Below are 550,650 nucleotides of genomic sequence, written 5' to 3'. Positions count from 1 at the left end.
CCTTATTTGTCTATGTACTTATGTGAAACTTAAATTGATGTATTTTGCCTCAGTTTTCCCACCTTGTCCCCAAGGTTTATGATGCTGGTTTCCTCAACATCTGTCTTTGGAGTGTTTAAAGACAGGTATATTAATAAGTGAACTTTTATTTTCACTCCCAAGTCCCTTAAACCACCTCTTCTTTCTTCCAAAAGCCATCAGAACATTTTGCCCTCTGCTCCTTTCATGTCGTATACTCAGTGTTAATTAATACCATACCTGAATAAATTACACATGCATTTCACTTCCAACGGATTAAAATTAACGTGTAATGAACTTGAAACAAAAGTTGTTGCCCACAGCAAACATCAGGTCACTTTCTACATTTCACAACTGCACATAGTACTTAAGTGCTTTGCAAACACCATCCCCCAGAAATTTTTTAATAGATATTTTTATTGAAAAAGATTAAGTTTTTTTTTACAAAAATAATACAAACTAGTGTATTCCACTTTACAATATAATAACACCACCAATATAAGATTTTTAAAAAACTAATCTATTCTACAAACAACCAAAACATAAAATAGGATATCATACATTACTAACAATAAACAAATAGGTAAATAAATAACTAAATATATAAATCTATTTTGAGTATATCAAGTTATAACAAAATCCATATTTATACAGGAATACTCCTCCTGGGGGCCCCCAAACCAGCCAGAACCATTACCACAGCTAAGCAAAGGCCCTGGACAATATGGCTGAAATATCTGTGACGATATAGTTCAAAAATGGCTACCATGTTCTATAAAATAATTCCATTTTTTGGTGCACCATATTCATAAGGAAGTCAAGGGAGATATATTCCATGACTATCCTGTGCCAGTTTGAAAGTCCTGGGGGACCTTCGGATATCCAATTCACTAAAATATTTTTCCTCTCACAAACAGAAAGGATAGTGAATAATTTCCTCCCATATACATCCAAAGAGGGGAAATTTGGGGAGCCCAAGAGTAGGGACACTGGGTCCAATCCAATCTCCGTACCCAAGCTCTTTGTCAAGGCATTTGCGACTCTCTCCCAATACCTGCAGATCTTATGGCATGTCCACAGAAATGCGTGAGAGTACCAACTTCGATTTTGCATTTAGGACACATTGGAGATGCTCCTGCCTTGAACTTTGCAAGTTGTTCAGGTGCCATGTGAGCCCTGTAAAGTATCTTCAATTGAGTAGCCTGAGTTCTGTTACAGATAAAAATCTTCCTGGCATTTTCCCAGAGGTCACCCCACATTTCTAAGATCTCGAAACCTAATTCTTGACTCCAGGTTTTATATAACCGTTCCATGTCCTTCCATTCTTTATTGCATAGAAAGTGGTAGAGTGTAGTGACTGAGGGCGGACCCATCAGCCGAAGCACTCTCCTTTCTCTATCCGATTTATACGGATTGATTGTCAGTGTGGTCTTCTTTTATATAAAGTCTGGTATTTGAAAATACCGAAAGAGGTTTTTGTTGGGCAGCCCAAACTTCTGGCGCAGCTGCTCAAACGACATCACGACCTCCCCATCGAACAGATCTCCGAAACAGGAGATACCTCTGGACTCCCAGATTTTGAATACAGCATTGGTCAGCCCTGGCTGGAATCCCAGTGTTCCCACTGTAGGGGTATAAGGGAAGGTTTTTTGCAGGTTACCCTCATCTTGTTGCATTACCATCCAGGCTTTGATTGTATTTATTGTATACAATAGGGTTTTTAAAATAATCCATAATAACTCTCATCTTGTCCATAAATAGTAAATTGATGAGGAGACAATTTGCTTGGGAGACTTCAATATCTAACCAGATTGGGTCTCTTGTGACCCACAATCAATCAGTTACATAAGAAAATAGGGAGCTCAATTGGTAACTCCTGAAATCCGGAAAGTCCAGCCATCCCTTTACTTGTGGAAGCTGCAGCTTTTCTAATTTGATAAGGGGTCATCCACGACTCCAAATAAAGGAGCCGAGCCAACCATAAAGTTTATGCAGTGCCTGTCTCGGCAGCATCAAGGGGAGCATTCTCAGAGTATAGAAGATGAGGTGAAACATTCATCTTAGCTAAGGCTACTCTATCTAGCCAAGATATTGGGAGTTCTTCCCAGTGTTGAAGGTTCTGTCTTATTTTCTCTAATAAGTGTGTATAATTGGCTTTATATAGCTGACCAAATGCCGGAGTAATGAAGATAGAGGTAAAAACAATGACTGCAGATGCTGGAAAGCAAATACTGGATTAGTGGTGCTGGAAGAGCACAGCAGTTCAGGCAGCATCCAACGAGCAGCGAAATCGACGTTTCGGGCAAAAGCCCTTCATCAGGAATTCTCTCTATGCTTCAGGCTCACTGCCTTTATTCCTGATGAAGGGCTTTTGCCCGAAACTTCGATTTCGCTGCTCGTTGGATGCTGCCTGAACTGCTGTGCTCTTCCAGCACCACTAATCCAGTAGGAGTAATGAAGATACCCAAGTACAGAAAACCTTCTAGTGACCACCAACAGTGAAAACAGGATCCGTCCAGAAAATTGGACATACTGGCAAGGCCTCCCAATGGCATGGCCTCCGATTTCACAAAATTGATTTTGAAACCTGACAACATACCAAATAAATTGACCATTTGAATTAAGCGGCGCACAGATGTCAAAGGATCACTGAAGAAAATGAGGACATCATCCGCATAGACAGTAATTTTGTGTTTGCCTGATCCAACCTCCAGAGCCGTTATGTCAGGGTAAGTTCGTATAACTTCTGCCAGTGGTTCAATCACTAGCATAAATAATAGTGGTGAGAGAGGACATCCCTGACGACAACCTCTGCCAACGCTAAAGCTATCCGAAGTTAAACCGTTGGTGACCACTGCTGCTTTGGGATCATTATATAATACTGAAACCCATTTGGTAAAGATCTCTCCCACACCAAACCATTTCAGTGTATAAAAAAGATATGGCCATTCTACCCGATTGAATGCCTTCTCTGCATCGAGGGAGACAACTAAACCCGGTATTGCTCCCATATTTAAGACTCTTCTAATGTTATTAGTTGATCTGCGACCCTTTATAAACTCTGCCTGGTCCTCTTTTATAACAAATGGTAAAACCCTCTCCAGTCTTAATGCTAACATTTTTGAGAGAATTTTAAAATTCACATTTAACAAGGATATGGGTCTATATGAAGAGCAGTCTTCTGGGACCTTTCCCTTCTTAAGAATGAGAGAAATATTTGCTTCTCTCAACGAAGGCGGGAGGCATCCCTGACTATGTGAACAGTTATACATATTTATAAGTGGCCTGGCCAGTTCCCCTATAAATTCTTTATAGAACTCAACTGGTCCAGGCACTTTGCTGCCTCACTGCTTCCTGGTTTGTCAAGGGGACATTCAAGAATGACACCTGCTCAGAGGTTAGGCCCGGGAGGGCCAGATTTTTAAAGAAAGACTCCATCTTCCTTGTTGTATCCTCACAGTCCTGCGACTTATACAATTCAAAATAGAACTTCCTAAAGGCTGCATTGATCTTTTTACGATTACAAGTCAGGGTACCAACACACTCTCTAATAGACGTAATGGCTTGGGGAGCCTTTTTCTTTCTGGCAAGTATGCTAGATACCTGCCAGGCTTGTCACCATAGTCAAATAGTCTCTGCTTCACGAATAATATCTCCTCTTTGCTGTTTGAGTAAATGCCATGTTCAAGGCGATCCGCTGTAGTTTAGTAATGGAAGGACTATCAACATACGCTGTCTCAGCTGCCTTTAGACGAGCCTTGAGCAGACGCTGTTGCTCTCCCTCGTCTTTTCCGGGTCGCAGAAAATGAGATAACCAAGCCTCAACGCATATGACTTAGCAGTCTCCCACATTGTTACCGGCCAGTAACAATGTGGGAGACTGCTAAGTCATATCTCAGAGTTGATATCCCAGAAGGTTTTAAATTCCTGCAAAAAATATTTTATGAACTTACTATCCTTCAAAAGGGATCCATACGTCAATGTCGGGGACCTATCCCATCATCACTAGTCTTAACCTCCATATATACTGCGGCATGGTCAGAAATAGTTATAATACTTATTTTAAAAGACAATATAGAGTTCAAAAGGGTCGAGGGGACAAAAAAATGTCGATTCTGTTAAGGCACTTGTGTGGGTTAGAATAGAAAGTAAAGTCTCTACCCTCAGGATGGAGACACCTCCACACATCTACCAGCCCCAACTCCCTATTCAATTCGCCAGCTGCCTAGATCTCAAAGATATGAAGGCAGAGTTCCTAGGTATCCTGTCCGCCTCTCGGTCAATGATACAACTAAAATCTCCCCCTATAATTGTATGGCGGACCCAGAGAGCCATCAACTTGGAGAACGCTTATATTACAAATTTAAAAGGGCGTGCTGGGGGGCAAGAAAAATTCAAAGTCCCGTATTCCTCTCCATATACTAGGGCTTTAATCAATATATACCATCCAGACTCATCTGTTATCTGGCTTAGCATTTGGAAGGGAAGATTCTTCCGAATAAGAATGGCTACTTCCCTACTTTTTGAGCTGAAAGATGAAAAGAACACTTGGCTCAACACGCCCTGTTGCAGCTTCGAGTGCTCCTTATCAAGTAGATGTGTCTCCTGTAAAAGTGCTACATCAACCCTTTCTTTTTTAAGACTTGATAATATCTTTTTCCTTTTGATTGGCGAGTGGCTCCCCTTGACATTCCAGGTGCACCACCTAAACGAATGGCTAGCCATGATCGTCCAGACAAGCCTGAGACCCCCCAGGAGGAAGAACCCCACACAAAAGACATTGAATACAGCCCAAAAACAATTCACATATAAAAAACTCTTTAAAACAATTAAATCAAAACAACTAAGAACTACTCCTACATAAAAATAACATAGCATATTTAAAAGGAGACTTTCCCCCTTGCTCACAGGGGGCACTACTATCTTCCAATAACTCCACCATAACTTCTCCTAGCTAAAGCCCTGCCCTGGGCCCAGGCATTACAAAATAGAGTAAATAAATTCCAGTATCTTACAAAACAGGAGTTAAAAGTAGATGACCCCCCCACCACCCCACCCCACCCCACCTATCACCTAGATACACTTAACAAAACAAGATAAAAATATATAAGATTACAAAATTACAATCCCAGCAAGTATTAACCAACTAAGAAAGAAAAATTCACCCAAGAGACATCCCCCAATAATCAAATAAACCATGTGAACTATAGATAAGAGACCAAAGACCAAAGACCAAAGAATAAGGAACGAGAGTCCCCTCCCCTACAACCCAGGGAAAGATGGAGAAAAGAAAGAGGGAGAAAGGAAGAAGGAAAGGCAAGGCGGGGGGGGGGGGCAAATAAAGTCGTTATCCATACAGTTCAAGTCCCGCAGTCTATTTGTAAGCATCCAGGAATTCTTCTACTTTTTCTGGTGACCCAAATTTATATACAGATCCTCCATGACTGAAGCGCAGCATTGCCGGATATCTCATGGAATATTGAACATTTAAGTCTCTCAAATGCTTCTTCGCCTCATCAAATGCCCTCCTTCGTGCAGACCACAACCGGAGAAAAGTCCTGAAACAACATTATCTTGGAGCCTTGTACATCATGGCAAGGGGATCGTTCCTCAAGGCTCTGCAGACCTCCAGCAGCATTTGTTTTTCCCTGTAGTATTGAAGGCAAACTGGTACCGAGCGGAGGCACTGGTCTGACCCGGGCCCGCGCACAGCAACCCGGTGGGACCGCTCAACCTGCACCCAGCCCAGACTCCAATTTTAGCAGCTGTGGGAGCCACTGCTCCAGAAAATCCACAAGTTGGCCTTCCTCCTCCCGTTCCGAAAGGCCCAGCAACCGAATATTTTTCCTCCAGGGTGTGGACTTGCCACTCCAGAGCCCGGACCTGACCCACGGATTACTCAGCAGCAGTCTCCGAGGCCGCGGCCCATTGCTCCGTCCCTCTGACACGCTGCCCAAATTTCTCAATCATGCTTCTGCAGCATGACCGAGATCGACTCTGCAGCATGACCGAGATCGACTCCCATCTGGACCGAGTCTCCTCGATCGATGCATCAATTTTCTCTTGGAGTTTAACGAATCCGAGATCAGGCTTGCCTCTGCAGATTAAGCCCCCCGGGGTGGCTGCGGACATCTCTGCTGCTGCGGGGGGGGGTCCCTGCCTGTTGTGAACTATGAGAGCCTTTGCCATTAGTCATTTTCAAAAGCACCAAACTGTTAAAAGTTTGATGCAAATTGGCCAAGGGTGCTGGGCAAAAACTATTTTAAGTAATTTAGCAGGTGAGGGGAGTGTTGGCACCCCACTTTGCCCAAGTCCTGGGCAGAGCTCTGTAGATTAAGACCTGCTGGGTCACCGCCATCTTGGATCTCCCCCCTCCCCCACCCCCAGAAATATTTTTAATGAATCACTTTCCAGGTTGCTGCCAAATCAATCACAGGATTGTTGAAAGTTTAATTTTCCCTTTTAAAAACTCCAAATTGCAACAAACATTTCAGAAGCACAAGTAAACTACAAGCCAGAATAAGCTTATATTTCATAAAATGATGCCAAATGCCTTACGGTGTATTATCCATGTTCTTCTGCTTCACTTAAAGCTTCCTGAAGCTTATTTCAGGATTATTACAAAGGAATTCCAGATGAAAATTGCAAAATAGTACATTTATTTGATACTGTTTTATGCCTATACTGGATATAAAAAGGTATAGCTCTAAATCCTAACTGTTCGTGTACATAATCATAAATCTGCGTAAACACCATAAATCAGCATGAAATAAACTTCAGGGATTGTCTGTTTGCTCGTGCAATGACAGAAAATTGTTCAACTCACCATCATAACTTTTATTTCTCAACATCGACTGATCATTTCACTATCTCACAGTTTTACATTATGCTCAAAAGAGTACTTGACAAATATCTTTTGTATAGAATTAGTTCAGTCTAATGTTGCATTCAAATAACCTTATGAAGAAATGAGCAATAACTCCAAAGTGTGTTTGCTAATTAGATACTGAAAAGAGTCCCCATCTCACAGACTGCAATATTGTGAAATAGCAAATGCTGGAAGGTCACCATAACAATAATGTGATGGAAGCTTAATGCTGACTGTACATGCAAAGAAAATGGAACACAAAACGCCATTCCCAGCATTATTAATAACAAAAGATCGCCAAGGGGAAAATAATAACTCTAAGTAATTAGAAAATTTACAATAAAAAAACAAGTTTATTGTTTTATCATAATAGAGCATAGATGGATCAGAAAGTACCCATTCAATCTGTTCTGCGCGTGAATAGCATTTAAGAAGTAACTGAAAATGGCAGCTTGTAGAACACAAGGTAACACAGATCCAGTGTCTTCATTGCATTCTGCATGGCTGGTGAAGTTTAGCATATGATTTATTAATAACTTTAAATGCTGCTAGCTCTAATAACTAAGCCAGGAGTCCACCTTGAAAAGGGAAATGGGAACACTTGCATTCATATTTAAAGAACTTAATATCAGAAAAATGAAGTTTTACAATTCGGTAAAGTTTTTAATAATAGGATATAGAATTGTAACTTGACATGACTTGATTTCTTTTAAACCCTTAGTGGCTATGATGAGGTATTTATAAACAGAACAGAAATACAAATAAATACATTCGGTAAAAGACAACAGTTCCTGGGATGTGCACACATTGTGCAACAGCAGTGTTCAATGAAGTATATGGCACTATTGTCAGTATTCAAGGATCTATTCTAATGATGGGGAACCACATTTGCAGATAACATAATTTGAGATTACAGAATACATAGATAAGAACTACTAACGTGTTGCCATAAGGAATTTTCATTAATCCTTTTGCAAGGTTTGATTTTCCCGATCTTTAAGTCCAACCTCATTTTCTTTTCGCACGGTGCTAATAATTCTGTTCAAATAACTCTAAACTCTCAAACAAATAAGAGTCTTATTAGTATAAATAGAGTTCCATGGATATGTATTCAAGAAACATTTTCTTTACTAGGAGAAAGTGAGGACTGCAGATGCTGGAAATGAATCGAGAGCTTGGCACTGGAAAAACACAGGAGGTCAGGCAGCATACAAGAAACAGGAGAATCGATGCTTCGGTCAAAAGCCCTTCATTTACTGACGAGCTATCATTATGGGTAGGGTAGGAGCTCCCTTTTTTAATTTTAGGGAAAGTGACAGAAGATTTGTAGAGACCAAGCTGTTAAATGAAAAGTCTTTGTCTCAAAAGTTTGAACATTTTTCTGGTGTTTTATCAGGTTTGTACCTGAAAACTATAGAATGTCAGAGATGCATCAACAACTATTAAGCTCTTCAGATATTCCAAAAAAAGTACATCTTACATTATATGAACAACTCAAACATTCAACAAGTTCATTTCAAATCTGCAATCAGATGCACCTTTCTGTCATCACAATGAATTTTGGTTCTGCAAAAAAAAAGGCAAGTACTGAAAAATTTAACAGTATGCCACTTTCTCAAAAACAAAATGAGCAACGTGTAGTGACAGCAAAAATAAATGAAGTAACACCATTTACCACAACTTATGAGCTGCAGCTGTCAGTTTATACATACAAGGGTGACCGAGACGTGCAAGTATTGTTTTACTATGCTTAAACAAAACATCAAAAAAGAAATATATTAAACCAGAGATATTTTACCTTTACCAGCATGAAAAGAAATTTAGCCTTCAAAATATACAGCTCCTTTCAATTCACATTTTTTTTTTCCCTGCACAATTGTACCAAAAGTGAAAATATAAAATTTATCAACTTAGTATATTCTTGGAATACACAAACAGATTTTTTTCTACTTTTAACTTTGATACTGAAATGCTACTATAGTCAGAGTCAATATTTAAAAGATAGAAGAATGTCGATAGACAAACATTAGTAATTACAGTTTGCAAAATAAATGGGTATTGTATGAAAGGTTGCAGAATTACATATTCAAAAGAATGGCCATAGAATTACATAGTAGAATGAATCATCTCCAAACTTCATTAGTGATCACTGGTCAAGAATTACCCTTCAGGGTACAACTATTCCATAAAATTACAATGCTTCAATAATTCTTCAAAATGAACTTTATAATATTCTAATCTCTGTTCAACTCTGCAAATAATCTTATTTCAAGACAGAACATTTAAAACGCACAACTAAATTACAGTAATCTCAACCACATGAAGTTATCCTAGAATTGCAAACTGTCAATGGTAAGAGATCATGATATGGAACTGGAAAATAAAAATGATTAAAATTTCCCTAAAGGAGCAAAAAACACTTAGTTTATTAACCAAGGACTAAAGTACTCTCCAAGCGTGCCCTCATGAATATACCCTATTTTAATTGCTCCATCACTGGTGATTATTAAGCTCTGTAGCATTTTTTCTACACCTCTATTTCTCCAGCTCTTGGGCATTTGACTTTATATTGCTGAATTGGTTTGGTTTCATGCTTCGTTTTTATAATGCTCGTTTGAAGTATATTTATTAAATTAAGGTGATATACAAATTGATGTTATCACTAATCGTCATCAATACTACAGGCTGTGTTTTAAGGATTGGGGATTATAATAGAACCACTGTAAATGCTATCCATCAGGACAGCAAAGTTAATCAAGAAAACTCTGTGTCTACCTTCAACTATCACAGGCTAGAAATTAGTATGAATTATTGCCACCTTTTAGGCATTAAATAGTTCACAAACCATATCATTTTAGCCTGTGTTCAATTACATTGGTTCCCCCCCTTATTTTAGAAACATATTTAAACCTCTCGCAAATATGTTAGTATAGAGACTCAATGTGTGCAGAACAACCATTTTTCAAAATTCATACTTAATGAATGTGGGAGATATTGGGTCTAACTTGCTCAGGATTCTACAGACCTCCAATTTGCATAAGAAAATTTGAGGAAAAATTAAAAATAAACCTTCCTGTGGAATGTTTTCCCCAACTACAAAATCATTGTTGCTGTCTCTTTGCACATACAACATATATTGCTTCTTTTCTCATCCTAGATCTAAACAGCAGGTCACTTACTAGCAAACAAGTCAGCCCAACAAAGACTCGATCAATCATTGGAGTTCAAGTCAAGGTGCAATCAACACTAGAATCTCGTGCAACTATTTAGCTGAGACCCAAGGGCCAAATTTGTTCATTCCTTGGACCTCTTGGTTTAGGGGTACACTGGCTGCATAATTAGGCCTGGACTAAATATCCGCTCTAAAGACTATAATTAAGAAATAAAACTTTATATTGTAGGCACAACTTGCAAAGTTCACTGACAGTTAAGAATGTCAGTTATCACTTAAGGGTCTAAGTTGAATTCTAATTCTTGACAATTGTTTAAAATTGCCAAGCTTACCTAAATTGGCCATTACATTTTGTGACCACCTGGATCAGGGAAAAAAAACTGTCCTTGCAAACAGGTAGTTCCAAACAAGCAATCTTCAATCAGAGAAGACTATCACATTAGAAACACTATGACCACCAAATTCAATTTTCAGAATTGCTTAAAAAAAAGCTAAAATGTACAGGTACAAACATAACTTACATAAGTAAGAGAATGCTATGCTTTATCATAAAGGAATTGAATTCAAAGGGATTGAAGTTATACTGCAGTTGCGTAAGATTCTGAGTAGATTAAATCTGCATACAGTTTTGGGTGCCACATCTCAGGAAATGATTAAATTATGAAGGAATGAAGCCTACACGATGATGAAGGAGCAATCCGATCATGTTATTTGAAGATAATATTATTTGAAAAACTTTGGAACATAGGTCTCTGCTCCCCACTCTGTAACTGGATTTTCAACTTCCTGACCAACAGACTGCAGTCAGTAAGGACAAGCGACAACACCTCATCCACGATAATCCTCAACACTGGTGCCCCACAAGGCTGCATATTCAGCCTCCTACTATACTTATACACACATGACTCTGCGGCCAAATTCCACACCAAATCAATTTACAACTTTGCCGACGACACCACCTTTGTAGGTCGAATCTCAAACACAACGAGATGGAGTACAGAAAGGAGACACAGCACTAAGCAGTATGGTGTAAAGACAACAACCTCTCTATCAATGTCAGCAAAACAAAGGAGCTGATCACTGACTTCAGAAAGCGGAGTGAAAAGCACGTCCCTCTCTGCATCAACGCTGCTAAGGTGGAGGTGGTTGAGATCACCAAGTTCCTGGGAGTAACAATCACCAACAATCTGTCCTGGTGCATTCATGTTGACAAGGAAGCACAATGCCTCTACTTCCTCAGGTGGTTAAGGAAATTTGGCATGTCAATAATGCCTTTTTCAAATTTTTACAGATGCACCACATATGGCAACTGTTCTTTCAAATATCGCAAGAAACTACAGAGAGTTATGAACACTGCCCAGTCCATCACATAAATCAGCCTCCAATCCATTGACTTCATCCATAATTTCTGCTACATTGGGAAAACAACTAACATAATCAAAGACTCCTTGCACCTCATTTACAGTCATTTCTGCCCTCTTCTATCATTCAGAAGATATAAAATTTTGAAGACACATTTGAAATGATTCAAGAATAGCTTCTTCCCCCACTGTTATCAGACTTTTGAATGGACGTCTTAGTATTATTGCTGATCTCTACACCTTGGCAACTCTATACCCTGCACTCTGTTCCGTTATTCTGATGCACTTGTGTAATACGATCTGCCAGTAAAGCACAGAAGTCAATGCTTTTCACTGTACCCCAGTACAGGTGACAGTAATAAATCAAATAGAATAATGAAATATTTAATGGAAACCTTTCTTGGAAAAATTCAGAACAGGGTGCATGACATTAAAATTAGTGCTGGTCCATTCAGAGGAGATGCAGAAAGCACACCTTCACTTAACGAATTGTGGAAATCTCCAATTTCCTCCCTGCCAAAAAGCTATTCAGCCTAGGTCAATGATACATTTGAAACTGAGATTCACAGATTTTTGATAGGTAAAGGTATTAAAGGATATGAAACCAAAATGGTCCAAGTGAATGACAAATAACAGCTTGAAGGGTTGAATGACCTCTTATTGTTCCTAAGTAAACTACGTAAATGGTTAGATAGGAGGTATCCTTTATTCAAGGAGGGGTTTCAACTAATAATTTTTTAGCATTTTTACCTAGAACTACTGTAAATAAGTGTTATTTTCGGCTTTTATTGCATATTCTTACCTTTACAAGACATTAATCAATGTTGTATTTTGAAATAGAAATTAAATTATGATACATTAAAATTAAAAAGTAAGAAAAATGAGTTGTAAAAGTTGTATTCATCCGCAGGTGATAGTACTTGACTTCTTTATTGATACAACAAACAACATGGCTAATAAAGGGCAGTAAATATTGAATAATTATTACCATTAGGTAAGGAAAATACTAAGTGACAAACTAATCAATGTGTGAGGGATCCACAGCAAGCCAGAGAATGGGGAGATTTCCACCTCAAATCATGAACAACTTTTGAGCATATACATTTAATATGTCTTAAAGTAAAAGTAAAAAAAAAACACCCAGAGCTCTGAAAATGGAGGACTAAAACCATTTAAATCACAATGGCATTAATATTTTTCCACAAATATTTTTAGTTTTGTGAGGAATTAAATGGTGAGTTTTAAAATAAAACTACTAAATGCTTATGAAAAATTCTCAACTGCATTAATACAGAAGATGCAAATAGTTTTACACTATTCCAGGTAAGCAGCTAAAGATATTTCAGTGACAAAGGAAAACTGAAGTAAAATGAATATAAAATTGTGATTGATTACAACATATATACTTTTATATATGTTTTATATTAAATGACTACATTTAATGTTACCCCTTTAAACAACTTGATGGACTTCTTGTAAAGTTTAAAATACTATCAGCCATGCTCATCATTATTAAATACAAATCAATACGTAAAATTCAAATTAGAATTGAAATTCTTCATTAAAGGCAACAGGGCTAATGCAGTCTGAAACACAAACAGGTTTTAGCAAGACAAATTGTAGCGTCATCTTCAAAATACTATGTTTAGCCTGTGTCAGATTAAGTTATGAAAACAAGCTTTGACAGAGTTTAACACACTTTGCTTTCAAAATTCTGGATGCATGCTTTGGAATGTGCAATGCCATGGTTACATCATACTCAAGAGAAAGATATCTAAATGACAACCATTGTTGATTAGTTACAAAAAAAATGATTATAAGCTAAGCTAAGGGCATTAATGCTTGAATTTTCTGCAATCCGACATGGAGCTATTTTAAACAAGAATCCAGATTTTGCTCAGAAAACCTCTTATTTCAGTCTCTAAAAAATTTCCAGTAAAACTAAGCTGGTTTGATTATTCATACCATAAAACAACCAAACAACTCCTGCATACAGTTAGCACCCTTCCAAATATAACAACAGCAGTAAAAATTCTGTATTTTAACCTAAGTTGGAGGGAAAACAAATTAAGATTGTTGATTCTTTTCCTCATTATCTGTGCTTTTATCTACTTTAAGTCTCTTATAATGTTCTAAATCTACAAAGTATTTTAAAATGCACCAAAATAAACAGTTTTGTCAAAAAAAACCTTCAGTTCACCATTTATATTAGGTGATTATTAACACTGAACAACAAAAAATGCTCACTTCATTACAGAAGCATTCACTATGTCCATTGAATTTTCCTTCATTTAGTCTGGAGGTAACCATTTTAATGCAGACATTTTGTGGATTTGAATTGGTACAGGGTTTGTAGTCTTCATCTGTAGTGTTTTCACACAAGCACTTTATGCCAGACTTCGCTGTCTTGGTTTAATCCTTGGATAAAGCTGTAAAAGGAACAACAGAAGGATTCAATCAACTTAAAATGGAGTTATTTTTCTCATCAACTTGCCCAGAGATATTTTGACGCAGCTTGGTCCAAATGGAACTTGAACCCACACAGTACTACTGTGCCATGAAGTCCTAATAAATTAAACTCTCAGTGAATTTCCCAAATTGTTTATCACCCATTAGCTTATGTAGAACATTCAATCCAGAACAACACTGGAACCACAGCTAAATTATGCTCATGTATTGGTGTTGGTTGATGGAACAATGCTCAGCAAGTGCCATCAACTTCAAGAAGGATACAGAAAGAAAAGTAAAGGAAAAATTACTTACACAAGCTACACTTGGTTCTGTTTTGGTGCACTGGAGGCTGAGGGGTGACTTTATAAAGAACGAGGGACATGAATAGTCAAGGTCTTTTCCCCTTGCAGGGGAGTCCTTGTAGGGGAAACCTATGAGGGCATAGGTTTAAAGTGAGAGGGAAAAGATTTAAAAGAGATCTGACGGACAACATTTTCACAAAGAGGTTGATGTGTGTATGGAATGAACTGCCAGAGCAAGTGGTGAAGTCTGGTGCAATTACAATATTTAAAAGGCATCTGGATGGGTATATGAATTGGAATTGTTTAGAGGGATATGGGCCAAATGCTGGCAAATGAGACTAGATCAATTTAGGATTTCTGGTCAGCACGGATGAGTTGGACCGAAGGGTCTGTTGCTGCGCTGTATGGCTCCATCTTCCAATAGTAGGTCATCTGCAGCCAATTAATGCCCAAACATAGTGGGGGATTCATTTTCAGAGAATATACATTAGGTAGCAATTATTTATTATATATGAAATTTCAATTGAATATTGAAACCATTGATGTTCACAACTACCATTTTGGTTCCCCTACACTAATTGGTTCCCTTTCAATATTTCACCACAATAAATTAATTAGATTAGATTACTTTAGATTAGATTACTTACAGTGTGGAAACAGGCCCTTCGGCCCAACAAGTCCACACCGCCCCGCCGAAGCGCAACCCACCCATACCCCTACATTTACCCCTTACCTAACACTACGGGCAATTTAGCATGGCCAATTCACCTGACCTGCACATCTTTGGACTGTGGGAGGAAACCGGAGCACCCGGAGGAAACCCACGCAGACACGGGGAGAACGTGCAAACTCCACACAGTTAGTCACATGAGGTGGGAATTGAACCCGGATCTCTGGCGCTGTAAGGCAGCAGTGCTAACCACTGTGCCACCGTGCCGCCCACGCGTCATAACATCACAATAACATCACAAACAAAAACAGGTCTTATTCTTGGAAAAACCTACACCAAGTAAGTTGCGCGACACATATCCTTCCCCATCATTTAGTCGTGCCCACCACCATTCAATCTCAACTTCATCTTCTCGCCGGATAATTGACATACAGTCTCCTTCCTTAAATGATAACTCATCTTCAGTTTGAGAGTCATAATCCCACAGACCATACACTACTCCTCTGTTCATTATGCCCATTTTCTCTTGCACACCTGAAGGAAGAAGCAAACATATATTTCAGTAGTTTTACTTCTCTACCAAGCCAATTACAGGATTAATTTCCCAGAAACATTTCATAGGCTCCTGATATATAGATCACAACTAGACAGTCTCAGTTCACAGTTTAAGCCAAAAGTCAAACACGTCTGCTGGATTATTGGAAATGAACAATAAAGCTTCTAAAGTGCAGAAATCCAAAATACGAATGCTTAGAAACAAAATAAGAACATTATAAGTTTCTACTGTCACAGAGCGACACTGAGGTACTACAGTGGAATTCCAATTACTTGTTGCTATTACTGGAAAAATACACATGCAAGAATTGAACATGAACATTGGAATTCCCTTGGGAAACATTTACATTCCAAGTTCCAATATAGTGCGAGATTGTCATGATCCCAAATGATGTTAATACTGGACAAGCAGATCCTAGAGTGAGGACTGGCTTGAGAGATAAGTTTTATTTTTCTTCTCATTTACCATGGTGGTTACTGAACATATTCACAAGAGGCTACCAATTACTTGTAATAAAAGAACAGAAAAGTTTATTAAATAAAAGAAAAATCTTGTATTACACTATGTAGCAACTACTTGAAACAATCTTATGAACATCAGAGAGAAAGATTGAACTCTCTTACAACAACACTGCAGATATCAAAACCTCTGAAAGGTCACCTTGCCATTTTGCCAAGACCCTTTGCTCAGACGGCAGTGTTGGTTTTGGTTTCTGTTTGGAAAACTTTTGTATTCACTCAATGCTATTTCCTTTCATTATTGCCTCTTCCGGAGACCCTGAAACAAACTAAAATCTCAGCATGCATTCCTTAATCTATATTCTCAACAGCCTGATAGGATGTCTTGCTCATTGATGTTTTAAAGTCTTCTGATTCTCCAGCTTTTCTTACTAACTTCTAAGGCACTCAGGACTTTGCTTTAGCCATGACTGCCTGCACACTGCTAAATTAACAGCACTTCTGCTGTTAAGAACCTCTTCTCTGGGACTGAGCCTGTTTATTGACTATGCTTCAGGATTGTTCTGACTTTGTGTCACTGGATTCCTGTCACATGGCTTCTGCCTTTTTTTAAAAAAACTATAGCACTGACTGTTCACCTCAAGAATTTAACTACCTCATTAAACGTAAACAAAAGTTTCCATGCTTACTTGCATCACACAAAATCCAATAACATTGGTCTTCTTCCAGTAAGTCAAACATAAAGCTATTCATTTTCTTCAACTTCAAAACAAAAATTTCCAAGTAAAACCATGAATCTTCATTATACCATATATTAAAAAGCCTTTTTAAAAGATCCAAGTTCCTACCAACAGCTAGAAAAGCATCAAGAGCAGTCATGTACTTGTTAAGGGAAACAGTATGGACCAAGTACACATGCGCAACTGTTCTGGATGCTTTACATGTCACTTGGAGTTAATTTTAAAAAAATATACTTTTCAAGTTGGTCACGGTTCCTTTGAGGATCAATGGTTAAGAACATAAGAAATAGAAGCAGGAGTAGGCCATTCAGTCCTCTGAACACCTTCTGCCATTCAATGAGATCATGACTCATCTTCTCCTTCAAAACCATTTTCTAGCACTACCTTTATATTCCAGGATTTCTTATGTAGAAATCTATTGATATCAGTCTTGAACATACCCCAAGACTGAACCTGCACAGTTCTCTGGGGCATTTTCAATGATTCAACCCTCTGAGACTGAAGAAAAACATCAACTCACTCTTAAATAGCCTGCGCCATATTCCGAGACCCTGTTCCCCAACTCTACAGAACACCCAACAAAAAGAAACACCTTTTCTGCAGCCTCCCCCCGCCCATAAATTTCTCTAATTCATACTTGAAGGAAGCAACCACTCTGCTCTAAACCAGCAAATTTCCTCACAAGACAATCCTTCTCCCCCAGCAATTAGTTTGGTGCATCTTTGCTGCACCCCCCAATGGCAACTATGTGCTGTAACAGGATGTACTCAAATGCAGTATGATATCTTTATTCCTACAATCAAATCCTCCTGTAACAAAATAAGTCACAATAAAATAAGACATTCTCCTGAACACAGTGAGCCAACAGCACTCAAATCAAAGCAACTCAACATTACAAGACCTGCTTGTAGTATTAGGCACACTTCTTACATGTAATGAAAGGCTACTTTGTCCATCATGTCATACCCATTTTGCATCTGTAATATGGGCAATTTCAAGAAAGGCTTATTAACAGCTCAGACGATCCAAAGTATTCTTGCATAATGTTCATGAAGAACAGCTCCCCAAGTTACAAAGAACCATGGGTATTGCTTCAGTCAGAAGTAGTTAATATACATGAAACCACAAAACAAAATAATAATATGCATTGAGATAACATATTTGGCCCATGGAATGTACTTAGAAATGGAAAGAGCAGAAGCAAAAGTGTCAGAATTGTTGACTGAAATTGTAGAACAGTGGAAACAAGAAATCAAGACAGAAGACAACTATACCATGGCGTATGGCATCAGGAAGAAATTTAAAAAAGCAGAGTTGTAACTTGTGCCCGAAACGTCGATTTCGAAGCTCCTTGGATGCTGCCTGAACTGCTGTGCTTTTCCAGCACCACTAATCCAGAATCTGGTTTCCAGCATTTGCAGTCATTGTTTTTACCCTTTGTACCACAATGTATATGTGTTAAGGGAAAACATACCACATAGCTAGGCTAATGAAGCTGAGAACTGTCACCATTGGACAGTGTGGGTGCACAGAAAATTAGAGGATTGAAAATGCAGCTTGGGATGGACGTGTGAGAGTCAAGATTATAAAAACGGGGCGGGGGGGCGGTGTGGAATTTGTGGAGAAGAGGGCTGAGAGATAAGTAGGACGGTGGGGATGGGAAGGTAGCTGGGAAGACAATAAGGAGATGCAGGTGGCGGGTGATGGTGATAGGTCAGAAGGGAGGGTGGAGCGGATAGATGGGAAGGAAGATGGAAAGGAAGGACGGGGGGGGAAGATGAGCAAACTGGTGAAGCTGACGTTGATGCTATGTGGTTCTTGCTCCAGGCGTCAAGTTGCTTGGATTTGGTGGTGGAGGTGGCCCAGAACTAGCATGTCCTTGATGGTGTGGGAAGGGGACTTGAAGTGGTCAACCACAGGGCGACGGGGTTGTTTGGTGCGTGTACTAGAAATGTTCTGTGAGTTGGCATCCTGTCTCCCCAGTATCGTGGAGACCACATCGAGAGCAATGGACATAGAAGAAGAATGGACAGGAAAATTTCTGCCAGACGTGGAAGGATCCTTTGTGGCCTTGGATGGAGGAGAGGAGGGAGGTGTGGGCACTGGTTTTACAACTTCTGCAAAGGCAAGGAAAGGTGCCAGGGTGGAGGATGGGCTGGGTGGCGGGGGGGGAGAGGAGAATGGACCTAATGAGAGAATCACAGAGGAACTAGTCTTTGCGGAATGCTGATAGGAGTGGGGTGGGAAATATTTCTCTGCTGGTGGGGTCTGGTTGTTGGTGGCAGAAATGGTAGAAGATAACGCTTCCTTACTTTCTCCAACTAAACAATGGAGCAGGGTTTCAGGAAGAAATGAAGAAAGGGCAAAAAGCAGACAGTATTAAGAAATAGAAATAAGCAATTATGGCAAAAGATAGAAACAGATTAAGTATAGCAAGGCCACAGTTGGACATGCACCATTTGGTTAGAGTCTTCAGTCAACAGAGTGGTGATTACTATTTTGGGTATACCTGATTGGAGATTGCAAAAGGGCCACACTTTGAAACTGTTATGAACTTTTCTGATGCGCAATGGCTCTTCAATAACTTTGCCTAATGAAACTCAAGTGTAACTAGTGCAATTTTAGTGTTTAGCAAAGTGTATGTGTCATCATATACGGGTCCTGGTTTTCAAATTTCAGTCTGTATGAGTATAAAACACTAAGGAATACTAATTATATAAACATAAGAACAGCATTTCAGTACATTGATATTTTCATATTATGCACAAATAACAGTCCATCAAATAGCACAACACATACCATATAGAAACTGAGAGCATTGGATATAACCCTCCTCCATTTCTTCACATTTATCAGCAGCAGTCTGCAGGTCACTGTAGGTTGTAGCAAATACTGCTGCCCCAGATTCAACTAGGAACTTGCAAACTTGCACATTATTACAGGAGGCTGCACAATGCAAAGGGGTCCTAAAGAAGGAAATTAAGAGTTAGCAATATTTAGTAAACTCAAACATGTTTTAAAGATTCACTTTTCTCACAAGCTTTTGCTCAATCTGAAAGAAAAAGGTAAGAGCTTTCTTAACACAGTCATCATGAACAGTATCTGGAATCATCAGGTGAGACACATTAAATTATTCCCAATCATAGAGCGATGCACAGAGTACCCATTGCACATGGGTTGGCTCCATCCAATTAATCCTACTCTCTTGCTTTTTATCCCCAATAGCCGTGAAAGAAAGCTTCACGTTTATACTCAGTTTCTTTTCAATGTTATTGCTGAATATACTTTCACCATATTGCTATTCATTCCAGATCATCCCACGGAAACATGACATCATAATTCCCGCCAGTCTGAAACTTAAGAGGACACTAACACCTTATTCCTTTTCACCCTCCATTAATTTTGCATCGTGCCAATGGCTCTTTAATTCCAATGTTTTAATTTGCCAATTATCTGGTTTTTCAGTCCACATGTACCATGAAGAACCACCTTGCTCTAATTAATCCTTTGGGAGAAGATTTGTAGCTCGGGTGCTCGTTGTTGTGGTTCTGTTCGCCGAGCTGGGAATTTGTCTTGCAAACGTTTCGTCCCCTGTCTAGGTGACATCCTCAGTGCTTGGGAGCCTCCTGTGAAGCGCTTCTGTGCTGTTTCCTCCGGCATTTATAGTGGCCTGTCTCTGCCGCTTCCGGTTGTCAGTTCAGGCTGTCCGCTGTAGTGGCCGGTATATTGGGTCCAGGTCGATGTGTTTGTTGATAGAGTCTGGGAGTGGGAGTTGGTCGTCCCATTCCTAGACGTGATGGTACAGAGAACACTGAACGGAGAATGCACCACAAAGGTTTACAGGAAAGCCACACACACAGACCAAGTCCTAAACTATGAAAGCAACCACCCCAACACACACAAACGAAGTTGCATCAGGACACTATTCAAAAGGGCCACAACACACTGCAGCACACCAGAACTGCAAAAAGAGGAAGAATAACACCTATACAAGGTATTTGCCAAAAACGGATACCCTCGCAATTTCATCAACAGATGCCTAAGGGAGAGACAACGGAACGAGGACATGCTGCAACCCAAAGGACTAGCCACACTACCATACATCAGAAGCATTTCTGAACTGACAGCCAGACTACTGCGACCACTAGGACTCATAACAGCACACAAACCAACAGCCACGCTCAGACAACTCACCAGAACGAAGGACCCAATACCCAACATGAGCAAAACTAATGTAGTGTACAAAATCCCATGCAAGGACTGCACAAAACACTACAGGGGACAAACAGGAAGACAGTTAATGATCCGTATACAAGAACACCAACTAGCCACGAAACGACACGACCAGCTATCCTTAGTAGCCACACACACAGACGACAAGCAACATGAATTCGACTGGGACAACGCTACCATTATAGGGCAAGCCAAACAGAGAACAGCCAGGGAATTCCTAGAGGCATGGCACTCATCCACAGACTCTATCAACAAACACATCGACCTGGACCCAATATACCGGCCACTACAGCGGACAGCCTGAACTGACAACCGGAAGCGGCAGAGACAGGCCACTATAAATGCCGGAGGAAACAGCACAGAAGCGCTTCACAGGAGGCTCCCAAGCACTGAGGATGTCACCTAGACAGGGGACGAAACGTTTGCAAGACAAATTCCCAGCTCGGCGAACAGAACCACAACAATCCTTTCTGTTGGTTCAAAAGAAGATTTACAAGGATGTTGCCAGGTTGGAAGATTTGAGCTATAGGGAGAGGTTGAATAGGCTAGGGCTGTTTTCCCTGGAGTGTCGGAGGCTGAGGGGGTGACTTGATGGAGGCTTATAAAATCATGAGGGACATGGATAGGATAAATAGACAAGGTCTTTTCCCTGGGGTGGGGGAGTCCAGAACTAGAGGGCATAGGTTTAGGGTGAGAGGGGAAAGATAGAAAAAGGACTTAAGGGGCAACTGTTTCATGCAGAGGGGGTATGTGTTTGGAATGAGCTGCCAGAGGAAATGATGGAGGATAGTACAATTGCAACATTTAAAATGCTTCTGGATGGGTATATGAATAGGAAGAGTTTGGAGGGATATGGACCTGGAGCTGGCAGTTGGGACTAGATTGGGTTGGGCTATCTGGGTCGGCATGGACAAGCTGGACCAAAGGGTCTGTTCCCATGCTGTACACCTTTTTGACTCTATAATTCAATCAAGCTATTCAAACATGATTTACCTCTAACAAAACTTGAAAGCTTTTATTTTTAGACTTTGCCATGGGTTGTCTCTGGAAGTTTCTCAATCACTGATGTTAGGCTGACTGACAGGTCACTGCTGGGTTTACCTTCTATTCTTGCAGTGACTTAACATATAAAATCCTCTACTGGCTTGGCCACATTCTCAAATTGAAGAAAAAACTGGAAGATTGTTATCAGAGACCCTGTAATCATTACCCTTATGCCTCTCACATAAGTAGGATGGATCAAATCAGTCACTTCCATCCCCATTTTCATTTACTGGATAGAAACATGGCTGGCTAAGCCAGGATTTATTGCCCATCCTAAATTTCTGCAGGAAGGTGAATTGCCTTTTTGAATCAATGTGGTTCTTGTGATATAGGTATACCAAAATTGCTGTTAAAGGATGAATTCCAGGATTTTGACCCATCAACCAAAGAGAATGAAAACACATTTCCAAGTTGGAACGGTGTGTGAATTGGAGGGAATTTGCAGGTGGTGGTGCTCCCTTCACCAACTACCTTTATGCTTTACATAGCAGAGTTTGCAAATATGGAAAGGCACCGTTGAAGATGCATCTTGTAGATGGTACATACTACTGCATTGGTGGAGGGACTAAATGCTTGTATGGTGCCAATCAGGGTGCTGCTTTGTCCTGGATAGTGTCAAGCTTCAAGTGTTGTTGAAGCAGCATTCATCCAGGCAAGTGGGAGAATTGGATCATATTCCTGACTTGCACTTTATAGATGATGAACAGACTTTATGGAGTCAAGAGGAATGTTACTTGCCAGGGAATTCCTAGCCTCTGACCTGCTCTTATATTTATATGGCTAGTCCAGTTGTGTCATCATGAGAACAGACAATGCTGTCAATATACCAGTAAAGAAGTAGACAGTTAATACACAGGACAGGACAAATATAAAGAAAGAGTACTTAAAAGATTGGTCACCCTATGGCAAACATCTTCAGCTGCTTCACCCTTGTCTCCACTGTAAGGTCAGAAGTGGGGTGATACAGTTCAGTGTGGGCATATTCAATTCTTGATAAGACTTTAAAATATTCAATTAATACTTCAGCACTGCTCTCTGTATCCATAAGTGATCACCTTTCAGATCCCTAGTCACAAAAAGGTTAGAGTGATTATCTTTTTACTGTATTGCAATTTATAAGAGACTTGTGTGTTCCTTTTCTGTTAGCTGATAATTTTATTCTTTTTTAAATCTACCCTTGCACTTCTCTTATTCAGCTTGGTAATAATCTTACAACAGACTCTCGAGTTCTTCATAGTCAATGATACATGAACAGTTGAATGATACGTGATCTCCAAATCTCAAACACATGGCCTCATTCTCCTAGATTAGCTCTTTTGTTTTGCCATGTTAGAATTCGAGATTACTTATTTTAACCTATTTTGATTATTTTTCATGTTAATATTTTTATGAGCACAAACAAAATCTATGTTTAGACTACATTATTTTTGAGGTGTACAAAGTGGAGGTTTGTGGGAGGCACGGTGGCATAGTGGTTAGCACTGCTGCCTCACAACGCCAGAGACCTGGGTTCAATTCCCGCCTCAGGTGACTCACTGTGTGGAGTTTGCACATTCTCCCAGTGTCTGCGTGGATTTCCTCCAGGTGCTCCGGTTTCCTCCCACAATCCAAAAATGTGCAGGTTAGGTGAATTGGCTATGCTAAATTGTCCGAAGTGTTAGGTGAAGGGGTAAATGTAGGAGAATGGGTCTGGGTGGATTACGCTTCCGCAGGTTGGTGTGGACTTGTTGGGCCAACTCGTTGTTTCACATTGTAAGTAATCTAATCTAATCTAAAGTAATCTAATCTAAATACAGAGCATAGATACTTAAACTGCTATTTAAAGGTGATTCAATATTTTACAGTAGAAGTCTGTATTTCAAGACAAAACAATACCAGGCTTTTAGCTTCACAACATTTGAACGACTCCATTTCAATAGCAAACTTATCCTAATTTGGAGAACCGGAAGAGTACACATCCTTGCAAAGAACAAGTGGAATTGGAACTCTCAAGGACACTTGTAGCACAGTTCTTTCACTGAATGGTGTGTGTCTCAGACAAACAACTTTGTAAAAGGCTTGTAAGTAATGAGCTCAATATTAGCAGATTTTAATTTCTCCCTTACAAACGAGAAGCAAAAGTTAACATGATTAAGTTAAATACTCCAAAAATTCTGACAGTGTACACTGAAAATAAGTTGGCCTTAAGTACAGAGTTTAAATTACATTTTAGGAGAAACAAAAGCTTGTTTCTCTATCGAATTTTGATTGGTAAGTGCGCATACAGACAAACAAATCAAAAAATAATCAAAGTCAAGTACAGTTTTGGACCCCTTGGAAAAATCAACTTGTGAGCATGAACAGTTGGCTTCCATGTACATAACTATTAAAATGTAGGTTTTATTATCTGGAATTGTTTAATGGTAGAAACGGGCTTTTTAAACAATTGTACATACTTTCTCCTAAAATATTATCAGTGCATAAAAACTACTTCTGCATATTTTCAATAATGAAAAGATATCACAAATATGTCAGGAGATGGCTTTATTAACACACAAGGTAAAAATTGAATACTCTTAGTTCAGCAATTCTGACATGAATCCAATTACGAAAGAAGCCACCATCTGTTCATAATATTCAATTCTGCAATAATTGTAACCATAAAATGAATGGGGTGTGTGAGAGAATAACTGAAGGAAAATTCAAACCGTATGCAATAACTAAAAGAACTATTTTCTCCAAATATATTTCATTTACCATATTTTATATCTTCAAGCACTACCTATTGTTTAGAAATTCAATGTAATTGAATGCTACTGAGTTTTCTGATAAAAAACGTATTTTGAGAAACTATCCCCCACAATGCTGAAAGAACATGCTCCAGCTGTTGTACAAAATGTGATTATACACTTGGAATTAAATAACCATGTGACTCAACAAACATCAACCATATTTATTTTCCAACTCACCATCCATCACTATCTGCTGCATTAACATTTACCCCAAACTGTACTAAGAACTTCACAATTTCTGTGTGACCTGCACAGACAGCATTATGTAGGGCTGTAATTCCTTCATCATTTGGTTGGCTAGGATCCTCCACCTATACGAGAAAAACAGATTACAAACAATAATGGACTGATTTTTTTAACCATTAACGACAAAAATTGATTGTGGTTGCGCAACCACAATCATTAGTAACAAATGCAATGTTCCTCGGTAACATACTTGACATCTAGAACAATTTCCAACACAATTCAACCACAAATTAGAGACATCTGCATTGTCCAGATAAATTGAGAAATAAAGTCCATACTAAGCAACTGTTTTCCAACTGAGTTCTTCAATATTTTGAAAATCAGTTCTGAAAAATTAGCATATAGTTTACAGCTTTTCCAAGAATGAAACTAATTATGTGCATTAAATTCATTCTAAATCAAGTTGCCCACAATGCTCCTTATTCTGTCAAGTAGGGGTAAAAGACTCACATGCAAATCATACTTGGCAGAAAACCATCAAGCATAAAAGATAAACACTGGGCTGAGTTTTCCAGCCCTTTGTGGGTGCAGCGAGAGGCTAAAGAATATCATGAGTAGGTGGGAGTCGAGTTTCCACCAACTTTCTGCTACCATGACATCTTACTAGCAGTAAGAAAATGGAGGATAGTTGTCCTTATAGCCTCTTGCTGCCACTATTGGCACTTTATGAGTGGTGGGTGAGCTGTCTAAATGTCGAGAGACCATCCGTGAACAGCAGTGGTTCAAGTTTGGGGGTCTCTTCTGACATCCTTAGCCCATGGAAGACTGCATGGCAACACTGACTTTCCTTGAGTAACGACACCTGTCCTGTTTTGCTTGGTTGGGAGGATGGCATTCTTCTTTAGCATCCTCCTCTTCAAGGTGCAGTCCCAGAAGTGACCACAGGCATTGGCAGCGATGCCTAAACTGAAATCTGCCAACTTTGTGATTAGCCAGCAGTTGCAAGGAGTGGGCAGTTGCCCTTTAAAGGAATAGCTGGGATAAGAACAAATTAGTTACTCAACGAAGGGTAGAGTTAAGGTTGCACGCCCTTCATGTTTGACCCCCACACCTTTTGCCATCAACCCAGCTTCACAGCAAGTGAGCAGAATGCGTTCAACCCCAAGAAAAAAATAAAGCCCTTTGTCTGGGTTTCAGTTCAAATTGTTCCAGATCCAGTAAAACTGGATAGAATGAAAATTTAAACACACTTTATATCAAGTGACATCAAAGGTCATAACATACCTCATAAATAATGCGCTGGACTAGATCAAATTCACCTTCCAGAGAAGAATCAAGCAACAGTGCTAGAGGATTGAACTTAACCCTCATTCCATGACCAATACGTTCCGAGCCTAGCTTTTTCAGATTTGTCCTCTTTCCCTGAAACCAACAAAAACAAAATAAAAATTGGGACATGAACAACTAGGCAATGAACTATACTTCTGCCCAAAGGGTCTAGTGCAAAACATAATTTGGGCTCTTAGCAATAACCAATAGCACATGTACAAGTCAGTGCGGAGCTTTTGTTTATTTCCTTAGGAGATATGGGCTTTGCTGGCTGGTCCAATTATGTTTTCATATCCCTGGTTGTCCTTCAGGCATTTGTGGTGATGGCGAGCTGCCCTTTAGAATCACTGTAGCCCATGAGATGTTGATACACCCACAGTGCGACGAGGGAGGGAGTTCCAGAATTTTGATTCAGCAAAAGGTGAAGAAATAGCGACATATTCCCAAGTCAAAAAGTGTGGCGCTAGAAAAGCATAGCCAGTCAGGCAGCATCTGAGGGGCAGAACATAACGCTACAAGATTAAATTGTGTTCTCCCTCTGGACATTAATGTAATAGTAAAGAGTTTAGCTGCACTCTCTCTCAGTGGGATGACATTCATGCAAGAATGCGGACGACTCCCATTCCATTTAGACAGCCATTTGCTCCTACTCCCCCTACTATTATCAAATTAAACTATCATTCAATCTCTTCCATTAAGAAATGCTTTCTAGCCATCCCCTGAAGCTTGGTATATCACACCGACATTGTCTTGGGAAATCACTGAGTCAAGAAATCATCTGCATAACGATTCCCCAGAATTAGGGCATTTACATTATCTCAGAGGATGGTCTCATCATACCAGGGGTAACATGTGACTATGAGGGAGTGGCTGAGGGGTTTTCTTGAATGGCATGTGACTGTGGGAGAGTGGCCAGAGTAACCGTGAGCATGACCAACTGACCTGGATAAAGGGGATATGTTTTCTTTGTTCAGGACCTCACCTTGACTCGACTTTGCATGCCTGTGAAGAGTGTCAAAAGTGATTACCTAGCTTGTACAAGCCTTAATAAACTTTAACTGTTTGCATAAGTTGGTGTGTGTGAATTGCATCTCCTGTATGAAATCTCAGGAAAAGAACCTAACAAGGAGAGTCAACGTTTCGAGCATAAGCTCTTCATCAGAAACATAGGACTCTGATCTCCAGCACCTGCAATCCTCACGCTTGCCCCAATGTATTCCCAAGGCAGGAGGTGAATGTCTTGGGGGGGATCTTGCCAGTGTTCCCATGTAACAGTTGCCCTATCTTCCTAGATGACAGTGGTTGTGGATTCTGAAGGTGCTGTCTAAACAATACTTGGTAAATTTTTGCAGTGCACATGTGCCGGTGGTTGAGAGAGTGACTGTTTGTAAATATGTTGTCAACCAAGTAGGTTTATTTTTCCTAAATGTTGTCAAGTTTCTTCAGTATTGTTGGAGCTGCACTCATTCCATCACATTTTTCTCTTGGAGTTGGTGGACAGGCTTTGGGGAATCAAGAGATGCAGGATTGAGAGCCTGTGACCAGTCCTTGTAGCTACAGTATTTATATGGTTAGTCCAGTTCAGTTTCAGATCAATGGTAAACCCAGTATGTTGATGGTGAGGGCTGCTGCATTAGTAATGTCACTGAATGTTAAGGGGCAATGGTTGGATACTCTATGGTTGGTGACGGTCATTGTCTGTTACTTGTGTGGTACTGTTGTTTGCCACATTACTCCCCAAGCCGAGATATGTTCAAGTCTTGCTGCATTTGAGCATGGGCTGCGACAATATCTGAAGTGTCATGAACGGTGCTAAACATTACAGTCACCAGCAAACGTCCCCATGTCTCATTTCATAACAGAGGGAAAGTCACCAATGAAGCAACTAAAGATGATTGGGTCTAGGACATACCTAGAGCTCTCCTGCAGAGGTGACTGACGTCCAAGAGACACAGTCATCTTCCTTTGTATGACTCCGACTGGCAGAATGCTTTCCCCCTCCAAACTGATTTTGATTACCCAATAAGCACCTCTGAGTTGACAACTCGTACAAATTCTCAGGTCTTCTCTTTTGCGGTGAGGTTCCCCACAGATCAGGATGGGGATATTCATAGAGCTTTCTCCTCCAGTGAGTTATTTAATTCTCCACAACAATTCATGATTGAACGCGGCAGGACTAGAGCGCGGCTGATGGTGGAATCATTTAGCCCTGTCCAGTACTCGTTGTTTATGCCATTCGCCATGCAAAGTTGTATTTTCACCAGATCAACATCTCATATTCATGCATGCCTGGTACTGGGCCTGGGATGCCCATCTGCACTCTTCATTCAAGCAAGACAGATTTCCTGACTTGGTAACGCTAGAGTGGGATATGCCAGGTTATGAGGTTGCAGATTATTTCAGTGCAAATCTGCACAAAGCTGATTATCCACAATGTTTCGTAGACATTTAGTCTTGAGTTCTCAATCTATTCAAAATTTATCCCAATTAACAGAATGTTACTGACACACCACACACTCTCGTGCATCCACAACGGGAATATAATGCTTCAACTCCACAAGGACTGTATGGTGGTCACTCTTACCAAACTGATAAAGTCACATCTGTCTGTGGCAGAAAAATTAGTGATGAGGCCGAGAATGTATTTCTCTCTTGTTGCTGCCTTCATCATTTGCTGCACATCCAATTCAGCAGCAATATCCATTAGAACTCTTACCAGCTCCATCAGTAGTGGTGCTGCCGAACCACTCCTGGTGATGGACATTGGAAGTTGCTATCCCAAAGTACATTCTGCACCTGTGCCACCCTCAGTGTCTCCTTCAAGTGGTGGTCAACATGAAGGCGCACTCATTCATTCACAGAAGAAAGGGAGGTATTGGAGAGTATAAAGTGGTAATCGGAAAAAGGTTTCCTTACTCATATTTCACCTGATGCCATGAGACTTCATGGGGTTCAGAGTCAACATTGACAATGTCCAGAGTAACTCCACCCTGACTGAAAACCATGACAACTTTGCTGGAATGGTGATGGTGCTGTCTGGGCTAGTAATTCTCACGGAACCATAGCTTGTACTCATTAGCAAGATATTACTTAACTAACTAGTTTGAGAGTGTTCTCTCAATATTGGCACTAGCTCCCAGAAGTTACGAAGGCCAACTTTGCAGGGTTGTCAGGACTATATCTGTTGTCGTCGTTTCTGATGACTATATCAATGTCAGGTTATGTATTGAGTTTCATTCCTTTTTTTGATTCGTAGCGATCGTAACAATTAAATTGCCAGCGAGGCCATTTCAGAGGGCAGTTGAAGGTCAATCACACCGTCGGGCGTCTGAAATTACACGTAGGCAGACGAGGTATTTCCTTCCGAAAGGACATGAGTCAATCAGATTTTTTTTAAATAACAAAAATCGACAACAGTTTCACAGGGATCAAGAGAGTTTTAATTTCAGACATTTTTTCAAATTCAAATTTCACCATCTGCCATAGTGGAATTTGAACCAAAGTCATTTGAGCATTACCTGGGTCTCTGGATTACAAGTCCAGGAATGGTATCATGTGCCATTGTCTGTCCAATCTTGCCCCAATAGCTGAAGAAGTTTACATGTGAACAAACTGAGCCCTACAAGTTAGTGAGGTCTGAACGGACTTAAGGTCCGAGTTAAGATTGGCAAATAAAAATATACCTTAACAGCCCAAAATTAAGAAGGGAAAACAATTGCCAAGCTATTTTACAAATGCAATCACTGTTCAGTGACCATTGTTGGAAGAGTGTGTGTGAAGTATAGGGCAGACCAGATATGCATATGATTCAAATTGATGGTGATGTTGTCATATAATGCTTCCATTCTCTACCTTGGTCAGCAACAAGCAGCTACATTTATGCAGAAAATCTATGATAGTAAGGCATCTGAAGGTGCCTCACAGGAGTGCTATCAAACAAGACTGAAAAGTTGAATGAATCATGGTATATCGTAGGTCAGTTTCTCTAAAACCATACCAGTGACTCAAAGCTGTTAGTGAAGGTGATGATGAGGAAAAAAAAACAGAAGTTACCAATTTACCCAGCAATCTTTGAAAATCATTTACGGGATGATGACCAGATTGGTAAGCAATGAATCATGGATCAGAAATTCTGATTCTTATTCTTATTTCATTTGCATGAGGGAAGGAGGATCATGGGAACCCATGCAGCTTCTCTTCCTAGCCACACACCACCCTGACTTGGAACTATATTGCCATTCCTTCACTATCACTGGATTCCAATCTTAGAAACTTACAAACAGCACTGTTGATGCACCAACACCATATAGTCAGCAGCGGTTCGAGATGAATGGGAAATAATTTCTGGCCTTGCCAATGACACACTCTTCTCATTGTATGATAAAAAATATGAAAAATCTTGGGAGGTGATAATGTACACAACATATTTTCAACTTTATAAAATTCAGTTTTCTATGACATGCTTTTGAATAAGAGATCTTTGTATTAGAATAAAAGAAAAACATGTTAAATAATCTGAAAGGTCCTGCACCATAAATTAGAAAAACAACAAAAAAGTGTTTTACAGACTTATATGTCCAAGTTATATTGTATGGTTGTACATTTATATGGGATGATCATTGGATTGAAAAATCCATTCTATGTTACATTCCATTCATGGTTTTATTTTGCCAGGTTCTCCATCACGGACCGGCAGCACGGTGGCACAGTGGTTAGCACTGCTGCCTCACAGCACCAGGGACCCAGGTTCGATGCAGAGGCTGTACGGAGTTTGCACATTTTCCCCATGTCTGTGTGGTTTTCCTCTGGGTGCTCCGGTTTTCTCCCACAACCCAAAAATGTGCAGGCCAAATGAATTGGCCATGCTAAACTGCCGATAGTTTTGGGTGCATTAAATATAGGGTGAGGGAATAGGTCTGGGTGGGTTACTCTTTGGATGGTTGGTATGGACTTGTTTCCACACTGTAGGTAATCTAATCTAAAAAAACCTGTCAAATTCCATTACTTTTTGTCCATTATGGCAGTGAAGTGAGATTCCACCATACAATGTCTCTGTGTTGATCATATTCTTCTGAAGCTTTTTTGGAAAAGATAATGAATGCAATACAGTTGGTATGGTTTAAATGAACTTTAGTAAAACCTTTGACAAGGTCTCACATGGAAGGCTAGTCCAAATGTTAAGAGCCCATGGAATCCAAGGCAGTATGGCAAACTGGATCCAAAACTGGCTAACAAACAGAAGGCAAAGAGTATGGTGAAGGGCCATATTTGTAATTGGAAGCTTGTGATCAGTGGTATTCCCCATGTTTTGTTATAGAACCCTTGTAGTTTGTTATTTACATTAATGACTTGGATGTGAGTGTAAAAGTTACAAGTTGTAAGCTTGCAGATGATCCGAAAATTGGTGATGGTCTTGATAGTAAAGAGAATGTTCTCAGTCGACAGCCTGATATTGATCAGCTGGTAAATTGGGCACAGCAATGGCAGATGGATTTATTCCTGATAAGTGTGAGGTGATACATTCTGGGAGGTCTAATGAAGGAAGGTAAAGCAAAATGAATGGTCGATCTCTTGGAAATATCGAGGAACAAAGGGTTATTGGTGTACAAGTCCATAGACTCCTAAAAGGTCTCAGCACAGGCAGACAAGATGGAGAAAAAAGGCATATGATATGCTTGTCGTCATTAACTGGGGAAGAGAATATAGGTGCAAGTCAGTCTTGTGACAACTTTATAAAACTTTGACTCAGTCACAAATAGAATACTCTGTGCAGTTCCGGTTGCCACACAATTGGAAGGATGAGATTGTTTTGAAGAGAATGCACAGAAGACCGGGGTGGGGGGGGGGGGGGGGGGCACGGTGGTTCAGTGGTTAGCATTGCTGCCTCTCAGCATCAGGGACCGGGTTGAATTCCAGCCTTGAGTGACTGTCTGTGTGGACTATGCATATTCCCCAGTGTCTGCATGGGTTTTCTCTGGGTGCTCTGATTTCCTCCCACAATCCAAACATATGCAAGTCAGGTAGATTGGCCATGCTAAATTGCCCATCATGTTCAGGAATGTGTAGGTCAGATGCATTAGTTAGAGGTAAATATAGAGTGGCAGGGATCTAGGTGGGTTACTCTTCAGAGGCTCAGTGTGGACTTGTTGGGCTGAATGGCCTATTTCCATGCTGTAGGGATTCTATTCTATTCTAAAAGATTCACTAGATTGTTTCCTTGGTTGAAAAAACTCAGTTACTATGAGAGACTAGAGAGGCTAGGTTTTTTACCTTGGAGTAGAGGAGGCTAAAGCAGAATCTGATTAAGGTATACAAAAGCATGAGCACCATAGACAGAGGTAGATCATGTGAATCTCTTTCCCACGGCAGACGTGGCTGAGGCCAGAGGGCATAAGTCTAAGAAAAGGAGCAAGTAATTGAGTGCAGATCTGAGGACAGGTTATTTTTCAACCACAGGGTGGTAGATATATGAAACATGCTGCCTGAGAGGGTGGGTGGAGGCAAGTACTCTCGCAAAATTTAAGAAGAATCTGGCTAAGTACTTAGAGTCATAGAGATGTACAGCACGGAAACAGACCCTTCAGTCTATGCTAACCAGATATTCCAACCAATCTCGTCCCACCTGCTAGAACCCAGCCCATATCCCTCCAAACCCTTCCTATTTACATACCCATCCAAATGCCTTTAAAATGTTGCAATTGTACTCGTTTCCACCACTTCCTCTGGCAGCTCATTCCATACATGTACCACTGTCTGCATGAAAAAGTTGCCCCTTAGGTCTCTTTTATATCTTTCCCCTCTCACCTTAAACCTCTGCCCTCTTGCTCTGGACTCCTGCAACCCAGGGAAACCCAGCCTCTGACGCTCCAGGAAAAACAGCCCCAGCCTGTTCAGCCTCTTCCTATGGCTCAAATCCTCCAATCCTGGCAATGTCCTTGTAAATCTTTTCTGAACCCTTTCAAGCTTCACAACATCCTTCCGTTAGGAAGGAGACCAGAATTGCATGCAGTATTCCAACAGTGGCCTAACCAATGTCCTGTACATCTGCAACATGACTTCCCAACTCCTAAACTCAATACTCTGACCAATAAAGGAAAGCATAACAAACACCTTCTTCACTGTCCTATCTACCTGTGACGCCATTTTCAAGGAGCTATGAACCTGCACTCAAAGGTCTCTTTGTTCAGCAACACTCACTAGGACCTTACCATGAAGTGTATAAGTCCTGCTAAGATTTGCTTTCCCAAAATGCAGCACCTCACATTTATCTGAATTAAACTTCATCTGCCACTTCTCAGCCCATTGGCCCATCTGATCAAGATCCCAATATAATCTGAGGTAACCTTCTTCGCTGTCCAACTGTGGTGTCATCTGCAACTTACTAACTGAACCTCTTATGCTAGTGTCCAAATCATTTATGTAAATGACAAAAAGTAGTGGACCCAGCACTGATCCTTGTGGCACACCACTGGTCACAGGCCTCCAGTCTGAAAAACAACCCTCTACCACCACCCTCTGTCTTCTACCTTTGAGCCAGTTCTGTATCCAAATAGCTCGTTCTCCCTGTATTCCATGAGATCTAACCTCGCCAACCAGTCTTCCATGGGAACCTTGTTGAATGCCCTACTGAAGTCCGTATAGATCACATCTACCGCTCTGCCCTCATCAATCTTCTTTGTTACTTCTTCAAAAAACTCAATCAAGTTTGTGAGACATGATTTCCAATGCACAAAGCCATGTTGACTATCCCTGATCAGTCCTTGCCTTTCCAAATACATGTTCATCCTGTTTCTCAGGATTCCGTCCAACAACTTGCCCATCACTGATGTCAGGCTCATTGGTCTGTAGTTCCCTGGCTTGTTCCTACCACCTTTCTTAAACAGTGGCACCATGTTAGCCAACCTCCAGTCTTCCGGCACCTGACCTGTAACTGTTAAACTGTCAGGGCACAGTAAATGATGGACCAATTGCAGGTAAATGGGATTGGTGTAGTTTAGCGTTTGTTGGGCGGCAGAGATATGATGGCCTGAAGGGCCTGTTTCTATGCTGTATGGCGCCATGATGCTATAATAGAAGATTGAAGGTAAGACCAAGAGATAACAATGAAAAGACAATTTGAAAGAAACAAGTAAAGAAATGCGTCAAATAATAAAGGAACTTTCTTCCTCCATTTCATTTGGACATGCAGATGAACTGTATAAGATGAACTGCCAATTTTGAAATTATCCTGGAGCCCATCTCTATTACAACAATGTGCTCCAAATGGTTTAGAATTAAATAGCTTAATAAGTTTCACTGCAGCTAGCTATCTCAGATACAGCAGTAAAAGGAAAGTTACGTATACTGATCCAAGGAGGGGCCACAGCAAATAAATTGCAATTCAAATCAGCAATGTTTCTAAAATACAGATTTATCCATGCTGTTGTCAAGATGAGAACATGTATTTTTATTCTCCCTTTAATACTAAAGCTGTAACTAATATAGAACATTAAAGAAAGTGTGGACCATTAGCATATACATGCATCATTTCAGGACCTTTAGATCACAAGCTAACGTTTTAAACAAAATTCTAGGTTATAGGTAATAAAATTTACCAATGCTAACAATAATCTAATTCCAAAATAAAGCATGATTTTCAAAAAGATCAATTCAATTAAACCTTTTTGCATATTGTACATGAATGAACAAAGTACAGCAATAACAAGTGGCTGAAGGAGTTAAAAATATCAAAGCAAAATTCTGCGAATGCTGGAAATATGAAATAAACACAAAATACTGGAGAAATTCAGCAGGTCTGGCAGCAAAGAGAGAATTCAGAGTTAACGTTTGGAGTCCGGTATGACTCTGCAGACTCTTCAGATTATTTTATGAATTAAGCTCAGGAGCCTTGAGCTCCTAATCAATGATCTTTTAATGAGCCAATGTTGGGAGACTCGACCCCAAAAAGAATTCAAAAATGGCACTACATTACTTGACTTGCAAAAAAAAGTCTGTTTTAGACAAACACATTCAAAAAGTGGCAAGGCATCCATGATGCCCTTGGCCCTACTTATCTTTCTAAGTGCCATACTATTTCCTGTCCAATGCCTGTGTTTTGTTTCATCATTGTCTCAGCCCCATTACTTTGTCTCAGGGTCAATACTGTTTCAGCCACATTGCATTTTCACAGGAACTCTGCCAGGTGCATCAGCACCCGAGTGTCTTTAATCAGTTCAACTAATTTTTCTTTAATTAAAACTCTACCTCATTCTAATCCCTGGCTTACAGGCTAATGGATAATAAACCTAAGCTTCCACCTAAGAAACATACCAACTCAAAATGTTAACTGTTACTTTCCCCACAGATGCTGCCAGATCTGAGTTTCTCCAGCACTGTGTTTTTGTCTAAATCTTTCCATTTTCGAAAGTAAGCATGTATTCACGAAAATGAACTGCATTTGATAATTGGAAAGTTAAGTTAATATTTTTGGAAATTTAAACGAAAGAAATAAAGCACCTGGTCAAAAATACAAATTGCATCACTATCAAAATTATTTGTGCAAACTAAAATAAGATCAAGTTATGATTTCAAATTTTCAGCAAAAATGTTAACAGTATGGACTACTCACAGGTGGCAAGATGGTATGTCCAGTAATTTCAGGTGCGCGCATATTAAAAGTATCATCTCCTACATTCTCATGTTCACCAGTAATAGGATATGGAGGTGGGGGGTATGGGGGATATTCGTCTGTTAATTCTTCTGAAGAATGTGGGCTATCTTCACTTTGGTGCTCTTCCACAGAAGATAGAACAGAAGATGTTGGTATCTGTCCCTCCAGAAAAGAACCACGCGGAGAAGATGAAACATGTTCTTCAGCATCTGGGGTTTCAGCTTCCTTCTTCAGAATTAGTTCAGGCTGATCTGAAGGAATATTTGTTACAGCTGGAGAGTCTTCCCCTAGTTTAATACCGTGATCTGTGCTTTCATCAACAACATTCGCTTCTGCAGATAAAAGAGCAGGTTGTTTTGGCTGGTAGAATGGCATTGGGCTACCAGTCTCCATAGCAGCCAGTGTCGTGCGCTGGTACAGCAGTTTCTGAATATTAGGTCCATTTGGTCCCTCTGGTTCTGTAATAGAGCTACGCTTTTTCAGTGGCCTGGGAGCGTTGGACAGTTTTTTCCTTAATGCTTCCAAGTCAGCATCACTCTGATTTCGGTATGGATTGTATATAAAAGGCAGGAGCTTCGTGGGGCTCAGTGGTCGTGGAATGCGTTCGGTCTCCGAATGGTCTGCTGGAGATGCAGCATTATCAGTCTCAGAATCAGGACCATCTGGTTTATCTTGGCTCTTTGAATATGTACTACTAATCTCCTGGTCATTTTGATGCTGACTGCCTACGTAATTCTGAGAGGATCCAGGAATAACTGGTTTGCCATACACTGCAATTGACAAAATAACACCACAAATTTAGAAATAGCCAAAGTTAATTTGATTTAACATTTCACTGAATAATTTTCTGCTTGTGAATTTTCCTCTTAAAGTTCATACACTTGCAAATAGGTTTGTTAAAAATGTGATACTGAAATGATCCATCATTTTGTTTTTTATCCAATGTTACCAATACATTATCCTGTTGTTGTTTGCCACAGAAGCTCGCTAACCTGCAGCATTTCCATCATTTCTTATTTTTCTCGGGACAACTTTACTATTGCAAACTCTGCTTGAACACACAAATAGCAGCAGTGGTGGGCCACCCTTGATAACAGCTGATCACATCATATTCTGTTCTCGCCCCAATAACCTGAAATGCCTTTAGTTCAAAAAAAGTATTAATTTCTTTAAGTATATTCAGTGCTATTGTCTCCAGTCTATTGTCAAAAATTCCACAGATTCATCAACCATCTGAGCCCTGTCAGAAATTTGTATGTTTCAAGAGATCCCCCTTTTATTCTTCTCAATTCTAGTGATGACAGACCAGTCGACCCCCCAATCTCTTTTTACAGGAATATTGAATTTGCTATCCCAGCAAAAGTCTGGTGAACTTTTTCTGCACTCCCCTTAACATTAAGTAAATTTTTTTTAGGTAAAGAGACCATAGGGTCATAAGGTCATAGAGATGTACAGCACGGAAACAGACCCTTGGGTCCAACTCGTTCATGCCGACCAGATATCCCAACCCAATCTAGTCCCACCTGGCCCATATCCCTCCAAACCCTTCCTATTCATATACCCACCCAGATGCCTTTTAAACGTTGCAATTGTACTGGCCTCCACCACTTCCTCTGGAGCTCATTCCATGCACGTACCACTCCCTGCTTCACAAGTTGCCCCTTAGGTCTCTATTATATCTTTCCCCTCTCACCCTAAATCTATGCCCTCTAGTTCTGGACTCCCCCACCTAGGGAAGAGACTTTGCCTATTTATCCTGTCCATGCCCTTTATGGTTTTATAAACCTCCATAAGGTCACTCAGCCTCCGACGCTCCAGGGAAAACAGCCCTAGCCTATTCAATAAGTTCCTATGGCTCAAATCCTCCAACCCTGGCAACATCCTTGTATATCTTCTCTAAACCCTTTTAAGTTTCAGAACACCTTCTTCACTATTCTATCTACCTGCGACTCCACTTTCAAGGAGCTATGAACCTGTACTCCAAGGTCTTTTTGCTCAGCAACACACACTGTCAAAACTCCAGTCAAGGTTGTTTGCTGGGAGGTGTTGTGCAGCACAACTTCCTATGTTCATAGGATGGGGAGGGAGGTTTGGAGAAAGTTTCCTGCATGTAGAGTCCAAATATTATGTGCAGTCTACCATACACCATTAAAAGTAAAAACTGTCTGACAACAAACCCATTTTAACATTTCCACAATTCTAATCTGAGCATAATACAGCACATGGATAAAAACATTTTTTTTAAAGAAGAAGTTCTATCTTATGGGGAGATTGCCACTGCAGTTATGGGAGATTTCCTTAGTCCAAAAAGATTTTAAATTCACAAACTCCGTTATTGGACAAGAGCTACAAAAACAGCCAGAGTACACGAGTAAGAAATAACATGACTATCTTCCCAAAAAGAAAGTATTAATCCACACCACTATCACTTAACACGAAGACACAAAATATATATCTTAGAGCAAAAATCAATTGTTTAGAAATAACAATGTTGGGAAAGGGAGAAGGGAATATTACATGCTAACACCAGATCACAATGGAACCATCAGAAAACAAAATTCAAAAATTCAATTCAAAACAGCCAATAAATGAAATCTTCCTTACCACTTGTGAATTGAGGCCGTGTCTGTACTTTGGTCAATGCACTCTGAACAGCCTGTTGGAAGTTTTTGCCTGGTGCCTGTTGTTGTGTGTACATTGTGTAAATAGAACTTGCAGCCACTGTCTCTGGTTTTTTTAGGGGTTGGGGTGGAGGTTCTTTAGATGGTTGTGGGGTGAAAGGTCGTACTGTAGCAGCAGGTGGCGCCTCTGGAGAAGAATGAATTTGCACACTTGAAGCGCAATGCTGTGGCCCTGAAGTTTGCGTTGGTTTCAGTTTATTGACTAAGGTTCCTACATTCCCAGGCAACTTTTGAGTGATTGACTCTGGCTTATTCTCTGCTATAGCAGCTAAATTAGATGGTCCAAAACAAGGTAAGGAAATCTGTTTTGGTTTGGAAGGGACAGGGGGTGGTACTTTAACGACATTCTTGTTAGCAGTCTGAAAATCAAAATTGAATAAAATTAGTTTACATAAAAATAGAACTTCAAACATTTTGATAAATGAGGATCTGGATTATTCCATATTTTTACTGATCTTCAAAACTTTGCATTCAGAACCGAATCATTTTACTCTTCACAAATTAGTCACTGTGCGTGCCACAAAAGTCCTCTCCTGGTCACAGAATCCTCCCCTCACAGGTTGAACCAGAACCCCACCAAATGTGGGATCTTATTAAACCTGATCTCCTATCGTCTCCAGTGTAAAGAGACCATAAGATGTAAGAGAAGAATTAGGTCAGAAGAATTAGAAGAATTAGATGGTGATATCTTTAAAAATATCCATATTACAAAGGAAGAAGTGCATAAAAGTGGATAAATCCCCAGGACCTGATCAGGCATTTCGTTATCTTACTAGGTAACATCTTCGGTGGGCCTCATGCGAAGCAATGCTGAGAATTCCTGCTTTCTATTTACATGTTTGGGTTTCTTTGGGTTGATGTCATTTCCTGTGGTGACTTCACCACTTCGACTGGGCCAACACATCCATCCAAGGACAAGCCAAACAAAGACACACACGAGAATTCCTAGAAGCATCGCATTCTAACCAGAACTTTATCAACAAACACATCAAGTTAGACCCCCATCGACCACCCCCTGAGAAAAGGAACAGGAAGTGACTTCACCACAGGAAATTACATCACCAATCCAAAGAAACCCAAACATAAAAATAGAAAGCAGGAAATTTCAGCATTGCTTCACGAGGCCCACTGAAGGGGTTACCTAGTAAGGTAACGAAACATCTGGAAATGAACCTTTCAGCTCAGCGAGCAAACCTACATCCAAAATTCAGAAAATAGCCTGTGCCTCTATTCTTCTTACTGCATAACCTTGCACTTTTCAGATGGCATTCCATCTGCCACTTTCTTTGCCTGCTTTTCTAGTGACCTCCCTACTTCCTCAACACTATCTGTCCCTCCAGCTTTGTGCCATCTGCACAACCAGATGATCCATGATCTTACTGAAAGGTGCAGAAGGCTAATAGGCCCAAATGGCCTACTCCTGCGTTTACCGTCTTAGGTTTTACATCCTTCATCTTCTCTTCATATCTGTCAACCATTTTGTTCCAATCTTATTTCTTAAATCTCCACCAGCCATATTTTATTTTGTTGAACATTCTATATCCCAAAGTCTCATTGTTCTCACCACCTCATTACTTGCAGTATATCCTTCAGCTAGTTGGTTTCTTGACAATTCTCTCCAGATCCCTTCCTTTTAAACTTCAAATAGCTAGTCCTTGCATGAAGCTTTTGCGATTCACCTCTAGTGCTTTTTCACCATCTCACTATTCCTTTTACATATTCTGATCCATAAAGCAATTTGACACATTCTCTATATTAAGGATACAATCTGTTCTGATATAACGCATTAGTTCTGTTCCTGTGCAATCCAAGAAAATCATGTAATAGAAGCACCATTTAAACAAATGGGGCTAACTTTGTCTAACAGCCAATACAAGTAAGGAAAGTTTTCATTTTATAAATAATGGTCGAAATTCTTCAATTGGGTTATAACCAAATCAAATTGGAGAAACTCTTGTTATAGCAGAACCGACTACTATATAAATAACTCTAAGTTCTTATTGATACTTCTTTAATGATCAAATGCATAAACAATCTAAACAACAAAAAGATACTTATAAAACAAATAAGATTGCTTAGTTTGATCCAGGGAGAAATTGCAATATCAAACTGATTAATGTTTTAAACTTCCAGAGTTACATCAGAGCAAGGGCAAATGTATTTTCTAATTATTCAGTCCCATAATTTTCATATATTTATTGCAAATAAGATTTTAAAAAACAGGTTTTCAATTCCGAAATACATTTTCAATTAAATAGAGCATTTCACTGAGAAAACTATTGTAGATTTGAAGAATTCATTAACTAAACACAAAAATGCAGTGATGTGTAAAGGTTTGAAACTTCAGGGAGGTCCCTACTTCATGCCACATAAACATAATTGTTAGTTCATACAAAAGACTCATTTTGTCTTAATTAACACCCATGGATCCAACATGAAATTTTCTGAGTTCCGACTCTTACTCAAAAACCCAATTCTCTCAGACACAGTGGTAGTCCAGCACCAGAGACTCAGGCAAATCCAGAGCTGAATCTTGCGAATATCGGGAGTCTGACGGCAGAATTACGCATTGGTCCTGAGCCTGTGCATGCTGATAGCAACTATATGAGGCATCTTTTATGATAGTTGTGCAACTGAGGATAGTGGGACAGATCAGGCAACATGAGCAACTCAACTGAAGGGTCACAGCAACGTCCAATGTGGAAAATAAGTGATGCTGGAAAACAGGGAATCAAAGGAGGTAATCTCAAAGTGGAAGCACCTGTGAAGGTTCCCTCTATCAGCATTAACTCTATGATGAAAATTTCTTTGAGAGGTTTCCGTACATACGGTTGACTTTTCCAGAACATCACCTATGGTTGCCCTGGAACCCTATGAGCACTGCAGCTCTTTGACACTGCCAACTTAATTCAATCACCTTGGCCTCTCAAATTCCTTGAGATAGGGGCTGCCTTTGTAATGTCATTAGATTCCTGGCCGGACAGGTTATGCATGTGATACTAGGAAAGTTGCAGCACTGTTGGAGAATGGTCCTTGATTGGGACCTTATTTAGCTTCATTACTTATCCATCTCGATGAGTTGCACTGCTGATTCTCTCAGCTGCAACTCTTCCCTTCGTCCACATCTCCTCTATTCTAGCAACCAACATTGCAATGTAAATGTATTCCCTTCAACATTTTCTCCTGGCCTGCTTCATGACAGGACTCTATTCAAATCTCCCAGTTTCTCCATATCTGTTTTGAGAATACAATCCTTGATACAATGTTTTCATTTTCCTCAAGCGATCATTCTTATTAAAATCACAGAATTATTCCAACACATGAGGCCTCTATTTAGCCTACTGCATCTGCTCTTCAAGAGAACAATTTCATTTTTTTCCTTTATGCAATCTTCACTTTTAAAGAACATCCAATTCCCTCTTCAATGAACCTGTGTCCATCACACACACAAACAATTTATTACAGATCACAACTACTTGATATGTAAAAATATTTTTATGTTGTTTTATTTTGCTTAATTCTGTGCCCTCTTGTCCTCAATAATTCCAGTCATTGGAACAGTTTTCCTCCTTAGTCTGCCTGGATCTCTCATGATGCCATGATCAAATATCGTCTCATCCTTCTCTTCAATCCCTTTTTAAAAAACTGAACTTCCTCATCCCTGGGAATATTGTTGTGAACTTTTTCTGATCTCTCTAATGCTTTCACATCTTTCCCAAAGCATAGTATCAAGATATGAATACATCACACCAGCTGAGCTCTGGACAAGTTTAACACAACCTCTGACACAGAGACAAATAGCATGGCCAAATCAGCTTTTCTGTATCGGCATTCATAATATGGTAAAACTGAAACCTTCAAAGACCCTCAAAATTAACTCCAATATTTCCAGATTAGACTTTTGAACAACCAATTCCAGAATAACCTGCCTTCCTTCATGACAGGACTCGATTCAAATCTCCAAGTTTCTCCATATCTGTCTTGAAAATACAATGCAAATAATCAATTCCAGACACCAGCTATTATTTCTTTTAAATTCATTCACAGGCCAAGGTGTTGCTGGCTAGGCCAGCATTTATCACTCATTTTAAGAGGGCAGTTGAGAGTGAATCACATGGCTGAGAGTCTGGAGTTACTTCTAGTCCAGACAAGAGAAGGATGGCAGTTTCCTTCCCTAAAGGACTTTGTGAACCAGATGAGTTTTGTAACAATTAACAATCATTTCATGATTGTCACTAGACTCTTAATTGAACAATTTATTCAATTTAAATTTCATATTTGCCATGGTGGGATTAAAAACCCAGGTCCACAGAACATTATCTGGATCTCTGGATTAATACTCCACTGATAATATAACAAGGCCATTGCCTCCCCTTAATACTTGTATGTTATACAAAAGACTTCACAATTTATTTACAAAAAGTAACTTGGAGTGAAATGAAACAAAGTACACTTGAGGAAGTCAAATTTTTTTTGACTACATTTAATGTTAAATTTATAGGGTCGACTATTACATGGATACTACCTTTGAAGGGCCGAAATTCATGTTAGTCAAAATTCATACCGTATCATTAGCAGAGCCCCAACTGATCTCCAAATGAAAAAAAAAGTGTTGTGGTAATTCTGAAAACCCAGAGCAGAATGCATCAGTCAGCAGTCTGGAAGAACGAGAGTGGAGCAGAACAACCAGCAGACTGGAAAGCTGGAGCGGGATGTGACGGCCAGCGCACTGACACATTAACAGTGATTTGTTGTCTGTGAAGAACTAGGATTGACTTTTACAAGATATATGGAAAATTCCAAGTTATGTAACCAAATATAGGTTGTCAAATTTTACATGAAATCAATTATTACCCGAGTATTACCTGGTCTATTCTCTAAACCCACAAACTTTTGTTTTCAGCCCCATTAACACAAAAGATAAACAGAAAAACACATGCAGAGATAAGGGATTAAAAAAAAATCAAAATTGGTCAGGTTACTTTAGTTTTCACAATTGTTATTCCAATGAACAGATGATGGTATCTTGGTTGATTTTCTGAAATGTTAATCAGGTCACCTTTGGGAGGTGACTTAGATCAAGGCAGTAATACTGATAACTTAATTTGTTATTCTCTGAACTTGCAAAAGCTGCTCATGGACAGTTAGGCTTGGAGCTTTCAAATCGAAACACTAACATCAACATCCAGATTCCTTTTCCTCAGAAAATGCCCAAAATGCAATGCTCTTCCCAGTGACAAAGCTCTATAGAACCTTGTGATCATGAACAAACCTGCATTCAACTTACAGGCCTAGCTTCACAAGCTTGTTCAGTTTGTTTCCTCTTTAACACAAGCTGTTACCCACAGTCCAAAAGTCACCTTTAGCTCACAATTTGTAGCTCATTGCTCCAAGCCAAAAATAAAACAAATATTGAAAAATTAGCAAAGGTTCTAGCACCTGTTAGTAAAACCAAAGATGCTCCAAAAAAACCTTTTTAGCCACAATATAGACCTGTTTTTCTCCCTTGTAATTTATGCACATATTCATCCAAATTCCTCACAGCGCCAGAGACCCGGGTTCAATTCCCGCCTCAGGCGACTAACTGTGTGGAGTTTGCACGTTCTCCCCGTGTCTGCGTGGGTTTCCTCCGGGTGCTCCGGTTTCCTCCCACAGTCCAAAGATGTGCAGGTCAGGTGAATTGGTCATGCTAAATTGCCCGTAGTGTTAGGTAAGGGGTAGATGTAGATGTAGGGGTATGGGTGGGTTACGCTTTGGCGGGGCAGTGTGGACTTGTTGGGCCGAAGGGCCTGTTTCCACACTGTAAGTAATCTAATCTAAGTAATCTAACCATTCCTCTGTTCCTTCCCCCCCTTTAGATTTGTAATATTGTCCCACCATATTACTCCTATTAAAATATATTTTTGCACACAGATAAGGTTCCACATGGTAGGCTGATGGAGAAATCGCAGAGGCATGGAATTGGGGGTGATTTAGCAGTTTGGATTAGAAACTGGCTTTCTGAAAGAAGGCAGCGAGTGGTGGTTGATGGAAAATATTCAGTCTGAGTCCAGTTACTAGTAGTGTGCCACAAGGATCTGTTTTGGGACCACTGCTGTTTGTCATTTTTATAAATGACTTAGATGCAGGCACAGATAAATGGATTAGTAAATTTGCGGATGACACTAAAGTCGGTGGAGTAGTAGACAGTTTGCAACAATGTTACAGTTTCCAGGGGGACTTGGATAAACTGCAGAATTGGGCTGAGAGGTGGCAAATGGAGTTCAATGCAGCTGTGAGGTGATGCACTTTGGGAAGAATAGCAGGAAGGTAGGGTACTGGGTTAATGTAAAGATTCTTGGTAGTGTGGATGTGCAGAGGGATTTTGGAGTCCACGTACGTAGATCCCTGAAAGTTGCCACTCAGGTGGTTAGTGCTGTTAAGAAAGCATACGGTGTGTTAGGTTTCATTGGTAGAGGGATTGACTTCTGGAACCGCAATATCATGCTGCAACGATACAAAACAATGGTGCGGCCACACTTGGAATATTGTGTACAGTTCTGGTCGCCCCATTTCAGGAAGGATGTGGAAGCATTGGAAAGGGTGCAAAAGAGATTTACCAGGATGTTGCCTGTTCTGGAGGGAAGCTCTTATGAGGAAAGGCTGAGAGACTTGGGTCTGTTCTCATTGGAAAGGCGGCGACTAAGGGGGGATTTGATAGAGACATACAAGATGATCAGAGGATTAGATAGTGTGGACAGTGAAAGTCTTTCTCCTAGGATGATGACGTCAGCTTGTACGAGAGGGCATAACTGCAAACTGAGGGGTGATAGATTTGGGACAGATGTCAGAGGCAGGTTCTTTACACAGAGAGTGGTAAGGGCTTGGAATGCCCTACCTGCTAATGTAGTCAACTCAGCCACATTAGGGAGATTTGAACAACCCTTAGATAAGCACATGGATGATTTTGGGATAGTGTAGGGGGACGAGCTGAGAATAGTTCACAGGTTGGCGCAACATCGAGGGCCGAAGGGCCTGTTCTGCACTGTATTGTTCTATGTTCTCCACTGTGAATCACAAGATCCTTCATCTTGCTTGGCCAATTTATTTTAACTCCTGATCTTACCCCTACCGAGCTCACTCAGAACCACAATCAGGCACCCCTTGACTTCACTTTATATCTTACTAACCTCCAATTTCAATCATATACACAAGATGATGTCACCAACAAATACGCTGTTTCCCTCATATTTCAACATTCTGAAAGGACATTCCCTCCACACTATTCTGTATCACTCTTCAATTAACCTCAATGTTCCCAAGGTACCTTTTTGTGCAAAGAGATGCAACACCTTTTTTAATCCCTCTCTTTCCGCCATCCAAAAAAATTGTTGTGCCGGGTGAAATAGTGATCCACTTGCTTATTTCCATATAGTAAACTGTATTTACAGTTAATGGCAAAAGCTCTTGTATACTGCAGGGAATCCTGTTAAAAATGGGATTAGATTAGATTAGATTCCCTACAGTATGTAAACAGGTCTTTTGGCCCAACAAGTCCACACTGGCCCTCCGAAGAGTAACCCAACCAGACCCATTCCCTTGCTCTATATATACCCCTGACTAACGCACCTAACACTAAGGGCAATTTAGCATGGCCAATTCACCTGACCTACACATCTTTGGACTGTGGGAGAAAACCGGAGCACCCGGTGGAAACCCACGCAAATACGGGGAGAATGTGCAAACTCCACACAGACAGTTGCCTGAAGTGGGAATCAAACCCAGGCCCCTGGCGCTGCGAGGCAGCAGTGCTAACCACTGAGCCACCATGCTTGTTTTGAACAGTACCTCTGTTCAGTCTTCTCAGTGACCCCGAGGTTCCACCATCTGTATTTTCAATCTCCACCTTACTCCTATCGCATACCATTATCTTCTAAAATGTTTCACTGAGGTTTAATGCAACCTGAGGGATCTGTACTTTATTTGTCAATAATACACTTTACAGCATTTTAGACTCAACAAGGAGTTCAACAATTTCAGATAGTAACAACTGCCCCCAGTTTTTTTGACTGCAACTGCTGGTAATGATTTAACTCTTTCCATTTACACTCTCTTATTTGTTTGTCCTTAACTCCAAGAAAAGACGCTGCAAGTAGGATTCAGCCATGTTCCCATCAAAACACCTTTCATTTCGAAGGAGTAAAAAAAATCAGCCAGGAGTAAAGTGGTCAATGTTCAAAACACCTAGGGATGGTGGACCAATTCATTCTTGAAATCCATCAAAATGCTATTGCAAAATCAATCCAGGGGCAATTAATCAGAAAAAAAGTCATCACATGAATACTGGGCTGACAGGATCAGTAAGGAGCCACTCCTCCAATCATAGGCTGTCTCTAACTAGATTCATTAGTGAACCTATTAGTAACAGAATTTTCAAGGGGAAGGAGGCTTCAAAAGATGAAATGAAAAGCTGGTGGCAGTTTTGGAGTGGAACAGTGGAAGGACAATTATTGGAGCAGGAACGGGAACAGGTGGTGGCTTCTAGGAAAGGGGGAGAAATGGGTGGGATTTAAAAATGCTTCACATCAAGATCTGCTATTTGTATTACATTTTGTGATTGAGGAAGAATGATGTCAATATTAGAAATTACATCATTCTTTTAAACATGGTTTAACAACATTCATATCTATACCTGAACTTCCCGCAGAAGGTCCTCACTGCTCTGGTTTTTCCTTAATGTTCCAGTAGATGGAATTCCTGTAGGAGGATCCATGGATTCAAACATGGAGAAGCAACGGACTCTCTTATCATTCTTGTCTCTCATCACAACATCACCATCACCCACTGTTAAAGTCACATTAAAACATCTGGTTCAACTATTTATTTTGGTTGTGCTTCAAAATTTAACAAAAGCTAATAATAATGAATGCAATGAGTGGCTATGGCAAAAACAAGACTTCTTTCTGAAATGCACTTTTAAACTTTTACTTTGAATTGCCAACAAGTTCACACAATTTTAGCAGAGGCAACTTGACCTTAGGTAACAATGATAAGGATTTGGTGTCGGACTGGGGTGGTCAAAGTTAAACTACTTGATGAAGGAGCAGCGCTCCTAAAGCTAATGCTTCCAAATAAACCTGTTGGACTAAAACCTGGTGTTGTGTGATTTTTAACTTAGGTAACAATGGCATAGATCAAATAACCAGGTGCAGTTTAGGTAGTGAATTTGATTGAGAGCTTTGATTGGCGATACCTTTGAATATGGGTTATGTTCATTGGTCGGCTGTAGACCTCTTTGATCGGCCATTCCTAAATAAACTACTCATTAAAGTTTATATTGATAATATTCTTTATTATGTTCCAAGAGTTAACATTGTATGCTACTTATTGTTTATTCAATTACTTATATTTATCTGACATTATTTGCTGATTCAAAGTTTGATAGTTGGTCAGGTACAAGTTATATCAGTCTTCTTCTGGATCAAACAATGATTTCACATGCTGCCATTCTAGTAGCTGGTATATAGAGAAGGGGTTCTGCTATGATTGCTAGAGGTCTACTTATTTAGATTGAGAATGGACAAAGGTGAATGCCAGACCATGAGGAACACTTGGGCCACTTACAGGAAGTGTGTGTAGAGCCAGATTCTGTAAAACATGTGGTGCAAACATTAAAAAAACCTGATGCCGGTTGAGCAGTACCAGAATCTGCTACCAGGTTTTCTAATAAACATACAAGTTAGGAATAAGAGCAGGCAATTCAGTCACTTGCACCTGCATCACCATTTAATAAGATACTGGCTTTCTGGATTACTCCACAGTCCCACCCACCATCGATAACCCCTTATATCCCCTTGCTCCTCAAAGCAACACAAATGAATATTTAAAATCTCTGGATGAGCAAAATTCTCAACTTTCCTCTGAGCCTTGTCGCCCTGACCTTAAATCTGGCTATCAGTCTATTAATGGAAGTGTCATCCTATCCATCCCTTCTATGCCACATAATTCAGACACTTTAGACCCCCTTTCAACCTTCACTGCTCCAAGATAAACAGCTCCAGCCTACTCAATCTTTCTTTTTGGCTAAGAGCCTCCAGCCCAGTAGCACCCTAATACATCTCCTCTGCACTATCTTTAGTATAATCACATCCTTCTTATAGTGTAGAGAACAGAATCGTTTGCAGTCCTCCAGTTGTAACTTAGGTAAAAACAATGACTGCAGATGCTGGAAACCAGATTCTGGATTAGTGGTGCTGGAAGAGCAGAGCAGTTCAGGCAGCATCCAAGGAACAGCAAAATCGACGTTTTGGGCAAAAGCCCTTCATCAGGAATAAAGGCAGTGAGCCTGAAGCGTGGAGAGATAAGCTAGAGGAGGGTGGTGTGGGGAGAAAGTAGCATAGAGTACAATGGGTGAGTGGGGGAGGGGATGAAGGTGATAGGTCAGGGAGGAGAGGGTGGAGTGGATAGGTGGAAAAGAAGATAGGCAGGTAGGACAAGTCCGGACAAATCATGGGGACAGTGCTGAGCTGGAGGTTTGGAACTAGGGTGAGTTCGAAACCCTAGTTCTAAACTTCCAGCTCAGTAACTGTCCCCATGACTTGTCCGGACTTGTCCTACCTGCCTATCTCCTTTTCTACCTAGCCACTCCACCCTCTCCTCCCTGACCTATCACCTTCATCCCCTCCCCCACTCACCCATTGTACTCTCTGCTACTTTCTCCCCACCCCCACCCTCCTCTAGCTTATCTCTCCACGCTTCAGACTCACTGCCTTTATTCCTGATGAAGGGCTTTTGCCCGAAACGTCGATTTCGAAGCTACTTGGATGCTGCCTGAAGTGCTGTGCTCTTCCAGCACCACTAATCCAGTTGTAACTTAACCAATTTATACACTTTCAATATAACCTCCCTGCTCTATGGCACAGCTAATAAAGGCATGATTCCCCTATGTCGTCTTAATCTCATCTACCTGACCTGCTACCTTCATTGATTTGTGGAAATGCATACAGAGGTCCCTCAGGTCTCAGTATATTCAGGGTCTTAGCATTCATAATGTAATCCCTTGTTGTGCTAGCAATCTCCAACTGCACTTCCTTACACTTTTCCAGGCTGAAATCCAATTGCCACTGTTCCGTCCATGTGACTAGTTGGTTATTCCCATTATTTACCACCTTACTAATTTTCATGTGATTTTCAATTTTCTTGATCACGCCCCCTGTATTTCAGTCCAAAGTGTTAATAATTACGCAAGCAGTAAGAGCCCCAGTACTGAGATCTATGAAGCCTCACCAGAAACAGATTTTCAATTTGAGAAACATTTCTCTACCATTGCACATTACTTCCTGCCACTCATTCAATTTTGGATCCCCACCTACCCTTTCCTCCTATTTAGAATAATGGGATAACAGTAGCAGCTTTCCAGGCCATTTGCACCTCATCTGTGACATTTCAACTCTGTACTTTTTCAGTCTCACTCTGAAAGCTAATACTCTGGGAAAGAAGTTAGGTCGCACCAAATTCCCAATCACTGGCTCACTTATCAAATGGGGAGACAGGAAAAAAGTCACCCTGTTATTTAACCAAAAACAGTATCCAAGTAGTTGTGCAAAAGGTGGCATCAGGAAAGGCTAAAAGTCAGTTACCCATTCATTTCCTTAATTGGAAAGAGATTTTTTTTTGAAAAAAATTAATTTGCTTCCCCATCTAGTTTTCTTAAAACTATTTGATTGCAATTGTAATTTCAATTTTGCATTAAAAGTGAACAAACATGCTTGAAAGAAATTTCAATTTACATAAAATAAATAAAATACTGTAGATGTTGGATATTTTTTAGATTAGATTAGATTACTTAGTGTGGAAACAGGCCCTTCGGCCCAACAAGTCCACACCGCCCCGCCGAAACGCGGCCCACCCATACCCCTAACCTAACACTACGGGCAATTTAGCATGGTCAATTCACCTGACCTGCACATCTTTGTGACTGTGGGAGGAAACCGGAGCACCCGGAGGAAACCCACGCAGACACGGGGAGAATGTGCAAACTCCACACAGTCAGTCGCCTGAGTCGGGAATTGAACCCGGGTCTCTGGCGCTGTGAGGCAACAGTGCTAACCACTGTGCCACCGTGCCGCCCCAAATATCTGAAATTAAAGCTGTAAAAGCTGGAAAACCTCAGCAGGTCTGAACTCATTTGTGGATACAGGAACAGACTTAGTATTTCAAGCCCAAGATGACTCTTCCAGCATTTTCTGTTTTAATTGCAACATGTACAAAGTTGCTTTGATTGTTGCTCAAAAATGAATGAAAATAAATCCAATCATAACAATACATGCCATTCATGATGTACCACAAAGTCCAAATGCAAAAATAATACATGGACACAGATATTACCTTGACATGTGTTGGATATTGATGCTCCTCTAGCTAAGTTTGAGGTACCGGTACTCAAGGAAGCTGCAGGTTGACGAACAGGGACACCAACAATCAATTCATTCTGTTCGGGAAGAGTCTGAGGTGGCGTCTGCAAAGGCATCTGAGACCCAATGCAAGCTGAGAACAAAAAAAAATGTAACTGCTATTAATGTTTTGAGAACAGAGATTGTCACTGTTGCTGAAAACTTGCTTCACTGGAATTTTGGGTGGCTGTAACCTTTAAATGGACAATAACACCTTCTGTTCGCTGACCCAAGCCTACTTAATTTGCAATTCACAACCACTCAACATAACTCATAATCATACACTTGAAAACTTCATGGAAACTCCCTATTAAGCAAATATCCCCAATAGCTAAGTAGATAGCCATTGCTAACTTTTTGCATATATGTATGAGTTTTCACAATTTAGGAGTATTTCATCTACCTTCTCAGTTTCAAGTTGGTGCCCAATACGTGAATAGCAAAAGGAGTAGAATTATTGGATGATTATCTTATGAACAAAAGAAAAATTATATACATTCAATTCATAGGGAAAAATACAGTTATCTTGATTCAGCATTCTTTTAGCTACTTATCCAAAACTTAACATAAAAATTGCCTTCAAGTCAAGTAATCTAAAACTAATCTAAAGTCCAGAAAATGAGCATATTAAACATTATGAAGTTTACATTTCAAAATAAAACAAATCTTACTTTTTCTTCCATCACTTTGCTGTTAAATCAGAAAGGAACAAATGAGATGACTGACCTTTAATACATGCAAGCACACAATAATCTTTTTATACTCATACTTGAACCACCCCTCCTCCATGCATTCTGAACAATTATCCACTATTGTGACTGGAGATTAATGGGTATTGGAGGATTTTAGCATTCTGTACAAATAGACATTAACAAGACCTATATAAGGAAATGTTAACTGCCGAATAACATGAAATGTTATACCGCCCTTTTAAAGTTGCATGTCACTTGCACCCAGGAACACTTGCTATTAGTAACACCACTTGCAAGATTTGCTGGCCAAGTCTGTACAAGTTCATATTTATTGCATTGGTACAATTCTAGTAATAGTTTGCAAATTCCCAGGCCTCCATGAAATTTAGTCTGACATATTCTCACAACCTTACTGTCATCAGATTGAAAAATTTACCATTTTCTCATCAAGAGAAAGCAATAACTGGGAAGAGCAGAGATGACAGTGATTTTAAATATTTCCAACTCATAAAAGTGAAACCAGTGTCCTCCAAGAGGCTAATTATGCCGAATTGCAGGTTGAAAACAGAGATGTAGTAACATACTAATTTCAGATTTAGTTTATGAAAAATGAAAATACTGATTTAAATACTACAGATTTACATTTTCAATATTTTCTACTGCCCTTTTTGTGCTAAGTTAAGTACAAGTAACTGCTCATATTTATGGTAATGATGCTTTATTGGATATGCAAATGCACAAGTTTGTCAATAATATTTTACATGCTTCACAGCATCAAATAAAATTCAAATGAACGGGGAAGTCAGACAAATAAGAAACTTGCTGCTAATCATTTCAACACCACAACAACACTGCAGGAGGTCCTACGGTGAACATTTTCTGATTGACCTATTCAGAGATGTTACTACACAAGTTGATAACTTGTGGGATTCGAAACTGGGTCTCCTGGCTCTGAGGGAGGTCCTTGGATAGCGCTCTTGTCCCAACTTGCCTCTGAGATGATCTTCCCTCCATCATAAGGTCAGGACGGGAATGTTCATGAATGGTGCATAACGTTTGACATGATTCACAGCTCTCCAGGTACTGAAGCAACTCATGTCTAAACGCAGAAAGACCTGGACAACATTGAAGTGTCCAAAAGGATCATGGTTGAAGGGGAAAAAGGATAAATTATCTGAAGATTTAATACTTTCTGCTGCATGTGTGATGATGCTGTCACTTGAGAACACAGAATATAGAACAGTACAGCATAATACAGGCCCTTCGGCCCTCAATGTTGTGGTGACCTATTATCCTATTTTAAGATCAACTTAACCCTCTTACCCCTGATTTTACTATAATCCATGTGCCTATCCAAGAGTCACTAAAATGTCCCAAATGTATCTGACTCTACGGCCACTGCTGGCAGTGCACTTCACAGATCCCTCAAAGTTGCAAATCATGTCTCAAAAACTTGATTGAGTTTTTTGAAGAAGTAACAAAGAGGATTCAAGAGGGCAGAGTGATAGATGTGATATATATGGACTTCAGTAAAGTGGTCGACAAAATTCCCCATGGGAGACTGATTAGCAAGGTTCAATCTCATGGTTTACAGGAAGAACTAGCCATTTGGGTACAGAACTGGCTCAAAGGTAGAAGACAGAGGGTGGTGGTGGAGGGTTGTTTTTCAGACTGGAGGCCTGTGACTAGTGCAGTGCCACAAGGATCAGTGCTGGGTCCTCTACTTTTTGTCATTTACATAAATGATTTGGATGCGAGCATAAGAGGTACAGTTAGTAAGTTTGCAGAGGAAAACAAAATTGGAGGTGTAGCGGACAGCGAAGAGGGTTACTTCAGATTTCACCAGGATCTTGACCAGATGGGCCAATGGGCTGAGAAGTGGCAGATGGAGTTTATTTCAGATAAATGCAAGGTGCTGCATTTTGGGAAAGCAAATCTTAGCAGCACTTAATGATAAGGTCCTAGGGAGTGGTGCTGAACAAAGAGACTTTGGAGTGCAGGTTCATAGCTCCTTGAAAATGGAGTCGCAGGTAGATAGGATAGTGAAGACGGCGTTTGGTATGCTTTCCTTTATTGGTCAGAGTATTGAGTACAGGACTTGGGAGGTCATGTTATGGCTGTACAGAACATTGGTTAGGCCATTGTTGGAATATTGCGTGCAATTCTGGTCTTCTTCCTATCGGAAAGATGTTGTGGAACTTGAAAGGGTTCAGAAAAGATTTACAAGGATGCTGCCAGGGTTGGAGGATTTGAGCTATAGGGAGATGCTGAACAGGCTGGGACTGTTTTCCCTGGAGCGTCAGAGGCTGCAGGGTGACCTTATAGAGGTTTACAAAATTATGAGGGGCATGGATAGCGTAAATAGGCAAAGTCTTTTCCTTGGGGTTGGGGAGTCCAGAACTAGAGGGCATAGGTTTAGGGTGAGGGGGGAAAGATATAAAAGAGACCTACGGGGCAACTTTTTCACACAGAGGGTGGTACGGGTATGGAATGAGCTGCCAGAGGGAGTGGTGGAGGCTGGTACAATCACAACATTTAAGAGGCATTTGGATGGGTATACAAATAGGAAGGGTTTGAAGGGATATGGGTCAGGTGCTGGCAGGTGGGACCAGATTGGGTTGGGATATCTGGTCAGCATGGACGAGTTGGACCGAAGGGTCTGTTTCCAGGCTGTACATCTTTATGACTATGACATCTGGCTTTAAAATAAGAAAAAAATTCCAGAAAAGTTCTTGAAATACTTTGAGGGGATCTGGCCTGGTCCATAACATAAGCAAAACCTTTCTCTTTTCTTGCCTTCTGTGGAAGATTAGTTCCTTCCTGAGTTCTTTCTAATGATACAAATTACTCCTTGGTATCTTGTTCAAGTAGCCATTATTTTTACAAGCACTGATAAAGACAGAAAACTTTTCTCAGCAAAGACACGTGTACAGGCTTCAAGCAGATCATATTGTTCACAGTGAGGGGCAGGGAAGTTTACACATTTAATTGGCCCTGACCTTAGTTTATATTTTAATTAGTTTTATTTAACAAAGTAAAATGAAATCGGTTAATTTATTCAGGGAGAAATGAGAAAACTTGAATTGAACAATTCTGTCAATCATTCGATAGACACACAGAACCATTTTGGGAGCCTTTCCATCACAAATCTATTGGAAATTGTGTGAAGGAACATATTTCTGTTTCCTACAAAGTTAGCCAAATTAGATGTTCTAATATTATAAATGGAGCATTTTTAAAACAGAAAGGGAACTGGAGATAATATAGAGTAAAGTGCTGGATAGGAAATAGTTACAACTACCAACTGGCTAAAATGGAAAGCAGTTAAGACACAAGAGCAGAGGTAAACCATGCAGCCGATTGAATCTAGTCTGCTATTCAATGAGATTGCATCTGATTTGATAATCCTCAAATCCACTTTCCTGCTTTATCCCTGTAACTTGATTTTTTTGCTGATTAAAAATCTCTCAGTTTTGGATATACATAATTACTCAGCCTCAACAGCCCTCTGAGGAAAAGAATTCCAAAGATTCTCAACTCTCAGAGAAGATGTTCCTCTTCAACTCTTCCTTAAATGCGTGACCCCTTATTCTGAGATTATGCACTCTGGTCTTGGACTCTCCCACAAGAGAAGAAACAATTTTTCTACATCTAACCTTTCAAGTTCTCGAAGAATCTTTCATGTTTCAATAACGTCGCACCTCATTCTATATTCTAATGAACACAGGCACAGGCTACTCAACCGCTCTTTATAATGCAGTCCCTCCATAACTGGTATCAGCCTCCAATGCCAGTGTATCTTTCCTTCGGGAAGTGGCGCAAAGTTGCAGGCTCTGGTCTGACTAGTACATTGTACAGGTAGTTCTTCTATAATGTGCGTTGAGTTAATGTGAATTGGCTATAACGCAATTAACGAATTGTGGACGTTTTGTACAATACGCAAACTTTCTGCCCAACAGGTGTATCGGGTTTTCCAAAGTGCAATCTTCGATAGCGCAATTTCTACAGCGGTTCCCCATAGTTAAGTTTGCTATAGTACGAGGTTCCAGAAGAACTGTCATGTTATAGCAGAACAACCTGCATAAGTTTAGTAAAGTTCTCCACATTTATGTTACATTTCCTCTGAAACAAAGATCAACATTTCATTTATCTTCCCTTTTACCAATCTAATTTGGATGTTCTTTAGCTTTCTGCAGTCTTGTTCCTCCACTTTTCCTGTTAAAGTCCATAACATCACATGTCCCCACATTGAAATAATTGCACAGGATCATCCTTTATTTACATACGAACAGTCCATGACTTTAGTACTGCTTCATTCAGTCATCCAGAGGGTCAGCATCTCTGATAATTATCAGTTTGCGTGTCAGTCAGGGCTTTCTGATTGGACCAATTTAACAGCCCCAATCAGGGAACTCATTGCAATCCCTATACTCCACACCTTTTAGTGTGAAGAAATAGACTGATCCTTTCCCGTGGAGAGCATCTTAAGCACTGGGCTGGGCTCCTCCGATTCGGTGTCCAATACAGGCTGTGTTTAACACATAGGAGCTCACCTCTTGATTTGGGGTGACCCAGTAAAATTTCACAATTTCTTATGGCAGCTATGATGTTGAAGGAGCTACATCTGTCATGTCCATCTTATTCTGAGGACTAGTCAACGCCTGATGGAGAAGATGAACTCATGGGTTCCGGGAGCCTTTCTGACTGTTCCAAGGGGTTGGGCATGTTTTGCTCCTGTACCGTTTGCAAATTTGTGGCTATGATATGGTTGCTGTGCTTGTTCAGGATCGCACCTACCTGAGCTTTATACATCACTGATCCTGACCTTGTGTTGTCCATGTTTCTTATCCAGGGAGGGCCATTGCTGTGATTCTTAAACTAAACATCATCCCCTGGCGAATTCTTGTGTCCAGCACTGGCATTGCTAATGCTGTTTCACCCCTAGGTCCAAGAAGATCAGACTTAACCTGGAGAGGAGTCACTTACCCATTTTCAACTCTGTCGATACTATCCTTGGTACAATTGCAATATTTAAAAGGCATCTGGATGGGTATATGAATAGGAAGGGTTTGGAGAGATATGGGCCAAGTGCTGGCAGGTGGGTCTAGATTGGGTTGGGATATCTGTCGGCATAGACAAGTTGAACTGAAGGGTCTATTTCCATGCAGTACATCTCTATGACTATGACCTGCATAGTTGATATGCAGCCAATTCCAAGGCTGACTCCAACTCAAAGATGACTACTGTGAGAGAGTTTCTTCAGAAGCATGATTTATTTCTGTCACCGCTGAAATAACTCCAGAGACCAGTATCCATCACCAAGTCTCTATTTATACATGAACGGTCCTTGACTATCTCATGGATTCAGCCACCAGAGTGTCAACATCTCGGAGACTTCCCTTTTTGTAGATTAGCCAAGGTTCCTTCAATGAACCAGATTAACAGCCCCATAGAACTAATTCTGAGAGATATAGCTGGCTGACTTCATTATAATCACCACAAACGTGACATTCCATCTGCCAAGTTTTTGGCCACTCACTTAACCTACCCATATCTCTCATCTTCACCAATTTCCTTCTCACCTATTTTTGTGTCACTGAAAATAGTACCTTCATTTCCTTCATTGAAATCATTAATATACATTGTAAATAGTTGTGGTGCCTGTGGGACTCTACTAGTTACAAGCTGCCAGCCTGAAAATGCTCCTTATCTCCTATTTGTTAATCAATACGCGATCCATGCAATATATGACCTGCTACATCATGGAAGCATCTTTTCTTATGAAGTAACCCAACGTGTGGCGTTTTATCAAATGCCTTCAGAAAAGTCAAAAAATATTACATTCACTGCTTCCACTTCGATTATCCAGCCTGTTATCTCTTCAAAGAATTCTACTAAATTGTCAGGCACAATTTCCTTTTCACAAAGCCATGCTGACTCTGCTTGATCAGTGTCTTCATTTCTTACCTCAACCCATGGATTCTACATCTTCAGAGTCAGGATTATTTCTTTATATTGTACTTATTTTGTCCCATACTAACATGCTATCCTACCATACTTTTCTTTCCACCTGTTTTTTCAGAAAGTCACACATCCCTGAATACTTAGTTCCAGCTTTTGATCTCCTTACAACCTTGTTGCTATATTGGCTGTAAGGTCATCCCCAGTAACCTGTATTGTTGCAGTTAATTATCTATTTTGTTTGAAATACTACATTCCACAAGCGCCATTAATATTGCCTTCTTACCATTATTCCCTCCTCTTCTATATCTGTACAGTCTGTCCCTTCTTATCCTACTATTGGCATGATTATCCAAATAGGTGCTCTGTAACTCTACCTTCTCTTGCTTTATAAGCCTACATTTATCTCTCAATCTTTCTTTGAGAGGTCTTGTTTGCAATATTTCAGATTACTTGAAAGAATACACAAACAGAAAAAGTACTTTAAATTCTTCACAGAAACAATGAGATTGCTTTGTCAAAAAGAAATCCAAAATCGTTAAGAATTACAGAGGGTTAACACAAACAATAAGGGCACATTGGTGCAGTTCAGGATGTCCTATAAAGTTTCAAACAAAATGTGTGTGTTTTTAAGAGAACCCCCAATTTGAAATGTGTCATATTTACCTGCAACTAAGAAACATTCTGATTGCATATTGATAACTCAGCCATCCTGAGTGCAAAGATCAATGGCATTTAACACAAATATTTAACTCAATTTCAGCACTGTATAACCACCTGTACAATTGCTAAAACTTCCTTTCTTTCCCCACCCCATAGTGGTACCAAAATAAAGAGAGACGATGCAAGTGCTTACCACCAGGTGTTTTAACTGGAGAAACTCCAGATTTGGTCACAGGAGTCTGAGCATTCACTGCATGTACTTGCACATTCGGTAGAGTAGATGATCCATTGGGAAAGGCTGGCTTTACCAGAAGTTCAAGTTTCTGTGGGGCACGAGGCAAGGTGGACGACTGGATATAGGGTCCAACTGCAGCTACTCGGCTGGGTGCAGAAGATACTGCTTGTTGAGGGACATTCTTGTCGGATGAAACCTAGGTATAAAGTTCAGTTCATCAACACTTTTTTGTTCTAGTTTTATTTAGCAGTTATCTTAGGCCATTACCCACCATATGTGACCTCAAAAAGGGCCCCTTGCAATCAGGTTTCTGTCAATCAATAAACTTGAGTTTACTTGACTTGTAATATAAAGTGTCATTTCCTTTCTATCAGGCAAAGCACATCATAATTCAACAAACTTAAAATTCTTGTTTCAGCTTGAAATTAATTAACTTTACAAAATGAAGCTGTTTACCTATCACATGTCAAAAATAATATACTCTGAACAAATACAACATGATGGTTAAAACAGTTATTTCACTAGGAAGCCAAATCAGAATCTTTTTGAAAGAACTAAAACTTGCTTGATAGTGACAATTGGAAGACTCAAAAACACAAATTTCATCACGCATGAATGCACTTATCCAAGAGTTCTTTGTAAACCTGTTTACACTTAACACAGTTTCTCTCAATCAAATTTTAGGATTATGTACAAAGCTTACTAACCTTATGCCAATTAATTTAAAATGAGAGTATTATACCTTGAAGTCATCAGCAAGTAGGTGCTTTTATTCAACTCTATTGAGGGAATCAAATGTATTGATTTGTATTGAGAGAGAGAGAGAGAGAGAGAGAGAGAGAGAGAGAGAGAGAGAGAGAGAGAAAGAAAGAATAGAGAGAGAGAGAGAGAGAGAATAGAGACAGAGAGAGAATAGAGAGAGAGAATAACCATGATCATTTTCAATGCTGGCTGGGCTAAATGGCCTAAACTTAGGTCATTTTCCACATTTCAATGTTAGAATTAGCAAATTATCTATTCATCAGCATTGGGGTCACAGCTCAGATGCTACCACTTTCAGGCCAGAAATAGTAGAATAGTAGCTCCATATATGTCTCAACATCCAAGATGAATTTTTTATTGTAGCAAAATCTCTCATGTCAGCTATTCTCGTGATTCTCTACGTGAAACTGACAATCCTTCAACAATAAATAATGAAACAAGTTTTAGATTTTTGTACACCCCAAGATGCTGCCAGAGTTTCTAGCATTTCTGTTTATTCAGATGCAAGTTTACTTGTCTTTCATCTGCTTAGTCTTAGACGTTGCTATCAATGACAGCAGGTGAGTGAGAAAGAGGGAGGGAAAGAGTCAAAAATTAGCTCGGAAACAGCATTTGAAGCTGGTCAACAGAATGCTCCAACTGTCAGAATGATAGCAGGCAATGCATGATGAATATACCAAGATAATGAGAATTTGGTTAGAATTTATCATAAAACATTGTTCAGGAAAAGAACCAATTGGGTATAAAAGGAGAAATATTAAGAGAAAAAATTGTATCATTTATTTTGTTCAAGTAGTACAAGGCGAAAGCACACTGACATATAAAGATGGTTTGTCTGCTAACAATAGTCATTTGAAAATTTTTCATTATTTGTACACAAAAAAAAGTGACTAAACTGTTGATTTTGTTGTTTACTCAAAGAATGCAAGTTATTTCCTAACAATTATTTGGTGCATACTTTAAACTGTCCCTAATGCACCATTTGGAGAACTTGCACATTTCCAAGTAATACGTGCTTGTGTAGAAATAATTGAGTGCATCTGCTGTTTTACTTCGCAATTTTTTGACCTACCTCCCTCATCAATACTCTGATGTAAAATGAAAGCTCATTTGAACAAAATTGCTGTCATGGAGTGAGAGAAAGGACTCTTGGAACACAAATGTTAGCACTGTTTATAGAGTTGCCAGAGCTTGTGGGTATTAAAAACTCCATGATCACAATTAATCTAGTTACAAAACCATATCCATATTAAAAAATGTTTTAGGAAAACAATAGGGAGCAATTATTGAATGTGACCAACAACTAGAAAACACTCAGGACTGCAGATACTGGAAGTCAGAGTCAATATATGTGAAGCTGGAAAAGGACAGCAGGTCAGACAGCATCTGAGGAGTGGGCCAAAACCCTTATCAGGACTGGGCAAGAGGGAGGGGAGCCCAGAAGAAAGTAGAGGGAGGGGGTGGTGCTGGGCAAAGGGAAGGATAGCAGGATCGTGATATGTGGAATGCAGGTAGGGGGTTATTGTAATTGGTCAGTGGGAAGGGTGGAGCGGAGAGATGAGTAGGCAAATGGACAGGTTAGGTCAGAGAGGAAGGGAAGAGGGGTGGAACAAGACATATGATAAGGCTGGGGGAGGAGGGACTTTGAAGCTGGTGATGTCTGTGATTAAGAAAGCGAATGCAATGTTGTCTCTTATCTCAAGAGGGTTGGAATATAAAAGCAGAGATGTACTACTAAGATTTTATAAAGCTCTGGTTAGGCCCCATTTGGAGTATTGTGTCCAGTTTTGGTCCCCACACCTCAGGAAGGACATACTGGCACTGGAACGTGTCCAGCGGAGATTCACACGGATGATCCCTGGAATGACAGGTCTAGCATATGAGGAACGGCTGAGGATACTGGGATTGTATTCGTTGGGGTTTAGAAGATTAAGGGGAGACTTAATAGAGACGTACAAAATAATACATGGCTTGGAAAAGGTGGATGCTAGGAAATTGTTTCCGTTAGACGAGGAGACTAGGACCCGTGGACACAGCCTTAGAATTAGAGGGAGTAATTTCAGAACAGAAATGCGGAGACATTTCTTCAGCCAGAGAGTGGTGGGCCTGTGGAATTCATTGCCACGGAGTGCAGTGGAAGCCGGGATGCTAAATGTCTTCAAGGCCGAGATTGATAGATCCTTGTTGTCTAGAGGAATTAAGGGCTACGGGGAGAACGCTGGTAAGTGGAGCTGAAATGCGCATCAGCCATGATTGAATGGCGGAGTGGACTCGATGGGCCGAATGGCCTTACTTCCACTCCTATGTCTTATGGTCTTATGTTGGTGTTGAGGCCATTGGGCTATAAGCTTCCCAGGTGTTGTTCCTCCAGTTTCTGTTTGGCCTCACTCTTGGAGGATGCCAAAGATGGACATGGCGCAGGGGGAGTGGGGGGTTAAAGGAGATGGCAGCTGGAAAGTTGGGCTGTTTAGTGCATGTAAAGCGCAGATGTTCCACGAACTGGTCCCCCAAGTCTGCGTTTGGCCTCCCTCATACAGAGACCACAGGAGGAGCAACAGATGCAATATATGAGGTTAGATGACATGCGGGTGAACCTCTGTCTGGAAGGATTGTTTTGGGGCTTGGATGGAGGCGAGAGGGGAGGTGTGGGTGCAGGTGTTGTGCCTCTTCAGTTGCAGGGAAAGGTACTGGGTGTGGTGGAGAAGTTGATGGCAAGTGTAGAGTTGATGAGGGAGTCACAGAGTGATCTGTCCCTGCAGAAAGCAGATAGAGGTGGGAAAGGAAATACCTTTTTGGTGCTGGGGTCTGATTATTGGTGGCAGAAATGTTGGAGCATGATGCATTGGATTCAGAGATTTGTGGGGTGGCATGTGATGACTAAGGGGACTCTGTCCCTGCAGTTGTTGAAAATGTGTTGCTGGAAAAGCACAGCAGGTCAGGCAGCATCCAAGGAACAGGAGAATCGAAGTTTCGGGCATCAGCCCTTCTTCAGGATTCATTCCTGAAGAAGGGCTGATGCCCGAAACGTCGATTCTCCTGTTCCTTGGATGCTGCCTGACCTGCTGCGCTTTTCCAGCAACACCTTTTCAGCTCTGATACTCCAGCATCTGCAGTCCTCACTTTCTCCTCTGTCCCTACAGTTGTTTGGGGGCGGGGGCAGAGGTGTGGGAGATAGAGGAGATGCGGTTGAGATAGAGGAGATGCAGCCTTAATTACTGAGAAGAGGAAACTATAGTCCCTGAAGGAGGAGGATGTCTGGAATATCCTGGAGTGGAATGCCTTATTCTAGGAACAGATGTGGCGGAGGAATTGCAAGTGTGGGATAGCATTTTTGCAGAAAGATGGGTGACAGGGAGTGACTAGCTAGATGAAAAGAAAACAGGAGTAGACTGCAAATGAAGCTGCATCCAAACAACTAACATTTTTTTCATTTATTCATTCATGGAATATCGATAGTGAAACCAACATCAACTGCCCACCCCTAATTGCTCTTCAGATAGCAATGGTTAGGCACTCCAAGGGGCAACGCTGGGAGCTGATATTCATGTTCTGCATTATTGAACAGGAATAGAATTAGGACTACTAGTACTTGCTGATGACATCAAGAAAAGTAGGGTTTGTAGACAAATAATTGCAGGTGACTTTAGTGCACAAAAATCTGGATACTTTGGAAAGTTGGTTTGAGAAATAGTAAAATAAAATTCAGGATGAACACTCTGAAGACATCAGACAAAATGTAGATGGAAGACAAGCATAGCATGGAAAAATGAATAATTTTAGCCTACAAGATACACAACAATTAGAAGGCACTATCTTTTGACTAAGTTAATACAGTGCAAATGTGGATCTTTCTGCGATATTAGTTACCTTTGCTAGTACTGACCATGTGAAGCTGAGAAAATTTCTATCAAGTTCCCAAAGACAATGCAAGAGATGTTAACATTCAGAAAAATGAAGGTGAATAGGCAGACCAGATTTCATACGGTAAAAGTTTAATGCTTGGAATGTAGACCAATCAAGGCTGATAAGTTTAAGTCAGGATTTGGATGTGCTACTGTTGGACTGGAATGTACCAAGTTAAAGAAAACACAACACCAGGTTATAGTCCAACAGGTTTATTTGAAAGCACTAGCTTTCGAGCTGCTGCCTCTTCATCAGGGGTTTCGAAATAGTATTGCAGAAGCGAAGACAATAATCAAGGTTAATTAGCGAATTGTATTTTCAAATTCTGGGTTTGCCAATGGCCAAAAATGGTCTTCTTGAGCCTGTTCTTTTTTTCACTATCAAGATTAGCATTTTGCAAATAATTTTAAAAATCCAAAATGATGAAAGCAATTTGAAGCCAGCACTTATAAGGACACTTTAATGAATGACGAAAAATAGTGTATGCTGAGCAGAAATAAAAGTGGAAAATGGAGAGACTCCAGGACTCAGTCTGGTGACTACCTGTAGTCATCACAATCCTGGTCATGCTTAACACTGGTGCTGTTGGAAATATAGAGCTGCTGGCCAATCAGAATGATCAGCAGGAGAATTAAATGACTGCAGGATGACCTTCATGTGGCCCCTGCCATCTGAAAAATTCTGTACTAACATTAAAAATCTTTTGCAATATAACACTGCATGTTGATAATAAGTTGCCAACCTAATGCAGACATGAAACTTACTGGCACATTTTCTTTGTGTTGTAATGCTGCCTTCTTTTTCCACAAGCGCTCACGCAGATCCCCAATACGTCTGTCCATTGATGCAACTTCAGAATTACGCTTGTTTAAGGACTCTCTTTGATGCTGAAGCTTTGCATTCTGCTCTTGATTTAGTTTATTTCTTGCCTGATTGTAACACAGAAATAATCAAATGTTGCTCTTGTACTTGAAAATAAATCCAACTATTATGAATTCTAGTTCATGTTCAACTGTCTAAAAAAGCAAATAAGAATACTTTTGCTGTTGCTGTATTCAGCAAGAAGTCTGAGTTTTAAAATTACTGCTCTCCATTGAAACACTTTAAATCTTGAACACTGAAGCACAGCAATAAATTAGTTGATTTCCTGTGGCACTGTACATAGGATGACAAAACCAAGGCCAATCTGCAGATCATGAAGGGATGGGTTTCAAGAAGTAATTGGCCAGCAAGCAGAGGTGGTGAAAAGGGAAGGAGACAGTACATCTGCTTCAAACTTTAACCCAGCAACAGAAGAGGTGGAACAGACTTTCCATCACCCTCAGTCAACCTAGAACCGGGGGGATTTTTCACCCATGACCCATCAAATTCAATTCTGTAGCAGGAGAAGGAAGATCCACCAATGAATGAATTGCTACTCACTGAGGCAAAAAAGAATTAATGAATTATCAAAGTGAGTTTTTCAAAGAATTCAAACAATTATCATCAGAAATGAAGGGTGACAGCAAGGTCACATGAAGCAGAAACTGACTTTGTAGAAACTGAAGGTATTGGGAGAAAAGATCAACTTGATATGAGAAACTAAGAGTGACTGCGAAAGTAATTACACAGAAAGCCCTGCAGCCAAGAAATAGCTTCAAAAACTTTAATGTCACTCATTTCAGCAAAGGTGGAATTCAGAGTCAGTATTGAAGACATATTACATCAATCATTTCAGACATGTTATGACAGACCTCTGGAGCTGGCGGGATCTGAAACTGATCCTTCTGGCTCAGAGATAGGGAGAATCAAGTGTTGTAGAGCTGTCACCTACAACATAGTGATACAATAATGCATTCAAAATTCAAATCCAAATTGTTAACATCATCATGTAAAGGTTTTACAGATGTGGAATTTTAAGTTTATCATGCACTAATTACCTGCAACTCTTTGTAGAGTCTATCAAGCTCAGCGACAACAGATTGGTTGTCATGATAACCATCAATCTTTCCACTTTTCAACATGTCTAGTTGCCTGGTGAGCTCCTCCACCTTCGCAACAGCAACAACTAACTCTCTCTGCTTCTGTTGGAAGAGACTATTCATCTGTTCAATCTCCTCGACTGCAAGAACAAAAATTTCAAGTATTTAACGCCAGAATTAGTTACCATTTTCTCAATAAAATTAAAAATTGTACCAGGCATCCCCCTTCAAACATATATTAAGCAATGCTAATAATGCTTGCACATATATCTTATTTGAATCCTGGAAACCAATTGGCTCCCCATGAGCTTCTCAGTCAACACAAAGGTAACAGAGGCCACGTTGATGAGGTCATAATGAAATATGATGTTAAATTGAATTCAACCAGAGTCATTTAGGATAGAGGAGCAGCAAGAATCAGATTGAAGGGAGGGCAATTTAGCCAACACAATGCATTTAGAGGGAGGTCAAGGGGATTTAAAGAGAGGTTTAAATACAGAATAAGCCAATTATAAACTAAACAGTCCTCATACAAAATTGTAATCTTGCACTTTAAGTAGCGGAAACAAATGTAATATTGACTTTAAAAATAATGTGGATAAATATTTGAAAAGGAAAATATGACCAGACTGTAGAGAAAGGAGGTTAAGGGACAAATGAGATAATTCTTGTAAACTGGGAGCACAACATAACGAGAAGTATTTGCCTTCTATGATTTTTGAAGCTGAACTATTCTGAATGAACATACAAGAGAAAATGGTGTAAATGGAGATTATTTATTAATTATTATTTATTCAATAATGAAACATGAAAGAAATGACTGAAGAATTAAAAAAATGAAGTTGCAAGACAAGTATTATTTGAATAAAGCCTTGCCGACTTAAAAATGCAGCAGCATAATTCCGGAAATAAGCAAGATACCCTACAGACATGGAAATATCATTTTAAATTTAATTGAAAATTCTTCATTCATCTCAAATGAAAGGACAGCTTGGAGATCTACTTCCAGGACAGCTGTGATAAAGAAAATAAGTGCACACGATAATCAACTTTCCTGTACGTTACCTATAGACTGGCATTTACTCAAAGGTGCCAAGAGGTCTGATGTCACTTTCAACCTAAATATTTCAACTGTTATTCAGAATCATGTTCCCCGAGCAGCGTACAAGTTGCTCAATCAGAGCTAATTCTGACCAACTAATGTGAAGACAATAAAATCCTCCAACATACCCTGCTACTTGCATCAGCATAGTACTTTGTGTATCGCTTCTGCCCTTGTCTTATGCAAGCATTATTACATGGAACATTGCAGGAGAAGATATGAACTGTGATGTCTTGGATTATATGAAGTTTATAGGTAAATGATAAAGTGATGAAATACTTGATTAGGATTTCACAATGGTGCATAACAGGGCAATGCTTCAGAAGAAAAATAAAGCAGTGCTGGGAAAGAGATACAGACAGAAAGATTGGGCTGAAAAGAGAATGCCCACATTGGGAATTAGTGGATTTAGCCCAAGAAGGAAGATAACATACAATTGATGGAATAGAATCTGCTGCATACAGGGCTTAAAACATTTGGCCAATTTGAAGTGGAAGAAAATATTAAGCCATTCAGGATTTGACATCATGTGGGCAATTAGAAAGAATAGCAGAGTGTTGGATTTAGTTACGAAAATTCAGTTATCAGCTGCCATCAGTACATCTGATTCCTTACCTGAGGTATATATCACCAAGGATTTAACAGATTTGAGTAAAAGGTTGAACAAGGATGGTTGTAGAAATTGGTGCTGAAATGCACAAGTGTGCGAGGAAAGATCCAATTGAGGACTTTCAGCAATTGCAATAGGACATGTGGGAGTGGGCTACTGCACCAGTATGTCCCAGTGCTATTATTGACATGATGGAATTGGACATCAGGAAGTACTGGTGAAAGAAGGTGTACAGTACACGTAGTTGTGAAGCAACAATGTATTAAAGGACATTAAAGAGAAAATGAAAATAAAGTCGGTTAAGATGATAACAGAAAAAAGGCAAAGTGACAATTTTTACTATATGAACAAACAGTTGATGCACATATTGAAGTGGACCGAATCCATTCTCGGCAATATGGATAGGCTGTTAACTGTCAAGAGGAGCAGTTAGACATCATAAGCAAAGTGGTTGTGTTATGTGAAGCAGTCTGTTGTTGTCCTTGATCTCCAGAACAGTCTGTGCATAACACTCTCTGAGCTGCGCAGTTGCTCCAAGGTTCTGTGCATGCCAATTGGCATGCCAGAGCATTAACCTCTGGTTTTACAAGTCAATACCACGCGTGGACCTCTGAGGTCTGTGCAGTGAAAAACCAAAATTGGAGGGAGCACTGCCTTTAGGTTAGGGGAAGGTTCAAATGTCACTGCAACTACTAGCTGCAAGAATTCATTTATTCACAACAAATTGGAAAAACAAATAGGACAGCTATGGAGATTATGTATAAGTAATCTTGAGGCCTTGTAAATTTTTACTGGAATATGATGAGAACACTCATTTAGCAAGCTTGTTCTTAAATTTTCTATTTAAAGAATTATGGATTGCAAATAATCAAATCACTCATTTCAAACGAATCAAAAGTAACATTACAAAAAGGCATCCATGTTCCAAATTCTTTTCCAAGAACCTATTTAAATGCAAACTGTATTACCTCAAGAGTGAAAGGTAAAGGCTTCATTGTGGAATTAGTGACCAAGAAATAATACTTACTGTTAAAATACTTATAGCTACCAGGTATCAAACAAAACAGAATATAATGTATTAAACACAAAGAACAGGCAAAAACTTTGAAGACAACAGAAAGAACTGCATATCACATAAAACTGATTGCTTTGAATGTTGATTGATCAGCAGCTTACAGTATTTTCAATTTTTGTTTTAAAAATTGATAAAATCGTGCTTTTACAGCCCTCATTTTAGCTTGAATTGACTTTCGGTGGTCTCAAAATTAAGTGTAGCTCCCCTATCTAGACAGATGACTTGTATAGCTGAAAAATGTGTTGTTGGAAAAGCGCAGCACATCAGGCAGCATCCAAGGAGCAGGAGAATCAACATTTCGGGCATAAGCCCTTCTTCAGGAATGAGGAGGGTGTGCCAAGCAGGCTAAGATAAAAGGTAGGGAGGAGGGACTTGGGGGAGGGGCGTTGGGAATGCAATAGGTGGAAGGAGGTTAAGGTGAGGGTGATATGCTGGAGAGAGGGGGTGGGGGCGGAGAGGTCGGGAAGAAGATTGCAGGTCAAGAAGGCGGTGCTGAATCCGTGGGTTGGGACTGAGGTAAGGTGGGGGGAGGGGAAATGAGAAAACTGGAGAAATCTGCATTCATCCCTTGAGGTTGGAGGGTTCCTAGGTGGAAGATGAGGCGCTCTTCCCCCAGGCGTCGTGTTCCCATGGTCTGGCGATGGAGGCGGCCAAGGACCTGCATGTCCTTGGTGGAGTGGGAGGGGGAGGGGGAGCTAAAGTGTTCAGCCACAGGGCGGCTGGGTTGGTTGGTGCAGGTGTCCCAGAGGTGTTCTCTGAAACGTTCCGCATGTAGGCGGCCTGTCTCCCCATTTAGAGGAGGTCACATCGGGTGCAGCGGATGTAGTAAATGGTGTGTATGGAGGTGCAGGTGAATTTGTGATGGATATGGAAGGATCCTTTGGGGCCTTGGAGGGAAGTGGGGGGGGGGGGGGGGAAGGTGTGGGCACAAGTTTTGCTTTTCTTGTGGTTGCAGGGGAAGGTGCCGGGAGTGGAGGTTGGGTTGGTGGGGGGCGTGGACCTGACGAGGAAGTCGCGGAGGGAGTGGTCTTTCCGGAACGCTGATAGGGGAGGGGAGGGAAATACATCCTTCGTGGTGGGGTCTGTTTTGAGGTGGCGGAAATGATGTATCTGGAGGTTGGTGGGGTGATAGGTGAGGACCAGTGGGGTTCTGTCTTGGTGGCGATTGGAAGGGTGGGGTTCAAGGGCAGAGGAGCGGGAAGTGGAGGAGATGCGGTGGAGAGCATAGTCAACCATGTCTGAGGGGAAATTGCGGTCTTTGAAGGAGGCAGCCATCTGGATTGTTCGGTATTGGAATTGGCCCTTCTGGGACTTGTATATCTCAACACAGCAAAATCCCAGAAATAAACTCACTGATCTCCCAAACTAAAACTTAGCGGAGCACAAATAAAATGAATTAAGAATTGAAAAAAGGAACACTGCTTACAAGAACTCTCAAGTTCAGTAATAGTGGTTTAACTAGACATCACATTTCAAAATATTGTTTTAGATTAATTCTTTATTCAAGGCGAAGGATTCTGAGAAAGATTCTAAGGCTCAGCAAATGAAAAACAAAGTTAGAGCAATTTTTATTAAGTTTAAGAAATATGGGAAGAAGATGCAATTCCTGATGTGAAACTGAAGCCACTAAAATATGCTCATTTTTATTCTGCGTTTTCAAATGCAGGTCACAAGGAAATTGAAGGCTGCTATGATACAAGTTTTAAAAAAATTTGACAAGTGGGAAGTCTTCATAATTATGACTTACCCAGCTTTCCATTGCTAAGTCGATTTTGTTCCACTTGCCCTTTAAGAGACCTTACGTTCTTTAATTTGGCTTCCTGGCACTCAGCAATCTCACGAAGCTTTTGTAGCTTCTCTTGCTCTGCTGCCTGTTGCTCGCGATGGTCCTGCTGTTTCAAGTATCTCAGGTGTTGTTCCTAAAAATCCAGTGTGGAAAGGAAAGAAAATAAACAGCTATTGCACACAACCAGCAAAAATATTAGACTTGCACTTGGGAGGCAAACTTATGCAACAAAACACTTGATATAAGAACTTCAAACTGCTATGTCAAACAGCCTCCTCCTTCCCTGACAGAAGATAATTTAAGCTCAAAGGAGGATTCAAGAACTAAGAACACATGAAATAGGAGGGATGGATTATATGGTGTCAAGACTGTTCTGCCATTTAAGTTCATCAGAACAGATTTCAGGCTTCAATTCCACTTGCTTACCTGTTCTTCATATCCTTCAACTCTTTGAGACTGAAAAATGCATCAATCTCATCTTTCAAAGCACTCCATGATGGTATATCCACAACATTATGGAGTAGAAAATTACTGACAACCAAACCCTTTGAGTGTAGACATTTCTCATCTCAGTTCACAATTCTCCTGATCCAGAGACTGCTCCCACATGTTTTAGATTTCTCAAGCAACAGAAACAATCTCTCAGCATTTACCCCATCAAGCCCTTTTAGAATTATGCCAGTTTCAACTAGATTACTCTCATCCTTCTAAACTCCTCAGCCTATTCTCTCAGGACGATGCCCTCTACACATGGATTATTTTAACAACCTTGTATTACATATTATAGAAAACAATAAAATTTGGAAATGACTATTGCTGCTAATGACAGACACTAAATTCATTCATTAAGCATTTTTCTTTAACACATGATTTAAACGTATCAGGTGTTCATCCACGGATATCAGTAATAATACTTTCCAGGTTGCAATGCAGTTACCACACAATTGCAATGCAAGTCACTTGCAAAGTTAATCTGTAATCTGTCAATAAACCCAGATTCTTTTTGGTATCAAAAGATTATTATAAACACAGGAATGAAATTTGGAAAAAAATGCTCTCTTGGCAGAAAACAACACTGAAGGACTTGAATGATAAGGAACAATTTAATTCGAGACACTGATGTATTTTTCAAACTGTATTGTAAAGGTAGCATTAGTATAGCACCCTCTATCAGACAAATTGCACAACTTCAACAAACTAAAAAGATGTTAGTATTTAAAATGTAACCAACCAGAACTTTAAGATCATCAAAGTTTGTAGATGACAAACTTTGAAAGTATTGTGACCAGTGTGGAGGATCACATAGATTTCAAACAAGAACAGAGAGGCTGATAGAATGGGGAAACACATGGAGATGAAATTTAATGCAAAAATTGTGTAAAATGATAGATGCTGCTAGGAAGAATGACAAAGACAATTCTAAAGAGGTTTCTGAAGAGTATTATATAAATATTGATAACAAGGCTAACAAAGTAGTTAGGGAGACATAAGGGACCTGGCTTTTATAAATAGAGACAAAGTGTATAAAAGCAACTAAGTTGAAAATTAAATCCACTAAATATTGTAAATAAACTTTTACAAAATACCAGTTCAGCCTCAATTCAACGCTCATAACAAATTCTGGACATCACACTTTAAGGAGGACGTGAAGGCACCAGAAAGAACGCAAAAAATGTTTTAAGAATGATTCTAGGAATGATGGGACTTAACTACATGCATGAATTGGCGACACTGGGGCTACTCTCCTTAAAGAAGGGAAAACTGGAAGAAAATTTGATAAAACTGTTCAAAATAATGAGGGAAAACGACAGACCCAGATGGGCAGCAACTGTTCCTGTTGCTGGAAGGGCTGATAACCATAGCTATCAAGTTAATGTGATCAGTAAAGATCTACAGCTGATATGAACACAACTCTTACTTTAATGCAATCAGAGCTTAGAATCAGGAATGCATTGGTTGAGATTGCAGTGGTGCCATATTCAATTGTGACATCCAGAAGGGAAATGGATTAATTACCTGAAGAGAAAAAAAAATTGCAGGTCTACAAAGAAAAGCCAGAGAATTAAGATTAATGGAGAGAGGACGAGCATGAACACAACTGGTCAACTGGCCTCCTCCCAAGCTATAACCATTTTACGATTGTATGGATTTCAGAACACTAAAACTGTATCATTTTAAGAAGTGTTCTAAAAAGAACGTTGAAAAGCAAAAATTCAAACCCTCAATCACACAGTGGAGTCACACTGATTGATTATTCAGCCTCAATTCTAATCATGCAACAAATGACACAAACAATTTGGGAGTTTTTAAACCATCCCAAGATTCCCTGACTGTTCTTTCTTCCTTTTATCTAACTTTTTTAAAAAGTGTGAATATTCAATAACATCTGTTGCACCAAACGTCTCAAAAAAGTTTCTTCTTCACAACAGATTACATGCGACAGTTCTTATATGGGTAATTGCAACAGCCAAGACTATTGGCAGTAGCTATCTACTGAATAATGTCAAAAGGTGCTCGAAAATCTATTTGATTGGACCACTGTGATTCCTTCCTCAGAGAACCTTAGATAGCACTGTAATTTTGAATGATGAGGAATCACTGAAGGTCAAATCTTTTATGATTAAAGATAGATAGGAATGTGGAACTGTTTTATTTCTCAACAAATTATTATTTTTAATCCAATTCTCAATTATTCAATTTAATTATTAGGTGGAGAAATGGCAGAAGTTGGTATTATTCTTAGGACAGAGAAGGTGAGGGGACATTTAACTGAAGTATTTAAAATTACGAAATGTGTTGAAAGAATAAATAAGGAAGCTACTTTTGGTTCCCAATCCTCCCTCTAGTAAAAGAAAACACAGTTAAGGCAATTGTGGCCTATAGTGTAGCGCTGGAAAAGCATAGCAGGTCAAGCAGCATCCAATGAGCAGGAAAATCGATGTTTTGAGCGTAAGCCCTTCATCAGGAAACCAACGTCGAATCTCTTGCTCCGTGGATGCTGTGCTTTTCCAGCACTACACTCTCGACTCTGATGTCCGGCATCTGCTGACCTCATTTTGTCCGAGTTAAGGTGACTGGCCAAGCAATGAAAAGGTTGAGGAAATGCTTAAAAATATAAACATTGTGTTATGTCCTGAAAGGATCTGGAAGCAGATGTGATAGAAACTTTCCAAAAAGGCATTTGACACATTCTTGATTGGGAACATTTGCCTGCTGATAACAATTTTGGATAGCAACACATCACTATCTGCACATAAAGAATGTGTTTTGCTGGATATTTTGACAAAACGTATGCTGTTTATTAAGAACTAAAAATTAATTCAGAATAATACAGACTAGGAGGAGATCTTGGCGCCTGGGCCAGGTTTTTGAAATGGGAAAGCCACTGTAAGTCTGAGGATTAAAGAATAAAATTTGAGACAAATCAGCAGTGGTAGTTTAAGTTTTACAACAGCCACCTCACACTTGAACCTGAAACATAATAAAGCATCTGACGGACCTTGGAGTACTATGTACAGTTCTGTACATGGGAAGGATGTTATTAAATTAAAGGCGGCTTAGAAAATATTTACCAGGATAAGATTGGGACATTTTTCCACTGGAATGAAGGAGGTTGAGATGCAACCTGATAGGAGGTTTATAAAATCACGAGGGGTTCAGATAAAGTGAAGAGTAAAGATCTTTTTCCTGTGATACAGGAGTTTAAAACTTGGGGGCATATGTTTAAGGTGAGAGGATAAAGATTTAAAAGGGACCTGAGTGGCAACATTTTCATAAAGGATGGTTCATATGTGGAATGAACTGCCAGAGGAAGTGGTAAATGCAAGTACAGTTACAACCATTTAAAAGACATATGGACAGGTAAGTGAATAGGAAATGTTTAGAAAGATATGGACCAAATGCAGGCAAATAGGGCTAGTGTAGTTTGGGAAACTTGGTTAGCATACATCAGTTGGTGTGAAGGGTCTGTTTCCATGCTGTATAACTCTATAGCTCTATGAACTTCACAGAAGCATTATAAAGGAAAACAAAAGGCACCAAACCACATAAGGAGGTATTAATCGGGATTTTACGAGGTGATAGTGGAAAGTCCACCAGGCAGAAAGTCAGATGCAAGCCTGTCTCCTTGAGTTCTCAAAACCATAACTCAATTTTGTGTTGCTCATGCATTCAACTGCTTGCATTCAAGGCTTCAATCCCTTTAACACAGCATACTCCACCTCCATGAGTTGTCAATCAACTGGAGGGACAGCAGTGACAATGAAACAGATCTGTAATGTAAACAAGTGGGAGTTTTCAGCATGGTGGGAACAGTCTTTCAGTGGGTGCAGACAAACTTGGGCCAGATGGTTCTCGACCACAGGATCCCCATATCAACCTGTGTCTCCAGGCCAGTTTTCACAAGGCAGAATCTCACTTATGAGCCCCAAGTGGCCGAAGAGCAGGCAGGCTGCCAGGTACTTTTCACATCACTGCTAAAATACCAACAAAAACAAATGTCCCCCGGCTCACCGCTCGGCACAAGCCTATTTCAGGCGCGGGAGACATATATTAGCCGTTATTAGGTCACATTACTCAAATCTTGGTTTAAAAGACAGATCTTAATAAGAACTTAAAGCACGTAAATCAAGCGAGAGAGACAGGAAGGTACAGGGAAGAATTTCAGAGCTCAGGACTGCAGCAATTGAAGTCGCAGAGATCAAAAGAGGAAGTAGTAAAACAACAACACACAACAGGCCAGAATTAGATGAGCACAAATGGTTTGCAACAATGTGGGACTTAGGGTCTTTACAGAAATACAGAGAGATGAGGCTATGAATGATTTGAAAACAAGACTGAAAGTATTATAATTAAGAATGCATTTGACTGGGATCCAAAATCAGTCAATAAGCAGAGGTGAACGGTGAACATCTAAGTGTGAAACACAGGCAGACGAGTTTGGATGCTCTCACATTTGTGGAGGGTAAACTGGATTATCAGATCAGGGTATGTTGGAATTGCCAAGTCAAAAGCAAAGAAGACATGGATAACAAGATGAGCTGAAACAGGGATGAAGTTGGACAATGCTGTCAGGTGGACATTGGGTGCCTTGACCTTGGCAGAAATGATGAGGTCAGGAGACATATCAAGATCAAATATAACACAAGGGGCTCTTTTGGTTCAATGGCAATATTCTTTCTTTTGAACCAGAAAGTCTGGGTTCAAATCACAACTGCCCTAGAAATGTATAATAACATCTCTGAACAGGTTGATTATGAAACATCATCTATGATGCAAAATTATTAACAGATTGGTTTAAACACAGAGTCATGGAGTTCACAGACATGGAACAGAATATGAAGCAGGGATCAAAGGAAATAGTTTCAGTTTTACCAATGTTTAAAGGGAAATTTTTGATCATCCCATACTGCATGCTGGATAAGAAGTCTAGTAACTGAACAACAGCATAGAAAGCAAGAGTTGAGACAGAGAATTAAATCTCAATGCCATCTATGTACCTATGAAAATTACCATTAAGCTTTCCAAGTGATCTTGCCAAGGGACAGCGAGCAGATGAGAAATAGTAGGGGGTTGAGGATTGGTCCTTTATGCGCACTAGATATAACAGTGCTAAATCAAGAAGAGAAGCCATTGCAAATGATGATCTTTGGTAATTAGAGAGGTAGGAATGGAACTGAGTGACAGCTGTACCACACAGTAATGACAGCCAAGAGGCACTGAAGCAAGATGGTGTCAAAGGGTACAGACAGGTCAAAGAGTAGAAGAAAGGTTTACCCATGTCAAAGCCACATGGGATCGTAACAGCTTTGGAACTGTTGTGGTACTGTGGGGGATGGTATGCTGAAATCTGATGTGAAGAATTCAGATATGGTGTTCTGGAAAAGATGGGGATAAATTTAAGAACATAAGTAGGAGTAGACCATAGGACCTGTTGAGCCAGTTCCACCATTTAATATGGCTGACTTTCGATTTCCCCTCCACTTTCCTGCTTGCTTCTCAATAAGGATGCAACAACATATGTTAGGTATTTTATAGAGTCGAGAAAGAAAAAGCGAGATACACAGAACGATAAATAGAAGGTCAAGGCAGAACAACCAATATGTAACAACGTGTTTATTAAATGATACCAGAAAAAGAGCCCCTAAGAAATAGTGATTTAGCATTCAGTGTGATTAAGAAGAATTTGGGTTGGGAACAACTGTGCTCAGCTTAAAGAAGGGCAATTACAAAGAAATTAGGACAGAACAAGCAGGTGTGAACTGGGACAGGAATAAAGACAGTTGAGGAACAATGACAGATGTTTAACAAAATAGTTCACGGCTCACAGCAAAAATACATTGCAGCAAGGAAGGAGAATTTTAGCAAAGGGAGAAATTAACTGGAGTTTATCAGTTAAGTAAAGGATAGGATTTTATTAAAATAAAATCATACAATGTGCTAAAGATTAGTGGTAAACCAGAGAATTTTGCAAGTTTTAGAAAGCCACAGAAGACAACCAAAAAAAGGAGAATATAAATTTTGACAGTCAACTTGCAAGTAAATGGAGAAAGACTGCAGAACAAAACTACAGAATAGAGGGATTCTTGAGACACCTTGCCAATGAATCACAAAATATTATCACCCAAGTTTGGCAGGTAATAGGGAAGGAAAATGGAATGTTGGCCTTTATTTCAGAAGGAATGGAGTATCTAAGCAAGAAGATTTTGCTGCAACAGTCAAACCACAACTAGAATATTGAACAGTTTTGCTCCACTAATTTAATGAAAGATATATTCTGATTTGAGATAGTTCAGATAAGGTTCACAATGCTGATACCAGGTGTGGATTGTCTTATGAGGAGTGATCAAGTAGATTGGGGCTCCACATTTTGAATATAGTAGATTGAAAGGCTACCTTATTGTAATATAAAGGATTCTGAGGGAACTTGATATGGAGAGTGTCTTGGATCAGAGGCATAATCTCAGAATAAGGTTACTGCATATTTAACACAGAGATTCGGGTAATTTCTTCTCTCAGAGGGTAGTAGAGTCTCTGGAATTACTTTACAGCAGAGGGCTGTTAAGACTTGGCCGTTAAGTATATTTAAGTTTGAGACAGACATATTTTTGACCAGTAAGAGAATTAAGGCAAATTGAGTTGAGGATTCTCAGATTAACTATGATCTAATTGAATGGTAGAGCAGACTTGATGATCTGAAATGGCTTACTCCAATGTCTTACAGTCCAATGATAGAAGAAGCTGCAGGAACAACAGCAGTGAAAAAAATAAACATTTTTACACTTGAAGCAAAGATATTGAAATCACCTATGACACAGGTCAAGGAAAAAGTGGATGCCTATGGAATAAGGGAAATAGGTTCAGGGCAGAATGAGAATCACAATATTTTACATGAGGCCAGGTATGAAGAGGAAAATGAATAGTCAAGGTGCCAAAAAGTATACATCCAAAGGCAACAGAACTGAAATCCAACCAATATAGACAAGAGAAGAAAATTTGAATGCTGTCGTCATAGTAACGTATCAAGTCAAAACTAGGTACGTTTCCACATGGAAGTGAGGCAAAGGAATACAAGAAATGTACTGTATATACAGAGTAACACTTGATCTCGTAGAAATTGATCCCCTATTTTTGGCCAAACAATCTAGAATTTTCCATATATCTCGTGTACAAGTCAACCCTAGTTCTCCATAGTTAACAGATCAACGTTTATGAGTCAGTGCGCTGGCCATCAAGTTCTGCTCCAGCTTTCCAGTCTGCCAGTTGTTCTGCTCTGCTCCCGGTCTTCCAGTTCGCTGGCTGTCGTGTTCTGCTCTCAGATTTCAGAATTACCACAATTCGTAGATTTTCTTTATTCGTTTAGAGATCAATTGGGTTTCTGCTAAATGATACGGTATGAATTGTGACAGGCAAGAATTTCAGCCTCAAAAATAGTATCCATGTAGTAGTCAACCCCATAAATCTAACTTTATAAAGTAATCAAAAAAATTCAAATATTACTCATCCATATATGGTAGTTGTTTTGGACAGTTCTCACCTTGCTTTAAAATAATGATTATGTACGTGTACCTTTGTCGCCAAAAGTTGCTGCTGGGAATCAATCTGCTGTTGCTGCCGAGTTGCCATCTCCTGTAGCTCCGCAAGCGTCATATCCATGCGTGGCCCACTGACCTGCAAAGCATAAAGGAAGTTGTGCCTTAAGTCAGAATTCCAACTTTGTTCAGCGTAGATTTTAACAAGGCTAACAACAGCACTCTCAACTCATTAACTTTAACCACTTAGTTATTAACTTTCATTTTCTTATCAATAATTCCTGTTTGTAGTCCAGCATGGAAACAGACCTTTTGTCCAACCAGTCCATGCTGTCCATAATCCCAAACTAAACTACTTCCACTTGCCTGCACTTGGCCCAAAGACATCCATATGTTTCTTATTCATATTCTTATACACATGTCTTTTAAACATTTTAACTGTACCCTCACCCACAACTTGCTCTGGAAATTCATTCTATAAATGAACTACTCTGTGTAAACAAAAATGCACGTCAAGTCTTTTTTAAATCTTTCTCCTCCCAACTTAAAAACTGACCCCTCGCCTTGAAACCTCCCATCCGAGGGAAAAAAGACCTTGCATTCACCCTCCTTTATATACCTCACGATTTTATAAACCTCTCTAAGGTCATCCCTCAACTCCTACGCTTCAGTGAAAAACGTCCCAGCCTCTTCTTGTAACTGAAACTCTCCATTCCTTGCAACTTCCTGGTAAATCTTTTCTCAACCCGCTCCAGCTTAATAATATCCTTCCTGTAAAATGGATAGAGTACTCCAGAAAAGGCCTCGCCAACATCCTGTACAAACTCAACATGATGTCCTAACTTCGATAATCAAAAGGTGTGAGCAATGAAGGCAAGTGTGCTAAATGCCTGAATTAACTCTGTCTACACAAAACTCAAATAATGATGTACCTGAAACCTTAGGTCTCTCTGTTCTACAACATCCAAGGCCCTACTTTGCTTTCTACATTTCTTACTTTTATAACAGGGAAGCATCATGCACCACTTCTCATCTTTTTGCAGCTTTTTAGGAGATGAAGAAATCCATTAACAAGCATGCTCACAGATAGTGGATTTGTTGCATAATCTGCTGTATTTCATTAGTTTAATAAATGCACTTATTCATATTCCTTTATGAGCAAAGGATTATTACCCTATCTTTTTTGAGAATTGAACTCTGCAATTTTTAAATATAAACTTCAAACTGATTTGACTGTCTTTCTTCTTAGGAAACAGAAATCTTTGTTTTCAAACATTGCTCTCCACATAAACTTTGAGGGGTGCAATGACCTCCCCTTCTAGTATTTTTGTTCTCTTTTCTTCAATTGATTCATTATCTCTGTGAGTAAACATTTTATGAAATTACTTTATAACCATGAAACTGGAGTCACCTGGCAAAGCCATATATGCTCATTCATGGGCCATTCACCATTGATCTATCAGCTTATTTTCAATGCAAAGTCTATGGCTTCTATATCATTTCAAAACTCCAATGGCTTGAATTTTTCAAAAGTTTAGTTGGTAACTTATTGATATTTTTGTCATCACTCTTTGGAATGAACTGCAAAGTCTGGATATAGTGTGGATGCAGAAATCCTCAAATTATGGCTAATCACTCTCTGCTTTATATCCTCCCCACCACCAGTAATCAATTAAATAAGCCGATTTGGCAAGAACTTCCCCTTTCTCAGTCTTTTATCTCTGTTATAATCCCATCAAAAGCACATTTCATTTGATCAGGCAAAACTTTCCAATTTTATTTCACATTTTCAATCTGATTCATTGCTAACAGATTTAATCCTGAAAATGTCATGTTTGTGGCATCTTGTTAAATGTCTCCATATTGATTAATTATTAGATAATTTTAAAGCAAAATCTAAAATATTTTTGCTTTACAATTTCTATTACAATATTTTAGCCTGCATTTTGACCAATGTGCACGTTGCAATTTTTGTGGAGTTGAAGTGCCCATCAGCCATGATTAAATGATGGAATGGACTCGGTGGACTCGATGGGCTGAATGGTCTTACTTCCACTCCTATGTCTTATGCAATTTTTAAGTCACTCTAGAAAATCTTTTAAAAGCAATTGGTTTTATTTCATTTCTTGTTTGGTTCTTTAATGTGACTGGCTGCTTGGTCAGCATGACTACATCACTGCGGCCCCATGATCCCAATTAAAGAACACTGTAAACAATATTACAAGGCACGAGGAAAAGACAAGTTGCCATCAAAATAATTATTCAAACTCAAGGAGGAGTAAGATACATTTCTCAGACCAAAAGACATCAAAAGATATGACAAGAAAGAAAGAACAGGGCACAGAGTTAAATGTTTAGCCATGATCATACTGAATGGCGGAGCAGGCTCAAAAGGACCAAATGGTCTACTCCTGCTGCTACATTTTTTGTTTGTATGTTGACGTCTTTTCAACCGAAACTTCCTTTGAAGTCGGCAGCCGATGTCCTTACTTTGCTGCAATATTTAGGCTAATGGTCACGTTATTTCACTGAATTTCTGAAGGAGATTAAAAATTGAAACGTCACAGGCAACAAGCAAGTAAAGATATTCGGTGAACAGAAGATATAAGAGTGAAATAATGGATGACCAAAACCCTAAGACAATGGAGCAATGTTTAAGAAAGTTAAAATGCATATATTACACTGCATAAAGGAACATGAACTTAGTTCCAACAAATACCTTTCTAAAGCATCATTGTAATAGGTCTATATAGGTGAGTGCTGATAGGTCTATATGGATCAGCGTTGCTAGATCTGGCTTGGAGTAATTGGGTAAATTAGTTACTTGTGGGTGGAACCAAGGGTGTGCTGATCACAATACAAGTAAAGGCTCAAGATTCCATTTTAAAATAAATTCATTTCAAAAACCATATTAACAGACTGGGGTCAGGCATACATTACGAAGGCAAGGAATCAGCTGGCTGAGGTAAAGTGGTGAGACAATCGATTTAGTGGATTGGAGTATCATGGACAACAAACAGATAAATCTGTGAACAAGGCAAAAAGGTACGTCATTCAGACCTTGCAGCCTGCTCCACTACTAAATAAGATCATAGCTGATCTGATTTTAACCTCATCTTGATATTCCTGTATACGCCTGATAGTTTTTCATTCCCTTGATGAACAAGGATTATTTTATCTCTGCCTTAAAATATTTCAAGAGTCTGCATCCAAAGCCTTCTCAGGATGGGAATTCTTAATAATTTTCAGAGAAAACCATTTTACTAATTTCGTCTTAAATGGATATCACTTTATTTTTAAAATCGATGAACCTGGTTCTAGGTTCTCCCACAAGAGGGAATGCTCTTCCCACATCCACCAGGTCAAGTGCCTTCAGGAACTTATATATTTCAGTTAAGACACTTCTGACTTTTGTAAATAAACATGGATAAGCCAAGAAGCCAAATAAAGTTTTGCGAGAGAACAAGGATAATAATGCAAACATTAGAATAAAAATAAACAAATTAAGAATGGGATAAGAGAAGACAAGACAAGTGAGGTCTGAAAATAAATAAGCTACAAAAAGTAAGGGTGTTTGAATTTATAAAAGTGCAGATTCGCAAGAACAACCAATTTAAGATCATCCGATGTGCCTGCAATTTTGTTCACTTATGTTAGCTTTAAGCTGCATGTATTAATACATAAGAGCTTGTTCTCTTCAAACAAAAAGATACCCAAGCACTGCATTTTTTTAGTTTCCAAATAAACAAAGGCATGAGGACTATTAGACTCTACTGCATTCCACATGGGAACATCTCAACCAATGCCCATTTAGCAACTATGAGCACTTCTTCTCATGCGGTCTAACTTGTTGTCCTCTAAAATTTGGGGTTTTTTGGTCTGTCCAGATTAGTGCAACATAAAACGCTTCAACATCTCTTTTGCTTCAGTAATACTTCAAAACAGATCTATTAAGAGTGAAGTCAAACCCAAAAATTGTCAATTTAAAGACAGTGACTAAAATATGGCAGCTCCAAGAGATCAATTGTGTTAGGGGATTCGGTAGTCTGAGGGACAGACAGATGTTTCTGTGGGCAGCAGAGAAAAATCAGAATGGTGTATTGTTTCCCTAGTGCCAGGATCAAGGATGTCTCAGAGAGGGCGCAGAGTGTTCTCATGGGGGAGAGGGGCCAGCAAGAGGTCATTGCCTACATTGGAACCAACGATACAGGAAGGGAAAAGGCTGAGATTCTGAAGGGAGATTACAGAGAGTTAGGCAGAAATTTAAAAAGGAGGTCCTCAAGGGTAGTAATATCTGGATTACTCCCAGTGCTATGAGCTAGTTAGCACAGGAATAGGAGGATTGAGCAGATGAATGCATGGCTGAGGAGCTGGTGTATGGGAAAAGGATTCACATTTTTGGATCATTGGAATCTCATTTGGGGTAGAAGTGACTTGTACAAGAAGGACAGATTGCACTTCAACTGGAAGGGAAATATGCTAGAACTGCTTGGGAGGATTGAAACGAGTAAGGTGGGGGGGGTGGGACCCAGGGAAAAAGTGAAGAAAGAGATCAATCTGAGACTGGGACAGTTGAGAACAGAAGTGAATCAAACAGTCAGAGCAGGCAGGAACAAGGTAGGACTAATAAATTAAACTGCATTTATTTCAATGCAAGGGGCCTAACAGGGAAGGCAGATGGACTCAGGGCATGGTTAGGAACATGGGACTGGGATATCATAGCAATTACGGAAACATGGCTCAGGGATGGGCAGGACTGGCAGCTTCATGTTCCAGGATACAAATGCTACAGAAAGGATAGAAAGGGAGGCAAGAGAGGAGGGGGAGTGGCATTTTTGATAAGGGATAGCATTACAGCTGTGCAGAGGGAGGATATTCCCAGAAATATATCCAGGGAAGTTATTTGGGTGGAACTGAGAAATAAGAAAGGGATGATCACCTTATTGGGATTGTACTGTAGACCTCCTAATAGTCAGAGGGAAATTGAGAAACAAACTTGTAAGGAGATCTCAGCTATCTGTAAGAATAATAGGGTATTATGGTAGGGGATTTTAACTTTCCAAACATCGACTGGGACTGCCATAGTGTTAAGGGTTAAGATGGAGAGGAATTTGTTCAGTGTGTACAAGACAATTTTCTGATTCAGTATGTGGATGTACCTACTAGAGTAGATGCAAAGCATGACCTACTCTTGGGAAATAAGGACAGATGACTGAGGTGTCAATGGGGGAGCACTTTGGGGCCAGCGACCATAATTCTATTTGATTTAAAATTGTGATGGAAAAGGATAGACCAGATCTAAAAGTTGAAGTTCTAAATTGGAGAAAGGCCAATTTTGACATATTAGGCAAGAACTTTCAAAAGCTGATTGGGGGCGGATGTCCACAAGTAAAGGGACGGCTGGAAAATGGGAAGTTTTTAGAAATGAAATAACAAGAATCCAGAGAAAGTATATTCCTGTCAGGGTGAAAGGGAAGGCTGGGAGGTATAGGGAATGCTGGATGACTAAAGAAATTTAGGGTTTGGTTGAGAAAAAGAAGGAAGCATATGTCAGGCATAGACAGGATAGATCGAGTGAATCCTTAGAAGAGGATAAAGGAAGTAGGGAGGGAAATCATGAAATACTTAAGAGGGAAATCGAGAGGGCAAAAAGGGGACAAGAGATAGCTTTGGCAAATAGAATTAAGGAGAATCCAAAGGGTTTTTGCAAATATATTAAGGACAAAAGGATAACTGGGGAGAGAATAGGGCCCCTCAAATATCAGCAAGGCGGACTTTGTGTGGAGCCACAGAAAATGGGGGAGATACTAAATTAATATTTTGCATCAGTATTTACCATGGAAAAGAATATGGAGGATATGGACTGGAGGGAAATAGACGGTGACATCTTGCAAAATGTCCAAATTACAGAGGAGGAAGTGCTGGATGCGTCAAAACGGTTAAAGGTGGATAAATCCCCAGGACTTGATCAGGTGTACCCAAGAACTCTGCGGGAAGCAAGAGAAGTGATTGCTGGGCCTCTTGCTGAGATAATTCTATCACCGATAGTTACAGGTGAGTTGCCAGAAGACTGGAGGTTGGCAAACGTGGTGCCACTGTTTAAGAAGGGCAGTAAAGACAAGCCAGGGAACTATAGACCGGTGAGCCTGACCTCAGTGGTGGGCAAGTTGTTGAAGGGAATCCTGAGAGACAGGATGGACATGTATTTGGAAAGGCAAGGACTGACTCGGGATAGTCAACATGGCTTTGTGAGTGGGAAATCATGTCTCACAAACTTGATTGAGGTTTTTGAAGAAGTAACAAAGAAGATTGAGGAGGACAGAGCAGTAGATGTGATCTATATGGACTTCAGTAAGGCGTTCAACAAGGTTCCCCATGGGAGACTGATTAGCAAGGTTCGATCTCATGGAATACAGGGAGAACTAGCCATTTGGATACAGAACTGGCTCAAAGGTAGAAGACAGAGGGTGGTGGTGGAGGGTTGTTTTTCAGACTGGAGGCCTGGGACCAGTGGAGTTCCACAACGATCAGTGCTGGGTCTTCTACTTTTTGTCATTTACATAAATGATTTGGATGCGAGCATAAGAGGTACAGTTAGTAAGTTTGCAGATGACACCAAAATTAGAGGTGTAGTGGACAGCGAAGAGGGTTACCTCAGATTACAACAAGATCTGGACCAGATGGGCCAATGGGCTGAGAAGTGGCAGATGGAGTTTAATTCAGATAAATACGAGGTGCTGCATTTTTGGAAAGCAAATCTTAGCAGGACTTATACACTTAATGATAAGGTCCTAGGGAGTGGTGCTGAACAAAGACTTTGGAGTACAGGTTTGTAGCTCCTTGAAAGTGGAGTCGCAGCTTGATAGGATAGTGAAGGCGGCGTTTAGTATGCTTTCCTTTATTGGTCAGAGTATTGAGTACAGGAGTTGGGAGGTCATGTTGCGGCTGTACAGGACATTGGTTCGGCCACTGTTGGAATATTGCGTGCAATTCTGGTCTCCTTCCTATTGGAAAGATGTTGTGAAACTTGAAAGGGTTCAGTAAAGATTTACAAGGATGTTGCCAGGATTGGAGGATTTGAACTATAGGGAGAGGCTGAACAGGCTGGGGCTGTTTTCCCTGGAGAGTCGGAGGCTGAAGGGGTGACCGTAAAGAGGTTTACAAAATTGTGAGGGGCATGGATAGGATAAATAGACAAAGTCTTTTCCCTGGGGTCAGGGAGTCCAGAACTAGAGGGCATAGGTTTAGGGTGACAGGGGAAAGATATAAAAAGACCTTCGGGGCAACTTTTTCACGCAGAGGGTGGTACGTGTATGGAATGAGCTGCCAGAGGAAGTGGTGGAGGCTGGTACAACTGCAACATTTAAGATGCATTTAGATGGGGATATGAATAGGAAGGGAATGGAGGAATATGGGCCGGGTGCTGGCAGGTGGGACTAGATTGGGTTGGGATATCTGGTCGTCGTGGACCAGTTGGACCAAAGGGTCTGTTTCCATGTTGTACATCTCTATGACTCTAATTATTCATATTACCTTGTGGTGGGAAGAACTGTAACAAAGTCTTTGAGGATGAAATTGTTAAATATCCGGATAGACAAAAGAGAAAGTAGCTTGCACTGATTTCAACAGACATATGTGCAGACCAAACTTCAGAATGGTGTGGAATAGATTGTGCAGTTTTGGGCTCCATAGCTCAGGAAGGATGTACTGGCCTTGTAGCGGGCTCAGAGGAGGTGCACGAGAATAGTCTCAGGAATGAAAAGCTTAACATATGAGGAACATTTGAGGATACATGATGGGAGTTTAGAAGGGGGGATCTAATTGAAAATTACACAATACTGAATGACCTGGACACAGTGCATGGTGGGAAGATGTTTTCACTGGTACAAGTGACTAGGACCCGAAGGCACAGCTTGAGAGTAAAGGGAAGACCTTTTAGAAAGGAGATAAGAGAAACTTTTTCAGTCAGAGTGGTGAATTATTGGTTATCACTGCCACAGAAAGCTGTGGAGGCCAAGTCACTGATTACATTTAAGGAGGAGATAGATAGCTTCTTGATTGTCAAGGGGATCAAGGGTTACAGGAAGAAAGCAGGGGAATGTTGTTGAGAAACTTATCAGCCATGATTGAATGGCAGAGCAGAGTCAATGGGCTGAATGGCCCAATTTCTGTTCCTATGTCTCGTGGTCTTATTGTCTAATTCTTTGAATGTAACGAGGCATAGCAGAAGTACAAAATATCGGAGATGTGGTGTGTATCGATCTTGGGCAAGTTTCTAACATGAAACCACATTCAAAAATGTTATGGTTTGAAAATATGGGAGAAAAGTTGGATTAAAATTTTGTTTGAATTCAGAAAACTGAGCAAGTGTTAAAATTATGTTTTCAGAGTTACTTGAGAAAGGTTGTGGTGCCCACATAAGGTTCACTTTTGTAGACTACCTCTGTTCACCATCAATAATTCAGGCATCAAAATAGATGGAATAGTACTTACATTTGCAAGGGGCTTAAAAGCAACGGAGTTATCTGTCACATAGGGGAAAAATAATTATACCCAAATCAAAATTTACAGACATCAAGATTGAAGTAGAAATATCAGTCACTGATACTAACATCAAATTCACTAATTTAAGTCACGACCAGAAAGCACTGTCTCAAATGCTTTTTTAAAACTTTTGTCACAGTACCATTTGTCTAATGCAAACATGCATTTGTTATTTTGTAATCCTAAACTGGCAACCAAAATACCACCATCAAAAGCTTATTTATTTAACTATTCTGACTGTCTTTACCTGATCCTTGTCTAATGTCAGCAAAACTAATTCTGAATGTTAATCTTGCAACTGACAATGCAAAAGGCCTCTTACATCCCACTCATAAGCTCTTTTAAATACAAATTCAATTTATACGATTGCATGACGTGGATAAATTTGCATGATGAATATTTCTTTGATAAACATCCCACTCAACAACCAATCCAGGTTTGTGTTCTTCCTTTTTAATGATCATTCCTGCATCACGTCAACCCATGTAACCTTCCTGGTAAAATGTGACAGAAAAAGTGGCAACTCAGTTGCTTGAATCTTCTGAACTTTAGCAAAAATAATGGACTGCTCTTACATTAATAAATTTCCTTGACTCAACAAGAGTATTGGCGTGTGGGTGTGTATGTGCATGCGGTTTGCAGGAGGACGGGGTGAGCCTGAAAGGTCAGGAGTGCAAGTGGATGAGGTAGACGAGGTATAGGTGAGTCACTGGGCAGTTCAGTTTACCTGAGTCAACTCAATGGTGTTCTCAAATTTGGTTGGGCAGGTTACTGGGTTCCAGGATTGAATGGAATGCCCAATAACATGTTATCCTGATGTTAGCTTTGAACGTGTAACCACCCAAGCAAGACTGTGTTATCCAAATTTTGACTTTGACTCAGAGTCACGGGTACCTACAAAGGGGTCCAGGACCCAGGGGAAACTTGTCAAGCAATTCCCATTGATGTCAGCATGTCAGGTCGCTCCCAAAGAGACATCTTCTCTGTACATCTTCAAGCATACACAAAGACTTTGATAACTCAGCGACTTGGAACATTTTGGTTATTTCACAATAATTCATTTATTTTTGATTTGGAGGTGCTGGTGTTGGACTGGAGTGTACAAAGTTAAAAATCACACGACACCAGGTTATAGTCCAAAAGGTTTATTTGGAAGCACTAGCTTTTGGAGTGTTCCTCCTTCATCAGGTGACAACTGGAGCAGTGCTCCGTCAGCTGGTGCTTCCAAATAAACCTTTTGGACGATGATCTGTTTTTGTGCCGTTTTTAACTTTATTTATTTTTAATTCATTTATGGGATGAGGGCATTGCTGGCTAGGCCAGCATTTATTGTCCATTCCTAATTGTCCAAAGGGCAGTTCAGAGTCAACCACATGGCTGTGGGTCTGAAGGACATTAGTCAACTAGGTGGGTTTTTCCAAGAATCGACCATGGACTTTTGGTCATTAGATACTTAATTGCAGATTTTATTTTTTTAATTGAATTCAAATCCTACCATCTGCCACAGTGGGATTTAAACCTGAGTCTCTGGATTAATAGTCTAGCGATAATACCACTAAGCCATTGCCTTCCCTATGAAGCCGAAAACAATGAACAGGGTAACATTAGAATCAAGCAAATCCAGTCAAAGAACATCAACACAATTAACATTGTCATCGAATAAAACATGAAGATTCCATGCAACGCCATGACCATGCAGCAACCTGAAGGCCATGTACAAAGGTGCACATGTAACTTTGCAAAAAGAAGTTTAAGTTGCTGCATTCTTCAATAAATTATGCATGCATTCCAAAAAGGGGAAATTTTCATCCAAATTATATTTGCAAATGGTCTCTGAAATTCATGGCACCACTAAGAATTAATCGGCTTTCAGTTCCATACTTCATCAAATAGAATCTATAAAAAAGGTAATTTTCAGATGCTGATTGGAATACGAATACCAGTTTAATTCAATGGAGGTGAGGGCAGGGAGAAGGTGAGTAAGGGAGAAAATGAGGAAGGGAGATAGCTGAAATGGATCAGACAAAGACAATGACGTGAAAAGGACAAAGGAGAAAATTGTATTTCTGCACTGACTAGAGAGATGCGCAGGTACAAAACATTTTTCGTGGGGAAATTGAAAAGATCGCATGGGCTGAAGAACAATAAATACACACCATGGTGGTACCAATGTGGACTAACACGTATACTATGTTCCAGCCTTCAATTTTTACGGACATACTCACACAGGACTGAATTTGTTTTTATAAGGAACAAAGCTTATAAAACTAACATTTAAACATGAAAATTATGCTGGCGTAATACCTACAACTTAAACTGTCAAACGCTCCCCTTCAATCATTCACATCCACACAGCTTCCAGCAAATATGGAATTTTTTTTGGTATGTTGAACCATGCCAGTAAGCAGAACACTGACAAAATTAATTCATTTTCCATGTGAGGACTGCAGATGCTGGAGATTAGAGCCAAGAGTGTGGTGCTGGAAAAGCACAGCAGGTCAAGCGACATCTGAGGAGCAGGAAAATCGATGTATTGGGCATAAGCCCTTGACCAGGAAGGAGGCTGGGAGTCTGTGGGGTGGAGAGATAAATGGGAGGGGGTTGGGGCTGGGGGAAAGGTAGATGAAAGTGCAACAGGTCAAAGCGTAGGGTGAAGCAGATTGGTGGGAATGAAGATGGACAGTCGGGACAGGTCATGAAGATGGTGCTGAGCTGGAAGGTTCGAACTGGGTACAGTGGGGAAGAGTTGGGGGGAGGAGAGAGAAATGAGGAGGCTGGTGAAATCCACATTGATGCCATGGGTTTGGAGGCTCCCGATATGGAAGATGAGGTGGTCTTCCTCCAGGCATTGGGTGGTAAGGGAGTGGGGATGGTGGAGGCCCAAGACCTGCACATTCTCGACGGAGTGGGAAGTGGAGTTGAAGTGATTGGCCCTGGGGTGGTGGGGTTGGTTGGTGCGGGTGTCCTGGAGATATTCTCGGAAGTACTCGGAGTCGGCATCCTGTCTCCCCAATGTAGAGGAGACCGCATCGGAAGCAATGAATTCAGTAAATGACATGTGTGGAAGTGCAAATTAAACTTTGATGGATGTGGAAAGCTCCTTTGGGCCTTCGGTGGAGGTGAGGTTTGTGGGGTGGGGTGGGGGTGGAAAGAGTGTGGGTGCTTCAGTCCCACTCCCCCCCCTCATTTATCTTTCTACCTTCGTGGCTCCCAGCTTCATTCCTGATGAACGGCTTACACCCAAAACATTGACTTTCCTGCTCCTCGGATGCTGCCTGACCTGTTATGCTTTTCCAGCACGACAATCTTGACATTTTCCATGTGAATCTAGTGCATGAGGAAATTTAATGTTGTTGTTTGTCTCCATCCTAACACTGCACTTCACAAGCTCACAGATCCTTCACAGTCTTCTCAAAGAAGATGCTCGAAAAACCCAATGAAACAAGAAGAAAATTTAAACTTCACTGCAGGATTTGCAACAACAAACTTATTCCTATTTATATGACCTCACCATTTTAGCTTCATGTAGAAACAACAAATATAATTACTGCTTTTAAATAGGGGTACTTAATCTGGAATCAGATCCATTGATGAGTTAATCGGTTTTGATAGCAACAACAAATTTTTTTTCCCCTAGGTGTATTTAGAAAAATCACTTCACCACCAGTATGGGAATAATGCATTATTACCACTTTAATAATGTCAGGACACCACTGTAAGTGACCAGCACTGATTTTTCTACATAATTTATAGACAAGTAACCTCTAGCACCATGGCTGAAACAGAAAAATCTGGAAAAGATTGTGAATCATAATACCAAAAAAAACCAAATATTAAACCTTACAAAAATGAACAATTCACTCTACTTACACCATTTTCCATCTGTCTATCCATAGTACCCTGGGCTCGGTTTCTCTTCAGCGTTGGATCTTGGAGTCTCAGACAGCCTGCGAGCGCGAGAAATAGTTGTTTTAAAATAAATATAGTTACATTGAATAACCAAACTCATTGTGTTCAGCAGCTGTGATTTCTGACTCCACCCAGAAACAATTGTTTGGCAGATACAAAGTGCCGTCATTGCACAACATTTTGTTCCCAGTGAAATCTACCCAGATCTGGGTGAAGGTAGGGAATTGCACTGAAAGTGAAATATCAAAATTCACAGCAAACAGAAAAAAAGATAAACCTTCATTTATTCTCTTGTGGGAAATGGGCATTGCTAGCTGGCTTTTGCCCGAAACGTCGATTTCGAAGCTCCTTGGATGCTGCCTGAACTGCTGTGCTCTTCCAGCACCACTAATCCAGAATCCAGGCCTGTAATTATTGTCTGCCTCTAGTTGAGAAGGTGATGTGAACTGCATTCTGAACCCCTCGAGTACAAATTTATTCCAAATCAGTTCCAACGAATCTAGTTCCGTCGCAAGCTACCTGCCTTCACCCACATCTCCAATCTTACGCAGCCAGAAGTACTGAATGGATGTTTATTTTTCTTTCAAAAAATATCTTTCTATACCCAACAATCACTAGAGCGGTTTGGTTTTGTATAGCTTTGGCACATTGAGATCAAACATTAGAGTTTGACTATCATGACAGTCCCAACAACCCAAAGGCATTTCTCACTGAAGCAATGTATTATTTACATATATTTGGTGTACCAGAAGATCTGATAATGGGGCCCTACTGTAATTTGGTTCAAAGACTTTACTTGGTAGCTTTTCCTTTGAGGCTTTTCCTTTAAGTAAGGAACGCCTTGGGCTTGTTTTGTTCTTCATACTTAAAGACTATACAGAATCAAAGTGCTTCAGCTACTATGTTTGTATAAAAAAAGAATAAAGTACATTTTGAAATTAAAGAAACATAAAACCCTCAAAAGGAAAGACCAGCTCGTGAATATTCTCAACAGCCCTCAAAATCACCACCAAACACCAGCCTTCAAACAAAAAAAAAGTGTTGGACTAACTGCACGAAACAAAATTGACAACCTTTGACAGAAGTGACTCAGAAGTAGCCAAACCACTATTTAAGCTGATCCAATAGAACATTAATCAATAAAGGACGGCATGGTGGCTCAGTGGTTAGCACTGCAGCCTCAAAGCACCAGGATCCCAGGTTTGATTCCAGCCTCTGGTGCCTGTCTGTGTGGAGTTTGCACGTTCTCCCCGTGTCTGCGTGGGTTTCGTCTGGGTGCTCTGGTTTCCTCCCATAGTCCAAAGATGTGTAGGTCAGGTGAATTGGCCATGATAAATTGCCCATAGCGTTAGGTGCATTAGTCAGAGGGAAATAGATCTGGGTGGGTTACTCTTCGGAGGGTCAGTGTGGACTGGTTGGGCCAAAGGGCCTGATTCCACACTGTAGGGAATCTAATCTCGAAGGAGGAATACTGGTCTGGTACATCCCACCAGCAGCATGACTCCTCCAGCTAATAACAAGTATTATTCACCTATTCCTAATAAGAAATCCAATACAAGAAACTACCGTGCTCCAATATAATTTACTCAATAATGCGCTCACCAATAATCAGTTGGATTTCACCAGTTCCACATGGCACAGCCTCTTTTTGGCTGTGATCTAATCATGAATTAATCAAGAGCAAAGCACAATAGCAGCATTGGAATTGGAGAAATGGATTTAATTTACATCTTTGTTTAGCTGAAACCCAAATACAAAAAAATGTATACATGAAGTAGCTTAACAAGAGGCTACTCTCTGAAGTAAAATATAACAGTGAAACATCTAACAAAATTAGCAAAACAGCAAATCTTCAAAGTGCAAGCGCTAAAGGAATCATTAACAGTAACAGAAAAATCACTGATTTACCATAACCCAACAATAATGCAATTACATCTGAGTACAGCACAATTCAATAAACTATTTAATAGACAAAGTAGAACATTTGAAAAAAGACCAGCTTCTTGAATTCAGCTCTTGTAAAAAACAAACTGTTTTGATTGCAAAGTCTACGTGCAGACTTTAAATTATTCACGAATTAATCCAGCTTTTTTGCTGTGCACCAAATGGAAATAAAACTATGGATAAGTTGAAGAAAAAAAGTTAAACGCTGGGGGATTATAGTATGTCAGTACGGTGAACAACCTGTATGGTACTCAACTTATTTGTCAGAACTAGCACTGATACTTTACTTTTATCATTAGTCATCCTAGTATCATGAGATTTGAGAAAATGTTTTGCTCAGGTGGAAGTTATGGATGTAGGTTTGCTTGTGGAGCTGGAAGGTTCATGTTCAGACGTTTCGTCAGTGATATTTATCATTTTACGTCCCCGAGAAAATGACAGTCATAGAAAATGATGTCACCACAGGAAATGACATCACAAAACCAAGGCAACTCAAACAAAAAATAGAAAGCGGGCTACACCAACAGTGCTTTATTTTGGAGGATCACTGAAGATGTAACCGAGTATGGTAATAAACCATCTGAAAATGAACCTTCCAGCTTAGTGAGCAAGCCTACATCCTTTCTAGCATAACATTAATGTGGACCCTCACAAGGGTGGTCTGAACAATTTACTTCTTTTTTGAAAGGAGGACTGAACAGAATTCAGCCACCAACAATCTCCTGAACTTTGCTAACCTTGCACTAATTGTAAAAATTTAGCTTTTAAGTCATCTCACGATTTCCAGACTAAAGGTATGGTCCTAGTTATGCCTGTCTCTTATTGGGGTCTGTGAAACAGTCTTGCTTCCAGTTCTACTCAGGCATCCTCCCATTAATCCTTCGCTGATCCATCAATGATATCATCAATCCTGTCTTGCTCTCATCTGGAATTGGAAAAGTCAATCAGTTCCACTTCCAATTTCCAACCTTCTCTCACTGTCAACACCTCCATCTCACATTCTTCCCTTCCCTCCCCTGACTTTGCTTATTCTATTTCTGGGGATACACTGTCCACTAATGTCTCATGCAAACCCACTGACTCTCATAGTTACCGCACACCCTTATTTGTACCAGAACTGCATTCCATTATCCCTATTTCCCTGAATCTGTTGCTCCTGGTTTAACAATTCCATCTTCCACAGGGGTGCTTTTGACATGCCCTCATTTTTCATCAAGTGAGAATTCCATCCCTACTCCTCATCCAACCACAGTTGGCACGGCTCCAAGCTGTGTCTGACCCATTGCCTACACTTCTGCCCTGACCCTTTCCACTCCCTTATGAAACAGCAGTAGGGTTCAACTTTGTCCTCACTTCTCACCCTGCAAAACATCATCCTCTGCCATCTCCAGGGTGCCACCAACAAGAACACTTTCTCCTCTCTTCCACTGCCTGCTTTCTCTGGATTCATTCCCTCACTGACACCCTGGTTCACTTTATCACTTTGAACATTCCCTCACCCTTCCTAAGCAGAGGTGTAACAGTTGTTTTTTTAACCTCCTCCTGTCTATGGTCCCAATCACACTTTCCAGATAAAGCAGTGATTTACTGGTACTCCTTTCAATTCGGATTGTCTGTTGGATTTACTGCGCACAACACAGTCTCCTTTACATTAGCAAGACCAAAACACAGACTTGGTGACCACTTCACACAATGCCTCCGCTCTGTACATGAGAATGACCCCTACCTTTCAATAACTTTGCATTTCGACAAACCATCTTTCTCCATGCATATGTTTCTGTCCTAGTCCTGCTATAGTGCCCCAGTGAAGCTTAATGTAATCTCAAGGAACAGCACCTCATTTTACACTTAGACACTTTGCAACTTTTCAGAACTCAACACTTCAACAATTTCACAATGCAAACATTGTCCATCATTTTGACCACCATACAGAAACACATAATGCCTTGTAGGCTTTTCTCTCAGTACAGATTTACTCCTGCCTGCATTCCTCACCATCTGTTCCATTTGCTCTCCTCCCAGTTTGTCAAGATTTAAAAAAAATTTTCAAGTCTACGTATCTCAGAAGAGGAGATTTTGGATTTGAATCATAAACTCGGTTTTGTCTCTGCATAGATGCTGGTAGACCAGTTGAGTTTCTCTGGCACACTCAGTTTAATTTCAGATTTCCAACATTCAGAGCATTTTGCTTTCATTTAAGGACCTTATTCTGATTTGTTTACCCTTGAATTTTTATAAAATTTGCTTCATGGAAGTGAGGCTTTCCATTTTGTAAATTTACCACAGTATTGGCTTGACCCTTTTTTGAACAAAAGATGAATTTAGTTGGAGTAGATTCATGTAAATAATGATCTGCAAGTAGAATTTGCTAAGATGCATTCCTGCGTTCCCTTCTCCCCTTAAATTGCTTTTGATTCTGTTCCCACAATGTTTAAACATTTAAAAAAATGTTTGACTAATGTTCCTACCTTGGAAGTAGTGGCATTATAGTGAAGAAGAAACAATATCAACCTCAAAGCTGGTGGTACACCATTGCTCACCTTCCAAAACTTAACAGGTACATTTATTGGTCCTTCCTCCTTCCCCACTTCCATAGAGCTAATTATTACTTTTTGAGAGTCAGGATACATGCCTAAAAGCTAAATTCATGAAATATACTTGAGAATAGTTTGGAAAACAGGGACAGATGTTGAGATGGAAAGGTTTTCACAGAGCAAGTTCCATTTAGGTGATCTTAAGTGGCTGAGTGCCTTGTTAAAAAAACATATACACAAGAAACTTGCATCAAAAGATTGAAGTTTGCAAAAAGGAATGCGAAGTTGAGAAGGGTACAAGCTAAGCCAGATCAAGGCCATGGAAAGATATCTGGGATAGCAAGGATGTTCAGTTAATTGCATTGATTGGATTAATTAAGAAAAAAGAAGCATATGTCAGGGATAGATAGGATAGATCGAGTGAATCCTTAGAAGAGTATAAAGGAAGTAGGAGTATACTTAAGAGGGAAATCAGGAGGGCAAAACGGGGACATGAGATAGCTTTGGCAAATAGAATTAAGGAGAATCCAAAGGGTTTTTGCAAATATATTAAGGACAAAAGGGCAACTGGGGAGAGAATAGGGCCCCTCAAAGATCAGCAAGACGGACTTTGTGTGGAGCCACAGAAAATGGGGGAGATACTAAATTAATATTTTGCATCAGTATTTACTGTGGAAAAGGATATGGAAGATATAGACTGGAGGGAAATAGATGGTGACATGTTGCAAAATGTCCAGATTACAGAGGAGGGAGTGCTGGATGTCTTGAAATGGTTAAAAGTGGCTAAATCCCCAGGACCTGATCAAGTGCAACAAAGAACTCTGTGGGAAGCGAGAGAAGTGATGGCTGGGCCTCTTGCTGAGATATTTGTATCATCAATAGTCACAGGTGAGTTGCCAGAAGACTGGAGGTTGGCAAACGTGGTGCCACTGTTTAAGAAGGGCGGTAAAAACAAGCCAGGGAACTATAGACCGGTGAGCCTGACCTCAGTGGTGGGCAAGTTGTTGGAGGGAATCCTGAGGGACAGGTTGTACATGCATTTGGAAAGGCAAGGACTGACTCGGGATAGTCAACATGGCTTTGTGCGTGGGAAATCATGTCTCACAAACTTAATTGAGGTTTTTGAAGAAATAACAAAGAAGATTGATGAGGGCAGAGCAGTAGATGTGATCTATATGGACTTCAGTAAGGCGTTCAACAAGGTTCCCCATGGGAGACCGATTAGCAAGGTTTGATCTCATGGAATACAGGGAAAACGAGCCATTTGGATACAGAACTGGCTCAAAAGGTAGAAGACAGAGGGTGGTGGTGGAGGGTTGTTTTTCAGACTGGAGGCCTGTGACCAGTGGAGTTCCACAAGGATCGGTGCTGGGTCCTCTACTTTTTGTCATTTACATAAATGATTTGGACACCAGCATAAGAGGTACAGTTAGTCAGTTTGCAGATGACACCAAAATTGGAGGTGTAGTGGACAGCTAAAAGGGTTACCTTCAATGACAACAGAATCTGGACCAGATGGGCCAATGGGCTGAGAAGTGGCAGATGGAGTTTAATTTAGATAAATGCAAGGTGCTGTATTTTGGAAAAGCAAATCTTAGCAGGACTTATACACTTAATGGTAAGGTCCTAGGGAGTGTTGCTGAACAAAGAGACCTTGGAGTGCAGGTTCATAGCTCCTTGAAAGTGGAGTCGCAGGTAGATAGGATAGTGAAGAAGGTGTTTGATATGCTTTCCTTTATTGGTCAGAGTATTGAGTACAGGGGTTGGGAGGTCACGTTGTGTTTGTACAGGACATTGGTTAGGCCACTGTTGGAATATTGCGTACAATTCTGGTCTCCTTTCTATCGGAAAGATGTTGTGAAACTTGAAAGGGTTCAGTAAAGATTTACAAGGATGTTGCCAGGATTGGAGGATTTGAGCTACAGGGAGATGCTGAACAGGCTGGGGCTGTTTTTCCTGGAGCGTCAGAGGCTGAAGGGGTGACCGTATAGAGGTTTACAAAATTATGAGGGGCATGGATAGGATAAATAGACAAAGTCTTTTCCCTGAGGTCAGGGAGTGCAGAACTAGAGGGCATAGGTTTAGGGTGAGAGGGGAAAGATATAAAAGAGACCTAAGGGGCAACTTTTTCACGCAGAGGGTGGTACGTGTATGGAATGAGCTGCCAGAGGAAGTGGTGGAGGCTGGTACAATTGCAACATTTGAGATGCATTTGGATGGGTATATGAATAGGAAGGGTTTGGAGGGATATGGGCCGGTTGCTGGCAGGTGGGACTAGATTGGGTTGGGATATCTGGTCGGCATGGACCAGTTGGACCAAAGGGTCTGTTTCCATGCTGTACATCTCTATGACTCTAATTGATGCAGATTGCCCTAGCCACTTAAGTAACATTTCTCCTAATCATGGATTTAATATTCATTCTTAAAATTAAATGATTGTACTTAAATTACTGAAAAGTTCTCATTATTCCACAAATCTCTACTTGACCGTGGCCTATCCAAGTTTGGTATGTTCACAACACAAACTAGCATCAGAAGACTGGACCTTACGTAGTTAGTGTTTCGATGAGAGTGATGCTGGAAAAGCACAGCAGGTCAGACAGCAGCCGAGGAGCAGGAAAATCAACGTTTCGGGCAAAAGCCCTTCACCATGATTCCTGATGAAGGGCTTTTGCCCGAAACATCAATTTTCCTGCTCCTCGGATGCTGCCTGACCTGCTGTGCTTTTCCAGCACCACTCTAAACTCTGCTTTCCAGCATCTGCAGTCCTCACTTTTGCCTAGTTACATTGTTAGTGCTCAGTTTTGCATTGCTGTTGATGCTATGCCATTTCTATGGGTAGTTAACAGTCAACCATATTGCTGTGCATCTGGAGTCACTGTTTAGTGCAGCAAAAGTTCATTAGTGAATGAGATGGGATTTTAGAATTTGCATTAGTATACTACTGAAATCATATGTTAGCCTGTCCTTTCAAAATCTTGTAATTTGCCTGTTCGAAAAGATGCAAAATTCTGAAAACCTTTTACCATTTGGGTATCAACTTCAAAATTATTCTCAAAACTCAATTCTGAAATAAACTACTGTTTAAAATTTTCAAAACAGGAAACTGTATCAATGTAGAACCAATTGCACCTCACAGGTCAGTTCCCATTCGACATTTGTAAATTTAAGAATAAATATGAATTACCCTATTGAAGATGTGGTTGTGCCAATGATTTTTAAAACATTATTTGTACTTCTCAGCAAACTATAATAGTTCTTTAGTCTTTCATAAAACTGCTATCTGTTGCAATGATCATGAGAACTCTAAAAAATCTGGCAAGCTGCATCAGACTGGATTTACTTGTTTTGCTTATACAAACTTGTTTATCCACTAGGAACTAATTCCAGAAATGAGCATTACACACAACAAAAAAAAAAATGAAAAGTGAGTTCGAACAGTTTGAGAGGATCTGAAAGTGAATGGATTCTAATGTACGAAAAGATCCATTAAATTAGGCTGAACAAATGTGACACACATCTTACCTGCATCCCTGGTTGTGCTTGGTGGACGCTCATGGCGCAGATAGAAACAAACATCCTTTCTTTGAACACCCCACTGTTGTAGAATATCATATATACGTTCATTATCTGCTATGACACGTTCTACATGGAAGAAAAACTAAATTATTTCTCTTCAACATAACCGAATACTACTAAAAAGCGTTTTCAACCTACAAATCATGAGACCTGACATTCTTTTCCACTAAAAACTGTATCTTTTTATTTTTCTGTATTCTTGATCACAGACTGAACTGGGTAAAGTTACAAGTCATGTTTTTCAGACTCTGTGCTGGTTTTTTTCCTCCACAGTGAGAGTGAGCACACGGGGCAAAAGAGAGTTAAGTGAGATAGAAATAAAAGAAAGGTAGGAAGAGACATAAGGGGAACAACAGGGGGGAAGAGAGCGAGCGAGCGAGCGAGCGAGCGAGAGAGAGAGAGAGAGAGAGAGCGCGAGAGAGATGAGCAGATGAGAGAACAAAGAGGGGGGAAACAGACAGAGATGGGGCAACGGCAGGGGGGAAACAGGATGGGGTGGGGAGGGCAAAGGGGGTGGGTGGGAGGGATATGAGGGGGGACAGAGCGGGATGGGAGCATTCAGAGAGGGTCAGGGAGTTGGGAGGACAGAAAGGGACTGGGGTAAGGGAGGGGGTGGTGGGTGGGTGGGGGTGTTCCTCTGCAACAAGAACCACCTCAAACCTGAAGGAAGTTTTTTTTCCCTCAGCCATTGTAGAAAACTGTGCCTTTTAACAAAGATGTCATAGACATCAGAATTAATTGCCTCATGCATCCTACAAGTACTGGAGAACAAGGACTGAGCCGTCCATACTGACAATCTGAATGGATCACTTCAGTGAAACCTACAGGGAATCAGTGAACTTCCTTCCAAGTCTCTCTCTCTCTCTCTCTACCCTTCACACTCTTCTTGTGTTTGTATGTTTGTGTAGCATGAGTTTAAAGTTTCAACTGGAGTCATATGCTGATGGCTCAAATTGTAGGCTTGTAGCTAGAAATTATTTATTTGTAATTCTTATTATGCACAAAACTGGGCCTAACCTAGACCTAAAAAGACAGGTAAATCAGAGAATCTTGTGCACTTTAATAAACCTTTTAACATTAGTGACAACACTGAGAACACTCAATTTCCAGCATATGACTTCAGTGAGGCAATAACAACACCTATGATGTACAAATTATTCTTCATAGCAAATTGAAAACAAACTAGGAATTTTGTTTAGCATTTCGTCCAACAAAACGACACTCTCTAAGCTGACAATCGGTTCCAAAGTGCTTCCAGTTAAGTTGCTACCTACCCAGTACTAGTAAAACCTGTAGGAGAAAGTGAGAAAACATGAAACTGCTCTGTTGGATTCATGAGGAAACTATTTCAAGTTAACTGGTTCAATTTTTTTTTGCCTTTGCTAATGTCTGTTAATTTGCAACAGCCTCAACGCTATGTTATAGCCAGAACTTGCCTTTTTGCAGTATTCTAAAAGAAACCAAGTAAATAGTGTCTATCCAACAAAATAGCTTGAACATGTAGAAGCTGAACAGATTTCACTTACCAGCACCATGCCAACGCTCAGCCAAATAACAGTCTCTCTCTCCTGGTTCTTTGCAATAACCAATAACATCTCGACATGTGGTATCTGGAGTGATTGGTACCTCTGTGTAATGTTGATCATTGTTCCTCAGGTACACAGTGAGAAACATCTACATTAAGCAAAGAGAAAAGCTTTATCTAGATCAATTTTTCCTCAACACTGCCAAGCTCATAATGAAGATTGTGTAATTCTACACTTCGTCCAAGCATCAAGTTCATCCACAGTGCGAAAATTATCCATGATCAGAATTGATCTTTTACAGTGATCAACCAACAGCAGACGACTTACACAATATTATCTCATGGTTTAGCAAATGATTTAAAATCTTTGAAGTTGTACACATGGTTACCACTACATATTTGTGCCTCAAGTGTAGTTGGAGCTGCATTTGTCCAGGCAAATGAAGATATTTAATCATATTGTTAACATCAATTGTAAATGATGAATGTTTGTGGGGCATCAGATGAGTTAATCACCACAGAACTCCCAGATTCTGACTTCTTGTAGATATTGCAACTGATTCCATTTCTGGTCAATGGTAACCCTGAGCATGTTGTTTGTGTGGGATTCAACAATGATAATTATAGATTGAGGCAGATCATGTGGTTGCAGATTATGGATGAATACCATTCTGGAGTTGCTGATGGCTTCCAGTGTCCATAATACCTAATTTTAAGTTGCTACATACGTATCCAATTAGCATAGTAGTGATGTCAAAAAACATAATGGAGGGCATCTTATGAAAGAAATGTTTCCCCTGGCTTGGGGGGTCTCAAACTCGGGTTCTCAGATTAATGCGTCTATCATTTCGGACTGAGATGGAAAGAAATACCTTCATACAGAACTCCGAATCCATGGAACTGAATACACCAGATACTGTGGATACTTAATTTATTTAGAGTCATTCAGCACAGAAGTCATAAAGATGTACAGCATGGAAACAGACCCTTCGGTCCAATCCGTCCATGCCAACCAGATATTCCAACCCAATCTCGTCCCAATTGCCAGCGCCCGGCCCATATCCCCCCAAACCCTTCCTATTCATGTACCAATCCAAATGCCTCTTAAATGTTGTAATTGTACCAGCCTCCACCACACCCTCTGGCAGCTCATTCCATACACGTACCACCCTCTGCGTGAAAAGGTTGCCCCTTAGGTCTCTTTTATATCTTTCCCCTCTCACACTAAACCTATGCCCTCTAGTTCTGAACTCCCTGAACCCAGGGAAAAGACTTTGCCTATTTATCCTATCCATGCCCCTCATTATTTTGTAAACCTCCATAAGGTCACCCCTCAGCCTCCGACTCTCCAGGGAAAACAGCCCCAGCCTGTTCAGCATCTCCCTGTAGCTCAAATCCTCCAACCCTGACAACATCCTTGTAAATCTTTTCTGAACCCTTTCAAGTTTCACAACATCTTTCCGATAGGAAGGAGACCAGAATTGCACGCAATATTCCAACAGTGGCCTAACCAATGTCCTGTACAAACACAACGTGACCTCCCAACTCCTGTACTCAATACTCTGACCAATAAAGGAAAGCATATCAAACACCTTCTTCACTATCCTATCTACCTGCGACTCCACTTTCAAGGAGCTATGAACCTGCACTCCAAGGTCTCTTTGATCAGCAACACTCCCTAGGACCTTACCATTAAGTGTATAAGTCCTGCTAAGATTTGCTTTTCCAAAATGCAGCACCTTGCATTTATCTAAATTAAACTCCATCTGCCACTTCTCAGCCCATTGGCCCATCTGGTCCAGATCCTGTTGTAATTGAAGGTAACCCTTTTAGCTGTCCACTACACCTCCAATTTTGGTGTCATCTGCAAACTTACTAACTATACCTCTTATGCTCGCATCCAAATCATTTATGTAAATGACAAAAGGTAGAGGCCCAGCACCGATCCTTGTGGAACTCCACTGGTTACAGGCCTCCCGTCTGAAAAACAACCCGACACCACCGCCCTCTGTCTTCTACCTCTGAGCCAGTTCTGTATCCAAATGGCTCGTTTTCCCTGTATTCCATGAGATCAAACCTTGCTAATCGGTCTCCCATGGGGAACCTTGTTGAACGCCTTACTGAAGTCCATATAGATCACATCTACTGCTCTGCCCTCATCAATCTTCTTTGTTATTTCTTCAAAAAACTCAATCAAGTTTGTGAGACATGATTTCCCACGTGCAAAGCCATGTTGACTATCCCGAATCAATCCCAAATACATGTCCACCCTGTCCCTCAGGATTCCCTCCAACAACTTGCCCACCACTGAGGTCAGGCTCACTGGTCTATACTTCCCTGGCTTGTCCTTACCATCCTTCTTAAACAGTGTCACCGGGGGGGGATCCAAGATGGCAGTGACCCAGCAAGCCTGGGTCTATCGTACTCCTCCCAAGACTTGGGCAAAGTGGGCCAGCCACCCCCACCACACTCACCAAATCATTCAAAATTGCTGTTTAATTTAATTAGTTGCTTAGTATTAAATTTAAACAATCTAATCTTTAGTAAAAATGACCAAAGGGAAGGGAGCCCGCAGCTCTCAGCAAGCAGGAACCCCTCCCCCTCTCCACCCTCTCCAGCTTCAGCAGATGCGCCCGAACCCCCCCCCCCCCCGGGGGATTTACCTCCGGTGGCGAGCCTTGTGGAAATCATCTCTCAACTGGATGCGAAGATCGACGCTTTTATTGAAGAGTCCCGGAGCCGTCGGGACTCACTCTCGGCCGCACTGCAAAAGCACGACCGAGACATTAAAGAAATCGAGCGCCGAGTCGGAGGGGCGGAGCTTAAGGCCGCGACCACCGAATCTACAGCGCAGTCGGCTGTAATCAAGGTCGTCGAAAAAATATTCGTTTGCTGGGCCTTCCCGAACGGGAAGAAGAAGGCCAACTTACAGGGTTCCTCGAGCATTGGCTGCCACAGCTTTTAAATCTGGAGGCTGGATCAGGCCAGGTAAGGGTGGAATGGCCTACCGGGTCGCAATACGCAGGCCCGGTTCGCACCAGCGCCCCTGCCTGGTCCTGTTCTGGCTGCAGAGCTATAAGGAGAGGCAGATTCTCCCAGAAGCCTCTAGAAATCTTGGAAAAGATTCCCAAGCCATGATCCATAAAGGATCCAAGATCATGTTATCTCAGGACTTTTCCCCCAGCTCTGGTCCGAAAGAGGAAGGCATTCGATGAGGCGAAGAAGTGTTTAAGGGACTTAAATATTCAGTACTCCTTATGCTACCCAGTGACGCTACGCTTTAACCATGAAGGATCTGTGTATAACTTTGGATCGCCGGAAAAGGCTAAGGAATGTTTGGACTCTCTTAGATAAATTGTAAGAGATAATGGATGTTGGTTTGGCTTCCCCTCCACTCCGGTTTATATCCCCCCTTTTTTCTTACCGTACTGCTTAATATTATCTTGGGGGGTGGGGAGAGGGATTTATTTATTTGTTCTCTATTTAACGATTTTCTCCCCCCTTGGGTTTTTTTTTATTATTCTATGTATGTATGTGTGTGTGTATATATGTGTATATACATATGTGTGTATGCATGTATATGTGTATATAAAAGCCGGGGGGGGTTTAGTTAATGTTGGTGGGGGGGGAAGGTGGTTACCTTATTCTATTTTATCTCTGTCTCTAGGAGCGGGGTTGTTTTCCCTTGTTATTTTGTATTATTATATTTAATTATTATTTGTTGAGGTTGTAATTTTATAGTTATATATGTTTATACATGGCATTAACATTACTAAATATATCCAGGTGTTGATGTGGGGGGGGGGGGGAGTAGGGTGCTCACTGTTAACTCTAGCTTTGTATTATATCTGAATTCTCCTCATCCTATTGAGGAGCACCTGGGTCAAGGGTGGGGCATTGGTTGGGAGAGGATACAATGGACCTTTGGAAAGGAAGTGACACCCCCTGGGAACAAGGGGGAAAATCTCCATTTAAATGTGTTTTATATTTTTTTTATTATTTAGAAATAGTTTTTTATTATACTGTTGTGAGTTTATTAGAGAGCCCTTATTTTTGTGAATTTTATATGCTCTATGCTTGGGATGTTCTGGATAGGGTTTCCCCTCCCAAGGGGTCTCGGATTTGCCTGGACGATTATGGTTGATCAATTAAGTGGTGCACCTGGAATGTCAAGGGGCGTAAATCGCCAGTCAAAAGGAAGAAAATATTATCAATTCTCAAGAAAAAAAAGAGTTGACATAGCTCTCCTACAGGAGACACACCTGTTGGATAAAGAACACTTGAAATTACAACAGGGTGGATTTGATTAGGCCTTTTTTTCTTCTTTTAGCTCAAAGGGTAGGGGAGTTGTTATTCTTATTCAGAAGAATTTCCCTTTCAAAATCCTAAATCAGAAAAAAGACGAATCTGGACGATATATTCTGATTAAAGCCCTTGTAAATGGAGAGGACTATGGGATTTTAAATTTGTACTGCTTCCCAGCACACCCCTTTAAACTTATAACGGAAGCCTTGTCAAAATTGATGGCTCTTGGTGCCCGTCATACAATTATAGGGGGAGACTTTAATTGTATTATGGATCCGGAAATAGATAGGATTCCCAAGGGTACTGCAGGAGTATCTCCCAGATCTAGACAATTGGTGGATCTGAACAAAGAATTAGGATTAGTAGATGTATGGAGTTGTCTTCATCCACAGGGCAGATTTTTCTTTTTACTCCAATCCACATAAATGTCATACCAGAATTGATATGTTTTTTGTTCCCTCGATTTTTAAAAATTCCATATCATCCTGTAAAATAGGTAGTATAGCAATTTCTGACTGCCGTATATATGGAAATCAAGGCGAGGAACAACGGGACATCCCCTCGGCATTGGTGTATGGACCCCCTTCCTGATGAAAGATAGTAAATTTGTGAAGTACTTCTCTCAAGAATTTAAAACTTTTTTAGAAATTACTTTAGGTACAGCTAGCAACCCATCAATGATGTGGGAGACCATCAAAACTTACATGCGAGGTTTGATCATCTCGTACTCAGCGACCCAGAAAAAATTAAAGGGAGAACAACAGCGTCTGCTTGAAGCTCGCTTAAAAGCAGCTGAAACAGCATATGCTGATCGACCTTCTATTATCAAATTGCAAAGGATTACGGCCCTTAGGACAGCTCTAAACACTACGCTTACCCAAACGGCTAAGAGGGAAATATTATTCGCAAAACAAAGGTTATATGAATTTGGCGACAAACCAGGTAGATACTTAGCATTTCTTGCAAAGAAAAAAAAAGGCCCCTCAAACTATCACGTCTATCAAGGAAAGTACGGGTATTTTGACTCATGATCATAAAAGGATTAATGCAATCTTTAGAAAATTTTATTCTGATTTATATAAATCGCAGGATTGTGAAGACAGGACTAAGAGGATGCAATCATTTTTTTATAAATTTGACCTTTCCGGGCCTAACTCCGGAACAGGTATCGGTATTAAATGCTCCCCTAACAGTCCAAGAAATACTTGACGCAATCAGGCAACTTCAGAGCTGTAAGACACCTGGCCCAGATGGTTTTCAAGCTGAATTCTATAACAAATTTACAGAACTATTGGCTGGTCCACTTATGGACATGTATAACTATGCATATAGTCAGGGCTGTCTCCCGCCTTCCCTGAAAGAGGCAAATATCTCTCTTACCCTTAAAAAAAGGAAAGGATCCAGAAGATTGTGCGTCATACAGACCAATATCCTTGCTAAATGTAGATTTTTAAATCCTTTCTAAAATGTTAGCATTCAGACTATGAAGGGTACTGCCACACAATCATAAAGGAGGAGCAGATGGGGTTTATTAAGAGCCGTAGATCATGCAATAATATTAGAAGGGTTTGAATATGAATCAAGCCTGCCATCAGGGAAAGATACCAGGAGTAGTAGTTTCATTTGACGTGGAAAAGGCATTCGATAGGGTTGAATGGTCATATTTGTTTTACACATTGGAAAGGTTTAGTGTTGGAAAGGTGTTTACCAAATGGGTCTCAACATTGTATAGTGATCCCAAAGCAGTTGTGGTTACCAATGGATTAGGTCGGATAGCTTTAGTGTGGGTAGGGGCTGCTGTCAGGGATGTCCTCTCTCACCATTGTTATTTACGCTAATAATTGAACCACTAGCAGAAGCTATACGGGCTGATCCTAATATAATGGCCCCGAGGATTGGTACAGGTAAACATAAAATTACCCTGTATGCAGATGATGTTCTTCTATTCCTCAGTAATCCTCTGATGTCCGTACCTCACTTAATCCAAGTTATTAATACATTTAGCGCATTCTCAGGCTATAAAATTAATTTCTCAAAATCGGAGGCTATGCCAATGGGTGGCTTTGCTATGATACCCCACTTAGTGGACTGATCCCATTTTCCCTTTCGTTGGTCCCTGGAGGGTTTCTTATATTTAGGCATTTTTATTACCCCAGTATTTGGTCAGTTATACAAGGCTAACTTTGTGCATTTACTAGACAGGATAAGGCAGGACCTCCAGCGATGGGGAGACCTTCCAATTTCCTGGCTGGGTAGAATAGCACGAATTAAAATGAATGTCCTGCCCCGTCTCCTATACCCTATGAGAATGCTTCCGGTGATGCTGCCAAGGCTGGCACTACGTAAATTACATGGCTGGTTGGGTTCCTTTATTTGGAATCATAGACGGTCCCTCATTAAACTGAAGAAGCTACAGCTGCCACAGGCAAGGGGAAGATTGGACTTCCCAGATTTTAGGAAATATCAGTTAAGTTCCCTATTAAGTTAAATAGCTGATTGGGTCTTGTCTGATCCACAATCAATCTGGCTGGACATCGAGGCTTCTCAAGTAAAATACCCACTTATTAACCTTTTATTTTCAGACAAGAGGAAAATCATTACGGATCACTGTAAAAACCCTATAATACTAAACACAATTAAAGCTTGGAATATAATGCAGCAAAATGAGGGCAACTCACATCAAACATCCCTCTATGCACCGATAGTGGGAGCATGGGGATTCCAACCGGGGTTTACAGATGCCACTTTTAAACTCTGGAGATCCGGGGGTATCTCATGTCTAGGGGACCTTTTTAAAGATGGGGTCCTGATGTCTTTTGAGCAGCTGCGTCAGAAATTCGGATTACCTCAGGGAGCCCTCTATCGAAACCTCCAAATTCGAGATTATATACAGAAGAAGACTACGTTATTAGATAGTCTTTATAAATCAGATAGAGAATGTAGAGTACTATGACCAATGGGGGTATCCTCCAACAGTACTATTTATCATTTACTGCATGATGAAGTATCGGGAGATATGGACAATCTGCTTAAAACATGGGATCAGGAATTGGGACTAGAAATCTCTACAGAAACGTGGAATGACATTTGGGAAAATGCCAGAAGAACCACCATCTGTAACAGCTGAAGATACTGCATAGGGCCCATATAGCACCGGATCGATTGGCAAAATTTAAGGCAGAAGCATCTCCAATGTGTCCCAAATGTAAAATAGAGGTGGGCACTCTTGTACATTGCCTATGGACCTGTCATAAGATCCGTAGATAGGACTAAAGTAGCAAGTACCCTGACAGAAACTTTAGGAACGGAAATTAAAGTGGACCCTGTATCTCTCCTTTTGGGTTTCTTGAACTTTCCCTCCCTGGATATGCATGGGAAGAGACGATTTTCTATTCTCTCCTTCTGTGCAAGGAAAAATATTTTGGTAAACTGGGTGGCTGAGGGCCCCCCTGGACTTTCAAATTGGCACAGATTAATTATGGAATGTATTCCCCTTGACTTCCTTACAAATGTGGTGCACCGAAAGACCAAATTATTTTATAAAATATGGCAGCCCTTCTTGAATTATATGAATACAGATATTTCTGCTACACTAACAAGGGCTTTTATTTAATTGAGATTACGAACCTGGCTGGTCCGGGGCCCCTTGGGAGAGGAATCCTGCACGAATACGGGTTTTGTTACATTTGATGTTAACACATTCTGAGCATGTATCTCACTACCCAATTTCTATGTTATCCGTTGTTTTTTTGTTTTTTTTTCTCTCTTTCTCTTATTTGAATAATGTAAGAGACTTAAATATACACTTTGGTTAGTAGTTGAGTTTTGTTTTTTTTCCTCGGTATTTCTCTTTTGTTAGATTTTGGTTATTATATATTTAAGATTTAATTGTATGTCAATGTTTGTACTTGAGAGTTTTGTTTATTTTTGTAAACTTGTAAAAATGTTAAATTTCTAATAAAAATATCTATATTTTAAAAAAAGTGGCACCACATTTACCAACCTCCAGACTTCCGGCACCTCACCTGTGACTATCAATGATACAAATATCTCAGCAAGAGGCCCAGCAATCACTTCACTAGCTTCCCACAGAGTTCTCGGGTACACCTGATCAGGACAACCATTAGGTCAAACCAATTTAGGCCTAACATAATCCCAAACTAAACTCATCCCAACTGTCGGTTCTTGGCCCATATTCCAATTATTGAGCCTATTCGGAATGAAGATCAAATTATTTTTGGATACCAAAGGAATTAAGGGCTAAGTGGTTAGTGTGGGAAGGTGGAATTGAAGATCATCCATGAACTTACTGAATAGTGATGTAGAATTGATGGATCAATGGTGCTCCACTGGAACCACTGAGCAGGTCAGGCAGCAAATGTACAGCACAAACTAGTTAATATTTTAGGTGGATGATTGTCCTTCACTCTCTGTACCATTCAAGCATAACTTCTCTCCTTTTTCAAGGCTTTGGCATTCTGCCTAAAATTTGGCCCCCAGAATTGTATGCAGCATGCTGGCTGAGGACTAACCATTAAATAACGTAAATCCAGGTAACTGACTTTATATATTCTATGTCACTATTTATAATGCTAAACAAGCCACTTGTGCTTTATCACTTGAAAAAAAAACACAATTTTACTAATTCATATGCCACTTCTACGATCCATGTCTATACTAGATCTCTCTGCTCCCAAGTCAATGAAGTAGAAATTACCTCACCCTTCCTCTCAGCAAGTATTTGTTCAAACGACCGGACATAATTAAATTCCACTTGTGATGTTCCTTCCTATTTCACAATCGAGAGTGTGGTGCTGAAAAAGCACAGCAGGTCAGGCAACATCAGCGTTCTCCTGCTTCTCAGCTACTGCCTGATCTGTTGTGTTTTTCTGGCACCAGTCTCGACTCTGACCTCCAGCATCTGCAGTCTGCACTTCCTTCCTATTTCACAGTCAGTCTATGTCTTCTTCAAGTTTGCCACCATTCTCTTCACAATGAACTAAGACTGCTCCAAGACCGACATTTAGTTTCCCGAATAAAGAGATATGCCTATGAAGTTTTGTCGAATGTGGATGATGAAATACTTACATCTAGGCACATCTATCTCGGAATGGCAGCTGGTCTGAATACAATACCTAAATTTCAGAATTCACAACTGTGGTGCTGCTAAAACTCTTTGATTTGCCGTGCATATTCTTTCCAAACTTCACAAACAAATTGCTCCATCAGCCCTGGTCTGATGCGCCAAAGATTTAAAACTATCTTTGTGTCTGTTCCAATGGTTTTGGTGGATGGTCTCATCGCACATTATAAATTGCTTAAAATGTTCATAATGCAGTCAAAATTACTTTAAATTTACCACTGAAGAATATTTTGAAATGTGACTACAAATATACTTTATATATTATCTAACGAAGTAATTGTTCATTTTTAATCAACTAATTTCAACAAATCCAAATTGGTATCTCCAATTTCAGATTGAGAAACATTATCTGGTTTGAAGCAGTTATCAAAATAGAAACTTACAGCCAACTAAAAGTTTACTGAAACACAAAACTGCATATCAACTTAGTAACTAGAAATATTTCATCCCTAAGTCTAGAATCACTTTCATTCTCTGGGATTGCCTTTTTTATTTCACTTAATTTCTCATTCATGACATGAACTTCTTGCTCTTAGGCACTTAATACTTATCAGTGCCACTGATACAAATACATCTCAGAAGCACTGCAGTACTTTACTGAGAAAACCTTGTATTTTTATGCTTGTATGCTTAATCAAATATTTTCATTGAAGCAATAGGACATAGGCAGCATTCTCCCCGAGAATTGCAATGTACTGTATTTGCAGTAATTATCTTCTGCATTGACAACACATGTATGATGATTTACAACACATGCACATTTGGCTTTAAGAGATGAAATTAATTCCGTTGTGTACACAAACATACACCAATTAATTTTTAAAAACTTAAAACAGCAACGTTATAACGGTGTTAAATTATTCAGCAATTATTTGGTTACCTTCTGCAAGGCCTGACCTCTTAAGTTTACTGTCTATGTGGTCTAACACAAAGTTGGGCAAGAAAACAGGAAGTGATGTTTTGTAGGTGGAGTCATGATAAGAATTATCGTTTTTCATGAACAATTGCAGGGTCACTGTACTCATCACCACAGGAAAACTTGCATCTCAAATTGAAGCTAAACTTCCTGCTATTAGGTTGTAACGCAATACAAACCTTTAACTATTTCTGTCTTTCCCAAGTAGGGTAGGAAATGAATAACAAAACTCCAGCAGGTTCTTAAAAACCTTATAAAAACAATCAGTCTTTGTATTACCAACACATACATCTCCATATGCATGTAAGCCCAATTTCCCAAAATTAATCTGCCATTGTTCATCTATCTGAATATTGATTGTCATGGAGCTATTATTTTGTACACGTTAAACCTCTAAATTAACTACTGTACTGGAAGACAATACAAAAGTGTAAAGATTGAGTAGATACAAGAAAACAATTATTTATTCTGTTTCAGTTCCAAATACCAATAAAGTATCTAACTTTGATCAGCAAGAGACAAGATATGAAGGTCTGAGACATTATGACAACTTGGGTAAAATTCTTGAAACTGTACCAAATCCAAAAGCACTTTGTAGGGAATTCCATCTGCTCTAATACTGTACAAATAAAACACTTAGCAACCATCATACATTCTGCTTCCTCATTCCCAAAACAGTGTACACGTAGATCCAGAAAAGTAAACAAATCACCGTCAGTCCAAACACTTCCTCCAAACAAGGGCACAAAATACTGTGAAATGGAGGTGAAGTAGCCAAGAACTATAAGACAAACACTTTACTCCCATGTCCCAATAAGATTTGCGTTTGTCATTGCATCTTGGGTCATGATAGTACTGAATCTGAAATTTTAAGGTCCTATCATACATCAGGGAATTTAAATTATTTGAACTATTTAAGGATTTAACAAACAGAAAAAAAAACAGCTTTTGTCAGTCTTACTCACAGAGGCAAAATGAGATAAATTATATTGGGAAACAAAAGTTCTAAGCATTTCTAAACTGAGTTGAACGGTTAGGAGTAAAATAGAAACATTTGTATGATTCTGCACTCAAATTTCACCAACATTCAGGTATTTTTGATGCAAGTGACACTATTTTAAGCAAATTAATGGTGATTCTAACAATTTTTGTCAAGATACAGGAGTGTTCTACATTGGCACATCCATGATCCATTTACAATTTGGTTCTGCAATTCCATGCTGCACTTTAGAGTGCACTTGCACTTTTCCTTCCAATGCTGTTGTCAGGACACATTACACAACAGGGATGCATCTCATAGATTCAACCAGGGTATTAGGGTGGGGAAGTTGCATTACTGATCAAAGTGTATCTCACAACTGTACCGAGGGAGGATGCATCAGAGGATTTGTACAGTTAAGCAATATGATCAGAACTTATGAACAGGAAAGGTAGAATCACACGCTGGGGGTACACCACAGGCCTCCCAACAGCCAGTATAAGATAGCGGAGAGAAGACGTAGACAGATTTTGGAAAGATGTGAAAACAGCAGGGTTGTTGTGGTGAGCGATTTTAAGTTCCCCTGTACTGATTGGGACTCACTATGTGCTAAGGGTTTGGATGGAGCAGAATTTGGAAGGACCATTCAGGAGGGATTCTTGAAACAATATGTAAACAATCCAACCTGGGAATGATTTACACTGGACCTGGTTTTGGGTTGTTAGCACGACCAGGTGAGTGAAGTTTCAGTGGGGGTGCATTTCGTGTGTAGTGACCACAACACTCTGAGTTTATGATACTCCTGGATCGGGATAACAGCATTCAAGGTGTTAAAAAAAGGGGGTTGGGGGCGGGGCAAGGCGAGGGAAGGTGAACTGTAACAATATTAGCCAGGAACTGGAGAATTTTGATTGGAGGCAGCTACATCGGGGTCAACCTACATTGGACATGTATTTCAAATGGCAGTTGATAAGATTTCAGGAGCAACACGTTCCTGTGAGAATGGAGGATATGCATGACAAGTTACATGAACATTGGATGACCACAAATGTCACGGCCTTGGTCAGAAAGAAAAAGGAAGCATACAAGGTCAAGGAACATGGGAACTGATCAATCCCTTGACATATATAAGAACTGAAAAAATGAATTAGAATGGCTAAAAAGGATGAAAGGTTAAAGAAATATAGAAAATTACAGCGCAGTACAGGCCCTTCGGCCCTCAGTGTTACGCCGACCTGTGGAACCAATCTGAAGCCCATCTAATGTACACAATTCCATTCACATCTGTATGTCTATTCGACGACCATTTAATTGTCCTTAAAGTTGGCGAGTCTACTACTGTGGCAGGCAGTGCATTCCATGTCCCTACTACTCTCCGACATCTGTCCGATACCTATCATCTCTTAATTTAAAGCTACGTTCTCTCATGCTAGCCATCACCATCCGAGGAAAAAGGCACTCACTGCCCAACCTATCTTATATGTCTCAATTAAATTGCCTCTCAACCTTCTTCTAACGAAAACAGCCTCAAGACCTTCAGCTTTTCCACGTAAGATGTTCCCTCCATCCTAGGCAACATCCTGGTAAATCTCCTCTGAACCCTTTCTAAAGCTTCCACATCCTTCATATAATGCGGCAACCAGAATTATACGCAATACTCCAAATGTGGCCGCATCAGAGTTTTGTACAGCTGCAGCATGATCTCATGGTTCTGAAACTCAATCCCTCTACTAGTCATTAGCAAACAGAATTAAAGAGAATCCCAAAGCTTTTTATACATATATAAAAGGCAAGAGGGTAACCAGGGAAAGGGTTGGAGACAGTGAGGTCTGCAGATGCTGGAGATCAGAGTTGGGAGTGTGTTGCTCAAAATGCACAGCAGGTCAGGCAACATCCAAGGAACAGGAAAATTGACGTTTAGGGCCGGAGCCTTTCATCAGGAACTGGGGTTGGCCCACTCAAGGAAAAAAAAGGGAATCTATGTACAGAGCCAGAAGAGGGGGAATGAATAACATGGAATAGTACAGCAATTATAGGCCCTTTAGCCCTCAATGATGTGCCAACCTTCTATCCTACTGTAAGATCAAACCAACCAAAATACCCTTCATTTTACTATCATCCATGAGCCTTTCCAAGTGTTGCTTAAATATCCCTAACGTATCTGATTCTACGACCACTGTTGGCAGTGCATTCCGCCATTCTTTCAGTCAAGAACCTACCTCTGACATCGCCCCTAAAACTTCCTCCAATCACTTCAAACTTATGCCCCGTGGTGGCAGCCATTTCCACTCTGGGGAAAAGTCTCCAGCTATCCACTCTATCTATGCCTCTCATCATCTTGTACACCTCAATCAAGTCATCTATCATCTTTCTTTGCTCCAATGAGAAAAGCCCTAGCTCCCTCAACCTTTCTTCCCAATACCTGCCCTCCAGTCCAGATAGCATCCTAGCACATGTCCTCTGCACCCTCTCTCCAAAGCCTCCACATCATTCCTACAATGAGGCAACCTGAATTGAACACAATATTCCGAGTGTGGTCTAACCAGGGCTTTATAGAGCTGCAGCATAACCTCGTGTCTTTTAAACTCAATCCCCCGCTAATGAACCCTACCACACCATATGCCTTCTTAACAACCCTATGAACTTGAGTGGCAACTTTGAGGAATCTATGGACATAGGCCCCAAGAACCCTCTGTTCCTTCACACTGCCAAGAATCCTGCCTTTAACTCAAGAATCTGCATTCAGATTTGACCTTCCAAAAGTTCATCTTTTTCCATCTGCCATTTATCAGCTCAGCTCTGCATTTTGTCAATGCCCCATTACAACCTATAACAGGCCTCCAAACTATCCACAACTCCACCAATCTTCGTATCATTGGCAAACTGAGTAACCCATTTCCTCATCCAAGTCATTCATAAAAATCACACAGTGCACAAGTCCCAGAACAGATCCCTGCTGAACACTATTGGTCACTGAGCTCCAGGCGGAATACTTTCCATCAACTACCACCCTCTGTCTTTTATGAGCTAGCCAGTTCTGTACCAAGACAGCCAAATTTCCTTGTACCCAATGCCTCCTTACTTTCTGAATAAGCTTACCATGGGGAATCTTATCAAACACCTTGCTAAAATCCATAATCATTGCTCTACCTTCATCAATGCGTTTTGTCACATCCTCAAATCATTCAGTTAGGCTTGTGAGGCATGACCCACCCCTCACAAAGCCACGATGATTCCCACTAATCAAGATACATTTTTCCAAATAATCACAAATCCTGCCTCTCAGAATCCTCTCCAATAATCCACCACCAACATAAGACTGACTGGTTTGTAATTCCCAGGGTTATCCTACCCTCTTTCTTGAACAAGGAAATAACATTTGCCACCCTCCAAACATCTGGTACAATTCCAGTGGACAGTGAGGATGCAAAGACCATCACCAAAGGAAGAGCAATCTCTTCCCTTGCTTCCCATAGTAACCTTGGGTAGATCTCATCTGGCCCAGAGGACGTATCCATCCTTACTCTTTTCAAAATTTCCAGCACATCCTCGTCCTTCACATCAACCTGTACGAGCGGAGAAAACTGTTTCATGCTGTCCTCACAAACACAAGGTCCCTCTTACTAGTGAATACTGAAGCAAGGTATTCATTAAGGACCTCTCCTACCTCCTCTGACTCCAGGCACAAGTTCATGGCCATTTCCTTGCCATTCAGAGCAACTTACATTGTCATCTCCTCCTGTTTACATTTTCATCCCCTATTCAGAAATAATAAGAATATTACAGTTGGAATTTGACTACTCCCCTGTATAGAGGTAAAAACAATGACTGCAGATGCTGGAAACCAGATTCTGGATTAGTGATGCTGGAAGAGCACACCAGTTCAGGCAGCATTCAAGTAGCTTCGAAATCGGCGTTTCGGGCAAAAGCCCTTCATAAGGGCTTTTGCCCGAAACGCCGATTTCGAAGCTACTTGGATGCTGCCTGAACTGCTGTGCTCTTCCAGCACCACTAATCCAGATACTCCCCTATATAGTTACAAAACAAAAGGATTTGCAACAGATTTGACCATAAAGGATGATTTACATTATATTGTTTCTGGAAATGATCAGGTCACTGCATTCTGTCTTAAGTGACATGTGACTGTGAGGGAGTGACTGGGGGTTGTCTTGTGGGCATTAATGACTGTGATGTAAAGATTTTGTAGAATGGAAGGACTGTTTCCTTTGTTTGGAGAGCTTCTCCAGACACGCTTTGCAAGCATGCTGAAGAGTGTTCAGGGTTTCGCCAAAACTTGTATTGTACTGTACTTAATAATTTTTTTTGTTCATAGAAGTTGGCATGTTACAGTTGCATCAAGTGTGTAAGTATTTTAAAAAAAGAACTGAACAGGAGTTCGTGCCTCACTCACTTGATCAAATTTTTTTGAGGAGGTGACGATGACGATTGATGCAGGAAAAGTGGTTGATATTGTCTATGTGGACTTCAGTCATACCTTTGACAAGATCCCTCATGGGCAGACTGGTACAAAAGGGTGAAGTGACATGGTATCGGGGTGAGCTGGCAAGATGGATACAGAACTGGCTTAGTCACAGAAGACGGAGGCAGCAGAGGAGGATGCTTCTTGGAATGGAGGGCTGTGACTAGTGGTATTCCACAGGGATCAGTGCTGCGACTCCTGCTGTTCATGGTCTACATAAACAATTTGGAGGAAAATATAGCTGGTCTACTCAGTAAGTTTGCAGATGACACAAAGCTGACATCTCCACAAGATACACAGGGAGTACAGAGCACGAAAGTCTTTTGTCCTTGATGCCATTGCCCCCAGCTGGACAAAGCTCAATTTTGTTGCAGGCTGAATATGACCCAGATCACTGTCACAGAACAAGGCCTGCTGGATTATAACCTGCAACATAAAGGAGTGGATAGCCATCCTATATCAGTAGATGTCAAGGTGACAGCTACATTGAACTTGAATGCAACTGGCTATTTCCAATTTGTATGGGATCTGTCAATTGTCAGCACACAAATGGAGGAAGGCTGTTACCAAAGTAATTTGTGCAATATCACAGCTCTTCATCTAGTTTCTACATGATGAGATGAGTGCTGTCGTCCAGACAGTTGGCAATGGCAACAAGGCAGCTTCCCCCAGGTGCAAGGCACAATAGATTGTATGCACGTCACATTTAGTGCGCTACATAACAATCTAACAGAGTTAATTGACAGTGGTGAACTACCTCCCTGAACTTACAACTCTAACCCACCAATGCACAAATCATTGTGATCATCAGCACCTGATTTTAGAACTTTACTCCATGTACTTTAGGAGTTGCCATGATGTCCATACCATTTGAAAAGTCTTATGTTCCAGTTGCATTTCAAAGGCCAAATGCCTTAATGAGGGAGCTGATGGCCATTACATAACCCCCAGACTGAAGCCCACCTATTGATCAAGGCAGCATGGAGCAGATGATAGCTGATGCTGAAAAGGAGGTTCAGCAGCTTGGGTCAGACTTGGTGGTTGCAACGAAACACTTCTGATACTGTGTGCTGCATGCTGTGCCCTCAATTGGAGCAGGCAAGGAGGGGAGCTGGCAGAGCGGAAACAAACTTCTGAGGAAGAGAGGGGCATGGAACAGGAAAAATAATCAACTTTTGTGCGGGATAATATAGCAGCATTGGATACCACAAGGCCAGACACTTCTTAATTGACCTTGATTTCCAATAGACATGAGCTGGGAAATCAATTATTTATTACATTTGTTGATGCTCAGAAGACAAGTCATCCATTTGTGCTCGGGAGCAAATGCACCTTGTGTTTTTATTTTGGTTCGCTTTTGCTACTTAAGAAAACAATGCTTTGAAATATTTGTACACTTCCTTGATATGCAGTCCTGCATTAAACAATGATATGACACTCGGCTACAATGGGCACAGCTTAAAAAGCAAATATGAATGTGCAATCTCACATGCAAAACATGTCAGCTGTGCTACTTAGGCGCCTTGAATACCAGTGGTTTGTAATTGCTGTCCCACTATGTTCAAGGCCACTCCAGATGCCAATAACTGACGAGTTGCATTGCTGGGCTTCCCAGCTTCAAAGGTGGTGCTAGTACCAGAGATCCAGGGACATCCTGGAATGTCCCTGCACTAATGTTGCAGCTGGACAAGACTTTGGTTATACCACAGCTGGTATAATGTGTGCAGTTCTAGGTGTCACACTAAAGGAAGAATGTGATTGCACTGGATGGGGTGCAGAGGAGATATATCAGACTGTTGCCTGGCTTGGGGAATTTTATAAATGAAGACAGGCTGGATAGAGTTGGGTTGTTTTCTTTAGAACAGACAAGCTTGAGGGGAACTTGACTGAGGTGTTTAAGAGATGTGACTGCAATGTCCAGAGCAGGTGGGACTTGAACCTAGTCTCCTCGCTCAGCGACAGGATTGCCAGCACTGCACAAGAATCCTTAGTGGAGTGTATAATATTTTGAGGATTGTGGACGAGGTAGGTAGACAGCATCTGTTCCCTTTAGTTGAAAGGACAATAACAAGAAAGCATGCGTGGTCAATTCTTTCAGTCTCAAAAATTAAGAAGATGACATAATTTTCAGGTGACTGGCAGCAGGTTTGAAAGGTATTTGAGGGAGGAAAAATCATAACTTTTACAAATTATGTGAATGTTCACTTGAAATGTCATTACATTCAAGGCTAGGGGCCCAGTGCTGTAAAGTGGGATGAGTATAGATTAGTCAGTGCAGACTCGATGCAGCGTTGGGTACATCCAGTTATAGCAAATGAGAAAGTTTGAAGTGGAGTGTAACAGTGCATTTTGCAGAGTAAATGAGACAATTATAGAACAATCGTCTTAAGATAAGGCCATAAAACTTGCCAAAAATTACATCAAGCTGATTTCTACTAAGATTCAGCCCAAATGCTTTAACAGCCTACAGTGTAGCCCTGCTTGGCACAGAACTGATTTTGTACAAAATATGTGAACTCACCAATAATTTAAATGAAACAACTTATAATTGCACAGTGGGAATTTCCTATTAAATATTAAAACTGTGAACAATGCAAATTTACTGTCGAGATTGAGACCAGATGTATTGCCCATGTTTATGCAAAGTAATTCAGGTGATAGCATCACTTTGGTATTTCTATTTCTCCCAACCACACCCTCTCCCAAGAATTCAGTTGCTGAGAAACCAAGACAAACAAACATTTTTTTCAAAATTTGTTCATTAGATGTGAAGAATATTTGTAGGGGCTCACAAAAATGCTAGCTTTAACGTGTCCTTAAGAAGACAGTGGTGAACTACCTCCCTGAACTTACAGTTCTCGTTGTCTAAGTACAGTCCTGTTAGGAAGCAAGATCCAGAATTTTGATCCATCAACAGTGAAGGAGCTGTGATAGAAACAAATCAAAATGGTGAGCAGCACGGAGAAGAACTTGCATGTAGTGCCTTTACTCTTATCTTGATGTTTGGTTTGAGGTTGTTGGGATGAAAGGTGCTGACAAAACAACATTTGAAAGGTTCTGCAGTGCAATTTATAGATATTACCCATTATCACTATGCCTCACTGGTGGGGTGAATGAGTAGTTAAGATGGCATACAGTATGCTCATCCTGTCGGGTGATTTATTCTGGATCTTATCTGAAGGTCTGAGTGTGTTGTTGGACCTATGCTTATTCAGACAAACATCAAACAGGTACATCATCACATTCCTTATTTACCACAGAATTCTCAGCTTCTGGTTTGGTCTTGTGGGCATAATATCTATATGGCTGATCTGGTTATAATTTAGGTCTTTGCAACCCAAATGTTGATGTGGGATGCAGCAATGGTTGATTCTTTTTTGTTGAAGATTATCATTGCCTAGTATTTATATGGCGCACATGTAATTCATCACTTTTTCGACCAATCCTGACTGCTTAGCAGGCCTTTGGGCCAGCAAACATGGAGTGTTTCATTATCTGAGAATGGCAACGAACACTGAGCAATCATCACTGATAACCTTTAATTCTTACCCTATGGAGAAGGAAAGGTCATAAATGAACCAGGTGAAGACGTATAGACTTCAATGCTATCCTGAGGAACCTCAGTAAAAATATCTTGGGCGGACATATTTGCCCTCCAATAACCTTTCCTTCTAGGCATATTTCTAACCAGTGGCGAGTCCCCCCCACTTCAGACTGATTTCAATTTTGCCAGGGCTCCTTAATGCTGCATTCAGTTCAATGCTACCGCAATCTCATCTCACCTCCAGAATTCAGCTCGGTGGTTCATACTGGATCGAGGTCAACAAAATGTTGGGAACAAGGTGATCCTAGGTGAACCCAAACACAGCAACAATAAGCAGTGTAGTGTAGTCCAAGCACGGTTTACTAACACTTTTAACAGCACTTTCCATCACTTTGTTTAAGTATGAAAATCAACCAATGGGCAATAATCGATTCGACTGGATTTGCCCTCTTTCTAAAAATACATACCCGATCACTTTTCCACACTGTTGGGTAAGTACCCACATTGTTGCTAACTAGAACAGCTTGGATCGGGGTTCAGGACTGCAAGTAGGGCCTTCAGTCATTTCTTCACATACACGAAGATAATCCAAGCTGCAGCAAACATGTCTAACACCACAAAAAGTACGAATTTATCAATAATATTGAGTAAAAGTGACATTTGTATACGACAGTTCCTCCTATGTTATACTCACTGTTTACTAAAGTAGGAAATAATTACAAATTAATAATTAGTGCAGCAAATGCTAAAGCTGGATATCACACACTGCAAACAACAAATCACTTCAATATGAAAACTAGAACTTGTCTTGCAATGTTATTGAAATGTATTACAAGCAATATTCCACATTGCAAGGGAGACTCCCACACTGAAGTTGGACTGGAACAGCTTGACGATGACAAGCACAATTAGTAGCACAAGTAGTCAAAACTACTGCTAAACTTTTGCCAAGATCCGCAGCCTTTCGCACATTCAATGTTTTCAGCCATATAGAGTCAAAGAGTCATAGAGATGTATAGCACGGGAACAGACCCTTCAGTCCAACTCATCCATGCTGACCAGATATCCCAAAACAATTTAGTCCCACCTATAACACCCGACCCATAGCCCTCCAAATCCTTCCCGTTCATATACCCATCCAAATGCCTCACAAATGTTGCAATCGTACGAGCCTCCACCACCTCCTCTGGCAGCTCATCCTATACACATACTACCCTCTGCATGAAAAAGTTGCCCCTTAGGTCTCTTTTATATCTTCCCCCTCTCATACTAAACCTACGCCCTCTAGTTCTGGATTCCCCACTTTGTCTATTTATCCTATCCATGTCTCTCATAATTTCGCAAACCTCTATAAGGTCACAGCCTCCGACCCTCCAGGGAAAACAGACCCAGCCTGTTCAGCCTCTCCCTGTAGTTCAGATCCTCCAACCCTGGCAACATCCTTGTAAGCCTTTTCTGAACCCTTTCAAGTTTCACAACGTCTTTCCGATAGGAAGGAGACCAGAATTGCACGTAATATTCCAACAGTGGCCTAACCAATGTCCTGTACAAACACAACATGACCTCCCAACTCCTGTACTCAATACTCTGACCAATAAAGGAAAGCATATCAGACACCTTCTTCATTATCCTACCTACCTGCACTCCAAGGTCTCTTTGTTCAGCAACACTCCCTAGGACCTTACCATTAAGTGTATAAGTCCTGCTAAGATTTGCTTTTCCAAAATGCAGCACCTTGCATTTATCTGAATTAAACTCCATCTGCCACTTCTCAGCCCATTGGCCCATCTGGTCAAGATCCTGTTGTAATCTGAGGTAACCCTCTTCGCTGTCCACTACACCTCCAATTTTGGTGTCATCTGCAAACTTGCTAACTATACCTCTTATGCTCACATACAAATCATTTATGTAAATGACAAAAGGTAGAGGCCCAGCATCGATCCTTATGGCACTCCACTGGTCACAGGCCTCCAGTCTGAAAAACAACCCTACACCACCGTCCTGTCTTCTATCTTTGAGCCAGTTCTGTATCCAAATGGCTAGTTCTCCCTGTATTCCATGAGATCTAACCTTGCTAACCAGTCTCCCATGGGGAACCTTGTCGAACGCCTTACTGAGGTCAATATAGATTACATCTACCGCTCTGCCCTCATCAATCTTCTTTGTTACTTCTTCAAAAAACTCAATCAAGTTTGTGAGACATGATTCCCCACGCACAACGTATGTTGAGTATCCCTAATCAGTCCTTGCCTTTCCATATACATGTCCATGCTGCCCCTCAGGATTCCCTCCAACAACTTGCCTACCACCAATGACAAGTTCACCAGAGTATAGTTCCCTGGCTTGGCCTTACCACCTTTCTTAAATAGTGGCACCACGTTTGCCAGCCTCCAGTCTTCCGGCACCTCACCTGTGACAATTGATGATACAAATATCTCAGCAATAACTTCCCTAGCTTCCCACAGGGTTCTAGGATACCCCTGATCAGGTCCTGGGGACTTATCCACTTTCAGCATTTCAAGACATCCAGCACTTCTTCCCCTGTAATATGGACATTTTTCAAGGTGTCACCATCTATTTCCCTACATTCTATATCTTAGATGTCCTTCTCCACAGTAAACACTGATACAAAATACTCATTTAGTATCTCCCCCATCTCCTGCAACTCTACACAAAAGCCTCCTTGCTGATCTTTGAGGGGCCCTTTTTTTTCTCCTAGTTATCCTTTTGTCCTTAATGTTTTTGTAAAAACCTTTGGGATTCTCCTTAACCCTATTTGCCAAAACTATCTTATGTCCCCTTTCTGCCCTCCTGATTTCCCTCTTAAGTATACTCCTACTGACTTTATACTCTTGCAAGCATTCATTCAATCTATCCTGTCTATACCTGACATACGCTTCTTTCTTTTTCTTAACCAAACCTTCAATTTCTCTAGTCATCCAGCATTCCCTACACCTACCGGTTCGAGTCCCCCTGGAATTCGGAGGTCAGAGTCCTGAAACAGTAAGGTTTGAGCCTCCGGAGCACAGTGCGTAAGGTTAAAAAAAACTGTCTGTCTCCACCACCCTGCCTTAGACCGGTTGTTAAGAGGGGAAATCCCCACGGGAATTTGTTACTGAAATATTAAGTGAGACCTCTTTGCTTGTTTAAGTTTTAGTTGTCTGCATTCACTGTGTATGGTCAAAATTTGAAGATGATTATAACGCCTCTGAAACTGTTGAAAAATTGACAGGAAAGCCATGCTAAAGACTTTCAGCAATTTTCAAAACCCAAGAAGAATGATGACCAGATAAAACGGCATTGTCACATGTACCGAGGCACAATGAAAAGCTTTGTTGCTTTATTTAGGGAATAAGGAGTGAATTGGCAAAATATTTGTAATTACAGGGAATTGGTTTATTGGTGTGTGTGCACGCGCGTGTAATCACAATCCTTTTAAGTAATTGTTTGACTTATTTGAATTAGGATTCAAATGTTTTGTGGGCTGTGTATTAGGGCAGATTTTGTTTTTACATTAGCAGAATACAACATTAGGTCCTTTTTAAAATTATCAAACATGTAACCTTAAAACGAATTTATTGAGGGCTTTGAGCCCCTGACTTTTTTTGAAATTCTACAACGCCTGTTTCAAAAAACAATTGTGTTACTGGTCATGCTTTAGCCAGATGAAAGTATTGCATTGAAACATTTTTGCTGCTTTTTTAGTGCAAAGTGTTCACAAAAAGAGTGCATTTTAATTTTGACGTCTTGTTAAAATTTTGGAGAATATTAGCTGAGCTGTTTAAGTTCTGTCAATTATTGTTCAGACTTCATTGCCCCCCTTTAAATTGCAAATTCAAAGATTGCTGATCTCTACCGAAGTTGTACAGTTACTGGTCTGTAACCACTATAATTCCGACTGTTTTATTTGGGAAGTTGAATTTACACTGTCAGTTTGTCAGCAACCACACATTTTATTCAAAACACTGATGATGAAACTTAAAAAAAAATTTAGCACCATTTTTGTCATTAATGTCAGGCCTTTGGACTATATCTGAAGTTAGATTTAATATATATACATGAGACATTGAGTTGTTAGTTCGTTTTAACAGAAATTACAGTTTTCATTTGGAGAACAGATTTTAATATATTCTGCATTTGTTTCCCATGAATATTTGAGATTTAAATCTGATTCAGTGATGGTTAACACCAACACATGTCAGGTGCAATGGTTAGATTGCCTCCTATTGGAGATAGTCACTGCCTGGCATTCATGTGACACAAATAACAGCTTATGCCTGGAAGTTGTCCACGTCTTGTTGCTTTTGAACATGGACTGCTTCAGTACATGAGCAGTCACGAATGGTGCAATCGTCGGTGAACATCCCCTTATGATGGAGGGAAGGTCAACCAGCCTGAGTGGCTCAACTCGTTTGGTCAATAATGGAGCCACTAAGAGTTTTGGTGGTGAACACTGAAGTTTCCCATCCAGAATATATTGTGTGCCCTTGGCACACTCACTGCTTTCTCCAAGTAGCTTTCAAAATGGATTTATTACTTTTGAGTGACTGGATGTGTGGTCACCAGCAGGTTTTTCACCCTTTCCTCTCTACGAACTGTACACCACTGTAATGCAATCTCTGATGATGGTATCTTGGACACTGTGTGTTAAGTTCAATTTCACAAGTATCACTATGTCTGGCTGTTACAGAGTCAGTGTTTTTAACAGCATGGAAATGGACCCTCCCATTCAACTCATACTCGCCAAAGACACACCCCAATCTGACCTAGTCCCATTTGCCAGCATTTGGCTCTTATCCCTCTAAACCCGTTCTTATCATTAAACCATCGAGATGCCTCTTAGACATTGTAATTGTACCCACCTCCTCCACGTCCTGTTGCAGATGATTCCATATGTGCACCACGCTCTGTGTGAAAATATTGCCCCTTTAGGTCCCTTTTGAATCTTTCCTCTCTCATCTTAAACCTATGTCCTCTAGTTCTTGAATTCCCACCCTTGGCAAATGACCTTTGCAATTCACCTTAACTGTGCCCTCATGATTTTATGAACCTCTCTAAGGTCACCTGTAAGACCCCGTTGCTGTAGGGAAAAAAGGTCCCAGCCTCTCCTGACAGCTCAAACCCTCCAGATGCACCAACATCCTTGCAAATCCTTGTTGCACCTTCTCAAGTTTAACAACATCCTTCCTTTGGAAAGAGTGACCAGAGTTTTGTTTGACGAGTGTTGTTCAGTAGGTTTACCAATTTTGAAATAACCTCCACGTGTTAATAAAGAGGACTTCACAGGACTGACAGGGTTGAATGCGCAGTTGTCATTTCCAGTGCAGAAAGTCATGCCATGCAGTCCACCCATTTTCATTCTTTTGAGGACTTTTTAATTTTTCGATACAACTGAATGGCTTATTGGATCATTTCAGAGGGCAACTCTAAGTGAACTACATTGTAATCAATCTGGAGTCACAAGCAGGCCAGTTCTGGCAAGTACATGACTCGTTCTTCCCTCCCTAATGGACATGAGCAAATCAGATACTTTTTAGGTAAATTTCCCCTTCCTCAGACACTGATAACATGTGGATATATTTTGAGTTGAGGATTGGGAGATGTCACAGAGATCGCTGGTTGTTTCTTGAAGTACAAGCTCTAATGAAGGAGGCCAAAATCGGTGCACAATGTCAGACACAGAATACCATGGTAGTACATCACTCCTCAGTGCTCATATCAATCACAATAAACTGTAATGCTATGTCCTAACACAGTGTGTTATGGAGGCTTCACAAAAATATCTTCTGAGAATTCAACATTAAAAAGAGATTTGGTAGAGGCGCTCAAAATCATGAGGGGTCTGGACGGAGTAGCCAATCTTTCTGTTGGAATAATGATCAAGGAACCAAGAGACACCAATGTTTGGTGATTCACAAAAGAAGCAATGATGATATGAGAAAACTATTTTATATGTGAGTGGTTAGGATCTGAAATACACTGCTTCAGAATGTGATGGAAGAAAATAGAGGCCTTCAAAAGAGAACTGAATAATTATCTCAGGAGAAAAAAAAGACTTTTGAGAAAAAGGTAAGGGGGTGCATCTGCGTGATTTGCTCCTACAGAGAAGGGACCAGCGAGGCTGCATGGCCTCCTTCTGTGCTGTTACCTTGCTATGATTCAAAGTGTTGCACTTAATGTACTAAATTTGCCCTCACTAATTGTGATTTAAATCTTATCTCAGCTATGAAACTGGCAATCTAGCTACAGTTACTTTACAGGAAACTTTACGTTATCAGATTATGTTTCAAAAACATATTACTATAATACTGACATAATGAAGCTGATTCTAACTGGGGTACAGTTTTCCTGATGAGCTACCTTCACTCAGTCACCTGACAAACAGTTCTGCAGGTTTGCCCAAACACACTGATGCCCAATTACTCAAAAAGTTGATAATGAACTGCATCACATGTCACTACTTGTACGAGGAGCAAACAATAAATCAACACAGTTGAAAAGAAAGGATGCTGACAAAGTCATAATTCTTGTTGGATACAAGCCTATTTGCTCATTTGATGCCAAGTAGGGAACATCAATGTGCAGTTGAGAAACCTTGCAAAAATCTGATAAGAATCCAGAGAAAATACAATGATCAGAAGGAAGTGACTCTCCTCAGAACTATTTTCTTATAAATATCCAGATTCAATTACAAAAGTATTTTAATGATTTTAAGTTAATATAAATTTCTAATAAAAGTCTGGATTTGAAGTCATTAATTTAAGTTCACTTACATGATTTCAAACCAGTAATCACAACACTAACTTTGCAGATGACAATCCAAACAGTGGATTAGAACAGACTTGAGCTATTTCACTGGATAGAGAAAACTTCCAGAAACTTAACAACTCTGCAGTGTCAACACAGTAGTTACAAAATACAAACTGGTTATCTCATTCTGTTATAAGGATACATCATCAAATAATTTGAATAGACAAATTCGCAACAACATGCACTGGAATAAAAACAAAATCCTGAGTTCACGTAACATGGGACAAATGCATTATAATTTAGACTTTACAATCAGTTCATGTGGGTTTTCCACGTGTCATGAAACATAACAGTTGTTGCAGCCAAATACTTGGGATAGAAACAGGACAGAATCATCCTCACCAAAACATCTAAGTGACTTGCAGCTAGGATGACAGCTGGCAGACATATTAAATTTAAGCATCAAAAAATGAAAATCGCAGAAAACAAAACAGATTAAATTATGCAAGCAAATGGCATTCATTTATTCACAATATTCTCGAATTGAAACCAAATGAATGGAAGCTCGATTTATGTTGGCATGTAATTTACTCTTCTAGCTCTCAAATTTGACATTTCAAAAACAAACTTGCCACCATGAAAATTCCTAGTTTTGGTAACACAATAAAACCAAAAGCCTCCTATTCTTTCATGCCATCAGCTTTGTTTTAGAAATCTGGTTTCAGTAGTACCACACAGCTGCAATATTGGATTGTACTATTGTACAATGTTTCTTGATCTGTAACCAGACAACTTTGATGGTCACTTGGTGGGACAGAACTTGAAAGTTGCTGCAAAGAGAGACATGTGGTTGGAGCTTTTCATTTTGCACTCATCGGAACAAACTCGAGATTGCCAAATTTCAAATGATTACAACAATTTATACCATAAGAGAAAACTTCAAGTTAGTTGACAAGTCAATTCTGACTGCAACATTGCATTCTTACACTTGCCTTGATGATAAGTGCAAGATGTAAAGGTTCAGCAATATACAATACCTATGCCTCAGCTTCCATTTTCCATAATGCAAACAGTGAGATCAGAGAAGGTACAAAAGATTTTTTTTTCTGGTTGAATGCCAAGCTGAATTTCTGAAGTCAGAACTCTGCATAATGAATCCAAGCATATGCCACAAAGGAGTGTGCAAGTGAATTAATTCCAGTTGCCCTGTGAATTTACATTTCAACTTTGCCCGTAGATCATCTCAGTTGGCTTGAAATGCCAATGTTCGATATTGCACCTAAAGCTAGTGAAATGGAAACAAAAAATAAATGGAGCTCTCTTTCTCTCTCCCAACAGTTAACTGCTGAAATTATTACAACAGCAGAGAGTAAGGAATCTTAGCTGTCAATATTGACATCAAGTTAAACCAGGTTTACAAGATGTCCAAGTTATCCAAATGACCTTGGTTTATCGCTCTAACAAATACATAATCCACAGTATCTAACCCAAGCAACCTTTCTGGGAAATCTCATATTGTCTCACTTCACAGTCACTTTGCGCTCTGATGCTAAACTAACGTTGAAATCTGTGTCAGAGTTAGTATACAAATATCCAGTCACTACACTGTGGGGACAGATCATTTTGCCCAACAAGCCCACACCAACCCACCTAAAAGTATCCCAAACAGACTCATTCCCCCTGATTAATCCACCTAACCTACACATTCTTGAACATTTAGCTTGGCCAATTCACCTAACTTGCACATCTTTGGACCATGGGAGAAACTGAAGCACCCGGACGAAACCCATACAGGCTCAGGGAGAATGCACAAATCGCCCGAGGCTAGAATCAAATTCGGGTCCCTGGCACTGTGAAGCAGCGGTGCTAACCACTGTGCCAGCTACTGTTGTTATGTTTCACAAACAAACAAACATTCAGTGTAAACACATCCTATGTTTAAGCTTTGCAAATGCAGTTATTAAGTATGTTGATAAAAATACTTTCCTTCAGAGTTAGACTAAAAGTAGTCAAAACAAAGGTTAATCCTCAGAAAGCGTCTTAGCTTTCTTTGTCACCATGTTATTCTGATCAGTTAACATAAATGTAGGACACGCGTCCTAACTTCTCAAACTTAATAACCCCTGGGTTCTGACCATTTCAGCCAAGAGAAATTGCACACCCTTACAACTAAACAAATTCCTTCAGGCTGAGCCCAGATATTAGTGGGCGACACTTTGGTTCAGTGGAAATATAGAGTCGAGAAATGGGTCTGGGTGGGATACCAGAGGGTCAGTGTCGACTTGTTGGGCTAAGTGGCCTGTTTCCGCACTGTGGGGATTCTATGATCTATGATATTAATACAAGATTTAAACATGATGTAATCGACAAAATAAGGTGCTGATAATAATTCAATGTCTTCGTGTTTTTTTAAAGTTGTCTCTTTTATAAATAGTTTATAGTGAAGGAAAATCTAGTTATTGGTATTGCTAATCCACACATTTTCGTTCAGAAATCACAGCATTTTCAAGTACGAACTAATATAACAACAATCAAAACCACATTTAAAATCCATATTTGCTTAGTAGATCGGCTTTATGCTGCTAAAATTTGTGCTAAAACTAAAAAACCCCACAATTGAGCCCTTAAAAATAACCGTAGGTTCATTGAGAAATCACATTATCTCAATAATTCATGATAGAATGGGGGCTGGAGGGGGGAGGGTAGGAACAGGAACTTAAACATTAAAAACGAATGGATTAATTTGCATGTTAATTAATTTTCCCGACTGATCGCGGCGGTATCGTCAAAACAGAAGCTTCAATGGCGACAGACTGTACGTAGCAACCTAGAAGGTGCATATTTAAAATAACAGTTTGGTCTAGTTACTTCGAAAAACTGAGTGTGTAATCAACTGGGGGAGAAAGAAACTATGGTCCTTCCTTCACAACTCTTCCAATTTCTTAAAAGTATAATTTTCGAGCGGAGTTGGGGGGGGGGGGGGGGGAGAAAAACTTACCGGCATCATTTTGGATCCGAACCGCATTTATAACCTAGATCTTTCTGTTTCTTCTTTCTTCCTCACTGAAAATAAAGGAGGTCAACGGGGAATTAAACAGCGAAACGCTCCCGGGCCGGTGGAAGGAGATGGGCTGGATGAAGGAGCCTCCTGAACCCTGTTGTGTTGTGGACTGTGCGGCCTGCTCGACCAGTCCCTCCCGCTCACAAACTTTCCGAGTCCCTCAGATCGGAGCAGCCCCCGCCCGCCTCACAGACTCTTCTCTCTTTCCTCGCAAAGTCTCCCGTTTGAATTGCTGGGGGAACCAAGAGTGGAAGCGCAAGGAAGGTGCGAGTTGTATATATTTTTTTCGTCGCTGATTTTGTTGTCGTTGTCGTTGTCGCCCGCTCACATATTGCTCCCTTCCGAACGGCGGAACGAACGATCTTTCCAGAAAATCCCTTCTCCAGCTTCCACAGGCTGCTCCGTCACAACAATCGGCCACGCACTGACTCAGACCGGCTGACGTCAGCACCGGAAATGGGCGCACGCGCGCCAGTCCCGATCTCTGGTCCCCTCAGACGATGAACTTGGAGCTGACGGTGTTGGGCTGGGGTGCACCAAGTTAAAAATCATACAACACCAGATTATAGTCCAACATGCTTATTTGGAAGCACTAGTTTTCGGAGTATCTCATGAAGGAGCAGCGTTCCGAAAGTTAGTACGTCCAAACAAATCGATTGGACTATAACCTGGTGTTGTGTGATTTATAACTCAGTATATGAACTCAAACTCAGTGATTCCAAGATCATGTTCTCTCCCTCTCCATCACTGTCTTCCAACACAATTGTCTTGTTATCCTGGCTTAATCTCTCCTCCGTGTCAACTTCAAATTGATATTCATGGTTTTAAACTTATACAGCATGGAAACAGACCTTCCGGTTCCAATAGTCATAGAGTCATAGAGATGTGCAGCACAGAAACAGACCCTTCGGTCCAACTCGACCATGCCGACCAGAGATCCTAACCTAAACTGGATTCGGAGGTGTCGGTGTTGGACTGGGGTATACAAAGTTAAAAATCACACAACACCAGGTTATAGTCCAACAGGTTTAATTGGAAGCACAAGCTGTTGGAGTGCTGCTGCTTCATAAGGTGGTTGTGGAGTATAAGGTGGATTCCAAATAAGCTAGTGCTCCCAAATAAACCTGTTGGACGATAACCTGGTGTTGTGTGATTTTCAACCTAATCCAGGCCAATTTGCCAGCACTTCGCTCACATCCGTCTGAAACCTTCCCATCGATATACCCGTCCAGATGCCTTTTAAATGCTGCAATTGTGCCAGCCTCCACCACTTCCTCTAGCAGCTCATTCCATGCACACACCACACTCTGTGTGAAAAAGTTGCCCCGAGGTCCCTTTTATATCATTTCCCACTCATCCTAAACCTATGCCCTCTCGTTCTTGATTCTGGATGGGTATATGAATAGGAAATGTTTAGAGGGATATGGCCAAATGCTGGAAAATGGGACTAGATTAATTTAGGATATCTGGTTGGCATGGATGAGTTGGACCAAAGGGTCTTTTTCTGTGCTCTACATCTCTCTGACTATCTGTGTGAGTTTGCACATTCTTCCTGTATCTGTGTGGGCTTCTGCCGCGTGCTCTGGTTTCCTCCCACAGTCCAAAGGTTAGGTTGATTGGCCACGCTAAATTGACATAGTATGCAGGTTCGGTGGATTAGCCATGAGGAATACATTGTTACAGGGGTAGGGGGTGGGTTTGGGTGGGATGCTTTTTGGAGGATCGGTGTGGACTCAATGGGCTGAACGGCCTGCTTCCACACTGTGGGGATTCTACTAGATTATTTTCTATGAAATCCCTCAGTATCCTCCACTCCAGAGAAACAGCCCCAGCCTATTCAGCCTCTCCCTATAGCTCAAATCCTCCAACCCTGGCAGCATCCTTGTAAATCTTTTCTGAACGCTTTCAAGTTTCACAGCATCCTTCTGATAGGAAGGGGACCAGAATTGCATGCAGTATTCCAACAGTGTTATGCTGACCATGTTCCCAAACTAAACTAGTCCCATTTGCCTGCATTAAGCTCATATCTTTCCAAAGCTTTCCCATTCACATACTTATCTGAATGTTTTTTAAATTTTGTAACAGTACCTGCATCCATCACTTCTTCTGGCAGTTCATTCCACACACAAGTCATTCTCTGTGTTAAAAAGTTGCCCCTCATGTCCTTTTTAAAATGTTATTCTCTGACTTTAAAGTATGTTCCCCTGCTTTAAGCTCCCCCACCCACGGGAAAAAAAAACCTTTACTATTCACCTCATCTATGTCCTTGTGATTTTTTAAAAGGATATGATGTGAAGAGAAAGGCCACATGTTCTGGCAAACTCAAAAGGAGAGCATCACGAGGGGTGTCAGAGACTGAGGGGTGACCATATAAAGGTTTATAAAATCATGAGGGGCATGGCTAGGATGAATAACTATGGTCTTTTTCCTCAGATGGGGAGTCCAAAACTGGAGAGCATAGGTTTAAGATGAGAGGGGAAAGATTTAAAAAGGACTTAAGGGGCGACTTTTTCATGCAGAAGCTGGTGTGTGTAAGGAACAAGCTGCTAGAGGTTGTGGTGGAGTCAGGTACTATTGTAAAATTAGGAGAAAGTGAGGACTGCAGATGCTGGAGATCAGAGCTGAAAAATGTGTTGCTGGAAAGGTGCAGCAGGTCAGGCAGCATCCAAGGAGCAGGAGAATCGACGTTTCGGTCATAAGCCCTTCTTCAGGAACCAATTGTAAAATTTAAAAGGCATCTGATTAGATACATGAAAAGGAATGGTATAGAAAAATATGGACCAAATGCTGGCAAATGGGATTGGGTCAGATTGGGATATCTGACCAGTACAGAAGAGATGGACTGAAGGGTCTGTTTCCATGCTGTCTTGATCCTAATCAGTCCTTGCCTTTCCAGATGCATATAAATCCTGTCCCTTAGAATCCCTCCAACAACGTACTCACTACTGATGTTCGGCTCACTGGTCTGTAGTCTCCTGGCTTTTCTTTATACCTTTTCATAAATAATGGCACCATATTAGCCAGCCTCCAGTCTTCCAGCACCTCACGCATGACTGTTGATGATACAAATATCTCAGCAAGAGGCCAGCAATCTCTTCCCTAGCTTAATAAAAAGTTCTGGATCCCTGGGATTTATTTACCTTTTATGTTTTAAGACTTCCATCATTTCCTCTTCTGTGATGTGAACACTTTTCAAAACATCACGACTTATTTTCCCAAGTACCCTAATTTCTGTGTCTTTCTCCACAGTAAATACTGATGCGAAATATTCCTTCAGTATCTCACCCATCTTTTGTGGTTCCACACGTAGACAGCCACATTGATCTTTAAGGGGTCCTATTTTCTCCCTTTTGCCCGAACATGCTTATAGCATCTCTTTGGGTTCTCCTTAACTCTATTTGCCAACGCTATCTCATGTCCCCTTTTTGCCCTCCTGATTTCTCTCAAGTATACTCTTACTGCTCCTATGTTCTTTTAGGGATTCACTTGATGCCAGATGTCTATACCTGATTAATAGTTGCCTCCTTTTTCTTGATCAGAGCCACAATTTCTCTAGTGATCCAGCATTCCCGACACCTCCCAAGTTCTGCTGGTCCATTCATGCTCTATTTTCTGTAGCACTGTATAGAATATTGAATAGAAATTAAGAATCTTTTCTAACAGTGCATGAACTTTTTATGGGTCTTGGGTGAATATATTTTTCAGAAATACATAAATTCCACATGTCTCATTCTATATATTAAGTAAATTCATTTTCTTTGCCCATGCTGTAAATTAAAGTACTCTCTTTTGGATAGCAGGATCAGAATCAAATCCTTACATTGTTTGTTTACTGATCAAATTTGCAACTTCAAGAAAGTGGTCTTCATTACAGAACAGTTGTTGAAACAATTTGACCAAAAGTTTAAGTAATTCATATTTTTTTAGAACTGCATTGTTGACAGTAATGATTGAAATTCAACATCACCAGTATTGAGGCACTGTCTATGACCAATTATCTGCACTTGGCAGGTCACATCATCTACATGTCTGACATAAAACTTCAAAAACAATGTCTCTATTCTGAGCTTTGTCACAACAAGCAGTTATCAGGGGGGCAGAAGAAACATTTCAAGGGTAATCTCAAATTTCCATGAAAAGACTGCAATGTCCCCACCAACTCTTAGAAATCCCTAATCCAATAATATGTAAGTTGGAGAAGCAGCATCCATGAAGAAGCTAAGCACCTTGAGCATCTTTGACAGCTCTGTACGGAAAACAAGCACGAACAATGGAAGGAAGATGCGAAAATACAAACATCCCTCCCACCCACTTCAGCAAACACTGGTTCCTCGCCTGTGGCAGAGTATGCAGATTCAGCATTGGATTATTTCCCCATCTCAGAATCCACATTGGAGTGGAAAAAAGTCCTCAGGTAATCCATCAGTTTTGAAAATAAGATGACTGATCTACTAATATTGGCAACTGCATTTTGCTGCAGTTTGGATTTTTGCCCAACAATGTAAACCCACTTATGGCACAATTGTAATCAGTGATTAAAAAAAAATCATGGACAAGCAAATGACCAGGTCTGGAGCAGTGCAAAGATCAAGGGCATGAGCATTTTCAAGATATAGGAAGAGGGCAAAGTCAGAGAGAAGTTTGAAAATTAGTTTGATAACTGGAAAAAACTAAATGTTGCCAAATCTAGGACTATGTGAGATAGACAGCACAGGGGTGATGGATAATTGGGGCTTGGTATGAATTAAGGCAGCAGAGCTTCAGATGATTTTAAGTTTATGGAGAGTGCAAGTTATGACACTGACTAGGAGAACATTGGTATAGCTGAGTCCAGAAGTAACAAAGTATGTTTGAGGGATTGAACAGATGAGCTGAAAGAACTGTGCAATGACACAATGCAATGGAGGTTGAAATATAAAATCTTAAGTGATGGTGGAGCATAAGTGAGCGTAATCTCATCTCAGACTCAAATATGATAGATTACTTTAGCCTCAAACAGTAATCAGGGAGAGGGACAGAGTCGGTAAGCAGAATGACTGCATGTGAAAATATTCCTTAACACTCAATAGGTAGTAAAGCTTGAATCATCCTATAAAAATCAATGAGTTGACCACTGGAGTTTTTAAAATCAGACAAGAGTATTTGTTCGAGTGTTCACACAAAAACCCCTGTTGGCAAAAAGCTACCAGAAACCAATTTAAATTTGTCATTGCCAAATCTGCAGTTGCATCTCACTGAGGTAGTACATTGTAAACAAAGCCCCATTACTCCTGAAGTACTCACAAACATTAAAGATTTTATCAAAGTACACAAAACTCTTTATTTACCTGTCTTTCAGACCCAGATTGACAAAGTACAGACCAAGTTTCTGTATGTAACAAGAATTACTATTCATTAAAAAAAATTCCAGTTACAGTTAAACAAATATATACTGTTGACATGTAACTCTCGAACCCTCTTATAAACTCCCCTACACCTACAACCAGTCACAGGATTGGTGCGATGCGTGGAGAGAAAAAAACGGAGAGAATTTCAGCGGTCCATGTCCACAGGGTTTTCGGCTTATCAAGATTTGCTGTTCATTGATCTCCCTCTCAGGCATTTTGCACTTCCTTGCAGAAGACAGAGAGTGATTGGTTCACAAGTTCTAAAGTCTCTGGCCTATTGGTTAAAAGTCACAGCTTATTTGAACTGCAGAGGGAAAGTAAAGTTGCCTTGAGGTTGTGTGTGTCTTTTTACTGCATTCCTGTCTGTCCAGAGGTCTAAGGGTTTCTTGCTATCTTATTCTCTCTCAAACTCTCATATACACAAACTTGTCAGCAATGTGCAAGATACTTGATGCCAGAAGAATTTCATCTTGCGCACATCACCTGCAAGTAAATATTTCCCTTGCATGAATAAACAATAGTATCAATAGTTCTCGTAGCTTGTTACTAAAAACTTCAACAATTTGTAAAGTCATTTTCCTATTTCAACCCACATTCAAAAATACAGGAAAGTTAAAAGAAAGATCTTTGCACTGCAAAACCAAGATATTTCAAGTTTAGAAGCATCCCAATACGAATAAGCATCAAAAGGGACAAATGAAATAAATAGGCTTTAGATTGTATATTGGAATTTGGCATGGCAAAGAAGTTATTTTAATTGTGAACACGTCTCCATCTAAAATACATCTGTTATGAAGATGTGGGTGTACTGTACCTTTAAGAGAGTTAAAAACGAGCAGAACTATCTGACAGCACCAAGTGTTCTTAAAAAGATACAATGTAATATGTGCCCCAGCTACTGGAGTAGCTAGGGTAGCTGGTTGCTTGGAAGTGACAAAACAGATTTGAATTAGGCCAATCAGTTTAAATTAAAATGCGGAAAATACCAAACTCCAATCCAGTTTGAATTTAGTATGTTGACAATCTTAAAAGCCAATGACACAATCCAATGCTTTGGGGGTATAAGACCAGGGAAAATTAAACAGTTGAGAGGAGAACTGCCAAGCTACCAGCATGTAAAGAATGTCTGAAGAAATAGCTCTCTTAAAAAGTACCTTTATCAATCAGTAACCTTTGAAGCAGAACCCCCAAAAAGAAGAAACGAAGACAGAGAAAACTAAAAGCTGCCTGATTTTGAGATAAGAAGTTTTGTTTTGTAAACTTAATGGGGGGGGGCTTATCAGATGAGTAGAAGGGCAAGATAAAAGATAGGTTAGAGGAAGGACCTGTAAATAGTTGTTAGTTAATTATTCTTTGTTATACTTTAAGAAATAAAGTTGTTAGTTTTTACTTTAAATATTGCTTGGCCTCATGAATTTTCACAGATTACTGCAGGGGATAAATCTTTTCTGTGTGGCTGTTTTAAATTAAGCAGGAGTGTTTACCCCGTGTTGTAAAAGTTTGGGGGCTTGGGTCTGTGATTTGAACTGGTTTAGACAGATTTGAGTAGATTTGTGGGTACGAAAAATCCAAGGTTTAAACACTCGCAGGTCCTAGATCTTTAAATAAAACGTAGGTGAGACAAGTTGTTTAATTTCGGTGACTTGTGGTTGATTAAATTAACAGGGAGAGAAATGGTTCTTAAAATTGCTAAAGTGGTTCTGGGATTTGAAGATGATTCTCAAATTTGCCAAGAAAATTTAGAAGGAAAGAAAACAGCAATACTTTTAGAATTAGCAAATATGTTAGATTTGTGTTTAACCAAGGACAAAAGTAAAGCTGAAATTGTAAGGGAATTACTCAAACAATTAGGTGTATCAGAGAAACAGACAATTGCAGTAGAGGTAGAAAAACTGAAATTACAATTGAGGAAAATGGAGTTAGAAGATATACAGAGAGAGAGAGGAAAAAGAGAGCGCGAGAAGGTTCTTGGCTGAACAAAGAGAGAGAGACAGAAGAAAGGGAGAGAGTGGGAGAAGAGTGAAAAAAAGAGAGGAAAAAGAGAGAGAAAATTCTTAGCTGAGCAAAAAGAGAGAGAATTTGAACTTGAGAAGTTGCGACTTAGTCAGCAAAGTCAAGTTAACAGGATGAAGGTTAAAAGAGAAGGTAGTGATGTATATAAATATGTCAAAACTCTGCCACATTTTGATAAGAAAGATGTTAAAGTCTTCATTATTACATTTGAAAAATTGGCTAGGCAGATGGAGTGGTCCAAGGATTTATGGGTAATGTTCTGGATAAGACAAAACTGGTAGGCAGAGCTAGTGAGGTATTTGCCGCACTCTTGATGAGGGGGTCAAGAGATTATACAGAGGTTAAACAGGCTATTTTAAGTGTTGATGAATTGATACCAGAAGCAGTTCAGAAACATAAAGAAGGAACCAGGTCAGACTTATGTTGAGTTCGAAAGAATTAAACATAGTCATTTTGATCGATGGCTGCGTGCTTTGAAAATAGATAAGACCATTGAGGCTCTAAGAGAGATTATTCTGCTGGAGGAATTTAAAAACTCACTTCCAGAGATGATAAGAATTCACATGGAAGAATAGAAAGCTCAGGAAGTGAGAAGGGCAGCAGAATTAGCAGATAAGTGCATGTTGGTACATAAGACAAGCTCCCGCCAGAATTTTGTCCTCTGAGGGATAGAAGTTGGGAGAAGGGGAGATCCTACACAACGAAATTAAGAGTGGAGAGTGCTGGTAAGAGTTTACCACAGGATAAAAAAAAGAAGCCAAGAGGGTGGAAAGGAGGTGAAAGGCCTCATGTGTTTTCACTGTAATGGAGTGGGACAATTACAGAAAATTACAGTGCCGCTGGTTTCAAAAGGGTATAGGGAAAAGGTATTTTCACTGCCAAAAGGTGGGGTACATAAAGTCACAGTGCTGGTTGTTAAAGAAAGGCACTGTGGGAAAAGCTATGGTAAAAGAAGCTAAGCCAGTGGCGATACTGAAGATAGTAAAGGAGAGTGCACAGCGTAGATAGGGGCTGGGTATGGAATTTATACGTGATCTCAACAAAGAATTTGCCTCTGCGGATAAAATTTACTCAGAAAGAACGGGGGAGAAGGAAAAGAAGTTATAATTTTGAGAGATACAAGATGTAACCAGTGCTGATGTTAAGAGATGAGTGAATATGCACTCTTTCTGATCTGTTACCTGAGAGTGTGGTAATTTGTGGAAGAGATGGACAGAAATTTAGCATTCCCCAATGTAAGATCAGGTTGGGATGCCAACTCAAGACTGGGAAAGTTATAGTGGGAGTGATTGACAGAGTGTCAGTTCCAGGAATTCAGTTTATTCTTGGGAATGATTTGGCAGGATCCAAGGTGGGAGTGACACCCCTTGTTGTGAGAAGCCCAAGGTAAACAGAGAAACTGAGGAGTTAAAACAGAAATTTCCTGGTATTTTCCCAGACTGTGTGGTAACCAGATCCCACTATCACAAGTGACAGCACAAAGTGAAAAGTAAAGAGAAACTTGAAGGAGTTGAGGTTCAATTAGTGGACACCCTGTTTGACGTAATGGTGCAGGAAGGACCTGAACAGGCAGATGGTCAGACAGAAGTGTTTAGTCCTGAAAGACTAAGAGACTTGCAACAGTAAGACAAGACAATAAAAGATATATATGTGGAAGCGTATTCTGAAAAGGAGGCAGAGAATATTCTGGAGAGTTATTATGTGAAAGATAGAATCCAAAGACGGAAATGGAGACCATGACAGATTAGCGCAGAGGAGAATTGGGCCGAAGTGTACCAGATTGTGTAGCCGGTAGCATACAGGCAGGCGGTGTTATGGCTAGTACATGAACTACCTGTAGGAGGTCACCTAGGGGTTTAGGCTAAGGTACAACACATTTTTATTGTCCTGTAATGTACAAAGATGTGGTTAACTTTTGCTGTACGTGTCATACATGCCAAATGGTAGGTAAGCCACAGGTGGTAATAAAACAAGCACCTTTGTTGCCAATTCCCGCATTTGAAGAACCCATAATTGATTGTGTAGGTCTCCTCCCGAGAACTAAAAGTGGGAACCAGTACTTGATAACCATATGGATGTGTAGTTATCAAGGCAAAAAAGGTGATAGAGGAGTTAATAGGAATTGACCAAGTGTCAAATTTTAATGCTCGGCTGTTTAAGGGGGTTATGGATAGCAGAGGTATACAGCACTTTAAATCCAGTGCGTATCATCCTGAATCCTAGGGAGCTTTAGAAAGGTGTCATCAGACCTTGAAGACCATGTTGAGAGCATACTGTCAGGATTACCCAAACAATTGGGTTAAAGGTATCCCATTTGTATTGTTTGCCATTAGAGATGCCCCAAATGAATCTACTCAGTTCACTTCCTTCAAGTTAATATTGAGTCATGAAGTGAGAGGCCCTTTGAAATTAATGAAAGAAAAACTCACAGGACCAAAGTCGGAGATCTCACACTTTGATTATGTATTGGAGATGAGGGAGAGGTTAAATAGAGTAGGTGAGTTAGCTAAACAGCATCTAAAGAGGGCACGGTGTAGAATGAGGCAGGTAGCAGATAAAAGCTCTGAGACTCAGTTTTCTTGACGGGATGACGTTTTAGTACTGTTACCAGTAATAGCAGATCCCTTCAAAGCCAGATTTAGTGCTCCCTATCAAATTGAGAAAAAGTTGTCACGTGAACTATTTAGTAAAGATGCCAGATAGATAGAAAAGGTATCTGATATGTGAACATGTTGAAACAGTATTATATGAGAGAGAAAGAACTGGTGAAACAGGTGTTAGTTACTGGCCCAGATTAAATCCAGATGATGTGGATTTTGATGTGCTTCAAATTTGTTTCAAAAATGAAGAAGCCCCTGAGGAGTGGGATAGGTTAGTAAGCTATCTGTCTTGGGAGCATAGAATGCAGTTGAATGATTTGTTACTGCAGTATAAGACATATGTAAGAATCAGATGGGGGAGGATTAATGCTACCGGACATGAATGCTGTTCCAATGAAAATAACAACCCTTTTGGTTTAATCATTTCAAAGCCAGACAGGTCCAGATGGAGGTGGAGGCCATGCTTGATGAGGACATCATTGAACCAAGCCAGAGCGAGTTGAGTTCACCAGTCATCTTAGTTTCCAAACTGGACAGGACTCAATGATTCTGCATGGATTATTGGAAGGTCAACAGTGTTACAAAATCAGACTCATATCCAATTTCTAGATTGGAAGACTGTATTAAGAAAGTTGGACAAGCGAGTTACATCACCAAGTTGGACTTAATGCATAGTTACTGGCAGGTACCTTTATCAGAGACAGCAAAAGAAATGTCTGCGTTTGTTACCCCAAATGGGCTATATTAGCTTGGGATGAAGAACGCATTGCCATATTCCAAAGACTCATGAACAGAGTTGTGGCTGAGTTAACAAACTGCGCAGTCTATATTAATGATGTAGTGATCTTTAGTAAATCCTGGAAAGGTCACATAGTACAGTTGACAGAGTTCTTTAAATGATCATGAGAAGCAAATCTGGTGATAAATTTAAATAAAATGGAATTCGCAAAAGCAGAATTGGGATCTAACATTGGTCATGGAAGGTTGACCCCACGGAATGCAAAGGTGAAGGCCATCGAGGAATTTCCAATACCAATCTCCAAGAAAGAGGTGCTTCGATTCTTAGAACTCAGGGGATTCTATTGGAAATTTGTTCCAAGCTTCAGCAGTGTAGTGGCACCGTTAAACGATTTGCTGAATAAGAACACAAAGTGTGGGTGGACAGAACAATGCTGGGATTCTGGATTAGTGGTGCTGGAAGAGCACAGCAGTTCAGGCAGCATCCAAGTAGCTTCGAAATCGACGTTTCGGGCAAAAGCCCTTCATCAGGAATAAAGGCAGTGAGCCTGAAGCGTGGAGAGATAAGCTAGAGGAGGGTGGTGTGGGGAGAAAGTAGCATAGAGTACAATGGGTGAGTGGGGGAGGGGATGAAGGTGATAGGTCAGGGGAGGAGAGGGTGGAGTGGATAGGTGGAAAAGGAGATAGGCAGGTAGGACAAGTCCGGACAAGTCATAGAACAATGCTGGGAGGCATTCGACCATTTGAAAGTCATACTAAACACTAAACCAGTCTTAGCTACACCAAACTTTTCAACAGTTTAATGTGTATGTCACAAACAATGTGTCTGAGACAGTTGTGTGGACGGATCACAACCTGCTTACATTTTTAGAATGCTTCAAAGACAAGAATATGAGACTGTTTCGTTGGAGTCTTATGTGACAGACTTTAAATGTAAAAATCATACATTTTGCGAATTGTAAGAATGTAATCACAGATGCATTAACTCCATCTTTTCATTCTGATGGTTCATTTTTTTCTTAAGGGGAGGTGTTATGAAGATGTGGGTGTACTGTACCTTTTAAAGAGTTAAAAGCTAACAACCACCTGACAGCACCAAGTATTCTGAAAAAAGATACAATGTAACATGTGGTCCAACTACCGGGGTTGCTCGGGTAGCTGGTTGTCTGGAAATGACAAAACAGATTTGAATTCGGCCAATCAATTTAAATTATACCCTGGAAAATACCAAATTCCAATCCAGTTTGAATTTAGTGTACTGACAATCTTAAAAGCTGATGACATAATCTGATGCTTTGGGGGGTATAAGACTAGGGAAAATTGAATATTTGACAGGAGAACTGCCAAGCTACCAGCATGTGAAGACGATCTGAAGAAAGAGCTCTCTTAAAAGGTACCTTTATTGATTAGTAACTCTGTGAAGCAGAACCCTGCAAAAATAAGACAGGAATATAGAGAAAACTGAAAGCTGCCAAGTTTTGAGATAAGAAGTTTTGTTTTGCAAACATTAATCGGGGTTTTATCAGACTAGTATTGTAGAAGAGGATGGTAAAAGGTAGGTTAAAGAAAGGACTTGTAAACAGTTGTGAGTTAATTATTCAATGTTATACTTTAAGAAATAAAGTTGTTAATTTTTACTTCAAATAATGCTTGGCCTCTTGAATTTTCACAGATGACTGCACAGGATAAATCTTTTCTGTATGGCTGTTTAAAAATAAGGAGGAGTGTTTACCCTGCATCGTAACACATCTAATTATTTGGAATGAGAATCGGTGCCATGTTCGCTCATTGGTTCGCACTGCTCACGCACTGTGGCAGAGACCTGGGTTCGATTCTAGCCTCTGGCAACTGTCTTTGTGGAGTTTGCACATTCTCTCCGTATCTGCGTGGGTTTGCTTCCGTTTCCTCCCATAATCCAAAGACGCGCAGGGCAGGTAAATTGGCAATGCTAAATTGCTCATACTGTTCAGGGAGTTGTAGCTTAGGTGCATTAGTCAGGGGCAAATGTAAAGTAATGGTGAATGGGTTTAGGTGGGAAACTCTTCGTAGGGTCAGTGTGGATGTGTTGCGCCAAACGGCCTGTCCCCACACTCTGAGGTTTCATTAAAAAAAACACAATGATCATCTGTTAGATAAACTGTCCCAAGTAGAAGCCACGAGCAGCTCGTGATTCAGGAGAAATACTAGAACTACAAAACGTGGAACATACTTTTTTTCTGTGACATTATCAAATCATCGCTAATCAGAATATTTCAAATTTGTCATTTGAGATGACAAATCCTTTATCAAGCACTTTCTTAAAATCACGAACTTCTCCATGCTGGTTACAATACGAAACTAACGCAGGATGCGGGAGAAACTCAGCAAATCTACCAATATATGTGCAGACGAACAATAATCATTGCGACTTGGGTGTGATTTAAGAATGTTCGGACTCGAAACATTAACTTTCCCTGTCCGTTTAGGAGCAGACCTGTTGAGTTTCTTCAGTGCTCTTCCCATGGTGCTTTTTCATAGAGCTTTAACAAATTTTCTAAAGTTTTAAAACATTAATGAGTAGACGAACAATATGTGAAAACTGGCACAGTGTAACAATAAAGACAGCAGCGTTGCCTGTACGACACAGGTTGTGTTTCCTTTAGGTCCGGTAACTCCATTGTTAACGTTGAATTTTGATGTTTTCACTCATTCCCTGACACCGCGCTCACGTATCAAGCAACGTCAACTTTGAAGATGAGTATATTGATCAAAATTTGAGAAACCATCGAGGTCGTGAAACTCATTCAAGAAGCAAAGACCACTAACATCCCGGTAAACCGTAAATTTGAACCGTTGAACTGTGGGAATTGTAGTCGGTTCCGGGCCGCGCGGTTACCCATAGGTCTCTGTGGACCGGAAGGTGGCGCCGGGTGGATCGGCAGCAACCAACGGTTTTCCTCGCTCCCCGTTTTCCCAGCGCAATTGCGCATGCGCGGCCGAGGCATTGAAGATCTGTCTGTTGCATGCCGCCGGTCCTTTAGACAATAAGGGATTGCGTCATCGCTCGTTCGTTAGTCCGCTTTTTGTGAATAGAAAATAGTCGCCGGTTGTCGTTGTTATCGGTGTACTTGTATCTCCAGCACAAAGGGGAACGGTGTGAAGACGCAGTCATGTCGGCGGATCAGATCACGACGTTGTGCGAACAGTTGATGAAGGCGGTAAACGTGATAATGGATGGAGGCTCGAGTTCGCGCTACCGGCTGGAGGCCCTGAAGGCGAGTTCTCCCTAATCGAGGAGGCAATAGGACACCTTTGTCTAAATTACACCACCTGTGCTCCAACCACCCCTCCCTCATTACATTTTCGTTTCTTTATTAATTTAGCAAGAAGCCTGATTTTCTTTTCGCAGATTTTATTTGCCACGTTATTTTAGCAGGAAGTTAATCAGCAGCTGCATTAAATGTGTTTTGAAGGTGCGCGTCTCAACCTTCTATATTAATTTTAAATTAATCCACGGCAAAGAAATACTAGCGCCTTTGGGACGTGCTTTGCGTTTCATTCATTCTGTGGAGTTGCTGGATCAAGAGGTGTTTTAGTGCCAGCAGCTACATGTATTAGCGATGCACGTAGGGAGCTGTCCCAAGCGTTTCGCATAATTCGTATCGGCGAATTTGACACATGAAGTTTCTGCTCTGTGTTTCCTTTCATTTTATCAGAATATTGGTTTCACTTTGTGCATTAAAAAAATTTCTTGCAGATATAGTTCACGCATAGTTCCTGTACATAATGCATATGCCGGTAGAGTTGTGAATTGATGAGTTTTGGAAGCAACAGTTAGTTGGTTATACCTATTGATCTATTTCACTTAAGTACTAAAATAATTTGCTACATATTTTGTCGTCTTAAAGTTGGAATGCCTTGATAGACTTTTCAGAATAATGTTTCTAGGCAGAATAAAGAAGTGATTGGTTAGTATCTGGAATATGTTGCCTGTGTGTGGTGGAAGCAGGGTCAACTGTACCTCACAAGAGGTTCACAGATGTACAGCATAGAAGCAGACTCTTTGGCCCAACTCATCCATGCTGACCAGATATCCTAAATTAATCTTGTCCTATTTGCCAGCATTTGGCTCATATCCCTATAAACCCTTCCTATTTGAATACCCATCCAGATGCCTTTTAAATATTGTAATAGTGCTAGGCTTCACCACTTCTTCTGGCAATTCATTCCATACACACACCAATCTCTGCATGAAAAATGTGCTCTTGAGACCCCTTTTAAATCTTTCTCCTCTCACCCTAAACCTATGCTGTCTAGTTGTGGACTCCCCCCAACCCAGGGAAAAGACGTTGTCTATTTACCCTATCAATGCCCTCACAATTTTAGAAACCTCGATAAGGTCACCCTCAGCCTTTGACACTCGAGGGAAAACAGCCCCAGCCTATTCAGTCTCTCTCTGTAGCTGAAACCCCCACATCCTGGCAACATCCTTAGAAATTTTTCTGAAGCCTTTCAAGTTTCACAACATCATTCCTGTAGCGGGTAGACCAGAATTGCACACAATATTCCAAAAGTGGTCAAACCAATGTTCTGTACAGCCGCAACATTCTCTCCCAATTCCTATACTCAATGCTCTGACCAATAAGTGAAAGCATAGCAAACACTGCCTTCACTATTCTATCTATTTATGATTCCGGTTTCAAGGCACTATGAACCTGCACTCCAAGGTTTCTTTTTCAGCAACACTCCCCAGGACCTTATTGTTAAATGTATAAGTCCTACCCTGAATTGCCTTTCCAAAATGCAACACCTCATTTATCGAAATTAAACTCCATCTGCCACTCAGTGACCCATCTGAACAAGATCCCATTCTACTCTGAGGTAACCTTTGCTATCCACTCACCTCCAATTTTGATTTCATCTGCAAACTTACTAACTACACCTCCTATGTTCATATCCAAATTGTTTACATGAGTGATGAAAAGCAGTGAACCCAGCACTGATCCTTGTGGCGCACGACTGGTCACAGGCCTTCACCACCCTCTGTCAATTATCTTTGAGCCAGATCTGTATCCAAATGGCGAGTTCTCCATGTATTCCATGTGAACTAACCTTGCTAACCAGTTTACAATGAGGAACCTTGTTGAACACCTTACAGAAGTCCATATAGATCATATCTACCACTCTGCCCTCATCAATCCTCTTTGTTACTTCCTCAAAAAACTCAATCAAGTTTGTGAGACATGATTTCCCATGCACAATGTAATGTTGACTATCCCTAATCATTGTTTTTACCTTATCCCTAATCAGTCCTTACCTTTCCAAATACATGTAAACCCTGTTCTTTGGAATGCCCTCAATTTGCCCACCACCAATGTCAGGCTCACTTATCTGTAGTTTCCTGGTTTTTCTTTGCCAGCTTTCTGAAATAGTGCCAGCCCGTTAGCCAACCTCCAGTCTTACGGCACCTCACCTGTGACTATTGGTGATACAAATATCTCAGCAAGAAGCCCAGCAATCACTTCCCTAGCTTCCCATGGAGTTCTAGGGTACACCTGATCAGGTCCTGGGAATTTATCCGCCTTTGTGTTTAAGGCATCCAGCACCATCACCTCTGTAATATGGACATTTTTCAAGATGTCATCATCTATTTCCCCACATTCTCTATCTTCCAAGACTTTCTCCATAGTAAATGCGATACAAAATAATTGTTTAGTGTTTTCCCCTATCTTCTGTGGTTCCATACATAGGCTACCTTTGAGGGGCCCTATTCTCTCCCTTGTTTTGTCCTTAATGTATTTATAAAATCCCTTTGGATTCTCCTTAACCCCTATTTGCCAAAGCTATTTCATGTGCCCTTTTTGCTTTCCTGATTTCCCTCTTGTATACTCCTACTGCCTTTATACTCTTCTAAGGATTCACTCGATCTATCCTGTCTCTACTTGACATATACTTCCTTTTTCTTAACCTAAACCTCAATTTCTTTCGTCATCCAGCATTCCCTACACCTACCAGCCTTTCCTTTCAACCTAACAAGAATATACTGAATCTGGATTTTCATTCTCATTTTTGAAGGCTTCCCATTTTCCAGCCGTCCCTTTCCCTGAGAACATCTGCCCTCAGTCAACTTTTGAAAGTTCTTGCTGAATACCGTCCAAATTTGCCTTCATCCAATTTAATCTTCAACTTTTTGATCTGGTCTATTCTTTTCCATCACTATTTTAAACTATAGAATTATGGGCTCTGGCCCAAAGTGCTCCCCCACGAACACCTCAATCATTTGTCCTGCCTTTATCCCAAGAGTTGGTCAAGTTTTGCACCTTCTCTAATTGGTACATTCACATACTGAATCAGAAAACTTTCTTGTACACTCTTAACAAATTCCTCTCAATCAAAATCCTTAATACCACAGCCGTCCCAATCTATGTTTGGAATGTTAAAAACTCCTACCATAACCACCCTATTATAATAGATAACTGAGATCTCCTTAGAAATTTGTTCTCAACTTCCTGCCCACAATTGGGTGTTCTCTTGTACAATCCCAATAAGGTGATCATCCCTTTCTTATTTTTCAGTTAATGTTATTCCAAATAACTTCCTTGGACCTATTCCCAGGAATATCCTCCCTCAGTACAGCTATAATGCTATCCCTTATCAAAAACGCCACTCCCCTCCTCTCTTGCTCCCCTTTCTATCCTTCCCATAGCATTTGTATCCTGGAACATTAAGCTGCCAGTCTTGTCCATCCCTGAGCCACATCTATGTAATTGCTATGATATTCCAGTTCTGTGTTGCTGAGTTCATCTGCCTACCCTATTATGCCTCTTGGATTGAAATAGATGCAGTTTAATTTACCAGTCCTACCCCGTTCTCTGTTTTGCACCTTTCTGCCTTGACTGTTTGACTTGTTCCTTTTCCCAACTGTCCCAGTCTCAGTTTGATTTCTTTCCTCACTATCTCCCTGGGTCTGATTAGCTCAAAGAAAAATAATGCACTGTTGTTGGAAAAGACAGGTGAGTTGCACCAGTAGAATTATTCCTTCAGAAGGCCTGTAGCTGCTTCTGTGACCGTTGAGAGATTCCAGTTATTTTGGGATGTGAAAGGGAAACTGCTTTCAATTTTGGAATTGGTCAACATTGAGACAGTTGAGATCTGAATTTGTTCCTGATGGAATTGACTAGCCTCAGTAATTAAATATCTGTACCAATTTCTGATTTCATGAACGACAGCACAATACAATTCACAATTCCACACATTTGAACCAAACTGGTGGCTAGTGAGAAAAATTGAGACAATGTAGATTTTTTTTTGAGTTATTTTCTGTGGTAGTGTTTACTTTTGTCTGGGCTTGCTACTGCCTGATCTGGGGTGGCTTGGATATTAAATGATAAAAATGAAAAGTCCCTCATATTGGTTGTATGATGGATGTTTGTGTGTATTCCAGGCTATAGCATGGACTTAAATTATCTTTAACATCCTTGTGTTGTTTGAAACTCTCCAATTGCAGTCTTACACATAACCACAGCAGTCTACTTCAGGCATGTCACTTTGTTCATAAGCTTCCATTTGATAAACTTGAGGTCATCCTTCAAAGGATTGATGAGCTAGATGTGGTTGGCATGTAGACCTTTTGCTTCCTAATCAACATGTTCAGAAAGATGTTATTACACACCTCTGGTATGGGTGAGACCCAGGCTTCTTGGTCAAAGGTAAAGGACACTACGTCTGCACAACAAAAGGGTGTATTGAATTGAGGTTACAACCGGATCCGTCATGATGTTTGGATGGCAGATGAGGCTTGAGGGATAAATGGCCTATTTCTAATTTGTATGTTGGTATATTTTTCTTGAGATGCTAAACTGAGGCCCATCTGCCTGCTTGAATGAAAATATAAGATCCCAAGACACTCCTCTGCAGATGATCAGGAGGGTTATCCCTTGTGTTCCTCTAACATTTATCCTTTAATTAACATCTCAAAAACAGCTTATTATCATATTGTATGCAGGAGCTTGTATGCACATTGGCTACTACATTTCTGACATTAGAATGGCCTACACTACTATTTTGTGTTTCTACGTGCTCCATTGGTTGTGAAGCACTTTGAGATGTACTTTTTGTGAACAGTTCAATATAAACACTTAATCTTTTTTGGTTTGCTCAACCTGGAAGCATGTGCCATGTCCTTCGGAGAAAGGAGTCGGTCATCCTTCCTGCTGTGCCTTTTGAAATGTTGATTTTGAAACTGAAGAGAGCCAGAAAAGTGGGTTTTACATTGGAGAAAAGGTGTGGAGGAGCATGCGGAGCAGAAGAGATGGTCAGGAGAAGTCTACAGGATGAGGAAGATTTGAGGTCATAAATAATATTGCAAAAGACCGAGAGAAATCTTGTTTTTAGATAAAATAAATAGGTTCAGAATAACTATTAATTGCAGAATATAGGCCAGTCCTGCTGAAAGCAAAACCAAGAAAATAAAATTGAGGACATGAATTCATGGTCTGAGGTTTTTGAATTCCATGTTGAGCTCATAGAGCTGTTAAGTAGCAAAATGGAAAATGACCTGTTTCTCTGATTTGTGGAATGTTGCACCAGACCGAAGACACAAATTTGAACATAAGAAGAGGCAGGATATGCTTGGAGACTGAATAAAGGTGTTCTGCAGAACAGTCAACCAGTCTGCATTTGGACTTCCCAATGTGGAGGAAACTGTATTCCTGATTGCTGCTTCAAGTGGAAAGGAGTGTTCGGAGCCTTGGACAATGATATAGAATGAACATAGGAACAGGAACAGTCTGTCAAACAGTCTGTACTCCACCTGTCAATGTAATTATGGACAGCGATGTTTGAAAAGATTTGTCACTCAGGTTGATGGATAATTGAACACGTCAATGACTTTTACCCACCCCATCCTTAACCCTGTATGCCATTCGTAATCAGGAATCCTATCAATCTGTGCCTTGAGTATATTCACACCAAATGTCCATAACCTTCCGCAGTAGAGAGTTCCACAAATTCACAACCTTGAGATTTCAGGGAAAAAAAAATCTCTTCTGTCAGACCTAAGTGTCATCTTATTCTTAACTTGCGCTCCTTGGTTCGCAATTCCCCAAACAGGGGAAACATCTTAGCTGCATCTAGTCTGTCTACTTTGTTTGTTTGTTATGCCTCATTAGGGTTGTGTACTGGAAATGAAGCACAGAAGTCAAAATCACAAAAGTGAAAGATTTCAAAAAGCATGCAAAATTCGCCCCCCCCCCCCCCACCTGACTTTCTGACCCAGGTTAACAGAAACCATGGACCAGATTTCTGAACTTATTATAAATAAATTCTCGCTGGATCTTATAAATGAAAGTAAAGAATGGGAAGGCAGTTCACGGGTCCATGTTCGAAAGATTTGCAGAGATGATTCTTGTGCTAATCAGAATACTTCTTGATCTTCATTCCCTCTATCCTTTCCCTTGCTTGCAGAGATACAGGGTGACTAGTTCGCACTAAGAAAGGCCTCTGACTTAACAATTAAAAGTCACAGATACTGCTGAAGGAGAAAACAAACTGGTTTTCTTAGGCTTAATTTGTTTTGTTGCTGCAGATAATGACCTGATAGGGAGAAGCTATCTTGTTCACAGCCCAGAACTGTTCAGCTGCTTGAGAGCCCATCTCTGATTGGCAGGCAGAAGACCTTTACTATCAATTGTGGTATTATTGTTAAACTGTTAATCCAGAGAGTCAGGTAATATTTGAGGGGCCTGGGCCGAAAGCCTGCCACAATAGATGGTAGAATTTAATCCAATACAAGTTCAGTGGTGGAATTCGGAGCCTAATGATGAGTATGAATTCTTTGTTGATTGTTGGAAAAGACTCACCTGGTTCACTGACATCCTCGAGGGAAGGAAAGCTGCTGTCCTGACCTTGTCTAGCCTGCGTGTGACTCCAGACCTACAGCAAAGTAGTCGGTTCTTAAGGCATGGCAATTCATGCTGGCCTAGCTAGCCATGGCCTCATCCTGTGAATGTTGCTGCCTTAATCTCAATTTGTGCACCCTCCTGGGCTCTCGCTCCTCTGCAAACTTGCCATGCTTGTTGAACTGGCAGCTGTGTGAACAACACTTTGATCTCATCAAGTTGCTTGATTTCAGAAGTGTAGTAATCTGTCAACAATCCTTGGTTTTAAGTTACTTTTCATTTCAGTTCACAGTCAAAAAATGTAAAAATTAAAACACATGGTCTTTACATTTTCAATAATATCTCCTCCTTTTGAAGAGAATGCATTCTCCATTTGCTTGATCACTTTTCAAAGACGGTCTCATTATCCCAGGACAGATCTGGTGAGCATTTTTTTTGGGTCTTAATAATGATCACCGACTGCCAATATGAGAGAAATCCATATATTTCTGTTCTTTTTCTGTCTGTTAACCAATTATTAATCCATGACAGTATATAATCTCCTATCCTACGTGCTTTAGTTTGTCTAATCAGCCTCCTGTGGTGGCTTTATCAAAAGTATTTGAAAATTCCAAGTGTACTATATCTGTTGGATCTCCAATATTGGGTCGGCACAGTGACTCAGTGGTTAGCACTGTTGCCTCACTGTGCCATGGATGCATTTGATTCCAGCTTTGAGTGACGATGTGTGGAATTTGCATATTTCCCTGTGCCTCTGGGTTTTCACCCACAGTCCAAAGTTGTGCAGATTAGGTGGATAGGCTGTGCTAAATTGCCCATACTGTCCAGGATTGTGCAGGTCTAGTTGAATTAGCCATGGGAAATGTGAAGTTAGAGGGATCGGATGGGGTGGGTGGGTCTGGGGTAGTATGTTCTTCAGTGTCACTGTGGACTCGATGGACTGAATAGCCTGCTTTCACACTGTTGGGATTCCACGATATTAATTTTGTTCATATCATCAAAAAAATGTTCCAAGCCCACGTTCATCAAACACATGCAAATCCATGTTGACCAAGCCCAAATTTGTATCATCTTTCAGGTTTCTATGTATTCTATCTTTTATAATTGATGCGAGCAATTTCCTATGATTGACGCAAGGCTAATGGGTCTGGAACCATTTTTCTCTCTCACACCCTTGTATAGTGTGTTTCATTCCAGAATCTGTAGAGTTTTGACAAATTATAAATGCATAGGCTATCTCTATTGCCCACCTCCTTCAAAACTCCAGAATGTAGATGAGTGGATGCTGGAAATTCAACAATTTTCAGCCTCATGAATTTGTCCAGTGCAGTTTTGTTATGAATGCTAACTTCCTTCAACTCCTAGTTGTCCATTATTATCCGTTTCTTATACACAGTCTTGACTTTTGATGCATTTCCCATTTCACCTCAGCAAATTTGTGCCTCATGCCATCATTATTTTCCGGATTCAAATTTAATAACTTTGCTTCAAAATGAGCCAATTCACTTAGATCTTAACATAATGTTTCAATCATTTGTGGCCACTCATTTCTTAATGGTTCTGTAACAAGAACATTGTGAATTAGTCCATTTTCATGACTTAAAATTCAATTTAAATTTGTGTCCAAGTTGAAGAATCATCATTTTGCTTTAGAAAGCTTGACTCCACAATTTTCTGCTTGGTTGGTTTGCCCAATCTATAGGTGAAAGTGAGGACTGTGGATGCTGGAGATCAGAGTCGAAAAGCATGGTGCTTAACAAGCACAGCAGGTCAGGCAGCAACCGAGGAGCAGGCAAAACCATGTTTTGGGCATAAGCCCTTCATCAGTCCAGTCTATATACAGGTTCAACTCAGCTACGATGACTGTTGCCCATGCTCCATGCTTATTTCATCTCCTGACTCGTACCGTGCCCTTCATTACCATTACTGTTTAGTGAACCATAAATGAACTCTAACCCATATCTATTCACCTTACTGTTTCTTATTTCTACCCAAACAGGTTCCGCACACTTGTTTTTCTGATGCGAGATCCAGTCGTCTTAACATACTGATCTCATCTTTTACTAAAACAGCACAATTCCACCTCCTTTTTCTTCTCGGTCCTTCCTAAATGTTGTTTATCCTTAAATATTCAGTTCCCTATTCTGGTCATGATGTAGCCTTGTTCTTCAATGGCATTTAGATTGTACCATGTATGATGATTCGTGACTTTAGATGGTCTGCCTTGTTGTAGATGTTACATGCATTCTGGTCAAGTGCTATGAACTTTGCCCTTTTTGATGCCATTCCACTTTTGAAGCAGACTTGATTCTCAGCTTTGTTTTTCCTGTGCTTTAGTCTCCCCAGTATATTTTAGAGTTCCTGTTAAGAATGTTACTTACTTCTGTAAGACCATAAGAGATAGCAGAAATAGGAGCCATTCAGCCCATCGAGTCGGCTTGTGCCATTCAATTATAGTTGATATGTTTCTCAACCCCATTCTCCCACTTTCTTCCATAACCCTTGATATTCAAGAACCTATCTATCTCAGTCTTAAATATTCTTAATTACCAGGCCTCCACTGCCTTCAGTGCTAATGAATTCCAAAGATTCACTGCTCTCTGGCTGAGGTAGTTTCTCCTTATCTCCATTCTAAAATGTCTTCCCTTTACTGTGAGGCTGTGCCCTCTGGTCCTAATCTCTTCTATCAATAGAAACCTCTTCCCAACAGCCACTCTGTCTCGGCCATTCAGTATTCTGTATGTTTGAATTAGATACCCCCCCCCCCATCCATCTAAACTTCAGAGATCCCAAACGTTCCTTATATGTTACAAATGTTTCTCATTTGGGTTATTCCTCAAGTCCTATCCATATGACAAGCTAATTTAAATTCAGATGAACAACATAAGCAAATTTGCCTGTGAGGCTCGAAGTTCCTGTCCCAATCCCATTAAAGTGTAACTTCTCAAGCTTGTACAAGTCCCACCTGCCTGAAAACTGGTCTTTGTTACTCAAATCAGATGTCATTCATTTTGACACCAGTTCTCTAACCATTCATTCAGTTGGTGAATGCTCCTGTCTTTGTGATCTGTAGCATGTGGCACTGGAGTAATTTTGAGAGGAGGTCTTCTTGAGGTCCTCCTTTTTTAATTTCCTTCCTAACTCTCTCAAATCTGGCTTCACGACCTCAAGCCCATTCCCCTCCCAAGACTGGAGTCCTGCATTTCCTCTGTTGCATACTTGTCCTTGGCACCAGCGAGGCAACATACCATCCTGGAATCCCATTTATTGCCACAGAGATTCGTGTCTGTTCCCAACTAGTGAGTAAGCCTATAATTATTTTTCTTCCTCCCCCTCCTCCTTCCACCACCCTTGTACAGTTGAATGGACATGTAAGTTTAAAAAAAAATGTTAAACCTCTCACGATTCCATGGGTGGGGGTTGGGTCAGTGAAGGGCAAAGAGTTCAGTGTTAAGTGACCCAGGGAATCATGAAGGGAATGGTCAGTTTGGAATGCTGACAGTAGAGGAGAGGGAAAAGACATATTTGGAAATGCAATGCTTGTTACGGTGGCTAATGGGGTGGAAGGTGAGGGTAAGGGATGAAAGAGAAGTGATGAAAATGTGTCAGGATTATCATCCATGCTGTTGTGGGGAGATCCTTGGTTGAGGAATAAGGAAAGTGTGTCAAGCATTAATGTGGAAGTAGAGTCATCAAACAGAAGCAGTGGAGAACAAGAAACTGGAAAATGCAGAAAGTAGGGCATAGGTAAGTGTCATCCAGGTAGCTGTGGGAATTGGTAGGTTGGTGATAAATACAGTCTGTCTCCAGAAATGGGGGTAGTGAAGTCAAACTTAAGAATCCGAGATGAACTGTGTGATGAGAGAAGGATGGAAGTTGGAAGCAAAATTAATGAATTTTTTTTCAGCTCCTAAAGAAAGAAGGAAAGTACACTGATAAAGTAATCAGTATATCAGAGGAAGTGTGTCGGAAGCATACACTTGGAGATAGGGTCAATTAGTACTAATGGAGAGAAGTCAAGTGTGTGAATGTGGTGTCACATGGAACTGTCTGACTCTTGGATTGTGGTGCAAACAGCAAGCGAAACTGAGGACTGCAGATGCTGGAGATCAGAGTCTAGATTAGAGTGGTGCTGGAAAAGCACAGCAGGTCAGGCAGCACCCGAGGAGCAGGAAAATATCTGTTTTGGGCAAAGGTCCTTCATCAGGAATGAAGTCCAATGTCTTCGAGATACCTGCAATTGTGGCTAGATTTGCTATATGAACGCTGGAATTTCAGTTGGAATCTGTGTGGATGTTTGGAGCTGGATGAAATCATTTCAGGAAGGAGATGTGGCTGTGAAAGTGAATTTTGGTAAACACTGGAAAGGAATTAGAAAGCAGTGAAGCTGAGCAAGCTGAAATATGGAACAAAGGTGGAAATCTTGACGAGCAGGACTTCATGGTAATGATTCTGGAAGAGCAATGACAGTGGATTAAATATCAAATCAAAAACAAAATACTGTGCAAACTTAAAATCTGAAGTAAAACATACGGAGCATATTACCAGGTCTGAAAGCATTTATATGTAGAGAGAGAAGCAGGGAATGTCTTGAGTTCAATATGACTTTGTTTTCATCTGAAGAGAAGTAGAAATGTGATGGGTGGAACACAATGAGCAAGGTCAGTGAAAGGCTGGAGACGAGAGATGAGAGATAGTAGTTATCACTGAACAAAAGGTCCAGAGAAAGGAAACGATCCTTTTCTAAAAAAAAAACGGAGGTAGGTCCAGACCAGGTGTTAGCAGATAATAGTTCAGCTCTGCTGAAGGTAAAACCAAGAAATCCAGATTTTGTGTTGGGTGGGGGAGACATATCTCCATATCGAGTTTTAGTAGTAAACTTAACAACAGGTGCAAAATGTGCCCAGGATAGAGAACCTTGATGTTGTGGTATCCAAGCCTGAAGGACACAGCTCCTTGAGTTGGTCTGAGGTGATCATAAAACAACTTGAGGAAATAACCGATTAGATGTTGTCATGGCTGAACTTTGGTATTATTCATTTGTTAAGGGCAATGCCCTCTTGGTAAATGAGGCTGATCATATTGCCCTTGAGTCAATAGAATATTCAAATTTCCAGAACAAACTATTTATGTTGTGGATTTGTTTCAGTGGTTTGTTTTCAAAAGTATAAACAATGCAACCAATAAAATGAAAAATAACTTTGAATATTCAACTTAATCTGCTTGATTGGTTTGAGCCAACAGTATTTGGATAGATTAGGCAAACATTCTTGTGCCACCTCTTGGATTTCTTGTCAGCTTTTGAAAGCATGCAACCAATCAAATTTGTTGAAGAATTTAAACGAGAAACTTTGATGACAATCCAACTCTACATCAATGATTTCTTTCACAAGAAGACCCAACAATTATTGTATTGAGCATTTAGCCCACATTAAGAATGCTGCATCTCATCAGCAATTGTGTACTTCTTAGCTTGCTTTTCATTCTCAATATGAATGGTTAATTGTCGATCTGAGAAGTTTGCGGACAATATAATGCATCTGGACCTCATCAGGAATAAACAAGATGATCATCGGCACTTAGTTTGTAAAATGGTGCAGACATTTTTTGTTGTTTAAGTTTATAGTTTTTTGAATTTTATTTTGTTATGGAATATCAAGGAATAATAGACTTGAGGAAAAAGTCCATTCATGATGTTCCATCAAGTTTCATGACATAAAGATTGAAATGTTAATCTGTATGTATCTTTGTATCAAACTAGATAAGTTGAATTTGAGGGAGCAGTGCAAAGATTTGGTGGCCAAGAAATATATTTGGTCCAACTTCAGAAAGTTAAAATCTTTTCAAGTAGAACCCACAATCAGGTAAGGATTCCTGATTGTGGGTCCTACTTGGCTATAGTTGAGGAATACTATTCTTTTTGGATATCCATCCTGATGATGTCTGAAAAGTATACTCTTCAAGATTACAAGCATGATTGAAACAGTTTGGAAAGGTGTTTGAGCAGATCTATTTTGATCTATATTTGAAGAACCTTAGTGAAAGTAAAATATGTTATGACCATGAGAATTACCTCCTGTCGAAGTGCGACTGTTGGATTCATTCGGGGAAAAGGGTACATTTCTTAAAAGCAGAAAATGTGTGTTCTTGCACTGCTTCATGGCCTCCATTTTAACCGCTTTTATTAAGGGTTTGAATGTATGAAGCTCTGATGCGTGATAAGACTTGTTGATTTTAAACTGTCAACTATTTAAGTGTTCCAAAATAGTTCTGTGATGGGATAATTTTTACTTTGTTATGATTCATTTGCTTGTAATTTTTAATGAACAAGTAATGTACCTGAATGAATTTCTGTACTGACAATAAATTGTAATTAAATTGACTCTTGAATTTAATGAATATTTTTCACCTTTTCTTTCAGCAAGAGTTCACTGCCACTTGCATAGAAACAGCTTTTTTGATAAAGAACAAAAGTGGTGTGGACTTTTCGCTTGATCATGCACAATGAAACACTTTTCTCACCAACTGAAAGTAGTTTTGTGACTTCATGGTGTGTGCACATTTTTCTCTCAAGTAAATAACAATATGATACTGCATATGTTTTTAAGATCCAGTAACAGGAGTAGGCAATTCAACCCTTCATAGGCAATTCAACCCTTCAAGCCTGTTCTGCATTTGCGATCCTTGCTAATCTCATTTTAGCCTTAACTCCATTTTCCTGCCCAGTCTTTATAACATTTAAATCCATTACTAATTAAAAATCTGTCTATCTTCCCAAATTTTCTGAATGCCCCAACATCCATCTCACTTTGGTTCCAATCCTTTTCAGAGAAGTAATTTCTCCTCATCTGTTTTAAATCTGTTCCCCTTTATCCTCAAACTAAACTTATTGTTCAAGTTTGCAAGTAAAGAACACATGAGAAAACATTGTCTCCCTGTCTACTTTGTCGGTCTCTTTTAGCATCTTGTATACCTCAACCAGATCTCATTCTTCTAAACTCCAGTGAATATAGGCCTGAACTGTTTAATCTTTCTTGAAAAGAAAAATCGCTTATTTCTTGAATCAACCTTCACTAAAACTGCTTCCGATACAAGTACATCCTATCTCAAGGGGACCAAATTTGCATGCAGTGCTCCAGATCTGTTCTCGGTAATGGCTTGTGTAGGTGCAGTGTAACTCCCTCCTTTATACTTTATTTCTGTTGCAATAAATGCCAAATTTCCTTTTGCTTTTCTTATTACCAGTTGTACCAGCAAGTTTCCTGCAATTCATGCAGGAGGACACCAAAATCCCTCTGCACTGAAGCATTCTGAAGTTGCCCTTAATAGTAAGTTGCCTTTCTATTCCTCTGATCAAAATGGACACCCTCTGACTTATTCATGTTAATCTGCATCTGCCAATTTCGATCTGTGCATATAACCTTTGTGTCCTTGGTGAATTTCTTAATTATTCTTGCAGCTTACTTTTCCATCTGTTTCAGTGTTGCCTGCAAATTTGTCAGTAGTACTTTGTATCTCTCCATTCAAATCATTAATGTAGATTGTGAAGAGTTGAGGCGTGATTAGATTAGATTAGATTACTTACAGTGTGGAAACAGGCCCTTCGGCCCAACAAGTCCACACCACCCCGCCAAAGCGTAACCCACCCATACCCCTACATCTACATCTACCCCTTACCTAACACTACGGACAACTTAGCACGGCCAATTCACCTGACCTGCACATCTTTGGACTGTGGGAGGAAACCGGAGCACCCGGAGGAAACCCACGCAGACACGGGGAGAACGTGCAAACTCCACACAGTCAGTCGCCTGAGGCGGGAATTGACCCGGGTCTCCGGCGCTGCGAGGCAGCAGTGCTAACCACTGTGCCACCGTGCCGCCCAACGTGCCGCGTGTGGCACTTCACTGTTGTTGTCAATCTGAGAAAGACCCATTTAACCTGACTCACACTCTTCTATTTGTTTGTTAATCTTCAATCCGTGCCAATACATTACCCCTAACTTAATGTGATCTTATCTTCTGTATTCACTTTGTGTGACACCTAATCAAATGCCTCTGAAAGTTCAGATGTACGACATCTACAGGATCCCCACTATCCACGTTGCTTGTTACATCTTTAAAAATATCTAACAAGTATGATTTACCCTTCATAAAACCACGCTACCTCCGGATTGTATTTTGACTTAGCAAATATTCTGTTATTACTTTGTGATGGATTCTAACAATTTCCTAATGACGTATGTTAAACAAACTGGCCTACAGTTTCCAACTTTGTTATTCCGCTTTTGAATAAGGATTTGATAAAGCACTTTTCTAATCCACTGGAACCTTTCCTGCAACTTAAATTTTGGAATATTATAATCAATGAGTCCATTATATCTGCTGCCACTTCCTTTTAAGATCTTATAGTCATTTGGGCCCTAAGGAATTTCCTGTCTTAAATTCCAATGGTTGTTCCATACTTTATCCCTATTGATGATTATAATTTTCTCCCTTTCTATAATGTTTGCATTACCTGCTACTGTTCAGTTGGTACTGGTGTGCACTGAAAACAATGTTTCACTTAATGTGCTCTGCATATGAAAAACAAATATCTGGATCAAATTCAGCACATATTTTGTTTAAATGCTTTAAAATAGTGGAAAGTTGTGTGGATTTTTTTTTCTTTCAAACTACATTCAATAATGATCCTTTTCATATTGTTCACAGGAATAATTGGATGCCATGCGTCCTTGTTTGCTTCTGAACATGAGCATCAAGTTTCACAAATGCTCTGTCACCTGGCTTTAGTAGTGTGGCTCTGAATTTTATATTTTGTTTTGCATTTGTTTTCAATGAGCTTTTCTGCCCTCTGATTGCATTTGTGCATATGTTGATTGTTAGCTTCACTGGGCCACAACTTAGGTGAGCACAATTAGGTCATTAGCTACATTGAGTTTGCCCCGCTTTTGAGCATGGCTGATATGCTCCTCAGCCCTATTCTCCTGTCTTCTCCCTGTAACGTTTTGTTCCACTTAATAATCAAGAACCAAACTTTTTTTGTTTCTTAAATTTGCGCAATGATTTGGCCTCTTCTGTCTTTTGTGGCAATGAGTTCCACAGATTCACCACCTTCTGACAGAATAAATTCCTCCTCATGTCAGTCCCTTCACTCTAAGGCTATGCCCTCAGGTCCCAGTCTCTTCTCCAAGTGGAAGTATTTTCTTCAAGTCCACTCTATCTAGGCCCCTCAGTTTTCTGTAAGTTTCAGTCAGGTACCCCCTCACCCTCTATACTCCATTGAGTATAGATCGAGTTTTCACCCGTTCCTCAAATGACAAGCTTTTCATTCTCAGGATTATTCTTGTAAATCTCCTCTGGACCCTCCCATAGGCCAGCATGTCTGTCCTTGGATAGGTCCTTGAAAACCGTACACAATTTTCTAAATACAGTCTGACCATAGCCTCATACAGCCTCAGCAGTACACCTCTTCTGTATTCGAGCCCTTTTGAAATAAATGTGAATGTTGCATTTTCCTTTACCTTCAGCTCTACCTGCAAGTTAACATTAAGGCAATCCTGAGGTAGGACTCCCAAGTCCCTTTGTACTTATATTTCCAAAGCCTTTCCCTGATTAGAAAAGAGAATAGAATCTATTCTTCTCAGCAAAGTGCCTAACCTCACACTTTCCCACATTGTATTCCATCTTGCGCTTCTTTTCCCACTGTCCTAATATAAGTCCTTGTGCAGCCTCCCAAAGCTGTGACCACCCCATGAGAAAGGCATGAGGATAAACTGCGAAGATGAGTGTAGCTTGCAGCATTTGTGGAACTGAGTGAGGAATTGCTCTGTAATTGTTAACAACATAGTGCAACACATTTTAAAAACTTGATCCCAGTCGTTACGGAGCACTGCTATCATAGTGTGTGTGAGTCTTGATTTCTCCATTAGCTCTGAATGTAGTGTAATGTATTATTCAATGAATGAAATTTTGTAGTTTCTGAATTTACTGACCTCATTTCTATTGAATGGGGGAACGTTGTCACTCGCTTGAGGGATGGTCCAAAAATCAGGTCATACTTTAGGTTGACTGCTTTAGTCGAGGTGAAGTACATGTAACTATTTCGGAAACTGGAACCCTATTGTGGTTACAGGGAACAGATGTAACAGCGAGATCAATGTGAACTTGGAAGGAATGTAAGAATTTGGTTGTGTTGTTTGATATCATAAACACTATTTCATTGTTTATGCTCCACAATTTAGTATATTCCTGGGAATCATATCTTTTCCTGAAGGAGGTAATTATGTTGACAATTTCTCCTGATGGCTGTCATGTTAGATTTTGAACATGTTCTCCGGCTGTGGAGTGATGTTAGTTAGTAATGTCACTTCAGATGTGGAAGCAGCTCACTTCAAATATATGATCTTGCAATGTATTTCGACCATGCTCTCGCAATCATGTTTATATTCCTTAAATTTCATACAGGTGGAATTTTGCACCATTGTCTAACTTATCCAACTTTCGCACCACATTTACATTTACACAGTCAAGATGTTGTTCATCAAGTTATTCCCCCAACTTAAGTAGCACCCAATTGTTGGCAAAGGATGACATGAAAGATGAGTTGGATCAGTTGAACTTGCCTGTATTAATTTTAAAATAGAGCTCTTGTAGTATGATCCACTGTTATTTTTGAACATTATTTGTTGTATAGATTGTTGTACAGACTTACCAGTGACCTTCAATTGGTTATTGCCTCAAAATTGCCATTATGCATGTTGAAATGGAAGTGTAAAGCACTTGACGTGATTGGGAGTGCTTTTGTCTGTTGGTCAGGAGCCTTGTTTTATGGGCCTGACAATTGTTGGCTAATTTGCTTTGTCCTTCTACTTGAGAATTGTGCTGAAGCCAGCTGGACTTGTCTCCGTGACCAGCAAGATAGAAGAAAAAAACCATACAAAGTGATAAAGATTAAAAGCTGACAAAAGATAACCAAAAAATAACCAAGAGGCAGCAAATAGATGAGGGCAAATGAAGAAAAATGAACAGCAAAAACGTCCGTCAATGGGGAGAAAGATGGCAAAGTGGACACAGGTCCCTTTTGAGAACGAGGCTGGGGAAATGGCAGAGGAGCTGAACAAATACGTCCTGATGAATTTCACATTATCAGCATTCTATAAATACTAAATCATCAAGGGACTGAAGAGAAGTGATGGGAATAAGCAGAATAATGATCAATAGAGCAAAAGAACGAGGGAAACTACCCATCGTGCTGCTCTGAGAGGTGTGGCTGGGGATGATGTAACCTGAGGGTCACCATACCTCAGGTGACCTGGTTTGGGGGGGGGGGGGAAGGGAGGTGAGGAGTGTCCCTTATGGTAGCCTCAGCCAGTGCAAAGATTTTCAGGGCTTTTTGAAGAAAGAAGCTATAGAGATTATGAATGCGCATTCCTTGTGTGAGATATTGTGTTATAGATTATCTTTATTAACTTGCTCACCACTTGCTTTCTTCACTTATACTGGGTTCCTGTTCAGTCATTCATGACCCTTTACTAACCTGTTGTTTACTCTTAACATGGTTTCTTTCATTCATTCATTCATTCATTCATAAAACTGCAGTTCTGTCGTATATTTTACTATCATAAGATAGACCAAATTCAAGCAACCCTTTCAACCATTACTACCTTTTCACATAGAATCATAGAGATGTACAGCATGGAAACAGATCCTTTGGTCCAACCTGTCCATGCCACCAGATATCCCAACCCAATCTAGTCCTACCTGCCAGCACCCGGACCATATCCCTCCAAACCCTTCCTATTCATATACCCATCCAAATGCATCTCAAATGTTGCAATTGTACCAGCCTCCACCACTTCCTCTGGCAGCTCATTCCATACACGTATCACCCTCTGCATGAAAACGTTGCCCCTTAGATCTCTTTTATATCTTTCCCCTCTCACCCTAAACCTATGCTCTCTAGTTCTGGACTCCCTGACTCCAGGGAAAAGACTTTGTCTATTTATTCTATCCATGCCCCTCATAATTTTGTAAACCTCTATAAGATCACGCCTCAGCCTCCAATGCTCCAGGGAAAACAGCCCCAGCCTGTGCAGCCTTTCCCTATGGCTCAAATCCTCCAACCCTGACAACATCCTTGTAAATCTTTTCTGAATCCTTTCAAGTTTGACAACATCTTTCCGATAGGAAGGAGACCAGAATTGCACGCAATATTCCAACAGTGGCCTAACCAATGTCCTGTATAGCCACAGCATGACCTCCCAACTCCTGTACTCAATTCTCTGACCAATAAAGGAAATCATACCAAACGCCTTCTTCACTATCCTATCTACCTGCGACTCCACTTTCAAGGAGCTATGAACCTGCACTCCAAGGTCTCTTTGTTCAGCAACACTCCCTAGGACCTTACCATTAAGTGTATAAGTCCTGCTAAGATTTGCTTTCCCAAAATGCAGCACCTTGCATTTATCTGAATTAAACTCCATCTGCCACTTCTCAGCCCATCGGCCCATCTGGTCCAGATCCTGTTGTAATCTGAGGTAACCCTTTTAGCTGTCCACTACACGTCCGATTTTGGTATCATCTGCAAACTTACTTACTGTACCTCTTATGCTCGCATCCAAATCATTTATGTAAATGACAAAAGTAGTGGACCCAGCACTGATCCTTGTGGCACACCACTGGTCACAGGCCTCCAGTCTGAAAAACAACCCTCCACCACCACCCTCTGTCTTCTACCTTTGAGCCAGTTCTGTATCCAAATGGCTAGTTCTCCCTGTATTCCGTGAGATCTAAGCTCACATGGGGAACCTTGTCGAATGCCCTACTGAGGTCCATATAGATCACATCGATATGGCACGCAGAGGGTGGTAAGTGTATGGAATGAGCTGCCAGAAGATGTGGTGAAGGCTGGTACAATTGCAACATTTCAGAGGCATTTGGATAGGTATATGAATAGGAAGGGTTTGGAGGGATATGGGCCGGTGCTGGCAGGTGGGACTAAATTGGGTTGGGATATCTGGTCAGCATGGACAGGTTGGACCGAAGGATCTGTTTCCATGTTGTGCTTCTCTGACTCTGTCATCTACTGCTGTGCCCTCATCAATCCTCCTTGTTACTTCCTCAAAAAACTCAATCAAGATTGTGAGACATGATTTCCCACACACAAAGCCATGTTGACTAGCCCTAATCAGTCCTTGCCTTTCCAAATACATGTACATCCTGTCCCTCAGGATTCCCTTCAACAATTGCCCACCACCAACGTCAGGCTCACTGGTCTGTAGTTCACTAGCTTGTCCTTACCACCCTTCTTAAACAGTGGCAACATGCGAGCCAGCTTCCAGTCTTCTGGCACCTCACCTATGATTATCGATGAGACAAATAACTCGGCAAGACGCACCAGCAATTACTTCTCTAGCTTCCCACAGCGTTCTAGGGTACACCTGATCAGGTCGTGGGGATTTATCCACCTTCACCCATTTCAAGACATTCAGCACTTCCTCCTCTGTAATATGGACATTTTGCAAGATGTCACCATCTATTTCACTACAGTCTATATCTTCCATAACCTCTTCCACAGTAAATACCGATGCAAAATACTCATTTAGTATCTCCCCCATTTTCTGCAGCTCCACATAAAGGCCGCCTTGCTGATCTTTGAGGGACCCTATTCTCTCCCTAGTTACCCTTTTGTCCTTAATGTATTTGTAAAAGTCTTTGGATTCTCCTTAATTCTATTTGCCAAAGCTATCCCATGTCCCTGTTTTGCCCTCCTGATTTCCCTGTTAAATATACTACTACTGGCTTTATACTCTTCTAAGGATTCACTCGATCTATCCTGTCTGTACCTGACATGTGCTTCCTTCTTTTTCTTTAACCAAACCCTCAATCTCTTTAGTCATCCAGCATTCCCTTTACCTACCAGCCTTTCCTTTCACCCTAACAGGAATATAGTTTCTCTGGATTCTTGTTATCTCATTTCTGAAGGCTGCCCCTTTTTCAGCTGTACCTTTACCTGCGAACATCTGTCCCCAATCAGCTTTTGAAAGTTCTTAGCCTTTCTCCAATTTAGAACTTCAACTTTTAGATCTGATCTATCCTTTTCCATCATTATTTGAAATCTAATAGAATTATGTTAGCTGGCCCCAAAGTGCTCCCCCACTGACAGCTCAGTCACCAGCCCTGCCTTATTTCCCAAGAGTAGGTCAAGTTTTGCACCTTCTCTAGTAGGTACATCCACATACTGAATCAGAAAATTGTCTTGTACACACTGAACAAATTCCTCTCCATCTAAACCCTTAACACTATGGCAGTCCCAGTCGATGTTTGGAAAGTTAAAACCCCCTACCATAATACCCTATTATTCTTACAGACAGCTGAGGTCTCCTCACAAGTTTGTTTCTCAATTTCCCTCTGACTATTGTGGGGTCTATAATACAATCCCAATAAGGTGATCATCCCTTTCTTATTTCTCAGTTCCACCCAAATAACTTCCCTGAATGTATTTCCAGGAATATCCTCCCTCAGCACAGCTGTAATGCTATCCCTTATCAAAAATACCACCCCCACCCCCTCTCTTGCCTCCTTTTCTATCCTTCCTGTAGCATTTGTATCCTGGAACATGAAGCTGCCAGTCCTGCCCATCCCTGAGCCATGTTTCTGTAATTGCTATGATATCCCAGTCCCATGTTCCTAACCATGCCCTGAGTTCATCTGCCTTCCCTGTTAGGCCCCTTGCATTGAAATAAATGCAGTTTAATTTATTAGTCCTACCTTGTCCCTGCCTGCCCTGACTGTTTGACTCGCTTCTGCTCTCAACTGTACCAGTCTCAGATCGATCTCTTTCCTCACTATGTCCCTGGGTACCCCCCCACCTTACTGGATTAAATCCTCTCAAGCAGTTCTAGCAAATCTCCCTGCCAGTATATTAGTCCCCTTCCACTTTAGGTGCAATCCGTTCTTCTTGTCAAGGTCACTTCTACCCCAAAAGAGATTAAAGAGATTCCAATGATTCAAAAATGTGAATCCTTCTCCCATACACCTGCTCCTCAGCCATGCATTCATCTGCTCTATCCTCCTATTCCTGCCCTCACTAGCTCATTGCACCGGGAGTAATCCAGATATGACTACTCTCGAGGACCTCCTTTTTAAATTTCTGCCTAACTCTCTGAAATCTCCCTTCAGAATCTCAACCTTTTCCCTTCCTATGTCGTTGTTTCCAATGTGGACAATGATCTCTTGCTGGCCCCTCTTTCCCCCGTGAGAACGTTCTGCACCCTCTCTGAGACATCCTTGATCCTGGCACCAGGGAAGCAACACACCATTCTGCCTTTTCGCTGCTGGCCACAGAAACGTACCTCTGACTAGAGAATCCCCTAACAATTGATCTCTTGGAACCTGACGGACCCCTCTTTGCATTAGAGTCAGTCTCAAATACCAGAAACTTGGCTGTTCGTGCTACATTCCCCTGAGAATCCATCACCCCCTACATTTTCCAAAACTGCATACCTGTTTGAAATGGGGATAGCCACAGAAGACTCCTGCACTAGCTGCCTACCTCTCTTACCTTTCCTGGAATTAACCCATCTATGTGACTGTATCTGAGACTCCCCTCTCCTGTAACTGCCATCCATCACATACTGTTGCTGTTGCAAATTCCCCATTGCTTCTAACTGTCTCTCCAACTGATCCATTCAATCTGATAAGATTCACAGCCAACAGCGTTTATGGCAGATTTAATCCACAGTAATCCTTAAACTCTCTTTAAACTCCCACATCTGACCAGAAGTACATATCATTCGATTAAAGGCCATTTTTGTTCCTTCACAATCTACAGACCCAGAAATTAACACCGTCTTATTTCTCTACAAACACTGCCCCAGGTTAAGAGAATAGTTATGGCTTGTATTGTAAGTTTAATCAAGAGACATATCTCTAAAAATATATGATCAAGAAAGAACCCACTCTACTCACTACATCTTCAGTTCTTTTTGGCCTTTGTGACATAAGCAAGTGTTTAGGCCTATCTACCTCCTGAGTAAGTGTAGCATATTGATAACAATACCATACCTGCCATCATATATCCAACAGCTTGTAATATTAATTAGCCCTTACCAACCATGTCTCGGACCTGAATAGATTACAGAACAACAAAGATTTTCCCCAGTTAGTATGTACTTCCCAGATACCTTTTTTAACTGGGCTGTTATCCCTTTAAGAAACTGTCAAACAGCACTTTAATGAAATTGAATGAAACTCACATCACCACACTTATCAATTCTGGTCTCCAGCATCTGCAATCCTCACTTTCTCCTGAAACTCTCACCTGCAAATAGTAAACAAATCTTACAACCCAGACGCCATCATCTGTTTAATGTCCTTTATTCTTCTAAGTTAATGTATCATTTTTAATTTTGGAGCATTTAGGGCTTGTTTTTTTTATTAACATTTTACTAATTTAAAAGACAAAAAGACTAATATCTCTTAATTATACAAGCAGAGTGGACAGACACATTTAATTCCATCAGAAGTAGCACATGTTTTCACCCATTTCCTGTCTCCCAGGGCAGAAGTCCCTCAAGCCTTTGTTTTATCTATAATATGCAATGTGACATCGTATACATGTAAGAACTTTACATAAATAGGCTGCTGTAAAAACTGATTTTGGGATCCTATTTCTGCCTCAAACTTGTGGTTGCTGAATAAAAGAGGCTATTTTCACCACTCAGTGATTTTGGTTGTTATTTGAACACGATCCCACAATTTTCACCTGGCGACAGTCAAGGAATGGTGACCTCTTTCCAAGTGAGGATAGTGAGTGGCTTGGAGGGGAACTTGAAGGTGGTGGCATTCTCATATATCTGCTGCCCTAGTTCTTCTTTATGAAAGTGGTTGTGGGTTTGGAAGGTGCTGTCTGAGGATCTTTGAATTTCTGCAGTGCAACTTGTAGATAGTACACACTGCTGCTACAGAGCATTGGTGGTGGAGGGAATGGATGCTTGTGAATGTGGTGCCAACCAAGCAGGCTGTTTTGTCCTGGATGGTGCCGAGCTTCTTGCATGTTGTTAGAGGTACCCCCATTCAGGCAAATGGGCAGTATGTCATCACACTCCTGACTTGTGCTTTGTAGATGATGGATAGGTTTTGGGAGTCAGCAGGTGAGTTAACGCAGTGTTCCTAGCGTCTGACCCATTCTTGGAGCCACTGTTTCTGGCAAGTCCAGTTGAGCTTCTGGTCAATGATACATCCTAGGATGTTGAAAGTCGGGATTTCCGTGATGGTAACGCCATTAAATGTCAAGGGGCCATGGTTCGATTGTGAGTTATTGGTGATAGTCATAGTCTGGCATTTGTGGTATGAATGTTACCTGCCAATTGTCGTTCCAAGTCTGGATATTGTCCAGATCTTGTTGCATTTGAGCATGGACTGTTCAAATGCTGTCAGGGCCCATAGCCTTTGCAGTATCCAGTGTCTTCGACTGGTTATTGATATCACATGGAGTGAATTGAATTGGCTGAAGATTGGTATCTGTAATCCTGGGGACACTGGAGAAGGCTGAGTTGAATCTTCCATTCAGCATTTTTGGCTGAAGATTACTGCGAATGCTTCAGCCTCGTCTTTTTTATTCTCATATATTGAGCTCTTCCATCATTGAGGATGGGGATACTTGTGGAGCTGCCTCCTCCAGTGGACAGTTTGGCAGGGCTGCAGAGGTTTGATCAATTCTGCTGGTTGAGATCTCTTAGCTCTGTCTATCACTCGCTGCTTATGCTGCTTGACATACAAGTTATCCTGCTTGGTAGCTTCACCAAATTGACATCTCATTTTCGGGTATACCTGGTGCTACTTCTGGCATGTGATGAACAGCTGAGGATCCTGGGATTGTAGTCATTAGAGTTTAGAAGGATGAGGGGAGATCTAATAGAAACTTATGAGATAATGCATGGCTGAGAAAGGTTTAGATGCTGGGAATTTGTTTCAGTTCGGTGGGGATACGAAGACCCGTGGGCACAGCCTTAGAATTAGAGGAGATCAATTTAAAATGGAAATGAGGAGACATTTCTTCAGCCAGCGAGCCGTGGGCCTGTGGAATTCATTGGAGCGCAGTGGAGGCTGGGACGTTAAATGTCCTCAAGGCAGAGATGATGATAAATTCTTAATCTCGCAAGGAATGTAAGGATACAGGGAGAGTGTAGATACGTGGTGTTGAAATGCCCATCAGCCATGATTGAATGGCAGAGTGGACTCACTTGGCCAAATGACCTTACTTCCACTCCTATGTCTTATGGTCTTATTTAATGATGGTTGAGTGGGGGATATGCTGAGCCATGAGATTACAGGTTGTGTTGAAGAAAGTTATGCTCTGCCTCATGAATGTCCAACTTTGAGTTGCTAAATGTGCTCGAAGTCTGTCCTATTTAGCATGGTGGTTGTCCATTGTGTTTTATGGCACTTTCATTTTGTATTCACAAGAACTGTGTAGTGGTCACTTACGAGTACTGTCATGACGAGATGAAACTGTAGCCGTCCGAGTGGCACGGATGCGTTCAAGTTGTCCTCTCCTTTTGTTGGTTCCTTCGCCACTTGCCATAGACACGCCTAGCAGCTATGTCTTTTAGGACCTCATCAGCTTGATCAATGTTAGTGTCAAGCCCCTCCAACTCAGTTTTATGGCATGGAATCAGGCCTTTTGGCCCAACTTGTCCATGCCGCCAGTTTTCACAATTAAATCAGTCCCATTTACTTATCCATATCTCCATATCTCTCTCAACCTATGCTGTCCATGGACCTGTCCAAATGTTTCTCTAATGATAAAATTGGGCTCGCTTCCACCACCACCTCTGGCAGCCTGTTCCAGGCACTCGCCATCCTCCTTGTGAAAAACATTGCCCCCGCCCCCCCATTGGTGGACTTTGAAATTCTGTGCTCCCTCCAAGTGTTGCTTGAGATGGACGACTATTGATTGAACATCTGAGGGAGGACGGTACGTGGTAATCAGCAGGAGGTTTCCTTGCCCGTACTTAACCTGATGCCATGAAACTTGGAGTCCAGAGTCAGTTTTGAGGACTCCAGGGTTGCTCCCTCCCAACTTTATACTATTGTGCCATCACGTATGCTGGGTGTGTCCTGGGTGGGACAGGATGTATCTAGGTATAGTGATGATGATGTCTGGGACATTGCTTATTGGTATGATTGCTTGAGTATGACTTGGTAGGTTGTTGTTTGACAAGTTGGGGAGACAGCTCTCCCAATTTTGCCTATAGTCCCCAACTGTTAGTAAGGGGGTGTTTCCAAAGTTGACAGGACTGTTTCTGGCATTGTCTTTTTCCATGCCTAGGTTGATGCCAGGTAATCCTTCTGGTTTCATTCATTTGAGACTTTGTTGTAATTGCTACAAATGAGAGGCTTCCTCGGCCATTTCAGATGGAAATTATAGGTCAACCCTATTACTATGGGTCTGGAGCCAGGTGTCGGTCCAGATGGTTTTTTCAACAATTGATAATGGTTTCATGATCATCAGTAGATTGTTAATTCCAGATATTTTTAATTTTATTAATTTTGTGTCATTTGCCTTGGTGGGATTTGAACCTTGGTCCCCAGAACAGTTTCTGATTGATAGTCTCGATAATGCAACTAGGCCATGATCTCCCCTAACCTCCTGAAATATTGAGGGTAGCTATTTGCATGGATAGAAAATTGGTCAGCTAATACAAACAAGTGAGATTAAAGAAGCAAATAGCAGAGTGCCACAAGCTACAAATGCTTATAATACATGTTAATGACTTGGATGAAGATGGTAAATGTGCTATAACAAGTTTGTGGATGTCATAAAAATGGGTAGCCATGATATGGAGGTGCCAGTATTGGACTGGGGTGGATAAATTCAGAAGGCTCACGACACCAGGTTATAGTGCAACAGGTTTATTTGACATCACAAGCTTTCAGAGCGCAGCCCCTTTGTCAGGTGTAGTAAGAGACAAGAGCCTATAGATACAGAATTTATAGGCAGAGAGATAAAAAAAATCATACAAATGGTGTGTGGAGTGTCGAATAATAAGTTTCTGCAGGTGACCAAGAGTGTTAAATGGTGAGTAAATTATTAACAACTGAATAACAAGCAAAAGGACGATCTATAATCGGATTAAATGAGGTAGAACAATAATTACAAAAAATTGGAAGTAAGGTAGTTCTGGAGACAAACTGAATGACTGGAACCATATGATAGGTATGAGTCGCCTGACTAGGGTCTAACAAAAGTGACAAGTAATCCAAAACTGTACAAACTAAATAAGGTAGAGCGGTCATAACAAGTCATCAAGGTGATGACGTCAAAACAGGACGGTAAGGAAGAATTTACAGATACAAAACAGTGTGTTGTCACCACATGTAGCACAACATGAACCCAAGATCACGGTTGAGGCTGCCTTCATGGGTATGGAACTTTGTATCAGTTTCTGCTTGATGATTCTGCATTGTTGTGTATCTCAAAGGCCATCTTGGAGGACACTTACTCATAGCTCAGAGGCTGAATGCTTTTGACCGCTAAAGTGTTCCCTGACTGTGAGGGAACATTCCTGTCTAGCGATTGTTGCATGGTGACCATTCATCCATTGTCGTAGCATCTGAAAAAAAAATAGGTGGCAGGGCAAGTTTCTGCGAATGATACAATGAATTGAAATAGGTTGAGTGGCAAAAAACTTGACAGATGGAGTGTATTATGGGAAAATGTAAGATTATGCACTTTGGCAAGAAGAGTACAAGAGATGAATATCAATTTACAGGCCAGTAAACTGCAGCACAGAAAGATTACACGCCCATAAATCACAAAATGCTGGTTTCCAAGTTTAGCAGCTAATAGGAAAGCCAAATGGAATGTTCGTCTTTATTCCACAAGGAGTGGAATCTAAAAATGGGGACGTTATGCTAAAGCTATACAAGGCACTGGTCAGACCATAGTTGGAACACTGAACAGTTTTGAACCCGTTTATTTAAGGAAATATGTATTTGTATTGGGGATAGTCTTGAGAAAGTTCACAAATTTAATGCTGGGTATGGTGGGATGTGCAGTCAATGAGATTTTCAGTAAGTTGGGCTTGTACTCATTGGAGTTTAGAAAAGTGAGTCAAAAAGTGTGGCACTGGAAAAGCACAGTGGGTCAAGCAGCATCCAGGAGCAGGAGAATCGACGTTTCCGGCCTAAGCCCTTCAAGAATGTGAGGTAACTTTATTGATTCTTTTGGGAGCTGACAGGAAAAATGCAGAAAAGGTGTTTTCCCCCTGTGAGAGAGTTTAGGACCAAAGGGAATAATCTCAGAGTAATCTGTGAAATTTTTAAAATGCAGAGGGCTATCGAGATTGGGTCGTAAAGTGTATCCAAAGCTGAATTGGGCAGAAGGATGCAAGGTTTTGGGGATATGACAGCAAATTTAAGTTTCTGATTGTCAGATCAGCCATGGTCTCTTTGAATGGCAGAGTAAACTCTAAGGGCTGAATGGCATTTTTTTATTCCTATATCTTTTGGTCTAAGTTTTTTTTTGGTTGAGGTCAGTGTTTTTACAACTTGATGACTGATTTTGATTTGTTGTAGTTTGCTGACCTGGTTCCTTCTGTCAGATTGTGTAGAGAAGCTAAATGTAATAATGTCAGGAATGAAGTGATTACATCGTACAATGAGTCTGAGCAGATATAGTGTGCTCAGAATTTGCCACACTGTAGCAGATTGTACTTCCATTGGTCGTGAGATATTCCTGCACTGTTAAATGCGACCATTTAATTCGATTCTGCTTTAATTGAATAAAAACAAGTACTTGCTCAGTATGAGGTTGCATTCTTGCAGATTTTGTAGATGAGAATGTCATCACCACTGATATTTAGCATGCCTTCAAGTGGGTGAAGTGCAGACTGAATCATACTGAAATACTGGAGTTGCTAAGTTATTTCCAAGTTGATGCTCTCATATTGGTTATGAGCAAAACGAATTGAGCTTAATAGAACATAGAACAATACAGTGCAGAACAGGCCCTTTGGCCCTCGACGTTGCGCCAACCTGTGAACTATTCTCAGCTCGTCCCCCTACACTATCCCAAAATCATCCATGTGCTTATCTAAGGGTTGGTTAAATCTCCCTAATGTGGCTGAGTTGACTACATTAGCAGGTAGGGCATTCCACACCCTTACCACTCTCTGCGTAAAGAACCTGCCTCTGACATCTGTCCTAAATCTATCACCCCTCAATTTGTAGTTATGCCCTCTCGAACAAGCTGACGTCATCATCCTAGGAAAAAGTCTTTCACTATCTCCCCTATCTAATTCTTTGATCATCTTGTATGTCTCTATCAAATTCCGCCCCCCCCCTTAGCCACCTCCTTTCCAATGAGAACAGACCCAAGTCTCTCAGCATTTCTTCATAAGACCTTCCCTCCAGACCAGACAACATCCTGGTAAATCTCCTCTGCACTTTTTATAATGCTTCCACAGCCTTCCTGTAATGGGGGGACCAGAACTGTGCACAATATTCCAAGTGTGGCCGCACTAGCGTTTTGTATAGTTGGAGCATGATATTGCAGTTCCGGAACTCAATCCCTCTACCAATGAAACCTAACACACCGTATGCCTTCTTAACAGCACTATTCACCTGGGTGGCAACTTTCAGGGATCATACCCATGGACCCCAAGATCCCTCTGCACATCCACACTACCAAGAATCTTTCCATTGACCCAGTACTCTCCAACGAGCATCTTAACAGATCACTCTTCTATTGCTGTAACCCCAAATTTCGCACTGCCAGTCAATCTAACCTGCGCATTTTTAGACTGTAGGAGTAAACAGGAGCACTGTTTTAGCCATGTTTCCATAATAGCTATGGTATTCCAGTCCCATATTCCCATACTGTGGATGTGTAAACACTACACCACAGAGCAATTCATGATTTTATGACTAATACTCTTGTTCCACACTGAAGCTTTTTTGGACATATCCCCAGGGCTGATCAATGTTCTTTCTCTTTTTCCAGGTCTTTCCTCTTGTGGATTGCCTCAGACACTTCTTCCAATTTGGGCCATTTACTGCATGATGACATTTCAAATCACAACTGAAACATCTCTTTGTAATTGCCCAGGCATTACTGCTTCCATTTTTACTCCATTCCTGGCACCAGCCAGATCTGCCAAAAAGATCTCCATCCTCTTGTCTGTGGTTCTTCCGTTGTGTTGATATCTGTTTCCCATGTCTGATTGATCTTGAAATTCTAGGAATGTTGAATGCTCTGTTTTTTGTGACATTACTGAATGCCCCATTTGTACTATAAAAATCCAGAAAATAACGAGAGAATTTTTTCCCCCCAAAGCCAAGGAATTTGATCAAAAATATTTGAGAATTTTGCTCCAGTTAACACCAGGTACTGGGCAATAAATTGAAAGCTCATCATTGAACCAGGAATTTGTAAATACACTTTATATCATAAAATTAAAACAGGCCAAGATTATATAATCTGTAGAATATCCATCCATCTTTCTAAATTGGTCAATGGCTGACCATATGCATCTGAAACCTTTTATCTAAAAGGCTTAATAGATCATCCAAACGTTCCTCCATGCCAAATTGAATTCTCAAGCTTTCAAATTAGTTTGCATCCATCCTGCTATTGATAGAAAGTGACATTGCAAAGGCAAGAATCATCTTTGGTAAGGATGTAACCCATCTCCATAATGTCTATTTAAATTTCTCCCATTGGTCATAGCGCTTAAATTCAAAGAACATAGGTAGAAAATTCTATCCTGAGGCCTTTGTGTTTTCAGCCATTCTAAAGAGTAGCTTCAATTATAGTCATTTGTCTGAAAAGTAATTCTTTTCTGTTTCCAATCTTCATTTTTAGGCACCCATTTTCTGTTTATGTTAAATAGATCTAAGCCAGGTGGTGAGGTATGAAGCAAGACAGTTATTTTCATTTAACAGGTCTATTAACAAGATGTAACCTTAATCTGTTAACTAATTACCCAGTCACCCAGCTAATTCATGTGAGTCGAATTATTTGCACATGATTCTTCATCAACAAAGTCAATGAATAATGGACATTAGTTGTAATTTGCACTGCATATATCATTGAGTATGAAGGGTAAGGTTAAACAGTCCTGTTTGCATTGCTAATTGAGGGATGAATTACAACAGTTTCTTGCATGAATAGCTGCAGTTCTATCAAAATTAAGATTAGCAAAGGTTCAAACAAGCTTTTCACTTGTGGTTCTGTAAACAACAAAACAGCATGTAATTGTACTTCAGTTGTAGTTTATTGCCGACATTTGCCGCAACTGCAGAGGTCGCATTCACCACTCATGCAGTCACAATATCGCAATATCTATGAAGTAACGTGACAGACCTGTATAATGGTTTACACAGCATAACTTTATAATGTCTAGTTTTTAGATATAAGGAATCATGAAAACATAGAGCAATTTCGTAGCATATCAATTTAATACACAAAAGTTTTTAATTGGTGTCATAGCCCTATTCACATGAAACTTATTTATAAAGCTACAGACCCAGAGAAATGTTCAGGAAGGGATTTTGCTGGATCACCTGCTGCCCTACTCACTGAGCAACTGATGAGTAGGGTAGTACAATTAGGTCCATGACAGTGATATTAAGTGCACAAACTTCCTATTCCAGTGTGGTGCATATACACACTGCCATTAGTGACATAACCTTGATGTTCCTCTGGGTGGATGGAGTCTTTTGTCATGCTAACATGGGCTAAACATACATTGAGCCGGAGTGTCAGTTTAGAATTGCCATCCTGGTATTTTCCGCATTCAGTGTGATATATGATCGCAGTCGTTTTTCGATTTTAAAATGGCTTGCTGAGAGATTTACTGCATTCATTTGACTTGTGATTGTTTCTATTGCTGGAAAAAAATTCTCTAAAGTAAGGTTGGTGACATTATACCAGCATACTGAATTGATGTATATTTCTCTTAATGCTGCAGTTTTGTGAAGAGTTTAAGGAGAAATGTCCACACACAGTGCAGTGTGGGCTACGTTTGGCTGAGAAAAATAATACTGGAATTGTCCGCCACTTTGGCCTTCAGATTCTGGAGCATTCTATAAAGTGAGTTTTTTTCTTGCGTGGTTAATATCCTGTAGACTATTAATGCTATTGAACCAATTATTAATTATATCATACTATTAATACTATGTACAAAGTATAGTACAACTAAGGACCTTGTGCAATTGTAAATTTGAAATTTTATGAAATCTTATCTATTAGTTGTATTGTGTGCATTTATTTGAATGAGCACTGACACATTCATCTTTCAGTGGAACCTAGTGATGGCCATGGGTTTCAAAACTTTAGTCAATGGTGAGTGATACTTGCCTCAGATCATGTAAAAAAGCAACGCTCAAAAATCTGGTGAGCTCTGACTTCTACATCCTACTACCTGGGATGTAATATACAACAGCTTGAATGTTTACAGCACCTTTTGATGTCATAAAAATGTCTAAATACACTTCACAAGAGCATAATAAAATAAAATATGAACCACATAAGGCGATATTAAGTCCAACGACCAAAAGCTTACTCAGAGATTTAGAATTGAGATTTAGAAATGATAAGCATCCACAGGTTGCCTCAGCTGCCTAAACCCTGAGATTTAGAAATGAGGTAATTTTAAATCTCAGGATTTAGGCAGCCGAGGTAACTTGTGGATGCTTATCACATATCTTCTCTGACAGTCAATCGGGAAGTTCAGTTCAAATTGGTTCAGTAATTAATTGCATTTAAATAGGAAATATAGTGTTGATTATAAACTTAAGAAAAGTGGAATAGTTTCATTGTAATGGAAAAGTGTGATGTAGCACAATATAAAATTAGCATTTTAGGCTTAGTGAGGATGGATCATAGTAATTATGAAGTAAGTATGCCATTTAAAAACCCAATTATGCCTTAATTTATGGTGGAATTTAAAGATTTTTTTTCACAAGGTAGTCAATGGCTAATGAAATAAATAAGCAACAAATAACTGACCATTTCATCATCTTTACCAGTACAAAATTTTTGGCCTTTGATTTCCACTGTGGTACATACAAGTATATATTTATTTCCCCGGACCAAATGGTTATTCAAAGCCAATTTGTATTGAATCCTTGTTCACGTCTCATCGTCGTCCTTCTCCTCTTCCTCCTCCTCCTCGTCCTTGTCCTCCATAATGTCTAAGCAGGGAAATTTTCTCCATATGTGTAATTATTAATCCGTGGGCCTTTCCTTCATCCCATTTGTTGTATTTTACATTTTTCCAGATCTTGCTTCTGTATGTTGCCATTCTTTGCAAGTGGTAATAATGCTGACTATTGTAACTTTTTTGTCCCTAAATATACATAATTCTCTCAAGTAACAAATAAGATTGTGTGGTGTTTTTAGAATGATATAGTGAAGACAACTCCTTAATTGTTTTTCAAAATTAGGTTTCGCTGGAATGGTATGATACACCGTGATAAAGTCCAGCTGAAGAATAGTGTGATGACTCTTCTATCCCGTGTAAGTTGTCTTATTTGCTTTTCTGACTTCACTGAACAAATAATACATCATTTACAATGAAACTTGTGAAAACCTTTGTTCCCAAGTTAAGGGTGCTCACTGAAAGATCCAAATAAATTGCATCTTGAAAACATGGGCTATCTCAGTTTCTGAATTATGAGTGCCCTTTAACAACTGAGAACACTGAAGGCACTGTTAAGTGTGAGATGGCAGATAACTGTCTCTGGCTCTGTCTCTGTTTGAGTATATGCACAGCACTATCCCTGACAAAGGATTTCCCCTTTGCTGTGGAAAACTGCATCACACAAAGTGGAAACTGCTCATGGATAGACAAGCAGGTAGGGTTCCTTGAAATCACTTGATAGGATGAGATATGACATTGGTGACTTGGGTATGAATGAAATTGGGGAATTGAGGCTCAGGAGACCCAAGCTGCGATTGGGAGCTTCAAAGTTAAGAAACATGATTTCTTGTCTTCTGTTGTTTTCTCATTTCTATCCTTTGGTGGTCCCCTGCTGCTAAGAACATTTTGCAACAACTAGTAACATGAAACAACAAACAATTGTCCACTCCAGCAAACCCAACCTAAGATAATCCCATTAATATTCATAGAAGCTGGGTAATCCAATGTGTTCAAACTTCTGGAATATCTCTGACCAAAGTTAGCAACTTAACTGTACTGATGGACATTGAACATCTTTAGTACTTCTAACATAAGCAACTAGCACACAGAGGGTGCTTCGCATGGGTCTGCAGGACTCTAGGATCATGTCGGCAATTTAGCATATTGCAGCGTAGCCATAGTTGTCATCTATATCAAATCCTAGCATCTGGAATGCTTTCCTTCATGGAAACTGACCCTCGGATGCTGATAAATTGGGAAACCCAATGAGCTGATCTTACTTATAGATTCAGGCAAGATCCAAGTTCTGGGTAGGATGAAAGAGTGATGCAGGAAATCACAATATCTGCCTCATCCAGATTACTGCATGTACATTGAGTATTTCTCAGTAAGAGATCCCTGATTTTAGTCTCATTGGTGTCTCTTATTTGTGTGTATCTCTGCTTCTGGCGCACTTAAGAATGGTCAAAGATGATAATTCCATCACTTGCGAATTAGTTAATAGAACATGCGAATTAGCAGTGAGAGTAGGCTATTCAATCCTTGGAACCTACCGTGCTATGCAAAATAATCATGGCTGATCTTTGACCTTAATTCTATCTGTCGTCACTAACTTAATGCCCTGTATTCACTTCTCCAAAAATGTATTTGGCTTGTATAAACTCAACAATTGAGCAATGACTCATTCTCAAGGGCATTTAGGGATGGACAATAAATGTTGGCTCCATAGCAAGTAACACGTTATTTATCACTTTTGTATGACCAAACAGCTACTGAAAATAAAACTGTTGGAAATAATGGGATGAATGGGTCAAATGGCCTGGTACCTAATTTGAGGTACCGAGAGAGCTATTTTATTTTCCAGAAATCCCCAAGGTAGGAGTTGCAGGGAAAACAGGGAACTTTATGTCAGTGTAATTTGGCAGTAGGGCAAATGCTAGAATATCTTACTTATTTATGACGCAATAACACAATTGCAGTAATCAAATTTGTTGAATTTTTTGAGGTTGTAATTAGCAGGTTGGATAAAAGAGTCATCAACCTGATATTGGATTTTATGAAACATTGGAAAAAAGATGCCAAATGAGATTATTGACAAAATTAGGGTTCAAGGTAATGGGAATATCAAATTAGCATGAAGATTGGTTAATAGAAAGCAGTAAAAATCAGTGGGTCGTTTTTGTGTTGACATCTGTCATGACAAACCATTCCACGAGAATTGGTGCTAGTACTTCAGCTATTAGCAATCTATATTGATTACCTTAATGGGGGAACCAATAGATCAAGCTTGGCATATTTGTTGAAGTTTAAACAAAGCCTGGCTATTAACTGTCAATCAGTATTAATCAGTAGCAATCTCCACATCAATCTTCAGATATTGTGCGAAAATTATTTTTTTTTGGTAAACTTGCCCTTTTGTTTGCTTACCACAGGACTGTAGTTCCATTTTGACAACCAGGTTGGTCTTTGAGAATCTGCATAAACCTGAAAAATGAAAAAAAAATGTTGGTCACTCATTTCTTCTGCATCCTCAGGGTACTCATAATATTATGGTGGAAGAGGCTTACATTAAGGATGCACTTTCCCGAATCGTAGTAGAAATGATCAAACGTGAATGGCCACAGCAGTGGCCAGATATGCTAAATGAAATGGATAAACTGACTGCCATGGGGGTAAGTCCAAAGCTGCCAATTAAAGGTTCTTCAAAGTGAATGTTCTTTTGTAACAGTTGGTAAAAATATTGTGCTGTTAATATTTTCTTAATTCCTACTTCTCTTTCTCATTTCCATCTTTATTTATCATAGAGTCATAGAGATGTACAGCATGGAAACAAACCCTTCGGTCCAACTCGTCCATGCCAACCAGATATGTCAACCCAATCTCGTCCCACCTGCCAGCACTCTCCCCATATCCTTCCAAACCCTTCCTATTCATATACCCATCCAGATGCCTTTTAAGTGTTGCAATTGTACCAACCTGCATCACTTCCTCTGGTAGCTCATGCCATACGTACAATTAGAAAGAATGTTTTGCACAAAAAAGCATCAGTCAACTCATGTTGCTGTTCGTGTACCACTTGAGGCTCCTTATCCTACTAACGCAATGAACATTATCCTCTATTTCCTTATCAGTTATGCTTATTAGTTTCTTCTCAAATGTGAGTTTAATGTCCAAGTCAACCACTCAGTACTACTGACACCTTTTAATCAGAAAGTCATATGAACAAGTTTCTTTTGAATTTCCTGTTTGAGTTCATGATAATCCTTTTCTATGAATGACCTCTAATATTTCTCCTCCTAAGTGGAAATACTCTGTGCATCCACTCTGTCAAAACCTTTTATAGCATGTTTAGTGGTAGAGTACAAACATTAGCTGACAAGTAGAAGATGGATTATAGCTCCTTCATGTTACTATCACTCAATAAGTAACAAAAATAAATTAGTGAAAATTTTTGGTGTGCATATGTTGAAATCTCAAGTATTTGGTATCCTTGTTTCTTATTTTCTCCATGTGTACAATGTAACTTTTTAATTATCTTAGGAGACACAAACTGAGTTGGTGATGTTGATCCTTCTGCGCTTAGTGGAAGATGTGGTGACTTTCCAGACTATACCTGCTCAGCGTCGTAAGGACATACAGCATGCATTAACTCAAAATATGATGCAGCTGTTCAGTTTTCTCTTGGACATCTTGCAGGAGCACACTCAGAGCTACAAACAGTTGGTAATTACTATATAATAATTGCTGATAATACTAGAATAACTCTTGAATTTCATAAGCTGTCCTCTGGAGCAATCAGAACCTAATGTATGATGTTGTACTTGAACTGACAAACCCATAAATGGTCAATTCCATGTTCTATTTATTATCTTCACCACTTGTGAAATAGCTGCTTCTAATATCTTTTAATTTCTTACAGAAAGCAGACACTACTCAAGAAAATAAGGTGGGTAACAATTTGTTTTTTATACGATTAATTGTTTTCCAAGAGGTTGTGCAAATTTTATAAACTCGCATAATTTTGCATTAAAGCTTTTTAGTTGCTAAGGTGTTGTGCAAAGTTCAAGTTGCTGGGTGGTTAAGAAGCTATTTTTTACTCCACTTGTGTTATGTTTCTCCCTGCTGCTGAAGGGAGCATGGCTAGATACCTTGCTACTATAACTCCCATTTGTAAAATGTGCAACAATCATTGCAGAAGTTTTAATTGTCTTTATAGATTCCATACATGGTAAATAAATCATGCATTTGTTTGTTTGAATGCTTTGCAGCTGAGTTTCTAAACTACAGATTTATTTTCCTTAGGCCAAGGCACACTGTCGTGTTGCAGTCGCCACTCTGAATACCTTGGCTGGATATGTGGACTGGGTTGCTTTGCACCATATTACAGCTGATAGCTGCAAGCTACTTGAAGTTCTATGTATGTTATTAACAGAACCCGAATTGCAGCTCGAAGCAGCGGAATGTCTGCTTATTGCCATTAGCAGAAAGGTAATATCTTCTAGCAAAAGATTGATATAGACCAGAGTAGACCCCCTCCAAATATCTTAGAAGGGTAGCCTAGACCTGAACTTTTTCTTCTTATTTTTAAAGGTAGGCATGAAATGTTGTGTTCCAGATGCGATGCGACTGGTCAAACTACTCTGTTAAGCAAAACACAATTTGTTTAAGCACTTGAGTTGAAAGACAAACAAAAGAAAGAGAAATTTAGAATAACTTAACCGAATAATAGATACAGTACCTATCACTAACATCCCGTAAACACACCCCTTGGCAAAAAAAGGCAAATTCAGACGCAGATTCTTACATGTAGTTCTCCAATCCAGGAGAAAGAAACATCAAGAGATTTCAAAGAGTGGAGCAGCCACGAGACGTATACTGAAGCTTCAGACTGTTTTGAGATGTCCACATCTTCTGACTGCTCAAAGCTAAAAGAAAAAAAACTGGAAGGCCTGATCTGAGCTGGCCACACCCATTTAGGCGGTTTTTAAAAAACACAGTCCAAGGCCTCATGAGTTGTTTACGCTACTTGTTCTGATAGACTGCTTGGTGCCTCTACTTCACAACCTCTTTTCAATAAAAGGGACAAAATAACCTTTCAAAGTGACTGCATTGTCACAAGATAAACGATTAAGTTTCTAAATTTTAGGTTGGGAATTTGAAGTCTTAGTTTAAGCCCAAAGTAGAATGAACTTCTAATTATTCTATACTTTTTATAGTAAGGTTTAAAGAAATGTAAATTGAATAATCATTTCAAATAGTACAGGATGTTTTCATAATATGGGAATTTTGTAAGTTGAACTAACATGAGAAGATCAATTTCTGTGGGCTCAAGATTTAAATTGAGAATGTTGATAAGCAGTATTTGAAAGCCAAATTATTTTATTTATTTAGAGCATTCTTGCATTTTCAGCATTCCAGTGGTGCTCTTGTGTTGTATTTTCAGCTTAATATTCCTTTTATAATTAAATCTATGGACATTAACCGTGCAAGTTTAGCTGACAGCTTAACAATTGGTTTGCATATCATTACTATTTTGGTTGCTCAGTTAAAGTGACTAGCAACCATGAATGAGATCTCAATATTTATGCATACCTGATCAAAAATCAATTGTTTTAATTGATTTCAACGGTTGAATTTGCTTTTAAGTTTCTTAAATTGTCCTTTCAAACATCCATGTCTGTTTGAAACTTGTATTGCAAGTTATGTCTTTAACTTTATCAGTTTTCTTCAGTGTTTCTATTTACTTTATGTCAAAGGCAGAAGCTTTGGCGGATGGTTAAATTTTCATAAATGTATGCTGAATGACCTTTGCTTTTTTTCGTTAGGGTAAGCTGGAGGATCGTAAGCCGCTTCTAGTCCTCTTTAGTGATGCTGCCATGCACTGCATTTTATCAGCTGCACAGTAAGTGGTTTCCTTGGAGTCAGAAAAAGGATGTTAAAATCATAAGTTTACTTACTTGACAGACATAATTTGCTTTTCAACAAACTGTACATTAATGTTAGACTTGTGTATTTGTGGCAACGCAAGTGGATCAAGTGGTAAAAAAGGCATATGTAATGCTGCCTTCATTGGTCAGGCATTGAAATAAAAGTTGGCAAGTAATGTTGCTGCTGTAAGAAACTTTAGTTAGGCCAGTTTTGGTGGTATCCTGTGCAGATCTGGACACATACAATAAGAAGGATGTGGAGACTCTCGAGAGGGTGTAAAAGAGAATGAAATCTAGATTGGAATGTATTAGCTATAAGGAGACGTTAGTCAGGCCTGAATTGCTTTCATTATAACATTGGAGGCTCAGTGGTTAGCACTGTTGTCTCATAGCACCAAGGACTGGGGTATGATTCCTGCCTCTGGTGACTCTGTGTGGAGTTTGCACGTTCTCCCTGTGTCTGCATGGGTTTCCTCCCACAGTCCAAAGATGTGCAGGTCAGGTGAATAGGTCGTGCTAAATTGCCTGTAGTGTGAGGTGTGTTAGTCAGAGGGAAATGGATCTGGGTGGGTTACTCTTCGGAGGGTCGGTGTGGCCTTTGCTGGGCCGAAGGGCCTGTTTCCACACTGTCGGGAATCTAATCTAATCTAATCGAAGCTGATAGAAATTTGTAAAATTATGAGTCGTGTGTGGAGTGAATAGTCAGACTTTTAAGCTGAGGTGTGGCAAGTTTAACAGTTTAAAGACAAGCTTTTTTTTGCAAGAACTTGATAGGTCCCTGGAATCTGTTGCCAAGGGAGTTGGTAAAAGTAGATACAATTGTAACAGTTAAGCGGCATATGGACAGATGCATGAACAGGCAGGAAATAGAAAGCTGCAGACTCTGTGCAGGCAGATAGGATTAGTTAAAATAGAAGCATGGTTGGCATGGACGTGGTGGACTGAAGAGAGTGTTCCTGAGCTGTGGTGTTTTCTGTATTTAAAAATAAATATAGGCTCATAGACTTGGAGCAATAGGTGGCCATTTGGCCTTTTAAACCCCTATTCTGCCATTCGATATGATCTCTCCTCTCCTAACGCTGTAATCTGGATTTCTTTCCTTACCTGCTGGTGTCTGTAATATCTAAAAATGTATCAATCTCTTTTCTGAATATAATAAGTGACCCAATCTCCATAGCCTTCTGTGGTGATGAAATCCACAGTTTGATCACTCTGAAGAAATGCTTCTCCATCCCAGTCCTAAACGGCGTATTCTGTGTCCTGAGTATTAGATTACAGGTTCAAAACTCCCAACCCAGGAGAAACATCCTCCTTACATTTAGTCTAGTCCTGTTAGAATTTTATTATTTTTAATCAGATCTTCTTTTATTCTTCTACCCTTCAAGAAATACTGGCTCAATCAAACCAGTCTCTCATTACCATCTGCTATTAGCCTAGTGAACCTTGCTGCATTTGCTGTATGGCAGTAGAGGGTAGGAAGTGCAGAATTCTATGTAATACTCCAGATGCGGTCTCGCCAAGGCCCTATAGAACAGCAGTAAGAAATCCCTGCTTCTGAATTCAGATCCTTTTGCAGTGTTGGCCATCATGCCGTTTGTCTTCCTAATTGCTTGCTGCACCTGCCTGTTGTCATTGACTGGTGTATAAGGACACCTTTGCACATCCATATTTCCAGAATATCACCTTTTAAATAAAACTGCCTTTTATATAATACGAAAGTGTATAACTTCATATTTGTCTACATTATACTGCATTTGTAATGTGTTTGCCCAGACACCCAACTTATCTGGATCACCCTGAAGTCTCCTTGCATGCTCCTTACAACTCTCAATCCCACTTGGTCATGTCATTAGCAAAATTGGAAATACTGCAGTTGAATTCCTCATCCAAGTCACTTGTATATTTTGTGACTAGCTAGAGCAGGAACACTGATTTGTACTACACTATGTATCACTGTATACCACCTGCAACAAGACCCATTTGTTACCACTCTTCAGTCTGTTAACTAGTTCTTGAGCTGTGTCAGTAGACTACTACAAATCCTGTGTGCTTTAATTTATCCCATTAACCTGTTATGTGGGACCTTGCCAAAAGCTGCCTTGAAATCCAAATAAATTGCACCCTTCATCTATTTTATTAGGCTATGGAATAACAGGAATGGTAGAACAGAGGATCAAGGGACCTTGGTGTATTTGTCCCTAGATCCTTGAAGGCAGCAGAACAGGTTGATAAGGTGGTTAAGCAGGCATGTGGGATAAATACTTGCCTTTATTAGTCAAGGTATTGTATATGAGCAAAGTTGTTGTGATGGAGCTACATATCATGTTATATTGACCACTCTGGAATAATGTGTACATGTACGATCACCTCACTACAGGAAGGTTGTGATTGCACAAGAGAACAAGCAGCAGAGATTTACCAGCATGTTTCCTGAGTGGAATGATTCAGCTATGAAGAAAGAATAGGTAGTCTGGAATTGATTTACTTAGAATGTCGAAGGCTAAGGAGTGATCTGATTGAGGTACCTAAAGTTCTGATAGGTATAGATGCAATTAGATAGGAAAAAGCATTTCCCCTGCTTAGAAGGGCTAGTAACTAGGGGTAAAGTTTTAAAATAACAAGCATCGGGTTTAGAGGGATTTTGAGGGAAAAACTTTCATCCAGAGATTTGTGGGTATCAGGACCCACATGCTTTAAAAGGATGGTCGAGGTGGGGACCTTGAGTTCTTGAAACATTACACAAGGCTATGGGTTAATTGCTGGAAGATAGGATTGGAATAGATGGATGTTTGCTTGGTGAGGACAGGATGAGCCTATTGGCTTTTATTGATGTTGTAAAAACTTAAACTTTAGTTGCGTCTTTGGCAACTATTTCATGCAGAGGGTGGTATGTGTATGGAATGAGCTGCCAGAGGAAATGGTGGAGGCTGGTACAATTGCAACATTTGAGGCATTTGGATAGGTATATGAATAGGAAGGGTTTGGAGGTGTATGGGCTGGGTGCTGGCAGGTGGGACTAGCTTGGGTTGGGATATCTGGTCGGCATGGACAGGTTGGACCGAAGGGTCTATTTCCATGCTGTACATCTCTATGACTGTATGACTCTATAAAACCTCCAGTAGATTTCCAATTAAGATTCAGATTTCTGTGAAGTATGATTTCACTTTAATAAACCTGTGATGACTTTTGTTTAATTATAGAAATTATGGAAATCATAGAATACCTGCTATGTGGATGCAGGCCATTTGGCCCATTGAGTCTGCACTGATCCTCCAAAAAGCATCTCACCCATTCCCCTATCCTTGCAATCATGCAATTACCATGGCTCACCCACCTATCTCTGGACATGACGGGTCAATTTAGCATGGCCAGTCCAACTAAACTGTGGGACGATACCAGAGCACCCGGAAGAAACCCACACAGTCACACAGAGAATTTGCAAACTCCACATAGGCAGGGGGGTTGGAATCAATCCTCGGTCCCTGGTGCTGTGAGGCAGCAGTGCTAACCACTGAACCACCGTGCCACCCTGTTGATGCTTTCGAAGTTTTGTTAAATAATAATGTCTGAGCATGGAAACCTAACTGTGTTTTTAAAAAGCAGGACAGAATGAACCATGAAACAACCAGTATAATGTGACTGAACTAAATTTCAGAGATCCATTACGGCACAATAGCCTATTGCTGACATTCTGCATTGTAACAGTCTATTCTGTGGAATGCAATGTGAACTGCTCTATTTTGTGGTTCGATATCAGGACGGATTCAAAAGTCTTTCTCTCTCATTACAGAACAGCTCATGGAGCAGGGCTTGTGGAGCAACATTACATGTTTCTAAAGAGGCTTTGTCAAGTTCTTACAGCCCTAGGTGGACAGCTGACAGCACTGTGGGTATGTTGAGCATATTGCAATCAGTTTTTTAATGGTAGTTCATGAAGGGCTTATGTCTGAAAAGTCGACACTCCTGCTCCTCGGATGCTGCCTGACCAGCTGTGCTTTTCCAACACCTCGCTCTTCAACTTTGTTTGCGGTAGATTTATTTGTGTAGCCAAGCTAAGATATGTGGTTTGAGACAAGTTGGTGAAATGTAGCAATGTCAGCATTTGTAGAGTGCACAAAATGGTTGTAGATTTAACCTTCATTTGGGTGTTTTCTCCACAGATACTGACCAGTCTGTTCCATGTTTGTATTGTTTAGTATTTGGTTTGATTTATTGTATTATATTTTACATTTTTGATTTCAGGTTGACTATAAATCTAACGAATGTGCAAAGCTCTGCATATCTCTGGTTTACATTCAACCAAGCAGCTAATGAGGATACATGTTAAACTGTCAGATTTTCTGAACATGGTTGTTGAGTGATTTTACATTATGAATATAGTTGGTGTTGATTCTTTGAGATGTCTCAACATAAATACTACTTAATTTCAGACTGTAAATAATTTAGAAATTAATCAGATAAATTTGCAGTTTTGTTTTCATGGTAGTTGAAAAGGTTTTTTTAAAATCTGTTGATTAAAACCTGTAAAGGCGAATAAAAATCCAATGCGATCATCTTCCAAGGAAGTTTTGATGCCACTAAATTGCTTATAGACAATAGATGCAGGCGTAGGCCATTCTGCCCTTCGAGCCTGCACCGCCATTCAATATGATCATGGCTGATCATTCCTAATCAGTATCCTGTTCCAGCCTTATCTCCATACCCCTTGACTCCACTATCTTTAAGAGCTCTATCCAATTCTTTCTTAAAAGAATCCAGAGACTGGGCCTCCACTGCCCTCTGGGGCAGAGCATTCCACACAGCCACCACTCTCTGGGTGAAGAAGTTTCTCCTCATCTCTGTCCTAAATGGTCTACCCCGTATTTTTAAGTTGTGTCCTCTGGTTCGGCACTCCCCCATCAACGGAAATATGTTCCCTCCTGCCAGAGTGTCCGGTCCTTTCATAAGCCTATAAGTTTCAATCAGATCCCCTCTCAGTCTTCTAAACTCAAGGGTATACAAGCCCAGTCGCTTCAGTCTTTCCGTGTAAGGCAATCCTGCCATTCCAGGAATTGACCTCGTGAACCTACGCTGCACTCCCTCAATAGCCAGAATGTCTTTCCTCAAATTTGGAGACCAGAACTGTACACAGTACTCCAGGTGTGGTCTCACCAGGGCCCTGTACAGCTGCAGAAGCACCTCTTTGCTTCTATACTCAATCCCTCTTGTTATGAAGGCCAGCATGCTATTAGCCTTCTTCACGACCTGCTGTACCTGCATGCTTGCCTTCATTGACTGGTGGACAAGAACACCCAGATCTCTCTGAACAGCCCCTTTACCTAATTTGATACCATTGAGGTAGTAATCTGCCTTCCTGTTCTTGCCACCAAAGTGGATAACCAGACATTTATCCACATTAAACTGCATCTGCCCACTCACCTAACTTGTCCAGGTCACCCTGTAATCCCCTAACATCCTCATCACATTTCACCCTACCACCTAGCTTTGTGTCATCAGCAAATTTGCTAATGTTATTGCTGATACCATCTTCTATATCATTTACATATATTGTAAAAAGCTGCGGTCCCAAACTAAATTGCTTATGTTTGTACTTGTTGCCTTGTTTAGTCATTGATGGACAGTCCTCAGCTGGACCATGTCATTTAATCTTATCTCTCCATAACAATGGAAGGTGAATTTAACTTCCACGAGTTATGTTTTTGTTTAGGATACTTGTGTGCCAAAATTGAACTGAGTGTTATTTTCAGGGAAGCGATAAAGATGTCGGCCAACCTCCTAATTTCAACAAATATTTGCAAGCATTCTTGGCTTTCACCAATCACCCTAGTCAGGTAATTTTCATCAAGTATTTTTCTATGATGGAGCTCCTTGGCAACAATGAGTGCTTAAGTGTACAACATTGATGATTGATCAAAGTTTGCGAGAAGATTTGTAGCTCGGGTGCTCGTTGTTGTGGTTCTGTTCGCCGAGCTGGGAATTTGAGTTGCAGACGTTTCATCCCCTGCTTAGGGGACATCCTCAGTGCTTAGGAGCCTCCTGTGAAGCGCTTCTGTTGTTTCCTTCGGCCTTTACAGTGGTTTGTCTCTGCCGCTTCCGGTTCAGTTCCAGCTGTCTGCTGCAGTGGCTGGTATTTTGGGTCCGGGTCAGTGTGCTTATTGATTGAATCTGTGGATGAGTGCCATGCCTCTAGGAATTCCCTGGCTGTTCTGTTTGGCTTGTCCTATAATAGTAGTGTTGTCTCAGCCAAACTCACGTTGCTTGTCATGCAAGGACTGCACAAAACACTACATAGGACAAACGGGAAGACAGCTAATGATCCGTATCCATGAGCACCAACTAGCCACGAAACGACACGACCAGCTATCCTTAGTAGCCACACACGCAGATGACAAGCAACATGAATTCGACAAGGACAACACTACTATTATAGGACAAGCCAATCAGAACAGCCAGGGAATTCCTAGAGGCATGGCATTCATCCACCGAGTCAATCAATAAGCACATCGACCTGGACCCAATATACCGGCCACTGCAATGGACAGCTGGAACTGACAACCGGAAGTAGCAGTGACAAACCACTATAAATGCTGGAGGAAACAACACCGAAGCGCTTCACAGGAGGCTCCCAAGCACGGAGGATGTCCGCTAGACAGGGGACGAAACGTCTGCAACACAAATTCCCAGCTCGGCGAACAGAACCACAACAATTCATGATTGATGCCTTCAATTCATGTGTGGTTGGAATAGATAATTGTTAATAAATGGTCTGGATTAATAAGCTTAATGTTAAATGGATTTTAAATTTGTAAATGTTATAAGAAGGAAGTAAAAGTCAATGGTACAGCTTAGAATTTTGAGAAGGTTAGATAAGGCGTGCAAGTATCAACAGTGCAGTTAAAATTTTATGCAAACATCCAAGAAGGAAAAAAAGTGACATTCATGCCTTATGAAGGGATTTTAAGTAGCTTCAAATGAAGTTAAATGAAACATGGGAACTTATAAGTTGTTAATCGTGCCCAATGGTTGCAACATCACAATAATAAGTTGTTAATCTAGTTAACTGTTCTGCCAAAACCACAGAAGTACGAAATGATTATATCAAACTGCAACGTGTGGTCCTAAATGTCATAAATGTTCAAGCATTTGCAGCGTTGTCGTCAGTGTCAGTTGTTTTTCGTTAGGGGAAACAGAGAAAACCTCTGTACTGTATTGGACATGTCTGAACAGTCATCTTACAGCAATGTTGAAGATTAAAATATTGTTTAAAATCTAAGTGGGAAATATAGTAGTAGCGGTCATGAGTTAGAACTAGTAAATGAACATTTTAGGGCAGATATCAGCAACTCTTTACATAGTTCAATAACGAGCAGGTAAAGGTCAAATTGTAAAACAATTATGTATAACATTGTTAAAATGTTCTTGTGAATTAGAAATAACTGATTTAGCCTTCCAATTGTATGATAATGTTTGAAAATAATTGCCTGATTTTTAGCAGTCCTGTTGCAGTAAAATCCCTCGCTTTTCATGTTTTGAAGTAGGGAGGTAGGAAGGAGACCGGTGTTTTGTTCAGGTGCAGATAGATGGTGAACCATAACTGAATTATCCAATAAGTAACCTAATAAAAATTATAAAGGTGAAGAGCGATACAGAATGACATTTCTTTCTGACACTAGATAAGGTAGAGTTGGAAGAAGGCTGATGTCAACTTTTTGTTTTGTTCAGTATTTAAGGTCATCAACTCAGATAGCCTGGTGTTCGTTTTTAAGACATGAGCATGTTTCTAAGGACCCTGTATTGCTGGAGGTCATTCCACAATTGTTGCATGCAACAATGGCTAATCTTCTGAAGGTATGTACACTGTCACCTTCTTTTTCTTCTGTCAGTTTTCTCCTCTTAGGGGAGTGTAAGGACTGTATCTTCTTATGTGTTTTTAAACACTGTGGACTGAAATAAGAAAAACTGCTTAAAAAGAGTGGCTATAATTTTCAAAGCAGGGAACCTGACATCAGTTGTAAGCATCATGAAAATATTTGTTTGACCAAGCAATAATTAAAAGTTGAGTTGCAGATAATTTGGAGTTGGGAATTCGAAGGTGTACGCATGTGGCTTTTGCTGGCATCTCGAAATTGGTCGGTCTGTCGATTAGTGACCAGTTAAGTTTTTAAAAAATCTCTTAATAATAGTCAATGGCTTAGTAGTATTATCGCTATACAATTAATCTAGAAACTTGGCTAATGTTCTAGGGACCTGGTTTCAAATCCTGCCATGCCACATTGTGGAATTTGTATTCAATAAAACAATCTATAATTAAGAATCTAATGTTGATCATGTAACTGTTATCAATTGTCAGAAAAAACTCATCTGGATCACTAGTGTCCTTTATGGAAAGAAACTGCCATCCTTACCCTGATCTGGATTACATGTGACTCCAGACCCAAAACAATGTGGTTGACTCTTAACTGACCTCTGAGCAATTAGGGATGGGCAATAAATGCTGGCCAAGCCAGAGGCACCCATATCCAGTGAGTTTTAAACAAAATGTTGCTGGTTTTCAGGCAACTGAGTAGCTTGGAGCTGGGAATAAATTACTAAGTGAGTAGTTAATCACTTGGATTATTTAACACAAAGTTATGGAATTTCAGTTTTTAAAGAAGTTTTGCTACTATTATCTTTCTTTGATTAGGGAAGCCTGATTTCAGTATGAATTTTAGCCCTGAGATAATTGTTGAAGTGATACAAAGGCAAGTTGAATTCTTTCCTTGTGGCATTCGAGGTATCCACTTTTTTCCCCCTACCAGAAAGATAAAATCCCAATCCTAGGAGCAAATAGCATAAATGCTACTCTGTGCGCCCCCCCCCCCCCCGCCACACACACTTCACTTCAGTTCTGAAGAAGAGTCACCAAGACTTGAAATGTTAGCTTGCTGTCTCTCCATGGAAACTCACTGACCTGGTGTAATCTCCAGCATTTGTTGTTTTCAGTACAAATCCTGATCCAAAACTGAGAAACTTAGAAGTCTGCTGTAGTGCTGAACTTCCTGTTGTCACTTCAACACGGAACAGACTTGAGTATTTGTGATTGTACCAATCATTGTGTATTGAACTTGTGGAGTTTTTGTTTGTTGTTCTTCTGGCATATGAATGTTGCTGACTGGGCCAGCATTTTTTGACTGTCCCTAGTTTCCTCTGAGAATGTTGTGGTAAACTGCCATTACTGTTTGTGCTATGGGTAACCCACAATGCCATTAGGGAGTGAATTCCATGATTTCAACCCAGACATCTGTTAATTTAAGGACTTCTCTGAGGTTTCCTACGTTTCCCTCCATTGATTTGCTTTAGATTGAATGTAGCTGAAAATGCGTTCAAAGAAATTGTACAGATCTTTTTTGGAATGAACTTCTCTTTTGACTAGGTTGGATTTCCTTCCAAGAGCGACAGCCCAAGTTGTGAATATTCACGTGTGGACTTTGATAATGATGAAGACTTCAATGCATTTTTCAATTGTAAGTTTTATGTCGTATATTATTGCTTAAAATATATTGAAGCATATCAAAAAATGCTTTGCATAAGTGGTTTTAATTTCATCTAATTATACAGTAATTAATTTATAAGGCTCCAACAGTTCAAGCTTGTTTGTTTCAAACTTTGCATGTCTTAGAATTTACAACACATTTGAAGTGAACATAATATTTTGACTTCACCCAGTTGGTATTGGAGAATTTGCACTAGACGTATGGAATAGTATATTTATTTGAGTAGTATATTGAAGTAGTTTAAATGTAGAGTTTTTTTGTTAATTTAGAATAACTTTTTTGTTTTTGTAGCATTCCGAGCTCAACAAGGAGAGACCATTAGACTCTCTTGTCGTCTGTCACCAATGACTGGGTTCAACATGGCTTCTGAGGCACTGCAGTATCAGCTCACGGCAGTCATTGATGTTGGCCCAACAATGTGTAAGCTGTTAAGCATTCATTTTCTATTTTAGTTATTGAGACATTTACAAAGTAACAGGTACTGTTAGAAGTGCTTAGATATTGGAATTTATAATTTAAATTATATATCTTGTTTGTTGTTGAGCTTGGCCATAAATTATTGCCTAATATTAAATGAAGAATTGGAAAAGGTAGATGTATTGAAGGAACAGAGTTGGTTTTTAACAATGATTGTGTACTTCTGCTGAGTTCTGAAATTAGTTTGTGGATAGATTTAGGTATTAACTGTTCTAAACAGCTTGCATACTGTTTCCAGTGTTGATCTCTTGTGGTGAACAGATTAAAAAGTATTGTGCTTTATAAGCAATATTCTACTCAAAAAGTTGTGGTTCTGTTCGCCGAGCTGGGAATTTGTGTTGCAGATGTTTCGTCCCCTGTCTAGGTGACATTCTCAGTGCATGGGAGCCTCCTGTGAAGCGTTTCTGTGATCTTTCCTCCGGCATTTATAGTGGTTTGTCTCTGCCACTTTCGGTTGTCAGTTCCAGCTGTCCACTGCAGTGGTCAGTATATTGGGTCCAGATCGATGTGCTTATTGACTGAATCTGTGGATGAGTGCCATGCCTCTAGGAATTCCCTGGCTGTTCTCTGTTCGGCTTGTCCTATAATAGTAGTGTTGTCCAAGTCGAATTCATGTTGCTTGTCATCTGCGTGTGTGGCTACTAAGGATAGCTGGTCGTGTCATTTCGTGGCTAGTTGGTGTTCATGGATGCGAATCGTTAGCTGTCTTCCTGTTTGTTGTACCATCACGTCTAGGAATGGGAGTTGGTTGTTCTTTTCTTCCTCTAGTGAATCTGATTCCTGTGAGTGTGGCGTTGATGATTCGGTGTGTGTTCTCTATTTCTGTGTCTTTAATGATTACAAAGGTGTCATCATTACAAATCTTCTCACAAACTTTGAATTCTACTCCCCATTATCACTCAAGTACCTCTGATGGAGGTTTGGTCCAGTTCAGCCTGTGTGAGCTCCACTGTGTTAGTAATTCAAATTATATCTATACTTACATCCTATTGTTAGAAGGTTGGAAGCGGTTTACCATGTTGCCTTTTAGGGAACCCCAAAGAGCTTTGCAATGAAGTATTTTTGAAGTAAGAACCAAAAACTCAGGAGCTACTCAGTGGGACAGGCAGCAGCCACGGAGGTGATGAGTTGGGAAAATTTACAAGTGGAATAGGTTTTAAACAAATGATTGTTGGAATAAGCAAATTGAAGGGCATATGCTGTGGTGGATAAGCAATGAAGGGTTCATGGTGCACAGTCACAGGAAGTGATGCTAGGATAAGTAAAGAAGTATGTCCAGAGGAATTCTAAGGCAATAAGATGGGCGGCACGGTGGCACAGTGGTTAGCACTGCTGCCTCACAGCGCCAGAGACCTGGGTTCAATTCCTGCCTCGGGCAACTGACTGTGTGGAGTTTGCACATTCTCCCCGTGTCTATGTGGGTTTCCTCCGGGTGCTCCGGTTTCCTCCCACAGTCCAAAGATGTGCAGGTTAGGTGAATTGGCCATGCTAAATTGCCCGTAGTGTTAGGTTAGGGGTATGGGTGGGTTGCGCTCCGGCGGGGCGGTGTGGACTTGTTGGGCCGAAGGGCCTGTTTCCATACTGTAAGTAATCTAATCTAATCTAAAAAAAAGATATCTGAGCAGAATTTGGCCCATTACTGAAATTCCTCTTCTCAGTTCTAAGGGGTTGTCCCATTGCTCTGAGGCTGCACCCTTGGCTCCTAGTCTCTCCTAGTGGAAATAGCTTCACCACATCTACTTTATCCAGACCTCTCAGTATTTTGTAGGCTTCAATCAGATCTTCCTTCATCTTTTTAAACTCCAAGCACTGACCTAGAATCCTCAAATGCACTATTTATGACAAGTTCTTTATCCTGGAATCATTCTTGTAAACTTCTTCTGGACCCCCTCCAAGGTCAGCACATCGTTCCTTGGATATGGATCACGTTCACTGTCTCTCCTTTGTCTAATTTGCTTGTTACCTCTTCAAAGAATTTAACAGATTTGTCAGAAATGACCTCCCCTTGATGAAGCTGTGCTGACTCAGCTATGTTTTACCCTGAGCTTCCAAGTACTTTCACAATCTTGTCCTTTCTAGTTTATTCTCTTTTTCTGTCGTTCTGCCTGCCTGTCGTTCTGCCTTGCTTGCTTTCTTCCTATCTACCTTTCCTTCTTTTCTTCCTTCCCTTTTCCTTCCCTTTTCCTTCCCTTTTCCTTCCCTTTTCCTTCCCTTTTCCTTCCCTTTTCCTTCCCTTTTCCTTCCCTTTTCCTTCCCTTTTCCTTCCCTTTTCCTTCCCTTTTCCTTCCCTTTTCCTTCCCTTTTCCCTCTCCTGCCTCTCCTGCCTCTTTCCCCCTCCTCTTTCCCCCTTTCTCCTTCCTCTTTCCCCCTCCTCTTTCCCCCTTTCTCCTTCCTCTTTCCCCCTTTCTCCTTCCTCTTTCCCCCTTTCTCCTTCCTCTTTCCCCCTTTTCTCCTTCCTTTTTCTCCTTTCCCTGTCCTTCCTACCTCTGGTACAACCCCCATGGAGAGTTAGGAAGCAAATATCCTTGCCAGTGGCTTAACAACCTCCTTTCTCACTCCCCAGAGCAGCTTAGGATAAATCTGGTCTGGCCCTGGAGGCTTATTAATCTTAATGTTTTCAAAAATTTCCAGCACATCAATTTTATCAATCTTGATCTGGTCAAGATTGTATCCCCACTCCTCGAAGCTTTCATTCACAACAAGGTTTCTTTCCTTGGTCAAAACCAAAGCAAAAAAACTCATTCAGGGCTTCCCCTGTCTGCTCAGACTCCACGCACAAGTTCCCTCTGCTATCCCTGATTGGCTCTACCTTCTCCCTGATCATTCTCTTATTCCTCAACTATGAGTAAAATATAAAACCAAAATCTGTAATGAACCTGGTTGCAAAATGGAACAGATTTTATGGTGTGAAATTGTTGAACTCTAGGCTCCATACAGCCTCCCATATTCAGTTTAAAAATGAGGTGCAACTTAGATTTCTAGTATTTGTAATGTTTGTTTTGTACTGTTGCACTGTAGGGGATGTGGCAGCCAATTATGCATTGCAATAATTATGTCCCACAAATAGCATTATTGTGCTCTGTTTGTGCTGTTGTTTGAGAGATAAATATTAGGAGCAGTTGCGAGAAGGATTCTGAGGTAGCCATTCGCATTCTCCTAGTCGAACAGGCATGTGGAGGGCCTTAAGGCATTTTGAAACAGTGTGTAATGCGTGAGAGGAGTTAGGTGAGGTAGGTCTGCAGGAACTAGAGCAAGGAGAAGAATAAATCAACTTTCATAGAAAGTTGAGTTGATTGAGCAATTTCTGCTTTCAGGGTTTGTGGAAGTGCTGAAGTTAAGAGAAATTAGTTTGATAAAGCAACCTGCAGTTAGCAAAATTTTAATTGTTTAAAAGGTACTAGGAGAGGGAATGTAAGAAACTAGTGATTTCATTATTCATTCCATTTTTAAGTGGTAATATTAAGTTAATTTTGCAAGTGGAAATGAGAATAAGTAAAATAAATTCAAGTAATAACTTAATTATTAAGTGTCACGTCTCATTTGTGGTCAAGTGATGGAAATCAAGCCCTGCTAATTCTGGAGTTAGAACAAAGAACAAAGAAAATTTACAGCCCAGGAACAGGCCCTTCGGCCCTCCAAGCCGGAGCCGACCAAATGTACTGTATAAACCTGTCGGTCAATTCCTAAGCATCTATATCCCTCTGCTCCCCACCTACTCATGCATCTATCCAGACATATCTTAAATGAATCAACCGTGCCTGCCTCTACCACCTCTGCTGGGAATGCGATCCAAACACCCACCACCCTCTGTGTGAAATACTTACCGTGTGTATCCCCCTTAAACTTTCCACCTCTCACATTGAAAGTATGACCTCTTGTTATTGAATCCTTCACCCTGGGGAAAATGCTTGTCTCTATCCACCCTGTCGATACCCTTCATGATTTTGTAAACCTCATTCAGGTCCCCCCTCAATCTCCTTTTTTCTAATGAAAATAAACCTAACCTACTCAACCTCTCTTCATAGCTAGCACCTTCCGTGCCAGGCAACATCCTCATAAGACTTCTCTGCACCCTTTCCAAAGCGCCAACATCCTTTTGGTAATGTGGCGCTCAGAACTGTACACAGTATTCTAAATGCGACCAAGCCAATGTCTTGTACAATTTTAATTACTGCCCCTCGGGTGCTGCCTGAACTACTGTGCTTTTCCAGCACCACTAATCCAGAAAACAATTTTAACATGACTTGCCAGCTCTTATACTCAATACCCTGTCTGATGAATGCAAGCATACTATATGCCTCTTGACCACTCTGTTGTCAGACATTTTTAATCAGATTTTGCTAAATTACCTCATTTACTTGTCTTTTTTGATCCATCTTAACAGCAAGAACTATTGAGGTATCTGTACAACAAAAAAATGACTATTCATGATAAATAGTTGCTTATTTGTAGCTAAAATCTATGAACTGTTGATTGGGAAGACGTTAGAAGCTATTATGAATAATGTTAATCAGGGCACTGAAAAATGTTAAAGGTAATCAAAGGTGGTAAGGTAAAGCCAGGGAACTTAGAAACTGGTGAACCTGACAGTGGTGGGCAAATTGCTGGAGGGAGCCCTGAGGGACAGGATTAACATGTATTTGGAAACACAACGAGTGATTAGGTATAGTCAGCATGGCTTTGTGCATGGGAAATCATGTGTCTCAAACTTGATTTGAGTTTTTTGAAGTAGTGAAAAAGATTGCTGGGGGCAGAGCTGTGAACGTGATGTATGTGGACTTCAGTAAGGTGTTCGACAAAGTTCCCTATGGGAGACTGATTGATTAGCAAGGTTAGATCTCATGGCATACAGGGAGAACTAGCCATTTGGATACAGAACTGGTTCAAAGGTAGAAGGCAAAGGGAGGATTGTTTTTCAGTGGAGTGCCACAAGGATCAGTGCTGGATCCACTACTTTTCGTCATTTATATAAATTATTTGGATGTGACCATAGGAGTTAGTAAGTTTGCAGGTGACACCAAATTTGGAGGTGGAGTGGACAGCGAAGAAGGTTACCTCAGAGTGAAATGGGATCTTGATCAGAGGGACCAATGGGCTGATGAGTGGCAGATGGATTTTAATTTAGATAAATGCTAGGTGCTATATTTTGGGAAAGCAAGTCTTAGCAGGACTTATGGTAAGGTCCTGTGGCGTGTTGCTGAACAAAGAGACCTTGGAATGCAGGTTCATAGCTCCTTGAAAGTGGAGTCGCAGGTAGATAGTATAGTAAAGAAAGCGTTTGGTATGGTTTCCTTTATTGGTCAGAGTATTGAGTATCGGAGTTGGGAGGTCATGTTGCTACTGGACAGGACATTGGTTAGGCCACTTTTGGAATTTTGCGTGCAATTCTGGTCGTCTTTCTATAGGAAGGATGCTGTAAAACTTGAAAGGGTTCAGAAAAGATTTACAAGGATGTTGCCAGGGTTGAAGGATTTGAGCTTACTGGAGAGGCAGAATCGGTTGCGGCTGTTTTCCCTGGAGTGTTGGAGACTGAGGAGTGACCTTCTCGAGGTTTATAAAATCCTCAGCAGCTGGATAGGATAAGTACACAAGGTCTTTTCCCTGGGGTGGGGGGAAGTTCAGAACTAGAGGGTATAGGTTTAGGCTGAGAGGGGAAAGATATAAAAGGGACCCAAGGGGCAACTTTTTCACACAGAGGATATTGTGTGGGGAATCAGCTGCCAGAAGAAGTGGTGGAGGCTGATACAATTACTTCTGTGCATCTGTGAATAAGAAGGGTTCAGAGGGATATGTGCCAAGTGCTGGCAAATGGGACTAGATTAGGTTAGGATATCTGGTTGGCACAGGCGAGTTGGACCGCAGGGTCTGTTTCTGTGCTGTACTCCTCTATGAATATGGCAAAAGTGAGGACTCCAGATGCTGGAAATCAAAGTCTGGATTACATTGGTGCTGGAAAAGTGCAGCAGGTCAGGCAGCACCCGAGGAGCAGGAAAATCGACTTTTCGGGCAGGAGTACTTCATCAGAATGAATATGACTCTTAGCAGAGTCACCATGGTTTGTGAAAAGAAAATAGTTTAGTTAAGTTATTGATATTCTTTGAGGAAGTAACGTGCTATGGTTACAGGGGATAACAGCAGATATACAAAACTTGAATTTCCAGAGTCATTTGATAAAATCCGTATCACGGTTTATTGTGGAAAATGAGCTCTTGATGTCAGAGGAGCATTTTGGCATAGCTAACTAGTCAATTTTTACCTAACAGGAAACAGTCGGCATAAATGATTGTTTACAGGTTGGTAAGATGTAATGAATGGGGTGCCATAGTGATCAGTGGTCAGGTGTCAACTTTATGCAGTTTGTATGACTAATTTGGGTGAATGGTTGAAGACGTGCTTGCTAAATGTGCTGATGACACGAAGATAAGGAGGAATGCAAGTTTAGGGCATTTAGAGTAGGTTTAGTGAGTGAGCAAAGATGTGGGAAATGGATTATAATAAGGAAAATGGACAACTTCACATTCTATCAGGAAAAATTAAACAAAAAATCTAAATAGTAACAATGCAGAGTGCTGAGATGAAGTGGGATCTGAATATTGTAGTGCATGAATTGCAAAAGTTTCATATGTAGGTCTAGCACATAACTAATAAAACAAATGAAATATTGTCATTAATTCCGAGAGGAATTGAATGCAGAAGGAAGGATATTATGCTTCAGTTGTATGGGGCTTTGATGAAACCATTTTTGAAGCACCTTTCCTTAAGTGTCAGAAACCTCTATTTAGTAGGGTCAGAATAAGCAGCCTGGACTAGTTGGGCTGAAGTGTCTGTTTCCATGCTGTATGACTCCACAACAGCATTTCTAAGAATAATTTTCAGCTAAGTGGCTAGTCCAGCTACCTGGTGAGCAAATTGCTGTTAGTGTTTGCTAAGATGCAATTTTTACCAATGCAAAGCATAGGGTGACAAACAGGTTGAGTTCAAAAGGACATTATAATTTTCGCAGCAGGGTATTTTAGCTTTGCAATTTTACAGGCTAACCGAGCTAGAAATTGGACTTAAATTGTTTCAGAAGCCTCAAAGTAGTCCAAGGTGGAGAAAAGTCTGAGAGGCAGCCTTTGTGCTTTGAGCAGAAACTAAAAGAATCAGATTTGGTAAGTGTAAAGCAAGTTGGTGGAGGAAAATGCTCGTGATCTTGTCAGTTGAGTGAAATATTTAATTGAAGATAGAACTGGCACTTGACTGGGTTGAAAGCTTTGTTTCACTCCACAATCTAACTGGGTCCAGTATGACCATCAGCTGCCTTGAAAAACTAAACTAATTCCTGGAACAGGAGAGTTTGCCTGCAGGGAAAGATTGTTGAGGCTGGGCTTGCATCTGCAGAAGTCTTGAAAAAGTAAAACAGGACTTGTTTGAAACATATGTAAGAAATCCTGAGGGTTGATGACAGGATGGTGGTGGAAAGGGTGTTTCATCTTCAGAGAATTTAGGTCACTGATTAAAAATGAGGTTGATGATTTAAGACAGATGAGAGTTTTTTCTGGGGGTCGTGAGTCCTTGCCTGTATTTAAGGTAGAGGTAAATAGATTCTTGATAAGCAAAGGAGTGAATGGTTATTAGGGCTAAGTGGCAAAGTGGAATATTCAGATCAACTTGCTTCTCTTGAATGATGGAGCAGGTTTGAGGGTTTAAGTGGTCCACTCCAAGCTCATGCGTGTTATCAGCTAACATACTGGGTGAACCCTCGTGTGCAGCCTTTTTTAAAAATAATGTCACTAGACCTTTTTATATCCGTCCAAGTTGACCTTTTGAAGGCCTTAGCTGGTGTTGGGAAAATCCTTTCAGCTGACCTATGTATAACTGTTCAATGCATGACATCTGCCTACTCCCTAAATTTTGTGGTTCCTGCTGGTGAAAAATGGTATCATTTCAGATTTAACTCTGTTGCTTATATGCTTGCTGCAAAACTGTTAAAAGTTTCAGGATACTTCCTCACTCTGTCTGCTATTTACTAGCTTTTCTGTGGTGGAACACTGCTGATACGATGTCTGATTTGTAACATTTCTGCCATGAGGGCACTGCCTGTAGTCACTAGTTGTTCCACTCACCAGCTCAGCTACGCTACTGTACTTTGTGAGTAAAACTAAGCTTGGCTAATAGATGGTTTCTTTTTGTGCTACGACCCCTCCCATCTTGACATTTGTTCCAGGATCCCCTGTCGACATGAGGTTCTCTGTCAGTCGGAGGCCCAGGAAACCCTTTACATATTAGTTTTCAGTCTTTGTGCCATAGCCAATTGCACTTTGACCAAGCATCAAACCCCCCATTGTGAGAATTATTCGCAGCACTGAAGAGGAAAATCCATCTAGGACCTGTAGTGTGTACCCAGAAATAAAATTGTGTCTCTGCTTTGTTTTTTTGTTTTAATAATATTGCATTGTGGCAATTACAGCCACTTAATGTACAATTTTATCTTGTAATAGAAGTGTTAGTAGTTTTTTTTTACTGCTATTGATTAGCAGTACTGTGTATCATCTGCAAGATGCACTGCAGAAATTCGTGAATGCTCTTTCGCACCTTCCAAACTATCTAGAAGGGCAAAGGCAGCAAATAAATGGGAATGCCACCGCCTGCAAGTTTACTCACTATCCAAACAAACTATCTTTGTTCCTTCATTGTCCCTTCATCAGTGACTAGAAAACTCTTTCCTGAATAACATTGAGTCTCCCTACACCAAATGGGCTGCAGCTGTTCAAGAAGACAGTTGCCACCATCTTCTTGGGGACACAAGGGATGGTTAATAAATGCTGGCCCAGCCAGAGGTGCCTTCAACCTGTGAATAAGTTTTTTAAAAAGTAATTAAATTGAAATAATTATTAGGTTACATTAATGTCTGGGACCCGTGCTGTGTTATTGCAAATCATATTTTGCATGAATTCAATTCATTATTTTCTTTATAAATTAGTGGTTCCATATGGTCATGGTTCAATGTTTCATTTTACATGTTTCTATCTTGTGTATAATTTAATTGATGAATCCTCTTTGTCAGTGATTTTAGATTTTCTTTTTCCTTCCACAGCTAAGACTGGCAAAGGTTTGTGCTCTATCTTTTCACCATCTTTTGTGCAATGGGATGCATTGACCTTCTTTATGGAGAGTGTGATGAGCCAGCTATTCAGAACCATGGAGCCTGAGGTGCGTGAATAATGAGAGCCGATACCCACTTGGGCAACCTTCCTTTTCAAATGGCACTAACCATTCCAATTGCAGTGATGACATACAAAATGGAAGCAAGCCATATGGCTCCTTTGCAAATTAGTAAGATTGTAACTGACCTGGTACGTCAACTCAATTTTCCAGCCCTACCCTCAGATTTCTTTCATGACCAAAAATTAATTCTTTCATATACTCATTGACTGAACGTTCAGTGTTCTGAGCTGGAGATTTCTAACAACTTACTACTGTCTGAATAAAGAAATTTTTGTTTGAGTCTTGAATGGTACACCCTTTATTCTCAATTTTCTAGCCATTCAAAACTCTGGATCTAACCTGTTGACTCCTCTGTAAATGTTGTTGTTTTTAATTGTCTTTAATTTCGTAATCTCTAGAGATTATATCTCTTTCTCCTTGTAGAACAGCCCCTCATCACAGGAGTCAATCTAGTGAGATTTTATTACATTGACTTTAATGAGATTGTAATTCATTTGGTGTTCACACAGTTCCAAGTGTATTTTCAGGAAACCTTAATTCATGACTTTTGAGATCATATTTGGCAGTCTACAAATATATACTTTTGCAATTCAGACTTGTATGATGAGCATTTACATTTGCAGTTAAGAAACTAGAATGTTAGTCACTATCCTCTTGCCTTTTGTGTTGTTTTCCACATTTCCACCTTATTCTGCATTATCTACACTAGTCCATGCCTGTTGAGCAAAAGGCCATATATTGGAGTTCACTATGTTCCCATTTTCTATCCCTTGCTTTTGGGAAAGAGCTCAGTGGAACAAACTACCAACCTTAATTTGGTGCATTGTCACAGAACTGTGGCCATGCTTGGAAACAGCTTTATTTAAATGTTCAGTCTGAATTAAAGCTTTGGCAGTGATTTTGTTTTACTTGCAGTTTTCCACCCCTTTTCTCCACTATTTCGACCAAATAAATGGGTCCTAACTCTTTTCTCTCCCATTGGCTCTTGATTTTATCTGAACTAGGTGGCCATCAGGTATTATGGGAAAGACTGTGATATTTTTGGGAATGGAGCAAACGTTTTAGTTTTGCACACCAGTTCAATTGGACTTGCGTCTCTTCAAAACGAAGCATTTAAATTTGGGTTATGATGCATGTTTATTGTTTTCATTTATGTGTGGAGAGGGAAATTGGGAAATGTTTTTAATATAACTTAAAGATCCTAGTTTCTTCGTGGAAACAACTATAATTTCAGAATAACATTTAAAATTTTCGTCAGCATTGAATATTGTTTGACTGTTGTGAAGATGAGAGATGACATCTGGATACCTAATTCTTGTTTTGCAGCAACTTCCAGTGGCAGATGGAATTGAGCTGCTGAAAGCTGTTTTAAGTTATCAAACCCATGATCCGCTCATCCTGTCGTGCATCCTAACAGCTGTGTCCACACTTTCTCCCTTCCTTCTCCATGATGCCACTGTCTTGCCACAAGTCCTTGAAAAGGTATTTCTTTTTGCATGCCAATCTGTAGGAAGTTTGGAAAAATAGTTTTCTTCAAATATGCTGGAACAGATTCAAAAATGTTTGCCACCAGAAATGCAGTCCATCTAAAGGCTGATCAGGTTCATTGTTCTCAGTCTTGCTGAGTACAATTTGTTGTAAACTGAAACCAGTGATTTTGCATATGACAAAGCAGGTAAAATTCCACAATTTGCATCTCTGTCCTTTGAGTTTGCTTATCTGTATGGACTTAGTGTGCACCTTTTTCACCCCCTGCAACTTCAACGTTCATTCATTCTTAGTGGTTACTCCTGAAAAACATGCTTTATGCATGTGCCTGACATTGCTTACTCTGCTATTGTCCCATAATTGTCCCTGTGAACAATGAAACTTTACTTAAGTTAAGATTGTCATTTGGATGTTAGCTTGTCGGCCCTTAAGCTCACTGTTCACAAAAAATTCCATTAAATGTGTAATGGGTTGGGAATACTTGTATGAAGTACAGTTATTTGCAGTGATGGCTTTTGTAATGTTGTAAGAGAAAGTGAGCCCTATGGTGACGGAAATGCCGTGGTGACCTGGAAGTGGGATCGTGTTTGACGTCCAGAAGACTGGAATATAGCCAAAGGGATAATCCAGGAAGTTGTAGGCTGGTGAGTCTTCCATCAGTAGTATGGAAATTATTGAAGCAGATTTTTAGAGACAGGATTTACTCTCATTTGGAAAAGGTTCAATGTGTTTGAGATGGTTAGCATGGCGTTGTATAGGGGAGATCTTATCTCATAGGTTTAATATTTTAAGTAAGTGACTAAGATCATTGACAGTAGGGCAGCAGATGGTGTCTGCATGGACTTTACTAAAGCATTTGACAAGATCCCTCATGGTAGGCTGGTCTAGAAGATTAAGTTACATGGGATCCACGGTGAATTGATAAATTGGATACAAAATTGGTTTGGTCGTAAGACAGAAGGTAGTTATGGAGAGGTGTTTTTCTACCAGAGGATCTGTGATTGGGAGTCTGCAAGGTTCAGTGCTATTATTTATAACTTGCATAAATTGGGTGAAAATATAGGTGGTCTGATTTGATAAGTTTGCAAAAGAGTTGCATCAGTTATTCTTGGGAGCTTTTGAGATTTGATAAGGTGAATGGCAGGTGCCTTTTCCCTTAAGTGAGGGATTTCGAGACGAGGGAGTGTATTTTTAAGGTGAGAGAAGAAAGATTTAAACAGACATGAGAGGCATTTTTTTTACACCGTGGTTTGTGTGTGGACTGAACTTTGGGAGGAAGTGATGGATGTTACTTACTTACCTAGATGCCTTTTAAACATTGTAAATGAATAGGAAATACTTGGAGGGGTATGGGCCAAGTGCAGGCAGGTGGGGCTAAGTTTAGTTTGGGATTATAATCGGCATGGACTGGTTGAACCGAAGGGTTGATTCTGTGCTGTATGACTATGACCGTAAAACATGAAAATTGGTAGAGCTTTGGATAGTGAGGGTTGGAAAGTTGAGCAGAGAAGTGGCAGATGAAGTTTAATGTATGAGGTGATGCATTTTGGGAGGTCAAATGGAGGAAGAAAGAATACAGTAAGTGCAGGATTTGTAGGAGTATTAATATACATGGGGATCTTGGGGTATATTCCATAACTCTCTGAAAGTGGCAACACCAGTGAATAAGGTGGTAAAGGAGATGTATGTCATGTTTGCCTTCATCGATTGGGGTATTGAGTATAAAGGTTGGCCAGACATGTTACAGCTCTAAAAACCTTCGTTAGGTCTCATTTTGGAGCATTGTGTGCAGTTTTGGTCCTCGTATAGGAAGGATGTAGAGTCTTTGGTGAGGATGTTGTCTGGATTGGAATGTATCAGCTATAAGGGGAAGTTAGACGAACTTGGATTGTTTTCGCAAGGGCATAGAAGGCTGAGGAGCAATTTGATAGGACTATTTAAAATTGAGAGGTGTGCATATGGTAGAAATTTCAAATAGTGGGAGCATAGATTTTAGGCAAGAGGGGGAAGTGTTTGAGAGATGTGCAAAGCACATTTTTTTTAACACAATGGCAGGTGCCTGGAACATGCTGCCAGGGGATGTGGTAGAAGTAGATGTATTAGCAATGTTTGAGGCATTCAGACCGACACATGAACAGGCAGTAAATAGAAGAATATGACCAAGTGCAGGGAAATGGAATTAGTTTAGAATGGTATCATGATCAGCGCAAACGTGGTGGGCTTGTTCCTGTGCTGTACTGTTCTATGTTCTGTTTGTCCACTTTTTGGTTCTCCATTCTGATAAAGCAAGTTTTTGTTCTTTGATCCCAAGATTTTTGGTATTTTTGAATTTTGTGCATGGATTTTGATATTTGAACAGTTAAGTTTTGGTTTGGGGCTGTGAATATGATTTTAGGCTTAGAGTAAATTGTATTGCATTTCCTCCCACATGCTATGTGCCTCAATATTTTTAAGCATTTTAAAATTATCATGATGAATATAAGAGGATGGATATGAACCAATTTAAGCTTGTCAGGCATGCAGTGTGGGTTTTGTGTATGTTGATAGCTACATATATTAGTACAAGCTACTGTATTCTATGCAAACAAATAATATATATGCATGTTGCTTGTCTTATTTAGTTGAAATAGCCACAACAACCATCCTCTGGCTCATTCCCGAGGGCCATGTTGAGACAAATGTCAATTCTGTGTGGTTTAAATTGAAACAAAACTTAGTAGTTAGTTGTCTGTCACCATTTAACTGGGGTGCATTCTCAGTAATGCTTCTACCAATCTAGTCTTACACTTGCCAACCAATCAGTGGTTTCTAAATGTATGATATAAAATGCTGTTTCCCTTACATTGGTATTCTTGCAGATATCCTGATGAGTGTAAGATGAAGAACTTCAAGCAAGTGTTTTGTTCAGCATTACCAAGTGTCTTTTATTGATACTCCTAAACTTTCAATTTACCCATTTACATCAGTTACTATACTGGTGAGAAGAACCAAAGGAAAAGGAGCAAGAGAAGCTCAGTGGTCATTTAAGTCTGATTTGCATTCAGTATGATCATTGCCTGATCCTCCATCTCACTACTACTTTCTTACCCATATTTCTATGTTTCTATCTGAACCTTGAATATGGTCAGTGCACAACCCTCATGAGTAGACAATCAAAGGTTCACAATTCTGTCAATTTCAGCTAAATAACTCTTGATTTGTTTCAATTTATTTTTCTTTAGCTCTTTGCATCTGCTACTTTCGAAGTGGTCGAGGAGAGCCAGGTAGGACAACTTTCTTTACTAAAAGAAAAAAAATTAGTAGTGAAATATTGATAGCAGGTCTATACTTAGAATGTGCCTCTATTGGGGTTACAGGCTCCAAGAACAAGAGCAGTGAAAAATGTTCGTAGGCACGCTTGTTCGTCAATTCTCAAGATGTGCAGAGATCACCCAGAACTGATCATGGTAAGTGCCAAAAGGTCTTACTGTTCTCTTAAAGAGGTGGAATTTGCTTTTTTTTGATTATATTTGGAAGTATTTTCTTAAAACGGTATGTGGTCAATGTTATATCGCAATTGCAGTCCAAGTTGACCAGACTAAAACATTTAATACTTGGAGTAAGTGTTTTAGTTGGTTGCTTTCTTTTTCCTCTTTTTCCAAACCGTTTTCCTCTTTGGGGCATCTGTCATGGCCCTGGGCTGCTTCCCATATTTTCTGCAAATGGCTTTCCTTTGTGAACCTAAACTTTTGTGTGGCCGTGTGATTTTGTCTTTTTATAAGTTTATAAATTAATATTTATCTTTAGCTTTTTCTGGCTACAAGCTATTTTCCTGGTTCAGGAAATTTCTGAATTTTGCTAAATTTGTTAATATAATCTGGAATGGCAGTTGTGCCAGCAGTTCACTTTTGCAGTTCAGCTGGGGACAATGTGTCTCAGTGGTTAGCACTGCATACCTCAGTGTCAGGAACCCAAGTTTGATTCCAGCCTCGGTCTACTGTCTGTGTGTGCTTTGAAAACTTGCCCCACATCTGCATGGACTTCCTCCCTCAGTTCAAATATGAGCAGGTCAGATGCATTGGCCTGCTCCATTGCCCATAGTGTCCGGGGGAGTGCAGGATTACATGGATTGGGTATGTTGATGGGGGGTGTTGCTGTTGGGATGCTCTTCAGAGAGTCAGTGTGGACTCGAAGGGCGGAATGGCTTCTTTTCATAGAATCCCTACACTGTGCAACAGTTCAGGTTATTTTTAAAGCTGCCTAGTAGTCTTTGCTGAAAAGGATATTTGTGGATATCTGGCATGGACTAAGATTTGATTAGCGGACAGGAAACAGAAATTAGAATTAAATAGGTCTTTTTCAGTGTGGAAAGTGGTGACAAGTACGGTACTTTAGGAATAAGACTATGGGTCACAGCTATTTGCAATATGTATCAACAATTCAGATTTAGGAATCAAATACAATGTTATAAATTTGCTTACAACACAAAACTGGATGGCCTGATGACTGATGAAGACGGTGCAAAGAGTCTTCAATGTAGTTTAGACAAATTGAGTGCATGATCAAATGCATGGTGGATGTAGTACAATGTGGGTAAGTGTGACATTGTCCACTTCAGCAAATATTATTTAAATCTTAGGAAATATTGATATATAAAGGAATGTCAGTGTTCTTCTACACTTGACATTGAAAGCAAACGTACAAGTGCAGCTGTTATTAAGGCAAATGATACATTGGCCTTCTTTGCAAGAGGCTTTGAGGGCAGGAGAAACTTTGAGTCGGTCTCTATGGCTTTGGTAAGAGCAGACCTGGAGTGTTGTGTACAGTTTTGGTCTCCTTACTCAAGGAAACATATACTTGCCATAAAGTGAATGTAATGAAGGTTCACCAGTAATCTTCCTGGGCTAGTCGGTTTGGCATACAAGGAGAGTTTGAGTTGACTGGATCTGTATTCACTCAAGTTTAAAAGAATTGGAAGGTGATCCACTTGAAATATATAAACTCTTAATGGCACAGACTGGATGCAGAAATGATGTTTCTCCTACATGGGTGGATGTTCCCATACAAAGGTTCACTATATCAGGATATGGGGTAGGCCATTTTGGACTGAGATGAGAAGAAATTTCTTTACTCTTAAGGGGGTGAACCAGTGGAATTCTCTACTACATGAGACTGTGGGGGCAAAATGACAATGCTTTTAAAAAAGTAATAGATTGCTAGTGGCTAAAGATGTACAGTGGTTTGAGCAGAGAGTGGAGGTATGGCATTGAGAGAGGATAAACAATGATCATGTTGAATGCAAAGTATGCTCAAGGGGCTGAATGGTCTACTCTCATTTTCTGTATTTCTGTGCTGTTTCTTTTTGGCAGAGTCACCAGTGCTTCTAGTATATAATCTGTAAGTAGAGATTTTACCTTTGTTCTCGATGGAAATGAAATTCATCAGCTTAATCTTCTGAGTTAGGAGCATACATGGATAGAACAAAAGAGCTTGTGTGACATCAGGGTTGCAGTTCTGTGCAGATGGATCATGGTGCCATAGTTGTACTGAGAATATGCAATTGGTTATAAACCACAAGGGTCAAAATGTGTGGTGCTAAAAAAGCACAGCGGGAGAATTGACATTTCAGGCATAAGTCCTTCATCAGGAACATTCCTGATGAAGGGCTTATGCCCGAAACATTGATTCTCCTGCTGCTCAGGTGCTGCCTGACCTGTGCTTTTCCAGTGCCACCTTTTTCGACTCTGATCTCCAGCATCTGCGCTCCTTTTGGTTTCTAGGAAAAAATGAGGGGTTGGTAGAGAAGGTGAGTTAGCTGTGTGTTCAAGTTCTCCTATCACATGTACTAATCAGCTTTGTCTTGGTGAAGTACACTTAACAAATTTAGTCTCGCTTATCAGGAGGGTGGCTGAAGTGATTGCTTAGTTGTGGTGCCATTCTCATTTTCTTCACAGGATTTATCCTTCAAAAAGAGACCACAGACGTTTGATTTAAATGGTTGTTTTCTTTTTAGCCGGTGTTTGAAATGTTCTATGCCCATGTCAAGCGTCTGCAGCAAGATGAACGGCAGCTTACACAGTTGGAGAAGTGTGCTTTAATGGAATCCCTGGTTCTCCTGAGCAACCAGTTCAAGGATTATGAGCGACAGAAAGCCTTCCTAGAGGAACTCATGGCTCCTGTTACTAACCTTTGGTTGTCTGAGGAGATGCAAAGGTATGTTATCAACAGGTATATTTGGTGTGCAGAAGTGCATGTTTATAACTGCTGCATATTGAAGTGTATTAACATGCCTTTGTATAACGAAGTACAAAAGTTATAACCATTCTGAATTGGGATGTCAAGCAAACTAAAGCTGACTTGAAATGTCAACAAGTGACTTTTAAGTAAAATCTACGTAAGTTTGGTGCTAAATGATTCGGTTAAATTTTGAGACGTGGGTGAATGGCCAACTCAGCACTAGTCTTTGAAAAATGTAGGAAGACTTATTATTGTGGATATATATGGCTGAAAAACAGGCCATTCCACCCAACCAGTCCATACAAGTCTCTACTCGAATCTTCTGTCTATTTTCATCTAAATCCTGTTTAGCTTCCCCATAAATACATCTGTATACTTCCAAACAAATACCACTTGTGATAAGAAGTCCTATATTCTCACCACACTATGTGTAAAGAGCTTCTTTTTTCTGAATTGCTTACTCAACTTTTAATAACGCTATGAAAGACCTCAAGTCATTATCTTACCCATTTGGAAACATTATTCCAACACGACTGGTCGACTTGTCTGCATAGGGATGTTGTATTTCAATTTTTCTGTCAATTGGTGGACTCAGTGAACAAATTTTGAAAAGAGTAGGTTCGGCCAAACAGTGAATGTGACCTTCAGCGGAAAAGAAATTCCAAAGTAAAGGTCTAATTTAAATGAGAGATTCATTAATAAAAATGATCATTTAAAGGTGCTGAGCAGCTGAGCAAAAAAAAGCCTGCAATTAAGAATCTACTGGAGACCGTGAAATTGTTCACTACTTTTCGTCATTTATATCCACATGAACTCAATTATCTGAAGGACACAGGCGGGGAATATTTTGGTTAATGGAATGCTGGATGACATAGTTTAGCCAAGCATCAGGACCTTGCGATCTTGCAGAGATAATCCTATATTTTGGCTAATTGAATGCTGGACCATCGATTTCTCTAAATAATTTGGGTGTGAACATAGGAGATATAGTTAGTAAGTTTGCAGATGACACAAAATTGGAGGTGTAGTGGACAGTGAAGAAGGTTACTTCACAGTACAATGCGATCTTGATCAGATGGGCCAATGGGCTGAGGAGTGGCAGATGCAGTTTAATTTGGATAAATGTAAGGTGCTACATTTTGGAAAAGCAAATCAGAGCGGGACTTATACACCTTAATGGTAAGGTCCTGGGAAGTGTTGCTGAACAAAATGACCTTGGTTCATAGTTCCTTGAAAGTGGAGTCGCAGGTAGATAGGTTAGTGAAAAAGGCGTTTGGTATGCTGTATTGGTCAGAGAATTGCGTATGGGAGTTGGGAGGTCATGTTGCGGCTATATAGTACATTGGTTAGGTCACTTTTAGAATATTGCATGCAATTTTGGTCTTCATATTGGAAAAATGTTGTTAAACTTGAAAGAGTTCAGGAAAGACTTACAAGGATGTTGCCAGGAATGGAGGATTTTAGCTATAGGGAGAGGCAGAATAGGCTGGGGCTGTTTTCCCTGGAGCATCAGAGACTGAGGGGTGAACTTCTAGAGGTTTATAAAATCATAAGGGCCATGGCTGAGGTAAATAAACAAGATCTTTTCCCTGGGGTTGGGGAAGTCCTGAACTAGAAGACATAGATTGGGGGGGGGGTGAGAGGAGCAAGATATAAAAGGGACCTAAGGGGCAACTTTTTCAAGCAGAGGGTGGTGCGTGTATAGAATGAGCTGTCAGAGCAAGTGGTGGAGGCTGATACAATTACAGCAGTTAAAAGCCATCTGGATGGATATATGAATGGAAGGGTTTAGAGGACTATGCCAACTGCTGGCAAATGGGACTAGATTGGGTTAGGATATCTGGTCCGCATGGACGAGTTGGAGCGAAGGGTCTGTTTCCATGCTGTGCACCTTTATGACTCTGTTGGGGAAAAACCCATTTGATTCACTCATGGTCCTTCAGGGAAGGCAATCTGCCATCTTTACCTGGTTTGGCTGATGTGTGACTCCAGATCCACAGCGATGTGGTCACTCGTAACAATTAGCAGCAGGCAATAAATACTAGCCTAATTTGTCATGTCCATATCCCATGAATGAATATTTTAAAATGCTGGATCTCAGCACAAGAAAATAATCTGTGGTGCTTTATCTTTCAAAGCTTTCTGCTGTCACAAGCATTGTCATTCTATCAACAGCAGACATTTCATAATGAAATCAATGTGGCCATGTTTATCTGCCAACTCAAATGAAGTTAAAATGGCATTTTTTGAGCGCATGTTTTGAATTGCAGATTACCGTTCTGACGCCAAGTGGCCAATTGGTGCCCTGTAATGCTAATTATTCAGAGCAGGAAAATGTTGTGTTGTACTTAAATGCATTTGGTTTGGTGTCCCACTGCAGTTTTAAATAATTACTTCATTGTGGCAGCACCTGCATGAGGAGGTGAGAGCCTTGTCTTGCTGTGGATTCTGAGCTTTTGCTCCACACCCGCGATCAACTCTGAACCTTTTCTTCTGCATCTATAACACAAATTCTGCCAGAGCAGAATCTCTGCCAATATCCTAGGCATGTTGACCTCAGGCTGCATTAAAAATATTCATGTTTTCACAGCTTGCTACTCTTTCAATTGGAGGCTATTTCAATGTGTATTCGCTAGTTAGTATATAAGGAGAAAACATGGGAGTGATGTGGTCTCTGATTGGAGGAGCATCTCCTTTCAGCGTGTTCCACTTTTATGTCTTGCATTTGGAACCCTTCATAGATACATTGTGGCCCATGGGCTGCCTTTTGAATCAACTTTGTTCAGTGCAAAGAGCTCCAGGTCATCTTTATCGTTTCATTTCTTAAGAAAAAAAACACACCTTATCAATCATTTCCTGATACATATTCATGCATTTCACTCTTGTAAATCTTATGTATGTCCTCTCCAGTGGCTCTATGTACTCTTCATAATATTGCAGCTTATTGCTAGACTTGAAATAGTGGTTTCCACAGAATCCCTACAGTTTGGAAGCTGGCCATTTGGTTCGTCGAGTCCACACCGGCCCTTTGAAGAGCATGCCATTTAGACCCACTCCCTTGCCCTATCCCTGTAACTCCACATTTCACATGGTTAATCCACTTAGCTTACACATCCCTGAACACTAGGGCAATTTACTATGGCCAGTCCACCAAGCCTGTGCATCTTTCCTCCCTGTGGGAGGAAACCGGAGCACCTGGAGGAAACCCCCACAGATATGGGGAGAATGTGCAAACTCTGCACAGTTGTCTGAGGGTGGAATTGCACCCGGGTCCCTTGTACTATGAGGCAACAGTGCTAACCAATGTGGCCCTGTGGTCTAACAGGATTCATTACAAGTTTTGCATACTTTCCCTCCTTTTCACTTCTGTGATCCTAGATGTAAAGTTTAGTGCTTAGTTTAATTTTTATATCGCCTTGCAAATCTATAATGCATACTTTGGTGATTTATCGATATATCTGTAATCCAAGATTCCTTTGATCCTGTACTTTACCTAAACTTGTACTTTGCAACCAATAGTCTCCCTACCAGAATTTATTACCTCATTTCTGTGTTGAGTTTTATTTGCCATTCTTCAAGTTCATTCATGTTCTCTAGTAATTTCTGGCAATTGTTTTCAGTATTTGCAAATTTAGAAATTTTGTTTTTGACTCCAAAGTCCACGTTGTTTGTGCATATTATGAACTGTAGTGGTCCCAGCATTGATCCTTGTGGAACACAACTTCTCACCTTTTTGCCACTCTTGAGTTAATAACCTTTTTAGCCCTCTCTCCTTTCTGTTTGAAGCCAGCCAGCAATGTATTCAGCTGTCTTACCTGACTGATTCCTCATTCTCTGAATTTATTTATCAGTGTCCTGTGAAACATTTTATCTGAGCCATCAAAAGGCCTTCGACCAATAGTGTCAACCGTGTTGCCAAGGCCTATCCTCTGTTTATTAAAAAAAAGCCATCTAGTTAGCAAAGCAAGATTTTCCATTTTAACGTCCTCGCTGACTAGTTCATTATATTTTTGCTTCTCTGTTGTTTCAATGGGGATTCAATTAATCTTTGAGGACTTAAGTGGTACTAACTGGTCTGTAGTTGTAAGGGAGATGATCAGCTCCCCCACCCACCTCCACCCTGCCTGCACAAATATATGAATTACACTATCTGTAACTAAATAATGATTTTTTGCTTTTACAAACCTGTTGATCTTGGGAGCAAGCGAAGAGTTGAAAAGAAAATGAATTTTAATTGTTTTGCTTCAATTTTCGATGAATGATAATGCATAAAGGGAAGGAAGTGTTAAGTTGGCAAAATATCTGGAGCTTTGAATTAATGAGATGGACACTGAGGAAATTAGGTTTGATTTTCTTAAAGCTAGAAAATAGTGATTCTCCTGATAGTTGCTGGCACCTCCTTTTCACCTTGCATCTGTCTAGAACTACAAAAGATGTGAAATGTACTGCTTGCATGGAACAATAGGGTCTAAGTCTTGAATAGATCTGAGTCGTACAGAAAATATTGCTGAGGGAGACATATTGGTACTGGAGATAATTTTGAGTCTTATTAGTGGTATTCCGATTGAAAGCATACAAGTTTGCACTTATGTAGTATTGGCATTTTAAGAGTATGGGTCATTTGATGAACAGTATAAATTTTGAAGCTGGCCATTTCCTTTCGTGCAGTGTACTTAATGATTATTTTGTTTTTCAGAGTGCTTTCAGATCCAGCCATGTTTCTTTCATACATTGGTGCAGATGTCACTCCAGATGATCCTATTAGAGAAGACCCAGCAGGCATCAACAGATCTCGGGTGTGTATATTTATATGGCTAAACTATGCCCAAGGAACTACACGTCTCCCTGGTGGTGTATTATTCTAGGAGAATGGCTAATTTACTGCTATCATGCGGATGCTTTTTAAATTCAGTCATACTGGAAAATTGTTTGTTTTGTGACACCACTAACACCTGTTTTATGAATGTTCAGATAATTTGTCAAAAATGATCTTGTATCCAATCTTAATTTTAGAATCTGTGTAATACAGGAATCCTCTTAAGGGATGGTCATGGAACATATCAAGGCCTGCTGTTCACGATCTATGATGAAGACTTCTACCAGTAGTTCTGAACAAAATATTACAATATTGAAGTACCGTGAAGTGTTTTTTTAAAAACGAAGGTCGGGGAGAGATTAAAGAAACTGTGTGAAATATATTTTTGAATTACAAGAAAACTTGTGTCAAACTGATCACAGTATGGTAAAGTTGGACAAGGAATTGGGGTTGTACAATGCAGTTGCTTATTCTTGAAATACTGGTGGCAATGAAGAACATTGTTTGTTTTGTAATTGGAAATAAGCTTCATTTGTCAGAGTGGCATTCTGTTATGGTGGATGGAATCTGTTACGTTGGATTGTTGTGGAATAATTGGTATAGTTTTGGTATTTCAAAGATGAGGACCTTGAAGCATGATTTATGTTGTGGCGCTTATTTCAGATTTCAATGGCAGGAGATGTTGCAGGTGTGCCTTCTGGGAGGGGAATGTTGATAAGAAAAAGGTCTCTGTTCGCAAAATATACTTGCAAAGCTCAAGATTAATACTGGGTCAAAACATGCCATGTACAGTAGCAAATAGGAAATGTTTCATTTTATTCTTGTCGTCTTATAGTGCCAATTCTATATGTAGTAAAAGCAGGAGGTTTGGACTGCATCTGGACTTGATAATATTTGATTCTGAAATCAAAAGATACTTGTGTATGTTTGGCACGGAGTACTGAAAACCTGCATAACACCTGTGTAATATCACGTTTTGAAATTCTTAGCACTTTCATGCACATCGCCAGCCTGTCCCGCCCCCACAAAAAATTCCTGAGCAAATCCCACTGTTCCTAACTGCTGCAGTCAGGAATCTGTTGCCACAGTTGCCTGGAGGTAGTGATCCCCAGGTACTACTGGTAAAGATCAGTGACATTTTGCGAGAGCTTTCATCTCTGCTTTTTACCTTATTTTGACAGATCAGCTTGTGTGTTTACACCATACTTGGAGTTGTGAAGCGGGCTCGCTGGCCTACTGACCTGGAGGAGGCAAAGGCCGGAGGGTTCGTGGTTGGATTCACACCCAGCGGGTCTCCGATCTACCGCAACGCCTGCACTGAGCATGTCATCAAACTTCTTGACAACCTGCTCGCCCTGATAAGGTGAATCAAGTTGGACAAGAGTAGCAGCACTTAAACCAAAGCCATTATACCAACACTGGATCTAGGCCAGGAAAACATGGTCTTGAGCCAGTGAAAAGTAAATGTCAAGACAAGTACACTATCAGCAAGTCTGTATAGTGCTCTTTAAAAAGTCTTTCATTTTGGAGCTTGGATATTGTTGCTTTCAGCCTTTGTAGTGCATCAAGGTTGAGGAAAATGAGTACTAATTTAGACGGTGTGATTTATTTTGCATTGCCTAAATCACCATATAGCTCAAACTTAGAAAGTGTTCCTCTTCAAGTTATTCATCTTGCCTAACTTTGAATTTTTCTGCAATCCTGTTTGAAGACAATTCAGGTAGGTTGCAAGGTGAGTAGGTTCTTTAGAAATGCTTATGTTCATGTGAAATGGAGCCCAAAATAATTAGTATATTCCAAATTTTTGAGGAATAATTGTTCTGTGCATTTCTACTTGATTTTAAAAATTGGCCATTTTTGACCACAGAACTTACCTCCTGCAATTTACCCAAGTGATGTCGTCACTTCCACTGATGGAATTTGGAAACAAAAACCATTTAAAACCATCTTCAGTTAATGCATTTTGCACGATGTGTTGAGCATCTTCACTGGCCTCATTAAATGTTTTCATTGAGCAGATAACCTTGGTAACATTTTTTGAATATTCCTACTGCTCGAATTTAGGTTTAGATTTCTCTTTTTCCAAATCGTGTCACATTCTTTACTCTTTGAAAATAAATTCTGATTATCCATTTTAAGTCCATAAAACCTGCTCCATTTTTAATAGAATGTAGCTAAATCTTCAATTCAATTTTGTTTAGTTCAACTCTGATAAATGCATTTAACTTTCATCTTTTTCCACAGATGTCCAATTTAGCGTACTGTATTTACTAAATGACTGGAAATGCAAGACTCACCTGGCTTTATGTTTAAAACTTGAAGAAAATGCTTATTAAATCGACAACCTCGGCTGGCTTTTAATAAGTTGTAGATTGCAGACACTAGCTTTTCATGTAATTTTAGCCTTGTAATAACATTTCATCCACACACATTATGATTTGAAGTCTTCAACTCAGCATATATGGGACAGCAGCAACCCAGAAATGATGGGGACTGAGGTCCTGCTGTTTCCATTATGCGTATCCCTACATTCACCAGGACCAGCCATTGGATAGCTGGACTGTCTTTCTGGGTTGGGTGTTTAGCATTTTAAATATTCAAATTGAGGTCCTAAGGAATATGTAGATCCTGAATGTCATTTTGGCTATCCAGGTGCAGCAGGTAAGTTTTTAAATCGTTTCTGTGAAAACTGGGAATAGCAGAAGTATTTCTCAGCCTCCTGAATAAAATTAGACTTGGGCTGTTGTTGTACAAAAGCCTAGTCATCTTCATGGGACTCTGCTTCCTGTCCAGACTGTCTGGACAGGAAGTTGGCCACCAAAAATCAAATTGTAAATTTTTCAACTTTAATAAAGCTGATTACTGTTTTGCAGAGATCGATTGCCTCCTGCCACTAGATGTCACCAGTTACTAATGTCTACAGTATGTTGGAGATTATCAAGTCTTTCTTATACAAAAATCCATTTGGATCTTGATTTTAAGAAATGGAAACATTTTTATTTCCGGTGTAAAATTTGAAATGGCTCTTCAATTGTTCATGTACTTTTTGCATTGCACTGTCAACATTGGTCCTTAAGTATATATCCAATTCCCTTTTGAAAGTAAGCATTGAATTTGCTGCCACCGCTTTTTCGGGCAATGCGCTCTGGTTCTTCTTCATACTACATTTACAAAAAAAATCCTTATTCCCTGATTTTTTTTTTGCCAATTATTTTAAGGTACAAACCTTCACTTAATGATTCTTTTACCAGTTTAATAGGTTCTGATTTCCTGTACGAAAATCTCTTCATAGCTTTGAACACCTCCTCCATTAAATGTCACTGCTCCAAAGAGAACAAACTCAACTTCTTTTCTCTCCTAAATACATCACTGCTCAGTTTGCATCTGTGTGTTAGAGACGGTGAGAGAGAGCCCATGCGTTGTTTCTTGTGCATCACTTCACACCCCTGCATTGAATTTCCCTTGTTTTCACTAGTTTATCTTACTATACTCTGTTAATATCTAATGTGCTGTTTACTACATTTCTAAATTTCGAACTTGTGCATTCTCGTCCTAAGTTTAGGTCAGTAATTTATATCAAATATAGCAGTGTTTTACTGTACTTACCTCCAATTAAACAACAGCCATTGATCACTACATTCACCTTTCTGTCTTTTATTTATTTACTCTCCATTCTGTTATTGCCCCTGTAATCCAATGGTCTGTAGTTTTCTTAAGGAGATTACTTGATGACAGGTTTATCAAGTGATTGAAAATCCAGACATGCATCAAGTTCGGTACTTTCCTGTGCTGTTAATTCATTGAACATAATCAGATTTGCCAGGCACAATTTGTTTCTGCTGTTTCAGGTGTAATTTGTTAATTTAGATTTTTCCACGTGAATTTTTTTTGCTCTAGGAATATGGTCTTTAGAAGTTTTCTTGTACTGAAATTAGAATAATTGTGATGAAAGCCAGGCAGTTGAAAAAAAAGCTTTGTTTTATTTTCATGTCACTTTTTATTTCTGAGTAATTTGTTGATTCCTTGATTTAGTCTTCAGAGCCTGTATGCACAGACATCTTGTCAGAGTGAACAGAAAGGAAGTGTTTGTGATCCTGTTTCACCATAATTTGAGGGAGAATGGTGGCTAACCTTTAATGTTTCCTCATCTAGCACTGGCACAAGTGCCTCTCTTGAGAAACCTATGTTAGCAGTTATGAGGCAACCATTACCATTTTGTGGCCTACCCAAGGATTACTGAAGCAAATTGCAGCTGATCTTGCATGCCAAAACAGCCAAAATATGGCTGGTCTGCTTGTTTATAGTCAGAAAAGTGTTTTCTTACACCTCAAAATAGAGGTTGAAGTCTGAAGCATTTCCAAATCATCTATTATTTGAATTAAATGATATCAGCTGCATATTGGATTAAATATGAGATGGGGGAAATTTGAGTGCAGAAATGTTAAAGCTAACAGACATATATTTTATGGTTTAATATCTGGAGAAATTGTAATTTTGAATATAACATAAATCTGAGAAGGAATGCCGAATGGCTTGAAGGTCAAAGGTCTTCAGCAAAATGGGAAATGTTGAACAGCCAGTGCCTTTCTGTGTTTTTCACATTTGCAGAATTGGTCCCTGCTTTTGGGGCTTCCTAGTTGTCTATGTTGTTTCCCAATGTTGCCTTAGTCCCAGCATTTTCTCCATTATCCATACTGATGATCTTTACCTTACTGTAGCTAAGCACTGTCATGTTGATTTGTAAATTATTCTTGTGTCTGATCAGACAGTTTACCTCTGCAGAGGTTGTGGTGGAAATTTAGCTTTGCTGTATGGAAATAGTGTGTAATTTATAAAATATATTTCTCTGCTAGAGATTCTAAACAAGTGTTTTTAATAGAATACACTATGTTATGGAAATTAGTAAATATTAAAAGCAAGAATCCATTAAAGTGATTTGCTAAATTACCTTTTTGGAACAACTATCTCCCCTAAGTCTGTCCTTGGTAAATTTAAGTTTGGGCATTTTTAACTATGTACTTTTGTTGTTTGTAACTTGACTTGCTTGTAACAGCTGATAGCTAACTTGTTGATATTGTGAAGGAATCTGATGGGCTGAAATTTTAGGCATGCCCCCACTTTTGTGGGGAATGTAAACTAGGAACAACACAAGATTCTCAATACTGAGATACAAGCTATTAGACTAGACAGGATTGAGGTTCATAAGGAGGAGATGTTAGCAGTTCTGGAAAGTGTGAAAGTAGATAAGTCCCCTGGGCCAGATGGAATTTATGCTAGGATTCTCTGGGAAGCTAGGGAGGAGATAGCAGAGCCTTTGGCTTTGATCTTTATGTCATCAATGTCTACAGGAATAGTGCCAGAAGACTGAAGGATAGCAAATGTTATCCCCTTGTTAAAGGAGGGGAGTAGAGACAACCCTGGTAATTATAGACCAATAAGCTTGCCTTCAGTTGTGGGTAAAGTGTTGGAAAGGGTTATAAGAGAGTGAATTTATAACCATCTAGAAAGGGATAATTTGATTAGGGATAGTCAACACGTGCCCTTTGAGAAGGTGACCAAATAGGTGGATGAGGGTAAAGCAGTTGATGTGGTGTATATGGATTTCAGTAAAGTGGTTGATAAGGTTCCCCATGATTGGCTATTGCAGAAAATACGGTGGAATGGGATTGAGGGTGATTCAGTGGTTTGGATCAGAAATTGGCCTGCTGAGAGAAGACAGGGTGGTGGTTGATGGGAAATGTTCATCCTGGAGTTCAGTTACTCGTGGTATACCGCAAGGATCTATTCTGGGGCCACCACTGTTTGTCATTTTTATAATTGACCTGGATGAGGGCGTAGAAGGATTGGTTAGTAAACTTGGAGATGACACTAAAGTCAATGGACATGTGGATAGTGTGGAAGGATGTTGCAGGTATCCTTGGGACATAGATAAGCTGCAGAGCTGGGCTGAGAGGTGGCAAATGGAGTTGAATGTGGAAAAGTGTGAGGTGATTCACTTTGGAAGGAGTAACAGAAGTACAGAGTACTGGGCAAATGTTAAGATTCTTGGTCGTGTGGATGAGCAGAGAGATCACAGTGTCCATGTGCTAGATCCCTGAAAGTTGCCACGCTGGTTGATAGGGTTGTTAAGAAGGTGTACAGTGTGTTAGCTTTTATTGGTAGACGGATTGAGTTTCGGAAACATGAGGCTATGTTGCAGCTGTACAAAATTCTGGTGTGGCCGGACTTGGAGTATTGTGTACAGTTCTGTTCGCCGCATTATAAGAAGGAAGTGGAAGCATTAGAAAGGGTAGAGACGAGGTTTATCAGGATGTTGCCTGGTATGAAGGGAAGGTCTTATGAGGAAAGGCTGAGGGACTTGAGACTGTTTTTGTTTGAGAGAAGAAGGTTAAGAGGTGACTTAATAGAGATGATTAGAGGATTAGATAGGGTGACAGTGAGAGCCTTTTTCCTTGGATGGCGATGGCTAGCTCAAGGGAACATGGATTTTAAACTGAGGGGTGATAGGTATAGGACAGGTGTCAGAGGTAGGTTCTTTACTTGGAGTAGTCAAGACATTGATTGCCCTGCCTGCAACACGAGTAGACTTTCCTTAACTTCAAGAGTACTTAAACGGTCATTGGATAGGCATATGGATGATAATGGAATAGTGTAGGTTAGTAGAGCTTCAGATTGGTTTCACAGGTTGGCGCAACTTCGAGGGCCAAAGGGCCTGTACTGTGCTGTATTGATGTATTCTATTCTATAACACTAAATCTACCAAAGCAATTTGGAAAAAACCTATTTATCCAAAGTATGGTAAGAATCTAAAAGTCGATATACAAGGTGTAGTCGAGATGAATTGCAGAGCTGTTTTTTAAAAGGATGCTAGAAGACACATAAGGGAGAAAGTAATAGGATATTTGTTGTAATGTTATATGAAAAGGATTGGAACAAGGATCTGGTAGATAAATGACAACACAGATCAGTTGGGTCAAATGCTTTGTGTTTTTGCTGAAGGTTCGAAACAAATGTTTTTAATAGAATACTCTATTATGGAATTTAGTAGATATCAAAAGCAAGAATCCAATTCATTAAAGTGATTTTGCTCAATTACCTTTTTAGAACAATGATCTCCCTTGAGTCTGTCCTTGGTAAATTAGGTTCAGCGAATTTAACTTAGCCCAGTTAAGATATTTTTCCAGAAAATTAACAAGTTATAAGTAGTTCACTCATGCGCATTTTCCTGTGCAAATCGTTTGTTTGTTTGTGTGTTTTACTATTTTTTTGGATGAGATGTTAAATTTCGGCCCTATTTCCTCAAGTGAGAATAAATTATCACATGGCATTATTTGAAGAATAGTAGACCCTGTCACCTTAAAAATGATCACATGGCAGTTTATTGCTCTGTGCAAATTTGATGTCATGTTTTCTACAATACAGTAATGACCACACTTCAAAACTACTTCATTGTTTGTAAAGTGCTTTGGTATTCCAGAGGTTATGTACAGCTCTGTAAGTGCAAATTATTTTCCTCCTTTATGCTCATGTATTTAAATATTAGTTTGGCTTTCATGGCAAAACTCATGGTTTGTGATATGTGAATTCTCCCAAGTTTTAGTTTTCAGAAGCATGACTTTCATTATTTCAACTTGGGTGTCTTGAATTTGAGAATGTCATGTGACACTCAGTTCTTTTATTGGCATATTTTAGAATTGGAAAAATAGGTGTGTGTGGAATATCATATACTCAGGATCATTGTGAAATGCCTGATGTAGTTTGTTTAATTTTTCTGGTATTTTTGGGAAGCCTGTTGGCTGCATGCTGAAAATGAATTTGCATAACCATTCTGAAATTGATATTATTTGACATGTTTCTTGAAAATTCTGATTTTGGGTTTTATGGTTAATGTTTAAATGCTAGGAAGTAAATTGAAAACAAAGAAAGATTTGGTATATTTTTAAGTGTTTCCTTGGGTTGATAGTTTAGCTCATGTCTGAATGGCAGAGATGGTGTAATACACTTTGTGCAAGTTAAAATGGCAAATTGTTTTGGTGAAATAGTAGTTTATCCATGTATGAGAGACCTTTCGATTTCTGGAAATGTATCCCCAAGTTTGTACTTGCCTTTAAACACTTAAAACTATATTGAAGCACCCTTTGTGTAATTAACATACAACATGAACTAAGTTTAAAGACCTGGAATCTATTGTAATGTACAAATTTGATTTTGAGTATGCAGGTAAGTGATGTGGTCCCAGAAGGCTAATAATTTTTGTGGATGACTATTTTATATCCAACCATCCTTCCCTTTTCTCACATTTTTCCCTTTTTTTTTAATATTCCTTTCATTTGTCAATTCTTATGTATATGTTTAAAAACTAATTGCTGTTGTGCTTCTAGAATGTTGTCCAGGAATATGATTACTGTTTTTACTGGTTAGAAAATATTTAAATGAAAGAGAACAAAGAATTATTGAGAGAATTTTCAATGGATAACGTGGAAGTGGAAAAGTTAAATATTTCTTCATCCAAGACCCAAGGTTTTCCCTCAACAGGATGCTTAATACTGATCTATTCAAAAAAAATTATCTAAAGTGAACACAGGCCTTGACCTTTCCAGAAATGTTGTCTGTGATTGATGCTTTGTGTACTAAATCACTGAAGCTCCCAAGCATGGAAGGATCCAAACAAATTTCTGTTGATGGCAAAGGATGAGTCAGTCTTCAGTAAATTTGGAAACATTTAAAATGGGCAAAAACTATGGGACTGACTATCAAATCTGACAATCCTCAGTTTTTATGAGGATGCCATTGCTTACGACTGTTCCCCTTTGCCATGCTAATCTTGGGTGACTTGTGGCAGTGACTGACTTTTTCCACCATTCAATACATCCTCATTCTTGGGATCCTAGTTCAAGGCTGTGAAATCCATAAATTAGAATGTGGGAATAACATAAATAAGATGCATGTTCTTTCAGCAAAGTTGTGGTGCTTTACCTGATATTCTAGGACATTGAGTGGACAGTAGCTTCACTTGATGGGAATATACTTGAGTAACAATCTCCATAGGCTGGCAGTAAAAAAAAAATTGAACAAATTCAATTTTGTGACATGGTTTCTTCAACACAATTGAAGAAACTGTTCAAACTTTATTAAAAAAAATTGGTTTCAGGATTTTGCTTTGTAGGAAAAAGTATTCTTGCAAGTGCACTGTATACAAAAGTGCTAACAATTTGGGTGGAAAAAGTCAGGGCTAATATTGACTAATTTGTACATATTCAATGTTTTTTTTTGATTTTCGTAATTTTGTTTTTTTTCTTTGCCTTAATTGCAACATTAGTGTCAAATATTTGACACAATCTGTGATAAATCGGATTAATATAATTCCTGATAATAGATAGTGCCATGCAATTAGTGACTTCAGCAGCCTTTTAGTGCCTTGAATTCTGGACCTTTATGTAACTAGTCTTCCGTTAGATTTGCAGACTTATTCCAAAAAATGTTTTAATTGGAGGCCTTGAAGGGCTTCTCCCACTTATTATCAATGAATTAGTTTCCCACCCTTTGTCTTCAACAGATGCTTGGTGTAGACGAAAAACTCTGACATCAAAGCGATAAGAGTTCTGGAGATTAATTACTTCAGCATTCTTCCGTCAAAATTCTACATGCATGTACTTTTTTTTAGGTTTTTGATTTTTTTTTCTTTAGCTGTCTTTATTCCCAGTATTGGAACCACACGTCCCTTTTTGATGGTGTGTAACCCTCAAGGGATTAGGAAAGTTAAAGTAAGCTGTAACTTATTAGTACTGTAATGTTTTCTTTTTTTATAGGACACATAATAACCTTTGGCTGCCAGAGATGTTGGCCCAGCTCAGCCCACACTTTACAAAAGCCCATGACATGCTGGAGGTGGAAAAGAATGCGATTCTTGGTAAAAAAAAATTGTTCTGTATTCTTTCAATCTGGAGTGAGCACTAGCCTGTATTTGCAGATTTTAAAATATGCTTATTTTACAAGCTTTGGCTTCTGTCTGTTTTGCTCCTATTAGTGCTTCCACTAATTGTTTGTTCTAGTGTAAAATTAGTTTAAGCATCCACCACTTAGTCTTGTAGGTCTTCCTATTTACACTGAAGCAATTCAGCTTTATTTGACAGTTGTATAAATTTTTTCTTGGTATCAATTGCTAATTTGCACGTCAAGTAGCCTCAAGACTTGTGTTATCTAAATACTCCTTTTCGTTATTTCATGTTTTAGGAAAAGCAAAACTGAAATCTTACTTAATAACTGTTTTAAACAGCATGTCTGGTAGTACTTACAACTTGAAATCTCCAGACTGAGTGGTTTTGGCCAACAATTACTTTTTAAATGTAAAACAAGTTTTTAAAAACATTTGAATTGTGGGCCATCATTTATTGCCTATCCCTAAATGCCCAGAGAGCGTTAAGAGTCTAACATGTTGCTGTGGATCTGGAGTCACTTGTAGACTAGAGCAGGCAAGGATGGCAGATAATCTGACATTGGTAAGTCAGATGGCTTGTTATGATGATTGACAATGGCTACATTATCATGATTAGACGTTTTTAATTCCATATTTTTTAATTGAATTCAAATTCCATCCTCTGCCATAGTAGGATTTAAACTCATGTCCTCAGAACATAAGCTTTGGGTTTTGCATTATTCGTGTAGTGACATTGTCATTATGCTACCGTTGTCTTCTCCTTTTTTTTTAATAACAACTATGTTTATTTTTCACATAAATTACTTGTGGGACGAGCTTGAGGGGGAGAGGAAAGTGATAGGACAGAGAGGAGGGTGGAGTGGAGAGATGGGAAAAATTTTGGAAAGGTCAAGAGGGCAGTGCCGTGTTGGAGGCTTGGGACTGGGTTTAGGTCGGGGGAGGGGAAATGAGGAAACTGGTGAAATCCACATTATTCTCGTGTGGTTGCAGGATCCTGAGGCAGAAGATGAGGTATTCCTCCTCCAGGTGTCGGGTGGTTAGAGTTGAACTGTTTAGGGGGGTGGTGGGATTGGTTGGTGTGGGAGTCCCGGAGATGTTCTCTGAAACAATCTGCAAGTTGGCGTCCTGTCTCCCCGTGGTGTCCTGGCGCCCACGCACTTTCTTTTTTCTCTACCCCCCCACCACGCCCCCCCCCCCCCCCCTTCCATCAAAGGCCCCAAAGGATCCTTCCACATCTGACAGAAATTTGCCTATACCTCTACATTGGGGAGACGGGATGCCAACTTGCGGATTGTTTCAGAGAACATCTCTGCGACACCTGCACCAACCAACCCCACTGCCCTGTGGCTGAACACTTCAACTCCCCCTCCCACTCTACCAAAGACATATGCAGGTCCTGGGCCTTCTCCATTGCCAAACCCTAACCACCCGACACCTGGAGGAAGAACACCTCATTTTCTGCCATGGGACCCTGCAACCACATGGTGTTAATGTGGATTTCACCAGTTTTCCCCCTTTCCCCTCCCCCCATCTTATCCCAGTTCCATTCCTCCAATTTGGCACCACCCTCTTGACCTTTCCACCATCTTTCCTATCTATCCACTTCACCCTCTTCTCTGACCTATCACCTTCTCCCCCAATTTCATTGAGCTATCACATTCTAAGCTACCTTCTCCTCCATCACCACCCCCTTCCTCCGCCCCCCCCACCACATTTATCTCTCAGTCCCCCTGGCCCATAAGCCTCGTTCCTGACGAAGGGCTTATACCTGAAACGTTGATTCTCCTGCTCCTCGGATGCTGCCTGACCTGCTGTGCTTTTCCAGCACTACACTCCTGACTCTGATCTCCAGCATCTGTAATACTCAGTTTTTCTCTTTGTGGGAATAGTTCCCTTCTTCCAGACCCCCAACACCATCTCTCAAAATCATTGATTAATATTTATGAAGAATATAAAACTATAAAGAATAAAGTTTGATTTACTGCTATTCTCTTCATTGTATTGCCAGTTATTATTCTGGGTTGATTTTACTAGTTTAAAGTTTTAACGAAAACTGAAGAAACTCATCATCTTTGTGCCAGATTTTGTATCATTTGTAATTTTGATAAGCTTTTTAGAGCAGTTTGTAACTTTTATGCCACAAAACTGGTTTCTTGTTACCTTCTATACAGGTATTCCACAGCCTTTGCTTGATCATGCTGATGCTCCAGTGTACAAATCTGTGTTGGAACGAATGCAAGGGTTCTTCTGTACTTTGTACGACAATTGGTAGGAGGTTGTTTTGTCACTACTTCAGTATATATTTAATGAGCAACACAGAATCAAAGAAATTCCACAATGTGGAAGCAGACCATTCAACCCATTGAGTCACCCAAACCCACCCACGCTCATTCTGTATTGCCCATGGGTAATCTACCTGGCCTGTACTTCCCTGGACACTGGGCAATTTAGCACAGCCAATCCACCCAACTTGCACATCTTTGTACTGTGGGAGGAAAGCCATGCAGACAGGGAGAATGTGCAAACTTCACACAGTCATGTGAAAACATGTTCTGAAAGCTAAAGTGGTGGACTATGCATGTGGTTGAGCATGAGACACTAATAAATGATGATTCTTTTCTGATGTGACAACATCATGTCAAATCATAAACCTGTAATTCTGTTTGTGTTTTTATATACACAATTGCTGCAGTTAAAATACTGTTCACTCTGCAATGCAAGCTTTTGTCGTGAATGTTAATTTTCCTATCAATACTTTTTTGGTGTTCTACCAATAATTAATTTCTCGATACTTTCCTTTGTGATGGTGGTTTGTGTCGAGATATACTTCGGCCTATGCCAAAGTCCTTGAGTGCCTTGCTGCAAGTCTACAGGAGGCAAAAGAGTGTTGCTAGCTTATTCAACAGTAGAGGGCAACATAGGTCAAGATATAGTAATTTTGCTAGACTTATTTTCTTCATTCATATTTTACATCAGCAAACTGTAACATCTCTGTTGCAAACTTGACATGAGTTTCAACCATGGCCTTTTCCATCTTTTGTAGCTCAATGCTGCATCATTTGTGTGTACAAGTTTAAACTATTTTAAATATATTTCTTTTCTGTAAGTATTTGATGCTTTATATGGTGCTTTAAATTGCATTTTGATTTTGAAACATTACACTGCTTTAACTTTATCTTTTGAACAGTTTTCATATCCTTGGGAATGCTGGACCAAGTATGCTTCAAGATTTTTTTGACATAACCAATTTTGCAGAATCCGTAATAAACTCCGCTTTTGTGAATCTGGAGAATATTCCTGACTACAGGCTCCGTCCAGTGCTACATATCCTTTTGATTTGTGATAGTATTCTAAAATCATAAAGTATTCTGGATTAGTGGTGCTGGAAAAGCACAACAGTTCAGGCAGCTTCAGAGGAGCAGTAAAATCGACGTTTCGGGCAAAAGCCCTTCATCCGGATTACAGGCAGAGTGCCTGAAGGGTATCTCTCTACCCTTCAGGCTCTCTGCCTGTATTCCTGATAAAGGGCTTTTGCCAAAAATGTCGTTTTTACTGCTCCTCTGAAGCTGCCTGAACTGCTGTGCTTTTCCAGCACCACTAATCCAGAATCTGGTTTCCAGCATCTGCAGTCATTATTTTTACAAAGTCATAAAGTAGTAGAGTGTTTTGTAAACTTGAAATGCACTTTGAGTGAATTCATATCTGTGATTGGCACAACTTTTACATTTGGATTGTGCCTTGAATCTATAAAATGTTAAAAATTAATCTGAGGGAAGAGAGGATAAAAAAATTGGGTTTTTCTTTGGTTAATTTGTTCAAGTATTTATCAATGTAAAATGAAAAATATGGAGTTGGAAGCATAGAAAATGTTACCTTTAGCTTCAATAAGTATAAATGTAACACCTTTTTCTTTAACATTTTGCCTCATCATAAAAAGCCAGTGAAAATCTCTGCTATATTTACTTACCATCCTGATTGGTTAGGCATGTTGTGATATTGACTGATGACCACACGTTTGCTGTATAACTGAGAATGAGAAATTATTTGTGGTACAGCACTGAGTTCTGATGCAAGTTTTGAAGCTACATTTTCCCAATAAGATCTTTTGTATATTGTTATCATGGATACATGCTTGGTAACTTGGAGGGTAGAACACTGAGTAATGTCTGGTCTTTATTGATTTGCCTTTCTGATATGTATTGCTGTGAAGAAAATAGAAGACATTTACTTAACTTGTATGTACGCGTATTTGTGAAACCATTAGTCCAGTCCTGCCCACCTGAACATTATGAATCTGTGCTGTGCCCAATTCTCGGACCTTTGTTCTCCTACTTGCTGCAGGTATGTCTTTAAAAAATTGATTTTTTTTTTGTTTTTATGAAGTTTCTTAAAAAGTCCCCCAATTTTCAGAGGTTATTTGTTGGTTGATTGTATTCTCAGTATTGCAGACATTTTAAATATTTTGTGGATTTTTATGCTGTTCTCTATTTACTACCAGAAATGTAAAGTCTGAAAATAGATTTTATGCAGTTTTCTATAATTTTCGTTTAAATGAAAGCAAGGATATAGTATTTTGGAATACTCTGGCAAGAGCATCAGTCAAGTGAACTAAGAACTTTCAAAATTCACCCCAAAAAGCTATCAAGACTTGAGCAATCTAAATTCAATATAGAATGATGGAAAGAGAATTCTGTGTAGTACTCGTACTAAGTCAGTTAAGCATCTGAACTGTAAACTGCCTTTTCTCTCAGAATCTGTTTGAAGTACTCTAATATAACATTTTCGGTTGTTTCAAATTACAGTATTTAATATTGTTTGCATTTAGTGAACAGTAGAAAAATGCTATAAAGCTGAGAGGAGCAGAGTATATATTTATTCCATTTATGTATTTCTCATAAATGGAAGCTTTACTTTCAGACAGCTAGTCGAATAGTCCAGATATGCCTGAAACAAATGTTATTTGGATTAACGAAAACTTGAAATCTTTACATACAATTTCAAATGTTGAGTGTTTAAAACACCCCAGATACATTGAGCATTTTTATAGCATTTTGAAACTAGTTTATTAATAAATAGTATGCTTAGAATTCAAGTTCTAGAACTTTCCCATCTGTCAGTATAACATGTAACATTATTGTTTGCCTGACAGAGACTAAGTGCCAAGTGGGTTGTCATCAATCAGAGGGGCCTGTTAGAGTAAGTTCAAACATCATGGTCATAAATTTAGATTTTAAGACTGCTTATTGTCTTGAGTATTGCTTAAATGTGAAACAAATGTTTTTATTTGAATGGAATAATTTTGATTTTTGTTGAGTAGAATTGATACTTGACTTTGCAAATGCAGAGTTTCAAATGTTGGAACCAACGATAATTTAATTTCTCTTAACAAAATTACATGGAGAACAATTTTGTTTTCTGTTTTTGGAATTATGACACTTAAAGATGCCAAATCCTGCTTGCAAACTTCCTTGTTTAGCTGCTAAAGTAATCGATGATACTCTACCTTTCATCCTTAGATTTCTGCATTTTGTTGTGTGCAACTTTCCTTAGTGGTAGCACATCTAAGAATCAGAAAGGTTTGGGCTTCAAAACATTCATTAGGTTTAGATGAGTAATCTAGGTTGATTCTTCAATGTAGCATTGAGGAAATGTGTCATTGTCCTTTGTGATGTCTTTTAAATAGAATTTCATACTCAACAACTTAATTTTTTCTTTATTCATTCATGGGATATGTGCACTTCAGGCCATGCCAGCATTTATTGTCCATTCCTAATTGCCTGAAGGACAGTGAAGAGTAAACTACATTGCTGTGGGTCTAAAGTCACATGTTGGCCAGACTAGGTAAACTGAGTTAGGATGGCAGATTTCCTTCCCTGAAGGACTTTAGTTAACCAGATGGATTTTCATCTGACAATCTATAGTGCTTTCATGATTAGATATTTTAATTCCAGAGATATAATTAAATTCAAATTCCACCATCTGCCATGAATGTTGGTCCCCAGGACATTACCTGACTCTCAGAATCAACAGTCCAGTGATAATACCACTGGGCCTCCCCATGACATTTAGTCAAAGAGCATGAGAATTTTTCTTTTGTTCTGGCCAACATTTTAGTTTTTGCTGACCACCTAGACTCTTTCTTTCAATTACCAAATTCTTCCATCTTTCTCCCATTGCCACTTATGATGTGCACAAATTATGATTACCTTTGTTTAATACTTTGGTTGAACATTTTTTTGACAACCTGAATTCACGTAAGTCACTTTTCATATAAGCAAATGCTTATTCCTTTAAATTGTGACATTAGTATTTTTATGTTTTAATTGCCTTGTAAATCAAGGATGGTAAAAAAATTATTCAGGATTTATTTTTCACTTCAGTTTTAAATTGAGTATGTTTTATTGATGAGCTGATTCACAAAGATGAATGCAATTAGAGTAAATAAATAAAATCAGAATTTGCTGATCTGGTAGCATCTGTGGACAGGAAGCAGAGTTAACACTTAGGATCCAGTGACCCATCTTCAGAAGTGGACCTGCAACATTAGCTCTGCTTTTCTTTCACAGTTGATGCCGGACCTGCTGAGCTTTTCCAGCAACTTGATTTTTTTTAAATATTTCCAGCGTCTGCTGTTTTATTTTGTTTGGAGTCAACTACACATCACCTTAAAGTAATATAAATTACACTCCTTCTGATCTTGTTGTGAGGATTATAATATGTTTATTTTTAGGGCTGAAAGTGGTGCTCCTGAGGAGAATCCTGAATCCCAAGAAATGCTGGATGAGCAACTGACTCGACTTCTCACGCGTGAATCTATTGATCTAATGAGTATGGAGAATAAATACTATTCATTTTGTTCATAATTTATGATATAAACTGGAAATAGTTTTTATTTTGAAAAAATCTATTTGGGCAAATAAATCCCTGTTGTGTATTACCAATTTGAAATTTCCTTCAACGATTAAAGCTGTAATATTTTTTGAAAAAGCTTTTGTTGCAGAAGTATGCAATTATATCTATCATGTTCTACAGTGCCTGGCTATATAGAAGAACCATAACTGTTGACTTTGAGTAATGAACAGCTAAAGTAAATTCCAAAATTCTGAACATTTTTGCTTTGTAAAATAATCTAACCCTTTTTATTTTGGCCAAAACGTTTTTTGAGCATTATAATCAAATTTCATACTTAAAAGTAGTACATAATGACTAATAAGCAATAAATGGTCATTTTCTGTCTTTCATTCAAGTGAAACAACACAAATTTTGGTTCTTGGGCCACTTTGAGTTCCTTCTCTTTGATTTCTTTTTACTGCACTTTCTCTTTTTCAGTAGCTCCCTCTTGCCCACTACCCATTCCTTTCCAATTGTGTTGTTTTTCATTATCTGTCTGTCTCTCCAACTTTCATTTAGGTATAAAAATTTGTACACAGGAAACTGAACAGCTGCTCCATCTTTACTGTTTTATACAGTTGTTCAACTGAGCATTGTGGCCCTCACAATGCTTCTCATCAATTAGCAGTCATGGCAGTTTTCTAATATTAATGCATTGAGCAGGTTGGTTCTGAATATTAAGTCTATTTTTGTTTTGCAGCTGTTTGCTGTTGTGTTAAGAAGGGCCCTGAGTCCATATCAGGTGATATGGATGGTAAGTAAATGGGCAATTTTTCAGACTTGAGTCATGTAATGTTTGACCTTAAATGTTTCAAGTTAAAAGAAAATGTTCTGACTAAAACCAGTGGCCTAATGGAATAAAATATTTTCAAATCCAAGTATCGATATGCCACATATGTGTGGAGCAAGTACGTCATGTCTTTGTCCCTATGTAGTTCAACACAAATCTCATGGAAAGAGCAGAGAAAACAAGAAGACTTTACATGTTAAGGTTTTGAACATTTTGCATTTCTACAGATACAAAATATTTCACAAATGTTCTCGAGATTAAATATAGAGTAAATTGAGCATAAAGGAGAAAGTGAGGACTGCAGATGCTGGAGATCAGAGCTGAAAATGTGTTGCTGGAAAAGCACAGCAGGTCAGGCAGCATCCAAGGAACAGGAGAATCGACGTTTCGGGCATGAGCCTAAAAGAAGGGCTCATGCTCAAAACGTCGATTCTCCTGCTCCTTGATTGCTGCCTGACCTGCTGCGCTTTTCCACCAACACATTTTCAGCTACGTTGAGCATAAGTCAAATCATCTGATGTGATTCTCTGCTACTACATCCTACAAAGCTAGAACAAGGTCTTTAAAAATATAAACACAGTAGGGGTGCAGCTTGATTGTCTTTTTGTATGGTTAGCATTACATTTGATTTCATTGCTACTAGACACTCCAATAAACTGATATGTTAATGAAGCAAGTTCAGTTGAAAGCTAAGAAACTAAATACAGTTTCACTCTGCTGCATGTATCTTAGTAAGCTAGTAAAGTTGGTTTGCAAATTAGCCAACCTTGAAATTGGTAGATAAAGTTAACATGTATAGTGGGCATGTTCATACAAAAGTGAATATCTCACTGTATGCAGTCACCATTTTCTGTTACTGAAGCATCTAAACAAGACTGTATGCAATGCAGCTGACTTTATTTTAAACCAGTGGTTTAAATGTTAATAATTTGGTAGTGACTGTTGCCCTTTCTTCTGAAAGACTTTATTTGTATTCTAACTTTGAATCCATTTCAAATAAGTGGAGTATGAAAACTAGGAAGTCTTGCTAAAGGTATAGAAGGGACTGGATCATAGCTAGAATATTGTGAATAGTTTTGGTCCTTTTATTTAAGATATAATGGTACTGGAAGAAGTCCAAAAATGAAGTCTGAAGAATTTTTTTTTGAGGAAAGGTACGTATTCTTTGAGGTTGTATTCACTGAAGCTTTGAAGAGTCAGAGGAGACCTTTTCAGAAACAGACAAAATTCGTAGGTATCTTGAAAGGGTTGTTGCACAGAAGTTGTTCCTACCTAGTGGGAGAGTCGAGGATCAGAGGCATAATCTCAGAATAAGGGATCACCCTTTTAGGAGAGAGATAAGAGAGATTTCTTCTCTGTGTGGGTAGTGAATCTGTGGAATTCATTATTGCAGAGGGTTGTTGAAGCTGAAAGATTCATTTTTAATAACCAAGGGAATGAAAGATTATGGGGATAAGGCAAGGAGGAGTTGAGGATTATCTGGTCAGCCATAATCTCATTGAATAGTGGAGTACACTCAATGGGCCAAATGACTTAATTGTGCTTCTAAATCTAATGGTTTTTTCATGTTCCACATCTTGATTGGGAGGAGAAGCCATAAAAACCTTACTGACTGTTCTTAACCCATTTCAACAACCAGAGGAAGCCAAAGATTTGGGCTTTGCTAATTCATGCAATATGGATCTACCCCTGACCTTAGCTAACTACTGAGTTGAATGCATGCTCTTGAATAATTTTTATATATTCAGAAGAAAAGGTTGCCTGGCTGCTTTTATCACTGTCTTTCCAACTGTAAATGTGTTAGCGATGTATTTTGTTCTATCATGAAAAATAGACATTACAGGCAAGGCCAGGTTTTGTTAGCCAGGCCCAATTGCCCTTGGATTGAATAGCTTGATAAGGCATTTTAAAGAGCAGAGTCAACCATATTGTTGTTATATGTAGGTCAAACCAACTTATGATGGCAGATTTGTTTCAGTAAAGGATATTAGTGAACCAGATGGATTTTTATGATGATCTGACATTTTCATGGTGACTATTACTGAGACTAACTTTCAATTTGAGATTTTTTGTTTTATTAATTGAATTTAAATTTCACCAGCTGCTGTGGTAGTGTTTTAACCCCGTTTCCCAGTTCATAAGCTGGGTTTTTGGAGTACTAGTCAAGTGATGTTAATATGATGTCAACTTCCCCTATATGTTGTGAAAACATCAATCGTTGACAGATTGCATCAAGCTTTAAGCTACCTTCCCATGGGCTTAGAGTCATTGATTCCAGTTGAACCTTGAGTGATGCAGTTTGTGTGTTTCCATGTGAAAGTTGATTTTGTATATATGGGTCTTCTTAAGTAGATGACGAAATGATGAACACAAGTGATGGGCCACATGTTGGATCTGAAGAACTCACTGACCTTGGAAAATGTCTGCTCAAGTCTGAGGTAAACAGTTTGATTTTCTTTAATACTGGATAAAACAATTTTGGTTGATAGCTTTTTAAAGGAGAAGATTGTTAGGCACAAGCCTTGATCCAAACATCTTTCAGTATATATTGATGATATTTTCACTTCTTGTTTGGTTTGGATGTGGATCAGAAACCAACTCTGAAGTGGAATGCTAATAGTTTTGACAGATCTCCTTTGTTCCTTCTAGGATATCTGTAAGGCACTGTTAGCAACTGCCTACAGTGCAATCACTTGGAGTGACACCATTACATGTCAGCGAGCAACACTCCAACTTTGCTGGCCATTGATCAAACAGGCAAGTATAGAAGTGGACGAAGAATAAATGTGAATGTTTTTGAGAGAATCTGAATTTCAGTGGTTTAAAGATGCACAGGATCTGCGTAGCACAGGAGGCAACAGCCCATTGAAAACTATTCTGTTCCCCACTTACTCTGTAATCAGAACATTTTGAATTGAGCAAGTTCATTGTGTTTTCAAAAGAATATTTGAGTTGGACGATTTTACTATTGAGGGCTTTATAGCAACCGGAGGTTTGGGGATAATTGGAGAATGATTATTAGTGGGATTCAGTCAGTTTCCCTGTTTTCACGCCGCCTTTTGGCTACTTGTGATACTATTATTTGATTGGACAACAATTTAGCGTATACCAGAGTTTGTACTTGAGACTTTTCAGTTTAGGTCACTGAGCTGAGAGAGTTTTTTTTTAATCAACGAAATCTAAGAAAGTATTTACAGTTTCAGGTTGGTTTAAATAAGATTTATTTTTGTGATTGCTATTAGTTTAGATCCATTTAGTATTGGTCTTAATGTATTACTGTTTGCTTGGCATGACTTTTCATGCACAGTTTATTTATCTTTGAAATCCTAGTTATATTGTGGTTGGAAAATTATTTTAATATCTTGTTTTGTGGGACAAGCAATACAGACAGCTTTGCAACGTTGTAGAAATTATCCCTATGTATTGCAGGGGATTTTCTACAAGAGCTATATGCGTTGTCTAATGATATCACTGTCATTTTATTTAATTTTATGTTTGCCATCATTAGCAAACCAAAGATTTATCTGTCTGTTTGCAACATACTCCACTAACCCTCCCAATACATTTAACAAAGGACTTCCACTCATTTTAGAAAAATCTTCTGTGTCCAGTGTTTGGAAACCTTCTATTTAAAAGTTGGATCTTTCCCACAAAAATTCTTATACCTAAATTATAGAGCTGTTTCATTCAATGAAATGTTTGATTGGTTTGTAAAGGACTTAAATGTTTAAAGGAATTGTCAGACATAACTAAAACTATTCTTTTGTTGCTGTTGAACAATTTTTTTCCTCCAATTTTGTTTTTGGGAAGTTGAACATTGAATGTCTTGGATATTAAATGAAATTTTGGGTTGATCATTACATTTACCCACCAGTTCTTTTGATTAAGTTGCAACTTGCTCATGTTTTATCCTGATGATCTTATTTAGCCAGGCACTATTCTTTCTTTGACCCAAATGTTTATGAAAACAAAATAAATTGATTATTCCTTGTATTCAGGTATTGTCTGCAACTCTGCATTCTGATGCAGCCAGTTGGTTCTTCATGAGCGTGCTTAGAGGGCTGCAAATGCATGGACAACATGAAGGATGCCTCGCAGCACTGGTCAATCTTGCTTTCATGATCTACGAGGCATTGGTAAATAGCGTCTCTGAATGGAGAAGTGTGTTATAAAACAGATTGATTCAAAGGCTCTCTGTTTGTATTTTCTATTTATTAGGGGAAAGAAGAATAGCAGGATGACTTAGTGGTTAGCATTGCTGCCTCATAGCACCAGGGACCCAGGGTCAATTACAGCCTCTTTGATTGTCTGCCTTTGTGGACGTGTTTAGGTGGGTTTCCTCCAGGGCCCCGGTTTCCTCCCATAGCCTAAAGATGTGCAGGTTAGGGTGGATTGGCCATGGTGAATGTGGGGGTACTTGAGGGGGTGTGGCGCTCTTTGGAGCATGAGCACAGACCTAACGTGCCGAATGGCCTCTTTCTGCACTGTAGATATTCCATGATTATATATAATATACATAAAAGCCTGAGAAATTGAAGTAGGAGCTGATCATTTGGCCCTTCAAGCTTGCCTTACCATTGAACACATGGCTGAAGTGACCCAAGCCTCCCTTCCTGTTTTGTACCAGCTCAGCATAGCCTTCCAGTATCTGATATTTCAATAATCTATCTGCCTCATCTTTAAATACGTTTGGTCGTTTGGCTTCCACACTTCTCTGGAGTAGACTATTTCAGACATCATCTACCCACTGGAGAAGAAACTTTTGTGTGTCAATTTTAAATAAGTCCTTTATTCTGTAACTATGTCTGCCAGCTTGAGATTTCTCCCCTGGCGGAAACATAATCTCAACATCTAAACTATCAAGCCATCTTCAGAATCTTTTTATCTTTCAAAAGATTGTACCTTATTCTTCTGAACTTTAAGTAATAAAGCCCTAACCTGTTTAGATGTTCTTTATATGGTCTTCTTCCTAGGAATCAGGCTAAGTGAATTTCTTTTGAATAGCATCCATTCCCAGTATATCCTTTTTTAAAAACTGGGACCAAAATTGTACACTGTATTCAAGGTACAGCCTTACTACACCCTGTACAGATGTAACCACACTTCACTTTTTTTCAAACTCTAAAAGCCTACTTGTATTATTTTGGCATTATTCAAATTGCTGCCTTTAATTGCTTGCTGCACCTGCATGCTAACCTTTTGTGATCCATGTACAAATGCATTCAGAACCCCCTATGCTGCACAATGTTGGAGTTTTTCTTCCATTTAAATGAAGTCTGCCTTTTGATTTTTCCTACCAAAATGCATGCATTCCCACTTTCCTATAGTAAACTCCAACTGCCATGCTTTTGTCTATTCACTCAACCAATCTAGATCCCCTTGCAGATTCCTTATGTTGGCCCCAACATGGCCTCCCACCTTTTTTTTTATTGTCAGTAAATTGGAAGACATACTGTCTTGCCACCCCCTGGACAATGCATACACACATCATTAATACTGACTTGTAGAAAATTGAGGACTGATCCATGTGGCACTCCACCAATTACATCTTTCCAACCTGAAAAAGACTCATTGGTTAACATATAAGACAGTCAGGACTAGTTCATAAATCCATACCAAGACATTACCTTCAATGCTATAAATATAGGAGTGTGGGGGTATGGTCCATGTTTTAAACAACAGTCTTCTATTAGTATAGCATCTTTAATGTAATAAAGTGTCTCAAACTGCTTCACTGGAGCATTGTAAAACAAAATGTAACTCCAAGCACTAGATGTTAAGTTAGATGATGAGTGGTTTGATCAAAGATGGTTTCAAGGAGTGTTTAAAAGGGATAAGTATGTTGTAGAGGTTAAAGAAGAGAATTAACTCACGTCTGTAATGTGATGGAATACAACTGCTTGAACACGTTTTGAAGCAGAACTCAAAGCTGTCCATAACAAAGCACCTACTTTAATAGCACCTTGTGTACCAGATTAAACAATAATTCCTTCCACTGACTTCTGTCACCTAGAATAACAAGTATGGCAGATGCAGAGAATACTCCCTGCAAGTTACACTCCACACCTCTCACTATCCTGACTTGCAAATATCATGGGTCAAAATGCTTTCCAGTCTACCAGAATATACTGCAAGTTTACCTGCACCACAAAAATTGCAACAACTGAAGAAAACAGGTAACCACCATCTCAAGCAATTAAGGATGAGCAATAAATGCTGTCCTTACCAGGGATGCCTGCTATTCAGTGAAAAATTTAGAAGAATGTAAATTAGGTGTACAGTTAGGTTGCTCTGTGCACCATAAATCTTTCCAATTTTTCAGAGCTTTAATCCTTTTATTATCTTGTAAATTTTTATATTTGAGATTTTTTAGGGAGAAAGTGCCCCTTCCGCTAGCTTGCTCTTTTCTGTAAATGTAGAGCTAAACAATTAATATTGCTCGTTAGCCTTCCCTTCTGTTGTCTTTGATCAAACATAGGACTTACCTAAGTGAAAAAAACTACATTTTTATTTTGTTTTACTTTTGATCATGAACTGAATTGGGAAAAGGACAATTTTACAACAAACAACTGAGGAAAGCAATTAGTACTTTTAAAAAGCAAGTTACTGAAACTCTTTGTAGTTGGTGTTGCTTTGCAAGCTGTGAGGAAGATCTAAGAAGAGATGGCCTGGCGCCAAGATGTGCATACAATGAGAGATTTGGCCAGGAATAGGTTGCTGATTGATTTGTGGAATGTGACTAGTTGTGGGTGCCAAAGATCAGCATGACAAAAATTGTCTCATTAGTTCCTGGGTTGCTCAACAGTATTTGGTTGTGAATGATAGTGAGAAGCCTTCAAACCTCTGGAAGGGAAAATGCTTAATGCTAAAGGAAGCTAGTTTACTCACACCAGTTGTAAGCTGCTACTTTTAACCAATAAGTCAGAAACTTTATAATTTATAAAACAGTTGCTCTGACCCTTCAGTGAAGTGAAACAACCCGAAGGAAAAGATGAGTTGAAGGACTTGGGAAACAAAAGGAATGCTCCATCAAATCTTTGATACTGGTGCCATTGAACTGTTTCCTCAGAATATTTTTTCCCCTCTCACCCACAATACCAATCCTTAGGTATACATGGTGTTGGAGTGTATTGGAATGGGGTTAAGGTTTTAAATAGTAAATTTATATGACGACAATTTATTGTTATTTTCCTGTGGTTAGAATCTATTTGTAATAAATAGTTCTTCTGAAGTACAGAAACCTGGTCCATATTTTCTGTTCACCTGGATCAGAGAAATTGGTAAACTGGGGATCCTGCAAACCTTTGTGATGACTCCACGAATAGTGAGACTTGATTGCCTGCATGCTATTGTCATCTAAACCAATTGCCTGGTGTAGCACACTGGAAATATGTATGAGGTAAAGGCCATGTGTGCACTCCTAGTAATACAAAAGCCTAAATTGCAAGTCTTGCTCCGTATTCGGTTCACAAATGCTATGAGGCAGCAACACTAACCACTAAATCATCCTGCCATCTTTCCAGTATGCTAATGTTAGACTTGTGTATTTGTGGCAACGCAAGTGGATCAGGTGGTAAAAAAGGCATATGTAATGCTGCCTTCATTGGTCAGGCATTGAAATAAAAGTTGGCAAGTAATGTTGCTGCTGTAAGAAATTTTAGTTAGGCCATTTTTGGTGGTTTTCTGTGCAGTTCTGGACACAAACAATAAGACAGAGACTCTCGAGAGGGTGTAAAAGAGAATGTTACCTAGATAGGAATGTATTAGCTATAAGGAGACCTGAATTGCTTTCATAACAACATTGGAGGCTGAGTGGGTGGCATGGTGGCTCAGTGGTTAGCACTGTTTCCTCACAGCACCAGGGACTGGAGTATGATTCCTGCCTCGGGTGACTGTCTGTGTGGAGTTTGCAATTCTCCCCTTGTCTGCGTGAGTTTCCTCCGGGTGCTTCAGTTTCCTCCTACAGTGCAAAGATGTGCTGGTCAGGTGAATTGGCCATGCTAAATTGTCCGTAGTGTTAGCTGCATTAGCCAGAGGGAAATGGGTCTGGGTGGGTTACTCTTCAGAGGGGCGGTGTGGGCTGGTTGGGCCAAAGGGCCTGTTTCCACACTGAGGGAATCTAATCTATTCGAGCTTGTCTACTGCTGAAACTTCATCCTTTTCCACATGTGGGTTTCTAGCCAACTCATTTCCTTCATTCTTTGTAAACTTCAGTGCATATTCTTGCATATAGGTTGTTTTGCTAACCTGCATTTGGCTATTGGTCTATCATCAACTCCAATTTTAAAATTCCAGTCCTTGTGTTTTAAATTCCCTTGCAATTGTTCCCCAACTCTTCGTGTAATGCTGTCCTCTCTTTTTCTCTTCACCCCCCCCCCACCACCACATGCAAACAAAATTGTTTTGACTGTTGGCTTGTTTGCCAATCTTGTTTATTCCCCCTCTCTTTCTACCTTTTCAGATCTTCCTTAACACCACCTTTTCAATTAGGCTTTTGGCCACCTGGTTTTTTTTTCTTCCTTTGACTCAGTGTCTTTATTTCTAATTAATACAACTAAATTAAATTGTTATTTTGCATGTTAAGTGCACAGTGCAAGAAACACATCACATTTAGACCCAAATATATTTGTGTAGCTCCTTTCATATCCTCATGATATTCCCAATACTTTATAGCCAAATGAATTAGTCTAAGAGAAACATGTTTGTCATGAAAAGTGAAAGCATGGTCTTTTTCTGGTGTTGACTGAGGGTTTACTTTAGGTCAGGACATCAAAATTCCCTTGCTCTTCTTTGAACAATGGAAGGGGTCTTTAATGATCACACACATGCCAAGATATATTTGTTTATTCAGCGTTTCACGTGAAAGCTGGCACATCTTAGAGTTCAGCAGTTCCTCAGTAAGGCACTAAACTGTCTGCTGGGTTATATGCTGAAGCCTTGTAAGAGGTTTGATGGCATGACCTTTTAACTTGGGTTCAAGTCTCACCTGCTCCCTGATGTGTGTGTAAGAACACTCTGAGCAGGTTGCTTAAAATATTTATATATTTATGTGTGGGACATAATTATATTAAGGAAGTAAAATACCAGAGGGGAGACACTAAGCTTGGTGATGTTTTGTAGTATCCTAATGATGTACCATGTTGATTTCCTTTATTTATATGTACTATAGGTGTTAAGTATTTTCTTTTTGAATTGAATTTGCAGAGACCACGATATCCCGATTTAAAAACAGTTATGCAGCAAGTTCCTCAAATCTCTGGAGATGCTTTAGACCAGTTTGATACAAAACTTCTGAACCCATCATCTCATAAAATGGGTGACAAAAGAAGAAAGGACCTCTTCAAGAAACTCTTGTCTGGTTGCATTGGGGTAAATTATGGTGTCTTCAAAAACTTAGCTTCCACAATATGTGTAACATTTGAAGAAGTTTTGAGGAAGTTACAAAAAAGATTGAGGCCAGAGTAGTATATGTTGTTTACTTTAGAAAAGCCTTCAACAAGGATTGCATGGTCGATCAATTAGGAAAGTTAGGTCACATGGGATTCAGGGTGAGCTTCCCAATGGGATATATAATTGTCTTTATGACAGGAGAAAGAAGGTGATGATGAAGGACTGGAAGCCTGTCACCAGCAGTGTTCCACAGGGATCGGTTCTGGGTCTTCTTTGGTTTGTCATTTATTTAAATTATTTTGATGAGAATAGAGAAGGCATGGTTAGTAAGTTTGCGGGTGATACCAAAATTGGTGACATGGTAAGCAGTGAAGAAGGTTTTACAAGATTATAAACAGATCTTGATCAAATGGGCCAATGTGCTGAAAAATGGCAGATGGGAATTTAATCTGGATAAGTGTGAGGTGTTACATTTTGGTCCAACAAACAAAGGGTTTATATAATTAATGGTTGGCCCTGGGGTAGTGCCAAACAGGGGTGCAGGTACATAATTCTTTAAAGTTTCCATCACACATAGACAGGGTAGTTAAAAAAAAAATCATTAGGTATGCTTGCCTTCATTGCTCAGTCCTTTTGAGTATAGGAGTTGAGATGTCATATTGAGGTTGTATAGGACATTGGTGAGGCCTCTTCTGGAGTACTGTGTTCAGATGTGGTCACCCAATTATAGGAAGGAAAGATGGAAAGGGTTCAAAAGAGATTTATCAGAATGTTACAAGATATGGAACGTTTGCGTTATAAAGAAAGGCTGGGACTTTTTACTGGAGTGTAGGAGGTTGAGAGACAAACTGATAGAAGTTTATAAAATAATGAGGAGTATAGATGGAGTTAATGATATTTGTCTTTTCCCTGGGATGGGAGATTTCAAGACTTAGGGGGCAGATTTTTAAGGTAGAAGGAGAGATTTTCAAAAGATATGAGGGGCAAATTATTTACACAGTTTGCATGTGGAATGAGCTTCCAGAGGAGGTGGTGAATGTTGACATAATTACAGTGTTTAAAAGACATTTGGATAAGTGCATGAATAGGAAAGGTTTAGAGGGATACCAGCCAGGAATAGGCAGGTGGGACTCGTTTAGTTTGGGATTATGTTCGACATCGACTCATTGGACCAAAAGGTTTGTTTCTGTGCTGTATGACTCTAAGCAGTAATGTTTAAATTATACAGGACTATTTGTACATTCTCCAAAGGAATACTAAATTGGTATGCATATGTTGTATTGAAGTACTGTTAGAATTCCATTGGTAGGAGGCTGAAGAATCTCAAACTAGGTTTAACTTGGAGTGAGCTTGGTCTACTACATTGGTGGTTTCCCAAACTCCTATCCTTGTTTTCATGTTACTTGATATAAATAGCTTTGTCCTCTGGTACTATATCCTGCTCATTAAAATCTGATATCTATCTTGCAAAAGAACAACTTTAATATCACACCCCCTTGTCTCTTCAAACTGACACCCCATTGCCAATCTGTCACTGATCCCAAATTGCACCTATCTTCCTCAGCTCCATGTCTTGTGTTCTTCCAGTCAAGTTGATGCTCCTTTTACCCTACTGAAATAGCTTTTATAGATTATGAAGATAAAATATCACTTGTCCTTTTCAACTAGTCTACATCTTTGCCATATTCCCCATCTCTAATTCAACTTGAAGTGGACAAGCATTGGAGTAGCACTCATCTGTCTCCATTCTTTGCTATTTTGTCACAGAATCACCTATTTGACTCGTATTCTTGCTCCCAGCCCATTGACTTGAATCTTTTGAGCATTTGTTCCTTTGCTGACATTATTCAAAATAATATTTTTAAAAATGACTTAGGTTGACTACGTTAGCTTTACCACCCCATTTCATTTGACTATCTGAATTGCTCAACCATTTATCCAGCATTCAATGTTAGATGAACAGTTAATTAAATATTGAGAAGGTGAAGACCATCATCATAATAGGTCTTTGCTACAAACTCTGTTGTCTTGTCATTGACACTCTCTCCTTGATGATTGTTGCAATAAAAGTAAAATACTGCAGACAGTGGAACTCTGAAATAAAAAAAAACTAAAATGGCAGCATTTTAGAGAAACAGTTGACACTGAATGAGATATGATTCTTCAGAACTGTATTGTTTCCAAAACTATCAGTGACCGCATATTTGTTGGAGAACTCCCCTCCACAGCTTCCAATCTCGTGGTACCCCAACCCTGCGCAGCTCTTTCATCCTTTTGAGGGATGGGCTAATTTTAATTTATCCCTTCTAATTGTAGTTATAATCCGTTTTCTTGACTTTGTGTAGTACTTTGAGGTGAAATCAATAATCAGTTGTTTACAATTTTTCTTTTACAATTCTGCACACAAAAGTCTTCAATTTATTTAACTCTTGATCATTTGATTAAAGAATTTTTTTTTCACTTGTATTTTTCAGAAGCCACTTGGGCAGAAATTCAAAAAAGAGGTGCATATCAAAAACTTGCCTACTCTTTTCAAGAAACCAAAACCACAGCCCACCACACCAATAGAAGAAACTAATGAAGACAATGTCCTAACCCCACTCTTTGACCCAAGAGCTCAGGACATGTGAAGAGTGACAGGCTCTGTTTGGCTTCCACTCCTGCTTAATGGAATAAAATGGACCTTTTATGTTGATTTTTAAATTTGTAGTGTGTCTTTAGTTGTAAAGTGTTCAACAACATTAGCATAGTGGAAATTAGCATCAAATATCTACTTTAAAATGGCTGCTCACCTTAAAGAGAATACTTTCATGAAGCCAAGATAATAACTATAACAGATTGGTAGCCAGATGTTTCTGCTAGACACAATACCTAGTTAACTGCTGATGGTAAAAGTTATACCCCATAAAATTGTTTCTGCCACCAATTCTTTTAGCCAACCTGCAGAACTTTGTAATGCATTCTATGGTGGAAAGAACTGCAAACTGTGGTAGTTCATTATGAAATGCCTTAAACTTTTCAGAAATTGAATTAATAAATTGAGTTTGCAGCAATCTGTTTATCCATGTGTTGTATACTGACAGTTTGTGCTCTCCGTACTAAAATAAATCAGAGGTTTGAGGTTTTGTTAAAATATTTTGTATGCCATTGTTTAATATTAAATTTGACTGTCTGGGTTTGTGTATGAACGTTTATCTTCTAATGCATGTCAAGACAACCAGATCTTCATAACTGCATATGTTTTGATTTTTTAAAATCAGTCTGAGTCTAGACAGGTAAAATTTCAGAAGCAGAAAATGATGGGAACTAGTAACTTCATTTTAAAATTTGTTACCAAATTTCTCTGCATTTAGCATTAGCAACTCACTTTACACTTTGTGTGTTTTAAATGTAGATTTGGAAAATGAACTGGAAATTAACATTAAAGTGATGGTTGTTGCTGTTCCAAGAATTTTTGTGGAAGAGTCTTTTATAATAGTTGTAAGGTGGATGAACCATCTATGATTAAATGTTTTTCTTCCATTTTTATTTTCTCAGCTAATTTGATCAGCTCATTTATCTTTGTATCTTTTGTATCTTAGTAATAGGTGAAATGGCATCATTATGATATGAGTTATGTGACACTTGTGATAATATTTGTTTTGAAAATAGTCTTACTCCCACTGGTTTGTAATTAATATAAACATACCTAAATTTTCAGTTAATCACCTTGTAATGCATTATAAAGTGAAGAACTTATTCTTCATAATGGAAGTAGATATTATTGAGAGCTGTATTAGAATAGAACTCTTTGTCTGACATAAAACCCCTTACTGTTAACCCCAATGAAGACACTATTAAAGATATTCATGAAATGTTAACTTTTAATATCTTTTTAGTATAAAGCTGGTTGCCCACATTTTAAAATAACTGCCAACTCTTCAATGACAATGCACTAGCCATAAATTCTGAAATTATTTCTGTGTATATCAACAGGTGGCATGTTAAGTTGATCAATTTTCATTTATACTTTACTGGTAGTTATATTGCATGTTTCCTTAATCATACTTTAAATCTGGTAAAACTATTTAAAAGCAAAACTGCAGAATTCTGCTCATTTGACACAGTTGAGCACTATAAAAGGAAATATTACTTTATTTCAATTTTCTTTCCTCAAAGATTTTGTTGAGACTTGACACAGGAATGATATGAATTGGAGGAAAATACTGTCACTTGCTTTGATTTTTATTTCACCAATAAAGACAATTTCAAATGTATTGTTGCTCGCCTCCATATCAGTATATAACGTGGTTGTTAGCTTCTATTACTATTTTTTTTTGTTAATTGACATAGTTCAATTAATGCATGCAAAAGAAAACTATTAGCACTTTTCATCAGTGTTTTCTTCCATCCCACAAATATTCCTAAGCACTTCACTACAAATTTTAGAATTACAAGAATATTACAGCAGATTATCAGATCATTTGAATTATTGACTGTGCAAATCTCTTCACATCAGTTGCCTATTTCTAGTCCTTGTATATTTTAAATAACCTATCAACTATTTTAATTCTAATTTTAAAAATGCACAAATTAAATTGGCAAAGATAGTGTGGACAAAGTTTAGAATACTTTCACTGCCTTCTAGAACAATTTGTGAATGAACCATATAGAAAGTTATTTGTTTAGAATTGTGTAATGAGACACAATTGACTTGCACTCTTAGTGTTTAAAAAATCCTTGCATGAGGTGAGGGGGAAAGGAGGGATATGTCATCTGTCTGACCTAAAGAATGCAAGTTGAAAAGTGCCAACAGGACATTTTACAGCAGGACTCAATTTCTAGACTACAAAGCAACTGATTCCTTATTAATTTTCTGAATAAGATATCAGTAACTTTGATAACTGCTGTAAAATGATAGGTATGTAAGGTAAATGTGAGGTTAGGATACTGGGAGAGTAAGGGCTGAGATCAGGTGCCAGAGTGGGAGAAAGGGTGAGCAGGTGAAAAGATATTGAGTCCTTATTGGGCGAATGGGGTATCAGGTTGCCAAAACCAAATGCTGGGGATCAGGCCCAAAGCAGAAAAGAGTGGTTTGAGTCCAGAGCAAGGGAATGGATTTCAGTCTGGAGAGGGTATATCGGGGTTGGGAAGAGTTCGTTTCTATACTGGGGTGACAGTTGTACGTGGTGGGGGGTGGGGGTTTGGCAACCATGAAATGAAGTGGCCGGGGGGAGGAGGGAGTGGAACATCCGCCTCAGAATAGGGGAAAGGGAGTCAGGATGAATGGTCCGTTTGGCTCCAGGGTGGGGGAAGGATGGGAGCAGTTCTGCAGCTGGTAAAACGTGTCTGCTCTTGAGCTTTCTCTAGAGTGGGGTGAGGATCTTGTCTGGAACAGGGCAACTGTGTATGGCGAGTGTGAGTATATGGGAAGTGTAAATGGTCTGGGCTGGTGTGGTTGGGGTGTGTGAAGTGAGTATAGGGTCAGTTATAGAGTCATAGATATATACAGCATGGAAACCGATCCTTCTTTCCATGTTGACCAAATATCTTAAATTAATCTAGACCTATTTGGCTCATATCCCTCCAAATCTTTCCTATTCATCTACTCATCCAGATATCTTTTAAATGTTGTAATTGTATCAGCCTCCACCACCACCTCTGGCAACTCATTCCACATATGCCGTACCTTCCATGTGAAAAAGTTGCTCCTTAGGTCTCTGGGGGATTCAGTGATGTAACAGCATTGAATGTCAAGGGGTGGTGGTTAGATTGTCTCTTTTTAGAAATGATTAAAAATGTTGAATATTTTCATTTCAATATGTATTAGAATGCACTCTTGCTCTTTGAGTAACTTAGCTTGTACTGAAACAGCACCTCATTTTTTGCTTGGGGATCTTGCTACCCTCAGGATTGAAGGTAGTGCAAGTTGAATATCCTACTGCCAGATCTAACACTATACAATAGATGGAGAGAATTTAAGGTGGAAAATCACAAGACTAGCTAAGTTTGTTTACATTATCCAGTCTTAAAATTTGGCATAACTGCCATTGAGTGAAATGTAACTTCTCAATCCATGTTCTTGTCATCTGATTTAATTAGTGAAAGAATGGGCATGCATTAAGTGCACTTCTTAGCTCATTGGCAACCATTTTAATTATAATACTTTATCTCCTATGCTGCGAACACTATTAATGCTTCAGAGAAGCAAATGACAGTGTGTTGGAGTTGAGCTTCTGAGGGACTGGATACATAAACAATATCTGTGTCATCTGAAGCTCAATGACATTATTGCTATGCCACCTCTGATCCAACAACAACATTTTTTCCATCCTTTTTCAGCATTCTAAAAGGATTATTTATTTTGCAAGGAATTGCCTGCTCATCAAACATTCCCTCTGATTACCATAACATCTTACCAAAGATGTGGAGGAGATGTATTACCTGCTCTTTATCTGCTGTGAAGTCATTTATATGCTTTTTAAAAATTGTGCACAGAGGACAGAAGCCTGGTCCACACTTTCTATCAACACAAGTCTGACAATCAGGGGAATTGCATGTATCCATTTGAAAATGTTTAATTTTTGTGATAAATCTGGGAATAGTGGGGCTTGATTTCCAGTGTGCTTCCTAGTGAGTCATGACGCTGCTCCCTTCTTGGCCTCCTACATTGTTGATATGTAACTCAGCATAAGCTCAAGGAACAGTACATCATCTTTCAACTCAGCAATTTACAGATTTCTGTACTGAAACATGAGATCAACAATTTTAGATCATGCAAAATGCTGTCTTTCTTGCCTCAGTTTTCTTCAGTTGTTGCTGGTGATTCTGTAATTTGCATTTACACTTTGAATCCATAGTTTGTTCTCTACTTGTCTTTTTATCAACCTATCTTCTTTTTCTCCATCATCCCTTTCATTGAAATAGTTACGGAGGAGTTCGACTATGTATTTAATAGTTTAAACTTTCCTGGATAACTATTAACTAATTTTAACATAACCCTCCAAATTCTCTGATTTAAATTGAGACTTTAGATAGTTCTACGAATAGGGGAATTGACTGGGGAAATTTAAATTTCTTGGGCAATATCTTCATTGTCTACTACAAAGGGGAATCTACAGGATCCCCATACACAAATCCAATCTAAATTAGAATAATTACTACCTGGCCATTGGAAAACTTGGGTCTTTGTGTCCAGAAATATTTAAATCTGCAGTCCTTCCTGTTTGGCTAGTCTCTTGTTCCTATCAGAATTTAACATTGATATGCACCTACTGACAACTGCAGTTCACCAACCTTACTTAACACTGCAGAAGGTCCTCAAATGTCCACCTTTTTTCTTAACTAGGAATTCCCCACTACCATGGTTGACAGGGCCCTTAGCTATGTCCAACATTTCAGACATCTCTTCCCTCCCCCAATGATAGATTCCCCTTGTCCTCACTTTTCACATCACTGATCTCCACATCCACAAGATCATAACCTGCCATTTCTGCCACCAGCAGACACGTTTCCCTTCACTTCCTTCTCAGCATTCTACAGGGACCATTTTCTCTAGCATACCTTCCTCCACTCCTAAGACCTTACCATAGCCCAATGGCACCTTTCCAAGCAATTGTAGGTGGTGAAACAGTTGCTTATTTACCACATCCCTCTTCATCAACCAAGGTCCCAGACATATCTTCCAGGTGAACCAGTAATTTACCAGTACTTCATTCAATTTAGTCTACTGTATTCACTGCCCACAATGCTCTACATTAGGGAGACTGAACACAGACAGGTGTTCCACAAAGCAGTCTCTCAAAGTCTGTCTGTAAAAGTGATCCAGAGCTTTCAGTTGCTTGTCACTTCATTATACTGCCATATTTCCATTGCCAATATATTGCCTGCTGCCCTGCATGAACAGCACCTCTTCTTTCGCTTGGACAATATGGCTGTACCTTACAATGTGTGACCCAACATGGAGTTTAACAATGTAAGTATTAACACCTTCTTTCATGTCCATTCCTCTCCTCCAGCCCAGATGTATTGCTTTCAGTACTGCTAACCCATTTTCTCGGTTGTGGATATGTTTACCAAGTAAGTTGATTTGCAGACGTTTTGTCACCTGTCCAGTTGACATCTTAAGTGCTTTGGAACGTTCGGTCAAGCGCTACTGTACTACTGTTCTTTACAGGAGGCTCCAAAGCACTGAAGATGTCACCTAGACAGGGGAGAAAACATCTGCAAATCAACTTCCAAGCTCAGAAAACGGAAGGATCAGTCAATAATTGGACACCTGGAATGATTCAAAGTCTGTGAGAAGATTTGTAGCTCGGGTGCTCGTTGTTGTGGTTCTGTTCACTGAGCTGGGAATTTGTGTTGCAGACGTTTCGTCCCCTGTCTAGGTGACGTCCTCAGTGCTTGGGAGCCTCCTGTGAAGCGTTTCTGTGATCTTTCCTCCGGCATTTGTAGTGGTTTGAATCTGCCGCTTCCGGTTGTCAGTTCCAGATGTCCACTGCAGTGGTCGGTATTTTGGGTCCAGGTCGATGTGCTTATTGATTGAATAAGCAGTGGACATCTGGAACTGACAACCGGAAGCGGCAGATTCAAACCACTACAAATGCCGGAGGAAAGATCACAGAAGCGCTTCACAGGAGGCTCCCAAGCACTGAGGATGTCACCTAGACAGGGGACAAAACGTCTGCAACAAATTCCCAGCTCGGCGAACAGAACCACAACACCTGGAATGATTCTTATACCACAACCATGGCAAATGAGTTACAAATCTTTATGCAAACTTGAACCCATTTTCAACTAAACACCTGGGAGGCAACGTGAATCTTACAGTTGCTGGGATTGCAGGCTTAAAGATTTAGTTATTATATTTCTCAAGATTTTTATTCATTTGCTTCATTAATATTAAACAGAAAATAAGCCAAAAAACTGATTTTTTTTTTTCAAACTGACTTTTTAAAAATGAGCTTTGTATGGTCTGTAATGAACAGCTGAGGTTTCCATTTTAGTCTGAATTCAGAAGTTTTAAAAACCTATTTTAAAGGGAGTTTTTTTAACATTGCAAAAGTTTTTTTTGAAAATGAAAACAGCTTTTCTTAATAAAATAAGCAGTTGTGTTTTTATTCTAGGGAGTCCTACAAATGCTTGGCTCTGGAGGAGTTTTTTTCTTTGGAATTTATTATAGAAGAATCTTTTTTTTCCAGTTAATCAGCTAAGTGGTTGATTTTCTTTTAGTTTTATGTGTTTGATATAAATATTTAAGTTTTTCCATTTTAACATTTTCTGTAGACAATGAAAGGTAATTTTGTTTCTATATCAGCTGTTATTGAATTTTTTTAGGCTTAATGTTATTAAGGCACGCATGAAGTACAGAGTGAGATGGCTAGTAGATTTAAAAAGTGATTATACAGCAGAATCAGACAGTCAGGAAAGGTAAGAAGATAATTCAAACATCCCAGGTGGCTATTCCTCTATCAAATGGATATTACGTTTTTGGAGCTGTTGAAGGGAGTAGTCTCTGAGGAAAACTGAAAGGTCAGTCAATAATTGGACACCTGGAATGATTTTTATGTCAAGCAGCATTTGACAATATTTAATAGAATTATTGTTATGGGGACTCTCCTGTCAGGGGCATAGACAGGAGACTCTGGCAGAAGTGTAAATTTAGGTTGGTTTGTTGCTTTCCTGGAGCTAGGATTAAAGGACATCAAAACTTTTCAAGCATATTGTTAAAAGTGAGGTTAAGAAGCCATAAATTATTGTACACATTGATAGGAAAGACATTTTTAGGGACAGATTAAAGCAGTATGGAGTGAATTTAGGAGGTTAGGTAGAAGATTTTAAAAAAACCTTCAAAGTAGTAATTTCTGGTTTATTCCAAATGCCAACTCGAACGAGGGAGTGAACAAAAAAGATAAAGGAGATAAATCAATGGCTGAAGACTATTGTTCAGGGATTCAGTTTTTTGGACAAGTGGAATGTCTTTTGGGATAGGCCTTTTCAAAAAGAATGGGTCTAACCTCAACTGGAAAGGAACCAAAATCTTAGCGGGGAGATTTGCTCGTTCCATTAAGAGAGACTTTATACTGATGGAGAGGTGGATTGGAAGAATTCCAAATAACAGTTTTCTGAATGTGAAGACAGCATATCAGTTAGAAAAGAAAGACTAGACAGAATCAGAATTTGTAGTAACTCTGAAGAACTAAACTGCATTTATTTCAATGCAAGGGGTCTTAAGGTAAGGGTGATGAACTTGGCATGTTTAAGAACATGGGATTGGGACATCATAGCTATTACAGAAATTTGGGTGAGACATGGATAAGGATGGCAGTGGGTCGGGGGAGGTGGGGATGGTGTTTTTGTTTAAAGAATATATAACTGTTGTAACTAGAGAAGCTATTTCTGAAAAATCATCCAGTGAAAATATATGTTGAACCCCAGGACATGGGAAAGATTCTAAATGGATATTTCATGTCCGTTTTTAATGTGGAGAAAGAAATGGAGTCTCGAGAATGCAGACTTCGATGTTTTAAAAACAACCCCAGGAAAAGTTGTTTTTTAAGAGGAAGGTTCCTGTGTGGAATGAACTTCCTGAGGAGTGGTGGATGCAGGTTCAATTACAATGTTTAAAAGAGATTTGGATAGGCATATAAATAGGAAGTTTGGAGGGATATGGGCCAGGAACAGGTACATAGGACCAGTTTAGTTTAAGATTATGTTTGGCATGGACTGGTTGGATTCAAAGGTCTGTTTCCGTGCTCTATAACTCTACTCGTACACCCCATTATTTTCTATCCCTTCCTCTGCCTACCCTGTTGCCCTTTCTCTCTCTGGCCTTCCCTCTCCATCTACCTACCTGTTCTTCATTCCTCCACATCCCTTCCCCATCAGCAAAAACATGTTTTCCTGGCAGCTATGTGTTCTGGAGGATCACTGGACTCTAAATTGCTTCTAGGTAAAAACAATGACTGCAGATGCTGGAAACCAAATTCTGGATTAGTGGTGCTGGAAGAGCACAGCAGTTCAGGCAGCATCCAACGAGCTGCTGGTTGGATGCTGCCTGAACTGCTGTGCTCTTCCAGCACCACTAATCCAGAAATCGAAATTGCTTCTCTTCACTGATAGTGCTAGGTCTGCTCAGTTTCTTATTTAACACGCTTGTGTATTCACATGCCCTTTATACACATGCCAAAGCTGTTCTAACATAACGAGTTGTTTATGTGTTCCTTTGCTGAAAAGGTGAAAAAGCTGTCTGAACGTAGCTAGAAAAGTTTAGAATTTCCCATATTACGACTGAGAAAGTGAGGACTGCAGATGCTGGAGATCAGAGCTGAAAATGTGTTGCTGGAAAAGCGCAGCAGGTCAGGCAGCATCCAAGGAGCAGGAGAATCGACGTTTCGGGCATCAGCCCTTCTTCAGGATTCCTGTTCCTTGGATGCTGCCTGACCTGCTGCGCTTTTCCAGCAACACATTTTCAGCATATTACGACTGACCCTTACCACAACCCCACAAAAATGACTCTGCGATGAAAGGATTTTAAAAAGCGTTATTCCACAAACAAGACGTAGACCTAATAGAGATAATCCAATTCGCTGCTTTAATGATTTCAAATAGTATGAAAATGATTGAGGACTCAATTTGACAACTTAAGAACTTGAGTACATTTTGCAATACATATTATTTGTATGCTGAAATTATCACAAGTTTGAAACCTATTATTTATTTTTTGATTTTAATGAGAATGAACTACTTGTTTTATGCGTATTGTCATCACAATTCGGCACCTGCCACCACAAAGATCGTTCAATACACCAATTACAAAACTAACCTGCTTTTACAACTTCAGGGCAAGTCAAAATACGAAGTATCTTCGTAATACCAGCTTAGTATCCATGCAATGCAATCAATTTGTGCACCGCAGGGTCCCACGCACCAAATCGATGACAATATCGTTTTTGCTGATACTGGCTGAAGTTAAATATTGGCAAACCGGCTTTTCGATGCACAGGACAGAGACAGAACAGATTATTCTTCCTCGATATCTGCTCTAAAGTGTCAGCCTGAATTTCATACACAAACATCCGAATTGTGAGCCACTGGTTTAGAGTGACACAGTAATTATGAGCACCATTCATGCCCTGACCTAGGGCAGCCCCTGGTCAGTTAAACTGCTCCCATTTCAAATACTGTAGCAGCCCTAACCGAGCTAGGCCGCTCGAGGCGGCGCCTGCGCACTGGTGTCGGCCCGCCTCCGTCCCGTGGAGGAGTCAGAGCGCGAGTTGGGGCCCTGTTACTTGCACCTGGCGTCACTGCAGCGATCATGTTACTCGGTACAGAATCTGTCACAGCCCTCAGCACCGAGCGCTGAATTCTGATCATCGGCACTGGGTAAACCGGCACTCTTCACAGGGTAAGGCAATGTCTTTAAACTGCTTAAATTGCCGGGTGACGATATGTTTTAATGGTCGGACATGTCGTACATGTTTTGTTTATTTTTGGTCAGTGTTGAACGGATATTGGAAACCGGAGATAAACGTAATACAATCCGTTGTCCGATGTTAACAGAACCCATCAGGTGTAGTATGATCGTTTAGGGATTTGGCTGGTTTAGTGGTTTTATACATGGATCATAATCCTGAGGGCTGAACCAATGATTCGGAGGCGAGTTCACATCCCATCACTGGAGGAATTTAAATTCAGTTGAGTAAATAGATGTGGAATTAAGCTATTACCGGTAGTAGTGAACATGCAGATACTGGAGTGCAATAAAATCTTTTGGGTTCCCTGATATTCTTTAGAAAAGGCGATGTGCTGTCCTTACATGTTTTGACGTATTTGTGACAACAGACCGTAGAGTACAGGTAGTTCTCCTCTTACGCCGTCGTTGCTCCAGGGAAACCTCGCTTAATAGAAAATCGCATAATTTAAATAACGGGGCCTATGGGACAAGTCATAGAGATATACAGCATGGAAACACAGACCCTTATGTCCGACTGTGCATGCTGACCAGATATCCTAACCTAATCTAGTCCCATTTGCCAGCACTTGGCCCATGTCCCTCTGAACCCTTCCTATTCATCTACCCATCCAGATGTATTTTAAATGCTACAATTGTACCAGCCTCCACCACTTCCTCTGGCAGCTCATTTCATACACGCTCCACCCTCTGTGTGAAAAAGTTGCCCCTTGGGTCCCTTTTAAATTTTTCCCCTCTCACCCCAAACCTCTAGTTCTGGACACCCCTACTTCCAGGGAAAAGACCTTGTCTATTTATCCTAAACATGCCCCTCTGGATTTTGGGGTTAGGAGCAGACCAGCAAAAATATCACTTCTGATGGCTCAAAAATCACCCAAACGTCTAACACAAAGTCTGGGACAGCCCGAATGAAGATATAAATCTTATTTATCAATGAAACAAAAGTAAATTTAACACAGTACATTAAAAAAAATTAATGCAGGGACAGAGGGTTATCATGGTGCATAAGGTAGACTCCCTCATTCCTGTTAAGCGAGATATATCACATATTCTCTCCTTATGGTCAGAATGCTTTATAATATCTAGCTTCGATTTCAGTGTTATACCCTTTCTTTTGCGTTCACCACTACAATTTTATTACCAGGATGCTACTTGCTAACATTCTTGTCACAATGCCCCTCCATTTTTTTTCAAAAAAAGGATTATTTAGTAGTAGTGTACCCTTCACAGGAAGCTGCTCTCTGTACAGTACCCCTCACAGAAAGTGCTCTGTCAGCAGCTGACATTGGCGCATGTGCAGAATGGCACGAAGACTGGACTGGCACGTGCGGAGTACGGCACGAAGACTAGCGCGACATCGGCACATGAACAGACCGGTGCAGAGACTTCGGCGCAGGCATTGGCAGATGCGCAGAAGGAAGCGCGCGAAACGATCACAGCTGGAAACGTGCATTGAGAACGTAGGCAAGCGTTCTCAAAAATACCTTTCCTTAATTCCTCAGTGACGTCATAAGCAAGTCATGCTGCCGGAACGCGTGTTATCAGAGAAGTACCTGTAATGTATTTGACTCTCGACTGCCTGTTAAATTGTCTGAGGGAGCCTTTCTGTTGTATTAACACCAGTACAAAAAAGTACAAGAAATATAAAATGAAAGAAATATAAGAAAACGGAACTATCACTGCACATGCAGTCAACTCTTACTGTCTTAATGGCCTTAACACCCCCAGCTCAGTCAACCCTACAAAGTCCTTGCTAAAGTCGAGTAATCTGTGCTAAAATTTTGAAAATTGTGCCACAGATTGGTCAAGAAAAAGCCTGAATGTAATAATAATTAGAATCATACCTTTCAGTCAATGCTGGACCTCTCCATCACCATTTTAGGGCGTGTCTTGTTCTACAAGTAGGATGTGTTGTGCTTGGATGAAACATTCAAGGTAGCAAGGCACAGAATACACTCTAGATGGGTGAGCATCAATGTCGTTTACAAATAGTAACTTGGTAACATTGCTACTGACTCATCTAGTTGTGTCTTAAAGGGCATAGCTCTCTGGTTGGATGTGTAGCTGGTGACGATGTAACATGAGAGAACATAGAGTCATAGAAATGTACAGCACAGAAACAGACCCTTTGGTCCAACTCATCCATGCCAACTAGATATCCTAAATTTAAAAAATTCTGGCTGTAAGGGGAAAGGTTTCTGGCTGTGACGGGCTGCTGTTTTTTGAGGTATTTTAGGTGTTGGAGGTGATTTCCTTGAACTTCAGGAGCAGCAATTATTGTTTTATATGCTGTTGCATTGTTCTGGAACTTTGGAGAAAAAAAAGTCAAAACAACGGCACTTTTAAAAGAGAGAAGGATAGACAATTGGCAACATATGGTCAGTGTTGGGGAGAGAGAGAGAGAGAGAGAGAGAGAGAGAGAAAGAAACCCACATTGCTAACTGACACTGCAGTGAACCTGCGCAGTTACTGCCTTTGCTGTTTAATTCATGTATCGCTGGACATCGGAGTGTATCACGGAAAACTTAACAAACAGCGAAATTCACAACTAATCTTGGAGGAACCTCTTTGGGAGAGGTCACAGCACAGAAACAGATAAGTGGATAGTTTTAAATGGATAGCCTTGCTGTAAATCTACAATAGTGAATAGAGTGGGTTCTTTCTTCATTAAATATTTTATTGAAATATGTCACTTAAGTATTAAGTTGGCCTGGAGCAGTGTTTTGTAGAGAAATAAGTAAGTGCAATTTTCTGGTCTGTAGATTGGAAGTAGCAAAAATGGCCTTTAGTAGAGAGATATGGTCTTCTTGTCGGATGTGGGAGCTTAGGGAGAGTTTACCTGTTTCGGAGGCTTATACCTGCAATAAATGCCGTTGGTCACGAATCCTATCAAATCAAGTGGATCAGTTGAAGCGACAGTTCGAGGTAATGAGGACTTTACAAGAGCAAGGGGGTGTGATGGAAGGCAGTTATAGGAGGGAGAAAAGCCGCAGATACAGTCATATCGATGGGTTAACTCCAGGAGAGGTAAGAGAGGTAGGCAGGTAATGCAGAGTTTTCTGTGATTATCCCCATTTCAATCAAGTGTGCTGCTTTGGAAAATGTAGGGCTGATGGATTTTCAGGAGAATGTAGCACGAGCAGCCAGGCTTCTGGTATCAGAACAGACTCTAATGTAATGAGGGGTACGTCGGGTTCCAAGCGATTGATTGCGTTGGGGTACTGCCTAGTCAGAGGCACAGATAGAAGTTTCTGTAGCCAGCATTGAAAAATCAGAATTGTGTGTTGCCTCCCTGGTGTCAGGATCAAGGATATCTCAGAGAGGGTGCAGACTGTTCTCAAGGGGGAGAGGAACCAGCAGGAGGTTATTGTACACATTGAAAGCAATGACATGGGAAGGGAATAGGATGAGATTCTGAAGGGAGAATATAGAAAGTTAGGCAGGAATTTAAAAGGTCCTCGAGGGTAGTAATATCTGGATTATTCCCAGTTCTATGAGCTGGTGAGGATAAGAATAGGAGGATAGAGCAGATGAATGTGTAACTGAGGAGCTGGTGTATGGGAGAAGTGTTCACATTGTTGGATTATTGAAATCTCTTCTAGAGTAGAAGTGACCTGAACAAGATGGATGGATTGTATCTGAATGGGAAGGGGACTAATGTACTGGTAAGGAGAATTGATAGAGCTGCTTGGGAGGATTTAAACTAGTAAAATGTGTGTGGGGGGACGGTATGGTGGGGAATGGGGGGCGGGCAATGGGGGGGACCTAGGGAAATAGTGAGGAAAGAGATCAATCTGAGCCTGGTACAGTTGAGAGAAGAAGGGAATCAAACAGTCAGAGAAGGCAGGGACAAAGCAGAGAACAAGGTAGGGCTGATAAATTAAACTGCATTTATTTCAAAGCAAGAGGCCTAACGGTGAAGGCAGATGAACTCATGGCATGGTTAGGAACATGGGACTGGGATATCATACCAACAACAGAAATGTGGCTCAGGGATGGACAGGACTGGCAGCTTAATGTTCCAGGATACAAATGCTACAGGAAGGATAGAATGGGAGGCAAGAGAGGAGAGGGAGTGGCGATTTTGATAAAGAATAGCGTTACAGCTGTACTTAGGGAGGATATTCCAGGAAATACAACCAGGGAAGTTACTTAGGTGGAACTGAGAAATAAGAAAAACATGATCACCTTATTGGGATTGTATTATAGACTCCCAATTAGTCAGTGGGAAATTGAGAAACAAACTTGTAAGAAGATTTATCTGCAAGGATAACATGATGGTTATGGTAGGGGATTTTAACTTTTCAAACATAGATTGGAACTGCCATAGTGTTAAGTGTTTAGATGGAGAGGAATTTGTTAAGTGTGTAGAAGACAATTTTCTGATTCAGTATGTGGATGTACCTACTAGAGAAGGTGCAAAACTTGACCTACTCTTGGGAAATAAGGCAGAGCAGGTGACTGAGGCGTCAGTGGGGAAGCACTTTGGGGCCAGCGACCATAATTCTATTAGATTTAAAATAGTGATGGAAAAGGATAGACCAGATCTAAAAGTTGAAGTTCTAAATGGGAGAAAGGCTAATTTTGATGGTATTAGGCAAGAACTTTCAAAAACTGATTGGGGGCAGATGTTCACAGGTAAAGGGACAGCTGGAAAATGGGAAGGGTTCAGAAATGAGATAATGAGAGTCCAGAGACATTATATTCCTGTCAGGGTGAAAGGAAAGGTTGGTAGGTGTAGGGAATGCTCGTTGACTAGAGAAATTGAAGATTTGGTTAAAAAAAGAAGGAAGCATATGTCACGTACAGACAGGACAGATCAAGTGAGTCCTTAGAGTATAAAGGCAGTAGGAGTAAACTTAAGAGGGAAATCAAGAGCACAAAAAAGGGGACACGAGATAACTTTGGCAAATAGAGACAAGGAGAATCCACAGGGTTTTTACAAATACATTAAGGACAAAAGGGTAACTAGGATCCCTCAAAGATTAGCAAGGCGGCCTTTGTATGGAGCTGCAGGAGATGGGGAGATACTAAACGAGTATTTTGCATCAGTGTTTATTGTGGAGAAGGATATGGAAGATATAGAATATAGGGAAATAGATGGTGACATGTTGAAAAATGTCCATATTACAGAGGAGAAAGTGCTGTCTTGAAGTGTCTTGAAATGCATAAAGGTAGATAAATCCCCAGGACCTGATCAGGTGTTCCCTAGAACTCTGTGGGAAGCTAGGGAAGTGATTGCTGGGCCCCTTGCTGAGATATTTGTATCATCGATAGTCACAGGTGAGGTGCCGGAAAACTGGAGGTTGGCTAACGTGGTACCACTGTTTCAGAAAGTTGGTAACGACAAGCCAGGAAACTATAGATCAGTGAGTCTGACGTCGGTGGTGGGCAAGTTGTTGGAGGGAATCCTGAGGGACAGGGTGTACATGTATTTGAAAAGGCAAGGACTGATTAGGGATAGTTAAATGGCTTTGTGCGTGGGAAATCATGTCTCACAAACTTGATTGAGTTTTTTGAAGAAGTAACAAAGGGGATTGATGAGGGCGGAGCGGTAGATGTGATCTATATGGACTTCAGCAAGGCATTCGACAAGATTCCCCATGGGAAAGCAAATCTTAGCAGGATTTATACACTTAATGGTAAGGTCCTGGGGAGTGTTGCTGAACAAAGAGACCTTGGAGTGGAGATTCATAGCTTCTTGAAAGTAGAATTGCAGATAGATAGGATAGTGAAGAAGGTGTTTGGTATCAAAAAAGAGAAAATCTGGAAAGTCTCAGCAAGTCTTACAGCATCTGTAAGGAGAGAAAAGAGCTGATGTTTGGAGTCTAACTGACCCTTTGTCAAAGCTAGAAAAAAGAAATAGGGAGGTATTTATAATAGGCTGAGAGAAGGTGAGTCATGGCTCCAGAAGCAATGGTAGCAATAAAGAGGTGATAATGACAGTGTATAGAGAGATTATAGGGAGATTAGGAGCTGTGAATGACCAAGACTGAAGCCAGTGCTATGTGACAAAATATGGGGGGGGATGGGTGAAGCAAAGGCAAAATGGAAAATAGGGGAGAAGGGTAGCAAAGGGGGAAGAGGAGAGGAAAAAGATTATGAGAGTGTGGGGAGTGAGAGAAAGAGAGACAATCAAGAAATAAGAGGTACAGAACAGTGAAAGAAATATATTTAAAAAAAAATAAAATTATAGAGCAGAGTGAAAACAGAGGGGTCGAGATGGGATAATCATCTGAAGTTGTTGAATTCAGTGTTGAGACCGGCAGGCTGTAACGTGCCTAGTCAGAAGATGAGATGCTGTTCCTCCAGTTTGCGTTGAGCTTCACTGGAACATTGCAGCAGACCAAGGACAGACATGTGGGCATGGGAGCAGGATTGTGTGTTGAAGTGGCAAGCCACGGGAAGGTCCAAGACCTGATTGTGTACAGACCGAAGGTGCTCAGCAAAGTGATCACCCAGTTGGCATTTTTTCTCTCTGATATAGAGGAGACCATATTGGGAGCAATGAATGCAATTGACCAAATAGAAAGAGTGAACTTGAGAGTGAAACGCTCTCAAACAAGTGAAACACTGCTTAATCTGAAATGAGTGTTTGGGGCCTTGGATGGTGAGCATGGAAGAGGTAAAGGGGCAGGTGTTGCACCTTCTGAGATTGCATGGGAAGGTGCCTTGTGTGATGGGAGAGGTGTTAGGTGTGATGGAGGAGTGGACTAGGTTGTCCCAGAGAGAATGATCTCTGTGGAACGCAGATAGGGGGAGGAAGGGAAGATGTGTTTAGTGTTGGTGTCGTGTTGGAGTTGGCAAAAATGACGGAGGATTATTCTTTGCGTATGAAGGCTGGTGGGGTGAAAGATGAGAACAAGAGGGACCCTATCCTTGTTCTGGGAGGAGAGGGAGGGGGTGAGGGTCGTGGCCCAGGAGATGGACTGCATGCTGTCGAGAGCCCTGTCAGCAACTGTAGGTGGGAAGCCACGGTTGGGAAAGAAGGAGCACGTATTAAGAGCACCACTTTGGAAAGTGGCCTCATCGGAACAAATGCGGTGGAGGCAAAGGAGCTGAGAGAAAGGGATAGAGTCCTTACAGGACGTAGGGTGAGAAGAGCTGTAGTCCAGATAGCTGTGGGAGTCAGTGGGTTGTAATGGATATTAGTGGATAGACTATTGCTGGAAATGGAGACAAAGGTCAAGGAAAGGAAGGCAAGTGTCAGAGATAGACCAGGTGAAGGTGATGGAGGGATGGAAACTGGAAGCAAAGTTTATGAATTTTTCCAGGTCAGGATGAGAGCATGAAGCCACACCGAAATTGTCATTGATGTACCGATAAAGCAGTTGTGGGAGGGGACCTGGGTAGGCCTGGAACAAGAAATGTTCCACATACCCCAGAAAAGGCAGGCATAGCTAGGACCCATGTGGGTACCCATTGCTACACCTTTGATTTGGAGAAAATGGGATGAGTTGAAGGAGAAGTTGTTGAGAGAGAGAACAAGTTCAGCCAGGCAGAGGAGAGTGGTGGTGGATGGAGATTGTTTAGGCCTCTTTTAGATAAAGAAGCAAAGAGCTTTCAAGCCGTCTTGGTGTAGGATGGAGGTGTAAAGAGATTGCACATCCATGGTGAATAGAAGGTGGTTAGGGCCTTCGAATTGAAAGCTGTCAATGTGTCACAGGGCATCAGAGGAATCCCGGATGTAGGTGGGGAGGGGGTGAACCAGAGGAGTAAGAATGGAGTCAAGGTAGGAGGAAGTTCAGTGAGGCAGCATGCTGACACAGTGGGCCTACCGGGACAGACCTTCTTGTGGATTTTGGGGAGTAGGTAGAAATGGGCTGTCCGGGGTTGGGAAACTATGAGGTTGGAAGCTGTGGGGGGGGGAGACATCCGGAGGAAATAAGGTCAGTCACAGTGTTGGAGACTATGGCTTGATGCTCAGTGGTGTGGTTATGCTCCAGGGGGAGGTAGGAGGAGGAATCTGAGAGTTGGCGCTCAGCCTCTGCGAGGTAGAGGTCAGTATGCCAGACAACAACAGCATCCCCTTTGTCAGCAGGTTTGATGACAAGGTTGGGGTTGGACCTAAGGGAGCGAAGGGCAGAAAGTTCGGATGGAGAGAAGTTGGAATGGGTAAGAGGGGCAGAGAAATTAAGGCGGCCAGTGTCCCATTGACAATTGTCAATGAAAAGATCGAGGGCAGGAAAGTGTCCTGGTGGGGGTGTCCAATTAGAGGTGGAATGTTGGAGGGATGTGAAAGGATAGGTGGAGCGGGGGGGAGGACTCTTGTCCAAAGAAGTGAGCGCGAAGGCGATGGAAGAAGAGCTCAGCATCATGTCGAGCCTGGAATTCATTGAGGTGGGGACGTAAGGGTACAAAGCTGAGTCCTTTGCTGAGAACAGCACGTTCAGCCTCAGAGAGGGGGAGGTTTGGTATGCTTTCCTTAATTGGTCAGAGTATTGAGTACAGGAGTTGGGAGGTCATGTTGCGGCTGTATAGGATGTTGGTAAGGCCACTTTTGGAATATTGCTTGCAATTCTGGTCTCCTTATCAGAAAGGTGTTGTGAAACTTGAATGGGTTCAGAAAAGATTTACAAGGAAGTTGCCCAGGTTGGAGAATTTGAGCTATAGGGAAGGCTTGAATAGGTTGAGGCTGTTTTCCCTTGAGCGTTGGAGGCTCGGGGTGACCTTATAGAGGTTTATGAAATCATGAAGGGCGTGGATTGGATAAATAGCCAAAGTCTTTTCCCTGGACTGGGGGAGTCCAGAACTGGAAAGCATGGGTGTAGGGTGAGAGGGGAAAGGTATAAAAGAGACTCAAGGGGCAACTTTTTCATGCAGAAGGTGGTGCATGTAAGGAATGAGCTGCCAGAGGAAGTGGTGGAGGCTGGTACAATTGCAATATTTAAAAGGCATCTGGATCGGTATATGAATAGGAAGGGGTTGGAGGGATATGGGCTGGGTGATGGCAAGTGGGGCTAGATTAGATTAGGATTTCTGGTCAGCATGGAAGAGTTGGAACGAAGGGTCTGTTTCCCTGCTGTACAGCTCTATGACTCTACAATTCTAATCTAATCCCACCTGCCAGCACTTGTCCCATATTGCTCTAAACCCTTCCGATTCATGTGCCCATCCAGATTCCTTTAAATGTTGTAATTGTACCAGCCTCCACCACTTCCTCTGGCAGCTCATTCCATACATGCACCACACTCTGTGTGAAAATGTTGCCCTTAGGTCCCTTTTAAATCTTTCCCTTCTCACCCTAAACCTACCCTTTCTACTTCTGGGAAAATACCTTATCTATTTACACTATCCATACCCCTCAAATTTTATAATCCCCTATAAGTTCTTATCCTTAAGCTCAAAATGCTTTATAATATCTAGTCTCTAGTGTTATTGCCTTTCTTTTGTGTTCACCACCTGCAATTCTATTACCAGAATGTTTCTTGCTATCATTCTTGTCACAATGTTTAACAGGAATGAGGGAGTCTACCTTACGTGCCATGAGTGTGGGGGGCACAGTGGCTCAGTGGTTAGCACTGCTGCCTCACAGCTCTGGCATCCAAACTTGGGTGGTTTAAAAGACATCTGGATGGGTATATGAATAGGAGGGGTCAGTGTGGACTTGATGGGCTGAAAGGCCTGCTTCCACACTGTAGGGATTCTGCTAAACTATTTTCTATGAAACCCCTCAAGCTCCAACACTCTAGGCAAAACAGCCCCAGCCTATTCAACCTCTCCTTATCATTCAGATCCTCCAACCATGGCAACATTCTTGCAAACCTTTTCTTGAACTCTTTCAAGTTTCACAACATCCTTCCTATAGGAAGAAGACCAGAATTGCACACAGTATTCCAAAAGTGGCCTAACCAATGTCCTGTACAGCCACAACATGACTTCCCAATTCCTTATACTCAGTGCTGTGACCTAGAAAACCATACCAAACACCACCTTCACTATCCTATCTACCTGCAACTTCACTTTCAGGGAACTATGAACCAGCACTCCAAGGTCTCTTTGTTCAGCAGCACTCCCCAGGACCTTTATCATGAAGTGTATAAGTCCTGCCCTGATTTGCCTTTCCAAAATGCGACTCCTGAAATTTATCAGTCTCGCTGGTGTGCCAGTGCCTCCATGCTAAATGGAATAGATTCAAAGCAGATCTAGAATCAAAACTAGATATCCAAAAGGTTCTGTTATACATCAACTGGATTATATTCCACCAGAATCTGTAGGTTTTCTAACCTGGCATATCTTTTGCTCAAGTATATAAAAAATCCATGGGCAGTATTTACTGCAGGTGATGGCACTCTAGCCTATCAACTGGAGAACTGTTGGAAAATGCCTTTCATTGCCTCTTTTTTGGAAGGCTTGAAGCAATATATGCCTATCAGGATCAATGACAACCATCAGCGCACACCCAGGCAGAGGTCCAGGACTACCTAAGGACCTGGGCCATGGATGACCGAGGGTGGACTGGATTCATGGGATAGCGATCAAGAAGGTTAGCATCAAGGAGGGTTGCTGTAAATGGGCCATCCTCTCCCTTCCTGATTCAGGGCTGCTTAATCAGGCAATAACTGCATTTGAACGAGAGACTCCCATCGGAAGCTTGTTTAGCCAACTGAATTATTTTTCAATGGCAAATCACTAACCTGCTGAATATCAGTGTGATTAATTGGCCATTTGATAACCTTTTTAGTTGCCGGGCAGGAGCACTTTGGACTTAATTTGGGCAGAGGTGAGCAGAGTGCTCCGCATTGTACCTTTTCTTTAATTTTTCATGGGATGTGAGTACCACTGGCTAGCACTTATTGCCCAACCCCTTATTTCGTTGAAAAAGTGGTGGTGAACCTGAAGGCTGACTAAGTCCTCTTGACTAGGAGAAAGTGAGGACTGCAGATGCTGGGGATCAGAGCTTGAAAATGTGTTGCTGGAAAAGCACAGCAGGTCAGGCAGCATCAAAGGAGAAGGAGAATCGACGTTTCGGGCATAAGCCCTTCTTCAGGAATGCCGAAACGTCGATTCTCCTTCTCCTTTGATGCTGCCTGACCTGCTTCGCTTTTCTAGCAACACATTTTAAGTCCTCTTGACTTCAGAGTATGGCCTTAAATTCAGCCTCATGGTTCAATATGGATTGTAGAAGAACTTGCCAGGAACAGCAACTGGTGTACTTTAAAATGAGAGGTTAATTTAGTGAGACTACTACACAGGGATATATGCACACTAAATAGGGGAAGAAATATGCTATGGGCCAAGCTAAGTGATGTTCAGCTAAGATGGATCGGTTTTATCACTTCCAGATACGAATGGTGATGTTGAACTGAAAAGTTAATGGGAGGAAGAGGTTCCATGAATTTCCCATCCTCAAATATGGTAGAGTCTTACTCATGAGTACAAACATCAAGACGACTATTTCTAGACAGAAGTGAGGAGTCATAGAGATGTACAACATGGAAACAGAACCTTTGGTCCAACCCATCCATCTGACCAGATATCCCAACCCAATCTAATCCCACCTGCCAGGACCGGGCCCATATCCCACCAAACCCTTCCTATTCATATACCAATCCAAATGGTCTTAAATGTTGCAACTGTACCAGCCTCCACAACTTCCTCTAGCAGCTCATTCCATATGCATACCACCCTCTGTGTGAAAAAGTTTCCCCTTAGGTCTCTTTTATATCTTTCCCCTGTCACCCTAAACCTATGCCCTCTAGTTCTGGTCTCCCCCACCCCAGGGAAAAAACTTTGTCTGTTTATCCTATCCATGCACCTCATAATTTTGTAAACCTCTATAAGGTCACCCCTCAGCATCCGACGCTCCAGGGAAAACAGCCCCAGCCTGTTCAACCTCTCCCTATACCTCCAAATCCTCCAACCCTGGCAACATCCTTGTAAATCTTTTCTGAACCCTTTCAAGTTTCACAACATCTTTCTGACAGGAAGGAGACCAGAATTGCATGCAATATTCCAACAGTGGCCTAACCAATGTCCTGTACAGCCACAACATGACTTCCCAATTCCTTATACTCAGTGCTGTGACCAAAGAAACCATACCAAACGCCTTCTTCACTATCCTATCTACCTGCGACTCCACTTTCAAGGAACTATGAACCTGCACTCCAAGGTCTCTTTGTTCAGCAGCACTCCCTAGGACCTTACCATTAAGTGTATAAGTTCTGCTAAGATTTGCTTTCCCAAAATGCAGCACCTCACATTTATCTGAATTAAAGTCTCTCTGCCACTTTTCAGCCCATTGGCCCATCTGGTCCAGATCCTGTTGTAATCTGAGGTAACCCTCTTCGCTGTACACTACATGTCCAATTTTGGTGTCATCTGCAAACTTACTAATTGTACCTCTTATGCAGAATCCAAATCATTTATGTAAATGACAACAAGTAGAGGGCCCAGCACCGATCCTTGTGGCACTCCACTGGTCACAGGCCTCCAGTCTGAAAAACAACCTTCCACCACCACCCTCTGTCTTCTACCTTTGAGCCAATTCTGTATCCAAATGGCTCGTTCTCCCTGTATTCCATGAGATCGAACCTTGCTAATTGGTCTCCCATGGGGAACCTTGTTGAAACCTTACTGAAGTCCATATAGATCACATCTACTGCTCTTCCCTCATTAATCGTCTTTGTTACTTCTTCAAAAAACTCAATGTTCTGTTTTGAACTCATCCTGTGGATCCTAACAGTACAGGTGATCAACCAATTTGATTTACTTCATGCACCAGCATGAAACTGCAGGGCAGATTAGATACAAGTACAGGCCTTGACACTGTCCATGCTTCAGTACTGAAGATATTCTTCAGAACCAGCAGGTCCTGTAACAAGCTGTTCCAATACAATTACAACACTGACACCTGACAAGTATGTTTTGTCCTCAAAGAGCAGAACAAATCCAATCCAGTAATTCACAGTCCCATCAGCAAAGTTCTAGCAAGTGTTAAAAATAGTGTTGTTAAGAAAACCTGGTCATGGCCTTCTCATATAAGCTTACGGTTTATTGAGCTGCAAACCTCAGTACAGCTTTGATCCAAACATGGACTAAGTCACTGGAATTCCACAAGTCGGGTGAGAGTGATTGGCATTGACATCGAGGTGACATTTAATCAAATGACTTCTCAAGAAACTGTATAATTTAAGTGAATTAGATTTGGATAGAGAACTCAACTGCGGTCATACAAGGACAAAGTAAGAGGGTCATGATTGTTGAAAACCAATAATCTAAGCTGGACGAGTTTACCGGAATTGGTTACAGCCAATCATCTGCAGTTACTTCATCACTTACCTTTCCCTAGGTCAGAAATAGAGATGTATGCATAGTGTCAGCTTCTTTTACAATTCGTTAGAAAATGAAGCAGGCTTTCCCTGCTTGTAGGCAAGACCTTGAAGAGTTTAGGTTTAGGTTGAAAGGTAACATGTAACATTTATGGTACACAAGTGCGAAGTGATGACCATCTCTAGCAGCAGAGAGTCTAAGAACCTACCCTTTTTTAAAATTTATACATAAGTTGTTGGAATTGTGGGTTGACCAAAATTTATTGTCCATATCGTATTGTCCTTCATAAGATTGTGGTCAGCTGCCTTCTTGAGCTATTGCATCCATGGGGTGGAAGGAATCAAAAATGACATTTGTGCAATAGTTAGAAAGCATCTTGGTTCAGGTGATCAGGATGGAGAATTGATTTGGATGGAGAGAAGAAAAAGTAGAGGAAAAAGGTACCAGTGGAAGTGGTTAGCAGGACCCCTAATAGTAGCCACATGCAGGGTCACTCGATCCAAAACATTAACCTTGATTTATCTCCACAGAAGGAGAAAGGGAGGACTGCAGATGCTGGAGATCAGAGTCTGGAAAAGCACAGCAGGTCAGGCAGCATCCGGGGAGCAAAACAATCAATGTTTCGGGCATAAGCCCTTCATCTGGAAGCCCGGATGCTGCCTGACCTGTTGTGATTTTCTAGTGCCACAATCTCTTCTCTCCACAGATGCTGCCAGACCTGCTGAACCTCCCCAGTAATTACTGTTTTTGTTTCCAATGTATTTATGTTTTACAAGGAACCAATTTGACCAGGCATTCTTGGGTTAGCTTGTGACTTACTTCCAATTATCAGTGAAAGAGACTTTTTCCTTTACTGTCAAATGCAGGGATGCCTATTGGGTGTTCTTCTTTGACCTTTTGGAGCAGCACACCAGCACCATAAAACTAGAACAGAACAACATGTTGAGAACAACTTGCAGATGATTTTTTAAAGAATCCTCTCTCTTGTATATTCCTGGAAGGGGAAAACATGAACATGTCTGTTGCTCAGAACTGCTTTCTTTTATCTATTATCATGTCAACAGACTGGGATAGAACTCAGGAGATGGTTTCTGCTAAGGTGGTAATTGGCCGCCATTATCCCGACAATCACAGGAGGTTACAGATTAGTTTTTGCATCACAACTGTTCGTTTGTATCTTTGAACTTACTTGACACCCTCCAGGTATTAAGTTTCTTGGCCTCTCTCTCAGAACTGAATATGACAGAAAGTGCTAGAAAAGCTAAAAGGTCTTAAAATTGATAAATCTCCTGGCCCCGATGGGCTACATCCTAGAGTTCTGAGGGAGGTGGCTGAGGAAATAGCGGAGGCGTTGGTTGAGATCTTTTAAAAGTCACTGGAGTCAGGGAAAGTCCCAGATGATTGGAAGATCGCTGTTGTAACCCCCTTTTTCAAGAAAGGATCAAGGCAAAAGATGGAAAATTATAGGCCAATTAGCCTAACCTCGGTTGTTGGTAAAATTCTAGAATCCATCATTAAGGATGAGGTTTCTAAATTCTTGGAAGAGCAGGGTTGAATTAGAACAAGTCAACATGAATTTAGTAAGGGGAGGTCATGCCTGACAAACCTGTTGGAGTTCTTTGAAGAGGTGACAAGTAGGTTAGACCAGGGAAACCCAGTGGATGTTATCTACCTAGACTTCCAAAAGGCCTTTGATAAGGTGCCACATGGGAGGCTGCTGAGCAAGGTGAGGGCCCATGGTGTTCGAGGTGAGCTACTGGTATGGATTGAGGATTGGCTGTCTGACAGAAGGCAGAGAGTTGGGATAAAAGGTTCTTTTTTGGAATGGCAGCCGGTGACAAGCGGTGTCCCGCAGGGTTCAGTATTGGGGCCGCAGCTGTTCACGTTATATATTAATGATCTGGATGAAGGGACTGGGGGCATTCTAGCAAAGTTTGCCGATGATACAAAGTTAGGTGGACGGGCATGTAGTACTGAGGAAGTGGGGAGGCTGCAGAAGGATCTAGACAGTTTGGAAGAGTGGTCCAGGAAATGGCTGATGGAATTCAATGTGAGCAAATGCGAGGTCTTGCACTTTGGAAAAAAAAATACAAGCATGGACTACTTTCTAAACGGTGAGAAAACTCGTAAAGCCAAAGGACAGAGGGATCTGGGAGTGCTAGTTGAGGATTCTCTAAAGGTAAACATGCAGGTTGAGTCCGTGATTAAGAAAGCGAATACAATGTTGTCAATTATCTCAAGAGGATTGGAATATAAAAGCACTGTTGTGCTACTGAGACTTTATAAAGCTCTGGTTAGGCCCCATTTGGAGTACTGTGTCCAGTTTTGGTCCCCACACCTCAGGAAGGACATACTGGCACTGGAGCGTGTCCAGCGGAGATTCACACGGATGATCCCTGGAATGGTATGTCTAACATATGAGGAACGGCCGAGGATCCTGGGATTGCATTCATTGGAGTTTAGAAGATTACGGGGAGATCTAATAGAAACTTACAAGATAAAACATGGCTTGGAGAGGGTGGACACTAGAAAATTGTTTCCGTTAGGTGAGGAGACTAGGACCTATGGACACAGCCTTAGAATTAGAGGGTGTAAATTCAGAACAGAAATGCGGAGACATTTCTTCAGCCAGAGAGTGGTGGGCCTTTGGAATTCATTGCCACAGAGTGCAGTGGAGGCTGGGACGCTAAATGTCTTCAAGGCAGAAATTGATAGATTCTTGATGTCACAAGGAATTAAGGGCTACGGGGAGAATGCGGGTAAGTGGAGTTGAAATGCCCATCAGCCATGATTGGATTAATGGTGCTGGAAGAGCACAGCAGTTCAGGCAGCATCCAACGAGCAGCGAAATCGACAAAAGCCCTTCATCAGGAATAAAGGCAGTGAGCCTGAAGCGTGGAGAGATAAGCTAGAGGAGGGTGGGGGTGGGGAGAGAGTAGCATAGAGTACAATGGGTGAGTGGGGGAGGAGATGAAGGTGATAGGTCAAGGAGGAGAGGGTGGAGTGGATAGGTGGAAAAGAAGATAGGCAGGTCGGACAAGTCCGGACAAGTCAAGGATACAGTGCTGAGCTGGAAGTTTGAAACTAGGATGAGGTGGGGAAGGGGAAATGAGGAAGCTGTTGAAGTCCACATTGATGCCCTGGGGTTGAAGTGTTCCGAGGCGGAAGATGAGGTGTTCTTCCTCCAGGTGTCTGGTGGTGAGGGAGCGGTGGTGAAGGAGGCCCAGGACCTCCATGTCCTCGGCAGAGTGGGAGGGGGAGTTGAAATGTTGGGCCACGGGGCGGTTTGGTTGATTGGTGCGGGTGTCTCGGAGATGTTCCCTAAAGCGCTCTGCTAGGAGGCGCCCAGTCTCCCCAATGTAGAGGAGACCACATCGGGAGCAATGGATACAATAAATGATATTAGTGGATGTGCAGGTGAAACTTTGATGGATGTGGAAGGCTCCTTTAGGGCCTTGGATAGAGGTGAGGGAGGAGGTGTGGGCACAGGTTTTACAGTTCTTGCGGTGGCAGGGGAAAGTGCCAGAATGGGAGGGTGGGTCGTAGGGGGGTGTGGACCTGACCAGGTAGGTGCGGAGGGAATGGTCTTTGCGGAAGGCGGAAAGGGGTGGGGAGGGAAATATATCCCTGGTGGTGGGGTCTTTTTGGAGGTGGCGGAAATGTCGGCGGATGATTTGGTTTATGCGAAGGTTTGTAGGGTGGAAGGTGAGCACCGGGGCGTTCTGTCCTTGTTATGGTTGGAGGGGTGGGGTCTGAGGGCGGAGGTGCGGGATGTGGACGAGATGCGTTGGAGAGCATCTTTAACCAGGGAAGGGAAATTGCGGTCTCTAAAGAAGGAGGCCATCTGGTGTGTTCTATGGTGGAACTGGTCCTCCTGGGAGCAGATACAGCGGAGGTGGAGAAATTGGGAATACGGGATGGCATTTTTGCAAGAGATAGGGTGGGAAGAGGTGTAATCCAGGTAGCTATGGGAGTCGGTGGGTTTGTAAAAAATGTCAGTGTCAAGTCGGTCGTCACTAATGGAGATGGAGAGGTCCAGGAAGGGGAGCGAGGTGTCAGAGATGGTCCAGGTAAATTTAAGGTCAGGGTGGAATATGTTGGTGAAATTGATGAATTGCTCAACCTCCTCGCGGGAGCACGAGGTGGCGCCAGTGCAGTCATCAGTGTAGCTGAGGAAGAGGTGGGGAGTGGTGCCGGTGTAATTACGGAAGATCAACTGTTCTACATAGCCAACAAAGAGACAGGCATAGCTGGGGCCCATACGTGTACCCATGGCTACGCCTTTGGTCTGGAGGAAGTGGGAGGATTCAAAGGAGAAATTGTTAAGGGTGAGGACCAGTTCGGCCAAACAACTGAGAGTGTCAGTGGAAGGGTACTGTTGGGGACGTCTGGAGAGGAAAAAACGGAGGGCTTGGAGGCCCTGGTCATGGTGGATGGAGGTGTAGAGGGATTGGATATCCATGGTGAAGATGAGGCGTTGGGGGCCGGGGAAACGGAAGTCTTGGAGGAGGTGGAGGGCGTGGGTGGTGTCTCGAACGTATGTGGGGAGTTCCTGGACTAGGAACTATTGTGAGCCATGATTGAATGGCGGAGTGGACTCGATGGGCCGAATGGCCTTATTTCCGCTCCTATGTCTTATGGTCTTATGATCCACACAGGAATTTTCCAGACAGTTACTGAATTACATTCTCAGAACTTGCATTCCCAGTCTCCTTTAGCTTTTGTGTCAAACAAACTGTTTTAACAAAACAAACTCTATTATTTAAGACTTCAATGTGTCAGTAATTAATTACGGACTATAGGCAGAACCTTCACCCTGTGAATTGTATGACACTGACAAGTCAGTTGATAAAATGATTTGGCAGAAATAAATTTCTTAACATTGAGAAAAATTCAGATTCTGCAACCAAGTTTTGAATGGCAAGATGAGAATTTCATTAATGAACAACAAGATACTTTTAATTTGCATGTATTAACATGTCATTAGCACCTATTCTCATGCTATGTAATTTCCCATTGTCTCTTGTGCCAGATAGAAACTATATGGTGCAAATTCTGACATGAAAGTCAGAGTGGGAACCTGGAGACTCCAAAACACTGCTGGCACCTCTGGATCTCCATCCTGGACAGCAGTTCTCAATGTCTTATGGCATGGCCATACACATACAAACATATACGCACACGCACACACACCTCTACCTCAGTGAATCGTCACGACATTCCTCTGATCCAAATACATTAAAAATCTGTGCTTCATTGCTGCAATTGTGAGTGCAGTCACACTTATCTTTATCCTGTTCTTGTCCGGGCAGTTTACGCATAGGGGCACAGACATCAGTCTCATGGATTTGACCAGGTTGCACCTTAGGTGTCCTTGCTTTCCTTTAGTGCTCACTCATTCTGCATCTACTTGGATGCTCACAGCATCTCTGCCTTGCCTCGGCTTTGTGCACTTTATTCCCTCAGCCAGAACTTATAGGCTCACAATAGTTTGCCTTGCCTTTTAGTGCAAGCTCAAAGGGCAGCTTGTCTTTGTTGTCAACTGTGAGTAGTCAAGGGTGGACATGTTGCTGTGAAAGACCATACTATGTTAATTTTCACAACTGCACCGCCATTAAACACATTGCTTGTGCTTCAACCAAATGGCATGTTCAATGTCTAAGGGGAGTCCTGTTCAATCAGGCCAAAGGCCACAGCCTTCAGTATATCAGTGACGTTGTTCAGTTTCAGGACAGGGGCTTGTGCATTGTCAGTCGGTCGCTTGGAGCATCCAGGCTGGTATGACTACAGTTTAGAGGATGGGCCACTGTCAGTTCTACAAGTGTCGTGGGACCAGCCAGGGGAACTGGGGTCAATCATTTAGGGAACTCTACAAAGATCAGTTATGGGTCTGTTCAGCCATCAGTCGGGGTATCCAAGTTCAGTCAAGTCACTCCTGGGAGTCAGCTGAATTGAAGTCAAATGGGGTAATCAGGGAAATCTGGGGCCACTACTTTGGTAGTGAAGTCAGTCTGGGAAACTCAAAGCAGCATTCAGGGATGCAGAGCGGACAATAAGTATGAAGGGAGAAATTTAAAATGGGGGAATATGAGGAGTTATGGGGGAGGTGGAGGATCATTAATCACAAACACTCTAGATTCAATGGGGAGGCTGTACAGATGATGTTGGGGAAGGGTGGGTTTTCATTGACAGTCGCAACCATCCTGGTTTCAGTGGGGAAATAGTGCAGCATGATGGTTAGCATGATAAATCTATAGGGCCAGTAGTCAATGGATAATATTAAGAGACGGTCATATCTCAAAGATGTGTGTGGGAGTTGGTTATTGTTCTCTTCTTCTCTGGTGAATTTGATCGCAGTGAGTATGCTATTGATGAGGTGGTGTACACTTTAAAACTTGGACCATTTAATGATAATAAAAGTATCATCTACGTGTCTGATCTATAGTTTGGGTTGGATCTGGAGGAGAGGTGTGCTTTCTAGACTTTGTATTACTGATTCAGCAATGAGCCCAGAGATGGATGAGCCTATGGGGGTCCCATTGATTTGTTTGTATACCTGGTCATTAAAGATGAAGTGTGAGGTCAGGCATAGGTTCAGTAATTTTATAATATTTCCTTTGCTGCTAGTTTTGTTGTCAGTTTGTGTAAAAATGCGGCCAGCGTTTCCTTTGCTCGTGTTATATTGATAGAGGTGAACAGCGCTGTAGTGTCAAATGAGACGATAATTTCACCTTTATTGATGTTGTTGAGCAATTCCTGTGTTGAATGGATGGAATATTTTGAGCCTGCGATGAGGTGTTTCAATCTGCAGTGTAGTTCCTTGGCTAATCTGTGTGTTTGTGTGCCTGGTAGGGAATGTCTATTTAACTAGTTAATTGCAGTTTTTTGAAGGTGTTAATATACAGTACTTGAATTTTCAATAGGTATTTGATAAGGTTCCAAATAAAAGAATATTATGCAAAGTAGAAGCACATATGTTCAGGGGTGACATACTAATATGGATAGAAGATTGCTTTCTGCCAAGCAACCAAGGTATGCATAAATAGGTCCTCATATGATTGATGACGTAGACGTTTACAGCACAGAAAGATTAGTGTGACCATGCTGCTCAACAAAGATCTGATGATATTAATTCTATTTTCAACCATTTGGTCTATAGCTTTGGAGACTAAACAACATAGGTGAATATCTAAATACTGATTAAGTGTTTTGAGATTTTTCTTATTCAACCTTTCAGGCAGTGAGTCCCAGACTCCCACCATCCTCTGGATGAGAAAACTTCTTAACTTTCTTGTTCGCCTTCGACATCTTACCTTAAATTTATTGGCCTCTCTACTAATCATACCTCTAGAAGCATGTGCATTGGAATATCAGCACCTATAAATTCTCCTCCTCCTTCATCATCCTAATTTAGAATTATAGCATTGCTAGGTCAAAATCCTGGAATTACCTACCTAACATCACCATGCGAGTATCTTCTACAGTGGATCATGAAGATAACTCACCAGCATCTTCTAAGGACAATTAGGGATGAACAATAATTGCTAGCCTTATCAGCAATGCTCACATCCTGTGAATGAGTAAAACCAAGTAGGTGTTCCAATCCTAATTAGGTAGTTGAGCAGTTCTTCACTTCAAGAAGAGTTAAATTTACAGAAATCAGATAGAGTCATAGAGATGTACAGCATGGAAACAGACCATTCGGTCCAACCTGTCCATGCCAACCAGACATCCCAACCAATCTAGACCCACCTGCCAGCACCCGGCCCATATCCCTCCAAACCCTTTCTATTCATATAACCATCCAAATGCCTTTTAAATGTTGCAATTGTACCAGCCTCCATCACTTCCTCTGGCAGCTCATTCCATACACGTCCCATCCTTTGTGTGAAAAAGTTGCCCCTTAAATCTTCATGTTTTGAATACTATTATTCAAAGGGAAATTGTACTAAAGTTAATCAATTTGAAGATAGACAGCAAGGAAGGAATTTAAAGGAACTTAGCAATCTTGGGCAAATCCTCCCTGTGCCCTTTTGAACAGCATGGAAATGTTTCCTGAATGGGCTATTGCTGCATACTCTTCACTTTCCCATCTTCACCCACTACTTGGCCATCCTACATGGTGCCCAGAACTGGCCACAATACTCGAGCTGGGGCCTAAGCAGTATTTCAACATAAACTCCTTGCTTATGTATTCTATGCCTCTATTCTTTCTTCTGGGACAAGAAGATGCACTCAATCGCTACACAGATTTGATGGAGTATTTTTCACTTATGGAATGTGGGCAATACCAGCTAGTCAGCTATTATTGCCCATCTCTAGATGCCCCTGAGAAGGTGTTAGTAGAGGACTGCCTTCTTGAACCACTGCACTCCACCTGCTGTTGGTTGACCCACAATGCCATTAGGGAGAGAGTTCCAGGATTTTGACCCAGCGACAGCGAACGAATGGCAATATATTTCCAAATCATGATAGTGAATGGCTTGGAGGGAAATGTGCAGGTTGTGGTGTCCCCATGTTTCTGCTGCCCTTGTCCTTCTAGATGGAATTGTTTAGGGGTTTGTAGGGTGCTGCCGAAGGACCTTTGGTGAATTTCTGCTGCACATCTTGTCGATGGACTCCTGTGACCGAGGTATGGTGGTGGAGGGAGTGAATGTTTGTAGATCTGATGCAACCAAATGGGCTGCTTTGTCTTGGATGGTGTCAAGCTTCTTGAGTGTTGTTGGAGCTATACCCATCCAGGAAAGTGGGAAGTCTTGATTTCCACATTATGGATGAAAGACAGGCTCTGGGGTGTCAGGAAGTGAGTTACTGACTGCAGAGCTTAGATCTGATCTGTTCATTGTGAGATCACTTCGCCCTGTCACTTGCTACTTGATGCTGTTTGCCATGGTATTAATCCTGTTTGTTAGCGTCACCAGGTTGACACTTTATTTTTAGAAATTCCTGGTGCAGCTCATTGAGGAGGGCAGACAGTCGCTGTTGTGCCTCCCCACCCCAGTAGCGACTTTTTGTTTACAGATCCTGCAGTGATACCTTTTGCACCAAACCTCCATGCAGATGATGTAGCGTATTTTTTTCACTGAATGCGTAACCTCAACTCTAACTTGCAGTCTCTGTTCATAGACCATGAGGGTCTTCAAGTCTCCCTCAGGACACTTGTCTGTCTCTTACCAGCACATGTCAATGATTAAAATATGGTTAGTTCAAAATGCCTGCTGTCAGGAGTAACAATTATCGTCAGATTTCCACTCCTCCTCCATCACTGGATCAGATGGCTGGCAGAAGAGAGGGCCACAGACGTGGGTGGTGATCAGAATTGGAAACGTGTTGGGTGGAGTGGCCTGGGCTGGATGTTGCAGCAGGAATTGGCAAATAGGGTGACGGTGGATGTCCAGCTCATAGCCAATGCTGTACATTGCCTTAAAATGTTAGTGTTTGGACCTGATGTTGCACATTAGTTGAATAATGCTTAGGTGTACAGTGGGATCCTATCAGTACGGACCACTGCTGAGAGGGAATTCCACATCAACCCCTGGTTCCTGATTCACTTTCATGCTCTCACCGGCAACCTTAGCCTTCTCATTGAAATGCCCTCGTGTCCTGACTGGTGAGGCAATTTTGTACATACTGCGCTGTACACCATTCATTTCTATTCCTTCACCTGGACATTCTTTGGCATGTTTTTTTTACCACTAGGTGATGGGGGTCCCAGTGGAGGGCCATCTAGGCAGAAGTCCTCTCATTTTCTATTGGGAATTTGGGGTGGAGAGTGTTGCACTCAGTAATTCTGTGTAACTGCAGATTGCAGTGTTTCACGGACTCCCAGCCCAACAATTTATTTTATGGGACAAATTACTGCAGACGTTGGAATCTGAACTGAAAACAAAAATACTGGAGATCACAGCAGAGCCACCTGGACACGAAACGTTAGCTTGCTTTCTCTTCATTGATGTTGCCTGACCCCCTGTGATCGCCAGCATTTTTGTTTTCTATTTATTTTGTGGAGTTGTGAATTCCATGGACCACATATATATTGGTTGTGGACAGTTGCACCCTTTTTTTACTTTATTTGAAGAATATTCTGTTGTGCCTTTGGTCACACTTCAGCCCCACACTCTTAATTTTTGGACATCTGGCGAGAATAAATGTTTGTATGTTGGTGGATTCTGCTCCTGAACCTGGCCAAGTTGGCCTTTAACAGGTGCAGGCAATGGGCATTGAGGAGGGAGCTGCTGACTGCTTGCCCCTTTTCCGTGGCTGTGTTCGTGCCTGGAGTGTCCACCAATACTTTCATTGTCTTGAGAAAAAGGTGAGTACTGTTGGGTATAGTGTGCTTATCTTCCCTTCCAGCTGCATTTTGATTTAGCCCCTTCCCTCTCTCCTTACCTCCCCTTCAACTTTAGTGGTCTGCGTTGCCTTTAACGGGCTTTGCATGTAAATTAATCAATTGGAAAACATGGATGTTTACTGGTGGTTTTTAATAGAAGAAAAAATACCATGTGATTTGGTGATGGGGAGAAGAGTTCAGTTGTGTGTCAGAGAACTTCTGGATAGTAGGGGAGGCAATGATCTAATGGTATTATTGCTGGACTCAGGTAATGTTGTGTGGACCTGGGTTTGAATCCTCCGACAACAGATGGTGGAATTTGCATTCAATAAATATCTGGAATTGTCTACTAATGACTATAAATCAATTGTCAGGAAAAACCCATCTGGTTCACTAATGTCCTTCAGTGCTGTGGTTGACTTTTAATTGCTGCCCTCTGGGCAATTAGGGGACGAGCAATAAGTCCAGGCCTGGCCAGTGACACATTCATCCTGTGAATGAATTTTAAAAAAAAGCCCTCACTCAGTCTGACTGCCATTACTTAGGGAGACTTTGTTTAACAAAGCAAAACCACACACAGATTCTATTAAAACAATGGTTACAGCAGCATTAACTTGTTCCTTTCCCGTTTGAATCGGATACTGACCATATTCAATTTCTAACAATCCTTTACAAAGAATGGTGAGATAGGGAAAGAAGGTGTAGTAGTAACATTGGTGATAAACATTACCGCGGCCATGGATTGGAAAAGATTTCAGTAAAGGTGAAGGAAAAGTCACGTCCAGTGAAATGCCACTACCAGACCCATATTCCCCTCCCTTCCGTTGCCAGTCTTCTGCAGGGACCATTCCTTCTGAGAAACCTTGGTCCACTCTTAGTTTTATTCTCATCTGTTAGGAATGAAAGATCATGTTATATCAGAACCAACTGTACTGACATTAGGGAAGTACAGAGCAAAAGCAGCGTGGATAAGTGAGAGATATTAATGCTTATAATGGGTAAGCATACAACTTGAGTAGTGATGGCAATGAAATAGAAAGATGTTGTGACAGTTTTAGAATCCACAAGGGAACAGACTGTACTGCATTGGTAGTGAGTAATGAAAACAATGTAACTCTTTTGAAAACATAATATTATTGAGCTAGTGAGCTTTATAGAATCAGAAAATCAGAACAGGATTGAATGGATGAGGAATAAATTGATCCCAATAAACTGAGTTAAATCTTTAATGGGTAAACTTGCAGACAAACAATAGGAAGTAGTCTGTAAAGACAAAACCATTACATACCCCCAAGAAGGAAAGTATTCAGTAGAATGGAGGACTGGAAAAAATTCTGGCTGTAAGAGCTGCACCTTTTTTGAGGTATTTTAGGTGCTGGAGGTGATTTCCTCGAATTGCAGGAGCAGTAATTACTGTTTCATATGCTGTTGCATTGTTTTGGAACTTTGGAAAAAAAAGTCTAAACAACAGCAGTTTTAAAAGGGAGAAGAACAGACAAAGGAAGGATTTGGTGAGGTCATTGCAGGAGAGAGAGGGAGAGAGAACCTGCACAATTAATGCCTTTGATGTTTGAATTCATGTATCACTGGACATCGGAGTACATCTGGGAAAATTATCAAATAGTGAAATTCACAACTGATCGTGGAGGAACTGTTGGGCCAAGTTCACAGCACAGAATCAGATAAGTTAGTCGTTGTTTTAAGTGTGGCCTACAGAGAATCTGCAGTAGTGAGTAGAGTGGGTTCTTTCTTGATTATATGTTTTTGGAGATTTGTCTCTTGATTAAACTGAAAATATAAGCCATTACTATTAATTTAACCTGGGGCAATGTTTATAGAGGAATAAGATGATGTTATTTTCTGGGTCTGTAGATTGTGAAAGAGCAAAAATGTCCTTCAGTAGAGTGATCTGTACTTCTTGTCAGATGTGGGAGTTTAAAGAGAGTTTAAGGTTTACTGTGGATTATATCTGCCATAAATGCTGTTGGCTGTGAATCTTATCAGATCGAATGGATTGGTTGGAGGGACAGTTAGAAGCAATGAGGAATCTGCAACAGTATGTGATGGATGGCAGTTTTAGGAAGGGGGGGGGGAGTCTCAGATACAGTCAGATAGATGGGTTAATTCCAGGAAAGGTAAGAGAGTAGCAGCTAGTGCAGGAGTCTCCATACCCATTTCAACAGGTATGCTGTTTTGAAAATGTAGGGGTGATGGATTCTCAGGGGAATGTAGCACGAACAGCCAAGTTTCTGGTATGGAGACTGGCTCTAATGCAACGAGGGGTACGTTGGCTTCCAAGAGTTCAATTGTGTTAGGGGATTCTCTAGTTCGAGGTACAGACAGACGTTTCTGTGGCTAGCAGTGTAAAAGCAGAATGGTGTGTTGCTTCCCTGGTGCCAGGATCAAGGATGTCTCAGAGAGGGTGCAGAATGCTCTCATGGGGGAGAGGGGTCAACAAGAGGTCATTGTCTACATTGGAACCAACGACCTAGGAAGGGAAAAGGTTGAGATTCTGAAGGGAGATTACAGGGAGCTAGGCGGAAATTTAGAAAGGAGGTCCTCGAGAGTAGAAATTTCTGAATTACTCTCGGTGCTACAAGCTAGTGAGGGCAGGAATAGGAGGATAGAGAAGATGAATGCATGGCTGAAGAGCTGGTACATGGGAGAAGGATCCACATTTTTGGATCATTGGAATCTCTTTTGGGGTAGAAGTGACCTGTACAAAAAGGATGGATTGCACCTAAAGTGGAAGGGGACTAATATACTGGCAGGGAGATTTGCTAGAGCTGCTTGGGAGGATTTAAATTCGTACGGTGGGGGGATGGGACCCAGGGAGATAGTGAGGAAAGAGATCAATCTGAAACTGGTACAGTTGAGAACAGAAGTGAGTCAAACAGTCAGGGCAGTCAAGGACAAGGTAGGACTAATAAATTAAACTGCATTTACTTCAATGCAAGGGGCGTAACAGGGAAGGCAGATGAACTCAGGGCATGGTTAGGAACATGGGACTGGGATATCATAGCAATTACAGAAACATGGCTGAGGGATGGGCAGGACTGGCAGCTTAATATTCCAGGATACAAATGCTACAGGAAGGATTGAAAGGGAGACAAGAGAGGAGGAGGATGGGGAGGGGGGTGGGGGGGGGGGTGGAGGTGGAGCTGGTGATAGTGGTCGAGGTGGCATTTTTGATAAGGGACAGCATTACAGCTGTGCTGAGGGAAGATATTCTCGGAAATACATCCAGGGAAGTCTTCAGAAATGAGATAACGAGAATCCAGAGAAAGTATATTCCTGTTAGGGTGAAAGGAAAGGCTGGTAGGTATAGGGAGTGCTGGATAACCAAAGAAATTGAGGGTTTGGTTAAGAAAAAGAAGGAAGCGTATGTCAGGTATAGACAGAATAGATCGAGTGAATCCTTAGAAGAGTATAAAGGAAGTAGGAGTATACTTAAGAGGGAAATCAGGAGGGCAAAAAGTCAACATGAGATAGCTTTGGCAAATACAATTAAGGAGAATCCAAAGAGTTTTTACAAATACATTAAGGACAAAAGTGTAACTAGGGAGAGAATAGGGCCCCTCAAAGATCAGCAAGGCAGCCTTTGTGTGAAGCCGCAGAAAATGGGGGAAATACTAAATGAGTATTTCGCATCAGTATTTACTGTGGAAAAGGATATGGAAGATATAGACTGTAGGGAAATGGATGGTGACATCTTGCAAAATGTCCATATTACAGAGGAGGAAGTGCTGGATGTCTTGAAACGGGTAAATGTGGATAAATCCCCAGGACCTGATCAGGTCTATCCTAGAACTCTGTGGGAAGCTAGAGAAGTGATTGTTTGGCTTGTTGCGGAGCTATTTGTATCATCGATAGTCGCAGGTGAGGTGCCGGAAGACTGGAGGTTGGCTAATGTAATACCACTGTTTAAGAAAGGTGGCAAGGACAATCCAGGGAACTATAGACCAGTGGGCCTGATGTTGATGGTGGGCAAGTGTTGAAGGGAATCCTGAGGGGCAGGATGTACATGTATTTGGAAAGTCAAGGACTGATTCGAGATAGACAACATGGTTTTGTGCGTGGGAAATCATGTCTCACAAACTTGATTGAGTTTTTTGAGGAAGTAACAAAGAGGATTGATGAGGGCAGAGCGGTAGATGTGATCTATATGTACTTCAGTAAGGCATTCGACAAAGTTCCCCATGGGAAACTGATTAACAAGGTTAGATCTCATGGAATACAGGGAGAACTAGCCATTTGGATACAGAACTGGCTCAAAGGTAGAAGACAGAGGGTGGTGGTGGAGGGTTGTTTTTCAGACTGGAGGTCTGTGACCAGTGGTGTACCACAAGGATCAGTGCTGTGTTCTGTACTTTTTGTCATTTACATAAATGATTTGGATGTGAGTGTAAGAGGTACAGTTAGTGAAGTTTGCAGATGACACCAAAATTGGTGGTGTAGTGGACAGCGAAGAGGGTTACCTCAGATTACAACAGGATCTTGGCCAGATGGGCCAATGGGCTGAGACGTGGCAGATGGAGTTTAATTCAGATAAATGCGAGGTGCTGCATTTTGGAAAAGCAAATTTTAGCAGAACTTAAACACTTAATGGTAAGGTCCTAGGGAGTGTTGCTGAACAAAGAGACCTTGGAATGCACGTTCATAGTTCCTTGAAAGTGGAGTCACAGGTAGATAGAATAGTGAAGAAGGTGTTTAGTATGCCTTCCTTTATTGGTCAGAGTATTGAGTACAGGAGTTGGGAGGTCATGTTTCAGCTGTACAGGACATTGGTTAGGCTACTGTTGGAATATTGCATGCAATTCTGGTCTCCTTCCTATCGGAAAGATGTTGTGAAACTTGAAAGGGTTCAGAAAAGACTTACAAGGATGTTGCCAGAGTTGGAGGATTTGAGCTATAGGGAAAAGCTGAACAGGCTGGGGCTGTTTTCCCTAGAGCGTCGGAGGCTGAGGGGTGACCTTATAGAAGTTTACAAAATTATGAGGTGCATGGATAAGGTAAATAGGCAGTCTTTTCCCTGCGGTCGGGGAGTCCAGAACTAGAGGGCATAGGTTTAGGGTAAGAGGGGAAAGATACAAAAGAGACCTACGGGCAACCTTTTCACACAGAGGATGGTACGTGTATGGTATGAGCTGCCAGAGGATGTGGTGGAAGCAGGTACAATTGCAACATTTAAGAGGCATTTGGATGGGTATATGAATAGGAAGGGTTTGGAGGGATATGGGCCGGGTGTTGGCAGGTGGGAGTAGATTGGGTTGGGCTATCTGGTCGGCATGAACGGGTTGGACCGAAGGGTCTGTTTCCATGCTATACATCTCTCCATGACTCTAATAGTTAAACAACCCATGGCCAGCCAGTTCGTTACAATGGAATTTTAATAGACTTGCACACATTCAAAGAACATTAGAGATCCACTGGCTGGTGGAGACATACATAAACTGGGATACAAAGGAAGATAGTAAGGACTGCAGATACTGGAAGTCAGAGTCGATAAAATGTGGAGCAGAACAAACACAGCAGGTCAGACAGCATTGGAAGAGCAGGAAAATCAGAGTTTCGGGTCAGGATCTTTCATCGGGATTGGGTCCTGACCCAAAACGTGAACTTTCCTGCCCTTCCAGTGCTGCCTGACCTGCCGTGTTTTTCTAGCTCCACATTTTATCGACTCGGGATACAAAGGAAGTATGTTTATGGAAAAGAGAAGGCATGAGGTTGGCCAGTAGTCCCAATCCATGGCTTGAGTACAAAAGATTCAGAGTCGATATGCCAGTGCAGTATTGAGCATGTGCTGCACTGTTGGATGAGACCCCATCTGCTCTGTAAAATGGATATAAAGATCCAATGCGAATATTTAAAAAAAACCTGGGAGTCGTGTGGATGACCTGGGCAATGTTTATCCCTTAATAATATCACAAAAACAAATTATTTGACAAATCCTATTTATGTGCCTACCTATCCCTATCCCTATCTTTCTCTGTTAAGGTTTATGAGAGATGAATGTGTTCAAATTGTCTGCTTTCATTGACTACACTGCAACAGTATCAACTCTTTAAATGAACTTCATTGGCTGTGAAGCATCTTCGGAATTCTGTGGTCATTATAAATGTGAGTGTTTAATCAATGGAATTCTCCAACTGAGCAACATGTATGTGGATTTCTGTAGCAGGTAGGCAGGGCTGGAAACAGGTATGTTATCCAATTATAACATCAAATTGTGATAAAAGTGTGAGATATATCGAGGAAGTTCAGTTCAGAAATTTGAATAGTTTGGTTTTGCCTGAGTAATACCAAGGAAAGTCGATGGACTCAGTGACAAAGGAATGGAATTTATTGTGGATCTAAAAACATTTGGATTTGGATTACCAATGTTTTAATTGGAGGAAATTACAGTTCATCCAAGGCTGGATAATGATCAAACAGGCTGACAGGTGGAGCTGGATGTTGTCAACATATATATTGAAGTTAAACCATGTTTTCTGATGTTGCTGAAGGACAGCATGTAGTTGACCTAACATTGATGCTTGTGAGATTACAGAGGTATTGATTTAGGAACAGGAAGAAAAGCCATTAGAATATTCTTTAGCACATTTTGACAGGCAAGATGGAGCCAAACAGGGCAGTCTGTAGCTTTGGATATGCTGTAATGGAGTGGAAAGCTGATTGAAGAGTTTCAGTCATGAAATTACAGAAAAGATGAACAGATTCAAAAACAAGTAACATTTGTGCCACATACACAGATGCCAGGCAGTGACCATTCAATAGGAGATTTTATTCCTCCATTTTGAACAACACTTAGAGGAAGCACTGAGGATGGCAAGATCACACAATGTACCCTGGGTGGGGAATTTCAATGTTCATCATCAAGAGTGGCTCAGCAGCAATACTACTAATCAAACTGGTTGGGTCTTAAGGACATAGCTGCTAGACTGGGTCTATGGGAGATGGTGAGGGAACCAGTTGGAGCAAAACATACTTAGGTTCATCCTTACCAATCTGCCATTTGCAGATGCATCTGTCCATGACAGTGGAAGAGCTACAGCACACAGTCCTTACGGAGACAAAGTCCTGCCTTCACGTTGAGAATAATCTCCATTGTATCGACACTATCATGTCCTAAATGGGACAGACTTTGAACACTCTAACAACTCAAGGCTGGGCATTTATGAGGCACTGTGGGCCATCAACAGCAGCAGATTTGTACTTCAGCACAATCTGTAACCTCACGGCCCGACATATTCCCCATTCAACCATTACCATCAAGTCAGGGGATTAATCCTGATTTAATGAAGAGTGCAGGAGGGCATGCAAAGAGCAGCATCAGGCATACTTGAAGTTGAGGTGTTAACCTGGTGATGTCACCAACTTGCATGCCAAATGGCATAAAGCAGCAAGTGATAGACAGAGCTAAGCGATCCCACAACCAACAGATCAGATCTAAGCCCTGCAGTCCTGGTGATGGATGAACAAACAACTCACTGGAAGAGGAGGCTGTACAAATACCCCCATTCTGTATGATGGAAGAGCCCAGCACATCAGTGCAGAAGATAAGGCTGAAGCTTTCGCAATAGTCTTCAGCTAGAAGTGCTGAGTGGATGACCCATCTCGACCTCCTTCAGTGGTCCCCACCATTACAGATACCAGTTTTCAGCCAATTCACTTCACTCCACATGATATCAAGAAGTATTTGGAGACACTGGATACTGCAAAGGCTACAGGTCTTGACAACATTTGGGCAATAGTACTGAAGACTTGTGCTCCAGAACTTGCCGCTCCCCCAGCCAAACTGTTCTAGTACAGTTACAATAGTGGCATCTACCTGACATTGTGAAAAATTGCACAAGTATATTCTGTACATAAAAAGCAGGACAGTTACTGCCCCATCTGTCTAAGCGATAGAAGGTGTCATCAGTCGTGCTAAACAAGCAGTATCTGCTCAGCAAACCTGGTCAGTGAAGCTCAGTTTGGGTTCTGCCAGGGCCAGTCAGCTCTGGACCTCAGTACAGCCTTGGTTCAAACATGGACAAAAGTACTGCTTTCCAGAGGTGAGTTGAGAGTGACAGCGCTTAACATCAAGGCTGCATTTGACCGAGTTACTTGTGGCGTACCGCAAGGGTCGGTGTTGGGTCCACTGCTGTTCGTCATTTTTATAAATGACCTGGATGAGGGCTTAGAAGGGTGGGTAGGAAATTGGCAGACGACACTAAGGTTGATGGAGTTGTGGATAGTGCCGAAGGATGTAGTAGGTTGCAGAGAGACATAGATAGGATGCAGAGCTGGGCTGAGAGGTGGCAAATGGAGTTTAATGTGGACAATGTTTAATGTGGACAAGTGTGAAGTGATACACTTTGGCCGGAGTAATTGGAATGCAAAGTACTGGGCTAATGGTAGGATTCTTGGGAGTGCAGATGAGCAGAGAGACCTCGGTGTCCATGTACACAGATCCCTGAAAGTTGCCACCCAGATTGACAGTGTTGTTAAGAAGGCATACAGTGTTTTGGCCTTTATTAATAGAGGGATTGAGTTCCGGAACCAGGAGGTTATGCTGCAGCTGTACAAAGCTCTGGAATGGCCACACTTGGAGTATTGTGTACAGTTCTGGTCACCGCATTATAAGAAGGATGTGGAAGCTTTGGAAAGGGTGCAGAGGAGATTTACTAGGATGTTGCCTGGTATGGAAGGAATGTCTTACAAGGAAAGGCTGAGGGCCTTGAGGCTGTTTTCGTTAGAGAGAAGAAGGTTAAGAGATGACTTAATAGAGGCATACAAGACAATCAGAGGGTTAGATAGGGTGGACAGGGAGAACCTTTTTCCAAGTATGGGGACAGCAAACATGAGGGGATACAACTTTAAATTGAGGGGAGATGGGTATAAGACCGATGTCAGAGGTAGTTTCTTTACTCAGAGAGTAGTAAGGGTATAGAATGCTTTGCCTGCAAAGGTAGTAGATTCGCCAAGTTTAAGTGCATAACTAATCTCCAACAATCATAACCATCACCACATAAACACAGTGATTAAAAGAGCAGGTCAGACTCTGGGTAATCCAAGGTGGAGGATGGGAAAAAATTGTGGCAGTTAGAGCTGTACCTTTTTTGAGGTATTTTAGGTGTTGGAGGTGATTTCCTCAAATTCCAGGAGCAGCAATTACTGTTTTATATGTTGTTGCATTGTTTTGGAACTTTGGAGCAGAAAAGATCAAAACAACGGCACATTAGAGAGGAGGTGGACAGACAAAGGCAGTCACTACATGGTCAGAGAAAGAAACCCATACTGCTGTCTGACACAACAGCGAATCTGTACAGTTACTGTCTTTGCTGTTTGAATTCAAGTATCTCTGGATATCGGAGTGTATCTAGGAAAAATTAACAAACAGCAAAATTGATAGCTGCCCTTGAAGGAACCTGTATGGGAGAGCTCACAGCACAGGAACAGATAGGTGCATAGTTTCTAAGTTAGCCTTGTTGTAAATCTACAATAGTGAGTAGAGTTGGTTCTTTCTTGATTATAACTTTTATTGAGATCTATCTCTTGATTAAATTTTAAGGATATAAGCCATAACTATTAATTTAGCCTGGAACAGTGTTTTTTTTAATAGCAATAAGACAGCACTATTTCATGTTACTATTTCATGAGAATTTCCATGTTTCTAATGATTATGTCCCTAGGAAGTGTCTTTGATTGTGAATCCAATCAGATCATATGGATCGGTTGGAGCAGCAGTTAGAGGCAATAAGGAATTTACAGGAGCTCGGGGGTGTGATGGATGGTAGTTACAGGAAGGGAAAAAAGCCACAGATATAGTCAGGTAGATGGGCTAAATCCGGGAAAGATAGGAGGGGTAGGCAGGTCATATAGGGGTCTCCTGTGGCTATCCCCATCTCAAACAAGTATGCTGTTTTGGAAAATGTAAGGGGTGATGGACTCTCAGGGGAATGTATCACTGACAGCCAAGTTTCTGGTACTGAGAATGGCTCTAATGTAATGAGGGGGTATATCAAATTCCAAGTGATCAATTGTGAAAGTGGACTCTTTAGTCAGAGGCACAGACAGATGTTTCTGCAGCCAGCAGCGAAAAATCAGAATGGTGCGTTGCCTCCCTGGTGCCAGGATCAAGGATATCTCAGAGAGGTGCAGAATGATCTCAAAGGGGAGAAGGACCAGCAGGAGATTGTCGTATACATTGGAACTGATGACATAGGAAAATAAAAGGATGAGATTCTGAATGGAGAATATAGGAAGTTAGGCAGGAATTTAAAAAGGAAGTCCTTGAGGGCAATAATATCTGGATTACTCCTGGTGTTACAAACTAGTGAAGGTAGAAATAAGGGGATAGAGTTGATGAATGAGTGGCTGAGGAGCTGGTGCACGGGAAAAGGGTTCACGTTTTTGGATCTTTGGAATCTCTTGGGTAGAAGTGACCTGTACAAGAAGGAAGGATTGCATGCGAATTGGAAGGGGACTAATACATTGGCAGGGGGATTTGCTGGAGCTGCTTGGGACGATTTAAGCTATAAGGTTTGTGGGTGGTGGGACCCAGGGAGATAGTGAGGAAAGAGATCAATTTGAGACTGATACTGTTGGGAAAAGGAGCGAGTCAAATAGTCAGGGCAGGTGAGAACAAAGCAGAGAACAGGGTAGGACTGATAAATCAAACTGCATTTATTTCAATGCAAGAGACCCAACAGGGAAGGAAGATGAACTCAGGGCATGGTTAGGAACATGGAACTGGGATATCATAGCAATTATGTGGCTGAGGGATAGACAGGACTGGCAGCTTAATGTTCCAGGGTACAAATGCTACAGGAAGGATAGAAAGGGGTACAAGAGATAGGAAGGAGTAGCATTTATGATAAGGGATAGCATTATGGCTGTACTGAGGGAGGATATTCCTGAGAATACGTCCAAGCAAATTATTTGGGTGGAACTGAAAAATAAGAAAGGGATGATTACCTCATTGTTATTGTATTATAGCCACCCCTACCCCCCCGCCAATAGTCAGCGGGAAATTGAGAAACAAATTTGTAAGGAGATCTCAGTTATCTGTAAGTATAATAGGGTGCTTTTGGTAAGGGAGTTTAGCTTTCCAAACATAGACTGGGACTGCCATAGTGTTAAGGATTTAGATGGAGAGGAATTTGTCAGCGTGTACAAGAAAACTTTCTGATTCAGAATGTGGATGTTCCTATGAGAGAAGGTGCAAACTTGACCTACTCTTGGGAAATAAGGCAAGTCAAGTGACTGAGGTGTTAGTGTTGGAGCTCTATGGCAACTATATTTTAAAATTAATGGAATTAGTGATGGAAAAGGATGGATCGGATCTAAAAATTAAAGAACTAAATTGGAGGAAGACTAATTTTGACAGTATTAAGCAAGAATTTTCAAAAATTGATTGGGGGCAGATGCTCACAGGTAAAGGGATATTTGGAAAATGGGAAGCCTTCAGAAATGAGATCATGAGAGTTCAGAGACGATACATTCCTCTTAGGGTGAAAGGCAAGGCTGGAAGGTATAGGGAATGCTGGATGACTAGAGAAATTGAGGTTTTGGTTAAGAAAAAGAAGGAAGCACATGTCAGGTATAGACAGGATTGATCAAGTGAATCCTTAGAAGAGTATAAAGGCAGTAGGAGTATACTTAAGAGAGAAATCAGCAGGGCAAAAAGGGGACACGAGATATTTTAGGCAAATAGGGTTAAGGAGAATCTAACGAGATTTTATAAATATATTAAGTAAAAAAGGATAACCAGGGAGAGAATAGGACCCCTCAAAAATCAGCAAGGCAGCCTATGTGTGTAACCACAGGCGATGAGAGAGATACTAAATGAGTATTTTGCATCAGTGGCGAAGGAGATAGAAGATGTAGAATGTGAGGAAGTAGATGGTGACATCTTGAAAAAATGTCCATATTACAGAGAAGGAGATACTAGATGTCTTAAAACGCATAAAAGTGAATAAATCCCCAGGACCTGATCTGGTGTATCCTAGAATTCTGTGGAAAGCTAGGGAAGTGATTGCTGGGCCCTTTGCTGAGAAACTTGTATCATTGATAGTCACAGGTGATGTGCCGTGAAACTGGAGGTTGGCTAACGTTGTGCCAGTATTTAAGAAAGGTGGTAAGAAACTGCCAGAGAACTATAGACCAGTGAGCCTGATGTCACTGGTGGGCAAGTTGTTGGAAAAAGTCCTGAGGGACAGGATTTGTATGCATTTAGAAAGGCAAGGACTGATTTAGATATAGCCAACATGGCGTTGTGTGTGAGAAATCATGTCTCACAAACATGATTGAGTTTTTTGAAGAAGTGACAAAGAGGATTGATGAGGGCAGAGCAGTGGACAAGATCTTTATGGACTTCAGTAAGGCGTTAGGCAAGGTTTCTCATGGTAGACTGGTTAGCAAGGTTATATCTCCTGGAATACAGGGAGAACTAGCCATTTGGATACCAAACTGGCTTGAAGATAGAAGATTGAAGACAGAGAGTGATGGTGGCGGGTTGCTTTTCAAACAGGAGGCCTGTGACTAATGATGTGCCACAAGGATCGGTGCTGGGTCCACTGCTTTTGTCATTTTAATAAATGATTTGGATCTGAACATAGGAGGTATCGTTAGTCAGTTTGCAGATGACACCAAAATTGGAGTGAACAGCGAAGGAGGTTACCCGGAGTAAAACGGGATCTTAATCAGATGGGCCAATGGGCTGAGGAGTGGCAGATCCAGTTTAATTTAGATAAATGTGAGCTGTTGCATTTTAGAAAGGCAAATCCTGGCAGGACTTATACACTTAATGGTAAAGTCCTGGGGAGTGTTGCTGAACAAAGAGACCTTGGAGTGGTTCATGGTTCCTTGAAAGTGGAGGTTCAAATATATAGGATAGTGAAGAAGGTGTTTGGTATGCTTTCATTTATTGGACAGAGTATTGAGTATAGGAGTTGGGAGGTCATGTTGTGGCTGTACGGGACATTGGTTAGGCCACTTTTGGAATTGTGTCCGATTCTGGTCCCCTTCCTATCAGAAGCAGTTTGTGAAACTTGAAAGGGTTCAGAAAAGATTTACAAGGATGTTGCCGGAGTTGGAGGATTTGAACTACAGGGAGAGGTTGAATAGGCTGGGGCTGTTTTCTCTGGAGCATTGGAGGCTGAAGGGTAACCTTATAAAGATGTACGAAGTTGTGAGGGGCATGGATAGGGCAAATAGACAAGGTCTTTTCCCTCTGGAAGGGAAATCCAGAACTAGAGAGCATAGGTGTGGGGGGAGAGGGGAGAAATTTGAAAGTGGCCTTATGGGCAACGTTTTCACCCAGAGGATGAGCTCCTAGAGCAACTGGAGGCTGATACAATTCAGCATTTAAAATGCATCTGGGTGGGTATATGAATAGGAAGGGTTTAGAGGGGTATGGGCCAAGTGCTGGCATGGATGAGTTGGACCAAAGGTTCTGTTTCCCTTCTGTACATCTCTATGGTTCTATGAGTCTATGAATATCGTGGGGAATAATATACCTCCTGACTTCTCAAAGCCTGTCCAGCATCTATAAGGAACAACTCAGGGGTATGATGGAATATTTCCCCCCTTTCCTCAACAACAGTCAAGAATCCAGGACAAATCAGCCCATTGGATTGGCACTACATCCACAAGCATCCACTCCCTCCACCACCGACGCTGTGTCACAGCAGTGTTTATCACCTGCAAGATGCACTGCAGAAATTCACCAAAGATCCTTAGGCAGCCCCTTCCAAACCCACAACCACTTTCAGCTGGAAGGACAGTGGCAGCAGATACATGGGAACACCACCACATAGAATTTCTGCTCCAAGCCTCTCATTGTCCTGACTTGGAAATATATCGTTCCTTCACTGCCACTGGATCAAATGTTGGAATTCCCTCTGTAATGGTATTATGGGTCAACATATAGCATCAATTGGTAAAGATCTATAAAACAGAATGTATCTGAATTTAATTGATATCAATCTATTGAACCAACTTTTTATTTTTCCAGAAGCTAATCATAAATTTTCTGATTCCTGAAATGCAATCTGCCTGGAATCTGTATTAAATGGTGTAGATATTTTCTGTATGAAGCTACAACTTTTGCTTCTCAAAGATTAAAAATGTGAAACTAATAATCTAATGTAGGTTAGAATAAACTTGAAGTACCCACTTGAAACATTTAGGCAGCATGCATGTGTCCTTTTTGATTGCGATCAATAACCTTTACATGCATCTGTGAAGAGAAGCCTGCATTAGGATTTAGATACCAATGACTCTTCAGAACTGATAGCAGTTAGGAAAAGGTAGTATTTCTGCTTACGACAGTGGGTTGGAGCAGAAATGAGTGATGCATAGGTGAAGTTAGGTTGGGCCACTCTCCACCTATTCACTCCTTGTTCCACTCCACCACCATACCGCCTCCCTCCACCTCCGCCTCCCTCCACCTCCCCCCGCCCCCCCCGCCTCCCCCCATCTCCTGTCATCACCATAAATACCACCTTAGCTGCTGTCAGTTCTGAAAAAGGATCACTGGACTAAATTCATTAACAATGTTTTCTCTGCACAGTTGCTGTCAGCTCTGCTGAGTTTCTCCAGCAATTTCTTTCTTGGTTGTTCCAGATCTCCAGCAGCTGCAGTTCTTTGCATATTACAAGTTAATATAAAACAGTGAGGAACTGTGGTGGATTATTGGATTGAAATTGGCCATTTTGTCACATGATATTAAGACAAAAGGATAATTATATTTCACCGATCGCTCAGCATATTTGATCTGTGAACAACTGAGCTAAAATCACAACATGGACAGCAACTAGAAAAAGAGAAAGTTAACATTTATCTTCTTTTTCAAAATAATGTCACAAAATTGTAATGTTCTGTTCTGTATGTTCTGGGTAAAGTTGATTGTGTATTTGATTGCGGGGTACTTGTGTGTGGTTTACAGAATGTACAGTAATTGGAGTGGAATTCAAATGGAACCATTCCAAAATACACTGAATTTATTTCCAAAAAGACAATGGTAGCTGGAATGTGTTACAAAGCAGTAATGCTTCAAGCAGATCACATAACAACATAAACACACCTTCACGGTTTATAAGTATCATATGAAATTTCATTTATGTCATGTAGCCATGTTTTCTAATCTCAACAGATGAATGTTTCTATATTCAAGGTGCTTTTATTGTTGATGGGGTTGCTATGCCAGAAAGCAATGAATGAGATCAAATCACGAGATGGATTTGAACTGAACTGCTCTTGAACATGTAAAGATATTAATATAATTTTGTTGTAATCTAAGGGAATTGTATTTATTGAGACAGGAAGTTTGAAGTTCTGAAAGTTAGAGGTAAGGGTTTTACTTAATAATTTAATACTAAGAGGATGAAGGAACAATAGATTTGTTAAGAAATGAATATAAACTTTGCCACTGCTGATCATAAAAGTCACTGCAAATACTTTTGGTGTAAGCAACTCTAGAATAACTTCAGAACAACTGCAACATTTGAATAATGTAAGGTTAGTTCTAGAGGTGAACTTAATAAGGGGAGGCAGCATACTCACTCATGTACACACATTCGCTGTGTGCAGATCTGCGTATTTTGTCGGCCCCAGATGCTTTTCTTTTCTTTCATTGACAGGTCTTGATAGATTGAGCTGACTTCTGCAATAGATAGGGTACTCCTGTCATAGCACTGACCGTATTTTTCTATTATACATCAGAGGTCCTTACTCTCCTGGGGATAACAAGTATTTGGTGTATTTGTAATGTTACTGGCCTAGTAATGCAGAGCTCCAGGCTAAAACTGGTGACAGGGGTGTGAATCCACCATGGCAGTTTTGGACTTTTGAATTAAAAAAACAACTCATCATAACCATTGGTGAAATCTGTTGTCCTTAGCTGGTCTGACCTATATGTGACTCCTGCTGCAAAGCAAGGATTAGTTCAGAAAAAGCTTGGAATTTATGTCAAAACTGCTACAGAATCTAAAGAAAGTAATGAAACTGGACTAGCGACAATTGCAAACTTAGTCCAGTCCAGCCTATAAAGTTCTTACACTGGGGACTTTTGCCAAAAGGCTATGTTTGCTGACACCCAACAGCATGCACAGTAGAAATAAATGTCAAAAAGATTTTAATAAACTGATTAAAAATTAGCAAATACACAAAATGACAAAAAGTTAATGAAAGTATAGATGTAAAAAATTGTCAAGTATTGATTTTGTAATTTTTTTGAAAATTTGCTTTTTTATTACATATCCATAGATGAAAAAGATTGGAGGTGAGCAAGAGTAGTTGAAAATTATTGACATATCATTGGTGACAGCGAACATTTTAGAGCCAAAATTGGCTGAACCTTTCCACAGACTAGTCGAGGCTGACATTGTCATACTCTCACAGTCACACTTTACAATATCCAAGCACCATCTCCACCACCCATATCCCATGGGCAGTGGTGTCATACAGTCTGGAGGGAGTTGCCCTGGGAATCCTTAACATTGATTTCAGACCTGATGTAATGTTGTAGCGTTAAGTCACCCGCCTCCCTTCCTCAGCTAATACCTCTCCATGTTGGACACCACTTGAAGGAAACATTGAGGGTGGCAAGGGCACAGAATTATTCTTTGTAGGGAACTTTAAAGTCCATTGCCAAAGTGGCTTGGTAGCTCCATTACTGATCAGACTGATTGAATCCTAAGGGATGTGGCTGCTAGACTAGATCTGTCGCAACTTGTGAGAGAACGAGCGGTAAAGACTTACTTGACTTTATCCTCACCAGTCTTATCTGTCTCACGTGCATCTGTCTCTGACCTTGCTGAGTTGAAGTTGCATCCCCACATTGATACCTTCCATTGTGTTATATGGCATTTCTTCATGGCTCAACATATTCCTACTCTACCATTATCATCAAGCCAAATGGTGAACTCTGGTTCAGTGAAGAATGAAGGTTGGCATGCTTGCAGTACCAAGGATACCTAAAAATGTAGTGTCAATTGATGAAGCTACAACGCAGGACTACTTGTATGCATTGCAAACAGTGTACGTAGCATGTAATAGATAGGGTTAAGTAATCCCACAATTAACAGATCAGACTTATGCTCTGCAATGCTGCCAAATTCCAGTAAGGAAGTGGTGGGCAATTAAATAACTACCAAGAGGAGTAAGCTCGACAATATCACCATTCTCAGCAATAAGAGAGCCTAGCACATTAGTGCCAAAGACAAGGCTGAAGCATTTGTATCCATTTATAGCTGATTGAGTTCACTCATGTAATATGAAGAAATATCAGAAAGCACTGGATACTGCAAAGGTAATGAGCTCTGACAACATTATAGCAATAGTACTGAACGCCTGTGCATGCTCATCACTGATTTCTGCCCAACAATTGGTTTTTTGGTTGCACAGGTTGTACATGAATTCTCTCCTATCTATAAATTTCACTGTTTTGCCTTTACATCTGTGTGTTTTGAGGTTTTCATGTCAATAGAGGATGTGCCATTGATTGATATCTGTATTGGGAGTCGAGAGTGTGGTGCTGGAAAAACACAGCAGGTCAGCAGCATCTGAAGAGCAGGAAAATTGATGTTTCGGGCAAAGGTGCTCTAAACGGGAGCCCATTACAGCATGGGGAAGCATGGTGAACAAGGTGTACACTTGGCTTTGGATCCTTGTCCCACAACATTCCCTATACTCTGCCTGGTTTATGTCTCCTAATATGTTGGTGTGAATGAGATGGTCAGCAATATCGGGGAAGGGAGTTCACAGCAAACAAGGAGTCACTGCATTAAAATGGGCAGGATTAAGGATCCTACTGGTCTTTGTCCTGTATAATGCATGGGTCAGTGTGTAGTGTTCTTTTTTAAAAGTCCTCACAACAGTGGGCCCTTAACCTCCTTCCTCACAGTTTGAGTCACTTATCTACCAGCTCTGAGTACAGTCGCAACTGTTGCACACTTTCAGTTCCCAGCGCATTGTAAGGCAGAATGAGCAATCTTTGGTCAATGGCTTCCAGCTTTCGCCTGTACATGTTGATGAGGCCTTGAGTATCGCTATATGAGTCTAGATTAGAGTGGTGCTGGAAAAGTGGAGCAGGAAAATCGACGTTTCAGGCAAAAGCCCTTCATCAGGAATAGAGCCTGCATCTACGTCCTTGTTTTTACCACCTTGAGTAAACTATCCCTTTTCTAGTAGCCTATAACATATAAACCCCCAACTCCCTACATACACAAATAGGCACAATATGAAATGGGTGTTATGGGTAGAGGGAATGACTAGGAAGGCAATAAATGGTCTCAGTTGATGGGGTTCACTGAGATGATCCTTTTGACTTGTCAGGACTTGCTGCTCCTTGATCTTCCTTCTCCAGTACTTCCACTTGCTTGCAGGAGACATTGAGTGACTGGTTTACACTATAAAGTCTCTAACTTATTGGTTAAAAGACATAGCTTGCTGCATCTAATGAGGATAAATAAACTGATTTTTCTTCAGGCTTGAAGCGTCTTTTACTGCAATGGAAAGGACAGCAACTTCCTTTCTTGAGGTCTGATGACTTCCGACTGAACACTCACACCCATATGCTGTTCAGCTACCCGGGAGCTAATTACATAGTTATTGGCAGACAGAAAGCCTTTGATGTCAACAACTAGTCACTGGTTTCACAGACCAATCAGCTACATATCGCTGGTCAAATTTCCCTTTGTGCATATTCGCTTGCTATAACCCGTCTGCTTGGACAATCAGTAGTGTGAGGAACACTTAAGATGAGTGTTGGTAAAAAGTGCAGTAATTCTTTCTATAATCTTAGGTTTATAAGAAGCCTTATCCCATTTTCAGCCCTCAATGAAAATTAACGAAATATATAAAAGATAGTCTTTACAAAACCCAATGATGAAGTACATCAGGGCGTGGGGGACTTGTCAGCCTGCGATTCCAACAATTTGCTTCCCTAATGATGTAATTTTCTTGGTCTCTTTCTTCCCTTCTATTTCCTGACTTACAGTTTACTCTGGGATTTTATTTCTCTACAGTGAATACAAATGCAAAATATCTGCTCAATCCAGCTATCATCTTTCTTCTGCAATTAGATTACTTACAGTGTGGAAACAGGCCCTTCGGCCCAACAAGTCCACACCGACCCTCTGAAGAGCAATCCACCCAGATCCATTCCCCTACATTTACCCTTTTACCTAACACTATGGGCAATTTAGCATGGCCAGTTCACCTGACCTGCACATCATTGGACTGTGGGAGGAAACCAGAGCACCCAAAGGAAACCCACGCAGACACTGGGAGAATGTACAAACTCCACACAAACAGTTGCCTGAGGTGGGAATTGAACCCGGGTCTCTGGCGCTGTTAGGCAGCAGTGCTAACCACTGTGCCTCCTTGCTGCCCTTTAGATTAGATTAGATTAGATTACTTACAGTGTGGAAACAGGCCCTTCGGCCCAACAAGACCACACCGACCCGCCAAAGCGCAACCCACCCAGACCCATTCCCCTACGTTTACCCCTTCACCTAACGCTACGGGCAATTTAGCATTAATTAATTCCATACTTGTTTTCTATAGGGTAAATACCTACAAAATTCACGCTGATTTTATATTCGGGCTATGTATTATGAATTTCAAGAGAGCTGCTGCCAGATACACAGATTGTACTGGTGGTATTGGCATATGCAAAACAATTGTGATGGAGTAGATCCAGTCCCCAGGAGGAAGATGGAGGAAGACTCCCTGGTGCAGAGAAAGGTGCAGGGCACCACTGGCTCCTAAAAAAAATTCTGAGAAGGAAATCCAGTGGAAAGTATTAAAGAAGTTGAAGAAACTAACAGATAAGAAATTGTGAAGAAACTTGAAGCCAAGAGATCAAAAGTTGAAAGTGTAAAAATCTGAAACCAAAATCTTTTCTCAGAGCCACCAAGTGTCTCTGCATAGAGCTCAACCTACAATAAAACAATCCTTATGCAGACTCATTCTCACAGAGAACTTCAAGTTAGTATAACAGACAAATAATGCAGATGCTGAGTTTCAGTTAAATTTACTTCACCTATCAAAATTAAGGTGTCTGGTTTTCATTTGACCGCTTCACACATTTATTGAATCACCATGAGATAACATGTATGCAATTTGCAGCCTTTTTATATTTCTAGCTGTCTTTGTCTACTTTTTTTTGCCTTATTAATATTTTAATGATTTTCTTAAAATGTATTTTGTCTAATTTTCAGATCTGCCACCTATATTGCACAAGTATATGCTGCTCCTTTATGTTTTCCACTATTTTAACTTCTTTAGTTAATCATGGATGGTGATTCCTCTCCTTAAAATTTTTCTTTTGTGTTGAAGTGTACCTATGTTGTGCATTCTGAAATATTTCCTTACATATCTGCCATTATATTGATTTCTGACCTCACTCTAGCTCTTTAATGGCCATAAGAAATAGGAACAGGAGTAAACTGTTTGGGCCCCTAAAGCCAGTTTCGCCATTTGATAGGATCATGGCTGGATTGTCACTCTTATGTTTATTTTCCTGCCCTTTCCCTATAACCCTTGATTCCCTTACTGAACACGAATCTATATGTCTCAGCCTTAGATATACACCAAGGCCCTGCCCCCACAGTTCTTTGTGGCATTGAGTTCCAAAGATTCGCAATCAGGGCTTTCATACCATCATCATTGCCCTTTGTTTATTTTATGATACTAATCTTTGACCCACTTTTGTTTTCCTCAAACTGAATATGGAATTCATATTATGATTGCGGTTATCCAGGGCTATGTACATCTAAGATAATTAATTAATCCGATATTATTGCATAATAATATGCTCAACTAGAATCCTTTGCCCATCTGATGTTACAAGTCTAAATGTAGATTAAAATTCTCCATGATTACTGCTATATCCTTTTCACAGGTTTGATTATATCTTGCTGGTTACTTCTGAGATTTGAAGGATAAATCCATCTATTGTCCCCTTGTATTTGAACAAGGGTGAATGCAGACACTAACCTGACCTAAAGCTAAACATTGATTTTGCGGGCTACATGTGCAGCATTGCAATTCAACTTTTTAAAAATTTTATTACAGAAGGATATTTGATTTTTTTATATGAAAAAAATATGCTTTCAATTGCAGTTTAATGCAGCTGCTTAAATAGAAGTTCATGGTCAAATGTTAAGCAGAATTGTACAACAGAAGAAATTTAACTTTATTTATACAAAAAACTTGTTCTTGGTTATTCAAGGAATGCGTTCGATATTTGAGCTGCAATGAGATTTTATTTCAGATTCTTGCAAGATTAATATTTCATTTGTGAAGTATGCATTCAGTCAGTCTTTAAAATGAACATGTACTTTTCTAATTTATATCAACTGAAGGATTTTCCTGCAAATCAAACCTCTGCCATGCAAGATTTCATTTACATATTTGTCTTGATTGATCTTCACAGTCAATGCAGCCTTTTTTAACATTTTTGACATAAAATGGTTAAAGATTGTTCCTGTTATGAAGCTTAGATTGAACAATATTATACAGCAGCGGTTTCTGACATACTACTGGATATCAAAGTAGTTTAAATAGTGTTCAAAAGTTCATATGATCTACAAGCGCATTGAGTACTTGGAAAGATTTTCAGCACCTGAAATAGCTGCCAGGCTATTTAAAGATTCTCAGCTCGTGAATGTTCCACAGCAGCACCATGGTGGTGATCGTTGTACTGGTTGAATCTGATTTCAGTCAGTAGTTCTTTGCGATTTCGGCATAGGTAAATCAACATTCTTTGCCCCTAACTGCTTTCTTGTATCAATAATCCAATGTGAACAAGTACTATTCCAACTTTGCAGCTTTAAAAATTCTTTCAGTATGATACAAACTGGTAAGTATTCCATCTTTATTTGTCAGTTTGCAGTTGCTATCTGCAATTCAAAATAAACTGATAAGTAACTGTTTAGGTCTTGCCAAAAAATGCATTCTGAATAAAAAGTTAATTTTGCTTCGTGTTTCAACAAATTTCAAGAAAAACATTTGAAATCCTTGCTTGTATTGAGTTAAACAGGGTGTTGAATGAGTAAAAATATGTTACCTATTCAAGTGAACATAAATAGTTAAACCAAGAGTTCACAATTATTTTGTTTCGTTATCATTTATAAGGAGCAGAATTTTGTAGAAATATATCTGTTGATGGTTAATATTAAGCTGTTCTATTAATGTGTTCTGTTCTACTCTGGTAAGTATGTGTGCGTGTGCGTGCACAGTGAATAGTTAATCCACAGATCCAGGTAATGTTCCAGGGACCAAGTCTGAATCACAGCAAATGGTGGAATTTGAATTCAATAAAAAGCTGGAATTAAGAGTCTAATGATGACCATGAAACCATTGTTGATCATCGGAAAACCCATCTGGTTCACTCCTGTCCTTTAGGGAGGGAAACTGCCATCCTTACCTGGTCTACCCTATGTGTGACTCCAGACCCAAAACAATGTGATTGACTCTTAACTGCCCTCTGTGATAGGCAATAAATGTTAGCTTAGCCAGCGATGCTCTTATCCCATGAATGAATAAAATAATGCAAATTTTGCTCCATGTTTGAATCTCTCCAATTAAGTTTCTATTACTGCTGCATTATCAAGTGCACAAATGAAATTCTGAAAAATTAAGTGTGCTCCTGGTTCAAAAGTTCAGCTCTGGACAAAATATATCAAGTCTAAACTTAGGCTATTGAGAAAATCACTTAAAGATGATTCACTTGATGAAATTACATCATGTATTATTGTACAATGTCATTTTAGTTTTATTTATTCTGGTATTTTCTGGGGGAGGGAGCATGGTGTTGGGGATTGCTGATGCTACTAAGTTCAACAGGCTTCAAGAATGTACTCTGGGATTGTGAAGCATGATTATCCTATATGATCGTGATGTCACACAGGCACCATAACAACTTACTGCTGCCAGCTGTTTTAAAAGCCTTCCTATATGGCTGAACACCTGAATGAGGGGCCAATTTTGTGAATGGCCAGCATTAAGAGGTACAGTTAGTAAGTTTGCAGATGACACCAAAATTGGAGGTGTATTGGACAGCGAAGACGTTTACCTCATTACAACAGGATCTGGACCAGATGGGCCAATGGGCTGAGAAGTGGCAGATGGAGTTTAATTCAGATAAATGCGAGGTGCTGCATTTTGGGAAAGCAAATCTTAGCAGGACTTATACACTTAATGTAAGGTCCTAGGGAGTGTTGCTGAACAAAGAGACCTTGAAGTGCAGGTTCATAGCTCCTTGAAAGTGGAGTCGGAGGTAGGTAGGATAGTGAAGAAAGCATTTGGTATGCTTTCCTTTATTGGTCAGAGTATTGAGTACAGGAGTTGGGAGGTCATGTTGTGGCTGTACAGGACGTTGGTTAGGCCACTGTTGGAATATTGCGTGCACTTCTGGTCTCCTTCCTGTCGGAATGATGTTGTGAAACTTGAAAGGGTTCAGAAAAGATTTACAAGGATGTTGCCAGGGTTGGAGGATCTGAGCTACAGGGAGAGGCTGAACAGGCTGGTTCTGTTTTCCCTGGAGCTTCGGAGGCTGAGGGGTGACCTTATAGAGGTTTACAAAATTGTGAGGTGCATGGATAGGATAAATAGACAAAGTCTTTTCCCTGGGGTGGGGGAGTCCAGAACTAGAGGGCATAGGTTTAGGGTAAGAGGGGAAAGATATAAAAGAGACCCAAGGGGCAACTTTTTCATGCAGAGGGTGGTACTTGTATGGAATGAGCTGCCAGAGGATGTGGTGGATGCTGGTACAATTGCAACATTTAAGAGTCATTTGGATGGGTATATGAATAGGAAGGGTTTGGAGGGATATGGGCCGGGTGTTGGTAGGTGGGACTAGATTGGGTTGGGATATCTGGTTGGCATGGACAGGTTGAACCGAAGGGTCTGTTTCCATGCTGTACATCTCTATGACTCTTTGAATATATTAGTTAAAATTATCCTGCACATCTTAAAAGGGAGGAGTCTTGCAGTTGGAGAGAGTGTTGGTATTTTACAGGAAGTAAATCTGACATGTAAAATGTTGAATAATGACATAGCATGAGAAAAAAAAGTGGTCTCCAACATTTTTGAATAAATAACCAGAGATTTTGGTTGAGAAGGTTATAAATAAGAGAGATGTCCTGAAAGAAAAGCCTAACGAACCCACCAGACTTGTGATCAGGAAACAATAGAAGTGAATAGCTGTGGAAGTCATTGCCAAAAATCCCAAGAATCTGGATAGAGAGATGCAAGAAGTTCAATTCGCCCAAAAGCAGTCAAAGTGAATGCTTTTTCAAATTCTATAACCAACCATGAACTTTAGACACTGCACAAAGCAATCATTCGCTAACAACCTCCATCCATCAGGAATCAATCTTGACATTTAAATGCTCTATCACACACTTAGCACTACCGCAAGCTTCACATATTTTTCCTTTGCAGATCCAACCAGCTGTTTCACCATGACAGCCACATTACACAATAGGATTGCAAAACGTTCAGTGACATTCTTCCCTCTTTTGCAGGACAAAATGGCATTCAACTGGAGGCAGCAGGAGCTTAACACGAACCCTTATGGATAATATGTTACTGTGCATTATCAGCTGCCCCTTACTATGACTGACTGTGATCAGTAGAGTAGATGAAATTGTGGGAGACAATATCCTTCTACTTATCCCCCTCCCAACATCTGTCAGTTTATTTTGTTTTACAAGATGCAGATGGTATAAGCATGTACGTTTTATTTTATTCCCACCTTCCCAGACTGCAATCATGGTGCCTTTCCCTTTCTGATCATTGAAAAATGCAACTGCCAATAGATCAGTCAGTGGAGAAACATAAAGAAGACATTAATGCTAAAGATACACAGTGTAATTTAAGGGTTAATATTGAGATAGAATCTACACATGGTAAAACACTATTACATGCATAAATGGTAGAGGGCACGGATATAAACTTATGAATTAATAGCATGAGTGCTCTGCCATTCAATAAGCTCATAGCTGATCTGATTGTGGTTTCAACTCAACTCTAAATTCCTGCTCACTCGTGATAACTTAGACTCTTTTCTTAGACAAGGATCTATCTACTTCTGCTTTAAAAGTATTTAATGGCTCCACTACTGTCGGAGCAAGAGACTTGCAATTTGAGAATTTTTCCACATCTCTGTCTTAAACGAAATACCCTATATTTTGAAACTGCATCCCCTAATTCTAATCTCTCCCAGGAGCTGAAACACCTTTCATCATCCTTCCTGTCAATAATGAAACCAAAACTCAGTACCGATGGTCTTACCGGTATTCTTTACAACTTAGCAGAAAAACTATTTTCCTTACAATAAATTACAATATTTAATTTGCCTGTCTACTTGTACCTGCATACAGACATTGTGATTCATTTACCAGGGCATCAGGATTTTTCTCTATCTCAGAATTTTGCATTCTCTTTTTTGTTTAAATAGTAGGTTGATTTTCTATTCTTCCTCCACAGTGGACAAATATATATTTTCCTGTATTATACTCCATTTGCCTTTTTTTTTCTTATTTATATTCCCTGGTATATTTCTTCACTAGAAAAATGTAAGTGTGGAGGTAGTTCTATAGTATGAGATACTTCTCTTCATAAAAACGTAGAAAATAGGAACAGGAGTAGGTCTTTTGGATACTCCAGCTTGTTCCACCATTCATTATCATTGAGGCTGCCATCGAATTTGATAACCTGTTCCTGCTTCTCCCTATATGCTTTGGTCCCTTCAACCCCGAGTGCTGTATCCAGTTTCTCCTTGAAATAAATGTTCTGGTGGTTCGGGCTTTCTTGCACTGTCGTTCTTCTCAACTCATTGCATATTCATGCATGTAGAAAACACCACATTTATGTATGAACAGGGAAGACATTCTTCCGTATCACTGCCCTCCAGTCAAGATTTTCAGGGCTCTAAGTGTCATATTTAAAAAGCACCTGGCCAGCACATTACTTTCTGCAACCCAGGAACATCACTCAAACATTATTCATTAACCCAACCACCCCTGGAGATGTCAGCAACCCCAGGCAAAATAGCAAGAGGGCATCTGGTAAAGTTGTCTGAGGCAGACTGATAAAACTGTGAGCAAGCTTCCTCAAACTCAGCTGCACCTGCTGAAGTGGCTCCAAGACTTTGTTCTGGGAAAGGAAAGATTAAACAACATTGTAGTCACTTTGGGGACATGGGTATCCACCTTCAGCATAACCTGCCTCTCAAATAAACGTAGCACGTTAAACACAGTCCTGTCGTGTCTTTCCATCTATTAAGAATTCTCAGCAGTAATAGTTCCCTTGCAGACTATCTCTTGAGGCTCACTGACCACTGTATGCGCTCACATGTGCAACATATGGAGCAGTACAAAAAGTGCTGAGGCTGTCATTCTCTCCTGTCCTCTGGAAGGAACGTAGCTTCAAGAAAGCAATAACATAAGCTGGTTGTTTAGGTTCAGAAGTCAATCAGCATAACTTCACCCCTCTACTTCTCTGTAGTAGATGAATACTGCTTGCATCTGAGTTTCAATCATGTAAGCACGGTCCTATGTAATCCTCCATAACGCCACGCTGATGCTCTGGTCAGGTGACTGGTCAGCACGTTATTGGTGATAAGAGAGTAAATTAACTTAAAATTAATGTCAAAGTATCCTACAATGTATCAAACAAACTCACATATGTTAATGCAACATTTGCCCTCAATCTAACCACTATCAGGTACTCTCAGCTTTTTCTGCATTATTCCGGTATTGCTCGGGCATTAGCTCTGTCAGCACCTCGATCAGGCTTTAGTCTAAGGAGAAAGGTTGTTGAGCTGTCTCCTTCTAAATTCTCAGGCAAACATAGACCTGCTTTGCTCCCCAGTTGCATCCTAAGTTCGAGCTAGTATACAATAAACAACCGCTATTCTGGAAATCCAGCCAAACAAGAACTGGAGTGCCCTCTTTGAGTGGTCCAGGCAATGGGAGTGCATCTTCAGAAGACTGATTCTCTGTTCATTGTAGTGCTCTTCAGTAACAGTCTGAGGGGAGCATACGGGGTCATTATCCATGCCTTTTAGCGCTACCTCTTGTCACCCATGGGCCAACTCTGGAAATGAATGCTTGTGACCTGTAAGCATCATGACAGCTCCCTGTGTAGGACCATACCTTCAGGAGCTCTTGTTTGTGTTCGCAAATGAGTAGGTCATTGAAAGAACGAAATTCCTTGCTGTGTTTGGTTGGATGAAGCCATGAAACTCTGAGCACCACACATGCATGCAGTTGATGGCCCCTTCTATCTGACGGATCCCAGTGATGACAGTTCAGGTACCTTGACTGTCTCGGTCTACGGTGAACTGGACTGCTTTCTTGTGAAGGGCACTGGTGAAATCACTAGAGCATTCACTGCCTGCTGATCAAAGAATGTTTTGCTTGTTCCCATTTGAAGTTTTGAGCAGAGCCTGTGGTTAAGAAGTTCAATGCTATTGTGAACTTCAGTATCACAGGCGTAGCACTGCCCCCCAACCCACATGGCTGCAGATTTGCCTGCAGGAGATGATGGATGCAGGTTTTGGTATCCTTAGTCACTAACATTGTTTCCAACACAGCCTTTCACTCATCTGCAGGTAGCTGCAATGTCTTGAGTAGATCCTTTCTCAGCATTGATCTCGGTTTCTCACATCAGACATTGCTTGTTCATCTGTAGCTGCAGCCTCTTAAGTCTCATTTCTCTGGTTCTGATGCAGTTGGGCATTTCACCCTTTTCACAGCTTTGAAATGTTAGCAATGTTCATACAGTTAAATTGGTCATAGAATCCCTACAAGTGTGGAAGCAAGCCATTTGACCCACATCTGCCCTCTGAAAAGCATCCCAACCAGACCCAACCCCATTTCACCAATTCTTGTAACCCTGCATTTCACATGGCTAATCCACCCTGCCTGCACATCCTTGGATACTATGGACAATTTAGCATTACCAATCCACCTAACCTGCACATCTTTGGACTCTGGGAGGAAGCCAGAGTACCCAGAGGAAACCCACACAGACACAGGGAGAATGTGCAAACTCCACACAGACAGTTGCCCCAGTTTGGAATTGAACCTGGGTCCCTGGCGCTATGAGGCATCAGTGCTAACCGTTGAGCAAATGTACTGCCCATCTGGCATAGAAGTACATATGAACAGCTGGATAGGATCCCAAAGGGCTGCTTGACTATTTAAAAATTTCAAATACAAAACAAAAATCTCATTCCTGGAGTTCATCCTTTCCAGCAAGGAAGAAGTGGAAAACTCCATCAGCAAACTAATAGAGCTAATAGTACAGTATTTTACTGAAAGCTGTACTGGTGGCAAAAAGTAACATATGGTATGCCATTGAAATTAGTGCATTTTACAATTCGTATAAATTACTTTTGAAGGGACCAACAATATGGTTGCCAAATGTGTTGATAAATAGAGACGGGTAGGCGTGTAAATTTTGAAGTGGATGTAAGAAGACTACAGAGGGCCCAGATAGGTCAAGTGAATGAGCAAAGATCTGGGAAATGGAATATAATGTGGGAAAGTGTGAAATTGCTCATTTGTAGAGTCATCGAGTCTTACAATGCAGAAAAGGCTCTTTAGCCCCATGAGTCTGCACTCACAATAACTACCACTAAAGGCACACTCATCCCAATTCCCACTCATCCCTCTTGTCCTATATCTGGGAATATTATGATATTTTAAGTGGTTCTCCAAATACTTGTTATAGGTTGTAAGATTTCCAGCCTCCACTACCTTCCAGATTTCCATCACCCGCTGAGTGAAGAAAGGTTTTTCTCAAATCCCCTCTGAATCTCCTGCCTTTACCCTAAAACTATGCCCCCTTGTGATTGACCCTTGACCAAACGGAATAGATGCTCTCTACTTACCCTGTCCTAACCTGTCATAGTCTTATACACCCAATCATGTCCTCCCTCAGCCTTCACTGCGGTAAAGAAAAGAAATCTGAGCCTATCTAGTCTCTTCTTATAGCTCAATTGCTCCATCCCAGGCAACATCCTACTGAACCTTATCTGTACTGCCTGTAGTGCTATCACATCCTTCCTGTAGTGAGATGACCAGAATTGCACATTGGCTCAGCCACAGCTGGAAAACTATGTTCTGTACAGCTCTAACATTATCTCCTTGCTCTTGTGCTCTATGTGACAACTGAGAAAAGCAGGTGCCCCAATGTGGTCTTAACTATCCTATTCATGTATTCTGCTAACTTCAGGGTTCTGTGAATAATTACCCCCAAGATTCTTCTGTTCCTCTGAGCTATGCAGTGTCCTACCATTCATTAAACACTCCCTCATCTTGTATATTCTTCCAAAGTGATCAACTTGCACTTAACAGGGTTAAATACCATCAGCCACTGCTCTATCCATCTGACCAACTCATCTATATCTTCCTGCAACTTGCAGTCATTCTCTTCACTGTTAACCACTGTACCAATTTTGGTGTCGTCTGCAGACTTGCTTAACATCTTCCCCCCCCCCCCCCCCCCCAAATTTTCATCCACATTGTTTATGTATATATCGCATAATAAGGGATCCAGTACTGATCCCTGTGGTACACAGCTGAACACTGGCCTCCAGTCACTTGAATAGCTTTCTACCATTACCCTTTGAGTCCTATTACTAAGCCAATTTCTGATCCATCTTACCATGTTTCCCTGAATTCCATGTGCTTTAACCCTTAATCAGTGTCTCATGTGGTACCTTGTCAAAAGCTTTGCTAAAATCCATATAAACTACATCAACTAAATTTCCCTGATCCACAGACTTGATCACATTTTGAAAAATTCTAACAAATTTGTTCGGCGTGACCATCGTCGGACAAAGCCATGCTGCCTGTCCCTATTTAACCCGTACTTACTCAAGTAAATATTAATTCTCTCTTTCAGAGTATTCTCCAATAGTTTCCCTTTGACTGACAAGATACACTTCACTTCCAAAAGCTGTGTTTGCCTGTGTGGCTGCCTCTTTCAAAGGCACTTAGTGCCTGATTGAGGGAAGCTGTTTTGGGAAAGGGTTTGAGAAGCTTATAGTTACCACTGCTTCCTATCTCTTTGCACCACGGTTCTCCCTGACCCTTTGCCCATCCTTATTTACCTGAGTCCAGGAGTCTAAGAATCACAGTGGCACTACTGGCAAGGGAGAGCTGCAATGTCTCTCAGTAAGTGAGATTTCCACCCTGGGATATAAATTCCCAGGGAAAGCTGATTTTGGCTAGTGGAGTGCCTGATGGGCACTTATTTGGTTGCTGAGGACCCTTATAAATAATGCAAGTTTGCACTCGTTCTCTAGATGGTGGGTTGGACCTGAGTCAGTTACAATAAATTCTGCCCCATATTTCTAGTATCCATTGCATGTGTTTATAGAAGATTTAAATTTCTTCATGAAGACTAAAAGGTGTATTATCTAAATAGTGAGAGTTTGCAGAACTCAGAGTTGTAAAAGGATCTAGATGACCTGCTGCGTCGAATCATAGAACTTTTCCAGTACAGGAGGCTATTTGGTACATTGTGTACTGGCTCCTGAAAGAATTCCAGCCAGTCCTTTTCTTCAACCCAATCTTTGTAGCCCTCTAAATTAATCACTTTCAAATATCTAAATTACTCCTGGTGCTGCAAGCTAGTGAGGGTAGGAATAGGAGGATAGAGCAGATGAATGCAAGGCTGAGGAGTTGGTGTATGGGAGAAGGATTCACATTTTTGGATCATTGGAAGCTCTTTGGGGTAGAAGTGACATGTACAATAAGGATGGATTGCACCTAACTTGGAAGGGGACTAATATACTTGATTTGCTAGAGATTTACTAGAGCTGCTTGGGAGGATTTAAACTAGCAAGGTGGGGTGAGGGTGTAGTGGGGTGGTGGGGGTGGGGATGGTGGGACCCAGGGAGATAGTGAAGAAAGAGGTCAATCTGAGACTGATACAGTTGAGAAAAGAAGTGAGTCAAACAGTCAGGGACAAAGCAGAGAACAAGGTAGGACTGATAAATTAAACTGCATTTATTTCAATGAACTCAGGGCATGGTTAGGAGCATGGGACTGGTATATCATAGCAATTACAGAAACATGACTCAGGGATGGACAGGACTGGCAGCTTAATGTTCCAGGAAACAAATGTTACAGGAAGGATAGAAAGGGAGGGGGGAGTGGCATTTTGACAAGGGATAGCGTTACAGCTGTACTGAGAGAAGATATTCCTGGAAATATATCCAGGGAAGTTATTTGGGTGGAACTTAGAAATAAGAATGGGATGATCACCTCATTGGAATTGTATTATAAACCCCCTAGTAGTCAGAGGAAAATTGAGAAACAAATTTGTAAGGAGATCTCAGTTATCTGTAAGAATAATAGGGTAGTTATGGTCAGGGATTTTAACTTTCCAAACACAGACTGGAACTACCATAGTGTTAAGGGTTTAGATGGAGAGGAATTTGTTAAGTGTGTACAAGAAAATTTTCTGATTCCGTATGTACCTACTAGAGAAAGTGTAAAACTTGACCTACTCTTGGGAAATAAGGCAAGGCAGGTGACTGAGGTGTCAGTGGGGGAGCACTTTGGGGCCAGCGACCATAATTCCATTAGATTTAAAATAGTGTTGGAAAAGGATAGACCAGATCTAAAAGTTGAAGTTCTAAATTGGAGAAAGGCCAATTTTGACAGTATTAGGCGAGAACTTTCGAAAGCTGATTGGGGGCAGATGTTCACATGTAAAGGGACGGCTGGAAAATAGGAAGCCTTCAGAAATGAGATAATGAGAGTCCAGAGAAAGTGTATTCCTATTAGGGTGAAAGTTAAGGCTGGTAGGTATCGAGAATGCTGGATGACTAAAGAAATTGAGGTTTTGATTTTAAAAAAAAGGAGGAAGCATATGTCAAGTGTGCCCTAGGGCTCTGTGGGATGCGAGGGAAGTGATTGCTGGGCCTCTTACTGAGATATTTGTATCATCGATAGTCACAGGTGAGGTGCCGGAAGACTGGAGGTTGGCTAATGTGGTGCTACTATTTAAGAAAAGTGGTAAGGACAAACCAGGGAACTATAGACCGGTGAGCCTGACATTGGTGGTGGGCAAGTTGTTGGAGGGAATCCTGAGGGACAGGATGTGCATGTATTTGGAGAGGCAAAGACTGATTAGTTTAAGTCAACGTGGCTTAGTGTGTGGGAAATCATGTCTCACAAATTTGAAGAAGTAACGAAGAGGATTGTTGAGGGCAGAGCAGTAGATGTGATCTATATGGATTTCAGTAAGGCATTCGACAAGGTCCCCCATGGGAGACTGGTGAGCAAGATTACATCTCATGGAATACAGGGACAACTAGCCATTTAGATACAGAGCTGACTCAAAGGCAGAAGACAGAGGGTGGTTGTGTTTCAGACTGGGGTCCTGTGACCAGTGGAGTGGCACAAGGATTGGTGCTTGGTCCACTAGATTTCATCATTTATATAAATGATTTGGATGTGAGCATAAGAGATTAGTTAGTAAGTTTGCAGATGATACCAAAATTGGAGGTGCAGTGGACAGTGAAGAAGGTTACCTCAGATTACAATGGGATTTTGATCAGATGAGCCAATGGGATGAGAAGTGGCAGATGGAGTTTAATTTAGATAAATGTGACATGCTGCATTTTGGGAAAGCAAATCTTAGCAGGACTTATATACTTAATGGTAAGGTCCTAGGGAGTGTTGCTGAACAAAGAGACCTTGAAGTGCAGGTTCATAGCTCCCTAAAATTGGAGTCGCAGGTAGATAGGACAGTGAGGAAGGCATTGGGTATGCTTTCCTTTATTGGTCAGAGTATTGAGTATAGAAGTTGGGAGGTCATGTTGTGGCTGTACAGGACATTGGTTAGGCCACTGTTGGTCTCCTTCCTATCGGAAAGCTGTTGTGAAATTTGAAAGGGTTCAGAAAAGACTTACAAGGATATTGCCAGGGTTGGAGGATCTGAGCTACAGGGAGAGGTTGAATAGGCTGGGGCTGTTTTCCTTGGAGTGTCGGAGGCTGAGGGGTGACCTTATAGAGGTTTATAAAATTATGTGGGGCATGGATAGGATAAATAGACAAAGTCTTTTCCCTGGGGTGGGGAGTTCAGAACTAGGGGGCATAGGTGTAGGACAAGAGGGGAAATATATAAAAGAGACCTAAGGGGCAACATTTTCACGCAGAGGGTGGTACGTGTATGGAATAAGTTGCCAGAGGAAGTGCTGGAGGCTAGTACAGTTGTAACATTTAAAAGGCATCTGGATGGGTAAATGAATAGGAAGGGTTTGGAGGGATATGGGCCAGGTGCTGGCAGGTGGGACTAGGTTGGGTTGGGATATCTGGTCAGCGTGGGCAAGTTGGACCAAAGGGTCTGTTTCCATGCTGTACATCTCTAAGACTCTATATATGCCGAATTCTTTTGATGAGTTGCAAAAGGCTAGCATGCAGACACAGCAAATAATTAGAAAAGCTGATAATATAGTTTATTATAAGCAGAATTGAACACAAAAATAGGGAGGTTACACTTCAGTTACACAGGCCGTTAGTGAGATCAACTCTAGAGTACAATCAGTACTGGCCTCCTTATTTATGGAAGGATGTGAATGTATTGGAAACATGTCAGAGAAGGTTTATTAGGCTAATACCAGGGATGGGCAGGTTGTCTTATGAGGATAGGTTGCTCAGTCTAGATTTCTCTGAACTTTAGAAGAATGAAAGGTGACTTGATTGAAACATATGAGAGGTCCTGAGAGTTCTTGAGAGTATGGATGTGGAAAACATGCTCCCACTTTAGGGAGGGTTTGGAACTTAGAGTCACTGTCTAAAAGTAATAATAATTTAATGCAAAGACAAGAAATTTTTCCTGACAATCATGAGTTTTTGGAATTTTTCTTCAAAAGTGTTTGACGCAGACTCCTTGAATATTTTTAAGGCTGTGATAGGGGACTGCTGTCTCAGCCTCCATTTCAAATGTGCAAATATCAAACCTGCACTCCCCCAGGATAATGAGTGGCTTAGAGGGGAATTTGCAGGTGTATCTGCTGCCCTTTGAGCCTGCTCTGTCTTCGATATGATTATGGTTGATCCTCAATCTCAATGCCATATTCTTGATTTCTCATCATACCTCTTGATGACTTTAATGTCTAAATAATTGCCAGTATTTCTTCGAATATATTCAGTGACTTGGCTTCCACAGCCTTCTGTGGTAGAGAATTCCACAGGTTCATCGTCCTTTCAGTGAAGAAATGTTTCCTCATTTTAGTCCTAAATGGTCTACCCAATATCCTAAGACTATATTCCTGTTTCTAGACTCCCCAGTCAGGGAAAACACCCTCTCTGCATTAAGTCTGTCCAGCCCTGTTAGAATTTTATGCGTTTCAATCAGATCCCCACTCATTTTTCTCAACTCTACTGAGGACAGGCCCAGTTAAACCAATCTCTCCTCATAGGATAATCCTACCTTCCTGGTATTAGCAGAGTGAACCTCCAATGCACTCCCTATATGTTAAGCCTGTCCTTTCTGAAGTAATATTCCAGGTGTAGTCTCACCACGGTCCTATATATTTTAAGATATCCCTAGTTATGAACTTGTAGTGAAGACCAATGTAGCAGTCACCTTTCTAATTGCTTGCTGCGGCTGCTTGATATCCAAAGATACCCAGATTCCTTTGTAAATTCATATTTGCTGAGTTGTCACCATTTAACTAATACATTTCCTTTTTATTTTTCACACCAAGTCTACACCTTCACGTTTAGCCATGTACTGCATCTGTCGTGCATATTCTACTGAACGTGTCTAAACAACCGCAAAACCTCCTTACCTCCTCCTCAAAACTCACAATCATGCCTAGTTTGTGTCATTAGTAAACTGGAAATATTCCTTCATCCATGTAATTTATATACATTAGAATAGTTGTGGCCCAGCACTGTTCCTTGTGGTACCCATTAGTCTGCTATTTTGGAGGTAAAAAGACCCATTTACTCCCAACTCTGTTTCCTGTTTGTCAACTAATTCTCGAACCATGCTAATATATTATCCTTTATCTGATATACTTTAACTTTGTCCACTAACCTCTTATGACCGACCTTATCTAAAGCGTTCTGAAAATCCAATTATGCTACACTCACTGTTTCTCACTTATTTATTCTACTAGTTACTTCCTCAAAAACCTCCAGTAAATTTGTTAAGCATGGTTTGCCTTTCATAAATCTATGTTGGCTTTGTCTAATCCTGTTAATGCTTTCCAAATGTTTTATTATCATTTCGTTTATAATCACTAAAGCATTTTTCCCACTGTTGACCTTTTACGAGAGTAATGTGAGAGAAATTTGCAAATCAAAAACATGCAATATTTTGAAAACAAGAGAAGGAAGTTATGGAATCTTTTTTAATTGAATTGGTTATGATATCACTGCCATTATGAACTTGTATTATCTTCTACAGGGGCTAGTATTGAAATGACAAAAGAAGACCCTTTTGTAGAACCCTCCAATGATGAGGACTCTGTGAGTGGAAGTTGCAGCACTGTATCCTCAGATTCTGAGAGGCCAGTTGTCCATCCAGTTGTTTCAGCACCTATGCCTACAGATTGTGGTAAGCAATTTCTTTTCATTAACCGGCTTTGTGAAAGATTGGACTCCTTATCTCTGCTCTTCCATTAACAAATTCATCTTTTCAACAGTGAATTATATCTTTAATGCATTTATGTAGTGCATTGTTGTGATCTTGAGGGAAACCACAAGCTTTTAAAAGAAATTCAATCTCCCAGTTATTAATTGAAAGAAGATACACAACAAGATTTAACATTTTAAATAAATACTTTACTGCAAAAGATTTAATCAAAGAAAGGAAATTGTTAAAATTCTGTGAGATGAAAAGCTCAATTTTCCAACCAAGTGTTAAGTGGCAAGATGAGATTCTTGCTAGTAGAGAACAAACAATCCATTTGCTTACATAAACATTATCTCACCTCCATTTATATACAGTTAAAAATCACACCAGGTTTATTTGAAGGCTTGTCAGGTGAAGCCACTTGCATGAACAAGTGCAGTTCCAACAACACGCAAGAAGTGATTCTAGCTCACCGCTCACTCCTCATGACCTCTATCTTGGACACCAGGCATCAACATCACACGGCACCTTCAATGTCCTGCAACTGCAACAGTCCCATTCATGAGCCTTGGCATTCAACTCATATTAAGCTCACCCATAATCATGACATATGTCCTGTACGTTTACAGTATGCTTTTTAAAATTCATTCACGTATGTCTGCTGCCCTAATCATTCTAAAGTAGGGGTTGAATATTTGGTAGGTGCTATCTAAGGAGCCTTGGTGAATTTCTGTTCTACATTGTGCAGATTTTACATACAGCTGCCAGAGCACTGATGATGGAGGGAGTGAATGTTTGTAGATGTGACGCTAATTAAGTGGATGCTTTGTCCTTGATCATGTCAAACTTCTTGTGTGTTGTTTGAACATCACTTATTCATGCAAGTGCTTCACCTGACAACGGAGCATTGCTCCGAAAGTTTGAGATTTCAAATAAACCTGTTGGTCTATAACTTAGTGTTGTGTGACTTCTGATTTTGGTCGCCCATGTCCAACAACAGCACTTGCATGCCATATCTTCCCAGTAGAACTGTGGCTTTACCTGCTCAACTGCTCCACGTGCTAGTGAGGCGAGGAATAGGGAGAGCGAGGAATTGAACACGTGGCTACAGGGATGGTGCAGGAGGGAGGGTTATGGATTCTTGGATAATTGGGGCTCTTTCTGGGGTAGGTGGGACCTCTACAAGCAGGATGGTCTTCATCTGAACCAGAGGGGTACCAATATTCTGGGGGGGAGATTTGCCCAGGCTATTGGGGTGGGTTTAAACTAATCCAGCAGGGGGATGGGAACCAAAATTGTAGTTCGAGTATAGAAAAGGTAGGGAGGTCTGAAATCAAATTTCAGGAATGCAAGATGGCACCGGCAAGCAAGAAGTTGGTTTGAAGTGTGTCTACTTCAACGCCAGGAGAATCCAGAATATGGTGGGTGAACCTGCAGCATGGTTTGGTACCTGGGACTTCGGTGTTGTGGCCATTTCGGAGACATGGATAGAGCAGGGACAGGAATGGTTGTTGCAGGTTCCAGGATTTAGATGTTTCAGTAAGAACAGAGAAGTTGGTAAAAGAGGGGGAGGTGTGGCATTGTTGGTCAAGGACAGTATTACAGGGGCAGAAAGGATGGTTGGGACCCGTCAACTGAGGTAGAATGGGCTGAGGTTAGAAACAGGGAAGGAGAGGTCACCCTGTTGGGAGTTTTCTATAGGCCTCCAAATAGTTCCAGAGATGTAGAGGAAAGGATAGCAAAGATGATTCTCAATAGGAGTGAGAGAGACAGGGTAGTTGTCATGGGGGACTTCAACTTTCCAAATATTGACTGGGAACACTATAGTACCAGTACTATAGATGGGTCAGTTTTTGTCCAGTGTGTGCAGGAGGGCTTCCTGACACAGTATGTAGACAGGCCAACAAGGGGCGAAGCCACATTAGATTTGGTACTGGGTAATGAGCCCGGCCAGGTGTTAGACTTGGAAGTAGGTGAGCACTTTGGCGATAGCGATCACAATTCTGTTATGGTTACTTTAGTGATAGAAAGGGATAGGTGTATACCACTGGGCAAGAGTTACAGCTGGGGGAAAGGCAATTACGATGCGATTAGGCAAGATTTAGGAAGCATAGGATAGGGAAGGAAGCTGCAGGGGACGGGCACATTAGAAATGTGGAGCTTATTCAAGGAAAAGCTCCTGAGTGTCCTAGATAAGTATGTACCTGTCAGGCAGGGAGGAAGCTTTAGAGCGGGGGAGCTGTGATTTACGAAGGAAGTGGAATCTCTGGTCAAGAGGAAGAAGAAGACTTATGTTAGGATGAGATGTGAAGGCTCAGTTAGGGTGCTCGAGGGTTACAAGGTAGCCAGGAAAGACCTAAAGAGAGAGCTCAGAAGAGACAGGAGGAGACATGAGAAGTTGTAGGCGGATAGGATCAGGGTAAACCCTAAGGCTTTCTATAAGAATTTAAGGAATAAAAGAATGACGAGAGTAAGATTAGGGCCAATCAAGGATAGTAGTGGGAAGTTGTGTGTGGAGTCTGTGGAGTCAGAGGAGATAGGGGGAGCACTAAATGAATATTTTTTGATAGTCTTCACTCTAGAAAATGACAATGTTATTGAAGAGAATACTGAGATACAGGCTACTAGACTAGGTGGATTGAGGTTCGCAAGGAAGAGGTATTAGAAATCCTGCAGAGTGTGAAAATAGTTAAGTCCCCTGGGCCGGATGGAATTTATCCTAGGATCCTCTGGGAAGCCAGGAAGGAGATTGCTGAGCCTTTGGCATTGATCTTTAAATCGTCATTGTCTACAGATTATTGCCAGAAGACTGGAGGATAGCAAATGTGGTTCCCCTGTTCAAGAAGGGGAGTAGAGACAACCCTGGTAATTATAGATCAGTGAGCCTTACTTCAGTTGTTGGAAAAGTGTTGAAAAGGTTATAAGAGATAGGATTTATAACCATCTCAAAAAGAATAATTTGATTAGGGATAGTCAGCACGGTTTTATGAAGGGTAGGTCGTGCCTCACAAACCTTATTGAGTTCTTTAAGAAGGTGACCAAGCAGGTAAATGAGACTAAACCAGTTGATGTGGTGTATATGGATTTCAGCAAGGCGTTCGATAAGGTTCTCCACAGTGGGCTATTGTACAAAATGCAGAGGAATGGGATTGTGGGAGATATAGCAGTATGGATCAGTAATTGGCTTGCTGAAAGAAGACAGAAGGTGGTGGTTGATGGGAAATGTTCATCCTGGAGTCCAGTTACTAGTGATGTACCACAAGGGTCGATGTTGGGTCCACTGCTGTTCGTCATTTTTATAAACGACCTGGATGAGGGTGTAGAAGGGTAGGTTAGTAAATTTACAGACGACATTAAGGTCGGTGGAGTTGTGGATAGTGACGAAGGATGTTGTAGGTTACAGAGAGATATAGATAAGCTGCAGAGCTGGGCTGAGAGGTGGCAAATGGAGTTGAATGCGGACAAGTGTGAGGTAATTCACTTTGGTCGGAGTAACCGGAATGCAAAGTAGTGAGCTAATGGTAAGATTCTTGGTAGTGTAGGTAAGCAGAGACATCTTGGTGTTCAGGTACACAGATCCTTGAAAGTTGCCACCCAGATTGACAGGGTTGTTAAGAAGGCATACAGTGTTTTAGCTTTTATTAATAGAGGGATTGAGTTCTGGAACCATGAGGTTATGCTACAGCTGTACAAAACTCTGGTGCAGCTGCACTTGGAGTATTGTGTACAGTTCTGGTCAGCGCATTATAAGAAGGATGTGGAAGCTTTGGAAAGAGCGCAGAGGATATTTACTAGGATGCTGCCTTGTGTGGAGGGAAGGTCTTACGAGGAAAGGCTAAGGGACTTGAGGCTGTTTTCGTTGGAGAGAAGAAGGTTGAGAGGTGACTTAATAGAGACATATAAGATAATCAGAGGGTTAGATAGGGTGGACAGGGAGAGCCTTTTTCCAAGTATGGTGATGGCGAGCACAAGGGGGTGTAGCTTTAAATTGAGGGGTGATAGATATAGGACAGATGTCAGAGGTAGTTCCTTTACTCAGAGAGTAGTAAGGGTATGGAATGCTTTGCCTGCAACGGTAGTAGATTCACCAACTTTAAGTACATTTCAGTCGTCATTGGACAAGCATATGGTTGTACATAGAATAGTGTAGGTGGGATGGGCTTCAGATTGGTATGACAGATCGGCGCAACATTGAGGCTGAAGGGCCTGTACTGCGCTGTAATGTTCTATGTTCTAACTGAACAGCAGCAGTTCAAGAAGGTGGCAATTGTGGATGAACAATAAATGCTGGCCTTGCCAGTGATGCCCACATTATTTTTTTTTAAATGTGCAGGTTTTGTTTCTCACTGCATTTTCTATTTCTCTTTTTTTTAATTCTGCAGTTTCTGTTTAGTTAAATACAATGAGCTTGAGGAGAATTCACACTCAAATTCAATTGGCAGTCACGTTTAATAAGATTTCTCATATTTTCTTTGTGAATGATTCAAATCACTTTTTTCCTCATCACTGCATTTTCTCATCTTAATGCTGTCAATGTGTGCCAAACAGCAGTCAATAATAGAAAATTGATCACAAATAATTACACTGCATGTTCAAGTCTTTGTTTTGATCCTGTGAGTAAAAGTAAATGATTAAATATATTTTTGACATGACTATGATTGTTGCTTAGTGATTTGTATCAATTGGTCATACTTAAGTAAGTGAACATTCTGAAAAGTGATCACTATTAGTAAAATGTGGCATTGCATGAAGTGTAAATTAGGTAATTACACTTTGAAAGTGTTAACTGAAATCAATGATCATTATCAAACAAATCTACTCTTCCAAGAATTAGGACTATTAATAGTTCTTAAAGAGAAGGGTCTTTGAAATCATGTCTTCATTTACACATTTGAGCTTCACACCAGATCACGAATAAGTGCATCTGTTGAAGCACATGTTGTAATGGTACTGTTTCAAATAAACTATTGCAGTTATTAGTGTAAATTTATCTTAATTAGCCTCTGAATACAAAACAGATTGTTGCCAGATTTCCTTTCTGAACTAATAGATTTAATTCAAACTTCCCAAAAATATAACGTGAAGACAGAGAAGTATTTATTTGGCAGTATATGAACATGATTTACAGGCTGAGCCCACATTTTCTTTTGATTTAAGCTTTAGTTAATGCTGTGATGACCTTGAACTGAGTTTCAAGTACAGGTAGATCTTCTATAATGCGATGGTTGCATTCTTGTGCAACCCCACATCATAGAAAATTGCTCTTTAGAAATAGCACTTGAAGTATTGGCGGTGTTACAGTCAACACATGTTTTAAAAGTTTGCGCTTTAGAAACAGTGTCCTGAATTCGTCAATCATGTTATGGCGAATGCACGTTAATGAAACATGTGTTATTGCAGAGCAACCTGTACATTGATTCTCTGGACTTCTGTTATTACGTTCTGAACATAGTGGATCAGCTGTAGGCTCAGTATCCAGATCTGCCCTGAGAGACAGGCTTTCTATGGTGTCTAGAACTTGCTTGGTAACAGTGCGCTCCTGACGGTACAACTGAAGATATAGTTCCACTCATCCTTCAAATCTTTGATGCCGTTCACCATGATTTATGTGAAACAAAACAAAGTGCTAGAGAAACTGAGCAGGTCTGGCAGCAAATGTGGAGAAATAACAGAGCTAATGTTTCGAGTCCAGTGATCCTCTTCTGGAACTTGTTTGATCATTTCATGCATATTCGTAGCATGTCCAAGGATGTCTGATATGCTGGCAAGCTTGTAACCAGTTGTCACTAGCATCCCACCTGGTGTACCTTTTGAACTTCATTTGGAGTATCTCTTGATTTATACAGTGTCTTCTTATTTCGATTGCTCTTGTAATTAATGAGAGCAGACTGTATGCTTCAGTATGGTTACCGTCAGAGTGCTATTAGCTTCGCATCAGATGCAATTTTTCTCTTGTTTCCCATATTTTCATAGTCCAATATTGTAGATGGTGGATTGAAGTATAATCCATTTTGCTCTGTAGTCTATTTGAGAATGTCAGAGAATGCTCAGTTGAGTCAAAGAACAATTTTTTATCTAGTAGACAGTATGATTGATATTGATATGAATACAGAATGACTGGTTTCAATGAAGAAATTTCAAGGATTGCCACCTAAACATGCAGATACAGCAAGTATGTAAGAATGTTGATCTTTATTGCAAAGCGGGTTGGACTATAAAGTAGTCTTGCTACAACTATAGAGGACATTGTTGAGACTGCACCTAGAGTACTGTATACAGTTTTGATCACCTTACTTAAGGAAGAATATATTTGCTTTGGATGCAGCTCTGAGAAGGTTTGCCACTCTGATTCTTGTGATAAAGAAAGTAAATGAATCAAAGGGTGTTTGATAGGTGAATGCTGAGATTTTTCCACTCCTGGAACAATCTAGAACAAGGAAGCACATTTCAAAACAACTTTTAAGACATTAATGAGGAGGAATTTTCTCTTAGTATTTGCAATTCTGTCCCAACAAATGAATCTGTTCAAAACCAAATTTGACAGATTTTTGATGAACAGGAGAATCGAGGGTGATAAGGTCAGGCACGCAAGAAGAGTTAAAGCCACATCAGATCACTAGGATCTTACTAACTGACAGAGGAGGCTCGAGGAGCTAACTAATGTATTTCTGCTCCTATCCCTTATGTCCTTAAGGTTGCCATTAAGGAGTTATCTGTATCATGAACAGTACTTTGTAGTTGCATGTGCTGAGAATGCACTCCAGACTCCCATTTTGTGATGATCAGATTCACTTGGTGCTACTCTTATCTTGAATAACTTCAGGATACTTTGTGGCATTGTTTGTTCTGAAAAAAAAAGGTTGTTACACAAAGCTAGTGAGAGCAGCAAATCTCATGCAGTGTCTCCTGCCATTAATCTTTATCAAGCCAGGATATCTAAGCTCGAAGGGTTATGCCTCATGGTCTGTATTCACTCTTGCATTGAAATCTCGAATACGCTAAAATGTTCTGGCTCTGGGGTTCTGCTCATAGCAGAGTCATGCTTATTATAGAACTGGTCTTTTGCCTTTATCATGCAGCACAGTGTTGAAGTGTAGATATTTATGAGACAAACTAGCCTTATTTGACTTGAAAGGTGAATGGACAGACATCACATTGTGAACCACCTATAAGAGGATGGGAAAGCTCTGTCATCAAGCATATTGTGTTCCTTACAGTGAAACTCACCTTTCTTATTTGTTTCCACTGCCTGATGAAGAAGTAATGTTTTTCTTTCAGTGATTTGTTCTTGTTAAGCCTGGTGCCTTGTGCGGAAGCGATGCCAATGATCTGCCTATCAGTCTCCATGTTAATCATGGCTGACTTGCGTGCATTATCAACCTGCTGGAAGCTGTTTGTCAATTCCATGTACATGGTCTTAAGGTTCCAACTTGCCAATAAGAGAATTTTCATCTTCTTTCTTTTGTTTGCCTGCTGTGCTGAAACCCGTAACATTGTAGACCAAAGACGCTGAGATTCAAACATTCTTTGAAAAAGTTAATGGATTATGGTGGATTTGCATGTTACCAGTCAGGGGGTGGCTGACTTTAGCTGGGTGGTAGTTGACCAGTGGGACAGAATAGTCCACCTCATTGTTAGAGACAACCATTGCTCTAGTTCTGTACAATAATGGAGTTGAGCTTATCACTCTTAGCTGTTGTCTTCCATGTTCTATTCATGCTTCTGCAGTGAAATTGGAGTATCCTCTCTGTGGACAAGCCTGGCTGCCCATACGTCAGTGTCCCTCCCTCTTGACCTCTCCAACTGACTCCATTGGAATGCAAAGCGTTAAATTTGGCTTAGGTATTGAAGTTGCCAAAAGTATTTTGCCATAAAGGGTACTTTCTAGATGGTATGAAGTTAAATATAATGGATGTCCAAATAAACTTCAGGTTCAGGTGCATAGAGGCTTAAAATGCCACAGAAGTGCAGAAAATATACTAAAAGGTTAATGGAGTGCTTGCCTTTATATCTGGTGGACTGGAGTATAAAGATGCAGAAGTTCTGCTGCAGCTATGCAAAATCCTGGTTAGACCCGACTTGGAGTACTGTGAGCAGTTGATAGGCACCAAACCTTAGGAAGGAGAAAGTACAACATACGTTTACAAGAATGATTCCTGGACTTCATGGGTCAAATTATGATGAGCAATTACACAAATTAAGCCTGTTTCTCTAGAGTTAATATGGCTGAAGTGTTCAAGATGTTAGCAGAAAAAGACAGGGTAAATAAAGATACACTATGTCCAAGCAACCTCAAAGTTCCTCTGAAGCTTTAGCTTAGGGTCATGTGGGACCTAATTGCCATGTGTCACCATAAGGAGGCACAGCTGAGAACTTGCCTATGGAGAGGCTGCTTACTGACAGGGAACAGCTAATACCCATTTCCTTGAGTTGAAGTATAAAATGTAAATCATTCTATGATCTGAAATGATGGTACTGCTGGGAAAGTTGGATCCCTGTATGAAATCTGGATTTTTTGTTTTAACTTTAGGTAACAGGAAAGCCAGCCTCTGAAACAGAATCACATGAGGCTTCAGAGTTTTTTTAACAGCAGAACTTTAGTACACAAATCATGAAAATTTAAAAAAAATAAAAACAACAAAGCTATCTATGTATCGAAGATAGTTTAGAATAATCTTAAAGCACACACAAAACAATGTTTTTCAACTTATTTCCAATGCCATCAATTTACAGAGGTTCATGTCCAGAGGAATAATCACCCAAAAATAAATATTTTAAGTTCTACTTAACTGATTCTCCTCACTTGCTTTCCTATGAACTGTGAAGTTGTCTTACATAAATTCTCACAAATCCGAGGGTTTGAAGTTCCTCAGCTTATAATAACCTTCAGATTTCTAACCAGTCTGTCCTGGCTTAGAAGCTCAATAAATGAAACATTTCCACTGAGGTGACTGTGTATTTTCCCCAAACTGCCCTAAACTCCGATAAGAAGGAGAAACTCAACTTGCTTTTGACACCAGTCAGGTCTCCTCTAAACTGTTTCAAAAACCTCACTTTCTGATTGTTCCAGATTAAAAATCAATCCATGATTATTCTGAACTAAAAATAAGATAATTGTCTTCAGTATTTAACCACCTGTCATAAATCACTGTAGAATAAACTATTTTCAGTTAATGTGCCATGGGTATCTACGGCCATCTGTTGTATGAATAATGCTGAAGTAAGGCCATGATTTTGCTTGGAATCTGATTAGGGTTTTTTTTTAAAGAAAATCGTACACAAAAATAACCTATATTCATATGCGCATGTTTTGAAATCCAGTATATATAAATTACATGCCTTTCATTACAATCATGACATTGTACTTTAAATTACTCACTTTTCACTTTAAACTTGTTTAAACTTAATATTAAAATTTTTAATAGCTATCCATGCTCAATATCTCAGCCTGTAGCAAAGAATAACTCTACAATTACATCTTATGTTTTTTTTAGTCTTTAGTATAATTTGCATACCATTTTTTGTTATCACTGTCTTCTACACTCCTTTCATGATAGGCCAAGTTGCCGAATAATTCTGGGATATAATGTGATGTCATCGTTAGTAAAGTTATTAATGTTGGTATGGATTAATGATCCATAGTACTTTTGTACTGTATGAAAGAGTTCAACATGTCTTTGAGGGCCAGTTCATATATTTCTCATCGAGGAACAATGTTCTGTTCTCCCTTGTTTTATGTTAATTGCATTTTTGATTTTCTTTAGAAGCCTAGTTTTGAAAGCTAGTTATTTTTGTTGTAGAAGGTTATGTTTATGAAGTTAATTTGTTATTTAGTTGTTTAGGTTTTTTTTCTATTCATGGATGTGGGCATCACTGGCTGGTCCGGCATTTATTGCCTGTCTCTAATTGTCCAGAGGGCAGTTAAGAGTCAACCACATTACTGTGAGTCTGGAGTCACGTGGGTCAGACTAGGTAAGGATGGCAGATTTCCTTCCCTCAAGGACATTAGCAAACTAGTTGGGTTTTCCCCTGACAATTGGCAATGGTTTCATGGTCATCATTTGACTGTTATTTCCAGATTATTGTTGAATTCAAATTCCACTGTGTACCTGGGTCTCTGGATTAGTAGTCTGATGATACTACCACTAGGCCACTACCTACCCCCAAATGTTTGTTTGCAAAAAATTTTCAGTTTTGACCAATATTGTGTAATTCATTCTGGTTCTTGAGACTATTTGCTTCTTGGTCACAACCTCCTTAATGCACTCTGTTATGGATACTTTAAGAAATCAAAAGAAACTCAAGAGCCTCTGTTGACTGCCACTGGAGTAACTGGAACAGCTGACATCAACCAGAAAGTTCCCCTAAGAGTTGCTGTTCAGCAGGATACGTCCTTCAGCCTCATTAGGTTGCATCTAATAGTCCTGAGCTTGATTAGAATTTTGAATAGCGTAGAATAAAATGGTAGGCAGATCTAGGTTGGAGGCTCAATGGATCATACTTTGTGATCGTCTTTATCTTCTCTCTCACAGTCAAGTATATATAATAACAAGAAAGGCAATAGAGTCACTAACCTGTTTGACCTGCATGAATCAATATTTGCTAAAATGAATGTATATTTTAAAATATTCAAGCAAAGCAGAAGAAAATGACATAAATATCATGACGAGAAACTGGAAGCAATTAAATTTTACAACTTAAGAGTGTTAGATAAGATGTTATATATATTTTAAATTGCACTCATGTCTGGGTCTTCCCAATGGTATGAGTAATGGGACTTTAAAGGTCAACACCTGTTAAGATCTGAATATAGAACAAAATAAATTGTTGACATGTATCATGTTGTCATGATTCTTTTGTTATCCTTTCTTCAGCTTCAGATTATACCTCTACATTCTGTACAAAAATGACTTCTCTTCATGCCTTCTGATTTAGCTTTGCTGATATCCAAGGAATGTAGAAGCTAGCAGATCACATTTTGCATCATTTTGTTCCAATTTAGCAAAATTGCAAAAAATACTTTGCTATTAAAATTATTCACCTTTTTATTTACATCAGTTACCTTTTCTAATTTTATTTTCGCAAGTGGTTTGAAACTTCACACAGGTATGTCGACAGACTTGGCCTTCAATGTTGTGTCGCTTTCTGTGTTTTTAAATTTTCTTCCCCAATCTTTTGGGCCTAAATGTCCATTTTTAAAAAAAATTATGTAAATATTCCTTTTCACATTTGACATCAACCATTACAGTCTCCATTTTGGACCCAGCTTGATTTTCAGGCAGATGGCAATTTCCCATTCTATTCAAAGAGTGACTGAGGCTGACAGTCACAGTGACAGTTGTGTTTCTCCGTTTTGTGTGTCAGATTTTCTTTTGCCTTTTGACATGAATTGTAATGAAAGAGGAATTTTTAAAAAATTGTCCATTTTGACAATTCGGTTTTTCTCTCGGTGTTAAAGTATTGGGTACTGATGTGTATCTAAGGGATTGGAGCTACTTTGTTAAAACAATGCATTGTCGATATATGGGGACATGAGATAAGTGTATAGGGCTGTAGTTTTCTTTTATATTTCCTGGAATGTGAGCTTTGGGTAAGGCTAGCATTGTTGTCCATTCCAAATTGCACTTGAGAAGTGAGTGGTGAGAAAAAGGTGAGGCGTCCATTTGCTGTAGATGCACCTGCAGTGTTGTTATTTTACTTTGTCACAATTTTCGGAATGTAAGAGCAGGACTACACCATTCAACCCTTCAAGCCTTGTCTGCCGTTCCTGATCATGACTACCTCAGGGTCTTCAAGGAGAAAGTGAGGACTGCAGATGCTGGAGATCAGAGCTGAAAATGTGTTGCTGAAAATGTGTTGCTGGAAAAGCGCAGCAGGTCAGGCAGCATCCAAGGAGCAGGAGAATCGACGTTTCGGGCATGAGCCCTTCTTCAGGAATGAGGAAAGTGTGTCCAGCAGGCTAAGATAAAAGGTAGGGAGAAGGGACTTGGGGGAGGGGCATTGGAAATGCGATAGGTGGAAGGAGGTCAAGGTGAGGGTGATAGGCCGGAGTGGGGGTGGGGGCGGAGAGGTCAGGAAGAAGATTGCAGGTTAGGAAGGCGGTGCTGAGTTCGAGGGATTTGACTGAGACAAGGTGGGGGGAAGGAAATGAGGAAACTGGAGAAATCTGAGTTCATCCCTTGTGGTTGGAGGGTTCCTAGGCGGAAGATGAGGCGCTCTTCCTCCAAGAGCTTTCCCGCACATGTTCCATAAACGTTCCCCCTCTCATGAACCTATACCCACTTGTGGTTGACCTTCCCACCCTGGGGAAAAGCTTCTGTCTATTCACATGATCAATGAACTATAATGCTATTCCTTCAGTGTCCCTGATGGAGAGTTTGAGTTATAAAGAGAGGCTGGGACTTTTCCCACTGGAGCGTAATTTTGTAGACCTCTATTAGCTTGCCCCTCAGCCTCCATCTTTCAAGTGAAAACAATCTGAGTTTATCCAACCTCTCCTCATAACTAAGGTCCTCCAAACCAGGCAACATCCTGGTAAACCTCATCAGCACTATCTCCAAAGTATCCACATACTTCTGCATGCAGTATTCCAAATGTGGTGTAACTAAAATTTTATACAGCTATGACCAAGCTTTTACATATGGTGCCCCGGCCAATGAAGGCAAGGGTGTTGTATTCCTTTACCATCTTATCCACCCATGTTGCCAATTTCGGGGATCAGTATGTCCAGATTCTTCTATATGTCACTGTTCCTAAGGGTTCTGAATTATTGTACAATTCACATCTGATTTTGATCTTCATCTTGCATCACCTTGCATTTGTCTGAATTAAACTCCATAAGACTCCATATTACTGCCATGTTCCTTGATGTCATTACTATTCTTTGCCAACTATCTTTAGCTGTTTCATCAGTGTCCAACCCTCCATTATAAGATCACAAGTGGGAATGTTTGCTAATGACTGCAGTGTTCAGCACCATTTGCAACTCCTTGGATAATAATGCAATTGGTGCCCAAATGCAACAAGATTTGCACAATAACTAGACTCAGACTGACAAGTAGCAAGTAATACTTACACCACACATGTGCTAACCAGCGCCTCATGACATTCAATGGTAACATTATCACTAAATCCTGCACTATCAACATCGTGGAATTACTATTGACCAGACTCTGAACTGAACTAGTTATATAAGTACTGTGGCTATAAGAGCAGGTCAGAAGGCTAGGAGTCCTGCTGCAAAAAAGTCAACTCCTGACTCCTCAAAGCCTGTCAACCATCTACAAGGTGCAAGTCACATGTGTGATGGAATACGCCTAACTGGGTGGATGAATGCAGCTCTAACATTTGATGTTTGGCACTGTCCAGGATAATGCAGCCTATTTGATTGGCACCACATTCACAGATATTCAGTCCCTTCATCACTGAACAGGAGCAGTATATGGTACATATAAGAGGCATTACAGAATTTTGCTAAGGTTCCTTAGACAATACCTTCTTAACCTACAACCACCTCCACCTCCTCAGGAGACAAGGGCAACAGATACATGAGAACATCACCACTTGCAAGTTCCCCTCCAAGCCATTCACCACCCACATCAGGAACTATAATGTCATTATATAATGTTGCTGGGTCAAAGCCTGGAACTCCCTCTCTAATGGAGAGTTTGAGTAATAAAGAGAGGCTGGATAAGCTGGGACTTTTTTCACTGTAATGTAGGAGGTTGAGTGGTGACCTTATAGAGATTTAAAGAACAATGAAGGGTATAGGTAAGGTGAATGGCAGTGTCTTTTCCCTAGGGTTGGTGATTTCAAGACTTGGGCGGGGGGGGGCTTATTTTTAAGGTGAGAGGAGAAAGATTTTAAAAAAGACATGAGAGGCAATTTTTTTACACAGAGAGTGATTCATGTATGGAGTGAACTTCCAGAAGGAGGTGGATGCAGCTACAGTTACAATTTTTAAAAGACATTTAGGTAAGTACATGAATGGGAATGGATTGGAGGGATGTGGGCCAAAGGCAGGCAGATGGAACTAATCTAGTGTTACAACACGGCAGTGAAGCCTTCTGGTAATTAAACCAATTCTATTAACAATTCTAAGCCCCCCTTTCTCTTAACAACTGATTACCTGCCTCCAACTCTATAACAATATTCTGTTCTAGTAAGACACTTATTAAAATTACATCAACTTAATTTAAAAACCACACAGCTGTTGTTGCCTTCTGTGACTTCACTGTTCTAGCTACTGAATCCCCTGGGTCGTCTTCATTCTTTTTACTGTAAGTGTGTTTCATATGAAAAGGTACCTTTGATAAAGAGTGTTCTTAATTTATTGGATCTATCTCGATGGCATTTGCTCTCTCTCCAATTTTCAAGATGCCTGTACTTTTTATATCCCATCAGATCACCTCATTGGTTTGAAGTTGGCAAAACAATAAATTCAAACTTGATTGAGTTTTAGTATCCTGGGGCATAATTTCAACTGATTGGTTAAATTTGAATTGTTGTCAAAACAGCAACCAAAACTGAGGTGTCCATTTCACAGCCAAATATTACATATTTTCAATTTTTCAGTACACTCTGACATTGCTGTCCAGTCATATCCACAAGTTCTTGTAAGCTCTTAGTTCAGAATAGTATTCACTCTCTCTTAAAGGTACAGTACATGCCTTCAGTTTCATAACACATGCCCCCTGAAGAAAAAAATGAGCCAGCATATTGAAGAGATGGCTTTATTCGTTTTCTCCAATTCTTAATCCCATTAGAATGAACTACATAAATCATTAATCTAAGTTATACTTCCATATTAATTTCTACACACATGCATATAACATGGGAATTTGTCCAATCCTGCCGATACTTTTTCCTTTAAATCTGCGATAATGCATCAGCTATCACACTTTTATGACCCGCAACATGTATAATTTTAAATTAAAAGTCTGTAACATAAGACTCCAATGACATAGTCTCATATTTTTGTCTTTAAATCTTTCCTAGAATGTAAGAGGTCAGTGTACACAATTGTCTCCGATACATTGTTCGTCGCATAAACATTAAAATGTTACAAGACCAGTACCAATCTCAATAATTCTTTTTCAATGGTAGAGTGTTTTCTCAGGTGGGTGTTGAGTTTCTTTGAAAAGTAGCCAATTGGCTGTTCAATTCCATCATCATGTTCCTGTAGCAGTACAGGCCCAACTCCTATATTGCTGGCATCGCTTGCAACTTTGAAGGATTTCAAAACATTTAGTGTAGCTAAAACTGGTGCAGTGGTTAATACTGTTTTTAAATTCTAAATGCCTCCTGGCATTGTTCTGTCCATGGAAATTTTGTGTTTTTCTTTAGTAAATCTGTTAGTGGTGCTACCACGTGCTAAGGTTTGAAACAAACTTCCTGTAGAATCTGCTTAGTCCCAAAAATTGAAGCACCTCTTCGTTCGAGGTTGGTTGTGGGAATTCCTTGATGGCCTTCATCTTTACATTCCTTGAGGTCAACCTTCATGACTGATGTTATGTACCAATAACGTCACCTCTGCCTTTGCTTCTTTAAGTTTTGCTTCTAGTAATCATTCAAAGAACTCTGCCAACTGTACCATGTGATCTTTCCATAACTTGCTAAAGGTTATTACATCATCCAGATAACCTGCACAATTTGTTAATCTGGCCACAACTCTATTAATGAGTCTTTCGAATATGCTTGGTGCGTACTTCATTCCAAAGGGCATCACTTTGAATTGATACAGCTCATTTGGGGTTACAAATGCAGAAACTTCTTTCACTTTCTCTGATAAAGGTACCTGCCAATAATCACACAATAAGTCAAACTTTGTGATGTAAGTAGCTTGTCCAGCTTTTTCTATAAAGGCGTCCAGTTTGGGTATTGGAAATGAGTTCTATTTTGTTATGGCATTGATCTTCCGATAGTCTACAAAAATCATTGAGTCCCGTCAGATTTGGGAACTAACACAATTGGTGAACTAGTCATATGCACAGGTGCTTGTAAGTTCTTAGTTCAGAACAGCATTCACTCTCCCTTAAAGGTACAATACATGCCTTCGACATCATACCACTAGTATGGGATTGTGGTTTGCATGGGCTGGTTGGATTGAAGGGTCTGTTTCTCTTCAGTATGATTCTATAACTATGATTCTAATAGCAAAGTACGTTCACATATAGCAAAAGGACTGCAGTAGTTCTAGAAGGCATCTCACCACCACATTCTCAAAGGCAACTAAAGGCAATGAATGCTGGACTAGCCAACAAAATTCACATCCTGTAAATGAATAAGAAAAAGCTAGAAACCTATAAATCTCTATCTTGAACTTCAGGATTGAACTTCCATAGACCTGTAAGAGAGTGAAATTCAAAGCTTTATTACCGTCTGAGTGAAGAAGTTCCTCCTTATCCAAGTCCTAAATGGCTAATTACGGAATTGGAGATATCAGTGCCAAAGTATTGACTTTGTTTAAATATTTCATTTCAGAATTTTCCTTCTTTGATCCACAAGACCCAGCATGCAAAAGAATACTACATGACCTTAACACAACTGTTTCAGAATTGTTTGCTATCTTGCGGCAGTGGGTCCCACAGGTGCAGCAACAGATTGATGTGATTGGGAATGAGGTAAACTAAAATTGCATGTTTGTAGTTACTGTACTTTGTAAAATTTGTTTTTGGCAAGGCTTGTAAGTTTGTAATGTGCATTAAATATAACCTCTCCTTGATCTTCTTTGCCTGTTTGTTGATTTGATTAGCCAAAAGGTCCAAAATAGAATCACTCATATATGAAAGTGCTGCAATTGTACTTGCTCGGAAACTCTTCAAAATTGCAACCAGGTTTTCAGGCACAAAATGGAAAATGTAATTTTTCTAGTTTTATTTTCCAATTTTTAAAATGTTTTATTGTAAATTATCCTCTGAGATTTGCATTGTATTTCATTAATACTTAAAAATGTTTTTGTGGGATGAGTATAAAAAAAAAGGAAAGCTTTCCTGATGGCAGTTTTTTTGAATGTGTCCCTAATGCACATCATTGATTAGAGATGAATGAGTTGAAATTCAAAATAAATATATAGGGGTAGTTGAGCATGTGCAAAAATAGTTATTTTATAGAGATGTCAGATCACATGGAATCGGATCCTGGATCTGTTAACTTTCAAATGAAATGTCCTTTCTTACCACCTTTTGTTTATATCTCTTTTTGATAAAATTTGTTGCTATTTACTCACATGTATATACCTCTCAAGTGTCTACCACCTCCCTTCCTGTGTTTCTACACACGTTTATTTGCAAATCACTAAATGCAAAATCTGCCATGAAACACCTCACAAGGCGGTGCATTTTAAAAAAATATTTTGTTTTACAGAAAATTTAATACACATGAAAATGATATCTGAAAATAAATTGACTTTAAATTGCTGAAAAGGACATTTAAAAAATACACGAAATAATTTCTAGTTAGATTGGTGTGGAGGTGCCACCTTTGGACTGGCATAGACACAGCCAGAAGTCACACAACAGCAGGTTATAGTCCAATAGATCTATTTGTAATCACAAGCTTTCTGAGGTCTGCTCTTTCGTCAGGTGAAGTCCTGACTTTACCCCCGGTCTATAACCTGATGTTGTTTGACTTCTGATTTAGTTAGATTGTGATACGGTAGTCATTAAATGAAGTAAAAAAATCAACACTTTTTGTTCAAAATATACCTGTTAGTTTCTCTGAAAGTTTGAGAAAGATAGCAATTTGTGGACATTGGTGATTAATTCATCCTGGTGTGTGCTCAGCTGTATGAGTGTGGTGTGCACCTCGTGTGGTATTTTAAAAACTAATGGAAACAATTGAGGATAGTTGAGTTACAGTGAATGGCATGAGCCTTTGTGCCAGGTACATGGTAGCAATGGGGCACTCCAGGAATGAAATTAAAGGGAATAGAAGCTAGTAAAAGAATGTTTTTCTGGGTTCAGAAAGCTAGATCACCATAATGCAATGAATATCAGAATTACCTGAGTCAGAGCATGTGACTTTGTAAAGAAAACTGTCTGATTTTCTTCCAAAGAAAGTCAAGCAAATTCCTTTTTATGAAGCACACATGTTGTCTGATTACAGTTAGGATTGTCTTGAGTACGATCCCATGTATCTCAATTCATTGTGGATTATCAATTTTTGTTTAGAATTAAATATAGAAAGCAAATATTCATTATTCTGTTGGAAATACTGCTTTAGATTCTGAGTCGGGGATGCCATGTGAATGACAGAGATGGATTGACAGATATGACACTGCTACATTACACTTGCAAAGCTGGAGCTCAAGGAATTGGTGAGTTGTACTTCATATTTTTCTTTTTAGTAGAGTTACTTATTAGCATTTTTTTCACCTTCTTTCCTTGTTATCTTTTCCCTTAGCTTTTACCTCTTACAATCCTGTCCCTTCAGGAGTATTTCCTATTTTGGAACCAGTATGATTGCTATGAGAGTCGTTGCACTGTAAGAGTGTATTAGCGTAGGGGAGATATGGCTTCAACCTGCTGGAGTGCAGATGATCATTAATTTTTAACCTGCACTGCTGATTGTTGCTTTTATTTTGGGACACGTCACTGACTTGGGCCTCTATTTGAGTCCAAGCTGGCTGTGTCTGGAGGAATGACCTGCTTTGATTCACTGGTCAGCATGAAAAGGACTGTCTTCCTTTCCATCATCCGTCCATCAGCTCCTCCAGGTTTCTGTTTGTGAACCAAGGAGCAAGCTTTGTTTCTGGACCATTTCTTCAATGACGATGATGGAGTATCACAGTGTGAAGAACAGTTCTTGGCTTGCAGTAATGAGCAGCTGAGCTTCGAAAATGGGGCCTGCAATGTAAGTACTAGAAGGTCCCAGCAGTGGCGAGCATTTCCATCTCACCTGATATGTACTTGGATGTGCGAGAAGGATGCTGAAGAGCCAGGATGTATAAGTGGTGAAGCGAAGAAGATTATGTGAGAAAAATTGCTTCAATTGCTGTGAATCTCATTTGGCAAAACATTTTACATCAAATGTGAAAATATAGTCATTGGTTCTGTTGTGGTCTCTCCAGTCTTCCTAATTTTATTTAGTGGACTGATCATGAATCAATCCTAAAACCTGCCATTTTGATAATCAAATTAATGTTTCTTAAAGTCACTTCATGTCGAGACATGTCTATGATAAAGTACGTAAATCCAATACTAAAGACTGTTGGAATTGTTACAGTTGCTTTCTTGTTTTCTTGAGCATGCAGTGGGTTTGCATGATCAATTTTCTTATTTAATCTTTTCTCAGTTCCTGAGAAGATTCAATGTTAACTGTGTTTCTCTCTCCATAGATGCTGCCAGACCTGCTGAGTTTTTCCAGTCTTTTTATTTCAAAGTTGCTGATATGTTTAGAACTTGCAATGCGGTACTGAAAAACATATTGGCAAAGTCTTGGAACTAGGTCACCTGCATACGCTTTCACAGTTCAAAATAACATAAAACAAGAGAATTAGTTTTCATGGACAGTTGGAAGTTGTACATTTTGGGAAAAGTTTTTTTTAATGTTAGGGATAAAATAGGGATTAAAGTTAGACTTTGTTTACCTTAAGGGCATAATTCTTGTGCTAGACCCAATGATCTGAACGCATAAGTACTGTGGCAGTATATTCAGTTGAAGATATCCCAAGAGGTACTAAGAAAATATTGTTTTGTTTTATGTTTTTATTGAATAAAATTTCTGTGGTCAATAGCTTCCCATGCAAATTTAAACTAACTGTGACTGAACATTGCCCTGCACCCCCAATGTATCTTGAAAACCAGTGGAACTTTTTATATTACTTCATGGTGATATATCATTTGTACTATACCTTATCACTCCAGAGTGCTCTTTTTGAATTACATTTTTATTTTTCCAGGAGATGCAGAGGTTGCTGCCAAGTTTGCTTCACAGTTGATTGAAATGGGGGCTGATGTCACTCTTCGTAGCCGCTGGACAAATATGAATGCTTTGCACTATGCAGCTTATTTTGATGTTCCTGAGCTAATAAGAGTAGTTCTTAAGGATGCAAATGTTGGAGGTAAGCCATCATGTACTTAGTTTTAGAAGGAAATATATGTTGGCTTTCCTTCCTTGTTTTTCTTGTAAAATTCGAATTGTAACAAGTTTTATAGAGAAATAGTGAAATCGTTACATTATGGATATGTAAAGGACTGGCATTAATTGTCCTTTTTTTGTAAACAATTATCCTTATTTTCAAAATTGTGATTAAATGCAGTATAAAATGCTCCCAACAGTTTTGGAGAATAGATTAGATTACCTACAGTGTGGAAACGGGCCCTTCGTCCCAACAAGTCCACACCGACCCTCCGAAAAGCAACCCACCCAGACTCATTCCCCTACATTTAGCCCTGCACCTAACCTACACATTTTTGGACTTTGGGAGGAAACCCACGCAGACACGGGGAGAATGTGCAAACTCCACACAGACAGTTGCCCGAGGCAGGAATTGAGCCTGGGATCCCTGGCGCTGTGAGGTAACAGTGCTAACCACTGAGCCACCGTGCCGCCCAAGCTGAGAATATACTTGGCACCTAATTAACTACAACAATGCTAAAAACGAAAGTTTGAAAATAGCAGTAGTCTCATTGTATTTTGTTTGCTCTCAAATAAAACAATAATTAAATTCTTTCTTATTTTTCTCAAAGATTATTTTCCATTTACATGTATCTCTGGAATTCATAAATCTGAGGTTTTGTGTGTCATCTCATGTTCCTTCCAGTGAAAGGAAACATTGTTTAGTTGATTTACTTCAGTCATTGGCCTTTCGTGAAAATAACTTGATTGATTGACTGGTGCTTGGAATGTAAGTCAAAGAACAGAAGCCTGGGAGAGGGCTGGAAGCTGAAAATCTAATGCGGGCGATTGTTGGGAGTGAGACGAACTAATGTGCTAGAGTGTATTGTCCATGCTGAATCCATTTAGTCAATGGAAAAGCATGTACTGTCTGATTTAGTCTTGTCTTGGTTTAGCTAGTGGGTTTTTTGAGGCTGATGAAATCCAGCCAGAGTTAAATTTCAAATAATGAATAAAATAGACACAGAGCTTCATAATAAAGCAGACTCATATTTTGCCTTCAGGGAATGCCTTAGTTTCATGACCCCATCCCACCTCAAATAAAACTGGAAGTGAGTAGGTTGGAGGCTGGTTTCCTTTTCTAACACACGTCCAACCCTTACCTCTGACCTAAGCCTTGTTTTTAAGGTTACAATGCCCCACAAACGCCATTGTATTACATCAAAGGTTGAGACATGTAAACCTGTACAAAAGCTGAAACTTCCCTCATCTTGTTTTTCTTAGGTCAAATATGGTTTGTAGCCACTTTTTTGTCATATTATGGTACAAAAGTTCTTGGTGATGTTTGATATTTTCATGCTGCATTTTGTCAAAAAGACCTATGCATATACCTTTAGAACAAGTCTCAATTTGTGCAATAATGGTAAAGATCATCAGACTATCCAACATATAAATTTTCAAAGAGATGGATATCTCAAATAATTGAGAAACATCTTTGAGATTTTGTACATTGAGGTTGAACATCTTTTCAAATGTTGAGAAAGAATATGCGAGTAATGTCCAATTATAAATCAAGTTTCTTGTGCTCTGTAGTACTAAACCTCTGACATTCTTTCTTCAGTGGCAGAATGCCTACTAAGCTTACATGAATCTTTCTTTATAACTTAGTTCTCATGTCATGAGAGTTAACCTGTGCATTCTTCTCTGAATTTTTCTCTGGTGCAACTGTTTTTTTTATGAACTATTGACCTAACCTAAGCTTGATTTCCACCTCTGAATCATTGATTTGAAAATGTCATTACAACGTGTTCTTATAGTCAAGTGCCCTTCACATGTATCCTTGTGCTCAATTGGTCACATTAATAGCTCATCTGACCAATGTTCCATTCTATGATTAGTAATCATAGCCAAATTATTCCTGCTTTCTTCTGGTGACGAAGTAAAAGAAAGAATTGTATTTATGTAGTAGTTCTCAACTCAGACATCTCAGTGAATGAAATACTTTTTGATAAGTATTCATTGGTGTAATGTATGAAACACAACCACCAATTTGTATACAAAAAACTCCCACATGCAACAGTGTGATAATGCCCAGATCATTTGTTTTTGTGATGTCAATCAACTGATAAATATTGGCCAGAGCACCAGTGATAAATGCCCTGCTTTTCATTGAAATGCTGCCTTAAGGGAAGGCGATGGCCTCCTGGTATTATCACTCCACTATTAATCCAGCAACCCAGGTAATGTTCAGGGGACCAGTATTTGAATTCGACAGCGACAGTCGGTGGAATTTGAATTCAATTAATAAAAAGGAATCTGGAAATAAGAGCCTAAAGATGATTATGAATTTATTGTTGATTGTCAGGAAACAAAACACCATCTGGTTCACTAATTCCTTCAGGGAAGAAAACTTCCATCCTTACCTGGTCTGTGACTCCAGACCCACAGCAATGTGGTTGACTCTTAACTGTCCTCTGGACAATTATGATTGGGTAATAAATGCTGGCCTAACTCGTGACACCTTCATCCTGTGAATGAATGAAAAAAAAGTTCTTACATCTACTCGGACCTACGTCATGTTTTACATGTTCACTATTACCTGTTTTTCCATTTGTACTACAACATTTATATCACCTTAAGGTCCATAACTCAGGTGACCTGCCTAATTCTGTTCTGGGTGAATCTAATACCAGAGGACATTAATATTAGCATAAACAGTTGCTCGTTTAAGATAGAGATGAGGAGAAATTTCTCGCTCAGTGGGTAGTGAATCTGTGGAATTCTTTACCACAGAGAGCTGTAGAGGCTGTGTCTTTATATTCAAGGCTAAGGTAGACATACTTTTAATCGACGAGGGAATCAAGGATTTTGGGGAAAAGGCAGGAAAGTGGAGCTCGGTTATCAGATCAGCCTTGAGCTCATTGAATGCAAAAATAGCTCTGCTGGGTCGAATGACCTACGTTTGTTCTTACATCTTATGGTTTTATGATCTTAATTAGATCATCTGTGACCAATGTGTTCAATCTGCTTTTTGCTTATTGTTTATAGAAATGTTTGTCTTTACCAAATTAAAGATAGTGTGCAACATTTTATTATGATTAGAATTTGTATGTGGTACTATGTGACAATTGTTGTGAAGAATCCATTCATCTTCTATAGCATAACCTAATATGTGTTGCAAGTATTTGCTTGCTGAAGTTCATAAATAGTGTCCAACCTTGTATATAATTTAGCTATTTCAATTTTGTGTGCAAGCCTAGAGTGAAACTATTTATAATTTACCAGAAAATTAACAATCTCACTCAATGCACAGAATGGTTAGTATTAGAGCTGAAGGTCATACTGTTCTAGGAAGGTATGACATTCTGTAATTTAAATTAATGTACATTATTCTCACAATGTAGCATGCAATGTCTGACTGCTGAGGTTGGATGACAAAGTGGGACAAACGTTTTTTTCATAGCCATAGTGACCTAAATCTAATGATAAAACTTGGTTACAAATAAAACTTAATATTTACTGACAACGCATTAAATCATTTAATCTATATGTATTGACAGATGTGGATGCCACTTGCAGCGATTTCAACTTTGGAACATCTCTGCACATTGCAGCATCAAACCTCTGCTTGTCAGCTGTGAAATGTTTATTGGAACATGGAGCCAATCCTGTCTTCAGGGTAAGAAACTATAGTATTTTAAAATTAACAGACCCAGTTTTCAGAAATTAATTTGTATTTAAATTTAAATAGAAAATGCAAATGAAAACCTCTATTCAAAAATAAATTAATTGGAACACTTAGAGATTAGCCATTCATTAAAAATAACATGAAATGGAACTGGAGTGTTTTGACAACACAGTCTACTTCAATGCAATATACAATTCACTTCACACCTCAAACACAGTTCTTAGGAAAAGAACCAGAGATATAATGTCAGTAAAATTGCCTGTAGTAGAGGATGGAGAACCTGTGGGCAGGAGGAAAGCATCCTTTATGTAAATGTATTCAGAGAGGCAAATTATGTCAAATTATTCTAACTGGTGGAACATTTTTTTTTGGCTTCTGGCATATATTTTAGTTTTGGGTTAAATGTCCTTCTACTAACACTATTCCATCAATATTCTAACTTAAGATATTAAATGCAATATTTCTGTGATTAACTGTTAAAATATTAAAGAGGCCTGACTTATTAATAGAAATAAAAAAATCTCTGAAGATTTACTTGCTCTGGAGTACTAATATAATTTAAATTGATTGATCTGATTTTGTTTGCTGGATTTCATATATGCAATTTCACCGACAATTTCAAAATTTCTAATTAGCAAGCTATTGAGCTTGTTCATGACCCAAACATCTGCTTCACTTTTATTTTCAACTGGGTAAAAATTTTGAATGTTTTCAGTATTCATAATGAGGCAGCCCAAGTAAAAGGTCTGCTACTGGGACTGGAGTGGTTGAATGCAACCACTCATTCTACTGAAAGTGGTCTAGTCTGAGGAGGATTTGTAAACTTGTGATTGTGACCAACTTCAGGGGGGCATTATCCTTCTGCTGCTATATGTTCTGTCTATAATCCTGATTGGTGGAGCTCCCCTCGAATCTCCATATGACCCCTTCTGTGAGCTAAGAGAACAGGGGCATGAGCAAGAGCAAGTGGACCTCTCAAATTTCATTCTATGTCCCTTACCCTGCTGCAAAATTTAAAATTGTGTCATAGTATCAAAGATAGCTATTTACTTACACTTCTTTGTTTAAACTCTAGTTTTGTTTTTCTGATTCCTGTATTCTTTATTTCACACGTGATATTCTATAGGGGGTCACTTAACTCACTTATCTGAATGGCTGGTTTGCGATGCAGAGTGATACCAACAGTATAGTATTGCTGCACTGGCTGAGGTTACTATGAAAGATTGTTTCTCTCAACTTTTAACCCTCACATGAGATATGGTGAACCTCAGGTTAAGCCACCACCAGCCATACTCCTCGAATGAGAAAACAGCCCTATAGTCCAGTAGGACTATGGCATCATTTTACTCTGTAATGTAATATATGCAACATAAATTTATTAGAATTTATTAATTATTGAAGAATAAAGGATTGACCTGAGTAATTGGGAAAATCTTTATAATACAATAAGAACACATTTACCCTTTGGTTCTGTGCAGGCTGTGTAGTGTGAAGTTATCCGTATCTGAAGAAATTAAAAGAGTTCTGTGCTGCTTTTTTATCTTTATCTACATAATTGTTCAGTGTTATAAAATTAGTCTAAATTGGATTAAAATAACATTTTTGCCAATTAATATCACTAACTATTTCACTTATATCGTCAATGGGATCAGATTGAGGGCACTATCATTTCCTCTGTCTGGGGTGATTCAAAACAGTTCCAATACACAGTAAAATTTAACTCACAAGTTATAATGCACAAAAACAGCCAATTTAGTATGTAGCTGTTTTGTGCCAAGGATTTATTCCGATCTGTAATACTCAGTTGATATTTACCCTGGGGCAAATTACTCCCCAGTTTTGAAGCACATTATAGTGTAGCAGGTGTTTGAATACTCTGGACACCAGGTACTTCTGGCAAAGGCCTGGACCGCTGTCTTGTGTGGCAGAAGGTCTTTGCATCACTGTCCATCATCTGGTATGCTTGCAGAAGTACTTGCATGTTGATAGAATGTTGCTGCTAGCAAATGCATAGCTCTCCTCCCTAGCTGGCACTCCCATGTACACTTAGAGACATCTGGAGATGCAACAGTGGAACTTCTGCAGTCCACCAATTACGTGTTAATGATGATTTTCTTTGGAAGAATGTAGCACCATTAAATATCAACAAAAAAGCAGAATGTAGGGGTTACAAATCTCAGAGCTCTCAAGAATTGCATATATTAAAAATAGACTGTTTCAGTCTTTATTATGCTGTCATTTATACTCTTGATTTTTGTCATCCAGCATTTATTACTTATTTCTAATTTTGCTGTCACAGTGGGAAGGTAAAAATTTTAGGAAGGGCTTTCTTATTTCTTTCTAGAACCCTGCACCTGACCAACTATCTTTGCTGATAATTGAGTAGTTTCTATGATGTAGGATGCTGGGAAAGTTAACCTCTATAGCCTCTCCTAATATTGCAGCAACAGCAGGGTGCAGTGTTATGTGAGTTATTTGACTATTACGGGGTGAATTCTACACAGTTAGCTTGATTTTAAGATGGGGGATGTCTTCCCATTGTTCTGGGTGTCAGCGGCAAACTCACCATTCATTTGCCGCATTGATCTGTTGGCTCAAGTCTTTTGCCCCCATTTGGGAGGAAGTACCAACTGTCAGCTATTAATTGGCTGACAGGTCTCCAGCAGCAGTGGCTACTGCATTGATTGCATCCAGTCTCCAACAGCAATGCTCCTTGGAGCTGGATGTGACTGTTAATAGAACAGTCAGAGATAGGTGGTGAGGTAAAAACAATGACTGCAGATGCTGGAAACCAGATTCTGGATTAGTGGTGCTGGAAGAGCACAGCAATTCAGGCAGCATCCAAGTAGCTTCGAAATCGACGTTTCGGGCAAAAGCCCTTCATCAGGAATAAATTAGACTGACAGAGTCTGATATTGGAATGGGATGAATAGGACACAAGTTACCATTAAAGCTGAGTGAAGCACTAAAGTGTTCATTAATTATCCCACAATAGGTGGTCTCCCAACCTTCTGCTTTGGATAAATGTATGGCAGGTGGATAAGTCTGGGAATGATGCCCAGTTTGCTTTCCTTTATTAGTCAGAGCATAGGGGTTGGAAGATCACGTTGTGGCTATTCAAGGCATTGGTTAGGCCACTTTTGGAATATTGTGTGCAATTCCGGTCTCCCTCCTATTGGAAGGATGTTGTGTAACTTGAAAGGTTCAGAAAAGGTTTACAAGGACGTTGCCAGGGTTGGAGAATTTGAACTAAAAGGAGAGGCTGAATAAACTGGGGCTGTTTCCCCTGGAGTGTCAGAGGCTGAGGGATGACCTTTATAAAATTGTGAGGGCATGGATAGGGTAAATAGACAAGGTCTTTTTCCTGGGGTGGGGGAGTCCAGAACTGGAGAGCATAGGTTCAAGGTGAGTGGGGAAAAATTTAAAAGGGATCTAAGGCGCAACTTTTTTCACGCAGAGGGTGGTACATGTATTGAGTGAGCTGCCAGAGGAAGTGGTGGAGGCTGGTACAATTGCAACATTTAAAAGGCCTCTGGATGGGTATATGAATAGGAAGGGTTTAGAGGGATATGGGCGAAGTGCTGGCAAATGGGACTAGAATAATTTGGGATATCTGGTCAGTATGGATGAGTTGGACCGAAGGCACTGTTTCCATGCTGTACATTTCTATGATTCTATAACTCTATAATTAAAAATAGTATTTTTAATAAATTTCATAGTTCACTTAAAATAACAATATCTTGCTTTAATAGGATGAACTAAAATGATCCGTAGCTCTTCAAGGAACGTTCCCAAACAAAATTTGCACAGAAAAACATAAAGAAATGCTATGATATAATGCCAAAACTTTAGTTGGAAAGTTAGATTTTAAAGGAGAAAAGGGAAATTGAGAGGAATAGAGGGGGAATTTCAGATTCCAGGTTTAAGATAGTTGACTAAATGACTGTCAGTGCTTGAATAATTAAAATATGGATTTGGAAGGGGAACAAACATCTTGAGATGGAGCAGTTTGCAGCAATAATGGGGTGAGGTGTGAAAAGCTGGGAAGAGTTGAAAGTAAGGATGGGATTTAACATGTTTCGTATAGGTCAACAAAAACATAGTTGATGGGTAAATGGAACTTAGCTCACGTTTTGGAAAAATTCAAACTGTGGAGAATGGAAGAAGACATTCTGGCCAGTTGGGTTGGTATTACACTAAATGACTACATTTAGATTCTTGAATTCTATTTATAGTCATAGAGTCATACAGCATGGAAATAAATCCTTCAGTCCAACCCATCCATGTCAACAAATTTCCCAAACTAAACCAGACCCATTTGCATGCGTTTGGCCCATTTCCTATTCATATATCATCCAAATATCTTTTAAAAGTTGTAGTTGTACCTGAATCTACCATTTCCTCTGGCAGTTCATTCCACGTATGAACCATTTCTGTGTGAAGAAGTTACCGCTCAGGTCCCTTTTAAATCTTTCTCCTTTCATGTTAAGATTATGCTGTCTAGTTCTAAACTTCCCACTGCTAGGGAAAAGATCTTTGCTATTCAACTTAGCTATGCCCTTCATGATTTTATAAACCTCAATAAGGTCATCCCTCAATCTCCTACTCTCCAGTGAAAAAAGACCCAGTTTACCCAATCTCTCCTTATAACTCTACCTCTCCAGTACCAGTAATGTCTTTTAAATCTTTTTTGCACCCTCTCCAATTTTATAATAACCTTCCTACAGCAGGGCGACCAGAACTGTACACAGTACTCCAAAAGTGACTGCATCAATATCGTGTACAACTCAACATAGCATCCCAACTCCTATACTTAATAGTCTGAGCAATGAAGGCAAGTATGTTAAATGCTTTCTCAACTATCCTGTCTACCTGTTATGCAACTTTCAAGCAACTATGTGCCTGAACGCCTCGGTCTCTCTGTTCTACAACTCTCCTGAAGGCCCTACCATTAACTCTGTGGTCCTGCCCTTGTTCGTCTTACCAAAATGCAACACCTCACACTTATTTAAATTAAACTCATTTCTGCCACTCCTTGGCCCACTGGTCCCATTGATCAAGATGTCTTTGCAATTTTAAATAACCTTCCTCACTGTCTATTATACCAACAACTTTGGTGTCTTCTGCTAACTTACTAACCATGCCTCCTATATTTTCATCCAAATCATTTATATAAATGACAAATAACAGTGGACCCAGCACTGATCTCTGCAGAACACTGCTGGTTATAGCATCCAGTCCAAAAAATAATTCTCCTCCACAATCCTCTGTCTCTTACCGTCAAGCCAATTTTGCGCCCAATTTGCAAACTCTTCCTGAATCCCATATGATTTAATTTCGTTAACCAGTCTACCATGCAGAACTCTATCAAAAGTCTTACTGCAGTCCATACAGACAAAATCTACTGCTCTGCCCTCATCTATCTATCTTGGCCGCATGCTGAAAAAACTCACAAAAGTTTGAGACCTGATTTCCCATGAACAAAACCATGCTGATTATCCATAATCAGTCCTTACCTTAAAAAATGCATGTAAATCCTGTGTCTCTGAATATTGTCCAACAACTTATCCATCACAGATTTCAGACTTGCTGGTCTATAGTTCCCAGACTTCTCTTTGCAGCCTTTCTTAACTAAAGGCTCAACATTAGCCACCCTCCAGTCTTCTGGCATATCTCTGCTAGTGGCCACACAATTTCTTATCTAGCTTCCCACAATATCCTTGGATACATTTTGATCAGGTCCAAAGAATCATCTACCTTTATGCTGTTTAAGACCTCTAGCACCTCCTCTTCTGTAATGTGGACTGTTTTCGAGACATCAACGTTTATTTTCCTGAGTTCTCCAGCTTTCATGTCTTCTTCCACAATAAGCAAAATGTAATGTAAAAAATTTCAAAATAAGCTTTGGTCTGACATGCTTCACATTAGTTTAGTCACATAAGGTGACTAGCATCAATTGACTGTATTAATCTGAATCTAAACAACTAATGAACAACATCAAGTGAGGTTAGAAATGTTTATTCTGTCTTCAAATTCTCTTTTTGTGTTGCATCTGATCTTTTTGCAGTTTTTTGGGGGATACTTGAGAAAAGCTGGCACAAAATTCCATCGTATGGATGAAAAATTCATTTAAGCCAACAAGACTGTTAAGATATTCACAGTATAAAAATACTGTAATACTATGCTTTTGTCACAAGAGGTCATCAATAAACTGCAAAGAAACAGCAAAGCATTTTATAGAACCAGAAAATATGCAGAATTTCATTTTCTTCACTAACTGGAGAATGATTTTTTTGGTAGATTCTCGATTTTTCATCCTCGCTGTACTACAAGATAAAGTGGGTCCAAATCTAGAGTATTACCCCAATGAAATAAACCGTAAAATCTCTTTGGTGTTTGTTTCAATTTCTTGGGTCATGCTTGGATAAAATGGAGTGAGATATGTTCTTATATGCAATGTTGTGTAGTGGATTGGCAATGTGTGGGAGTTCTATTCCATTTACTTGGAGCACTTGCCATGGACCTTCCTCATTTTTGTATTTTTGTGGCTTGGCTTGACTTAAATGTGGTTCGCAAGCTGCAAGCAAAAACCATACTCCCTATTGACAATTTAGCAGTTGAAAGGGTATGAAGTCGGATAGGCCACCCTCTACTTCAAGGTAATATCTAGCAGGAGGAGATGAGGACTTCGATTTCCTTTGAATAGTAGATAGCATGACTTGACTCAGCAATTCTAGATTTTCTAATGTAACAATACTCAAACTCAGCAGCAGAAGGAGGTTTATTTCCTCTTTGAGGTTGATGGGAATCGAGACAAATTTCTCAACTGCAGTGGGAAAAGGCAGAAGAGCAACTAAATATAATGATCAGTGGCACAAGAATTTAAAAAAATCATCATCTTCAGCAATTACATACTGATGAGTATGATTGTCTTAGAAAATGTTGTGGGTTCTGTTCATTCTTATGTGGCTGATGCATCTCTGACCACACATTTGGCAAGTGTTTTTGGGAGATGCAAGTAGTCCTTGGCCTTCAGCTCATTAACATTCCTTTCTCTGGTTCTTTTTCCATGTTTCCTGTTGCTTATGGATTTTCTCAAAGAATTGTGTCCCTTCATGCAGGAGTTTCCTTCAAGTCGGTCTCTTCTGGTCTCCTGTATGTTGACATCCATATGGAAGCCTTCAGAGAATCTTTCAGATGCTTCCTTTGTCCTTTTCTCATTTGAGTATCTTCCTCAAGCTGGACAAAGAAGATATGCTTTGGTAGTCGAACTTCAAGCATACTAAGCACACGGCCAGCCCACTGAAGTTGGTTTTGGATGATCATGGCCTCTGCTGGTGTTATTTAGCTGCTTCAAGGATGCTGATGTTAGTATTCCTGTCCTTCCAGCTGATATGAGAATCTATATCAGACAGCATTGATGTAACTGGTAGCTTCCCAGGTAAAGGAAATGTTCCACATTTGAGAGGATGTCTCCATTGATTTTAATGGAGTGATGATCTGTAACTTTACATAGAATGGGTTAGTAAAGAATTTAAGTCTTCTTGAAGTTGAGGCTGAGCCCAATTCCTCATTGTGCTTGCTAGAATCTATTAAGCAATGCTTAAGGTTTTCTTCAGCGAGAGTAGAGATGACATTGTTATCCACATAGTGATGTTCCACAAGCAAGGTCCTTGTCATTTCTTTTTCAAATTTAACTGTTTGAGGTTGAAAAGATTCAGTCCATTTTGTAGACAATGTCCACACTACTGGAAAAACTGTTCTTGACAAGGTGAAGAATAATGGCGATGAAGGTGGAGAAAATGGTGGGTGCAATGACACATCACTGCTTAACCCCTGTGTTGACCTCAAAAGATTCTGTTATAGTACTGTTGTTGAGGACTTTCCTGAACATCTTGTTATGGAGGAGAAAGACAGCCAACCTTTGACATGGTCCTCCACAGCCTTTTCGATTGACTGAGTCAACAGCCTTGGTTATATCGATGAAGGCCTTGTGGGGTGGTTGGTGTTTTTCCTGGCATTTATCTTGGAGTTACCAAGCAGTGAAAATCATGTCCATAGTTCTGTGGTTTGATCAAAAGCCACACTGGCTTTCAAGAACGCTTTCCTCAGAGATTGGGAAAAGATGCCTCGTAAGGATTCAGATGATGATCTTACTGGTGATGGAGAGTCAGGAGATTCCTCGGTAGTTTTCACAGTTTACTTTGTCTCCTTTCTTGAAGACAATGGCAATAGCAGCATTTCTGAGATCAGCAGGGCTTTCTTCTTTGTCCCAGATTTTCAGGAACAGGTGATGGAGATGCCCAGTTAGTTCTTCTCCTCCAAGTTTGAGAATCTCTGCTGGAATCTATCAATTCTTGCAGGTTTTACTTTCATAGAATTCCTACAGTTTGGAAGCAGGCCATTCAGCCCATGAAGTCCATACCGACCCTCCAAAGAGCATCTCATCCATACCAACACCCCCTACCCTATCCGTATACCCCTGCATTCCTAATGCTTATCAACCTAGCCTGCACATCGTTGGACACTCTGGGCAATTTAGCATTGCCAATGCACCTAACCTGTACAACTTTGGACTGTGGGAGGAAACCCATGCAGACATGGGGGGAATGTGCAAACTTCATGCAGAGGTTGGAATCGAATCCAAGTCCCTGGCGCTGTGAGGCAGCATTTCTAATCACTGAACAACTGTGCTACCCTCTCTTCACATGTTTAATGGCTGCTTCAACTTCTGTCACACATTCTATCAGGAATGTAAGGCACCTTCATATCTTACTTTCTCCATGGACTTACATCATTGTGTTTTGAAGCTCCTTGGATGCTGCCTGAACTGCTGTGCTCTTCCAGCACCACTAATCCAGAATCAATCTGTTTTCCCTGCCGTTTTTCCTACCATTTTCCCTGCTCCATTTGATTGTTCTTTATCTTATGATACTTGCGCCAGATTTCTACTTTAGGTGCAAATCGGGGTGAAGTCCCAGCTCAAGGAACCCAAACCCAAAACAAATTACCCCTCAATTTTCCATTTTCAGTCTACATGGACAGACTAGTTTGAACGTTTGATTAGGGAGGCTGGAAGAGAAAGAAAGGTTGTTAATTCCAGAGACTGACTGGGTGGAAAACCTTTTGTGGGATGCTGCAATGCTGTGTTGAAAGTGTAAAAATATAAAACCAAATTTAAAACACATATTCCCCTCTCCCCTGTAGCTAATGCTTCTCTCCTTTCCCATTGCTCAAACATGCCAGCTAATTTCCATCATACTGGCCCCCAGATGTTCCATGCCAACCTATAACTCTGTATCCACCCTGTCACCTGTCATGCCCCCATGCCAATCAGCCCTCACCTTATCCCTGATACTCCCTTTTTTATGTGTATTTGTATCTACCCAACCCCCTTTGCCAGTCTATGTTATCCATCCATTCCTTATGGTCTTTTATAGCCCTTATCCTATTAAGACAGCTTATACACCCCACAGCTACCTTTTGCTGTTCCCTTTCCTCACCAATGTACCTGATGTCTGCCGAGGGCAAACCAGAAGAGGCATGCTGACAGAAGATAAAGTTATGGTGATGCCACAATTTTAAAAAAAACTTATTAAAAAAAAGACATTCAATATATTAAAATTCCTTTCATGAATCCCTTGTGAAAACAAATTAATTCATATGTATTAAATTCTTATGTAAACAAGCATTTGCATTCCACAAGCAGTTAGAGCTGTCCGTTAAAATGCTGATTTGATAGGTATTGTTTTTACAATAACTGAGAGAAAGTATGAAGAGCTTATGCCTGAAACATCAACTGTCCTGCTCCCCAGACGCTGCTGACCTGCTGTGCTTTTCCAGTGCCACACTTTTTGACATTGTTTTACAATAGTTTAATAGTTTGGAAAATTGGTAATGCAGCTCATTAAAATGCTTCAAACATTTTTTTAGACATTACCTTGATGGCTTTGACAGTCCCAATGAGATTATGAATGCCTAATTGTATAATCACAATTTGTAGTTTACCTGTCACAAAGTGCACCTTACTTCTTGCAAAGTTCAGAGTATTCGGGAATATTTGTAGCTCAGCTTGTGGATGAGGTTGTTGACTTGCTTGCTGAGCTGGTACATTTGTTTGCAGACATTTTGTCACCATTCCAGGTAACATCATCAGTGAGCCTCTGGTGAAGCATTGGTGTTCTGTCCCACTTGCTGTTTACCCATAAATAGCAAGTGTGATAGAGCAGCAATACTTTGCCAGAAGTGCACTGATGATATTACCTGGAATGGTGACAAAACACCTGCAAACAAACTTAACAGCTCAGTGTGCAAGTCAACAACATCTTGCGAAGTATATGTCACCTCCTTAAAATGGACCTTATGTCTCCTAAAGAGAACTTTCACTAACACCTGTCACCACATTACCAAAAGGATATGGTCGCTTTGGAGAGAGTGCAGAGAATGTTTACAAGGATGTTGCCTTGTATGGAAAGTGCCACCAGAGAGGTTGAGTGGTTAGGTTTGTGTTCATTAGAAAAAACGAGATTGAATGGGGACCTGATTAGGTCTACAAAACTATGAAGGGTATAGACAGGGTAGATAGAGATAAGCTTTTTCCCATGGTGAAGGATTCAATAACAAGAGGTCACGTTTTCAAGGTGAGAAGTGAAAGGTTTAAGGGGGTTACACACGACAAGGACTTTACACACGACAAGGACTTTACACAGAGGCTGGTGGGTGTCTGGAATGTGTTGCCAGCAGAGGTAGTAGAGGCAGGCACAGTAGATTCATTTAAAATGTGTGTGGATAGATGCATGAGTAGGTGGAGAGCAGAGAGATACAGATGCTTAGGAATTGGGCGACAGGTTTAGACAGTAGATTTGGATTGGCTCAGGCTTAGAGGGTCGAAGGGCCTCTTCCTGGGCTGTAAATTTTCTATGTTCTCTTTGTTCTTTGTACCTTCACCAAAATGCATTAGCATAACAAAGATGTGCTTGAAATAGATCCAAAAGGGTACTTTACCTGTCCAAAGAGGTTTCTTGACCATCCTTAAGAAATGCACTGCAATTAGACCTGTTCCAAATTCATCAACTTTCCCACTGACTTCCGCACACCAGAGAATCCAAAACTTAATTTTGGTGGAGGCAGCTGATCATTTAAATGGCTTGCTGCCTCCAGGAATTGTGCATATGTGAACTTTGTTCACATCTTTGTAAAATGAGAGATGCTGGTTTCATTGACAGGGCTTGAATTCCCAGTTTTCTTCTGATATTTTTGCCATGGTGAAAGGCTCTCCATTCTGACAAAAATGTGGATAGGGTGTTAAGCTGCCTGAATCATTTTAAAAAATCTTTCAAATTGCACAGATTATCTTATTTTCACTTTTTACACAGGAGATGTGGATACGCAATAGAAAGGAGAGTACAAGCAGGTAATCTTGCTTCTAAACAGACATGCCACCAAGGACATAAAGATGGCTATATGAAAGGCCATGGAGATCAACGATTCAGGCATCTTGCCTTGCATTCCTCTTTCAATAAAGATTTCATTTGCACACCAAGTATGACTATCTAATAATGCATGCACTAGTACTCATCTGCTGCTTATCCCTACTTATCATTGTGCTTTATTATTCCCTGAAGTCCATTTGGCATCTTGGGATTTACAAAGACATAGATTTAGGATGAGTCCATATTCAGGCATGTGTTTTATTTGTCTTTCCGAAGAACTCCATTGAAATTGGCATCTCTTGTATTGCGGATGTTAATTTCGAGGGATCAGCACTGAACAATTAAGAGAACACAAATGCGAACAAATAAGGATTGTAAAAGCACTGTGAAACAACTCACCAGAGATCCAACTTGTTCTGTTGTAAAGAACAAAGGTGCAGATTTTAGGGTCCGAGCTTATAAAGGAAAGACATTGGTTCATCAGTATTCATACAGTGATTTCTGAGCTATAGAAGAATCATCAAAAAAATTACATCACGTAAAGAGACCATTCATCCTGTTGTGTTAAGCCACCTGAAAAATCTAGCTGCCTTCTCTAATCCCAGTTGCCAACACGAATCCATTTTCTTGCAGGTTACTGCATTTCAGATGCAGATTCAAGATTCTTTTAAATGAGTTGAAGGTTTTCAATTCATCACTAAACTGAGCAGCAAAATTGCAGATCATTGTGCTTTGGATGTCACCAATCCAGCAGAGGCACTGAATGTAACAGGCAAGCAATTTGCTCTGATCAAAAAAGCTATCCAACAAGATGCAAATCTCTAACTGCTGCAAATAGTGGTATAACGATGACCAGAGAGCATCAAGGACACACCTGTTGCTGTATGGGCATGTCAGAAATATAGAGATGAATTAAGATGCTCAAGTCTGCATAGTGTCCAAAGGAAATAAAATAATTATCTTGAAGGATTTGAGAGGAGCGCTGCTGAAGCACATCCATGTAAGCCACCCAGGAATTGAATCAAGTCTGAAGAAAGCAAGAGATAACTTCTACTGGCCTAAACACAAATTAAGAACCATATCTGTCAGTTTACTGCATGTAATAAGTACCAAGCCAAGCAAACTGGAGAACGTGATAATCCAGATCTTGCTGGGAGTCGATCTAATCACACTCACAGGAAATGAATATCTTGTTAGAGTAGACTGACTACTGGGAGGTGGACCAGTTGACTTCACTGACTACCATTCTGATTGTTGAATGGCAAAAAAGCCAACTTTGTTGTGCCATTTCCAACATTGTCAGGAGCAACAATGCCCATCAGTTCATGAGTGTGGAATTCAGTTTCACCTTGAAAGATTGAAAAATGGAACACCACACACCATCTTCACACTATCCAAACTCAAATTGAAAGACTGAGATGACAGTGAAAATCATCAAAGGAATCGTAAAGGAATTGAAATTAAATTCCTCACACATGTAAATAAAGTGGAATAATTGCACAGAGGCCGGTATTCTGTCACCACGTCGTCCTTTATTTACATGTGCAGAATATAAGGGTTCTTACCAGCCAGCTCAGAGCCAGTCCCTAGTCTCTGAATCTCTTATTTATATCTGTCGCCCAGGGCTCCCTGATCGGCCCAGGTGATCAACCCCAGTCAAGGATCTCCTTGTCATTGAGCTCCACCTGACCTTCATTCCAATCACTACACAAGACAACTTTCGAGTGGAGAAACACATATACTGAAGACATGGAAAGTTTGCTGTACCAGTCATCCAATAGCAAAAAGCTCCTGAAGCCTGAAGTAGTAACAGGTGTGAGTGAAATAATCAAGGCGAAACAGCAGAAAGCCAAATTTCATTTTGACAGGACTGCTAAACCATTGTTAGAGTTGCACATTGGAGAGTCAGTGACGTGCAAACATTCAACGATCTCAACAAAAGCCTGCTCAAGTGGAACTTGGACCTGCGAGTAGTTCTCATTTTAGTTCTCCATTATATATAATGGAAGTGAACTACCAGATATATCTTTGCAATCACAGGCACTTACACACAAGTACAGAAGCTGTTCCTCAACTGCAGGGGGCTGACCAGGAAAAGGTGAATGCAGCACCTGTATAGCAGAACACATCAACTGTCAGACCAGAGGTGCACACAACCTAATAACAGAAATAGAACAACAATGGCTACTTCAGCAACAACAAATGATAGAACAATGCATTTTGTTGAAACAATATCACCCATTGAATAGTGAATGACAATAGCATGCATGCATACCATTAAGAGAACAGCACAATTTTAAGACTGAGTGCAGTCTTACAGGAGCCTATGGGCTATGGAACGATTTATGGAAGAATCACATGAGAAATCTGTTGAGGTCTGTCTCAAGTTGTGAACAACTTGCTGCATCCTTTAATGCATTTGCTGAATAGCAAAAAGTGTTCCTCAATAGGTGTTACTGATTATAGTTTGTTAAATGCCATGTTAATGCTGCAGTTCCCCTCATTAATATCAGCTTCCTGTCTTACCAAGTACTGAACAAGGTGGACATTAAGAATCCTCAACATGGAAATCAGAGTGGATACCTGGATTCCTACTGGCTGCAATGAATCTGTGTTGCTCAATACCAAACAGTATCTCAGGGCATGATGCATGGGCATTAGTTGCATACATGCCTCATCCACAGTCATTGGCATATGATATTTGCCAGCTATTCATGACCATCATGGTGCCTCTCCAATCTAGTTGCAGAATACTTCGAAAGCACAGACATGTCTCAGAGGACACACTGGCAGGTAGCATTTGAAAAGCTGCTACTCTTTTGTGGGTAGGGACAGAATCATTCCTGATGAAGGGCTTATGCCCAAAACATTGATTCTCCTGCTCCTCGGATGCTGCCTGACCTGCTGTGCTCCTGCAGCATTACACTTTTCGACTCTGATCTCCAGCATCTGCAGTCTTCATTTTTACCATGCAAGGGGATGGGTCAGGTTTGGTAGTTCCAGTCTATCCACAGAAACTAAACAGGATGGGATCAGAGGTGGTGTGTGGTGGGGGTGGTGGGGTAGGGGGGGAAGGTGTGAGGGGAGAGGGGAGTCCCTGCTGCAGGAAGGAGACTCTGGTAACTATGGAATTGAGTCCTGTGGAGATGGAGACATGACAGTTGTCTGGTGGGAATACAGTAAAGCATAGGTGGAAACGGGACAATGAGGCGAGACTGGGTGAGTGTGGGTGTATGGTTTTCTCATTGGCAGAAACATCTGAATTCAAGGTAGAAGTGCAGTGTACAGCCACACATGACATGCTCATCTCATATACTAGGCAGGCACAGGCTCAGGTAGACCATTTGGGTGGGCACCAGGGAAGATGGGAAGCCCATAGCATTCATGGGATGGGCTATTAAGAAGAGGACCTCAATATTTGGGACCGAATCATAGAGATTGAGGCTGGAAGCCTCAGGGAATTCACTTTTCTATTATTGGAATAGTCTGATATACTTCCTTATTATTAATTCTGCAGTCTCATCCTCGAAACATCTAACATTTACTTAAATTCCACTTCTTTTATATACTTGTGGAGGCCTATTTTTATCTTTCTTACTCTGGTCTCCCTCCTATAGTAAGGATGTTGTGAAACTGGAAAGGGTTCAGAAAAGATGTACAAGGATGTTGTCAGAGTTGGAGGGTTTGAACTATCGGGAGAGGGTGAATAGGCTGGTGCTGTTTTCCCTGTAGAGTCAAAGACTGAGGGGTGACCTAATAGAATTTATAAAATCATGAGGGGTATGGATAGGGTAAATAGACATGATCTTTTCCCTGGGGTGGGTGAGTCCAGAACTAGAGGGCATAGGGTTTAAGGTGGGAGGGGAAAGATTTAAAAGGGACCTAAAGGGCAACTTTTTCCATGCAGAGGGTGGTGCATGTCTGTAATGAGCCAGAGGAACTAGTGGAGGCTAATACAATTAAAACATTTAAAAGGCATCTGATGGGTATAAGAATAAGAAGGGTTTAGAGAGATATGGGCCGAGTGCTGGCAAATGGAACTAGATTAATTGGTATGGACGAGTCGACTGAAGGGCCTGTTTCCGTGCTATATATTTATATGACTCGAAGACTTCATGACCTGTCCTCTCATAATTTGGTTTCTCCCTTTTATTTTAGTTAACTAAGCCCTGCTAGTTTCTAATATATTCCCAATCCTCTGTCCTACCATCATACTCGCCACATTGAAAGCCCTTAATTGTAATTTGCTACCATCAAAAAACAACCTTCTCGTAGCATGTGTAGAGAGGACAACTCCTGCTTACATGGGTTCTCACTCTTGTCATTGGCACATTGCAGTCAAGCAAGGAGAAAAATATTTTTATTTTTGTTGTACGACCACAATGCACATCTCCCTTTTTGCTTGTAACAATGGAGACTTAATGTGTTGTTTTGATTTCAGAGCAAAGTTATGCAGCATACTATTGCAAACCATTATGTTTCAGAATGCTTATTGTAGAAGGTACCGGATCTGTCTAAGTTGTAGAGTTGTTGTTGCATCAGAATACCAGTGGCCTACTTGATGAGGACATAACTTGACCTCTGGATTTTATTGTAATTTGCCCATCAAGCATGGAGGTGTTGGTGGTGATGAAAGTTGGAGGTGTTGATGAGTTATGTAAATGAAAAAAACCCTTTATATCTAAGAAACCAGCCTCTCAATTGCTGTGTAGGGGCAAAGACTTGAACAAATGGACAAAAATTTTCAAGATGCTATGTTTGTGAACATGCATCAGTGTGCAGTAATGAAGTTGAAGCTCATGCTTCACGAAGGCAATGAGATCACGTCAAGGAGCCAGAGGGAGACATTGGTGAGGGCGTCAGCAAAGTCTTAGACTACAGTTCCTGTGAGCTTCAAATCTTATTCTGCTGCTATCAGAAACACCAAGGCTTCAGTCAGCTGTGTAATGCAGTAAAACAGAGTACTAACACTCACTTTCCTTTCTTTCTTCTTTTTTAGGTATTTGTAGAAATTCTTGCTATCCAATATGATGCCTTTATTCTAGTCTTTTGTATTAGCAACAGATGAGTCATCATGGGAAATTAGAAATTGACATCAGCAGACAAGGGCTATTTTTGAATATCTAGGGTAATGAATATTTAGGGCAATTGGTATATATAATGAGATCCATGCTTTCACGTGGGATATCATTAAGTAGACCATTGGAGTTACTTAAGTGAGATCTTTTTGCTGCCTGGACTTCTCTGGAAGTGCCCTGTAGAACATGTGTCATTTTGGTTTACCACACCTTGCACAACTGCTGGAATGAAGGTACAGATCTAGGTACATTTTGAGCAGCTGAGGAGAAAAGAAGGAGAAGAAAATGTGGAGGGAAACAACCAAAACATTCCCTTTCTGTCTGGGGTGGCTATGATCACCTCGTCCAATTCAAATGAATATAGCCCCAATTCCTCATTTCATATCAATCCCCTGTTGTCAACCATTATTGCATCATCTTGGCCACAACATGGGTAAAACGTTGCCACTAAACAAGCATTGCAAATAACTTAATCAGATAAACCCATTCTATGTTTCATAAATCATCAATTACTCACCGTGAGCATTCCAGTTGTACCTGTGTTCTATGTGCTTTTCTCCTGGCCTAGTTTTTCTCTGCAGTGCTACCCCTGAGGCTACAACATGTTCATTTGTTGGGGGAGAATGCAGAAAGTTTGGTAGCACAGCTTTAGGCAGCACTAACCTTTCAAAGACCCTTCATTGTGCTACACCATCTTGACATGAGTGGCAGCAGTTTAGAAAAGCGCAGCAGGTCAGGCAGCATCCAAGGAACAGGAGAATCGACATTTTGGGAACCTGAAGAAGGGCTGATGCCCGAAACGTCGATTCTCCTGTTCCTTAGATGCTGCCTGATCTGCGCTTTTCCAGCAACACATTTTCAGCTCTGATCTCCAGCATCTGCAGTCCTCACTTTCTCCTAGCAGCAGTTTAGGCTGGCCAGCAGACGACAGGCAATAGTAAGGATACTGACACTGGTATGATTTGTTTATTTGATTTATTGTAGTTACAAGTACCTAATTACAGTGAAAAGCTTTGTTTTGCAAGCAGTATGGGCTGATCGTAGCAAACAAGGGGATACTGGTCATTAGACAGCATGAGGCATAGAAGGTTAGGACTGCCTTGGAGGTGCACAAAACAAGATCATCATTATTTGAAGTTAGAAAAGTACATTCAGCTGTCCAATAACAGCAGGGAAGAAGCATTTTTTGAACCTAGTGGTGCATGCGTTCAAGCTCTGTTTTTACTGCCTAATGGGAAGGATTGAAAGAGAGCACTAACAGGGTCGGATGGATGATGATGTTGGCAACCTTTCCGTGACAATGAGAAGTATAAATGGAGTCCATGGATGGGAGGTTGGCTTCCATGATGCTCTGGGTTGTGCACACAACTTTCTGTACTTTCTTACGGTCCTGGGCACCCTTCTGTGGTGCATCTGTAAAGTTTGTTGAGAGTCCTTATGGACATGCCAAATTCCCTGAGCCAGCTGAGGAAGAAGAGGCATTGTTGTGCCATCTTGACCATTGCACCCGCGAGGGAAGTCCAGGACAGATTGTCGGTTATTGTTACTCCTTGGAACTTGTTGCTTTTGACCCGCTCCATCTCAGCTCCGTTGACGTAGATAGGGGCGTGTCTTCCTCCTTTCATCCTGTACACAATGATCATTTCTTTGTTTTGCCACCATTGGGAGGGAGGTTGTTATTAATTGCACCATGACACCAAGGACTCTATCTCTTTCCTGTATTCTGACTCATTGTGTGTTCCTGAGAGAGGCGAGCAGGTTCAGGCATTAGCGAGCCAGTGAAACTACTGTAGAACAGCTGTAGAGCACAAATTGCGGGACTACTGTGAATTAATGCAAACGCATTGAAAACTGGTATGTGCAGCCATGATGGTAGCATCTGAGCATTCATGGCATTCATTTTTTTCACAAGATGATAGCAGCGGAGAAGGCAGCGTCCAAGCTCCTGTGCCCGGGCTTGTCCGCTTCTTTTTTCTTTTTCTTTGTCCTTCTTCCCGTTTTTTGCTCAGATTTAACTAATGAAGACAGCTGTTCAGTGGGAATGCAGCTTCAATGGACTCCGAGTTATTGAAGCATCTTCAGAGACAGCATGGCTACAGAGTTGGTTGGTCAGCCTATGAAGCCTGGAGCGTTAGCATGGAGTGGGCCCCTAGTAGCAGCATGGCATGGGCTGGGAAGCTGGGAGTGGGTACTCTGTCAGCTGCATGGCTTGAGTTTGGGAATTTGGAGCTGGTCTCTGGTGGTGGCATGACTTGGGCTAGGAAGCCCAGAGCAGTCTGTAGCAATAGAGCAGAAAAGTTGGACTCTTTTCAACTTACTTTTTAAAATTATTTTCTTTTAAGTTAATGTGAATGACCATGGTGCATGGTTTTCACTGTTTATTATATTGAATGTCCATGACAATAAATGATTCAATTCAGTTCATGGCAGCAAGCTGAGCTTTTGTGACTTCAACCTGAGCATCATTGAAGTATTGAGATTTGAGGGTTCTGCCAATGATCAGTGGTAGCTGGGATGTTAGAATAGTCAGGATGCTGTTTTACTAGGGTTGGACACGACTTCTACACTGGAAGGATCGAATATAGGCTCCACTGCCAATGTCATTTCAAGTGGTAGAGGTTGTGGAGTTTGAAGATGCTGTTGAAAGATCTGCGACGAGTTGCTACAATACCTCTTGAAGAAGGTGCACATTATTGCCACTGTGTGTCAATGATAAAAGTTATGAGTATTGAAGGTGGTTATTATGGTGCCAGTCAAACATGCTGCATTGTTCTGAATCTATCTTCTTGATGGAGCTGTACTCATTTAGGAAAGTTCAGCATATTCCATCACACTCTTAACTTGCGTCTTGTAGATATTAGGCAAGCAGTGGGGAGACAAGAGGTGAGTTATGTCAATGTCAGAAATGTGATCCTTTTAAAGATAAAACAGAACAACTTCGCAGAGGACTGAGAGCAGGTGATAATTTTTGGACTTTGTAGGCCCGGGTTCAATCCCAACTGCTGAAAAGGTGTGTTATAACATCCCTGACTAGGCTGATTAATAATATTTAAGACCTGGATTCTCCCCTCTCTCTCTACCTTTCCTAACTTTAGTTGTTCACTGCCCCAATGGGCAGTGTTTATAATTTTTTATTTAATTAGAAACATTGGAAAAAAATTAAATCAACAAGCTATTAGAGGTACATAAAAAAAGATCTCTGGAGAGAAAAAGCAGCCTTTTTCTTGCCTGGCAAAGGTAGCCATCCACAGGTCCAGGCAGCGGGCCATGAGGGGTTTTTAGTTCCTAACAGCCACTCTTCCATGCTTGTGTTCATGCTGGGGTGCCCTTACAGAAAAAGCACACTGTGTCCACCAGCATCCTCAAGGTATTTAGAGAGGGATGGGCACCATTTGGCAAAAATGAGGACTACAGATGCTGCAAACCAGAGTTTAGATCAGAGTGGTGCTGGAAAAGCACAGCAGGTCAGGCAGCATCCGAGGAGCAGGAAAATCGACATTTCGGGCAAAAGCCCTTCATCAGGAAGCACCATTTGGGCTGGGGTGCATTATCTCACCCATCCAACTCCATTTTAATTTAGTTCCCTCACTCCTCTCCTACCTTTCCCTATTTTTGTTGTTCTTACACTGCCCCTCTGGGCCAGAACTTTTTAACTGTTATGGTGTATTCGGTTTAATTAGTTAAGATGGTGTCTTTTTGCAACATTTGTGTAGAGAAGGCAGAGGTAATAGTTCAAGTCCAATGACTGTTCTTCAGAAATTGGATCATTGGACTCAAAGTATTAACTTTGTTTTCTCTCCACAAATGCTGCCAGACCTGTTGAGTTTCTCCAGCAATTTCCACTTTTGTTTCAGATTTCAGCATCTCCACAGTTCTTTGTTCTATTTTCATGTTTGTGGCATCTGAAAGGAAAAGTGAAAACATTGGAGAATCTTCAGCAATTAATTATGAGGAACACTCTCCTGTCTCAATTATTGCTGCTACTTCTTAGTAAAGATTGATGGCTACGCTACACTATTTCACAACCTGCATCAGGATGAATGCAAAGTAATTTCAAAATGGTTTTAGTGATTGTTAATCTTTTTGCAATACTATAGAATTTACAGTGCCAAAGTAATAAAGATGAAAGTAGGAACCACTTTTATAGCACAATAGCTGAAGTAACTTGTATCTATCAGTGATGCGAGTTGAAGGAAGGCTGAAGTAATACCGTGTGAGTAATACTTTTCTTCATAATTATTTGCTGAAGGGGCTCCAACATTTTCACTTTTCTTTTCAGACAAACATGAAAATAGAACAAAGAAGTGTGGATGCTGAAATCTGAATAAAAATCTGATTAAAATTTTTGCAAATGTGGAGTGAAAATAATTTAATTTCTAGCCTCCTACATGAAGATTTTATGTTTTCAATTTGTATCTGAAGTACAAGAAATTAAATAATTTGCACATGTGCAGCTATAGAATGTATGCTCCACAAAATATGGTATAATTTTCCAAGTATTTTCTATTCTAAAATCTGCAGAACTGTTGGTCCTAAGCTTATGCAGTGAACCGGTTCAATTAATTTTGAAATGACAGCTCAGAGCGATTTACAGTTTTAAAGAAGCTGATAACATTTTGTTGGAGTCCAAATTGACATTGCTGGATATTTGTTTTGCTGAACAAGTGTTATTTTTGTAAATTTCCATAGAAGAGAGCAGTAAAATAATGATTGGTTTTAGATTACCATTGTTTAATTTATTCTATAAAAGTGGAATCTTTTAACTAAGCTTACTCTGGATGGAATCTTCCTAGCCTTATTGAGTCAGTTGGGAAAATATGGTAAGATCAGAAAAATGAGATTCTTGATGTCAAGAACAAAAGTCCAATCAACCACCCGAGTTTTTACGGTGAGAGTTCTATCTGCATGCATTAATATTTCATTGTTACCTAATCTCAGCTCAGTCATTAAGCACTTTGTTATTTTACCGGGCAGTGGAGAGAAGCTAGACAATGAAAATTCTCGACCTGAAATTTTGAGGAGGTACCTGGGTGGTTCAAGTGGAATGCTTGGTCCTCCAGGCCTACATTGTGACCAGCATTCCCCAACATATCAGGGGACACTGCATGGGCAGTGACCACCTGTATCCTTTATCCACAGAGGTTGGCATCGGAGACACAAAAATCATCACATGATCGTGGCACATCTAAGACTCACCATTAAGACAGTGCACCTTCTCAGTATTGTACTTTGGAGAGCACTGATGTTTTTCAATGCAATGCTGCTGTCAAGCCACTTCGTGTTTAAGGAAAGGCATCCATCCCATGCAGTTGAACAGGATATATCCCAAGGGCTTTTAATTTACTGTCATAATGCTCATTCACTTTGCACATACTTGAGTGCATTTCTGCCTTATATAGCTTTGACATTTTATGTATTGTCTTCTAATTCAGAATTTACAGCCCTAGTGCATTTATCTTACCTTGCCACTGTTACATCTACAGCATGTATCAGCAGCTTGTGTGTCAGCCTATTGGGGCAGTCAGGTTCAGAGGTTCCATATCATTACAGCCCAGGAGTTAGACTGTGGTCAGTCCTGCGTATCCAGTGGAACTGTCCAGAGATTAGGTAAATCAGTTGGGGAGCTGCGCAGCTATCAGTCAGAACTCCGGACAGTCATTAGTTGTGGCTGTTGTTTCAAGTTGGTCAGGGTGTTGGGCCATGGTCAATCCAGAGGGCAGCTCAATGAAAGTCAAGGAAGGGTCATCAGGGGCCACTCCTGTGATGGGCAAATTGAGGAAATCAATTGTAGGAATTGGAGATGAAATACTGAGATGCAGAGGGGACAATAATTATGAGTGGGGCATCTCAACATATAAGGTTGTGAGATAATAGTATGTTAGAGGCAAAAGGGGGAGGGTCTTTGACAGTCACCACTATCCTGGCTTCGAAGTGTAGAAGTGGATCAAGGTAGTTGGCAATTAGCTATAAGCCTAGATCTTAGGAGGTCATGTGGTGAAATGAATATTTAAAGAGTTGGTTGGAAATTGTGGAAAGTCAGACTGATAGGATCAACAAGGAGTGCAAGGAAGAAAGCTTTGGTATGTCACCTAAAATAACAGGTTGAGAGTGTGACTCGCACTGCTAAGTGTGATCACTGTTGCCTTTCACCCTCATTGGAATTGCAAACACACACTGGAAATGAATAGTGGCTGCCACCACATCTGGAGTAGGTGGAGTAAGTGTTTTGTATAAAGATGTGTCTTCAGTTGTCAGTAATGTGAGGCCCTTCAAGGAGCAGCTGCATTAATTAGGCACATATACAATATGGGTTTATGATATCTATTAACATTGGATTCACATGTGAAATGCATGCACTGACCAATTGTGTGAAATACAATTCTGGCCACATCCAGTTCTGACCATGTCATTGGTCATCGCTACTTGAGCATAGCCATCTGTGACGTAATTACAAGCGACCTACAGGCCATGATTCACAAAGACAATCCAAGGTCTCATACACTGCACAAAGATTTCCTCTCACTTTGAACTGTATTTGCCAACATACTGTTTTGTGCATTGCTATCTTGGGTGATGTGGAGGTGGGTATAAATTTCAGTAATCCTACCACAATTACAATCTACAACTGTATTTGCACAATATGGCTTGAGCTGCATACATCAGAAGGTGGTCCACTATATCAAAATCACTATCATTTCTTGCTCTCCTTATCAGAGTCCTCCATATCCAAATGTATCAAGGACAATGCTAAACTGTCATTTTTGTGTGCCATGAATGCGAATGATCCCCTTACCAAGAAATTGTGGGGAACAAATGCAGCAACAAGACCTGGGGCAACAGCAGCCTTAGTAGTTGCTGAACAGCTTCCGGTTAAAAAGCAACTGAATTGAGGAAGTGCAGAGGCCTAGAATGTGTTGTCTTTGTTGCTGTTTCTTTCAGATGAACAATGTGTATTGCTGTTGCAGACTGATGATGTCCCAGGACACTCTTTCAGAACTATGCCATTTGCTAGAAAAAGGACTTACAAAACCTATCCTGTTGGCCATCATGGTGACAGCTCTGCTAAACTTTTATGCAATTGACTTTTTCCAAGGATTCACTGGGGGCCTTTGTGGGATCTCTTAATCCTCAACCAGAAATGTATCAGAGCAATTACAGAAACAGTTTGTGCCAGATCATATCCCTTCATCATGTTTCCCTATGATGAGCTCAATATCAAGGCCTGAGCAACAGGCTGTGCAAATATAGCTGGCTTCACACAGGTGCAGGACAGTATAGACTGAACGCATATTTCATTGATAGTACTGTATCATAATGACTTCATTAATAGAAAAGGTTTCAGAAATTGTACAAGTCATTTGTGATCACCAGTACCACATCTTAGATGCCTGCATCAAATACCCCTAAAGCTGCCATATTGCCTTTGTCCTTGATAACTCTCAGGTTCCTGCTTCAACTAAAGGGATACCTTTACAGGAATGGCTGCTAAGAGACGCAGACTAATCTCTGCAGCCATAGCTGATGACTTTGTTATGCAATCACTTGAATGAAGCTGAGCATAAATACAATACACGATTATTGGTGCTGGAAGAGCACAGCAGTTCAGGCAGCATCCAACGAGCAGCGAAATCGACGTTTCGGGCAAAAGCCCTTCATCAGGAATAAAGACAGTGAGCCTGAAGCATGGAGAGAAAAAGCTAGAGGAGGGTGGGGGTGGGGAGAGAGTAGCATAGAGTACAATGGGTGAGTGGGAGAGGAGATGAAGGTGATAGGTCAAGGAGGAGAGGGTGGAGTGGATAGGTGGAAAAGGAGATAGGCAGGTCGGACAAGTCAAGGAGACAGTGCTGAGCTGGAAATTTGAAACTAGGATGATGGGGGAAGGGGAAATGAGGAAGCTGTTGAAGTCCACATTGATGCCCTGGGGTTGAAGTGTTCCGAGGCGAAAGATGAGGCGTTCTTCCTCCAGGCGTCTGGTGGTGAGGGAGCAGCGGTGAAGGAGGCCCAGGAACTCCATGTCCTCGGCAGAGTGGGAGGGGGAGTTGAAATGTTGGGCCACGGGGCGGTGTGGTTGATTGGTGCGGGTGTCTGGGAGATGTTCCCTAAAGCGCTCTGCTAGGAGGCGCCCAGTCTCCCCAATGTAGAGGAGACCCCATCAGGAGCAACGGATACAATAAATGATATTAGTGGGTGTGCAGGTAAAACGTTGATGGATGTGGAAGGCTCCTTTAGGGCCTTGGATAGAGGAGGTGTGGGCATAGGTTTTACAGTTCCTGCGGTGGCAGGGGAAAGTGCCAGAATGGGAGGGTGGGTCGTAGGGGGGTGTTACCTATCACCTTCATTTCCTCCCCCACTCACCCATTGTACTCTCTGCTACTCTCTCCCACCCCCACCCTCCTCTAGCTTATCTCTCCATACTTCAGGCTCACTGCCTTTATTCCTGATGAAGGGCATTTGCCCGAAACGTCGATTTCGCTGCTCGTTGGATGCTGCCTGAACTGCTATGCTCTTCCAGCACCACTAATCCAGTATTTGGTTTCCAGCATCTGCAGTCATTGTTTTTACCTCATAAATACAAGACAGTCCATTCTTCCACCACGCTATTGTGAAGCAGACAACAGATCTCCTCAAGACCTTTTCTGGTACTTGGTTCAGCCTGGAGGGCAGTTTGCACTGCACAAGTAGTGTGCTGCATAAACCTTGTGTGCTGTGTTACACACAACTGGAACATGCAAAGTGGGAATGTGATGGACGTTGATGAGTGTGGGGAGCAGTTATAGTCTCCCAAGGAGGAAGGTGAGGACATTGAACAGGAGACACATCACCTTCAGTATGGTAGAGCGGTGCAGCATTCAGTGCAACAAACCATACAGGACGTAATTGACACCTGGTTCCAATAGATGTGGGTTGGATGATGTCATCATTCATTGACTGTAAATTTGTTGTTCAAAAGGCAAGCATTCCCTGTTATTTCCAAAAGCAAATGCAGCATTTTTGCTTTTATTTACTTTGCCTTTCCTGCTGTTTAATAAATGTTAACATTATCCACTGTCTGTAGGCTTTACAGCACATAATGCTCCCTTATTGAACATTGACAAGATGTTATGCTATATTGGGCATGAGGGAAAGAATAGCACTCCTTTCGTCATGCTTCTAACATCGTATGATGCTAAGCACCATAGCTCTTTGGTTTCGTTCTTATAGTTACTTTGATAGTTAATCAGACAACTGATGATGGGAAGAGTTAATACATTTATGATTTTGATATTTTATTTCCATGAAGTGTCACCCATGTCAATGTACCCTCAGAAGCATTATCTCCCACTGTGTGTACTATGAAGGCCTATTCCTAGCTGTCGTCATTTGACCTGGCACAGCTAGGTGTTAGATTTGACACTTGTTGTATGAATCCTAGAAGGTCCTGGCAGCAATGAGTTCTACAGCCGCTAGTGAGCACACAATATTGTGAGTATAGCATTATAGGACTATAGTAAGCATAACATGGTATACAGCAGAGAATTGCATGAGCTAACATACCTAGAGCTCACAGAGAAACTCTTCTCTGAGATAGCTTAGCAAATCACTCAGTTCAAGGGCAATTATGAATGGGCATCAATTGCTAGCCTTGCAAGTAACACAGTCAAATCACATGAATGAACCAAAATAAAAATGAGTGGTAGTGTAATTCATCTTCAACATTTGGTTCAAAATGGATATATGTTAAGTCTGTTGAAAAAAAAACTCAGGCATGGTATGAAATAGGGTGCTGATGCATGCTTATCTGCTCTGTGTGAACACACAAGAAGAGTACCAGAGTGTCTGATTTATTGGCTGTTTAGAGGGTTTTGCATTATCTTGTCATTTCTGAAAGTTAGATTTTGAATCTTCGTTGAAGTCATGAGCTGGGGCAATGTATTCCTATAAGGTCTGCAGTGTCATGGTAATCAGAAAAGTGCCATCTTCAAGCTGTGTGCACATAGTTGAATGATAAAAAGGGCCTGTACACTTAAACAAATCACCTCTGCATTACAAAATAAAACCAAGTCTTTTATGAATGTCAATAAGAGAAATAATTGGGGAAATCTCAAACTGGTTTCCTACAGGTCAGTAGTACACGAGTAATTCCAATTTGCTTTCTTAACAAAAATAAAGTGAGTGTCAACATTGGACAATTTGATAGTGTTGTGATAATGGAGTCCTACTGAATTTAGGTTTAGAATGTATTCGTTGGTGTAGAGCACTGCATAGTTCAGACATTGCTTGCATAAAATAGTTCAATGTTTATTAGCATCCTTCTCTAAACCAATGCTAACACTGCCTAACATGGATATATCCAAGCCAGTTTGGAGATTTGACTTCCAGAATACTTTTACAATGTATTTGCAACTTAATATTAAAGCAGTTTTTGGTGCAATACCCTAATTAGCTAATACTTGTCGTTATTAAGCTGCTAGTAGTACTCTGAAGATAATTTAGTCAAGTTTATTATTACTAGAAAGTCTCTGTATTGTTAGGCTGCAAGTACCTAAAAGGTTCTTTAAGGTTTGATCAAAATATACAAGACACGTGCATCAATATAAAGCAAACTTATTAGCTTACTCTACTTTAGTTATATGCAGACTACAAACTAATGAGTGAATCTACTAGCTCAAACAACTTTAGACATATTCACCAAGTGAATCTCACTACCTTATCCTCATGCCAGGGACTCCTTGGAGCTCTTTCTCTGTTCCCATGGTCTTGGTGTCATGCTTCCAGTCCAATGGTGAAAATCCCCGTGGTGAAAGTTCCTTCAAGCAGGGAAGAATCCCCAGTATTAATATTCTGAATTTGACGTCATGTGCTGCATTACTATTCCTGAGTACTTTTCCAGGCATTCCTCTGTGCTTGGTGGTCACAAACAAATCCAGCCAGTTCCTAAGCCCAAGGCAAGGTCATTGCTAGCCAAAACAATCTACTTTCCACAAAGTCTGGTTTTCATGGATTTCCTTTAAATTGCTTATTGCCATGTCCAATTATCTTTAACAATAAACCTTTAAAAGTCTGGTTTGGAGAGATCGTTTTTGAGCCTAACACTACAGTTTATTGTGGCAATGTTGATGAGTTGTCTGCCTCCTCTATTATTATTTATGGTATTTAGCAAACTATTTGTTTCAATTCTTCTGAAGAGTGTCAACTTTTAAAAAGAAACTCATGTAATGAGTTAATAGCTGAGAGGATGACATAGCAACATTTTGCATTTTCAGACATTTTCTTTAACAAAAGAGCAAAAGCACAATTAAATAAACACTGACTTTACAGACAACTTGTATTATAAACCTCTTCCTCTGAGATGTTCCCTTGGGATCAAGGATGACTTGCTTCCATTTTGGTTAGGTGGCTTTGAAATGGCTGAAAAGTCCCAAGTGTAACTTACACACTCTGCTACCCCGGTAGTGCTTGAAGGCTTGGGTAGTCATTGGTTTTTTGGAGGTTAGTGCACTCCCTCTGCTGCCTCAACTTTGCCTCTTTACATTGCAGACAAGGTCTCTTGATATATTTAGTGCCTTCTTGAATGAGCTTTCTCTGTCCTGATTGATGTCAAGCAAGGGTCACCTATGATTCAGCATCTATTTCACCTCTGCAATAATGGCTGGAAATCATGTCATTGTGCTAATGTCAAGGATCATTATAGAATCTACGTTCTCTAATTTTTGTGTTCTTCTGTGCAGACCTCCAAGGTCCATGTGCAGCTGCAACTTTTGAAACTTCCTCAAGTCAATTATATTGGCCCGTTAATTAGCTTGCCTAGACCCTCCGAATATCCATAAAACTTAGAGGAAAGGTTGCTGGTAATCCAGAGGCTGAAACTAATCGTCTGATGACATGGTCTTGAATTCCGCTGTGGCATCTGGTGTAACTTAAATTTAGTTAACAAAATCTAGAATGTAAACTTAGTCTCAGTAGCAGTGACCATCACAAATGTCTTTTATTTTTGTAAACACCTATCTGGTTGCCCAGTATCCTTTTAGGAAGGAAATCTGCTATCCTTACCTGATCTGGCCTACATGTTACTCCAGACCCATAGAAATGTGATTGTATCTTAACTACCCTCTGAGGTCAGTTAAAGGCCAGTTGGAGATGGGCAATACATGTAGACTTCCAGTAAAGACCACTTTCACAAAATAATGAAAATAAAATAAAATGAGGACATCCCAAAAGTTTCTGCTTTCCTCCCTGAATCTCCTGCCACGTTCGAGCTCTGCGTAGAGCAGTTGCTTCAGGGATCTGGTTTCTGACACACAAGTGACATCTCCCTCTCCCTAAAGGAGCAATAGTGATTCCTGTGCTGCCTTATGATTTGGAGATTTGGGCAGCCTACAGCAGGAATTTCAAATCATAAAATGGAATATCTTATCCTCTTATTTTTAGCACACCAAAGAAATATCTTTCACAGTTATGCAGTAGACTGTTCTTTATATGAGCATTCAGTCCTTCAAAAATCCTCCAACTTCATTTCAATTAATAACAAATTTATTTATTTTTTTCCTCAATGAGCTTCTACTCTCATTACAGCCATAGCGACTTTTGACGTCTAGCTCTCCCTTTCCAGATCTTGGCAGACCAATTTGTCTGTGATGCTCGGTGATGTTTTGGGGGAACCTGTAACTCGATAGCACAATGGCTTCCTCTATACTCTTCTTATCTCAAAGCCCATCATTATGACCACGTAAATTTTCATGGGCCTTGCATTCAGCCGAACAGTTGTCCTTGAGGGCCTGACTATCTTTCATCTTAAACTGGCCATTTAGTTTCAAATCACAACTGTTTAAAATCTAACATTATCAACATTTTTCTGGATCTTGGAGATTCATAGTATGTCCAGCATGTCATTACTGCCTTTACCATTGTCTGCAAGTGTGAATACCTTGCCATCTTTTTCCACAGTTAAACAATGCAGGCTTTCCTTTAATTTTTGCAACCCCATCGCCCTGTTGTCAGGCAGATTTCAGGTCATATGATCCCCTTCATTTTCCCTTAAATTTAAAGACACTGACTGAAACTTTTTAAACATGTTAACCTTGAGCAGAATATTGTGCCTTTCCATGCATTTGATGGATGTATAGGGCACTTATTTAGACAGGAGGGTTGTGAGTAAGGACACTCCCTTCCTACTATCACTCACTCTGGCCTTGAACCCAGGCCTTGAGTATTGATAGCAGCCATTGCCTTCCCAGTGTTTCTTCTGTGTACAGAGAAGTTGCTGGTCTTTGGCTGTTAGATCACAGCAATGGGACTTCCATCCCCGGGAAATAACCTGTCACTAACTTGTTAAGCACTTTATTGGCACAAGTTATTCCAGACCTTCCTGAAAATTGACACTGTGGGGTTCTGGACAAATGTGAACAAGATGTTCATTTAGGGCTGCTTCAACAACTCTAACCAATTAAATTATCAAACAAATTTTTATCTTCAAGTAATTGGTATGATGAATTTGTTTTTAAAAAAACTACTAATTGTTGTATGTACATGACCATCCACAAATGGAATATCATTAGGAATTTTGCACCTCGTACTAGTTTTGTATTTGAAAAAAGTAGTAACTGAGCAGTGGATTACACATATACTGAACTTTGCTTTCAGTGACTAAAATGATTTCAAATAAATATTTTTGCATGATAATTGTTAATAATCACCTTTTTCTTCCTGAACAGAATGATAAAGGACAGATGCCTGTTGATATTGTTCCTGACCCCTTGGATATGCCACTCGAGATGGCAGAGGCAGCAGCAGTTGCCAAAGAACTGAAACAGATGCTCTTGGATGCATTACCACTGACATGCAACATATCAAAAGCCATGTTGACAAACTATGATCACATCTCAGGCAAGGCACTACTGATGTCGCTGGGCCTAAAGCTGGGAGAGAGAGTGATGATTGCAGGGCAAAAGGTAAATAATGAATAAGTATGAGGACAGATTAATGTATTCATGGACCCATTGTGCTTGCAGTAGCAAAAACAGTTTTTGCTGCTATATGTGTGCTTTTGTATAACATTTGTCAATGTACTGCAATCTGTAAGGTTTTTCTGTCATATTAATCTTGTTTGTCAGTCTGTGTTTGTCTGTCTGTGAACCTGATTACCACTGTAATATCAGTACCTGAATAAAGGTATGAAGTCAATAGATATAAAAATCAGGCATGGACTTTGGACAATATTGTTAAAAGAATTAAGCAATTTGTATCCTAAAATGCGAATTAAAATGCAAGACTTGAGACTATCATAGTATCCAAATTCTAATAATAAATAAAAAATTGTGATCAAAACAAAGCTTTCTGTAGCAAAATGTTTTATTCCAGCTAGTAGCTTTTTATCACATCTCTTACAATATTATATCATTTCTCCATAATCATTGTTGCAGTTCTTTGATTTCAAAATGTTCAAAAACGATCTAATATATAATAATATCCTTGGTTTTCACTTGACAATGAATAGTCAGTTTGGTGTATATTACTATATTGTATACGTGTTCACTTGGTCCCTGGACGCAGTTATTAAGAAGGTACTATTATCATGCACAATTATTTACACGTTCTCAACTTGCTTTTAGCAGTTAAGATACACTCTGGTCTTGTTCCCCCTATTCTATAGCATCTAATACTTCTTCAGTTACCTCCTCTTCTATCTTTCCCATTTTATTTTCACTACAAGTGTCTTATTGATGAGATCTATCGTCTGCTCCATTGATCCCATTCCAAATAAACTGCTGACTACTAAACTTCCATTTTGGGCCTCCATATAAGCTGAAATAGTTTATTATTTATTCTCCTGTGATAGTTCCCCAGTCTTTCAAAATGGCTGTCATTATAGAACATAGAACAATACAGCGCAGAACAGGCCCTTCGGTCCTCGATGTTGCGCTGACCTGTGAACTATTCTCAGCTTGTCCCCCTACACTATCCCAAAATCATCCATGTGCTTATCTAAGGATTGTTTAAATCTCCCTAATGTGGCTGAGTTGACTACATTAGCAGGTAGGGCATTCCATGCCCTTACCACTCTCTGCGTAAAGAACCTCCTCTGACATCTGTCTTAAATCTATCACCCCTCAATTTGTAGTTATGCCCTCTCGTACAGCTGATGCCATCATCCTAGGAAAAAGTCTTTCACTGTCTACCTAATCCTCTGTTTATCTTGTATGTCTCTATCAAATCCCCCCTTAGCCTTCTTCTTTGCAATGAGAACAGACCCAAGTCTCTCAGCTTTCCTCATAAGACCTTCTCTCCAGACCAGGCAACATCCTGGTAAATCTCCTCTGCACTTTTTCCAATGCTTCCACATCCTTCCTGTAATGGGGCGACCAGAACTGTACACAATATTCCAAGTGTGGCCACACCAGCATTTTGTATAGATGCAGTATGATATTGCGGTTCCAGAAGTCAATCCCTCTACCAATGAAACCTAACACACCGTATGCCTTCTTAACAGCACTATCCACCTGGGTGGCAACTTTCAGAGATCTATGCACATGGACTCCAAGATCCCTCTGCACATCCACATTGCCAAGAATCTTTCCATTGACCCAGTAATCTGCCTTCCTGTTATTCTTCCCAAAGTGCATCACCTCACATTTAGCTGCATTGAACTCCATTTGCCACCTCTCAGCCCAATTCTGTAGTTTATCCAAGTCCCCCTGCAACCTGTAACATTCTTCCAAACTGTCCACTACTCCACCGACTTTAGTGTCATCTGCAAATTTACTAATCCATCCACCTGTGCCTGCGTCTAAGTCATTTATAAAAATGACAAACAGCAGTGGTCCCAAAACAGATCCTTGTGGCACACCACTAGTAACTGGACTCCAAGCTGAATATTTTCCGTCAACCACCACTTGCTGCCTTCTTTCAGAAAGCCAGTTTCTAATCCAAACTGCTAAATCACCCCCAATTCCATGCCTCTGCATTTTCTCCATCAGCCTACCATGTGGAACCTTATCAAAGGCTTTACTGAAGTCCATGTACACCACGTCAACTGTCCTACCCTCATCCGCATGCTTGGTCACCGTCTCAAAAAAACTCAGTGAGGTTTGTGAAACATGACCTGCCCTTGCAGTCATTGTTTTTACCTTGACGAAACCATGTTAACTATCTGAAATCAAATTGTTGCTTGCTAGATGATTATAAACCTTATCTCTTATAATCCTTTCCAAAACTTTTCCTACAACAGAAGTAAGGCTCATTGGTCTGTAATTACTTGGGTCATCTCTGCTGCCCTTCTTGAACAGGGCACAACATTTGCAACCCTCCAATCCTCAGGTACTAAACCTGTAGACAATGACTACTCAAATATCAAAGCCAAAGGCCCTGCTATCTTCCTCCCTAGCTTCCCGGAGAATCCTTGGATAAATCCCATCCGGCCCAGGGGACTTGTCTACTTTCACTCCTCCTAGAATTGATAACACCTGTGCGTAACTAACCTCGATCCTTTAAAAAACCTGAATCTTTATCCCTCCGGCCATGTGAACTGCCTGACAGTTGTGAACTTTCTTTTTCTCTCCAATTCCAAGTTTGAGCTTGTATTTTATGCGCTTCCTTCTTTGTATCTTCCTAACACATTTCTGTTCCTGCCACAGTACCAAAATGACTGGAACCAAATCACAATTTACATTTGCCTGACAGAACACAGTAATTTAACCCTTTACTGCTCCATCTCTCAACAACCTCGGTCATAGTTGATCTAATCATTGTGCTCCAGCACCTCTAATCCATTACCTTTATTTACTGGAAGCAAAATTGATAGAAGTAATTGGGCGGCATGGTGGCTCAGTGGTTAGCACTGCTGCCTCACAGGGACCCGGGTTTTATTCTAGCCTTGTGCGACTGTGCAAACTCCACACCGACATTCTCCCTGTATCTGTGTGGGACTCTTCCAAGTGCTCAGGTTCCCTCCTACAATCCAAAGACGTGCAGGCTAGGTGAACTGGCCAATCTAAGTTGCCCATAGTGTTCAGGGATATATAGGTTATGTGCATTAGTCAAGGGTAAATGTAGAATAATAGGGTAGGGGAATGAGTCTGGTTGGGTTGCTCTTCGGAGGGGCGTTGTGGACTTGTTGGACCAAATGGCCTGTTTCCACAATGTAGGGATTCTATGGATTCCAGATCTAACTAAAATACTGTTGATCAGGAAATCAGAAATCACAGAATAAGCTGCAGGATCTCAGCAGTTGTAGCAGCATTGTGAAGAGAGAAACAGAAGCATACTGAAGAAGAGCCATACTGGACTTGAAGCGTTAACTCTGTTTTTCTCTTTTCACAGATGTTGCTAGAATTGCTGAGATTTTCCAGCACATTCTGCATTTGTACATAATTTAGTTGGTCTGTCTTTAATTGGTTACATTTTTACCTACTTGTTTGTAATCAGAGCATCTCCATCAGTGGATTCTCTTTCTTTTATTGTGTCTTTCATTTAAAACCTTGAAGTTCTTACTTTGGCCTCCTCCACTATGCTGCTTGATATTTTATGCACAGGACCATTTTCCATATGTGTACTCATGACGTACACTTCTATGCCTTATCAACTCTCGATTCCTTGTCTGCTAATGTTATAGAATTGTGTAACATGCAGTCTTAAGTAAGCCAGTTTTCTCTATTTTAACAGCCAGTCTGAAGTTAATCAGATGGTTCCAAACTGGAGTTCCATACAAACCTGAGCTCTATTTTCAACCCTGTATCATGAAGCTTGCCAATTTCTATTTCCATATCATTATCTGTCTTTAGTGCATATCAGCCCAACAACTATTGAACCTCACATCTATTCCTTTGTCAAGATTAAACTTATCTATACCAATGACCTCATTGCTTGCCTCTCAACCTTCAATCTCCACAAGTTACAATTCATTCAAACTTATGCTGCCCATATCCAATATCTCACCAAATCCTACTCACATCAACTTTATTTTAGCTGACCTACATTTTATTCTGGCTTTCAGAGCCTCAAGTTTAAAATGGTCATTCTGTGTTTAAATCCTTTGATAGCCTTGCACCTCCCTGTATAAAATCCCCAGCCCAAATATCCCATTAAACCTGCCACTCCTCTGAATCCAGTCTCTACCACATTCCCTTTCATTTCCTGATCATGCCTTCAACCATAAATAAACTCAGAACAAAGTCTGAGAAGGTGCTGGTGAGCTGCCTATTTGAACCACTTATTGAATCTGCCACGTTTTTTAAAAACTGCTTCAAACTTAACTCTTTGACCTAAAATTTGATCATCCTTCCTTTGATTATTCTTCTTTAACACGTTATCATTCTTATCCACTGAAGCACACTGAAGCTTTTGTTTGCTAAATGTGCTATGTAGACGCAAGTTGTTTTTGTTATTTATGATTGTTGCTTTAAATAATATGCTTTGAAAATAATTAGGAGTTCAGTAGTGTATATGACCAGGAGGTTTGTGAAATCATTATGTGAAAGCATTACTATTTGGACGGAAATACTTTGCATGTCTCACACAGGTTGGTATAGACTTCTCCAAACAAGGTAGAAGCTTCAATTTGTTTAAAAGCAAAAACTTCCTTTAACAGAAAGTGCAGTTGATTTTAAATGCTGTTCATTTTTTAAAAAAGTAGTCGTCTCATTGCAATCACATTTCAGTCATGTGGAGAAATCACAAACAGATTTGTAGCTGTAATTTGTTAGTGTCAGAGGTGAAAGAGGAAGTGTGACTTAAAATTCATTATGTTTTCAAGGGTTGACTGCCTACAGTTTAATAAAAAATCTGGTTCACTAATGTCCTTTGGAAGGTAATCTGCTACCCATTCCTGGTCTGGCCTACATGTAACACTAGCCATATTAGAAATGTGTTTGAAATAGCCTAGAGAGCAAATCAGTTGATGGGCAACAAATGTTAGCCTTCCCAATGTGCCCACAAGCATAAAAGAAACTGAAGTGAGTAAGCTGGGCAATTCCTTCAGAGATTCCACAAGATCCCCAAATACAGCTTCTAGCTATGCTCGCAAATTGTCTGTCTGATCATTAGATAATCAGTGAAAAGTAAAAATATTTGGAACTTCAGAAGGTAAAGAATAAATTTTGTGCTTAACATCTATCCTTCCTATATTTGAAGACCATTCACAAAGTTTGGTATACAGTTCCACGAATATTGGCTGCTCTTGGATCTTGAATCAAAGTAGTTACTGTCCACACATTTATTGAGAAATGATGATGTTGTGGTAATTCCACCATACTAGTGGTCTCGAGCTGCATGTTAGTACTTGGGTGGTGTTGGTTCAAATCTTGTTAGAGTAGTTGGTGGAATTTAAGTTCAATTAATTAAAAAACATCTGGAATTGAATACTAGTCTCACTAATGATGACCATGAAAATATCTCTAATGTTTTCTAGAGAAAAAAACTCTGCTAAATTAACCAGTCTGATTACATGTGTTTCCACACCCACAGCAATGTGGTTGACTCTTAAAGGCTTTAAGAAATGGTTTGTCTACTCATTTCAAGGGCTAGTGGGATGGGCAACATATACTGTCCTAGCCAGTGACCCTCACATCTCATGAACAAATAAATAGAAAAGATAGAGCATATTTTCCATGGCCAGTACTTTGCAAGTATAGATAGGAGTTATATATGGGGATCCTGCAGACTCCCCGTCATATTGCACACCAGATTGAATTTTCCTCTAGGCGGTTCCATTGGAACCCCCTGAAAGTCTCTAAAAAAAATCAGAGGCTCTGGACGGTTCCGATGAAATTAAGCAAAATAGTTACTCAGGAAACATATGAAACTCGGCCCAATGTTCACATGCCCAGTGTTTTTACTTTTGGAAAATGTTCACATTTTGATAAGACATCAAAACTTTATTTTTCTTTTCTTCATGTAAGAGATTTTCAGTTTGGTTCAAATGGGCAGTGTTAAGAACTTGTCAACTTACTATTCCTTAATATCTTAGCCAATTTCTGTCAACCCATTTCAGTTTCTTTATGCTTGTATTGGGTGTGGGCCCACTGGTAAAGCCAGCATTTGATGCCCATCAATTGATTTGGTCTCGGCTATTTCAACCACATTGATAATGGTGCTGGTGTAGCATATTGGCCAGACCAGGGATGGATGGCAAATTTTGTTCTAAAAGATGTAAATGAAGCAGATTAATTTTTTTTTAAAATGGCATCAAGGTCGTTAGAGACGTGGTGAACTGAAGGGCCTGTTTTTGTGTACTGTTCTATGTAACAGTAGGCAGTCAGTAGATTTTTAATTCCAGTCCAAAGATGTACAGGTTTGGTGAACTGACCATGCTAAATTGCCCATAGTGCTCAGGGATGTATAGGCTAGGTGTATTAGTTAGGGGAAATATAGAGTAATAGGGTAGGGGAATGGGTCTGTGTGGGATACTGTTCAGAGAGTCAGCATGGACTTGTTAGGCCAAATGGCCTGTTTCCACACTGTAGAGATTCTAAAAAAAATTTAATTGAGTTCACATTCCACCATCTGCCATAGTGGGTTTTGAACCCTTGTCTGCAGAAAATTATATTGTTGACTTGAGATTTTTATGATCCACAGGAATAACAGATAGCCAGAGGCTACAGTTTTGATTATGCAGGTTGATGTACAAGTCTGCCAGGATGCACAGATACATGCAGCATGAAACAGGCCGTTCAGCCCAACTCATCCCATGCTGACTAAGTTTCCTAAATTGTACCAGTCCCATTTACCTATGTTTGGCCCATATCCCTCTGAATCCATTCTTATTCATGTCCATGACCAAATGTCTTTTAAATGTTGTAACTTTACCCACCTCTACCTGTCCATCTGGCGTCTCGTTCCATATATGCATGAAAGCTGCCCCTCAAGACCCTTGTAAATCTTTCCCCTTTCACCTTAAACTGATGCCCTCTGGTTTTGGACTTTCCTACCCTTGGGAAAAGACATTAGCTATACTCCTTATCTATGCCTCCCATGATTTTATAAACCTTTATGTTGTTCAAAGTGAGAACAAGCTCATCCATGCGAAAGAGCATGGTGGTAATGGAGACAGTTCGGGCCTCTTTTCAAGGATAATGTGTAGAGCCTTCAAAACAAACTGTTGGGAAATGGACATGTAGAGGGATTATGCATACATGGTGAAGTGGGGGTAGCAAGGGGCAGGAGACTGAAATTGTAGAAACAACGTAAAACATCACAAGAATCTTTCTTAATCTTTCTCAACTATTACAAGGCACTCAAAGACAGGTCCTTTCTTTAAAGGGACACTTCCACAATAGACACAGCAATGTTAACTTTATGAAATCTTGTTTGTTTAAATTCTGGCAAATTTAAATGTGCTTGTGGTGTCAAATCTCAAGAATTCTCAATTTGGTATGATCCCCTGAGAGACTGATTACTTTTAAAAAGTTAGTTGAAATTTCCAGTTATTGGAAGGATCATACACCAAGATTTCAAGATTTAAGATTTTCACAGTATAAAATTAAAAGCAGCTTTTACTAAACACTTTTCGTAAACAACTTAAATCTAGACTCCACAAATGTCCCCATTTAACTTCTAAAAATGACAAAATAAATCCTCCCAAGGTTATAATTTACTCTAAGAACTAGTCCAAAACTGTTCTTAATTTTTGATGATTTACTTCCCATTTCCTTTTCCAGCTGGATAATTTCTAATCCCTGAACTGCCTTTTACAGTGTGAGATATCCTATAGATCTTGACTCTTGCCAACCTCATTCAAATTCTCACAAGCTCAATCTCTTTCATCTGAGTACAATTTTGTACAATTTCTGAGTACACATTCTACATGATGAGCTTTCAAGGCTTCAACCTCTACCTCTCTGATCTCCCTGTATCTCAGATTCTTGCAGACTGATCCATCCCTCACCCTCCCTCAAGAGATTCAAGGAGATCTTAACAAAAACATTGTAACTGGATTCTGCAATAGTTTGCTATGGATTTTTCTTTTCTCATTGCCCATCTCCAAGACACCATGAATCACGTGGGTATTTAGTCCAGATAGAAATGCTAATTAACTAATCTTTCAAATTCCAACTCCATTTTATCTTAAAATTAAACAAAGTTTAAAGTGCAACTATTTACAAAACCTGATTCTTAATACTTCAATAAAAGTAAAATACTGAATTCAGCGGAGATCTAAATTATAAAAAGAAAGTGGTGGATAAGTTCTGAGGAAGGGTCACTGGACCTGAAATGTTCACTCTGATTTCTGTTTACAGATAGAAATTGCTGGAAAAGTCTGGTACTGTTTGTTCGTAGTAGAGAAATTCAACAGGTCTGAGAGAAAACAGATTTAGTGTTGAGTCCAATATGATGATTCTTCAGAACTGTAGAACTTCAAAATGTTAGCGCTGACTCCATGCCAGATGCTGCCTAACCTCCAGAGTTTCTCCGCCACCTTCTGTTTTTATTCATATTACCTCCCTGGGAGATGTGGGGGCTAACAGTCTACCAGAGTCATCATAGATGCTCTTACGATTGTCTGCAGATGTGAAGATTTTTTACTGTCTTTCCAGTAGATCATTCTGGACTCCATAACAACAAAGCCACTTAAGCTTGTTGTCAAACAGCAGGATTTGGGACAGGTCACATGACCACTTCACAACTGTTTTATCTTATACTGACTGTCCCAAACATAACAAACTTGTAACCTTCATATTTGTAATAATCAAGTTTTTAGGAAGTTTCTGAAACCAGGGAGAAAAGTATCAAGATGGTGTAGGTTATGTAAATAAGAATTCTAGAGGGCAGGGCATAATATCTTGTAGTTGTGGAGGAAAAGGTACTAGAGGTGAACTGTAAGCTCAATTTGTATGAATGAGGGTGTAGTAGTAACTAATCGCAGATATGAATTGCTGAAATAGGGAGGGACAAGACTTAATAGATTTTTAGGAGTGCAGAAAAGTGGAAAATGTTATGCGCTGCAGAGTAATGGATTTGTTTAATTTTATAAATTCTGGTTATGAATGGTTGATGAAAGTAATATGACTGCTGAACCATTGTTTCACTGCCACATTACAGTTTTGATGGTTTGGTGAGCTGAGAAAAGTTTGTGCTAACATGTCTGAATTGTAATACTACTAAATGATTGTCTATGATGCTGGTTAGACTTTTCCCTGCCTGACAAATCTGGCAGTTATCTTAATAAAGATAAAAATAAAATTAAGCTGCAGATACTGGAGATCTAAAATAACAGAAAGTGTTGCAGAAACTGAGCAGGGTCATATGTATACCTGTATAAATGTCTGGCTAGTCCCTTCATATAGGCAAAACTAATCAAAATTTGAAAGAAATCTCAAATTATCTGTCTTAAATGTTGATTTTTGCTAGCTCTTAATGTTCATTGTACCATTGTCCCTGCACATGGATCCTCAACACTAAAGTTATTGAATTTGAATGAAGACAATTCTTTCATCAAGAAAGCCACACTAAACCAATGTGTTGTGTGAGTTTGTACCTTTAGTATCTGTAAGGTTAGTTCTGTCTCCATTCTGTTTCCTAACTATACTTAAAAAACATCAAGTTTATAGATTTCACAATAAGGGCTTTAGTATCAATAGTTGGCAAATACTGTTGCTTTTTACAATGCAATACATGGGTCAGTGACCCATGAAGGTAGTTGTGTGTTTTGCAGGTTGCAGATATATCCCAGACAATTTTTTTCTCGGGATATATCAATTTTAGCTATATTTAGAATTTAAAAATTATAAGGGTTTACATTTTCTAAAAATAGACAGAAGGAGAAGTGCTTTGAAATATATAAATTTAGGTTAAATTTAGCGAAATTGATCAGTACTCAGCAGTATAGTGCATTGTTATTCTTAATGAAAATCATCACATGCAATGGTTTTATGCTGACAGTTTGAAAATTGGTAGGGACATCATCCCTGGTTTCAACTCTAATGAGCATTGGATTGCCTGAGTTCATTGGTACAAGACTTGGATATTTTGAACTCAAGTGCGCACACGTAATTCTCAACTGAACCCACTGCCAGTAACATGAAACTGGTGGCAAATGTTGTCAGAGGCCTCAACAGGGCTCAAGACATGGATCTTCAACATTATTACTGTTGAATTGGTTGGGACCAGATCAGTAAGCAGACCACCACAAACTTTGGTACAGACCCTTCTTGTAGAGTGCCACCTGAGCCATCCGGACATTACAGCTGTTGATTATCCAAACTGACGGAGTTTTCTGTGATGTTTCCTGTGGCAGCCATTGTCTTCATATGGTCAAGTGGAAGATCATTAACCATAAGTAGAACAGTTATTTCTTATCTCCCTTGTGCCAACTTCAATTTCACCTTGTTGGTGTGAAACAGCAGGTGGACATCAAGATAAAAGCATCATTGCTGCTGCCAGAATAGCAGACACTCACGGTCATCATGATTTGCAAATTAACTGCACATTAATGTAAAGCTAGTTCTTCCAGTTCCTGTAGTTTAGGAAAATGGTAGTACAGTGCTAATTTCACAGGATTTCTAATCCAGATACCTAGGCTAAATCTCTGGGACAGCAACTGCTAGAATTTAACTTTAATTGACAAAAATGAAACTGCAGTTGAAAGCTAGACTGAACATTGGGGATCATGAAATTAACAGGGATTTTTGTAAAAAAAAACACGGCTGGTTCACTATTGTCCTCAAGGAAAGCAAATCAACTGTTTTTTTAAATCTTGGACTGCCTGTAAGACTGTAAACAATAGGAACAGGAGTAGGCTGTTGGGTCCCTCGAGTCTGCGCTGCCATTCAATAGGATCATGCCTGATCCGATACACTTCATGTACACTTTGCTCCCTTTTCTCCATAACCCTTGATTCCCTTACTGATCAAGAACCTATCTCAGCCCCAAATGTACACATAGACTCTGCCTCCAAAGCTCTCTGTGCCAAAGAGTTTCAAAAGCTCACAACTCTCCAACAGGAGAAATTCTTCCTCACCTCAGCCTTAAATTGCTAACCCTTAATTCTGAGACTATGCCTTCTGGTCCTAGACTCCCAGGAGGGGAAAACATCCTCTTAGCACTTACCCTGAAAAACCCTTAATTTTTTAATGCGATCAACTCTCATTTTTCTGAATTTCATTGAGTAAATTCCCAACCTGTTTGACCTTTGCTCATAAAATAATCCCTCCATACCAGGAATCATCTAGTGAACCATCTCTGAATTGACTAGTGAAAAATATATATTTTCTTTGATAAGGGGACCAAACCTGTTCACAGTATTTCAGATTTACTGGCACCTTGTACAGTTGCAGTAAGATTTCTCTACTCTTGTACTCCAAACCCCTTGAAGGAGGGGTCAACATTCCATTAGCCTTCCTGATTACCTGTTGCACCTCTGTGCTAGCTTTGTGTTTTGTGCACAACTATCCACATCCCTTTGTGTTGGAGCTTTCTGCAGTTTCTCTCCATTTAAATAATACTTCGTTCTTTTGTTCTCCCTTCAAAAATGAATTTCACATTTTCCCACATTATACACATATTGCCAATGTTTTACCCACTTACTTAACCTATGAATATCTCTCTCAACTTTTTGTATTCTGCTTGCAACTTGCCTTTTCATTTATTTTTGTATCGTTTGCAAATTTAGCTACAGTATATTCACTTGCTTCCTTCAAGTCATTAATATATATTGTAAACAGATGCGTTTTCACTACTGATCCCTGTGGAATCCCACTGGTCACCAACCTGAAGAATTATCCCCACTTTTATCTCAACCCTTATCCCAATTCACTGTTGCCTGCCAATATCCAATTCTCTAATCATGCTAATATACTGCCTCCAACACCATTGGTTCCGATCTTGACTTCACCTTTTGTTAGATACCTTGTCAAATGCCGTCTGGAACTCTAACTATCTACTCAGGTTGAGACTCCATGAAAAGCTGAATAACACAATCAAATACAATTTCCCTTTTGTGAAGCCACACTAACTTTACTTAATTAGGTTATGATTTTCCAAATGTTCTGCTGTTATTTCCTTAATAATTTATTTTTATTCTTTTACAACAATAGATGTTATACTAATTAGCCTATAGTTACCTACTTTTTGCCGCCCTCCCTTATTGAATAGGCATGTCACATTGGTAGCTTTCCAAACCTCTGGCACTTCTCTGGAATCCAAGGAAGTTTGGAAAATTACAACCAACGTGTGAATTCTGACCCATACCATAGTCTTAACTGCTTTCTTAAATGGCCTAGGATGCCACTGAGTTCAAGGCTAGTTATGGATGGGCAACACATTATGGTCTCATTGCATGGAAAATGAAAATGAAAGACCCCACCCCATTGATATGAAAATAAGTGGCCCACAAAGCTACAAGCATGCAGTTGATGGCTTCCCACATTTCTGGGAATTTCATTATTACTGCTTATCTCGAATTGTCTTTGAATTGAGTGACTTGTTAGGCCATTTCAGAGAGAAGTTAAGTGTCAACCACATTGCTGTATGTCTGGGGTCAGATGTTGGTAGGACCACATGTAATATGGTGGTGGTGATCATAATTCAGTAAGAGTGAAGGAAATTATGGATAAGAGAAAAGATGGACCTGAAAGGCTCTGAATTGGGCTCAGGCCAGCTTTAATGTGATAGGATAGGATCAGCCAAGTGGACTGGATGCAGTTACTTGCAGGAAAATCTACGTCAGAGCCAGGGTAATAGTTAAAGTGCAGATCCAATATGTTCCCAACAAGTGCAGAGAACCCTGGATGTCAAGGTTTGTACAGAATTGGAAAAGGAACAAAAGTGATCCTTATGCAAGATACTGAAGGTTCAAGGCAGTGGAAGCTCTAGGGGAATATAGAAAGTTGCAGGGGCTCACTTAAAAAAAAATTAAATTAGGAGACTAAAGAAGCAATATGGCAGGTAACACTGAGGAAAATCCAAAAGCAATTGGGGCAAGAGAATAACACAGGAATGTGTCGGGCCCTTAGGGACCAACAGGACAATTAGTGGTGTCGAGCTACAAGACTGGGTATGAGGGAAGGTCTTATGAGGAAAGGAGGTAAAAACAATGACTGCAGATGCTGGAAACCAGATTCTGGATTAGTGGTGCTGGAAGAGCACAGCAGTTCAGGCAGCATCCAAGGAGCTTCGAAATCGACGTTTCGGGCAAAAGCCCTTCATCAGGAATGTGGTTTCCTTATGAGGAAAGGCTAAGGGACTTGAGGCTGTTTTCGTTAGAGAGAAGAAGGTTAAGAGGTAACTTAATTGAGACATTTCAGATAATCAGATGGTAGATCAGGTGGACAGTGAGATCCTTTTTCCTTGGATGGTGATGGCTGGCACGAGGGACATAACTTTAAATTGAGGGGTGATAGATATAAGACAGATGTCAGAGGTAGTTTCTTTATACCGAGAGTAGTAGGGGCGTGGAACGCACTGCCTGCAGCTGTAGTAAACTCGCCAACTTTAGGGGCATTTAAATGGTCATTGGATAAACGCATGGATGAAAATGGAATAGCGTAGGATAGATAGACTTCAGATTGGTTCCACTGGCTGGCGTAACATCGCAGGCTGAAGGGCTTATACTGTGCTGTAATGTTCTATGTTCTAACTTCTAAGACATAACTGTGGTTTTAAATGAGTAAGTTGCATCTGTATTCTTAAAAGAGAAGGACAGTGTTGTTCTAGAAATTAGGGAGGGTGAATGTGATGATCTTTAACAATTTAGCATCGAGGTGGAGAAGGTATTAGCAGTTTTATCAGGCTGAAAGTGGGTAAATCCCAAAGCCCAGATGAGCAGTGTCCATGTTTACTTTCTGGGACAAGGGAGGTCATTTCAGCGTCTCTGATTTAATGTTTAAACCTTTCTGACCAAAAGAGTACCTAAGGATGGAGTACAGTTAGTGTCCTATCATTGTTCAAGAAGGGCAGTGGGGATAAACCAGGACATTGATTATAATGTAGCTGTTAAATTCTGAGAGAAAGGATTGATCTCCAGTTGGGGAGGCAAGGATTAAGCAAGGTTAAATCAGCATGGCTTGATAAAGGATAGAAGATGTCTAACAAATTTTTCAAGGAGGTGATTAAGTGTTTAGATAAGGGGGTGTAATGTACAAGGGCTTTAGTAATGCTTTTGACAGATCACACAAGGCAGAGTGGTTAAGAAACTAAGAGACAATAGGATCTGGCTCAATTTATTAAATTGCATCCAAAACTGCCTTACTGGCAGGAAGCAGAAGGTGATGGTCGAGGAATGTTTTTGTGATTGGTCACCCAATTATAGGAAGGATATTTTTAAATTGGAGATGGTTCAGAAGAGATTTACCAAGATGTTGTTGAGAATGAAAGGTTTGAGTTATGAAGATAGGTTGGGACTTCTTCACAGGAGTGTAGGAGGTTGAGGGGTGACCTTATTGAGGTTATAGAGGGGTATAGATAAGGTGAATAGCAAGAGTCATTTTCCTAGGGTGGGGGAATTGAAAACTAGCGGACATATTTTTAAGATGAGAGGAGAAATATTTAAAAAGGACTTGAGGAGCAATGTTATTACACAGAGTGGTTCATATGTGAATGAACTGCCAGAGGAAGTTCTGGAGCATGTATGGTTACAACATTTAAAAGATATTTGGATAAGTACTTGAACAGAAAAGGTTTGAAGGATATGGGCCAAACGCAGACAGGTGGGACTAGTTTGGTTTGGCGACATGGTTGATGTGGAATAGTTGGACCGAAGGGTCTGTTTCTATGTTCTATGACTTTGAACCTTTCTCCTTGTAGAGTTATCACTAACCAGTGGGAATAGTTTTAAGATAAGGAATACGAGGTTTAGAGGGAATTTGTGGACTTCTTTTTCATCCATAAGGTTGTGGGTATCTGGAACTCACTTCCTAAAAGGGATTTAGAGATTGGAACCCTAACAACATTTAACAACTATTTAATGGGTGCTTGAAATGCTATAGCACATAAGACTATAGATCAAGTACTGATAGATGGGATTAGATTAGGTGGATGTTTGATGACCTGTGCAGACATAATGTGCCAAAGGACCTTTTTCAGTGCTATTAAATCTCCATGACTCTATGATCAATGAAGAATGGCAGAATTCTTTCCCAGTTTTCCTTTACATTAGTGAACCAGATAAATTTTAGTTTACAATTAACAGTGGTTACACAGTTGCTGCTTTTAATTCCAGATTTTGTTTTATTGAATTCAAATCTCCCCATCTGACAGAATGATATCCTAGAATTCTAGATTACTATTCCAGTGACATTACCATTGTACCATCACTTCCTCTTGTTGAAAGGTATGGTACAGTTCTGATGGCAGTTCCTAGTTGGGAACCTCAGGCATTAGTCTTGTGGTAAAGATAAGAGAAAATCTCCCTGAAAACTCACAGCATATAGGGGTTTCCCTGAAAGTCCTATCCCTCCTCTTCCCTTTTCATAGATCTTCCATATTCTGCAGTATCAGCCCCATTTATCTGCTATGTTGCAGATCCAGAGGAAACAGAAGTGAGATGCTGTACTTATTGTAGCTTTAGTGTAGAAAGGTGCTCAAATTCTCTAACCTCCTTGTAAGAATGAATGAACTCTCCACAACAATCTCAAAAATATTCATATAAGCGTTGCTGTAGTGGTGATGTCATTAATGGCAATGTCAGTAAACTTCAGGTAAAGGTTAGTTTAAATAGATAGTGGCATCTACAATAATTGGAGCCCATCTCTCTTCCAGCTCTCTCATCCGCCAGGGAAGTAGGTGGCTGGGGAGGTGGCCATTGACCAACCATTTAAGGACCTTAATTGCTGGTGTCAAGAAAATCGTGATTTGCTGATGAGTTTTTCTCCAGAGTAAACTCCCCAGTTCCCCCATTTTTTCCTTTCCAATCACCTCCATAGAGGGGAAAGTCTTGCACATCCAAACTGTGCTGTAAAAGCATTCTTCATTTATATATTTGGCTGTATGGAATCTAGTGAAAATGCTGAGAAGATCATAAGTTTTGAAAACAGTAGCATTTACTTTCAAATAGAGAATATGGGCGGATAGCTATATTTCTACAAGCAACAAGAAAGGAGGCAGTGGTGTACTTAATGGTGCAAGAATTCTCAGGAGGGTAAGGAGGGAGGTCCTCCCGAGGCCATTACTGGGAAACAGGACATCTTACCATTCCCTGATGGACTGAAGAACCACCTTCAGTGAGGAATTCCTAAACCATAGACCACTCACATCTGCTCTGAGGCATCATTCAACAGAATGCAGCAGTTGCAGTTATCCAGGGATGAACAGTATGGTTGGAGAAGATAAGCAGATGGTAGCAGTAGTTGAGGATGTCCAAGGACAAAAGATCCAGCAGCAGCTGAATCTCAAGGTATGCACCCACACAGCCAGATCGATGCTGCTGAATTACACTAATTTATATATCTATCTATCTTTTACCATCATTATTGCTTCTTTTGCTCTGTTCATGCTCACAATCTGTTCCACTTAATCCTCCTCTTTCTGTTTACAGCATTAAAGAAAACAATATTTTCCAGCTCCTTTCAGTTCTGAAGAAGTCATCCTGGACTCAAAACATTAACTCTGTTTTTCTCTCTTCACAGATGTTGCAAGACCCACAGAGTTTCTCCAGCATTTTCTGTTTTTATTCCAAATTTCTATCATGCACATTATTTTGGTATTAATAAATATGCATGGACTGATAACCTTGGCTGACAAAGACTGGGACATGAATATTCAAGAGCACATGGCTACCTGGAAGGATAGAAAGCCACGAAAAGGTGGAGAGTAGCTCTGTTAATTAAGGATCACAGTGGTACAGAAGAGAGAGATGACCTTAGTTCTGGAGGTCAGAATGCAGAATCATTTGGATAGTGATGAGAACAGTTACATATCATAGGACAGATTATGCAGGAAGAAATCATAAGGACTTGTCAGAAAGGTATAGCTATCATCATAGGTTACTTTAATTTACATATAGTTTGGAAGAATGAGATTGGCAAAGATAGCCTGATGATACGTTAATAGACAGCTTTTGGGAATTGGACCATTATAATCTAACACCAACTGGTGAACAAGTGGTTTAGCAGCTGCTGGAGGTTGCTACTAGGCTTGCAGAAGCATAAGTTCCTCCTCAATTTCTGTATGCCTTTGTTATGCAGCAGCCACAACAAAATAGCACCTGAATCCATTGTGGCAGTTCTAATGAGCTTATGTGTGGAATATCAGGTACAATAATGCTTTAGCATTGTGATCAGACAACAGTCACAGCGCACAAAGTGACATTTTTCTGGAGTCCTTGATACAGTGGGACATGGAGGCCTCTAACAAGGAGGGCCATGGAATGCCTCTGGGTGGATCTTTTCTAAAGCAGATCTTGTTCAGAAGAATGCTGCACAAACCATGCCCCACAAACATAACTGAAAATACTAAGTTCAGTAGGATCACTGAGACATTATTCCGACCAGCCTCCATCCCCAGCCCCCACGTCATCCAAGAAAGATACCGTTACATTTCAGAGCAGATTTTGACATACTTACAGAACATTATGAGAGGAAAGCAGCTTTGCACCCTTGAGTTATAGACTGCACGCAATACTATCAAATTTCTTGTTATCACTTCTGCTTCACAGAGGTTAGTAGTATTAAATTAGAATGAATATCATCATGGTCAAAATTGCTCATGCCCAGGATTTGTAGTTGGTCAATGCATGAGCTACATATGCAGAATTTTATGATTGCACATCTCTTTAGTCTGGACTCTGAGTGGCTGAATCAAGCAATTGCCCATTGAAAGGCTTCACATAGCAAACAAGTTGAGCTCACTTTCATTGAAAATAAAAGCTTATTGTAAAGAATTCTGCAAGTTGTAACTTTATATATGTGTGGTGTAAATAAGCAATTAACATCCTGAGTTTAATAAGCAGAGGAATCAAATACAGATAAAAATAGGTGATAGTGGTGATATAGTTGCATAAGTGATGAGAGATGGGTGGGACCCCACCTAAGTTACAAAATATGTGTTGCTTTCACAACATGACCTTATCTTTCTTCTAGTATGGTATACACCACACCAAAATAATGCTCCATTTTAACAAGCATTGTGTAAATTTGTTGAAAAATATTATATGGATAGTCAGCTGATTATCTGATGACTCAGGAAGATATTTGTGTGTGAGATGTATTATTCTAATTCATTGGTCCACTATGATTTTTTAGGCTGTGTCTTAAATCTCCAGTACTTCAAACCCATCTTGCACCAAGGTCCTCTTGCTCAGCAGCTCCCAAATTTAAGAACCTCAAATTTTAAATTATTGCTCCTGTTTTTAAACACCAATCTGGCATTTCCCCAATTTATCAGTGACTCTTCAAGCATTACAATATCCCTGAACATTTTGTTCAATAGTCTAGATGTATTATTTTCTCATTCACTTTGTCTCTAAGATAGTTCCTAAAATTCATCCCTGAATATCATTTGGTCACCCTTCCTAATTCTCAATTAGCTTGAGCTTGATTTGTCTTATGCTTCTAAGAGTCTTGAAATGTTCTTTACATTTAAGTTGTTTTATAAGTGCAAGGCACATTAATAGATGGAACTTACTGCAGAATAATAGACCTGTGGGGCCAAATGACCTCTATTTGTGTTTATTCTTTAGCCTCTTTCCAACTACTTCATCCTACTCTCCCTTAGGAACTTGATGGAACAGAGAATCAAAGTTTCAACACTGTTGGTAAAGAATTTCTCCTGAATTGCTAATTGGAATTATTAGTGACAACCTTCTGTTTATGGATTTGTGTTTAGACTCCAGTAAAAGTGGAAACTTCTTCATTACATCCATTTTTAATATGCCTTCATCATTTTAGAAACCTCTCTTAGATCATCTCTTAGTTTTCTCCTTTTTAGAGAAATGAATTCAGCCTATTTATCTTTCGGTATTTTTGCCAATTCTCACAGTTTTTGTAAATAGAGCATCAATGCAATTCAAAAGTAATAAATTGTGGAAAGCACTTCGAGATATTTGAAATATTTCATTCTGACAGTATAAATTAAGTATTATTTTGTTCCTACTCAATCAAAACACATTTTCAGCATTGGAGGTTACTTTAAGTCACCTAATTCGTTAGACAATGACTTTCCTGGATTTCCATTCTGTAATGCTGACTGCATACGAGTGTTTTACGTGGCACAAAATTGCCAGTAGTCCAGTGGGGTATGGAACAAATTTGATTATTCCAAGATGACGGGCAAAAATATGGAAATAATGCAGACAAAATTCTGCACTTTATTAATAGAGGCAAATGTTATTTTACATTTGTAAAAAAAACTGGTTTAATGTCAATGCAGTACTGTGTCTACTTATGGGTGTTACACTTTAACAATAATGTGAAGGTATCAAGGGAGTGCAGCAAAAAAAATCCAGGCGAATGGCTTTTTTATAGATACAAAGATTTTGGATTGTTTTCCTTGGAGAAGGTTGAGCAGAGGTTGGTAGAGGTTTTGAAAATCATGAAGGGTCCAGACAAAACTACGTTCTGATTGGTGGAGGAATTGAGAATAAGAGGGTACAAATTGAAGATAATTGTCAAAAGAAACATTGGAGACTTGAGCAACATTCTCGTATAACAAGTAATTAAGATCTGAGAATGTGGTGCCTTTGTGATGGAGGTGATTTTATTCAAGGTATTTAAGAGGTGTGGGATTATAATCTGAAAAGGGAGTATGTGGCAAGTTATAGGGAAATGAGGGAATGGCATTAGGTGCTTTGCTTTTGTAGAAAGTCAACAGAGACATGTCAAGCTGAATATGTCCTTCTGTGCTGAAACAATTCTGCAAAATACTGGAATTCCTAAATGGAAATTGTGATTTTAGATCTTTGTGGAACAGCATCCTTTTTCTCATTACCTCTTTTCAGTCTGAATTTGTTGATAGGCTGTATTTATACTGCTATGTGTCTATATTGTTTGTATAAATACAAATAACAATGTTGAATTATACACTAGCAAAATACAATATTTAGAGTATGTTGATTTATTTGCTAAAGTTCAGTACAGTGCTTTGTGAAAAAATGAAATGTAAGAAGGCTATAATTTTTATTCCAGTTGATCTCAAAAAATCTCATTTTCATGGAAACTGACTTGAAAAGATAGCTGAGCTAGTTTGACATTTTCTTGTTAATTTTAATTTCTTGCAGTCAAGCTTTAAAATTCTCCCAACCTATAGTCTTCAATAGTTTCAACAATCACCGTTTAAACAAGATAATAACTAAAATTAACTTAAATCAAAAGGTGTATAAAGACATGAATGTTAATCTAATCTTTCGTTTTCAAAAAGTGTCTTTAAATGAGATCCCCTCTTCAGCATTTGAAATGAAAGCTTTTCTAATATGTTGACTACTTTGATAATATGACAGATTGTGCAGCTGTGCTGAGATATTGGAATATTCCATATAACTGAATTTTCTCTGTACATAGATCAAAATTATTCATTACATGTTCCAAATTCAGCAGGTATTGCTGGAACCTCCTAAAGAAGTTTTGCAATTATCACTAACAGCATAGGAAGTTATGTACCAAAGGTATTAATGTGCACCATCTTCCCAATCAAACTCTTTACTAATGATTGAATCTCAACAGTGCTGAAAGACATTTAAATACATTTGGTTCAGAATTTCTGGATGCTTGTACAGAAAATTATGCATTTTCTGTACCCTTCTTATTGCATAGAAATCCCTGGAAATGATTGTTCAAGGGATTTATATATAAGCAATTTATGATTGTTTTAATGCTATAGCAAGTGTTCTTATGCCATTGGACATTGCTGATTCCAGAAATCATTCTTCAATTTTTGTTGTCATGCCTATTGGGCAAGTATATCTATCTACAGGTAAGGAACAAAAACTATACACAGTACTACAGTTGTAGTTGCCCTATTTAACTGCAGGCTTTCACCTGATAAATGAATGCAGAGAGGGATGTCATGTTTCTTTTTCTGGGAGGAAGCCTCCAGACAGAACAAAGAATAAAGAATAGTACAGCAAGTAGAATAGTACAGCAAGGAAGAGGCATTTCAGTCCACCAAGCCTGTACCGAAACATGATGCAGATCTAAACCAAAAACCTTTTGCCTCTATGCTGTCCAAGTTGCTCTATTCCTTGCCTTTTCATGCATCTGTCAAGATGCCTCATAAGTATTGCTTTTGTATCCACTTCCACCAGCTGCTCTGGCAGTGCATTCCAGGCACTCACCACTCTCTGTGTAAAACGCCTGCCTTTCACATTTCCTTTAAACTTACTCCTTTTTATCTTAAACCTATGTGCCCTAGTAATTGACATTGCTGCCCTGGGAAAAAAAAATCCTCTGAATGTCCGTTCTATCAATGCCTCTCATAATTTAGTGAACTTCAGTCTGGTCACCCCATATCCATTGATGTTCAAGTAAAAATAAACCAGGTTTGTTCAATCTTTCCTCATACCTAATCCTCTCTAAACCAGACAACATTCTGGTAAACTGTTTCTGTACCCTCTCCAAAGCCTCCACACCCTTCTGGCAATGTGGCAAAGAGAACTGTATGCAATATTTCAAATATGGCCTAACAGCTACAACATGACTTGCCAAACTTAGACTCTGTGTCCTGATGAAGACAAGCATGGTATCTTTATCGTCATTTCCAGTTGTGTTGGCACTTTCAGGAAACTGTGGAACCATACGCCTAGATTCCTGAGTATGTTGATGCGACTAAGGGTTCTGCTATTTACTGTATTAGATATCCTAAAATGCATCACATCACATTTAACCAGATTAAACTCCAGCTGCCATTTCTCTACCTAAGTCTTTAACCTATCCTAATCCTGCTGTGTCCTCTGGCTATCTTCCTCACATTCCACACCTCCTCCAGTCATTGTTTTTTCTGCAAACTTACTGGTCAGGCCACCTACACTCACCTCCAGATCATTTATATATGTTACAAACAACAGCGGTCCCAGCACTGATCCCTGGTCACAGATCTCCAATCTGAAAAACACTGTTCTACCCTACTCTTGTCTTCTAAGGCCAAACCAGTTCAGTATCCATCTTACTAGCTCACTATAGATCTCACATAGCTTTACCTTTTATATCAGCCTGTCATGAGGAGCCTTGTCAAAGATCTTGCTAAAGTCAATATAGATATCCCTGTGTCTGCGTACGTTTGCTCCCACAATCCAAAGATGTGCATGTCAGGCGGATTGGCCATTCTAAATTGCCCATAGTGTTAGGTGCATTAGTCAGAGTGAGATGGGTCTGGGTGGATTGCTTGTTGGAGGGTCGATGTGGACGTTAGGCCGACTGGCCTGTTTCCACACTGTAGGTAACAAAAAAAACATTTATCGCCCTACCCCATCAATCATCTTTGCCACTTCCTCAAAAAAAAATCAAATTTGTGAGACACTATCTTCCCCACACAAAATCATGCTGCCTATCGCTAATAAGTTCATATTTTTCCAAATATGAGTAAATTCTACCTGTAAGAATGTTCTCAACTAATTTCCCTATCACTGACATAAGGGTGGCTGGCCTGTAATTTCCTGTGTTTCCCTTCCTAAGCAAAGGAACAACTTTGGCTATTCTTCAGTTCTCTGGGACCTCTCCTGTGACTGACGAGGATACAAAGATTTCGTAAAAAGCCCCAGGAATTTCACCTACTTCTCTTAGCATTCTGGGATAGATCCCATTAAGTTCTGAGACTTGTTGACCTTAATGCTTTTTAAAACACCCAAGACCTCACTTTTTATAATGACATGCTCAAGAACATCAACATACCCCTGCTGAGACTCACCATCCACCATGTTCATTTTGTTCGTGAATACCACCTCAAAATATTCATTAAGGACTTCATCCATTTCCTCCAGCTCCACACATAAATTTTCTCCTTTGTCCTTGAATAGATCTACCCTTTGACTAGTTACCTTCTTGCTCCTATTATGGACAAGCACAAACCTCCTTAAGATATTTGAAGAAGATAGTTTAAACCTAACTTTTTCCTACTTTAATGGTAAGTATAAAGTGTGTTTTGGATGCAATTTGATTGATCATACTACCAGACCTGAAATAAAACACACTTTATTCATATACTATTATTAAAACACAGACGAAACAAAAATAAAAGAATTGGCTAAACTGTATTTGTATCATAACTTTTCCAAGATAGTAGCATCTCATAAACACACCCTTGCCAAAATTCAGTAAAGTAGATAGTCTCACTTGCAATTTAGCAGAAGGAAGACAACCCTAGCTTTTAGCTGTAACAGAGAGGGGAATAAGAGCTTCTACATGCAGCTTCAAGACTCTAGCACTTGCAGAAAGCTAAAACTAAAAATCTTAGTTCAATGGGAGCTTGACATCACCCATTCAGGCTGCTTCTATTGTTCCAGCTTTTTACAAAATATGCAAGACTTGACAAGTTGTTTACTTCATTGGCTTTGGAGCAAAGTCCTCTGCAACTCTATCTCAACTTTTCGTAATAGAAAATAGCACAGAAAACATCTCTTAAAGCCAAAGTGTCATCACACTCATATCTATAGCTATATAAGACACACTTTGGGATTTTCCTTAGTCCTGTTTGCCAAAGACATTTCATGGTTCCCTCATTTCCCCTCTCCTCACCTTACCCCAGTTCCAACCTTCCAGCTCAGCACCTCATGACCTGTCCTACATGCCAATCTTCCTTCCCACTTACCTGCTCTACCCTCCCCTCTGACCTATCACCTTTATCCCCACCTCCATCCACCTATTGTACTCTTGGCTACCTTCTACCAAGCCCCACCCTCTCCCATTTATCTCTCCAACCCGGAGGCTCCCTGCCCTCATTCCCGATGAAGGACTTTTGCCCAAAACGTCGATTCTCCTGCTTCTTGGATGGTGCCTGACCTTCTGTGCTTTTCCAGCACCACTGTAATCTAGAGTGACTGTAAGAGCAGGTCAGATGATTAACTCACCTCCTGATTGAGCAAAGCCTTTTCCATCATGTACAAGGTCAGGAGTTTAATAGAATGATCCCCACTTGCCTGGATGGATGCAGTTCCAACAACACTAAACCTTGAAAATCATCCATGATGAAGCAGTTAGGATGCAAGTTGATGCAAGTTAGGATACAAACAATTGTTGTTTGGATGAGCTCAAGTTTGTGGAGGATGCAGTGTGAGAGACTGGTATTCGCTTGTTACCCTCCCGTTTTCAGAAACTTCTGCACATTTTCCACATTACTTTGCAAGAATGTCAGTCATTAAAACCATCATTGGTATGAATCCTGCTGAACAGGCCATTTACTTCCTGTAGGTCAGGGAGGTTTTATTTACATCTTCATGAACCAAATTGGGAGAAAGGCTGAAATTTCTCAGCTCAAAAATACACTTGGGAGAAATCTGGCAAAATAAAGTTTCTGGAGGATGCAGTGTGAGACACTTTATTCACTTGTTACCCTTCCCCCTTCATAAACTTCATCTCATCTGAAACACTGTTTAATCTTGTCATAGGCAACAATCCTGCCACCTGTCAATCCTATTCTAGCTCTGATACCTCTTTGATCAATCTTTTTGATCAGTCTTCCTTGTCTCCCCTTTTCTGGTATGATGACTGTCTCCTCATGGGTCTTTGAAGCTACATCAGATTGTTTTAAGGTAATAAAAAAAAACTGTATGGTTGCAATGTTACTGTTTGTCCAAAAAAGATCATATAAGGCTGAATTAGTTAAGGTAAATTAACCTCAGCAGGGTTTAAATCCACAGCATATAGAATGCAGGTTAAGCTCAAAGCATAAAGATTAGAATTAAAGAAACTGGGTACACACATGGTTTTGCACATTTTCCACATTAGTTCACAAAAATGGCAGTATCAAAACCATCATTGGTATGAATCCTGCTGAACAGGCCATTTACTTCCTGTAGGTCGGGGAGGTTTTATTTACATCTTCATAAGCCAATTTCTTAAAGTTACAAATTAGCAGAAAGTCTGAAAATTCTCAGCTCAAAAATGATACATGAATACACTTGGGAGAAATCTGGCAAAAGAAAATCAGATGCAGGGCAGTTAGGGCTACTTGTTTAAGCTTGGTGCTGACTAGTTTTGGATAAATTTCTGATATAGCTTGTATATTTAGCCTACTGACGGAATAATGCAGCACATATTATATTCTGTTACACAAAGTGACATGAAATCAAATAAAATTCAATATAATCACTTTTTTTTCCAATTTGTTTCTGGTACGAAGACAAGCTGTATTTATTAGCCACCCCTGGGTGCCTTAAGTAGGTGGTATTAGATCATTGTTTGAACAAAAACAATTCCTGTTATTATTGTGGTTGTAATTAAGACATGAACTTCATTTGCATGAGAGGCCAATAATGCTGAACTTGAAATACTATTCCGTTAACACCAGAAATTTGTAACAAGAGCGAAAGGACTTTTTCTTGTATCTCCTGTGTTTTTCTCCCTTAACTAGTGGAAATAGTTGTTTAAAATGTCATAACTTTTGTGCATTTTCTAAGTTTGCAGTCAGTTTAGTTGATTTTGGGGCCTGATTTCAATCCTTTACTAGCTTATAAAATTTTCAAGAGTGCTTAGAATTATTTACTGGACTTTCTGGTCCAAAGCCATTTTGTTCTTGCCTGTCATCATTGATCTTTACCAAGTGTCAAGTTTTCTTCCAGCTCCCTCTACAACCAGGCAAAAACACATGAATTCGATCTTAATTGGGATCATTTTATGATGAAATATTTTCTAACTGACTAAAACTGAAGACTCATTCAGCCAGGTCATTAGGAGAATATTGCCAGAATTCGCTTGTTAAAAAGACCAATTTTATTTCTATTACTCTTATCAGTTTTCATGAATTATCCAACTCAAGTGGAGGGAACAACATTGTGAAATTTGCAGATAATATTATAACTTAGAGTAGACAGTGGTGTTAGCTGTGAACTTCAAGATGACATGGTCAGATGAAATGGACACAAGCATGGCAGATGGAGTTCAGTACAAAAAGAAGTAAGTGTGAAGTAATATTTTGGGTGAGGAATATTGGAAGACAGTCTACAATTATTGCAAAATTTTGAAATGTGACAGCTGTGTCTCCACATTTATAATTCCTTACACTCCAGGTCTAGTTGATAAGGATAAGAATTAATAATTTTTATTTGTCCCTGAGATGTGGATGTCACTGTCTAGGCCAGCATTTATTGTCTATCACTAATTGCTCTTGGAAAGGTGCCTTCTTTAACTGCTACAGTCCTTGGGATGTAGGAAAACTCATATTACTGGTAGAACAGTGGTATAGTTTCAAATTAAGATGGTGTGCAACTTAGAAGTGAACATGCAGATAATGTTTTTGCTATGCATCTGCAGCTCTTGTCCTTCTAGGTGGTAGAGGTTGTAGGTTTGGAAGGTGCTTTTGAAGGAGCCTTGGAGTCAGAGAGTCAGAGATGTACAGCACAGAAACAGACCCTTCGGTCCAACTCGTCCATGCCGACCAGATATCTCAACCCATTATTTGGATTCACAAATAAAAGCAAATAAAATAAAATATGCTCCAACTTTAGAAATAACTGGCAAAAAAAACATAAAGAACCATGGATGCTGGAAATCAGAAATGAAAGCAGAAACTGCTGGAAAACCTCAGCTGGTCTGGTAGCATCTCTGGAGAGAAATCAGAGTTAACATTTCATGTTCATACCTACTCCTATTGAATCAGTTTATGGACATGAGATAACAGGTCCTTTGAAATTACATAAAAAAGGTTTTTATGGTAGAATTATGAAGCTTCCTAGTTGAACAATTGTATGTGTGTTCTGGGAGCGACTCACAGGGGTTTTTTAAAATAGCTCAAGAATGCTTTAAAGCAACCATGAAGAAATCTGCTGATAAGACTGCTTTGAACATTTCAACTGAGGATGAGGTATTAATATTACTGCCTTTACAAGGTAAATTGATACAAGCACAGTTCAGTGATCCATAGACAGTATTCAAAAGTACTAATAAAGTATATTAATTTTTTGACACTAAAATAAAACAAAGAACTGTGGGTGCTGAAGACCTGAATGAATATCAAAATTGCTGGAGAAACTCAGCACGCCTGGTGGCGTTTGTGTGAAGAAAGCAGAATTAATGTTTCAAATCCAATGACATTTTATTTTTTGATACCCCATGATAGACTGTGTCATATCAATTTGTTGAAGCAATACAGTTGCTGGGAGTATAAGCAAATACAAGTTTGTCAGGTAGTGATGACAGTAGAGGATGAAAGGGACACTGAGAATGAGGAAGACGAGGTCTGTGCAATTCTGAATTTGAAATACTTACTATCTGGTTAGCTAACAGTGAACTATGAGGGAGGGTAACTACCAGGCTTTCACATTCAGAGCTGGAACAATGAGCAGACCTAAAAAGGTCATTCACAAAGTTGAAAAGTGTTTAAAACTAGGATGTGCAACTTTGTACATATATGAAGTGAAAAATAACTTGCTTACTATTTGGGTCCAGAGAAGGAGGCCCAGAGTTTATTATCCTTGATGTTCCTCCAGAAAAACAAATTGCATTGTCACTGCCAGCTGCTATCCTGTGACCTGACAAGGTGGATGGCCATCATATTCCAGTGGCTTCAAGTTGACAGTTGCATTAAACTTTAAAGCTACTGGTTGCTTCCAAGGACCCATTGAGGACCTGTTTGGGTTCGCACATTTCTCGAACTATTAATATGCCAAAGCCGTGACCTATGTAATTTGTGCCATTTCAAACCACTTGATCTAATTTCCCCTTGAAAAGGTCAGTGCCAAAGGCCAGGCAGTAGGTTTTGTCCACATAGCTGGCTTCCCCAAATACAGGGTGCTATAGACTATAAACATGGAGAGCACTGTATCATAACACAGCTACATTGTGAGCAGAAAAAGGTTCCATTTCATCAATGTAAAAGTTATCCATGATCATTGTTACCAGATCTTAAAGGTCTGTGCCAGGTATCCTGGGAGCTGCCTTGATGCCTAAATCCTTGAGAACTCCCATGTCTATGCTTTGTTTCAAGCACCAGATGTCTTACAAAGATGCTTTCTGGGAAATGGAGGCTACCCTCATCAACGATGTCTGAAAACTCTGTTGCATAACTCGCTGATTGAGGCCAGGCATAGATCCCCGTTCTTCAACTAGGGCCATAATGAAACAGACAATAAGCTGCTGGAGATGAGGCTCTAGTGCTTGGATTGGACTGGGGCCTTGTAATACACTCCAGACAGAATGTGTTGCATAGTCTCAACATGCCATGCTTTGCACAACTGTAGCATGTAAAAAGAGAATGTGATAGACTCTGAAGAGCTAGGAGAAAAGCAGCACTCATCTGAGGAGGAAGTTGAGGACAGGACAAACATCACCTTCTACATGACAAATCCCTGCAGAATCAGGCACAACAAGTGAGATCGGGCTCAACCGATACCCAGTTTGAACTGATGTGGTCTGCACGCACCCACTTGTTGATTGTGAGTTTTTCCTTCAATGACGCTACCAGTGTGCAGATAGTCCTGCTAGAAATGGGGTAGTGCTAGAGCTAATCCTAGGGAATGAAATTGATTGATAGTGACCATAACTCTATAAGTTTCAAAGTCATTATGGAAAGGGATAAGGATAGTATAGAAGATATGTCTCTAAATTAGGGGAAGGTCAATTTCAATATCATTAGACAGAATCTAAAAAACATAGACTGGGGGCAGCTACTTGTAGATGAGTCCATATTTAGAAAGTGGAAGTCTTTTAAAAATGATATAGTGAAAATTCAAAGCCAGCCTGTTCTCTTAATGGCAAGGGCTATAAGTTGAGTGAACCCTGGATGTCAAGGGAGATCAAGAGTTTGAGGAAGAAGAAGAATGCATATCCCTTGTGCATTAAAACAGGGGAAGCTCTTCAAAGGTATAACGCATGTGGGAGACTGCTTCAAAAGGAAATGAGGAAGGCAAAGAGGTGCCACAAAATACTTTCGGTGGATGGAATCAAGGAAAGCTCCAAGGCTTTTTATAAGTATGTTAAGAGTAAGGAGTAGAGACCAAAGGGCAACCTATACATGGAACTAATGGACGAGGGTGTGGTCCAAATTGAATACTCCACTTCTGTATTCAAAAAGGAGAAAGACATTGTAGCTAGGGATTTCAGTTGGGATGGTGAGGTTCTAGCACACATTAAGATTAATAAGGAGGAGATATTAGATGTTTCAGTGGGTGTAGTGCATAAATCCCCAGGGCTTGTTAAGATGTATCCAAGGATGCTATCAAAGGAGATAGCTGGATTCCTGGCAGATATAGTTAATACTTCACTCGGCACAGGTGAAGTGCCAAATGACTAGACGATAACTAATGTGGTTCATTTGTTCTAGAAGTGCAGCAGGGATAAGCCAGGTAATTACAGTTAGTCTGACATCAGTGGTAGGAAAATTATTGAAAATAAAATTATGAAGGACAGGATTAATCAATAATTAGAAAGGCAGGGATTGATTAAGGATAGTCAGAACTGATTTGTTAGAGGGTGATCCTGTCTGACTTATTTAATTGAGGTTTTTGAAAAGGTGACTAACTATATTGATGAGGTTAGTGCAGTTGATGTGGTTTACTTGCACTTCAGTAAGGCTTTTGAGAAGGTCCTTCATAGAAATCAGGTCCAAAGGGTAAGAGCTCATGGGATCGAACATGAGTTGGCAAACTAGATCCAAAATTGGCTTACAAATTGGGTGATGGTAGAGGATTTTTTAATAATTGGAAGCCTGTGACCAGCAATATACTACAGCATTTGTTATGTTCATTAACAATTTGGATGTGAATGTTGACAGTATAATTAATAAGTTTGCAGATGACATAAACATTGGTGATGTTGTTGTTATGAGAAGGATAATCTCAGGCTACAATCTAATATTTATCAGCTGGCAAATTGTATAGAACAATGGCAGATGAGTTTAATCCCAATGGTGCGGGATGATGCATTTGGCAGGTCTATTACGGAAAGGATAAACACAATGAATGGTAGGTCCTGAGGGAGTACTGAGGAACAAAGTGACTTTGGTGTATAAAGCCGTAGATCTCTAAAGGTAGACATGAGTGGTGAAGATGTCATATGGGATGCTTGTCTTAAGTGCCAAGGCATTGAGTTTAGGAGCAAGGACATCTTGTCACAACTTTATGTAACATTGGTTAGGCCACAGATGGAATACTGTATGTTGTTCTGGTTGCCACACTATTAGGATGGTGATTGCACTGGAAGGGGTGCAGGATGAAAAGTCTCAGTTATGAGGAGAGACTGGATAGGCTGGGTTTGTTATCCTTGGAGCAGAGGAGTAGAATCTGATTAACATATACAAAACTAAAAGATGCATAGACAGAGTAGACCATGAGAATCTCTTCCCTGTGGCAGACGTATGTAAGACTAGAGGGCATATGTATAAAGTGAGGAGGAAATGGTTTAGAAGAGATCTGAGTAAAAGCTTTTTCACCCATAGGATGAAACATGCTGCCTGAGAGGCTGGTGGAGGCAAGTACTTTTGCAACATTGGATGAACACTTAAAATGCTGGGGCATTATAGGTTATGGATCAAGTGCAGGTAAATGAGATTAGTGTAGTTTGATGTTTGATTGACTGGCATAGACATAGTGGGCTGAAGGGCCTGTTTCTATGTTGTCTGAATCTATGATAAGTGGTCCTGTTCCAAGAAGCAAATGCAGACATCATTGGTTTTTTTTTTGCTTAATAAAAGTGAATGGTTTCAGTCTTTTGAATGCATTCCAATATGTGACATTCGCACATTGAACAATAAAAAGGTGTTAAGGAAAGAGTAGCACTTTCATAGATGGGATCCTATGATGGATAACACTAAGTACAGGTAGCCCATGTAGCTAGGTTTTTGAATAGTGAACAATGCACACTTGTATTTGCAGTAGCATGTCAGCTGTGCTAGCCATTTACCCATTGAACACTTACTTTTGGTGCCCCTCATGTGCATTGTGGAGGGCAGGTTCTGGGCTTTAAATATGGTGATGACACCTAGAATGACAGGAATCCCCAGCTGTGGGGAGCATATGCACGATTGCTCAATGGATGATAACAGGTAGGGCACCATAGAGGCATAGTGCATAGGTACTGTAGTAAAAAATGGAGAAATTCGCAAGGGTGTAGGGTGAGAAATCTCTCTGTAGAAAAATCACCAGAATTGAGACTGATCGGATTTCGACTAAAATTCAGCCCTTTATTCCATGATACCAGAACTATTTGCAACAAACTCAAAATCAGAAGGAAGGATTCAAGTCTATTACCCCAGGAACAATCTTAGAGAGACCCAAGCTGCAGTGAAAGTTCACCTATCTCCACGTTAATGCTTCTTGTTAACTGGAAGGCTTTAACCTGCTTCTTCTTGGGAAATTTTTTCCATTCACTCACTGCTCTCTCTTTAGTTATTATATCTTGCTGAGACTCAGATAAGCTGTCAACTTAGCTCACTTACTACTTAATAGTGTTCCTTAATCTCATGCCTTTAACAGTTTTGCCACCCTTATCTGGTCTGGCCTACATGTGACTCCAGACCCACAGCAATGGGTATTGATTGGGGATAGCAATAAATGCTGGCCTAGACACCAACACCCACTTTCCACGAAATGAAAAATAACTCACTGTTCAAAGTAACCTTTTTTAAAAATCGCATTTCAGATCTGCAGAGCTGAAGCCTAAAACCATTTTCTTTCATCACGTTTGAGCCCAAGTCCCTAAAATCATTATTTTTTAATGAACCTTCCTCACAATATGTTTCAGTCAGGATTCCATGCATAATGTCTATGCCTCATTCACAGTGTATCCATTCAGGAAGATTTAAGCTGCAGGAGGCAGATGGGCAAGGGTTCTTTGAGGAAGAGGCTGGTCCATCAATGAAATGTGAATTAATTCCCTTTATATTAATAGTCCAATCAACTTCAGTTGCTACTCTCAAACCTGAATCCTCTAACATTTGATTCCATTTAGCCACCTTCCACACCAATAACTTACTGACAAGGCATCTCATAAACCACTCTACAACTCTCCAAACACTAAGCAGACAGAAGTATCAAAAATAATGAAGGTTTAAAAGCGTGGATAAACAATTATTGTCAAATTATTTATCTCCAAAACATTAACCTTATTCCACCTCACTGGGGTAGCATGCTGGAAAATCAATTCCTGGAGTCAACACAAAAATTAAAAAGGTTTCAATAGAATATAAAATCCTCAATTTACCTGTCTTTTTGACCAAGGTTGACAGAAAGCACAGACTGTACTTGACAAGAGTTACTATTTGTTATAACTAAACTGATTCTAGCTATAGATAGATTAATAATTATGAGCCAGAAACTCTATTAGCAAAAAATGTTAAACCTCTTATAAAACTTACCCTACCCACATGTACACATGGATAGATAAAGAAAAATGGGTAGAAGAAAAGATGCAAAGGCAGTTCATTGACCATTATACTCAGTATTCACTGAGATCACCCTTTTGCCTTTTCAGGGCTTGCTTCTCTAACTTCCTTCTCCAGTACTTGTGTGCAGGAGACACAGAGCAATTGGTTCACACTTATAAAGTCTCTTATTATTGGTTAAAAGCACAGCCTACAACAAATAATAAAGGGGAAATAAACTTTTTTTTCCCCAGGTTTGCAGGGGAAAGGACAGCACCTTTCTTTCTGGCAGTCTGATGACCAAGTCTACAACACTGTTACCTACACCTACAAGCTATCGAGCTACGTGGGAACCAATCACTTAGTTGTTATAGATAAAGGCCTTTGTCATTGACAACTGGTCACCACTTCAGAGACCAATCAGCTAATTGTGGTCATCCAAATCTTGTTGTTTTATACGCACTTGCTGGTTTCCAGCTTGTCTGCAACTAAACCTCCCCCACTGCTTGAACAGGCAGCAGTGAAAACTGCACTTACAATAAGTATCAGTTACCTGCTTTTAAGAAGTGTAATAACACTTTTCACAATCCTTGGCTTTTCTATAACCTTTGGTATTTAAAATAGTCCTATGCCCCTTTCAGTCAGAATCAATACAACAGAAGAATAAAAAGGTACATTCTTTACAACCTATTGTGTGGTTAAAAAAAGCGTTTTACTCATGTTATTACTTTTACAAAGGGTAGACCCAGTGGCTTCAGCAGAGCTTGCAGTAGGCTGTATGCTGCCAGCAGCACCTCCAGAGAACTGTCTGAAACCCTGAGGGGAAACCATACCTCTTTCTGTGTTCTCAGTAATAAATCAAACTGAAAGCAGTATTGACATTAGATTGATTGACTGCAATCTCCTTTTAAAAGATGCATTCATCCTTTAAGTGATGATCAGGAACTCCTGCTATAAGTTGTAAAGTGCAGGAAGGGGAATCTCCTGGTGCCAGTGAGACAGATTAGCCAGCCTGTAAAGCCTACTTTAATAAAGCATGACAATTGAAAGTCTCACGTTTTCTGATATCTGGATGCATTATTTGATTCCTCTCCCCATGCACTGATGTTATCTGCCATTAAAGCATTTGAGCAAAATCAGTGTAACTTATTCCATTAATTGACTTCGTTCAATGGCTTCAATACTAATAAGAATTCTGCTGTTGCCTTTTGTTATTGTGCCAGCTGTGAGCTGCAAAATAACAAATCAGGAGGATGCTGCACCAGTACACAACACACAAGAGATAGAACACTTACATTCTATTGAAGCTGTGTTTCATAAAATATTTATAATACCTTAGAAGAACAGAATATTAATTATGTAACAAATTAGCTTCCGTGATTGTTACTAATGATGTAGAAGTGTGAATTTTTAAAACATTGAGTTGGTCTGTTAAATAAAATGATTCAGTCAGGTTTCTTAGGATTTTAATGGCATTAAGCAGCTGTGGTTGTTTGACTGCAGTGTTTTTGATTTTGTTCATTTTCTGTTTGTAATCTAATTCACTGAAGGGATGTCAGGATAGCAAGTGCCAGAGGGTTAGAATACAGAATTTTTTTTATCTCTAGGATCTGGTTGCAAGTCCATGATTGGTTCAAGAAATTTAGTTTCCATTCTCAGTTGGGAAAAGCTGATTGCAATACTCTCAAATCTAGCTCAATTGCTGTATTAAAAGTAGTAGAACTAAGGGCATTTGAACACAGTGTTAATGCATGAATTCTTGTGGCATATAGATTTTGGAATAACTGCATAGAATAGCTAACTGAATAATGTACTTCAAGCCTAGCTAAGATCAATTACACTTGAACAATGGCTCTACATCCCATTCTTCCTTCACTTATTGCCCCTTTCAGTGAGATGACTGAATTGAGAACAATTGTGTCAAGTGAAAGAGCAATTTTCTTTCAGTAGACTATTTACATTCTTACACTACATTCTTGCCAAATTTTCTCTTTCTCCTCATTCTATCGCAGAGCTAATCACATCTTTCATTACAACGTTTCTAAAGGTGCCAATCAATCGCCAGTAACTTATAAAAACAAAGTGCTGTGAATGCTAGAGATTTGAAATAAAAACAGTAAGTATAGAAAAAAAAACTTAGCCAGTCAGGCATCATCTGCAGACACAGAAACAGAATTACCATTTTGAGGCTCATCTTTGATATCCCGAGGAAGAGTCTTATTGGACTTGAAACATTAACTCTGTATCTCTCTCCACAGATGCTGTGAGAGCTGCAGAGTTTCTTCAGCACTTTCGTTTTTTATTCTAGTAACTTACTGGCCATTATATGTGGGGAAGCTTTGAAAGCAGTGTTCAGCTAGGGAAAGAAAAGCCTTGTATTGTCTTCATCTACCTTGACATTTGTATTCCTAACAGAGAAACTATGATTGATAATTCTCACCCCGAACCTTAACCTCAACCTTAACCGAATTTGAGATCAATTATACCTTGATGAGAACAGTTCTGGATGAGATCAAACCTGAAACTTCTTTGTCCTGTGGGGATTCTTTTGAGGTAATAAACAAAAGAGCTAAGGGCTATTAGATCAGCTATAAACTTATTGAATGTAAGTCAGGCTAGCAGACCCATATGGCAGACTCCTGTTCCTGTTCGCTGTGAAGCGAAGCTGTTGTCTCCTCTGTTTTCCGAAGTTTGCCTGTGCTGCAATGTGTGGTGGCTTGTTGGAATAGTGTTCCGATACAGAGGAAAACAGAGGAGAACCACCTATACAACGTATTCATGAAGAACAGATACTCAAAAAATACAGTGCGCAGATTCCTCAAGAACAAACCACGACAAGCAGACCAAACACAGCCAGAAACCCTAACCACCTTACCATACATCAAAGAAGTTTCAGAAATGATAGCCAGGCTACTAAGACCCCTCGGAATCCTATTAGCACACAAAGCCACCAAAACTCTCAAACAAAAACTAACAAACTTAAAAGACCCAGTACAACCCATGGACAAAAACAACGTCATCTACAAAATTCCATGCAAGGACTGCCACAAACACTACGTAGGACAAGCAGGAAGAAAGTTAGCCACCAGGATACACGAACACCAGCTAGCCACAAAAAGACACGACCCTCTCTCCCTCGTAGCCCTACACACAGATGAAAGAAACCACCATTTCGACTGGGACAACACATCTATCCTGGGACAGGCTAAGCAAAGACATGCCAGAGAATTCCTAGAGGCCTGGCACTCCAACCACAATGCCATAAACAAACACATAGATCTAGATGCCATCTATCAACCCCTCAGAAAACAAACAGGAAATGACATCCCCACAAACTCCAGGAACGCCATCCAGAGAAAGATATAAATAGAAAGGAGGAGACAACAGCTTTGCTTCACATGGAGGTCGCCACTGATGATGTTACCTAGCCAGGTAATGAAGCGTCTGGATATCAAACCTACAGCTCAGCGAGCAAACCTACACCCTAAACCTCAACCTGAGCTACAAACCTTCACAAACCTTGCAAACATTTACTGATATTTTTATTTAGTTTCAAATTGTGGCATCTTCAAATATATTTTTGAAAAGCAAAAGAAACAATTTCAAACAATTTATTTTGGCAAAGTTTATATTTGGTACCTTTATTTTAAGACCTGAGTGGGAAATCGCGTGAGAAAATTGATTGCTGTTCTGTATTCTATGAAAAAGACACTGATATTGGACAGATTGAGCAAAATCAAAAGAGTAGCTGAACAAATTTAGGCTTCACAGTCCTTGTTTCATAGGCATAAGACAGGCGTAATGACAGTAAACTTGGGATCCAAATTCTTGCGTTCAAAGGATGGTTTGAAAGGCATTTAAACTAATGCTAGAATGGGCAATTTTTCAACTGTCTGAAACAGACATTATTCAAATGGAAGTCAGGAATTGGACATATGTTTTAAACACCTTCACAGAAATTTCTTTAGGATGCACTAAGCAATAATGAAGCCAAACCTTTCAAAATTCTTCAGTTGTCTCTGCAGCCTTGAAGACAACAAATGAATATTGAAAACTATTCTGCTGGAGTGACCTGGAATATTATGACCCCGATTTCCCTCCTTTGCTGTTTTATCACCCGATCCCCAGAATTTACTTGAAGGCTGTTGGTCAAGAAATGCAATTGAAGTATAAAAAGTTGAAACGGCCAAATTTTGGGTGGAAATGTAATAGGTAGGCCTCGTCACTCTTATTGAAGTGAGGTCCCAGGACAAATTTCAGGCTTGCCTTGGTCCTCCATGGCTCATGGTTCCCTTTTTATGCCAGTTGTTAGGTCAGTAACAAGTTCTTGGTTCAGAGACACAGTAAGTATGAGACAGAGAAATAGACAATGATTGAATTGTCCACTCTCTTGAATAATGTGTTTAAACATCAGCAGGGAGAGAGTTGGCCTTGCTTCCCTGCTGCACATAGAACTATGCCCAGAAATGGGCAATTATTGCAAACATAAAGACATCATCCCACCATGGACTTGCTCCTTCAAACATACTCATTGTCTGATGAAGGAACTTAGTATCAGGAAGGAGGTGTCTGCTGCAAACTATCCACCAATCATTGATGCCAACCCCCCTACAATCCTCTACACTTCCCTACGTCATGACACTAAACCACCAAATTACCCCCCACCCCCCGCAATAACTTACTGATGACTTGGTGTGACTATAAGGCAAGGAGCAGAATTAAGGAATTCAGCCCATCAAATCTGTTCTGCTTTTTGATCAGGGCTGAAATGTTTCTCAACCTCACTCTCCTTCATTCTCCCTGTAATCCTTGATCCCCTTACTAATCAAGAACCTATTTATCTTTGTCTTAAATACACTCAATTACTTGACCTCCACAGTCCTCTGTGGCAATGAGTTCCACAGAGTCATCGCCCTCTGGCTGAAGAAAGACCTCTTCACCTCAGTTCTAAAGTGTCTATCCTTTCACCTTGAAGTCCTAATCTTTCCTCCTTGTGGAAACATCTTCTCCGCACCCCACTCTTTCCAGATCTCTCAGTATCCTATAAGTTTTAATCAGATCCCCCCTCATCCTTCTAAAGCCCATCAAATACAGACCCAGAGTCCTCATCCACTCCTCATATGACAAGTCCTTCATCCTCAGGATCACTTTTGAAATTGTCCTCGTGAACCCCTCCACACCAGCACATTGTTTCTTAGATACGGGGTCAAAAACTTCTCACATCATTCCAAATGTGGTCTGACCAGAGCCTCATACAGCCAAAGCAGTACATGTCTGTTCTTGTTTCCTAGCCCTCTTGAAATGAATTCTAACATTGTCTTTGCCTTCCTAACTGCCAACTGAATCTGCATGCTAACCTTAAGAGAATTCTGAAGTAGAACTCCCAAGGTCCTTTATGCTTCAGATTTCTGAAGCCTTTTCCCATTTAGAAAATAAATCTAAGCCTCTATTCTTTCTTTGAAAATGTATAACCTCACACTTTCCCACATTGTATTGCATCTGCCACTTCTTTGCCCACTCTCCCAGCATGTCCAAGCCCTTTTGCAGCCACCCCACTTCCATCTTGTATCTTGAGGGATGCGTGGATACGACAAGAATGACATTTTTGGCAAATGATAGCAATTATCTTACTACAGACTCAGTCTTGAGTCAACAAAGCATCCCATAGTGAAAAGTTTTGCAAGCAATAGGTCAAAAACCAATCCTTGTCCCCAGGCGTGCTATACTTATTATATTCTGTGCTTCAGATTACTCAGATACGGTACTTTAAAACATTATTTTCTGAAGAATTATATTTAATTAGTATTTGAGTGAAACATTACTACCAGTTTCCACAGTCTTACCGTGAAATGTTTTATAGATTTACCAGTCACTCATTGAAATAATAGCCCATGTTTTAACTGATCTCATCTAGTAAAAGCTGAACTTGGGGGAAAGTTAACCAATCCTATCCCACTTCCTCCTTATGCTGTCCTAATATAGTATACTCATTTGAGCATGTGTGCAGACTGTCTTTAAGGAAACAAGATTGTTCTTTCAATATACTTACTAAATCTGATAGTATTATTAGGGCTCACTATAGAGTCATAGTGTCAGACAGCACAGAAACAGACCCTTCCGTCCAACTTGTCCATGCCAACATATTTCCCAAACTAAACTTTTCCCATTTACCTGTGTTTGACCTAAATCCCTCTAAACCTTTCTTGTTCATGTACTTGATCAAATGTCTTTTTAAATGTTGTAATGGTACCTGCATCTACCATTTTCTGTGGAAGTTCATTCCACGCATGAACTACCCTCTGTGTAAAAAGGTTGCCCCTCAGGTCCTTTGTAAATCTTTCTCCTCTCACCTTAAAAATATGCACTCTAGTTTTGAACTCCTCTAACCCTAAGGAAAAGACTTATGCTATTCATCTTATCTGTTTCTGTCATGATTTTATAAACCTCTGTGAGGTCACCCTTTAACCTCTGATGCTCCAGTGAAAGAAGTCCCAGCCTATCCAGCCTCCCCTTCTGACTCAATCAGTCCTGCAATTTCAAGGTGAGGCCTGAGCTAGATGGAAAGAGGAGCAACAGTTGGTTCTCACCAGGAATTAGATATCGAGGCTTAAAGTTACGTTTTACATTAATTTTGTGTTTCTTGATGTGCAGTTCTAAATCTTATTAAAAAAAAGTATTTGAGTCACTCCTACACTAGGCTACCCACCCCTGCCCTCTGACCACATTAAAACTTGCTTCATAGTTTGCAGCCAGAATCCTGATTACTGCAACATCCCTGCTTGTTGCCAGTGCCTCCAAAAACTCCCAGGGTACGTTCCCAAGTATCTTTAGCTATCACCATCTGCTGCAAATTCATGCTTTGGGCCACAGATTTCTACTCCAGCCTCCTGACCACAATATCAGCTAATTGCTAGACGAATATCTATGGCAGATTAAATGAGGCCCATTCTTTTAGATGAGCAGTTCATTCATGTCCCAAACCTTGCTAACATTTCTTATACTTCCACACTTTAACCCTCCTCATTTATATTGGTGCCAGTTAATATTCTTTAGATTATTAGTTTTATTTCTCTGTTTCTTCTTGCTTATGATCACAAGTGGTGGATGGCTGACATTCCAACCTGTCTTCCAGTGAATGACCTGTAGGTGTTGGAATAAAACTGACTATCTCTCCTGCAACAGCAAGAGTAGATTTTTGGCATGCATGCACTCCAAATGAGGATATGATGTGGAAGTGCTGGTCTTGGACTGGAGTGGACAAAATTAAGATTCACACAACACCAGGTTATAGTCCAACAGGTTAATTTGAAAATACAAGCTTGTGCAGCACTGCTCCTTCAGCAGGTAGCTGGTGGGACAGGATCATAGGACATAGAATTTATAGTAAAAAATCAAAATATCATACAACTGATGCAATATATTGAACAAACCTAGATTACTGTAAAGTCTTTAATCACTTAGAATAGGAATGTAGGTTTCAATTGATTAATATGTAAATCCCAGAACTCCTTTCAAGTCACGGTCCCGAGACTATTTAAGGTTTTATCAGTATAAAAAAATGTGACATCATAGCTCAGATAGTGCATTAAAGGTGTGAGGTCAGTCTGTCTGTATCCCAACCTTGAATCATACTGATTCTATTCCCAAAGTAGGAATTTATAAAACGTCACATTGAGGATAGTTACAAATGTTAGTAGCAAGCCTGAGACAAAGTTTCAGATGGACGATTGTCTTGTCATTGTGTGATTATGCCTATCTTTTTGGATGAAAATTCCTATATCAGTAACATCTGACTGAAGAGAATTTTAAACCCACCTTGATGTAGCTCATTTCCAAATCCTTTCTGTGTAGAAATATTTTGTTTGAATCAACTTGTTTGGATGTGTTATGAACACCTCCATGACCATCACATTATGAGGTGGCACTGGAATGCAGAAAGTCTGACCTCAAGGTAGTGACACTACCACTCTGTCACAAAAACTGATATTTGACCATAAGTCCAGAAGACCAGAAGCAGTAAGAATAGGAGTACGCCATTCATCTTCTTGAGTCTGCACCAATCAATAGGATCATGGCTGATCCAACATTCCTCATGATCACTTTCCTACAATTTCCCTAAAACCTATGCCTTCCCTACTGAACAAGAATCTATCTCAGACTTAAATGTACACAAATACTGTGTCTCACAGCTCTCTGGCAAGGAGTTCCAAGGATTCTCAACCCTCTAAGAGAAGTAATTCCTCCTTATTTTAATCTTACGTTGGTGCTTGTTTATTCTGAGACCATGCCTTCTGATTCTAGTCTTTCCAACGAGATGAAGCATCCTCTCACATTTAACCTGTCAAGCCCCTTAAGAATCCCACATGTTTCAATGAGATCACCTCTCATTCTTCAAAATTCTGATGAGTAGAATCCTAACCTGTTCAACCTTTATTCATGAGACAATCCCCCACACCAGGATCATCCTAGTGAACACAACATTGGTTTTGTGTTTTTGTTGACTCTATGACTTTTGCAAGCTATTTGTCATGAATGATTATATCTAGATATCGTTGGCAGCCTTTTATGATGTATTTTTATTGGCTACTTCTAAAGACTATATTTCTCACTTGTTCAACATTGATATATTCGCAATTTTATGAATTAAGAATTCAAGTCAATCCGATTCAAGTTTATTAAATGTTTAATTGAAAAATGTATACAACTATGCACCTCTATAAATGTTTATATAATTTACCACTTGAACAAGAGATGTATTGATTTTTTCTGTAAACTTCTGAAAACTGAAAGTAAAAATTTAACTTTTTCATGTTTTAGAATTAGTAGGTAATTTGTAACAATGACAGCAAAATAGTAGCCATTTATGCTTTTCATGAATTTAAATCTTCCTACATTTTGTACTTCTCTTAGGTTGGCACACTACGATTTTGTGGCACCACTGAGTTTGCCAGTGGCCAGTGGGCAGGGATTGAGCTGGATGAACCTGAGGGGAAGAATGATGGAAGTATTTGTGGCATTCAGTATTTTAGCTGTCCCATTAAACATGGTATATATATATATATATATTATATATATAGATATATAAATATATGTATATAGATAGTTTCTTATTTATATTCCTAGAACTTGGCGAATGTTTTGTTCCTCAGCTCTTTCTGTACCTGTATTCATCTTTCATTTTTTAGTTGTTGACTGCATTAATCGGAGGCCAGATAGAGTAAATTCTTATAAAGAAAAACAAAATGTTGATGTACAAAGAATACAAAATTCTATGAATAAATTAAGAGATTGGATTTCAATTAAAACATCAGGGTATAAACTAGACCTAACAGTTTAACAATAACCCTAAGAAATAAAGGAAGTGGAGTAAAAAGACAAAGAGACAGATTAGAGGGGCACAAAAGGAACGTGAAAATGGATTTTCAAAGAGCAAGGGGATTTCTAAGCATACTAAAAATAAAGAGAAGTGAAAGAGAAGATAGGATCATTCAGAAATCAAAAAGGAAGTCTCATTTTAGCCAATCAATGTGTGGCAGAGATATTAAAACTTTTTTTATTTGTGCTGACACCTAATTTTAACGTAGATATCAGAAACAAAATTCCTTCTGAAAAATATAGCACAAATTAAGGAGGATAAATTACTTGTCCTTGTGTTATTGAAGGAAGCTGGAAATAAGATAACAGAAGATCCCTATAATTTTAAATTTTCCTCAAATATACAAACCATGCCATGAGATTCAGGTGTAGCCATGTAGCATTACATAGTGAGGAAAGGACAAACCACATAGTTATAGACCAGTAACATACTGTTGGCTCATAATGCAAAATCACTTGAAGCTAAAGTTCAACATCAAATTAGGTTCCATTTTGAAATGCATGGAATAATTGAAGACAGCCAACAAATGGCTTTATAGCTAGGTAACTTTTTGACAAATGTAATACAATAGTTGTTTTGAAGACATGACCAATTATATTGATAAAGAGGATAAATTCGATGTATTGTGTATCAACTTTGAGAACATATTTGATAAAATGACTCACATAACTTTTTGAGTCATAGATTGTACAGCACAGAAACAGACCTTTCGGTCAAACCCATCCGTGCCAACCAGATATCCTAAACTGATCCAGTCCTAATTGCCAGCATTTGACCCATATTTCTCTAAACCCTTTCTGTTCACATACCCACCCAGGTGCCTTTTAAATGTTGTAATTGTATCAGCCTTCACTACTTCCTCTGACAACTCATTCCATACATACATCACCCTCTATATGAAAAAGCTGCCTGTTAAGTCCTTTTAAAATCTTTCCCCTCTCATTGTAAACCTATGCTCTCTAATTTTGAACTCACCTGCCCTGGGAAAAAGACCTTGGATATTCACCCTATCCATGCCCCTTGTGATTTTATAAACCTCTATAGGGTCACCCCTCAGGCTCTGATGCTCCAGGGAAAATAGCCCCAGCCTATTCAGCCTCTCCCTATAGCTCAAATTGGCCAATCTCAACAATATCCTTGTGAATCTTTTCTGGACCCTTTCAAGTTTAACAACATCTCTCCTGTAGAAGGGAGACCAGAATTAAATGCAGTTTTGTTATAATTATTCTGCTCCATGGTATAAGATAAGCTTCAGTAGCATGACAAGAAATTTGGTTAACAGACAGGTAATAAAGAGGCTAAATGTGGATTGCGCAGATTGGAGAAAAGTTGGAATTTGTGTATGACAGGTGTCCATAATTTTAGTAAAGGTAAGACAATTTGCTGATGGCAGCAAAGGAAGCTTGCTAAATAGTGAAAGATTGTAAAGGATTACCAGGTGGATGACAGATGCAACCTAATATGACGCATGGGATAATGCAGTATTATTGTAAAAACAACAACGAATCCATAGGCTCAACTGAAAAATGTTGAAGGGTTTGGGCCTTGAAACCTAATTCTTCAAATTCAGAGTCACTGGACTCACAGATGCTGCATTTCTGCTGAGTTTCATCAGCAATTTCTGCTTTTCCTTCAAGTACATAATTCTCTGAAAGTGTAGGGGCAACTAGATTTTAAAAAAGACTATAAAAGGGGTCAATAACAATTTATAAGAGCAAAGTATTAATAAAGTAAATGTGCAGTCATCATTTTAAACAAAACATTGGCTAGGGTGCGGTTTTGGCACCCATTAAAGACATAATGCTGATGCACTACAGCTTCACCAGGATGATGCCAGTGAAAGGAAATGATAATTCTGAGAAAAGACTTGAGATCAAAGCTGTCTGATGAAGTAGAGATCAAGATACTCAAGTTACATTTCTTTACTATTTATGGCAGTGAAATTATAATTTGGTTAATTTATTAGATAAAATGAGCATAAAAATTCAATAGCTACCAATGAAATGGGACTGTGTGAACTACTAACCTTAAAATTGACGTTTTGCGAACTTTGCCTTTGAAAACAGTGTGTGAGAATTGTATGATGTGTGTTTGCAATGACAATTCCATATGTGGTGATCTACATTCATTGTACCATCAAGTTTAGTAAGCATTTCCCCATATTCCCAAGGATGAAAAAACTGGAAGACATATACAGGTACTCAGGGAACACTGTAATCCAATTGCTAATGTTCCACCTGGTTTCAGGTGGTAGAGTTAAATAATGCATACCTCTGTGTGGTCTTTAGGGTGGAGAAGAATATCTTGAAAATCGATGATAAAACAAAATCTATAAAAAAGATTATTTGGAATTTATGTAGAGGGTTTTCGAGGCACTGTTATTCTAGATGTATTCTACAGTAGAAGATCTTTTCTAAATTTTTTTATTTCCTTGAAGGGATTTTTGCACCGCTTTCCAAGATTAGCAAAGTACCCATGGTAAAAAAGAGTGTAACAAGGACATCATCAAGTAAAACGTCAACTCCTGTCCGATCACAAAAAATTGATTTGTCGCATGTTACATCAAAAGTTAACACAGGTAGGCTGAAGTCTGCTGTGGTAAATAAATTGGATATTAATATAAAAAGAAGTGTTTGTTTTTAGTTTTGTTGAAGAGTATAATTTTTTCATTTTTAAAAATCTATCGGGTCATTACCTGATAAAGGGATTATCAGTAATATCATTGATTTATTTATTTAAGCCCTTCATTTTATGATTTTTTTTCTCTTTTCGTTTGTAGCAATTGTATTTAATATTGCTTACCTGAAAAAAGTATCAATTTCCAGCATAAAGTGTTAGGCTGACGACTGTTGAATGGTGATAACTGCAGCAAGATCAATCCAATTGACTGTTTTTGGGGTAACAATAATCATGACTGCTTTAATTGATGAAGTCCTTTTCTTTTGAATATACTTTTAGACTGAGGTTTTCCATTTTGAAGTTAAAGCATGGCATCAAGCATGTTGGTTGGTATATAACTGCTAATTCCTGGAGCAAGTTATCTCACATGATTGTGTGTTTCTTAGCTCATTATCTTTGCAAGCGAGGTTGCACACGTTTTACAGCAAATCACCCGGCAAATGAGCAGGATATTGTGCCCATTGGTGGCATCTGGTGCATCTGGTGCCACCTTTAAAGGACACCACTTCACTTGCTGCAAGCCAGAAACTTCCTGTCAGCCTGTGGTGGCCATTTGAATACAAAGGATATCCCAGGCATGACTGATTATTGCCATGTATGAAATTTAGTGCAGATTAGTGTAAGATCATCCATTTTGGATGGAGGAGTAGAAAGACAATTTATTATCTAAATGAAGAGAAACTTCAGGGTGCTTTGATGCAAAATGATCTGGATGTTCTTATGTGTGAATCGTAGAAAACTAGTATGCAGGTCATAAGAAAGGCAAATAGAATTTTGACATTTATTGCTAAAAGAATAGAGTGGAAAAGTTGGAATGTGTACAAAGCACTAGTGAAACCATATCTGCAGTATCACGTACAATTTTGATCCCTTTACTTGAGGGATGCAGTTGAATTAGAGGCAGTTCAGAGAAGGTTCGCTTTATTTGTTCCAGAGATGAGGGGTTCAACTCACAAAGCTAGGTTGGGTAGTTTAGACCTATACTGTCTTGAGTTTAAAAGAATGTGAGGAAATCTAATAGAGGTATATAAGGCGATAAAAGGGATTGACAAAGTAAATGTAGAGATTTGATTTGATTTGATTTGATTATTGTCAGATGTACCTAAGTGTAGAGAAAATCTTTGATTTGCAAGCAGTACAGGCTGATCATAGTAAGCAAGGATGTAAAGATCATAAGGTGACAAAAACATAAGGTTACACTACACAGGATGTGCATGAGGCAAGAACAACATTAAAAAGATCAACATTATTTGAAGTTAGAGAGTCCATTCATCAATCTAATAACAACAGAGAGGAATCTGTTCATGAACCTGCTGGTGCATGTGTTCAAGCTTTTGTATCTTCTGCCTGATGGTGGTTTGAGAAGTGCAGTTGTCAAGTATGTATTCATTTCTTTCACCTATACTTTCTTATTTGCTCTTGGAAGGTGGGCATCACTCATTGGCACTGCTGGCATTTTCTTTGTCCTTAATGGCCCATGAAAAGATAATGTTTTCCAGTAGAAAATGTCTTAGGTTGGAACTTTTATGATTGTGATCCATCAAAGATGAATTATTATCAAGTCAGCTTGGGGAGGAAACATGGGGATCATCATTTTTTCATGCAACTGTCGAACTTGTCCTTCTCACAAGGGACATGATTGCTTAGTGGTATTATCGCTAGACTATTAATCCAGGCAGACATTCAGCCAATGTTCTGGGGACCTAAGTTTGAATTCTGCTACAGCAGATGGTGGAATTTGAATTCAATAAAAATGTCTGAAAGTAAGAATCTACCGATGACCAAGAAACCATTGTCAATTGTTGGAAAAGTCCATCTGCATCACTAATGTTCTTCGGGGAATGAAATCTGCCATCCTCATCTGATCATGCCTATATGTGACTCTCAATTGCCCTCTGAAATGGCCTAGCAAGCCATTCAGTTGTATTAATCAATACAAAGTCTCAAAGAAATGGAATTGGATGGATCACCTGGCATCGATCTAGACAGGGGAAGTACAATGGCAGAAACAACCCTGTCGACCTTGCTAAGTCCTCCATGCTAACGTCTGAGGACTAGTGCCAAAGTTGGCAGAGCAGTCTCACAGAGTAGTCAAAAAACAGCCTGACATAGTCATACTCAAGGAATCATATCTTACAGACACCACTATTACCATCCTTGGGTATATCCTGTCCCACTGGCAGGTCATACCCAGCAGAGATGGCAGCAAAGTGGTATACAGTTGGAAAGAAATCTCCCTAGGCGCCCTCAACGTTGACTCCGATCCCATGAAGTTTCATGGCATCAGGTTAAACATGGGCAAGGAACCCTCCTGCTGATTACCACAAACCATCCTTCCTCAGTTGATGAATTGGTACTCTTCTATGGTGAACAACATTCAGAGGAAGCACTGAGGATGGAACGGGTACAAAACATATTCTGAATGGGGGATTTCAATGTCCACCACCAAGACTGGCTTGACAGTAGTACTACTGATTGAGTCAGTCAGGTCCTAAAGCACTTAGCCTCTAGAGTGGAGCTGCAGCAGGGACAAGAGAACCAGCAAGACGGAAAAACATACCTGACCTCATCCTGACCGATCTGCTGGCTGTGGATGTTCTCGGTAAGTCCTGCTTTCACATTGAGAATAACGTCCATTGTGTGCTGTGGCACTATCACCTTTCCAAATGGGACAGACTTCGAACTGATGTAGCAACTCAAGACTGGGCTCCACGTTGTGGGCCATAAGCAGCAACAGTATTACACTCCAGCACAATCTGCAACCTCATATCCCCCACTTAACCATTACCATCAAGCCAGGGGATCAACCCTGGTTCAATGGACAGTGCAGGAGGTCATACTATGTTCCCCTCACACCTAAAAATGAGAGATCAGCCTGGTGAAGCCATCAAACAGGACTACTTGCATGCCAGACAGCATAAGAACAAGTGATCAACAGAACTAAGCAATCTCACATCCATTGGATCAGATCTAAGTTCTGCAATCCTGCCACATCCAGTTGTGAATGGTGGTGTACAATTAAACAATTCATTGAAGGAGGAGGCTCTACAAATACCCCGATCCTCAAGATAGAAGAGCCCAGCACGAGTGCGAAAGATAAGGATGATATGTTTGCAGATATCTTCAATCAGAAGTGTTGAGTGGATGATTCACCTTGGCCTCCTTCACTGGTACCCAGCATTACAGATACCAACCTTCAGCCAATTTGATTCACTTCATGAGATAGCAGGAAAGGGTTGGAGACACTGGATATTGCAAAGACTTTGGCCCTGACAACATTCCGGTAATAGTACTGAAGACTTATCCTCCAGAAAGTGCCACTCCTAGCCAGTACTATTACAATACTGGTATCTACCCCACAATGTGGAAAATTCCCCAGCTACGTCCTGTATATAAAAAGCAGGACAAATCCAACACTACCAATTACTGCCTCATCAGTCTACTCTGGATCATCAAGAAAGGGATGGAAGTTATTAACAACAGTGTTACCAAGCACCGCCTGCTCAGCAATCACCTGCTCAGTGATATCCAGGTTGGATTCCGCGAGGTCCACTCAGCTCCTGACTTCATTACAACCTTGGGTTCAAACATGGGCAAAAGAGCTGAATTCCAGAGGGGAGTTGAGAATGACAGCTCTTCACATCAAGGCTGAATTCGACCAAGTGTGACATCAAGGAGTCCTAGCAAAACTAGAATCAGTGGGTATCAGGAGGCAAATTCTCCACTGGTTGGAGTCATACCTAGTGAATAGGAAGATGGTCATGTTTGTTGGAGATGAGTCATCTCTGCAGGACTTCCTCAGGATGGTGTCCTAGACTGAACCACCTTCACCTGCTTCATCAATGACTTTCCCTTCATCATAACGTCAAAAATGGGGATGTTCACCAATTAAAGCACAATGTTCTGCACAATTTACAACTCCTCAGATACTGAAGTAGTACAAGTTCAAATACAGCAGGATCTGGACAATATCCAGGCTTGGGCTGACAAGTGGCAAGTAACATTCGTGCCATACAGTGGCAGGCTATGACTATCATCAGTAAGAAGCAAATCAACCACCACCCCTTGATATTCAATGGTGTTACCATCACTGAATCCCCCATTATCAAAATCACCAAAGATTCTCAGACAGCACCTTCCAAACCCATGACCACTTCCATATAAAGGGAGTGAGGGAGTGCCGCACTGTCAGAGGGTCAGTACTGAAGGAGTGCCACACTGTCAGAGGGTCAGTACTGAGTGAGTGCCGCACTGTCGGAGGGACAGGACAGAGGGAGTGCAGCACTGTTGGAGGGTCAATACTGAGGGAGTGCCGCACTGTCAGAGGGTCAGTGCAGAGGGAGCGCTGCACTGTCAGAGGGTCAGTACTGAGGGAGTGTCGAAAGTGTGAGGTTGTCCATTTTGGAAGAACAAATAAAAATGCGGAATACAGGGTTAATGGTAGGGTTCTTAGTCAGGTGGAGGAACAGAGGGATCTTGAGGTCTATGTACATAGATCTTTGAAAGTTGCCACTCAGGTGGATAGAGTTTGTAAGAAGGCCTATGGTGTATTATCGTTCATTAGCAGAGGGATTGAATTCAAGAGTCGTGAAGTGATGTTGCAGCTGTACAGGACTTTGGTTAGGCCACAGTTGGAGTACTGTGTGCAGTTCTGGTCGCCTCACTTTAGGAAAGATGTGGAAGCTTTGGAGAGGGTGCAGAGAAGATTTACCAGGATGTTGCCTGGAATGGAGAATAGGTCGTACGAGGATAGGTTGAGAGTTCTCGGCCTTTTCTCGTTGGAACGGCGAAGGATGAGGGGTGACTTGATAGAGGTTTATAAGATGATCCGAGGAATAGATAGAGTAGACAGTCAGAAACTTTTTCCCCGGGTACAACAGAGTGTTACAAGGGGACATAAATTTAAGGTGAAGGGTGGAAGGTATAGGGGAGATGTCAGGGGTGGGTTCTTTACCCAGAGAGTGGTGAGGGCATGGAATGCCCTGCCCGTGGGAGTGGTGGAGTCCGAATCATTGGCGACCTTTAAGCGGCATTTGGATAGGTACATGGATGGGTGCTTAATCTAGGATAGAAGTTCGGCACAACATCGTGGGCCGAAGGGCCTGTTCTGTGCTGTATTGTTCTATGTTCTATAAAATGATAAGGGCAGCAGATACATGGGAACGCCATCACCTTCAAGTCCCCTCCAAGCCACTCACCATCCTGACTTGGAAGTATATTGCCATTTCTTCAGTGTTGGTTGGTCAACATTCTGGAATCTCCTCCCTAATGGCATTGTGGGTCAACTTACAGCAGGTGGACTGCAGCAGTTCAAGCTCACCACACCTTCTCAAAGACAACTAGGGATGGGCAATGAATACTGGCCCACTAGCAACACCCACAAAGTTATTTGTTTGAAGTGTTGTGGAAATACCAGGAATAATTTCCTTAAAAGAGGTCATTGAAAGGTCCTTATGAATTTGGGAGAATTTCTTTACAAGGTTTCTGAGAATTCAAATGACACCAAGTTACTCTGCTGTAGGCACATGATAATGCTGTTTAAACAGTGACTGGATGGAGAGTGCTACTATATCTGGAATTATTTGGCTAATGAAAAGCTTTTGTCAAAGAGCTGCATGGCTCATCCTCCTTATTTCTAAAAACAACTGTTATTGAGTTTAATTGTAACCTATGTTTTTTTCTGGGAAAGGAAATTTCTCAATATTATATTGCTTGAGAATGCTGTGTCTCAAGACTCCATAGGCAACAGTACAGGATTGGTGATTTGACTACACATGGCAGAAAATCAGAAATACAGGCTTTGAAACATTTGGCACCTTTCACTTTTGACCTTCAAGAATGACCATAATGACCAGAAAATGTTTCCTTTATTTAAAGAGAGCATTTGCAGAGATAGGAAATCTGTTTCTTTTCCCTTCATTTGAAGTGTGTGTGATTTGCATTATTTGACGATTAACATTCATAGTTCCATTTTACTGACTCTCGGTTAGCTAGTTATTGTGTATATATTGAATAACTGTTGTTTTTATAATAACCAATTATTTTGTTCATTGAGGAGATATGGTCAATAGATCTTTTTTATTTAAAACCTCGTATGATAAGATATTTTATTTACCATTTTAGTAACAGGTAAAATAATTTGTAATCTGTAGCATAGTGGGATTAGATCAAGAATGCACTCATCCAGCCTCAATCAAAACATTGTCAAAGTAATTTTGATGACTTGCTGAACTGGCATCCTTTAAAAATAAACACTGCATCCTCAGTAAGACAATCGTGAAATTAGTGGATATTTATGTTTTTGGATGAGTTACTGAGATCAAACATTTTCCTTTATTCTAGCGGTGGTCTAGCTTCTTAAATATTTATCCACTCAAGGTACCGTGAAAGATTCAGGTGCACCAGCTAATCAAGAGAGAAATAATCACTCCAACAGTGTCAGAGGTTGGTTGGGAGCCTTTTATACAAATTGTGAAAAGAATATCAAAGTGATCTATTGAGTTTAGAAATTTGTTTGTGCAGTGAAAGGGGAAATAAATAACTTTCTAAGGCACTAGGCCAGTATGGCTAAATGCCAGTCAGGAAGTGAACATTCATTATGAGGCAGCAATGGTATTTTGTAAAGGTCAAAATATTTGGCATGCATTGCACAATCCTGCAACATCCAGTAGACCATTTGTATATGCAAATCAGGGGCTGAAAACAATATGTAAAATAACATTTATGTCACACTTTTAGCCTAAATATATTTCAAACTAGCTACATCTTGTATCTGTTGGTGAACTGTGGGGCTGTAGGAGATTACAGAATTCACAGGCCAAGGCTTTGGATCTGATTTAAGCCAGAAAACACAATGTGACGTTTGGACTGGACTTGGTCTGAGATAAGATGTCAGAACCAAAGTTTTGGATGAGCTATGGTTGAGACAGGGTGCTTGTTCAAGAGCTTCACTAAAGGATAGTGCTGAGGCGGTTGCACTAGATTGGATATACAAAGGACCTTATAGCTTTTAAACTATGGAAATTAGGTACCAATTTTATGCCTTTAACAATGCACACCTTGACTTTCATTGAAGGTGTACTTCTATATTGAAGGCTTAGGAAGCCAATCAGAGGCCGAAAACTGACATTGCATATCTCAATTTCTAGATTATCACCTTTACCTTCATTGTTCCTGATCACAAAATTGATTAACAATAAAAGACAAGTTATATTAGTTTAATTTGCAGTAAATCTAAAAAGCAGAAATCAATTGAAGCTCTGTGGTTGAATATGAATATTGAATTTTTATTATGCACGATTTTAGTGAAAACCTACATTTTTGTGTGAGTTGATCTATATTTATTTTATTTGGAAATATTTGTATTAGTACAACAATAGAGAGTATAATGCTACTATTTGTCATTTGCTATTGTTTCTCCAAAAGCATGTTATTGGAAAGAAATTCTTTGCTTATTTTTATAAATTTTGTTATGATCCCAGGAGAGACAAGTCACTTTGGTATTTTAAAGAACAAATATAAAATTCCAGTTACTTACTAAGAAAAAGCACAAGATTCCATAGTTATGAATAGAGGAAATTTTACTGTTCAAGAGTCAACAAAGCAAACACATGAATTAAAAACAAAATACTTATTGATTAATAATTATAAAACGCAAATCAAATGAGAAATCTAACAAAGACTTTTCTTACAAATTGATTTAACAGCCCACTTAGATCTTGGTGATCACATGTCCTACAAACTTTATCTTCCTTATAAACAATTTCCAATTCTATTTTTGGAGCTAAACTGATCCCCAGCTGACAACAGAGCACAACCAGTGTCCACCACAAATGGAACATGTGTCAGAACATGCTCAAATTGTCTGGAAGGCATAGATACATCAACATTGTCTTGATTGGCAGAAACAATGCAGCATCCTACTGTCTGCTTCTGGATCTGTACGCTGCCTCTTTAGTCTTTAACATGCTTGTACTGTATCAGTTGATGCTACTGCTCAACTTGGGCAGATTTGTGTCCGCTTATACCATTCAACCAGGATCCCTTGAAATTTTTGATTTACAAATTTCAGTTTGTTTTTGCTTCCTTAGAAAAATCAGTTTAATTTCTGTGTTTACTTTTTCTGTTTCCTTTAACTTCACTCCTGTATTTATCTGTTCTGTTCCTTTTAAGCTCAGATTCTGTATTCGATAGGTTTATTCTAAAAAACACAAATTATACTTTAAAAAACATATTTCTTCACAATTTATTCATTTTTTAATGTCAGTTGTAGTTTGTTTTTGAGAAAACAAACTGATGAACTTGTACACCATCACTTGCTCATCACACTAATTTAATGGATCTCCAGGTAATTCTCCTTCTTTGGAAACATTATTCAAATTCAAGCATAAATTGAATAGCAGTGATAAAATTATGATTTTATAATTGATTTTACTCCAAGATGTTTGATCTTTGCCCTTTCTCTAACAAAGTGATAACAATAAAGGAGTACAATTATTTCATCCAGTCTACACATTATTTTTGATTAGTGACAAAGTCAGCTGTAATGAAGCTGTAAAACATTAGAGGGAAGAAAATATGTAATAAAATATGTAATAAATTATTGGTGGCCGTTACAATGTATGACAATTAAATACATAGGTACGTAAGTTGAAAAGTCCTTAGATTTTCAAACTTTAGTTGTACTTTGAAGCAATATGAAAGGAGGTATTACCTTGAGTAAAAGATCACTTCATAGTTTCATCATAGTTTTCAAACAAACATTTCCACCTGGTTAATCACTTCAATACTAGAATATCATTTGCAAGTTTCACTTGCTTCTACCATATAATTTTGCATAAACATTTATTTTTGTGACTATTAAGTAAATTGAAAACAAAGCTATGTGCTCTCTCTACCTAATTCTGCCTAGCACGTAGACAACCCTGCCAGAAAGCCTCTGATCAGGGCCAAATGTCATGGAGGAGGCCAGCAACAACATGTCACAGGATTGTGTTCTTTCAGGGTAAGAGTAATGGAGACCTCCATAAGCATTCATGTGAACACAACATAAGGCAGTAGCCCGTGTGCCAGCTCCTACTGTAACAGGAGCAGCTTTTATCAGAAGTCTGAATGCTGCAGTGAAAGCTCAGTTTCTGTCATGCAAAGTCAACTTGCTGCCATAGAGGCTCAGATTGCTGTGATCATGACTTTAGTTTACAGGTCAAAGGGGTTTGCAAAATGTCACAGCAATCAAACAGTATGTCTTCCAGTAGATTACTGGAATTGATGTAACAGTTGAGGAATGATAATTGCTCTGTAGAGCTTGATCCTGCTGTCCTCGCAGGAAGACAGCATTTATCCTCCCCTTCCTAGCAGTTAGTGTCTCTCTTATTGCTAGTCAGCTAGACAGCTTGGACTGTTTCCACTCATGCTGAAATAATGAAGCGCACATTGGGCCTTCTAGAATCAGGACTACATACAGAAAAGTATTCATCTTAGGAATAAGAGTAGGCCATTCAACATCTCAAGCGTGCTCAACCATTTGATCGTCAGATTATGGCCTCAATAACACACTCATGACTTCAATTTTTAACCCCTCATCAATTAAGACTCTATATAACCCAAAATCAGCAAAATTCAATGACCATGTTTCTACTACTCTTGGAGGAATTCTACAGACTATCAACTATTTATTTTCATCCTCCACTCTACTTGCATTGAATATAGTTGGAGCACTGGGGCAGGTAGAAGAGAGGTAGCAAGGGAACATGCAAGTATTGACAACTGTTGTTGATTTTTGTGTGCAACTTGATTTCTTTTATTCATCCAAGGATGAATTCTATCCCTAAGACATGCAGAATTTCCACACAGAATTGTGAATGTATTACCAATTATAACAGAGCTCAATGGAAGTTTAAGGAACAGCCTTCCAAATTTAAAATCCACAAAATTAGTTTGGAATTTTTGTTTCTTGGTCGCCTTTGTTTGCACTGTGGCTGAATGATGTAATGGCCAATGATAGAGAGTCAGAAAGAGTGGAACTGTCAGCAAGTGGGAAATTAGGACTATGGTTATTGATATCACACTTAAAAGAGTAACAGAAAGTCCTAGTAGAAAGGGACAATTGGTGAGCTTATACATCACGCAGGAAACCAACATGAAACTAAACACTTGCTCGTTCAATCCTGTAGAATTCCTCTTCATCAGTCCAGGCAACAGAAGTGTTGTTTCTGCATGTCAACATTGTATTGAGTTTTGTATGGCAGTATAGTTTTCAAGTTAACAGGCTGCGAGTGTCTATATGAGTGCTACAACAAAAATATCAGCTATGCGGTCAATAGATAACCTATGTTCTCACATAGCTATCCTTTGATTTGCCAAAGTGTATCAGATGGGGCAGGCATATCAGACTGCTGTGGGCTTCTGCTGCGATACTGGCATTGATGTAAATGTTTCTTAACTAGACATTGAGAAAGTGGAGTCCCTTTTGGTTTACAAAGTACAGTAGGGTTGAATATAGAATCTGCAAAGTGATGTACATGCAGTCAATGACATCCTGAGAGAACCTGCAATCCGAGGAAAGCTTTGCATTGCTTCACCTGCATCTAACTGGAAAATGAGCGTAAAAAATGTAGTTTGCTCTCAATGGTTATAACGTGTCAGTGACCCAACTCATGCAAGAGTATATGGAAAATTACAGGATATTGCAATGTCCCCACCTTAATCTGGAAGAAACCAATGCCCATTGCAATAGGCACCTTCACACCCACTGGTTGTGCAGACCTTGTCATTCTGTAAACTACCAGTAGGTGGCTGAAGCGCAGTTGTTGCACATATTGTTTCTCACTCAGCATTCAGTATTTGTCCCTAAACATCTTAAATGGATATGGCCTTCTGATGATAATCCTACTTCCTCCCTGTCCTCCTTCCTCTTCCAGCTTCTTTTCTGCTCTACATGGCCTGCTCACCAAATTATGCAGCATTTTAGTGATAATAATGACTTGGAGCAACTGGTTCGTCTTGAAATTAGTGCAAATTCGTTCATCATATGGCATACGACTCATTGTGAATTCAGCAACTAATTCGAATTATATAGAAAGTGACCAATGCTTGTATTATCATAGAAACAGCCAAAAGAAATCAAACAGCAATTAACCTGAGAATAGATTAACTCTTTTTGTTATGATCCCACCTGATATTACTACTGCAATTCAGATTCTAGATTGCCATTGGAGGGATTTAAACTCATGTCCCTAGAGGATTAGCCTGGGGTTCTAGATTACTAGTTCAGTGATATTACCACTTACACCTACCTCCTTATATATTTACACAAGTAATGCCTTTTGTATGTAGTACTGTATCTCAATGTTTTTATATTCCAAGGCTTCATATCTCATAGAAACAGACTTGGAGCATTCTCGCATTTTCTAACAGAAAGTCTCAAGGTATTAATGATCAGTAAAACTTCACATAAACTTCCATAATCCTTCATATTTGGCGTATGTGTCTTGTGATACCCTACTTCTAAGTTTAATATAATTATTCTACAAAAAAAAGTACCTAATAAAGTCAAGTGTTAGTTTTGAATGAAGCTAGATTTAATTGTTTTAATAATGAAGTTATATTTTAACAATAGGTATTCTGCTTAGTGACTCTATAATCTTACAGCAGATTTCATTGCATTAATATATTGAAATCTGTTTCCAACAATGCCACTGGGAGATACTGGAGTCAATGGGCATAATCGTATAGGAGTCTGTGTGACATGGCCTATGGTGAGGTTTGTGTCAGAATTGGATAAAAAGTGTAATGAAGCCAATCTCCATGTTGGGAGGATCTCACGTCATCTTATATGTTTGTGATAAATGATGCAGTTAGTTTCTCGCTTGTCAACAATGAGTTGTCAATTAAGGACAATTAGTTCTTGTTAAACACCTGGTTGATGGCTGTTGACTCATCTTATTAATATTCAGCTTTCTTTCTTATCAAATGTGCCAAGCAAACTTGACATTGAGAAAACACGATATAGAAGTCAGAGTGGGTATCTGACAACTTCAGCTAACCTTCGTCCAAAGGATCTTTATATCGGACACCGAACATCAACATCTCAAGCACTCTCAATGGGCACTGGCTACATTTACATCATGTCCACAGGCACTGTCAGCTGATATGTGACAGCCTGTATAAAGCCTCATGGCACATCTCCGACACACTTACAGTTGCTTCTATGCCTTAATACTACATTCTGGCTGCACCAGCAACTATCATTATAATGCTGCTTCAGGGAAACTACACTCAGGGACATGTTTCCCGCTCATGCACTGGACCAGGCTGCATCTCCACTCTCGTCACTTGCTGTTATGGAACACACTTCCTCTGAGCCTATGTCGATTCCACAGCGTAATTGCATTGGCTTTTAGTGTTACCCCCTCAACCAGAGATACCAGGCTATTGCCATTTCTGTTGAAGAGTCACTGGACTCGAAATGTTAACTCTGTTTTTCATTCAAAAGATGCTGCCTGTTTCTCCAACATTGTACGTTTTTGTTTATATTTGCTTCAGATTTCCAACATCTGCAGTTCTTTGCATTGAGCTTGGCTTTGTCTACAGACCAACTGTGTGTGCAGTACACTTTCTCCAGAGTTACTGTTAGATTTATCTAAGCACCAGAACCATACCTTGAGCAGGCCTGCTAGCTACTCAGTGAAGGCCTTGGTTGAAGGATGGGCTGTATGGTGTCTGCATTGGAAAATTTGACTGGTTTCTTGTTACTTTTGTTACTTATTTGAGTGCATATTGCATCTCTACCAATCATCTTTGATTGTGTGTTTGCTTGTTTGGGGAGTGGACATTATATTTCAGCTGTTGTGAAAATAAAAATGTATTTGATCTTTTGATTAAATTTTAAAGAAAGCCTGTCTATGTCTGTTCTTTAACATCATGGCACTCAGAACTGTTGAGGTTTCACGAAAATAAATTTTGTTGCAGTAATCCAAGAAATGAAGGAAAGTGGAAGTTATCCCACTAATTTTCTCTGTGCTTAATGTAATAAGTATAATAAATAGTCTGACATTTTTCTTGCTTGCTTATTTTCCATGGTTCTCCAATCATCTCTGTTTCAATGCTGGGGCAACCTAAGAGATTTTTAGTATTGAACATCTGTGTAATCATAGAGTCATAAAGTGAAGAAGAGACCCTCCATCTCAGTGAGCCTGTACTGCCAAAAGAGATCATTCACTGTAACTTTGGGGGTGGATCTGAATAATGTCTTTTAGTGTTCCTGTGGATTCGCTGCCACTGTTATAGAAAATGTTTGCCAAAGTTCTTTGGAAAGTCAATCCTTTCGACTCAAAGGATTATTTACTAGCACCTTATTAACATTCTGTTCATTAAATCTGACAGGTGACTGACAGTGTCACAAATCCTACCTTTCGGGCTTACTGTGTAAGATGTATAATTATTGCTGACATTTTGACTGAGACTGATATTTTGATAATGAACTTCCAAACAAAATGACTCATTTCCCACTTGGCCTTTTGCAGCAGCTGCAGATAGTTAGTTAAAGAAAAGATTACATCAAGTCATGAACACTATTAAAAATAGTATCAACATGTTTAATACTTTAGTAATTTAATACAAACAACCCAAATCATTCACTTTGGAATTTGAGTAAAAAGTATTTTTGTAATATATTAATAAAATGACAATGTATCTACAATTTCATCTTTATTATACTCTGTACAAGAAATGCAAAAATAGCCAGGAAGTGAAAAGAAATATGAAAGATAAGAATTGAAGAAAGAAGGAGCAAGGGAAAAGAACATTTTTGCACAAAAGAGCCATTTCAAAAGAATACAAGAAGACATACTTCAGCAGCATTGTGAGGCTTGAGAGTATGTATTGAGAGCAGAGATAGCTAGATTCAACAGGGGATAAGCGATGCAAGGTAAATGAACATGTGGCTGAGGGAGAACCAGAGAGAAACAGGATGTTGGGTATGGGAAGATACACTATCACACAGGGGAGATAAAATCCACTTTTATTTTGATTTATCATAATTAGTCTCACTGTCACTTAATGGTTGAATACACATAAAATATTTACTACATCCCAAAGTAAATTTATTCATGAGGATACCCAACCTGGGAACAACTGTGTTTTTTAGCTGTTGCTCCTGAGAGGCGTTTTTGCAAGCTTAGTAGTTCTGCTTGAGAATTGTGAACTAATGTACATGATGAACAGTTGTAGAGAGAAATCCACAACAAGGGATGTGCTCTGCCATGGGCCAAGGGCCTGGTGGCCAGGCATGAGACCTCTTTGCTGTGCTGCCGTTGAAATGGAAGTCATCATTCTTCATCGCCATCTCGATTCCACTGATGCCCTTGCCACTATGAGCCCTCCTGGACCTCGTCAAAACAGATACCACTGATGCTGCCAGGTACTGCACTGAACCATACTTGACTCCGACGCCATGAATCCGCATTTCCAAGTTGTTAGATATCACAAAACTAGATGAGAGTGAGAGTTGTGAGGAGGATGCAAAGATATTTCAAGGTTATTTGAAGAGGATAAGTGAATAAAGCAGAAACTAGAAACAATAATGTCAAGAGCCCTTTCTGTTGCCTTCTATCATGATGTAATTTGAAATTACTCACTGTGAAAGAAGGTGGCTGTGACCACACCCAGTGTGCGAGGAATAAATGTTGCGACCTGTGAGGGAAGGAGTTGCAGGAATCACCAATGTAAGATATCTTAGAGGTCAAGAACATTACATACAGACCAATGCACTTGACCTGCAAGGTTCCTAATCCATGGCAATCCTATTATGGCACTCCTTGTGTGCTGTTCACTGCTCTGCCCCAGACATTGCTAACCACTTAATTTAACAATGACACTTTTACATATAGAGACCAATGGAAGGATAGGGATGCCTGGCCAAGAGAAGCAATGGTGCCAACAGAATCCATTGCCCTATATAGCCCATGCATATCTTGCTTCCATGTGCTGTCAACATAGACATTGTGCCATGGTACACTCTATTTGTACATGAAGGTAAGCATTGTGCTGGCACAGTTCCATTAAGGACTGCATGGACAATCAAACAAACAGATATATTTCAAAACCACTAATATGTATGCTAACATAAAGAGTGTGATGTCACCTAGCCACCAAAGTACTCTCAAAAGGATTATTTTTTTCTTTCCCTCCCACTATGTCTCAGAGTTAAAAGGAGTCTGGCTGCTAACAGAGCCCGTTAGCCTTGGAGGTTTGGTTGGGTGACCCAAGGCCATTTATGTCTGGTCTGCTCAGGGTCATCTTGACAGAGGCAAGTGGGCTGTCCTCAGATTGGAGGGGAGTGGGCAGGATGGAGGGCCCGGAGAGAAGACTTCTGAGGTGCCTGTGTAGAGTCTCCTTCAGCTGGGGTCCTGGCACCACCCTATTTCTGTGCAAGGAAGGAACACTTGGAGTGTGTGCTTGATTCCTCGATCTCCTGTTGCCACACCTTTGGTCTTGAGAACCAATAGCTAAAGCAACAGAGTGCTGTTGTATGCAGGTATCTAGCAGACCCTGAGAGTGCTGTATCTGCCTTTCCATAGGAGCTGCAAACCTGTCATTGGTGGCAGTCAGACAATTGAATGTGTGAGGCAGCTGGGTCCTTGTAGCATAGCTGGCTGTGAGGAACTTATGCCATCTCTGGGCTATGAGGGCCATTGCTTCCCACAAACCTCTCTGCTGCTCTTGTTAGTCTGTACATTTGAACAAAGTATTGCCTATCACACAGGTTCTCTCCTGCCTGGGACTGAGCAGGTGTCTGGGGTTTGGAATTTTTTTTCCTTGTAGAGCTGTTGGAATGAGGTTCCCACTCGCTTGTCCTCAAAAGTTTCTAAACCTGACATTCTCACTGGGATGTCAGTTTCTAAGCTGGCAGAGATACAGGAGGGGGTCTTGCCAATGCTTTCCTTGAAGCCTCTGAACTCTCTTCCTCAGAAATCAAGGAGATGCCTTCTCACAGCACAGTCCCTGTCTCTACATGGCCATTTGGTTATCAGAAGACACAAGAAGAGGTGTCGTACCAATGATGTGAAGTGGTGTATAATGTTAAAAATCACACAAAACCAGGTTATAATCCAACAGGTTTAATTGGACCTTCATCAGGTGGTAGTCAATGAATGACATTGACAGTGGGTTTAGTATGAGTTGCAATGGAATGAAGAAAGGTACCTACTTGGTTTGTAGGACATGAATGTCTCGGCATCCCACAGGAGCAAACTGAGTCTTCTCCTGTGAGGGATAGGATTCTTTCCTTGTAATGGGTAGGGAGCATGATGTTAGGCACCCCTCCACCTTTCCTGGCTCTTTCCGCCTTATTATGGGCAATTTTCTCCTGGAATGAGAGAATGGGAGGGATTGAGTGAGATGAAAGTGGCTAGTTTAGCTGTAGTACTGCTGCAGATATTCAGACAGTGGTGAGTTGTCTTGGGCAGGTAAGTAGGCAGCACAGATGCCATACAGCATTAGTGGTATAGAAAGTTGAGGGTGGAAACTTGACAAAGAGTGAGTGCGAGAAGATGTTGCAGCAAATAGTGAGAGTGGAAGGACATGAACTTGAGGTTTGTTTGGGTGGAAGGACATGAGGTGGGTGAACTAACAGATAGAGCAAGTGTGAGGCAGCAGAAAGGAGTGTGTCAGTTAGCCTAGCAGAGTGGAGAAGGTCATTGACTTTCTTGTGGCACTGCTGGCAGTTTTGCTGGACTGTTGAGATAGCATTAGCCCATTTGACAACTTCAAAGCAGGCTGTCAGGGTCTACTGGTATGGCCTCTTCTGCCAGCAATATGGACCACCCTATCCACCAGGACCTTCAGCTCCCTGTCAAAGAATTCTGGTGTTATTTTCCCTTTCTTAGACATCTTTGGAATGATGTCCTTCCATAAGCTGGACAGCTTCAGAATGACAGTGCTCATCTGGTGTCAAAGTGGTATAATAAAGGTGGTGAGTGATACCAGTCTTTCAAGCGGATATTCAGTGAGTAGTGAATTGTTTCAGAAGTAGTGAGTGGTAAGATAGAGCTAGAATCCGGCAAGTGGGATGTTGTAGGGATGGGATTGGTCGCAGAATCAAAGAATCCCAGATTGTTGTGACGAGCTCTATCACCTAGTGTCAATCTCTCAACTTTTGCCTGGGCAACACTTCTATCCAAATAATCATCCAAACTCTCTTGACTGCTTCAATTGAATTTTCCTCCACCTCATTTCCAGACAATGAATTTGTACCTCACTACTCACTGAGTGAAAAATATTTTTCTCATATCAGTTTTGACTTGTGTGTATATCCATTTAAACCTAAAGGTAGTTAATGAAGTGAGTTTGTTAAGATACAATGAGAGATCTAGCTATGCCTCATGGAGCTAAATTCTCTGTGAAATTCAATGAAACTGACACTTAGCCAAAAAAATGTAAGAGGGGAAAGATTGCCTGTGTTGAAGTGTGTTTGTGTCATTTGTCTACCATAACTAAACAGCTAGAAATCTGTGGAGTCTCTGATTAAGAAGTGAGTGTGTCTGGTAGCATGATCAGTGGTGTGGAGTCTCTGAATGTTAAGCCTGAATCTAAATTCCTCAGGAACTTTGCTGGGTTGTTGATGAAGTTGTGATGCATTGAGCAGTCTGAGAGGTTGGCGGTGCAGTGGATAGGAGATGCATTCATTGACCTTGACTATCCTTCTGGAGCCATCAAACATTTTCCCACATTGCAGCTATGTCATCAGGATAAGATTCCAGGAATTATCTGTTTCACCACCTGGGTTCTCTTCTTTTTAATGGTGTGTCTTAAGGGTTTCCTGGATTCTTGTGAAAACATGATGTTTCTCCTACTATCAACCTCCATCACTAAGACAGCCAAAATCTTGATAGTTCTCTCTCACACTCATTTGCTATTCTTTCCAATCAAGACTTTTCTGCACTTTTTGCAGCCGCTGTTGTATCCTTAGTGCAGTTCTCCTTTAAAATGAGCAGGGTTCCTTTAAGAGGGATGGGCTAGCTGTACAATGTGCAAATCAGTCAGCAGCTCGTTTTGTGCTTGGCTGTACTCTATAATCATGTTTATGAGCAGGCAAGCACAAAGCTAACGCACTGCCCATCTCAAAGGAATTAAAGATCCAGAGTAAATGTTCATTGTCATATGTGCATCCAAAATCAGATCCTCTTAAACATCTTCTCCATAAAATTCCAGAGGTGCATAACATGTCAGCCAGTGGTTGATCAGAAAGGTCACATTCAAATGTTAACCTTTCTTCGTATTTACAATATTGATTAAACTACTGTTTCCAGTTTATTTTTCAACTATATTTTGGGGTTTCGTGATTTTTTTTGTTTTATTATAAGAGTAAATTTTTCAAGGCTAATTTCAAGCTAGTTGATGTTACCAATGGCTGCAGACTTGCCTCTGGAGGCATGTTTTCAGTTTGCAGTACTCTTGACCTTTTAGTCTTCATTGCTGGAAGATTAGGGTAATAACAAATCTATTTGTGCCCAATTCTTTAGTCCATGCTCTTGTAATGAAAATGGAGTATAACCTTAGAATGTTTGTGTTATTGTATCTCCATAGCAGTGTGTTGAAGCATTTAAAGTCCTAAGTTACATATATATATATATAATGAAACTTGGACGTAAGCATTTGCCATGTTAATCCATTTAAACATGCACATTTTTGTCTTCCTATTTGACTATCAAATAATTTTTTTCCATCAAAAGGTCTACTTTCTTCCAAAAAGTATGTTCAAAAAGACCCCATACCAGCTCAGGACATTACCCAACCTCATGCTGGAACAGAAGGTATACGGTATTATGTGCAATTGGAATTAAAGTTGATTCCTACTGTAAAAATAACCTGCTAACTGTTTAAAAAGTTTAAAATTAATCCTAGCATGTGTGGTGCTAACTCTAAAATTCTTGCCTGTTCATCAAGATTATGATAACAATAGTGTAGCTTTTACAGTTCTTGCTTAACATTTTTAACTGCTCGCTTCTTAGGTTACTTGTTTGTCTCAATGCCCTATCAGTGTCATTACTGGGCTTAAGTAGTGTTATTAGGACAAAATATGCTAAAAGAAAAGTTTTATTTGCGTGTAACCATCTTAAATTTTCATTTCAGATATTCTGCATACTGCTGGGGTTGAACTGGCTTGTCATTTTATCTCTCAATCACTTTATCTCTCTCTCTATTTCAACTCTCTATCTCTCTGTCCTCAACCTAAGTGTCTCTTTTCTAAATTGAATTTTTAATTCCTTACTTCATCTCTCTTGCCCCTCCTTATGTGCATTTTGTTTTTTTCTCTACAAATTCATTTTACTGTCTCTCTCATCTCACTTTAATCTCTCTCCTCCTTTCCTTTGTCTGTCTCTGTCTCTCTCCACTTCATTCACTATCTTTCTCTTTTCCTCTTCAACAATTTTACTTTCAATTTACTTTCTATGGCATAGGAGTTGCCACAGAACAGCACGGGGGAGATTAGGTTGTTGGACAATTTTTTAAGTCTGCTAAGGCACCAAGCCATTCAACAGGACACATAATTTAAAAAGAGAAAGGAATTTTTCAAAAATAGCAGCAGCAGATAATTGACAACCTGGCTGAGCTGCATGTTATTTTGAACTGTCTTGCCCATCTGGGGTGCAATCTTACAGCTTTGTAACAGCTCAGACTGGAACGTGTTCAGTCCTATCTATTGATAATACTGAGATCTATGAGTCTGTAAATTTAAATAGAGTGGATGGATTTAAGTCCAAAGCCATCAAAACTGATGGGAACAAAGAAGTCGACAGCGGGTAGAATGGAATATTGGGCAGCAGGAAGCAGCTGCCAGAGACTGAAGGATGCACTGCTGCTCCTTCTGAACTCACAGGAAAACAAACATGTTTTTCATTTGTCTGTGAACTCCTCCTGCCACGAATTAGCAGATTAAATTATCATCTGGGCCAACATGCTTTAATCAGTGATAGTTGCTCAAAATTTAAAGAAGCAACCTCAGCTGTTTAAAAGAGCAGTTTAAACTTGTTTGTTGCAGGAAGGGAACATTGTCACTAAATCTGCTGGGTCATTCTACATGCTCACCTGCACATTTTATGCTGGACAGGATATCACTTATTTAATTTCAACATATATTTATCCAAATAAGAAAAGTATCTCCACAAATCTTTGGCACATGAGGATGGGATTCTGGTTCTTCATGGTAGCCCAAAGATGGAAATAATGGTGTACTACCTCAGAATGAAGGCATCAAAGCTGCTACCAGGATTGCAGAAATTCAGCATAGTGATAGTTTGGGAATGATCACGCATCAAGTAAACATTAGTTGAAATGGAACAGCTTGTGCTTCTTGCAATCTCCTCATTGACAAGTGGAATCCATACAACTATTCATGCAGTTGATGCAGTACCTGCAATGTTTAGACAGGCTGATCATCCTGCTTCTCTCTGGTTAGAGACAAACAATGAACTCAACTCTCCTCATATGCAGGTCTTTTGTTGGCTCTTGGATTCAGTGACAGATGGTGCAATTTGTAATATTTACGATGTCTTATGCTTCTGCTGAAAGGAACTCATTATGTAAAAGTTCAGAGTGGTGGTGACCACGAGTAATGCTGTCCCTTTTCTGGTATGAGGCTGTAGGGCTTGTTGAAGGAAATGGAACAGTTCTCTGACTACTTCCTTGATGAATCTCAGATATCATTGACATGGTTCTTAGGTGAGAGAAGGATGTGAAATTGTTCTCTGAAAATCCAATGTTGATAGGGCTTTCTGTGAAGGTCCTTGCCCTTCTGTCACTTATAGATTCTTCCCTCCTTACATCCTCAGTTCCATTTGTCTATTGTGATATAGAATCAGAAGCAGTTACAACCCTTATCCTACCGCATTCTTTGCATGGACTGGTCACAAAATTCTCTCCATGCCCTGTGGGAAACTAGCAATACCCCCTACCAAATCCAGAAACTCACGACAGTCCCTCTGAAAACATGTCATAATACTTCAAAAACTTTGTCTCATTCACAAACTGAATAACATGCCCTTGAATTAGTTCTAGATAGGGTCCCTTGTGTAAGCTCAGCAGTGATGGATTAGCGCAATAACACCTCCCTAATGTGGCTGAAAGTGACTACATGTAAGGTAAGGGATAGGAGATTTATAGGGGATATGAGGAAAATGTTGTTCAAAAATAAGGTGGTGAGAATCTGGAACTCAATACCTATAAGAGTGTTAGGCAGAGACTCTCAAAACATGTAAAAAATATTTAGTTGTGCATGTGATGCCAAGGCATCAAAGCTACGGGTCAAGTACTGAAAAATAGGATTAGATTAATTAGGTGATTGCTTTTGACTGGCACAGAAGAGAGGTGCCAAAGGGGCTTTTTCATTTGTGTAGACTTCTATGACTCTGACTTTGAGAGTCATGTGCCATTTGCAGCCCCAGCAGTTCTAGAGTGGCAGGTTTTGCGGCTGGCATGGTAAGCATTATATACTGTATTTGGAATTGCCAGGTAACTTTAGACTTGTGGTTTCCAAAACATCCACCATAGTGGTTTTCCTTACATCATATTTTGACTGTTGTATTAATTGATGGAGAGTAACTGTTATGATTAGTCAACAACTCCATTGTTGTGCTTCAGTGTGACGACTAGGATGATATATGGTGAACGAGATGGACCTTGGTCTTTTTCATTCAGTAATTTCTATGTCATAAAATAGTTCTAAATGTAAGTTCATTGAAGAATGAAATGAAAACCAGGGAAGCAAAAATGTCAATAGATTGAAAATGAAAAATAAATGTCCAAAATGGCAAATGGGAGAGTAAAAGGTCAAAAGTAAAATTGTATTCACATGATCTGTCTCTGTACAAAAGGCCCTTCAATTAAGAAAACTTAAATATGTGAATTTATGATGCGAATACCAATGAATGATTTGTCCCATTATGCTTTACTTCCTTTAAGTTGTGTATTTTTCTTACTTCCATCCTTTCTCTCTATTCAACTTCTGTTGTCTTTCCAGTTTCTCTGCCTGGGTCACTCTGCTCCTCATCTTCCTCTACCTCTTCAATAGAAAGCAGACAAAGGCAGCCGCCCACACGACAAAGGAATTTGGCTAACTCTAAGAAGATGGCAACTAAACCAATATCTGCAATTACCAAGATCACCACGGGTATTTGCTCAAACTTTCTAAAGAAAATGCTAGATATTTAATGTTTACATTAACAGAAAGACATTTTAAAGTCAACCAAATTTATTGAAACCTACTGAATGAGAATCAAAAAAATATGAAGACAACTTTAATGGAGATTCTGAAATGGATGTACAGTGTGTGTAAGGTTGATTGATATGGACTACTGTGGCACTCACATTTTGCACTAACTTTTACTTTTGAATCATTCAAATGAGGGCGGCAGAACAACTGTGGGAATGAAACTGCAAACTAACAAAAGACATCACTGGATAGTTTAAAGGTTAAATAAGGCAGAAGTTATGGACTTTGTATTAATTCTTAGGCAGGGACGTAACCAGCAAACAGCTGGTCTGTCTGGAAGCAATAGCAGTGAGGTTCAGTCAATTTTGCTGGATAAACTAATTTACAAATGTCTCATTCACTTCTGGGCCAAAACAGCAGTCCACCTATGATCCAATGTAATGGTGTCCAGCAAACCAAACTAATCTTGGTGGGGTAACCTCTTTTTCAGAGATGGGAGTAAAGAGGGCAGACTTATTTTGCTGAGCTTGTTCTGGTGCTGATTTCTGAAACTGGATCCTTCACTCAATTTTAATTAAGCTTGCATAAGGTTTTCACCAGGTAGGGGGAGTGATAATTGACCCCGATATCTTCTGTCACAAAACTAATTCTGCATCTAACCATTTATGCAGTTAGGCAATTACTACTATCCACTTAACCTTCAAATGTGGTGTTTGGAAAGTTCATATGATAGTAGAATGTTGTAGCTGGCATCCTGGTGTACAGTTTTATAAATGAAACCTCTTGCCCAGTGTTTAAAATGTATCTCATTTATGAAATGTCGCAAAAAGCAAATGTTAATTGCACAAGGAAAATAGTTGATTATTCACATGGATGGGCAAGCAGATACATTTCAATATTGAGGTTAACAATCTATTTAACAGCTTCAGCGGTTGCACTGTGATGATCCCACAAGGAATGAATCTCTCAAGGCAAAAGTTCAGTATGTATGTGATTGTCTGTCTTGGATGGCTGCACTCATAATTTGAACTATTACTCTTGTTCCACTTGTCAAACAAGTTGTCACATTTTCCCTGACCCAATTTTATGTGATTGAAGGTTGCCCAAATTTTCCATGGGAGATTGAAACCGTTACACTTGGGTCAATTACCAGGTTGTGGTTGGTGATGTTTGCAGTCAGCCGGCAAGAGTTAGGTACAGTGTGAAGTATGCTCCAGTAGGGTCCTGTTGAAATGGAAGTATTTCATTGGCTGGACAAAGGTATGCAATCATGGGAAAAGAGTCATGGCTGCTGCATGGCTTGTAAGAAACCTGCCATTTATGAACTAGGTCTTCACAATTGAGATGGAATCTTCAGTTACTCTCTTGGATGCTAAGAAATTAGCAAGATTGCCATCAAGAGTACAGTTAATGGCATTTGCTATAAAGGTTATTAGTATGTTCAAGGAAATGTGTCTTGTATTCCAGTGGCAATGTCTGAACATCCAGATACAACTTATGTTTGAGAGATAGAAACGTTTATGTCATGAACAACTGTAAATCTGTCAGCAACAACTGAACAACTTAATGAAAGCAGAAATACACAAAAATCTTACAAAGAACGTGCTCAAGGTTGTTATGCAAAAAATCCCATTCTTGATCAATAGAGAGGATACCTCAGTGTAATGGATAATTTTCTAACTTATGTGAAGAGATTTAGTCATACTAAGGGTACCGAAACTCAATATACTGCAATTCTTATATCAAAGTAATTTTGACATCACAAAATGTTGAGCCAGAGCAAGTGATTCCATTTGATGGCTAAGTCTTTCAAAAGCTTTAGAAGGGATGATATCAAGATATACCACTTGTGCAATTCATTGCCAGGTGCCAAAAGAACCACTCATATCATCATATTTTCCTTCAAGATTGTGGGAAAGCCTAGGGATGGATCTCTTTGAGATAAAACATTCTTAATAGTGGTTGACTGTTATATAAGGTGGTTGGAGGTCACGAGATTGAAGAGTTATTCATTGGAGGCAGTGATTAGGTCTCTGAAGGACATCTTTGAAGCCCACAGGATCTTTGATCTTGTCAGTTTGGACAATCAATCACGATTTGCAAATGAGTACTTTGAGGAGTACACGGTATCCTAAGGCTTTGGCCATATCAGTAGCTCACCGCAATACCTGCAAATCAATGCTGAAGAAAAAAGGAGAATCCAAACTGTAAAGGTCATGCTAATAAAGAACAACGACATTCATTTGTCACTCTTGAATTATTTTCCAACTCTACTTCAAAATGGTTTTGCTCACTGCGAACTCAACTCCCTTCTCTCCCATATACACTCAGAGTGAATCTTGAAGTAGAGGACTTAGACTGTGGAGGTGGGGGTGGTTGAGGGGGGTGGGGGGGTGTGGAAAAGAAGATGAGTATCATTCTAGTTACATGTGGAACTACAGAAATCATCACAGAGCACGTAACCTACCAGCCATCCTTTCAGTGTGGATGTCTGTTCAAACATTTAATTGCCAAGTTCACATCCAATACCATATTATCGCTCAAACCAAAATCATATAGAATGATGAAACAGACATGCATTAGTATCCTCAAGAAAGCAATCATTCACATCATGAAGGCAGTCACAAAAAAGTGTTGAACAGACCAGAGATATTGAGTTCATCAGCGAATCCAAATGATGCTTGAATGCTGAACTTGAGTCATCTGATAATTCTCTTTCTGCCCAGCATCATTCAACAAAATTAATTGACGACTCAGATTCTCATTTCCCTCTGAAAGAGCTGAGGACATGGGTCAGGTACGCTAGTAAAACCACCGCAGTGCTTATTCCAATAAATAAGAACTTATGTGAGAAATTTTCTTGGACATGTAGTTATCATGTATAGAATCTGGGAGGATCTTGTAGAAGGGGATGTGACATGATATTACAGATGAGACAGTATAAGTCATCACAGTTAGAGATGAATTGTCACACATGTTCATGATCTGGTTTTCTTGGATCGTCATGTTGGAATGAAGTGTTGTTATTGTTTATTGTGATCTTTAACACAAGTTAATATTTTTTACCCACGCTTAATGGACTTCACAGATTGGCAATACAAGACCAAGGATATCATAAAGTTGCAACAACCAACAATATTTTAGAAATACTCATTGAAGCTTTGGACTGAGGTGGTCAGTACTGGTGGGTTTGTATTTGAGCTTGAAAGTCATAACCATTACAGATTTATCTTTTGCCCAGTAGCATTGTTCATGGCTATGCATGAATTTCCATAAGCAGACAAAACAGTCAGTATACAATTCTGTAGCATTGTGATCAGGGGGAGTGGACTGGTTGTTACACTGATTGAAGATCAGGGCAGTGCTGGAATTCTTTCTTGATGAGATCGCCAGTCCAGGTAATTTCCTGCTGATTGTTGCAATGGAAGTTCTCTGAAGGACTGAAGACTTCTTGAAGAGTCTAGAGTGAATACTCCTGGCCTAGAAGGAACGAAGCAAAATAATAAATTTTACTTGGGTCTCTTCTGGTCAGTCAGCTCCACCCATTTTGTTGCTGCTGTCAGACAGTATAGTGCAATACTTCCTGTTATGGATTTTACATATTATTTCATCACACTACGACTTTTGAAACTTTGTGGACCCCAGCACTTGAATTATTAAGATTACTGGAGCCAGGAACATAGTGGCTTGGTGCTGTGGTCTATTTTCAGATTTTGACTCCTTGCTGGGTCCTTTACTGCATGTCAGGGATAAAACCCAAGCCACTAAGCAATATCAAATGTAGGGTTAATTGTAGTTTTGCCTATTTAAATATTGTCCCTTCAGACTCAGTAAATTCATTCCTTTTTGTAGCCATTGACTCAGGATGAATCAGACTTTTTGCATCACTGGCATTCTATTTGAACTCAAGTTGAGTTTTCTACTCCCTGTTTTCTGTATCATAATCATTGTCTGATCGCACAATGACTTTGCCATCTCCCCACCACATTTGCCATTAGAATTCTCAGTCATAGCATGGCATCTTTTTATGATTTATAAATGTACCATCAGTTAAAAGGAAGGCTATTCCTATCAAAATGGAAGATGTTACCAGGATGTTTCCAGAAATAGAGGATTTGAGTTTTATGGAGAGACTGGGTAGGCTGGGATATTTTTAACTGTAGCGTAGGACTTGTGGATGTTTATAAAATCATGGGGGTGTAAATAAGGTGAATGTCAGGTGTCTTTCCCCTAGGGTGAGGGATTTCAAGATTAGTGGGCATATTTTTAAGGTGAGAGGAGAAAGAGTTTAAAAATATACACGGGGGCAACTTTTTTTACTGAGGGAGTGGTTCATGTGTGGAATGAACTTCCAGAGGAAGTGGTGAATTCTGTTAATGTTGAAAAGACATTTAGAAAAGTACATAAATAAGAAATGATTGATGGGACATGGGCCAATCATAGCAGGTGGGGCTAGTTTAATTTGGGATTATGATTGGCATGGACTGGTTGGACCAAAGGGTCTGTTTCCATGTTGTATGAGTCTATGACTCTACATTATACAATATTGAAGTGTTGGTTCCTAGTCAAGTTTCCAATCTCTATGTTTTTAAAACATAACTCATCAAAAAAACTGCATGCCAAATTCGATCCTGCTTAACCATCTATTGATGTATATTGTCTGCTTGTCCATAGTGCACCTACACCAAACCCCCTCCCTCCAACCCCTGACCAAATATTCTACATCACCAATTCTCACTTGGTATATCCTCCCCATTTTGTCACCTTTGTCAGCTGACAAGGCTTCATGCTGTCTAATTGTTGAACAATTGAGAGGCCCACATCAAATATCTAATACACAGCAAGTCTCAGCTTACAAGTTGGTGGTATACTAAGGGAGCTAGATGGGGAGTGCCTTTTTCATGAACTCTCTGAGTCCATTGGAGGCCCCACCCCTTCCCCCGTTAGGTCATGTCCTCCCTTCCTCCTGTCTTTTGTAGCTGCCAACTTTGTAATTTTTGCCAGGGTCTTCTTGCCTAGCTTTTGTCTTTCATTTCTGGTTCCTTGACACTGGAGTGAGTTGTAGTTCCAGCACGAATCACTGCTCCCAGTGTGTTGTTGAAACCAGAAAGCTGACCATTTGATTGTGTGTCAGCTCTCAGCAGTAGGATTTCCTCCCAGATGGGAGTGAAAGTCCCCCCTTAAAATGATTAATGGCTCTTTACAGAGAGTGGTGGGTGGGTGGAATGCACTGCCGGCAGTGGCAGTAGAATCAGATACATTAGGGTAATTTAAGCAACTCTTGGATTGGCACATGGAAGATAGTAAAATGAAGGGTATTTGGGTTAGTCTGATCTTAGAGTAGGATAAAAGCCAGCACAACATCGAGGGCCAAAGGGCCTGTATTGAGCTTTCCTGTCCTATGTTCTATGGTCTATGTTCTAAGTATTAACTGATTGCAGGACTTGGAATGGCCGATGATGGCAAATTTTGCTAGTTATGGACATTGCTGGCAAGATCAGCATTTGCTATCCATATCTAATCTCCTATAAATCCGGCCCTGTGCCTAATTTCTTCCATTTTGAGAGGAAGATTCTCCATTTGAATTGTTGGTATTTTTTAGAGCCACATAAGAACATAAGACATAGGAGCAAGAGTAGGCCATCTGGCCTGCAAGTCTTTAATGTTTCACAGAACACAGAGAAAGAGAATAAAATAAAGAACTGAAGATGCTAGAAACGGAAACAAAAATAGAAATTGCTGGAAAAACCCAGCAGGTCTGGCAGCATCTGTGGCGAGAAAGCTACGTTAATATTTTGGGTCCAGTGACCCTTCCAATTAGATTACTTACAGTGTGGAAACAGGCCCTTCGGCCCAACAAGTCCACACCGACCTGCCGAAGTGCAACCCACCCATTCCCCTACATTTACCCCTTTTACCTAACACAACGGGCAATGTAGCATGGCCAATTCACTTGACCTGCACATCTTTGGACTGTGGGAGGAAACCGGAGCACCCGGAGGAAACCCACGCAGACACGGGGAGAATGTGCAAACTCCACACAGTCAGTCGCCTGAGTCGGGAATTGAACCCGGGTCTCTGGCGCTGTGAGGCAGCAGTGCTAACCACCGTGCCGCCCACAATGATTGGACTCAAAACATTAACTCTGTTTTCTCTGCACAGATGCTGCCAGACTGGCTCCAGCTGTTTCTGGTTTTGTTTTAGAGAAAGAAAATATTGTTGAGAGGGAAAAATAGGGAAATAATACATGGTTATCATAGTTTAATTTAACTTCTCAAACTTCTACTGTTTAAAATAGGTTTGAGGAGTCGAGCTCCATCAGTTGGCAGTCTGGGAAGTGTAGAGATTTGTAAGACTCATATACAGATTGGAGATCGTGTGGTTGTGGTTGGACAGAGGAGTGGTACAGTACGATTCTACGGGAAAACAAGCTTTGCACCAGGTAGGTTAAAGGGACTGAATAAACCAATAAATCTCGACTTGCTATAATAAATGAGAATATGCATCTGTTTGCATTAAAATATTGTTAGGTCTTATTGTGATGATGCTGCTCCTTTAACAAGGTTATGCTGTCCTTGGTCGTAAAAGCAATAATTTTGAAAAGTCTAGCTTGGTTGGGTTTTAGGGCCAATTTGATTATAGCTAACAGATACTGCCTCAGAAAAAGGCTTTCAAGGCTTTAAAAGAAACATTTATACAATGAAAAGGGATTGGCTGGTTCTTCCAGCTCAGCTTTTCTCTGGTTTAATTTGGTTTGGTTTTAGCAATCTCGCTGTTCACTGAAAGCAGGTAGTCAGTGAGGCTGCTAATCCAAGAAACAGTACATGGAAGAGAGTGTTCCATGCTGCCATCTCTCCCTTTCTCCTATAAGATCCTGTGTTTGATTTTATCTTTCATGCCAAGGGGTGTTTAAGGGGATTGTTGCAAGTATTTGGAACAGCATCATTAAATTGGCATAATCTGTTGGATTTTTGGGTAGGTTAAGTTATTCGGTATTCTGTTCTCTTTTGCTTGTGTTTCATTCAGTAATCTTGTAAATAAATTCCATTTTGTTTAAAACTAAATGGTTTGACTAGTTGCATCTCTCCTGAAATATCCACCTTACACCTGCCGAAAACAACTGGCAAAGTTATGGTCTGGGCTACTTTCTTGAAATGCTTTGAGGATTCTGGCCTGGTCCATAACAAAATGTTGCCCATCCTCCTTCTTGCTCACTTTCCTTAGGCCTTATCTTTTGATCATTACCAACCTGCTATTCTATAATGATCTCTTTTCTCTCTTGCTGATCTTCCTCCTATCTCACTATTTTCAAATCTGTGCCAAGAACAATAACTGCATTTAGTTTACAGGTTTATATTGCAGGAACAGCAGCTGAGTTGGAGAAGAGTAAAATTAGGAAATGTTTCACAGGTGAAATGGGCAGTCTTCTGATGGCATGGACATGTAGTTGGAGTTTTATTTTGGGATGACATATAACAACTGACGCTAGCAGATAATCTGGTGTAGTTACACTCAGTTACTACTGAGAGAAACTACACCAGAGGAATGGAGTTTGTGAAATTTCTGAAGGAGATAGAAGGCAGTGGTTGTGGTCTTCCTTAATTGATGGCTTTTCTATCTTTGCAATAATTGAGACTCTTAAAAGGGCAATTAATGTTTTTAAAAATGATTCTTTTGTTGGATATGGACATAATTGGCAAGATCAACATTTGCTGTCCATCTCCAATTTCCTCATCGACCGTTTCTGAAGCCAGTCAACATTATTGTGAATTTGAGTAATGTGTAAAACAGACCACATAGGGATGGCAGATTTCCTTCCCTAAAGGTCATTAATGAACCAGGTTCATTTACTGTTACTGAGACTGGTTTTCAATTAGAGTTTTGATTTGTTGAATTTAAATTCCACAAGCTCCCCATGGTGAGATTTAATCCCTTGTTTCCAGGGTTTTAGCCTAGACCTTTGGATTACTAGTCCCAGGACATTACCATTGCACAACTATCTCCCCACAAATTAATGCTGAATCAAGGGCCTGATCATACTGCTACTGATTTTAATCCAGCAGTGAGTAGGAACTTGCCCTCTTGACCAATGTTTTTACTGTCTCCAATGTTGACAGCTCTGGAATGTCTTCCCTAGGTTTCTCTGTCTCTCTAACTCCCTTCCTTTACAATAGCTGACCTTTAAAGTTTAGGCTTTTTGTCATTGTCCTTAATATCTCTTCATGGAGCTCAATTTCAAATTTTGTTTTTTGATACTACTCATAAAGTGATAGTCATAGAGATATACAGCATGGAAACAGACCCTTCGGTCCAACCTGTCTATGCCAACCAGATATCCCAACCCAATCTAGTTCCACCTGCCAGCTCCTGGCCCATATCCCTCCAAACCCATCCAAATACCTTTTAAATGTTGCAATTGTACCAGCCTCCACCACTTCCTCTGGCAGCTCATTCCATACACGTACCATCCTCTGCGTGAAAAACTTGCCCCTTAGGTCTCTTTTATATCTTTCCCCTCTCATCCTAAACCTATGCCCTCTAGTTCTGGACTCCCCAACCCCAGGGAAACAACTTTGTCTATTTATCCAATCCATGCCCCTCATAATATTGTAAACCTTTATATTGTCGCCCCTCAGCATCCGACACCCCAGGGAAAACAGCCCCAGCCTGTTCAGCCTCTCCCTATAGCTCAAATCCTCCAATCCTGGCAGCATCCTTGTAAATCTTTTCTGAACCCTTTCAAGTTTCACAACATCCTTCCACTAGGAAGGAGACCAGAATTGCATGCAATATTCCAACAGTGGCCTAACCAATGACCTGTACAGCCACAACATGACCTCCCAACCCCTGTACTCAATACTCTGACCAATAAAGAAAGCATACCTATCCACTTGCAACTCAACTTTCAAGGAGCTATGAGCCTACACTCCAAGGTCTCTTTGTTCAGCAACACTCCCTAGGACCTACTATGAAGTGTATAAGTCCTGCTAAGATTTGCTTTCCCAAAATGCAGCACCTCGCCTTTATCTGAATTTAATTCCATCTGCCACTTCTCAGCCCATTGGCCCATCTGATCAAGATCCTGTTGTAATCTGAGGTAACCTTCTTCGCTGTCCACCACACCTCCAATTTTGGTGTCATCTGCAAACTTACTAACCATACCTCTTATGCTGGCATCCAAAACATTTATATAAATGACAAAAAATAGAGGACCCAGTACCAATCCTTGTGGCACTCCACTGGTCACAGGCCTCCAGTCTGAAAAACAACCCTCCACCACCATCCTCCGTCTTCTACCTTTGAGCCAGTTCTGTATCCAAATGGCTAGTTCTCCCTGTATTCTGTGAGATCTAACATTGCTAACCAATCTCCCATGGAAAGAACCATGGGACATGTGATAATTACATTTTCTAAATACATGTTATCACATTTAGATAATTCGGACTTTAGTCTTGGGTGGCACAGTGGTTAGCACTGCTGCCTCACAACGCCAGAGACTCGGGTTCAATTCCTGCCTCAGGCAACTGTCGGGGCGGAGTTTGCATATTCTCCCTGTGTCTGCGTGGGTTTCCTCTGGGTGCTCTGATTTCCTACCACAGTCCAAAAATGTGCAGATTAGGTGTATTGGCCATGCTAAATTGCCCGTAGTGTTATGTGAAGGGGTAAATGTAGGGGAATGGGTAGGTTGCTCTTCGGAGCGTCGGTGTGGACTTGTTGGGCTGAAGGGCCAGTTTCCACACTGTAAGTAAGCTAATCTAATCTAAAAATTAGCCTAATGTTGCAAGAGGGAGAATTGAAAAGGTGTTATGGAATTGTAAAGAATCAGACCCTTCACAACATTAAAATACCGAGAACTACTAGTTGGTGGCCAATTGACAGGTACCTCAAATCTTTCCACTTTTAAATGAGTTCAGAGAAAGTGAGGACTGCAGATGCTGGAGGGAGAAAGTGAGGACTACAGATGCTGGAAGAGCCCTTCCTGATGAAGATCTTATGCCCAAAATGTTGATTGTCTTGCTCCTCGGATGCTGCCTGACCTGCTGTGCTTTTCCAGCACCACACTCTCAACCTTTAAATGAGTGTTAATTTTACTTCTGATTTCAATCTCAAAGCAATAAACAAATTTTATATTATATCAGCAATTTTACAGACAAAATTTCTGAGTTCCAGTAGGGTGGAAGTCCATGTTTATGCCTGTATATGAACAGTAATTTTGAGTAGAAGTAGTCCTAGATTTGATTAGCTACCTTGTATGTCAAAAAAAATTGGAAAACTGAATATCCTTGAAAGGTGTAACTTCTAATTTGAACATTACTAAAAAAAGACACATTTTTTCAAAGCTTTTCATCTAGCATTATCAGGATAATTCATAAAAATACTAATCCCAGAGGAAAACCAACAGTTATCCTGCATGACAATAGAGTGCTCATAGGTTTTCAAGTGGATTCTAATTGGTAACGGCATTGCTAAGGAGACTGCACCATGAATGTTGATTGGTGTTAACAGTCAGGCTTTGTTAAATCTTAAATCAGGCAGGAAGACTCTGATTGGTCAGGGTAATGCCCTGAAAATGAACAAGCAAAGGGTTATCACCCATTTTGTTGTGTTGAAACAGGCACAAAGCATACATGCAGTGTTTTTGTCTGCAAAGAATAGAGCCCTGTATATAAATACATGAAACTTCCAGATCACACAAATGTGCCACACTGTAAGATTGACTGACAATCCTAAATTGCTTGCCATCATAATTCTTTGAACACTTAGGATTATCCACCAAATGCCGTCCAATCTTTTAACATTTCAAGGTGGAAATTTCTAGCCAAGCTGAAATTTCCCTTTCAGACCTGATCTGTAACATGAACACTGCTTTTATCCCATTTTGGAAGTCCAAAGCTAGCCCAAATTGGAACTCAGACTTCCTTAATATTATTTGGCTGAGTTACTATCATCTGTTAAGGTGCTCTCTACAGCCAGGCAATTTTAAAAGCAATGCATTTCGGGATGTTTATTTTGCAAGCTCCAGGTTCATGTTAGATGGGAAAGAGGGAATCCTTGCAGAAGCCAATCTAAAGATCTGTAAGTTGGAAAGCAATCTTGCTCCTCTTTGTATCAGAAAAGTGATTTAAAAATATTCTGACACTGCAAAGTAATTATTTCAAAAGTACTTTATTGGTGAGAAAGCACATATAAAACCTTTGAGATGTCCAGCAGTTGTGAATACTAGGTATAAGTAAGTGGCAGAAGCTGAAGAAACGTGAACAGAGTTGTCCTGCCTCTAGCTCCACTCAACACAATTCAATTTTCCAGAGTGAGCCTAAACCAGTTTTAATCTTTTAGACTAGCAATCCTCCCACTCATTTACATGTAAAGCACATGATGCTTGTTTTCTGCAATTGCTAGGGTGCCTGAGAAATGACTTACTAGCTGAACAATTGGCACATTTGGGGACATAGAGCCGCAGAGCTGTACAGCACATAAACAGACCCTTTGTCCAACACATTCATGTCGACCAGATATCCCAAATTAATCTTGTCCCATTGGCCAGCACTTGACCCATGTCCCTCTAAACCCTTCCTATTCACATAGCCATCCAGATGCCTTTTAAATGTTGTTATTGTACCAGCCTTCATTATTTCGTGTGGCAGCTCATTCCATACATGCACCACTCTTTACGTGAACAGTTGCCCCTTAGGTCCCCTCTGACCTTTGTACTCCTCTACCAGCGGAAAAAAACCTTGTCTATTTACCTTATTCATGCTCCTCATGATTTTATAAATGTCCATATGGTCACCCCTCAGCCTCTGATGCTCCAGGGAAAATAGCTCCAAATTATTCAGCCTCTCCCTACAGCTTAAACCCTCCAAAACTGGCAGCATCTTTGTAAATCTTCGCTGAACCCTTTCAAATTTCACAAAATCCTTTCTGGAGGAAGACCAGAATTGGATACAGTATTCCAAAAATGGCCTAACCAATGATCTGTGCAGCAGCAACATGACCTCTCAACTCCTATACTCAGTCTACTGACCAATAAAGGCAAGCATCCCAAATGCCTTCTTCACTGCCCAGTCTACCTGTGATTCCACTTTCAAGCAACAATGAATCGTTGCTACAGAGATAGTGGATGCATTGGTTGAAGTATTCCAAGAAGCTGTAGATTCTGGAAAAGTCCCAAAAAATTGGAAAGCTTTCAATGTAATGCCCTTATTCAAAAAGGGAGGGAGATTAGACTAGAAAGGATAGAGGTTAGTAAGGAGAAGGTATTATCAATTCTATAAGGAGTGAAAGTAGACAAGTCCCTTGGGCCGGATGGGATCTATCCGATGATTCTCTGGGAAGCTAGGGAGGAGATAGCAGAGCCTTTGGCTTTGATATTTGAATCGTGATTGTCTCCAGGTTTAGTACCTGAGAACTGGAGGATTGCAAATGTTGTGCCCTTGTTCAAGAAGGACAGCAGAGATGACCCAGGTAATTATAGACCAATGAAACCAATTATATAAGATAATCAGAGGGTTAGATAGGGTGGACAGGGAGAGTCTTTTTCCAAGTATGGTGACGGCGAGCACGAGGGGGCATAGCTTTAAACTGAGGGGTGATAGATATAGGATAGATGTCAGAGGTAGTTTCTTTACTCAGAGAGTAGTAAGGGTATGGAATGCTTTGCCTACAAAAGTAGTATATTCGCCAACTTTAAGTACATTTAAGTCATCATTCGACAAGCATATGGACGTACATGGAATAGTGTGGGTTAGATGGGCTTCAGATTGGTATGACAGGTCGGCGCAACATCGAGGGCCGAAGGGCCTATACTGCTGTAAAATGTTCTATGCACTCCAAGGTCTCTTTGTTCAGCAACACTGTTCAGGACCTTATTATTAAGTGTCTAAGTCCTGCCCTGATTTGCCTTTCCAAAGTACAACACCTCACATTTATCTAAAATAAACTCCATCTGCCACTCATTGGCCCAACGGATCAAGGTCCCGTTCTACTCTGAGGTAATCTTCTTTGCTATCTACTACACCACCAATTTTGGTGTCATCTAAAAACTTACTAACCATTCCTCCTATGTTTACATCCAAATCATTTATATAAATGACAAAAAACAGTGGACGTAGCATCGATCCTTGTGACACACCGCTGGTCACAGGCCTCCAGTCTGAAAAATCAACAGTCCACCACTATCGTCTCCTACCTTCGAGCCAGTTCTGCATCCATATGGCTAGTTCTCTCTGTATTCCATGTGATCTAACCTAGCTAACCGGCCTACAATGTGGAACCTTGTTGAACACCTTCCTGAAGTCCATTTGGTCATGTTCACCACTCTGCCTTCATTAATCCTCTTTGGTACTTCTTCAAAGCACTCAGTCATGCTAGTGAAATACGATTTCCCACATACAAAGCCGTGCTGACTATCCCTTATCAGTCCTTGCCTTTCTAAATACATGTAAATCCTGTCCCTCAGGGTCTCCTTCAACAACTGCCCGATGTCAGGCTCACTCTAGCTTTTCCTTACCACCTTGCTTAAATAGTTGCACCACGTTAGCCAGCTACAAGTCTTCTAGCACTCCACCTGTGGTTAGTGATGATACAAATATCTCAGCAAAGGACTCTGCAATCACTTCACTAGCTTCTCAGAAAGTTCTAGGCTACACCTGATTAGGACCTGGGAATTTATCCCAATGCATTTTAAGACACCAGCTCCTCCTCCTCTGTATTGTGGACATTTTTTCAAGATGTCGCTATTTATTTCCCTAAGTTCTCCACATTCCATATTCGTCTCCACAATAAACACTAATGCAACATGCTCATTTAGTATCTTTCCCATCTCCTGTGGTTCCAAACATAAGCAGCCTTGCTGATCTTTGAGGGATGCAATTCTCTCCTTAGTTACCATTTTTAGATTAGATTCCAAGCAGTATGGATACAGGCCCTTCGACCCAACAAGTCCACACAGACCCTCCAAAGAGTAACCCACCCCCCTACATTTACCCTTGACTAATGCACCTAACACGATGGACAATTTAGCATGGCCAATTCACCTGACCTGCACAATTTTGGATTGTGGGAGGAAACCAGAGCACCTGGAGTTAACCCACGCAGATACGGGGAGAATGTGCAAACTCCACACAGCCAGTTGCCCGAGGCAGGAATCAAACCCGGGTCCCTGGCACTGTGAGGCAGCAGCGCTAACCACTGAGCCACCGTTGTATTTGTAGAATCCCTCTGGGTTCTCCTGAACTCTATTTGCCAAAACTATCTCATTTCCCTCCTAAGTATACCTCTACAGCCGTTATATTCTTCTAGCAATTCAGTCAATCCCTATATCTGACATATACTTCCTTCTTAGTCTAGACCAAAACCTCATTTTCTCTAGTCATCCAGCATGTTTTGGTCTGTAAAGTTTTCTCTTGTTGCATCCATTTTATTAAGTTCAGTTTCTATCACATGGCTGTTAAATTCCAGCTAGTTGTGTGGAGTGGATAAAATCAAACACATTTTGTGTTATCTAAATCTTATTATTATTATTGTCTAATCTTATAGGTTATTGGTATGGGATTGAATTGGATAAACCCAATGGCAAGAATGATGGCTCTGTTGGAGGAGTACAGTATTTCACTTGTGTGCCAAAACATGGAGTGTTTGCACCTCCATCGAGAGTTCAGAGGTAATGAATATTAATTTGTGGCATTGAGATTTCTCTGACATTGTTGAATTGGGAATTTGATTTGTATCATTAATTATTTGAATTATTTGGCAAATTATGTTTTGAAGAAAGTCATAGTAGCTATTTACACTGTTCTTTATTTCCTAGTTTTGATACAAAAGTGGCTGGCTTAGCTGAATTTTCTAAATTTTTTTGACTCATTCGTGGAAGGAAAGTGTCATTGACTAGGGTGCCTGGATTAACAGTCCAGCAACAACACTACAAGGCCATCACCTCCCCAGTTCAATATGTAAACTTTATCAGTTAAAATTATATATTAATCTCTGCATATATTAAGTTGAGAATAAGTATAATACTGAATGTAGTCGAGAATGTCGTGCTGGAAAAGCACAGCAGGTCAGGGCACAAGCTCTCCTCATTCCGGATGAAGTGCTTGTGCCCAAAGCGTCGATTCTCCTGCTTCTTAGATGCTGCATGACCTGCTGTGCTTTTCCAGCACCACACTCTCAACTCTGATCTGCAGCATCTGCATTCCTCACTTTCTCCTAATACTGAGTGTAAGCTAACATCAGTAATTTATTGAAGACACTGCACCCAATTTAATGCATTGCATTATGATTATCATGAGTATCATTATGTTGTATATTTTGAAGATTGTATTTTATCTATGTTTCTGTTGAGCATAGTAATGTTTCTCCCCATTCCCTTCCTTGGACACCAAACTTGACAAGAGGGAAGACTAAAGGCCTGTTCTCCAACTTCTACTAGTATACAAAAAAATAAAGAACTGCTGATGCTGGAAGAGTGTAAACAAAATAAAAGGCAGGTCTGGCAGAATCTGTGGAGAGAAAGCAGATTTAATGTTTCAGGGTCATTGACCTTTCTTCAGAGCTGAATACCAGTCTTTACTTGCCTTTTGGGAAGTGTCAGCAGTCTGGGCCAACTTTCTGTGAATGTGTTACTCTTCATCCATCTGTCCATCCATCCATCTGTCTGTCCATCCATCAATCTGTCCACCTATTCATCCATCCATCCATCCACACCTCCCAAGAATGAAATAAATAAAATTAATAACTGCGCAAGTAGGAAACAGGAAAGCAAGGGAACAAACTCAATCACTGAATCGTTTAACTGGTGGTCTAATACCACATAACAAAGCCTCTCATAATTTCACATACATCAGCTAAAAGCAATGTGAAAACAGTATATAGATTTCTTTTGAAATCTAGTTTGCTCCTTATGTTCAGTTGACTTTGTGTTATTGTTTTTCCACTAAATAGCCTGTGAACACATTGACAGATAGCTGCCAGAGTAAATATAATTATTTTACCATTGTTTGCAACAATGAAGTCATATGATATTTAAATTGCTTTACAAAGTCAATACAACATTGCAATTTTAGGGAATGTTGACAGATTTACTTTCGTTTGTAATATTAATATGTAATGGTTTTTAAATCGGAATGCACCTAAATTAAGTGTGATTTCAATGTAAGACACTCCACAGATGTCTAATCAGGTTAGTCACAGGTTTGTGGCAAATTGGTACATCAGTCTTATCGGGTTATCCGTGGTGAATATGGCTTTTGTGGCACAGTGGTTGTACCTCTACTTCTGACCCAAGAGGCCATGGTTCAAGCCCACCTTCCCCAGATATGTGTTAAAACATGTTCGAACAAATTGGTTAAAACTACCAATTTGTGGTGAACTCTATGCGTCTGTTATGGCTTTGCAGGCTACATGATAATCTCAGTGAAAAGCAAGATCAGCTGGCTCACACACCAACTGAGGCCCTTATAAGAGTTCAAGGTGGGGTTGCAAATTGTGGTGGTTCCTGACACCACGTAAGTTAAGGAAGACGAGAATTTAATGGCTGCTGGTTTGGTTGCTAAATATCTGAAGAAACTGATATGCTTGATCAAGCTGTGTGCAATACAATCAAATCAACAATAAGTTCCTTTATTAGAGTACACAATGATCCCAACAACTGTTTCAGCTGTTGATAAGCCTTTATAAATATGATAAATAGTGCACTAAAGGCTCAGAAAGCACCTAGTAAATGAGACCTTTACTTTCCCTTTTCACACCAGTGAGATGAGTGCGCACAGTCTAATCTCCAGACCAATATTTTCACTCAAATAATACAATGATGTTCCTGTATCACTGTATTCCTTATTATACAGTCAGCTCACCAGATGGTGAATGAGTCTCCAAACTACATGGTAATGCAATAAAGTCAGCTGTATACAAAGATAAAAGATAAAAAGAATAGCAGCAAGGAAGAACACATGCTGATTAGTTATAAGTATATAAAAGGTCAAGTCATCAAAAATAAATAATTTAGATTTCTAAAAATGGTGACCAAGTGATCAAGAGTGTCTGGATCTGACACATAGGGCATTTAGTAACCAGCTCATTGCAATTTCAAATTCCGCATATTTCATATTCATTTTCTACATTACAAGATTTTCAAAACTTAGTTCTGTATTTATAATTAATGTTATACTAACTTTTGTTAATATAGGACAGATTTTTTTGGAAAACTTGACATTATGAAGATGACAATTAAAAGAAAAGCATTTACAGTATATTATAGGAAGGTTCAGCAGTTGTCTTTTTGTATTTTTCAGTGGCACCTGGACCTCAGTCTTAATACAATAACACAATATCAGATATTATGTGGCAGTGTTGCGTTAATTCTGCCACTTGCCTTCCTTCCCCTAGCCCACCAGGCCAAACGCCCCCTCATGTACACTCTGCTGTCCGTGGAATCTCATCTTCTTCACCTCTGAGCTCATTTTGTCCATGTGACTTTTTTTCTGCTTTCGCATTCCCTATTCTGACCAAACTGTTGATCACTCAGTTTCCTTTCCTGGTTCCCATGTCAGCTGCTTTTGTCAGCAGTTCCCATTGTTTGCACAATGTTCTCCTGTCCTTCCAATCTAACATCAGTGATTCCAACTCAAAACACACATCTTTGACCCTTCTGCTCTTACAAACTACTGCCCCATTTGCAATCTCCTTTTTCTCTTTAAAGTCCTTGAATGTATTGTCATCTCCAAGATCAAGATCTATTGTTTCTACAAACTGATATTTTTCATGCTCCAGTTAAGTTTTCATTCTGTCTCCTCACTGCTCTCTCTCAGCAGAAACAGTCGTTATCAAAGTCCCAAATGAAGTTCTGTATTATTGTGACTGTAGCAATTTATCACTCCTCACCTTCTCACTCTATTGCTCAGTCTTTGACAGAGTTGACAATATCATCTTTCCCCATCCTTCTGCTTTGTCATCCAGTGGGGTGGAATTTGCCTTTCCTGGCTCCATTCTCTTCTTTTGAAGTTTAACCAGAGAATTGCAACAGCTTCACTGCTCACTCCTATACTGTTATTTTTGGAATTCTTCAAGAATTTGCCCACGGCCTCTCTATTTCTTGTTATATCTTTCCATCAATTATATCATCCGCAAACTCAGGTTGCACGTGACAATAACTTTATCTCACCAACTCTGTTGACTGATCTACTGCCTCTGATACATCACACTGTCTGTTATCCAATATAGAATAAGCAGCTATTCCTACTAAGTAAACATGGGCAAGTCTGAAGACTTGGGCAAAATTTTAACATATTAATCTCTGGTGCAATGGTGGCACACTTTTCCAGTTGCATAGTTGACATCCCAATTAATGTGTCTTCTGGTTGCTCTTTACCAGAGAAAACCAGTTAAGAGCCTGCCTTTGGGCTCCTTGATCAATTAAGGAGATGGGAAGGATAATATTGCAATTCTGTCAAAAGAACTGTTTCTGTTTGATGAGACCCCAGCATGCTTCAGAAAAGCTTGCCATCATGAGGATTTTGAAGTTGAAGCACCAATAGCAAAAAAAGATAGACATGGAAAGACTATTCGCTCCTGCCCCTCCATCCTAACCACCTCACTGGGCTCACAGGTCTCTGACTTTTACCTGGAGATTCTGCTGTTTGACTAAGGTATAGGCAGCTTTCTCAAGTACAGGAGGAAGAGACAACGTCTCCAACCAACCAAGCATGGAAGGAAATTATAACCGGTGTGTGATCCTTTCAACCTGGAGATGATGCATCAGAAGAATTGAAGACCTCAGGAATGAATGGTGTAACATCTACAGGAGCCAACCTCCATACTCTGACTTGCCCAGAATTCTCCTTTATACTGCGCCTCAGGTCAACCCACCTTATAACTCACCTTCATGCCTCCATGTTACTTCTTACAAATGATGTGCTTTTCTGATTACAATCTATTACAAAACTCATCTGCCTGCTTTCTATCCTTGCAGAAGACAACAAAGAACAACTCAGTGGCTCAAAGGAAGCACAGAGGTGATCATAAGAGACAGGCAGCTTTCAGCCACTGGCAAGTGTCCAGCTGGTACCCTGAGAAGGAGTTCATGCTCTAGGAGAGTACAAATTGTAACACCAAACAGCCATAAAAGTCTGAATTTCCTGAGGCTCTGGTGCAGATTTGTTGAGATAACTAACCTTCTCTGCAAGTAGACTGTAGGTTGGTGATTTGGCCTCATTCCAGCTAGATGTGGTGTCAATAATATTTACCTTGTGAGTGGGATCTGTGGCTGTGCTGCATCTTGCACTGCTCTTGCTACTGCTGGAACAGTTTTCCCCCTGTCCTTGATGCCCAGCAAAGTCCAAAGATCAAATTGCATAGGCTGCTTTCATGTCATGCTGAAAGCTGATAGCAGGGAAGTTCAATTGAAAGTGAGCAATGTATGAACAGATGAAGTCCTGCCGAGAAGTTGGCTATCGCTGACTAAGCACTTAAAGCCTCTGAGAACGTTGTGAACAACAGCCTTGCACCTGATCATGCTTATAGCTCTTCCAGAGAACTGATCAAAGCCTTCACAATTTTTCACTTCCACCAAAAAAGCTCTGCTTGCTGTGCATACACCTTGGAAATCCTGACAATTGACTGACAGGTCAGGCAAATGTCTTGAGATTGCAAATCCAGAATTCAGTGCAAAATAATTTGCACTCTCCACACTTTGATTCACTGTGGCAGCAGTGTGTATTATATATAAGGTGCACTGCAACAACGTAGCAAAGCTTGTTTGATAGCACCTTCCAACCTTGCAAACTCTGCCATCTCAAAGGAAAAGGGCAGCAGCTGCATGGGACCATCACCACTTGCAAGTTCCCTGCCAACCCACATACTTTTCGAACTTGAAACTATATTGTCATTTTTTTCAATGTTTCAGGGTCAAAATACTGGACCTCACGTGGACTGCAGGATTTCAAACAGATGGCTCATCACAAATGGTGATTAGGGATAGGCGGTAAATGCTGGCCAAGCCAATAACACTCACAGCCCATCAGAGAATAATTTTAAAAGATCCCTCCAGGGCCATTGGCTGCCATGACGCCAAATCCTAAATTAGGGAGAAATTACTTCCAGATATCTCTCTGCCTCTTTACCTCTCTCCAAGACAATCCTAAAAATGTATACCATTGACCAATATTGTTGTTATCTGCCTCATATCTTCTTACATGGCTTAGTAGCAAAAATGTTTGATTGATAATGCTCATTAAGCATCTTGGAACACTGATAACAAATTAAGAGCAGGAGTAGGCCATTTGACCCCTGAGCCTGCTCTACCATTCAATAAAATCATGGCTGATCTGATGTTGCCACAAACACACGTTCTTGACTCCCCTAAATACAAATATTGTAAATGCAAGGATTTTTTTTTGCTGTTTCTGCTTCACAATGTCATGAAGCTATAGTATAGAGTCATAGAGATTTAAAGCAAGGAAACAGAGCCTTTGGTCCAACCTGTCTGTGGCGACCAGATATCCCAACCCAATCTAGTCCCACCTGCCAGCAACTGGCCAATATCACTCCAAACCCTTCCTATTCATATACGCATTCCGATGCCTTTTAAATGTTGTAATTGTACTAGCCTCCACCACTTCCTCTGGCAGCTCTTTCCATACCTGTACCACCCTCCGTGTGAAAACGCTGCCCCTTAGGTTTCTTTTATATCTTTCCCCTCTCACCCTAAACATATACCCTCTAGTTCTGAACTCCTCCACCCCAGAGAAAATACTTTGTCTATTTATCCTATCCATGCCCCTCATGATTTTATAAACCTCTATAAGGTCCCTCCTCATATTCTTATTTTCTTAAACAAAGTCAAAATAAGAGACTGAAATTCTGATCAGAATATAGGTTTCAACTTTTAAAAAAATTACATTATAAAGAAGTTTCAATCAACTAATTAATTATCTTCGAGTGTCTTATGTGTCGGTGATGTGGTTTTTCACATGATCCAATGTCATATGGCCTGAGCATCACATGATGAAACTCCAGGAAAGCCTCCAACCAGAGGCTTAATCGTCACTCACCTTTCTAAATATGCCCAATATATTCTTTTACAGTGATACAGTGGTGACTGTACATGTGTATTAGTCTTTGTTGGATAAGAGTATTTCAACTCCCCCACCCCCTGCCCCAAGAGGGAGATGCATACACAAAACTAACATTTTCCACAAGAATGACTTCTATAAACCACTGGTGCTACTTATGTGTCAATGTATTTAAGCTTCAATTTAGCTAGCTTTAGTTAAATTTGTAACTGTTTCCATCTTACTATAGATTTTTTTGCAACATTTTTATTTCAAGGCTTTCACTGTGTTACGATCAGTTTTGATATTCAAGCAGCTTATGAAGTCAGTTTCTGCAGAGAGAGAGGTTAAGAAAAGTTATTCTCCTTCATTCGGGGTTTTCAATTAAAGTTAAAGTAGTGAAAAATGAACAGTACAGCATTTCAGTGGTTCATTTCTCAATAAATGGTTCAAGTGTTTGACCATACATACCTGTGGAGTTCCTTTTCTGGATGAAGGTGGAAGAAAATGAGGTTGAAAGCAAGGTCAGTTGAGATGGTGTGAAACATCTTCAATCTATATCTGCTTAGGACATGAAACTGAAACTTGATTAACCTAGTGTCAAGTAAATAGTGACATCATTAAAGGAATAAAAACAGAAAAGTTACTGGTTACAATTTAAAGGAAAATCAAAAATACAAAACTGTTTTTGCCTGATGTGATTCTTAAATTAACCATGATAAAATCGTTAGAATACATTTAATGTTTTACGGGTCACATATTTCTTGGGCTGTTCACACTGGATTGTTTTGTCATGTAATATTTTTAAGTCTTTCATTCAACTTAAGGGTATTGCATCAGCATCATCTTAACGACAATACTGAATGTTTTGAGAACAACGCTTAGGTCTTTGAAGTGCTTGGCATTGAGTTGTTTTCTGAACTCTGATTATGTTTTCAGAGTAGTGTGGATGAGTACTTAGAGACAATTGTTACTTCAGTAGGCAGTGATCCATTCAACAATCAACATGTGGGTTATCCTGGCGATTCCAACATATTGCAAATTGTGCTATCAGGCAGTCGAGCAGATACCAATTCTAAGTGCAAGGACGCATTCATTATGTTTTATAATTACATGGCAAGGAAAAAAATGAAGTTCCTAAATCAATAAAAGCCCAGTGTTACAACATCCTTTATACCACTTGCCCACATAATAGCAAGCAACATTGCACTTTTGAAATATTATTAGACAAGTAGTTAACATATTCATGTTAAATTCCTTTGTGAGTTATTTTATCAGCTATTGCAACTTACTTATTATTAGGCTCAATAATAAACTTATTAATATTGATCCTTACTGCTCTAACATTTGTATGCTAATATTAGAATATAACATCAAAAATTCTGATTTTAATATTGGTCAAGGTGAACAACTCCAGCTCTTTGTATACTTTCACTGTTTGCTGTTCAGCATAATTAATGCATAAGTGCTAATGATGTTTATAAAACATATCTTTGGAAGAACATATTGCAAAAGCTTGATCATTAATTCCCTTAGAAAAACACTGCTTTGAGGTAACTAGGCTAGAGACAGTAGAAATTATTAGATGTCTTAGCAAGTTCAAGTAATTAGCCATTGTTGGATATTTATCATCCGTAGACGCCATCTTTTATCTAGGACCCATGTATGACATGCTGAAATTGAGGTGTTACTTTTTTTCCATTCAGAGGATAGCATGCTTGTCTCCGAGGCAGAAAATTGTGAGTTACCACTATTGTGATAGTGCAGCATGAGCAGTCGAATGTGCTACATTTAAGGTCCAACTTCTATCAAGTTGTGGGTTTGAATCGCCCCACTGTCAAATTTGCAGATAATGGTCCCCACTAAATAAGGTTGGCAGTGTATAATCTGGTGAGACATTGACCTAGTAATCTAGAGACCAGCTAATATTCTGGCGAAAATGAGGGCTGCAGATGCTGGAGATTAGCGTTGAGAGTGTGGTCCTGATGAAGGACTTTTGCTCGAAACATCAATTTTCCTGTTCCTTGGATGCTGCCTGACCCGCTGTGCTTTTCCAGCACCCCACTCTCAACTCTAACATTCTAGCAACCCCAGTTCAAATTCTGATATGGTAGATGGTGAAATTTGAACTCAATGAAAATCTAGAATTAAGAGTCTAATAACCATGAAACATTGTTGGCTGTCAGGAAAAATCCATCTGATTTACTAATGTCCTTAGGGAATGTAACTGCCATTCTTACCTAAATTAGCTTACATGTGACTCCAGACCTACAACAATGTGGTTGGCTCTTAATTGCCCTTTTGGCAATTAAGGATGAACAATATATGTGGGTCTAGTCAGAATTACCCACATCCTATGAATAAATTTAAAAAATCAAAAAGGTTTATAAAATCATAAGAGTACATAGATAAGATGAATAGCCAAGATCTATATTTCCCTTCAAAATCTCATCATTTTCCCTTCCTATATTGTTGGTTCTAGTGTGTACAATGAGCTCCTGCTGGTCTCTCTCCCCTTTGAGATTGGTCTGCACCCTCTCTGAGACATCCTTGATCTTAGTACTAGGGAGGCTGCACACCATTCTAATTTGCTGCCGGCCACAGAAATGTCTGTCTGTCCCTCTGACTGGAGAGTCCCCTAACACAATCGATCGCTTAGAACCCAACGTACCCCTCAATACATTCGACCCTGTCTTGATATCAGAAACTTGGCTAATTGTGTTACATTCCCTTGATAATCCATCACCTCCTACATTTTCTAAAACAAAATACTTGTTTGAAATAGGAATAGCCACAGAAGACTTTTGCACTACCTGCTTACCTTTCATACTTTTCCTGGAGTTAACCGACCTATGTGACTGTATCTGCGGCTTTTCTCCCTTCCTATAACTGTCATCCATCACACCCCCTTGCTCTTGTAAATTCTTCATTGCCTCTAACTGTCACTCCAACAAATCCATTTGGTCTGATAGTATTCGCAACCAATGACATTTACTGCAAATATAATCCTCAGTAATACGTAATCTCTCTCGAAATTCCCACATCTGATAGGAAGACCATATCACTCTACCAGAGGCCTTTTTTTCCCCTTCTGATCTACGGTCCCAAAAAATAGCACTGTCTTATTGCTCTACAAAACTTTGCTCCAGGCTAACTTAATACTTACGGCTTATATTTTTAAAACTTAATCAAGAGATAGATCTCAATAAAGCATATAATCAAGAAAGAACCCACTCAAGATTTACAGCAAGGCAACACTTTAAAAATTATACACTTATCTGTTTTTGTTCTGTGGCCTTTCCCAAACAGTTGATCAGTTGTGAATTTCACTATTTGTTAAGTTTTCCTAGACTCAATCTGATGTCCAGCGATACATGAATTCAAACAGCAAAGGCAGTAACTGCACATACTCACTGCTGTGTCAGTTAGCAATATGGGTTACTTTCTCTCTCTCTCTCTCTCTCTCTGTCCCGCACTGACCATGTGCAGCCTATTTCTGTCCTTCTCCCTTTTAAAAGTGCCATTGTTTTGACTTTTTTTTTCTCCAAAGTTCGAAAACAATGCAACAGCATATAAAACAGTAATTGCTGCTCCTGGAATTCGAGGAAATCACTCCTAACAGCTAAAAGACCTCAAAAAACGAGCAGCCTGTTACAGCCACAATTCTTTTCCAAAGCCGTGCAGGTCAGGGGAATTGGCCATGCTAAATTGCACACAGTGTTAGGTGTGTTAGTCGGGGTAAATATGGGGTAGGGGAATGGGTTTGGGTGGGTTTCTCTTTAGAGGGGCGGTGTGGACTTGTTGGGCCGAAGGGCCTGTTTCCATACTGTAAAGAATCTAATCTAATCTCCTTGGAGATATCCAGTAGTTTTGTAAGGCTCCATGTAAACAGAGGCTTTTCATTTAAGAAGTAAATGAATCTTCATCATTTTTCCTAACTATCCTGCAGACTTTGTATCCTGGTATCAAGCCCTGACAATCTTGTAACAAATCTTTATGACAGTTTGCATGCCATATCGTCCAGGTTAAGTTTATACCTAGAACAGGCTCAGTTTCTTCTTTGCAGTACTTCTATTTATATAAATAACTCTTATTTGGGCTGCATACCTAACCTGTCTTTCTGCTTCAATGTTTAACTCATAAGGTCCCTAATCCTCTCTCCTGGTTTAAACTAGAGATTTTTTAGATTTTACTTTGCCTGCAGCGTGTAAAACACAACTTCCACTTGTTATTCCACTGTCTTTCATTTTGTTTATTTTTAATCTTTTTCCTTGTGAGCCCTCTCCTCATTTGCTGTTGTGAAATCCTCATGAGCATCCTACTTAGCTTTCCTACTTGGACCTTGATCCCAGCCTGGTTCAGGTAGAAATAGACCTGAAGATTCAGTTATTTTGTATCCCAATGCTGGCTCTTGCAATCTATAAAGTGAAACTATTCTTTCTCAAACCATTCCTTCAGTCATTTGTCCACCTCCCCAGTCTGCTTTTCCCATGCCAATTTGAATGTAGTTTAGGCAATACTAAGGAGGTTACTCATTCCCTGTATCATCCCTTCCTATAATTTAGCTCCTAATTATCAGTACTCTCCAAACAGGATCACTTGCCTACTTTTTCTTATGTTGTTTGGCTCAGCATTGCTGACAGCAATTAAATCCCCACTGTCACCCTCCAATATTCATTGCAAGTGGTTCAGAATGTCTCTCACCCTAGCATTAGGAAGGTAACAAACCACGATCCTGTTTATAAAGGAAGGCATCTGCCTCCTCCCCATCTCCCCTATCCTGTACCTCCTCCCCACAACCACCATCACCATGCCACCAAAAAGGTTTTGAATCTTCTACATCCACCACACTTGGTTCTCTTTCACCTTTTCCTCCCTTTCAAAACCTCCTGCCTCAAAACGCTAAGACAGCACTCTGGCTGTCCTTCCAACGGTCTTGATCCTTATCCTCACAGGTAGTAAGTATATTAAACACATTGTTTAGGGTGATTTTCTTAGTTGTACAGTTTCTCATTGTTTTATCTAGTCAGTTTTCCCCTTTAGTATCAGTTTGGAATCTAGCTAGTTAATATTTAATTTGTGTTATGAAAGTCTATCTCAGATGTTGGATCATCACACACTAGTGTGCTGTAAGTTAATTTATCATTAACCAGTCCAGCAGAGAGCTCTAATTAAGCACTTTATTGATGCATCAGTCTGACATTATGACGTGCAATGTCCCCTTGTTCCCTACTCATAAGCTTATAAAACTACGGAAATCTATGGAATAATTAAAAGAGTGGATTGCAATTACACAACTAATATCAGCAAATTGATGCTAATCATGGTGGGTCTGACAACACTGATTTGTTGGTAACTCTGACTTCATGATTGCTGTGATCATTTGCAATTCAGTTTGAGAGTATTGCTAGATAAGTGATGATAAAAACCTTGCTCTAACGGAAATTGTAACCTGATTCACCAAAATCTGGAGGAGAAAGCTATATATTTTAGGTATGACAGGACAGTGGGGATAGTTGTGTGTTAAATCCTGTTCTAGAAATTGCTGAGGATGTAAAATTGTATTGAAAGTGGTGATTATAATTCCATCAGGATTGAAATTTTAAAAAGTTCTTTAACATATATACACTCTTCTAAGCAGTAATGAATCAGTCACATTAGCTTTTATAACTAATTAAGTGTCAATAATGATTTCTTGTTGCTCAAGAGTGCATCAGGCCTTTCCTCCTGTACCAAGATTGAAAAGTGGACTTCCAGAATTACTGATGTGGTTCTATCACGTTGATAGTTTTTTTGGAAGCTAAGTGCCTAAGCATATTGATGGCATTCTGTGGTCAATGAAATTTGGAAAATATACCTCAAGTGTGTGGTAGAATATACAGCAGAGAAGGTAGTTATTTGGTTGTGCTGGTTCTTTAATAGAATTGTCCAGTCAGTTTCATTCTACTACTCCTTGGTCACAATATCTGCCAACAGCCAAATGTCTGTTTCATGCGTGAACTCTGAACACCTTCCTATTCAGGAATCCTTACGAATATGGTGGGCAGTGGACTGCCCAATTTGTGTCACTGATTATCTAGTCTGTGGTCTTTTTAACGGCTCTCCCAATTGCTCATTGGTGTTCAGGTTCCTTCCCATATCTGTGATCATATGTGTTATTCAGTACACCTATAGACTGAAATATAATGCAACATTCTTATTTAATCCTTTTCATATAATGTATTAAAGTGGCCCCATGTTTTATACAGCAACTTCAACCATCTGCTGCAAGTTTGATTTGAAGGTAGTGTAGTTTCTAAAACTAGACAAAATTCAACAGAGCTGTATAATGCATAATTTCTTGACCTTCATTACTCCATTTATATTCCAAATTAGAGAGCTGAAAGACAAAATCAGCATTTAGATATAGATTTTTCTTCAGTAGGTTTGCCTTAAATTCTGAATAAAATATACATTTCAATTATTCTTATGTTTTGGTGAAAATGATACATTTTGTGGATGTTTTTCATCTTGTAGGTGTCAGGACATTGCACAAGAATACTTATTCAGAGAGAAAGTCAATGTTTTTACTGCACGACAGATTGATTGTCAGTTGAGCTCTGATTGGTAGCAGCATTGCAATGGAGAATGCACATATTGATGATAGTTAACAGCTAGGCTTTATTAAGTTTTCATCTGAGCAGGTTTACTCTGATTGATCAGGACCTTGCCCTGAGAAATGAAGAGCTAATGCAGTCATTTATTTTTGTTGAGATGAAACAGATGCAGTGCCTGTATATGTTCTTTCTGACTGCAAAGAACAGGGCCCTAAATATTAATATATGGAGCTTCAAATGCACCCAAGTGTACCACACTGCAACCCCAATTGACAGACCTGAATTGTTTGCCACCTAGTTCCATGCATAGTTCAGGATTATCTAGCAAATTGTTTCCAATTGCACAATTGCATCTGATGTTAGACACCGTGTTGCAAGTTTTGCAAACATAGTTTGGTCAGATATGGTCAATACTTTGTCTGTCCTCATGCAGTATAAATGTTGGTTTTCCCTTCGAATTTATATTCTTCTAAGATTTCCTGATGCGTTTGAGAAGAAAAGCTTTGACAAATGTATATTTTTGTCAGCAGAACTAAAACATTAATTGAAATGTAAGTTTTATTCAAATTTTAGGGTAAATTATGAAAGAGAAATGTATTTTTTTTAACAATACTTAAATTCTGTGGCACTAGACGACTAATATGATTTTCTTCTTGCTTCTGAACTGTGCCTGGTTTCATCTGTAGGGTGACAGAAGCTCTGGATTCCTTCTCAGATGTCCCAACCAGTAAACTTAATCGATCAGTTATAGGTAAGTAATTTGTTTGTTACATTTGTTCCATGGTTACTGTGATCTCTAAATCTTTTGCCATAATGCTTTATTTCTCATTTGCGAGAGGTAACATGTGACCTAACCAATCCTGTTTGTTTTTTTAAAAGATACAATATAAAAAAAAACTAGTTTAATTAGATGGGCTTCAGATTGGTTCCACAGGTTGGCGCAACATCGAGGGCCGAAGGGCCTGTATTGCACTATAAAGTTCTATGTTCTAGTAAATAAAGTTTAAAAGCTATTAAGAATATTGTATTCACCTGGTTATGAAAATGAGTTTTGATGTGCCATCCTGAACAACTCAATTATGACAGGTAAAATTATTGCACTCACAGAAGGTTGGTCTGCTGGTGCAACAGGTAATTAAAAAGGCAAATGGAATTTTATCCTTCATTCCTAAAGGGATTGAATTTAAAAGCAGGGAGGTTATGCTGCAGCTGTTTAGGGTGCTGGTGAGGCCTGGAGTCCTTTGTGCAATATTGGTCTCCTTATTTGAGAAAATATGTACTGGCACTGGAGGGGGTGCAGAGGAGGTTCACTAGGTTGATTCTGGAATTGAGGGGGTCGGCTTATGAGGAGAGACTAAGTAGACTGGAATTATGTTAATTGGAATTTAGTAGAATAAGGGGGGATCTTATAGAAACATAAAGAATTATGAAGGGAATAGATGTGATAGAAGTAGAGAGGATATTTCCACTGCTGGGTGAAACTAGGCCAAGAGGGTGTAGCCTCAAAATTAGAGGAAGCAGATTTAGGACTGAATTGAGAAGGAACTTTTTCACCCAGAGGGTTGTGAATCTATGGAATTCCCTGCCCTGTGAAGTAGTTGAGGCTTCTTCATTAATTGTTTTTAAAGCTAAGATAGATAATTTTTTGAACAGTAAAGGAATTAAGGATTATGGTGAGAGGGTGAATAAGTGGAGCTGAGACCATGAAATAATCAGCTATGATTTTATTGAATGGCGGAGCAGGCTCGAAGGACTAGATAGCCTACTTCTGCTCCTAGTTTTTATGTTTTTATGTTCAACTATGGTTTGGGCAAAGATTCAAAAAATTGTTTTACATTCAAACCTGCAAAGTCCAACATCTGGGAGCTGGTGTGTAAAATGGGAGAGCTATCCCACTGACTAGTCATAACAATCAGAAAGTCATGTGCACCATCTTTAGATCAATATGCTTGGCTCCTCCAGTACAATCCCTTGATACTGTCTCTGGAAATGACAGTCATGGCAGGATAGACTGGGACAGCTTAGTGTATAGTTTGATGGACTGGGCTGTTGGAATTTTAAAAATGATGGCAAGCATCAAGAAATTTCAAACTCAATTCCAAAAAAATTACTCATTGCCAAATACCTCCATTCTACTAACTGATTAGTGAGAATCTTTCCTTTCTGAGCACCAGTTTAGATGTCAATCATTGCAGGTATTCAACTTTATTGACAACTTCTCGAATAATGAAGCAACCTAAATTATCAGGACCTGCAATATCTAGGCTGATATTGAGATATTACACAACATTTGTGCCATTAAGTACATGAAAAGGATCATCTCTCGCACTGCTGCAATTATAAAACTTACCTTAAGACCCTCTCTTGCTGCATGATCTCTACATTGAGAAATGTAGGTCCTGATGTGGTTCAATAGATAGCTCTCCTTCCTATGAGTTAGGAGCTTTTGGTTTCAAATGTTACTCTAGAACTTGCTGGTTACAAAGGTGTCTTTACAATATTGCAAGCAAGTCAGTCCATAGCAGTGCTAGTCCCAGGGTGGATAAAGGGGAGGGTTAGCAGCAGGAATGACATTCAGCTGTAAAACCACCAAGATTCTTCGGAAACATTGACAGAGGAACTAACCATATTTAGTAGTGCCATCAATTTGTTCAGCATCATGTAACTAGCTATTGTACTGTTGCTCCAAAGAGTATAAATACAAGTTAAATGTGCATATGAACTGAGAGCAGAAGTAGACCATTCAGCCCCTCACATCTGCTTGACCATTCTGCCCCTTGAGTTTGCTCTGTTATTCAATAAGATTATTGCTGATTTGAGAGAAACCTCAAAACCACATTCCTGCCTATCCCTGATAACCTCTCACCTCCTTACTTATCTATCTACCTCAACGACTCTGTTTCCCTCACTATTTCAGAAAGAGAGTCCTAAAGGCACACAATCCTCTGAGATAAAAAATGTCACCTCATTTCTATTTAAATGCATGAGCTTTGATTTTTAAATAATGACCGCTAGTTTTAGAATTTCCCATTAGAGGAAACATAATTTCCAAACCTAATCCTCAGGATCCTACATGATTCAGTCAAGTTAACGCTCACTCTTCTAAACTCCAGCAAATACATGCCTAGCCTGTCTAACCTTTCCTTATAAGACAATGTACTCATATCTGGTATCAATTAGGTTAACTATCTCTGAACTGCTTCTCCATCCTTCCTTAAATAAGATGGACAATATTGTGCACAAGACTCCAGCTGTGGTCTCATTAGTACCCTAAATAATTGAAGCATAACCTCACTACTTCTGTATTCAATTCCCATTGTGATAAAAGATAACATTCTATTAGCTTTCCTAATTACTTGCTTTACATGCATAACAATCTTTTTGTGATTTGTGCAGTAAAACACCCAGATCCCTCAGTATCTCAGCTTTGTAACTTCACTATGCATTGTATTTGGAAAGGCAAAGACTGATCGGGGTAGTCAACATGGCTTTGTGCATGGGAAATCATGTCTCACTAACCTGATTGAGTTTTTTGAAGAAGTGACAAAGAGGATTGATGAGGGCAGAGCGATGGACATGATCTATATGGACTTCAGTAATGCGTTCACAAGATTCCTCATAGTTGATTGGTTAGCAAGGTTAGATCACATGAATTATAGGGAGATCTAGCCTTAAAGGTAGAACACAGAGGGTGATGGTGGATGGTTGCTTTTCAGACTGGAGGCCTGTAACCAGTGCTGTGTCACAAGGATCGATGCTGGTTCCACTGCTTTTCATCATTTATATAAATGATTTGGATTTAAAGCTAGGAGGTATAGTTAGTAAGTTTGCAAATGGCACCAAAATTGGAGGTGTAGTGGACAGCGAAGAAGGCTATCTCAGAGTACAACGTGATCTTGATTAGATGGGCCAGTGGGCTGAGGAATGGCAGATGGAGATTAATTCAGATAAATGTGAGGTGCTGCATTTTGAAAAGGCAAATCGGGGCATTACTTATACACTTAATGTTAAGGTCCTAGGGAGTATTGCTAAACAAAGAGATCTTGGAATGCAGGTTCATAGCTCCTTGAAAATGGACTCGCTGGTAGATAGGATAATGAAGAAGGCACCTAGAATGCTTTCATTTATTGGTCAGAGCATTGAGTATAGGAGTTTGTAGGTCATGTTACAGCTGTACAATACATTGGTTAGGGTACTTTTGGAATATTGTATGCAATTCTGGTCTTCCTCCTATGGAAGGATGTTGTGAAATTTGAAAGGGTTCAGAAAAGATGTACAAGGACGTTGCCAGGTTTGAACTTTAGGGAGAGGCTGAATAGGCTAGATTACTTACTTACAGTGTGGAAACAGGCCCTTCGGCCCAACAAGTCCACACCGACCCACCGTCCACCCAGACCCATTCCCCTACACCTAACACTACAGGCAATTTAGCATGGCCAATTCAACTGACCTGCACATTTTTGGATTGTGGGAGGAAACCGGAGCAAACCCACGCAGACATGGGGAGAATGTGCAAACTCCACACAGAGAGTTGCCTGAGGCGGGAATTGAACCCTGGCCTTTGGCACTGTGAGGCAGCAGTGCTAACCACTGTGCCACCATGCCACCAGGCTGGGGCTGTTTTTCCTGGAGTGTCGGAGGCTGAGGGGTGACCTTATAGAGGTTTATAAAATCATGAGGGGCATGGACAGGGTAGATAGACAAAGTTTTTTTCTCTGGGGTGGAGGAGTCCAGAACACGAGGGCATAGGTTTATGGGAGGGGAAGAATATAAAAGGGACCTAAGAGGCAACCTTTTCACGTAGAGGATGGTGTGTGTATGGAATGAGCTGCCAGAGGAAATGGTGGAGGCTGGTACAGTTACAACATTTAAAAGGCATTTGGATGACTATATAAATAGGAAGGGTTTAGAGGGCTATGGGCCAAGAGCTGGCAAATGGGACTAGGTTAACTTAGTTGGCATGGTCGAGTTGGACCGAAGAGTCTGTTTCCGTGCTGTACATCTCTAATACGCCATGTAAGTAATTTTTCTTTTGTTCTTGCTGCCACAAATGGATAATTTCCATATTACATGTCATTTTCTAAAGCTTTGCCCACACACTTGACCTTTGCAATGTTCTTGTTCTCTTCCCAACTTACTTTCCTTCTTTGTGTCATCAGCAAACTTAGCAATCATTACTTCAGTCCCTTCATCAAAAATACTTATATGAATGTAAACATTTGAGGTCTCAGGACCGACCTTTGTGACTTGTAACACCTTGCCAACCTAAAAAGGACTCATGTATGCTGATCATCTGCTTCCTGTTAGTCAGCCAATCTTCTATCTGTGCTGTGAAGTGCAGATTTCAAAGAGTTTTGTAATGCATTGAGTTACCTAAGTATCAATAACTTTGGAAACGTTTGGTCCAAAGCCAGCTAGTTTTTAACAGTCATGAATTAAAGTAAGTAAGTTCTACTGAAGAGTAGCTGATTAGTTAATTAGGTAACAGAATTCAGTCTATTTCTGTGCTACAAAGCGCATAACTATACAGATCTTTGTGCAGTGTGCAGAATGCAGATTTCAGGCTGAGTGAGTTCAATTAATAATGAATTCAAAAAAGGGGAGGAGATACTTTATTTACCTTCTTCACTGTCTCATATTTGGCTCCTACTTCAGTGCAGTGGAAGGAGCTGTTGGTGAGCAAGAGATAAGCTATTCTACTTGTAATAAGTAATGGCACGAGAAACATAAAACAGGATATCTGAGTTGAGTGGAATGTGTAATCTGTGCAAAGTCATGGATATTTCATTTGTCTGAGACAAACACATCAGCAGGAAGTGTCACCATCTGTAAACACTTGAGCTGCAGATATCATAATCCAAGAGGCTACTGGAGTCACCGGTGTCTATTCACAAGGCAGGGGGCTATGTGGATAGCATGTTTAGGGAGATGGTCACATTGTGGCTTAGGGAAATGCAGCCAGCTAAGGAATGCAGGTCCGCCATGCAATCCAGGAAAACCAGGTGGTGTTATAGTCCCCTGAGGTGATTTCACATGATTATTTTTTGTTTTGCATTCTGGTAAGGGCAGTATTTCCCCAGAGGAGTGTAGACAGACTAAATTCAGTGTTACCACAAGTGGCTCAGCTATACAATAGGGGAGTACAAAGAGGAGGGGATTAGAGATTCTTTAATGAAGAAAGAGTAGACAGAAATTTTTGCAACCATAAATGTGACTACAGAATGGTTTGTCTCTTTTCTGGTACAAAGGTCAAGGATGATCACAGAATGACTGCAGTACATTCTTCTAGGGGAGAGTGAACAGTCAGCCATGTCAGTACCAATGATGTGTATAATGAGATCTTAAATGTAGATTTGAAGGAATTAAGTAGGAGGTTTTAAAGCACAACCTCTAAAGCAGTAATATCAGCATTATTCCCAGTTCCACGTGCCAGTGAAAATAGAAATAGAAGAATTGAGTGATTGAAGATATGACTGGAAAATCAGTACAGGAGTAAGGCTATCTGATTTCTGAGGCATTGGGACTGGTTCCGTGGCACATAGATTAGATTCCCTACAGTGTGGAAACAGGCCCTTCAGCCCAATAAGTCCACACCCAGAAGAGTAACCTACCCAGACATATTTCCCTCTGACCAATGCACCTAACACTATGGGCAATTTAGCATGGAGGAAACCCATGCAGACACAGGGAGAATGTGCAAACTCCACGCAGACTGTCGCCTGAGACAGGAATCGAACCCAGGCCCCTGGCACAGTGAGGCAACAGTGCTAAACACTGAGCCACCGTGCTGCCCAGTTCTGATACATGATGTACAGGTTATATCCTGATGAAATATGTCTTTTCTCAGCAATACTTCAGTACTTGAGTATTGCTGAGAATAAAGATATTTTGTTGAAGCTTTTTATCATTTATTCATCAGGGTAATTCACAAGAATACAAATTCAAGGATAATCCCAACATTTCCATAGTATAACAGAAGTGTAGATTGGTTGGCAATTACATTCTGATTAGTAAAGGTGTATACCAAGAGAATGTACCAGTTGAAGCTGACAGACAATTAACTGCTAGGCTTTGGTTACATTTTAAAACAGGTAGGTTGCAGCATTGGCTTGAGAACTGTACCAGCGAATAGCTGTCAGAGAAAAATTGATCAAAGTGTGTGAGTTGACCAAAAACCATTTCAAGAGTGCTCAACAAACAATGAAAACTACAATAGATGAAAAGACTAAAGTTTGAAACTTTGTTGCTGGAGTAAAGGTGTTAGATTTATTATCTGTTTCTGGGAAAATGTTCACTGCACCTTATCAAATCGAAAGTATGTGCGTTATATAGTGAGTACTTCAGATAGGAGGAAGAATCAGCAAGTATGTCTTGTTGATATCTTGAATAGATATCTTAAGGAAAGTCAGGAGAAAGTTCACGTATGGCAGTGAAAGAAATAACAAATATCAGAAAAATTGGAGAATGAATCTGAAATTGAAAATTCAAATGTTGATCCTCCATTGGTTAAATTGGATGTGCTTAAAAGGTTAGAAGAAATATTGTGCTTATTCCAGAAAACAATCAACATAACTTTAAACGCTAATACAGACTCTCATTGATGTATGTGAACAGTCAAGGACAAATATCTTTGGCTGTACGTTATTTCATTGTAGGGGAAAACACCAACCTTAATGACTCATTCCAGAGAAATTAACTCAAGCGAGGGAAGAGATGAAATTCATGATGGACAATGACATTTTTGAACTGAGTCAAAATAGCTGGAGCAGTCCTGTCTTGGAGCAGTTCTGGATGGGTCTCAGTGATTCTGTATTTATTATCACAAAGACATCATAGTAACAAAAGCAGACTCATAGCCTACTCCAAGATTGGAGGACTGCATTGAACAAATTGGATATACATGACCTGTCGACAAAGGTGATTTGCTAAGAAGGATATTGGCCAGTTTTATTAACTAGCAACATGAAATAACTTTCTGCTTTTGAAACACTGGATGGACTTTATCAAGGCAAATTCATGCTTTGGGAATGAAACGTGTACCAGCAACTTAGGAATAACCAACTGCCGAAATCTATGTGAAAACTATGTAACTCTTGTCTACATTGACAACTTAATGTCATAGAGTCATAGAAATGTACAGCATTGAAACAGACCCTTTTGCCCAACTTGTCCATGCCGACTAGATATCCTAAGTTAACCTCGTCCCATTTGCCAGCACTTGGTCCATATCCCTCTAATCCCTTCCTATTCGTGTACCCATCCAGACGCCTTTTAAATGTTGTAACTGCACTAGCCTCCCCACTTCCTCTGGCAGCTCATTCCATACATGCACCACTCTCTGCGTGAAAAAGTTGCCCCTTACGTCCATTTTAAATCTTTCTCCTCTCATCTTAAACCCATGCCCTCTAGTTCTGAACTCCCACGCTCCAGGGAAAAGACCTTGTCTATTTATCTTATCCATGCTCCTCACAATTTTATAAACCTCTGTAATGTCACCCCTCAGCCTCCAACACTCCAAGGAAAACAGCTCCAGCCTCCTCAGCCTCTCCCTATAGGTCAAACCCTCCAACCATGGCAACATCTTTGAAAATCGTTTCTGAACCCTTTCAAATTTTACAACATCCTTCCGATAGGAGGGAGACCAGAATTGCACACAGTATTCCAAAAGTGGTCTAACCAATGTCCTGTACAGATGCAACATGACCTCCCAACTCCTATACTCAAATCGCTGACCAATAAATGAAAGCATACTACAAGCCTTCTTTATTGCCCTGTCTACCTGCAACGTCACTTTCAGGGAATTATGAACCTTCACTCTAAGGTCTCTTTGTTCAGCAACACTCCCCAGGACCTTACCATTAAGTCTATAAGTCCTGCCCTGATTTGCAGCACCTCACATTTATCAAAATTAAACATTGTCTGCCACTCCTCACCCCCATGGATCAAGGGCCTATTATACTCTGAGGTAACCTTCTTTGCTGTCCACTACAGCTCCAATTTTGGTGTCATCTACAAACTTACTAACTGTGCCTCCTGTGTTCACATCCAAATTGTTTATATAAATAATGAAAAGCACTTTGCTCAATACTGATCATTGTGGCATTCCACTGATCACCTACCTCCAGGTTGAAAAGCAATCCTCCACCACCACCCTCCTTTGTTTCAGCTAAAGCTGGAAAGAACACTTACACCATTTGACTTACTTGTTTGCTTACAAACACCTAATTTGCTTATATATTTCATGAAAAATGGAAGTGCCAAAGTGACTTAATTGGCCACACGGTGGGACAAGGCCAAGTAGCACCTTGAGAAGTAAAAATAAGAGCTAATTTGGATTTCAAATGCCTAAAATGAAACATGAAATCCTGTGATATATTAGCATGAGTGGATTTTGTTGGAAGTTTGTTCCAAACTTCAGCAATCTAGTAGGTCCTTTAATAAATTTTTGAAAAGGCCAGAAATGTTCATGGACTACAGATTGTTATGGACTAGGCCAGAAAACTCAAAACATTCTCTCTGTTCTGCTGCTCTCTTTCTTTCCCTCTCTTCTGATTTTAGTCTGTTACATTTCTGCTGCCCTTTCCTTCGCTCTCGCCTCTAACTCAAACTGTCTCATTTGCAATTGAATTCTTGCCATTTCTATAGGTTTCCCCAGCAAATTTAAATGCTGAACTATTGCTGTAATTGTCTCTCCTTTCCTCACAGAAGCAGGTGGCTCCAATTCCAGCTGGTCTGCTAACTCCTGCAGCTTGGTCTTATTCACTTTTTGTGAAATTTCCAAAGTCACTGCATCCATATCCAGAAACCTTTTAGCAACTGAAAGAGCCATTACTATCCCAAGTTTTGTCTATCAAACCAAACCAACACCTGAAATAAAGACAATAGCATCTACCACTTGCTGTTTTTAAAATCCTGGACGAGCCCCCAAGCTGTTATGGCCAAGGCCAGCCCACTCAAACATCCTTAAGCAAGCAGCCCAGACCATAACTTTGCAATTTGTTTTGGTAAGTATACAGTGAAAATTACCCAGAATAAATTAGCAAGATTGAGCGGTTTAAAACAGATAAAAAATTCATTCACAAAATTACACAATGAAACATGAAGAACAGAACAAAGAACCCCTACAGAATGCAATCTATCCAAACTAGACTTAAGCATGCTCTTCCAAATATCCACAACACTTCCATAAACAAACCCCCTTTAAAACACAGTACAAAAAAAAGGGTCAGATGATTATAGGTGGAAGTTAGAAGGGCAGAAGATGGAGTTTCCACACAACTCACTGTTGAACTCCCAACCAGTTCTGGACTGAACTAAACTGCTCAGCTAGAGAGCTGACCACTCCCCTTTCATTATACAGGTCACTTCTAAAACATGACCAATTTGGCCTGAAGTCTCATCTGTTTATATATAAACAAAAAGGCCTCTCAATACTCTTTAATCTCTGTATCAAGAGAGACAAATCGGCACCAAGAGCGGTTTATTACCCCTCTGACAAAACCAAGGATAGAGTATCCTTGAGAAAAGGAACAGCTTTTAGAAAGAAGAAACCAGCTTTATGAGAAGGTAAAGCAAGCGTTTAAGGCCATTAGCTTTATTTTTGGTTCAGAAGAATCTAAGACTAAGCACTTTGTTACAAAATAGGGGACATATTCTCAGAATAAGTGGCAGACTGTTTAAGACTCAGATGAGAAGCAATTTCTTCACTCAGAGACTGGTGAATCTTTCAAAGTTTCTATACCATTGGGCTGTGGAAGTTCAGCATTGAGCAGTTCAGGTCAGAAATCATCAGGTTGCTGAAGACTAATGATATGAAGGAATGTGGGAAAATTATTTTGAAGAAATATTTCGTCATGATCACGAATGACAATGCTGGCTTGATGGGCAGAACAATCTACTCCTATTCTCATGTTCCGGATATACCTACATTGAGAAATCTGTGCAGCAGCAGCAGCAGCAGGGATCTTCATCATCTTCATATCACCATCAAGGTCACAGGTCTTTATACTTGGACAAATTCATTGGATCAAATTCCAAGATTTTGTACATAATAAGATCATGGAAATCACTAACCAAAGAACTGTGATGAATTCAGAAAAATTTCCACGACCAGCTTCTCAGGGTATTGACTATAGTTCAAGTAGCTAGGGTGAATTTTCTTCGTACCTGTGTGTGATGCACAGGAAAAGTGGAGTGAAAATATTGTACCCCATTTCAATCCTAAATAACATTATACTTAAACCTTCCTCTATGACTTTTCTGGTCTCTGCATTTAACAAGGGTGCAGCAATGTAACCGCCATGCAAATGAATGTCAAAAGTACCTGCACTCAATGTATCTGTTGATCAGGTACAAAATTGACTGCATTAAAAAAAACTGGTATTATTTCTTCCTTTTCTAGCATTAAATTATTAAAGACGGACTGCTAGAATATTGAAAACTGTTTTTAAAGTCATTTGCTGCATTTGAAATCACCTATAAAGTCTAAAGTTATTATCCTAACATTAGGGAATCTGGTTATTCTCCAGTTTTCCAGTGAGAAAGGATGATATACAATAAGACCTCAATAAAAGTTGCCCCCAGAACATAATTTTGTTTTAACTTCATTAATAAAGTAATGATAATAAATCTATTTTACATTGTCAGTTTCACTCGAGCATCGTTTTTCACAGCTTTCCTCTTCAGTCAATTTAATTCTCATCTGACCTTTCTCCCAGTACTCAGGTTTGGCCCTCAGCTTGCCACATTCCCCAGCACCAATCCTGATTCCCAATATTTCCTCTCTCCAGTTGTGCATCTGTCCTGGGCATTAGCTCCATCCCATGACTTGTTCCCTCCCAGCTCAACTGCTGGCTCCACATTCAAATTGACAGCCTTGGCTCCAGTTTGTGCCAGAAGTCCCTGAACTGACCAATGTCTGCCGCTAGATGGCGCCTGGTCACTAACAGTAGAGTCTCAGAGTCGCAAGAGATGTACAGCACAGAAACAGACCCTTTGGTCTAACTTGTCTATGCCGACCAAATATCCTAAACTAATCTCGTCTCATTTGTCAACAATTGACCCATATCCCTCTAAACTCTTCCCATTCATATACCCATCTAGACACTATTCAATAAAAGTGATACATTTTAAAAATATTGTATTTTACATATTTTATACTAAGTCATGCATTTTGTTATGTAAGCTACTTCAGCTAATATGGCACATGTACCACACAGTATTTCAACCGTTGCTTTTTTTTCCTGAGTGAGAAATGTTTGAAAGATCTTAACTCAATGTTTGTTATTGACTTCCACTGGAAACCATGATTCACTTAAAGTTGTTTCAATTAAAATTGTAATTTTCAGGAATATAACCAAAAATGTAAGCAAGAATTTAGTGTTTGGCGTACCACAAGACTTGAAATGCTTGGAAGAGTTATGAATGATTTAGATGAAGAAATAGAGTCAGATATCCAAGTTTTTTTAAGAACTAGCAGGGTGGCATGGTAAATAATATAGATATGAACAAAATATAGAGGACAATTAGCTCCTGTAGATCAAAAACTAGCATACGGTTCAGAATAATGCCAAAAAAAGCTTCAATACACATTCTTGTTAAGTTAGACTTGCAGCTTGCTAACTTGACAGTGGAAGACAATGGCAAACAACCACTGACAAAAACTGCCATAGAAATGGCTCAGGATGAAGTACAGCAAACATTTTATTAAGTCGTACCTATGGGACCAGTAAATTAATGGCTGATCAAATGTTCTGGTTGATCAAGAGGTTAAAACACGCTGTGTAATAAAAATGTAATGCAGGGATATATGCATCACTGTTGTACTTTATTTACAGCATAAATCAATTAAGTAATAATGCACCATTATCTTAAGTAAAACTTAAGGCTGAAGCTTTGAGCCTTTGCACTTCACCCACATCTGACTACTTGGACATTGCAGAGATCATGATAATACTGTAAATGTCTGATACTTCTGATGTATAATTTTTGCTGGTTTATTGAGAGGCCGCTTCATAAGGTGCCATTTTGAAAACAAAGTTTGCTGTATTAACAGCCAAAGAATCAAGGGTCTGTCTTTGAGAAGAGCAATATTATTGAATGCAAAGTAGAATGTTGTAATTCAACATTGATAAGTTACCTGATGGCAAAACTGTGGAGAAATGTGTGTCCATCCACTTAGAATAGTGAGGGCAGCCATGGGATTGATGAGTTGGAGGAACAAGGAGTAGTGAAGGACAAAGGTGTTGCAGGAGGATCAGCAACTGAAAAAGACAGGAAAGGGAGATACAGGCAACTTAGCATATTTTATTAAGTTTTTAATTTATTCCATTTTGAAAGCTTACAAGTATACAAGTTTGTGAATACATATTAGTTAAACATGGAGGGTCTGATGCTTAAAGTATGAAGTAATGTTTAATTAGTAAAGTGCATATAAGGATATTACTTCCAAGAGTTGAACTATATAAGGGAATAAAACACAAATTAGCATTGCAAGAGCCAGCTAACTATCAGATAATGAATGATTTAATTTGTATATACTTTACATTTCAGTGATTTTATTTTTCAACCTAGTCAGCTTCTTGCCTGATCATCTTTTCTTTAATTAGCCATAGATTGGATGGATCAAAGGAACATTAATTACGGTTCTTTGTGCCCATTGTTATAAATAAACGACAGGAGCTTTATTCTCAAATGGAGCAGGTTGGGGACAATTAATTTATGTTGAAATTAAAAATAAAAGGAACTCAATTAGAGCATAGCTCTAAGCAATCACAAATATACCATTTGGAATCTAGCATGTCAATTTAAAAGATTTTAATATGGAATTAACTTGAGGAAACTTAGCAAATTTATGCATGCATTTCCTGGATGTGGCTCCTTTATGAACAGCCAACATAGTCCAAGGTCCCCCATCCTTCCATCTGTTGCCACATCTAAAACATTCTTTCCAAGCTCAAGTACTACAAACACACTCGGAGTCTATCATTGTGAAAAGATAGAACAGTCAGCAAGGTCCCAGACCCCATCCATGCAGGTGGAACCTGGAGGGGTCTGAGCTACCATGGGGATGAGTGACAGCTGCCTGGAGCCCTACAGTTTGGATTTCCTTCAGTCAGGCTCCCTCTATCCCTGCTATTTCAATCGTAGATATTGTCTCCAGAGGAGCTGTACGAGTTGGGAAGAGGGAACTTCTCAATGGAAGAACAGCAGCAATAAACATAAGAGAGATGAAATTTGTGATTGGAGGAGTTGCTCCCCATAAATTTTCTGTGTCCCATGCTCACTGCTCCTCCAATTTAACTCTCTACTCTCAGAATATCAACAAAGCATCTATGACAGCAATTTTTCAGCCCTGTTTAGCTTACAAAGGACTAATAGTGTATTCAGTTATCGATTTTCCACCTCCATCTTTTTATGGGTCCTTGTGAAATTTTGAGGCAAATTTGCCCATCACCTTCTTGAACACTGGCAACTAATCCATAAATATTGGCACCTAAAGTTTGTGCACTGATGTCAGTGTATAACCAACAATATAGAAAGCTAATAATTACTGCTGTGGAGGTCAGGCGACAGCATAATTAATCTGTAGCTGGCATCTTCCAGTGTGCAACTCACAATCTGAGCCACTCCAGTTCAGAAAAGTTGGTTTTAAGAGAGAAGCATTTGGCATCTGAAAGGTATCAGTTTTAAAGTTTAACACTGCCCAGAAAAAACATGATTTGGAGATACCGGTGTTGAACTGGGGTGTACAAAGTTACAGGTTACACAACACTAGGTTATAGTCCAACAGGTTTATTTGGAAGCACTAGCTTTTGGAGTGCTGCTCCTTCATCAGGTGATTGCGGAGATTCTCAGTCAGAAGTCATACGACACCAGTTAATAGTCCAACAAGTTTAATTGAAATCACAAGCTTTTGGAGAGTAGCCCCTTCGTCAGGTAGGTTATGCCCCAAAAGCTTGTGATTTCAAATAAATCTGCTGGACTATAACCTGGTGATGTGTGTTTTCATACTTAATTAGTTAGCAATTCGGTGTTTTTCTTTGTATTATATTGCCTGCCTTTTTGGCTATTGTTGACATGTCTTTGTATTCTTTTCATTCCTTCCCATGTTTAGACCATTTCCCAGTGGGGAAGAAATGCACAGGCTTCCTTATCAGCATTCACTTCACAGGTTGATGTTTGAAAGGATAGCCTATTTTTCTATTTGATGCATTTTTGTGACTGAGCCAAATTGACAATGATTTATTGCATTGTTAGAGCCCATTAGGTATTCGTAACAGTAGACTACATGGCCAAATAATGGAAGAATGTTGAGAAAAATGCCTTGAGTTTCTTTGAAGTAAAGGAGTTAGCTATGATGGAAATGTTATATTTAAATTAAACTTTGAATTTTTTTTCTTTAATTTGTTTAGCAATATTTCATGTTCACTCTGAACTTTAATTATAATGACTTTTCTTGTTTATTTTTATAATGAGAGCCAGAAAACTTCAATTTATATAATGTTACTCACATAAAATAATGTCTCAAAGCATTTATTTGGAAGTATAACATCAAAGGGATGTCCAAATACAGGGACCAAAATTATAGCAGAAGAGCTTTTTGAAGCATTTGCAAAAGGGAGAAGCTCAGATGATGGTTCTTGTCAGAATAAAAATTGAGCTATCAGAATTTGAACTCTGTCATGAATGGGAACCTGATTGCAATTTTAGCTATGAACCTATCTGAGCCTGCTGTTAAATATGATATTTTTGTATGGTACATGTAAGAAATTGCTGGGAGGCAGGCTGGATAACCATAGTGTAAGGCACCAAGTTAGAGTGAAAGTGCAGTGTGAAAGTCTAATCATCACTTTGTGGCTTTAAGAGAATGAAGTGTACTTCAGAACACTTTGGACAAGAAGTAAAAGACACCATCTCTTACGTTATGCTTTCAGCTCTGGTGGCATCATTCAATTTTTTTCCCAGTATTTTAATCCTAGTCCTAGTGCCACCTGTTTCCAGGAAGCACAAATTATCCAACACTGAACAGTTTGATGGCATCCAGACCCAGCTCTGCCTTTAACCTTATTGAGCAGAGCTTGGAGATCTGAGTCAATGAATCCATGCTGGCCTCTGATCACAGGTGGTGTCTATACAAACATAATTCAGTAGAATTGCTGAGACATGGTAAAGCTAGAACACAAGGTTTCATACATGGTAACAGAGGAAACAGCATGTAAAAGTCAAAACTAAGTTTTTTATTATTATTCATTCACAAGAGAAGGGCATCCCTGGCTAGGCCAGCATTTATTGCCCATCCATAATTACCCAGGGGCCAGTTAAGAGTCAACCACATTTCTGTGGGTCTGTAGTCATGTATAGGTCAGACCAGGTAAGGATGGCAGTTTCCTTCCTTAAAGAATAGTAGTGAACCAGATTTTTTTTTCCCAACAATCAGCCATAGTTTCCTCACCATCATCGACACATATTTCCAGAATTTTATTGAATTCAATTCCATCATCTGTCATGGCAGGCTTCGAATCTAGGTCTCAGAACATTACCTGAGTCTCTGGATTAACAGAACAAGGGATAATACCACTAGGCCCCACCACCCCCCAACAAGTGATTCCACAACCAATAGACAAGATCAAACCTCTGCTGAACTGGCACATCCAGTCATGAATGGTGGCAAACAATTGAAACTAACTGGAAGAGGAAGTGCCCCAACTGTAATGATGGAGAGCAAAAGAGAAGCCTGAGGCATTTACAATAACCTTCAATCTGAAGTGCCAAGGGGATGATCTATCTTAACTAACAAGCACAGGGAATGCTGGAGAAACTCAGGAGGGTTGGCAACACCTGTGGAAAGAGAGAGACAAACTTAATGTTACAAAACAAAGTTAATCTGGAATTACTATTCTTTATTCGAAAATGTTTTTTTCAAGATTGAATTCTATAACTTTGGAAACGGACCACATTATGCTTGTTTTCCATTTTCCTTTCATTCTTTGGTTCCCTCCCCACCATGCCCACACACACACCCAAACCCACATGCACAAACAGATACACATAAATAACAATTAAATAAAACCAAGAACAGTAGATGCTGGAGAAGATTAGATTAGATTCCTTTCTGTGTGGAAACAGGCCCTTCAGCCCAACAAGTCCACACCAACCTCTGAAGGTTAACCCACCCAGACCCATTTCCCTCTGACTGTTGCACCTAACACTATGGGCAATTTAGCATGGTCAGTTCACCTGACCTGCACATCTTTGGACTGTGGGAGGAAACTGGAGCACCCAGAGGAAACCCACTCAGACACAGGAAGAATGTGCAAACTCCACACAGACAGTCGCCCAAGGCCGGAATTGAATCCAGGTCCCTGGCACTGTGAGGCTGCAGTTCTAACCACTGAGCCACCATGCCACCCCTGAAGCAAGAATATAAATTCTTGAAAAAACCTAGCAGCTCTGACAGCATCTGTGAAGAGCCCTTTCCTGATGAAGGGCTTTTGCCTGAAACATCAATTTTCCTGCTCCTCGGATGCTGCCTGACTACTGTGCTTTTCCAGCACCACTCTAATCTTGACTCTGTGAAGAGAAAGCAGAGTTAACATTCCAAATAAAATAAGATCACCGGACTCAAAACGTTAATTCTGCTTTCTCCCCACAGATGTTGCCAGACCTGCTGAGTTTCGCCAGCAATTTCTATTTTTGATTCACACACATATACATGTCTTGTTTACTTTGCTCTTAGAGGAAAGGACCCTTTCTATCCCCTTCATACCTTAGTTTGTTAGCACCCATCTGTTTTTTTTTACACTCGGTATCTACACCATTTGTGTCTTTTGCCCCATCTCTGCATCTGAAAAAAGTATAGAGAAAAAAACATTTTCTAAAATCTTTAAGTTCTGAAGAAGAGTCAAATTATTAGCTCCTTTCCTTTCTACATAGATGCTGCCAGACTCACTGAATTTCTTCAATACTCTCAGTTTGTTTCACCTTTCCAGCATCTGCACTATTTTGCTTTTATTTGATCTATCTGTACCTCCTCCTGAGATCCCCAACAACACTGGATGAAGCAAAAACTATGATCTTTGACAAAACCTAGCTGAAGTATAAAGATGTAATCCAGAATTAAGTGTGCCCCAACCAACCAATAGCCAAACAGAAATGGCCTAGCAATCCACTCAGTTGCACCGAACTACTATGCGCCCTAAACAAAAGAATGACATCAGACGGATCACCCAACATCTACCCTAGGTTCCAGAAATGACAATGGCAAATACAGTCTTGACACTCTGAATAAACCTCCATACCAGTACAATGGGGCTTGTAACAAAATGGAAAGAGAAACCCCACAGTGTAGTCAAACAATCACTTGACATTGTCTATAAAGTATGATTCCATGAATATGACTATAACACAGACACCACCATACTATCTCTGGGTGTGCCCTGTCCCTCCATAGGACAGGCCCGTCAGTGGCAGCAGCATGTGGTTACAGTCAAGAAGGCAAATTCCTGAGAATCTTCAACATTAACACCAGAACCTATGAAGTCTCATAATGTTAAATCTGACATGGGTAAGGAAACTTCATGCTGAGTTCTACCTATTGTCCCCTAACCGTAGCTATTGAATCAGTATTCCTCCATGTCAAACAACACTTGGTTGAAGCACTGAGCAGGGCATAGAATGCACTCTAGGTGGAGGACCACCCTTTTTCACGCAGAGGGTGGTATGTGTATGGAATGAGCTGCTAGAGGAAATGGTGGAGGCTAGTACAATTGCAGCATTTAAAAGGCATCTGGATGGGTATAATAATAGGAAGGGTTTGGAGGGATATGGGCTGGGTGCTGGCAGGTGGGACTAGATCAGGTTGGGTAATCTGGTCAGCATGGACAAGTTGGACTGCAGGGTCTGTTTCTGTGTTGTACACTTCTATGACTCTATGACTTGAATTCCCCCATCAAGAATGGCCCAGTAGTATCATTGTTGAAACGTGCTGTGCTGGAAAAGCACAGCAGGTCAAACAGCATCCAAGGAGCAGGAGAATCAACGTTAAATATTGCCTAACATTTAACATCGATTCTCCTGCTCTTTGGATGCTGCCTGACCTGCTGTGCTTTTCCAGTGTCACACTTTTCGACTCTGATCTCAAGCATCTGCAGTCCTCACTTTCTCTCAGTAGTATCACTATTGACCTACTATTGACTATAGAGGCCTAAATGACATTACTACTAGATTGGGTCTGTGGAAGGTGATGAAGGAACTAACAAGAAAAACTAATCTATTTGATCTCATCCTCACCAATCTACCTATCACAGGTGCGTCTGTCCATTACAGTATCATTAGGATTGACCATTGCATAATCATTATAGCGAGTAGCAGCAGAATAGTATGAAACCACAATTTGTAGTGTTATGGTCTGGCATACTCTCCATTCTACCATTAATAGCAACTTTGGTTCAATGAAGTCAACTGGAGGGTATGCCAGAAGCTCACAAGGCTTACCTAGCAATAAGTTATCAACCTATTGCATATGGCCACTAGCGTGCCAAACAATGGAAGAAGTATGAACAGGCGGTGCTGAACAATCCCACAGTACATGGATCAAATTGAAAATTCGCAGTCCGAACACATTCAATCATGAATGGTGAGACTCCATACCCAACAGCACAGTTGGTGTCACTGCACTCCAGTAACTGCAGCTATTCAAGGAAGCAGCTGATCAACACCTACTAGGTAGTTAGGCATGGGCAATAAATGTTGGCCTAAATAGTAATGCCCACATCCTGTGTATGAATTTTTAAAAACAGAATGTCTCAATCACAAGAGAACCTAACCATCTTCCCTTGCTGATCAAGGACATAATTATAATTGAATCTCTGGCTATCAACATTCTATCCTGAGGGTTAACACTGACCAGAAACATAATTGGATCAGGTAGGTAAAAACAAGGACTGCAGATGCTGGAAACCAGAGTCTAGATTAGAGTGGTGCTGGAAAAGCACAGGAGATCAGTCTGCATCCAAGGAGCAGGAAAATTGACGTTTTGGGCAAAAGCCCTTCATCAGGAATAGAGGCGGGGTGCCTGCAGAGTGGAGAGGTAAATGAGAGGGGTTGGGGGTGGGGAGAAAGTAGCATAGAGTACAATAGGTAAATGGGGGTGGGGATGGAGGTGATAGGTCAGAGAGGAGGGTGGGGGAAGGTAGCAAAGAGTACAATGGGTGAATGGGGGTGGGGATGAAGGTGATAGGTCAGAGAGGAGGGTGGAGTGGGTAGGTGGAAAGGAAAATAGGCAGGTAGGACAGGTCATGAGGGCAGTGCTGAGCTAGAAGGTTGGAGCTGGGGTAAGGTAAGGGGAGGGGAAATGAGGAAACTGGTGAAATCTACATTGATGCCGTGGGATTGGAGTGTTTTGAGGCGGAAGATGAGGCGTTCTTCCTCCAGGCATTGGGTGGTGAGGAAGCAGTGGTGGAGGAGGCCCAAGACCTGCATTTCCTCGGCAAAGTGGGAGGGGTAGTTGAAATGTTAGGCCACAGGGCGGTGGGGTTGATTGGTGCGGGTGTCCCGGAGATGTTCCCTAAAGCGCTCAGCTAGGAGACGTCCAGTCTCCCTAGTGTAGAGGAGACCGCATTGGGAGCAACGGATACAATAAATGATATTGTTGGATGTGCAGGTAAAACTTTGATGGATGTGGAAGGCTCCTTTGGGGCCTTGGATGGAGGTGAGGGAGGAGGTGCAGGTTTTGCAATTATTGGACATAATTGGATCAGCCACATGAATACTGTAGCTACATAGGTAGGTCTGCGTCTGGGAATTCTCAAACATGCAACTTATTTCCTGATTTTACCATAACCTATGCCTGTCTACAAGGCACATATCAGGAGTGTGTTGGAATATATTTCATTTGCATGATAAGTGCAGCTGCAAAACACTCAAGAAGCTCAACACCATTCGGACAACATAGCTTACTTCATCAGCGCCTAATTGATGAACTTACACACTTATTCCTTTTATCACTGATACATAACATCAACAACATGAACCATCTTAAATGCAATGCAGCAACTTGCAAAACCATTTTTTACAAAACCATCCAAAACCCTAACCTATAGCAACTAGATGTCCCAAGCAAAAGTCGCTTGGGAGTGCCACCACCTGTAAGTTTCCCTCCAAACCAAACATCATCCTTACTTTAAACTATATTACTGTTCCTTTATTGTTGCTGGGTAAATAATTTGGAGCACCATTCCTAATAGCACTGTAGATGGGCTACAACTGTTCAAGAAGGTAGTTCAAGGTATCATGTTCTCAAAGCTAGTTAGGAATACTGGTTTGGCCAGTAAGGCTTATGTCCCTTGAAAGGATATGGGAAAACATAGTAAAGTTTATGTAGAAGTAAGTTAATGTGATTAATTGTTCCTCTCTTAGCAATTTATCCTCCCAATCTGTTGTTGAGGATTTAAGACTAAACTGTCCTTTAATGGCTGCACATGTGTTTTTTAAAAAATGCTGGAAATCACAGCGGGTCAGGCAGCATCAGCGGAGCCAGAGCAAGCTAACATTTTGAGTCAAGATGACTCTTCACCAGAGCTGATGTGATGTGTGGAGGGGACAGCATATATGCAATAGTGGTGTTGGGGGGTGGAGTTCTGGGGAGAAAAGGCACTGATAGTGCAGATTAAATGATCAGAATGTGAGAATGGCAGAACAATGGTGTGTCTAACTGCCAAAGAGGAAAGGACAGATGATCCCACTGGAGTTGGGGGAGACTAGAGAGGGCACATTGACAGAGAATATAACAAGTAAACCTAAAGGAAAGGATGAAATGGGAGTAAGTTCACAATCTGAAGGTGTTGAACTTAATATTAAGTCCAGAAGATGAGATGTTATTCTTCCAATTTGCGTTATGATTCACTGGAACATTGCAGCATGCCGAGCACAGACCAGTGAACGTATGAGCAGGATGCTGTGTTAAAATGACCAGCAATGGGAAAGTGGGGTCATGTGCAGACTGGAGGTGTTCTGCAAAGCCCTCACTCAGTCCCCGTTTGGTTCCTCCAATGCAGAGTAGGCTACATTAGGTGCAGCAAATACAATAGACAAAAACAGTTATCCAGGCTCGAAACATTAGTTTGCTGTCTCTCCTGATCTGACCTGCTGTGATGTCTAGCATTTTTTGTTTTCAATACTGATTCCAGGATCTGCGTCATTTGCTCCTATATGTGCTTTCAGCTGTATGCACCCATTATATACAGATTATACTTCCTGTGTAAGTGTTTTTAAATTGGCAATAAAGGTCCAACTGATTTTGAGAAAAAAGAAATTCACATACAGTACAAAACTGACAAAGTTATGATCGTTGATTGGACTGTTGAATCCAATCCTGTGCACTCTACTTTAGAAAGGAAGGCTTTAGAAAGAGTCCAGAAGAATGTTTCCAGTTATGGTGGACCTCAGTTACACAGATGGATTAGAGAAGTGGCATTGTACTTGAGGATGTGTGGAGGTGATAGAATGGGAATTGGATAAGCTGGAAGGAAAAAAAAATGTTTAGATCTGGGGAAATAGTGGGAGAGAGGGACAAACTGAGTTGCTATAACATGGTTACCAAAACCCAAATGTCATCCTTCTGTTGAATAAGATCTCTGTTTACATTTTTGAGGGCATTGTTTAATTTGGCCTTATTATATAGTATAATGTTTATATTTGTTGATTAAATTATTTTATTCAGGTTTATCTTGCATTTAAAAACATTTGTTATCAAACAAGAATTTTCTTTCTGTTTAGGTTTCCATCGAAGTTTTAGTACACCATCTGCCCTTCCATCACCAAGGGAGATCAAAGGAAAGAATGCTTCAAACAGGTAACAATCAATGTTGGAAATTTCTTAATACCATGACAGATTTAATCAATTAGGAATACTTTCTTTTCTATCTTTTTAAATGACAAGCTAGTTGCTGTCTAAGGCAGAACATTTTAACCATGTCACCAAGCCTTTGGATGTCTGTTTGATGTCATATGTAATTCTATTAATGGAAGGAAACTGTAGGATTCAATGACTTCCATATCTGAATACAACACTTGCTTTGTGCTCTTGTTGTGTGAAGCTTTGTGCTGAGAAAGTGCAGCTGCTTTGTTCCAGAAGAATTGGATTTTTTAACTATTGTTTCTTTTAACTGTCTATGTGCTTGCTCAAATCTTCACGACGCAATAAATCAGTGCAAAAGTAATTCAAAAACACTTCACTTGCAAGTTGGATGTCTGGCTCTTTAAATGACAGTTCCTTGTGCTGCTAAATATCTGTTCAGCTGAGACTGAGCACCACAGACTTCCATTGCACATGGGCAGAGTAAAAGTTGGATTTTTATTAGGTTTAGAGGGCAGGAAGGAAGGGCTGGAGGTCCCCTGTATGTGCTTTTCAGATTAGTGTGTTGATTTCCCAATGTGAAACCAGCATTTCAAAGTTTAAAAGGCTATAACAAGCACTAGAAGAGGTAACCCACCTGAACTATTTAAATGGCTGTTTAAGCCTCTTAACAAGTTTGTCAGCTTATTAAAGTGCAGTTTTGACTTTCCTTTTGAAGGAGCAGAATCCTGCAAGTTGTTGACAAATGAAGACTCGGAGATGGCCCTATATTTGCAGGCATTCAGTTGTTCTGAGTGAAAAATATCATATTTTCTATCTCTGCACTCTTATTAAAGGCATTTTGTGGGGGTTGAGTGCATTATGGCTAATGTCAGATAGGTCTTTCTATTTACATGCCCCAGGCTCATAAGACTAGAAGACTGTACATTCTGGTAAAAAAGGACACAAGAGAAAAAGGGATCAAGATATTCTGAGTTTGCTAAGGAACAATATCTGTGTCAGAGGTTCTAGATAGCAGAGGTGCTGGTGTGAGGAACACACAGCAGGAAGTTAATTGAAGCAAAAACTTTAGCCTCAAACAGAAAATGCCGTCTCATTTCAGAGCCTCAGGGCTACAGATTGCTGCACCAGTCCAGGCACTTGGTTGCTTACCTAAGTACCCTCATTGACAGACATCTGAAGGTTCCTAGAAACTGTTGCCATGACCTTCCTGTGGCTGCATAAGTCAAAGTGGCCTTGCACTTTCTTCCAACTAGCTCTTTCCAGGTATCAGATATTATTGGCACCTTGCAGGCAGTAGCACCATCATTTGTGAGATGGAGGTAAGGTATACTGCTTTCAAGAAGGCTTGAATTCAAGATGTATTGGGGCATTCAAGTTAAAAATGATGCAGGATTTACCGTTGTAAAGTACAGTGATCATTGTTTTTATCCATTAACTAGACAACAATTGACCAGCCAGGGAAATACTTCAAAAGTAAAGATTTGATTCCTAAACATCGAGCTGCTGAGTGATTACACGAAAGATTTCATGCCAATATGCTTTCCTGGATGTTGCTATTATACCTTTACCCCAGCACTCGCAGATGTGGTAACTCTTCATAAAGCTGTGGAGATTTGTGTTGACTGTTAGCTGATAAGGCTTACCATTTGTAAGGGGAGTTAATGACCCCTGCCAGAGGTTCAGACACCAACTGATGCTGCCTGAGCACAAGGATCATCACAGAGCAAGGCACCAGCTTCATACTCTTCAGGCTCAGGCGTTTTGGCAGGTTGGGTGGCATCCTCTAATACAGTTCCTCAAGTGTCATGACCCTTTAGCGAGGTTGTAATCTTGAGGAGAGAGAAGCACTGGAACAACATAGCTACTCAAAAAGGGATAAGTCAAGTTTGAGGAGAAAACTAAAAGAGAAACAGGAGGGCCATCCCCATGTTGTGTGCGGTAACAGCTGTGGCATGCTTAAGAGATAGTGTGCTCATTGGAATGACATTGACAACACGTCCTCTCTGATAGAGAGATGTTTAAGTTACAAGAGGCTCAGTCTGTAGGTCATTTGGAGAACAGAGTTCTCTTCTTCTAAATAAGAGTAGACTTCAGTTTGTAGCAAAAGTCAACAACCTTCCAATGACATAAACTCCCCAAGGTTCCAGAAGAGCACATCTAACACACATTTTCCGAGAACATTGATTGCTTTGGTACTTCCCATTCTCCTGTTTCTAGCCATGATGAAATCGAAACACACAAGTCAGCTTGAGAATGACAAATCTTCAATGTTTTATTGCTTAACAGTTCAGCATTATGCATATCAAAAGTACCCGTATAATCCACAAAGTAACATTGCTGATGCGATGGCTTATGCTCATGGCCATATGTTCAATTGCAGCAGAGGACATGGAGGTAGATTTGGTTTTAGTGCCATTCTGGAAATGAGATACCCTTGGTACAGAGACACACTCTGTCTGTAACCCTCTGGTCAGGTTGTGCTTCTGTTCTTTAAATGAGTAGCAACGACAGAAATGTTATTATCCATCCAAATTCCAGAGAATAAAAGCTTAATTTATCTAATCTTTCCTCATAACTTAATCCCTGAAGTCTAGGTACCATTCTTGTAAACCTGCATCGTACTCCCTCTAAGGCTAAAATCTCCTTCCTAAGGTGTGAAACCCGGATCTGTTCACAGTACTCCAAGTATTGTCTAACCAGGGTTTTGTATAACTGCAGCATAACTTCTGTATCTTAGTATTCCAGTCCTCTAGATACAAAGGCCAGCATTCCATGAACTTTCTTAGTTATTTTCTGCACCTGTTCATCACAATTTAAATGTGTGTGCACCGAAACCCCAAAGTCTCTTTGGATATCCACTGCATTTATTTTGTATCATCTAGAAAGTTTCCTGATCTGTCCTTTTCCTGTCCAAAATGGATAACATTGAACTCCATCTGCCGCAGTTTTTCCCATTCACTTAGTCTATCAGTGTCCCTTTGCAATTTTATAGCCTATATAATTTTATCATTAAATGATTTTATGATTTTTATCATCAACACTGTCAACAATGCCACTAACTTTGTGTCATCATCAAATTTGGATATTTGACTTTCTATGCAATTATTCAAGTCATGAATAAATAATGTGAATAACTGAGGCCCAATTCAGACCCTTGTACAACACCACTGGATATATCCAGCCAATTTGAGTACTTACCAAATATCCCACTTTCTGTAACTTGCCACTCAATCAATTTCCTGGCCATGTCAGTAATTTGTCCTCAATTCCATGGGCTTCTACCTGAGGTAATAGTCCCTTATATCAAATGCCTTCTGAAAGTTTATGTAAACATCTGTAGATATTCACCTGTCCACTACCTTAATCACCTCTTCAAAAAATTCAATGAAGTTTGTCAGACATGATCTATATGGCATGAATTCTTGCTGGCTTTCCCCAATTAATGGAAGATTTTCAAGGTGTTCAGTTACCACATCCTTGATTGTAGACTGCAACAATTTCCCCATAAAAGTGTTAGGCTGACTGGTCTGTAATTACCTGGTTTTCCTCTTTGGCCCTTCTTAGAAAGCAGAGTGACGTATGCAATTTTCTAATCCAGGGGGACGACTCCTATCTCAAGGTAATTTTGAAAGATTATAGTTAGGGTATCAACAGTGTACTCCTCTACTTTCCTTAATTCCTCAGGGACTTCCTGGGGACTTGTCACTCTTTAATTCCATTAACTTCATCATTACTGATATTTAGTTACCCTAATTTTAATCATTCCTTGTTTCTGTTCCACTATTAATTTCTTTAAGATGTCCAGCAAACTATCCTCCGTTTCTACTGTAAATACTGAGGCCAAGTAATTATTCAACATGTCTGCCATTTTTTCACAGTTATTGACAATATCTTCATTTTCAGTCTTTAGTAGGCCAACTTTGCTCCTGACCACCCACTTTCCCTTTATGTAAATAGAAAATTTCTTCTTGACTTTGATGTTCCTGGCAAGTTTTGTTTCATAATCTTGTTTTAGTAGCTTTTATAAACTGCTTTGTGGCCCTTTGCAGGTCTTTGTATATTTCCCATTCAGCTGAATGGGTGCTGTTTTTTTGCATTTTTGTAAGCTGTTTTAGTTTTACGCTGTCCCTTATTTCTTTAGTTTCCGTACCTGTTCTTTTGCTGTGAAGTGGACCTCTTCCCTTTCAGAAGTATAAACTGGATTTATATTATGTTTAATGTTTCTGTTGTTTTACCCATTGGCAGATTTTCCCCATTTACAGTGGACAATCTCTGTCCCATCTTGTTAAAGTCAACCTTACCTAAATCTAAAACTCTAGTAGCTGATGCATGCTTTTTACTTTCAAGAGCTATAATCAACTCAAACATGTTATGATCACAATTTGATAAATGTTCATGTACAATGAAGTTACTAATTAAATCTGGCTCATTGTTTGTTACTAAATTTAAAATTGCTTGTCCCCTTGTTGCATTCAGAATATATTGCTGTAGGAAACTATCTTGAACACACTCCAGTAATTCACTATCTTTCTGACAAGTGCTTGTTTGCCTCTACCAATCTATGTTAAAGTTATAATCCCCCATTAATTCTACCCTGGCTTTGCATCACCCTTGCCTACTTTCTGAATTTATACAATCTAGCATTTCAGAGCTGCTACCAGGAGGTCTATACACAGCACCTATTGCAGTTTTAAATTCCTTACTGTTCCTTATTTCCATCTATATGATCTTCACTGAATGCTTTCCCCCCATTTTATCCTCCATCACCATTGAAATAATTTTGCTTCTAATCAGTAAGGCTACACTACCCCCTCTGCCATTTTCCCTTCCGTCTTGTAAACCTGGTATATTTAGTTCCTAATCCCATCTATCCTGCAGCCATATCTCAGTAATGACAATTATATCATACTCTCCAATTTGAATTTGTACTTGCAGCTCATTTAATTTATTCCTTACACTCTGTGCATTTGTATATAGAATTCTTATTTCAGCCATACCCTGTAACCTGTCCCTCGGTACTGATACTTTATTCACCCATTTATTATTTATCTCTTCCAGTTTAATTAATACACTTCTTCTAATTTTGCCATTGTCTGCCATACCTGAAATAGGATTCTTGACTATTTCTTTACTCTGTTATGTTACTTGATTTTGAAACTGTATTGACGTGCCCTGAGTCCTGTGTTGTAGGCTCACATTGGCTGTTTATTTATATTGCTGATGTGTTAAAATAAATTCTATTGTCCTGTGGTTTGCTAGCAAAGTTTGTAAGTTACTGCTAAATTGGTGGTACTGTTAATAGTGTTTATGCTGTTGCCATTATGATAATTATATAATAGATATATTTGTTTTCAACTGAGGTTGTAAAAATGTCTAATTTTTTGATTCATAGATTTGGGAGATTAGTTTGTAGTTTGGGGTTTCAAGTTTTTAAATGTAGGATACTAAAAGTAGTTGGTTTTTGTGAAGCTGTAAAACCGACCTGATGTATTGCACTTCAAAGGGTGACCTGTGTTTATTAAGAAAGGTCAGAGTTGGAAATCAGAGAACAATAAAGAATTGGTCTTACCTTAGCTTCATAATGGAACCCGCACATGTGGTGAGATTGCAGTTGTCCCAATTAGACATGTGAATTATTTATGGAGTCTCAGAATTAAAGGGATTTTTTTGGAAGGTAATGTAAATTTGTTCAAACTTCTACCTAGAACATCCCAAGTGTGCCAAGTTGCTAATGAGATAGTTTGAAGGAGGTAGCTTTGTTTTGTTTTGGCTTAAGGATTTCTAATAAAATCAGACAGTTGCAAATTGAGACTCTCTATATATTTGTGTGTATAATATGTAGCTTTGAAACATGCAGAGTAACAAAACATCCACAATTTGTTGAAACTTGGAAACAGCTTTTAAAAATTATTTCCTGAGATGCATGTGTCACTGGCTGGGCCAGCATACTTGCTCATCCCATGTTGAAGGTGGTGAACTGCCTTCCTGAACCATTTTCCTGCAGTCCATTTTCCATTTGTGCAGTATACCCACAATGCCATTTGGAAGGGAGTTCCAGGATTTTGACCCAACAACATGAAGAAATGGAAATAGATTTCAAAGTCTGAATGGTGAGTAGCATGGAGGGGACACTGCAGGTGGAGTTCCCATGTATCTGCTGTGCCTGATCTTCTATATCATTGTGGTTGTTGTAAGGTGATGTCTGAGGAGCCTTGGTGACTTTCTGTACTGCATCTTATAGATGTGATATAATGCTGCTACTAGGCGTGAGTGAATGTTTGTGAATGTGTCAAAAAAGAGACAGCATGCACAAATGGATTTATGTCTAATTGACATGACATGATGAGTTCAGTCCTACAGTTTTAGGATTTTTATAATTACATCAAAAACTTAGATGAAGGAAGCAAAGTCATGGTAGCTGAATTTACAAATGACTCCAACATTGGTAAGAAAACATTGTGAAGGAGGCATAAGGACATTGCAGACAGATGTAGGTAAGTTGATTGAGTGGGCAAAATCTGACACGGACTATATTATCGGAAAATGTGAAGCAGTGTACTTTGGCACGAACAATGTAAAAGCAGTATATAAAATGTATTATTTAAATCAAGATGACTGAAGAATTCCAAGATGCAGAAGAATATGACAATGAAGCCATGTGACGATGGAGCACAAAGTTTTAAGCTTTGGTAGAAATGTCCTGGCACAAATCCTGTAATTGGGCATGAAAAACAAATTAAGGTACATGCCGTAGAGACTTTGATAGGGAGAAATTTTGCATTCCAGAATCGTTTTTCATTTTAACTCTGATAACATCTTTGTAATGGTCATATAAAAATGGGAAATGCTGACAATATGCAGTCTATTAGCTAGCATGTGAGAAAAGCAATGGGCAGATTAGCTTTCAAGGTACAGACTTCCTATTAGAAAGGCATAATCTGTGCATGGTTTCTACAAGGCAGTTATCTCTCCTCCACTTCCTAATAGATACCAGGTATGCTTTTGTTAATATTGGTGACTAGAAACTTGGCCTGATGGCTGTTTGCATTGCAGTGAAAAATGAAGAAAATGAGCTCAGAAAATGATCTATTTTATAGACAAGAGAAACAATGAGGAGAAAAAAATGCTATGACAGGAAAAGGAACAGAATAACTAGGACCCAAAAAGAGTAAAGGAGTGTAAAAAAAATCATCAAACATAATTGACTTACTGATTGCAAGAATATAAAGGGCTTTCAGCAGTCACAAATCATGATGGCTCAAGATCTTCCTCACAGACAAAAACCTATTCAACCTAATTATTCAGAGCATTTCTTCTATCCTAAATGTCAATAGCAATTGTTCTGAATATATTAAAGGATAGTTATTGTTTGAAGGACTCTTGGAGACTGATATATTTATAGCTTGTCTTTTCTTTGTGGCGATGATCATAGTGTTTATTATTTTGTTTATTTTCCTGGACGTCTTTTTTTCATTTATTCATTTTTTGTGTTATGTGAGTGTCACTGGCTGACCAGCATTTAATACCTGTCCCTAGTTGCCCTTGAGAAGGTGGTGGTGAGCTGTCCTCTTAAATTGCTGCAACTCAGCTGTTGAAGATTGACCTACAATGCCATTAGGGAGGGAATTCCAGGATTTTGACCCAGTGGCAGTGAAGGAACAGCGATATATTTCCAAGAGGGGATGGTGAGTGACTCGGAGGGGAACTTGACGGTGTTCCCATATATCTGCTGCCCTTGTTCTTCTAGATAGAAGTGGTCATGTGTTTGGAAATTGCTGTCTGAGGATCTTTGGTGAATTTCTGCAGTGCATCTTGTAGATAGTACACACTGCTGCTACTGACTGTGGTGGTGTTGGGAGTGGATGCTTGTGGATGTGGTGCTAACCGAGCAGGCTACTTTATCCTGGATGGTATCAAGCTTCTTGAGTGTTGTATGGGCTGCCCACATCCAAGCAAGTAGGGGGTATTCCAACACACTCCTGACTTGTGCCTTGTAGATGATGGACAGGATTTGGGGAGTCAGGAGGTAAGTTTTTCACTACAGTATTCCTAGCCTCTGACCTGCTCTTGTAGCCACTGCATTTATGCTGTGAGTCCAGTTGAGTTTCTGATCAATGAAAACACCCGCAATTTTGATAGTGAGGCATTCAGTGATGGTAGCACCATTGAATGTCAAGGGGCGGTGGTTAGATTGTCTCTTACAGGTGATGGTGATAGCCTGGCATTTGTTTGTGGTGAATGTTACTTGCCACTTGTCATCCCAAGCCTGGATATTGTCCAGATCATGTTGCATTTGGACACGTACTGCTTCAGAGTCTGAGGAGTTTAGAATGGTGCTGAACATTGTGCAATCATCGGCGAACAGCCCCACTTCTGACCTTATGATGGAGGAAAGGTCATTGATGAAGCAGCTGAAGATGGTTGAGCCGAGGACACGATCCTGAGGAATTCCTACAGAGATGTCCTGAAGTGAGATGACTGCCCTCCAACAACCACAAGCATCTTCCTGTGTGTCAGGCATGACTCTAACCACTGGACAGTTTGCCCCCGATGCCCATTGATTCTAGTTTTGCTAGAGCTCCTTGATGTCATACTCGGTCGAATGCAGTCTTGATATCAAAGGCTGTCATTCACACCTCCCCTCTGGAGTTCAGCTCTTTAGTCCATGTTTGAATAAGGCTGTAATGAGATCAGGAGCTGAGTGGCCCTGGTGGATTCCAACTTGGGCATCACTGAACAGGTGCTCCTTGATAGCACAGTTGATGACACTTTCCATCACTTTACTGATGATCGAGAGTATACTGATGGGGTGGTAATTGGCCGGGTTGGATTTGTCCTCCTTTTTATGCACAGGACATACTGAGAAAATTTTCCACATTGTCAGGTAGATGCCAGTGTTGTAACTGTACTAGAACAGCTTGGACAGGGGAGCGACAAGTTCTGGAGCAAAAGTTTTCAGTATTATTGCTGAGATGTTGCCAGGGCCTGTAGCCTTTGAAGTATCCAGTGCCTCCAACTGTTTCTTGATATAAAGTGGAGAGAATCAAATTGCTGGGGACCACTGGAGGAGGAAAAATTGAGGACTGCAGATGCTGGAGATCAGAGTCGAGAGTGTAGTGCTAGAAAAGTGCAGCAAGTCAGACAGCATCTGAGGAGCAGGAGAATCGACATTTCGAAACATCAGTTCTCCTGCTCCTCGGATGCTGCCTGACCTGCTGTGCTTTTCCAGCACTACATTCTTGACCATTGGACCAGGCTAAGATGGTTCATCCACTGGCGACTTCTGGCCGAAGATTGCTATAAAAGCCTCGGCCTTATGTTTTGCACTGATGTGCTGGGCTCTTCCATCACTGAGAATGAGGATAGTTGTGGAGCCTCATCCTCCAGTGAGTTACTTAATCATCTACCACCATTCATGAGTGGATGTGGCAGGACTGCAGAGCTTAGATCTTATCCATTGATTGTGGGATCACTTAGCTCTGTCTATTACTTGCTGCTTATGCTGTGTGGCATGCAAGTAGTCCTGTTTGATGGCTTCACCAGGTTGACACCTCATCTTCAGGTATGCATGGTGCTATTCCTGGCATGCCCTCCTGCACTATCCATTGAACCAGGGTTGATTCCCTGTTTGATGGTAATGGTTGAGTGGGGGATATGCCACGCCATGAAGTTACAGATTGTGGTGGAGTACAATTCTGTTGTTATTGATGGCACACAGCACCTCATGGATACCCAGTCTTGAGTTGCTAGATCTATTCAACGTCTGGCCCATTTAGCATAGTGATAGTGCCAGAGAACATGTTGGAGGTTATTTTCAATGTGAAGGTGGGCCTTCATCTCCACAGGAACTGTACAGTCATGGACAAATGCAAGTACAGCTGGCAGATTGGTATGGATGAGGTCAAGTTTTGTTTGTCCTCTTGTTGGGTTTCCTCTCCACCATCTGTAGATCCACTTTAGTAGCTGTGTCAATCAGTAGTACTGCTGTTGAGCCACTCTTGGCGGTGGACATCAAAATCCCCTACCCGGAGTACATTTTGTGTCCTTCCCAGCCTCAGTGCTTCCTCTAAGTGTTGTTCAACATGGACGAGTACTGATTCATTAGCTGAAGGAGGACTGTATGTAGTAATCAGCAGGATGTTTCCTTGCCCTTGTTTAACCTGAAGCCATGAGACTTCATAGGATCTGAAGTCAATGCTGAGGACTCCCCAAGCAACACCTCCCCAACTGTATACCACTGTGCTGATACCTCTGCTGGGTCTATACTGCCAGTGAGACAGGACATGTCCAGGGATGGTGATGGTATCTGAGACATTGTCTATAAAGTATGAATATGTCAGGCTGTAGTCTATGAGACAGTTCTCCCAATCCTGGCACTAGCCCCCAGATGTTAGTGAGGAGGACTTTGCAAGGTTAACAGGGCTGTTTCTGCCGTTGTCTTGGTCAATGCCAGGTGATCTGTTCCATTTTATTTCATTTCTTTGAGATGTTGGAGCGGTTGATACAACAGAATGGCTTGCTAAGCCATTTCAGAGGGCAGCTGATAGTCTACCACATTGCTGTAGGTCTGGGGTCACATGTAGGCCAGACTAGGTGAGGATGGCATATTTCCTTCCCTGAAGAGTGTTAGGGAATCAGATGGAGTTTTCCAACAATCAATAATGATTTCACGGTTAACAGTAAATCCTTAGTTTAAGATTTTTTAAATGGAATTCAAAGTCCATCACTGGACTGGATTCGAATCTGGATACCCAGAACATTATCTGGGTCTCTGGATTAATAGTCTAGCGATAATACCACTAGGCCATTGCCTTCCCTGAAAACGAAAGTTTCTGTATCGAGGTAAGTACATGAAGGAGGTTAAAAAGAAATATGTCAATGAGGTTAATGAAGTAAATTGAGAGTAGTTTCAAAAAGGTTATAAATAGAGACACAGAAACAATTGTTTGTTTTTTTGTTATAAATTGTATATAATTCCATATATCTCTAATTTGTCTAAAATTCAAAATACTCACAATAATATTCTGAATATCACCTGACTTATTACTAACTTTTATTGTAAGATTTTTCTTAAATTGTTGCCATTAGAGTTGGAAACAATATTTCCTGTTCTCATTCAGTTGTGTTTAGTGCCAAACAATCATGCTTTTTAACTGAAACAGAAATTGAGGGCAAATCTAGCAGGTCTGGCAGCATCTGTGGAGAGAAATCAGTTAATGTTTCAGTTCCAGTGACCCTTCTTTAGAACTGTTGGTAACTTGGAAAAAGATTTTTTTTATACAGAAGATGGGTTGGGAAGAAGGGGGAGAGTAAACGATAGGTGGAGATAGAGCCCAAAGAGAGAGAAGAACAGTTGGATAGACAAAGGAGTGGTTAAATGTCAGTCTGGGGGAATGAATAATTGCTAATGGAGGTTATTAGTGGCTGACAATGGTAGCAGCCTATGTGATGACAAGGCCTGGTGTTTGGGGGTTGGGGGAAAGCATGGGAAAAGGTGCTCAATCTCTAAAATTGGTGAACTCGATATTAAATCCAGAAGGCTGCAGGGTTCCCAAGCAGAAACTGAGGTGCTGTTCTTCCAGCTTACACTGAGCTTCCCTGGAGCCCTGCAGCTAGCCTGAGATGTTGGCCAGGGAACATGGTGTTGTGTTGAAGTGGCAAGCAACTGGAAGCTCAGGTTCTTGTTTGCAGATACAACGTATGTGTTCTGCGAAGCAAGCACCTGACAAGTGTACTTGGGCCCTTGTATACTGATGAGTGAGGAAGTAAGCTGGCAGGTGTTCTGCAGTTACAGGGGAAAGTGTCATAGGGGTGTGGTGAAGTGTTGGTAGTGAAGCAGGAGTGGACTAGGGTGTCTCGGAGGGAATGATCCTTGTGGAAGGCTGATAAGGGAGAGGGGGGAGTAGGTGTCTGGTGGTAGCATCGTGCTGGATTTGGCAGAAATGGTGGCTAATGAATCTATGGATGAGGTTGCTGGTGAGCTGGTAGGTAGGGACAAAGGGGACCCGATTGCTGTTGTGGGAAGCAAGAGAGGGGATGAGGGACGCAATGCAGGAGATGGGTCAGACCTAGCCGAGGGCCCTGTCAACTAGGTTGCTTGCCACTTCAACACACCACTGTGTTCTCTGGCCAACATCTTGTCTCAGGTTTGCTGCAGAACAAGCTGGAAGAAAACCACCTCATTTTCCACTTGGGAACCTTCTGGATTTAATACCGAGTTCAACAATTTTAGGGCTTGAGCACTTTTCCCCACGCTTTCTCCTATCCACCACGTGCTGGGCCTTGTCATCTCATGGGCTGCTACTACACCCTACCCATTGCCAGCCACTAATAGTCCCCATTTGCAGGTATTCATTCCCCCAGACAGACCTTTAGCCATCCTTTGTCTGTCTACCAATATTTCTCTCTCTCCATCTATTGCATACTCTCCCCCACCTCCACCCTATCTTGTAGACAAAAACCATTGTTTTCTTAGCTACCATCATTCTGAGCAAGAGTGACTGGATCTGATGCATTAACCCCCGATTTCTCTCCACAGGTGTTGCCAGCCGTGCTGAGATTTTCCAACAATTTCTATTTCGTTTCAGATTTCTAGCATCTGCAGTTCTTTCGGTTTTTTGTACTTTATAGCTAACTGATTGGAAACGTAAATTCAATTTTTAAAAGCAGACTTTAAAGCATAGAGTGCAGTAATTTGATCTCACAGCAAGATGGCTACCCAATTTGAATGACTATACATTCCACATTTTAACTGTATTGAGGTGCAGATGGCGTGTCTGCCAAAACCCATCAAAGCAAAAGACCTCAAAGGAACATAGAGTCATAGTCATAGAGATGTACAGCATGGAAACAGACCCTTTGGTCCAACCCGTCCATGCTGACCAGATATCCCACCCCAATCTAGTCCAACCTGCCAGCACCCGGCCCATTTCCCTCCAAACCCTTCCTATTCATATACCCATCCAAATGCCTCTTAAATGTTGCAATTGTACCAGCCTCCACCACTTCCTCTGGCAGCTTCACTATCCTATCTACCTGCGACTCCACTTTCAAGGAGCTATGAACCTGCACTCCAAGGTCTTTTTTGTTCAGCAACATTCCCTAGCACCTTACCATATAAGTCCTGCTAAGATTTGCTTTCCCAAAATGCAACACCTTGCATTTATCTGAATTAAACTCCATCTGCCACTTCTCAGCCCATTGGCCCATCTGGTCAAGATCCTGTTGTAATCTGAGGTAACCCTCTTCGCTGTCCACTACACCTCTAATTTTGGTGTCATCTGCAAATTTACTAACTGTACCTCTTATGCTCACACCCAAATCATTTATGTAAATGACAATGAACTGTATTTCCTATTCTATTCGGACAACATGCAGATACTCAACTAGGTGGTAACAAACCATCAAACTTAATCTCTTGAACAATGTAACCATGTTTAAGAAGGTGAATTCCCAGTCAAATTACAATTGAAATACATAGTCATGGCTAGTTGGAGAGAGCAATCAAATGAGAAGCCAACCCTTTCTATGTATTAAGCTCATATTTTCTCAGCAAAATTGAGGAAACAGCTCAGACGCTGACAGAGATCCTTTGCATCCAATTTGAAGACATTTGGGCCCCCTCTATTGTTTTAATGTCTCTCTGTGTGCAGTAGGCAGAGATTTTAAAGAACAAATGTGTGTAATATGTGCCTGCTATATGTATGTAAGTGTGTGTGTGTGTGTGTGAGAAAGAGAGAGAGAGAGAGAGTAAAAGAAGTTGAACCATACGTATATTGATAAAGTATGAGAAAAGCATTCTTTGCTAAACTCAAGGAAACCTGTCTAATAGTTCATCTGACCACAGCACATAAACAGTTAAGCACTCACTGAATTAGCACATATGTCCTTATCAAACAACAAAAAACCTATTGCGATCAAACAAAGAAAGGTTAATGAGGGAGTTATTTGACCCCTCCTTACCTGATCGTGTTTGTTCTAAACAGGTAAGGATTAGTTAATAAATGCTTGGAAATGATTGATATCCACTTATATGCAATTATCGTGACATTCAAAAAGCCTTCTCAGTTTACAGGCTGGAGGGTATTTGCATTTATTTTAAAACAAATGATTTTCACGCAGACTTGTCCATGTCTTTTCCTGAATTTGAATTTTTCCTATCAACTGCAAGGTATAAATTTTGAAGATTGATGTGATCACAGCTTAGAACTTTAAATGACTGGTACTGTTTTCTGCTTCTTCATTTTCAACTTAGACAATTCATCAGGATTGAAGATGACTTGCTGCCATTCAAGTTCTAAAGTGGTTGATAAGTCCCATGCAGTATTGCATGTTTCAAATGCTGGGCAGTGGTCTTGAATGGTTGAGTTGATGAGTTGTTTGGAGATTTGTGATCTCTCTCTCTGATAACTCTTCACTTCACAACTTCACCTCTGCAAATTCCTGACAAAGTCCCTCAATATGTTTAGTGCCTTTCCAAATGGGTTTCCTCCATTTTTGGTCTATTATACGCCAGGTTCTGCCATGAGTATGTTGGAATGTTTGATAATATTTAAATATTTATCCGCCTTGGAAGAAGTTGTTTCTGGAGTCAAGCATACAAATGACATAGCTCACCTGTCAGAGCTGATTCTGAATGACTGATCCTCCATGCTGGGCAAGTTGGCTTGGGATAGTATATTGCTATTGGATCTCGTTTCTTGCCATTAGATTTTGATAATTTTATGAAGACATCACTGCTGATACTTCTCCAGTGTTTTAGGTTATCTAAGTCTGTGAAACATTTAAGAGTGTGGGGATCACTGCTGCCCAGTAAAACATTGCTTTCATTTCTGATTTTGGATTCTAGCCCTCAAATACTCTTTCTCGTAGTTGCTTGAGGACTAAGCTGGGACATTGGAGGCAATGCTACATTTTGTTGTTGGTCTACTTTCAGACAGAGGACAATCCCAAAATATGGAAAAATTTTCACACTTTCCCTAATTGCGCTGTTAAATTCATTGATGGGGCAGGTGTTTTGCTTGTTAGAAGATCATTTTCTGTGTGTTTAATGAAATGCCTGTTTCCTAAATACTTCACAGAAGGAGTCTGCAATTATTTGGAGTTCGATTTCTGAATAATAGGACACACAACTGTCATCTGCATTCTGAAGCTCTGTGACTGAGATTAGAGGGGGATTGGTTTTGGATTGGAAGTTCTGTGGGTTAAATAATTTTGTACAATTACGCCACCATCAAAACATTTATGTAACTCAAACAACAATTGAACGTGAACCTTTGGACTTCATTGATTAAAAACTTTTAAATTCTTCATACAATATTGTAAAAGTCCAAAACAGATTAGTGTTATAAAACTATGCAATTGTTTAATTTTGTATACTTTAATCAAGTGAGTACTGGTAAATGTAAATTGTCAAATCATCATCACAACCTGATCTCAAACATTCATTCAATGAAGATCACTGAAATGCAGTGGCAGATGGTGAGTTTTCTAAAAAAAAAGAGTCCAATGCTATACCTTGTTACCTACTGTGCCAACGGTTAACCACTGATTATTTTCATTCCAGGAGGTCTGAAATTGCTTTGATACCTTTCTGTTTTTCTTTACAACGTTTAGAGGTGGTGATATTCTGCCTTAGTTTGCAATTGTATCATTCTTTTCAGACATAAGAAAAAAATATTTATTATTAGATATTATTAGATACATAATTGACAGCAGTAGTGAACTTCAGGATCATTGCACCATTGGTGCTAGTACTAAGGAGACCATGAAGGTCTAAAGTGACACCAGCCATGTTTGTGGCCAGTTGCAGCATAGGTGGTGAAGTGTGAGGGCTGTGAAGGACATTAGTACAAGTTTGCGATGTATCTTCTGGATGAATCCTAATAATGTGTTGGGGGAGGACAGATTGTTGGACTGCTGTGAGAATTCCTGAAGAAGGGCTTTTGCTCCAAACGTCGATTTTCCTGCTCCTCAGATGCTGCCTGACCTGCTGTGCTTTTTCAGCACCACTCTAATGTAGACTCTGATCTCCAGCATCTGCAGTCCTCAATTTTGCCCTGCTGTGAGAATCTACATAACCCTTTGAATACTGAAGTCTCATACCATAGAAGTACAAAATTGAATTTGCATGGAAGCAGGTATGAATCAAATGACCTCCAGTTGAGAATTATTTTCAGCACTAAGTTAAAGGAGGCTTAATCCTGTATTGCAGTGGAAATTAAGACAGTGGCCACAGGGTACTGCATCATGGGTGGATCAGTTGGTTCTGCTATGGAGTTGGCCACCATTCCCATGCTGAAAATGTTTGCTCTAAGCTCTGCATAATATTTCTGTGCATATCGGAACATTTTCTGCGTGCTCCTTGTTCGTCCCAGAATGTTGCCTGGTAGGTTGTCAAAGCAGCAAGTATCTTGGTGTGCACCTTCACCAGTATTCTGTTGTATGCTGCTCTTTAATATCCTCATCTAAACCCAAGTAGAATCCTTATCTAATGCAGAAAAATATTTCTGCGACCTGCAAATAGTAAAAAGATGATAAGAAGAAGACGAATGAGGCTAATAAAGGTTCAGAAAGGGCATTTGCTCATTAGCAGTCTCAAAAAAACCACAGTCCAGTCTGTTTGGATTTGCCTCTTCTCCAACTCCCCACCCCACTTCGAATGCCTGTTGTTTAAAGTTCCTTCACATCTGTCAGTGTGACATTCCATGGGTCGCTCTTCCATCAAGCAATTTAGTTTATTCGAAGTTAAAAATGTCCATTCTAATTTGGTGTTCTCTTTTCCTTCTGTATCTGGCTGTGCAGCCGTTCTTGCTTATTATAGGTATAAAATGAAGAGACAATTGGAGTCCTGTGCGTGTAAAGATAAATGCTTGTTTAAATCATCTTGCTTCATGTCGGTTAACAGTAAGGTGGGACACAAGAAAGATCATAATGACGGTAACATATTGTAATTCTGAATGTTCTCGCTGATACTGGATGCCAAAGGCTGTTGTAGCTGGCTGTACAATGCTAGGCACCGTATTCCCCTGTCAGATGCAGATCAGTATTATGCTAGGTGCTTGCATTTTTTCTGTTGCTGTCTTCCATTGTGGGTAGCCTTATTCTATGAAAGAGAGAGCAGTCCATCAGCGATTGTGTTCTTCTATGTTGGATACATCTCTGACATAGCTACTTAGTTGAAAGTATATCGAGACAGTTGAAATGTGAGTGTGATTCTAAGATTTTTGCAAATGCTTAAGGATAAGATGGAATAAATAAATACTAGGCATGATTCAGGAGAGTACTGAGTATGGAAGAATGGACATATGGGAGTGGGAGATGCCATAATTATCCACGTGTGAACATTTGATGTCTTCTAACATCACTGACAAGTTCAGGGCTGTTGATTTTCTTGATCACCAGCTACATTCTTTCGGAGAGTGATCCTTCAGAGCCTCCCACCTCCTTGCAGGAACATGATTTTTCTGCTCCTGTGGACTTCTCTTACTAAGGCTACTGTGACCAAGTGGTGAAGTATAGAGCCTATTCTCCATCCTGGTGATCCAATTCTTTTGTTCCCTTTTGCAACATTGACCATCCACAGTAGCCTCCTTTGATTTCAGTGTAGGTTCCCTTTAAGCTAGACAGTCTACCTTTAAGAAGTAGAGGCTAACTGTAATATGTACTAACTTTATTGGAGCCCTTTATCTTATCCTTCGGAACCCTTCAACCCCAGTGCATCAATGTGGACTTCACCAGTTTCTTCATTTCCCCTCCCCTCCACCTTACCCAGTTCCAAACTTCAAGCTCAGCTCCATCCTCCTGTCTTGTCCCACCTGTCAATCTTCCTTCACACCTATCTGCTCCACCCTCCTCTATAATCTATCACCTTTACCCCTTCCTCCATCCACCTATTGCACTCCCAGCTACCTTTTCCCCAGCCCCATCCCTCCCATTTATTTCTCCACCCATGAAGCTTCCAGCCTCATTCCTAATGGAGGGGTCTTGCCCAAAATGCCGATTTTCCAACTCGCAGATGCTGCCTGACCTGCTGTGCATTTCCAGCACCACTTTAATCTTGACTCTAATCTCCAGCATCTGCAGTCCTCACTTTCACCTTATTGGAGCCCTTACTGAGCATGCAGTCAGCCAGAAGGGGTGAGTCTTCCTGAGCTGAGTGCAGAAATCATGGAAGTGAGAATGCAGATCATGAATTGCAAACCCTCTGCCGATAAAAGGTCTTAAATAAATCATCCTGCTGCATCACTTTCAGTTTCAAACAATGTTATTTCCTGAGCAACTTATCCCAAAATCTCAACTCTGTATAGATGATTTTATGCTTCCTTTATTGGAAATCAATGTTGAGTTTGGTTTATCATGTTATTTTACTACCATAGCAATAAACTGTTTACCATGAAGTGTTTTTAGTTAGAATGGACTGCATGCTTCCTTGGAAAGAACTGTTAATTACTATTTAAAATTTAGTAGGAATTTGGAATTGCTCTGAACAGTTAATTGTTAGTCATTCAAATTTAACTATTAGAAAACTATTGTTAATTCAAATGTTTTTATGCTTCACTGGGTTAGCACACTGAAAAATCAAACCCCGCTATTCCTGCAGTCATCACAAAAGTTAAAGATGTTAACAGTACATAAATTCCCCAATTTACCTGTCTTTTACATCAAGATTTATAGAAAGCACAGATCAGGTTTCTGTACTTAACAGGAATTGCTATATGTGAATGTAGCTGCCAATGAACAATTATGAACCATCAACATATAAAACTCTACAAATGAAAACTCTAACCCTTTGCACACATCTACAAATAATATGGATAGGAAAAGAAACACAAAGTCTGGGCATTGAAGGTAGTTTCTTGCTAGATAGCAGCAGATTGCTTATTAATACAGACTATTGTTTGTTAACAAGCTTATTAACTACACACCTTGCCTCATTAATATGCAACTTTCTATTATACTTGGAGCAAACTAGACACTGAGAACTCTCAACACTAAAGTCAGAATGGATACCACGTGACTGCAGTTCACTGCTTACTCCAAAGGACCTCAGTGTTGGCAACCAGACATAAATTTCTCAGGGCACGTCCAGTGTGTACTGGTCAAATGCACTCTGCATCCTGAAACATTGCCAACCTCTAAGAACCCTTGTGGGGCACACTGACAGCTATCATTGTAATGCTGCAGCAAGACCACTTTGCACATCGGGACATGCTCCCAGCTCACGAAGTGGACTGGCTGCATTTCTAGGAGAAAGTGAGGACTGCAGATGCTGGAGATCAGAGCTGAAAATGTGTTGCTGGAAAAGCGCAGCAGCTCAGGCAGCATCCAAGGAGCAGGAGAATCGACGTTTCGGGCATGAGCCCTTCTTCAGGAATGAGGAGAGTGTGTCCAGCAGGCTAAGATAAAAGGTAGGGAGGAGGGACTTGGGGGATGGGGGGTTGGAAATGCGATTGGTGGAAGGAGGTCAAGGTGAGGGTGATAGGTCGGAGTGGGGGTGGGCGCGGAGAGGTCCGGAAGAAGATTGCAGGTTAGGAAGGCGGTGCTGAGTTCGAGGGATTTGACTGAGACAAGGTCGGGGGAGGGGAAATGAGGAAACTGGAGAAATCTGAGTTCATCCCTTGTGGTTGAAGGGTTCCTAGGCGGAAGACGAGGCGTTTTTCCTCCAACCGTCGTGTTGCTATGGTCTGGCCATGGAGGAGTCCAAGGACCTGCATGTCCTTGGTGGAGTGGAAGGGGGAGTTGAAGTGTTGAGCCACGGAGTGGTTGGGTTGGTTGGTCCAGGTGTCCCAGAGGTGTTCTCTGAAACGTTCCTCAAGTAGGTGGCCTGTCTCCCCAATATAGAGGAGGCCACATCAGGTGCAGCGGATGCAATAAATGATGTGTGTGGAGGTGCAGGTGAATTTGTGGCGGATATGGAAGGATACCTTGGGACCTTGAAGAGAAGTGAGGGGGGAGGTGTGGGCGCAAGTCTTGCATTTCTTGCGGTTGCAGGGGAAGACAGTCCAGGTGAATTTGAGGTCAGGGTGGAAGGTGTTGGTAAAGTGGATGAACTGTTCAACCTCCTCGTGGGAGCACGAGGCAGCGCCGATACAGTCTTCAATGTAGCGGAGGAAAAGGTGGGGGTGGTGCCAGTTTAGCTGCGGAAGATGGACTGTTCCACATATCCTACGAAGAGGCAGGCATAGCTGGGGCCCATGCGGGTGCCCATGGCTACTCCTTTGGTTTGGAAGAAGTGGGAGGATTGGAAAGAGAAGTTGTTCAGGGTGAGGACCAGTTCAGTCAGTTGAAGGAGGGTGTCAGTGGAAGAGTACATGTTGGTACGGCGGGGAAGGAAGAAGCGGAGGGCTTTGAGTCCTTCGTGATGGGGGATGGGGGTGTACAGGGACTGGATGTCCATGGTGAAGATAAGGCGTTGGGGACCGGGGAAGCGAAGATCATGGAGGAGGTGGAGGGCGTGGGTGGTGTCCCAAACGTAGGTGGGGAGTTCTTGGACTAAGGGGGACAGGACCGTGTCGAGGTATGCAGAGATGAGTTCGGTGGGGCAGGAGCAGGCTGAGACAATGGGTCGGTCGGGGCAGTCAGGTTTGTGGATTTTGGGCAGGAGGTAGAAACGGGCAGTGCGGGGTTGTGGGACTATGAGGTTGGAGGCAGTGGATGGGAGAACCCCTGAGGTGATGGGGTTATGGATGGTCTGGGAGATGATGGTTTGGTGGTGGGAGGTGGGGTCATGGTCAAGGGGGCAGTAGGAGGAGGTGTCTGCGAGCTGGCGTTTAGCCTCAGCGGTGTAAAGGTCGGTGCGCCAAACTACTACCGCACCTCCCTTGTCTGCCGGTTTGATGGTGAGGTTGGGGTTGGAACGGAGGGAATGGAGGGCTGCACGTTCCGAGGGTGAGAGGTTGGAGTGGGTGAGAGGGGTGGAGAAGTTGAGGCGGTTAATGTCATGGCGGCAGTTGGGTATGAAGAGATCAAGGGCAGGTAAGAGGTCAGCATGGGGTGTCCAGGTGGATGGGGTGTGTTGGAGGTGGGAGAAGGGGTCGTCCAAGTGGATGGGGTGTGTTGGAGGCGGGAGAAGGGGTCAGTGTGTTGGAGGCGGGAGAAGGGCTCGTGTGTTGGAGGTGGGAGAAGGGGCCGTGTGTTGGAGGCGGGATTGCTTACTCATTTTGACCCCTATTTGGGTTCGCCCAGAGAAACAGTGAGAAAACTCACAAACCCTCACAGCGGAAAGCCCTCAGTGAAACAGACACTTAGCCAAATAACTAAGTTTCAATCCATTGTTTCTCTTTCCAAAGATGCTGTCAGATCTGCTGAATTTCTCTAGCACTTTCTGTTTTAATTTCAAAAGAGCTGATACAGTCCTAAGAAACCAATGAATAAGAAAACCTGTCATGAATACATACCTATAGCATGAGAAGAGAAGTCATAGCCAACAGTTGATTAATTTAGAGTCATAGAGTCATACAGCACAGAAACAGATCCTATGATTCAAACTCGTCCGTGCTGACCAAAGTTTCCCAAACTAAACTAGTCCCACTTGCGTACATTTGGCCCATATCCCTCTAAACCTTTCCTATTCATGTACCTGATCCAAATGTCTTTTAAATGCTGTAACTGTACCTTCATCTATCACTTCCTCTGGTGTTCATTCCACATACAAACCAACCTCTGTGTGAAAAATCAAAAATAGAAATTGCTGGAAAAGCTCAGAAAATCTGGCAGCATCTGTGGTGGGAAATCAGAATTAATATTTCAGAGTGACCCTTCCTCAGAACTGATGGTAGCTAGGAAAATATCAGTTTACATGCGGAAGATAGAGTGAGGGGAGGGGTAAGGAAACAGGAGAAGGGATCTTGCAAGCAGTGGTGTTCCCATGCATCTGTCCTTGTTCATTAAAATGGTAGAGTCATGGGTTTGGAAGGTGCTGTAGGAGCAGCCATCGTGACTTTCCGCAGTGCACCTTGTGGCTGTTACACGCTCTGCTGCTGGAGGGAGTGAATGTGGTGCTAACTAAGCAGGCTGGCTTCATCCTGGATGGTGTCAAACTTCTTGTTTTTTTTTTGGAACTACACTCATCCAGGCAAGTAGGCAGTATTCCGTCACAGCCCTGATTTGTAGATGGTGGACAGGCTTTGGGAAATCAGAAGGTGGATTATTAGCTGCAGTTTTCCTACCCTGTCACTTTTGTAGCCACAATACTTATATGGCTATTACAGTTCAATTTCTGATCAATGGTAACTCCCAGATTGTTGATAGTGAATTTTGAGGCAAGCAGAAAGCACTGTCAGAGGAACCTTTGGTGAATTACTGCAATGCATCTTATACACACTGCTGCCACTGTTTGTAAGTGGTGAAGATAGTGAATGTTGAAAGTGGTAGATGGGGTGCCAATCAAGCAGGCTGCTTTGTCATGGTTAATGTCAAGCATATTGAGTTTATAGGACCACATTCATCCAAATAAGTGGAGAATTTCCTTTGCACTCTCAGTCTGAGCCTTATCAATCATGGTCAGGCAGCAGATGAACAGCAGTTGAGTTACTCAGCACCGAATTTCTGACCTCTGATCTGTTTTTGTAGTCACTACATTTATATATCTGGTCCAGTTCAGTTTCTAGTCGATGGTATTGGTGAAGTTGATGATGTGGGATTCAGTGACGGTAATGCGATAGGATTGAATGTGAAGGAATGATGGTTTGATTCTCTCTTGTTGCAGATGGCTATTACCTAAAGAGTCAACCCAAACCTGGCTGGAAGGATAGTCATTGATAAAGCTGCTAAGATAGTTGGGCCTAGGATATTATCTTGAAGAACTCTTGCGGTTGCTATCAGTAACTGCAACCATCTTCATTTGTGCTAGGTACAGACAGCAGAGAGATTTGCCTCTGATTTCCACTGCCATTAGTTTTGCTAGGGCTCTTTGATTTTACTCACTTAAATACTGCGTTGATGTCAAGAACAGTTACTATGTTCTCTCTGGAGCTCAGTTCTTTTTTTGATAAACTGGAAATTATGACTGATGTTGAGAATTTGGTGAAGATGTTGAAATGGTTCACTAGAGGGTATCAGAGATGAGAAAGTTCACAAGGACATTAAAACCAGATTATAATAATATTATGCAGAGAGAGACTGAAGAAATTAGGATACTTTCTCCCTTCGCACAAAGAAGATTAAATGGAGATTTGACTGAGAGTACCACATCATAAAAGGTTGATAGACTAAAGAAAGATAAACTAATTCCATGAGTAGAAGAATCACTAACCAGAAGGCACAGATTTCAGATGGCTAGCAAAAGAAACAGAGATGACATGAGAACTTTTTCTAATTTATTATGTTCTGGAATCTGCAGCCCAAAATGCTGTTGGAAGCAAATGTGGTGGAAGCTTTAGAAAGGCACCAAGGGAAAGAGAGGGAAAGGCAGAGAAAATGTAAAGAGTCAACATCTGGTGAATTGCTTCCTTCTGTGTTGTATGATTCTAATGAAACCAATAGGTTGGTCTTCCCCTTTCTCAGAAGTACAACAACAAGTTGTAATGACTTTGAAGAACTTTTAAAAATATTTTCTTTCACTAGTTTTGCAGTAAGCAAGATAAATTTCATTAATTCTTATTCTTTGATGTCAATTGGAATTTTGCGGGTTATGTCAGAAGATATGAAGTTCTTGAATTTATTGTTCAATTAATAGCAGAAATAATGCATTTATGTGAACTCTGTTTTATCATGGTTACAGTCAACTAAATCACTTTGAGAAATATTTCATCTTCAAAAGAAAACTTTTCAGTAAATAAATGGTTACTTCCTCAAATAATGTCCTCAGTGCTGAATTTTAAAAATCCATCAGCCAACCTGAAAGATTATATCTCAGTCAATATGGGATTGCTTGGTTGATAATCCATCGAGGCAAACTTCCATGCTGCCTATTTGGCAGCGGTCTGGATAAATTACATCCATAAATTTTCTCTTATGTGAAAGTATATCATCCTTTAAAAATCTATTTGATACTTTTTTCAGGAGATTGCTGTTATGTTTGTGGAGAAAATGAATAAAGGAGTAATTTCTTTGAGGTGTTAAATTGTATCTAGTAAATGAGAGCATGCAACCTGGAAGAGCACAAAATAAACCTCTGTAAAAGGGTTATAAAACAAGTCTTGCAGATTCATACTTACTTCAACGAAAAGTGGAATTTTATGCACTCAAAACAACTTCAGCTCTGTGGGTATAATTTAAGCCTAATTGATGGGCTTCCAATATGTTGTTTTATTCAGTGCAACAATAGTCATGAAGCTTAACCAAATATACCTTTCTAGGTTGTGATATTAAAGTTGTTAAATTCATAGCCAAATTTCTTGTCTTGTTGTTGACATAGATTTTTGTTTTGACTGCATTCAAGATGTTTTCCACATTCCATATTCAAGTATTGATGTCTAAACGGTATTCATTTACTGGGTTTACGTAGTTTTTGTGACCCATGAGCATTATAGTGTTATTTTTGTACTGTTTTTACAATTCTAGTTTTAATACATAGGAATTACTAGAGGGACCCTTCTTTGAAGTGGAGGATTTTGTGAATGGTTTCATCTGCGATTGGAATATCTCTACTACATAAAATTTGAATGATGTCTTTCTTTCTATTGAGGGGCAAGAAATGTTTATGAAAAACATGTCTTTTTGTAATAGGAAATGTATTAATGCAGCTTTGTGAAATAGGGTTTTTACTGATCCAATTAAAAAAAAAGTCATTTAACTTCTAAAGCCAAAAATATATTTCTGCAACACATTTTGAGTGGTAATATAAAAGGACAGCTACAGGAAGCATGCAAATGCCCAGAAAATACCTGGTGCTATTCCTTCTTTTAATTCATCTTCAGTAAATTAACTTCATTATGTTATTAATTATGAGTGCAATATAGTTGGCTTTCCATTTTTTGGATCAAAATTTTGATAACTGAAGATGATTACTCATGAATAGTACACAAAGTAATTCTCATGCAATATGGACATCAAAATTGATTGTTACAGTTGAGATACATGTTCTAGTGTAATAAGTATCGAGATGTTCTCTGAAAGGTCGTGCATCTGTGTTGTCCATTACAAAAGAACTCAAAATTATTGATTCTCCAAGGGAAAATAAAATGTTGTTCTTGTCCTTTGATAAACTGTGTTCATACATGAGGCTTTCTAAAAAAACCAACGCTGACATGGAATGAACATTACCTGTGATTTAAAAGAACTGTTAAAACAACTAAAATATGTCTGTAATTCAGGTCTTGTATTCAGCAGCAATCATCCTTAATGGATATCTGGGCTGTTTAAAACATTGTGGGGTCAAATTTCCAATAGAGTTATTCCAATCTCATCCAATATCGCTACCAGAGAAATTCTGACATGCAATACCACAGAAAATATTTTAATTTCCTTTACCTAGTGGCGTTGAGGCAGTCGACAAGCTGCTTTTGCCGAGAAACATTTTATCCACCAATGTTCAGGTTTTTAGTACAATTAAGACAAGTATTTAAGACAGTGAAATTAACAAAAAGAAGCAGACTTACATATGAATTCACTGCACGGCAATAATATATCAGCAAATACTGTCACAAAGAAGTAGATTTTCTTTAACATAATCTCTCTTAGCAAGGCGCTTCCAGCCGGCTGTGCACAATTTGGCATCTTATTATTGTTTAAAAATGGTGAAATATCAGACCATCCTGGCTAGTCAGAATGTAAATTGGAGGATGTGGGGTTGCATTGGTGTTGTTCAGCAGTTAGACTGTTCCTACAGACCAGAAGGGAAAACCTGAGAGTTAAGAATTTATAGAACAGTTCACAAAAAAGTCAAAAGGTGTGGCGCTGGAAAGGCACAGTGGGTCAGGTAGCATCAGAGGAGCAGGAGAATTCTCATTTCGGGCATTAGCCCTTCATCACACGCTAAAACTTTAAAATGTCTTTGGGGATCTATGGACATTACGAGACTCCAATATTCATAGATTCATGATATTCTTGATTCAAGTAGCTGGCCAGATGAAGGTGTCAAAGAACATGGAAACAGCAAAAAAACTATGCTGTGACCTCCTCAAAACCATTAGGCAAAGGAAATTAAAATGCTTTCTGTGATACTGCATGTCAGAATCGGATGGTGCTTCCTCTGTAGAAGTAAGAGTAAGATAAATTATACTGTAACAATCATAATAAATCTCCTGTTAGCGTTTAGTTTACTCAGTGAACCCTTCAACCAGCGTTGCCATGGATAGATGCATCTGCCACAGGTAGATTTGTGAGATGAGAGTTTATTTTCCCTTTCTTTGATTCTCTCGCCATCTGCTACAGGCCCATTCTGGTAGATCTGTCCTCTAGGATTCAGCCAGTTCACTCAGTAATGGTGCTCCTGAGCCACTTTTAATGATGAACATTATGTGCCCTATGATACCACTTTCTGTGCACTTACTAGCTTCAATGCTTCATCTAAGTGGTGCTTAACATCTAAGGGGAAATGATGACCTTGTGGTATTGTGAACAGACTATTAACCCAGAAAGCCAGATAATGTTCAGGGGACCCGCATTTGGATCCTGCCATGGTAGATGATGGAATTTGAATTCAATAAAAATCTGGAATTCAGGATCAGATGCTGACCATGAAACCATTGCTTCTTGTCAGAAAAATCCAACTGGTTCACTCATGTCATTTAGGGAAGGAAACCTCCAACCCGTGTGGCCTGTATGTGACTCCAGACCCAAAGCAATATAATTCATATTTAACTGTCCTCTGAGCAATTAGTGATGACTAACATCTCATAAATTAATTTAAATAATGGAATGGTACTGATCCATCAGTTGAAAGAAGGCATAAATGGTGATGAACAGAAGGTTTCTCTGCTTACGGTTAATCAGATGCAAGAGAGCTCCCGAGGTCACTCTCAGCCAATTGTCTGCCACCTGTATTACTGTCTCTGGTAGGTGTGATCTCTGGAGTGGTTCTGGGCGAACCGGGGTGAGAAATGGCAAGGCATTAGAGGGGAACAGTGGCCCCATGATTAGCACTGCTGCCTCACAACACAGGGACCTGGTTTCGATTCGAGCCTCGGGAGACTGTCTGTGTGGAGTTTGCGCATTCTCCCCATATCTGTGTGGGTTTCCTCCGGATGCTCTGGTTTCCTCCTACCGTCCAAGGATGTGCAGTTTAGGTGAATTGGCCATGCTAAATTGCCCATAGTGTTCAGAGATTTGTAGGTTAGATGTGTTAGTCAGAGGAAATGTAGGGGAATGGGATGGGTAGGATATACTTTGGAGGTTTGATATGGACTTGTTGGGCCAAATGGCCTGTTTCCACATGGTAGGGATTCTACGAATTGTGATGGAGTATTCTATGGTATCAAAAAGTTTGAACGGTTTCGACTGTGGTGTTTGGTTGACTAAACTTGGAACAGCTCCCTCTGTTTCGCACATCCCCAGTTGTTACTGAGGACTTTGCAGACTTGATTAGGCAAAGTGTGTCAATTGTGCATGCTTAGGTTGTTGACAGGTAGACCATCCTAATAAATTCTGGTTTACATTTCCTGTAGTGTTTTGACAGAATGTGTGGCTTTCTATGCTTTTGGGAGGTCCGTTAAAAGTCAATCACATTGCTATTGGTCTAGAATCTCATATAGCCAGATCAGGTAAGGATGGTAAATGTTTTGTTCTCTGATGGACATCAATTAACCAGGTGCATTTTTATGGCAATCCCTGATCCTGATTAATGAGAAGCACTTTTTATTCAATTTTATTTATTAGTTCAATTTATATCCCTCAGCTACCATTGTGGGACTCCAAATATGTTTTTATTATTAAAATTCATTAATATTTTTGCTCTGTTCCATCATCCTTTCTCTTACATCTGCGAGCGTGATGCTTTGAATGTGGTATATTGATGAGACCTATTAAAAGCATTGGAGTGACCCTTGGATGTTGCTACACATTCCGTTCTCTGCTCTTTTAAGATGCTTTTAAAAATCTACTTTGTCAAAGCTTGTCATCTGTCCTAACGGTTCTTAATGCTCACTATCATATTTGTCTCTTAATATCCCTATGAATTGCTTTGAGATGTTTTATAATGCTAAAGGTGCTAACAAATGTGAGTTTTTTAAATGGTGGCATAGATTCTGAATTTTCAGAAAGTGTTAGTGATGAATATTTGATGGTGGTCAAATGGTTGGCAATCTGACTCCATGCAGTGTCTAATGAGGCTTACACTGTCTGATATTTCATGGAAGCCTTTTTTTTTATGAGAGAAGTGCTGCCATCTCATAGATGAATGCTATTGATGCCCTGGTTTATTTTGTAAGTATTTTATTTTTTTAGACAAAGCCAAATGGTAATGAAACTGCAGTATTATAATATTGGAGAAAATGAAAGGACCTTTAGGTGGTGCAATACCTCCAGCTGGGTGCGATTTGTTTTATTGGTTTTTAACAGCATGGAAGGCTATGTTGTAGAAATGCCATCATTTTTGATTGTGAAACAAATAGCAGCTTTATTTCTATAGTCACTCATGAACAAATATTGATCTCATTACTCAGCACTACTTTACAAAACAGCAAGCCTGCTAATATTTATCAAAATTGGTGACACGACTATACAAAGAGTCATAGAGTCATAGAGATGTACAGCAAGGAAATAGTCCCTTTGGTTCAACTTATCCACGCCAACCAGATATCCTAACATAATTTGCCAGCACTTGGCCCATATCCCTCTAAATCTTTCCTGTTCATATACCCAACCAGATGCTTTTTGAATGCTGTAATTGTATCAGCCTCCACCACTTCCTCTGGCAGCTCATTCCATACACACCACACCCTCAGCGTGAAAAGGTTGCCCCTTATGTCCCATTAAATTTTTCCCCTCTCACCTTAAACCTATGCCATCTAGTTTAGACTCTCCTACTCCAGGGAAAAGACCTTGTCTATTTATCCTATCTATGCCTCTCATGATTTTACAGACTTCTATAAGGTCACACCTCATTCTCCAATGCTCCAGAGAAAACAGCCTATTCTGCCTCTCCATTCAGCTCAAATCTTCCAACCCTAGTGACATCCTTGTATATCTTTTCTGAACCCTTTCAGATTTCACAACGTCCTTCCGATAGAATTGTACGCAATATTCCAAAAGTGGCCTAACCAATGCACTGTACAGCTGCAACATGACCTCCCAACTCCTGTATTCAATGCTCTCACCATTAAAGGAAAGCATACCAAACACTTTCTTCACTATCCCATCTACCTGTGACACCACTTTCAAGGAACTATGAGCCTGTACTCCAAGGTTTCTTTGTTCAGCAACACTCCCTAGGACAGTACCATTAAGTGTATAAGTCCTGCTCTGATTTGCTTTTCCAAAATGCAGCACCTTACATTTATCTAAATTAAACTCCATCTGCCACTCCTCAGCCCATTGGTCCATCTGATCAAGATCCCATTGTACTCTGAGGTAATTTTGTTCACTGTCCACTACACCTCCAATTTTGGTGTCATCTGCAAACTTACTTACTGTACCTCCTATGTTCATATCCAAATCATTTATATAAATGACAAAAAGCAGTAGACCCAACACTGATCCTTGTGGCACACCACTGGTCGCAGGCCTCCTGTCTGAAAAAAACCCCTTCACCACCATCCTCTGTCTTTTACCTTTGTGCCAGTTCTGTATCCAAAAGGCTCGTTCTCCCTGTATTCCATGAGATCTAACCTTGCTATCCAGTCTAGCATGAGGAACCTTTTTTAAATGCCTTATTGAAGTCCATATAGATCACGTCCAATGCCCTGCACTCATCAATCATCTTTGTTACTTCTTCAAAAAGCTCAATCAAGTTCATAAGACATGATTTCCCACGCACAAAGCCATGCTGACTATTCTGAATCAGTCCTTGCCTTTTCAAATATATATAAATCCTGCCCCTCAGGATTCCCTCTAACAACTTGCCCACCACCAATGTCAGGCTAACTGGTCTATAGTTCCCTGGCTTTTCCTTACCACCTTTCTTAAATAGTGACACCATGTTAGTCAACCTCCAGTCTTCCAGCACCTCACCTGTGACTATCAATGATACAAATATCTCAGCAAGGGGCCCAGCAATCACTTCCCTAGCTTCCCACAGAGTTCTAGGATATCATCATCAGGTCCTGGGGATTTGTCACTTCTTTGTGTTTCAAGACATCCAGCACCTCCTCTGTAATATGGACATTTTTCAAGATATCACTATCTATTTCCCCACCTTCTATATTTTCCATGTCCTTCTCCACAGTAAACACTGTTGCAAAATACTTGTTTAGTATCTCCCCTATTTCCTGCAGCTCCACACATAGGCCACCTTGCTGATCTTTGAGAGGTCCTATTCTCTCCCTGGTTACCCTTTTGTCCTTAATGTATTTATAAAATCCCTTTGGATTCTTCTTAACCCTATTTGCCAAAGCTATCTCATGTCCCCTTTTTTCCCTCCTGATTTCACTCTTAACTATATTTCTATTACCTTTATACTCTAAGTATTCACTCGATCGCTCCTATAGTTTCCTGTACTCCTGGCATATGTTTCCTTCTTTTTCTTAACCAAAATCTCAATTTCTCTTATCATTCAGCATTCCCTATACCTCCAAGCCTTTCCTTTCACCCTAACAGGAATATACTGTCTCTGGACTCTCGGTATCTCATTTCTGAAGGCTTCCCATTTTCCGACCGACCTGTTTACCTGCGAATATCTGCCCCCAATCAGCTTTTGAAAGCTCTTGCCTGATAGCGTCAAAATTGGCCTTGCTCCAATTTAGAATTTTGACATTTAAGTCAATCTATCCTTTTCCATCACAATTTTAAAACAAATAGAATTATGTACGCTGGCCCCAAAGTGCTCCCCCACTGACACCTCAGTCACTTGCCCTGCCCTATTTCCCAACAGTAGGTCAAGTTTGTACCTTCTGTCATAGATACAGTCACATACTGAATCAGAAAATTTTCTTGTACACACTTAACAAATTCCTGTCCATCTAAACCCTTAACACTATGGCAGTGTCAGTCTATGTTTAGAAAGTTAAAATCCCCTATCATAACCATCATATTATTCTTACAGATAACTGAAATCTCCTTACAAATTTGTTTCTCAATTTCCCGCTGATTATTAGGGGGTCTATAATATAATGCTAATGAGGTGATCATCCCTTTCTTGTTTCTCAGTTCCACCCGGATAACTTCCCTGGAATATCCTCCCCATGTACAGCTGTAATGCCACCCCTTATCAAAAACGCTACTCCCTTCCTCTCTTACACCCCTTTCTATCCTTCCTATAGCATTTGTATCCTGGAACATTAAGCTGTCGGTCCTGTCCATCCCTGAGCCACGTTTCTATAATTGCTATGATATCCCAGTCCCATGTTCCTAACCATGCCAAGTTCATCTGCCTCCCCCATTAAGCCTCTTGCATTGTAATAAATGCAGTTTAATTTATCAGCCCTACCGTGTTCTCTGCTTTGTTCCTGCCTGCCCTGACTGTTTGACTTGCTCCTTTTTCTCAACTGTACCAGTCTCAGATTGATCTCCTTCCTCACTGGGTTCCAGGCCCCCCACCTTACAAATTTAAATCCTCCCGAGCAGCTCGAGCAAATCTCCCTGCCAGTATCTTAGTCCCCTTCTAATTCAGGTGTAATCTGTCCTTCTTGTACAGGTCACCTCTACCCCAGAAGAGATTCCAATGATCCAAAAATGTGAACCTTTCTCCCCCGCACCAGCTCCTCATCCACATATTCATTTGCTTTATCTTCTTATACCTACCCTCACTAGCTTATAGCACCTGGAGTAATCCAGATATTACTACCCTCTAGGACCTCCTTTTTCAAATCCTGCTGCCTCACAGTGCCAGAGACCCGGGTTCAATTCCAGCCTCAGGCAACTGTCTGTGTGGGCATTCTCCCCATGTCTGCGTGGGTTTCCTCCAGGTGCTCCGGTTTCCTCCCACAGTCTAAAAATGTACAGGTTAGGTGAATTGGCCATGCTAAATTGCCTGTAGTGTTAGGTGAAGGGGTAAATGTAGGGGAATGGATCTGGGTGGGTTGCTCTTCAGAGGGTCGGTGTGGAGTTGTTGGACCGAAGGGCATGTTTCCACACTGTAAGAAACCTAAATCTTTCTATATCTCCCTTCAGAATCTCATCCTTTTCCCGCCCTATGTCATTAGTTCCGATGTGTACAATGATTTCCTGCTGGTCCCTCTCCCCTTTTGAGAACACTCTGCACCCTTGATCCTGGCACCAGGAAGGAAACACACCATTCTGATTTTTCGCTGCTAGCCACAGAAACGTCTGTGCCTCTGAGAGTCCACTATCACAATCGATTGCTTAGAACCTGATGTACCCATCATTACATTAGAGCCTGGCTTGATACCAGAAACTTGGCTGTTCATGCTACATTCCCCTGAGAGTCCATCACCCTCTACATTTTCCAAAACAGCATACCTGTTTGAGATGGGGATAGCCACAGGAGACTCCTGCACTACCCGCCTACCCCTCCTACCTTGCCTGGAGTTAACCCTGACTGTATCTGCAGCTTTTTTCCCTTCTTATAACTGTCATCCATCACACCCCATAGCTCTCGTAAATTCCTCCTTGCCTCTAACTGCCACTCCAACCGATCCGTGCGATCTGATAGGATTCACAACCAAAGACACTTTCTGCAGAAATAATCATCAGTAACATGGAAAATCTCCCTAAGCTCCCACATCCAACAGGAAGAGCTTATCACTCTACTAAAGGCCATCTTTGCTCCTTCACAATCTACAGACTCAGAAAATAGCACGGTATTATTGCTCTAAAAAAAAGTGCTCCTGGCTAACTTAGTACTTATAGTTTATATTTTGAAAATTTAATCAAGAGACAGATCTCAATAAAACATATAATCAAGAAAGAACCCACCCTACTCACTACTGTAGACTTACAACAAGGTTACATGTAAAAGCTATGCACTTATCTGTTCCTGTGCTGTGAGTTCTCCTATACAGGTTCCTCCAAGGTCAGCTGTGAATTTTACTTTTTTAAATTTTCCTAGCTGCACTCCGATGTGCAGAGATACATGACCTCAAATAGCGAAGGCAGTAATATACATGTGGAACTGCACAATCCAAAGTTGTTACAGTACCAACTGTTAGCAAAAATAATAGTAAAAATTGTACCAAAAATTAATTGGAGTCATTTATGAAGCAATAAATGTGGACTATTCTACTAAAGCTCATTCTCGACCTCATTTACTTTACAACACTGCCAGTAAACTTTAAAACTGCCATTTGTAAAAACCCCACAACGTGACTATTAAATTGTCATCTCAACCTGCATTATTTTAACAATTTCAGGATCCTTTAATAAGTATAATTAAAAAGTACAACTGTTCATAATGCCTTAGTTCCCTGACATTTTACTTTTTTTGGTGTGCCTCTGAAACCAAAAAAGACAGGAAGCAACATGAAGCTAGTTATAGGGTACATTTAATAATATATTTTACTGGAACTATCTAATGCAAACCCTGCTAGTAGAAAGAATGACATTTGAGAAATGAACTTGAAACCTGGAAACCTTGGCTGCAAAATTGGGTTCATTCCACCCATACTGCTCAACACCCCAGCATAGCTAGTGCCAAATATCATTTTGGTGATTTTTGTAATTACTTTGATATTAGGAATGTGTGCCAGAGATTTGTAGAATAGAAAGATTGTGGTGTCAGCATGTATTGCAACTTTGTTCCCAACTTTGCCGGTTTTTCTCTTCACTAGCACTTGATGGCCAAGGTGGATAATTTCAGAATACAGCAAAAAGGTTGAGTATCAACCTGCAAAACCTTCTGCCAATGACAGGTGATAAGAACAGAAGTGATTCCTGCTGAACCATGTGATGTAAAGAAATTTGAACCTGGACCATCACTATCAGTCTGCAGGCTACAATTTGCATGTCAAAGTTATGTTGTACTCCTTGAGAGGCTGGTTGCCTTGGGTGGCTGGTGTAGATTAGACTGAAGTGCAGCATGTTCCACCTGCAGTGATTTTGGGACATCATTGGCCTCCCTGTGTTAGTATCATGGCGCTGTGTATTTGTTCTGATTTTGGGCATAGAACTTGAGAAGAAGATTTATAGAAAGTCCACAGCACAGAACGAGACTTGTTGGCACACTGAGCCTGTGTTTATCATCAGGATATAAATTTAGGTACCCTCCCATTCCCCTACTCTTTTTCTGTAGTCCTGCAAAGCTTTCCTAGTCAGGTGCTTATTTAATTCCCTTTTGAAGGCATTGTTTTGACATCAAGGGTTCTGGTCAGATCATTTTCTCAGAATCCAGGATGCTATAATTGTACTCATCTTTGGGGTACAGAGTAAGAGGGAGCTGGAGCAGATATGGGGAGGAGGATTATGGGGAGAAAGCCTCTCAGCAGAAGATCTTATCTGCCTAGGACCTTCCAGGAACGTTGCTTTTACTTTCTCCTCAGCCAGGAGCACTATGCACATGACCTGTACTTTCTGAAAACGTTGCTGTCAAAACTCTGCCATTCCTTGTATCCAAATCTACAATCTCAGAGTAGGACAAGAATGGTGCAACCAATAGCTCAACAATAGTCCTGACTTTCATCCATCCAAGCTGGAGCAGAGTTCACCATCCATCCTGCATAAAGGATGTGACAGATAGGTACTCGTTGTGCTCTCTCTGACTTGTGAAGCAGGTGAAACATGTACATGGCTTTGTCACAGTGGAAATCCCCAGGGTAAGATCAATTGCACAGAAGTAGTTTTGCAGGCACTTCATCTAACTGCTTACAAAAGTTACCAGTTGCTGAATGTGCAATAATGTACAACCAGGCTCAGCAGATTATGCGGTTGAATGCTTGCCATCCTGATAGCAATCATGTTACTTTTATTCTACATCCAAGCTGTTGTTCCTTCAGGATTTTGATCAGCACATCAAAATAGAGTCCTTCTGAACTTAATATTGTGTTCAACATTTGTAGCGCTTGAGATCATGTTCTTACCTTAAACCCCATGCCAGGCCTTGTTATCACAGACCTGCTGAATTTTCCAGCAATTTCTGTTTTTGCTTTTGTTTCAAAACAGAGGGTGTCTGTTGGGTTACCATGGCTACATGCCTAATAAAAGCAAAGTACTGCAAATGCTGGAGATCGGAAATACAACAGAAAGTGCTGGAGAAACTCAAAAGAAAAGGTGGAATGTATTGAAATTAGAGTACACTGGCAATGAAATGAGTTTCATACCACCAGCAAGATGGAAACCTTTGATTATATAGGGTTGCCTGAAATGTTTTCCATTCCTAACTGAATGGAGTTCAGACTGCAAAATTCAACAGAGTTTCTGAGGAAACACAAAAGATGAAATAGCAAATGAGCAGTATACATCAGTTGAGCTCATTGGTGAATTCTCAACTGATTGTAGTTGAGACTCGAAAACAGCTTGATGAAATCAATGACAGACTAGCTGCTAATTCAAGCAGAACATTTTTGTTCTTACCGCTTCTCAGGAAGAATCATCAGTGGCAGAGATTATACCAAGCAAAAAAAAGTCCTTCAAGTAACACAGCTGAAGAAGTGAACGCGTTAGTTTTACCAATAATCCATAACTGTGGTTGAATTAAAACAACCAACTTAATGAACAAGTTGAAGAGTCTACACACTTCAACAACTCTTCAATGCAGATTTGTCAGTAGTTTGAGAATACAAATCTGTTCATACAGATTATCTGTTCATGCAGGTGGCACAGTGGCTCAGTGGTTAACACTGCTGCCTCACAGCACCAGTGACCTGGGTTCGATTCCAGCCTCAGTTTTTTGTGTGGAGTTTGCACATTCTCCCTGTGTCTGCTGGGGTTTCTCTGGGTGCTCCGGTTTCCTCCCACAGTCCAAAGATGTGCAGGTTAGGTAAATTCATCACGATAAATTGCCCATACTGTTAGGTGCATTAGTTAGGGGTAACTATAAGGTAGGAGAATGGGTCTGGATGGGTTACTCTTCAGAGGGTTGGTGTGGACTTGTTGGACCAAAGGGCCTGTTTCCATACTGTAGGGAATTGAATATAATCTAAGTATTAATGATTTAATGTGCACAATTCTGTGACACCCATCACTGAGATATGATGACCATTTAATCATGGATTTAGAACATTATCAACATCAGTTTAGAACACAATTAATTTGCCCAGAGATTCAGGATACTGGCAAAAGGAAACTGCCTTATTTAGAAATACAGGATGATGCAAGGAAGAAGCTGCTCTGTTCACAGTTCCAGGATACTACTTCAGGAGGTCAGGTGTCCTCTGTGAAGGAAATTCCTAAGAATAAAGCCCCTCCCACTCATCCAATGGAATAATCGCTTGTTTCAACAGGAAGACTTTCCTAGTGAAAGAAAACCCAGAAGTAGAAGGTCCTCCAGTTTAAATGCACTTACAGAACTCACGCTATCAAGAACCGAATCAAGATTAACAGTTTCCAGTTCAGACAGCAACTAATTTTCCAAGTCCAAAGAGAGCATGTTCTAGAGAATAGCAAAAGCCCTAGACAAACTAATTTGTGGTCAGAGGCTTGTATTATGTGAATAATGGGGAACAAACTGGTTGTGAGCTGTTGTACAGGGTATCCCCAATTTACAAACAACTGCCTTATAAACATTCATACTCATGAACATGGTCCCATACAGGGTGTAAGTTTAAAGACGTGACACACAAACACTTCCTTTACTTATGAACAACTACTCCAGGTTGTCCTGCATTATGCTTCAACTTGCATATAAACTGACTTGCAAATGGGTTCCATTCCAGTACCCATTTGCAACCTGGGGACTGCCTGCATAAGGTTAACAGTTTGAAAGGGTTCATACAGAGAACTGTATTAAGCACTGTCCAAAATGTTGATGTGACATACAGTTAGGCAGAGGAACAGGTTTGGAGCTCAAAAGATTAAGACCTAACATTGGGGTCTTCCTCAGTCTCAATTACAATGTCTATCATACTTGTTCAACTTTATCTTTTTTGCTATTGTACAATAAACTACATCTTATTTAATACAAGAACCACTTCTGATTAGACAACTAGATGGGTTTTCTCTACCACACCAAACCAACCAGACTGGGTATATCCCTACCAGAAAAGGGGATGGTGTCAGCAGATCTATCAGCTGGATCATGCACTATGATCAGCTTTTGCGGGGATTTAACTTCGAACATTAACCTTGCATGACCTTAAGACTCTGCTAAGGCATGCTGCCATTCAGCATTGAGCTGACATCTGGCTTCATGCTGTTAACATTTAAGTGAGCATTCAGCATGAAATGCTAGCTGCATTGCTATTTTCACATACGGCTTCATTGCTTGTGGTGATTCTAAGACCAGTTTTGCAGTCCCAATTTATGCCCCCTTGATTTTGAGCTGGGCTAGTTGGATTAATAGAGATTTTAACTTTCAATTAAAAGGTTTTGAGAAAGAAATGTCAATGTGTGATGCATGGTGCATAATTTATGTAGAGAGTCACAGAGTCCTATAGCACGGAAACAGAACCTTCGGCTCAACCAGTCCATGCTGAACATAATCCCAAACTAAACAAGGTCCACTTGCTTGCTCCTGGCTCATATCCTTCAAAACCTTTTCCATTCATGTACTTATCCAAATGTCTTTTAAACATGGTAATTATACCCACATCCACCAGTTCCTTAGGACATTAATTCCACACATGATAATTGCCCCATATGTATTTTTAAATTCTTTCTCCTCTCACCTAGGATATGTACCCCTTGGTAATGAAATTACCCATCCTGGATAAAAGACAACTATCAATCACTCAATCTACACCCCGAATTATTTTATAAACTTCTATAAGGCTGCCTCTCAACCTCCTATGCTCCAGTGAAAAAAGTCCCAACCTATTCAGCCTCTTTTTATAACTCAAACCTTCCATACCTGGCAACATCCTTGTAAATCTCTTTTGAGCCCTCTGCAGCTTAATAATATCCTTCCTATAACTGGGCGACTAGAACTGGACACAGTATTCCAGAAAAGGCCTCACCAATGCCCCACACAACAGAACTTGACTTCCCAAGTCCTATACTCAAAGGACCGAGCAATGAGTACAAGTATGCCAAATGCCTTTTTAATCACCCTGTCTATTTGTGACGCAAACTTCAAAGAATTATGAAACTAAACTCCTAGGTCCCTTCGTTCTACAACACTACCCAGGGCCCTAGCATTAAATGTATAAGCCCTACCCTTGTTTGTTGTACCAAAATACAATACCTCACATTTATCCATTTTGAGCTCCATCTGTCGTTTTTCAGCACATTGATCCATTTGATCAAGATCTCTTTGTAATCTTAGAAAACCATCTTCATGATCTACTTCACTAATCCACCAATTTTGGTGTTGTCTGCAAACTTACTAACCATGACTTCTGTGTGATTTTTAACTCAAGTTGTTTAATATATCATTACAACACCATGATACTGTAACCCTTCTGCTATAAATTCTGTATCCGTATGGTCATGTTCCGTAACTATCTAATGAAGAGGTAGCATCTCAAGCCAGTGCTTCCAAATAAACCTGTTGGACTATAACCTATAACTTTGTCCACCCCAGTCCAAAGCTGGCACCTCCAAATCATTCTATATTCTCATCCAAATCATTTATATAAATGACAAACAAAAGAGGACCCAGAACTGATTGCCTTGGAACACCACTGGTGACAGGCCTCCAGTCTGAAAAGCAACCCTTCACCACCACTCTGTCTCCTATTGTTAAGCCAAATATGTATCTAATTGGCAACCTCACTCTCAATCTCATGTGACCTAACTTTACTAATTAGTCTACCGTCTGGAACCTTGTTGAAGGCTTTATTAAAGTCCAAGTAAACAATCTCTCCTGCTGTAACCTCATCAATCATTTTGGTAACTCCCTCAAAAACCTCAATCAGGTTTGTGAGACATTATTTTCCTTGCACAAAACCTTGCTGACTATCCCTAATCAATATGTATGAATATAATTTATTTTAGAGTTTTTGGAGTTTAAACTACTGACATTTAAGTTTGGTCTGTGTCTCTGAGGGATTTTAATGATTAACTTGTAAGTATTTCTGTATTCATTGTGACTTCTTTTAAACAACAGTATGAAAGAGATTATTCTTGTATGCTAATGGGAATTTGTTAAATTTGAGACGTTTTACAAGTGAACAAAATAAGCAGCATGGTGTATTAGACTTTAGTTAAAATGTTTGAAATTGCTTTTTTTTTGGTTTAATGAAAACACCTGGAGATTGAAAAAAGCCCATTTGGTTGCAGTTTTGCAGAAGTCTTAGCCAAAACTAGGTGTATAAAACAATTGCTCCTCACGAAAGGAGACAGTTTAGAACTACTATGAAATAGGTTACCTAACTGTAAGAAATTTAGTTTGAAATATCCAGACCAGAAATGATTGGCTAAAAGCTGGAAGTGTTATCTGAAGCTGAGAAAGTCTAAGCTCAGCTCTATGAAGACTCAAAGAACAGACTGTCAGATTCTGAAGACTGAGAATTGAAATCACAGTTGAAGTAAGTCCTATAGATGTGATAGAGAAGGGAATTCTGTCTGGTGCAAGTACTATAAAGGAGTACTGTTGGGTTTAATGGAATATATTTTAACCATCATTTTCAAAATCTTTAAACATTAAGTTAAATAGTTTGGTTTCTTCTATTGTTTTCTTCACTTCCTTTGTGTAATAAACTTCAGTTTTATTGTTAAAACAAATGTTTGCTTGTGTTTCAGTGAAAGATCACCCCATTAAAAACAAATAATACATAAAAAACACAAATGTGATCCATCAAACCAGTATCAGTGTGAAAATGTAAGGTAAAATACAGTTTGAGTTCACAAGTCTCCCCAAAGTACTTCCCTCATCCTGATCATGCTGTACAGAAAGGCGGACTCCAAGTTGTCTCCCAGGAGGAGAGATTCACCTCACTAGATTTACCATATTGCAGAGTTGTTGGTTGTGTTGCAGCATTTATAACTGCCTAAAGTAATTCTTTAACCCATTCTGCAAGCCAAACCTGGAGGAACTTGGAGAAAAGAAATGAGATATTTTTCTTCAAAACCTTTTAATGAATTTTTGTTGGTCATCAAATTTGCTTCAACCTGAAGATGTTTGTATTATAGACAAATAAATTGAGTACAACCAAAAGCAATTAATCATTAAAATTTTAAATAGTTTTAAAAGTATTTTTTTTAGAACATAGAACAGTACAGTACAGCACAGGCCCTTCAGCCCTTGATGTTGCGCTGACATTTTATCTTTTTATTTTTATTTTCCAGCAGATTTGGTTGAACTTAAATGAAATAGAGTCAGTGTGTGCATAGGCAGGAACTTCCTTCAATTATTATACCTTACAATTTATATTGTAAGGGTGTGATTTTGTATGAATCAAAACAGCTAGAAATCTGAGAAATAAATAAGAAAACTCTGGAAATGTGGATTAATTAATGGCTAAAATCTTTTGGGTACAGATATTTTATTAGAATTTTCTTCTCTCAATAATATTTCTTGTTTCCAGGCCAAAAAATGCAGTCTTGCGACGAAGCTGGAGCAGCACAAGTACAACTGAAGGAAGCGTAAAGTTACAGGAAGGCTCACAGGTACTACTGAGCAGTTCAAGTGAGATGGCAACCATTAAATACATTGGACCTACTGACTTTGCACCTGGCATATGGCTTGGACTAGAACTGCGCTCACCAAAAGGCAAAAATGATGGTTCTGTGGGGGAGAAACGTTATTTTAGTTGCAAACCACATTATGGAGTTTTGGTACGGCCAAGCCGTGTCACATACCGAGGGATTAATGGCACCAAACTAGTGGATGACATTTGTGGATAAAAGATTTGTTTGCAGTAAGGTTAGGGGAAACTTAATCATACAGAATTTAACATATGCACGTAAGCTATGAATTTCGCCCATGGTGACATCCAAATACGTGCATACATGTAATTGTGGACGTAAATCACATGTGTAACTACAATATGCAGGAGTCACCTTAATATCTTACATTTTTCCATCAAAACAGATTTTCAGACACCGTATGAAACAAAGTGATTTTTGTTTTTTTTTTAATTGTTAATATTTAGTGTTTTAGAATCTTTTCTGTTTCCTTTAATGTGGCATTGAAGCCTTGAAAAAGCTGAACTCCATTACACAGTGGCAACATAAACAAGGCTGTCATCTCTTCATCATTTGAGATGAATCTCACACAGTTTATTCTAAAAAAGTTATATACAATTTCATAAGTTGAAATAGGTTTTCAATCCGTCCCACTCATTTTGATCGTAAATTTCACTTATATTTCCTTGAAGGTGACTGCTCTGTAGGAAGACATTTTCAAGTATTATACTGCAATTGAGTGTTTATAAGTACCAGGAAAGACTGATAAAAGGGGGGATTTTTTCCGTACAAAATAGAGGACTGAGGGTTGGCCTAATAAGGATCTTTGAAGTTACTCAATTATTATATAGGGTAGACATGGAGAAGACATTGCCACCTTTGGGGGAATTGAGAGTGGGTGCTGGAAAAGCACAGCAGGTCAGACAGCATCCAAGGAGTAGGTGAATCGACGTTTCGGGCATAAGCCCTTCCAGATGCTGCCTGACCTGCTGTGCTTTTCCAGCACCACACTCTCAACTCTGACCTCCAGCATCTGCAGTCCTCACTTTCAGCTTTGGGGGAGCTCAAAACTAGCAGATCGTAAATATAAAATAGCCATAAGTTCGTTCAGGGGTTCAGATTTTTAAAAAACTTCTTTATTCAAAGAGAATTTTAAAAAATGAAGCTTACCACTGCATGAAGTTGTTGAGGTAACTCAAAGATGCATTTGAGGGACAGGTAATTAAGTACATGAGGGAGCAATAAATAGAAAGATATATTGATATGAAGCAGAGTGACATGAATCCAGTATTGACTACACAGGGCAAATGGCCTGTTTTGTGCTTTGCTTCCTGTGTAAATTTACACATTTATAATAATAGGTTTTGGTACTGGAAATAATATTGATCATTCAGCCCCTCAAGCATGCTTCTATGAGATCATAGCTCATCTGTACCTCAATTCCATTGACCAGCTTTGTTTCACATCTCTTGATTCCCATAGCAATGAAAAAGCTGTCAATATTTTTAAGTGACCCTTACTTTAGGGAGCAGTTCTACGTTTCTGCAAACCTTCATTTAAGCAGATGCTTCCTGATCTCACTGCTAAATGGTGCAGTTCTAATTATATGATGATATCTCTTTGTTGTGGATTCCCCTATCTAATTAAATAATAAGATAGATTTAATATTCCTCCCTGCCTCATTTCAAAATGGAAGTGTACATTAAATCCAGTGGGTGACCTCCCTGCCACTTACTCACCTGATTCTATACCTGCCAGGAATTCACCAGAGGCAGGATTGATGTCAGGTGGCCTGGCAGCTCGTGAGCCAATTGAGGCCCTTGAAAGGGCCATTACTTCAAGGGTATTATCCCATTACCCCAGGGATTAACCATATGATGGAGGAGGCCCATATCAATTGGTAGCTAGCACATTTCCCTTCATGGGCAGATGGTTAGCCGGGATGTCCTTCTTTAATGGCCACAAGATCTCTTTGGAGGATTCCCTGCACAATGTCATGTCCACTTCAGGTTCACCTTTCCCCATGGTCTCTTGAATTCAGCTCCCAACACCTTCTCTCAAGGAAAGTCCTCTCCTTGGCACCAGAAGTTCCAATTCATTGTCGTATGTTTCCAGAAGCCCTGAGTCCAGGACTGACTGTAGCGACAATGGTGCTACCATCATTTGAGAGATGATTGGTTATTAATTGGCTGTTAAATCCTGCAGAGCAACAGTTCTCCCTATGACTTTCTTTGCTGATGAGGCTGGGACTATGGCACCTCATATAATTCAGCCCAGTTTTTCTGAGCCTACACTGTTGAATTGTAAAGACTCTAGATTGCCTATGAAAATTCAATCACAGGAACCCATGGTATCCAAGGCAAGTTGGCAAACTGGATCCAAAATTGACTTACAAATAGGAGGCAGAGGTAGAGGGTTATTTTTGTAATTGGAAGCCTGTGACTGGCTGTGTAACACAGGATTGTTGCTGGGATCCTTATTGTTTGTTGTGTGCATTAATGACTTGGATGTGAATGCAGAAAGTATTATTAGTAAGTTTGCAGACGACAAGAAAATTAGAGGTGTTGTTGGTAGGGATCAGATTTATCTCAGGCTATAGTCTGATACTGATCAGCTGGTAAATTGGGCAGAAAAGTGATAGGTGGAATTTAATCCCGATAAGTGTGAGGTAATGCATTTTGGGAGGTCCAATAAGGGAAGATAGACACAATGAATGGTAGGCCCCTAGGAAGTACTGAGGAAGAAAGGGACCTTGGTGTGAAAGTTCATAGATCCCTGAAGGTGTCAGGACAGGTAAACTGGGTGGTGAAGAAAGCATACAGGCTGCTTGCCTTCATTAACTAAAGTGTAGAATATAGGAGCAAGGAAAACATGTTAAAACTTTACAAAACATTGGTTAGGGCACAAATGGAATATTGTGTGCAGTTCTGGTTGCCACACTATCAGAAGGACACAATTGCACAGCTATGAAGAGAGACTAGATAGATTGGGTTTATTTTCGTTGGAGCAGAGGAGGCTGAGGGAGAGTCTGCTGAGATATTCAAAATTATGAGAGGCATAGACAGAGTTAATCATGGAAATCTCTTCCCCAGGACAGATGTGTCTAAGGCTTGAGGGCATAAGTTTAAGGTGAGGAACAAATGTCTTAGAGGAGATCTGAGAGAGATCACAGAGTGCTTCATATAGAGAACAGTGAAGGCAGATAGTTTCACAATATTAAAGACGCATCTGGATGAGTACTTAAAATACCGGGGCATTGTAGGCTATGGACCAAGTGCAGATAAAATGGATTAATGTAGTTTGGTGTTTGGTGGTTGGAAGAGACAAGGAGGGCCGCAGGGCCTGTTTCTATGTTGTGTGACTCTATGACTGTATGAGGAATTGAGTATAGAAGCAAAGAGGTTCTCCTGCAGCTGTGCAGGGCCCTGGTGAGACCGCACCTGGAATATTGTGTGCAGTTTTGGTCTCCAAATTTGAAGAAAAACATTCTGGCTATTGAGGGAGTGCAGTGTAGGTTCACGAGGTCAATTCCTGGAATGGCGGGGCTATCTTATGTTGAAAGATTGGAGTGATTGGGCTTGTATACCCTTGAGTTTAGAAGGCTGAGAGGGGATCTGATTGAGACGTATAAGATTATTAAAGGATTGGACACACTGGAGGCAGGAAGCATGTTTCCACTGATGGGAGAGTCCTGAACCAGAGGACACAGTTTAAAAATAAGGAGTCAGCCATTTAGAACAGAGTTGAGGATAAACTTCTTCACCCAGAGAATGGTGGGTGTGTGGAATGCTCTGCCCCAGAAGGCTGTGGAGGCCAAGTCTCTGGATACTTTCAAGAAAGAGTTGGGGATACCCTCTTAAGGATAGTGGGTTATGGGGATAAGGCAGGAACAGGATACTGATTGAGGATGATCAGCCATGATCATAATGAATGGTGGTGCTGGCTCGAAGGGCAGAATGGCCTACTCCTGCATCTATTGTCTATTGACTCAATCCAAGATAGTAAAAGTTAAACAAAGGGAACCAGTCCTCATAATTTAACTATTTAATGTATGATACGAATGTGGTGAATCTATTGTGTTTTATGATCGAAGTATAAATTACATTAAAAATGGAAAAGCTTTTCCATCTTTAATGTTTGATAGGGAGAAACTGTGAAAGGGTCGAGTAAGAGAGGCCACAGATTTAAAGCGATTAGCAAAAGACACCAAGGTACTATGAGAAAAAAATGTTTTATGCAGCAATGTAGTTTAAGGTCTGGAATGCACTGCCCAAGATTGTTCTGGAGGTAGATTCAGCTGAAGCATCCAGAAAGGAATTAGAATGTCATCTGAAATGGAAGAAATTGCAGGCTTCCAGGGAGAAGTCAGGAAAATGGAACTAAGTGAGCTTTTCGCCCAAGAGCTGGTGAGGCTTGATGGCTGCCTTTTCTGAGACTCTTAACATTGTGTGCCTAAGATACATGAATAAATGTATACCACGAATACAAGGTTAAATCAATTGAGGTTTAAATTTGAAAACAAAGGAAAACCAAAGTCACCAAGGGCTGCTCACCCATTAGAGTGAGCCAACAGGTGGTGGTTTAACTTGAGGGCCATCACAGACAAGGGGAGGAGTTGAGAAGAGAGTGCTTGGTATCCTTCACCATTGAATCCACATTGTGGGCACCACTCTATGTTACAGATCGGTTGTCCGGCTGCCTGAGCTAGCCAACCCCCATAATGGAAAGAAAAATATTCATGTGTACTTAGTGTTTCTCATAGCCTAAATGACTTATCATCATTTTTACTAATTTATGTAATTTTACATCCACATTAGGTTTGACCAATTCAAATTTGGAGGATACTTTGGACATAATCTAACATGAACTAAATAGTTGCATTTTGAATCATTATTTGTGTGGAATTTTTATGTTGTGCTCACATTGGAAACTCCAGGCATATGTAGCTCACATAAAAATGAATAAGGTCAGAATGAAAAATAGTGAAAGGTTTTACAATGCTGATGATATGAATCATGATTTGGAGATGCCGGTGTTGGACTGGGGTGTACAAAGTAAAAAAATACACAACACCAGGTTATAATCCAACAGGTTTAATTGGAAGCACACTAGCTTTCGGAGCGACGCTCCTTCATCAGGTGACTATCACCAGATGAAGGAGCACCACTCCGAAAGCTAGTCCGCTTCCAATTAAACCTATTGGACTATAACCTGGTGTTGTGTGATTTTTAACTTTTGATGATATGAATGAATATGATTAGTAATTATTCACAAACATACACATAATCGACATAATCCATTCCACTTTGGTGAAGATAACATTCTTGATTTTACCTTATTCTAAAAGACAACAGTACTAGCTTTACATGAAACATATTTGTACAATAGATTAATACATTTTTGTATTTGATAACTAATTATGTGAAAGTGCCATTGACCATAATGTATGTGAAAGTATTATAAAGCACAAACAAAATGTTTTTTTTATGATTAGGTTTGACAAGATACATTTTGTTCCTTAAGCACTTTCAATCATTTGGTGAATATGAATACACATAAAACTTTTCTTCCTTTCTTACTGCTGACTTACAGCTATGCTATCCTTTCAAAACTAGTGCATTTATATGGCCTTTTCAAGGTCAACTAGGTATGGGCAATAAATGCTGGCCCAGCCAGCGAAGTCCACATTCCCATAAGTGAATAACAAAAAGGCAAATCTAAGCACATTTGTTTTCACAACCACACCTCCTTCCAAAAAAATCCACCATTGTAAAAGTTATTGTCAGGAGAAGCAGTTCAAGTTCAGTGTAGAGTGAGACAAAATGTCATGCACTTTGTAAGTTTTTTACTGTTATCTATATATATATATAAAATATATATTATGTATGCATATATAATATATATGTCTATATATATTTAGATTGTTTTACAGAGAGAAGCTTGTTATTTTTAAATAGAGATGTTAAAGTATGTTGTGGTTTATTGTGCTGCTATATTTCATAGCACAAGCTTTGTTTCTTAATGGAAAAGTTTAAAAAAAAGTAAACTTTTTATGATGAGTAAAAACCCTTTTATCTATTTATTCCTATTAAATCAGCAACATAAAAAAATTGGGAAACACTCCAGTTGGCTAGACAACTGTGGAGAGAGAAAAACAGTTAATGATTGAGGCTACTTTATTTTCCTAATCATCCTGTTCATAGATGTTATTACATACTTTAGGAGCATATGTGACTTAAAACTGGGTCTCCTGGCTCAGAGGGAGAGACACAACTGCTGTACCACAAGATCCCCTCGAAACCGAGGCTAATAATGTTCCATTGACAATTGTTGTAACCTGATCTAAATTAGCAATATCACTTTCTGTAAATGCTAAAGAGTTAAAGTCATTAACCCAATTACTGGGTGAGAAGAAATTGTAAAACTGACTCATCAGTGATGCATTTACTTTAACTGCTATTAGAAGTGGATCCAGTGGCTATTTTTTAAGTAAGCAAGTCAGCAATATGATTCCCCGAAGAGATAATTTTAACCTTCATAGGTAGCATTACTGTGATAGCTGTGTAAGTATGGATTTTACTGGTTATCTTTTCTGGCCTTGGACAGGTTTTAATTAGTTTCTCTCTAGACATCTCAAGAAGAACAATTTTTACCTTAAAAGTTTAATACTACTTCCCTCGCTGTAAATGCTGCAAGACCTGCTGAGTATTTCCAGCACCTTCTGTTTTCACTTTTGTTTTGATGAGCAACTTTGTGTTTATGAAATTTTGTTGCATTTGGCATCGTCTTTTCCTTCCATTTTGGTAGCGATGTTTGGGGAATGTTATTCAATTAAACATAAATTAGGAGCAGAATTAATCCATTCTGCTTTGTCTCTCAATTAGATCACTTTTGATTTAATTATGCTTTGAATTACATGTTTCAAATAACGCTTGATAACCATACACTTTAATCAAGTCACCCCTTAATCTTCTAAATTTCAGTTGAAACAAGCCCATCCTATACAACCTATCCTCATAAGACAACCTATTCCAATTTTCAATTTAGTAAATCTCCTCTGAATTATCTCCAGTGCAAACCACAACATCCTAACTTTTATATTCAATTCCTCTTGTAAGAAGGGCAAGATTCCTTTAGCCTTCTTAATTACATCCTGTACCTGCTTGCTAACTTTTTGTTAAGCACTAGGACACATAGATTCTTCTGTATCTTGGAACTTTACAATTAATGAGTCTAACACCTTCCTCATGGCAGACGCCTACGGTTTCCTGTTATCTGCCTCCCTTCCTTCTTGAATAGAAGACATATATTTGCTACTTTCCAGTCAGACGGAAGCTTTCCAAAAGTTAGCACATTTTGGAAGATTAACACCAAAGCATCTATTATCTTATTAGTCACCTTTTTCAATACCATAGGATGAAGTCCATCAAAACCCAGGCCCTTGTCAGCTTCATCTGTTGTTCAGTAACATTTTCCTGTTGATCATAATTTCACCAGATCAGTGGTAGTAAACCTGCTTCACGCGTGTATCAAGTGAGCAACTTCACTTCAAACTGTTAGCTTGATATGTGGAAATGATTATTTGTCATCTCTACTTTTTACATTATCATTTATTTCTATATTGCAGATGTAGTACCACTGCTGAACTGATAATAGTGAACAAATATAAATCTACTCAGTATACCATTTGTATGTTACCCACTTTTTAAGCAAATTAGAAGGGGATATTCCAGTAGTATGTAAATAGAAAATAATAATTTTGTCCAATTATATGTAAATTAAACCTGGCTATGCTCCTATTTTAATTTCATATATTTGTTGATGCAGCAATTTATTTGCTGTAGAATTAGCTATGAAATATGCCTGTAATGTCTATTCTTAACAGTTTCCAGAAAGCTGTGTTTCTTCCATTGCAATTTATTGGGAAGAATGCTGATCAAATGTTCCTATTAATTGACAAGCTCAGCATATCAAGGTCAGAAATATTCAGCTATATAATGAAGGGGCTAACTGCATTTAAATCAAGCCTCTCTTAAATTAAATCTTGAAAGATAATTTTCTTTCCACAATGACCCATTTGCAAGTATGAATGATTAACACAAATCGTGCTAATATATAGAGGATATATCACAACAAAGCTCTAAATATATGGATTGGTGAGTTGATAATATATAAACCAGATACCACTGATGATATGGGTGTTTATAGGGAAAGTTAATCCTAAGTGAGCATATAGCTGATTTTGTGAGACATTAAGGCATATCTTTTGGGCTGTGAGCAGATACAAAGGAGAAATGTGTGGCGGGAAATATACGTGTGCAGAATGATTAGTACAGATACAGCCAGACTTGCAGGTCACTGTTTTTTAAGCTGGTGAGCTCTCAGCATTGGTTACATCCTTGTACCCGAACCAGACAGAGAGATGGCAGGAAATTAGAACAAAGCATTTCTTTGAGGACTGCTGACGAAGAATGATGAGGACATTTAAAGAAGTGTTGTTACTTAAAGATAAGTGATTATGGATAGGACAAAAGTTGTGTTAACTTGTAAATAAGTCAGAAGTGGTTTAATGATATGTTTAGCTGTTCCAAATGGTTCTCAGTAAAGAACGAGCCTGCTAATTATTAATGGCTGGGACACAAATCTCGAACTGGAAATTGGGCTTCTAGTAGGGCAGTGTGTCATTTCACTCTTGCTGGCAAAATAAAGATAGGAATGAATGAAATACATTTTGCCACTGTAGACCAACAACCCCAGAGGTTGTTAAGGAGCATACTTGAAAGGAGGAGATGGGGATCACACTCAATCCTGAATACTGGACACAAAAGTCCTGGAATATGGAATAGGCTGCCACGGCTAGATATACAAACTGTGCCAAGGCTGTATATAGCATTATATCTCATTAATTTCTGACTATGGGTAATTAGGGAGAACATATTACAGTTGAACGTGGCGACAGAGTTTGCACATTTAACAATTTGCATTTGTTAATTCAATTTACAACATGGCCTGACTAATTTTCTGCTTGCACAATAAAACCTCACTTTTTATAGTAGAATCCCTACAGTGTGGCAACCGGCTATTTGGCCCAACAAGTCCACACCAATCCTCTGAAGAGTAACCCACCCAGACCCATTCCCCTATCCTATTGTTCTACATTTCCCCTGACTAATGCACCTAACCTACACATCCCTGAACACTATGGGCAACTTAGCTTGGCTAATTCACCTAACCTACATATCTTTGAACTATGGGAGGAAACCGGAGTACTTGGAGGAAACCCACACAGACGTGACAGAATGTGCAAACTCAACACAGACAGTTGTCCAAGGCTGGAATTAGACCAGGATCCCTTGCACTGTGAGGCAGCAATGTTGACACTGAGCCATTATGCCACCCCACTTAAACCAACAAGATCTCAACTGATGGATGGCTGTGAAATTACAAGTTTTTAAATGTCTTGGAGCAGGATATCTGTGGCATCTTTGTTTATGAGAGTATTGATGAGAATTAAGGCACAAGCCTCATCAAGCTACCCAGTTCTTAAATCTTGCCTTTTTTCCAATGATTCTCATGTAATATTTTTCTGATGTAAGTTGTGTATTGGAGAGAACATCGTAATATTGTTAAGCCTAAAAGAGTAAACTGCCAGTTTTTGTAAGTGGAAGTATAGCTACACATTTATCCTCAGGAAGTAGGAATAAAATGTAATGGAAGAGCAAATGTTGATTTTAAAAGGAGAAATGAATCTTGCTGGTTGTCATCAAGAATTGATTGATTACTCTGCAGCAATCCTTGAATTCATAAGGTGCCTTACACAATCTCTGGGTGTACCACGGTGCTTTGTGACCCATGATGTACTTTTTAAGTGTAAGCACTGTTACAGTGTACTTTGGGCAAGACAATAACATCATCAATTCTTTCTGTTGCTGTTCAGCATAGAGGAGATAAAGTAGTTGGTTCACTGCTGAACCACATTTTTCCATGCATCCATGGACATAATGCCAGCTGATAGTGCCGATGATGTCACAGCCAGCCTAGAACGAGACAAAGGTAAATCACCATCCAGGACAAAGAAGTCTGATCGATCACTTCCCCACCACCATCTTCAACATTCACTCCCCATCAATCGCTTCAACACTGGCATTCAGTTGCAGCGGTGTGCACCATCTGTAAAATGCATTGCAACAATTTGTCAAGCCTCGTCGGACAGTATTGTCCACACCAATGATCTCTATAATCTAGATGGACATTGGAAGCCTCCACATTAGAAACACCACCTCATGCAAGTTGCCACCATACACCATCCTGAGTTGGAACAATGTTGCCATTTTATGTTGTGGAACAAAATCCTGGAATTCCCTAAAAGCACTTTGGATCAGGCAATCAGAGATGGACAGCAATTATTAGTCTTGCTAACAATGCTCACAATGCAGAAGAAGAAAATAACAGTTGAGTACACTAATGTCAGCAGCCATAACAGTTGAAAGGATTCTTGTGTGACACACAACACAACACTGATACAATTGCTCTGGCCAGTTGACCTGTCCATTTCTTTTGGCTATTTAGAGAGTAATGAGGGTGATCACAGTACTTTTTCGGATGGATTTTGTTTTATTTTCTTCTCCTCCGCCTATCCACCAAAAATGTATTTTTTTTCCAACATGTTTCCCTTTCCTAGAAATCTTTAACTCCCATTTTTGCTCCAGAAACCATAAATATAACATTGTTACAAATCTGAATCTGCTGTAAAATCAACTTTGATTCAGTGCTAACAGACATTCTCACAGACAGTCCGACTGTCTTGCTTTTATCAGGCTACCTTCTATCTGCTTAAAAGATAGCAGGACATCAAAATCCTATTGTGATTTGAAAATGATACGTGTGCCTTTTGTAATATTTCTTCAGCCATTTTACAAGTGAAGCAAATTAACACTCAACATGAAAAGGCTTAGCTGAATTGTTAAGTAAGGTGAATATATACTGTGGTAATAATCAGATTTGCCAGACCCAATCGATACAGTTTATCTCTATAAAATGACATGAAAAAATTAGCACATTGCGTAACATATGCTTTACTTAAGCAGGCAAACGTCTCTGCATTCTGTCCCAACAACTCCTAGCCCTCTGGATTCCTGGCTTCTGCAAACCTCTGCTGTTTAGCTGTCTATGTAGTGTTCCACCTTCAAAGCCAGGAGCCTTTTTAGATGTCAAACATTCTTTATTTTCAATTGCACACAATCAAAAAGAGATCAAATTCTTCCCAACATAATGAGTATAAAATGCTTATTTATAGTCTATAAGGAAATAATCTCAAGGTTGGTTCTTGTTTAAATAACCTATTATCTCAATATTTTTTTTCATTGAGAGTAATACAATATTTTAAAACACTGAGGGTGGAATCTTATGGGGATTTGAGTGATGTGGCCCATGGGCAAGAGTTTTCGCAGAATCAAATGAGAAGCATGGTGAGACTGAATTTGACATCAGGAGCATCTCACTCTGGATTCTATGTCAGTTTTTCTCAGTGTCTAGCTTGCTGAATATTAATCCAGCAAGTTGCACCTGTGCCATCAACAAGTCCTTTAACAAGCAATAATGTTTCTCAATTGACTTGTCTGGAGCAAATAGAACATTCAATATAGAACAATAAAGTGCAGTACAGGCTCTTCAGCCCTCGATGTTGCATCGAACTGTGATATCAGACTGAAGCCCATCTAACCTACACTATTTCATTATAATCCATGTATTTATGCAATGACCATTAAAATGCCCTTAAAGTTAGCGAGTCTACTATTCCACGCCCTTACTACTCTGAGTAAAGAACCTACCTCTGACATCTGCCCTTTATCTATTACCCCTCAAGCTATGTTCCTTCATGTTAGCCATCACCATCCAAGGAAAAAGGCTGTCACTGTTCACCCTAACTAATCCTCTGATCATCCTATATGTCTCGATTAAGTCTCCTCTTATCCTTTTACTGTCTAACGTAAACAGCCTCAAGTCCCTCAGCCTTTCCTCATAAGACCTTCCCTCCATACCAGTCTCCATCCATACCAGTCAACATCCTGGTAAATCTCCTCTGCACCCTTTCCAGTGCTTCCATGTCCTTCCTATAATGCGGCGACCAGAAATGTACACAATACTCCAAGAGTAGCTGCACCAGAATTTTTTACAGCTGCAACATGACCTCATAGCTCTGAAACTCAATCCCTCTACCATTAAAAGCTAATACACTGTACATCTTCCTAACAATCCTATCAACCTGCAACTTTCAGGGATCTATGCGCATAGTCACCAAGATCTCTCTGCTCCTCCACACTATAAGAATCTTACTATTAGCCCAGTACTCTGTATTCCTGCTACTCCTTCCAAAGTGAATCACCTCACACTTTTTTTGCATTAAATTCCATTTGCCACCTCTCAGCCCAGTTCTGCAGCTTGTGTATGCCCCTCTGTAACCTGCAACATCCTTCTGCACTGTCCACAACTCTACCGACTTTAGTGTCATCACAAATTTACAACCCATTTTTCTACGCCCTCATCTAGGCCATTTATAAAAATGTCAAACAGCAGTGGCCCCAAAACAGATCCTTGTGGTACACCATGAATAACTGCACTCCAGAATGAACATTTCCCATCAACCACCACCTTCTTTCAGCTAGCCAGTTTCTGATCCAAACTGCTGAGTCACCGTCAATCCCATGCCTCCATATTTTCTGCAATAGCCTTCCGTGGGAACCTTATCAAACACTTTACTGAAATCCATATACCTCACATCAACTGCTTTACCCTCATCCACCTGTTTGGCCACCTTCTCAAAGAACTCAGTAAGGTTTGTGAGGCCCAACCTACCCTTCACAAAACCGTATTGACTATCCTTAATCAAATTATTCCTTTCTAGATGATTATAAATCCTATCTCTTATAATCCTTTCCAACACATTACCCACAACCGAAGTAAGGCTCACTGGTCTATAATTTCCAGGGTTGTCTCTACTCCCCTTCTTGAACAAGGCAACAATACTTGCTATCCTCCAGTCATCTGGCACTTTTCCTGTAGACAACGATGACATAAAGATCAAAGCCAAAGGCTCTGCAATCTCCTCCCTGGCTTCCCAGAGAATCCCAGGATAAATCCCATCCAGGGGACTTATCTATTTTCCAGAATTGCTAACACCTCCTCCTTATGAACCTCAATCCCATCCAGTCTAATAGCTTGTATCTCCTGGATAACATTGTCTTTTTCCAGTGTGAATGTTTTCCAGGTCCAAATGTTAGGAACTGTGCAGAGCAGTTCTGGATTCTTGTCTGGGTGCATAGCTTTGTAAAATGGCAATGACACAAAAGATGCCAGTGGATCCAGGATATTTGCTGAAATGCTCAAATGTTCTTTATGAGTGAATTTAGAACATAGAAAAATACAGCGCAGTACAGGCCCTTCAGCCCTCGATGTTGCGCCAACCGAAGCCTACCTAACCTACACTAGCCCAATAACCTCCATATGCTTGTCCAATGCCTGCTTAAATGACCCTAAAGAGGGAGAGTCCACCACTGCTACTGGCAGGGCATTCCATGAACTCACAACCCGCTGAGTAAAAAATCTACCCCTAACATCTGTCCTATACCTACCACCCCTTAATTTAAAGCTGTGTCCTCTAGTAACAGCTGACTCCATACGCGGAAAAAGGTTCTCACTGTCAACCCTATCTAAACCTCTAATCATCTTGTACACCTCTATCAAATCTCCCCTAAACCTTCTTTTCTCCAATGAGAAAAGTCCCAAGTTCCTCAGCCTTTCCTCATACGATCTTCCTACCATGCCAGGCAACATCCTGGTAAACCTCCTCTGCACTCGTTCCAATGCCTCCACATCCTTCCTGTAGTATGGCGACCAAAACTGCACACAATACTCCAGATGAGGCCGCACCTCATTTAAAGCACAGTTGATTCTTACCCATAGTAATTATGTATACTACATGAAAATCGCCCTGAATCTACCATCTGATTAAGAATCTGTTGCTGTGACTCATAGGCTGTTTTAATATGTTCTATTTTAAGCATTAATTGCTAACTGTGTCACCTAAGAAAACAGTGAGTATGGGTATCGTGTGATTTTCGCATTAGTTTGTAAACTTGGTTTCAAAATTGGTAGATAGGTTTGACATTTTCAAAAGAATGTACAGCTTCTTGATGTCCTAAAGTTACAACCCAGATTGGGTAATGCATCTCTATGATCCCAACTAGGTAAGTCAGATCTCTCGGTCATTTAAAAAAAAACATGGTTGTCACCACTGAAACAAAAGGTTGAAAATTTTCTTTAACAATGGAACAGAAATTTATTGCACAAAGAAATGAATTTTAAAAAAATAAGCTATCTGAATATAGTACACAATTTGAAAGATCTTAAAATCCACAGAAACACAAAATATTCAACCTATTTGTCCATACCATTACTTCATAAGTTTACATCCAGGGAAAGTACACCTATCTCAAATCTTTAAGTTTGACTAAAATGATTCTTCCCTGTTCTTTTCTGTGAACTATGAAGTCTTCTTACAAAAATACTCAAAAAAATGAAAGTATAGATGTTCTCAGTCTTTCAGTTATCTGCAGATTTATAATCAAACATTTTCTTATCTACAAGATGTACAAAGTCAACTTCTACGAAGGTAACGTATTCCCTAAACTGTCCTTTACTCCTTTAAGGCACAGAAACTGCACATTGCTTCTGATCCCAGACAGATCTCTTCCAAAGCAGCTCAAAAACCTCCAAACTCTGGGTTTTTACTTCATTAAAATCAATTCTTGATTATCCTGAACCAAAAACAAGCTAATTTCCCTCTATATTTGCATACCCTGTTCTAAACCCAACACAGTTCTATTAACAGCGGTCCCTGATCTCTGACACATAGTAGATTAGGCCAATGTTCCAGAGCTAGTTATTTTTAAAACCGTTCAGAAAAGTAACCAATAACAATATGTCACTATCTTGTAAACCAAACTCTGAAAATTTATCATTTGATCACGGTACTCAATGCCACTTATTAACATTATCCCATTTTCATATGAATCAGGTCATTAAAAGTCTGTTTCCATAATCCAAAAGCAAGGGCAGGATATTTTTTGTTTATTGATAATTTATTTTAGCTATCCATTGTCCTGTTCCTCAGTTTGATTTACAGTACATGAAACTTTCCAACAGTTTTGAGTATGCATTATCTTACAAAATATTTAAGTTGTGGTAATTCTTGCATGCTGTCAAAGATGGTATGTTATAGTGTACATAAACTGATTAGCGCCCAAAAGTGGTCACAATTCGCGTAGTATGCACTCAGGGTATTCAACAAGAGACAGCAGCCTGAAAATTGTCCTAACTCAGTTCTCAGTATGTATCATCATAAACTGTGGCTCTCCTTGAGCTGATCTTGTTGGTCAGAAGCTGACCAATCTTGGTTGAGTCAAATGTTGGCCAAGTCACATAGGCGCTCCTGATGCTCTCTGCTCCAAATTAAACCAATTTTTTTTCCTGAAATAACATGTCCTTTCAATGTCTGCTGTCGTGCTTGTCAAAGTAATCTGAATTTGCAGCAACATGAATTCAACTGTTTTAAATTATGTTTTGAACTGGTCTGGAAAAGGGTGCAGGAGCTGTACTTATTTATGTGGGTCGTGATTACCATTCTTAAAATGGCTAAGTGAATGCAACACTCCCTGATCAACCAGCAAATCAGTGGAAATTTGTCATTGTTACACTGATTTTATACTCTCAGATGAAGTAGGAAGGCAGAAAAGTCATACCATGTAACCAAAATATATTTTTCAGTCTCCTGAGGTCAAGTTTTCTAAAGTATCAAAATATTTTTAATGGTAACCACATCCTTTGATCGATTTAAAGCTAATTGCTCTTACTGAAGGAGATTTATGGATTGACAGCAGTTTGTAACTTCCAATTACAAGTTAGAGAGAATCAGGCTTTGTAAGAGAATATCGTTAAGATAACAAAACCATTGGTAGAGAGCTGCTAATTGTTCAGTTGTGATTTGTTGCTGTTTTATAAATATGTGAATTAATCTGGCAAAGAGTTTACACAACTAACAGTTATGGCTGATGCACTAGGTGTTATAGGTACATTAGATTTAGGATGGCTTGGTGTCTTCAACTTATTAGGAACCAGGAATATTCGCAACCAATCGCAATGAGTACAGATTGCTCTGAAGTGACAGCTTTCACCTAGATCATTTAACAGGTCAAGATTGCTAGGATTATATATTATGTTAATAAACATTGAGTCAAAAGAGGGGACAAAACATTTTGTAACAGTTTATCATGCTTATCAGTTCTGCATACATCCTTTTTTTTGACAGGGTAGAAATCTGAAGGTCAATTATTTTTCCCCTGGATTATAGCTTGAGAAGCAACTAAAGCTAGGAGAAATTATGTTGGATAACTAAAATGCCACTGTCTCTCCAAAATACTATAACTAAGTAACTTGTCATAACAGCACTAAGGTATTTAAATACCGGTAAATTCTTTAGGTGAACAGAGTTTGTGCTATTTTTGGAAACTGCGATAGTTATTTTGACGTAATTGTAGCACTTTTAGAGAAGTAGCTATTGCTTTCTTCTTAACAATATTAAAGATGTTACAGTATTTTACTGATAGAATTTTAAATACATGTATATGTTTGATGCAGAGCTATTTTATTCTTACAAGTCATTTTCTTAAAATGATTGCAGACATTGTATTAAGATAGACTTCAACTTTATTTTTTAACATGTACAGTTATAGATAAATCCACTTACAACATGATTACAGTAGTGGGCACAGCCATTTTGTGAAGTCATCTATTCAGTACACCAGTTAGAATCATGCATTATTACTACTGGCTTGTGTTGTGTGATAAACTCCTAATTCCTTCAATAATGGTTGAAATAGAAACTTCAGATAAATGGTTTTGTTCTTTTATTCCCTTAAGAAAAATAAATATCTTTGAATTATTTGCTTTTGTTGCTCTTTATTGAAACTCCATTTACAAATACATGCATTAAGGTCCCACAAAACTACACTTCATTATGATTGCCGAGATCATTCCCAACCTAAACAAGGCTGACGACTTTTATTATTTGGGGTAAGACTCATTCTTCTTTTTATAAATGTGTGACCTATTTCACTCCTACAATGGTTTTATAACTTAAAATGGGTTTTCGATTCATCTTCATTTTGATCATAAGCAAATCTCATACTTTTGAGAATGTGCCTGCTCTGTATGATGAGACATTTCAGACAACTGTGATTATAGCAATGGATTTTGATACTAGGAACATGGGGAGAGGAGTAGAGTCCTTACAACATGCTTTACTACTCAATTATATCATGATTAATGTGTAACTCAACATCCGTTGGAATATTTAGCGAACAAAAGTGCATTAATCGCAATCTAGAAAATTTAACTGACCTATTATTTTGAGGGGACAGATTCCAGACTTAGACTATGGGGATAACAAGTGCTAGTTAACTTCACTGTTGAGTACCCAAGATCTAATTTTAAAGTAATGCCCTCATGTTCTGACTTTCCACACAGATATTCTACTTTATTTTCTCATCCCTATTGAATTCAATTTATCATTTTAAATACCATGATTTGATCACTCTTAAAACTTTGAGCATACAAGGCAGATTATGCAAATTGTCTTCCAAATTTAATCCTTCAGCACCAGATTACTGCTGCTCCATGGAAGTACACAGGCAATTTACAGACAATTTTCAGCCCTGAGTTCATGAAAAAATTCTCACTAGTGGAAAGTTGCCATTGCTTTCTGAACAATTCTGAGTAGCATGGTGGCTCAGTAGTTAGCACTGGTGCCTCACAACGCCAGGCACCCAGGCTTAATTCCACCCTTAGGTGACTTTGTGAAATTTGCACATTCTCCCCATCTCTATGCGGGTTTTCTCTGGGTGCTCCAGTTTTCTCCTATAGTCCAAAGATGTGCAGGTTAGGTGGATTGGCCATGTTAAATGACCATAGTATTGGGGTGTGCAGGTTAGATGGGTTCAGCATGGAAAAATGAAGGGTTACAGGGAGGGTGGGTCTAGATGGAATGCTATTCGGAGGGTCAGTGTGGACTCAATGGGCTGATTGGCCTGCTTCCAAACTGTAGTGATTCTATAAAGTTTGCATTAATGCAAATTTCAAAACAAGTCTTACATATAACGGACTTAAAGAATTCATGAGTGGGAGTGCCAGTGTTGGACTGGGGTGGTCAAAGTTAAAAATCACACAACACCAGGTTATAGTCCAACAGGTTTATTTGGAAGCACTAGTTTTCATAGCACTGCTCCTCATCTGGTAACTAGTGGGACAGGATCATTAGGCACAGAGTTTATATCAAAAAGATCATTGTGTGATGCAATTAAAAGGATAAATTGCACAAACCTTAGCGTCTAACCTCACACCTTGTCTGAGCGGAGACGTCACTGTTTTTTAATAAATCTTAAGTTATCTTGAGAATGTGACTTAAAAGAAATTCTGGGATTTACATATTAATGAACTGACACCTGCAACCCATTCTAAAAGATGAAAGACTTAACAGCAATCTGGGTTTGTTCAATATATTTCAATAGTTCAATATATATGACATTGTGATCTTTTGCTATAAATTCTGTGCCTTATGATCCTATCCCACTAGTTACCTGATGAAGGAGCAGTGCTCTGAAAGCTGTACCTCCAAATAAACCTGTTGTACTATAACCAGGGGTGTGATTTTTAACTTTAAAGCATTCAAGTTAACTAACTTGGTTTGGTTTACTATTCAGCATTGAAAATCCAATTTAATGCATTTACTGGTAATCATTTGAGACATTAAGCTTTTGCATCACTGCAGTGTTAAAACACAAAGATGCAAAAAGGATGAATTATTCAGAATTTTAACTACTAATCAGATAAAATGAATAAAATGGAGCAAAGTATGCATGCCATTTTAGAATGCACTATCAGTAAGTTACAACTTGATGCATTTGTTATTCATAGTGCTGGTGTTTCAACAAGTTGCTAAGTATGGCATAAGATTGTCACTCCCCCTGCCACTGAGGTAAGTAAATGTGTTGAAAATTGCCTGGGATAAAACTAGCAGCATTTGCAGAACAAAATTAATGGGGACATGGTACAGTTGGCTGCCTGATCAAGCAGTCAACTAATATATGGTAGAAAGGTATCAAGCTATTGAGAAGCCTACTACATATAAATAAAATCTCCCTTTCCTATTTTGTTTCTTTGGCTCAGCTGTTGCCATTTCATATGATTCAAAAGATAATGGCAGTAAAACATATGTGTGAACATAGTTATTACTCTCAATTCAGATTGCAAGGCCTGAGGAGCCTGGATGACTGCAGCTTTAATCAGCAGGGACTCAACGGGATGAGTATCCTTGTATGTTAACCTCATTACAATGAAGATGGCAGTATGGGAGGAGGCAACAAAAGGTAGGTGTTGCAAGTTTGGAATCCTGCAAATGATCAGGTACTTGCAAGATCGACTATGAGGGTCGAGGAGCAAGTGGGGATCTTCTGGGGAGAGAACAGGAAATTGTAGTCATGGAAATCAAAGCCTGAATGTTAGAGTAGTATAGAGAGATGGAGTTGTAGTATAAATGGGCTGTAGGAAGTGTTATTTGAGGTAGGGCCAGTCCCAAAAGTCAGCCATCTGAGGATTGGGAGGGGTCATGTTTGGGATAGTGACTGTGATAAATCTCTTCCAAATACTTGCTGTGTTTTCATTCAAACACTTGCTGCCTACGTGGGTATGTCTCTTGATTGTCCTCAGGCAATATGGCAGGTTGTGCACTTCCTGCTGGTGCTGTGTACAAAACATGATTTTATGCCTCATTACAGACTTCTAACTTGAAGGGAAATGGTAGTGTGATGCTAATGACATTGGACTAGTAGTCCAGAACCTCATACCCCATGTTTTTTGGGACATGGGTTTGAATACCACCATTGTAGAAAATGAAATTTGAATTTAGTTAAAAAAAATGTCTGGAATTAAAAACTAACTTAATGGCAGCCATATCATAATTGTAATTAAAATCTGATTCATTAATGTCCTTCAAGAGAGGACATTTGCTATCCTTACCTGGTCTGGCCTACATGTGACTTCAGGCCCACAACAATGTAATTGACACTTAACTGCCTTCTGATTTGGCCCCAGCAAGCAATTGTATAAAGCCACTACCAAGTCTAAAGGGGGGTTGCGGGTGGAGTTGTGGCAAATTTGGCAGAGCTGTCTCATAGATTACTAAACAACAGCCTGACATGGAAATACTCATGGAATCATATGTTACAGAATATGTCCCAGACACCACCTACACCATTCTTGGGTATGTCCTGGCTCTCTGGTAGAAATGGTGGCACATTTGTATACACTCAGGAAGGAGTTAGCTTGGACTTCCTCAACATTGACTCTGGATCCCATTAAATCTCATGGCATCAGATCAAATATGGGCAAGGATTTCTCCTGCTAATTACCACCTATTTCTCCCCCTTAGCTGTTAAATTAGTGCCTTTCCATATTGAACTATGGGGGATTTCACTGTCCATCAGTAGCACCTTTACTGACTGAAATCGCTAGTTCTTAAAGAACCTGGCTGCTAGACAAAGTGTGCAGCACGTAAGTGACTTACTTGGCCTTATCGTCACCAATCTACCTGTCACAATGCATCTGTCCATGATAATATTGGTAGGAATGACTCCTGCTTCGTACTGGTGGAGATGAAATTCCATCTTCAAGTTGAGCATCATGTTATGTGACCCTGTCACTATATTAAGGGCTAAGCAATTCCACAACAAATGTACCAGATCAAAGCTCTGCAGTCTAGCCACATCCAACCTTGAATGTGACGGACAATTAAACAGCTAACCGTAGCAGAAGTCTTCACAAATATCCCCAAAGATGAGGGAGCCCAGAACATCAAAGGCAAGGCTGAGGTATTTGCATCCATCTTCAGTCTGAAGTGCCAAGAATATGATTCATCTGCATGTCTTGAGCTCCCTAGCACCACAGATGCCAGAATCAGCCAATTCAATTTGCTGCATATCGAGGGATGCTGAAGGCAGTGGAAACTGCAAAGGCTAGGAGAGCTGATAACATTTAGAAAAGAAGACTGGTGCTCCAGAATGTCCTTAGCCAATTTGTTCCAGTATAGCTACAACAGTGTCATCTACGTGACAATATTGTAAATGAAAACTTAGAGGAGCTGGGATACAGTCTTGACCAGATCAAGATTGATGAAGATGATGTGCTGAAAATTTTGGAAAACATTAAGATTGATAAGTCCCTAGGGCCAGACCAGATTTATCCTAGGCTGCTCCGGGAAACGAGAAAGGAGGTTGCCAAGTCGCTGGCGAGGATATTTCACTCCTTACTTTCCACAGGAGTCGTACCAGAGGATTGGAAGGAAGTGAATGTTGTTCCACTTTTAAAGAAGGGAAATAGGGAAATCCCTGGCAATTACAGACCAGTCAGTCTCACATCTGTGGTCAGCAAAGTTGTGGAAAGAATTCTGAGGGATAGGATTTACGACTATTTGGCAAAGCATAGTGTGATTAAAGGCAGTCAGTGTGGCTTTGTGAGGGGCAGGTCATGCCTCACAAATCTTATTGAGTTCTTTGAGGAGGTGTCAAGACAGGTCGACGACGGTCGAGCAGTGGATGTGGTGTATATGGATTTCAGCAAGGCATTTGATAGGGTTCCCATGGTAGGCTCATTCATAAAGTCAGGAAGTATGGGATACAGGGAGATTTAGCTATCTGGATTCAAAATTGGCTGGCTGACAGAAAGCAGAGAGTGGTTGTAGATGGAAAGTATTCTGCCTGGAAGACAGTGTTGAGTGGGGTCCCGCAGGGCTCTGTTCTTGGGCGTCTGCTCTTTGTAGTTTTTATATATGACTTGGATGAGGAGGTTGAGGGGTGGGTTAGTGAATTTGCAGATGACACAAACGTTGGAGGTGTCGTCGATAGTATTGAGGGTTACTGCAGGCTGCAGTGTGATATAGACAGGATGCAAAGCTAGGCTGAGAAATGGATAAATATGAAGTGATGCATTTTGGAAGGTCAAACTCGAATGCTGAATATAGGATTAAAGACAGGATTCTTGGCAGTTTGGAGGAAGAGAGGGATCTGCGTGTGCAAGTGCATAGGTCCCTCAAAGTTGCCACCCAAATGGATAGGGTTATTAAGAAAGCACATGGTATTTTGGCTTTCGTTAACAGGGGTATCGAGTTTAAGAACTGCGGGGTTTTGCTGCAGCTCTACAAGTCCCTGGTGAGACCACACTTGGAATATTGTGTCCAGTTCTGGTTGCCCTACTATAGGAAAGATGTGGAGGCTTTGGAGAGGGTGCAAAGAAGGTTTACCAGGATGCTGCCTGGACTGGAGGGCTTGCCTTATGCAGAAAAGCTGAATAAACTCGGACTTTTCTCTCTGGAGAGAAGGAGGAAGAGAGGAGACCTGATCGAAATGTACAAAATAATGAGAGGGATAGAGTCAATAGCCAGAGACTTTTCCCCAAGGCAGAATTGACTGGTACGAGGAGTCATAGTTTGTGGATATTAGGAGGAAGGTATAAAGAGACATCAGAGGTAGGTTCTTTACGCAGAGAGTTATGAATGTGTGGAATGTGTTGCCAGCTGTGATGGTGGAAGCGAGGTCACTGGGGACATTTAAGCGACTGCTGGACATGCATATGGATAGCAGTGAGTTGAGGGGCGTGTAGGTTAAGTTACTATGTTTTACATTAAGATTAAGTCTCGGCACAACATCGTGGGCCTAAGGCCCTGTTCTGTGCTGTACGTTTCTATGTTCTATGTTATAAAACCGCCCGGTTAAATTCTGCAAACAAAATGCCGGAGAAATCTAACATGATTGGCAGTATGTGACTGAATATAACATCAATGCTTGTTCATTATCTATAAAACACAAAGTGAGGAATGTGATGGCATGCTCTCCACTTGTATGGATATATGCAGTTCCAACAGTTCTCAATAAGGACAATGCAGCCTGCTTGATTGCCATCTTACCCATTGTCTTCAACATTCACTCTCTTCACCACTGACGCTCAGTGGCAGCAGTGTGAGTCATCTGCAAGGCACACTTAAATAACACTCTGACACTTCTCTGATAGCACTTTCCAAACCTGTGACGTCTATCATCTATTATCTAGGATTTACATATTAAAGTTGTGAAACCAGCAAATCAATTCTAAAAGATGGAAGACTTAACAATCTAGGTTTGTTCAATGTATCATTGTATCACTGTAATCCTTTGCTATAAATTCTAATGGTCCTGCTTCACGATCACCTGAAGGAGCAACGCTTTGAAAGCTCGTGCTTCCAGATAAACCTGTTTGGACTATAACTTGGTGTTGTGTGATTTTTAACTTTGTCCAAGAATTATGGCACTTCACCACCACATCCTGAAAGTCAATTTGGAATGGGCAATGCTTACCATGAGGTAAAAACAAGGACTGCAGATGCTGGAAACCAGAGTCTAGATTAGAGTGGTGCTGGAAAAGCACAGCAGGTCAGGCAGCATCCGAGGAGCAGGAAAATCGACGTTTCGGGCAAAAGCCCTTTCTAATGCTTACCGTGAGCAGATTTTTTAAAAAACATAAAATCTACTTGACTGCAATACAATGGTAGGTGGCATTATTGGTGGTGCAGTTTTTGGAAGAGATATTAAACACCATATGGCGATTGCAAAGTTCTCAAAGAGAAAACAGGAAGTTTAAAAGTGGCTTAACACACAACTCTCAACCAACACCATCAAAATATAGTGATTTGTTTGTGTGAACTTGCAAAATGCCAATTAGTTGCCAATAAACAGTAGTATGTTTACTTCAAATAATATCAAAGGTATCAGAATGTTTTGGCAGGGCAAGAGATACAATATAAATACATAGTTGTATTGAACTTACACAATTTGCATAACATGGACTGTTTACTGGATGATTAGATTCATTCAGTTTGTTACAATATATTAAAACATAATTGGATTTTGAGGGTGATAACTATTTCAATATGAATTCATATTGCAAACCAGATTAATTGTTGATTATTCTGTCATAGCTGAACAACTAAAGCAGTCATTTCCCATTACATAAAAACTAAAAGAAATGCAAATGTTGTAAATCAGAAACAAAAGCAGAAGTGCTGAAAAAAAAACTCAGTAATTCTGGCAGCATCTGTGAAGAGAAATCAGTGTTAATGTTTTGGGTCCAATGATCCTTCCTCAGAATTTCCCATTACTTGTTGCTATGTTCACATGTACATCACTGTAATGAGTGACCTGTAAAAGAAACTGATACCTGTCTCTTTCTAAGTGCTACTGATAAATAACATTTAATATGTCTGCAAGAATTTAAAGATTTTATTCCCAAATAGATATGTGGTCAGTTTAGTTTGGTACATAGACATGAGAAAATGTCAATTAATTGTTCAATGTCTCCAACAAGTTCCACCAGCCTAGTTAATTTTCTATTCTATAATGTCAAAAATGTGATGCATTTAAATCAGTTGAAATGCTAATTATTGGGTGGTTTAGTGCATTGTAACTGCCTTTGTAGTTATTGCATGATCACTTTAAGATCTAAGGGAAAAGCATCAGGATCTTTCACACTTTAATGATAACAAATCAATAGCACTAACCATTCTGATGCCAGCTTGAACAACTAATTTCCTGCCATGCAGTATTGGATCTGTAACAATTAGAAACCTGAATGTTGCCAAGATGTTCTAAAGCTTTGCCTGCATATTTCACTGAATTTTCTTTTTTTTTCTATACATTGCATTGTCTTCAGCTTTTTATAGGGCATGCGTCTAAATATTTTAATACAAATTATCACACTTGTTTGTAAATCTTTGCTTTTCAAAAGTGTACTTGAATTTAATTGAATAAATTTGATTATAACAAATAAAACAACCCATTTGACTAACATCCTATCCAGCACCTTAATACCATCTACAAGTGTCCCTGTATCAACCTGCCAAGGCTTCTTCGACAGTATCTCCAAACTTTGGTCTTTGTGATCTTTATCACCTGGAAGAACAAGAGGAACAGACACATGGCAGTGCCACCAATCACAAATTCCAAGGAACACAACACTTTGTCTCAGAAACATATCACTATTCCTTCATTGTTGATATCCCAGAATTCCCTTCCCATAAGGACTGTGGAGTTATCTACATGGATTGCAGTGACTGAAGAAACTGTTTGAGGGCCATGAGGCATAGATGATAAATGCCGGTTAAAGCCCATCTCATGATTAAATAAAATAAAAGTAAGTGCATCTGCTGTTGAATGCGGTTACTTATCGTACATGATACCAATACATACCAATAGCGTTTCCTTGTAAACTTAGGTGAGTATTTGTCAATCATGCTCAAATGTATCTGCATTTTCTGCCGCTAGGCAAATACTTGGCAAGCTGAAGTCTAATGTGAATCAAGAAGCTGTTTCATTTCACAGTCAGATGAACATATAAAAATGTAGTTGCGATTGAACTCAGATTTATGCATTTTCTTCTATAAAGTTTAATTGACAATTATTTTAAAAAAAACATTTTTACAGTCATTGTGATTATCTATGAGCTAACATGTATTCAGTGGAACATGAAAAGTCAATCCAAACATAGGTTCTTATGTCTATTCAAAAGGAACCTGAATCGTAGTGATAGACTAGCTCATTTTATCATGGTATTTGTACAGTCTTCATATTTAATAGAATCATATTTGTAAGTTACTTGCTCACTACTACTGTATGTGTGCCCACATTTTTGATTTGCACTGTCACTGAGGAATGCTGTCTCAATGGAGCACTGAGTATCATTAACATCATGGTAGTCTATTTACTTTCCTTCTGTAGACACACATAGATCATGGGACATTGTGGTGCTTAGACCATAGAACTATAACTGTTGGTAACAAATGACTTCAATATGGGTGCAGTAACTTGAAATAGATATTATAGCCTTTTCTTAGTTATCAGGGACTGGGAGAAATGTGGTTGTGAATTTTTTCAGTGCTTTGGGCTGTGGTGGTGGGGCAGGAGGAGAAGGAAGAGAGGACACCTATTGTCTTCACACCACTGTGCCATTTTGATAGAGGTTGGGTTAGTTGCACTGCCTGTAGGAACTCCAGTTAAAACACTCCTTTTGGGATATTCCATCGTGCACAGAGGGGTTCCCCCATGATGATAGCTGCCCCCATGGCAATGATGCTGCTTCATCTCAGAAGCCAGCCTCCTGACCCCCATCTTTGGAACCTTCCTTCATGGCTCAATGTTCTTAGATCACATTCAACTTTCCCTGGCAGCGCCTGGCCATCAACATGGCCGTCATCCTGCACTGGCTGCTCCAGAAATGGCTGCCATCACCATACTTTGGCAGGGGATGAAATGCTAATTCAGGATCTGGTTGCTGGCTGAAGTAGAGTTGGCTCCCTATTTTAGTGCCAGCTGCTGCCTTCACCAGAATATTTCAGCTGTGGGCATTGTTTAACTATGATTGCAGATGGGCTTCATCCTAAGTGGCTATATTCAATCTTATGCCATTAAATAAATTGA

At 40.1% G+C, this 550,650-nt stretch overlaps 3 protein-coding genes across 6 annotated transcripts; 2 read left to right on the top strand and 1 right to left on the bottom strand.

The window, feature by feature from the left end:
- Positions 1 to 7,219: 7,219 nt before the first annotated feature.
- LOC140482875 (apoptosis-stimulating of p53 protein 2-like) lies at positions 7,220 to 178,133 on the bottom strand. Of its 2 annotated transcripts, none has more exons than XM_072580598.1 (18): positions 178,112 to 178,133; positions 99,737 to 99,884; positions 98,157 to 98,276; positions 90,115 to 90,191; positions 77,738 to 77,839; positions 69,632 to 69,803; positions 65,056 to 65,237; positions 63,901 to 64,065; positions 58,430 to 58,667; positions 50,856 to 51,014; positions 47,161 to 47,312; positions 38,413 to 38,848; positions 35,767 to 36,578; positions 26,115 to 26,252; positions 24,822 to 24,955; positions 19,396 to 19,562; positions 15,177 to 15,376; positions 7,220 to 13,848 (listed from the first exon to the last, which is right to left on the bottom strand). In XM_072580598.1, the coding sequence occupies exons 2-18, from the start codon at positions 99,882 to 99,884 to the stop codon at positions 13,807 to 13,809; spliced, it is 3,444 nt and encodes a 1,147-aa protein (XP_072436699.1). In that variant the 5' UTR covers positions 178,112 to 178,133; the 3' UTR covers positions 7,220 to 13,806. The 2 variants fall into 2 exon arrangements, with proteins under 2 accessions (XP_072436699.1, XP_072436698.1); XM_072580597.1 differs by lacking the exon at positions 178,112 to 178,133 and adding an exon at positions 128,851 to 129,355.
- xpo5 (exportin 5) lies at positions 142,614 to 244,612 on the top strand. Of its 3 annotated transcripts, none has more exons than XM_072580593.1 (32): positions 142,614 to 142,905; positions 174,512 to 174,633; positions 175,989 to 176,061; positions 178,219 to 178,356; positions 179,225 to 179,407; positions 179,604 to 179,630; positions 179,987 to 180,172; positions 181,510 to 181,586; positions 185,402 to 185,501; positions 187,359 to 187,442; positions 189,334 to 189,459; positions 191,024 to 191,114; positions 191,436 to 191,564; positions 200,698 to 200,813; positions 202,155 to 202,310; positions 205,538 to 205,580; positions 205,665 to 205,762; positions 208,309 to 208,508; positions 213,229 to 213,328; positions 214,530 to 214,711; positions 223,158 to 223,258; positions 225,457 to 225,553; positions 226,473 to 226,609; positions 227,529 to 227,626; positions 228,435 to 228,481; positions 230,016 to 230,113; positions 230,877 to 230,930; positions 233,316 to 233,404; positions 233,616 to 233,723; positions 234,965 to 235,102; positions 240,171 to 240,335; positions 242,831 to 244,612. In XM_072580593.1, exons 1-32 carry the CDS (start codon positions 142,801 to 142,803, stop codon positions 242,984 to 242,986), a joined length of 3,624 nt encoding a protein of 1,207 aa, XP_072436694.1. In that variant the 5' UTR covers positions 142,614 to 142,800; the 3' UTR covers positions 242,987 to 244,612. The 3 variants fall into 3 exon arrangements, with proteins under 3 accessions (XP_072436694.1, XP_072436697.1, XP_072436696.1); XM_072580596.1 differs by having other exon boundaries at positions 142,615 to 142,905; positions 205,538 to 205,579; positions 205,673 to 205,762; XM_072580595.1 differs by having other exon boundaries at positions 142,615 to 142,905; positions 233,319 to 233,404.
- A 7,976-nt stretch (positions 244,613 to 252,588) lies between these two features.
- On the top strand, positions 252,589 to 529,134 carry LOC140482872 (CAP-Gly domain-containing linker protein 4-like). Its single transcript, XM_072580592.1, has 16 exons — positions 252,589 to 252,741; positions 311,855 to 312,004; positions 328,505 to 328,644; positions 330,245 to 330,338; positions 331,923 to 332,084; positions 335,641 to 335,759; positions 365,970 to 366,206; positions 407,530 to 407,665; positions 410,433 to 410,573; positions 429,406 to 429,486; positions 432,693 to 432,842; positions 439,183 to 439,326; positions 447,423 to 447,546; positions 461,214 to 461,278; positions 483,304 to 483,379; positions 523,939 to 529,134. Exons 2-16 carry the CDS (start codon positions 311,869 to 311,871, stop codon positions 524,255 to 524,257), a joined length of 2,124 nt encoding a protein of 707 aa, XP_072436693.1. The 5' UTR covers positions 252,589 to 252,741; positions 311,855 to 311,868; the 3' UTR covers positions 524,258 to 529,134.
- The last annotated feature ends 21,516 nt before the right edge of the window (positions 529,135 to 550,650 follow it).

Source organism: Chiloscyllium punctatum, chromosome 11 (assembly GCF_047496795.1).
Source record: "Chiloscyllium punctatum isolate Juve2018m chromosome 11, sChiPun1.3, whole genome shotgun sequence".
Taxonomy (NCBI): domain Eukaryota; kingdom Metazoa; phylum Chordata; class Chondrichthyes; order Orectolobiformes; family Hemiscylliidae; genus Chiloscyllium; species Chiloscyllium punctatum.
Note: the sequence above shows the minus strand (reverse complement) of the source record. Positions and strands in the feature narration are given on the sequence as shown.

Coding starts and splice junctions, on each gene's coding strand:
- xpo5 (XM_072580593.1), top strand. CDS start 142,801: ATGTCGGCGGATCAGATCACGACGTTGTGCGAACAGTTGATGAAGGCG. Junction 176,062..178,218: donor TGATGACTCTTCTATCCCGT/GTAAGTTGTCTT, acceptor CTGCATCCTCAG/GGTACTCATAATATTATGGT. Junction 230,114..230,876: donor TGAATCTATTGATCTAATGA/GTATGGAGAATA, acceptor TTTGTTTTGCAG/CTGTTTGCTGTTGTGTTAAG.
- LOC140482872 (XM_072580592.1), top strand. CDS start 311,869: ATGACAAAAGAAGACCCTTTTGTAGAACCCTCCAATGATGAGGACTCT. Junction 312,005..328,504: donor ACCTATGCCTACAGATTGTG/GTAAGCAATTTC, acceptor ATTTCATTTCAG/AATTTTCCTTCTTTGATCCA. Junction 366,207..407,529: donor TGATGATTGCAGGGCAAAAG/GTAAATAATGAA, acceptor TACTTCTCTTAG/GTTGGCACACTACGATTTTG.
- LOC140482875 (XM_072580597.1), bottom strand. CDS start 128,877: ATGCGGTTCGGATCCAAAATGATGCCG. Junction 98,277..99,736: donor TGAGCGTTGGCATGGTGCTG/GTAAGTGAAATC, acceptor TCTTCCATGTAG/AACGTGTCATAGCAGATAAT. Junction 15,377..19,395: donor ATGCTCTCAGTTTCTATATG/GTATGTGTTGTG, acceptor TTCTTCCTTCAG/GTGTGCAAGAGAAAATGGGC.